This window comes from Xiphophorus maculatus, chromosome 9 (assembly GCF_002775205.1).
Source record: "Xiphophorus maculatus strain JP 163 A chromosome 9, X_maculatus-5.0-male, whole genome shotgun sequence".
Lineage (NCBI taxonomy): Eukaryota > Metazoa > Chordata > Actinopteri > Cyprinodontiformes > Poeciliidae > Xiphophorus > Xiphophorus maculatus.
Window position 1 is genome coordinate 6,013,518 of NC_036451.1, and position 460,027 is coordinate 6,473,544.

Below are 460,027 nucleotides of genomic sequence, written 5' to 3' on the forward strand. Positions count from 1 at the left end.
ATGTTACACATTTGCAATGGAATGAACACTGGAATCAATGCGTTACTGTGGAATACATTTCTTAGAGTGAGCTTTGATGTGTATTGTATTTTAATGTGCATTTCAGTTCAGTTAGAGGTAAAGTGTGTGCACCTCAAGTTCATCTATAACCATTGTCTGGAACTCCAGTGATCAGAGAAAAGATCATTACACTTTTTTCTAGTACATCCCCCGTAATAAGTGCCATTAATATCCAAAAAGTGTAGATTAACCTCCAGTTTATTAGTGAGGGTAATAATCTGCTGATGGTAATAAACCTCCAGTTTATTACCTTCAAGAATATAATTATCTTTTTATTTGTACGTGAGGTTATTCCTTTTGTTCCTATGTCAACAAAACATCTCCACCACTACAGTTTCATATGAATGTCTGAAGCAGCATGCCCCAGTCTGCTGCCACTTAATTACCTTCCAGCCTGCCTGAAGACATCTGGCTGTGATTCAGACAACCTCTCTGTTAAACAGTAAGGAGAAACCCATTGGAATAAAAGATACAATTTTTGCTTTTGGAAACGTAAAATGGAGGAAAAAATATGGTACATCATGCAATATTTGGTATGATTTTAAAATCAAAATACCGTATAAAAAATTCAACTTTTGTAGCTGCAACAAATTACTTCCTCATGACACTTTCCCAATACAAGCATGTTCAATTCATGTTCACTTATACGCAATCAACTTCAGTCAAAATTTAGTTTACATCCATTTTATTCCAATACAATCCTAACAAGTTGCCAAGTTCAGATCTGAAGTCAAATTCAGTTGATCATGTATTTGGTAAAAGAAAGAATCTGTTTAAGGAATCCCATCTGAGCACATCAAGTCATCAACCGTGCAGCAATCCCTCATCCAGAGCAAGCGTGTGGTAACAATGGAGAGGAATTGCACAATTTTAACAGGGCAAACCCTTCAGTAGAGTTAGGCTAGAACTTTTGAGAATACTGCATCAACACCTTCCTTTTGAAAAAAGAAAAGATAACCAGTCAATGGCAGAAATTGCTCCTTAAAAAACACAACTAAATACAGAAGCACTGGGCCAATAACACTTTGAATGAAAAACCAAAAGAGGGCACCGAGTGGTTAAGGCACTAACAGCTCCAGAAATAGCTTGGTTTTAAAAATTATATCTAAATACATAATCACAGGGTCATTAGTTAGAGAAACAAAGAAAGTGAATGGCAGCAATTTCTCCATAAATGGATGTAGTCAAATACAAAGTCTACATGGTGGCAATGGCTACATAAACGGCTTGAGCCACAAGTACTTTTTGTGAGTAAAAAAAAAAAACCTCAATCCAATAGAAAACCTGTGACTGGGCTTTTAAAGGTCTGTTCTCAGCCAGTCCCCACTCAATCTGACAGAACTAGAACAGTTTTATGAGGAAGAATGGGGTAAAACTGCAGCATGTAGATGTGCAGCCACAATGAGATCTGTTCATACAGACTCTGTGCTGTGATTGCAGCCAAAGGCGCATCTACTAAATACTGACTAGAAGAGGGTAAACTTTTATGCAATCACTTCTTTTATGTTAAATATTTGTATTAAATTGTCACTATTTTTGAAGAAATCTGTTTTCACATTGTTTTCACATTGTTTTTTTTGTTTATTAACTTTTGTCAAAAAGCCAAATTTTGCTGATGTGGACTGATGTGTTAAAGCAATAAAAGGTTAGAACACCCATGGGTGTGAATATTTTTAGGCATGATTGGAGCATTGACCTAAGTGTTCTTTCTTTGGCAGAAACAGAGAGGGTACAAAGTCATCTGTAATTATTCCTCCATAATTCGCTTCATTTAGGAAAAGAAACACATCTAAACAAGCCAGGACTTCTTTCTATGGGAACAAACTAAAACAAAGAGTACATAAAGTTAATGGCACCAATAACTATGTGAACAACTCTGTCCTTAAGGAGACCAGCTAAGCAAAAAAACAGAGAAAATACTTTCAGTGGAAATAAAACCAAAGCAAGAACACAAGATAAAAATAGAAATTGGATTATTTTTAAGGACTCAAAATGAGCATTAAGTTATGATTCACAACATCTAAACCATATTTTTATTCTACGCCAGTAAATTTACATAGATGCTGTGGTTCGAGCTGTGAACGCTGCACTAGGAAACAAGAGACTTTGTTAGTTTAGGAGAATTGTAATAAAGAGTCCTTAAATAAACCTTTAGCAGTAATTTAAAGTGCTAATGCATGTCAACCATTATTGGTAATTTAAAAACAGATGAAACTGAGTTATTCACAGCTGCCTCTGCGTTTGTTTCATGCGTCAACTGCTGCTGTCTAACATGGTTAGTGTTTAAGGGCCATGCTCTCTTGACACACTGTAATTATGCAGGAGAAAGTCAGGCAACCGTGCCAGCCTTCGCCACCCTTCCTCTGTGCACCGCAGTTGAATCAACTTCCCACTGAGCAGCATGGCTGCTGAGGCCACAAAGCTTTGCCAAAGGATACATCAGTGGTGTTGCTGAAGGAGGGGCCAAAGCTGCTCTTTGATTTTTTTTTTTACCTCTCAGATTCATCTGATTAATTTTCTTGCCTTAGTCTGCATTTGCATTAAGCAATAAAAAAAAATTTTAGTTTCTGTTGCTTCAAACGCTAAGTACCCATTTAAGATAACAGTTTTCTTGTGTCAGTCTGTGGTGGCAACTTTATTTGTAAGTCAGCTTCTAACACCACATGTCAACATGAGATTAGAGCAAGAAAGCTATTAAAACCACAAAGAAAACTGAAGTGCAGCACACACTAATGCATGAAGAACGATGATAGAATGTGGTGCTTAACATGAACTCTCAACTTTCTTTTGCAGATAAATGTCTAAATAGGTTCCTATGGGTGCTACCTTTTTGTTTCTGTTCAAATTTGGACATTTCTGTGTAAATTTGTTTAAATACTCTGCAGCGCTTCCCTCCTTAGGTTTACCATTGGCTACTGCAGTTAAACGTTCTTATTGGTTAATCTTACAGCTTTGTTAGCATCTCCGTCTCTCAGCTCTGGTTTACCATCTCACTGAGGAACGACCCTGGTGGCGAGTCAGGAGTTGAAATTGCGAGCATGCCGAGTATTGATCCATGTCAATGGATTTACTTTCACATGGTTAGTTAGACTTTTATGTTCAAAAAAGTAAATGTAAAAGATTTTTGAACTTTTACATTCAAAAATCAAATCATTGTTGTTTTTGTGACACGTTAGTGTCTGGGGTTTAATGGCACTGGTTTGCCTTTTAAAATGACTCTACAGTATTTATTAAGTTGAAGCAACAAAATATATTTTTCTCCCATTTGATATCATGGACCTTTTGAAGAAGAGTACATATATTTTATACGCCACTGAAATAGGAAACCAAGTGCAGGTCCTGTTTCATAATATTGCTTTTTCAGATAGAAGTCGAAAAAACTTTTAGAACAGCGATTTCTAACATTCAGATTTTGGGGGCCCATTGTGATATACCAACTGGTTCGATCTTGAATTTTTAAAATCCAGTCTCATTGCCATAATTGATAAAAGGAATTTATTGACTGTACTTGTTATGTTTGTGTTTGTGTATGTTTGTCCACTTCAGCATCAGCCAAACTTTGGGCGGAAGCTGGGAAGTTTGAGACTCTCTGCCCATTATTACTACAATATAAACATCACTACACTGGCATCAAATTTTGGTGGACATGTTGTTGGAACTGTTGCCTAGCAGCAAGAAGATTCTTTGTGGAGCTTGCATTTTCTCTGAGCGCATTTGTGGTTTTTTTTTTTCTTTCTTTCTGGTTACTTGGGCTTCTTCCCATCATCCCAAAACTTGCATGTCAGGTTAATGGGCCACTCTGAACTGTCTGAAAGTGTGAGTGAGTGTGTGGGTGGGTGGGTGGATGCGTGTTTGTCCTGTGTGTTTCTGTGTTGGCCTCTGGCCCACTGACTGAAGGAAATGAGTGTTTGTAACATATGGCCACTGATAATCTTGGCACACCAAAACATAGACCATGATCTTTTTTTAAAATCATCTAATATTCTACAACATATCTACCAACTCAATAGTCATATATTCCTGTTTTCAAACATCTAATAATGATTTCATATGCGTGTAACCTGCTGAGTCCCTGGAAGTTTGGTGTCCAGGAGTCAGGGGAAGATGGTCAAAGAAGGCAAACGAGTTACATAGATAAATGTCTTTTAGATTTGTGCATAAAAAGTAAGAAATTAAAATGGTTAGAGTGGTGGATGTGTCTTTTGTGGGTTTCAGAAAATGTTAAACTTAACCTCCTGGTGATATCTGCTTGCAAAATGTGAATATGTATAGAAAATGCATAGATAATATAAAAAATAAGATTACATACTATTTATTGCATTGATCAAAGAGAATGCCTACAATTATTAGATAAATTCTCCATCAATAAGCATTATTTTCATTCTTTGCCACATAGATCCACTTAGATGCCATGAACATTGCTCAGAGTTGCTCCAGGTTTGCCAGTTGTGATGCTAATCTCCCATTTCACCACCTCCCAGTGGTGATCTGTTAGACTGACAACCTGTGACCGTGGAATGACGCTGCTGAACTCAAGACTCATTGGACAGGGCTACATTTTTCCAACCTGTCAGATTTTAGTAAGTCTGAGGGCATTGTAGCCCCGTTTCCTAACGGACAGGAGAGGCACCCAGTGTGGTCTTCTGTTGCCCATCTCCTTCAGGCTCAACATGTTGTGCATTTAGAGGCAGCTAGAGGGGGTATTCTACATACCTTGATTTTAACAAGTGGTTAACAGCTGCTCACTGAATAGTTCCTCTTTTTCAGACCATTCTCCTTAAACCCAAGAGGTGGTTTTCCTGTTAAAGGTGGAATTTGATTTTGCTACATGCATGCTATGTATAAAGTACTGCAGCAAAGTCAACAACAAAACACAAGTGACTGTCCACTGTCACTACGTGCTTATCCAAGAAGAGAGAATACTGCGAGTCAGTGACTTGATGCTTTCTGCTGGGTTTCCTTAGATTGAAGAAATTTGAAATCAATTTGAATAATGAACTGATTTTGCTACATTTTTTGACTATCAGGATCAATTTGAATGTATGTATGATTGGATTGAATTGATCTTTTTTTTGTAAAGTTCCTTGAGATAACACATGCTGTGAATTGGCATTGGATAAATAAACTGAATTGAATTAGCTGTGCATGAAAATCCCAGTAGATTAGAGGTTTGTTCTCTGAGGAGCCTGTCTGTCACATTCAGTCTGAATTTCAAACAAGAGATCTGGGCTCTTCATATCTTGGTGCTTAAAGTCACTGAATCACTTCCATTGACTTACAATTTGGGTTGACAAGGAACTGAACTGGTTTGTTTATATCAGAAAAATCTTCCCAGTGATGTGAATGTATTACACTGTTGCCTTGCAGCAAGAAGGTCATGGGGTTCTTTCTGCATGGAGTCTGCATCTCCTCTCTGTGTATGCATTGATTCTTTCTGGATACTCCACCTTCCTCTAACAGTTCAAAAACATGACCTTTATGTTAACTAGTCTCTCTAAATTGCACATAGATTTAGTGTGTGAGTGCATGTGATGGACCGGTCCCCTCATCAAACGACTGCTGAAGGTAGACACCAGAATGATGGATGGTCCCATGCATGTAAACTCCATGTAGAATGACACCAACCCAGGATTCAAACCCAGAACCTTATTGTTGCAAGGCACATGCATATTATTCCTGAGGATATGGATGTATAAGCATTTTTAAAAATACTTTTAATATTGCAAATATTTAACTGCTTGAACTTATTAAATTCTGAAAGTAGTGACACAATCACAATGATATTCTAACAATTGAACATTATTTTTATGTCACAATCTTGTACAGTATATTATTACTATTGTTGTTAAGATTGTTTTTTATATATCTTTTAAGACTTTCGGAACTTTTTTGTGAACCTCTCTCTCTCTATATATATGATGCTGCTGTTACACCTGAATTTCCCCTGTATGGGACATTAAAGGCTATTTCTATGCGATAATTTAATAATATATAAACTGAATTATGTAAATAAATTTGTGTAAAATATAACAGATTAATAAGCTACAAAAAGATAAATACTGCAAAGAACAATTTTGCTGTACATAGCAGCACCTGCACCGCTCCTGTAGGAGCCAGCGCTGAGGGCTACAATATTGTTGAGTTAATATTACAGTGTCATAGGGAAGCCCCTTTTTATAAGAGGCATGAATCACATGGTTCAGGTCTGCTGCTGCTGCTGCATCATCATCCTCATCATCCTCCCTGTTACTCATCCACTGTGGAAGCAGGACGCTCGCGGGCAGCAAGGTGCTCATCTGACGTGCCGACGTCACCGGGTCTTTGACAGCACTTCCTGGAGTGGTGTTTGTTGTGGGAAATAGCCCCGGTGCTGCTGAGCTGAACTGGGGAATTAGGCCACATACACGGCAGGAACAGACGCGACACGCCGTTGCTTCGCCGTTCCTTCAAACATGTGGTCGCGGCTGCCTTTGACCGCTACCAGATAATAAGGACAGAGGAGAAAAAAAGAAAAGGGGGACGCTGGAGAGTCTGAGGAAGGACGAGGTGGAAGAGAAACCCCCTCCAACATATTCTCAGAGCAGAACAGCAGAGCCGCCGACAGCACGGAGCTGTCGCGATGTTGTAACTAAACCATGGACAGCAGGATAAAGTAAGACCCCGGAGTTTCTTTTTCATTTCTCTCCGTGTCCTCACCTCTACCACCATTCAAACTGTCAAGCTAACGGCTAATGTGCGGCGTTAGGCAGGCAAGGCAAGGCACGGCACGTAGCGTTGACTCGGAGCTGCAGGAGAAATGCGGAGGAATGTTCGGCGTAATTCGAGCCATCTCCTGCCGCGGATTTAACGGCCGAGCCAGCTGGCCCAGACAGCATGTGGGTCAGTCTGTGGCCGTCTACTAGCTGACCACCAGTTAGCGGCTCTGACAGCCAAAGCAGCAGGCGGATTCAAATAGGAAACACGAGCAAGGTCCAAATAATGGTGAAATTAGAGAACTTCTCTTTCTTAGATAACCAGCTCTCACTCGGTACGTTTTAATTAAAAATAACGTCGAAAAGTTAACTTATTTGGCTAATTTAATTTTAAAAGTTTTTCGTCATCACACAGTAATATATTTCACGTATTTATGTTATAAAATTTAATTTTACATAATATTAATAAAAAAATAAAGTGTTCCTCTATATCAGGGACGTCAAACTCATTTTTATTTTTATGTCATACCAAGAATGTCTTCGAAAGGCTGGTTTTGAATGTATTAATAAAACTACCCATGAATAAACTGCTTAAAAACAAATATTGAAAATCTTTTCACATGGATGTAATTTGGAAGTTTGCAAATAAAAACTGCTTTGATTTGATTGATAGAATAATATTTAAGCACAAAGTTGTTATCTTAAAGTCCAATTTCTGTGATTCTTCAGAGTCTAGAGGGCCACGTAATAAGCTGTGGAGGGCCGAATTTGGCACCCCAGCCTTGAGTTTGACACATAAGCTCTTTACTGTACATAATATGCACTTAACAGTTAGACATGGCTCCTTTTGCATGAATTACTGCTTCAGTGCAGCGCTGCATGGAGATGATCAGCTTGTTGTGCTGCTGGGGCAGGAATTTGCAGCTCCAGTCACATTGGGCTCTTAAAAACCAAATAAAACATATTTATAGTTTTAAAAGCAATAAGGATGGGTGGCTTAGCAGCTCCTCCACTCAAACTGTGTTTTTATGTTATTGAGTGGGCTGGATATCTTTATTCCTTTTCTTTTTACTTATTTATTGAAAGCTGGCTTTATTCACTGAATATTTTTTTTGAATTTGGTGGCTCTAGAAACAGTGACTCCAGCCACAGTCTCGTTTATGCACTTTTCCCACCAGTTTTTCCCTTCCACTAAACTTTCTATAATACTGTTGGACATAGCGGTGTATGAACAGCCAGCTCTACAGCAATAGCCTTTTATGGCTAATTCATGTCTGCTGGACAACTGTGAAGTCACTTTTTGAATTGAAATAATTGAAAATTAACTTCTAATTTATTGAGCTGTGCTTGTATGACTGAACTGTGGCCAGTATTGACATTCTCTGCTCTGGTAAAGTAGGACAGATCAAGCCTTTTTTTCTCTAAATAGAAGTCCACAGGCAGCCTAATGCATTCCAACCTCACCACAGTTGTGTTTTTTTTTTATGCTGAATGCAAAGTTAAAATTAATTTATGTTATTTTTCTTTTAATGAAGTGTTTAATTCTTTGCAGGGAGAACCCAGAAAGAACATTCGATCTGGTAGTACAAGTGGCGTGCCCATCGTCTGAAAATGAGGGTAGGTGATGTCAATATTTCCATTCACAATATTTGGATTGTGTGTCCAAATGGTGTGTGCATGTGCTGAAAGTTTATGAAGCTTTTCATTCATAGAGCTACAGCTGAAATATATACACTTTTAATTATTTGAAAGTTTAATTACCACAAGCTTTCTATTAATATTATAACCTTTGAATAAAAACAACACAGTTTCTTGGTTCTCACACAAAACATCTATTCTAATCATTTATCATTTTAAAGATGCTGTAGTGGGCTGTTAAAAATAAAAAGTAGTATTTTTCCTGTTTGATTGCCATTCATATAAACAAAATGTTGAGAAATAACTTGAGCTAATATAGCAGACATTAGCTCAAACTTAGCATTGAGTCTGAGAGTGCTAAGTGTGTTAGCACAACCACAATGGCTGTGGTTACTGTGTTTTTTCTTTTTTGTGTGTAAATCGGCTACTAAGGAGCACATTAAATTTGTGTGCAATTTCTGAAGAGCAAATGTTTGCTGTAAATTTATTATGTTTTTGACTGTTGAAACAAAACACATCTCCTGTCTGATGCTGTTTCTTCTAGGCTTGAATGATTATTTTCACTTTTCCTGAAGATTTTAAAGTGAATTGATTGTTTACCAACAGTAATGCCATAAATGTTTTCATGTGTATCCACAAGGGCTTTTTTTTTGCTTCTCTGTGTTTCCAAAATATATTATTTTCCCCCAGCCTTTAATTATGATAATTGTTCAGCTTTCCAGTCAGAGTGCCATGTAATTTCAGTGAGCGTTTGCTTGGGCACTTGCACATTATCTTAAAGCAAGACACCAAGTGTCACCGAACTTCAATGCATGACTGAGCGGGTCTTGCACAATGAGAGTAGTCATTATAACGGTCCTGTTGTTATGCTTGTGTTCACCCTGTCAGGATCCAGAGGACAAGAAAAGGTCAGGACTGAGTTCAAACAAAAACCTCAAATGTCAATAAGTTAGCTTTAACATCTTGCTCTGAGACTGATCCAGTAGATATATGGTTTATTTATTTAACAAATGTCTTGAGTTGAAGTTGAAGTTTTATTTTTGTAACTGTTACCCTACAAAAATGCTTTAGAAATCACATTATTGGGTCGGAAAGCTGCTTTACTGTTCTGCTGTTTGCATTAATAAAATATTCCATTGCTGGTGCCCAGAGTTTTTCTGGGAAACGACCGTGGCTCATAAGGAACAACGCTGTGTTCTACCTTTTCATGGATATGGAAATTAAAATATATATTTCACATCAATATCCACAATCCCTCATCAGTTGAATATTGTGTAAAAACATTTTTGTTGCACATTACACCCACTGTCTTCTTTTGCCCGCTCAGTGGACTGGATTTAAAGAGGTGTTATTGGATGGCTCACTTGGGCAGCTGCTGGCCTGAATAGGGAAGGCTGAAAGTTGTCCTTGGATGTATTTCTCATATTGGATTTTAAACCAAACTCATAAACCGCCGGATTGGGCAGTAATAACTGACTTCCTTCTTGTATGATCGGGGTCAGGCTCATATCCGGACTCCCTGTTCCCCAGAGCAGACGCTGCAAAGACCAAGGCTTGCACTCTTCAGGGAAAATATATTCTGCTCAGTTATTTGCCCAAAGTGCCTGTTCTGCTCAGAGTTCTGATTGGATCTAAAACTTATCAGTTGAGGAAGCTGTTTGTGAGCTAACTCTCAGGAGAGGCTCATGGTTGCGGTGGACAGCGTTGGACAAGAAGCAGTTTCATTTACTCCAATGAGGAATGAATCACTTCTCCAAAAAAATTGGATCAGTTTCAGTTTCTTTGACTTAACCTCAACTAGTCTTTATGAAGTAGAATACTTCTTGGGTATTAAAACGTAGTAGAATACTTCTTAGGTGTTCAAACGATTGCCAAGTTTATTTTAACATCTTAATGACCAAAATGTAAAATATAAATGTGTTATTTTTCTGTAGCGTTGCTTGCATTTTTTTTTTTTTGTCTCAACGCTATGGTGAACTTATATTGAGAACGAAGTGGGTTAATGTTATGAGTCATAATCAACAGACCCTGGACACGCTGTGAAACCTCCACAAAGTCACACACACCACACACTAGCACCGTCTTCTCCTACAGTCAAACATGATCTTTTTCTTTCTTATTTGCCAAAAAGTGCCACTTCATATTCACACATTATCTTCCCACTCCCTCAGAGAAGCAAACAAACAGTAGGGTGACCATGACGGACTATAATTAAATTGTCATAGCAACGTGATGTAGAAGATTGGAGCATTTGGCATTTGGAGAAGTGGTGGAAGCTTGCTTGTGATTTTTCACATCTCTTCCCCACAGTTCAGGGAACTCGAGCTTTATTTTAGATAGATTTTTGGCTGCATTTTCAGTGTTGTGCATTTCACCTATCAGTGATCTAGTTTAGCCTGTAGAAAGTGACTGAAGAGGTGGAGGAGAAGTGCTTGCTGCATGCGTTATCTTGCTGATGCCGCACCAGGGTTTTGCCACGCTCACCACATCCGGGTCCTGCAGGTTTGAAACTAGATCCATGCGCAGCACTTTGATTCAATGCCTCTACTATGTAAATGTTAGTCCCAGACACTTGTGTAGCTCACAGTTAACTTGCAAAGTTCAAAAAAGCTGCACAAAAGTCAGGTAAATATAGCTAACCCCATATGAAGGGTCACTGTGCCTGTACCCAAATTACTTCTGCTATTTGGGTTTCGCACCTTCTCTAGCCACAATGCTGAAGACACCCACATATCTGCAGACAGGCCTGCAACGAGCCTGCATTTCAATAAGCTGTTCCATCTTGGCCTTGTTAAACAGACTACTCTCTAAATAGATTGTGCTCTATATAGTTACCATTTCACTTGGCAACGTCTTAACTTTCATTTGGTGTAAATAAAGTAGATATTTAACAACTTATAGAAGGCTGATAAAGTTCTGAGCACTGCTCTGGAGGTGAAGTTGCCACAATGGATTCTTCATATATTCATGAAAATTACAGACAACTCTCTGCATCCTCATTCTTAATACTGTCTTCAGGCAGAAGCCTCTTCAGAACTACTGTAATAATGGCTGCTACAGGAGATCCTTCCTGCTCAAAGCCGTCAGCATTTATAACTCTCTGATGAACATTTTATAAGTTAAAAAACTATAATTTCTCTCTAGGATTAATAAAGCACTTTAAACTGTAAATGAATCCTCCCACCTGAGCGCTGGGTCTCTGCAGCTCCTCTGGAGTTAGCATGTGCCTCATTACAGCTGTAGCTATGTTGAAATTAAGTCACACACAGGTGAACTCCTCTATTTATTTGACGTATACGACTTCTGAGTATTCTTCTGGAGTTTTCAACGCAATTTTACAGTAAAGGTGACTGAATAAGTTTTAGTGAGATAAAAAATTAGGAACCTTCTATCACTTTCTTATCACAATTTTATATGACTTTGTTTTTCTCAAACAATCCCTTTAAGTTACATTAAAGTGTATGTTTGCAGTGAGGTGTATGAATATGTTAAAGGGCACATTATGTCACTTCACCGACCAATCCGTTTTTACTTCAAGTGACTTCAGTTTGCATGACATTTGCTGCTGATGTATGTCCTAACATCTGGTCAAATACTGTAACCTTGTAAGATGAAAACTGTTAATTTGTAATTAGGAAGCAAAAGCACCTCATAATTTGACTCTGCCTGTGGTCTGAAATGTGTTGGATCAGCTCCCAGTCATTATTCCCCATTGGCAGCTTTTTCCTTTTTTTTCTTTGGCAGGCAAAGTGCAGCATGAGCAATGTAGGTAATCCACCAATTTCAAGTTTAGATTGTAAAATTTGCAGTGAATGATAAAATACAATTTCAAACTCTTCATCATTTGAATTAGGGCTGAATCAATTAATCAAACTAATCGTGATGAATCGATTATTGAAATAATTGCCAACTAATTTAGTGATCAGTTAATTATTAACTAGAGTATGTAGACCAAAAATGGCTATTTTCTGAAAGAACAGCATCCTCAGAGCAGTAATTAACCTAAAACTGTACAAAAATGTTTACATTTATCTTTTAAGATGAAAAGAATCTTAGTGTGTAAATATGTTCAACTCAAAAATCTTCATAATTTTAGCTTCACCTGATTCAAATTCTGTAAAAAAAAAAACAAGCTCATAGTAAGCACCTTTTACTGTCCAATTATTAATCAGTTAATCCAAGAAATAGTCAAATATTATCTCTATGCTATATTAATGCTAAGTCAAGCAGAAATCTTATGTTGCTGCATTTTAGGCAATAAAATGTTTACTTTTTTTTTTCTTTAAAAAAAATTGTATTATTATTAAATGAAAAATCAGCAGAATGTGTCAATTATTTTTCTCTCTGTACAACATCAGAACAGTCAATGGAATAATCAATTTCTAAAATAATCGTTATTTGTAGCCCTACTTGGAATTCTCCATGTGTTATTTTCTAAAAAGTACTAGTGTTTTTTTTTTTAATATAAAGTGCATCAGCATTCTGAAACGGTGTTGCTGGAAGGAAACAACAGTGAGAATTTAAAGCTTGCCACTGCAGGGGTGGCGGTGTTCATACCTGGACTCGGCCCCACACTTCTAACTACAGATCTGTGGCTAGATGACAGACACTGTCCCTTTTCCCCCCATGCAGGTCCACAGAGACCTGGCCTCCCTGTTCAGCACCCCGCTCAGTTCTGCTCAGCTCTGTTGGCACGTTGCTCTGTGGATGCTCAGGCTGTGAGCAGAGTGTTGCCTGAGAGCGTGACTGGCATGCTAGCTACTAGCGGCCCTGGCTACATAAAGCCATATTGATGTGCTTCCAAGACGCTGCCAAAGCTAGCAGATGACGCTAATGCTGCCAAAGCAGTAGGTGGGGACAGATGCTACCTGTCCTCGCCTGCTCCCTACAGCCAGATTGTTCCCGCTAACAAACCAATAAACTTAATAGACCAACATATCAGTTTTACAGCAACATTTATGCTGCAATTAGGGAAGCGATTTATTATTAACATAAAACTCAGTGATGGCAGCCAGGTTAGCACTGGGGTCTCACTGAATGGACAGAGGTTAAGGTTTCTCTTCTTGCCCTTTTTTTCCTATTTTTTTCTTTTAGTTATTGGTACCATCAACTTTCCCCTTACTAGCTAAGCTAATTTGCTTTCCTAGAAGAGTTCATGTCAGATTCCCTAAACTCTCTACATGTGAGTATCTTTATTTACATGAGAAGCCTTACTTCCTACTTTAGTTTATGAAGCAGAAGGGTAACATTTAAAATGTAGGAACGTAAGAACAAACCGCACTGGCCGCTTTATGAGGTACAAATGACTTAGTACTGGGTTGGACCCTTTTTTGCCTTCAGTGCTGTCCTGATTCTTGGTGACATTGATTCAACAAGAAGTCTGAAACCTTCCTTAAAGGTTTTAACCCATGCTAACATGATAGCATATTACAGTTGCTGCAAAGCTGTTACCTACAACGAGAAGTCATTGTTCTTCCACAGCATAAAGGACCTCAATTATTATTGAAGTACTGGACTACTCATTGTCTTCTTCAAGGAACTAGTTTGAGATAATATGAGTTTAGTGACATGCGGCTTAATTCTGCTAGGAGAAGCCAACAGAAGAAAGGTACACTGTGGCCATGAAGGGATGTGGCATTAGACAGGTAGACTCAGAGCTGTTGGTAATGGGATGCCAGGAAGATATCTCCCACACATTAAATCACTGATACCAGTTGTTGATACAAGGTAGGATGAATCCATACTTGCATGTTTGCTAATGAACATTTATGACATTGAGTCTCCTTGAATCAGGTAAAGGTTCTCTAATCTTTTATTATCTCATTTTGGTGAGCTTCTTTGGAGAGTTTCTTGTTCTTAGCTGAGAGAAGCAGCGCCAGGCATGGTTTTCTACTGTTACAGTCCATCTGCTTTACAGTCCAGCATGTAGATGATGTTCTAACTGCCTTGGTTGTAACAAATCCCCAGATATGCAGAATCCCAGTAGCTCTGCAGTTTCTGAAATTCTAACAACCAGAGCACATTAAAAGTTCCTTGAATCCTTTTTGTTCTCCAATCTGATGATCAGTTTCAAGTCATTTTTAGCATAATTAGATGACTAAATTCATTGTTACCATGTGATTGGCTTAGTTGCAATTTGTATTAAGAAGCAGTTGAACACGTGTATTAAATAAAGTGGGCAGTGACAAAATATTTCTTTTTGGTGCGGAAGTTGGAGCTGTATAATTATAAAAAGAACATTTTTGTCTCTGCATCGTTTACTGTCAAACTGCTGTGTCTCAGCTTCCTCAAGCAGCACTGTCATGTCGTTTTACTCTTTCTTTCACCCTCCCCTTATTTAGCAAAGTTTTTCCCTTTATTAAGTACGGTAAAACTTCTATGGAGTACGTGTTTTAAAACATGATGACATTTTGCAAAATGTCACTGCTCTGTGACCCAACCATTGTTGGTTCTAAAGTCTGATTTTTCTGCCAGTTTTGTGTTGAGTTCATGGTGGGCTCACACCAAGTCTGGGGGCCCTTTGGAGAACTTGCCGATGCCATGGCAGCAAGAAGGGTGTTGATTGGTCATTAGACTCCTGAGACAGCCCCCGCTCCTCACACGTTGTTCATCTCTAAACTCCTCTGCCTCTCTCTTCTGTCTCAGCCACATGAATTTGTGAGTCTTGAGTGTTAAACACAAGGCTTGATATCATCTACTGTTATTTTTAATCAGTTTCCTTTGAACAGAATTGAGGAAGTGTCTTCACTTTCCTTCTTTGGCATGGTAATGAGAAGACTTTCAGAAACCCCCTAACGAGAGCAGGGTTGCAGTCAATCAATAAAGTAGTCTAAAGTTTTAGTTTGAGATATTTTTTAGTCTGCTGTTGAAGTCAGAGGACATTTTTGCCTAAAGGCTTTTGTGTTGTGCATCTTGCTTTTGTGAATTTGTCTAAATGGCATAAACATGATGTATTGTGCAAACGTAATAATTTTTTTAAATTCTACCTTTGCTAAAGAACTCTTAATGAGTAAGAGATGACTTCCTGTTTGCTGGGGTGTAAAATGTGTTGCTATTAGCAACTATTTAAATTGGGAAAGAAAAGAGAACATTCTATTTTAGTGAAAGAAACATGAGTTATTCTTTATAACTCAGGAAATCAGGAAACAGCAGGGGTGGCAAAGTCCTTCCTGCAACTTTTACATTTGTCTCTTCTTCAGTTTGTTACCAGGCCTCTGAAGAGCTGAAAGGGAAGAAATGCATGAAAAGTTTGCAAGTTAGTTGCTCTAGTTGAGTGGACTTGGCCTCCACTGGGCTACAGGAAAACAACTACTCACCTAAACTTCCTATATCTACACTTGTTTAGACAAGGGTAGACAAGGACCAGAATCTCCATAACAATCATTACATGCATTGCTAAGTCACTGTTTTGGAGTCAAAACAGGAAAAAGCCTGCATTGTTCTGTGTCACAAACAAATGTAAGCTTGCCGAACGATACTGACACTTTACCTGTAACCATGTGCTCTAGTCAGAAGAGGCCAACATTAAGCTTTCCAACATCTAACAGTCCAGCTCGGTGCAGCAACAAAGAAAAGGTAAAAATGTGGAAAAACACCGCATGCTGACTTTAAGTAGGGCAGAAGATCTGTGATGCTGTGGGTCTCTTTGTCTTCCAAAGACCCTGGGAACCTTATCATGATCCACAGCATCAGCAGCTGTGTTTCCATTCGCCTTATAATTTTACAAATTGGAATTGTGAAAAAAGATTTGCTTAATGGAAACAAGCAGATTTAGAAACAAATAATGTTTTTCCATTAAAAAGGTGTTTGCGTTAGGATGATTTTAGGCTGAATTGAAATTAGTGTATTCTGCAAAACTACAGTGGAGATACTTTTTTTGCAACACACAAGTTATGTGATCAACAACCGGCTGTTACTACTGGCAGAAGAGATGAAGAAGGCGACAAGAGGATGATAGAGCGGCATGTTTTTTAATGACTTGTTGCGTGAACACGCTTATTCATGTGTGATTTTAATTGCTTTTCTTTTTTAAATGAAACACCGCTAATTGCAGAACTAGGGCAAAGTTTTGCGCACACTTGTATGGAAACACAGCTATTGATTGGAACTTTCTGCTTATTGGAAGTATACTGGTGGCTTCTTGTGGAAAACTGATCTTGGTATATAAATTTGAAGGCTTTTTGAAATACAGTGAACCCTCACTATAACGTGGTTCACCTTTCACGGACTCGCTGCTTCGCAGATTTTTTTTGTGCAGTTTTTTTTTCACAGTTCATTGTGTTCTGCGTCCTGATTGGCTAAACAGTCTCCACGCTTCTTCTCTACCTGTGTGCCAATAACATTACAGTATTTAAATATACGTAATACAGCTTGGCAAATTTTTGGTAAATGTTTTTACCCAGAAGAAAAATAGAGTGACAACAACTACCGATAACTGTGTTCTTCTTTCAAAAAAATCACACCTGCACCACAGGCTTCAGAAGAAAAAGACACTAGAGAGCGGAGTCAGGCTGCAGCGTCACAGTCAGAGGAACAGTGAAATACGCGAGTCACAATTTGTCCTACTGTACTTAGTATTGATGATTAAAATGATTATTTTACTGTAGTTATTTGTAAGAAAGCGTTATATTTGTTTAAAAAAATGCTTGGGCCTGAAAACAGGTTTTGTTCTTTGGTTTCAATGTAGAGTATTTAATTACCGGTATGCTGTATAATAATTGTAAAAAATAAAGGTAACTACTTCACAGATTTTGCCTATCCCGGGTTCTTTTTGGAACGCAACCCCCGCGAAAACGAGGGTTTGCTGTATTTTTATGATGTTATACTGAAGACTAACTTCAGTAAGAGCTCTTGTTTTAAGTCTTGATTGGAGTCCTCACTCCCTTATTCACTCCTGCTAGCCATAACATAAAAACATTACAATGGATTTCTCATATTTGCAGGCGTAATTTCTCTGAGAACAATCATTCATGTTTTGCTTGCATATTGGTATTAAGTTATTCAAACTAACCGCCTGTTCTGAAACTACTGGTGTCTTTTTTTATGTTACATCAGCCACATCTCTTGCTTCTTCCTTTGTGATCACACTGCTGGTTAAAGAGTGACAAGTTGCAAACTTTCTGTCTCACCTTCTGATGACTTGCAATGACAGAGAAAGAGACTTTTGACAACGAGGGAGGAAGGAAATCATTCACTCTTGTGTGACTTTTGCAGACGTATAGTATTTACAATATAAACATGGTGCCAAGTGTTGGACAGGGAATGAAGATGGGAGGCTAAAAAAAGAGGCAAATACTCTGCTGGTGGTAACATAAACTCAGAACCAAGACTCAGAGGTTTGTTGGTAGAGCCTTCCCGCTCTCTGATGCAGCACTGAAACTCCAGGGGAACTGTATGTTTCGGCTGTGTGTGGATACAGGTAGATTCTGTGTTGTTTGTAGGGGTGTGTGTGTGTGACTGCATCTATAAGATTGAAACTCAGAAGCTGGGAGAACTGCAGGAGGCTCATCTGAATTCACTAATGCTGCCAGACTGGAGGGGGGTGTAGATGGTTAGGGAGGGAGGGGGGATCATGGAAAGACTTCTAGGCACTGACACCAGCAGGCTATTTTTAGACTTCCCCTTTTCATGGCAAAAAAGTGGGGAAAAGTAGGAACCCAATCAATAATTTAAAATGAAAAGATTTTGATGAATGCAGAAGAGTTTCATCACATTATCCCACTTGCAGTCTTGCAACAGTCTTCTTGGTGGCGTGTCTTTTTTTTTTTTGTTTTGTTTGTGTGTTTTCTCCATGTACTGTGCAATTTTATGGGCTGGCAGCTGGATTTATTTTCCTGTGATCACTGTTGAATTTTATTTCTAAAAATCTGTGGCAGTTTTATGCGCTTTTATGATGGATGTTTTTATGAGGCCACAAAAATGTCCATCTGCACGACGCTTCAAGAACAAAAAAAAAGTTATTGTTTTTAATTCACACGAGTCCTGTCAAAATGTGACAGATGATTTAGTGTATGCCGTATGCTTTGCACAGCAGATGGTGCAAATGTAGACTGTTGTACTCCAACAACTGCGTAAAACCTGATTTTCTGAGTCAAAGCACAATAATTGGCAGGTACTTATGTGTGTAATACCAGTGTGGCCTAGTTTAGCCCACAAACGAACAGGATTAGCTCAGCCTTTGCTTTAATATAGCTTTGGTGATGATAATCTGTGCTAGTCTGTTAAATTGGATTTCAGGGGAGAAAAAAAAAAGTTGACTTTTATGATATGTCATGATAGGATTTGACTGAGTATGGATTTCATTCATTTTTTTCCCCATCTCAAATTGAGATTTCATGTTTAATAAAAAAGCACACCAAAAAAAGAGGAAGCAATAAGTTGGTGAGAATTCAACCGACAGTTGCAGAAAAGTGATCGTGTTTCGTTTTGAATTAGTGAACTCAGGCATCATTGCAATACACAATATCAGCACACGATGAAAGCAGTTTATTGTAAAGCCTGGACCTCAAATTTTAAATTAGAATTTGTCCAGTGAGGAGGAGGAAGTCAGGAGAAGCTTTATATCGGTACATTATCTTCGATACATAGCAAACTGGCACCATACTTGGAATTTTAGGTGTTCTGTGGTGATTCTGGGCTTATGTAATTTACATTTAAGTTGCACATGACCACTTGTGACAAAAATTACAGTTTAAAATGCATAAATTAATTTATCTCTGTTGAATGAACTTCTCAAATAACAGTTTGAAATAAACCACACCAGTCGACACAATAGTATATCTGCGATACCTGAATACAGACACATTAGAACACTGTTCAGAGAGGAAGGATTAGAACAGCTGCCTATTAACAGTCACTATTTTTTTTTTTTTTTTTACAGAACACGGTTTTTACCCTAAAACATTTTGTGTTCTGTTTATAATAAATACTGTACAACTCAGGCAGAGCTTTAAGCAAATTTTATACAGCAATAGTCACAATATTGGTCATTTTAGACATCATAAGTTACACAAGGAATAATGCATCAAATGTTTTACTCGTTAGAACAATCTTAGTTGTTTTTTGAGAACTGTAGCCAGACTTGAACAGAGCCATAACTCTATTCAACTATCATCTATTTCCTCAGCTCTCAGCTGTGATGACTTCACGGAAAAAGAGATAAGTGGTTCTATTTAAATTATTTTTAGCATTTTTAGCACCTCCCAAACATGCTAACTAGGTGATCAGTCAGTGAGGTAGTCTGAGGTGGTAATAACTTTTAGCCTGGTTTGATCTAGTCAAGTTTATTTGTATAGGTCATTCTAAATTTATTTGAGATTTCAGAGTAATTAAACATATTAGCATTTTCTAAATGTCCTACTTGTTAGAACCCATCCCAGATTTTTAAAGTTGGTTTCCCTTTGGCTAGTACTATAACTAGGACTGATCTGGAATGTATGAAATTCAGTGTATTGTTTGGGTTGAATTGAAATAATGTAATTCTGTATTTACATTTAATGTATGTACTTTGTAAAGGTCCTTGAGATGACTGTTGTGGTGAGTTGGTGCTGTACACATAAATTAATCTAACTGTATTTGATTTAACTTATTTGTAAGAAAATAGCATCTTTTTTTTTTACATGCACTAAACATTTTTAACTATGTTATAAACTTCATCACTCTAATTTTTAGATTGCATTTATTTGCACGGTGAGAACAAAGCATGGCTTTGTTAAAGAATGAGTCCCAGTTACATTCTAGTAGCATTCTAGTTACATTCATTGGGCTGGTGTCAGTTTAATACTATGAAAGATGAATGACAAAAGATGAAAATGTGTTTCTCCCGCCTATTAAGAAAATCAGCCTCTTTACTGACATGATATGAGGACTGGTATCTGGACATGTAGACTACTCTTGTCCTTTAAACCTTAATTTTATGGTCAAGGCCAAATCCAAGCACAGCCAAGAGTACAAGCCGACTGTCTGTGCTGTCATTTCAGCTTTCGTTCTTGATATTTACATGTCAACAGCGATGCCCTCAGGCTACGTCTCGCCACTCGAGGCTGTTCCTAGTTTGCCTAACATCAAACAATTACTGTAAAGACGAAGGCGTTTACACGCGTGTGGTACCCCTACTGGCCCCTAATTTGGGTTCTGGCCTACTTTTTTAGGACGGAAAAAAAATAGGTCAATCTTGATGCCTCTGTAAGTGTCCAAACCTTTTACCGTTGCAGATCTTCTCAATCAGTCTTTGTTTGCAAATCTGCATAAAGACACATTTATAAATCCCTCTCCTTCCAGTAATCATTAATGTCTCAACTGGACAGCTTTTTTTTTTAAAAGTGAAATCTTTTGTTAGACATTTCTTTTTTGTATTAATTCTTTAAGAGAAATGTAGCTAAAGTGTTGACATTTAAGACTCCAGTCAGTCTGGCATCACTTAAGTTAAACTGTTGTTCGTGTTCATCTGTGGGAAATTAAAAGGTTTGAATTACTTTGCACTGTTCTTTGAACACCCACAAATGCACCAGTGTTGGAGCTTCAAATTTTCATTGCAAATTTTAGTGTGAATTTCCATGTACAAAGTTATTAAGACAGGTTTAGTTATTAACTGATGTTCTAGTATAAGGCAAAAATATCTAGTCATATTCCATAAATTACGGTTCTGATGAGGCTCGTTTATAATATATAAAAAAGATAGGAACTTTAATGTGTTTAAGTTAATTACATTGATTTTGATGTGTTAACATTTTTTATTCAATTTATCACTTTTTTTTTTTTTACATGCAGAAGTCCTGGGCTGGAGTCTTTATATTGCATTCATTCATGGTCAAGAAAGCAAAAAAGTTCTAATCCCGTATCACGGTTTAGTAAATACATGTGACTGTTTCATTATCTGATACATGAACTTTGTTGAAGGCTATTTACCTTCAACGAATCAGTTAACAGGATGAGTCATTCCTGCCTTCTACAATCTGGAGCAGTGCATTAAAAACATCCACCACATTTAATCTTTTATTTGGAATTGCCATTCCAATTGTGGTTTTTCTTAATCATCAAGTGTTCTTTTGTAAGTTTGACAAGTGTCTGATCAAGTCACAACCTGAAGCTCTCTGTTAGGAAGTAATTTGATCTCTCTTTGATCACTTTTGCAATTAGAAACACATCTGCTGTGTTTGTGGTTGAAGAAAAGATGACTCCAACCGCCTGTAAAAGTGGAAAGAACTCTCCAATGAGTGAAAAACTATAGTCCTCAGCAGTAATTAATAATAACAAACAATTTTTATCTAAGATGAACTTATCAATTACCTTCGTCTTTTCCGAGTTAGCTTGGAGCTTTGTCATTGTTTCATGGTCCTCTGGCTTACAGAGGCAGGGTTCTATCAGCCGTTTTACTTTTACCGCCAGGTGGAAACACTTGAATATATTGCTTCTCATTTCCTTCATCTTTTAAGATATTCCAGATTAAATTTACACAGCTTGAGTATTGTGTGGACATTTTTAAAACTATTTCTCTTGAAGGCAGAAGGTTAATGTTACATTTGTAGCTCACTTGTGTATTTTTATGTGTTCACAATAAATTGTCCGACTCCGGGTTCCTCTGTTCTTTCAACGTCTGCATTTTTGTGTTCTTCAGATTTAGCATTTGCATAGTGTTTCCACCAACTCAGAGCAAAGTTTGAGTTTGTGCTGTGCTAGATTGCATAATTTTGCACTGCAAGTTGTTTTACGCTGAAAAACTGGCTTTTCAAGATTTCTCCCTGATTTGTCAAAAGTTTGATCAGAGTATGCTTAAATAGATTAATTACTGGTTTAAATAAAGTTTTAATACCTCAACTGTAAAATGATATACTTCTTTGTATTTAATTTTTTCCCTTTGGTTTTAGATTTACGTTAAGCTGAACAAGCCAAATTTTATCAAAAAACCCAGCGTGTTAACCTTCCAGTAAGTGTAGTTCGTCAAAAGTTGACATGCAGTAGTTTTCTGCCAAATTACATGTAAGAGTGGATCATTCTTATGTGCAAAGCTGCATTTTGGTGATGTTTTGCCAGTATTTTTCTGTCAGTGCGCCGTCCATCAGTCCTGCAGCATGCTGAGGCCCCTGTGTATATGTTTGAGTTTAGGTAGAGTTGTACGCTTTTAACAGATCCAGGTATGTTGCCATCCCTGTGGAAGGATTGGCTGACTGAGAGCTGACTGCCTGACTGAGAGCTGTCTGTCTGTCAGCCTTTGCATGTGAACTTCAAATCACAGCTCGGCGGCACCGAGCATGTAGCCGCCAAAGGCAAGGCTTTACAGTGTCATCAGCGCCACGCGGCTGCCTCTGGGTGCTGTGCCATGTGACATTAACTGAGATCGATCCCCTCCACACCTCAAGGAGCTTCTGTGCTGCACACGGCTTTTTCTCTTAAAAACAATCGTCTAACAAAGACCTCAGCAGCTTATAGCAAATTACCAAGCAAACCCTTGAAATGTTCTGTGATAGACAAACACTAAAGGTGCATAATTGTTTAATAATCTTAATTAAATGGAGTCCAGCTTTTTTCAGCATTTATTTAGCTGTTCTGTGAGGACTGTGTGAGGTTTGTTAGGACTCATTAGTGAACAAGCCACATGATGAATGTAAAATGTTTTGGAAATGTTTTATTTTGAAAGGCTCCCCGGATGGGGGAGAAGAGCGAACCTTCGGGGACAGCCGAGTTTAGTGACAGCTGATGGAGTAGCGGAAAAGAAATTAAATGTTCGACACTGAGAAAGAGCTCAATTGTTCCTGTGGATTATTCTACAAAGGAGAATCTAAGTATCTGGACACCCACAAGTCTTACACTAACACACAATGTGGTGAAGATTATAGATTATCGATCGATCCAATATTAATATCTGTATCGGTCACGATTTTTCTATTGGGCAGTCATGATTTATTATTTATTTTACATTTTCTTAGAATTTCTAATTGCACTTTGAACCATTTGTTGCGGTCTGTTTTTACACATTATTTTTCTCAGTTTCTTTATTATTTGTTAGATCTTCAATCAGGCACACCTGATCTTTTTTGGAAAACTCCAACGCTAGCAGCACATAGCTGATGCACAAGGAGCGCAGTATCTTTGGTAGCTCTGGAGGCGCTCACCCACTGCTCAGGTGGGAAAATCTCTTGAGATGACAAATGTGGATCATTCTCTCCACAAACATGGCCTTCAAGAGTAATAAGGAAAAAAAACAAATTCTGAAAAAAAGCCATAGGGTGTCTTATTTGCAGTGTCATCTAGAGGACAAAGCAAACATGTGGAAGAGACTCCTCTGATCAGATTAGAGTACATACAAAATCTTGTGTGGGTTGGAAAACCTGCACTGCACTAGGTGCATTAAGGCTGAAACAATTAATTACAATGAATCGATTATTAAAATAAAAAAAGTATTTATTAGGGGGTTCTAAATACCAATGCACATCACATTCCTCAGATTCTTAATTTGTAAAAAAAAAAAGGAAAAAAAATCATAAACAATACATAATTTCCTTCAACTTAGTAGTTATGGACAACTTTATTGTCTGTATATTAAAGTTCAAGCGGTTTAAATACTTGCAAGGAACTGTGTATTATGCACATTAAAAAAAACATCCCTCTGTATATTAATGTAGTCACACCAGCCCTCTCCTTCACTTTGCCTTTGACTGAGTTCATAGAACTGTTATTTGTCTTTATTTTCATAGATGTTTTGATGCAGCAGATGAAAGCAGATGGTTGGAACATATGCAGAAACATATGCATTTACATAAAGACATGTTTCAGCCAACTAGCAGCACCCACCAATGAAATCACTGTGTTTACTTGGTAGCACTCCGACCAAAACGACGCTGTTTGCTCCTCTGTCACGTGTTTGTAAATAAACACTGATAGTGGCCTGGAGTCCAGCTTTTTATATTATACATTATATTTTAATGTCTAAGGCCTGAAACGCTACAGAGTAAAGTCATTGGACTCCACCCATAGAGATGCCGTTTTAGTTTATGTTCCTGTTTAAAGGAGGACCCCCTCCTCTTAACAAACTCGCTGTGTGGTGGCTGTGTTGAAGATGCAGTCATGCGACGCTGGTGTTTGACATAATGTTGGACCAGTATGGAATCTGACTGGGAATATCAACGCTGATACGTGGTGATACAGAGAGGCTGTCACAAAGGTTGCATCCATATGCTGTGCCACTCATTCGTGAAGCTGTGAAATTGGGTTGCATCCCAACTAGCCCGGAGACAGTATCGCTTTCACTCCTCTCATTCTGTCTCTCTCACTCTCTCTCTCCACCTCTTCTCCACCCCCCCGTCTCTCTCTCTTTCTCTCAGCTCATCCCACTGAAGCATTTTTCTCACATTGCTGGGGAAGACGGAACAACTAATGTGGCATTAATAGGGTCACATCATCTCCATGCAGCTCGGTCTTTCTTCCCCTTCCAACTGAGACTGTTGTTTATCTTTTTCAGATGTATCTGTAGAGATGGCTTGGAAATCCCTCAGGCCAGCATCTCTCACATGTGAAGGCTGCCAGTTGGGTTTTTTGGCTGGCAGCTCAGACTCTACCTTAGAGGTTGTTTTTTCTCTTTGTTTATTCAAATTTTTAAGCATTTGGAGGCAAATCTCATCACTCCTGTGAAAATGGAGACCTATTTATAGATGTTATCTAGATCAGCTTTGTGATGCATTTGATGGTGCTTATCTAAAAAAAATAAATTATTTTATAGTGTTAGATATAACTAAAACTGAAAATTAAATAAAATAAATATGGTAACTGACTTGAATCCAGGAAAGTTTTCCAGAAAACTGGGTTTATCTCTCTCATTTTGCGGTCCTTACTTTAACAACATAGTGTGACCAATCAAGATTAGTAAACTTAAGGAGCATGTCATAGTTTTAAGATGTGTCTGAAAACATTCAAAATCAGCATGAAATGTAATGCCATTTGCAGTACGAGACGTGATAGGCAAATTGAAAAACCAGTTTTAAACGTCCCTGAGTATGTTTTTCTTTCTGCTGGCTTTTGAAAGATGCCAGATAATCTGCTTAGTCCTTTAATTGTGAGCGAAGGGGCCGGGCCTCCTCCCGGCCAGAATAAGACTGCTGATCCAGAAGTAAAACGATGACCACTGCACTTATTCCTTCCTTTAGGTTGTTCAACCCCCCTTAGTTTTCTTTAGCCGCCCCTCGTCTCCGCCTCCTCCAGCGTTGCCTCCATCAGAGGGAAGAAAGCTTCTTCTTCTGACAATAGACATTTTTTGCCATATGTTGGCTTGACATCTTCATCAGGTTCACAGCAGGTTACCTTAGTTAACTTTCACTCCACTGCCTGATGGGATTTTCTCCTCCCGATTCTCCAGTCGGCCCTGGCTCAAAGTCTAGACGGCCTCCGAGGCAGAGTCCCTTTAGCCCCCTGTCCACAATGGCCATATTGTGGACGCTTAGTAGTGCTAGCTTCCTCCAGTTATAGCAAACAGGCTAGTGCTAAAACAATGCTTTTGTCCAGGGGCATATGAGGGGGCCTAATCCACTACATACTGTGAAATAAGTCTCTGCCTGAGATGAGAGCAAGCGAGAGAAAGTGAGTGAATGAAATCTTTGCCAAGGAGGTTAGAGTGCAGCAGTTTAACCCCTGGCCACGAAAGAAGGAGGAGAGGAGGCAAAGGGAGAGGGAAGAAAAGAGGAACAAGAAGAGGCAGGCGCTACATCCCTTCATCTCTTCAACACGGATGGAGGAGAGGGGCTGCCGGTGGCTTTCTCAGCTTCTCTTCTCACCAGAAGAGCTGCTGTTCGCCATATGGGATTTGGCCTCCCTTAACAAACAGGCCTTCTATTCACTCACATTCAGTCGTCGATGGAGAAAAAAGTGCATTTTTATGCCTTTACAACACTGCATGGCCATGAGGGCTCCAAGTCTGTGTTTGATTCACATAGTATAGAGAATTATAAACCAAAAGCTTTCATCTAAATGTGTATTCACACTGGATTTAGAGTTGGCTCTTTTTGTGCTTCACTGAAGTCCCAGTTTTAAAGTGCCTCTGTTACTGCTAAGGTGATCATATAGAAGTACAGAGCACAAATCTGCCTCTGGTCCGTGGGCGTATTCCACGTTCATCATATGCTTATTCCAGTTGTTTGAAAAGGATATTTTTATCCAGCACTGTGTCAGTCAAAGTTAGTAGGCATGTTTTTTTCCTCTCTCTTTCAGTGACAAAATGACTTCAAGTTGAATAACTCGCTGTGCAGCGCTGGGCAGTGTGAGGTTTCTGACACACTGGTAAAATGTGCCAACTTTTCCTCCAACCAGCAGCATTAGGAATGACATCCTCTGCCAGCAGCTTCTTTTTACCCTACTTGAAAATCCCAAGAAGCACAGATTTATGCCAAGACGAACATGCCAACGTTTCTCATTTAGAGGCAACAGACAAAGATTTGTGGGTAAAATTAAAGAAAAGGGAGATAAAGCAGCAAGTTTATTTCATCTCTAATCTTAGAGCAGATATACTGTACATGAGTGAGATGGGTTGCAGTTAGAGATTCACCAATAAGATTTTTTTTTAACCAATAGCAATTTTTATTTATTTATTTATACATGTGCATGACTGATGTGTTTGTAGAAACTGTCCAACTGGCTAAATAGTTCAGTAGCATGACACATGCAACATTTAAAGTATTTTAACCAATCTCAGTTTAATTTTATTGAATAACATTGAAGAATAACTGTGAAACAATACAAAGTTGTTTTAGCTGCACATGAGGCAGTGCTCTTAAATATAAATGAAAAGTTTAGATGTCACCTGGAGGGCGGGTCTGTAAGTCATTCTGCTCTCACAGCAGAGCAGAAGGGGAAGCTGATTTTCACATATTTGCGGAGGCAGACGAGATCGATGAATAAGATCGGTTTCTAATGCAAGTATCAGCCGATCGCAAATTATCCAAAATCAACTGATCAATTGCCAGTTGATTGATCAGTGCATTCCTGCTCCTAACAATCCTTTGTGATATGAATATTGCACATTGATGTTGTGATGTTGATATTAATTTGATGCATTTCTGGAAAATATTTTAATTTTAAAAATCTTTTTCCAGTATTTACCCTTTTGATTGCTTATTAGCGAAAGGGGAGAAATAATTGTAAGCTGATTGGTTCATTTTAGAACCAGTGTCTGTTTAACATGTTGCAAATCTAATTGTTTTGTAGCTTTCATGTATTATTTCTAATTACCGGCTGACCCTCTCGCCCCCGGCTTTTAGTGACAGGCATGTTAAAAGTAGCCAAAACATTGATTTTTGAACCATATCAACCACCCAGGCCCCCTCCACCCCTCTTCCCTCACCAGTATCTGTGTCATGGCTCAGGGCTGCCGGATTGTTGCCCCCACTGTGACTGGGGGAGGTCAGCCATGCTTGAAGCCCTCAGGGATCAATGGACAAGTCACTGTACTGTAAATACTCACTCCTGAGCTTGCTATCCATCTGTAAACACATATCTACTCATGCAGTACACATTTTCACACACGCTGCACGCAGGCACCAGTGGTCACTTCTTGAGCTTTTTCGTCACATTCGCCCATCTCGATTTTCCTGGGTGTGAATGGAGGAATCTAACTCTCAATAGGTGATTTCAATTCAATTCTCACCCATTGGATTTGTTTACATCGCACTGGGGTGATATATGCTATAGGTTGTTTTCATTCTGTCAGTCTTGCTGCCACTAGTGTCACATAAAATTGACTGTTTTTATGCTGCATCCAACAACTTTTTATAGATTGTGTCAGCTGTAGAAAATCCAATAAAAACATATTCAGCCTTTTTTTGTTTTTGGCATTGATGGAGGTGACAGAGTATTTTTTCTGAATAAATGTATCATTCAAGTAGGTCTTAGTGTGAACGATGGATGTGTGCACAAGCAGCTGCAAAGAGGGTAACAATGTGAAAAAGAACAAGAACCTTGTTAGAAATCTATCAGTTCAATTCTGATGCGCATATGTTGTTCAAGGAAAGACTTTTGTATAATGCAAATGTTTTGTAGAATTTCCTATTTCCATTAACTGTACAGATTTATTTTTGACTACACAAGCCTGCATTGTTCTCCAAAACTTCTGTTTTTCCAGTTTCCAAAGTAAATCTACCTTACCTAAGCTCTGTGTAAAAGTTTTAACAGACAAAATGAGGCATTTTCAGAGTTTGTGACGCGATGGAATGTAAGTTTCTGGAAACACAAAAATGGTGGGAACTCATAAAAAAGACTAAATGCCTCAACTTGGATCTTTGGCAAGTTGAAACATCCACAGATGATTCAGGCTGCAAAAGAGATTTTCAGCAGCAGGTAACAGGAAAACTAACCATATTTTGGAAAAGTTGCCCTTTTTCTTCTTTTTGACCTGTCTGTTGTGAAAAATCCTGTATTTGGAAATGATGGTTTTCCCTTTGGAAAACTCTAGAATACTTGCTGTTTTAGTAAAGCTAGCCACAAAATGCACTAATCACTAAAATAAGACGCTAAAGACAACTCCAACATTTTTTCTTTGTTTTGAAATAATAGTAAAATGCTTTCTCACATGGTGGGATGCCATCTTTTCCTCAAACATAAATTGCTAATGACTAGGCCTGTCATGATAGCAAATTTTGCTGAGCGATTAATTGTCTCAAAAAATTATTGCGATAAACGATAATATTGTCTGAAGATCTTTTTACACCGATTTAATGGAAATGACGTAATAATGCATGTGATTTCCTGCCAAAGACAGATGCACTTTATTTTCAAAAGAATATTTAACACTGGAACTGATAAACAAAATAAACAAAACAACCAAAAACAAAATGGATTCTCAGACTCCATTAATAAAAAATGTACTTGATAAAAACTAAACAACATAAAGCCAAAGTGGAAATAAATACTGCATTCAACCTAAAGAGTGCAGATTATGAAGTCTGTATATTATGTTGCCCTTCAGTAATAATTAGATTTAAATAGAGAAGATGGGCACATCGACTACCTGATGCAATAGTTCACACTATATGATTTTTTGCTCCTATTTTTCCCCTTATGACAATCTTAGATCGTTGGTCTTCCTAAAATTGTGTGGTGTGTTACGGTAGATCGTTGTTGCCGCTCCGATCTAAATCAGGGGTTTTTCCCCGACTGGGATCTTTAACGCAGCCTGTTGAATGTGACAGGTAGCCAATCAGAAAGCGCGGATTCTCCTCCGTGTTTTCTGAGGGGAAATTACGTCGGGGAATCCCAAACAGCTGACACGGAGCAACCCGAAGTCCAGCCGACGTGGAAACAACATTAATGTTTATTCAACATGCAAAGAATGCAGAAATGACAAGGGGAGGAGTTGGAGCGAAATTGCTACCGCAGTTGATAAACCCGGTAACTTTTCAGCTGTTCTTCGTTAACGTGATGTAAATAGGTTCTAATGATTTTCATTCAGTCAGGACTGACACTAGAGCCACATGCATTGCAGGTAGATTGTAGTAAAGCATTGATTAATGTCTTACGGTGGCCGACAGGTGCAAATGCGCAGCAAAAGAGAAAACATGCGAACAAAAAAGAAGACACCCCCGAATGAAATGCAGCAAACAAAAAGAGAGACGCAAACACCCCCGAATGAAATGCAGCAAATAAAAAGAGAGACGCAAACACCCCCGAATGAAATGCAGCAAATAAAAAGAGAGACGCAAACACCCCCGAATGAAATGCAGCAAATAAAAAGAGAGACGCAAACACCCCCGAATGAAATGCAGCAAACAAAAAGTGTTGAAAACGGAAGTGCTCCAGACCACTAGGGGGAGTCAAAGAAAATAGTATTCATTTCTATGGGACCAGATGCAAGATTCAGAGAAAGAAATTTGAAAGAAAGTAAAGGTATCTCTCTGAATCTTGCATCTGGAAAGTGTGATTATTGTGAGAAGTCTGAAACAATAGAGCATGTTATTTTAGAGTGTTGTAAGTATGAAGAAGAGAGAAGATGCATGCTGAGAGAGTGTGTAGGTATTAAAGAAAGGTTTAATTTAATAGAATTTTTGAGGAGAGATTTCGGGAGTAGACATATTCAAATAATTATTCGGTATCTTAAAAAAACAAAGCTATTTCATAGGATATGAGTAGAGCAAGTTGGGTGTGAATGTGTAAAGAATATCAAAGAGGGGTATATAAAGTTATAAGCAAGTTGGATAATATAAGCAGGTGTGTATGTGTGGGGGTATGTTTAATCAGGAGTTAATGGAGGGAAAAGGTAGAAAGTGAAAGTTTATAGACCATCTCGAACCACACTCCATACTGGTAAGTGGCGGTAATGCTACTGTAAGTTTGTTGCCAACCGCCAATAAATACCAAGAAGAAGAAGAAGAAGAATCTTGCATCTGGTCCCATAGAAATGAATACTATTTTCTTTGACTCCCCCTAGTGGTCTGGAGCACTTCCGTTTTCAACACTTTTTGTTTGCTGCATTTCATTCGGGGGTGTTTGCGTCTCTCTTTTTATTTGCTGCATTTCATTCGGGGGTGTTTGCGTCTCTCTTTTTGTTTGCTGCATTTCATTCGGGGGTGTTTGCGTCTCTCTTTTTATTTGCTGCATTTCATTTGGGGGTGTTTGCGTCTCTCTTTTTATTTGCTGCATTTCATTCGGGGGTGTTTGCGTCTCTCTTTTTATTTGCTGCATTTCATTTGGGGGTGTTTGCGTCTCTCTTTTTATTTGCTGCATTTCATTCGGGGGTGTCTTCTTTTTTGTTTGCATGTTTTCTCTTTTGCTGCGCATTTGCACCTGTCGGCCACCGTAATGTCTGGTTTTAAAATTAGTTCACTGGACTTGTAGCCATTATTTTGTGCCCATTGTTGGACACCACATGGCAGGAACGAACTCGATCGAACCGTTATAGCTAGGATTTCTGTCGGCTAATGTGTGGTCTGTCAGGTTTTGAAAATGGGCCGACAATCGGCAGACAGCTCTAAGATCGTTTAGTGTGCGCTGGGCTTTACACTAAGGAAATGTGGAAGGGAGGGTCAGTGGAGAGCACCGGAGCAGAGCCCTTTTTCATTCGGTGTCATCAACAGAAAGAGAAAAAGGCCGGAAGAGACGATAATGCCGATAATTGCGACAGGCCTACTAATGACTGTTCTTGGCAGTAGTTTTTGGATCATCAGGTCAATGCTAATGCAAAAAACAGAAATCTCTCACAAAACTTGGATTTCAATTAAATTTTACCTTTTGAGCAGAAGAAACAGCTGACGTGGACATTTCAAAACTGTGATAGCTAAATATTGAAGATCTGTCGTGGTGACATTTGTGTCCCTCGGTAGAGCAGCAGGGATCTCTTCACCTCTGTAACCTTCAACTCTCAGCTTTAACTCCTTCAGCATCCTTTCTACACCCACCATTCACCCAACACCTTCAACGGAGGGGTGCATGAAGTGCGAAAAATAGAGAAGGAGGCAGGGGGTGTGCAAACCTGAATATGACAGACATCTGGAAGTAGTAGGAGGGGAAAGAGTTGTGTTGTAAAATGTCTTAGGTAAGCATGGCGGAGTGATGCTTACCATTTCAGGAGATGAAGTCCTGAAATGAAGCAGAAATATGTGTTAATTGAGAAAAATCATGGAGGGAGAAGATGGTGACAAACGACAGGGAATCCAGAAGAAAAATGATTAGCAGTTGAAATAGGAGAAATAAGCTCCTGAAGGAACCTGGAGTGAATGGGATGAAAAGGCGACATGTATTTACATGTTCATGTTAAAGTTTTTTGTTAGAGCTGTACGTCCTGATATACACCCAGCAGGAGAAAAAAAGTCTGTTCCTGTGTAAAGGGCAAATATTCTGAAAAACAAAATCCTACTTTGGCTTAATATTACTGCTTAGTGCAAGCAAAATATTTCCTTACTGTACTTTCCTTCCTATGTAAAATAAAAACACATCAGAACATAAAGCCAAGATATTATTGAGTTGTTAAGTTATCAAGAAGTTGTCAAGACATTTCAAAGGTGGAGTTATTCCATCTAAAATTTGTCAGAAAGAAAATTATTGAAAGGACAAAGTTTAGAAACTTTATTGATGTAATCGTGATGTAGGCAGTGCATGCGTCAGATGCTTCATTGACTTGGTAGGAAATCATATAAACTTCTGAAGAGTTCCCTAAAAGGTTCTCAGCATGTTTCTAATACTGTTTTTATTCTGCTTTGTGCCATCTTCATAATCAATTTCAAATGTGTTTTTCAATTGCATGATTTAAATGTGAAGATCTGCATTAACTCTACATGAAGAAGTGGGTTGCCTCTCCGGGTCTGTTAGTTTGTCCGCCTGTCTGTTTTTCCCCCTCCATCCATCTATCTGGAACCATGATTGTCAAAAAATGTGAGTTGGTTAAGAGAGAGACACTATTTTAGAGGCATGTTTGCTCATTTTTGTTGTACCTTTTTTCACAACTTTATTTTGTGTTCAGTCATGTTCTCCACATTGGTGTCCACCATTTAAGCTGTAAACATGGTTAAAAGCAATAAGAAACAGGAATATAATTATAGTGGTTCTTGTTAGTGGAACCCCCACACAACTTTGAGTGCTAAAAGTAGCCGCTCTGCACAACAAACCTCCATGTTCCCATGTCTTCTCAGGCTCTCTCTCGTCTCCAGACTTCCTGTCCCTCTTCATGTCTGTCATTCATCGCCAGCAAGCGTCTCCATTCTCTCACCCACTAAATCACCATAAAATAGCCCTGACTGTGCCAGATCATAGGCTAGAAAGAAAGGGGGTAGTCATAGTTGGATTGCTGAGCTTTGAGGTCTGGTGTTCTCTTTATTATTTTTTTTTACTGGGCTGCTCTTTTCAGGATGAGACCCATGAAATCATCCAATAGGATTACGTAAGGCACCACGGGTTCTGCTGCCGCTCCGTCGTGTACGCTGCCATTGTGTTTCTGATTCTCACAGACATCCTGGGTTGTTAGCCATGAAGCCTCTCCTAACACTGTGTGATTACATGTTGGCTTTTCATTTGATTTCTTCTATTGGTTTTTATTCACAATTGTTTAAGACTTCTGTTTCTTTTAAAATTTCTTCTCGTTCACTCATTCAATTTTCTTTGAGCAGAGATGTAGACGTGTTTATTTTTTACTCTGTAGTCCATCTGCGACAGTGAACTTGGCACGCAAAAGCTGGTCTGCTTAAATCGTTGCTGTTCCTCCCAGGGTCACTGGGTGAACTCAGAGCTGTGGAAGCCATGTTTACCAGATAACCCCCGTGTTCAGACTATAGCTGGGCGCCCGCCTGCTCTCGAACACATGGCACAAACTGGTTCTATGGTGTGAAAACTCAAACACAAGTTAATAAGAAAGTGAAACTGCTAATTCTTTCCTTTGTTCCTTTCTCAAGTTTTTGTCTAACTTTGTCCTACTGAAACGGATTTACAATAGATAAATAGACAATAAGCCTATTGTCATTTTTCTTTACCAACTATATTAAAGTATGACATATAAGAACTTGAGCATTAAAATATGTATATTTTAAACACTGTTAATGCTGCCGTTAAGTCTGTAATTTATAGATATTAGGAGCAAACCTAACATTATGCCATGCACACCTGTTGTAAAACAGGATTTCCTGTTATTTTACAGTAAAAACATTATTAGAGTTGACTTTCTCATCTGGCTTCAGTATCTTATAGTGTTAATTGTTTAGTGTAGCTAGTTGTACCATAATGTTATCTTTGTTTATATATTCTACTGAACGTAGACCCTAACAGTAACTTAGGTTGACATTTCTAAATCCATGAGTGATGAAGCTTAAAATGGAATTAGAGAGCAGTGTAGCTTGGCTTTATTTCAATCAGCCTTCCTGTTATCCGCTAAAAGTTCTGCCTCTTTAGTTGTGCAGCAGCAGGAATGAAAAAAATACTGTTTCCTAAGGTCTGATTTTTGAGCTTCGACCAGTTGGTTTTAGTGACCTTTCAGTTTCTCATTCCTTTTTTTTTGCTCTTTGCCACCATCTAAATTAAGAAAATTATGTAAATTTAGTTACTTTGACAAGTCTCAGCCTTATTTGTTCAAAACAGTAATAAATTCCCACTGAGTCTCACCCACTCACTCAGATGATATGCGCAAATATTCAGAAATGTCTTTATTCACCTGATCAGCTCCTACTGTTCACTCAAAAAATTTGAATAATAGTGTTTATCAAAACCAGCTAAGCTTTTGCATCGAACAAAACAGTATTTATTGTAAGTAGGTAATTTACTTGATCTGCAAATCCAATGATAATCCCATTTAATCTCTCATTTATGTTATTCTGTTGTTTACTGAAAATAGAAATCAGAACCCTTTTATAGGAATCAACCTTTTGGTTTAAGATTTACATCCCAGCAAAACAGCAAAGCTTGCATCAATGTAGGAATAATTAAGCAAATAAACCAGAGTGTGTTATTGTGACTTTGTTAAACGTGCATGATTCGGTGTATAATATCAGCTATCATATCTACACTGAGGATATAGATTTGCATATTTACAACACAGTCAGCCTAGATACTCTCTTGTCTTTCAGTGTGCGCTGCTCCATGTGAGTGTGTGTGCATGTCAGCATATGAGTGTGTGTGCGTGCACAGGCTCGCAGCAGCCACCCTTGCCCCCACCCCTCTCATTAATATGTATGTGATCTGAGGCAGCTAGCGAAGACGGTGTGTTTCTCACCCGCTGATTAATGCTGTCTGTCAATTACCTCTAGATCCAACCGTGCTGTGGAGCTTCCCCCAGGACCACACAGACCAGGTTGGAACACACTCTGCTTTTTCTTTTTCCACTCTCTCCAAATCTCTCACTCGTTCAGTGTTACAGACAACCTCTACCGCCAACACCACCACCGCCATCTCCTCCTCCTCCTCTGCCGTCTCTCTTCCTTTTTCCTCATGCCCAAACTCACCCTGCCTTCCTGTGGTAACCTCCCCCAGCACCTATCACCACCACCGCTCTCCTTCAGGTGCTTCCTCTCCTCCTCCTCCTCCTCCTCATCCCCAACCATCCTTCTCTGCCTGACTGTATGTCTGTGGTTGGTAATGAAAAGCAGTGAGCAGGTCTTCAATAAATGGTGAATCTGTAATTATCATGCATCCGTGACAGGAATGCACACCTCTATTTTCTCTTCCTTTTTCCTTCTCCTCTCCATCTCTTTTTTTGCTCTTCTCGTCATTCCTCCTTTTGTCTCGTATTTACTGCATTTAGTTTCAGTCCGAAATACATTGTCGTCTTTATAAGACAGTTTAAGGTAAGTATTTTCAACTTTGTGCTGCAAATGAAATATTACTAAAAATGTATGTAAATGATCCTTAACCCTAACCCTATTTTCTGAAAATGTTTATTATTTTTGTGAGCCAGACATGGGGTCAGAGATTTTTTTCATTCATTTTAGCCAATTCTGATTTTTCTTTAGGAACTATTTAATTAAATGTATATAAAATTATAAAAAGTGTTAAATTCATGTATATAAAATTAAGGTTTCAAAATATCTTAAACTCGATGGAAACAGTAAGTTGGCCTTTAACTTGTTAACTAGGGTTAAAATGTAACCGTACCATAAGACTTCATTTTTTCTACAAGATCATTTGAAAATAGTGAGTGTGACAAAGTCAATATTTGAGAAGAAAAGTTCTAATTTACTGTTCTGTTAGAATGTTAAGCCATTTGTTTAATTATTGTACATTAGAGCTGCTTTTTAGTTGTCTTTAAGTGTTGTTTTCTTTTTTTTTCTTTAGCCTTCTATAACATGAAACTAAAACTAAAAATGCTTTAGATGGTAACAAAGTCCTCACCAGAGTCTTATTACCTGCATTCACTGAATGTGTGTGAGGGTGCAGGGGGACAAGTTTCTAGCTTCCAAGAGGCTCAAAATCTTAATATTTAAAATTGTTAAGTTTGGTTGACATTTTATGCTTCTGATTCTTTGTTGTCCAAAGATTCACTGTACTGGTGTGATGTATCATAGTAAGCTCTTGACCTACTACATTAGAGCTCATAAAAAGATAAAAATAAATCAAGTTTACTTTATACTTACCATATATCTGTTACAATAATGATCATTGATTTAGTTATATTCAAATCAGTCAAGAAAGAGTGATGCATAATCCTGGGATTTTCTTTTAGCGCTGCTTTGTTACAGTATTTACCTCTGTTACCTCCTGTCACTTCATTTAGCTGCACTTAACATTGTTGAACATGAACTCAGCATCATTATATTATAAACAACTAAATAGGACCCAGGAACTAGATTATCCTTCATGCCAGTCACAGATTTTAGCAGCTGTCTCGAGGGGACGGTAAGCGCTCTTGATTTGATCGGATTTTATTTGAAAGGCCTGCTCTTTCCCTCCAAGAAAAATATTCCGCCTCAGCAGGGTGTCTGTTTTATTTTCCCTGCCTGAATTCACCTCCAGAGCAAAACACTTTAGATCCAAGTTGATCAGAATGATCTCACATGCTTTAATACAGGAGTATATTAGTATAACTGTGTAAGCAGCACATGAGATTGAATCAGTCTCCTGTGCTTTATCAGCATGTGACAAGTCCTGATCTGTGGTTTGTGGAAGAATTTCAGTATTTGCACTGGTGATAAAATTATGTAGCATATTACAGTCATAATATCTACATCCTATACTAATACTATAAATAGCATTAATAGAAACTCTTAATTTTTTATGTCTCAAACTGCTGAAATTTTGATAGGTGTGTAATCAATGTTTTGGCTACTTATATATATATATATATATATATATATATATATATATATATATATATATATATATATATATATATATATATATATATATTCTTACAATTGACCTGGAAAATAAACAGTACTGTTAGTGAGAGAATTCTAAGAACATGAGAAAGCTGCAATGTGTGCATATCCTTGAACCAATGCTTTGTTAAACCATGTATTTCAGTGTTTAGTCTACAGCATGAAGTCTTTCACCATAATAAATCTCCAACTGTCAATATTGTCTCACTTTTACTCTATAAAGCTGTGGATTGTGAAGATCTTTCCAGTTCACACCCCCTGAATCAGATTTAATTCTGAATTCTGGCTAAGTCAATTCCCAAACATCACTTTTCATTTTTGTTTATTTGGATGTAAGCATTAACAGTTTATTACACCTGTACAAATACCTAAATTCAAGCAGAGGAAAAGTAACTACAGAACATGAGATTGCTACTACTTTTTACCCTGATAGAATGTTTGAGTAAGAAAATGTCATAAAAATCCAAATAGTAAGCTGAACTACACTTCAGGTCAGACAGATTCAAGGTAATCAGTGGGTATGTATGACATCAAGAAGGCTAAAGGCTTAATTTTTAAGTACAAATAGAAGTGTTCTTACTACTGTATCTAATATTGTTTCAATAAAAAATTCAACATAAATTTAAATCACTGAATTTAGTAGCAGTTTTCAAAAACGTATTGTCATTCTGCTGACGCTAAGTAAATCAAGCTGATATTAGCAGGCTAACATGGTAGGCTATAGCTTACCAAGCTAGCCTGGTAAGGTAGTCAGTTTGTAGTTTCAAAACAGCATAAAATTAGAGTGATGGATGGCACTAATGTTTCCACATCATGACTTGAAATATTTCCAAATTGCTGAATTTCTCTTTCTTGAAAATGGGGAAAGAAGTGTAAGGAGCCCCCTTTCAGCCAGCTGACTGGCAGTCCAGAGGTAAAGGTTTGGGGAGAGGCAGTGCAGTTTTTCCACTACACTGCTGTGTGAAACTCTGTCATCATGTTAAAAGGACTTTGAACTCTTTGAGTGTTGTATCTTGATACCAGTGAGCATCACATGCTTAATCTCTATGGGTTTCGTCTAAGTGCAGCAAATGGCCAAAGAAAACCAAACCATGCAGGTTTTTATTCAGCTAAAAGTGGCCAGAGAACAGAAATCGAAGTATTTGACAGGTGACTGTAGAAATAAATGTGCAAGGTAACGTAAACAGGTTCAAAAAACACCCGCTGTAGTTTACACAGCAGTCTGGCACTTAGGTTTAAACAACTCTACTGCTTCTCTGATCCACTTTGAGGAATAAACAGACTTGTAGAAAGATGCTTCAGGCAATTTATATCTGCCCCACAAGAACCAAGGCATGCTATCAGAATAAGACATAAAGAAAAGAAAACGGTTAGAGATTTATACATATCTGAATCTAAGAAAGATGTGTTTGTGTTTACTTGAGCCTCATCCGTCTTGTATCTCCAACATCCCCACTTCTCTTTCAGTCAGTTGTTTGTGTGCATAAGATGGTCCTTAAGTTGTGTAGTTAGTGTGCTGTATACAAAGGGATTGGTCTCTTTCCCTCATATACATAAAGGCGGTATTCACAGGCCTCATTACCAGGATTAGGGGTCTTTTCCTCCTTTGTGGAGCTGAAGGCTGGAGTCCTCTAGCCACAGTCTCTGTCTTCTGTGGCCTGAGCTGGCCAGCATATGGCAGCAGCAGCCAACAGTCTCTGCAGAGGGACTCAGAGCTCAGAGCAAGGCCTCCTTTTGTTTAGGCCGTTATTGTTGCGCAGCGTAATGACATTTGTAGGCCGTAGGATCGAGGTGGAGGGGTTAGTCTTCCCCAGGGGAGGGAGACGGAAAGAGGGAGGAAGACAGAGTGGGATGGAGGGAGGGAAGGCATGTAGACAGAGAGGAGTGTGGATTATGGAAATATGAATTGATTTTTTTTTTCTGTTCAGTGGTAGAATAGAAAGCTCAAAGGAGAACAGACTGCAGGCTGGCTGACACGCCGGGGTGGTGCTAGGCAAATCTGAAGTGAGAGGGGCTTGCTGCCTCTTTCTCTCTTTCTCTTCCTGTTTTTCCTCGTCTTCCCCCCCCCCCCCCTCCTTCCTCTTTTCCTCCTTTAGCCCCTGAGACTCTCCATGCCCTGGTCATCTACAGATGCCACTTGGATAGAGATGGAAAGATGTAAGAGAGAGGGAGGGGAAAGGAGAGGTGGCTAAAGCATATATTTGAATCATAAGAGGGTTTTTTTCTTGTCTTTTTTATGTTTTTGCAAATGAAGCAGACAGATGGAAATCTGTCTGTTTTCTCTTAGATCTCATCCCAAAATTATTGAGGGGAAATCAGCAGACAGAATAGACACAGGATACAACCAGTTCCATCTAGCTAACCCCTGCATGGCGTATGTAGCGCTGGTGGCCGACTTCTCCTGTGAAGAACAGATGACGATACGATAAACACTCTGCAAGCTTCACAAACACAGAAACTAAGGCTGTTAGTATCTCCTCAGTAAGATGCTCACACAAACATACACTAATGCAAATAGCTGTATGTATGTGCTTAAAAAGAAAATAGCGTGATTGGCTTCAGGGGTGTTATTTCCCCCTAGTCTGTGATTATGTTTTACAGTTAGTTTTCAGAGTGGAATACACTGATTAGACATAATATTATGGCCATTGATAGGTTGATGCCTCTATGTGTAGCCCAGCAGCTCAAATTCACAAAGACGTTGATGCTGGTTCTGATAGAGAAATACACAATGCATTACATATTGTTACATTTGGGTCACCAACAACAACCTGCATGAAACTATCACTGCTGGAATCTGGAGTAATAGGAAAACGATCAATCTAATTTTACATCGAGAGTACGACTAGTTTTTTGTGCATTGCTTGCCTGGAAAACACATGGCACAAAGTAAAAATGGCTCAGGAATACTTTGACTTAGTTTTTAAAATTATTAGAAACCTGAAGATATTTGACATGCTTAAAAAAAGGACTGTAGTCTTGCTGTTTATCTAACTTGTCTTCTGTTTGGACTAAATTATGGTCTTGCTTCCTGTATGTGTTCTTTCTCTCTCTACACACTTTTTCAGTTTAAGAACTGACATGAAAACTTAACTGCATGTTTTTATAGGCTTTCAATGTCAATCTGTTTTAAAATCATAAAGGAACTCTTAATGTTTGCCCTCATCGTCTTTGTTCAGTTCTTTCTCTTTACCTTCATTTTATTTCCATGCATATGTATTCATCTTTGGGTTTACTGTATTTTCCACCTTGGGTGGTCATCAACCCCCTTCCTTCCACAATTCTTATCCTTTTGCCTCACAGAATACTGCTACGAGATATTGCAAATGCAAATTACACACAAATTACATTTATTTTTCTACCAGTCTGGTAGTATCAAGGGAGGAGTAAAGGAAATATTGAATTATAAATAGAATTCACTCCAAGGCCCCACATGAACTGTAAACTAAAGTTGATGTTAACTCTCCGTGGCTATTCCGCACATTTTACTGTAATAAGGAACCTTTGATCTTGCTGCTGCATACTGCGCCGAGCTGACTGTACGAGACGCTGCTTTCATTTATGCCAAGGTTGCATGTGAGAGTTCGATACTAAAGAAATATCTCTGCTTTGATATGGACACGTACGGCTATGTATAATCAATTTGTAAAGCTTTCCAAAATTTCCCAGTTCCTTTATAAGCAATTGTTGACTTCCTGTCATGCAGCTTTATGATCTCAGCAAATTTAGAATATGAGGGCTCTGCAGGGAGGAGTCATTGACTTTATCAAAGAAATTGTTCATATGTTTGGAAAAACAGGCCGGTAGCTCTTATTTAAAACATGCTGTTTGAGTTTTACATTGGGTTTAATCGTCTTAGAAGGATAAATGCTTCCTTGCTTCTTTAATCATTAAATTCCTTTCTGATTCAAAGAATTCAGAGTTTAATCGAGGATCCAAAATAAACACTTGCTAAGTGGTAAATACAAACAAATTAAATCACACTGTCTGCCTCTACCTCTGACTGTCCCAGACCTAGACATTTTGGCAATAAAAACGTGTATAATTTTATTATATTGTTTATCTATTTCTGTTTAGAGATAAAAGTTATTAATTAAATAATCTAAAGTTGATTGATGTTATTAATCGACTACTGATTACCGTAATTGATAAGTGATCATTTTCCTAAAAAAGCTTTCTCTTGTCTACCGAGTTGACCTTCTTTCCATAACACAAACGGCTATGTTTTCATAATATATTGGATTTTAAAAGAGCACATAATTATATTTTTTAAAAATATTGTCAGCTGTATTAAATACTGACTGAATAAACAAAGAATTGTGGTTTTCTCACTTTATTAAACTAAGACATATACAGTATATAAAATATAACAAAACGAGAATTTCTTAGGTTGTTGAAAAGAAAATATGAAAAGAATAAAACGTGACACACTTAATCCCACATGAACAGAGAGATATTCACGGCAGACTTTATTTGCCACTCCATGCTAATGAAGTGGACAGAAACTGCTTGAGCTTGTTGAGTGTTTATATTTCTAAACAGACCCTCATAAAGAGCATTTTACATCCTACACCAGACTATGTTTGAACCGTTTCACTTTCCTGTTGAGGGACGCACCCTCCGCCATCTTTGTTTCACTTACAACTGGCTCCATGACCAGCGGCGCCCTCTTCAGGGATGGTGGCCAAACTGGAACACTTAAAGAAGGTCTAAGCAGACGTTATTAGTTAATCGATTGGATTAACTAATAATAATCAAACTAATTTTAATCTAGCAAATCAGTAATCGACAGTTATTCGTGATTAATTGTTTGCATCCCCATTTCTGCTGTTGCATTATTTTGTCTAAACTACTAGCCACATTCATTAGATGTGACTTGAGGCCAAACTGGTTCTTGTAGTTCTGTAAATCTATTACAGAAACACTGAGAGACAGACAAAGATGAGTAGAAGAAAAGAGGAGGACGGTCTCTCGAGGCTTCGTCCTAGGTAGCTCTGAGAGCTGCTCTGACAACATTCTCCATCAGGACAAGTCTGGCTGACACGCTGTGATTGGTGGCTGCAGCTCTGTGGACTGACTCTGGATGGGGGGGATGCAGGGACAGGGGGTCGATGGGGTTGGTGAGGAAGAGGTGGTCTGCGGGAATGAGGTAATGGAGAGGAGCCTGTGGACATGATTGGTGATTCTGTCCCAGAGGGAGTTGAGTGTTGACCCTGAGGAGAGAAGAAGATGGAGGGTGAGATGTGTTGGTGGAGGAGTCCATGTGGGTGTGCAAAGGTTGGGTAGCATGGGGTCACAGATACTAACCTGAACACAATGATATGTGGGCCTCAGATGATATGCTGCACAACACCCAAAGGAAGCAGGTGCAAATAAAACAATAGGTACAAGAAAATGTTGTTGAAGTAGTCAAAGGGAATGTTTGCAGTCAAAATGAAACAGCTAAGGTTGTTTACTTGAGGTTGGAGGTTGAATTACTTGGGTACGATGAGGACTATGCAAAATGAAATAACAATTCATTTTTGTTTTCATAAATTGTCAATACTTTATAAAAGCACCATTTTCTGAAAGTTACTTTGCATATCTGACATTTCTACCCACTCTTTTTTGCAAAAAGCTCAGGTTTAGTCAGACTGTATGAGGAAATATGTTTGAACACTAAATTTTAAGTCTTGCCACAGATTTTAAAGTTGATGTAGACTAGTCCTTTGATTAAAATTTCTTTTGTAGCTCTGACTGAATGGTTAGTGTCATCCTGCTAGAGGGTGGCTAAAGATACGTGTTGGTATCACCTTACCAAAGCACCTTCTTCCACAAGGTTGCTTGGTCTTCTTCATGGCTTGTGACAAAGAACTGTTTAGGGTTCTTATGAATTTCCTTTAATAAGACAGAAAGCCAAAGGAACCCATACCTACACCACTACTCCTTAAATAATAGTTGGCTTGTCAACAGATTCCCCAACCTGAAGTGTGGAGAGTGTGGAGTTACTGCTTTTATTTGCAAAAAAATGTAGAAAGTCAATATATCATTAAAAATGTGTATTTGTGCAACAAAATGCCTGAAAATCTTGTTTAAAATTTGCAGTTTGTAAAGCTACCTGCCATCTCTAGACACTGGTTTCTCTGAGTCCTCTCAAACTGTGACACTGTTGACTATAAAATAAAGCAACGGCATCATGGTACGAGGTATGGGAGGCTGGTTTGAAAAAAAAAAAGAGGATCCTGTCTTACCCCTCTGTGTTTTCATGTGTTGAGAGGTCTAAATGTGTGTGTATTTGTTTATGCCTATGATGTCTTGGTGTGTCACAGGGTCTTGTCTTTCCCCTTCACTGCATCCTGACAGCAGTGTCAAACAAGGCCTCATATGATCTCTGTATGTCTTTGAGACTATATCTGTGTATGCGTCTGGGTTGATATTGTTTTTATTCTTCTCCCTAACCCCTTTCACCTACGATCCCCGAGGTGTTTCAGGGTCCTGTCTAATGGACAGTCTCGCCCCGCTAAGCTGGCCTTTGACTCGGGCACTGAGCTGGATGCCTAACTAGGCCCCGTTGTTGCTCATGGGTCCTGATTGCGCTGACCTCTGGGGCTGGCTTCCTGGGAGAAGAACGGTGGTGGAGAGGGAGAAGCAGAGCAGAGGAAGTACTTTTACGCCCCGTTGCGCACATCTCTCCAACATCAACCAGTGACTGGCAGAAAAGAAAGTGGGAGTGTGTTTTGGCAGAAGAGAGAGGAGCCGTTAGCTGCTTGTGTTTCCCAAGCTGTAGGTGAACAGGAGATTAACCAATGTGTTTTCTGGTTAAGGAATCCCTGGATGCATGTAATATTTGAAGTTTTTTGTAAAAGAGAGTTTTAATGCAATTTCTTATAGCACGGCAGTTGGGCTTTTCACTTGGATGATGCAAAATCTTCAAGCTTTCTTCTTTTTAATATTGATAAAATAAATCACAACTCAACTGACTGAATCATTTGAATTTGAGCCCTGCTCATAGGTACACATTGCTGGTACATGTTTGGGCATGTTTGCCTTCAAAATAACTGTGGTTCTTTGTCCCATAAATTCAATAAAAAGATGGAGACATTATTTAAATATTGATGACATGATCAATATTGTCTCCATAATGATGGAGACGTTATTTAAATATTGATGACATGATTGGATCATTCAGTTGCTGCATATATATCAGCTGCACATCAGTGATGGGATGCATCACATCCTGAAGGTGCTCTATTAGATGGAACTGGCTTTGTGTGACGGTGTATTGTCCTGATGGAAGAAGCCATTAGAAGGGGAGTTCACTGTCCTTCAGCAACAATAGGTAGGCTGTGCCTTTACAGCAGACATCCTTAACCTCCGGGACTTGGACTGCCACTGGTCTGTGGGTCAGTTAGTTCTGGCACTAGTCAGAAAAATAAATGTTTTGTAATTTTGGTGGTGTTAATTATTAAACTGTGAGTAGTTTCATTTTGAAAAACCGAAAGTATTTGTCTGCTTCTGTCTGTGCACTTGACACATATAGCAACTGAGACGGTTCAAGACGACAAGAATGTGAGCTGACATAGATCTGGGAGCATTCAGTCCGGTACAGAAATTTCCTGTATGCCCCCCCAACCTCAATCTAGTCAGTTAAAAACACATAAGCCAGGTTGTATAACTGGAAGCCCTTCAATTAAACAGAGCTTAATTGATATCCAGGAAATATCCAGCAACACCAGTCTGAACCTTTGATACAAGGGAAAATGTGTCCTTACTTTCTCTACCATCTGAATGTTGCACCCAAAATTAATTAATTGGAACAGTCAGCAATTTTCCAAACCATTATTTTCAAATTTGGTTGAGCCTTTGTGAATTGTATGGTAAGTTTGGTGTTATTAGCTGACGAAAGTGGCCTTCTGTGACTGGGTTAGGCTTAGTACGTTGTGTATTCAGCAGTAATATTCCAGAAACTTTTTCTTTAACACTTGGTTATTTTAGCCACTATTGCACATACCAGTCTGCCACATCAGACAAGTTGCACAACTGTGACTCACAGGATATTTTCTTTTGTTTCAGGACATTCTCTATAAAAGTGACAGATGGTTATCCATAAATATCCCACTGGATCTGCATTTTCTGAAATTCTCAGACCAACATTCATGACAATCTCATGTCACTTAAAGCTATTTGCTTACCTTCTCTTCTTGATCCTAAGTTTGAACTAAGAACTTGTCTTCCCTGTGTCTAGATGCCTAGTAAGCAGTTGTGTAGGGCTGCCTAATAAACTGACCATCTGCTTTTATACTCTGGGGTCTTTAAGGCAGCTTTTATGCACAGTGCCAAATTAAAGGAACAGAGATTTTAGAATGGAGAACATGGACATTGTTTAGGTTGGGTCAATAGATTGTTCTGCTTTGATTAGTTTTTGCACTCTATATTGGTTTCTCGGTACTCCGTGCTCAGTATTAGTGTATAATGCATAGTGAAGCTTGGCTTGTGAATTTGAAGTTGCCAGCAATCCTTAGTGTGGTAACTGCCATACACGGGAAGGAAGAGGACACTTTATGTGGTTTCAAGTTGTTTTGTTTCAAACAGAAAAAGTAATATTTAGATATATGATGCCAAACCGACCGCAGCACGTTAACATAGCTGTGTTGCAAAGGACATTGTGGCTTAATTAGCAAGTATTTTCTCTGAACTACCCCAGATATGGCACAACCCCAAGGCTCAAATCACAGACAGAGATGGAAAGAATGGCAAAGGAATAGGGTGTTGGAAACAGGGGCAGTAAAAGGAAGGGAGAAGTGGAGGGTGCAGCAATGACCTGACCCTCTTCGCAGTATTCCTTGTACATCTGTCAACGAGACGTCCGCAGCCAAATGTTTAGCAGCCCCGTGTTGGGCTACGGCTCTCCCGCTGAGCTGCTGTATATGCGTTCTTATTGTGTGTGAGTGCATTTGTGTGTGTGCATGTGTTTGTGACGCCATGTGTTGGAGGCAGGCCCACATCAGGGTTCATACAGTCGAGCTTAGCCCAGTGGGAGTTGAAAGCTTAAAGAAGGAAATCCCCCCCTTGGCTTCTAGCTACACACACACACGCACACACAAACACGCACACTCTTGCCATCTCTATATCTCGCTCTCTCCTCCTGGCACTTCATTAATGAAACCAATGCTTGTATGTTTGGGGCATATGCAGCTCTCTTGGCCCAACACTACCGTGTGTGTTTGTGTGAGAGAGATTGTGTGTGTGTTAGGAAAAGAGACATCTCCCCCATCACATGGTAATATATTCAGTGGAAAATCTCAGCAGAGGCATAATACTGCCGCTCTGCCCTGTCTGAGCCCATCTGTGATGTGTGGAAAGGACATCGGCAGGAGAGGGTATTGGCTCTAGAATAATGCACATCGTTATTGTTGACGGTCCATACCTATTGGCTCTAAGAAGTTTGCCCTTTCACCTCACAACATCGGTAGGTCCAAAGTAGACTAAGCATTAAAAAATAACGTTATGTTGGAATTGACTCCTTTTACAGGTGTCAAACAGGGACAGTGGAAGTTCCAGAAGATAGTTTTAGTCTTCCAGGTGGATCTCAGTATATTAGAATGTCCCATAAGATTTAATGAATTTCATCATTCTAATTAAACATGGACTGAGGTACAGCCAGCCATTGGACATGGACATGTATATTTAGTTTATAGTCTCAGTACTTGGTCAGTGCTTGTTTTGGATGGATTTATGCTTCAATAGATCCAGAGTTGATTATCCTGTGGCTCTGCTAAAGTTCTGCATTTTCACACCTAATGTCCTTCATTTTCCTCTTGACAACACTTCATAGCTTCAGTAGAGAGTTTGGGTCAGGTGAGCTTGCTGGCCAATAACATGACTCCCAAAAATATCATTAACTGTGGAAACTTCTCACTGACCTTCAATCATTTTGAATTCTCTGCCTCTCCACTTTTTCTCAAGACTCTGTGATTTTGACTTTGAAATGAAATGCAAATTTTACTTTTCATCTTAAAAAGCATGACTTTAGACAAATTAGCAACAGTCCAGTCAATTTTCCAGGTAAGATGCTTCTGACATCTCTGGCTTAGGAGTAGATTAAAACCAGGAAAGCAGCAAGTTTAGATTTGGTTCTGAATGCATCCCTGTGTGTTTTTTTTGTTCATCCTTTTCAACAATATTATTTTTCTTCCACTAAGCTTTCCATTAATACGTTTGGATACAACGCTCTATGCAGCTGGATTGTTTAGCAATGACAATTTAATGCTCACTCTCTTTTGAGTCTCCTTTAGCTTTAAGACAGTGGTCTCTGACTGTATTCCTTGGGGGCCATAGTCCTGCAACTTTTAGATGTGTCCCTTGTCCTACACACTTGAACTAAATAGTTAAGCTGCCTCACTAGCTTGCAGTAAAGCCCTTAGACCTCTGCTAATGAGCTAAAATTGGAGCCAGGTGTGCTGAAGCAGAGAAAAACTCCTAAAAGTTGCAGGACGGTCCTTGAGGACTTGAGTTCGAGACCACTGCTTTAAAGCATAGTCTTTAACTTTACTATAAATAAAACACCTAAAAAATCACTTTGTGTGTAATTAATCTATATAAAAGTTAATCTTTTTAAACTGAGTCAATGAAATAAAATAACAATTAAATGGTGCACATATAAAGCCAAAATGTCCTCCTTTAACTCCTCCTAATGGAAACATTTAGTGTTTAATTTTTTTTTAACTGCAGAATGACAGAAGTGCAGTAAAATGCATGACTTCTTACTTTTTTCTTCTGCAATCTAAAGGTGAATGTAAGGTTGAAGCCTGTGGAAACATGCTGTTGAGCGGCTCACAGGAGGCCCAAACGCACAGCCTTCGTTTTGTCCTTGGTTTATTCCCAGTTATGTCCTTCAGGTTCCTGAAGCAAGATTTGGAAACTCGGCTTCCTTTGCTGCAGTGTCTCTCCTTATGCGAGTGCTATGAATACACGAACACATAACGTACCTGTCAGGGTTTGGCAAGTGTTTGAGAAGGCCTGAGGATCAATCTGCCACCTTCAACACCTCCTGAAGACAGGCTCTGATAACACAGGACTGCTGTTAATCACAATAACCCCGTTCACCGGAGACGCTCTGCGTCAGAGGAGTCGTTGGGATCAAAAACATGAAGAGGGAATTAATAATAATCCAGAAAGACACAACTGCTCCCTCCCATCTCTCACCAATCAGCGGGAACGGAGTGAGCAAGAATGTGAAAATGTAACGCCCCCGTGTCAATTTTAAAAGTGCACCTCATCGGCTCATATGCCCCCCTTACCCCAACCCTCCACCCCACCTTCCCCCTGCTAAAGCAGCTGTGTTGCTTTGGTCCGGCTCTGAAGGCCGTTCTTATTACCGGCACAGAGCGCGGGTCAGAATGGCAAACCGGCAGCATACTATTAAAGCCTAATGAAAGGAATCTCTGCAGGGTCTGAGGTCTGCAGCGTCCAGAGGAGACACTACCTCTGCCCATTGTTCTTCTTCTTTCCCTGCAGTTCTGCAGGTCTTTTTTTATTTCTGCTCTAAATTTCATCTCTTTGCCTTCTGCTTGGTTTTTGTCACGTTTTTTTTTTTTTTTTGGGTCACTGTCACTCATTTTCATCTGTTCTTCTGCATTTTAAAGGTCCCCTCTGTGTTAGCACCAGATATGTTTCTCATGACATTTTCACACTTTTTTCCACTTTCTTCTGTGTTTGCCTTCCTCTGTGATGTTCAGGCTCATAAATAGTTTTTTGAATTCTTCATGAAAACAGTAATGAAGGTTAAAGTTTCATCTTGGTGTTACATGTTGAATATACCCAAGGGATGTGATATTCCCTTTTCTTCTCAAAAAGGTTAGGGTCACTGACTGTGCAAACAGTTCACACTTCAAAATAAGACCTAATGTTTCACTGAGATTTACCTGTATAAATAAAGCTGAAATGATAATAATTATAAAAGGAATATTATCCTAGAGGAAACAAGTTGTAAAAACCTTCTACATTAAGTTTCAATCTCGAAAAATGATTAACATAAAAGTGGATATTTGTTGTTTAAATGCACCTATGGCCAGAATAAAGCTGTAATCTAGGAGTTATTAAAAAAATATCCATCTTGTATTAGATTTTTCAAAGTCTTATGTGAGCCATTCAGACAATCACCAAACAAATTTTAACATTTTAATCACATGTAACTTTACCGATAACAGAAAATGCTATCAAGTAATGTATTAAGGGGAATTTCCCCATGTAGAGTCAAGAAATCATGCAATAGAACCTATCTGACAACATGAAGTAGGCTGAAAGATATGAAGAAGTAACACAAAGAAATTCAGAAAAAGAAGAGACATGGAGTCACGGTTTATATCAGTCTGGAAAGATCCCCTCATCCTTTACTCAGCCACTGCGACTCCAGCAGAGCATGGGTGAAATTAACAGCATTCCAGTTAATATATTCAGACAAGTCCGGATTCCAATATGGCAATGCTGAAATAGCCATTGTTCATAGTACCTCTTAAGTATGGCTTAAAGCAAACATTATTTTAAGCCATACTTTCTACATGCAAACACCACTTTTAAGTTGTTCAACTTAGAGTCACAGTTGCTACATGTAGCATTGATTTTATACGCACTCTGACAAGTGTGTCTTATAAAATATACACGTTTTCACCACAGCTTATTGTTCTTGATCTGAGGAGTTGCCATATTGGATCTCGAAATCAAAGAGCAGAAATAAGAAATTTACAGTAAATACCACAAATATTCTGTGTTCCACTTGAAATATTGACAGTTATTGTTTTCTCAGCTATTTTGAGTCTTGGGTTCTGCTTGTATCTTTGTGTTTTTATCCAGTTTTCCCCTTAATTTTATTGCACCACGTTTAGCCCATGTGAGGCTTCAGACCATTACACATTTTTATTCTGCATTATTTATTTTTTCCTCTCTCCCTCAACTACCAAGGCTCAGCTGTCCTTGTGCCTTTACACGTTGCAAATGAATGCATATCCATGCAAATTCTTAAAAAAGAAAGGCTGAAAATTTGAATATTTTGCTTAAAGCTGCACCCAGGTCGACCCTGCCATTCGGCATTTGAAAGTAGTGTGTCTGTTTGAATACTGAGGATCTCTCTTTGTCATGTTCGCCAGAGGGGCTGGGTGAGCGAACCAGCACCGGCGGATGGGCAGAGATCGGCTGGGTAGCTGCACACAGACAGACTAATTGGGAAAGGGGGGGCGAAAGAGGGGACGAGGGGTGTTGGTGAGGGTGAGGAAAAAGGTGGGGTATGCAGGAAGGGGGGATCTAGGAAGACGACAGGGGGTTTAGGAGGGAGGTGAAAGAGGATGGATATTGGGGGGATGGAAGGAGTGAAGGAGTAGGGAAAGATGGGAGGAGGTGATGGAGAGGGCATGAATGTATGCTGGGGGAAGAGGTGAAGGAAGGGTGAGTTTAGACACGGTGGGTTCCAGCACTGATGTGTTGGTAGCCCTGCTGACTATGTCATTATGCTGCTGAAGGCCGGCTGGATAACCGCAGTCCCTGCTTGCTTCAAACCACTGTAGCCTTACACAGTTTGCATGACACATGAGCTAGCCCTTTGCAAGCAAGTTTTTATGCATTTATTAAACATCCAGATAAGAACAAGTTTTCCTCTAACTTTAAACTCAAACTCTTTAGACATACCAGCGAAACAGGCCTCTACTCATGGGTATTATACATATTTATATGCATACGTTGGCTGAGATAAAATATGCTGTTAGCTGAACTAAGATTATAGTGGTCTTCCAAACTAATTAGTGGCATGTCAGTTTGAAAAGGCTTGTTAGCAGTTTCCATAGATTTGTTTGTCTGATAGTCTTTGTGTTTCTAATGTTTTTTGAACATTTCAAATATAGGAAGAAAACTACAAAAAATTGGCTTCAAAGTTATTTTCTGCTTTTCCTTGGTCGACAGTCTGTTCACTTGACCTGCATTATAAGGAACGCCAAAGCAGTGCAAACACAGTAAACTAGTAACTTCCTAATTTAAGGTGTTTTCTCCTGGTTATTAGTCTGAGAAGAACATCTATTGGCACAAAGCCTTAATTCTTAGAAGAAAAAAAAAACAAAGACTGGGATAAAACCTAATCCAATATTAATTTGGCCTTCCTATAATAACAAACAGGTGCATGCTGGTGAAAGGCATCAAAATTTCATTTTTATTTGATTTAGTTTATTGCAGTTTAAGCTGTTGGTGCAAGATATCAGTATTTACCATTAGAGCCGCATGATTTCAATGATGGTATGACTAGTTCTAAATAAATGCTTACGTATGCAGCCTTAATGTCATTGTACTCTGAGCTGATTGCAAATGTAGAATCAAGCTTGTGAGTAGTGTATTGAGATTCTATGCAGAAAAATGAAATTCGTTTATTTTATTATATGAGCGTAACAAACCACCTAATTCCATGGCAGTACCGTTTCTCATAATCTTATCAAAACCTCCTTATGCCCAGTAAAATGTCTTCTTCAGAAATTCAGCTCCACAGAGGATTCATCATACTAATTTTTGCCAAATTGTGAACTATTAAGCCAATGGTCAGTGTTTGCTACAAATATCTAGCATGCTGTTCAGTTTTTATGCAGCTTCCTGGCAGCTAATATTGCCCCTTATTTTTATTTTTTTTTAGAACCGTTTTCTCAAAGTAATTTTTAAAAAGGCATGCAGAGCCTGTGATCTCAGCTCTGTAAATTTATGGCTTAATGTTTATTCATAGTTTTTTGTTTTAAGCTGAAGTTACCAACTTGTTTAAAGGTAAAGGTATTTTGGATGCCCTCAGACCCTCCCACACATTAGCTATTATAGTGATTCAGAGATTTGAGTAGCTTGACCATAAAAATCAAGCACCTTAGCTTCCAGACTGCTTCTACAAACATTTGTGAAAGAATAAATTGCTTTCAGGAGCTCACAAAATTACTATATGCTATTGTGATAGTGGGCCACCTGTGCTGTAAGTCCATTTCTGAAAATTCCTCTGTACTAAAGATTTAACAGTCAGTGGTTCTATAGCAAAGTGGAAATGATTGGGAGGAAAAGTGACCCAGCCAAGATGTGGTAGGCCACTTCAAATCACAGAGCAGGTCAGCGGATGCAGAGGTCGCCAACTTTCTGCAGAGTCAATAACTGCAGACCACCAGGCTTCATTCGACCTTAAGATTATATCAAGAACAGTGCATTGAGAGCTTCATGAAATGGGATTTTATGGCCAAGCAGCTGCAGCCAAGCCTTACATCATGCTGCCACTGGCATCAGGAGCAATAAAGACATGTTTTCTGGAGGGACGAATCATGCCTCTCTCTCTGGCAATCCAACAGATGAGTCCAGGTTTAGTAGTTGTCAGGAGAACAGCCCTTGCTGGATTGCTTTATGTTGATTGTAAAGTTTGGTGCAGAAGGGATCATGGTGCAGAGTTCTTTTGCTTTTTTTTAGTAGTTGAGCTTGGCCCTTTAATTCCAGTGAGAGAAACTGTTAATGCTGCACCATATGAAGACATTTTGGACAATTTTATGCTCTTGACATGGTGGCCTCAGTTTGCTGGGCTCTTCCTGTTCCAACAAATGTACGCACCAGTTCACAAAGGCCCATAAAGAAATCATTGAAAAGCTGCAATGAATGTTGCTTTTAGCTTTGCCTTTTCCGAGTTAAGGAGTTGCATTGACATTGCTTGCTCTTAGGTCCTAGGTTTTATGGAGACAGGTAATACAAGCTGTTTTTCTTCAGCTTCCAGGTAGAAACGTGCAATATGATTTTTTGCGTTTGCAATATTTCTAAATATTTCAGTTTAGTTTTGCATGGCCTCATTATGTTGTGGTTCTTGTTCAAGATGTCCTTCAATATGTATTTCTCGTCAGCTAGCTTCTCATTCTTCTGTCACCATAAATTTACTGGGTACCATTTTTTTGTGTTTCTGTGTGTGGCCTTTTGCATTTTGCAACCTTTAAGTAACCAGGATAAAAAACTGCTTGAGATTTAAAATATTTTCTACTTGGCAATAATAAATCAGTTTAAAAGCAATGACACACAGACTGGTTTTCTGTGGTCTTTTAAAATGTCCTTAAAAGAATAAAATGAGACCAACTCCTTCAACTGAAGTTCATTCTGAAGCTGATTTCATGCACACGATGTTGCAAAATTAAAAGCCTTTTTGAAAAAAGTGTGGGCTCTAGGGACAGTTGGTAAAAGTGATTTCTCCCAGTGAGGTTGTAAATTAACATTGAGGAAAGTCATTTTTAACATTTATTAATCAATCAGAATAATTCATGCCCACACCTCGATGAATCAAAAGTTTTTTTTTCTTCCCTACTGCTAATTTTAGCTTGATTAAACACCTTTGGAAAGTATTAGACTATAGGCTGAAGGCCAGGCCTTCTCATCCAACATCAGTGTTTTACCTCAGAAATGAGATTCAGGAAGAATGATCCTCTTTTTTCACCCTTTATATGTATACATTTATTTATATGCATTACATGCAAGTGATTTTCTAACAGACAGGAAATGACATTTTAGAAAATGCGCCACATTTCTTCAAGGGTATTTAAATGAGACAAGACACATGGAAAGATAAATAATGTTCACAGTGATTCATTATACGGTAGTAGGAATTACTTGTAATGTGAGGCTTAACAAAAAAGCTCTGAAAAAATGTATGAGTAATATATGTATGATTTGCATTAATGGGCTAACATGAAAAGAAAAAAAAGACATCTGTTTAAATTTTTTTTTTTTAGTATTGGACCACTAGTTCCGGATTCCCATTTTTTTCTGCTACCTTCCTCCCTTCTTTTATAAAACTACATCCTGTCAGACGGGCTCAGGGGGCCAGGCTGAACAGACCCAGACTCAGTTACACTGGGTAGCTAGCTACATTGATCTGGCTGCAGTAGCCAAGGGAATATAAATCAGGACAGGGGCTTAAAGTCTTGAGCCCCCCCAGGGAGGAGTCCTCGCTGCAAAGGGAGAGGGGCATGGACTGAGCTGCCTCCCTCTCTCTCCTCCTCACTCACACTCCTGTGTCCATCATTCTCCACCTCTCCTTTCCTTGTGACATTCACTTTTGTCAGTTTGTCTGTCTGACTCTCTCTCCCTCCTGCATTTTTTTCTTTTACATCCCCCTTATTTCTTCCTTCTCTACTTTTGCCCATATTTTTACACACCACTCTGCTGCTTCTCTCTGTTTGCTCGCACATGGGAACGTGTAGATTGCTCATGAAGTTCACACCCAAAATGAAACACCACAACAAATTCTGAGCTTGGGATTTAATCAGTTTATAAACATGAATCATTTTTAACAGGCTTAAGTCATACAGCCTTGTTTTTGCAGTTTTCTTGTTGTCCAGCCTAAAGACGGGTGCCTCCCTTTATGTGGTAGACAGCCAAGCCTAGCCCACACATCAGTATTGTGTCAGGTCTTTTAAGAAACTGGTGTAATGCCAGACTATATATATAGCCTACCTCAACACAGATAGTTCTATAGGGGGAATTAGGGTAGAGCAAGAATAAAAGTAAAGTTTAGACCTATTTTTAAGAGGAGAAAAGCGAAGTCGCTATGTGCTGTGAAGTTTGTTGCTCTCCCCTGCTGTACTGTGTTATCCTGTGGGGGCACAGTGCTGTTGTAGTGATGTGATGCAGTGATAGCACGAGTGTCCACTGGGGGAACCCAGAGCATTCTGTCTCACTGAATGATACCCCTGTCTCCACTCACGATAAACAACACACACACACACACACACACACACACACACACACACACACACACACACACACACACACACACACACACACACACACACACACACACACACACACACACACACACACACACCCACACATATCAGTGTCTGCCAAGCCCAGCCTAGCAGCAGATTCCTCCTCACCCTCCCAGCAAAAGCTGCAAATATATTAGCTGCCTCTTTTTCTTTTGTCTTGGGAAAATGGCATGTGGGGGGGACGAGTGTGTGTGTATATGTGTGTGTGTTTACCATGCTAAGGAATAGTAACAGAACATCCCCTTTGTGCCAGTCGTGTTGAGATATCCCAGTGGTATAGGGCCTAGTGATGGGAAGAGAGTTACAGATGCCTAAGAGTTGCCAGTAACACAGGTGAGATGCTGGGAATGGAAAACAGAAAACTGACTGACAGATGAGGAAAAGATTTGTGAGTTTCAAATTACATGCCACCGTCTTATTTGGTTAAAGCAGAAAAGAACGATGAAAGAAAATAATGGGTCAATTCACAGGTATAAAAAGAAAATAAAACTCTATCTGCAGGCAGTTTTACAAATTGAGTGATTTTTTCCCCCTTTGTCTTAAACTATTGTCAAATAAAACAAAAAAATATCTCTGGCAGCTAGTGAGAGATTCCAGGTAACCAATCAGTTTATAAAATGTAAATGTTATTTGATCTATGTAAATACATTTATTTCCATTGTCTTTATATGGAGCAGAAATGTTTCATGCAGATTCTCCTTTTTAAACTTTGAGACTTGTTAGAAGTGTCTTAAATATTTTTAATGCCTGAATTCAAATTACAGTACAACTACACTGACTAAAATGGTTGGAGTTGGATTTTGATTCATAAATGTAAGGTAAACATTTTAAATAACACCCGCTTAGTACTATTTTTTTTTTTTGTTAATGATAGCTTATATTGGCTGGTTAATTAGTTAGGTGATCTACCAGGTAACTTGCAGTCAGCTGCTTTACATCCGTAGTGCTTATAGTATTCTTATAGCAGGATTTGTCTTCCTGGTTGGGGATGAAAAAGAGCAGTGGGTGTCTTTCAACCAGCTGACTCGTCAGCAGCATGCAGTAGAGGCCTGTTACTCTACGCTTCCAACAGCTGGAGAAAATCAAATTCACTCTTACTTTCTTCTACTTTAAAGGAATTGAAAATGTAGGAATGCTATATCAGAAAAGTTTTATATATGATTTATCTATGCTTTAACGTCAAAAGCTGGACCATTTCCAGATCACAATAAGAAAAGTTTTTTAGTTTTAAGAGTAGGTAAAAGAAGAGCATATTTTGCAGAATGAGAACATTACCTTTACAAACATTACTTTAAATTTAAATTTGGTCTCGTAAGAAACATTTGTGTAATTCTATAAAATCCTGACTGTCTATGCCTTTGTTAAGATGTGTGAAATTTCCACCTTAAATCATTATACTAGGAAGATGAAGAGAAAGAAAAAAGGTGGATCTTGTCCAACTTCACAAACATGCTTGCAAGGCACAGCTGTCCGGACTGTTTAACGTCAAAAGACAGGCAGTCTGAAAGTGCCTATATGTTAGATGGCGTCCTGAGGTTTCTTATATGGAGGGAGAATATAGCTGCGATTTCAATGTCACACTCTACACAAACACAACCTCATCACTTCACTTCCTGCTGATTCTGTGTGAGATCAGAGTCTCTGCAGCTCCTGGACTGTCACTCAGAAACAGAAACCCGATGTGGGCAGGGCCGCGACAACACCGCAAATCTGGCAACTCGAATGTTTTTATTTGCAGGAAAAAGAGCGTCTCTCTATGTGTGTGTGCTGGCGTGTGTGTGTGTCTGTTTGGGTTTGTGTGCCATATGCAGTGTGCCAGGGAGGGCTCTCTGGAACATATTGGTGTGCGTGCATTGTGGTTAATAATAGTAGCAAACGCATAAAATGATGGCAGCTCTGATGTGTGTGACAGTTTTACAGCCGCACACGCCAAGACTTAGTCACACACGCACACACACACGTGCCGACAAAACAGACCTCCTCTGCCACAGTACCATCCGTCTTTGTTGAGTTCTCAATTTTATCACGGATCCAGATAAGGAAAAACAGTCACTTCCCACCCACCCACCCACCGCTCCTCGCCTTCAGCCCCTCCCTAATGCTCCATATCTGGGCACAGGCTCTCATAGAAGCATATAGCCCACTGAAAATCAGCCACCCACACAAACACATAAATGTACAGGCCTCACAAGCCTTGGATGGAATGAGAAAAGTCCTTGAAGCAAGCATAACATTTAAATGCACAGATTCACACGACACACACACATTCTGTCATAGCTCATTGCTGCTTTTGGTTGGCTGTCTGTAGCAATGTTTGTGTTGTGCTGGGGTGACAGATTTAAGTTTTGATGAGGCGGGGTGGTGGCGGGCGGGAGGGGGGGATCAGTGACTGCTCCCCATGGTGAGGTCTTATAGACAGTAGACAGCAGCAGCAGCAGAAACCCAACCTGTCGTCCGGATCAATCTTTGGGGGAGGCAGGGAGAAACTGCATCACTCACTGCTCGGATGTGTCCAATAAAAAAAGACCAAAACCTCAGCTCAGTGGCCGAGCTTGGCAAGTAAACGAAAGAGGAAGAGAGAGACGGATGGGGAGGCCAGAGCGTAGCAGAGAGCCACCCAGTACCCAGGATTAGTCTTTGAGCTTGGCAGAGAAGGACCAGAACTGAGGGAGAGGTAGCAGGCAGACAGACGGCCAGAACAGACCTGGCAGCCATTCTGGGCCAGGTTAGTGGCCAGAGAGAAGACGAGCTGGAGCTACAGGCGGAGTGGGGACCCCGCGCTTGCTTTCTGTGTGGCTGGGCTGGAGTGGCTCACCCATATGGTGCACCGCACTGTTCATGCTCCCTGTCTAAATCCATATGCCGCTGGTGGAAAAGACCAGTGCCCCCTCCCCGTCTCCCCTACCTCGCATCAAGAGCACGCAGACCCACAGGGGAGGTGTTGGGAGGTAAAGCCCTGCAGGCTTGTACCCCCCCCTCCATACCTCTTAACCCCACAGAGCTGCTTAGCCTATTGTCACTACAATCTGCCACCATAGCCTGGGTGCTGTGTGTATCCCCCCCTCCCAAACCCCCAACCACCCTTGCCCTCTTTTTCTTTTCCATTCTCTCTCTTCTCACTTCTCTTTCATCTCCCTTTGGCACCTGATAATCAATGAACTTATTAACTGCTAATTATTCAAGCTGTGCATTGAGGATCCCTCCCTTATTCTTGGAAAAAAGGGAACGTTTCCACCCTGTTCTGCCAAATAAAGTGGGTTATATTGCCCATTCATTTGGATTAAGTGCATTTAGGCTGCACTGTTTGGGATGTTAAGACTTTGTCAGATTGCTATCAGTACTGTTTAGCATTAATCCCCATTTTGTTCTGCCAGTTGATAGACTAACCCTAACCCCTACTTGGTGGAGGCCCAAGAAATTTCCATACTGAAATATACAATCTTGTTTATTTTCTCTGTGATATGTCTAAAAGGATTTGTTTCTTTCTGTGTTCTGTTTTTTAGGAAGTTCTTCAGACAATACCAAAGTTCTGCTTTCCCTTTGACGTGGAAAGGTATGATTCCTCTCCTCTCCCTCTCCGTTTCCTGGTTTCACCTCATTTGTACAGAAGACACTTGCTCACACACCTCAAAAAACTGATCACTTCTCACACCTAAAGATAGAAAATGAGATGTACAGTTTATACTTCTCAGATGTGACAGTGATGAGCTCTAAATTGCAATCACTTAGTGATATTGTCACCTGCCAATTTCCTGACTGTCGGAGCTTAATGATGAGTGTTTATTGTGGTCGTGTCCACATGGGTGGGATTGCCTGTTCAAAACAAATAAAAACAAAGCTGAAACTCTTTTTGTATGCCTTGCAGGCTGCATGAAAGTAAGAAAACACAATGTTCAATAACAATGGTAAATGTTGTGACAACGGCATGACTAGAGATAGTAAAACACATAATTAATTGTTACAGTCTTTCTGCTATTGTGGCAGATTAGTTTCTTGTCAAACGTGAACCCAAGATAATGAGTATTAAGTAGTTCCATCTCAAGTTCAGGTTTTTATGGGGAAAAAAGTTGCTTCTGACTGAGTTCTGCTGTTTGGCAATAAAAGCATTCAGTGGTACTTTAATGACTTGACCACCCTACCAACTCTTTACCTTCAAAATCCTTTTACCATACCATGCCAATTTTATTTATAAAATCACCATCTTGTATTATTGTAGTCCTGGTTGTGTTAAAATGGTCCGCATGGTGTGGAGTTTTGAATGTTTTATGCTAATCTTGGGAACCACTGACTTATAGTAATTTTCTAAACTCTTTTCTTTCTAATTAGAAAAGAGTTTAGAAAACAAAAAATAAATACAAGTGAAAGATTTCTTAGTTATTTTTGGATCCATCAGGAATCCTAATATGTAGTATTTCATTGGAGTCAAAATGAGATTAGAACCATAATAACCATAAGATGAGTGTTTGTGGATAACTTTTAGAATTTAATAAACAATTGCATATGCATCCTATTTGAGCCTTTTTGATTTTATCTTTGTTTTTAAATTGTAAAAATACTGAACTTCCAAGTTAAATAAACCAAGAGTAAAGCTTGTGGTTTGTTTACAAGGAATGAATTGTTGAAAGGGGAAAATTAGCCCAGAGAATATTTGCAAAAAGATCTTAAAATCTCACATAATTTAACTCCAATATATAATGTCACATTCTGTGTTCATACCACAGTCCAAAAACATGGTTGATGGGTAAATTGGTCTTTCTATGTAGCCTTGTACCACGAGTGAGTGGTTATTGGATCTGGATCTCTGTGTGACCTAGTGATGGACTGGCAACCTTTCCCGGGTGTACCCCGCCTTTTACCCAATGGCCGCTTTAGTTAGGAACTGTTGGCTCTTATAAAACAGATTAAGACTCCTGATTATACTGAAATGACTCCAGGCCACATCCTGCTGGGATGAACACGTTTTCCTAAAAGTAGTCTGTGAGTGGAATCTAGAAAATTACTTTGAAATGTAATTTGGTAAAGCAGGTACAAAAATGACCCATGAATGGCACTAAGTCTTGGGTGCCATCCACAAGTACAAAATCAAAACTGCAAAGATATAAAATGTTTTAAGGGTTGAAATGATGATATCAATGATCTGATAAAAACAACTCAATATTCATCAGAATATGTGTAAGTGATTACAGATTAATGTAGAAAATGAGACCAAGTGTCATTGGTGAAAATGAGGTCACCTGTGACAGCCAGTGTTATTGATGAGTTGTATTATGATCTGCTCAGGCCTGAACTATCTGAAAAAGTCCCAGTTTTTATATTGGAACATGTGAAATGATCCATTCTTAAGACAGAACAGGGAGCTAAGGATGTAGGGAGGACTCTGAGCTTTTACTGAAGCTGAGCTGCTGCCATCTAGTGGTGGAAATGTGACTCGAACTTAATACATATTTATCTCAAAACCTCAGAGAAGCTTTGATTTTATAACATTTAAACATGAAATATGTGATATTAATATATTTGCAGTTCATTCTCGAGGTTAAGTCAAACAGAATTGAGCCATCTTTGAATGAAATGGGTTGACCCTCTGCATTAATTTAGCTTAATTTTGTCTGTTATTAATTGCTCCTAATTCTTCCCACATTTATTAATAAACTGCTGGCTGTTTAGCCTTCACTGCATGCGCCCTTCTGTGTCGTCGGCAGGGTTTCCCAGAATCAGGTGGGGCAGAACTTCACCTTTGTTCTCACAGACATCGACAGCAAACAGAGGTTTGGTTTCTGTCGACTCACCCAAGGCTGCCGGGTCTGCATATGTCTCCTCAGGTAACACACACAGCCACTCTCTAATTGTCATTTTAAACTTCATTATTGAAGTTTTTGTTTTAAAGATTATGTCTGATTTCAATACATTAAATTAAAAGTCAGAAAAAGACGTTTTTCCAAGTAAAGTTGCAAATCCTAAGTAGCCATAAACGTAAATAAATACATTGTTTACAAGCTGCTTTTATTTTTTACTTATTTCTTAAGTACTTATCATAAATATATGTGTATCTATGTTTGTTTTGTATGGTGGAGGATAAAACCTTTTTTTAATTTACAACATCTTAGAAATGATCACAGATTTTTGAAACAACCTTTTCATTCATTCTCACACCGTTCTGCACTTTGCCAGAAAAACAAATTTATGTTCTTATCTGCCCACACAAATATGTTTCTGAAGTGCCTATAATTATCCAAAACTTTAGCCGTTTTTATATTTTTTTATAGCTTTATTCCTTCTATCACAGCGCAGACAAACGAGGACCCCGGACGTTGAAAAATTTTATTTCTCTTTGCATAAATATGCTTCTAAAAAAAAGTCTATTATCTGTTAATTTCCAAGTAATTTAATGTCGATGCAACGTTGTTGTTTTTTTTTTTTTCCTTTACAGATGCAATTACTTACCCATTACAAAGAATGAGCACTGCAGTGAAAATCTCAGTGGACAGGCTTGCTGCACTTTAATAATAACTAAGAAAAAAAGTAAAAAGATCAATTTTTAATGAATGTAATAAGCAGTTTAAGAAACAACAAATTGGAAAAGCAGCACAAAGCCTTCCTCTGTTCTCTGTTTGTGTAGCAGCACTCCTGTAAGGCTCGCTCTCGCCTCTGTGTGTGTTTGTGTGGCTGGTGATGGACAGTCGTGGGTTTGTCGCTGGCCTGATGAGCTACTGTGAAGAACAGGGCCCTCATACCCCCCCTCCCATCCTCTTCCCCACACATACACACTCGTATATACCACCCACCCTTCCCGGCCAGCTTCCGTGGCCTTTGTTTTTCCTTTCTCTCCCTCTCCCATCTCATGCTCTCTGTCTCTCCCTCTCTTTCCTCCTCGTTATTCGGCTGCTGCCACAGTGCGACAGCAAAGACGCTCGGCCCATAATTATGCATGAAGCTTCGCTGCCAATTAGCAGAGGCTCCCCCGTCCCTCTCGCTGAGTTAGACATGCTAATTCATTTGACATATGATGTATAAAATTCATTATGCATTCTGAGTAGTTTGCATGACTTGGTTCATTTATTATAAAATAACATATAGGAAGTTATTTTTTTTCCCGCTTTTTTTGTGTATTTGTGCTGTCCAGTTTTCCTCCCCAGATCTTATTTTATTGAATTTTTTAAAAACTACTAATAGCCATATTATGTTGGGATCATACCCAAACATAACACTGTTGTAGATTTCTCAGATAAGGAATGTGAACAATTTTTAAAATATATTTTTTCAAGGTCCTGGGTTGAAAGTTCATTTTGTTTAGATAGATGATAAAGAACATATCACAAAATAAAACAGGGAAGACTATCTGAACTCCCTAGTTTTATTAAGTTTTAATCATTTCCAAAGAATAAGAGCTACACTTTAATTAAAACAGTTTGCTTCTGTGATCGCTGAAATGTCGGCTCTGTAAAATTGTCACCTCTGCTTACAAGAGGAAGTGCCTTAATGAGTAGGACAGTTTTATGTGGAAAGGCCTTTGTAGTCTCGTTGCTGAAGTTGTGGCCAGAATAAAGCCACAGATCATACCAAATAAAGAAACGCGCTGAAATCTCATTATTATTTTAATGTTCTTTTCCTCATATCTCCTCTCACTCTTTCCCACTAGGTGTTAAATCATTTTTGTTCCCTCTTTTATATAGATAAAAAAATAGTTTTGTGTAACAGCAGATGTTTTAGGATACATTTTAAGTACTGAGTGGCTCCGGTTATTGGTCACTTTTTCAGGACGACACTTCCTCCCCTCCCCGTACTTAACCCCTGACCCCAGAAAGTAAATGTGTAATGCAATCTTCAGCTGAACCGTCTACAAAGTGTAGGTGACTTATGATTACAGATTCTTGTGCAGTAAAAACGATTTAAGGCTCATCGAAGGAACAGGAATAACTGTCGTGCTTAACACCCAACTTACTTTATGGCAGCCAAAGTGGGCTGGCTTTTGTCTAAACATTTAATTTCCAACATTTAGATACTTTGTTGTTGAGATTTTTTAAGTCTTTTTTTTTTTTTTTTTACCTTTTCAAGCTTAGACTACTTTTTGCTTTTTCTCTGAGTCCCAGAGTTGCTTCTTTTAGGCCCGTTCAAACATCCACGGCGTTAGGTGGTCGGAGCCTGGAACGGAGAGACTGATAGTGGGTCGCAGATTAATTGGTTCGCTCTTTGAGTACATGGCACTTGGAGAAGACGTGTGCTTAAAATGGTAGGAGAGATCGCGGGACCCCCACGCACTGAGCACTCCAGTGATAGATGCCTCTTCCCCTCCCTCTCTCTATCGGAGGATTTGCGAAGCACAAACAGATCTGAGCAATGAACTGTGACGAGTAGGAGTATCTCTCAGTGAGCTTTCCAAACTTTAACTTTGCGTGTACAGAGAGCAGAGCAGAGCAGGGCAGGGGAGGGGAGAAGAATACACCAATGCATCCTTAAAATATATTAATTTGCCTCCTTTTGAAGAAGGAAAACTTTCTCCATCTTTCAAATATGAGTTTATTATTGATAATTTGCAAAGGTTTAGATTTACCAGTGATTGTGTGTATTCCGTTAAATTTACAGCACTTTGGTTAAGGAGTGTAATGTCTGTGAGCTCTGTGAGGCCTGACGGCGCCGCTGACGGCGAGGGTTTCATTTATATACCGCACATCCATGAAAACTTGAAGGTTTAATGTCCAGAGAACACAAGTCGTAAATGAGTCAGGTAATTTATCGAACTTACACTGCCCCTATCAGAGTGAAGCGTGTAAATACAGAACCCTCCACATTCACACTATGAATTTACTCGTTAAACTGCTGCTGTAGCATTATCTCTGAAAAACTGCCTTAATTATCTACTAGAAAACTTTAAATTTTTATATTTTCTTTGTCACTGTGCACGGTGACAAAATAAGCTTGAGTTCTGCCTTGGTTGTCATAGTTCCAGTTATTTAACTGTGATGTTAGTAGTCTTAGCTACAGATACAGGCAGGTTGAAGCTGGTAGCTATTTTCTTTGAGCTGTTTTATGACTTGAATGGCATGTTCTCCTGTGTTTCCCATCTTGAAAGTTTCTTTAAAAGATGGGCTTCATCTTTAAATACTTTCATCAAGCTAAAATGCTTCTGTTATCAGGTCAGATCTCTTGTGAAGAGTGCAACTCCTCTATTTTTAGTAGCCATTACCTTGAGAACATAAGTTCTGTTTTATTGTAGCAGTGAATGAAAAAGGTGCAGTTCTCTATCAATTTTGTATTTTTACGTACTTTGCCATCTTCCTCATTTTCCATTGTTGAGATTCTGCATTGCCTGTCACAGTTGGTTGTTTTAAACTTTTAAAATATTAATTACTCAGACTGTTGTTCTTTGTATTCGGGAGAATAGTAATTTTATTTTAACCATTTACTGAATTTGAATACGGCTCAACAAATATCTGGCTGGCTGTAGTTAAAGGAATAGATTGCTAATTAAAAGTTCATAAAACTGAACCTCAAAAATTATATAAATAAATACAAAAAATTATCCAGTTGTTAGACCAGACTTTTTGTGGTTTTGCAAATATAGCACCTACTGCATGTATAGTCATCATTACTATTATTAATATTATTGTAATTAAATACATCTTTTGTCATGATTATATATTGTCAAACTGAATAAAAGAATGGTGTCATTCTCTTACAGAGAGCTTGAGATTTTCCTTTATCATTTTTTTCTGTGTGCCTGAAAGCAAAATAAAGTTGGACTTTATCTTATTTGTCTCACTTAAAGTTAGATTTTTATATTAAGTTGACTGTCTGAGTTGTTGCCTGTCCTGTCTTACGTGAATGGAATGTTTTCTTGGCTTTCCAATTTTGACTGTGGAAAGTCTTTACCCCAGGTTAACATGATGTCATAGACATCGTAATTATATTTTACTGATTACGTTACAAACTGTAAGAATGAAAACGTACCTCAATGACTTTCAGTGTAAATCAATTGTGCTGCAGATATTTATTTACTTTAAAAAATGACAGTTAAGCCTTGGATGTTTTTTGTTTCTCCACTTATCACTGGAAAAATTTGATGTATCTAAATTGTCAGATTATGTTACTGTAATGAAAAAATGCATTTTGCACATCAAAAACTGACCCGTTTGTGTTGCTTGACATGGCAGAAATAGGTCTTCAGGTTAATATCCGGTGAGCATGTAAATTAACATAAGTATGTTTGATTGAGTCTCTCCTGCAAGTGTGACCTGATTGTGGTAAATCTTCATGCAGATGTCAAAATATCGGCATGTTAAGAGTCTGATTGTTTCAGACTAATGGTCACTCAGCCTCTCTGATTGGCGCGCTTGGCTGCACTTCTCCTGAAGACCCAGGCTGTCATTGGCCCCTTGCGGATTTAGTGATATGAAAATTTGCATTAGGTCCACTTTATTGTTTTCTTGTTGTCTGTTAATTCCAGTCTGCAGAGCAGCCAGTGACCCATGCCCTGGTAACTCCTCGCTCTCCAGCCAACAGCTTTAGTTTGACTGTAAACTCTATCACTTTAAAACCCGAGGTTTAAACATTTCCCGCAGCAACAAAATACTTCAAACTTGGGTCATTTTATGAGATATGTAACTAAATCATTGCTCACAGAGTTTTATATTGAGATTAAAATAATATTTACGTAAATTTTCAACCCCTGCATCCATCAAAGTTAATAAAGCATTACAAGGAGTGTCTATTTATTTAATTGCAGTCCTAAAAGTCCTCAGCCAGAATTATTGCTCATTCAGGGTCTAAATCTGCATTTTAAAAACCCAAACTGCATCAAAATTCAATACCATGATAGGATCTCATGTTTTTATTATTTAATTGCATAACATTAAATGAACTGAGCCCTCACAGCCTTTTATGCTGGAGTAAAGTGTTGGCCTCCTTCCACCCAGAAAGCGAGCCTACTTGGCCAAGAATATGTCAACTTTGTAAAGAAAGCCATGCTGCAGATGCTTTAGCTTATGTTGGGTGTTCTTACTGATTAGCCTCAACACAAACACTGCTGTATGAATTATTTGGAGCTTGTTAATGAATTAATTTACTTTACATTAATTATATAAAGTAATTTTTTTTTAAAATATGTGCAGCGCATGAAAAGCAGCAGTTTGAGCGGCAGAGCAGGCGGGTGGAGGAGGATGGTGTAAAGGGGGAGAGGGAGTGGTGTATTTTTGTTAAGCTTGTGCATCTGGGATCAGCATGCTTGTAAACCATAGTATCCCTCTGCACCATATAAAAGCAATACAGTTTTTTTTAAAGGATCTACAATCTTGTTTTCTTTTCATCTTTTTTTTTCTTTACTGCCCTAAAGAGGAGACACGACAAGAATTTATCACATGCAAAGGCCAGAAAGAATGTAATAAGAAAGATGTGGTAGCATATACGTTTGGAGTAAGAATCGGGATCTTTCCTCAATAATCTGTGCAATTTATTTTGAAACAACAGGTCAAATGATGAAGACATTTTGAGAAACACACATTCAAGTTTTCTGCAGACTGACTCCCTTTGCGCTTGTATTTTAAATAAATAACACACCAGTCCGCTTTGATTCGTTGCATCTTGTTTGTTTATTGTAGAAGATGATGAAATGAATGCCGACTTCTCCATATTTATTGCATTAATGTGTTTCTCTCTGCAGTTATCTACCATGGTTTGAAATCTACTACAAGTTGCTGAACACACTGGCTGACTACTTAACAAAACAGCAGGTAATCACTCATTCTGTTTCTAATAACCAGAAGGTGCCTGGAGTTTTTTGCATCTACAAATAAGACAACATTTTATTTGGATTTGACTGATAAACAATCACACCATGTATTTTCTTTAAGTCTGTGTTGTGGTGAGACGTTTCCCTCCACTGTGTGTTCGTCTGCATGCTGCATGTTTTGTATTTTTTATTTATTTTTTTTGTCTCAGGCTTGAATTGGTTCCTCTTGTTAGCAGCAACAATGTTGACATTTCACAGACCAAACGCTGATCTGACACTGGAAGTTATTCCTGATGATTTACTGGAAAACAAATCGTTAAAAACAATACACACACGCAAGCTAGCAAACAAACACACACATGCCTGCACTTCACAAAAGTCGTCTCCCCAGACTATTCGCTGCATTGTACGAGCAAAAGGGAGGGGAATGTAAAATATGCAACAAACTGGGGAGATGTGCAGAGTCTACTGCATAGGGTGTAGGTGATGTTCCAATGTTTAGACTGAAGAGAGGGTGAAAAGAGAGGAAGGGAGGGCGACAGAGGAGAGGCAGAGAGCTTTGGGACCACTGTTCAATTGTCATGTAGTCGCTGCTTCTCCCCGGATCCTCAGGGAGCTGTTATCAGGACAGTGTGTCGTGCTAAAACAGAAAGAAAAAAAAAAGAAAAGACAGTCACATCACATAAACAATCAACCTACATCCACATAATTCTTCAGCTATAAGAGATTCGGTGGAATAATCTAATGTGGTTGAAGAAAAGTAAATGCGGCTGGAGCGTTTTTTTGCGAGTGAGGAGGAGAGACGGAAAAGAATGATGGGAAAGAAAGGAGGAGAAAAAATCCTGGGTGACTGAAATGTTAGTGTGCATGATTTGGTTTCTATTTACCCCGCTGTCCGTTCCAGGCGAGAGGGAGATGTTGACAGACGAGGGAAGACAGAAGAGCGATGAGGGTTTAGAGCGAGGGGTAAATGAACTGTTTCCCCAGGCCGTGTTGCTGACCATGCGTGTGAGCATTGAGCCTCTCATGACAGGAGGCTGTTCGATTGCACACACCCCAGCTAGCACCCCTCCCCTCCTGTCTTCCCCCCTCCTTTGCTCACTGTACGTTGCCACCCATCGCCTCTCTGAATCTGTGGCTTGTACACAACTCGCAGTATCTTCTTATAGCCCAGACCGAAAACAAAGTTCTTGGTGAAGAAAAAAGCTCGACAAAACTCCACAGCAGTTCACTAACTGCTTTCCCAGAAGTTTGAATACGAGTTTCACTTTTTAGTGTTGCCTTCTGAAAGATTTTCCTCTTCCAGAAGACACGGGATTGTAAATAGGAGTCATAAATGTTGGATGAGTAAATTTCAAAGCCAGTTCTGTGGTCAAACCCGGCTCTCTGACAGCTTCCTTAAGCCCTGTTTTTGGAGCGGGGACCCCCTGGTTAATTAGTCGCAGGCTACTCTCGGCTGTAAATCAGCGCCGCTGGATAATAAGCGTCTGCAGCCATACACTCCGCCGTCTTTTAACCCCAGCACTTCTCGTTAAACATATGTCAGTCGGATGTTGTCGAGCCCTTCAGGCCTCGCTGCAGGTTTGCCCTCTGGTCTGCCACGGTGCCTGTCCCAGCACCGTTGTCAGGATTGACACATAACTTGTATCAACAAAACAAGTAAATATAATTCATGTGTCCCATGTTTTTTCTCTCCCTTAGGAAAATGACTTGAATGACTTGCTGAATTCCCTCTATGAGCTGCCTGTGCCAAAGCCTTTTACACCAGTCAACTTGAGTGTGGTAGGTATACATCTGTTATTCTGCTAGATCAGATGCAAGACAGCTGAGGCAGAGACAGACAGAGGGAAAGGTACCGCAGCAGCATGTTGCATCAGAGACGGTGACGACAATTGGGTGAAGTAGTTAAAAGTGAACCAAGAGACACTGAGGACGTAATGTAAAGCAGAAAACACAGAGAGCAAAAGGGAAAGATAATGAGAAATAAAACGAGATTGACAGAAAAAGAGACCAAGACGGCATGAGAATGTGCAGAAATAAGGAGATCGGCAAAGTGCAGAGGTTGAGATGTGAGAGAATAAATGAGAAAGAGGCAGAGGAGATGCAGAGTGCGGAGCAGGAGGAGGTTAAGGCACGCCAGGCGGGAACGGACACGCGCACGGGGCCCGGGACTGACACCGTGTTTGGAAACAAGAAGTGGCGCTTACAGGGTTTTTTTGTGTGATAAGCTCAAGCTGGACACGTTTAAACATGAAGGGCCCTTTCACAACTCATCATGTCTCCTGCTTATCAAGAAACTACAACGGCCTAATGAGCCCAGGTCCCTCAAAGTCAGCTTCTGTTTGAGTTAACTCTGACACGAGCTCTCATGGAATGCCTCCAACATTAAACACTGTCACTTCTGTAAGCCCGGCCGATTTAAGCGCAACGTAAAGGTTTTTAGCCAGTCTGCTAAGCTCACAATCTCCAGACTCCACACCATGAAGGGATCAAAAGAGTTTCGGTGTTAGCCTTTGTCCTTAAGGACCACCGCTCCACCTATACACCCCCCTTTTTTAACCAATTAAGCAAGCAACTGTAAGTCGACTCTACAGCAAAGGTCTCTGAAGGATGTACATCTAATTACCCAGATGAATTTGCAAAAAAAGAAAAAAAAAACAGGACAAATATCAGGTCAATAAAGTCAAGATTTAGTTTGTAGTTTGCGTATTCTTGTCTGTCTGTGAATAAACTAGTGATGCACCAGTCAGTCAGACAGATATTGTATTCAGCTGATTTTATCTTTTTATTTAACTACTAAAAAAATTTTATTTTCTTCCCTTTATAGTTATTAAAAGTATCAAAATTAAGACTTTTAGTCTGTAAACAGATGAACAAACAGGATGAACTTTAATGCACTAAAAATCTAATAAAGGTTTGACACAAATGCTCTTTGATGATCTTATAATACCTTTATTTTAATCTACTGAACCTGTCAAAGAATCTGCACCACATTTTTCTCTTCTTTGCTAAACTAATGATTTCAAATGTGAAATGGCAGGACAGATTTCAAAGAAAGTTGGACCTGCCTGGAAAAGACTGATCGGTGCGTCTCCAAATCAAATGTCTCTCCAATCTCAAATTATATTAGCTTTTGACTTATTTTTGTGTTGTACATTGATTTCTTTAATTACAATTGCCTTACCACGGTTATGCATAGAGATGCACCAATCGATTGCCCAGAGATTGGAATCAAACAGTTACCCTTGTTTAGGTCTGACTGATCAAAAACTCAACAGCTTGGGCTTTTTTCCCCATTATTGAATGTATCAAAACTACAAACTTCCATAGTTTTCATCCTATATAAACACCATGCTCTTTGATGCCTCTTATGAGTTTAATAAGAATCAGATCAAGGTTATGAGCAAATGCTTTGATGCTTAAATAGTCATAATCTTGTAATTCCTTCATTTTCTGTTGTGTTCAAAAGAACCTGGATCATATTTGTTCTCCAATGTGTTTTAGTCCTGAGCATAGAACATGGAGTTGGAAGGACTTTGAATCTGCAGGTCACACCCCAATGAAAACCAGAATCAGTATGGGCTCCACAAAACGTCTCTTGAATAAACTTTCTTTATCTCAATCTGAAGGCGACGCTGGAGAACAGAGGTGATAGCTTCATCTCATTCCTAGAGAAGCCGCTAGTTTAATATTTAATTGATAAAGCAAAATTATTCCCTTACAGGAACCTTTTTTTATTTTATCATGCCAGCCGAGAGCAGAAGCCTTGTCCCCTTTCATGTGTGAACCCTGTTTTGTTCTCTCTCTGTCTTATTGTGCAAGAATGAGCGGTTGTGTATTGCCACTGGGCAAGTACTGAGAGATCAGCCAAGCAAGGAGCCGGTGAGTGGAAGAGGAGTGAGCGGCAGAGACGGGTGGAGGGAAGGATGCTGCTGTGAAATATGAAACTGCTTCTACACTAATCACATGGGAGCCACTGATTTCCAATTTGGCCAAATAAGCTACGCTACCGTTTTTACATATAACAAAAACAAACTATCCTGGGTTTGGGTGTGTGTTTCTTCTCCTCTGGAAAACAATCAAACTTTGTAAATGATTAATGTCTTTCCACTCTGCTATATTCTCTCTCTGAAAATCAAAAGTTTTTTTTCTTCCTCCCTTTATGTTTAAAGCAAAAGGCAATTGTGCTCAAGAAATCTCCTTGATGCCTTTCCAGTTAACCCACTTTCAATGTGTTTTCGTATAAACAAGTCTTCGAAAGAACAAGGAAAGAGGCTGATAAGCAAGCAGACACCCAATGAAAGCCACTGCTGCACTGAGGAACGTGGCTTCTGATTATCACAGCGCCATGAATTTGTAGACCAACAGGGGAACATAATTTAGCACACAAAGCGCAAGAAAACAAGAAAGAATAGAAATCACACCCCACTGTAGTTGTTCTATGTGGTTTTTAGTAGCTGTCCTCAGTCTCAGAGGTATGACCCAAGTCCCTGATCTTTTAGTACAATTTGTTTATCTACAACTGCTGTTATTTTAAGTATTCTTTTAATCGTCTTTGTTTTAGTCAGCTGAAAGCACTCTTTTTTTCTATTTGGCAGACAGAAATTATTCAGAAGCAAAGATCAGATCAAAACGTCCCTCTTGTGCCAACATACTCACATTTTTAAAATTGTTGCATGTAAAGTTTTGTAAATAAACTTCTTTTTTTGGGGGGGGGGGAGGAACTGAAGCTTAAAAAGAAATCTGAAGATGTTATTTGTGCTGTTGCATTTGACACCTGGGGAGAAACAAAGCTTTTTTTTAATAATACAGTGCTAATAAGAGAAGCTCCAATCAGAACTTAATGCCTTATTTTTATTTATTTCTGAAACTTTGACCTGAGCTGAATCTGATTTATCCTACAGTAGGGATTGCTAACTGAAGGTTTAGTTGCACTAATCCTATAGCAGTAATTAGAAACATTAGTTCCATTAATGTTAAACCTCTAATCAACATATTATTTAGCAGAAGCTAATGCTAAAACACTAACTTCAGTTTAAATTATATTTGTTTTTAAAAAAAACCACAACCCTCAAGCACCAATTTAATTTTGACATTAAACCGTGAATGAACTCCAGACACAAACCCCATATCATTTAAAAACAATTTCTTTTAAACCTTTTACATATTTTGTGCTTCCTGTATTTCTAAGCACCTTAACGATATTAAAAATGTTTTGAGTTTTCTTCACTCAGTAGTGACATCCACAGCAAAGAGGCTTGTTGTCAGCATAAGTCTGTTATGTATGGTGCATTCACTGATCTAAAAAAAACTGGTCAAACTGAAAATTGTCTGTTCTCTGTCATCAGTGGGTTTATGTGTGTATCTTTGCGGCTAATTTACTCATTTACAAGCTATTATTTGCAATGCATATTTATTATGACACATTTGGTCCTCAGTGTAAATTCATTTTTCAGTTCAAATGTTGCTGCTGTTAGGAAATAGGAGCAAACGCATTAATAAAAACCCAGAGTAAAAGTGAAATTTTACACATAGTTGTAGAAAATAGACATGAAAGTTTCAATTTCCATAAAATGAGCAGACATATTATTGATTGAACTAGCTATTTTTTCTTTCTTTATCTTAGAAATTTTTTTTATCACAACTTGAAGGCAAAGCCCTACGTGTTAGTTCCAGTTTAGTGTTTGTTTGTACTGCCTCATCTACAACAATGACCATCCTCTGGGAATTAGACAAGTGTTTACTCGGGATAATTGTTTTCATGTGTTTATCGCTTAATACACACCCACTTGGAGGAAAAATGCAGTATTTGTTCAGTGCTTTCAGTGTTTCTTAGAGGCATGGCCTTGAGTCACACCTAATTTTTACCCCTTGCATGTTTACTGAATGAAGTAATAGTATTTTTTGTCATTTGTAATTTCCAGGCCATTAAGCTACTCAGAATCATGCATAACACAACATCCAGTGAAGTTACAGAAGAGTACAATGAAGAAATAATCATTATATGTCACCCATTTTGATAAAAACTGTACCATGGACCATTCATTTTACAGAAATGATGAAGTAGTGAAAAAGAAGCATATGTGCATAAGGAATACCAAATAAAATCATGAAAATTAAAGACTGCAAAAATTATTACAGTATCCCCCAGATGGTCTTGGCATATGGTTGCTCATACTATGCCAGGTTTTGCTGGAGGTTTCTTCCTGCTAAAGGGAAGTTTTTCCTCTCCACTGTCGCTACATGCATGCTGGGCATGAGGGATTGCTTTAAAGTCAACGACACAATTCAAGTGATTGTCTACTGTCCCTATGTGAACATCCATCAGGAAAGAAAGCAAGTCAAAGAGTTTTCTTACATAGAAAACATTTTTAACCAAATTGAATAATGAACTGAATTTGACTGCATCACAAAATGGTTTTAAACAAAAGTCTTTCAAACTTTTTGTTTTCTTTAAACTTTTATTATTAATTTTTTGCATGACTTTAATTGTGTCGGTGTTTTTGTCTCTGCATTTGTAATTTAAAACCATTTGTTTGGGCTCTATTTTAACTCTATTTTAATTGTTTTTCTTACTTTCTTATACTGTGTTTTATTATGTTCAGTTAAAACAAGATGTTTACATACATTATAGAAAAAGAAATTTCATACATTTTCTTTCACTCCCTGATCAGCCTAAATCTTTGTATTTTTCTGTTTCTGTCTTATGGGACTGAGATCAAGGTTTTATGATGACATCTCCAAAACCATGACCTTGTCATCCTAAAGCCCTTTATTAATTGATTTGGCTTCATGCTTATGATTATTGTGTGTTTAGAAGAAACATTTTTCTAAAAGCTACACTCCATCTTGAGATGTTGTTTCAAGAATAAAAAAAAGAGTAGACAGTTGATCAGTGGTCCAAAATCTGCCTTATTTGAAGTGCACCATTCCCTCCTTCATCCCACAACATAATGCTGCCTTCCCTTTACTGAAGAGTTGGGGTTGTGTTGTTGAAAGCGTTCTCTAAATGTAACAATGTCATTTTGACCAAGCTCGTCAGTTTTGGCTTCAGCGCATCCTCAACATGGCTTTAAAACTGTAGTCTAGATTTTTATGTTGTTTTTAGAATGATTGATGTGTTAGCTTAGCATACATTCACAGATTGGCCTCCACTGAACTCAGATGTTGTGAATTAATATTTTAGAAGCTTACAAATCCATGACTTCATCATCTGTGCCTTAACAAATAGCTTAACACCAAAGTGACCTTATTGTATGAAGAACTCTGAGTTCAGAATGATTCACTTGCTCATTCTTCTGGGAAATAGAAATAATATTGACAATACTAACAGGCCTTAAAAAAACAGAAGTTTTATCTCATTTGTTGGCAGAAAGGGAGAAAAACAAGTTGTCTTTTTCAACATTTGTATGAACACATCTGGTTTCAGATCTGGTGTCTTGACCTTTTTTGGAGGGATTTTATTTTGTTGTAACTTTTGTATTTGTTTTATTGCATATGTTTTTATTTTGCAAAGCTTGTGTTGGATTTTCATGTCCATTTTCCTTCCCAATGGGGGCCCCAGCTCCAAAAGAGATCCTCTGCGATGTGAGGAAACTGAAATGTTTTTAAAGCAGCGCTTAAAAAGTATATCAGTTTCATATCTGAACTCTTACAAAGTTGCCTTAGACATTTCACCAACATCACAGTGGATTTTTACGACAACTTGCAACAGGTTTGAGTGATGGCCCAGAGAAATGCAGGTGTACCAAACATTCAGTAGTGTGTAGAGAGACGCAGCAGTGTGTTTCTCTTGGTGGTTTGTCTACCTGCAAACAGCACCTCTCTCAGGCCCCTTTGATCTGAACACTGAACCTGCCCTGCTCTCCCAAAGTGAGACAGGCAGCCCTGTGATCCTCTAAACAACCTGAGTGTGTGTGTGTATGGAGAAGTGAATGTGCACACATGCTGGCGTGGGTGTGTGTGTGTGTTGGTTCTCCACAAACCTCTTTAATGCTTAAATAAAGACTCAGTTTTCCACCGGAGACATCACCACAGTGTGTGTCTGTGGGGAGCAGAGCTGCTATTCAGCTTTCTCTGTTCTGCAGGCCTGATAAAAGCATTGCCACGGTTCAGACACCAGCTCAGCAATTCATATAGACAGAGCAGAAGATGAGCCATAAATCATACAACAAAGTGAATGGCCCTTTTCTCCCCTCTTCCCCTCATTCTCTTCTGAATAAGTGCTATGCCTCACTTGTGACCTTCCCTCTACTCTTTCCTGCATGTTTGTGTTTTCGCAGCACTCCTACTTCATCGCCCCGGATATCAATGGACTGCCAACTATCCCAGAGAGTGTAAGTGCTCATGGAAAAGAGGAGAAAAGGAGACAAAAGGAGATGAAGGAGAAATCCCTCCCTTATGGAAACATCCCTGCCTCTAATCGTTTTTAATCTAATACACATGTCACCGTTTGAAATTATTGCATCATCCTCTTGTTTCAGATTTATCTCCTGCGGTGCTTGTGCTTTAATGTTGAAGTTCAGTGATTGGCATAAAAGATTCAAACTGAGCACATGCTCTTTGTTGATTTTTGTGTTTAAATTCGAGCTCAAATTTTTATGGCAAGGGACACAAGATGACAGCAATTATCGGTCTCTCAGGCTGACGTTGAGTGAAATGTGATCCGTTTTCCCCAATCTGACTATTTTGGATGGATCACAGGCATAAATACAGCTGAAACACACATAATCCTTACCATTTATTTTTAATGTAAATCAATCTCTGTAGTAGTTTTTTTTCTTACACTGTTCTTTGACATATAATCAGGCTTTCTCACAGTCTGTACAGTGATGTAGTGCTTACATTTTACAAGCTAAAAACATTTTCTTCTGTTGTATCTCCAGAGGAACCTGACGGAGTACTTTGTGGCTGTGGACATCAACAACATGCTCCAACTCTACGCCAGTATGCTGCACGAACGGCGCATCATCATTACCTCAAGGAAGCTTAGTACTGTGAGTGTGTTCCTCCCTAGTCATCCCGAAGCTTTTGGTTATTGAGCCTCGCCTTTTAGGCACAGTCTGATAAAAGCTTGGAAAACAACTAGAATACGGCATCAACCTAAAGGATTCTTTCCTTCAAATATTAATGTTGCTATTATGTTTATTTTGAGAATGTTGTGCGAATTTATGCCTGGTGTTCAGGAAGCCCAGGTTGCTTTGGTAGCGACCGTCAGCTCATCTGCATTGTTGGGTCTGGTGTCTCTGATCTTCATCTCAATAATAAATGATAGATTATCTATAAAGGTTCAGGTCAAGCCAATTTGCTGGCCAATAAAGCAGAGAAGCATCATTGTCATCGAACCAGCGTCTGGTACCTTTGGGTTCTCAGTCTTGCTGTACAATGAAATCAGTGTCTCCATAAAGCTTGTCAGCAGAAGGAAACATGGAGGGCTGTAAGGTTTCCTGGTTGATATCTGTGCAGGCTTTGGACTTGATGAAACGCCGTGGCCCAACAGCTGCCGTTAAGATGGTTTCTTAAATCATCACTGACTGTGGAAACGTCACACTGCACAACAAATAGTTTGGATTCGGAGCCAATCCACTGGGATCTTGATTTCCAAATTAAATACAAACATCACTTGTATATGATTAGAAGGCTCCAGTTCGTTTTCTTTTTAGCCCAGGTAAGAATCTTCTAAAGTTTGATATGGTTGAGGAGTGGCCTAGTACAAGGCATCAGTGTAACACCTGCTATCGAATCGTCCGGAAACTCTTAAATGTGCTTTGCTTCACGATACTCCCAAGACTGTGGTTACATCAGTTGCACTATTATCCAAAACATTTTTTCCTTCCACACAAATTCCCATATATATTCTTGAATGCATCACTCTGTGAACTTCTGGGTTGGTTAGCAATGACATCTTTGCGGCATATTTTTCTTGTGATGGTTGTCAATAACTGTCATCTTAGCTGTCTTTGCTTATCTATATGCATAGTGTTAATTCTTAAATGTAATGACTTATATGAATTTTCTTTAAAATTACATCCTAATTTATCTGCACATGTATTTGTATATCTTTAAGCAGTGTGATTTCCTCAAATGAAAAATTACTAAAAAACAGTCTTCTCTGATTGGAGGAGGGGAAACAAAAGGATGTAAAAGGTTTTAAATACGCAATACTTTTATGCATAAAATGCAGCTGGTTTTTTTTTGTAATGCAGGACTTCTGCACTTTAATAATAATTCGGAAAGCTTGTTGCCAACTTGCAGACCTGCACCGTCATGCTTTAAATCAAATTCAAATGCCAAATTATGCCACTAAAACTGGATCTAACCTTAGGCTGTTCAATAGATTGAACATGATTTGCTTCATCAATATTCCAGCTGGATTTCTAACCCTAAATATTGCGAAGGGAATATTTATCTGACATGGCTTGATAGTTGTTCAGAGAGACTTGAAGCAGTTCCCCCTCTCACCCTCCTCCCCTCTTCTTAATCATCCAGCTCTGACAGGCTGTGAAATTCAGGCTGAAGCTGGGTTTTATGCGGCTGTTTGTACCATATAACCGCAGCATATTAATGTCCAAAATGCCTTAAATTATCTATTATTACATGCCTTAGCTTACTCTTATAATTTAGAGTCATTTTTGTGTGCATGAGGGAGGAACTCTGTGTGTCCATCTCCCCCTCTTCCTTTCCCATGCTATCTTTGCAGCTGATGAGGCAGAGCCAAATGTTTATGACAGATTAGATGGGAGAGGGAAGTGATGTCATCCAACTTCTATTTGTATCTGTAGCTGAGCAGCTCCTGCCAACGCAATCTACAAGTCTGCAGAAGGTTTAACAGCTGGGGGCCTTTGGTGGTGTTTGGCGCTGCGGGGAAGTGTTCCCAAGGTCTCTCTTCGGAGCTATAATCAGGAGGAGCTGTAAAAATTACCCAGCCCTCTGAGAATTTCACCTGTCTCCCCCTCCTCTGCTCAGACCGCTTGCACCTCAGCTGAGGCGGCACCCTCTGCTGTGACACAAGCAGAACATGATGTAAATTATCAAACTCGGGGGAGGGGTGAGAGTGTTTTCCTTTTTAGCACGAAGACGATGTGTGATTTGAAGCTTTCTGTAACTTCAAGACAAAGCACGCTTTTTGCTTTTATTGCAAATATATGCCGGCAGAATATTTTAGGAGACCTTTACCTCCGTGAGCCTTTCATCCTCCGCAATTCCTCACCCAGTCGTCTATCCATCCATCTTCCTCAGGGAGAGGTGTTTTGGTTTGGTAGCTATGTATGTCAGGCGATGTAGTACAAAGGTATTTTCACGTCCCCAGTGGGATTACTCGCTGGCCTAGTGTTATTACCGCTCCTGTGATGCGTTATTTTTGCTGTTGGGATAGATTGACCTCGTAGTTCAAGCACAAATGGCTGCCATGATTCTTAAAACCAGCTAAGTGTATAGATACGCACCTAACCGAAAATATCTCCACTCATTACCCGCGCCATTGTCATGTGATCAAACACCTTAAAGGATGAGAGACGTGTAATTGCTGTCAGAGTTTGGCACAGCATTATGTTAAAATGAGCGTTATCACTCATTGGATGGATGGGTTATATTTCTATAGTCTGATCTCGCGGATAGAAGACGTATAAAGAAGATATTGGGAGATATTGTTGGAAACATCGTTAGTTATATCCAGCTGCTTTCCACCACCTCCGCCTTTCCAGCCGAGCAGAAACATGGGATAGAAAGTGGGAAAAAAAAATCAGACACATCGCAGCTCATGTATTTATATATATTCTGCCTTCGTAAGGTGCTGCCTGTGTTAAAGCCCCCAGTGAACCCCGCATGTCAGTTTGTCGGTACATGGCTGCCACGTCTTGCAAGCAGCCGAAAGCAAAGGAATAAATCATGATCTTACATCCATGCGCCAGTTGACTTATTGCTGTTTTGTGACCAGAGGTGAATGGTACCGCTGTTTTTAAAAAGCCAGTTGGTGGTGGTGCAGGGGGCGGCAGCCAGCCGTGTGTGCAGCCTTGTCATAGGCCCGTATAATAGGGGTGCATCGGCCCTTCTTCTAACTAGTCAGTAGGGAGGACCCCACCACCGCTGCCGCCGCCCCCCACCCGTGTCTTTCATCTACCCAGCCTCCCCCTCCAGCCTCTGCCCTGCCTATCGGCCAGCGCCGGCTGACAGCAGCCCTCTCATCAGGCTGTCAGGCCTATGCTAACAAGGAGCTATCCATCTACCGTGCCCTAGAGTGCCAGCTGTCTCCTGGTTTCCAGCTTTTTTCCTCTGTTGTTCCTCTTCTCTCTCTCGCTGACTTCTCTTTGCCTCTCCCAGCTCTTGCTGTGTTAGTTATACTTTCCCTGTGACATATTATTTTCTGTCCATCTGTCTCTCACTCTCTCGCTACACCTCTTTCTTTCTGACATCGCCTTCCTCTTCCTGGGAGTCCTAATGTGTCCTTCAGTTGTTGGGCAACTGCAGAACATTGGAACATTCTCCCCCTGCATCCCGCTCCCTCAGTACCTTCCTCTGCTTGTCCTCGATAAACTTCCCCTTCCTTATGTGTCCTGTGCGTTGCTGGTGGGACTGTAAATGTGCATGTGTTTTTCCTTGAACAGTGGATGCTGGGGTACACTTAGCCTCCCATTATTGCTAGGAAACGGTAAAAAACACTGATCATGTGATCAAATACTTAGGAGGAAGGCATCCTTTATTCAAGTGTGTGAAGGTAAGAACCTCATGGGTAAAGTGGTTAGACTTTGATTTCTTAAAGTTTTTATAAAAATTATATATATACGTATATACAGTATATGTTTTATAAATCAGTTGTGCTATGTATGAGTTATAACATGAGGTCATAAACCAAAGATAAAAGTGTTCCTTTTTAGCTGTGGGCACAAATAAAGTCAAAATTGTAGTTTTGGTTAAGTTGAGCCGCTAGCATGACATGGATCTTCAACTTGCCAAGGATTCAGTTCTAGCCCTTGGGGTCGAGTTGGAGAAGAGGATTGTGGTGTGTGTGTTTTAGGGAATACAGTTCAACTTACCCCACATCTACACTCAACTTACCCCATACACGGGTAAGTTGAACCATGAAGCAACCCTTTCTAACATGCTATTTTTCAAAACTGTTTCTGATTGTTTGAAGACATGCACAACATCGTAAAATATATGTGGATATACAAGTTAGCGACCAAACCAAAGTTGCCTTTGTGTAGTGATCCTAAGTATGAAAAATGGCTCATCTTACTACAGTCTCCCCTATTTGCTCTTGCAGGTGTTTTTATTTTCCCCTCATGCCTTCTGTCTTCCTGTGTGGGAGGCCTGGTGTTAGCGGCTACATGCGCCGCCTTGAATGCCCTCTACTTCTTTCCTAGTGCAATATACCCATTTTTGTGCCCTTACGAGGCTTGACATCAACGTTTGTCAGCACAGTGGAAAGCAGAGCATGCATAATTGGTGACTTAGTGCATAGGATAAGAGAGGGAAGGGCCAATGCAGTGATAAAGTAACAGGATAAATGAGGAAGAAGAGGGAAATGTAACTGATACCAAGAACCTTGGCGGCTATATGGCCCGTTTTTTCTTTTTTTTTTTCAGATTTACCAGAATCGTTCAAAACTCAGTCAGACTGGATGGGGAGCATCTTTGAAAATCAGCTTTACAGTTTTCCCACAGATAGTGATTAGGTCATTCGATCACATAAATATGCTTCAATCTTAATTATTCCATTGTAATTCTGGGTTTTTCCGCTTTTAATAGTTTTATTTCCAAGATTGTCCCTTATTTACCATCTTACCGTCAACTTTGACCAGCTAACGTTGTCACCACAATGTTTCACAGTGGGCATATGCTAGGGGTCATTTAGTTTGTTTTTTTCACACATTGTTTTGCACTTTCTTCCTCATCTGCCGTTTCCCCTATATGACCTCTTTTGAATTCCTCTTAACAATTCAGCTTTGCTGCCACCAAAGCCAAATATGTGATGTGTATGTTCTGCTAACAGATTCTTTCCCCACATACTTGTCCTCTTGAATGTGCCCCTGATAAAGAATTTGCATTTAGGTGCATCAGAGTAAACAGGGATGAAAATGAGTGCACACAACTTTAGTTGCAGCAAATTTTAAAAACCATCTATTATTATATAGCCCAACAAAATGCATGGAAGTTTGTAATGGTAATGTGATGAAATGTGAAAACCTTCAGTTCATATAAATATTTTTGCAAGGCACTGCAGGACTGGGTTTGGCAAATGTGTGGGGATAGAGTTGGAAGTAAAATGCTAGTTGAGGGGAAATGAGCGTTTAAAGCTGGTGTGAGAAGGTCAAGAGCAGCTATGTTGATACCGTTCCTCCTGTCAAATTAAATTACACCGCCTGGAGCAGCAGCCGGTTTCTTCCGCAATCTGTTTCTTCACAGTCGAACAAGTCCAGTAAGACACTTCAGTATGGAAAAGCAGAGTATATTTTATAGCTTTTAAGTCTGCTTTATTGTTTATTCCAAAATGCGTGAATGAGATTCAGCGATTTTATGTTCCTTCAGCATCCAATAAAGAATAATGATGTGGGTTGAAAATGTTTGCTGATATGTGAGCTGCATGAGGTAAATATATATATTTTAGAATTTCCTCACACAGAGCAACATAAAATAACACTTAATTGTGCATAATGATGAAGGGAAATATAAAACTCATAAGTGTGGCTTGAAATTTTGAACCTCCTTTACTCTGATGCTCCTCAATAAATTAACAGTCTTTATGTGTGTAGTTGAATCTCGGTGCAAATCCAGCTGTTTGGTGTAGGCCACATTGTCCATCGACAACAATAATGACCAAACACTGTCATGGAAAATTTTATTCTATTTTCTTTTATTTATTTTTATTTTTATTATTATTAGAACAAAAAAAAAAGATCAACACAGGTATACAGAAAAACAGTATACACAATGTCCATCTGTACCACAGCCAGGAATCATTTACATTAAAAAAAACTAAATTTAAATTGGGGTACAAATTATATTTTGGATGCCTTGAGTTGCTTGAATCTAGACAGTAATTTAAAATATAAAACTACAAAACTAAGGGATTCAGTGATTTTCTGGTTCTCCATTGCCTTTACACATTCTGTAAAAAGTATTCTAGAATACAGCCTGGAGATGAACATAACATAACTAGAATCTCATTTTTTATTGCCATTCCTTCCTCGCTTTCAAGCTCTTTATGCAGAAATATATTTTTTGTCTTAACTCTCTGAGAAAGATTTTTTTTTAAAAGTGATACAAGAAAAATAGATGTTTTTGAATTTGGATTCATGGAGAATCTTAAAGTAGAGATATCTTATAAAACAATATTCCAAGCCTTGAGTAACTTCAATCCATTATCCAAAAAAGAAAAAAGTATGGTACAGCTGTAAATCTACCAATACATGGCTGCCCACCTAAACTGAATAGTAGGATAAGTAACACATTATTTAAAGAAGCAGCTAAGAAGCCCAGGGTGAGTCTGGAGGGGCTGCAGCGATTCACAGCTCAGCTGGGGAAATCTGTTAACGGGACAACTTTCTGTCCTTTACTCTACAACTGTGGTCTTTATAGAAACGTTACAAGAAGGAATCCTGTGCGCAGTTAGCCACAAGACATGTGTGCCACAAGACATGTGTGCCACAAGAAGGTGTTCTGGTCATGTCGCTTTCTGACCTACTCGCAAATCTGTGAGTAGAACAACTCAACTTCAAAACTCAAACTCAGTCAACTTCTTCCATTATCTATTGCCACCTTCATGTTTTCACAATCCCATAGTGAAACATGATGGTGGCAGTGCCATGGTGTGGTGATCCTTTTCGTCAGCCAGGACAGTGAAACAGGAATCTTGGAAATAAATCTATTTTATGCAAAGTTTGAGACTGAGGTGAAGGGTCACCTTCCAGAACAACCCTAAACCTACAGCTGGAGCTGCAGTTTGTATCAAAGCATATTGATGTGTTAGAATGGCACAACCAAAGTCCAGACCTGAATCCAAATGAGAATCTGGGGCAAGGATGGGAAATTGACATTCACAGATGCTCTCCATCCAAGCTGACTGAGCTAGTGCTGTATTGTAAAATAAATAAATAAAAGTTATAGATGTGCAAAGCTGGTGGAGACATATCCCACAAAACATGTAGGTGTAACTGCAGCAAAATGTTGCTTTGCAAAGTATTGGTTCGGGGTGGCTGAATACATATGAACATTTATCAGATTTTTATTTTAAATAACAGTTGTATCATTTCATTTCCATTTTACTAGTATGCTTCACTTCGCATTTATTTATTTATGAAATCACAGTAAAGCACACCGAGGTTTGTGTTTGGGACGTGACAAAAAGGAAACTAATTGAATAGTATGAATACTTGTGCATGGCATCAATAATAATGAATTGCTACACATGCAGATTCACTTAACCTTTTGCCCATTTGTTTATGTAAGTGTGGTTTAATGTAAAATTTTAGAAATAGTATGGATTTTTTTTTTTCCTAAAATGCTTTTTTCTTGCAAACATGAACTACATTCAGTAACAAAGAAGAAAACAAGATCTTCTGAAAATTGGAAAGACATTTGATAACAGCCAAGATCGCTGATAACTGTGCTGAAATCTTTCTATTTGTTTTTAATGTAATTTACACTTGTCTTCATTGTTGTAAGTGAATATTAATTAGTTTTATTTTTGTGTTAGAGCTGCATAATACCTTGAATCGCAGTTGTCATCGCAGTTTTAATGTGTGAAACTTCACAGGCCCAAAAGACTGCTCGGATGCAATATTTGTTTTTTTATTATACTTGAAGTGTCATGAATTCACCCTCAGCATGCATTTAATCCGTTGGATTACATGGTTCACTGTGCCTGATCTCCAAATATAATGTAAATTTTAGTGGCTGAGTTGTTTAAGATCACTTCAGGTATTGGGGACATTGTGATGATTTAAAACAATGATGAGTAAAGTTTCTAATAACTTGCGGAAGCAAAACTTTATGAAATACTGAGCTGTTTGCTGCTTGCATGAAGTACGAAATTAGACTGGATTTACACAGCAGGTCTTTATGCTCAATTTCAGTCGTTCATGCCTTTAATCAAGCCCGACCGCAGTGAGACTTCTGTGTGAAAGATTTATGACCCCAAATCGACCCACATGTGCAGAAGAAGAACGATGACGTCACGCAGCAGCGCGTTGTTTACGGAAGTAATATGCCGTCTATGGATCGATTTTAAAGTTTATTCAGCAAAGAAAGCTGAAAGTATTGTTACAAGATCATAACAGAAATAAAAAAAAAGCAACAGATTTTTGTGCAGCATTGACTGCAACTTTTGTTGGATGTATAGTAAGACCCAGGAGTAAGAGTGGAGTGATGTGCTTCAGTGACAGACTTCTTTTCCAAGTTCATAATCATAATTTTCATACAATGTTTACATCAATGTATGATGTAAACAATGTATGAAAGTTGGATAAAATGCAACATCACTGTTCAGACTGAAGACACTTTGAAACAACTGGATATGTGTCCAAATTAATTCCACATATGGAAGTGGCACAGATTCGATTTTTTGGGGGTCATTTGGGCTGCATTTGCCTGTTGTGTGAATGTTACCTTAGAGTTGGAAGTTGACCAACTGGTGTCTGAATTCTGAGTTTTAGTTTGGCTTCCGGTGTCAAAGTTTGCGTTCATCTTGTCCTTCTTTATTCCTTCTTTCTTCACCAACTTTCCCCTCCTCCCCCTCTGTTCTGTCTTTCCGTCCCTCCGTCTGTCCCCCTTCGCCCCCCGTCCGTCCTTTAGTCTCACTGAATGGGTCTGCAGAAACCGTCGTTCGTTTGGCCACTTTCCGCCTAAGCCACAGCACACTAAAAAGCTCTCAGGGCAGAACCAAAGACCTTGACTGCTTTTTGAAGCAGGCTGTCGCTGTATAATCGGTTAGCTTCTCTCAGCGGAGGGGGCAACACACACACACACACACACACCCCTACACACACACACAGCATAAGAGGCAGGCAGCCCCTCATTACCGGGCAGAGCCCTGGTCCCCAAGGACTGGACCCAGCACCTAATCCTGTATTTGTTCTTGGGGACTGTATCTGTGATTCTCCATTGAATGGAATATTAAGCACCCAGGTCTTTTGTGGAGCGTGTAAGCCATTTGGCTCCACTCATCTATTATTTATCAGCCTGGCAAATATTTTATCAGCCTTAGCCTCTCATGACCCACTCTCATGTGAAGCTCTCCTCTAAATGAAGAAAAACCGGGGGGTTATTATTTTTTTTTCTTTTCAATTTATCTCCCGTTTTACTTTTTGCCTCATTTGTTCTAAAACCTGGACAAGGACACAGGGATTTGTATTAATCTAAGAGTTTTGAGAAGCAAATATGTGAACTATTCCTGTGGAGTTCCTTCCAACTTCCTTTATCTAAGGAAGGACACTGTTGCCTCCATCGCTTTGAAGATAACAAATAAAAGAGGAGCGTAATCTAGATTTGCGTTATAAATCATAATCCAAGTTTCGGACTCCCTTTCCCAGCCAGCTCCCCCGAGCCCAGCCACCCAGCCTGAGCCGGAGCGAGACAGAGAGAGAGGGAGACTTGTTTTCACTTTCAACCTGAGAGTAAATCATGCCAGTTGGGGGGCTCACCTTGAGGCCTAGTGGAGATAATTGGAGTTGGTTAGCGAGGTGTTCTGTGCCATTACCTCCTGGTACCAGCGAATGGCTGGGGCTTGTCTCGCACTCCCAGAGGAGGAATCCACCCGCCTGTTGGCTCCTCACTCAGCGTGCGTGTGTGTGTGTCTCAGCGTAGGTCCGCAGGCAGATTGGTGACCCCTCTTCATCACGATTTAATGGCCCCTTACTAGACGGAAGAAGGGTGTGATAGTTTTGATAGCCCTTCTTTTCGCCTAGCGCACTCAGTTCAGCTTATTAATATTCATCGCATTGATTTATTTTCAGAATTAACAAAAAAAAACAAAGTGTTTGCCAAGAAATTAATCCTGACAGGAGTGTGGCATTGTTGTTTCATTTCCAGACAGCAGGAAGCAGGAATATGCATATGCAGATACACAGAGCAAGACACCAATTAAATGTTGATTAAGTCTTAAGTATTGTGGGACTCTGTGTGTGAAAGACAATAAGAAAGAAAATCATTGCTTTTTGTTTGCCGGCTGATATGAAAAATGAATGCAGTTAAAACAAATGGAGGAGGGGTGGGGGGCTGGACACACGAACACATGAATGCTTCTTTTCTTTCTTAGATGCCTGAGCTTCATCAGAGGGTGTATTTGGATGCCCCCCACATCCTCTTCATCTTTTTCTTCATCTCTTCCTCTGGCTGCGGTTGTTTTCAGCCACCGCGCTCTCCGGCTTTTGGCCGGTCAATTGTGACACTCTGCGTGTCAGCGAGCTGGGGGGGTCTCCTGGTAGCTGTGCGTGTGTGATAGTGTGTGTCCGCTTCACACTTTGGCTGTGAAGCTGCAGCGGTATAACGGCGGCTGCTGCTGCGGGGGTCCCGGCGGTATTGGCCTAGCCCGCAGTCTCTCTTGGCTAACTCATGTTTCATTCTTTGGCAATTTGCCCTAATGAAGTCCCGCAGGAGCCCCTCAGACCTCTGTTCTCTTTCCATATTTAATCATGTTATTTTAATCTGGGGGATGAGCTAACGCCTCTGTCTCCTGCTGCGTCTCTCTGTGTAGGCGTGTGTGAGTGTGTGTGTGCTGCAGGTCATTACCATTGCTGAGTTTTTGTGACATGTCATGTCAGGAAAGGAGGGGGCCGCTTGCTTTAAGACAATGGGAGACGATGACTTTAATTCTGAGTGTAATATTGGTTTGACAATGTAAAAAGGCTCTTTGAAAAGCAATGTCATCCTTACATGATTGCGGCTCATTATTTGTTAAAAACGAGGTTAATTATTCCATTTTTTCCCCAGTCATTTCTCCGTTTTTCTCAGATTTTTATGGCTGCTGTCAGTGCTGTTTTTGCCTTTCTTTTGTTGTCTTTTTTTGTGCAGGTCACAGCACAAACCCTTCTTCAATAGAAATACTTTGACTTCATTGTTTTCTCATTTATAATAGAAAAGCATATTTTTTAGACAAAAAATCAATGCAGAGCACAACACTTTAATTAAAACAAATGTTGCCTTACATTAGGTCAAAATATTTTCCCTATTTTATGCCGATCTCTTTTCTCCTCTATTGTCTTTTTCATCAGGGTCAAGGAAACATCCAGCCTGCTTGTTTAGGTTTTAATCTGTTTTTTTCCCCCCTGTTTTCTATAAAAAGTTTATTTTTTTATGGCTTTTATTTATTCTCACCTCAATTTTTCAATGAGTAGCATAATTACAGGCACCTGTTAGTAAGTTATACTATCATCAACAATTAAATTCTGTCAATAATTTCAAAAAGTAATTGTGGCTCACACAATTTTTGTGAATGACTGCTGATTTGAGATTTGGTCAGCCCACTGTCACTGACTCCAAAGAACATATGAATTTTTTGTCATACTGGCAAAATTTTTCTAAGGTTTCTCTTAGAAAATTTTATTAATTTATTTATTTTATCTCAGTGAGACACTGTGTTGAATAAAATAAATATGAAATGAATTAAAAAGGAAAGTTAAGTGGAAGGAAAAACTGGCAGAAAAAAGAAACTGACGATCACAGCCTTGAGAGCACTCTAATGCCAAGCCTATCCAAGAGTTCAGAGGAGAATTGTAAGGTATAAAGTGGAGATTGAGTCAGTGTTTCAAGAGCAAAAAAACACAGACATATCCAGAAAAAGTGCTGAATTGGGCTAAGGAGAAAAAAAAAAAGAAGAAATTTATCTTTTCAGATGAAAGTAAATTTTGTATTTAATTTGGAAATCAAAGTTCCCAGTCTGTAGGAGGGGAAAATAGCAATCAGCAAGTCCACATGCCTCATTGATGCAGTAATTCATGCTAAAAGAGCCCAGGTAAAATATTAACTTCATAAAGTACAGCAGATCAACAAACTTTTTTTTCCCTTTTTAGTTGATATTTCTGTCTGTAAAATATGTATTTTATTTGGTCTGCTGTAATATTTCTGAATTTGGGGATTTCATCCGCTGAAAGCTGAAATCATCAAGATTCACAGAAGGAAAATGCTTGAAATGTGTTCATGTTGTTTCCCATTCTGAATGACAGATTAAAACAATCAATCAATGATATCATTATGTATTGAAATGAACATGTAAATCTCTAAAATAAAAGCATATTTTATTAGCCTAGATGTTGTTAGTAATAGTTGCTGTGGTTTTGTTGTGTTTGTAACAGTGAGAAGTCATTTCTCTGTATGTAAAGTTGGGCTGACGGTGTCCCCTCCTGTCTTTCTGTGTGTAGTTAACTGCATGCGTCCACGGTGCAGCGGCTTTGCTCTTTCCGATGTACTGGCAGCACATCTTCATCCCGGTTCTGCCTCCGCATCTTCTGGACTACTGCTGGTAAGCCTGACAACCTCTAAAGCACAATCATTATCAACTTAAAGAAAAATGTTTCTGCTGCTATTTTTTTTTTCCTTCTTTTTCCACCGTCTCCTCTTTGCTGTCCGCGCCTGATGCTGGACCCCGGCATCCAGACGTATAGCCACACACACTGCGTCAGGTGCAACAATTATGCATCAGTTTTAGCCACTAAGATCTCTGTGTTAAAGCGCTGCCACACATGTTCACACGTTCTCCCACTCAGTCTTTGTGTTTCTGCGCGTACGCCTTCTCCAGCACTGCTCCGCACATAATGAACGGACCAGATCACCTTACTCTATATTTTATGGCAGTTCTTAGCGGCACGCTCTCATCATGGTCTGAACTCTCTGAGGGGTTCATTACCTTCCTTCCAACACAAATCCAACAAATCTGATTGGACTTGATTGAAACTGAACGGAGAGCAGAAGTAGTGTCTACAAAATCTGCATGGTTTCAGGTTAACTTTTTATCAGTGCAGACGTAGTGTACATGTGTTGACGTCAGCATGGTTGAATGGGATTGCTTGTACAGTGCAGAGCATTTCCAGGAGGGACGGATCATCTCAGCGAAACTATTCCTCACTGACAGGGAAATGTGATTTCCATCACTCTGCAAAGACTCATCGTTACCTTATTAAATGACGGGGTGTCCTCCGTTCCCTGATGCGATAACTAAATTACATTAGATGTTCTGTGTTCCTCTACATTACATCTGAAATTCTGTAAGTCAAAGCTGGGCATCCAATAAACACGACAGGCCTGCCTATTTGTTTTTATTCTGTCACTTTAAAGTGATTACAAGCTTTTGGTTTATAAATCACTCTGACCAGAAACATGCTAAAGTAAAGGACTGTAGGAATATCCAGAAAGCCTCTTATTTTAATTTTTTTCAAACAAGGAAACTTTTTATGATATTCTTACACAGGTAAGCGGTTTAAAGAGAAAAATGAAAAATTACATTGAAAGACAAAGTTTTAAGAATAATAGTGAAAGTGAAAAAGAAACTGCAAAATGCAAAAGACATTTTAGAAATGTACTGATCTGAAAAAGCCAACAGTTTGTTGGAAATCGTGTGTTTTCAGTGAGTTGTTTCCAGTGCTAAGCAACATAAACAAATAGGTACAACCCAGTTGCACCCAGTTGCAATAATTTTTAACATTATTAAAAATATATTTACATAATCTAATTCAAAAATTTTAACTCATGCATAACTTAGATCTTTTACACACAGAGTAATGTTTTCCAATCTACTAGTTTTGAATATTACAGTTAATGAAAAACCCCAAATTTTGCTTCCCACAGAATAGGGATGTTATTTTTGCAACTGAAAAATATGTTCATGTTCTGTACAGCGTATGCGCATATTTATGGTTTGGGCTCCTTTTGCTTGACTTCAGCTCTTATACATTGTTGGGTTTGGTGTCTCATCTTCCTCTTGATAATTAGGTCAGGTTAGCTTTGATGGCCAGTCAGACTGATAGTTCCCATTGTTACTTTATATTGGAGCTTTTGACCGTTCTTGCAGGTGCCAAAACCTTCTAGAAAATGGACACTGGTAACCATGATGAGCTTGAAAATGTGCTGTTAGATCTCTGCTCCCACTTTGGGTTTGATAAGACACAGTGGACCAACACAAGCCAACGATCCTGGCTCAAAAAAATCAGCATTATGGAAACTTGGCCTTAAATAACTTGTCATGTAGTGCTTGCCTTCAATTCTGAATCCACCAAATTATCGATTGGGCTTCACCAAGTCCTCTCAAGATTGATTTAGCTGTGTTAATTGTGCCCTTTTTTCCACCATATTTTTTCTTCTAAGTAATTGTCCATTCATATATTGGGATGGAGCTTTCTTAAACCTTATCTTCTTTGTGAACGGTGACAGTGACCGTCTTGCACATACCTGTCAAGTCACTGTTGTATTAAAAAAAAAATTGTGGTCTAATATTCTAAGAAACTGAATGTTGTTTTTTTAAATCAACTTTAACAAAAATGCTATTTTCTGAACGCTACTTCCTTTCTTTTTGTTCTGATCCTGGAAACACTGAGTGAATAGATTGAACCTGAACAGCAACTCTGAGATCTATTCAGGGCCTAATCCCTTTATTACTTTATAAACCAATCACTATCCTTTAGATTTCAGAGAACCTTTAAGGTAAGTATAATCACATTTAGTGATACCGTCAATTTTTGAGTTAAAACATAAAAAAGAGAATCTCAGAAATACTCCTTGGAATACGATCAGTCATTTACCAGCTGTCTCTGAGGAGATTCAAGTTGCCTGATCAACTTTCGTTGCTGTCTACGTTCTTAAACTATGTTCTATTCACACATTAGTGACAGCAGTGTGTATTTTTCTGTAGAGGCAGGAAAAGGGAAACAGCATTTATTGCACCTGGATTCTATAAAAATAACTCCACTGTTCTGAGGGCCTTGGATATAAAAAGGCTTGTTGCTGGCTGTGACATTATCATGTTATGACATCCTGATATAGAAAAGAATCTACATTTCAGATTATTTTCCAGTGTACGTTTAGTATTTTGTTCTGTGTTAAGTATTGGCTTAACATAAATCGTCTTCATTTTTGATGTTTTGTATCTTTAATTGATCAGTCTGGATTATCAGACATGTTTTTCTCACAGATTAGTGTATAAAAATGGACTAATCAATCACACAAGGTAAAGACTGACTCAATAATATACTGTAGAATCTGATTATTTTTTTCCTTTTAATTAAACTTTAACACTTTTTATCTATAAAAACATTAACCAGCATGCAGTTGGAAAAGTTTAATCATATCCTTTGAAGTATAAATAGGATTAATCTATTCTCCTATTTTTTGTTGCATTAAAATTTGCCACCTCTATCAAAGAACCTGCAATATATTCTGTTTTTATCTTTTATATCTTATTGTCCTTAAAAAGAAAAATCAGACTTGGTCAAATGTAAAATTGTAAAACAGAAAATTGGTATGTGCCTGGAAAAATCCAGATCGGTGCATGTCTTATTTATGAATTTTGGAAAAAAGCAACAGATCCATACAGTGAAGACACTTCAATCTTTAGTTATTTAAATTAGTATAAAATGACTGAAAGGTAGATGCTATTTTCCAATTAAACATTGCGTCTGTATACACCACTAACAGATGTCTTGTACTTTCTACATCCTCAGTGCTCCGATGCCATACTTCGTGGGAGTTCACTATAGTCTGCTTGAGGTATGTTACCAGATTAGTTTATCCATGCATATGCTAAAAATGTTACTGTAAAAAAGTCAAGATGCTCCATGAATGTCCTATGTTTTGAAACCGGGGGTTGAAATGTGTAAACGGTGAAAACTGATTTTGATTATTCATTGCTAATCCAGATGTTTTGTTGAACTTCAGTGTCGGAAACAAATGACGACTCAATTCTGAGTTTGTGTCGAATATTTAAGAGTTAATTCATCATGAATGAAAGGATGCTACTTTTAAAAATCCCAACTTTTTACACTTTCACATCTTTTTCTTTTTTAATTATTTTTTTTGTCTGTTTCTGCTCTGTCTACTGCTTGTGTGTGCCTTGGCTTCTGAACCAGAAGTACAGAAGGCAGAGACAGAAAGGCAGAAAAAGCATCTGCAAACAAAGAGCTTTTCTTCTTCATTGTTAAACCCTGTGTTGGTTGGGGAGCAGGCCGTCATCAGTGCGACTGTTTCATGTGAACGCATGACGCAAGAGCCCACACATTTTTGCACTCGTGTGCGAGTGCTAGTTTCTAGGTGTGTGCGTGTGCGTGCATGTGTAAATGCCTATAATGTTATGCACACGTGTGTTTGCGCTCATGCGCGTGCGTGTGTGTGTGTGATACTTGTATGACAGTTGCGGCAGTGGCAGTATTTATCACACTCTGCATCCGTGACAGACCTTCTTTCCGCCACTACATAATTAGTCCAGATCAGCATGTGAGCCTCCGCTGCACAGGCTGTCACAAAAGTGACAAACTAGAAATTCACACACTATGCTGCCTCCCACCCCACTCACACATGCACGAACACCCCCACACACACACCACACCTGCCCATATCCTGCACCACACTGAAATAATTGTTGAATTTGTCGCCATCAGGATGCGCACGGCACAGCACAGCATCGCTGGGTTGTTGTTGATGCATGATGTTTCTGGTTCTGTGGAACGCGCGCTTAGAGTCCAAATGTTTCCTCTCAGCCCCATTCTTCATTTTCCATGTGTGTGTTATAGTAAATGTGGTCTACTTTAATTTTTTCCTCCTTTCGCAATTTTTTATTGTTAATTATCAAGCCTTGTAAGACTTTCTCTGTAGTGCTTGAAATAGAAAACAAATTCCTTACTTGTGCACAAAACCTTGGCCAATAAAACTGATTCTGATTCTTAATTTAATCCGATTTTATGCAAAGAATATGTATAATTAAGATAATCCAAAATGGTCAAATCATTTAAATAGATTTTAACACAATTACATGCACTCCAATTCTAATTCAATAAAGTTCAGTGAAATTCAGTTTATAACAAAATTTGTGTGAAAGTTGTCTTTAAAAAAAAACGTTTTTTCCCACTTTACAGGTTTTGTTTCTTTTTTTTACTTCAATATTTCAGATCATCAAACATATTTGAACAAATACAAAATGCAGTTTTCAAATTTGAATAAGTAAAACAGAATCACTGTCACCCAAATCTGACAAACAGTTGTGATAACTGTTGAATGAGTCTTGCGGCCTCTTCTTCTTTGCAGAAGTCTTTTAATTCAGCCACCTTTTGAGCATGAACGGCCTATTTGAAGTCAGCATCTAAATCTGTTCATTTTTATTCTTTCTTTGAGCTTTTCAGGGATATTTATGCTGCATATTTTGGATCATTGTCCCTTTCCATAGCTTTATCACTCTTGACTTTAAGGTGACAAGCTGATGGAGAGAAACATTCTCCTTCAAAAAACTGAGCAAAAATCTTAGTCTTGTCTTCCAGCAACGCAAAACCAAACTAACACCACTATGTTTCACTGTACGTATAATGTTCTTTTCTGAAGTTACTTTTTTCCCAGGATGCAACACTACCCAAAAGGTTCCTCGTTTTCTCAACAGATCACAGATCATTTTCTTTTCAATCATCAAGATCTTTGTTTGCATATGATGGATAGGTCAAAGTGTAATTTTGACCTTCCAACTGGTTCTCAACATTGACTCTTACTAAACCTTAGTCATGGTGCTTTAACCCTTTTCAGACTGATAGATGTTAATGTCTCATCTGCTTTTGAACGTAACCAAGATCAGGGCATGATCTGTTCTTTCTGATCTATTAGCCTATAGATTCTGTTTAAGTAACTGGTGTAGCTGTAGCAGTGAACAAAAAATATGGGCAAGCTCATGTAGTTTATTCACTAACATTGGTGGGTGGATGGCTATTTTTCCTTTTGACTAATTAAATTATCTTTTGGAAATTTATGATGAATTTACTTCTGTTATTTTACTTTGATATTAAAATTTGAACATTTAGTTGGGATTTAGTTAGTCTCTGTAATACATAAAAGCATCAAGCAGGCCTTATATGTTAATGTAGAATTATGCCGTTTAAGAAGAGCTTTAGACATTATACACAAAAATATTTGTTGTTATAGAAGAAAACTTATAAATTATTATCTATTATTAGTTCCGCTAAAATTCAGACCACTTTAAAAGTTCTAGTTTCAGAATTTTGCTATTTTTTTTGTTATTGTCAAAATTTGAGGAATGCTTCTTTCATAACATGAAATAACAATAAACAAGTTCATAAAATAATAACTTTATAACACAATGTTTCACGATTTAACTTGAAAAATAATTGTTTTGTACCAGAAAACCCCCGATTTGTTGCAATAATCTGCATTTTCCATCCCAGCTTTCATGTGTCTCAGGATGTTCTCCCAGCCGTCTTTCCCTTTTGCTGTTTGTTTCAGGTGATCACAGAATCATTCCTCTTTAAGTCGAGTTTTGCATGCTTGTGCTGTGACTCAACAGACAGTGGAATAAAACAGACACACGCAGTTCCAGTCCCTGCGTTTTTCCAAACTCAATATATTATGAAGTTTTCATTCTGTCCACAGCTGCTATAGATCACACTACACATTTTGTCTTATAGAGGGTACGCAGTCGATCACTGGAGGATGTGGTCATTCTGAATGTGGACACAAACACTCTGGAGACCCCGTTTGATGACCTGCACAACCTGCCCAGCGATGTGGTGAGAAACACACAACCGTCTCCAACATCTCAGCCTTTTATTGTGTCATTCCACATGCAACACATCAAGGTTATTTTCCCTCTCTCCTTCCGATGTAATCTCGCTCTCACATCTCTGCCCACATGTGCACGCAGATCCGCGAGCACACCCACATCCAGAAACTTGTCAAAGTACAGCGCTGTCCCCTCCCCACATCATTAATGACTGCAGCTCTGGCTTCTCAGATTGTGACTGTCTAAAGTAAACTCCCGTCGCGTCGTATGACGCTTGAAGGCAAACAGCATTCCCCGACCATCAGAGGCATGTGGGAAAATGTGAAACTCCCTTCCCTTCATCTTCATCCATTCTAATCATTATTTCACAAAGTCTTGCGTTGCTGCCTGCCCACTGGCACGTTTCTGAGAGATAGGGGGAGGGAACGAGGCAGAGGAAAGAAAAGAAAAGGCAGAGATGGGTGATTTTGTAGGGGGGGAGAGAGTGGGTAGAAAGGGTCCAATTACCAGTGTGGGCAGTGAAGCCACCTGCCAGCGCATCGTCTCTTTAATTAATGGAGCGCTGACGCTGGTCAGTGCTACAGGAAGCATCGCCGTGGCGTCAGGGTCACTCACACTTTTACACACACATCCACAGCAACAAGGAACAACACATGCACTTGTCTCCCCTGTCTTGGTGGAAGAAGGAATCTGTTTGTTTAGTTGGTCTTCACAGTGTGTGTATTAAAGCTCCTCTGTGAGGCGCTGGGATCCCAGCTGAGGCGGTGGATGCACTATTACCCACGCTGCTAACAGCATACGCTCAGGTTCCACTGCCTACTGGACTCCTTCCCCCAGCAGCACTACATAATTCAACCCACTGCCCAGCAGACCCCAGACCTGCTCACACTCCCACACTTCTCTGGTTCTCCTGATTTAGCACTGCTCTGCCAACATTGACTGCTAGCGTGTACGAACGTCTCTTTACCTCGTGAGTTCTTTTCTCCACTTTATAACATTTTCTGCCGACTTTCAATCCTGCCTGCCTTATTGCTTTCCCGGCTGCTCGGGTTTCATGGCACCTGTCTGCCTACGTGTCTCTCTCGCAGTACTTCCCGCCAACCTGGACGTCTCTTGCACCCGCTGTTTGCTTTCTCATACTTCTCTGCCTGTGTGCCTGTCTGGCTGCAGTACCGTCTTCTCACTTCCTGCCTGCTCGCTTCTCTGCACCTGGGGACTGAAGCCCTAAATTAAATTGCAAACTGAGTTTGTCATAAAAAGAGTGGAGGCTTTTGAAAAGCGACAGAAGCAGAGAGAAAAGCCTTTGTCTTTTTTGCTGTGTGATAAATTAAGTGGCAGGCTCAGTGCCTTTTTCGCTTTGATCCCCTGCTCACCAATTTTTCTTGACTAATGACAGAACATAGCTCGCATATCATGTCAAATTACAGCACCTGAAACAGAAACTTTGCTGGCATTAATATATTTATCAGAACAAATTGTTGTTGTTGTTTTTTATTCCCATACAAGTTTTTTTCTCTCCCTCCTGTCTCCTCTCATCTATTCACAGAGGCTAGTAGATTAATAACAAAGCGAGCAGGTACTAATTGAGTGGAATTCCAGGTCTCTTGTTAGTTAGCTTGTTAGTGATGAGGACATGCCACATGGCATTTGATGTTAGTGTTTCCACACAAGATGTTACAGACATTGTGCTGTTTACTGAACTGGGGCCTGATTTCCTTATTAATGCTTGCGCTTCTCTGTCTCCACGTCATTTCGTAGCTATTAAAAACCGCCTTTTATTTCTCTCCAGTTCTCACTGTAACACCGGCTACTTAACACTCAAGTTTATTCAGAGTGAAGCCCCGGGCCTGAGACCTAAGGAGTCGCAGCGATCCTCACTCGCAAACCCCCGGCGTCACTTTCTAAGAATATATGCAGCACGACATGAATTAAAAGGTAAAGGCTACAGGCAAAATGCGTCTGTGTCTTAGGTCCAACCGTGATGGAAAACAAAACGCCTCTGATGTTGATTTAAACAAACCTTTAGAGATCCTTGTAATTACGGCAGCGCAGGCTGTGTGCACATGTGGACTTGGTTAGGCAGCCCGGCTGACCAGTGGCCGTGCTTTTAGCAGGTTCAGAGTTCACAGTTGTCCTGAATTAGCCGCTCCCTTTCAGACGGGACCCCTAGCCCAGCTCCACAAGTGCCCGCCCCATAACGGCCTTTTCTCACAGTTTCACACATAATATTTCACATTTATTGACTATTACAAATTCTAGTAAGCTGGTAGCGGTTCTGTTTTGCAAAGGAAGGCTAGATCTATTGAGACGGTAATTATTAAGGGGTGCAAAAGGAAGCCATGATCTTCTGAAATTAACTTTGAGAATTAAATTACTGATTTATTATTATTATTATTATTATCTGAACTCATTCATTTAAAAATAACATATCCAAAAGGAGCAGGAGGAAGCTAAATTATTCTTAGATCGAACCTGTTCTGTTGACTTCCTTTTTTTTAATTTCCTGTTTGCTTCACACATTTTGTTATTTTAATCACATTTATACATGTGCATGCAATAAATGACTTAATTTCTACCGGCATATAAATCCACATAAATTAACAAAAATATAAACAGTATGAAGCTCAACATTTTTTATACTCCTGAAACATTTAAAGTAGGACTTTAATTTTACTGACATGTTTCTTCTGGATTCTGAATCTGATGGAGAATCTGCAGAGTGACGTAATAATTAGGGTGATGGCAAAGAGGTTTTCCCATCTCACACACTTGGTGCTAATCATCACAAAGGAATCGTCAAAATATTTGTGGAAACCTGGTCAGCAATTATGTATAGAGTTTCATAGCTGTGATCCCACAGCTACCGAGATTTATCCATTGGTTATTGAGAAGGGTATAAATAATTTTCAACATTCCATTTTTTATATAAAATGTAAATGAAAACAACATGAGTTTATTTTTTAAAAAAAAAATTCCTTTTAGATGGTTTCTGGATAGGCTCGTCTTATATCGGGTACAACTTCTTGGTTAAATGATATTAATTTTAAATCTCAAACTGTCAGGAGTATTAACACTTCTGGGCTTAACTGTGTGTGTCCTCATTTAGCTATTCTGTGTTGCATATTTAGTATCCGTATGAAAACCACTGGGACTTTTGGGGGTCAAAGCCCAGTACTGATGCGGTGGAGCCTCTTTTGCCAGGTTAGCTGTTGGCTTTAGATGTATGGTGTGAATTAAGTTTTGATTAAGTTGAGGGTTTGGAATATGCTGGCAATGTTTAGGGTTAGCTTAAGTGTTTGGGATATGCATAAATGAAGTAACTAAAATAAACAGAATCCAATACTACGTCCCAATATGGACAGAAATACAAACTTGTGTGTGTATAAACATATATAGTTACACACTTGTGGAAGCCTTACTTTAAAACAGTTTAGTCAAACTTGAGCGTCATTTAGGATCTGCAATTCATCCATTCTGCATTTCAACTCCACATCTAGATTAATAGTAGCATTTTTACATTATATCCTCCATCTCTGTGGGAGAACAACTTTGTATATTAGCAGTGTCCATTATTTTATACGTGGTTACTGCTGTTAAAAAGTGAAACTGAGAAGTGAGTTTGAATATTTTCTATTTTAATAATAATTATTATTTAATTTCTATAAACAGTTTTTGACTATGCTTTTTTTCTGCAACTTGTTAGTGTACATAGTTATTTTATAAGTACTGCTTCTCAATTCAAATACAGTTAAACAAGTAGACGGTTTGTTTTAAGTGATTTGCGGTACTGACTGTGCTTTATTTTATTTGCTAAAGATATGCTTCTTGATCTTAATATTTTATACATGATGAATAACATATACTGTGTTTTACTTAATTACAGCCAAAGCACCTTTTTATTTTGCACATTTCCGAGTATGTTCATATACAGCAGCTCTTTCTTTTAAACCAGATCAAAAAATACTTTGATCTGTAAGCCTTAAAATTTTGTTACTGTTGGAACTCTACAAATGTTTTTTTTATTTTATTATTTAAATAAAAAATCTTGGACACAAAGCCCTGAGGAACACCAAATGAACTTTAGTAGGAAATGGTGTCAAATGAATCAAAGATTCATTTTACTGTTTTTGCGCTATAGTTATTTAACGTATAACGCGAGGCTTTGAGTTAAAAAGTAAAATAACAATGTGCATATCTGATAATAGTTAAAGGTCAGCCATGCAGATTTTCTAATGCTCTCTTTATTGTGTGAGCAGCACTGTAGAGCTAGGGTAGTCTTTGTTCTCTTGTTTGAACCGGTTTTTTTTCCACAATTATTTTAAAAAAGTGTTGGGAGAAAATAGAGCATTCTTTAAATTTTGCATAATGTGTTTTAGCAGGCCTTTGCATTCCTGAAAACTCGTAAAGTTCAACCAAAAGTTGCAATAGTTTGCTACTTTTTTAATCTTTGTGACACCATGCTTTCAGTAAAATCAGTGTGTTGACAAGCACGCTGAGAAGAAATACTCAATAAAACAAAAAAGATCAAGGTATTTTTGTTGCTTTTTGTAAGATCCACATCTCCTCTCCCAACTGGAGACTGATAAAGTTATAATTGACTTTTGGTTGGTGAAGTTGTTTACCTTGCTAGTCATTAAAACTATCCAAGAATAGCAAATTAGGAGTCGGTTAATTCTGAAAACAAACAGCGTGTGACTGAATAAGGTTTTTATTTGATTCTGGCAATTGATCTCAAACCAATGACAGATTTTTTTCATGTATTATTCTTTCTGTGCCACACATTCAAGTTGAGGAGCTACAATGCAGCTTATATCTTTATTTTCAGATGCTCCCTCTCTCTCCCTCTTTCTCACACATCACAAACCTAATTCCTTCTATTCTCCTCCTCTCTGCCGCTCGCTGCTTTGCTGACACCGTGTACCCATACAATCCTAGCCCTCGTACATTTGATCATTTGTATTCCCAATCAAGGGAGGTGGGGAGGGGGATTTACAGCACACACTCCTACTTCCTGTATTTCAAGCCCGCATTTGGAGGTTTACAAATGAGTGAGGGGGTTGAGACTGTGTCTGCCGCGCCTCTCCTGAGATCACCTGGCACACTTAATCAAACATCGCGGCTTTAATTTGGGCGCTCCCTTTCTGGGGAGCAACATCTACATCATCAGCTACTACAGAGCGCAGCAGACGGCAGGCAGCGCTCACATGTAGGTGCACAGATGCACTCAGGCACTCCTACACGCTGTCAACCGGGAACGTTCATCAGCGACTCTCGGGTGGCGCTCAGGAGGAAACTTTTGCCACTATTTGTTTGTCCATCTGATCTTCTCTGCGTTTGTTTCTGTTTAAAACTGAGTACGTCTGATCCATTTAAAGTAAAGTTTCTCATGCGATTCGTTTGGAAAATGTGGCCGCCCAGCTCACATACATGCTGTACTTTACCAGGAACAGTCCACAGTGTATAATAACAAGCTCCAAACAAAGACTCGGATGTCGTTTTTGTTGGCGAGCCAGTATTTTACCAGCTGCAAATGTCAGAGTCTGCTCATTTGACAATTATTTTCCGGGTTGTGATTGTTTTAAACGTAGGCAAACTCGTTCATTTCCCTTCACTGCGACTCCTTGGTTTACTCGTGTGGATTTTAAAAGCTCTTCATTTTCACATATAGCTGCTCTGCCGATGGTTCACTCCGGATTAGAAGTCAAAAAAAAAAAAAAAAGGAGAGAGAAGCAACACCCACTGCGACGGTTATTGAAGCGAGAGATGACATTTAGCTATAGTTAATTATGTATGCAAAACTCTGCCGCTCAGCTGCTATAAGAGGTCAGCTTGACAAAGTAACCCCACACCGGGGAGAAACTCATAGCCCTATTAAAACACACACACACACCCCTACAGCATTTCCTCTTTTCTGCTTTCCCACTCTTCATTTTTTCCTAACAATTACCTGCTTTGCATTAACTCAACAATAGATCAACAATTTCTGTACGTTGTAATTGATCTCATCTTGTTTCTTTTCATTCACGCACATTATTTCCAGTGAAATTATGTTTTAAATGCTTATGCTTAAAACTAAAAATAGATATACTCCATTCCATTATTTTATCTAATAATCCCTTCTACTCCCTTAACAAATAGGGAAGAGGTTAATTGGGAGATAAAATTATGAAATCTAATATTAATCTTTAGTTTAATGAATGAATCTGTTTCATAGACTTCCGAGTCCCTCTTTGTGTGCATGTATGCATCTGCAGTTGTTAGACTGTGCTGTATGTCTGTTCTCTGTGTCTTTGTTCGGATTTGTGTCTGTGTGTTTTGTGCGTACGCTGTGTGTGTACACTTCAGACTGCAGCACATCAAAAGAAAGTGGGAGATTTTCATAACTATTTTTTTCTTTGTAGTTCTTTAATTGCGTCCCCATGGCTTTCTTTCCCTGGACAGAAGCTTAAACAAAACACTCTTTTTGCGAAGAGAAAACTCAACTTTTTATTCCCATTTTTTCCCCTCCAACAACAGACAAATGTCGGGGTCATTATTTGGGGGAGAGGTATGCGATGTATTAAAATTGTTGATTATAATTCTAAATTTATATTCAGGGCCTAGTGAATCTTTTTTTTTCTTTGATTTACTGCTTCTTATATGTATATTGTATGCAATATTGTCAGTCAGGGTTTTATTTTTTTCCTTTTCTCTGGTGAGAGTTGAAGTTCATGGCTTATGCAAAAATCTCCATATGTTTCTTTTTTTCTTTTTTAAGCTTTATCAATGCTTTGATTCTGATTTCCTATTTTGATTTTAACAATTATTGACTGCATTTTAGAATAAAAAAACATCATAAAACTTTGAATAATAAATAGGTTTCTGGGCAGAGCGTCCTCAAGGCTGTAGTTTACAGGACAGCTGTGGTTTGTATAAATAAAGTATATGATTAAAAAAGCTTTATATCAAACCAGACTGAGATGTGACACCAGTACAATCACTTTTACACTTCAGATTCTAATGGACCACCAGAGAAATTGTGAATGTGTTGCAGGTTAAGGCTTTCTGATGCTTTTGCCACTTCTTTTTGTATCTTCAAACATGAAACACTCAAAATTGATTGTTTTTAGGCTTCTGTCAAATTATTTAAGATGATTTGTGTTTTTTCTTTGATGTTTTTATCTGTGAGCTCTGTCTTGCTATGCAGCAAATAGTAAAAAGTGCTACATCTTTAATCTTAGACAGGTAGAATCAGCTTAAAACTACTGTATAAATTGTTTTATTAATAAAGGAACACTACAATGATTCTTTTTTCTGAATCCAAAAACTGAAAAATTTCCTTTTTCTCTCTTGCCCTTCACTCATCATTTTTTGCATACAAAATCTCTGTTTTTCAATAAATAGATGTATTTAAAAATAATATTTTAGCAAATATAACTGAAGTAAGTTATATGAAGCTATAATCATTTTGTACACCAAGAAACAATAAATGATGCTTCAATTGTCTGGAAGTATTTTTCCATCATAAAAATGATTATCTCTTTTAAAAACTCATATATTTGTCAAAAGCAACCTGCAAATCTTTATATACCATGCAGTAACACAGCTTTATTTATTTGTTCAAGAAACCTGCATATGTTAAAATGTAAAACATGCACAGCAAAATGCCACCAATATTTATAAAATCAGCCTATCACATTTTTGGTAGTGTATCTACCGCTATAGGGGAGTAAACAGTGGGGGTAAACGGGGAAAATGTCAGATTTACAATGGATTTGTGCTAGATTGACTATAAACTGAGTAAAATGAACTCTGAATAGTTGATGTTGGGTATAGAATAAATGTAGCTCTAACTTTTAGACAAACCAGATGTTGCTTGAAAAGGACTTCAAATGTTCTAAGACTTAAAGTGACACTAAGTTTTCTTACTGGAATTTAATCAAGCATCATATCAATGACAAGGATGGAAGCACATTTATCTGCTTGTTTGTTTTAACAACAGAACTAATATTAAGTCTTCTTATTGTTGCAACTCGCATTTGTTCTTGCGTTGCACAATCCACAAGTCAGGCTCTGCAAGGCAAGGGGAGTCCATCCAGCTCACTCTTTATGGTCCACAAAACCTTACAATAAACATCTGGAGGAACGGTTTGGTCACTCAATCGTGTCGGAGCTAAAACTTTTTATTAACTGGAGAAGAAGTTTCCTTGAATAAGATTCAGAACCCAAATGAATGGCAGAACTTTGGAATAGTCGCTACACCTCTATGATGGATTTTGCATAAATGTAAACCCATTTATAGAAGAGGTAAGATTTAGAAGCAGAAACCACATGGAGACAGTTACCTTATAAAGATTTAGTTAAAAATAAAAAGCTAAATAATAATAATAAAACAGACTTTTTTGCACCTACATTTCTCCTACTACCAGAAACAGGAATGTTACAAACCAGCCTTACCAAACTCTGATAAATAGACATTAGCAGCTCAATAGTGAAGGAAAAAAAATGTTTGCAACAAAAGAATACTTCTTAAGCAGTATACTTTTTTTGTCTTTTACAATAAATATCTTGTGATATATCTAATATGAATAACTGTGAAATTATAAGATTTTATGAAGTTTCTGAATCTGAATGTATTTTTATGAACCAGTCCCACTTTTTGTTGCGTTGGAACTAAAACCTGAGAAATCTGAAGAAAAATGCATTTCTAGTCAAAACTAATCATTCAATTTCTTTAGGTGATTTCAAAGCAAATATATCTACTTAATTAATCCTGTGTTAATCCAATTCTATAGTTGTAATTATTGTAGAAATTAGCTTTTAAAATGTAATGCAGCTTGTTTTATACAGACACACATGTGATAAGCGGTGACGCTTGATGAATGGCGGTGTGTATGCGAGCGCAGCGAGGCCCTCCATGCGCGCCGACATTCTCGGCCCTTCGCACTCTGCTGTCACCTATGGAGGTATCATCCCTTACAGTCAGACAGGGATCATGATTGCACCTGCTAATTATCATCTCCAGCTGGAGAGTTAAATGGAGATCTGTTCTATGTCTGACCTTTGACCCCGTGCTCTTTATATGACGCACTTCAAACCCTGTTTGGGGCTGTCTGGGCCGGGCCTTAATGAGGCCCCATGTCTGCCCTCTGTGGGCTGCGCGCCTCGGATGCCCCGCTTTCATCCCCGACTATCTTCCCTTGATGTAAATTGAAAAGATCACAGCTATGGGGAGAAGACCTGTACTGGAAAGGCCTCTCTGCATAGATTATGAATATCATAACTCAACAGTTTTTTTTTCTTTTCCCCTTTCCCTCAGCCACCCACTCCCCTCTCTTCTGCTGCCACCCCTTCCCTGTACAATGCTATAGTTCTAATTGGACCCAATGGGGGAGTCTCTGCCTTTGATCTCATCACCGCCACTGTGACTTTACACTAAAAAATGTCACTGCCAAATAGGGTTATCACCTGTAGAGCCTGGCCTTCCTCTGATGCCTGTACGCGTCTCGTTAGCTTCACTCAAACTGTAGAAGTTAATTAGTTTGACAGAGCCATTACCGCGGAGGCATACCTGATGATTGTGGCGTAGGCACCACATTCAAGATCCAATTACTAAATACACGTTTATTTCTTTTTTTTTTTTTGTCGGGAATCTGAGCGAGAACGGGTCGCGAGGTTTGATTTCTATTAGTAAAAACGAGGTTTGCACTCGTGTGGCGCAACTAAAAGCGTTTGATTTGAGGGATGTAGCAATTTATCTGAACATTAGGAATATTTTTTGCCCCAGTCTTTTATTCTTCTTAATTTTAAACTCGTTGCTCTTTTGCGCATTTTTGTGTTATTGAGAAGTAAAAATCAGATTGTGCCCCAGCCTCATTAAAAAGTGTTTGCTCACCCTTTCAGAGCCGCAGTACGGGACTCTGCAGGGTAAACTCGGCTATCCCGTCTGCTCTGACAGTCTTCTGGGTACGCCTCCCCCTCATAGACTGACGACATGTTCGCTTTGATTCCTCCCCACAAAAAGAAGACAGTTTAATGATTTGCAAAAATAAAAAAATAATAATAAAAATGTGTGATAAGCACATAAACATGAAATATTAATCCCACAAAGGGCTTTACATGAACATAAAAGCATTTAGTAGAATGAGTGAATATGGAGATGACACTTGTTAATTTAACCATGGTAAACTTTCTGTTTGATGCCTGGAAGCATTTTGTGATGGCAGCGTGGGGACGCTGTGGAGAGTGGGGAAAGCCCAGGGGAGTGGAATCAACACTGTTCGTTTTGTCTTTGTCCCAGTTTAAGATCGACATCTTGCTTTCTTCCTGTCTTTCTTTTGTCTCTTAGCATCTCAGTTCTTTCCTCCATGTGTGATCTGCTCAGACTTCCCAGTTCCAGTGATATTGATCTCACCTGTGATTGAAATTAGACGGGGGCCAGGATGAAATTGTCACTGTATTATATCCTTTAGTAAAAATACTACATTTTACAGTAATAAAAGATTTATGCCATGATCTATGGTTAACCAGAAAAGCAACAATTAATAGTAGTGCTGCTAAAAATAATCCAAAATATTGGTAGTTATGGGGTTGGTAACACTGTTGCCTTGCAGAAAAATGGTTCTGGTGTCTAATGGGGTCTTTCAGCATAGAACTTGCATGTTCTCCCTGTGTGGATTCTCTCTAGGTACTCCAGCTTCCTCCCACAGTCCAAAAACATGACATTGCCCTTAAAGCTGGGTTATGTAGGGTTTACATGCATACATCTCAGGTTTTGCATATTTATTAAAACTATCACGATGTTGTGACAGTATAATATGAAACAGATGATCTGTGGGGAAAAAATCGAGCTCTTCTGCCTTCTCCCAATGCTCCCAGTACTAACTGCAGAAATACACCATTGGGTCAGAAACAACCAATCAGAGCCAAGAGAAGGATCTTAGTGCTGTCAATCAGGCTTGTGTACAAATAATGCAACTGAGCAATAAAATATAAGCCATTACACTTAGAATTTAATTTTTGTATTTACCTAACAAAAATATTTCTTATAAAAATAACAGACAACCCTATTTAAAAAAAACCCTCCAAGTTTGAGGTTTTTAAAATGGATATAGTACACAAGAGTGCTGTAAGTTATTTGATTAGAGTAGATCAGTAGATTTCATTTGTCATCTGATTTATGTATTATTATGCAAGTGCTGTTTATTGATGGGTTCATAAAAGAATACAAATAAAACTTATGTTTCTGTATTTTACCAGCTGATCGCAAATCAAATCCAGTCGACAGAAATTCAACTGATTCTGATTCCCGATTTAGTTTCATATCTTTACCCATAACTTTTAAAAACTTTGCTATATCTTGACACACATGCCTGATTTAAAAAGACAAAATTAAAATGTTTGTTTAATGCATTTTTCTCATAAAAAAATTAGAGAAAAAATCAGCAATAAAACACTCACAGCAGCGACACACCAGAACACACACACACACGTCACAACGTGGTGTTGCATTGTTTTAAACAGTGACTGGGTTGGATTGCTCAAATTTACAATGCAGTGTTAAATGGAGGAACCAGACTGCTAAATCTAAATGTTAATTTACTCTTTTTCTGGTTTCACACAGCAGCACTGCATGCAAATTTGAATCAAAAGAGTTTTTATTTGTTACCTTAAACATTGTTTTCTTGCATATAAAATCCTAAGTTATTTTAACACAATATTACATATTGCAGAAGTGGAATTGAAGCTTCAACTCTTCGTTTCCTTCTGTGCGTCAGCTTACAATTGATTTTTTTTTCCCAGTAATGTAGAAGAGAAACATGCTTTAGTGTGAAGCTGGTGCAACCCACACAGAGACAGTGACAGTCCCTCGCTACATGACATCACTACCGTATCTCTGCCTCCTCCTCGCACTTCCACAACACAGTCAGACCACTGCTGAGCAGGTGAGGAGAGCCTCTTGACAACTTCCTTCCCAGACTCCCCAGGGCCCGGTGGCCAGGGTGAATCTTTTGTCATCCTGAAACAAGCTCAGGCCTGCTGCTCCTCCACTCTCGCCTGGAGTCCTGGAGACAGAGCCAGGAGAGGGGGGAAATAATTAAAGACGTTTTATGTCAAGAATCCCTTTCTAGAGGGAGTCTGAGAGAGCCAAGAGGGGAGGGGAGAACAGCAGGTCTGGATGGAAGGACCAGGAGACTTGAGACATGGAGGCAGAAATGAAAGGAGGGAAGGTGATGGCGGGGGAAGAAGGAGGGCTGAAGGAGGAAGAGCAAAGATACAACTTTCTATTTCCTCTCTTCTTTACCCTCTCTTCCAACTCCCCCTCCCTCCTGCCCCAATACGCTGCTCAATTAGCAAAGCAGCAGGTGCTCCCAGCAGCACAGCAGATAAGCTTGAAGGAAAGGCTTTCATTCTTTTCTATCCCTTTTTTTGAGATGACCTGCAAATGTGATACTTCACACCCAGAATAGGCTAGCTGTTTCCTCCACCAATTTCAGAGGTGATAATTTAACTTTTACCCTTCCATGTCTCCCTCCCCTCTCTCCCTGATCCCTGTCTTTATCATTTCCAACTCTTTCCCATCCTCGATGTTTTCCACCAGGTGTCCATTCTGAAGGGCAAGCTGAAGAAGCAGTCCACGGCAACAGGAAGTGGCGTGGCCGGGGCCTTCCTGAGAGCGCAGGCCGCTCTGTTTGGATCGTACAGAGATGCGCTGAGATATAAACCTGTAAGCTCCTTCATCGTTATTTACTAACAGTTATTGAAGAGTTTTTCCCCTCAGTTTTATTTTTTAATTCAGTGTATTTATCCAACATGAAACTCTGTAAATATTAGTTATTGTAACCTCTGTAAAAAGTTAGTGTTTTTTGCAAAATCATCAGCACTTCATTCACTCAATAATGAATATGAAATCATGAATGAAATTTGTAGAAAGATGTATTAACTTACCCCCCATACACATAAAAAGAAAAATAGCTGTTCAGCTCAGAAGACTGTAGCAGACATATTTCAATGGGGTGCCATCAACTAACTCTCTCGCTCTTTGGTTACCTAGCAACAACCTGTGAAGTACTTTGTGCAGCAACAGTTTCAGGTTTTGCCACAGTTCCTCAAAATGGCTTAAAAATAAAAATAAAAAAAGCAGCGTGGATTAACAGGAGAAGATGAGAGCAGTGTGAGTAAATTGTGGATAAAACAGGAAAGGTCACACCACCAGTGTGACAGTATTTCAGCTATTTAAAACACACAAAAAAACTAATCAATAATTATTGATGTCGACTGATATGAAACACATTTTCAGTCATATCGTCCAGCCCTAATCTCTGTATTTGCAGATTTGAGCTATTTACAAGCAGCTATGTCCATAACCCCTATGAATTCCAGGGATCCAATCATTCCTGATATTTCGGATGTACAAGTGGCCTCAAACTAAATGAAACATAAGCATAGTTTGACTCACCTTTAAAAGCTGTTACACTTTTAAGACTGTCTCAAAAAATAAAACATCAAGCACATAATATGAATTCATATTCACAAGCTGAAGCATTTTGTGAATAGAGCTGATTTTCTCTTGGTGATGTACAGGACATGGTACAGTCTTATCTGAAGTGAAGTGAGTCGAACTTCACTTGCGTCTGTTAAGGCTGTGGCAGTTTTGACTCAGGGTAAGAGGTGTGTTTTCAGATGGAGAGCAGAGCTAAGGTGGGCTTGTCTGAAGCAGTGAAATGTCAGAGGAGCTGGAAGGAGTCAGGACGTTCCCTTTGAAGATCCCTTTTAGCCACCTTTGGTGTTTAACTCTCCTTTACTAAGCCCCCCTAACATTTCTTTTCTAGATCTTCTCTACTTATCAAGTCTGAGTCAGAGCAGAGCAAACTACACCATGTCCTGTTTGTCAAATAGCGAAGCCTTTGTTCCTTAGTCTTTGAGATTAATTGGACTTTGTGGACTCCCGGAGTCAAGATGCTACATTATTGATGCTGTCTCTCTTTTTCTCTGTATACAGACAGTACACGAACAAACTGCCTCCCCTCTGACACTAGCACAGAGATGCAGTGTGTTTGTGTGTGTGAGCGGCAATTTCTCAGTTCACTCACGCTCACAGTGTTTGCTTGTAGACAAGGTCTGCATAAAAGCCTCAGATTTAACATACATGTTAAAACCTAAACAGAGCATCCAGTTTAATGAAGTTGCTCATAATTTCCCGCAGTATTTGTAGGGTATCATGGCGCTGCTCATTGTTCTGAGCTGAAGAAAAGATCCTCCTGGAAAGAGCTGAGTTGTGCTGAGCGGTTCACAGACCCATATGCCTCAACAGAAGGAGGGGTGTGGATGCTTAGTGGGAGTCTTGCTGAGCTGTAAATGAAACAAAACTGGAGCCTGATAATGAGCTGAAAGGCAATCAGCTGATTATACGGGGTTTTCTTACTCCATCAGTTTGAGCTCGACGTTCTTCTGCCAGGTGTTTCTCGCTATCTTCTGTTAAAAAACTTGCGAAATTAGTTTTAGCCAGCAGGACTATTAAGATTCAGCCTCAGTTAAAGTTTGAACAAACTATTCGCTAATCAGTTCTGAGAGGTAAGCAAGATGGGATCTTAGACACCCTCTTTTTTGCCACTTTTGTTTAAGATGTGTTAAAAATCTTTAAAAATGTCGGCTTTTACCACAGGAACAGATTTACACTCAAACAAGTGAGCTTTAAAATCTTTGTCTATGTCTTTTCTCTGCTGCAAAGTTCAATTCAATTTAACAAATGTCTTCTTGAGGCACTTTACAAAAAAGTCATTTCAGTTCAATCCCACATACATTTCAATTAATCTTATCAAATGGTGCGTTAAGCTCAGTTTGTTATCAAAATTAGTTTTAAAAGGTTTTCAATCTAAGGAAACCCAACAGATTTCAATGAGTCATTTCCTCCTCCTGGACGAGCATGTAGCGACAGCAGACAATCGCTTGTGTTGTGTCGCTGACTGTAAAGGAATCCCTCATGCCGAGCGTCATGCATTTAGTGACAGTGGAGAGGAAAAACTCCCCATTAACAGGAAGAAACCTCCAGCAGAACCAGAACGTGGCTCTATACCCGCAGCCATCTGCCACAGATATTTCTAAATGAAACATAAAAAGTGAAAGGTTAGGGAGAACGTAAATGCTCATTTAGCCTTGATTGTCACAAAATAATTAAATTATTGCTTTCACTGTTACTGAAAAAAAAACTGGCAAATCAAGAAAAAGAGATATTTTATCTGTGGCTAATCTTTAACTTATAAAAGATTAACACACATTTGCTTAGCTTGATGACATGGTTTCTTATCTTTACCGTTTTCAAAAAAGGAAATTATTTATGTCAAAAAAAAAATTTTTCTCCTCAATAACTTTGACAGAAATAACAGAAATAAAGCATTATGATAATTTCTGATTAACTATATTCAAGTCTATTTATATTAATGAAACCAGTGGAGACTTGCACTGAGATTCAAATCTTAAAGGTTGGAAAGCTTCCTTACCAGCACCCTAATTTTTAGCTCACTCCACAGATTCTCTATCATAATAAAGTTTCCACTCCAAAACATTATATAACAATATAACTTTCAGTCACAAGGAACATGTTGGTAAATATAAAAGCCTAAATCTCCAAGGTATATGGATATATCTGGGTTAAATTATAAATATGCTCAAAGTAAATGTTTCACTTTCCTTAAATTTTCATTGTAGGATTATGTCTCCTTTAGAAAAGCACCTTTTAAAATTAAACCTCGCTTCTCCAAAAAAAAAATATAAAAATAAGTCAATAAAAATGTAATAAAAAATAAACTAGCACAAGGAGATACAAACCAAATTATAAAGTACATTTTAATATATAACAAAAAAGAGGAAATTAAAATAATCAAATATTACATCATTCAAATCAAAATATTCACTGCCAAACATTACATTAATTTTGAGGCAGATTAAAAGGGCAGAAATGAATTTGCCAGTGTGATCTCATCAGGAAGGATATTGTAAAGAATCAGCGGTCCAGCAAAAAAAGTTTAATATTCTTCGGTCCTTACTGTGGTGTGACCAGAAAAGCTCTGACTGAGCTATCAGCCAGAGGTATGAAGTGTCTCTGTGAAAAAGAATTAGGACACGTCATTACACATCCACTTCTTCTTTTAAATGTTCAGGTATGGATTTCTAACACAGATATATATTATGTTTCAGCAAAAGAGTGACTTAATTGCATTTAAACAACAGAATTGAGCCTTTTTATTCATTAAATAAAATATATCAATAACACTGGTAGTTTGGAGAAAAAGTTAGGAGACCCTACTCGCTAGCCTTACTCTCTTTTAGTTGAAAAATCTTCTTTTTGCTTTTAAAACTTTTCACAATTTAACTGGAGCTGCGTTCTTGTGAAGTAATTTGGGCCACTGGTATCATTTTCCCATCCTTGAAAATGAGGTTACTCTCCACTGTTGTTCAGTTGTTTGTATGAGCCACATTGCGCTCGTAGCCTTGTACAGACAAAGCTCATTGTTTTCACTGCACTGGAATTTAGAGCATCGTTGAAATATGTGAGAGTTATGTTAATTATAAGATAACATGAATTAGAATTGACTGGAGGGCAGCGTGTGATTGGCCCGGAGTGGTTCTGTTGTCATCCTCTGTGTCTATAGCTCACAGGCCAACAGACATGATGTAAGAAATGGTAATAATGTGATAATGTGTTTATACGGAGGACTGGGAAGTTTAGTGGGACACCGTCATCTGGTCCAGCGCAGCTCATATGAGCGCTGCCAGCGGAAATGGTTGTAAGGGAACTGTTTTCAATTTCTTTTAAAAACTTAAACTTCTTGTTTCCTTTCTGTTTCAGTATTACTCGAATCTTCTACTTGTTTCTCACTAATGAAGAAATCAGTTGAAATACTCCAATAGGAAAGCTGATATCCAGTTCCTCTCACACTGTCATGTTGTAACCATAAACTTTCATTAATTTTATTTGTATTGCGTCCCAAGCTCAGCAACCTTTGCAACTCAAGCAGCCATTTTTTTCTTTGTGGCTACAAAATAAAACTTGTATTTTGTAAAATGAAACATTTCTCTCTGCAGGGAGAACCAATCACATTCTGCGAGGAGAGTTTTGCCAACCATCGCTCGAGTACGATGAAGAACTTCCTGTCCATGGCTGTCAACCTGCAGCTTTTTAAACAGGTACAGACAGCTGTGTATGTTTATCTCTGTTCCACTGGCACTCCTTTCTGCATGTTAGAGATAACAAAAGTGGTGCAACCTTTTAAAAATAACAAAAAAAAATGTGGGAGTTAAGTTTGTTTTCTGTTCTATAATTTAATCTGTGTGAAAAGGGGCAGATTTTTTTTATCATTCTTGCTTATCATTTTCTTCTTTCGCAGTTACTTATACAGTGTATCTTGTTGGTGTAGCGTATCTGAAGAACACAAAAGTAAAAAAAACAGGACAGAGGCTTTATTTAGTCACCGTCTAGGAACTGCACTTTTGTTAGGATGCTTAAGCGGGTTTTTTGTTGGGAAGTGATTGTTACAGATGGACGCCGTCTCTCAGCAAACTGTCAGCTGCTCGCGGTTAGTATCTTGACAGTTCAGTTGTTCAGTGAGGAGGAATTTAGAAGAGCAAAGCCTGGATTATGGACGGTTACTGACCCTTTCAAACTGTTTACGGTCATTATCTCCCTGCCCCAGATTTTAATGTTTCTCTGTTTATTCAGTTTTTATCATCAGCACAAACAAAAGTGATAAATTAGGGCTGTAGAGTCCACTGACTGCATAAAACAATAACAAGTTTGCATTCTGTCCTCAACATGTTTGTGCCAGTCTTTGAAAGCACAAAAAGCGCATGCCAGACTGTAATTCATGCCCTAATGAATGTCGTTTCTGCTCTGTGGTGCTCAGTGTCTTGTCTGCTTAAGCAGGTATTCTCTACTCATGTGTGGTTTGTTTTAAAAACAAACAAAAAAAAATCACTCATGTATACTTAATGTTTTCCCTCCAAGTCCCTTCAGTAATGCTAAACTTAGCGAAGCCAGAAGAGGAAAGGCACCTCTGGCTTTCCTCTCGCTCTTTTTCCCTCACCTCTTTGTGCTCTTTGACCCATGATAGTTGTGTGATTTCCCCTCGAGAGTACAGAACAGCGGCCCTCAATCAGCCTTTTGTTTCTCTGGACACCCTTTTCATAATTTTCCCAGGCAGAGGAGATAGTGAGCATCAGTTCAAAGCCTCCTCCGGGCCGGCTGCCTCCTGAAGCGGTAGCATTGGGAAACAGGTCCTTATCTCCTCCTCCTCCCCCTCTCGAGAGCAGGGGATGGGGTGAGCTTATCTGCTCCACTCCTCTTTCTGCTAAAGAGAGCGGGGCCAGTGGTTTTGCCCGAGCGATGCTCTGACCATGACCCACATCCGCTCAGAAACACACATACAGTGCTTCTCTTGCATGGCCACACACATGCGCGCATAAATTTTTATATTGATAGGTACATGCTGTGAGAATGAAGATGTGCTCTTGGTCAGTAGTTTCTTATTCAATAGTTTTATCTCAACTACTTTTATGTTTTGGCCAATATTTCTCCTTATCCTGTTCCCAGACACATGGTCTACATACTGACAAACACACAGGTAATGGAAACAAAAACCAAGACAAAAATTGCAGAAGAAAATTGGTCTTCTATTTGAAAAACCAAACTTGACCATTGGTCAAGAGCAAAATGATCATTCAAGATAAAAGTAGTGATTGCAGCTTTTGCAGCTCGAGTTTGAGTTCTTAATGCAAAGATCTGTCTGGTAATTCATACAGTGAGGAATAGGAAATCAATTCCCTTGTTGTCTGAGTTGCAGTACATTGGAGACCCATTAAGCTGGGACTGTGCTGGGACTTAAGTGTTGTTAGTCGAGTCCATCCTACCATTTTTCAAATAACCACACTGTTGTTTAATACACTAAAATTGTGTCAACATTCATATAGATACTTTAATTTGTCCTCCTGTTCTGACCAGTAAACAGGACATATTATGGAAAATTCTCATTTTGCAAGTTTTTGTATTTCCATTTGGGTTTCTACTGCTTATAATAACAGGCCAAGCTCTTAGAAAACAAGCTTTTTTGGTGTCTGGAAAATGAACCGCTTCAAAAACTGCCCGATTGTTAAGTCACATTTGAAAGGCACTGCCCATTTACCTAGCAACCCCAGCCAAGCCAAGCCCTGTCACCCAGCAACCCAAGCAGAGGTCCCTCATGTTTGGTCAGCTGGTTTTACTGCTGTATGTGCTGTGCAATGGCTGCTGGAGAAAACAAGTGTTTTGTTATTGACTTAACCTTCCAGGAACTACTTGCTGCATTGTAGTTAGTTGTGTAAGAGGCTCTATTTCTGCTTCTCAAAGATGTACGGTTGTATAATTGTGCACCTGTTTGCAGCCATGTTCACATAAAAGCTTAGTCGGGAGGGCGTGGCCAACAGCACCTTATTTAAAGCGACAAGGTGCCTTAAAACAGCTCATTCTGAAAGGAGCTCGAAGTAGTCTGAACTGAGCAAACTAAAATTAATGTTTTTGTGCAAAAAATGTTTCAAACATTTGATCCAAGTCATACAATTAAGACAGTGCTACCAAATACATAGAAAATGTATGTGAACTTTTGATTTTAAATAAATTAATAATTAAGTCTATGACATGTTATTTCTCCAACTTTTGTGGCATTTAACAAATAGAAATAATTTGATCATGCTAGCTGACCTAAAGCAAGAGGAGCTTGCTTTGATTTAACTTCAGAGAGTAAAAATGCTGTACTTTCATACGGTCTATGCAAACTTCTGGTTTTAACTGTATTTTTATTTTGAAGGTCTGCAGGTATGTTGGGTTTTATGATCTTTTGAAAGTAGAACAGTTTCCACAAAAGTTGCATTGCATAAAGCCTTAGTAAATCTTGTTTTAGTCTCATATTTAATAGATTTTATCTTTTTTTAATTTAAATAATTTACCCCGGTCTCTAGTGGAAGTCCATACATCTTAAATAAAATCAAATTCACTGTAAACTATTCATTTATTTATTCTTAAAACAATGCCCAAAGTCAGGGTTTTATACTCTTGGCCTTACTGATTTTAAACCTTCAAAATTTAAACCATACTGTTGGACTCTGTTGACCTCAGTCCACATTAAACAGTCCAAACCACATGTGAATACCTCTGAAGTGTTACCTGAGGTGGAGGTGTTACCATATCTTAGCAGGAAATTGCTTTTCTACATGTACTTTTTTGATTGATTGTAAGTGTTTTTCACTCCCTTTAAATTACCCGTTTAAGTAACAGTCCCCTCATTTGAGCAACACGGAGCTGTTAATCTAAATCTGCAGCACATTATGAATAATTGGGAGACTTAAATTGCTCAGTTAACTGAAAGAGTTTGTCTTTTTACTAGACAAATTTTACTGACAAATCTTACATTGCAATACACCTGGTTATATTAATGTTAGAGAGAATATGGTTAAATTACCATTGTTTTAATGAGTTTATCTGACCTATCAAGCGATAATAAAAAAGAGCGTATTGGAGTGGTGCAGGAAAGAAAGCCAGAACCCAAACCATAAATAATTTTATCTTTTTTTTCTGAGTAATAGTCTTTACACTAATCCTAAAATACACACGCAGAGGCCACATGCTTCTTAAAATGTCACATATTCACCTTCTTGCACACACAGGCTCTTTTTTTTTTCTTTCTCCACTCGGTCAAGCAGTCCATCTTTGTTCAGAACAGAACAAGTGGGAGAAATCTTCAGAAAGAATGCGGGGGAACATCTGTCAACATTAACCTGCTTCCTATCAACCGTCTCCAGCTCCTGCACTCACTCAGACTCTCAAGCACACTTCGATTGTCATGTGGATATTATGCAAACAGAGATAGAGTAAATGAACCCTTTTCTTCTTGTTGCAAGAGCCTGAAGGGGCACTTGTACCCAGATGGTTTACTGCCAGTAGTCTTCTATATGTATATTTATTCAGTTTTGGTGTATATGAGCAGAATTGCCAAGGCAGTATTGGAAAGAGTTGCTTAAAATAGTAAAGCCAATTTTAACATAAATCTTGGATCTCTTAATGCATTTCCTCTATAAAGTATACAGTTAACAAGCATGTGGCACCACTGAACATATTTCAGTACTGTCTATTTCAAATGTTTCCATCCGCGCCTCATGAGATTTTGAGGGTTTTTTTTTCCTGTGCACTTGATTGACATCTCTCCTAACATATCTTGCAGTGTCAACAGCTGCCACTTACTCCTTAGTTGTAGTCTTTACTCATGGGGACTCTTTAAATAAGGAAGTGTTTGGACTCCTTTTAGGCTCTACATTCATGTAGCTCTAAATGAACTTCTGTCAATTCTTAGCTTAGTTTCTGGTTATGCAAACTAGAGGCCAAACAAACTGAGGCAAAAGCTACAGGATCAATAACTTTCCCCTTTCTTACCGTATGAAAGCCAAGTTAAAATAAAGTCCCTTTACTATAAGATTATATGAAGATTGATTTTGTTAAATTCACAACCTTTGCATGGATTTTTAATTGCAATTGGCAAAGCAACTTTTTTAGCAAATGAACTAACTAGGTTTATAACGGTGCTACCTTTATGTTTCTATGCAAATTTGGACATTTTTATGTACATTTGTTTAATTCTACAATATTTTGCCTAAGACCATGTCAGATCTGACCTCCTTAAGTTGAACAGTGGCTACTGCAGTTGAATTTTCCTATTGGTTATAACACAACAGCTTGTTTAGCATATATGTTGCAGACCCACTATTATTATTATTATTATATTATTATTTAAAATAATAGCTTGCAAAATAGTTCTTGCAAGCTATTTTGCAAGAGAAATGTAGAGATATTGAATTGTATTTTTCCATTTTACAATTAAAGACAATGAGATGCATTGAGTTTGCGGCTGTCAGGTGAGAAAAAGTTAAATAGATCTGAAAACTGCAATATTCTAACATCATCTGTATTTTGTGTTAATAAATCTGACCCCAATTTGGTCTTGGAATTTTAAGTGCTTTTTCTTCTCTCTCTAAAAGCAGAGAAAATGACTATCTCCCCTTTGTTACTGTGTTTGTGGCACTGCTCATGCAGATGTAACAGATGTTTTTTTTTAGTGGTGGTTTACATGTTTGTGATCACAGCCTGCCATTGTTGAGTAATGTCCAATTAAGGCCCACAGCGAGGCAGGTAATCTGGCCGGGGTTTGAGTGGGGGTGCAGGGTGTTTAAGTGGAGGCTCGGGCTAGGTGATGATTTGGGTTGATTATCTCCGCTAATTGGACCAGCCATGTAGCGGAGCAGCCGATGGAGTCGGTCTCACCTCTCATTAAAATGATCTAATGATTAGTTTCCAGCTCCCCTGACCAGAGGAGCGGGTAGCCGTGTCGGTCGCTAGTTAGCAGGCTGTCCCTGAGGACATGCACCCAAGAACAGGCTGTACTGGTGTTACACTGCGGACGTGCTAACACAAGGGGGAGGAGTAGGATTGTTGCGTTAAAAAAAAGTGGTCTGACAAAATGTTGCTGTCAAGTTTTTCTTTCATTTTTGGAAGACTATAGTGCCATTTGTTAATTATTAAAAAAGTTAAATAGCGTTTGGAAGGTTGAAGGTTTATCTCACTAATTAATGATAGCAGTTAAAAAAAAGTTTGCCTTGAAAACACAGATGGAATTTATACATAAATTGTAATTATTTTCATTATGTTGTTGCAGATTTTTACCTGTTTTTCCACCTACTTGGACATAGAAACATGGCTACAACTGAAAATATTTCTGCTTATGGTTCAAGTGTCAAAGATCATATTAATATATAAACATATCCAAATGTATGTATATGACTTCTGAAAGTTAACTTTTCTGTGTTTTAAAGGACTTTGTTATATATTTTTATTCAGTTTCTAAAAATGCTAGACAATATATTACCCATTTTCCCAGAGCATTATTAGTTAGCAAAAATATTGAGACTTTACCAGTAAAGTGAAACTTGGGCTCAGTTAACATAGGGATTCCTATGATTGTTTATTAAATTAGGAAGATTTTCATTGTTAATAACTATTTAAAAGCATTGTATTAAAAGTCCAGCTTTGACAGGATATGCAACAGAGTTAAACTACTCCTGCTGTGGCAGCAGATTCTTTATAATGGTCCAAAATGCGCTAAAGAGGCTTTGATGTGTTTGTAACTGTTATCTCTTTTCTCTATTTTGATTTAATCATACTCTGCAGGAGCCCAGCAAGCAAACTCTTATCGCTTTTTTATCCGAAGAATGCACTTAGTTTATTAATTTAACTCGACGAGTGTTTGTTATTGTTTATTTTGTGACATATTGATGTGCTGTTTGTCACTGAGCTAATAAAACGTGCAGCTGTCTCGGCTGTTAAGTGCTTATTTATGACGTGGAGTTTAGTGGGCTCTGTGTTACAAAGGGAGGAAATGAAACTTCCTCATGTCTCAGACAGTGTGCAGAATTTAGACTGCAGCTCTAATCCCTCATCTGCTCCATATTAACAAATCCCTATTACCTGGAAACCCACCTAATCTCTGGATGTAGTTTCCGTCAGGTAGGATTAATAACACCCCTCTGAGGCTCAAGTGTTTGAATCTGTGTATATGTGAGTGTGCCCCCTCTCCTGCTTCTCCTCCACTCCTTTAATAAGCATGTTGTAATTTATGGTTGCAGTTCATCGACGGACGGCTGGCCAAATTAAACGCAGGCCGCGGCTTCACCGATGTGTTTGAAGAAGAGATCACAGAGGGGGGCTTCTGTGGAAGTGAGTAGTGCCAGACTTGTCTGTCAATAAGATTAACTGTATTTATTTTTCATATTTATTGTACATCATTGATGCTGTTGTGCTATTGTTCATGTGAAGCACAGGGAGGAGAAGAAAAATAAACCAAAAGAGTTATGTTTGACCTTTTTACTGCAGTAGAAATTGTGTTTTCAACCAAGTAAAGCTTTACGTGTTTAAAAAAAATTGAAATAAATATGTAAAACCCATTATGATGCTTGAGTTAGCATCATGAGCTACAAGTGTCATAAAATAAACTCCTGGTTGTTTAGTCGTGTTGCTCCAACTCAAAACACTCAGTTCTGACACCAGAAAAGTGAAAATGAACAGACCCTCTATTACTGACTAAATTAGCTAAAAACAATGCCACTGTAAATTTACCACAAACTTTTCAGTTTATCCTAAGAAGCTCCTGGAAATCTTGACTCTTTTTGGGAAAGAAGAAGAAGTTGAAATGACAGAGCTGATCTTGAGTCTTTGGTTAGGCCCAACTATGAATCACCAGCATGTAACACTCTAATAAAAGTTAAGTGGAAGGATAACTACATCTTTGAGAGCTGTAGTTATCCTTCCACTTAAGTTTTCATTAAACTACTTTGATACATCACTAAGTGAGGACCTAGTTTCTCTATCAATGACCGTTTTTATTTTCTTACTTACCCTCCTCGGAGATGTCATTGACTCAGCTGGACAGATTCCAAGTGAGCCAAAGATTTTCAGTACAACTTCTTTTTTCCAACATCTGGTAACATGAAGATACAGACCAACAGGTTTTGGCTCTTGGCCTTTGTCACATACAGCAATTTTACTCTATATGTTAGAGTAAAAAAGCTGATGATCATCAGGATGACTTAATAATTTGAAACAAGTTTCACTTTTTGCATTTAAACTAAAGAAATCGGTTAACTTTTCAATGATATTCTAATATATGGGTTTGTGCCTGGATTGTATTTCTGCTTCACATTTCTATGGTATATGAAGATGCATGGCTTTGAGTAAATAGCACTCCTGCATCATCTCTTCACGCATAAAGCAAATGTAAATAATCTCCTGCTAAGTCAGCATTGTGCCATTTATAGCACACATAACCACCACTGCTATGAAATGTATGTTCCTGATAATAATCGTACCTATTGTAATGCTGCGCTTTGCAAATGTCATGCCTGCCCTGACAGCTAGAGGAATCCCTGACTACAAGTTCAGTACTTCTTGCCAAGCTGAAAGCCAAAGCAGAAATTTGTGCGTGTGTGTGTATGTGTGTGTGTGTGTGCGTGTGGGTGTGTGTGTGATGTTTCTCTCTTTGTGAGCATGACTAGGTGGATTTTGTGGAAACTGGCAAAAAAGAAAAACCTGTTAAATTTTAGTGAAAGAATGAAAAATGCATCTGAAAACTAAAATAAAACATTGCTCTTGATCGCATGGCCTTTCAGAGTTTCCTTTCAGATTCCTGTTTGAATTCAGAATCAAAATTTTATCTCATGCTGACAACAAGGAAGCACAGATATCAGAAAAATCCTTTTCTATGAAACTGAAAAAGAAGTTTAAGGGAAAATCCTAGCAAAATGTTTATCAATCTTCTTTTTATATTTTAATCTTCTTTTTTGATTTATAATGTAACAGTTGTGTTGTCCCTGTACAGCTAAGTACGGAAATGTTTAGATGTAATTTTCCTTTTGCTTCTTAAACAAAAACTGAAGGTGTGCACTAAAAGAAACTGAAAGCAAAGCACCACAACCCAATGGTTTGGTTTTATTAAAGATTCTTAAAGCCTTAGAGGATTCTCAACAAAATGTCATAATGCAACTTTTATTGTTGTCGCAATTTGTGTTAAGTTTTAACTCTCAAAGATGAAGGTTACAGCTTAAATATTTATTTTGTTCTTACTTTTTTACACTTTGATGTTTGTGATCATCCAAAAAACCATGTTAACATCAGACAAAGATTAACCACATAAACATAAAAAAAGTGTTTCAAATGACGATTTTCTTTATTAAGTGGAAAAAATTGAGAGTTTATGTGAAAATATAGCTGCCCCTCCTGGTAAATCACACATTCACCTTCCAAACCTTGGTTTGATTACTGCCAGACCTGCAGATTTAAGTAATCACTTGCATAGAACCTGTCTGACAGCATGAAGTAGGCTGAAATGTCACAAAAAGCAGCATCTAAGGCATGTGTTTCTGCCCTGTGTTTCTACATCATGCCAGAAACACATGGTCACTTCCATCCATCGGTCAACAAAGGTTTTAAAGTAATTTCCAAGGCTTTGGGACTCATGTGAATCACGGCAGCTGAATTTCCATTACAAATGCACATAAAACTTTGATGAACAAACACAACTTTGCAATTGTGGTGTTTCTATTAAATGAGAAATGCAATTAAAATCGTGCGATGAATCACACACTGCCCCATCCTCCTCTTACCACTTCCTGTCTTCTTCGTCTTTTATGAAACCAGTAAAATCCGGTTGCTGATCACATGACTCTAGTGATGCAAAAAATATATATTCAATTGCAGTTTTGCAAAATACACAAATTTTGTTACAGTCGAAAACCTACCTCATTCGCGCAGAAAATTTTTTTTATCGAAAAACATGTTTGTTTTTTTTTTTATTGCCATGTTTCCATAAAGTTCTTCATTAATCCAATTCATTCATTTATACAATCAATGGAAGCGCTGCAGCTGATTGTCAAAAGTCCTCCAAAGTGATGGAAAAGACTAATTTCTAGTTATCACAAACACATTGTGGAAGTTATGATGTTTAGGGGGAAAACGTCTTCCACATAGAGCCTGGTTGGTTTGGATATTTATTTTTCTTTAGTAAAAGCAATCATAGTCTGAAAACTGCATTTTGTATTTACTTGTCTTTGGATGATGTTCATATTTGTTTGACGACCTGGTGTCAAACAAATATATGGCAAAAAAGAAAGATTAATAGTAAAAATATAAGAGGTGAATCTTTTTTCACAGCACTGTAAGTCATTCAGGCCTAAAACCTTTTTTAAGCTGTAGTTTATTTAGGATTGTTTTTCTGGGTCTGAGTGTTGCTCATAATGATTCATAATGTTGCTTTTGAATCATCCTGAAAACAGCGAGCGTCTGATGAAACGGTGATTAATTCATATCCCTGGTTTTCCCTCGTCTCCTCAGGTAATTCAAGGTCCTACCAGCAATGGATGCACACTGTGAAGGTATTTACACAACGTCCTGTACAGCATCCAGCTTCTCTCTCCGGGTTCCTTGTGTTTCATTTTTATTCTCCACTTATATTTAATTGAAGGCCTGATTGACACAGCTCAGTGTTTGAAGTCTTGCTGTTGCCTTTGGAATGAAGGGGTTGCCTGAACGTACAGATCCAGCTGGAGTGTGTGTGTGTGTGTGTGTAGCGGCGCATGCAGCAGGACACTGGATACAGACAGGGAGGAAGACAGAAGCGATTTGACGTGACAAGACGTCCTCCGACATGACATGTTGATCTGGCAGCAAACACAGGCGTTACGCCGCTGAACCAGCCCAAGAACATACATCTCTTCCTCCTTCATCTCTTTCGGGCCCTTCCCTCATATCCTTTCCTTCCCTTATCTATCTGTCTTTATCTCTCTCCCCCTTTTCATCTCTGTCACCCCCCTCCTGATTTCCCCCCCGTCTCTCACTCTCCCTCACCCTCCCTATCTCCCCACGCCGTCAGCTAAGGCTGAATTAGTTCTCTAGAGTGCTCTTCAAAGGTTTGTTAAAGTTCACATTTCCTGACTGACAGGGATCTATAAGAGAGGCCTTCACCTCGGCCCCTCTCCTCCTCTCTTTCTGCCAACTTCTGAAACGCTGTCTGCCATTTACTCTGTTTAGCCGTTTAGTCGCCGTTTTGTGCTTACACTAAAGACCAAACTGAGAAGAAAACGGCAACTCTGGGAGAAAAGAAGAAAGACACTGAGAGAAACAGATTGGGCACCATAATGTCAGCCTTCCAAACTCAGAGGATGAATTGAGCACGTACAGTCCCCTCCATCACTCCTTTAGGCTTCTTTTTAATAAAACGCTCATGAATGCTGTGAATTGCTTAGTTTATTGAAGGTATGCTAGTTTATCAGCACCGTTTTCTGCTGTTCCTACAATATGACTGAGCGATGCAGAGGTCTGCATTAATTTTCAAAATCATTTCATTGGTCAAAGCTTTGAATTTTAGACTTTTTATCTTAGAAGGCTGTGACACTGACACTAAATTTATACTACAAACAAGTCAAGTCCAACACTTATCAGGAGTTTAGCGACCTCTAAGGAGTTTAAGCAAATCCGTTTTAGAGGTTGAAATTTAATTTCTGATGCCTGACATTAACCTCAAGGGGAAAACGGAAAGGAGGAGGAGCCACCTTTTAATCCATCAGCATCAGAACCACCAGTGAACTTAGAAAGAGCCTCATATTGGGTGATTTTCTTTCTCTGAATGCTATTCCATGTTTTCATGTGTCCATTTCAGCTTGAGACATAACTGGCTTTTTCTTGTCCAACATTTGTTTTATTTAAAGCAAGATTCTCCAGAGTTTGTGTTTCTTGTAAATATGTGTACTCACTGAAAGAAAGATTAACCTTCAGTTTTGGTATTTTGGATAAAAATGACAATAAACTTTTACATTTTTCTTATATTTGACTTGTTGTTCAAAAGAAAATTGGCTAATTTTTAATCCCTTTCTAGTTGATTAGTGTCTCATTGCTGCTATTTTTTTTGTATATGATATTTTGCTTCTGACAAAACCTTTCTCAAACCCAATTTATCAGGTCCACTATAGCTACAGATTAATTCAAATAAAAACAGGAACATTTATGCACCTAAATCTTGTTCTTTGGCTATTAAAGCAGCTATCTCTTTATGTGGATGACTCTTAAATCTATTGAAATCGAGACTGTCAGCCTAGACTCAAAAATCATTTTGAATCACTTTATTAGTTTGTATCTCTTCAACATGTTTGACTCCATCATCCTGCATTGTGTGTCTGGTGGTGAATAATCATCTATGTTTTTGATTGTGTTTTTTAATCGTGGTCACACTCTGAAAATAAAGTTTTCAGATCGTATGAAAACTTTATTTTCAAATTTCAAGTAAGTTTCTCACATTTCAGGATTCCAACTCACTTAATGGTCGGTTTGGAAGATCAATTCAAAGCACAATCCAGCCCCTCATTTACAGTGAAATGAAACTTTAGTCACCTTTAGGAAACATTATAAAACTTAAACATGAACGTGTTAAGTTGATTTGTTCAATGGAACCAGGGTGGTCCTTTACATCTCGATTTTTATAGTAATAATAATAAAGCAGAAGTACTTTCCCTTACCCATTTAGACTTTAATTAGTGCCTTTCTGCCAATAGAGGAATCTAAATGTCACACAGGGGAACTTAGCTGGCTCATGTAACATTTGAGATATCCTATTTATCGAATGTTTGAGATTCAGATACTTTTCAGTTTTAATTCATGATAAAATGCGTTTTTCTAAGTGAAGCCTTTACAGATTTTTGTGTTTAGTAATTATCACCAGAAAACATTGTTTTATATAATTTTTTTTTTTGATAAAATGACCTTTCACATGTTGTTAACAATAGCTAACTGAGTCTTCTTATCGGTTGAGCTCACCCTGGGTGAGCCATCTGAGCACAGACATTTTCCTCTCTACATAGGTGTAATAGGCTTTAGTCAGTTTGATTCAGCACAACTTCAAAGTTTTACAAAGCCCACTTCAATGTCTGTTGGTTTACAGTTTAGGCTGTTAAAGTTGCAGTATGTAACTTTTACTTTAAAAAAAAGTTGTTGTTTTTTTTACGTATTTGTTGAAACTGTCATCACGTCATGACAGTTTAATATGAGACAGATAATCTGTGAAAGGATAGAGTTCCTCCACCTCCTCCCTGATCTACTATTGTTGTCTGAAGAAATGCTCCAAGTCAAAAATAACCAATCAGAGCCAGGTTGGTGTCTGACTGCTGTCAATCATGCCTGTGCATGTGTTGCGATGTCTTATGTCTTGTGTGACGACACTAAAAGTAATAAAATCCGTAACATCCTTTAAAATCCCCTATTTTTGTCCATGTATGAAAGCCTGGTTTTGTGTGTTATGTAAAATCTTCAAATCTCTGAATATTGTTTTCTTTTTTATCACAGAGAGGAGGAGCATTTTTCAACACAGCTGTGTCAAAGGTATTTAATACTTGTTGTTGGGGGGGTTTCAGTTCTTCTCTACAGAAAGAAGTGGTACTCTTGAATGTTATAATGTATCTTCAAAAACACGTTGATTATAATTGGTAATGTAGCTAGAGAGCATTGTTCATGGCTGGCTGTGGCGTTGTACGCTGTATAATAGGTGGTCAGGGTGCCCTTTCATGTTATCGCCTCCTGTTAGTGAGCGAGGCGCTCTCATCCAGCCTTTTGTCTGCGTGTTTTTACCACATGGATCAAAGAATTTCTTGATGTTACACCAAACCAGAACAGAATGCTAATTCAACATGTTTTGATTAGTAATCTGTCTTTGTGTCTGTGTGTGTTTGTGTGTGTTTCACCACTCCTAGGCCAAGGGTCATGCCAGGCGGGGCATTCGGGACTTTAAGGACAGACTTAAAGCAAAGGTGAGCCATGCACCTTCACACCTTTCTGACATAGTTTGCTCTGCATGCCAACACACACACACGTACACAACTTTGTTCAGAGGCACGCAGACAGACACATGCCTCCCTCATAGAAACAGACAGGAAGGCTGCTTTACATGGAGTGTGTGATTCTGACGTAGGGGCCTTTTAATGACTGTTGAAGCCTGCTTAGCGCTTTGTTCGGGGCTGTACATTTTTAACTAGCGCCCCTCTGGCTATGGCCTGTCATGTCATCCAAAACCCCAGCCCTTCTTTCTCTTTTATTGTCTGCATATTTCATCAGTGAGCCTGTGATTTCCTCAAAGCTAATGTAACGAGGTGTATGTTTCCATAAGCCTGATGGATTTGATAAGGCAATAGCAGTTTGATCTGTCAGTGGGAAGCGAGGAGAGAGGGCAATGATGACGAACACGAGGCGTGCGCTTCGTTCTGCACAAACACATTCGGTGGAGGCAAACACAGGTGCAGAAATCTGTTTGATTTTGAAGTTTCATGTTCGTTCAGAGGAGAAATTAATTTGTGATTGCACAGAGTCTCTACTGCACTTTTTTCTATCAGCTCCAGGGATATGAGAGCATGAAGAATGTGTTCAAGGTGTATCATTAATATTCTATGCTTTTAATCTTTGAGAAAATTTGTTTAAAATATTAAGATAAGCATAGAAATATCTTGAGAGTAGGCTGGATGATGTGGACTTAGAATTTTATCACAATATTATGAGGAACTATGCACGATGGTGTATCAGGGCCAATGTAGAAAGGGAAAAAAATTCTGGCAAAAACCTCAAATTTTCTAGAAAAAACAAGGAAAATTCTGAGTTTGAAAAGTCAAGAATTTGCTTGAAAAAACATATATTTTTAGATGAATCTCAGAAATAAATAAAAAATAACATGGGAAATTAACAAGTTTTTTCTGGAAAGTTTGAGATTTAAATTTCTTCTTTGGGTTAGAAATTTTTGCTTTTGTGAAAATATCTAAAATTTTATCATATGCATTTTAAACGCCAAAAGGGCACGTTTGTAGTCCTTGAGTGGGTTTTGTAGTTTTTTTTAAGATCTCGATGTTACCTTTTCTGGTTGTGTTCAAATACTGTATGCTTCTGGTATCAATGGATACTATTTTGTTATCTTTTACTTGTATAAAGGTCTTGAAAAAGTCAATAATTTGTATGACATGTAGTTGCTTTTTTTTTCACTGTGTACATAGTTGACATGACCAGTTACCAGAGGTGTCTCATATGGTAGAGATGTTTTCCCCAACTCATTGCACTTTTCTGTTGCTGGTCACAGAAGACCAACATTTGTTTAAAATGTTAACAAATGTTTTCATGTTGTTCAGAGGAGAAATTAATTTGTGATTGCACAGAGTCTCCACTGCACTCCATGGAGTGTAGTCACAAACATTTTGGATTAATTGTGCTTCACTAATCTGAAATAGACTTCAAGAGAACTGCAAAAATGCTGAAACCCTGACTTGCTTCAAATCAAGACTAAAAACCCATTGCTTAGAGTTGCCTTTGATTAGAAATAACTGGAACATAGATGAATCTTAGTCTTTATTCCAATATCTTATGATGATGATTTTTGATGACACTGGTGACCTGTAAAGGTGACCCCGCCTCTCGCCCGTTGTCAGCTGGAGATGGGCACCAACACCCCTCCCATGGGTTAAAGGTGTAAGAAAATGAACGGATGGATGGATTTTTGATGATGAAAATATGTTTCTTGTCTGTTGTTTCATATTTTCATCTTGGAAAGCACATTGAATTGCCTTGTTGCTGAAATAAGCAATTGTTGCTGAAAAATTAATAATTTTTATATTATTAATTCAGCAATACAATATTTCACTGCAAGAAGTAGAACTTGTCCTATTTAAGTTTCTCACATTAATCTAAAATCGAAGATTAGATGCGTTTGAAATTTTGGGCTTGTTTTTCATAATAAAAAAACTGTTTTAGTAGGTAACATTGTTCATTACTGAATGAGTTTAGTTTAATGTTCTATCCTCCTGTAATCCATGGATACCATTTCAATTAACGTTTATGATTTACTTCTCCAAAAACACAAAAAAGGCAATAATATTCTCAGGTTTACTTGGATGTGTTAAAGATGTCTGAAAAGTACCAGAATGAGTAGAGTAGCGCGGTGCTGCTCCTTCCCAATATTGTTGCTGCACACTGCCAGTCGACTGGCTGAAAGAAAGTCTCTAAAGTTTTTGGGGGAATTTTTTCACGCTTTCAAGAAAAACAAATTCAGCTATTTTGACATATTTACAGTTGGAAAAAATACAATCATAGATCCAGAACTAAGGTATCTCCACCCTTAACTTTTACTAATGCAGCACGGTTTCTAAACTACAGCTTAAGAAATTTGAATATATTTGTAGCAAACGGAGAAATAATTTTGTTTTAAATACAGTGAAATGATATTTTTCCTCAAGATTATCATGCTTATATTGGTCCATGCCAAACACAGCTCATTTATTTTAAAATGTGTTATGCAATGATTTTTTTCAGGCTATAAATTAAATTTATAAGCAGACTGATCTTTTAACCTGTGAATTAAATGTACTTTACTGGATGATGTGCCACATTTATACAGCTCAGAAATCCACACATTGGTGCTCACACTGATCACTCATTAGACAGAAAGTCTCAGATTTATATTCATCATCTCTCTCTCTCTCTCTCTCTCTCTCTCTCTCTCAGGAAGACGAAGAAGACGGGATGACAGTCCGTCCAGGGTCTCCCACCAGCACCAAGAGCCTGTCTCCAAGGAGACTGCAAAAGATGAGACGGGTACAATGTGCACACACACATATAGTGATACAGAAGCACATCAGTAAATGAGTTATTCACATTTACACTGCCTGATCACACCACAGCTCAGTTTTCACTTGACCAACATGAATTCAGCCTTCCACTTTTGCACTATTTTCTGTCCACTTTCCTTTCTTTATACGATTTTTTTCTCCTTCTTTTTGTAGCTCCAGATCTTTTTTTTCTTTTTATCACCATCCTACTTCTCCTCTCTCCCCCCTCCTCACGCTCTCTGTTGGAAGTACAGCAGTTTGTCAGGGTTCCAAATGTAATCATAAGCATTTTTCCTTCCCTTTCAACGTTGTTGTACACTCAGTGGTTTTCTCTGAACAGCACGGACAGTCGTAGCAACTCATCTGCTGGTCAGCATTTTCTCTGAAGAATTTGCTTGTGCTCCAAAAATGGATTGCAAAAATCTTGTCTTTGTTGTATGCAAAGCTGGCGCTTGATGTGCAAAACACAAAATCATCAGTAAATATACCAGGAAAGATGACATGTTTTCTAGTTTAATTATAACAAACTAATGAAGAAGTTTATTTTTTCTAATTCTAAAAGTGAACATGAGTTTCATAAGGTAGGGGAGTTTCTAATTATGCACAGTGTTATGCGAAAGTATTCACACCTACTGAACTTTTCCAAATTGTGTCACAACCACAAACTGAAATTGATTTTATGTGCAAAATAGTGAATAACAGTGAAGCAAAGAGCAAATAATACAGGATTTAAGGATGTTTTTGAATAAAAATTAAAAAATAAAATCTGAAAGAGTAGCGTGCATTTCTGTTGAGTGAATACTTTAAAGAACCAATTTGTGCTGCAATTACAGTTGCAGGTTTGGGGGGAATGTCTCTCTAACATTCTTGAAATCTAGCAAATTTTCAGCAACAAGGCAATTCAAAGTGCTTCACATGAATTAGAATGAAATACAAACCAAAGGAAAGACAAAAAGGTTAATGTATAAAACTACATATTGGTTTCCCATGTTTAATAAGAATAGGTAGTCCATAATTAATTAACTAGTAGGGGTTTCTTTGGATTCTTCATCTGATTAAACTAAATGTTGGTGCTCCATGTTTGACTCTTGCTCTGGGTTGTTAAGTATATTGTACTTTCTAAGTTTGTTCTACATTTGTAAACTAATAGGAAGGAGTTTCTCTAGGTCTTGCTCCAATATTTAAACTATAAAGCTAAATGTTGGTCTAAAGTAATAAGTACTCCATAGTTTATAAAAGTAGCTAAATGTTGATCTAAGGTAATGAGTATGTCACAATATCCTAAAGTAATAAACTAAACCGTTTTGTAGATGTGCCACTGATCTACACCATTCCATCCTGGCTCTGTGTTTAGTGTTGTTGTCCTGCTGGAAGGTGAATGCTGCCTCTAACCAGTTTTCTTTCAGAATTGTCGTACTCTCAAGTCTCATCACAAACATCACCACAGGATCATGCTTTCTGCTCAGAGTGTTAGTTTTCCTCCATTCGTGTCACTCAGAAATATCAATGTGTCTCTCCTCTGGCCAGACCTTCTGCCACAAGTTTGCTATGTTCCTTACTTAGTTTGTGACAAACTCCAGTAGCAATTAAACATTCCTTCCAGTCCTCCATAAAAATGGAGTGAATGACTAATAGTTGTCCTTTTGACCCTTTCCTCCTTCCTGCACTGTTTGTGCATGTATTTTTTTGTCATGTATTTTGGCTACTATTTTGAACAATGCTCTCCTTTTGCTATCGGTGAACATGAGTTTGTTAGTAGGTTTGCATTTTTACTACATCCATTTTGTTTTTCAGTCGTGGTTTGAGCAAAATGCTCAAAGCTTTGGGATATTGTTTTATAACCTATCCCTGCTTTTAATTTTACCGACAGATCTAACAGATCTCTGATCTGTTTACAAGCAAGTAAACTCAATTTACAAATCACCTGATGGCAGTTTTTTACAAAATCTTTTACTGTAGGGGTATGAAGCATCAGAAGGGATCAATACAAATGCACACCACACACTTCAGATTTTTATTTATTCCAAAAATTGAAAGTGATACTAAAAGAGAATAATTTACACTAGGACAAAATCCTTTTATTTGGGATAAAATTTCAAGTTATTATCTACAGGCTATGTGGAAATGCATATTTGCAAGATATTTTGAAAAATTCACAATAATTAATTTCTTTGCATTTCTCCATCACCTAAAATCCGAATAAAATACTTAAAAATTTGTAGTTGAACCATGAAAACATATATAAAAGTTAATACTTCCTCAGGGAGCTTTTTGTCATCTTCCATCTCATATCTACACCTCTGGAGGATTTTCCACCTCTTATTTTTAAACACATAAATTGTAAGTGGACTCTGGAAAAAAAAAGTAACAACAACAAAAAAAAAACAATGGATGCCTGCATGCACATGCTGACATTTCGGTCGCAGCCGTGTAGTGGTGTGATTAGGAGAGCTTGTGCTGTGTCTAATTAGCGTTGTGTTTCCTGTGTGTGTGATGAAGCTGGAAAGTCTTAGTGTGGGGAAGGTGTGACGGCCGGGGGAGAGAGAGGAGAAGAACGGCAATTAGGGATTTTCTAAAGGCCTCCTCGGACACCCTCCTCCCCCGCCTTTCCCCCTCAGACAAAGACGGCCCGTCGTCGCACACACAGATTGACTGTTAACACACACACACACACCGGGCTCAGGATATACACTCACACCCATGTTCATGCCACTGAGGCCTGCTGATTGCCACAGTAACAGGTCCCTGGAGATGGCGGGAGGAGGAACGGTCAGGACGTAGGACGGCGTGTCCCACAGCGTGGCTTTTGTGTGTCTGTTTACATGTAGTCAATCACTCTCTAGTTAATCATACACTCTGACCATTACTGTTTTTTCTTACTGGCCCGCCTCTCTTATTTTGTTGGATTAATAATTAAACACGTCTATATGAAAACTCTTATAAGCTCATCAGGGTTTGTGTGTAAAACATAATAAATGAAAACAAAAACTGTAAATTCAGAAGCCAAGATACCTTCATAATTTATAGTTGTCGGTTTATATTAACCGTCAAAAGATGGAAACTCCACAAAAATTTCTTAAGAAAATGTTGCAAAATGTATAAATTTGTCCTATTTTCTGGCTCATCTTTTTAATATTTCCACTGAGTCTGGAAACAGAAGCAAAACCCAAATCATTTAGGTAGAGATGCTCTCCAGGTCTTTGTTTTCTGAAAGCACTCTTTTCTATTTTCACCTGTTTATTACACGGCATATTTACATTTCTGTTTGTGGAAACAGCAATTGTTTCAACTCTTTGTTATTCACCTTTTATCCATAGTTTTTTCTCTCTTTGAGGCTGACTCTTATACATTGTTGATACTGATGTTCGTTCTGCCTACAACCGTCTTGACCAGGTGTTCTTTCCTCGAGAAATTGATCTCACGAGACCAACACGGTTAAATAAAGGTTAAGTGAAATTACCTGCAAACATCTCCCACTCGGCAAGCTCCCTTTTGCTTGATCAACCTTTTATTCTTCGCTCCATTTTTAGGGTCAAATCTTTGTCCATACCATCTGCGAATACTACAATGACAGCATTTTGTTGCCAAATTTAACAATAATGCTTTAATCTGGCTTTGATTTATTTATTAAATACTAGGCAGTATGTACTTTTAAATTGTTCTCTGGTATGCATCTTAACTTAAATGTTTTAACAAAGTTGAATGATTAACTTTTTTTTTAGGTTTCATCTGATAGGCCAACACAATGTTGCTCATAATTGTGAAGTTGGAGAAAAAGGATTAATGGTTTTTGAACATTTTTACAAATAATTCTGAAAAATGTTCTCTGCATACATATTCAGTCTCATCAGTACTTTGTAGAAGCTTCAGCTCTTGGTGGTGAAGTTTCTACCAGTGTTACACATCTAGAGACGGAAAATGTTGCCCTTTCTTTACAAAATAACTCAAGCCCAGTCAGGGTTTATGAAGATTTAATGTGATGATCAGTTTTGTAGTCTCATCACAGTTAAAAATGACCACACCATGATGCTTTCACTGCCATGTTTTGCTGTCTGTAGGTTCGGTTCTGTAGATTTGTGGGTTGACAGATTGTCCAGCCTGAGCTGTGTGTCTTTGCAGCTCCTCCAGAGTCTCTATGGGCATCTTGAGGTTCTCTAGTTAGTGAAATTGTCTGACACAGTTTTTCCTCTGACCTGTCTGTTGTGTTCCTTGATCTTCATGAATCTCAAGGAAGTTCATAAATTTTCTCCATCAAACCTCTGAGTTTTCACAGAACAGCGTATTTACACTGAGATTAAAATACTGAGTCTGAATACAAAAATGCAAGCCACATTTTTTTAGATTTTTATTTGTAAAAATCATATTTTTTTTATTTGCCTTTGTGTTGGTCTATTATTTAAAATTTAATTAAATAACGTAAAAAAAAACAAAAAACTTAAATATACAGGGCATTTTATATCCAAGTTTTAAATGACTAGGGGACTTCAGGAAAAGTTTGTCATCAAAACATGCCAAATAATTGGCGGCATTGCACGTTATTGTATAAAGCAAAGATTCCTTTTGCATTTTTAGCGTTGTTCATATTTGAAGCCAACATCTCTGTCTGCCTCTTTTTAATTAATCACGGAAAAATAATCAGTTATGAAATTCCTATTCTGTTTGCTCAGCTAACTCCTGCGCCAAAGTGGAAGTGCCACTGTCACATGTGTCTAAATTTCAGCTGCATCCGGCCGTGTGAGTGATTTGTAATGATCGGTGAGTGTGTCAACGGAGGTTGTGGGCATGAATCCTTTCGTTTGACGAGAGCAGGACTGAATTGGACTCCTGAATTCTTTTGTATTTCTTCTGGCTCCTTTAGCACCAGATTGCGTTTAATATTTATTTTACTATATGCAGCATGTTTGCTTGTGTGTTTTATGTGCTTTTGTGATGCAAATAGAATGTATGTCTGTACCAGAGCCCTTTAATCCAAAGACTACATTGTGCCTGTGTGCTCAGCGTGCACAAACAGGCATGCATTTTGCAGTTTGCCTCAGGTTGGAAGCTGCAGAGTGACAGCTGTTAAGAGCATAGAGGAGAGGTAGAGGTTGGGACAGTGTTATGGACAATGACAGCCAGCAGGCGCGTGGCCGGTCTGAGCCCCAGGCTCACCTGGTGAGGCAGGAGGGATGCCAGCCTGGAGAGCAACTCGGGGTTCAGGGGAGACCGGGGGGGCTAACACAGATGTAAAACAGGAAAAAGAAATCACAGGTGTTTTTTATTTTTAAAGACGGCTCCGTGTTTGACTGTTCGCCTGAGTTTTTGTGCCTCGTGTATTCACCGCCTGCAGTGGTTGAGTGTGATTCTCAAGAAATGTAAATTAGGGCTGAAATTTGTCTTGGAGCTCAAAGATTGATTTCTACACATGTTGCTCATTGAGAGTTCACTGTGTTCAGGCTACACCAAAGAGATGATTTTTGCAGAAAGTGAATAGATGGTGGATAATTCATGCCGTAATAATGAGCTGTAAATTATGGAGCATATTTGATTGTGTTTGTCGAAGTGAAAATGATATTTTTTAGTATATTTAGCCCAGTTATGATGATAATTTCTTGTATTAATGCTAGAAATTTGAATGCATCACAGGTTAGTTTAAGTGCAGTGTCTCTCTCCATAGCTGAGCATGTGTTTTCATGGTTATTTGTATGTATTTGTTGTCTCCTCTTGCTCTGTTCATATCCTCCTCAGAGACTTGCTGCCTTCCTCTCTGGAGCTAAAGTGCCATCTACTGGTGGTTATAAAGGGCTGCACTGATTTACAGACATGGTCATTTCACTGTAAGGGTTTAGTTTGCTCTGACAAAATGAGCATACTGCATTCTCATCCTTCTTCTTCTATTGCTCCTGTTTAAGGCAGAAAGGAAGCGACGTTTCAGCTGCAGCCAGCTGGACAGAGGAACTGTGAATTTCTCCTCCTGTTATTTATTTTTTTATTTGTTCTTTTAAAGCAAACAAATAGTTGGCCGTTCATATGCGAATTCTTTGGTTCTCCCCAACGTTTGCTTGCATTTTATCAGCTTTCCTTAACATGCACTGCCAAGCTGTGAGATCACTGCCCACTCAGAAATACTATATAAAATATAAGTCCAGCTCGTTTTTTTGGCCCTGGTGCAGAGAGGCGTAGCTGCTTCACATCGCCGGTCGTACAGAGAGAAAAGTCGAGTGTAGGGAAAAGTTTTTCTCCTGATCAAGCTACTGTAATGCATTTAATGCATGACTACTTAGAGCAATTTAGATCTAAAGATATATTAGCTTGGATGCATTTTATAGCATGACTTTAGCAAAAGAACATTTAAAGAGTAGATAAGTGATTTTATTAGAACTTTATATATGCAATATAGATTTATATTGTAGACTTGTAGCACGACTGTTTTTATCAAAATTCACAGATAAGCTCTGATTGGTAATAAGCAGATTTGAATCGTGAACAATCTGATGTTTTTATTCCTATTCATTAAAAAAGTTTTTAAACAAATCAACCAGCAGTGTGTGCTCTAATGTACTTTGTTTTAGTTTAACCATATTATTTTATATTAGGAACATGTTTTGATAATTACAGAGGCTTGTCTTTTAATTACATCATTTTTTGTTTAATTCAAAGCTACCTTAACATTTTGACGTGTTTAAATCCATAGACAATTCATAATTGCTTAAAAATCAGCAGATCCGACCTCAAAGGCTCATGAAAATTGGTCTAAAAGAGTCTGGTCAGGGCATCTGTTGAATAAAAAATGCCTCTTTGATGTGATTTTTTTTTTCTTTTGTAAACACCTATTTCAATTATCAGGCGTAGTCTGCTCACAAGCATTGATAAAGATATACAAGTTATAGGCCAGAAATGACAATACTCCCTTGATCAGTCAGTGTTGTGAAGGTGAAATACTAAAACATTATGTGTTGATTACACCATACAGTATTTTATCTTCTGTTGTAAATTTTCTCTTGCTTTAGAATCTCTCATATTTTCATGATTGATGTTATATTTTCACCCTTTGTGTGAATCTGCATCCATTTGCCTTACACTTTTCTGCTGGTAATGAGTTTCCCCACAAAGGAACAACAAAGGATATTTCTATTTCAAATGATCAAAGAAATACATTTCTATTATAAAGCATCAAGACTAAGTTTTTCCATCAGTTTCTGTTTAAAGGCATCCTAGCTTAGCGTGTGGCATAGCAGTACAGAGGTTTTCTGTCTTGCATGAAACCATCCATGTTGCATGTCTCCCTGTATAAATCCTATGAATAAAGGCCACTAACATCCCTACATCTTAAAACAAAAAGACACAAGTAGACAACTGGTACTTTTAGTAACAGATCCGAGACATTGAGGTATAAAGTGAGGTATTACATTCCTCATTTTCTCTTGGAATGAGACATGCAACCTCTTTTGAGCAAAGTATTATTTTTAGATTCAATTAAATGATCTGATTCATTTAATTGTGAATCAGATCTAGTCATAAAAGACTGATATGTGCAGCTGTCATAAATTGTCTAAATATTTATTTTGATTAGGGGACCCAGACTTTGATGGATTAATGGGGATAATCACACACTTCTTTCATGTGCTGTTGGATTCAAAACTACCTCTGTCAATGTATTTTCTGCAGCTTTTTTCTCTTTAATATTTTATAGCCAATAGGAAAAGATCTCAGTCAGCAGGTAATCTGGTATATCCTCAGAAAAGCATAATCACTGTTTCTCTACTTGTAATATTTTGGTATTTTTTTATGCTTCTGTTGACGGTCAAAATAATTAAATCAAGATACAAATAGGAAAAGAATTAACCTTCTAGACATTGATAAAGAAGCAGGTATTCCAATCTTTTCCATATTAAACATATCAATCTTCTCTGCATATTCAGAAAAACCGAATCAAGTTACTGAAATAACTGTAGCATGTCTGGGTTTTTTTTTTTTTTGCTTCTCCTGCTTCCCCCCTGACTCCTTCACTGCCTGAGCTCTGACTGTGTTCGGTCTTTACTTGTGGCAACGCGGCACAGAGGAAGGAACCAAGAGCCAGGCAGACAGACAGACGGAAACGGTGACATCTGTCAGTGGCAGCAGAGTGACGGAGGGAGAAAATGAGAGACAGTGAGGCATGGAGCGGGAATCGCTTTTTCATTTTCACCTTTCAGCTTCCCATTAGCCGACAGCGAGGAACTAATGAAGGAGCAGTATGATAATCTGTTGTTCTCCTATTTCGTGCTCTCCACTGCCCTGTCAGGCCTGGGGAGAAGTGGGATGGTGACAGAGCTGTCACGGCTTCAGCGGAGGGAGAAGCTCTTATTGTGAATGTCTGCATGTTTTTGTTATTGTTGTTGTTGACTTATTGTGAATCAGCTTCTGTCTGAGGTCTCTTACAGCCCTGGAGAGGCAGAGTGTTTTACCTTGTGGGTTTTACCAACATGAATTCACCATGTTTTTTTTTTTAAAGAAAGCAAATTATCTAAACCAGCTGGTGGCGCTTCAGTCATAAAATGCTTTGTTGTTGCAGCAGTTTAATCTTAAATGTCGCACTGCAGGGTCATGATGAAGAGCGGGAATGACAAATTGATAAAGCCGGGAAGTGAGGTCCCATCCGTTTATGGCTCCCTGTGGAACTTCCTGTCAGGCAGACGGCACCAGAGCTGTAACCGAGATCAGAGAGCCAGGCGTCGTGACCTGTGTCTGCTGGTGTTTGGGTTCACCTTGCTTTAATAAACACCTAAATGCAGAGGAGGGGAGAGGAGTGGGGCTGCCCTGGTTGAAACAAACAGTTTGTACTCCGATCATACGACACATGTAACAGTCATGTTTCTGTCTGAAGCGGACTCGTCCCCGCTGTCTCACAGGTGCATCTCCGCTCGGCCGGCCTGCCACGGCTGGCTGGCGTGTCGGTCCGGGCCCCAGATTTACGGCCCTGACACAGGAACCCATTAAAGGCTGTTTAGGGATCCCAGGCCTGAGCCCCTCTGAAATCTCTTTCATTATAGCTCCAAGCTACCATGGCAGGGGAGCAGCTCGGCCAATCAGCGGTGCCGCCACATGTGTTCATGTTTAGCCTGATGGCTGAGAGGCTTAAGTGGCTACTGCACACATCTCCTTCACTGACTTTTATGGAGAAAGTGGCACTTTAACTCTTTGTGTTTTTTTGGTAATAGGGTGCGGATGTGATGGAGTGTGCGTGTTAGCGTGCGCGTCTCTCATGGCCGAACACGGGCCCTAAATGAGGGCAGCGCAGCCACACGTTACATTCCGCCTGTCTGGCTGGCACTGGTGCCACTAATCAGGACCAGCTTGATTCGCAGTTACTCTCCCCCTGAAACTCGCCTCTACACACACACACGCACGTACACCCCTGCATTCATCCATACACACGCCTTTCCCATCAATTCATACAAAGTTCTTCCCTCACCTTCCTACATTTCCTTCTCTCCACTTTCCATTCATCGCCCTCTTCACTGGTCACATTTTCAGTCAACTCTGACTGCTTTTCTTTACCTTTTTACCATGAGCTGGAGTCATTTTCTGTCTGAGGAGTTTCATTATTGTGTATTTAACACTTCCTGAGTAAAAGTGCATGAAACAAACATGGAGGTGGAGCTAAGCGCTCTTAAAGATATCAAACCAGTGGTGTGTATAATCGTTATTAACAAAATACACTGACAATAAAACTACATGTAGGTACTGAAGTGTGGCTTTCGGCAGCGAGATTCTATAAAATTACGTTTCTAAAACAAGAAATGAGTTGCTAATTGTACTTTTTGTGAATTTGGGTTGATGACATCACAAGGGGCAGGAGAAACAAGCCGATCAGCAGGCATCATTGAAGATGTAGGAGGATTTGCAGTTGACTTTGACACTTTATGGTTGGTAAATCTAGGGGAAACTTTAGTCTTTTGAATTTCCTTTTTTGACATCTAAGGAGGAAAATCAGGAAAAGAAATGGCTAATTTGAGTAACCAACTTAGTTTTTGACAAAGCAGCTAAATAGAGTTCATTTTGTCTAAATCATATAATCCAGCTGAAGTGGACAAAGAGTCTGAAATTGAAAATTGAAGAGTTAAAGTTTGGTTCATGCTACATCTTGGATTTCTAATGTTGATATGAAGAATATATATATTTTATATGCACCAGAACAAGTGCAAGCACAGTGGCACAAATGTAAGTCTGACTACCCGGTGATCAGTTTTGACCATAATGTATCAGAAAAATATGGCTCTAAATTATCACCAAGGAGCTTAGAGTTGTTATTAAATACCTTTGAAGATAGAATTTGAATTACAAATGCAAATAAAGAGAAAAAATTAAACATTACAAATGGATCCAAAAGAACTCTTGAGTTGCCTGACAGGATGTCACCAGAGGCAAAGTGGAGGTCAGATTTTATCTGGATTAGGCCTGTGATAACAAATTTTCCTGAATGATAAATTGTCTCAGAAGTTATTGCAATAAACTATAATACTGTAGACCATTTTCAAGTAAGATAATGGTAACAATGGCATAATAAGGCAGGAACACAATCTCAGAGATCAGTACACTTTAAAGTCTAATGAACATTTCCCACTGGAACCGGAAGACATTTTAAATATCCAAAATAATTTAACAAAATAACAAACAATGAATAAAATTAATTATGAAGTCTCTGTAAACTAAATTGTTCTTTTAAAAAAAAATCTAGTAGAGATCAAAGCACCAGACTGAAGACATTTGTCATCCAGTTTTTTTTGGTAGAAATAGAGAGAAAAGAGAAGAACAATAAATCATGCAAATGGAAATTATTGAGTTTGTTTTAATTTATCATGTGTTTGATTTACCAGACACATGATTTACCAGACTAAATCTTTATCAAGATTTCGGCATCAAGATTTAGTCTTGATAAAGATTTTTTACCAGGAACAGTTTAAGAAGTAGAAAAACAGACCATGGCGTTTTGTTCTATTAACAAACTACACTTAAATCCAGTTTGATTTTACAGAAAAGTCGGTCAGCTTTAAAAAGATGCTAGCTGGAACTCCTGATTGTTTCTGAAGGAAACGCAGACTGGGGGACAGTTAGAGCAAAAGAAAACAGACACAGAAGGTGAGCAGCAAACACCAAAGAGTGTAAATTAGAAGATGAGAGATAGTGTTAACATCAGTGAACATGAACACATAGTGAGAGGAACATGTGCGTCGTAGTGGAAGGCATGTTAATAAGTGGCCTGGGGCAGATTTGGGCTCCCATGGGGGGCAGTCCTGCCCTGCTCTGTAAAGCTTCTGTCTCTTCCTTAACCCGCCCATTAAACACGGTACACAGGTGGCTTATTAAACCCAACGCGGCAGACAACTACGCTCCACACTGATCACTCAACTCTCTGTTGTGACAAATACAATCACATGTGCCGGTGCCATAATGCAAATGATCAATGTAGTCACCCGTGTTGCAGCGCTCAAGTGCCTTTTAGCTTATACATAATGCTGAGCTCGGCAAATTACTGCAGGGGATCTTGAAGGGTTTTCTTTTCCCCTGCAGATCCAAATTTGACAAATTTAGTCTCAACCCTCAGGGTCTGGACTCATTAAAAACAGATACTTGTTCTCTCTTATGGGGACTCACCTGACACGCACTTTTTTTCTGTAGTCTTATGAATCCCTCCATCTCTGCAGAACCCTGGTTATTATTATTACAGTGTAACTGAGACCTCCCCTTACCCCTCCCGGGTCCACTTTTGTTGTGATCATATTATTCCGAGTGTGTAACCGCTTCCCCTTGCTTTGTTATTCTCATTAACAGCACAACTTAAACAAGTCTCCCATGAGCATGGGCCCTCGAGAGCTTGGCTATGGGCTCGACGATGATGAGTTGGACAATGCGAGCAAGTAAGTAGCTGAAGGCGATGCTTTATTTTTCTTTTCTGTATAAACAAAGATGCTAGATTATTCAACTTTGGCTGATTGAGAAGTTGACTTCTTTTGGTCCAGACAGAAAGTCATATGTTTCTGTTGCTAATGATAATACTGCCCTCCAGTGGACCCATTTACTTACAGCATCATTTGATGGACACCGCTGCAGGCTTGCTACAGCTACAGGTGCATTTCAGTACATTTGATCTAGAAATTTATTTATTTCAGCAAATAAATAAATCAGCAAATCAGTTCAAAAAGTGCTCACTATCGGGCTTTGGTCAGGCCAGTTTTCGAAGTTTTCAGCACTGGTTTTGGTTGTAAATAAACAGAGTGGACCAACACCCTGACTATAGAAAGCTAAATTATTAATTCATTTTTATAATATTTATTTACACAACTCCCACTGAGATGCTAATTTTAGCATTTTCTCATCTACCACATATTTTGTTTCTCAGTTACTGACAGAAAAGCCTCACTTTTATAAAAGCTCAAACATGTGTAAGCATGTTATGGACACCTGATGTTTCAGTTTTGCTTTGGGGTTTTTCTTCATATGACATTTAAAGACTGAAAATGTTCTGTTATTCTGCACAGCTAACATTTATCCTGACCTTTTGTGGTTATACTGGAATGGAAACTCTTAATTTATCAAATTTACTGCGCAAGAACCTTGCCTCAGTCACATCTCTTCTTTTTAATACATTACGTTAAATATAATTGTGCTAAGTGTTTTTATTTGTTTTTTTAAACCAGGATCTCCTCTGAAGACAGCGGCGAGGTCCGTTCGTACACAGAAGACAGCGATGATTCAGACTCCTTCTATCCGGACATCGACCCGTCACCTTCCAGCCAGATGAACCTGCTGGAGGAAATCCTGGATTCTCTGACCACCACCACAATGGACCAAGGAAAACTCAGTGCTGCCAAGAGCTTGGACTTCTTTAGGTCCCTGGATGACTTGGACTTCAAGGTCCAGGTATGCCATACAGATGAAGTTAATCTGTGATAGAATAAAGATGCAAAACAAAGACCAGAACATATGGAGCCCCATAGAGGACATGGGGGGAAATTTTTACTTTTGCATTCCTGCTCAATTTTGTATTTCTTAGTCAGTTCTTGAATACTTAAAGTTTTTCTGCTACAATATAAGGGTTTTCCATGTATGTCAATATCTTGGTTGTGACTTATCTAAAGTTTTATAACATTTTTTTTTTGTTAAATGCACCAAAAAACGTATTTGCAAAATGACAGAGCAAAACAGATAAACATCGACTTTCCATCCCTCCTCTAAAACATAAAAATGAAACTTTCTGCAAGAAAGAAGGAATATATCCAAACTGTTGTGACTATTTCTGAGTTTTTTTCACAAGGTAATATCGCCATTTGATGGTTTTGTTTGTTACCTGGAGGGTTAAAAAAGACACATTTTCACGTGTCTTTTTCCATCTTCACAGGAAATATGTGAATATAATATAATATCATTGGAGAATATTATATAAACAAATTTTACTAACAAATTTTAGTAGATAGATTTTAAACCATTTTTTGCACCAAAGAGTGAAGAATGCATAAACATGTTTTCATTGAGGCTTTAAAGGTGTACATAGGTAGAATTTTAAAATGACATTTGTCAACAAGATGACTGTATAGAAAATAGACGAGGGTGTATTTGCTATTTTATTGTGAAGGAATGCAATTATTTTGTACGGACATGAGGAGAGAAGTTGAGCCTGCAGAGGATAAAATGTTTTGTTAAAATGGTTGTGTGTAAAAATCCAGAAATGAAACTTATTTGCCTAAGTTTACATTTTTATGTTTTTATGTTTACATTTTTATGTCTAACAAAACATAATGACTGGTATAAAACACAACTTACAGATTCTTAAGAGTGCAGATGTATTTTCTTTTTTGTAATTTCTGCTTTTGTTTCCTTCTTTTACCTTCTCCAGTCAAAGCCTTCACCCTGCAGCGACTCCACAGCTGCAGACGACAGCAGCTTTGATGGTGGCGCCGATCACGGCGGATGGAACATGGGCCAGGATGACAGCGCCGTCCATGGAAAACACCTTCCTCCGTCCCCACGCAGGCAGCCCAACAAGAGCAGCCTGAAGGGGTCCAAAAACCTCGCAGCCTTCTCTGCAGTGACCCGCTGCTCAGCTTCACCTCCTTCCAATGATGCCAATGGCACCAAGTCAGATCCTCCTCCCCTCTTCTCCTCTAAGTCCCGTCCCGATTCCCACCTCCTCATGCCTTCGGGTCGACCTCCAGGAGACCACCGGTTGTCCTATTCCCCCCTGCTGCCCCATAAAGTTACACCCCCATCCCCACCTGCACCTCAGCCAGACTCTTCTCCGGAACTGACCAGCCGGAGTCGCACCATCTCAGACCCTCAGGGCAACTCCGAGCCCTCCCAAACCCAGAACCAAACCGGGTCCACCGGCATCCTGAGGAGAAAGGTCATGTCCAAAGAGATGGTGAAAAACTACCACGAGCGGTCGATTCGGAGGCAGCGAGGAGGAAACCACGAGAGCCAGGCGAGCCCAATGAAGAGCAGCCACGTCCAGGTCCCCTGGAAGAAGGAGGAGGAGGAGAGGAAGGAGGAGAAAGAGGCTCCCAAAGACAAGCTGCTGGGATTTGGGCTGTGTCTGGGTCAGTGTGAAGGCTCGGAGACGGCTGGTGGGCCGGACCCGGGCCTGCTGGAGGAGATAGAATCCATGTGTTGCCTCAGCTCATCGCTTCACAGCAGCCTGCACCTCTCTCAAGTCCACTGCAGCAACAGCCACCAAGGAAAAGCCACAGAGAAGTCCTAAAGATCACAGGAAAAGGAAAACTGACTCAGGTTCCTGTACTCTATTACAGCTGATCAGCTGAACCCTCCATGATAAGGGAACATTATGAACAAAGTTAATAAGGGCCAAAACAAACAAAAAGCCTCAGAGCAAAGAGCTGGTTGTGCTGAAAGGAAGCACTGCAGAGTTCTCCACCTGTCCTCCATCTAGTGGAAGAAAAACTTGGTCAAATAAATTAGTTTACATCAAGAATACCTAAAAAATGTTCAAAAACATGGTGAAGAGTGAGTAAAATTATAAAAAGCATTCAATTATGATTCAAATCAGGAATACATACTGTCAAAAGGTGAAATAAATTTAAACGTACATACATTTATGAGATATTAATGTTAAACTTATTCTGTAAAATAAATAAGATGCATGAGAATAGGTGGAGATTTCTGCTTCGCTTTCAGTTCAGTTTTTTTCATCTGTCGGTAAATATCTGAACACTAGAGATGCACTGATCACCATTTCCAGGCCGATACCGATTTCTGATCCTCCTCCAGGTCTGAACTGGACTGGAACTGCCGAAACAATTTATTCTGAGGACCATAACTCATAAAAGAGAAATAAACATGCTGCAGGTTATTTTATAGAGGTATTGTTATTAAATAAGGTTTATTGTACTTTATGCTTCAAAGCAAATATTACTAAACATTATCTGATTTTAATAAACTAAATGTGCATGGTTATCGGTTGATATTTATAGAACCATTTTGGTGGACGTTCTTACATTTTGTTGCAATTAATGAATAGAAAATCTAATTTTTGAGACTTTGACCTGGAAAATTGGCTGATTTCAACGTCCAGCCAGTCGATCGGTGCATCTCTACTGAGCACTTTAGCTTCATTTATTTAATGTCAGTACCTTGTAAGGATTTTAAAGGGCCAATTTCCCCTAAACACAACATCATGTTTCTTTGATGTTGTGTTGATACTAAATGAACATTTCATGTAGTATGAAATGTTCAGAAGTGTTCTGAACATTTCATACTACAATTTTGCACTCGTGGATTAATTTATGATAATCACCCATTACTACCTGGTACTAAATTGCAAAACCAGCAAGATGCACAATGTCCATGCAGGCCTTTGAAACTAATTAAACTCTGTTGGATTCATGATTTTGATCAGTATGCCTTAAGCGGACATGTGATTTGTTTTGATACTGATGTCTTAAACTTTAGAAATCACTGCAGGTACTTTCTCATCAGAACCCTAAATACAGCAGTTCACATTCATAGAAAAGTAGATGTTCTTGATGAGTTTTGCGTTATTTTTGTGTTAATTTTACTCCTATCTGTTGAGACTAAATACCTGATGAAGCAAACAGTCGAATGACTGAGAAAAGCCAGAGTTTTTACTTCATTTCTTTTTCTTTATGTTTCTGTTTCCATCGGCCTTTTGCTACTCTTAGCATGTTTCTCAATGCCGGCTTAAATTGAGAACAGTTGTTGGCGAACTTTGAAGGATGTTGATGAATCCAATCCCACAAACGGTCCAAAACAAGCTCCATTCCCGTTATTTCACCTCTCTGTGCTTTTTCCCTAACCTCTGTGTGGCACTTTGCCTTAAGGCTGTTTACGTTCTGAAGATATCAACCACAAAATGGGTCATGAATAGCAGGAATATGTCGTGTTGAAGTTTTTGAAAGATTAATTTTAACTGTGTGGAATCTTTGTAGGATTTGTTGACAGCTATCATGCTTATGTTTCTCCTTTTTTGTCTCTTTTCCTTTCTTTGTGTTTTAATAGGAAATGCAACTTCTGTCTGACTAGGAAACCCTCTGCACTGTACTGAAGTGGAGGACGATTGTAGTGTAATGAAGCAATATACTGCAGGTCTTTGAGTCGCTGCGTGGATGTAATGTGTTCAGGGTCTAAAGTATTTTTATAAGCGTTTCTCCTGTGGAGAGAAGCATCAGCATCCAGGGATCCCGGCTTTGTGTTGTTCTCTGCGTCACCACAAACCCAGAGGTAGAGAAAACTCTTTCACTTGCTTGGGTTGGGATTACTACATTTATGGTCCGTTGTTCTTATGATTTATGCCAGACGCCAGTCGGTGTGGCAGTTTAATAGCGGCTGTTTCTCCACTTCTCGAGTGCTGCTCTGCGTTAACGATTTGACCATAAAGTCTTTGGCATGCTTCTAAAAAGCTAAAAAGAATCAGTCATGGTAATTCCAAGAATGGTTAAAGACAAAGAAAAATACAAAGTCCAGAACAATTTCTGCACTGGCTTCGCTCACTGTAAACACTTTAACAAACTTGTGTACTATGCAAATATTTAGAAATCTTAAGAGGCCAGTTTTCTTCACCGCTCGGGTAGCTAGGAATGTCCCAGTGAGGAATTATTTTTGTCCCTGATAGTAATCAGTAGCTTAAGATTAAGGCATTTGCTGCCACAGAGTCTGAGCCCAATAAGTCTTGAAATAATAACACACACAAGCTTAAAGATGCCGATTCGGTCTGCATTTGTTTTGTGACTGTGTCCAACATAACTCACGCGTCAATGATGTGCCAGACAGCAACAGCTATTTTTATCCAACCAGTTTTTAAGCATCTGCAATGAACTCATGTTTTACTCCTGCTTATGATAGCCATTGTTTGGTCCAGTTTGCTGAGATGCTAGGCTAACACTAGCATGTTTACTCTGGTATAGTAATTTATTTATACATTTGACAGCTATCCGATCCTAACTGGATTTTGTTGATAAGATCTTGAGTCTTGCTCCTGCTGATGAGACGGTCATCAGAAGTCCTGAAGTGCTCGGCTAATGCTAAGATGTTTACTCTTTCTTTTATATTATTATTTGTTAATAATTTGACAGATATTTTGTCCTACTCGTTAGTCTTCATACAGTTAGACTTCAGGAAAATCTCATCTTGCTCTTGGTAATGAGCTCTTCATGTCAAGCAGTTTGCTAGTGTGGTAGGCCAATGCCACCACACTAGCATGTTTAACCTTTGTTTAACCAGTCCTCTAAACTGATTCTGAAGTAATTTCTGACGGAACTTGCTAAATGCAGCTCACATTTTATTCCTGCTGATGACTTTTTTAATGCATAACAGTTTGCTGAAGTGCTGGGCTACTGTTAGCTAGTTTATTCTTTGTTTTGATTCGACTTGACTATGTGAAACATATTTCAACCCTATTTGAGTTTGTAAAGTTACAGCTGCACTCTTCAATAAAATCACATCTTGCTCATACGCAACTTTTTCATGCGAAGAACTTAGACATGCTAAGTTAACGCGTGCATGTTTTCTGGTTACATATTTGGTGGTGTTGACAAAATTTAAAGACAATTGTTTTCTTGAATTACAAACTTAGAGTTTCCCTTAAACAACATTCATTTTAATGTCTAGTGTTTCTGCTGTTCTCCTTAACATTGACAGAAGTCTGTGTGCAGCACACATAACGCGGACTGGAACAAGCAGCAGCCAATACAGTTTCTATTTAACTCTGAACGTCATTGCAAAGACTAAAAGGCGCTTCGTTTTCAAGATTAAAACTGTTTTGCAAACTGTGCACATGAAAATAGGTGTTGAGTTTTAAAAATCAGCTGCATGGTTTGCTAGAAGTGGCGCTGTGGTATCAGGAATTGCGTCGGATACAGATTACTGCAAATGCTGAGATCAGGACCCCATCTCTTACAAAGACATCCCTCTGAAAAAATAACTTTTAACGTGTGTGGGTTGACCTTTACGGATGTAGTGTGTTGTGTGCCTTATGCAGAAAGTACCCCTCTGTGTAATCACAACATGGTACTAATTTCTAGACCAACTTTATTGTGGTAGGAACAGAGTATGTTGGGTTTTAATCAACAGGAAATCCCACAAAATGAACTCTGGTGTCTTGTTCTCACGGCTGTGGTGAGTTTTAGTTTTTTCTCTTTGGAAATCTTCCTGCTCATATTTAAAATAAAAAAATAACTGCAAACTGAATACTTTTTCTGATTGTACTCATAGGTTAATTGCTTGTATAGTTTGTGTGCATTTTTTATTTCACTTTAGCATCTTCCTTTGAGTGAATTGGAATTAAAAAAATATATATAATTTTCAGAGGAGTTTCTCTAGTTGATTTCATATGGATAAAAAAAAAATATTTTCAACTGAATAGATGTGTATTTTTTCTGGCTTGAATATATTTTACATGGATTAAATATATATATATATGAAATATACGTTTATGATTGGTGTTGAATATTGTAAAGAGATGACACCTGAGCTTTGAATGTTGGAGATTTTATTTTTGGAAAACGAAGAGAACATTAAGAAATGTCCCATGTAGCTGTTATAACGGTGCAGAAGGATGTGATGACTTCTGAGCAGAAGAGACAAAGGCTGATGGTTGTTTGTACGTGATGCAGTGCTCACTGTGTGTAACCTGCATGTTGGTACTGTACACTCTGTTGTGTATCTGTCCTGTTGGTACTCATATTCTTTCAGTATTTAAAGCCTCCATAAAATCCCTGTAATTCTCTCTGTGCTTCACATTAAATTAGACGTCATCCGCTGCACATTTTTCCTGTCGGGAAACAGATTTCTGCTGTTTTCTTGTTCTGGTTTGCATCAGATTAGGGCGCTGTGGGAGGACAGGCCCACTTAAAAAGCTTTAGTGACTTAGCTCCTGAAACAGAGACGGATTTTGCATTTCAGGGTTAGGATGACACTGTGTAATGCTCACAGTAATTATATAGTTTTTGCTTTATAATTACAGATTTGGAGTGCAAGGGAGGGGATGTCTGATGTAGCAGCTTTCACTGAATAACGGACAATGTTAGCAAACATTAACGTCATTTTCCTGTCTGTATTTGAAGCCAGTGTCAGTGTAGTGACCGTCACGCTGAATGTTACAGTCAGCAGCTTTCTTCAGACTGGCCTCTTCATCAGGACTAACTCTTTGGTATGATGTTTTTGGTTTTGTTTTATTTTTTTCTCTTAATTATTTTTTGTAATCTTTTTTTCTATTTTTTTGATGTGATCTTTTGCATGTGCTCATCGTGGCTGTCTCACAGCTGAGGTCAATCTAATGTGCTACTGATGAGTAACCTGGTACAACAGCACACAATGTACACACTGTGAACGGGAAATAAATAATGTTTCATGCTCTGCCGTGTTCAGACTGATTTTTTTTAACATTCTTTGTGTCTTTATTTGGATTTTAAATGAAATTGTGCAAAATAAATTTTGACTTTAATATTTAATGGAGGGGGTTGAGCAAAAATAAGTTAAAATGTAGTTTTTGCATGAGTAAATATATTAAAATTCATTTTTGAAAACATTTAAATTGCTATGCTTTATTTGTTCAATGCATTTTTTTTTAAAATAATCTCATTTAAATAATCATCCACCTTAATCATGTAATGATTTGTTGCAGTTTTGACCACAAAAATTTATTTTTTATTATCTTAACACTTGACAGACAATAAATCAATAAACATTCTGACACGTTACAGAAGTTAAGAAATAGAAAGTAAAAAAAACTATTTTTAAAACATTTATAGGTATGTACACTGTAGAAAAAAAATTGAGATTTTTACATTTTGAATCAGTTCTTTAAAGAAAATTGTTCCCTAAAAAAATAAAAGCTGTAACACTAAATGACTAAGTATCACACGATCATTTTAGTCATTACTCACACACTTCTCATGTGTATTTTAGTGGCTTAGATCTTTACAAAGTAGCACACAAACGTGAAAAAGAGGAAAAAAATTATTCAAAGGTCTTAAAATTACAAATAAATTCCTAAGAAGTGTGGCGTAAGTCTAAATCAGTTCTATTTTCTGATCCTCCTAAATATGATTGACAAGAAATCCTAATAAAATACATTGAGATTAAAGTGTATTTATTTAATGCATGTATTCTCATACCTTTATCTCATACAGGTGTTCAATATAAAACCAGTTTAACATCTCTAATCAGAACAAAAGCTGTTTCTCATTGTTGTTATACCTCTAAAAAGAAAATAAATGTATGCTGCATATGTATTGTGCCCCTTTTACTCTGGCACCGTTTTAAAAAAAAGTGCAACCAATTTATTGCATTAAATACCAGTAAAATATGTTGAAGTTTGATTCTAACCTGACAAAATGAAGAAAAGAAATCATGAATCCTTAAAATTTCCAAGAACAAAGTAGGAACATTTTCTAAACTTAAATTACACATTAAACAGAAATACATTCAGATTGACCTGCAGCCTAACGCTGACCTGCAGCACACAGGAGCTTGAACTCAATTATTTGCATGAAATGTTTCACTCAATGAAAGCAGCAGCAGTGTAAAATGTTTCCATTCAGCCTGCAGGCTCTGAATATGTTCTCATCCATCTGCTTCTCTCAGGTTCGTCTCCAACTCAAACACCTGGTTCTCATATGAGTCTCTCCATCGGCGGCGGCTGCGTGATGCTCCACATCTCCACCCGGGATCCGTCTTTCTCCTGCCGGCTGGGGCTGTACGTGCCGTGGGTGGCGCGCCGATTTAGAGCGGCCACCAACCCAACGGAGGTCAGGATCAGCACCAGAAGCAGGAGGACAGATGCCAGACTGATGGACAGCAAGAGGTTGGAGGTCAAACCCTCAGAGGTCAGCTAGAAGGACATAATCAGAGGAGTCGCATGTGATTTATTTAAATAAGTCATATTTTTTTGGATGCTTTTACCCTCATTTTTTTCTCCCCTCACACTTTTTCCTCCCCTGACTCCTTCACACTACACCAGGCGCTCCACGCGCTCTGCCAGCGTGCTGATGGATGTGTTTCCCAGCTCAGCAGGTGGGTTGCGACCACCAGGAGCCTGGAGCCGCCGCGGCCTGAAACCTCCCTCCGTCTGCCGCCTCTCATGCAGCTTGGCTGCGACGAGCGCCAGCCCCAGCATCGCCGCTATCGCCAAGCAGACCAGACATGGTGCCAGCACTGCAGCCACCCGCGAGCTGTGTGGAGCACGCGCCGTCTGTGAGGGATCACAAACACACACACACATACAGCCAAGATGCTGCCTGATGATCCCGTCCTATCAGAACTGGCACCACGATCCATTGTCCCCAAAATAGCTCCCACAAACAAACACCAAAGCCCTTTAAAGCGCGAATAAAAGCGAGGTCTGATTTGTCTGAAATCTGCTCCTAAAAGGCACATATCATCTTATTGTGGAACCAGAGAACCTGAAAAAACTAAATGTATGAAGTAAATAAATCACAATTGGCCTTTGATTCATTTTCATACCAGATAAGTAGTAAAAAAAATAACCTTTTCTGAAACATAATAGCTCTTTGAGTCATGCCCACTTATGCAGCAAAATGAACAAAAAATACTTTTTAAAGTGGCAGTGTTATGTATTTTCCAGGCACATAGAGCCATTTTATAACACAATCAAGTACGGTAACTATGATACTTTCAAAATACTGCATATATCAAATGTCTTTGACTCTTTGCAAAGTCAAAGAAATTTGACATTGCAATTTAACACCTTGAAATTGGGCTTCTGTTTCTTTAAGAAGCTCCTACTTTTTCAGACACTCCTTCAGGATGTCATCACAACAACATTCCTCCATTAAGTAACTATGCCTTTAACAGCGTTTTCACCAGCATTTCAGTCAGAAACTCAGCAGATGCGCAGTTCCACCAGATGTTTGCTAATTGCTACTGGCTAGTCTGAAGGAGTTGAGTGAGGGAGTTGTGGGGACGGGTTGCTCTGTGAAGCAGAAACGCTGTTGGAGGCTGCAGCTCGAAGGAAGAGCTTCTAGAAAGGGCGGCGATCAGTGGGACCAAGCATTTTGCAAATCTGAATAGTTGCCACAGGAGATTCAATAGTTTCTCAAACATGCATGAATGAAACAAAGCAACACTCCATGTATGTTTTTGATGAGGGGAATAACATTATAACATGATGTAAGGCTAAAAACATAAATGATTTTACATATTACTGGCCCTGTAAATAATATTTCCAGTAACCAATATTTTCCCCAGAAGGCTGAGCATGGCTCCCTATTATAAAGTATTATGTTTGCATTGCAATGTTTATCTTAAATCTACCAGAATATTTCTATTAAAGTTTTTGACACTAATGATCATTCTCGTTATGATGAGGCAGATTGGCCTCATCATGGCGCACTCGTATATCACAGAGTAGGATGCCGGTCTGCTACTGAATCTCCTTAGAAGTCTTTACTGAAATCGATACTTTTGCCTCAGGTAGACATGGGTTATGAACCAATGGCGTTCCACATGTAGCTCTTTTCTCTTTCTTGAGCAGTTTTACATACTTCTCTATGCTGGAGTTGAAAATAAAAATTACTGTTGCAAGCTACAAGCTTGGAAACAACTGAAAAATACACAAAATGATGATTTGTGCCTTTTAAAGCTTTGCAGTTCTCTGATCTTTGCAGACAACAAACCACCACCTGGAAATGATAAGGTTCTGCAGAGAACACTGGGAAAAAAATCTTACCAAGAATGTTTTGTGCAATTACAAATGCAAATATGTTAGTGTACTTGAACTAACTTACAAATAACTTTTCAGTGAGATGTAGGAGCTTTTTTTTAAGCCAATAATTTCTTAATATTGATAAACTGGCACATTACTTACAACATGGGAAAAAATGTCTTGCTAAAAGTGAAATAATTTGCCAGTGGAACTAGTATTTTTTAAATTCAATATTAACTTAAAACAAGCTCCTAGATCCCGCTTAAAAGTTACTTGTAAGTTAGTTTTGTTGAATTTCAAGTGTACTAATATATTTGCAGTAGAAACCAGATCAAAAGCACTTGAAGATTCTGTGTTTTTCTAGTCAAAAACACAAGTTCTGACACAAATCACCTAGAATTAAGGAAATCAAAGCCTCTAAATCCTGCAGTGGAGTGAATATTAGCTTTTCATTAACCAGCAGTAGAAAACAGAGCAGCACTTACACCAGTGGTTGTGGTTGGTGTCACTGCTGTGACTCTCTGAGCCGCTGCTACAAGGTTACAACAGCATTAGCAGCTGTAAGTCTCCACAACATTTCAATTCCCCGCTGACAGCATCTTCACAACTAAAAGCTTCTTGCTGAACTTGGCAGGTTACACAAAAATAATCTCAGAAGTCAGCAAACTGTACACTGAGCAATCAACATGGAAACATACTGTAATTCTAATTTAAAATACAACCATCCGTATCCCGAGGCAAAAAATAACCCTGGCGCTCATGCTTGACGCTGTAGACATGAGAGTTTCCTTCCCCCTTCTACAAAGTTCTTTGTTGACTCTTGGAAAGTGCTTACCTGTCACTGCAGCACAGTTGGCTGTCAGAGCGAGTGTGACACAAGCGAGCCGGAGCAGCCTGCAGCCAGGACCTGCCATCAGTCACCGAGTGCCTCAGACGCAGACACAGAGATGTCTAACTAACCAGTCTCTGAGGTGCAGAGTGAGGCCACCCTGAAGCCTCTGCAGAGCTGCTCCACACACAGCAGAGACGGCAGCGATGCTTCCCTGCTGTCAGCACTATCAACCTGCTCGGCGTGTGTGTGTGTGTGTGTGTGTGTTCCTGCCAGATAAGCTGCCCTCATACGTTCCTGTGAAGCAGACCGAACTTCTGTGAATGCCACCAGCTCTCTGCTGAAACTGCACTTCAGCACCAGATGCTGCTTTTTCCCTTTTTTTCCTCCTCTCTATCTCTCTCTCTTTTTTCTTTTTTTTGCTGGCAAAGCACATTTCTTCCTCTCCGCTTCTTTTGCTCTCAAAGGATGGCCACGTCAGTGCCAACAGTAAAAAACCACTTCCCCCGTTCCCTCCCCGCTCTGTTTCCCCACCGTCAGGGCTACCTGTGCCTCCAAAGGACACACAGACGCACACACACATGCCTCAACTTAAAAAAAAAATAATGCTGCAACGACAAGATGCGGGTTGCAGGTTGAAAGGAGACGGGAGCCACTATTGGTGCACTTTAAGCTCAAAAAGTCTGTATAGATTGTGTAAATGTGTGAACTGTGCTAAAGAAGCATTTTCTCCTGTCCTAATCAGGTTTACTAATCAATCAGCCAGATATAGGAACCTTATTGGCTCCTGATTGGTGAATAGCAATTTAAATACTGAAAACTTCTCTACCTATTTATTAAATGCACTAAAAGTTTGTCATTAAGCACATTAACCAACCACAAGCTTCATGAGTTTTCTTTTTCCTCATGGTTCAATGCATAAACCCAGATAATGTTCTATTTTTATTCATCTTCTTTTTGTGTTTCATCACTTCTCACAGATTCTTAATTGGTATAATATATGGACTTTGACAGGGCCATTCTAACACCCGAATGGGCATTAATCTAACCCACGTGTCAAACTCAAGGCCCTGGGGCCGAATCCGGTCAGCCATAACTTTTTATGTGGCCCTTTAGACTCCAGAGGAATTCATAAATAGAACCCTCAAGATAACAGTCGTGTGCTTAAATATTATTTTTTGTTTTGTTATCTGTATACTGCCAAACTATATCAATGTAAAAAGATGTTCAATATTATCTAACTTTAAGAAGTACTAAAGACTACAGAGACGGCTGTTTATTTATATTTAAATGGTTTGTTTATGGGTTCTTCCACAAGCGGCTCTTTGCGGACATTCATGATCTTTATCTAAACCGTTTCACTTTACCTCTGGCTGAATGTTTTGCGTCGTCATCCTGCAGGAAGATGAACTTCCAAAAACAGGTTTTGTTATGATTGTCCCAAAGTTTAGCCACAACCATCTTCGTATGCAAAAGAATCAAATCCCCACATCCAACAGAATTTGGTAACTACTTACATTTACTCAGTTACATTTACTTGGAAGAAGTAGAAGTATTTTTACTACGCTGTACTTTTTACTTTTACTTGAGTAGTTTTATTATGAAGTATCACTACTCTTACTTGAGTAAAAATGTCTGGATTCTCTACCCATTGAATGAAGAACAAACTCCTTTCAGACCTGCAGTGAAATAAATTGAAAAATTTTTCTTTTGCCTGATTTTGTTAATTTGTGATTATGTAAATTTCTAAATATGAAATGATCAGTTTTGATCAGTTAGTCACCTTCTCTCTCATGTTTTCAGCATCATCTCCATTGATTGTGCAATTGCAAACAGGACTTCTTATGACTTATAACACAAAACAGCTGAATTTATACTAAACATGAATGACTGAATGACGGTGGACCCTTTTTTCTTATTAAGTCACTCACACATGCAATTATAGCACTGGATTTATGGGTAAAGATAAGTACACTGCACACTTTTCAGATTTGTATTTGTAGAAAAGTGTTGAAAATTTTAGGGACTTTTTCTTACAATTCCTATTTTGAGTTCTTACATAGAAAATCTCAAATGCGCTGAAGTTTGTGGCTGTAATGTCACACAGAGAAGAGATCAACTCTTTCCTAGCTGTGTGCCGTGCGTGACGACAGTGTGCATCTGAACCTGCGCTATTCTGGGATCAACATCTTGTTAAAACGGATTAACTGTCTATCTTTGAAGTCATGGTGTACACCTGAGAACAGTAAACACACACACACACACACACACACACACAATGGCTAACAGGAAGAAAATCAATGAGCTGATTTTGATGTTTATCACAGATTGTTTTGAAAATGCAGAAAAATAAATGATACAACAGGTGACTACGGAAAAAATGAGTGAAGAGACATTAAAAGAGGACAGAAAACAATTTTTTTTTGATTTTGTTTTATTAAACAACACGGACAATGGATAAAGACGGGAAACACAGACAGAATATGATTGACGAACATGACATTACACGCATACCCTCATGATGTTCTAAAATTCAAACCACACATGAAATCTACCATGAAAAACATTCATGTTTGCTTCAGCGCTGACCACAGCCGCGCAGTAACACTTCTAAACGTACGGCTGAAGCAGAGCCGCCGAGAATTTACGGCTCAAAATATCTTTGGCTCAGACAGAAAGGCTTAGATGCAGAAAACTTCTTCTTTGGTGAAAACAACACTCAGCAGTCAGTCACGAGCTGCTCTGAACGCACATCAAGAACAAGCGAGACATCCGGGGCCCTCCAGGAGCTTTTGTAGCTACAGCTCTGTTTTTCAGAGTTCACAAATTCATCCGTACACAGCTTCCAAACCCCAAAGTTCAGACGAGACTGACAGGTTATCAGGTAGTGGGAATCGTATAAATAACTGGATTTTATATTATTCCTCAGCTCCCTGAAAATGTTTTTTCTGAATGCAGAGCGTGCTTCTCTTTACATCGTAACTTAGACTTTTACGTCATTGGACAGATGAAAAACAGATTGCCAGAAAGTTCAAGGTGATCATTAACAAAGTAAATGACTATTTCTAATTCAAAGTCCTCAAATAGTGCGACAAACTTATGTTAGTTTATCTAAGTTACCCCCCTGCTGAAGGTCATTATACAGTTTGACTCCTACAGAACAAGTTATGGTCAGTTTTTTTGTTTTGTGTTGTTGTAAAACTTTAAGACAAAACCTAGTCGCCAAACTCAAACTTTCCATTTCTGTTCAGTAAGTCTGTATTTGCCTCCTTGTTTTTGTTCCCTTTTTATTTACAAGTTTTTAATCAAACGCCATATTCCAAAGTAGAAATTAATTCAATCCTGCTGAACGTCTCAATACTTGAGCCTCCTTTGATCTCATCAACCCAAATACACACAAATCTAAATAATTTGTTTTTTTTCCAGTTCTGCCCACTTTTAAAGTTTAGATCTTGTTGAGTCCTTTTGCAGTGAACCATACTTTATTCCCAGCTGAGTTTTCATTACAACTGTACATTACTGAAAATAAAATTCACCACTGCATAGCATCTTTAAAGAACTCGGTTCATGGTGAAACCTGTAATCTGGTAGGAAGCAAGTTGGGCTTGGCATTACTTTTTGAAGATTGCACATCAATCTGTACCAACTGTGCAAACCTTTGATGTATTTCTTTAAAACTTTGCTCATATTTGTCTACTTAAAAGAATTTCACAACATTCTGATTACTGACACTGAAAAACATCAACCAGTGACCAAGCTGCACACAGAGGGCCTGATTCACTAAAGCACTGCTCTCCTTTTGCATCTAATTCACAAAACTTCTGCAAAGGAATATTTGCACCTCAAACTGCACTGTCAGCAAAAAGCCTCTCTCCTGCAACAATACAGTCTGGTGTTACGCATGCCTTTATGCCTTTAGATGAAATGGAGCCCACATTTGCTGTACTGCTTTTTTTATTATTCATAAGACAAGTGAGGAGAACCTGAAATTGTTGCGAGCTAATGTTGTAATTTATAAATACATTGCCAAATAAGTGCACAATTTGATCAATTTAATCAGTTAAGTCAAATCTGTAAATAAGATTTGTTGCCATCTTACAAAAAGTAAGAACACCTTTATTGAGCGACTGCATCCTGACCAAGAAAGATTGCAGAAACCCGATTAGCATTTTAGCTTCAGTGTCTCATTAGTGCTACTTGGTTTGTGATTTAGACACTGAAATGGAGGCAAAGACGCAAGACAGTGTCTGTGAATCAGGACATATGTGCTCATCCTTTCATGGACAAGCAAAACAAGTTTTATAAACACCGACTATAAATAAAGTGCTGCTGATGTGAAAGGCACAGAATCACTCTGTGGTCCCTGAAATCAAACCACAGAAGTCCCTAATCTTTCTCAGTACTAGCCAAAATAAATGTCCATTCTCATCCCGTGCAACCTGACAGTTACTCATTCAAATGCAGACATTTTCCTAAAGCGTCTCAAAAGATATTCACAGCCCTTCCACACTCACACACACTCAGTCGTTTGCTCCCCAGTCCACCTCTGGCCCGTCGTCCAGCCTGAGGATGAGGTAGGACAGCAGCTGGAAGAGGTTCTGCCACAGGAGAATCGCCACATAAAAGTAAATGTCGCTTACGTCCGTCTGGCACACGTCTCCAGCGAAGCTCATGTCGCACACGCAGACGAACCTGTTGACCAGGTTTCTGCAATAGCCGCCGTTCAGACACGGGTTGGATTTGCACTCGTCCACATCCTGCTCGCACCTAAAGACACACGACAACATAAAACAGTGTACAATCTATATTTATATACACATTTTTCTTTATAAATTGCACACTAACAGTTATTTAGATGGCAGCAGAAAATGTAACTGTGAACAGACACCATATGTGCTTTTTGGTTAGATTTGCTGGCTTCTACCGACTCCTGATTGGTTCTCAGACACCACCTGATCTTGTTTTAGTTTTGCTAACAAATTACATGACCAAAGCTTACTTATCATTAAAAAAACATAAGAAAACACATGAAAGACTTTCATGAAGTAATTAGCTTGAATTGTGCCAATTCAAGCTAATTACTAAAGGTGTCCCACAGAGCTCTCTCTTAGGGTCTCTTGTTTTTAATTACAAATTTAGCTTTTGTTAGATGACATTATTATTTTCTTGGGACTCTTATGTAATCAGATCTTAATAAAGTTTCATCCTGTTTGTCGTTTTACAGAAAGATTTTATAAACAGTGATACTGTAATGCAGTGAAAGCCTAGCTTGCTTATTGTCTCTTTAATACAACATACTTTGTGTTTCTTGTTGTCTTACATGTTTACATTTTTTCTATATCTTTCAATTATACTTATTTTGCGTCTGTTAATGTTTTAACAGATTTACATTTTTATTATTTGATTTATTGCTTGTAGCTGCATCATTTTTATTATTGTTGTTTTTTTGCTGTGTAGAAAATGATGCACACCTTTACAAAGAACCCACTGAGAAAAGACTGCAGGGCAAACAAAGAACTCACTGAAAGAAAAATATTTACCTTTTGCATGTGGGATTCTTGACCCAATCTCGAATGGTCAGAAGACAACGGATGAATGAAGGGAGCGACTTTATCTTACCTGTGTCCAATGAATCCTGCAGGACAATCGCAGGAGAGCTCCCGGTCAGTGCAGTTCCCTCCGTTGAAGCAGGTATAATTCCTGACCTCATCACCACACACAGAAACGGGCAGCTTGGGAATGCTAAGAGAAAGACCAGAGGTGAAACACGTGTTTCCAGGGCTTCAGCACATTTTAAACTTCCATAAATGTAATGCATTCAATTTTAGAACAATTTTCATAAATAGTCTGAATATTTGAATGCAAAACATTTACCTTAAAAAATGGGGCTTATTACTTGTATGTTTCAGAAACAATAAAACAGCACAAATCGTGAGTAAATGACTCTTCCGCTCCTATTTTTGCCATCTGGACAAGCAAAGCTGAGTTTAGCTTTAAAATGTAAAATCGTATTCTCATACCAGAATGTATTCCTAAAAAATAGAAAATTCAATGCGTTTTTTTTTGTGTTTTTTTTTTACATTTGTACGACAGATTCAGTTTAGGAGTCAGACTGACTACTAAGATGTTAGTAAAGTTATGATTTCGCACATCAGAAATAAGTCAAACCTATAAATACAAAACAATAGAAAACACACTTTGGAAACTATTATGTTAATCTTTTATGAAAATGTGGATTATGTACTGTAAATATCAAAATGTTTTCAATACTCAATTTTATTTCTCAATACTTATTTGGAAAATGTGATATATAATTGCAACTTCCAGACTTTTCAAGACTTTGCAGGATTCCTGTATTTAAACCAGAAGGTGCATTGTTCTGGATGATTTGTTTGGCCTCCTGCTGTTTCCCAAGAAAGAAAATAAACGCGGCAAAATGAGATTATTGGCCAGCAAACTGTCACATCCAAAGTGCAGGAATCAGCAAGCAAACAATCTCTCTACAACCTTTTGTAACAATGGGAAAGTCAGTCCTCAGTGGATGTAAAAATAGGTACTTATCTCTGAAAAGGTACAATTTTGTTTGGGGAGTCTTCTGTTTGAATGGTTGGGAATGTTTTGAACAACAGCTGTCACTCATTTGAAAGACTGGTTGGCTCATTTTGACAACAAACATCGTCAGAGGGAGTGTTAATATTTGCTTTTCTTGGCATTTTGTTGCACACAACTCAACAAAAGAACAGGATGCGCTGTGCATGACATGTGAGAGACAAATATCTAACAGGAAGCAAACACCTGGGAATGCAGGAGAAATAAATAAAGAAAAACAAAACTCACATTTTTCTGACAACGATGTACCAAGGAAGTTCTTCCACGCGTTCGCTGCAGAACAACAGAAAGGGGAAAAAAATTGAAAGGAGGAAGAAAGCAGCACAAACAAGTGAGAAAAACAAAGCAAAGTCATTTTGATGAAAACTATACAGCGGAGATGTTCCCAGTAAAGGGAGATCGCTTCACTGGCTGCTTTCTTAGCGAGACACTTGCAAAGATTTTACCCGTGCAAAAGAGGCAAAAAGGCAGGAGGCTGTGTGTTTACGGGATAAATGTTTGGAGGCGTTCCCCCGCTGGTTCTCAGAGGCAAACCGTAGATGACAAGGGAGAGAAACTGGCGCCGAACCAGAGAGACTGAGGCCTTTTCTGGCTGACACTAGAATAGAAACGCAGCTTCTGAGACGCTTACTGCAACTGTGGTTGAAGTGCTGAACAGAGGCAGAGACATGGAGACATTTACAGTGAAGGATTTTGTTTTGTGTTGTGGTGCGCTCCCTTGGCTGTGTGCGATTTTGGAGCATTTATTTGTGTATTTTTGTGCTTGCTAAGTAAGGTTTTAGTTCTGTTTTTTACGACACTTTTGGAGCATTGAGAATATCTTAAAAGGGAGAGGTTGTTTGTTATCTGATAATCCACATTTTTCAGCTTTTTACATCCAGGAAAAATAGAGTAGAAACCACATGTTTACATACCCAGTTTTAAGAGACCCGTTATATTTTCTTCAATAAAAAGAAAACAGTTCTTTTTTATTCTTTTTAACAGCACAAATAATGTCTGTTTTAAATATCAAATAATGAGCAAGAAATTTTGTGGGGAATTTTTTATTACTTTATCCAAAGTCAGAAGTTGGCATGCACTAAGATTACTGTGCCTTTAAACCATTTGGGATGATTTCCTGCTTTCTAAGCTTAAACTGAATAAAACTGATGCCCAACACCACATGTATTTTAATACTGCAAATCAAATAGTGGTTTCATGTCTGTATAATTAAACCATAGCAGAAGAGGAAACAAACCAGAATTTGTTGTAAACAGACACCCTAATGTGTAACAACACTGTTATTACCAATTGGTTAATTTTAAAGTTTAGTGCTTATTTTAAAAGCTTCTATAAAATTTCCTATTTTAGTGATTTTACTAATTTGAAACAGGAAATATTTAGTTTGACTCAATTTGAGACAGTGGGGCAAAACTTTGTCTCTTTATACAGTGGAAGTTAATGAGTGCATTAGCACAATATGGCTGAAAAATATATCAGGATATAAGGGTTTGAAATGGATAATTATTGATTCTTTTTTTTTTGTTTAAATATCTGAATACAGCCAAACTGGTGGCGTGACCTTTCCTGTTTTATCCTAAGCTTTTACTCCACATTGCTGTTTTTTTATTTTTAAACAGTTTTGAGGCACCATGGCAAAACCTTAAAGTTACTCAACAGGCCGTTGCTAGGTAACCAAAGTTAGTTGATGTCACCAGACTTGATTAGCGCCATGAGAGGTCCAGTGACTAAAGCCTTTCCTCTGCCTACATCCCCCAGAATGCTGTGCGGTTCTGGATTGGAATCCAGTGAAATTATTGAATATTCTAGCAGATTTTTCTCGATTGACATTGATCACGTGTCTATCACAATAGATATTGTTATTGACTTATTGTCCAGCCCTATACGCTGTGCACTACTCTGGAAAGACACAAAATCTTACCAAGTATTTTTGTGGAAATACACTTAAAAAAAAGACAAAACTGACTTATAAATAACTCTTCAGCGAGAAATAGGAGTTTAATAAGTTAATATTGATGAAAAAGTTCCACTGGCAGATTGTTTCACTTTTAACATGTCTTCTTATAAGTGAAATAATATGCCAGTGGGACTAGTATTTTTTTTAATCAATATTAGGGAATTATTTACTTAAAACAAGCTCCTACGTCTTGCTTGAAAACTATTTGTGAGCTGGTTTTGTCTTATTTTAAGTGTATTTGCACTAAACATTTGCACTAAAAACTATACCAAAAATCCTTGGTCAGATTTGTGTCTTTACAGTGTTCTGTCTGCAGAAAAGCACCTGAACTCACCTGCAGAGCGGTCCAGTGTAGTTCTCGGCACAGAGGCAGGCGTATTTATCCGGCCCATGGAGGCAGGTGGCTCCATTGGCACACAGGTGGTTCTTACACACATCTACCTGTTCCTCACAGTCCACACCTGTGTACCCCACCTCACAGGTGCACTCGTAGCTGAGCCCGTTGATGCTACAGTTGCCATGGAGACAAGGGTTCGAAGCGCAGGTGTCTATCAGGACGTCGCAGCGTCTGCCGGCCCAGCCCTCAGCACAGGTGCAGTTGTAGGTGTTGAACAGGTCCTGGCACTGGCCGCCGTTGAGACAGGGGCTGGGCTCGCACACCGAGGCGCCTCTACAGCCGGGCAGCGCCGGGTTCGGGGATTTTTGGATAAACTGCTCGATCTGCAGACGCGGGAGGTTCACCTCCGAGGAGCTGAAGTAAGGCAGAGCGATGCCGCCCAGCTCCACTGTTCCCAGACAGCCGGCCAGGGACCAGCCAGTGAACGGAGCCAGGCCGCCCAGGTAGATGTCCACCCCTTCCCTGAGGAAGTTCAGGTTGCTGCCCTGGCTCTTGGAGAGGCTGGCTTCCTCTATCTCATCATCCAGAACCAAAGTCCAACGAGAGGACGGCGCCCACGGCGCAGTCATGAACAGATGGACGGCGTGCCACTCGCCGTCAGTGATGCTCCTCCTGCTGCTGAGGCTCACCGTCGACACCCTCTCCTCTCTTTTCTCCTCTTTCTCCTCCTCCGAGCCGCTGAGGCCACCAGAGGAGCTCTGGAGCTCCATGAAGAGGAGACCATCCTGAACGGAAACCGTGATGAAGGAGGAACCTTTCTCCGCATGCAGGATGGCTGCGTTACGCTTCCGTGAGCGGAGGTTTAGAGACAGGCTGGTGATGTTTTGGAATATGTGGCCGTTTCCCCGATAGGTCATCACAGTGCTGTCATTCAGGAAAGTTGCATTGGAGTAACCTGGAGGAATAACAGGGACAATCTGCAGTAAATACAGCAGTTATCAAATCTAAAACCTTCTAGCAGACACTTTGACTAAAAGTTCCTTCTGAAGAAAAATCAACCCGGAGCATGACTGTCTGCATTTTTCTCTGTAGATATTATCTTCAGCCTTCTATCACCTGAAGAACATTTCCGGGATTAAAGGACTAATGTCCCAGCAAGCTGTAGAGAAACTCATCCATCTGTTTATCTTTAGTCGTATTGACACTGCAGCAGTGTTTTCACAAGTCTGTCTAAAATATCAATCACTAAAACCATGCAGATGGAGCACATCACGGCCACACGTTATCCACTGGGTAAAATTTAAAACCTCAACAGAGTCTTTGGCTCCAGCAAGCAATGAGTTCTCATCAGCCAAGGCTCCAAATCCTTTTGTAGGAAGCAAACATTAGGACAAGAGGCTGTGGTTTACCAGGCTAATACTCTTCTAGCTTAACACAAATTATCAAGTCACAGACCCTTTATTTAACAATGTTATAAAGCTATAAAGTTATTTGCAAGTAGAAAACAAATTCAGTTACTCTTTGTGCCAACAGAGAGCAAAACAAACAGGAGAAGTCAGCAACAGATGAGTTTAAGAAAATGTTTTCATTACCTTGATGCAAGTTGGAGAGTTTCCAGTCAGGTCTAAGTTTTATTTTGCTTTCATCAACATTAAATGATTTAATCATACTTAAATCAAGTAGCTTGAACCTAACAAATAACTTTGCCCAATTTTACAACACCAGTTTCAGCAGATAATAAAAGTAATCCACTGCAAAAACACAAAATCTTACCAAGAAGTTTCTAATGTAACTATCTTAGTTCACTTGAAATAGGACACAACTAACTTACAAATAACGTTATAAAATACTGTATATAAGATATCAGAGATTGTCTTAAGTCAATAATTCTTTAATATTCATTTAATAAAAGTACTGGTTCCACTGGCAGATCATTTCAGTTATAACAGCACATTTTCCTAAGTTGTAAGTGAAATAATCTGCCAGTGGAACTATATTTCATCAATATTAAGGAATTATTGTTTTGAAACAAGCTTCTATATCTTGCTGAAAAGTCACTTGTGTGTAAGCTTTGTCCTATTTAAAGTATACTAAGATATTTGCACCAGAAACTAGACCTAAAACTCATGGTAAGATTTTGCAGTGTAAAGATGAAGAAATGAACGTATCAGTGGAAACGGGTTCCTTAAAAGACAGAGAGTCATCACTAATCCCTTTGAGAAAAGGATAAAGTAGCTTTGGATCAATCCTGCTTTACGGATCAGATACTGAATACAAGATTGAGGCCAGAATCTAAATAAAACTGCTGTGACATTCAGTCACATAGAGACAAGTTAAGAATGTAACTGGGAAATCCTAGAACAAGGGCAATAATGAGATAATATGCAGAACATTCACCTTGTATTGGAGTAAAACAACAGAAACATTTTCTGTTTTAGTAAAAACAACCCACCTCTTTCATCTTTCATTTTAAGCAATTTCAGCTGTGCAGGTAAATTGGAGTCACTTACATTCGTATCCCTGCTGCTGCTGCACCATCTTGCACTCTGCAGGTGTGGGGCATGGGGACAGCTCACACCACTTTACCTCGTCACAGCGCCGCCCTGCTGTGCTGCTGGGGCAGGTGCAGGTGAAGTCATCCCACCCAGAGAAGCAAATGCCCCCATTTAAACATGGATTTCTCTGTGAATGAGAAACAAACATACGCTGCATTATTATCTGGTAGAACTGTCCTTTAAACCAAAGCGTTTTGGTTTGCTAGAGTTTTGGACTGTTGGGTCAGTTTTTTATCATTTACATTTTATAAAATCACAGTTGAAGTTTTAGAATATTTATAAATAAATAATTATGTTTTCAGCCAAAGCTGATGACAACATAAACTCCACTGATATGCAAATGTTGTACGATTCTCAGATTTTGCAAATAAATCCTTCCAGCTGCTTCTACTTTAATAATAAAGAAACTACTCACACATCAAAATGCAGAAAAATATTCCCTCTTTCATAAAGCTTAGCTTTGAATATTACTGTCTTGAGCTACAGACACTAAGATTTAAGCCTCCCGTTTTAAGTCATAGTAACGTACAACCTGCTGTTTTTATGCATTATATTGTTCATAACTTTATCTAACATGCTCTTCTCTTTTGCTGGACTTTTGTTGGATGTTTCTCTGTGACCTGATGATACTTCAGCTCTAGATCAGATCAAATGGTTGTTCTACTTCGATTTGAGCTTTTTCAGCAGTTTTCTCCATCAGTTTCAGCTTCTGCAATTCACAATGCATCTACTGTATTTTCTCATCACATTGTTTTGGAAATATTTGCTCCTCTAATATTTGTGCTCCACTTTTTAACTCTTTAATTACATCAGCCCCTTTCCCTTTGGTCCTTCCTTATTTCATAAAAACACTGTACATGTGCAATTTTCAGGTGTTACACAACATGTAACTCCAGCATGTATTTGTGCAGCTATCAGTGTGTTTGCTTACACTGCAGGCGTTGTCTCCAGGGCAGCCCTGAATCACATTTTCTATTTGCTCAAGAGGATATGATGTCAGCGAAGTGTCCAGCCCGAAGAACTGCAGCCTCGTGTCGCCGATCCTCAAATCCTGGATGCAGCCTTTGAAAAATCCACCAAACTCTGAAGTGCTACTCTTCTCCGGCAGACCTCCAACAAAAACTACGTCACCTGCGTTGACATCTACAGTCCTTCCCTCCACATCGCCTTGTTTCTGCCCCGCTACATACAGCGACATGCGACCATCCAGAACCTCTACAGTTACAAAGTGGACCTCTCCATCATGAATGGCTCTTTGTGCCCTCACGCTCTCAGAGTTACGGAGGCGAACTTTGACCCTGCCGCCCTCCAGCCACATGTGCAGGTATGGGCTGCTGCTGCTGTTGGAGAGCACCAGCAGGAGTCCGTTCCGCCTCCGCGTGCGCAGGAACAGGGAGACGGAGAGGTTCTGACCCAGATCGTCGTGGATGGCGAAGGCCGCAAAACTGTGAGAGTCCTCATTCCCAAAGCGAGCAGTAACATGTTCTGCAAAAAAGATAGTCAATTTTTAGTCTGGAGGACATTATCATCAAGATTATGTGTTTTCATACGATGCACAGGCACAAAATAAACTAAAAAGCCAAAATTTATTTGAGATACGGAAAAACAAAGATTTGTTTCTATGTCTGAGAAAATAATCTTATAGATTTGAATCAGGCTGAAATGTAACTATTAGCAGTATAACCCTAAACATACAACCAGATTAATGCTGAAACGATTATATATTAATCATAATGAATTGATTATTGAAACAATCAAGTCAGCTAATTTAGTAATTGATTAATCGCTAACTGGAGAATACAGACTATAAAAAGACCATTTACTGAAAGAACAACACATTCACAGCAGATACACAGCAGTGAATCAACCAAAACTTATTTCTTTATTTGTATTTTTAATGTATTTCAAATATTGTTTAAAAATGCTTAAGTAGTTAAATGATAAATCTGCAGAATGTGACTATTTTTATCCAATTAATCATTAGAATAATTGATTGCTAAAATAATAGTTATTTGCAGCCGTATTACTGTCAGAAAGGTTTTTTGAACTCATATTTTTTGGAGATTTTATGTGTCCGATTAATGCAAAGCAGTACACAGTTGTGAAGTGGAAGTAAAAGTTTTCTAAATTTGTTCAAAATAAAAATCTGAAAAGTATGGAGCGTATTTGTATTCAGCTCTTTTGATTGGTACTTTCTAGAACCATCTGTTGCTTCAAATGTTTTAGAGTATTTCTCTACCATCTTTGCACATCCGGAAAGAGAGATTTTTGCATGCTTACACACAGGATTACTTCAGTAAATTCTGACTTTCTTGTATTTTATTCAGTGGTATTGGAAAAAAAGAGGGCTGCACACAAATGCATGCAACACCATATATTCTGTCCCTTCCAGCTCACAATCATACAATAAATCTGTGTTGAATCCAATCCCGAAGAATAACATGTAAGTTCATGTTTGGAACATGACAAAATGAGTATTAATACCTCACTAAACTTACTGTTTTTTAAGAAAATCTGTATTAGTTTAGAGTTTCTGCAGCACTGTTGGAGTTCAGTCTCAAAAAGAGGAAAGTTTACATGGCCCTCATTGAAACGTGTTCTGTGTCAGCTGTCAGCACTTTCCACTCTGGGTCGGTCATTTTATTAGATAGTGAAACCACGAAGGAAAAAAAACAGGCTCAGGCCGGGAGAGCGCGTCACAAAAAACCTTACGCAAGCTTCAAAACGTTTCCATGTTGATGTGTCAAAATTTGTAGCCTTGCAGAAATGTGTTTGTGTCAGCAAACAAAGGACTAACACTCATAAAGGAGAAAAATGGAGTGCTTTCCATTTTACACCGAAATTAAAGAATAATCTGAAACATAAATCTAAGATGAGTATAATTCTTTTCCTGCTGTTTTAAGTTTGTGAAATTACGTTAAAAATGTGCGACATTTCCTTGCAGGACATGATTATTTTCTAAATAGGATCCTTTGTATCCTTAATCCGCTACGTCGGATAAGAGGATCTCTTCCCGGGCCTCTTTGTTCTGGCTTTTGATTGGACTTGTCTCTGGCAAATTCTGTTACACAAAAGCAGCTAAGGACGTTACTTAATTACCCATTTATGAAATTTGGAGCCTGTGATGTAACTGTTTCTCCTGCAGTTCTAATTATTCAGGTCTGGAAACTAATATCAGTTTAAAGTCAACCTATTATACTTCATGCAACAGCTTAGAATAGGTCTGTGGACTACACAAAACATGCTCTTTACATATTTTGAACAAAATCTTTCTTATATAATGACACTTTAGCCTGATCAGTTTAGCTTATATTGATCTCCTTTCAGATTGAACTGTTTTAGGGCCTCTTTCAGTTTAAATCCAAATAAGCTGCTGCTGGCCACACCCCCCAACTTAATGTTTAGACAAAATGGCTACAAACACATGCGCAATTATAGAAAAGGACATGTTTGAAAAGCAGAAGTGGAGCCTTCTGCACAATCAACAAGAATGCAGCAAGTAGTTTCTGGATAGTAAGTGAACAACAAATATGTGTCTTTTTCAGCAGCCATTGTAAAGCGGTAAAATCAGCTGACCAAGTGAGCTCCGTTTCCTAGCAACCCGATCGGGTTGGCCTCTGCTGGGGTTACTAGCAGAGGCATGTTGTAGTGCCCAACGACTGTGACCTAACATTTAGGAGGTTTTTTAAGCAGCTCATTTTTCAGACACCAAAAGAAATTAACATATTAGCAAAAACAGCTGAGTGTTTTTTTGGAGCGCGTTGAAAAAGAGTTGAGACCCAAATGTTAGTATAAAAACATGCAAAAAGTGAATTTTGAATTATAAGTTCCCTTTAAATATTTTATATCTGACAAAAAAGAAAACAAAAACTAAAATGTGCATTTATATATAAAGAAGAAAAACTTGTCTCTTCCTGTTGTGAACTTACCCTCCTCACAGTCGTGCCCCTCGTAAGGCCTTGTGCACTGGCACTGGTAGCTCTGCCACAGGTTCTCACACCGGCCTCCGTTTTGGCACGGCTCATCCCGGCAGCGCTCCCTGTGGCTGCAGCCGGGCGACACGTTAACCGCTGAGTCGCTCAGCCATTCCTCTGGAACAACGAGCTGCCAGTCTACGAACACATCACGCATGCACCCGATGAACACGGGCAAACTAAAGTGTCTACTGAACCAATGTGGGTTTTTGAGGCCCCCCCCTATAAATGTGTCCTGAGGGGAAGTCTCAAGCTCTGTCAGATTGGTTTGGACTGGGGTCACCGTGTGATACAACTGCCTCCCATAGCGTCCAGCATCATCGAATAATCTAAGGCTCAGGATCTCATTTGTGAGCACAACCTCCACAGTGTGCCACTCTCCATCCATGACATTATGTGGAAGCTCCAGAGTATGGATCTCTCCATCGGACCCAACAGATTTCTCGCTCCACAGCATCAGAAACAGCTGACCCCTGTCCAGCTGAAGCTGCAGCGTCATCCCCCTGATGTTCCTCTGGAACAACAACGCAGATGGCAGAACGGTCTTGAAGCTCAGCGTGATGTTGGTAGTCAGATCAGCGTTCACCAGGGGGTTGTGAAGCAACAGGTAACCTCTGCGCTCAAAGGAAAAAGTGGTCGGGGTGTTGCAGAGCGGTCCAGTGTATCCGGGTGTGCAGGAGCAGGTGTAACCGTCAGTCCCGTCCAGCAGGAATGGAGAGCAGGAGGCCCCGTTCTGGCACTCATGACCTTCACAGCCGACTAATTTCACGTCGCAGTTCGTACCTCCATAGAGAACGCCGTCACGCGCCTGTTTGAGGCATTGGCAGGTGAAGCCACCGTCGAGGCTCTCACATCGGCCCCCGTTTTGGCAGGGACTGGACTCGCACTGGTTCACCACTTCCTGACAGTGGAAACCTGTAGACAGAAGATATAGAAGCAGAAACTTTCATAAAAGTCTCTATGCTGCAAAAACAAATATCAAGTATACTTACCAAGTATTTTTGTCTAGTAGAAACTAGACCATTTTCTATTTTCTAACACCCTTGTCCCTAGTGGGGTCAGGAGGTGCTGGTGCCTATCTCCAGCTAACGTTCTGGGCAAGAGGCGGAGTCACCCTGGACAGGTTGCCAGTCTGTCGTAGGTCATACTGTAAATATCTTACACTTAAAATAAGACAAAGCTAACTTATGTAACTTTTCAGTAAGATATAAGACATTGTTTTATGTCAATAATTTTTGAATATAGACAAAACGTGCTAGTTCCACTGGCAAGTTTTTCACTTATTACAAAACCTGTTGTCCATGTTATAAGTTTAAAAAAGATCAGCAAATGTTCTAATTTGTAGTGAAAATCTATATTTATTCAAGAAACTAGACCAAATTTGACCAAAATACTTGGTCTTTTGCAGAATAGGACAACAAATTAAACAACTCTGATGTAACTTTGAATTCAGATATAAATTGTGAAAAATATTCCTGTTGTTACAAAATCTTCTGCCATGACAAATATATATTTTTATATGTGTTTTGTTGCTGAAATGATATAGAAATGTGTTATTCTGTTCAAATTATTTCCTCCAAAATCTCTACATGAATGTCTTAACTTGGCATTTTTAGATATGACAAAGATTTTTTTTTAAAATCACTAGTAAATGAATTTAACATAAATTAAAGAATTTAAAATATAAACCGTCTGTTAAGCATTAAACTGTTTGAAAAAACCAGTGATTAATGATGAAAGAATCAGGTGACTTGTTATGTAACAGCATTACCAAATCTATTCATATAAACACAAGCTCCAGTTTACCTGCCCCAAGAAACAAAATCCACAAAATCCATGGTGCGGGTGCCCACATCATGCCGACACGTTTGCAACCAGAACCGACCCAAACTTGTTTGACTTCATATTAGTTTGTGTTTGCGTCCCATCGAAGCTCTGCTGCTTGTGTAGCCGTGTGCTCTGAAGCATGTCGAGGCGAATATGTTCAGTCAGGAGACCAGCAAAGCCAGATCCCCGGGGATTAAGCTAATGCTATTTAGCCACCTTACTGAGTCAGAGCCGCCGCCACTGGCAGAGAGTCAGTTTTCAGAACACAATTATCAGTAGGCAGCAGCTCACAGTGGGACCAACACTTAAACACAAGAAATAATGTGAGCATTTTACAGCTCAAAATGTATCTTTTGCTACAAAAGAGATAAAGTTAAAATTTGCAAGTTCAAAAGTTACAATTTAAAAAAAAAAATTCCACTCTCATTACTAGTTAGTCTGTCACAATATACAATTAACCAATTAATTATTGATAAGTTATCATTTGAATTCTGATGATCAGTATTTCTTTTTATTTTGGTTTGCTTGTTTTCAGAGACATCATGATCCAGTATAAATACTTTCAGTTGTGTGTGGTTTTTATTTACTTTTATTAATAGTTTTTTGTTGCTGTGTTTTATTTTGTTATTTTTTTAATATCTTCCAGTGTGGAGTGCACAATGTTCCAGTGTGGAGTGCACAATTATTATGGAAAGGGCACACTTTCATGATGCCATTATCAGAATATTAGTTGAAAATAGACACTTTGAGTGTAGAGAAACTCAAAAAATTGCCATTTGCTAAAAGAACAACACATTCACTATTCCAAAACTGTACAAAAAAATATATACATTTTGCATTTAAGGAAAGAAATACATTTTTTATCTGTTAATACCAAGAAATTCTCAGAGCTCCTCAAGATTCAGTTTTCTCTTCACTTGGTCCAAGTTCTGTAAAATATTTCCTATTAAGCACCTTTTGCTATCCAATTATTAATTGGTTAATCCAAAAAATACTCCACAGATCAGCCCTACACTGAGTTAATGTTAAGTCAAGCAGAAAGTCCTTCTTACATGTTAGAAGGATTTTTACCTGCAGATGCATAATTTGCTACTGTCAAGAAAATCCGAGCTCATCCCACTTCCCCATGCTGGAGATTTTAGTTTAACAGTAATAATAAATAAAGTTATCTTTAAAATGAATCACTCAAGTGACATCAGGGCCCAGCAGTAGACTTAAGTGTCAATAAAGTTAGTTTAACAGTAATAATAAATAAAGTTATCTTTAAAATGAATCACTCAAGTGACATCTGGGCCCAACAGTAGACTTAAGTGTCAATAAAATAAATCTAGTTGTGTGTGTTGTTTTTGTCTCATGCAAGCTTTGCTTTAATTCTACTTTTCTCTATTTAATCATAAGAAATCATAGTCAGTCAGAGAGAGTCATTAAACAGGAAACGCAGGTTTCCTGGAAAAAGAGGAAGTAAGTTCCAGCCTGCAGATTTATAAAAATAGCTGAGACTATTCTTTATTTCAAAGGTAAAGTTTTAAAGAATGAAATCTAAACATTTTTGAGTAATTTGATAAGATTCAAAGTAAAATACTTATATTAATATTGGTTTACTTGTAATAATACTTACACTTATATTTGTGGGAACACTTACAAGGAAAACAAGTAACTGTAACTTTAGTAGTAAATAATTAGAATCATGTATTATTCTTTTGGTTTCTTTTCAGAAAAACATCTGTAATAACTCACATTAGGATTATAATAAGGATAATTAATAAGTTATGGTTATAAAATCATAAATGAATGATAAATCAGAGAAGCTGAAGAAAATAAATGTGATATAAGTTATGGTTATAAAATTATAAATGAATGCTAAAATCAGAGAAGCTAAAGAAAATAAAAGTGATATAAATGTGATTTTGACATTGAACTTGAAATGGTGTAAAAGGTGTAACTGCAATTAAACATCACTGATATGTTGGAGGTAGAGAGTAGGTGAAAGGTGAAAGGCAAGGAACTAACAGGAGAGCAGAGATGATCAACGCCTTATTTAGAGAGTAGGTGAAAGGTTGTGCAGGCAACGGACATAGGAGGTTGAGCAACCCTGAGACATTAGCACAGACATCAGGACATAATGTCTGAAGGACAGTGATGGATGTGAGGTCATCTGTCTAAGCAGACAGCCAATGAAAACGCACCGAAAGGGTGGATAAACCCTATATAAGGTGGGTGCAAAAGAGGAACCTTTTGTTGGATCCTCCGGGCAGCTTCGAGCCAAGATCGAGATGGACAAAGAACTCTGCAGCTGAAGAAGAGCCGGGGCCACGGAGCCGAAGACTGTCCGGCCATGGGGACCAACCCGTCAGCCCCACAACCTGTGGCTTCAAATCGCACTTCTCTCATCGGCTGGGTTCAGACCCCAAAGACAAAGATGAAGACAAAGGCAAAGACAAAGAAGAAGAACTGGTGCCTTCCTTCCTGCCAGCACCAAGTCCTGTGTGACCTCACCATCCATGCGGAGAGGAGGCTCATCAGACCTACAGAGATCCTGGCCTTCATCGATCGGCGTCTTCCTCCTGCTGCAACACCTTCTTCATCATCAGACCTGCGGAGATCCTGGCCTTCATCGATCGGCGTCTTCCTCCTGCTGCAACACCTTCTTCATCATCAGACCTGCGGAGATCCTGGCCTTCATCGATCGGCGTCTTCCTCCTGCTGCAACACCTTCTTCATCATCAGACCTGCGGAGATCCTGGCCTTCATCGATCGGCGTCTTCCTCCTGCTGCAACACCTTCTTCATCATCAGACCTGCGGAGATCCTGGCCTTCATCGATCGGCGTCTTCCTCCTGCTGCAGCACCTTCTTCATCATCGTGCCAGGTCTGGGGTTCGAAACACCAAACTCCGTCCGTCTCTCTCAAAGGTTCTCTTTTTTTTAGTTCTTAGTATCAGCAGTAGGGAAAGACAGACTAGATGATTGATTTTACTTATTTGATTATTTCTGCTACTGAATTAAGCTGTACTGACCCTTGCAAAAATGCCTTACTAATAAAATATTTAGCATAAAGAAAATCTAAAAGATGTTGTGGACATTCAGTTAATGAGTCACCTTAAAGTTCTTTGATGGTTGTAAAATAGCTGTGATGTTTGATTCTGGAGAGGAAGAGGTGGAAAATGTTTTATAGGTTGCTGGTAGCCCAAATTTAAAACAACATCCTTGGGACTCGCCCGAGTCACTAAAACCTACCTGGTTCAATAACAAATGCAAGTTGTGAAATAGAGAACGAGCGACCGTTAACAGGTGTGCTCTGTGAAACTAGTTGGCTGTAGGCTGCTCAGTCTGGCTAATTCACAGAGGGAAGAAGGGTGAGACACCTGGATGTAGGCCGTTAAAAATCAGGTGAATCGTTTCTCGAAACCAGCTTAAACAGAGTTTACTTCAGTTCTGGACAGGGTAAATCCCGGCAGATTTAGGAAACTCAATTAACCCGTTAGATGGAGAGCTGGTAGCACATCTCCCCTCTCAGAAGAGGAAGCAGAGAGTGAGAGAGTAGAGACAGAAAGGAGGGGGGGGGGTGTTGCGCAACAACAAGTGGCGCCCAACGTGGGGCGGAGAGACGGAGTGATGGATGATCACTTCGAGGAGGAAAATCTGGGGAAGAAACCGGAGGAAGCCGGCCGTCCAGATCGTTTGGAAAAGGAGGAGACCTCAACAGAACTGCATCAACTTTCTGCACAGCTACCCAGGGCACCCAGGACAGCGGATGGAAGGTTTGTTCATCAAGAGCACAGTCCCATGGGGTTCAGTCTGCATGGATGTAGCAGAACCAATGGGGACAACAGGAAAGAGAGGTGAGAAGTACCTCTTGGTGCTGATGAACACAGTGACAACTGCTAGAAGAGCAGGTCTTCCCCTGCAGAGGAACTCCGTTCACGTCACAGAAAGCAGGGAGGCGAAGACACTTCTCCTTTTTGCTCAGAGAAGAAAAAGGGAAGTTGCAGCTCAAAGTGTCACTGAAAACAGGGCAGAGAGTTTGGATTAAAGCTCAAGATCGGCCTGCAGCTACGGGGATCAAGCTGAGATTCAACGCCCGAGTTTTTGTAAAGCAAGTACTGAACTTCAACACAGTACTACTGATGAAGAAAGGGGTCCATGAGGAAGCAGTGCTCAAGCCAGTTCTTAGCTACAGCGAACCAGAACATTACGAGACGATGGCCAGAGAATCAAGCACCATGCCATCCTACAGTAGACTGGCCACTATTACAGGAAGGTTGCCGTTCAAAGAACAACTTCAAGGCTTTGGACTGGGAGGGCCGTGAAGAAATTGGACTATGCTAAAGAAGAACTCCTGTCACAACCTGATGGATTAAAATGGAAAAGGATCATGATTACGGATAAAGCGTCATGATGCTTATGCTTTTTGCTTTGCTCTGCTGAACAGCCAGAGTTTTTTTTTTTTTGAGGCCTTCTGTCTCAGCCCATCTTCCCTAAAGAACCATCCCACATCCTGAAGAACTGACAGTTCATCCAGCGAAGGTTCCTGTAGAAGAATCAAAGCGATCCAAGTTTTCTTCGACATTCATCACCTCATGGGGGAAATCAAAACTCCAAGGAGGGGGTGTCAAGAGAAGTGGAGTTTTGATGACTACACTGAGCCCTCTGTGACAACTGAGGATGAAGAATCTGCATCTTCACATCCCAGACGAACATCTTCTCTTTCCAGGGGATGAGGACGGCGAACTGCAGGAGGGTGATGGACTCCCAGCATGTGAAAGGTCTGACCTCGTGGAGGGGGTGTCAAGAAAATCCGAGCTCATCCCACTTCCCCATGCTGGAGATTTTAGTTTAACAGTAATAATAAATAAAGTTATCTTTAAAATGAATCACTCAAGTGACATCAGGGCCCAGCAGTAGACTTAAGTGTCAATAAAGTTAGTTTAACAGTAATAATAAATAAAGTTATCTTTAAAATGAATCACTCAAGTGACATCTGGGCCCAACAGTAGACTTAAGTGTCAATAAAATAAATCTAGTTGTGTGTGTTGTTTTTGTCTCATGCAAGCTTTGCTTTAATTCTACTTTTCTCTATTTAATCATAAGAAATCATAGTCAGTCAGAGAGAGTCATTAAACAGGAAACGCAGGTTTCCTGGAAAAAGAGGAAGTAAGTTCCAGCCTGCAGATTTATAAAAATAGCTGAGACTATTCTTTATTTCAAAGGTAAAGTTTTAAAGAATGAAATCTAAACATTTTTGAGTAATTTGATAAGATTCAAAGTAAAATACTTATATTAATATTGGTTTACTTGTAATAATACTTACACTTATATTTGTGGGAACACTTACAAGGAAAACAAGTAACTGTAACTTTAGTAGTAAATAATTAGAATCATGTATTATTCTTTTGGTTTCTTTTCAGAAAAACATCTGTAATAACTCACATTAGGATTATAATAAGGATAATTAATAAGTTATGGTTATAAAATCATAAATGAATGATAAATCAGAGAAGCTGAAGAAAATAAATGTGATATAAGTTATGGTTATAAAATTATAAATGAATGCTAAAATCAGAGAAGCTAAAGAAAATAAAAGTGATATAAATGTGATTTTGACATTGAACTTGAAATGGTGTAAAAGGTGTAACTGCAATTAAACATCACTGATATGTTGGAGGTAGAGAGTAGGTGAAAGGTGAAAGGCAAGGAACTAACAGGAGAGCAGAGATGATCAACGCCTTATTTAGAGAGTAGGTGAAAGGTTGTGCAGGCAACGGACATAGGAGGTTGAGCAACCCTGAGACATTAGCACAGACATCAGGACATAATGTCTGAAGGACAGTGATGGATGTGAGGTCATCTGTCTAAGCAGACAGCCAATGAAAACGCACCGAAAGGGTGGATAAACCCTATATAAGGTGGGTGCAAAAGAGGAACCTTTTGTTGGATCCTCCGGGCAGCTTCGAGCCAAGATCGAGATGGACAAAGAACTCTGCAGCTGAAGAAGAGCCGGGGCCACGGAGCCGAAGACTGTCCGGCCATGGGGACCAACCCGTCAGCCCCACAACCTGTGGCTTCAAATCGCACTTCTCTCATCGGCTGGGTTCAGACCCCAAAGACAAAGATGAAGACAAAGGCAAAGACAAAGAAGAAGAACTGGTGCCTTCCTTCCTGCCAGCACCAAGTCCTGTGTGACCTCACCATCCATGCGGAGAGGAGGCTCATCAGACCTACAGAGATCCTGGCCTTCATCGATCGGCGTCTTCCTCCTGCTGCAACACCTTCTTCATCATCAGACCTGCGGAGATCCTGGCCTTCATCGATCGGCGTCTTCCTCCTGCTGCAACACCTTCTTCATCATCAGACCTGCGGAGATCCTGGCCTTCATCGATCGGCGTCTTCCTCCTGCTGCAACACCTTCTTCATCATCAGACCTGCGGAGATCCTGGCCTTCATCGATCGGCGTCTTCCTCCTGCTGCAACACCTTCTTCATCATCAGACCTGCGGAGATCCTGGCCTTCATCGATCGGCGTCTTCCTCCTGCTGCAGCACCTTCTTCATCATCGTGCCAGGTCTGGGGTTCGAAACACCAAACTCCGTCCGTCTCTCTCAAAGGTTCTCTTTTTTTTAGTTCTTAGTATCAGCAGTAGGGAAAGACAGACTAGATGATTGATTTTACTTATTTGATTATTTCTGCTACTGAATTAAGCTGTACTGACCCTTGCAAAAATGCCTTACTAATAAAATATTTAGCATAAAGAAAATCTAAAAGATGTTGTGGACATTCAGTTAATGAGTCACCTTAAAGTTCTTTGATGGTTGTAAAATAGCTGTGATGTTTGATTCTGGAGAGGAAGAGGTGGAAAATGTTTTATAGGTTGCTGGTAGCCCAAATTTAAAACAACATCCTTGGGACTCGCCCGAGTCACTAAAACCTACCTGGTTCAATAACAAATGCAAGTTGTGAAATAGAGAACGAGCGACCGTTAACAGGTGTGCTCTGTGAAACTAGTTGGCTGTAGGCTGCTCAGTCTGGCTAATTCACAGAGGGAAGAAGGGTGAGACACCTGGATGTAGGCCGTTAAAAATCAGGTGAATCGTTTCTCGAAACCAGCTTAAACAGAGTTTACTTCAGTTCTGGACAGGGTAAATCCCGGCAGATTTAGGAAACTCAATTAACCCGTTAGATGGAGAGCTGGTAGCACATCTCCCCTCTCAGAAGAGGAAGCAGAGAGTGAGAGAGTAGAGACAGAAAGGAGGGGGGGGGTGTTGCGCAACAACACTACAAATGATCAAGGGTTCACTAAAGGAATATTATTGCATTTTAGGTGCTAAAATCTTTATTTACTAATTTTTCAAAAGGAATTTAGTGATTTCTTTCTTTGTATTTTTATGCATTTCTAATATTATGCAAAATAAGCTTGAGTTGTTAAATAAAAAATCTGCAGAATGTGATTTATTGATAGAATAATTGATCACTAAATAATTGTTAGTTGCAGCCCTGGTTTCAGTGTACCTGCTGTTCCTGGAGGACAGATGCAGATGTAGCCTGCAGCATATCTGTGGTCGTATCGTTCAGGCAGCAGAGGCTCGCTGCCGTAAAGAGCCTGCCATGACCTCTCCAGGCACCTGCCACGGTTCATGCACGGACTGCTGCTGCACTCGGTTGTGTCTATCTCACAGTTACGGCCCTCAAACCCTGAAATGAGGAGCCAGACTGCAGTTATGATTAGATCAAAGCTTCATGAGCACAAAATTTTTTTTTGTTTTTCCTCACCCGGCCAGCATTCACAGGTGTAGTTACCCTGGTTGTCCTTACAGATGGCGCTGTTGAAGCAGGGATCAGAGTTGCACTGTGGCAGCAGCGTCTCACAGTGCGGCCCAGTGAATGCTGTGTGTGAGCAGTCGCAGCTGTATCTGAGACAATCACATATTACCGATATATATAAAAAATATATCGGTAATATTTTTCTCATAAGTTCCTTCAATCAATCAATCATGTTTCTTTGTGTGGCATTTTTCATTAGCAAAGTGCTTTACATAATAAAAAACGTAAAAAAAAACAAAACAAAAAAAACATTGTGCGCTCACGAATTGTGAAACCAATGACAAACATTACATTTTTTGTCAAATGTCATTATCAAACTCAACAATACACATAAAAAATGTTGGTTAATGTTTCAGTAATAATTATTTGTTGAAATAAATTCTAAACAGGTGGGTTTTTAAAATAACTCAGTGTTTCTGCTGTTTTGCAGTTTTCTGGAATTTTGTTCCAGATTTGTGGTGCATAGAAGCTGAATGCTGCTTCTCCATGTTTGGTTCTGGTTCTGGAGATGCAGATCAGAACCAGAACCAGGAAGCCTGAGAGGTCTGGAAGGTAGATACAACAACAGCAGGTATTTCATGCATTTTGGTGCCAAGCCGGTCAGTAATTTATAAACTAGCAGTATTTTATCTTCAGTTTGTTTCCATGATGGCAGCATTAACAGGCGTTTATCCGTAAAGACTTACTCATTCACCCCGTCAACACACAGAGCCCCGTTTTGGCATGGCTGCTCCTGGCAATCGTCTGTGTTGATTTCGCATTGGTCTCCTTGGAAACCAACATGGCAGATGCACCGAAAGCCTGTGGCGTGGTTAACACAAGTGCCACGGTGAAGACAAGGCTGTGACTGACACTGGTCGACCTGGAGCTCACAAATGGTTCCTGTGAACATCATCAAAGCCACACAGATGTCAGAGTCCAGGTGAACCCAGCTGCATAGGCTGGGGGCGGGGGGGCGAAAAATAAGCAAAGCTTTCAGGCCGGCTGACTGTGATCAAGGGTTTCTTTTTTATGTCACAGGAAAGCGTCCCTTTCTGCAGCTGGTCTAAACTTTGGAAACAAACTGTGCTTTGTATGCAGGATTCTAGCTCTATGTGGGTTGTCTCCTGCAGGAAAATGAGGAGGATCTGAACCTTTTTGCAAGAGCTGCTAAGGGGCGGTAATATGTATTTACCAGGAACATAAAGCCATTTTATAGCACATCAAGTAATTATGTTACCTTCACTTGTTGTAAAAATACTGTAAATATCAAATATGACTTAAAAGAAATTAGATTTTGCAATTTAATGCGAAATCATACTGGGCCTCTGTCTCTTTAAGAAGCTCCTGCTCTAACAGATACTCCTTCAGCACATCATCACAACAACATTTCTCCAATAAGTCTTTAAAACTGTTCTTAGGAGTGTTGGACAAGCCAAATAAAAGGTGTTTGCTAATTGCTGCTGCCGCTAGTCTGGAGGAGCAGAGTAGAGGAGCTGTAAGAGGCAGAGAATGCAAGTATTTATATATTTCAAATGGCTACCTTTGTTTTGTTTTTTTTTATTATAAGAACAGATCAAAGTCATATGAGAACAAAGTCATATTATTACAAGAATAAATCACAGTAATTCAAGACTAAATGAAACAAATAAAATATTACCAGAATAAGGTCATGGTAATAGGAGAATAAAGCTGTAATAATACAAGAATAATGTCATAACATTGCCAGAATAAGGAGAATAAAGTCATATATTAATAACGAAGTAGCAATTTTATAAGAACTCCTACACAAAAAATATAAAGAAATTAAAATGAGATTATGTTGAACATCTTGTGACTTTGGTATCGGTATTATAAATAAGGAAATACTTTTAGTCAGATTTAGAAAAGATCATGCAAATGACTATCTAGTTTGGAACCACATTTATATTTACCAAATATAAATATATTTATTTATATGATATTTCACACAGATTAGTCTATATGTATGGACTAGTGTGTGTAGGTCTGTCATATAAAATCTCCACAAAAAAAATCCTAGTTTGTGGTTGTGATGTGACAAAATGTGTTGTTTTGAAAGGCACCGTAAACCATAAGATGCTAAAATATAAACGTTGTCCACACAGACTGTGTCATATTTATAAGTTAGCATAAGATAACATAAAAATATATTAAAAAGTCGTCTATAAAACGTCTACACATTTAGCTTAAAACCAAACACACTCACCTGTGAATCCAGGAGGACACAAACAGGAGAATCTACCCACTCCGTCCACACAGGTGGCTCCGTTCCTGCAGGGCTGTGAAGCGCACTCGTTCACGTCTATCTGGCAGTGAGCGCCCTGGAAACCTGGCACGCAGAAGCAGGAGTAGCCGTTCCCACGGGTTCTGCATATTGCCTGATTTTGGCACAGGTTCTGGAGGCAGGGGTCTGGAGTCTGAGACAGCTTGTCAGGGGACGCACCTAGGAGCATGATGTGTTATTTAATATCAAACTTCAAAGATGTTTTCCTTTACTGAAACACATTCATGATTTTTTATTTAGCAAAGCATACACCTTTGTAAAAAAAGCGAACATTGATCTGACGTCTCAGCAACAAGGACCGTTTTCATTAAGTCTGTTCAAAATATCCTATAATTCAGTCACAACAGTCAGAACATGCAGACAGAGTCCTAACTCTTTAAATTTTTATGATCCTGTGAGTTTCTGTCAATATGTGACAAACTGCTCCTGCATGAAAGACCTCCTTTTCTTTTTGTTAGTTTCTTTAGAAACCAGAAAAGCTTTTAAAAATAGTCACTAACTGGTTAACTTTAAATATTGTTTAATGTATTAAACTTAAACTGTATACCTGTCTTTTTATTTTAGTGGAAACACCTTGAGGTGGTTTCATCTGAAAGGAGAGTTTGTTTCCACTTAAGTTTTTTCCTGAAACCAAAAAATGCGGTAGAAGAAAAGATTGTAGAATCCATATTACTTATTACTTATTAACATGATCAAACAGATGCGCTTCTCAAAGTCTGCTTCTGATTGGTTGATCAGCACCTTGTGGTGACTCCTTCCCCTCCAGCTGCTGTACGTTCTGGCACACAATCAGAGAAACAGAACCAGTGAAGCCTTTCGCTTTTTTGTCTAAGATGGTGTAACATTCCTGCAAGATTCAGATTTTGTATTTTCTCCATATCTGCGACATGTTAAGAGACTTTCTTTCTGAGTCACAAATATTTGAATCCAAAGTGTGGAACCACTAAAATATCCAAATTACTTAAAGATGACCCATTATGTTTCTTTCAATAGGTTACAATAGGTCTAACTTTCATTTTATCTACGCACGTTACATAAAATGAAAATTTATCTTTAACTCTTCATCTTCGCTGTATAATCGTATTCATTTTAGTATTCAATTTAGGGTTCATCTGCCCAAAGCTACTTCTTCCACATGGTCGCTGTGTCCTCTATATGAAGCTTTTGGCTAATTACAAACAGGTTTTCTTTTAGTTGTCTTATTAAATACTGCTCCTTTTTGCAGGTCTTCTGTAATTGCTGGATTTGTGGACTGCATGACTAAAGGCCAATATATACTTCACAAGAACAAAAAAAAATTGTTCATTCTTCCAGAGCAACAACAAACAAAACATCATTCTGAAGATGTTATTTTCAGAATGATGGCCAAAAAATTAGTGGAAAAAAAACAGATTTGAAGGAAGGCTTGTCTTCAGAAGTGCTGCTCTCTTTTTGGTGACAATCAGCCTGCACTTTCCAAATGCCCTCAAAGTATCACATGAATATCAAAAGGAGAAAAGACCATTTCTAAAGTGTGATTTACATGACTAGTGCAAGAAAATTACTAATGTATTAGAGGGAACAAATTGTTAAGATGTTTCAATAATCATGCAAAGTAATCAACCTTCAAGAGTGCAATCAGTCTGAGAGACCTGAGAGACTGATTAAAGGACATCTTCTCCATCTCAGAGACCAATCATCTGTCTTTAATGGAGGTCAATCAATTGTACAAAGGAGCAGCTGGTTTCTCCAGAAGCTACCATTTGTGTCTACAGAGTTTGATACAGAATATGTTGGCGATTGATGAATTGACCATATCTGTATTAACAAGAAGGACCAGCTGGTACATGCATTACATGTCCATTTTACTTATAAGCACAGTAAAACCTAAATAGTTTGAATGTAATTGTCATAGAGGATGTCTGATTTATTTTTCAGCTGAAACTGGAGATGCTTTGAGACAGAGCTCAGTAAAATTCAGAGCACACAGCCCCCTCCCGCAGCGTGTAAGGGCTCCTTCATATGCAAATTACCCCTCAGGCTCTTTGTTTGGGCCTATGAGGGGTCCTCATGTTGGGGACCCAATCACCTCTGTGCTGATACACTTTGCTGCTGTGTGCCTCTGTTTCAGTGGAGATAAGAAAACAGGTTTTTATTGGATGTTTTGGAGAGAAGTGGAACAATGAAGAGAAACCCTTTCTTTGTGAAATCTCTTCTCCCCAGACTCCTGAATCCTTTTGAGGGTCATTGCTGCCCCTTCACTGTTACATCATCTTTTCAATGTGCAGACACTGTACAGAGCTTAACCCAGCTAATGATGTCATCCGACAGACATGTAATTGAAATTCCAACCATGAATTGGTTCAAATGCATGAAACAATAATAGAATTACAGGAAACAGGATTAAAATATTCAGAAATTACAATATTAAAAATGATTTTATTGGAGCAAAAAATGTTGTGACTGCAGTTAGTTAGACTTAGGCTGTACCAAATATTGATTTCTGAACTCTTCCTGAGATAAAACATTAGTATTGTTGTTTCTAAGTGAATATAAACTTGTTTTCTTTGAATTATTTGAGGACTGAAAGCACTGCATCTTTTTCGTTATTTTGACCATTTCTCATTTTCTGCAAATAAATGCTAAATTTTTGCTTGGAATATCAGAGACATATCAGTGGTTCATAGCATAAAAGAACAATGTTCATTTTGCTCAAACATATACCTATAAAAAAAGTAAAATCAGAGAAACTGAACATATTAAGTGATTTTTTTTCCACAGCTGTATTCGTCACATTTTACAATGTGATTCTATTTATAATCTCATATTTTTATATTGCATGTATAATTGGCTTATTTAAAAAAAATTATGTAATTTTATCACGATCAAAGTTTGGTTTTGTCACCTGTGCCAAAATGTCCTCAATATATTTTGTATTTTAAGTCATGCAGGTGGGATTAACCTCCGTCTATGTGTCGTAAAAGATTCTTATTAGCAGAAGCATAAATCAGTGTAAAGCTTGACAACAAATAAGAATACATGCAGCTAATAACAGCTAAAACTCGATACAGAAAGCAGGACTAAAAGTCACTTACCATCTAGTAGAAGCTGCGAAAAACTAAAAACTATCCAAGTAAGAATGTCAAAATTACCACAGCGAGTAAAATGCATTTTCATTGCGATGAACCATCCTGTTCATGGTGTTGAAGTCCAGTCACGAGTGGATCTGTCTCAGTGTCTCTGTCTCCAGCTGCTCCGCCGCGGTTGTCAGCGCCAGACCCACTTGATGCGCACTTCTGCTCCCTTCGAGTTGGAGCACCATCCGCAACAGCCTCCATCAGAGAAAACAATTAAAGACTGAAGCGTGGCGCTCAGGGAGGCACGCGCGAACGTGCACTTGCATGCACAAACACAAAGTAACCATGGAGACGAGCCACGTGGAAGACATTTTTATTAATCAGATGATGAAAACAGAGGTAGCTGACTGATGAAGCGCGCTAATGTACGTGCCAACAAAGATATTGGATCAAAACGTGAACTTACATTTGTAATGTATAAACTATAATAAGCTTCTATTGCAATTCAGAAAATTGCATAAGAAATAAGAGGATTTTATAGATTTCAGATTGCAGTCTTCTTAATATCTTTGCCTGGTGGATGTAGTAAATGAGCCATGAAGGTGGGATGCACATCGACTCCCATGTTGTTGTAGTTTGATGCATTAATATATGGCAGGAAAATGGTTCCTCCAGTTTTTCTGTACACTTTTCACCACTTAACTACTAAATTGTGCTACTTCCACCATTCAACTTTTACCATATTCTGCTCATTCAGGACATTACAGCTATGTCTTTTGGTATTGACATCTTCTACAGTGGATAAAACATTCAGCTTTTTGTAATCATCTTTGGCCCCATCGAAATTAATGGAACATCCCATCATTTCTGAAAAATCTGCTGAAAATGTTGAGCTGTTTCAGTTAAGTACTTCCCCTAGCTAGAAACACCATTCAAAATTTCAAATGCAACTTATTGTTGCATTTATTACCTATGTTTCTTTACAAGACATACAATAATGAAGAGTCGATTTATAGACTTAGAAATATTTAATTGTCAAAAGTTAACACCATCAGATATTCAGTTTTTAGTGTTATGTACAATTGTCTTTCAAACCACATTTAAAAACTTTTTTAGTATTTTAAATATAACATGTTAAGTAAACATTAAAATATATAGTTGCTACACTACATAAATAATTGAAGGACATCGAAGCTGTTCAAGATTACATCGACATTGGGTTAGAGTATTTTACAGAATCACCTTGATCTGAAATATTATAGCTTATTAGTGAACTTCATTTGGTGTAATTTTAGTTAATTTGTGATTGAAATCCAGCTGTGATTCAAATGGGTCATCCTTAGTTCACAAAGAAGCATTTAGAAAGTATGACAGAGATAAATGTCATCTATACCACTGCTGGAAAGAGGTTACAAAAGTTTATATTTGCATTTTTAACATCAGACCCATCTAAATAGGCCTTAACTCTTGTTCACACCGGTCAAATCATTAAGGTTTATTGCTCCAAATCTTCAACCATGCTGTAGACAGAAGACCAATATCACACAAAATGTAATTTCCAATGGGAAATTGTAAGTAAAAAGAAGGTGTATATCTAATTTTTTTCAGTCAAATTGTCTGATATTTAATATGAGAGTAGATGAGTATAATAATGGGAGTGTAGAAGAAATCCCATAAACTAGTAAATCAAACCGCCTTATTCCTAACGTTCAGATTCCTGCTTGGATCACCATCTTTCACACGGTGGGATCAAGAGATTGCTTTTAGGTAAATATTTACATAACTTTTTTGCATCTTTTTCAGACAAGAGAAAGTCACTGGGTTAATTTTAAGCAGATCGAGGGCTCAGACTCTGCCATGTTTAGCTACATGTTAAGAAAGAATTGAAACGCCATGTTTCAGTTTTCTTTTTAAAAGACTTGGTAACACTACACACTGCAGCCCTTTCTATACTCGAACTTAGGAGTTAGTCTTGGGAACTTTCCGACAAACATACCTGATACTTACTGGAACCTTCTTGATGTTTTTCAGTTACTTTCACATAAACTTTTTGGGAAATTACAAGGTAATTTGCATGAAAGTTTCCCATAACGTATCAGGTACTTACTTGGTAATTTCCAGAACTTACCCGTTACTTTCCCAGAGTCTATCAGGTCCTTTCTTTAACTTCACCATTCACATTCAGGAACTTACTAGATCCCTTTTGACGAATGTTTTTGGAACTTGCTGGTTACTTTGTTGGGTTTTGCAGTTTGCTTTCCCAGGACATACTAGTTATGTTCCTGGAACTTAGCGGTAAGTTTTCTGAATAGATAAGGTGTTTTCCTGGAAGTTTCCTAAACTTAAACTGAGCAGGTACTGTTCCAAATCATTTAGAAAATGTCCTCCAAGAACTGAAAAAGTACTCTTATGAGAATAATTTGTACATAGTAGGTTGCAGAAAAGTACCTAATAAGTAGAATTAGCTTCCTGAATATTTCAGGAAAGTAACCTCTAACTCCTCCACTTGCTATAGGATCTGGAATAGTAAGCAGTAAGTTCCAAAGAAAACCTTTATTTTCCAGGAAACTAACCTGTAATTACCAAGAAAGTGGCCCTTTAGTACAGGTTGCATAATATGGTGCTATCAAAAGCTTTTTCATGTCTATCTACATGTATAGAATCATTACATCTTACAAGTTGTCAACAACATATCCCAAATATCCTGTTCACCATAAAAACTGCTGAGACGCCTGGAAATGAAAAGTTATGATGCTGACTGAAGACCTTGCATAGAAGATTCAAATCCAGGTGTCCTCTGCTGCACACTGCCACACCTCATGCTTGCATAAATCCACAAACTTTTCTGTTTGTCAGCTACTTAAAAAAGGTAAATGTTTCAGTCTGGTTTAAACTTATCCATACATCTCATCACAGTAACGTTTGGAAGAAGATACGTAGCACAAGAAAGTCGTACATGGACCTAGCTACTCCTCAGTGGAAAGCGATCCATTAACAGTCAGAGGCGTACTCTTCCACTGGGTACATGTTTGAACATTTAGAGGACCGGTTCTTTTTTGAAAATAAGGAGGAACTTATTTTTCATCTCCAGCTTCGGATTGTCAGAGCAATCCTCAGTTATTTCCATTACAACCCAGATTGACCCTAAATGTGTCGCCTTCACAAACTCACTGGCATCTGCAGTGGAAGCCAAAATCTACAATAGTGGTTGTGTCTTTTCAGTGGCACTGACGTGTAGAGGTGGTCACACCTCAGTGCTGATGGCTCGAGTGTTGGTGTAGAAATCAGGAGGGCGACCGCGCTGGCTGTCCCTCAGCAGGGAGCCTCGGACAGCGGGCAGTGGCATCGCCAGCGCCTGGTTCTCATAGTGTGTTGGCATGTAGGTGACGCGCTCTCCACCGTTGCGTATCTCGTCTGTGGTACGGATGTAGAAGGGCGAGTCGTAGGGTGAGCAGGTGGGACAGTAGCGGTGTTGCCCCACGGTAGGTTTGGTGGGGTTAAAGGATTTGGCCGGCTCTGGTGGCGACAGTGACAGAGGGGTGATGATTGGTCCGTCCAGGCCAGTGACGCTGCAGGCGTTGCAAGCAAAGTGTTGCTGAGAGAGGGAGCCACTGTCAGACCCATTCTTCTTACAGCAGTAGTACTATAAACAAAGAAGTTTGAGAGAGTATAAACATAAATCAGCAATGAACGTTGGTGATTAAATGTGATCAATTATGGTATTTGAACAGGTTAGGATAGGTCTGTGGTCTAAACCATGGGTGTCAAACTCAAGTCCTCAAGGGCCACTGTCTTGTAACTTTTAGATGTGCCTCTGCTGCACCACACCTGAATAGAATAATTAAGTCATTTCATTCCAGTGTTTTGTACCTGTGGCACATCTAAAGACTGGAGGACACCGGCCCTTAAGGACTGGAGTTTGACACCTGTGGTCTAAACAAAGCATATTAATTGTATTTTGTGTTTTACAAAATTATTCTTAGATAATGACATTCTAATCTGCTCAGTTCTGTCTATTTTGAACTCCTTTCAGAATGAGCTGTTTTAGCGATTCTTGCCACTTTAAATCCAAATAAGCTCCTGCTGGCCTGCCTCCCAACTCAATATTTACATTTGCATGTGAGAATAACTGCAAACAGATGTGCAATTATACAACCGTACATCTCTGAAAAGCATAAGTAGAACCTCCTGCACAACCAACAAGAATGCAGCAAGTGGTTTTTGGATAGTAAGTCCAGCAGCCATTGAAAGATCAGTGGCCTCAATTTGACATTTTTATTTTTTGCACTTCAAAAACAAGTCTGTTTTAACATATTTCTGTGCTAAATACAGTTTTAATTACTAAATTAGATTAATCATCGCAATGAGTCTCTTCAATCAAATCAAAAGTACCTTCTGAAAATAACCTTTAGGGAGGAATTAAAGACATGGTAACATAGCATAAATAAAGGCTTGACGGCATCAGTATGTGTGTAGTAAATCTATAAAATGAAACATAAATGAAAATAAATGCACTTTTCAGTAATAAAAACAATATTGACTATGTCTAAATAGGAAATTACTTTCTAGTTTTCTATTGCTTTAACCGGTATTTGGGATTTGTTTTTGACCTGAAAGTGGGTCTTCCCTGTATAAAACCGTTGTGGTACCACACCCATCTGGAAACCCATCCGGCGACGTCATACCTGGAGTCTACAGTAGCAGAGCACGGCTATGATACACAGAAGTATCACTGTGGCCAGTATTCCTCCAGTTATGACAACAGTTCCAGCTGTCATCCGACCAGCTCTCCATCAAACTCTAGACACAGAAATGGAAATTATCAAAGGGCAAACAGGAAATTTACACACCTAGGAATTAAATTAATTATGTGCTGCACAGTGCAGGAATTTATATACACGCAGAAGAACAAATGTCCAAATGAATTAATATAATAGTTCATCAGTTTTTTGTTTGAGACATTCCACGTTTAGATAATTATTCCCTCTGGTTTTGAATGTTGTGCAGCTGGAAGGATTTTTGCTTATACCTTATTTTTGGTACGGTATAAGAAGAGCGACCGCACTGGTATGCAGGTAGAGCGTGTAATTTGAACTATGTGATATACCAAGACATTATGTTCACATTTTAAATTATTGTATAGTTGGCTTTACTCTCTTTAAACACATTTTTTTTTAAATCAAGGCTGCACTTATTCAACAGAAATTGAGCTGATTACATTTTTCCTTACTGATGAAAACAAGCTTTTTTTATATTGTTATATGTTTAGAGATTGAGGCCTAACATTTCAAGTCAAAATTCACGGATTGAAGAAGTCTTTGTTTTTCTGGGTTTACAAAATTACTGGGTATAAAATTACTTTATTTCAAATACCTGATTCACTGTGACTGGATTCAAAATTTACAGTAAATTCCAGTAAATGCTCAAAAATAACAGAAATTGTAATTTATGTGTTTTATAGTCCTACAGAAAATGCGTTCATTTTAAACATTAAGATTGTTTAGAGAAATTGTCACATTGTGCAGACCTAGTTGCTACTAAGCAATACTCACGTTCAGCAAAGTAGCTTAACACCTGAAAGCAGACAAACAACATATCATGTAAAATGAGCAATACATAAAGTTTGTTGTATTGTTAGTAGGTAAGACACACTTACATCAGGGGAGTGTTTGGAAATTATTTGATTTGAACTTCAGTCAAAGGAAATTCTCTATGAACATATCTAAAAATAGGGAAGAAGAAAAAACAAATCAGCATAAGAGAAATTGAACTGACGCTACACTGACTGTCTTTCTCCACAAGGTGGCACTAGAAGAACAGAAAAATATCTCTTAAACTGGACAAAGCCTTGTTTAACTTGACACTCCTATAACAAAAAGAGAGAGCATTAAAATAAAAACAACATTTGCAGAACAAATATCAGAAAAATCCATACAGCTTGTCTTTTTCTTTCTTGCACACAGAAACACTCAAAAACACACATGGATCACCACAGGACAGGAGCAGTAAAAGTGATTTAGAAACGAAGGCTGCAGCTGATTGGAGTTGGTCTGCAGTCTGAAGCTTGTCCAGGTGAAGTGAAATCTATTACTGCTGATAAAAACATGTCCAACCAGCCCAGATTGGTGTGCAGGCAGAGTGTGTAATTTGAAGCAATGAGAGAAAGAAGCACCGTAATGGAAAAAAAGACTAAAGCTCACCTAAAGTCTGAGGACTGTAATTATAACAGTAATTAAGACAGCTCACCAGCAGAACACAGAAAGTCTCTTACTGAGAGAGCAAACCTTGTGGCATCATATTCAAAAAGACTTCAGGCTGTGATTGCTGCTGGATCAGCAAAGGTTGTGAATACTTGTGTACATTTATTGGTTTTCTACTTTTAATAAACTTGCAAAAATCTCAAAAAGCTTTTTCCACATTGTCATAATGGAAAATTATTTTCCATTATGTATTATAATGGAGTATTTGTGTTTAGAAATTTGGAGAAAGCAATTCATTTAATAAAATGTTAAATAAGGCTGTAAAATAACTATGTGGAAAAAGTGAAGGACCGTGAATACCTTCCAGATGTATGTGTCTGTTTGTGGATTATAATTTATTTTCTTTGCTATCACTTCTGTTAATTGCAGTAAAACAAATGATAATGCCACAAAACATCCAATCTACCCCTTTTATTAAGTTTAAGTTTGCAGTTTTTGGTTTGCAGCTTTCAAACCTTTGAATGGTTCCAGCTGTGTTTGCAGCGTTTGTTGTATTTTGCTCCTGGAATGTTTTAGTTTGTCCAACTCAACAAAGACACAGCACATTTCTCTTCCAGAGTCAGTAATATGAGCATCTACAAACCTGCCAGGAAGGACACCATGTTTATTTATCTTAGAGATGATGCGGCGTGGCACCTGTCCCATGCCTCCATGTCACCATAATTTTACTCCAGCTCATGCAATTCAAATTCAAAAATACCTTATTGATCCCAATGGGAAATTAAATGTTACATTATCCATGGTTCTTCAAAGATGACCTCAGTCTGAACTATTTTCTACAAATAAAGCCAGCAGAGTGACTTGTGTAGGAACAGGAAATGAATCACTGATTTCATCACATCATCCTTTACTCACATAGACACAAAGCTGTACACACATTAGTTTTCATTCTTGCTTCCATGCTTATGTGGCGCTCCGCAAGCAAACTTGCTGGTTAGATAAATCTGAGTTTACTTCACTTGACAACCTATCTGCATCAGCACACACATTACAAATGCACAAGAGCTACAGCAAGCAGAAGCAGAATTGGATTATTTACTGAAGAGTGGCCTCCATACCTCTGACAAGCCTCCAAAACACACTGAGTCCCAAAATGGACAAACTTAACCAAATAAATCTGCCTTCTGTAAAATACAGCCACTAGAATTGTAAGTATACTTTTCTATTTCTTGTGTAATTGTAGGAAATTGCAGGCAATTTCAAGTTAATTGAACCTCATTTCAGCTAAACCTCTTTGTTTGCAAAGCAGTACATACTGTATATGACCCACATATGAAACATGCACTTCATCTGCAGCAGTCAGAAATACCTTGTAAGACTCTTTGTATCTCTATTCAGTCATAAAGGTAGAATATTTTTATTGAATGTGGTTAAAAAGAACTGTGTTTCCATTAAATTGGTAAGAAATGTGTTTCTAAAAGCCACTCTGTTACAAATGGGAGTCGCACTTCGCTCTCAGCTCAGCACATTCAACATTAGATTGGATTTAGACAAGTCATTATTTTTCTTAAAACATGAAACTGCACCATGTCAGCTGGAGGCAACAGTTTTCCAAGCTGACATTCATCCCTCATAATGACGGAGCTGAAGGTCTGGATTAGTGTAAGAAATGATGTTGGCTGAAGGTCAGAGTTATACAAGGACCTTCATACTTACACTGTGTGCACAGTTATTAGGCAAGTGAGTATTTACCCATATCATAATTTCTAGACAAGTCTAAGCTGAAGACATTTGAATTCTCAATGGATTTAATCATTGCAGGTGTTTATGTGTTAAGAAGGAGGGTGTGGCCTAAGGAGGTTAAATACCAAAGTGTGTATAATTATTATGAAGCTTTTTTTCTAGACAAAATGGCCCAGAAGAGAGATTTAATTCTGAAAAGTGACAAAGTACCTAAAGCTTCTCAGAGGGATGCAGCACTCTTGAAATTGCTAAGATATCGGAGCGTCACCAGGGAACAATCAAATATTTTGTTGCAAAGAGTCAACAGGGTCGCAAGAAACATACTGAGAAAGAAACATGCAAATTGACTTCCAAGGATTTGAGAAGAATCAAGTATGAAGCTACCAAGATCCCATTAATGTCCAGGTCTGTCATATTCCAGAAATGAAAACGTCTTTAAGTACCTAGAAGTAAAAAATGTTCAAATGTCAAACAAACATTTTTTTTTAAAAAGACCTAAAAAATGTGAACAAAACCAGTGCAAGTGAGTGATATTAAATACAAAACAAAATTTGAATAACATACAAGAAAACATGTTTGGATCATTTGTTTCACTAACCTAGCTCTGACCAGTTGGAGATTATGTATATCACAAAGAATTATTAAAAACTTTGTCTTGACTTCTTTTTTGCCTCAAAACAAACAATAAAAACAAGCAAAGTCCGGTGCTGCTGTCCACAAAATAATTTAAGCACCACATGAATTATTTTTGTCTTAATATATAATGCATGTTTTAATAAACCTCTGGTACCTTGAGTAGTCATTACTTGTCCTCCATTTTGCAGCTATTTGGAGCAGCAACAGCCCAGCAGGCTGAGATTGATGACTCAATGATTCAATTACTTGATTTTGCTCAGGGTCATTCAGGTCAGAAAACACGGACTGCTCTCCAGCGCGATCCTGTTGGCCCTCTGAGGCCAGATGATCAATACAGGTGTTGGTTTTTGTGGATATGAGCAGAAATAGGATGAGAAAGAGTGGGAAGAAAGTTCAGATCCTTTTCTCACTGCAGCCTGCAACTTTCTGTGCAGCTGTAAATCCTGATGGCAGATTCATAACTGAAGATCATTATGTCCTCTTCAGGCTACTGTACTGTCTTCAAGCCTGCCAGTTCCTGATTCAGCCCTTTCACACACTCATTTTCAGTCAAAATGTATCTGTGACCTTTACTCACACAGAAATTCACAATGTTTTTAAGTCATCAAAGTCAATTTATTTTAACCCAGAAAAACACAGTATCCCATCGCCAACACATTTATTACTTGGTTGTTTTTATTGGGGTTCTTTTTCAAAACAGAACAATTTACCGAATAAGTGGTATTTGTTTCCTCAATGCAAAATTGGTTATCATAATAATGAACTCAACGAATAAGTAATGTTGCATATTTTTGGCTTTTGCCCTCTTCAGCATCTTATTCACAAAGCAAGCTCTGATAGGTTCATCCAAGCCCACATGTAAAGTACAGGAGGTAAACAATTTATATGCTCATCTTGCATCAGATCACAGACCCTTACAATCTAAACCTTTTTCATATCCTGCCATAATATAATCCCAAATGTTTGACTTTCTGCAGGCCTGAGAGGTTCAATAGAGAACATTAAAGAACAAACAAAACCAAAGAAAACACTAGACAGTTCAGGAACAAAGACATGTCAGGGTCAGGTTTATGTCAGACCTGGAAAAGTGCAGGAAATGAGGTGAAGCTCATCTTTTTTTTTTCTTCCTGGGACATGAACATATTTAATCAGAAGCACTAACAATATGCTTGTCGAGATCACTTCTTCCCCCTTACAAGCAAACTGCTGCATCCAGCCTAGTGGGAACACTTCTAACCACGATATAGACTCACTCAGACCTCGAGCTGAATTGATTCTCCGTCTAATTTATGTCCGGTTCAGACAGATTCCTTGTAAAGGACGTGGGCAGGGAAAGCACCTGACGTCAAACATGCAGACTGCTTTGCATTCCCATTTTATGAGGTTTACAGGATTTCATTATGGTTGCTGAGCTCCTCCTCTGCCGCCCCGCCAGCTTCTCCTCGCATTTGGCAGACGTGCTGCATTACTGAGAGCAAATCCAGCAGCACGGGGGAGAGGACAGGCAGGGAAGCTGTAATTACTCCACTCCTATTTTGCTGGTCAGCATGGCAGGCTCATAAAGCAAATTGAAAATGTCGAGTTTTCATCTTTGAATGAACATTGTGCCACAAATAGCACCTAAGCTAATATTCACATTAAGCTTCTTTAATGACTAAAGTAAGAAAGCGGAGGAAAGGATGATGAGGAAAGCAGAGCTGGTTTCTTAAGCTTCAGTGTTTCCATTAGAGTTAAATCATGGTCTTCAGAAGGAGCCTCAACATTAAGCAGAGCAAATTACATTAGAGACACTAGAGACACAGTACATTCATAATATATAAGAGCCACAACCCTGTGGGTGATCCTGCTCCTCTTCCAAGGGATGAGAATCAACGTATGCTTGAATATCTTCACCCTTTCCTTGACTGATTTCACACATAAATTAACAATCCATCTTTTGTCATCGCACTCTCTTTCCATTCAATGGTTTTTACATTCAATGGATTTCACACCATTAAATGAATCAAGTCTTTACTAAGTTTAAAATAAGTACACCTTAGCTGCTTTCTAAAGTAGCAGCCAGGTGCTTCCCATGTTAATGCACTTAAGTATTTGCTTGTCAGTACCTGTGAATGCCTCCCCCCACAAATGTCTGAAACAACAGTTTCAGACATTTGTGGGGTGAATTACTGATATGTTAAACTGATTCTATATCTACAGAAGGACAAAATATATACTGAGAATATTACATGCTAAGACTGAGTGATATGGCTGAAAAATGTATCACAATATAAATGTTTCATATCAGTCAACATTCATAATTACTGGCTATTTTTTGTTTTAAATATCTGAAATACCGCCAAAGTGGTGACTTGACTTTTCCTGTTTTATTCACGGTTTCTCCTCAGCCTGTTGTACTCTCCCTCTCCATCCCATTGTATTTATTTATGAGGTATGATGGCGAAACTCAAAACTGCTGCAGCAGAAGTTACTCAACAAGCTGTTGCTAGGTAACCGAAGAGTGAGTGAAGTTAGTTGATTCCACCAACCTTGCTTAGAAGAAGTTGAGCAACTCAAGTCTTTCCTTTGCCTACATCCCCCAGAATGCTGTGCAGTTCTGGATCAGAGTTCAGTGGCAATACTGAATACTGTATTGGATGTGTTTATCCTGATAAGACACATGATTGCCTGGCCCTATTAAATGCACATTCTATTGTTTTTACGTGTACTTTTACTTTAAGGAGTGACTAAAACCCTAATAAAAAATGTTTGTGCCCTCCAGGTCATTCACAGAGTAGGTCTGAAGCAGGACGGTTCATTTGTCCTGCTGACAGTCTGCCAGTTTGTGCTGCTGCAAAACATCCACATAGCATGATGCTTCCACCACCATCCTTAACACAATCTTGTCTCAGAGGTCTACTGATAATCCTTTGATTTAATGCTTGGTGTTTGACCTCTGACCTGCTCTGTCACACGAAGGAGCTTATATAGCTGGACTCAGTTTAAGTTGTAGAAACAATTCCCAAGCTCAATTTGGAGCAAATATTTATGTAAATGTTATTTCTTAGTTTTCTATTTTTAGTAAATTTGCCAAAAACTCAAATGTTTTTCCATATTATCATAATTCAGCATTTGGCTGTAGAATTCTGAGGTTTTAAAACGATTTGGAATAAGGCTGTAATGTAAGAAATTGTGGAAAAATTGAAGCGCTGTGAATACTTTCCGAATTTCTTTCTGTATTTTTTTTTTCTCTTTGAGTTTCTATTTTTAAGTTAAAATCCCAGATTCCTTCAGCTGACCTCTTTCATTTTAGATTCAGGTATGTGCAAAATAAACACAGACATGAACTGAGAGCTACACCAACAACATATATGTGGAGACAGCCTTTTTTAAATCAGTCAGACTGTGTTTTATTAGCCCTCAACCCTTAATGAGTTTTTCCCACAGCTGTCAATACAGACCACAGCCTCATGAAACATAAGTAAGGATGAACTTCAGCATGTTGGCTAAAAGCTGACCTTCAGCTTACAGGACGGTAACTAAATCTGCTGCACCGACCTGCCAGCAGCCGGGCAGACAGACAGAAAATGCAACACTTCCAGGACAAACATCTCCTCAGATCTCTGATCTGGCAGGTCGCAAAGTGGCAGTTCACTTATGAGAATTTTAAGAATTTTTAAAGAAAGCTCAGCTCTTTTTCTCCTATGTGAAAGCATTAACTTGTGTTTGATAAAAAAGGTCCTGTTTTCTTAATCCTCCACATGCACCATAACTCTGCAAAAACATCCCAATCGACAGTCAAGAGACAAGTGTTTTTGAAATATTTGGGCATGGATGTAGACATTGGAAATGCCAAATTTTCTCTAAAATGTTATAAAAAATGCTATCTCTACTGAGAAAAAAATTAGGACATCACTTATCTACAGTACAGACCAAAAGTTTGGACACACCTTTCTAATTCAATGGGTTTTCTTTATTTTCATGACTATTTATAAGGCAAGAAATCCCACTTATTAACCTGACAGAGCACACCTATGAAGTGAAAACCATTTCAGGTGACTACCTCTTGAAGCTCATCAAGAAAATGCAGAGTGTGTGCAAAGCAGTAATGACAGCAAAAGGTTGCTACTTTGAAGAAACTAGAATATAAGGGGTATTTTCAGTTGTTTTACACTTTTTTGTTTAGTGCATATTTCCACATGTGCTATTCAGTTTTGATGCCTTCAGTGTGATTCTACAATGTCAATAGTCATGAAAATAAAGGAAACTCATTGAATTAAAAGGTGTGTCCAAACTTTTGGTGTGTACTGTATATTTACTTAAAAATGAGGAACAAAGAATACAACAGACAAAATGTTACCTAGCAATTAGAAACAAAAGTTTGAAAGCCAGTCCTCTGTATGGAGCAGAAGTAGTGGTTCAAAATAACCACACCCCAAGCAAGTTTACCCTGAAAGCAGACTGAACGATGAAGAAATGAAATCTCCAAAAAAATCTAAAATGTCATCATGAGATGTGCAGTAGGCTCTTGCTCCTGTTGACGTAACAGCAAATGTTTTTATAATCACAAACAGACTGATCAAGTTGTTGCAAGAAGGAAACTAATGCACTCTGAGAAAAAAAGAAAGGAGAGACAATAGAAAAAGATCACGACTTCTGGAATAATCCTCTTTGGACAGAAGGCTCAGTCCAATATGGTGATGGACTCAGACCTGAACCTCCAGGGACACATAAAGACGATTACAAAGACGGCCTTCTATCACCTGAAGAACATTTCCAGGACTAAAGGACAAAAATCCCAGCAAGATCAAGAGAAGCTTATTTATATGTTTATTTTTAGTTGCACTGAATACTACAACAATGTATGCATAAAAAAAAAATCAATCAGGCTGATGCAAAACCTCACACTAAAACTAGAAAAATAGAGCACATCACTCCATTTCTGAAATCCTTACAGTGGCTCCCTGTATCTCAAAGAAGAGACTTGAACATACTGTTGTCAATCATTTGTGTTTACAAATTAATGTTAAGTCAATTACTGAATGTTATCGACATTCAGTAATTGACCTATTAGGCCGGTTGTATCAACCTTCGAGACCTCTCAGGTCTTCTGGTCCTAGACTATTCTGCATCCCCAGAATCAGAACCAAACATGGAGAAGCAGCATTCAGTTTTTATGCTCCTTTAATCTGGAACAAACTTCCAGAAAACTGAAAATCCTGAAACATTGAGTTATTTTAAATCAAGGCTGAAGATTTGCTTAGAGCTGCCTTTGAATAATGTTAACTGGAACGTCATCGATTTTATCTGCATTCCAACTTTTCATTACTTTCCTTAAAACACTTTGAATTGCCGTGTAGCTGCAGGATTCAGAGAATTTCTCTTGCCTCCCAACAACTATTATCCAATTGTGAGCGTAAAGTCAAAGGGTTTTGTGTCATTTTTAAGTTTCCTCGCTCTGTGCGTCTTTGTCATTCTGATCATATCAGGAAGAGTCCGTGTTTTTGATGAGTCACCACAGACACAGCAGCAGCAGCTAAGCTACGTTTGCAGATAACAGCGGTTCTCTTCCAGAGGCCTGAGGCTCTGCCAACTCTATGTGGCCTCATCTTTACTGATATGACTTCACTTCACTTCACAGCAGTGTTCACTTCCACACTGCAGGATGCAAAAAGCCGATCCTGCAAAGTGTAAACTAAACCTAAGACAGGGACTGAAAGGTAAAGGCCGCTTTTGTTTTTGAGTGACTCATTATTAAACACTTTAGAGTAGAGGTTTGTGAACAATATTGTTAAGAAGAAATGTTTCTTCCTCGTCTCATTTGAAGAAGTAAATATTTATAAGCAGCAGAACAAATCAAGATGACTCGAATGAGTCAATTTTGCAATAATCTTAAAAACCTCCTTAGAAAATCTGAATATTAAATCAAACCAATAAAAAGGATTATAATACATTAACAATCATGGAGAAGACTGCTGACTTGACAGTTGTCGAGTAGTCAGTATTTGACACCCTAAAGGAGGGCAAGACACAAAAAAGCTGGCTGTTCAGACTGTTGAGGTAGAACAAAGAGTAAGGTACAGATGGCTGTAAGAGGGGAATTAATCATTTTCAGAGTTTAGCAACAGGAGTGTTTCAGAAACCAACTTAGATAAATGTACTAACTTGGGTCAAAACTTGCAAGTAGAGCTGGAAGTGGATGATATGGCCTTAAATCTGTCCAGAAACACAAATACTGTGCTTGAAAAACATTCCCATTTATAATACATCTATTTAGGACACCAGTCAAATAAAAAAGTGAAATTTGTATCACTAAATTGCACACAGAGACTTCATTTAAAAAATTTCAAACTGGATAGCTGTTAAGTGATCTGAAATAATCTTTTTACATGAAAGTACATTTAGCATTTGGAGTCTAGGAGGCCAGTTTCACTGTCAGAGATTATTTGTGACAACATGTCATCTGCTAGCTTTGGTTTATTATGTTTTATTAAGTCCAAAGTCAGAAACATTTAGAGCATAAAAGTTTCCTTCTGCCTATAGGCTTTGTGGAGAGGCTGATTTCATTTTCAAACAAGACTTTCTTGCTGCCCACACTGCTAAAAGTAGCAATAGCTACTTTTATTGATCAACTGAGCTGGATTGGCTATCAAACTGGCCTAACCCTAAGAAGAAACTATAAGGTTTAGTTCAAGAGGAAAATAAGAAACACCAGAATCAACCATCCAGATATACTGAAGGCAACTAGAAGCAACCAACCTGGGCTTTCTCAGCTGAGATACAGGCTGATCACCTCCATAAAATCCAGGCAAAACGAGCCAAGAGCAAGTATACTGCACAGTATAGATATGTTTTTCTTTTTTTTTTAATCATTTTCTTTCACTAGTCTTATGCAGTATTCCAATTTTGTGGCAAATAACATTAGAAAACTAAATTACATCAAATCAATATCAGCAAAAGAAATAATCATTAAAAATAATAGAAATAATGCTTGAAATATATCACTCTGTAGTAAAGTATAATGTAGGATTTTCAGATTTTTAACCGAATTGCTGATATTCAACATGTATTGAGATACACTCCGTACGTGAGATTATTGTTTTGAACCGAATTAGACTGAACTCTATTTAACTGGATATAAATTGGACCTGCATTCTCACGTGAGATTAAATTTGCAGAGAAAACATTCACTGAGGTGGATTCAAATGGAGGACGGTTTTTCTAACGTGACCCAGAAAACTGTGAAACAGTCTGATCTAACTTTCTGTAGCTCTTTGTGGCGGTCCTGTCCTAAAATGTTTGCACTTTGGACACTGATTGGTCACAGCTCTGCTCACTTTTAGTTTGTGATTACAGTGCACTCAACTGGCAATTTTACACCAAGAAATACCAATCCTGCAGCCACAAAACCCTTAAGGGATTATGAATTATTCAAACACAGCCCCTGAAACACTGAAACACTTCCCTCTTTGCTGGCTGGTTCTAGACTCTGCACACGTGCACAAACATACAAACATATAAACACTGCACAACTATAACACACTCTTCCATGCATGTTGTGCTTTACAGCAGAAGTGCTTTACAACCAGTATGGAGTACTCTATCCCGCCTGCGGGTCAGATAGAGACCAAATCTGACAGCTAACCATTCTCTACAGCAAAAATAGCTTTAATGATAAAAAAATATATAAAAAAATACTAATTTAAATTCTTCTCACGGAGTACATTTTACACTGTAATTATGTCGAGAACTCTGTTTCAGCAGGATAAAATCTTCATTAATTAAAGAATACCAAATGTCACAGTCAAACCCTCAGATGTTCTTCATATCTGGACGTGATGCAAGAATGTGGCTCCTGTTCTTTTAACCACATATACGAAACGGTGCTAAGAATCATTCCAACCAGCCGGCTCAGTTCTTTAATATTACAGTTTTCATCTATTTTACAAAGCATCACTAAGATACAAGGAATGTTATAAGATAAAGATTAGGGTTCAACAAAAGTTGAATTGTAATAAACCTTCACCACTAATTATTAGAGATGAGCTGATCTAATATTAAAATCTTTATTGGTCCCGGTACTGAAAGAAGTTCTAGATCGGGTATCGTGACAATGTGTCCTGTTAAAAGGGCAGATCTATTCAAAATCTATTCTATTTTTACATTTTTGACCAAGGTAGTCAACCTATTGTTTTTGTCAGTTTAATTTCCTTTATTATTTACTTTTCATTGGCTGTTTCTCCTAATTGCACTGACTGAACAACTTTAAGTTGTTTTGTTTTTACATGTTTGACCAAGCTTATGAAGCTGAAATGGAGAAGAGTTATAAAATAAATTTGTAATTCAGTACATTTATGTCTATGCTTTGAAAAAGAAACATGTTAAGTCAGTTCAGCACTGTTTTTCTGCATCGGATCAGGGTCAGCATCATTTGTGTATATCAAAAACTATTTTAATACATTTAATTGGATTTAATTATCCTGATATCCAGGTAGAGTTCTTGCAAATGCCTCAGACTATTTATATACAAATAAATGCCACTCAAGGCAGACATGATCAAAAATAAGAAAAATGTCATTATTCGAGCTCTGAGGGGTTGATTTACATGCACTGATGTCTCAGAAACAAAATGTAAAATTTTATTTTTTGGAAAGAGTAGAATTTATTAGAATAAATAGTTATTGAAAGTGAACAGTGGCCTATTGTTTATCAATGACAACATAAATAAAAACTGTTTACTTTCACAGCAGAAAATCCTTGTATTATAAAGCATCTACAGAACATGGGAGGTCAGTGTATTACTTAATGTCAGGAATACATTCGATTTTAAAAAGCTTTCATTTGTTCAATCAAGCTGAAATTTTGTAAAACCTTATAAACACAAAAAGCAACTATATCAAGAGTTTTTAAGGTTATGCAGGTAAATTAAATCTGATCTTCAGGCAGCAGCAGGCTGTATTTTTGTCAGTTTTGAGTTGTTGGCTCATTATTCAACTTGTATTAGATATATTTTGTCTGTTGCTGCTCTGTTGGCAGTGGCAGCCCTGACTATAGACTCCTCTGGGAAATCAGCCCACTTCCTGTTGCATTGGAGGCAGAGAAGGAGCAGCAAGTGGAAGGAGAAATCTGGAGGATACAAAGAGGCTGCTCTACAGTTATTTAGTCAAGCTGCACTTTTCATCCTTCCTGTGTGAGAAATGGGGTCAATGTAGCACATACAGCACTGCACCTGCTGCTGAGTGGTGATGTGAAAGCTCTCCTGACTGTATTTTATAGCTGCTCTTTGCACGTAATGTACAGAAAAGCCAAACTGGAAGCAATTTTCTCTTTGTTTATTCTGAGAATGTAGTTTCAAGATGAAAGCTAAAAAAAAAAAAAGCAGGACAAAGGCAAAAACTCTTTACTGTACATTTAACTATTTTCACTGCTATAGAAAGAGGTGCAGGAATAGCATCATGTTGCACATGTGTAGAAAACAGAAGGAAAACACATCTGGTTCCATCTTTACCAAGTTATTTGCAGGCGTATCTAGTACGCTGATTTAATTTTCCTGAAGTGACATATTAGAATGAAACTTTAGTGTTGTTCAAGTACCTTTTAATAATCAAACTTTGATTTTGTGCCTCTGGGACCTTGATATTCTAATGAAATGCTAGATATACGTTTATCTGAGAATACAACTTTGGACTATTGGGCAACGGTTCAGTCCTTTTCCTCCTTCACCTGTGGAAAGACGTTCGGATGTTCCCTCTGCTTAACTCAAAGAGGTCATCAGTTGTTGTCTAAGTCTTCAACATGTCTGTACGTCCTTCCAGTTTTTTGCTATTCTGCGAACACTGAAATATATGAAAAATCAACAGATTTCCGTCAGTTTTCATGCTATTGAATTTACTGCAGATTTTCTGCTAAATATAGTCAAACCGTTGGGTTTACGTGACAGCTAACTCCCACCTGCAAGTGTCGGTATTTCTTACTTTCACTACAGTACAGCTTCAGCCTTACTTAAGTTATAGTCCGTGATCAATGTGGCAAGTAACAAAACTTGAGCTACTTAAATTCTTTAAAGATTAAAAATATTTGTGTTCAGACTGCTTTTTTTCTATGCAGTTTTTGGAAGGGATTTAATGAGGAAAATATAAAAAAAATTTTGCAAATATTTCCACAAAATGAAAGATTTTTATTGAAAAAAAATTCACAAAAACAATCATGAAATCCTGAAAGAATTGATGTGTTAGAGTGAGCGCCTTCTTCTACCTCAGTTTTTCCTTCCACTTAACTTTTTCTTATTATTCTTGAATACATAACTTGATAAGCAAGTTATGAATTGCTACAGCCAGGTTCTGTATTTCAGAGGTTGAATCTTTGACTGTCAAAAAAAAACTTTCTATACAAATTCCTTCTTTTGAATTGAAATACTGAAAGAAAGTGTTAAAAGATCATACAAACCTGTGTTTTGTTCCTTTCGAACCCCAACATGGTTTAATTTCTGGACTAATTTATGTGGCTTTATTAAACTTTTCAACACTTCTTTACTCAAAAGCTGACTGCTTTAAGTGTAAGTTTCAGTTTTTGCCTTACATCATCCTCTCTTGGTCTGTTTTTAATGAAATGTCAGAAGAAGATCACAGCAGCTGCAAAATGGCAAACCCCCAAGACTCGGTCCTTAGCTGAGCTTCTTTAGTCACTTCATTTACAATGACAGCTGGAAGTTAAACATTTTCACATTGAAAGTAAACATGGACAAGCTGTGCCTGCATTATGTATTATTTATATTATTTAACAAAGACTAATGAAATGAGGTGTCGGAATAAAAAATCTGATTGTGCAGCTTTGTTTCTCCATAACAGCATACCTGGTTCAGATGCTCGGAAAGCGCATCTCGAAGCGACCCAGTGGATCCAGACCGAGAAAAGCCGCCAGCATCCTTATCTCAGCCGCAGAGGAGCGCTGGGCATGGGACTGCGGCGGAACTTCTCCAAGAATGAGCCGGAGTCCGGCGCGCACTCCGCCGCTGCAAAACAAACCCCTACAGTCCGAGGGACCAACACACAGCAGTTCACCCCGACCAGTGTGGAGACATCCAGGACCGGAGGTGCACAACCAGACGGGTCAGAGGACGGAGACACTCCGGGACAAGCGCCTTTTTACGCGTATGTAGCCTTTAAAGCTACGGGTTCACCTTCTGATCTTCACGGGAATCCAAAGATACAGATGTAAAGAAATAGATCAAAGGAAACATAAAAAATGCTGAAAACATTGAAATGAAATAAACATCCAACTAGTGATGGACTTAGAGGCAAAAGCAGAGAGCACTGGTGGGAGGACAGGGAGGAAGAGAAAGGAAAAGAGCCGCCCCGCGTCACAGACCCTCTCTCTCTTGCAAAAAGAGGGGAAAAAACGTGATCTCCTTTATTACACAAGCCGCACTGTAAAGATATCTGCAAAAATACAGCACCAAACAGTGGGAGCATGATGAGGGAAATGACTTAATTTGACCTTTTCAACTGTAGATTATTGCTGAAAAAATAAGAAAACTCGGCCTACCTCAGTCTCCAAAATGTTGCCTTATTCTGTATTACTGTAGCTTAAAAATCTGAAACCCGCATAAAAAGACAAGTTTAAAGACTAAAGCAAAACCTCCCACTGTTCTTTAATGGACTCAGACTCAAACATACATCTCTTTATGAACCTTTGTTCTCTGAAGTCACAATTCCCCAGAAGTTTCCCACCAACCCCAACCTCAACATCCAACATGGCCGCCACACAAACTGCAACACCAGCAGCTCTTTATTTGCTCTCCTGATTATATTGTTAAATCAGTATTACTCAGTAGATTTGATTTAATATCTTTTTAGCAGTATAATGTGATTAATAAATTTATGCTTATACGATGCTGGTGTTTCTTTCTGAGTCTGATCATAATCCATGTACATCTCAGTGGTCTTGATGTCTCCTCTGGATGGAATGAGTCCAATGGAAGCTACTCGCTATGTCAACATGACATAGAGCCCTAATTTTAGCAAAACCACTCAACAATATGTACAATTTGTCCGGCTGTTTATGTTCTCCGCCATGGTAACCCAATACAGTTCAACCAAGACATTTAAGGAATTCTTTAAAAATCACCGTTAAATATCAGGCTTTTCCAGTTTTCAATGCCCATCTTTGGTGCACCCTTGCAGAAATGGGTAGCTTTGTGTCATATGAGAGGTTTCCTCCTGCAGGTACTGTTTTATGGTTTTTGGGATGCAGTCAGCATCAGGCCCCAATTTGTTTTGAGCATTTGTCTTCATGGACTCCAGTCAGCTCTTCGAGCTCAGTACAGGTGAAGCTGTTTGGGTCTACCACTTTGTGTTTATTCCTGGATCTTTCAAGAAGTTGAAAATCCAATCTCCCTGCATCTTGAAAGAGGTCTTGATTCGTTCATTTACTTATTTATACAGCACTTTAAAAACCAAAAGCAACCAAAGAGCAGTAGAGGTCAATCAGAAAATACAAAGTAAAAAATAAAAATCAATAAAAAAAAATTGGTGATTGTGCAGAACAACCATCTTGCCAATTTCAAAGATGATAAACCTTTTTGCCATTTGTCATCAAGGGTCATGGAAGTGTGAATGCCTTAAACAGAATCCAGACTAATACACAAATTTGCATTTGTCAAATGCTTGATCAGCTGTTCAACAGCCTGTTTGAATCTTCTTTTTGCAATTTCAAACATAACTCACTATCTTTAATTTGGCGAGTTTTAAGATTTTATTCATGAATATATAAATACCTCTCAGCTGGGTTCAGCATGTTCTCAGGAAAGTGGGCGATGTGATGTACAAGGTACAATAATGCTACAGTAAAACCACAAACACAGACCTCTGAGCTACAGTAATTGATTTGCCCTAAATCACTGCTCCCTTAATCTACTTACTGTTGCAACCAAGTCAACGCAAATATCAATAGAGAAGGAAGGTCTGGCTGACTAAACAGGGCTCTGCTTGTGTTACAAACCAGCAGAGGCACTTAGAGATTGATGCAAGCTGAGAGCTGAGGAGATGAGGGTGGTGGAAGTCTGCGATCACACAATGCTGCAGGAGTAAAAAATCTTAAGCAAAAAGAAAAAAGGCAGAGGGAGAGGAAGCTGAGGAAGCAAGATATGCACAAAGCTTCTGTATAACATGCTGCAGGAGATCTGCTCAAAAGGAACAGTGGGTTTCACCAAATCTGGGATGTTTTCAGGTTAAAACTGTTTATTCATTTAAACTTTCCAGGGCCACATCTCAAAAAACAAACAAACAAAAAACCTCAAAATGACCATCCACTATAACTCTGCACTCAGAAAATAGTCAATATAATTAACTGCTGTTCTTGTGACTGGCATTGCACTTTTTATTCTAACCTGCATACAAAATCTTCACCCTTCACTTATCTTTAAGAATAAACGAAAAGAGGGAATCAAATTTGGTGGGCACTAACATTCAAGTAAATCATAAAATTACTGAATTGCACATCAAGTTTTTAATAAACTGATGCCTAATAAATGTTTACTTGGGCAACCCGTTCACTCAGCTTTGAATAAAAGTTGGAACGAGCTAATCTAACTTTAAACTAGACAATACAAATATTTTTGGTCAAATTTATACACTTTTCTGGACTCCAACTCTACATTCCTCCTTTTGTGTATAACCAAAGAAATTCAACAGAACTCTGGGACATTTCTGCAGCTGTCAGAATTAATTGTTAACTCAAATAGTGCATTAAATTTCACTATCTTACAATCTGGATTTTTTACTTTATTAATACTAAAGACAAATTAAATGTTGTAACTTGCACAATTTGAAACAAGAATCGTGGAGGCTGATATCTGTGGGAAGGGTCTCTGGTAGCAGTCCATAATACAGCAATTCTAAAGAAGCCTCTGACTGAAGACACTTCTGTATTACATGTTCTGTTTTATAGAGTCCTTCTTTGCACCATAATCTCCAGATGTTCCAGCGTAGTCACCAGAACAGAACCAGCCTTCTTTACCAGATTGTTCAGCTTTTTCCAGTCTGTCTCTGATGCTGCTGACCCAGCAGGAAAAGGCAGAGGAGATTGCACTCTCCACAACAAATTTATAGAAGATATGCTGCAAACACGGAAGTGTAAGCCTGCTTCTTTAAAACTTTTTAAGTTTAAATTCAGAAATTCATCATAAATTCATGATCAAATTTAGATTGTTGATTCTTAGTATTCAAGAAACCCTAGACTGAAGGAACAAACAGACAGAGGGAAGGATGTGTTGATGATGCTCAAGTTAAATGATAATTTACTGGATCTTTCCCCTATTTGGAAAGATGACAATTAACAGGAAGTAAAAGTGGAAAGCAAAAATATTTTGCATACCGTTTAAGTAGTACTCCAGACCATAAGCACTTCAATTTCAATATTTTTTCATGTCACCATGTAAAAGAACCCTGCAGTGTATAGACCAGCTAATGCAAAGCATGGCAGTATTTTCCAGGAGTCCGTACGTGTTTGAACGAAATAACAGTGCTGTATTCAGGGGGAGGTGCAGACACTAGATCTGAGCATCAGATTGCTGGATCAGTCAGCAGTGACCTTCCCTCTCATCATCATCATGCCAGGCTGCTCTTAGTATTACAAGATTACATTTTAGCCAGACAGGAAGTGCATGATGCTGCAGCAGATGGACGATGGAAAAGTTTCAGGTATCTCAGTGTTTAAATGACGGAGGTGACACCAAAAATAGAGCCTCCCATCCACAAATATAACAAAACGTTACCACAGCTGAAGTTACAGTGGTTAAGTCTTGGGTAATAACACAGACAGAAATCAGGGTTCATGCACTTTTTCTGCAGTAAAATTCAAACACTTTTCAAGTATTTTAAAGGTAAGCTTTCAAACCTTACCAATCTCCCCCCAAAAAATGTTCCCACAAAGGTTTTTGGCATTAAGAAAACAGAAATAATTTTGGAAATAGTGATAATTTTGGTGATTCTAACTGACCTAAAAGAAGTTTAGTTTGATTTAACTTCAATGAGAAAAAATTAGATGAACAAAAATATCTGGTTTTAACTGTAAATAACAAATTTAGGCTTTAAATCAATCATTAGATTACACTTCATTACAAAACTAAAGAGTATGAATATCATGCTCTTTAAAGGACCTTATACAGAAATCAAACATTTATACTTAAATGTTTGATTTTATACTTAAAATCAAGTATAAAATCAAATATTAGATTTTATACTTAAACATAAATCAAATGTTTAAGTATAAACAAATGATTTATACTTAAATCATGTGTTTGATTTCTGTATAAAGTTTAACTTGTGATGGTATGCCATGAGACAGATAATCTGTGGAAAAAACCTCAACAACAATTAAATTTCAGCAGTCAGTTTTCCATCACAGTGAAGAGTTAAAGCCAGAGGTTTATTACTATGCAAGTGTCTCCTCCTTGATTCAATACATCAAATTGTGAGGAAAAACTGTACAAACAAATCCTACACAGCTGTGCAAATACTTTATGGGTTAAAGCAAACACTGCAGCCTTTAAGAAAGCAGCCTGTGCAGCTTTTTAGAGCTGTGTACAGATGAGCAGCATCTCAATGGCAGCCTGTAGAGTTAAGAGGTCACACCTAGTGTGTGTGAGATAAAAGAGCTAATGTTATTTCCTGTGTGTGGATGAAGCACTGATTTGATTTTTATCTGCCCATCCCTGGTATGAAACTTGAGACAAAAGCAACAATAAAGCACTAGAAGAGAGTTTATTTGTCAATTCCCACTTTAAAAAAGAAGCATTATTTAGAGATACAGTATATATGTATATATAAAGTATATATAGTACATCTTTAAAAAGAAGTATGGAGGATGATTTAAGACTTCTTTATTAAGATCAGGGTTTGAGAGCCTGATCATTAAGTGAATCCCCAAATTCATTATTATCAGAGTGGCTGCCTGCCAGCTGCAGAGTTTAAGGTGTAGCAGCAAGTGGAAGAACATAAAGAAAATCTACCTGGAAGTGTTCAAGTATGAAGAAATACAGCAAAAATTATCCTGACCAGGGCCGTGCAGAGACCTTTGGAGGGGCAGGAGCTCAAAGTTAAAAAAGGGGCACATTGAACAAGATCTTAAAACACCGTACAACAACATAGCAACAACTCATATTAATCAAGAATTTAATATGATTTAATATCATTGCCATCATGCAGGGACATGCAAAGCAAATGTAGCATATTTTCCCCAACAGGTATAATGTTTCTGTTTCTGCTGCTGACAGTCCTGGAGGGCTGAGTTGATCTGAAACTGTAGCTGTTAACCAGACCAGATGAGAAAAGGTCACTGGTTATGAAGTTGTGAAATAAGCAAATTTGCTGCCATTTTACTAATTAAGCCCTAATAATATCTATTTAACCTCTAGAACAACCTGGCTGCAGACTGATTTATAGATCAAAAAAGCTCAAAGGGGTTAACTCTGTATAATGTTTTGATGTTAGCACCTCTGAGATCGAGAACTGTAAGAGTGGAATATCAAGGCAAAGAAAACTCAGTAGCTGCTGGTAGGGGCCCTTCAGACATTCAGGGGCCCCTAGAAATGGTTTAATTGTAACACAGACCATAGATCTAAACCTGTAGCATCATTTAAAGAGAATTACAATGTTATTAAATTTTATTTAATGCATTCACCTGAGAAAAAAATTGTATATTTGTTAAAAATCTAAAAATGCTGCCAAAAAAACTTGAGCTTTTTATGCTGTTAGTCAATATTAGTAGACGACAATCGTCGTCCCTGTTTAATCTAATAACTAATTAAATGCTGAGTGTTTAATTTTTGTCAAACCAGACAACAAAAAGGAAAGTAGAGAAATAGAGAATATTGAGAACTACAAGGACTAAAAGGAGAAGTAAAGGAAAAGCAGAGAAATGTGTGAGATGACGGATAATGACTAAGCATTAAACTGCTTGCTCTAAGTAAAGCCATTCATCAGGCAACCTGCAGCTCTCTGTGCTCTTCACTCAGAGCTGCTTTCATTTTCAACAATATTTCATCACCTAAATGAAGAGAAAGCACGTCAGCTAAAAACTGCAGTCTGCCATCAATATCACTCTTTACTGGAAACAGATGTGTAACTTTAACAAGTCATGATAAATTACCAGAGGTTTTCCTAAAAGATCGACTATAAATGCAGGAGGAGGAATAAGCACAAATCACTTTGTAAGAAATCCTTTAAAGCTGCAGTAGTTAACTTTTATTAAAAAATATACTTTGTTACATATTTGTTGAAACTGTTACTGTGTCATGACGGTATGCCATGAGACAGATAAACTATGAAAAAGAACAACAAAAAGCAAGCTCCTCTGCCTTCTCCAGTGAAAAAAAGTGTTTTTTCTGTAATGGTAAGTTGTTTCTCCACCATTAGTTTGAGCACAGCGTACTGATTGACGGCACTAAACCCTTCTTCCTGGCTCTGGTTGGTTGTAAAATATTCATTCCTTTTGAAGCTTTTTTATTGCAAATGAGAGAAATTAAATAAAATAGAAACCTGTTCATATCTTATGTTACACCTACAAACAACCCTTATATAATTTCTACCCATTTATGTTTTTAAATGTAGCAATATTTTGGTAACAAAATGCAAATCAATGTTCACATGAAAATAGCTGCAAACAAATGTGCAATTATGCAACCATACATCTCTGAAAAGCAATAGTAGAGCCTTCTGGACAACCAAGAAGAATGCAGCAAGTGGTTTCTTAATGGTAAGCCAACAACAAAACATGTGTCTTTTCCAGCAGCCATTGTACAGTGCACACAGTGGTAAAACCAGTACACCAAACATGCTGGAGCTCCGTTTGGGTTACTAGGTGAGGGGCAGAGCTTGGCTGTTGTTGCTGGGTAACGGTGCAAAGCCAGTTGATTGTGACTTAACATTCAGAAGGTTCGTGAAACTGCTCATTTTTCAGACACCAAAACAGAGCTGGGTGTTTTTTTAAGCGCTTTGGCAGTTTTTAGAAGCAGTTGAGACCCAAATAGAAGTATAAAAATGTGAATTTAAAATTTTAGGTTCCCTTTAAATACTTTACATAAATATTTAAACCACACTGTTAACTATTGAGTCTTTGTATTAACATATCTACAGCACAGACCCAGAACTGAAACACTGCATGCTAGTCTGTTCCTAATGTCAAAAACATGCATGCATGCAAGTCTGTTCATGCCAGATATGGTACATAGCTCAAAGTCTTTTGTTGTATAAATCCTGTCTTACGCAACAGTGGGTCAGATGAGAGAGAAAGAGCAAGGATGATAACACTTACGAAAAGCAGAAGCACTTTGTTCAATAATTATATTTCTATTGGTAAATTATATGTATGATAATAAATTGAACTCCCTGTTATTTTATTTAAAGAGGGAAAGCAATGAGGTTGGAGTGCTGAAAAGATGATGGTATAAGACAGGGAGCACAGAGTACATATCGTCCCTGTTGTCACTGAGCATGGCAGTTTGATGCATTGCACTCTCGATAAAAGGACAATACAGCGAATGCGTACAGGCCTGCAGATCTGCATATCAATTATTTGTGGCGGCCGTAGATATTACTTAATGGAACTGTCCAAGTCTGCCATAGTATATTAACTATGCCTGGAGCCCAGCTGCAGCTGGTTGCTGCGGACAAACAGAGGCTGGCCAGGTCCGGATCCATGTGCACAACTGGAGGAAGAGCTGCAGGGGAGGAGGAGCCTGTACTGCATGGATTATAGTTTATAAATGATCAGAAAAAAAAATGGTTTTGTCCACATAAATATGGTAGCAAAGATGGTTAAGACCAACTTTAGAGGGGTTGTTGGAGGACTCTTGACCCTGTTCAGCTATGCAACAGAGCGGACAGACATTACAAAAACACAAACTTACCAAGTATATTTGGTCTAATTAGTGCAAATATTTTAGTACGCTTGAAATAAGATCAAACTAACTAGCAAGTAACTTTTCAGCAAGAAATGGGAGCTTGTTTGAAGCCAATAATTCCTTAATATTGATGGAAAAGTATCAGTTACAAGTGAAATAATCAGCCAGTGGAACAAGACATTTTCACTTAGATGGAAAAAATGTCTTGTTCCACTAGCAGATTATTTAGCATTTTCTAACATCGTCAAAATAAAGACCTGATGAAAGACTGTTTTGAAGACAAAAAAAAAATACACAAATACTATAGCCTAACACATTAAGACCATTAAACAGAAACCTGTTAAGAGTTCCTTTCTGAAAGTCGGGTGTCGGGTTTGGAATGTAAATCCAAACATCTGTTCATCGTGGTTCAGATGTTCTGCTGCTGTTAGAAGCTAATTCAGCAGCAACCTCATTACTCCAACCCTTAATAAGGTTTACAGAGTCTCCATCTTACCAAGCCTTAGCCTTCTCAGCCACACTAAAAACACCAACGGTGTATGATACAATGCTTGGTGAACAGTGCATGTCTGTTATTCTGATGGCAAAAAATAAATGCTAAACTTCAGTACAAATCTTGAAAAACAACTTAATTTTTTTCTCTAAATTGAAATGTGTCGTAAAAGATTGGCCAGTTTTTTTTGTCTAAAAAAAATATATATATATATAGTAAAACCAAAATATCTGTGGATTACTTGATGCTGAGATGTAATTTATTAGAATAACATGACCACATTTCCTTACAACAGATTATGGATGTATGAAATAAAAGCACTTTAAATAATCGCTCCTCATGGTGGGCATGAGCTGATACAGTTGATTGGAAATATCCAAACATTACCACTGAACTTGAAATAAAACAAAATTAGAAACATTAGAAACATATCTGATTTAATCAAATAAAATAAGATGTTCTATCAATAACATTTATTTTCCAAAACAAATACCATATTACAAGACTGTCATTTTCAACAGAACTCTGAACTGTTTTAACTTTATCCTAAACAGCAGTATTACTCTAGAAAATTAAAGCATCTTATGTAAAACAAGAAGCCTATGTAAAGTTACTTGCACTTATAAAAAGATAAACAAATATGATGTACTGTTCAGCTTAACAGCAGCAAATACGACAATCAAACATAATTTAACAGTTTCACTAATCTACATTTAAACAAAAATCCACAAATAAAAATTTTCTAATCTATTAGACAACTCAAGACTTCTGTGATGCAATAATTAGCTAACCATCATCTCGGTTGTGATTTTTATTCATCTGGTATGAAAGTTGTTGAGATGTTGGAGTCAGAGCCTACCTGGCCCCGAAGACGGGAAACGGGATGCCAGAGTTTCGCACAAGGAGCGGAGACACTTGTGAGCCTAGAAAAACAATTAGTAACTAGTTCAGATCTACAGTTTTATATATTTATTTATTTTTCACATCTACTATAAATACCTGCAAAATAATATAAATACCCCACTATAAATTATAACTAGACTCCAACTCAGAAAGTACTTATGTCTTCAAATGGTGGTGTGTTGTTGTATATGAAGCATAGCTTCACCTTTCTCAAGATCTGGATCGAATAGCATAGGTATCAACCCATACCTGGGAACATTATGCTGAAAATGTGGGCCAAATCTCCTAATTTTAATTTTGTAATTTGTGCATTTGATTTAACAAACGTCCAAAGATCAAACTGTCCTGCAGGTTTTGCCTGACACTAGCATTGGGCTGCATGTTTTCGAACAGCATACCAACTTTGAAAGGTCACATGTTGAAGCAGAGAACACCGTCGAGAAAAAAACAGAAACATAAATTAAAAACCATATGATCCTTCTTGGTGTGCATATTACAACACATTTAGAAAACTTGTGCTAAACTTAATCTTTGACATTTACATTCATATGTTAAGAGTTTTTATGCCTTCAGTGCCAGACTTGGTCCAGAACTTGAACATTTTTTGTGTGTGAAAAATGTGAGCCGGAGCCAGAGCCATATGTCTGGACAAAATATGTAAAGCTGTCAAACCCAGCTAACACAAACAATAATCCTTGATACTCATGTCAAAATACAAATGTATTACGGAGTGTTAGGTCTGTTGTAGATAAAAGAGAAAAAATATTCACCACAGAGAAGCAAATTTCCACCAAAAAACCCCCCAAATATGTTAAAATAAATTTCACAGGAAAAGACTGGATATTTTCTGATGCCAAAAAGTTGTAAATGTGAAAAAAAGAAATTAAAAATTTAAATGTTTAAGGGCATAAATGTATGATATTAAAACAAAAACAAATGACTGAAAATATAAAGTCAGACATTTGTGACAATGACTGACAATGAGTGATAAATACAGGAGTTGACACTGGATATTTTCAAAAGCATATGTTGACTTCTTACAAATTTCCAACCTTACAATGTTAGAGAATATTATACAATAATCTACAATTACAATACTTGTGTAATTGTAATCCACAATTACAGTAATTGTGGATTATTGTAATTTCTTTTACAATAAGTTGCAAGTTTACAACTTTTAGACAAAATTTTCAGCTTTATTTTTGTACATGAGTGTTAATCTGAAGATTTCTGAGTTTTTTGGCAGACATTTTCTCCTCAGCGGCCATTTTTCCTCTCTTATCTTCTATCTTCTAAAGCACACACTCCTAGTGTTAATGACATTTCTGCCCGTAGATCTACGTTTGAAATCCTGCAATATCAGGTCTTTCAGCTGTAAGTCTCTGGTATCCTGGGAAACATAAACCGTGGAGAATCTAGGCATGTCCAGTAATCTTTCATGTACTCCCTCACATGACTATCAAATGTTTCTATCTTTATTTGGGCAAGTGTGTGCATTGCTACAGTTTGTCTCCCCTGCTTATCCTCCCATTAAGAGGGAGGATAAGCCTTCTACTTGCATCTACTTGATGCAAGTAGAAGGCGTTGGGAGCAGCACTGTATCAATATCACAGCAAAAGCAATGAAAGCAGCTTGTTGGGTCAAATAGCTCTGGTAACAGGTCTAATTGGATCTGTGTCAGGTTCTCACAGCAGGTACGTCCACCACTGGGAGCAGCAGGACAGAAATCAATACGCCCTTTCTGAATCCATGGACACGCTCTAATTCCATTAAAGGCCTTTCTCTCACTGAGCTTCTAGAGTAAAAGCGAAGTGAATGAATATGCATGGGCAGGTTAATGAAGGTCACTGCATTGATGTTGGAAAATTAGTTTGGCGAAGAAAAAGGACGACGAAAACACCGAGATGTGTACATGAGTCATCATTAGAGGCTTCACATTTATTAAAGCAAAACCTCTGCTGTCAGAAAGACTGCTCCTTTTAGCTCTAATCAGGCTTTCTAGCGCTATTTTATGGTGATCATCAAAAATCGTGTTTGTACCTATAGTGCAGCCCTGGTTCAGTCTCTTCAAAATCGAAGACGGTTCAGTAAACGGGCTGGTCAAGACCTTCGCTGGTTGATTCAGCTCCTCTTGAGCAGAGCAGGAGCTGGAGTCAGAGCTGGGAGTAGTGGGTGGAGAAGTGATGGCAACTTCCTAAAGAGCCAAGAAAAAAAAAAACAATAAATATAACCTGAAGGTAATTTGTATTTCCTGAATTTAAGCTGTTCTTTTTTGGTAAAGTGAATAAAAATCATGTTTTTGTCACATTAGTTTTAGTTTGGCAGAGAGAGGCGGCGGTATTCCTGGTCTGGATCAGGTCTGGAGGTGCCAGAGGAGCAGATGTTTGTAACGTTGATTCATCAGTAAACGCCGCGCCTTGATCACTGCAGGGCACCGTTTGATCCATTAGGACGCCGCTGCATGGGTTCAGCTCTGTAACCTTTCAAAATACACAACAAGCAGTCGGATATAACAGATTACCTCATCTCAGTTTGAAGCTCAATAATTGATATAACTTCACTAAAGGGCAAAATACATAAAAATAAAAATCTAATTAAAGGCTTTTTAATTTATAATAAGATGAAATAAACCCATTTCACACTGATACTTAAGAGAAAAACAAAAAAGCAGGAGCAGAGTTCAGTTTCTATCCTGTGGTTAGTCCAGCCACAGGTGATATTTTTAACAACGTTCTTTATTTATAGAATATTCTGACAATATCTAGAAATACAACATAAAGTCACATTCAATGGGGCAAAAACTACAGCCATCCATTCAGTGCAGATCATTAGTTTTACAATGACACACCTCACTCTCAACATGCAGTACAGCTGCTTTTCTTTCACTCTATATGACCTGAACTCCCCCTCTTTCATTTCAGATGCTGACATTATTATTTCTGCTTATCCATCAGGATAAAAAAAATAAACAAAACAAACATAAGAAATATGCATCAGAATTTTCTTTACCCATAAACAAACACTGCAGAGGAAATTATACTCGCCTCGCTTGTCTTACCATGAAATTCCCATGCTACAGATTTTAAATAATTTAGGTGTCTGATTTTCTGACTTTTATTAGTGCAGAAACAAACAGTCAAATCAAACACACTTTACAATGAAAGTAGTGGTCAACATACCTGAATATGAGGGATGAATTCACTCTCCTCAATCAGTTCCAGAGACGGCATCTCATCATCAACATCATCAACCTAAGCAGCAAAAATTAATCACATTTAAATTAGTTCAAATTATAATTCTTAATACACAGAACTGGGATCAGGATTTTTGTTCAGCTGACTTTTGTTACTTGTGAAACAATGATGTTTCACAACTTTGCTTATTTTCATGCAAAAGTATTTAGACAACCAATACGGGCTATTTATGCATTTAAATCTGCCTTGCAACAAAAAAGTTTTGTGTTTAAGTCCCGGCCTGGAGACTTTCTGCTTGGAGTTTGCATGTGAAGATAAGAAGCAGCATTATAGTGATCAACCCTCCATCCACTGTCTAAAAAGAAAAACGTGGCTTTTATTTTCTCTTTATAGTCCCAGATTTTCTGAAACTAGTGTCTAAAAGTCTTTACATAAATCTAAGCTAAAACATTTGACATGAAAACAAGCCAACACAAGGAAACTTCAATAATTTTTGTTTGTAATTAGCTTTTGTTACACCATTTTATTGTGTAGTTGAGTTTGTTATTATGGTATAGTTTTATTCCCAACATTTAATCAACTATAACGTAAATCAAACAATAAGAAGAAATATGGCTTAATGTCAGAGTAACAATGTAAAGAGTCCTTCCTTGCATGTTTAGTTTAACAACACATACATTAACAGATGGGGAGACAGTCTTACAATCCAATATCCATTAAACAGCTCACTGATTGGCTGCCATCTTATTTACAGTCCAGCACCCAGCTGTGACCTTCCAATAGTGCGACTGTACATTAAGCAGTATTGGGCAGCAGCTCCTCCTTCAGTCAGATGATGTGTGTGTTTCATCTAACAGTACACGCTGGCTGTGTTCATGTGTGTACTTGTGGTGCCTCGGCCAGCAGCCCTGACTGTATGGCTGGCAAGATAAGAGCGACGGACAGCGGGGAACAAAAGCTCCACAGCCACACAGAGACTGCGTGTGAAAACGGAAGCAAGAGGAGAAATGAGAAAAGAATCGAGGACAAGTCAGCCAAAAATTACGACCAAAATGTCAGATTATTGAGCGTTTTCTGATTGTGCAGAAACATTACTCCCATTTCTTTGAGAGTCAATCACAGCTACACATGCAGAAAGCTAAATTATATTATTGTTCATTAAAATAAAAAACCCTCAATCTCAAAGCGATCAATACGTAACAATAGTTATGAGCTGCATTTCAGATATTTATTTCTTCCAGTCACTAGTTATTCAACCCCTCCCAGGAATTGAACACATGCTGGCCTGTTCCCAACATAACAGGATATCTGGGAAAAAGAATACTTCTTGTATTTTAGCCTTTGAGCCACACAAAAACTGTATAATAACACTAAAGATTATTATTAATAAAAACTCCAATCAAGGAGTCTGCAACAAATAATGCACTAATCTATCCACATACTTGCTTTGACATGGTTCCCAATCGACATCGTCTTGTGTTTTACTTCATATACTAATAAAAGTGGCTCAACTTATATATCAGGCTATATAAAAGAACTTTCTGGCACCATGTTTAAACAGAAAGTAGTGGTTGTTTTGAAGCAATCTGATTGGCTTCAAAACCAATCAGATTGCTTCTGGGTTTGGCATGTTTAAAACAATGGTCAGAGGCAGATTTCTGAAACCGATTCCATGTGTAGATATTAATTTCTACAATGAACCGGCTACGTTTTCGCAAGGCCACAGACGCACACAGAGAAAAATCTGCCTTTCTTGGAGGAATGGAACATTTTCTCTGAATTACTTACCATTTGTTGTTCTTCCACAAAATTCAAAAATGTGTTTTGGTGAAGTATAGATAAAAACATGAACTAATATTTATCTTCTCAAAAGGCAATGTCAGTAACAGTTTAATCATTTATATTTGTATTTCAAATTATGACTATCCTTAAGGTTAGGATCAAGACTTTGCCCAGCTTTAATTACTGAGGTTTTGAATAATATGATGTTAATGCGTTTGGACTACCTTCACAGAGTACTCCTTGGACTGTCCAGAACTGTCTCCTGACTTAAAAGATAAAATCAGCTCCTCGTCAATCTCTGGCAGCTCAACCATTCCTTTTCCCATGTACAGACTCACTGGTGTGACCTTGGGACACAGCTGAGGCGAGAAAACATGGCAAAAACTCACAATCTAAACACAGACATAGCATATAATTTATATTGATTCATAGCGACACATCATACTGCAGTGTGAGATGTTCCCGGGCACAGGACAAACTTAGATGTGTTTCTGATGCAGCTTCAAAATAAAATCAACAAGTTGATTTAAAATCTTTACCGTTTTCCATTTTATCTTAAATAATAAATTTTCCTGTCTATTCCAGAGTTCTTTTACCATACTTTTCCAAACTTTAAACTCCAGAATTCTGTCTTCTAACCATTTCAAAGTTTAAACACAGAAGTTCACAGCAACATTATGGGAGATCTTTCTATAGCGGTCAGGCTTTAAATACGCCACCTGCAAAAACCACCAAGAGGCAGGAATAAAGGACAGGATGGAAGGAAGGAGAGGAGCAACAAAAGACAAAAAACAAAACAAGAAACCAACAAGACACAAGCAAGAACACTGTAAAAGAACACAATCTTTGCAAGTATTTTCTAGTCTAGTTTGTAGTGTAAATACTTAAAATAGGAGGTTGTTTTAAGTCAATAATTCCTTAATATTGATGAAAAAGTACCAATTCCACTGACACATTAATTCACTTATAACATGGGGAACATTTCTTGTCATAAGTGAAATAAGACATTTGGTTAATGTTGATTATAAATATTCCCAATTTACTTAAAAATAGATGCTATATTTTGCTAAAACGTTACTTGCAAATTAGCATTGTCTTATTTGAAGGAAAAAAGGGAATGAAGGAGGTAAAAAATTAAAATGGAGGGAAGGACACAAAAAGGAAGGAAAGAAGAGCACAAGGGAGGAACAAATGATACGAGAAAAGAAGGATTATTTTGTGAGACTTACTATTGTAGCAGTTGCAGGATCGCAGGCGATGCCATGGCCTTGGTTGATAAGGGCTGTGTGTATGTAGATGTCCTGATCGGTGTGTGTATCACACAGGAATAGCTGCAGCACTTCTCCAGTGTAGCAGTCCAACGCGCCCACCAGGGTCTGATCAGAGCACAGCCTCCGAAAGGAAGCTGTGGATTCTGCAGTCCAGGTATCCTGCAGTGAACCAGAAACAGACGAGGACGTCAGAAAACATCAATGTTTCCTCCTAAAAATGTCTTAGATTTGAACATTCTTCTTTGGTGTCAGTAAATATAAATTTAATAGGGTTTGTACACTTTTCTCTTTTTTGTGGAGCCTGAAAAGTGTTTATTTAGGGTGAGAATTACAATTCCGATTCTATTTTTAGGCCAAGGGGGTGAATACTTTTTACAGCCACTGTACAAACTTATCTGTGACCTGTCTGCTGTGTCCCTTGATCCTCATGATGTTGTTTGTTCTCTACAAACAGTATCATGTTTGTCTGTAAAGGACAAAGTTGCATTTATACTGAGGTCCAATAACCTACATGTGACCTTTATTTACTAAGCAAGTGGCTGCACTGGATTTTTTTAGCAGTATCTGAGTGCAGGAAGCCGTTCATCTTTGTTATAATCTACTTTTTAATGTATTTTACCATTGAAATAGATAAAACATGTAAACACAGGAAAACTGTTTGCCACTTTTCATCTTGTTTTTGGAAAACAAAACATATCATCCCATTTCATTTAAACTTACTGAAGCTGGCTTGATTCCAGCAAGTATTGAAGGAACTGCTTGTGCTGGAAGAACAGAAAAACTGGACCTGCAAAAAAGAGAAACGATAGAGAGGAAAAGAAAACTGAAAACACAATAAATAACGAACAACATTTGTGCAGCAGAGCCTGATAGTATACGTACTTGAGGAACTTCAGGCTGGCGATCGGGACCAACGTTACATCACCGAAGTCGACGTAAAACACCTCAACATGAGTGGAGTTTAGCACTTTGTGGATCACGACTCGGTAGAACCATATTGCATTGGGCGACACACAGCAGACCTGACCCTGCCTAACAAATGGCTCCAGAAGCTGGTACCGCTCCGACACCTCAGGACAGGTGTAACAACGTCTAAGAGACAGGAGATCGATGTCATGTATTAAACTTTATAACCTTATAAACCACTAATGGGGGGGAAAACAGATAGAATAACCAAAATAACTCTCTGTGAATCTTCTTCACCAGAGTTTAAGTTGCCACCACCTCATGTCAAACATTAGGCTCTCCAAAGCGCGCGCTTCCTCCGTCTCACTGAACCGGATGTAGAAAGATCCTGGTGACTCCACCTGCTCCACCAAGACTTCCACCAACTCTCGAGCCTGGTGGCGGGTCGGCGGGTTGAGACGCTCATTTTGCATGGCGTCCAGCGGCACGGGCGACCTGCTATGCACCTGCATGGCCGGGTACATCTCAGGCGTCTCCATGACGACAGACTAAGGTGAGAAGAGTCAGAAAAATGTAGCTGTGGAGCTCTAAACATTAAGCGATTTACATGCAAGCGTAAATTACTAAAACATAAGTGATTTAGTTTAAAGGAAAAGTGTTGGATTGCATTGCAAATTGTATGTTATGTTGTAACATAACATGAGGAAATGCAGGTTTATTGGCACTTTTACTGACAAAGTGTTAACAGGTGATGCAGTGCAGCACTCCGTATTGCTGCTCCTTATTGTTTTTCTTTGTGTGGTCTTACCATTTCTTGAATGTTGGATTGACTACAAAACTCCAACTGATTATTCCCGTTATCGGATGTGACGTTCTCGCTTCCATTTTCCCACAGAGATTCTTCTAAGGTGAAGTAGTAGCTCTTGCCTGGTATGTCAGTATTTCCATCAATTTCCCCTGAACCTGGAAAAATTATAAAGACAACTCCCGTTCTCTCTTGAGTCAAAGATACTGTTCAATATTATGGTCATTTCTAGTCTGGTGAAAATAAGATACTTTACCCAACACACTGTCTATAATCTAAAAAAAATTATTAAATTCATCCTTTAACCACAATAAAAAATAATTTGTACATCTAAGTGATCAGGCTCAGCTTAGCTGTTTTCATCACAGATGATAAATACTCTTTCCAGTGCTTGACACTCTACACTTGCTACAGTTCTACTGAAAATAAGGCTCAGTAGGAGTAACATCTGAACAGAATGTTTTCTTTTATATAATGTAAAAAATAAAAAAATCAACTTCAACTCACTCACTGATTATTTTGTGTCTGCTCTGTCCCATGATAAATGGCTTTACTGTACTAAATATCACTGAACACAATGTAAAAACTGCAGGAACACAAACTGACAGGCATTTGTGTTTTTGGAAAAACACAGCATTAAGCAGATATATTATTTGTCATTGGTTACTTTTTTGTGATTTCCAACCAGTCCTAAAATGTGTAAATAAATGTGTAAAAAGTGAAAGTCACATGACATGAATAACAAAAAAACATTTTAAACTAGCAGTCAGTACAGATCAAATACTGGAAAGCGGTGATCAAAGAGGCATCAAAACAGAACATAACTTTTTTTTCAGTCAGTTAAAAAAAATGTGTTTTTACTGACTTTTTTTGTTTGATTGTTTTGTTTATATAGCAAACAGGATGCTATATAAACCCATTTGTTTTAAGTCAATATCAGAAAGTTTAGTGAAATATGCTTTAGTGTATTTAGTTAAATAATCTGATAATCTCTTGACTTCCTGTTGGATTTTCTGCATCACATTTCTTATTTAATTGTTGAAGTCTAATACAATGCAAGTACATTGGACTATTTATATAGTCATAAAAAAACAGAGTTCAGCAGAGCAGACCTAAAAAAAAAAGAAAAGAGAAATCTCCACGTTTACTATGTGATTTGTTTGGTAAATAATTTAGGAGTCATAAGTGAGCATACGCACCTGGTTCCATGTTGTCACGATCCCTTAAGTCTACCACTATGTAGCTGTTTCCACTGTTGTCCTCTGCTGATCTTAAGTGGAAAATGTCACCCAGGGCACCAACAAGCTCAGTTACACTGAGAAAGCCCCACTGTAAATATGGCAAGTCTTCTCCAAAAAGTCTCTAAGGGAGGTAAAAATGTCAAAAAAGATTAAAATATGTGTTTTATATACAGTACATGAATATAAATATAACACGAACAAGAGAATGCCTAATTTATGTTTCTTATAATCTTAGCAAACATAAAACATGAATATTTTAGCCTAATTCAATGTGAATGTGTATTTTATACAATGCATACAAATTTCTAATAATATTAGACCAATTATATTCTAATTAATTTACCTTGTACTCGGCAGGAAGATCGTGAATTGATATTCCAGCACTCGACTCACCAACAACCTGTAGATTGTTATAAATTTGTTAGTCTTGTCACCATAAAATTTTATTTTATTTCAAATATGAAGAGCATTAGGAATTAATTCCCTACTAGATATCAATAAAACCCTGCAACACAAAAACAAAATTATTAAGAAAATAAAACATTATTATAATTTACATATTTGTAAAAGGAGTTTGAAGTACAAACTTATTTAATCCCACTCCTTGTCCAAAAACATAACTTGTTCCTTTGTTTTCTTATTGTATATTATACTGTAATAGCTATAATAAATTCAATAAGACTTAAACAATATTTTTTTTAAATACTTGCTTCTTAATAATTAGTAATGTAAGTTTTCTATGGGATCAATAAAGAATTATTTAATTTGAATTAATTTCTCTATGTAAATACAACATAAATTTCCATTGACTACATACTATATATATATTTTAATTTAAAAATTCTTAAGGTTTTCTGGTTGAAATCCAAGTTTCTGGTTGTAATCAAATTTATTTAAGGTGACGAACTTTGTGAGAAAATGGTGCTTTTATTTTGTTGGTTTTGTGAACGTCAGTGAGGCAGACAGATGTGACGGCTTGAGGGAAACGGTTTTAAATCACAGCTCCTGATTTATTCTCCATGTCATCCCGCTTTCTGCAATTTTGCTGCTGTACACAAACGAACCATGATGGCAGGTGGGAGACATCCACACAGTGTCTCTTTGCCAAATCATGCCAGCTTCAAGGAAGGTGTGTATAAACTGGTGTGAAATCTGACCTTTCGTAGCTTGTCCTTCAGCTCTTGACTAACAGTACCAGCAACACTGTTCTCCAAGATCTGATGTTGGAGCTCCTCCTCAAGCTAATAAAGATATGGAAAAAACACCATGTCAGGAAACAAGACAGCTCAATTATGGACACTGGGACGTTCCTTTATGCAATGTAGTTCTTTAACAAATATGTTAATCATGACCATTCTTGTATTTCTGCCACCATATGTAAAAATGACTGCTTGACTGATTTCAACCTCAATGCTTAGCATGCATCTAAAATATAGAAAAGTTCTTATACTTTCTACAACATTTATTTTTGAATATATTCACATTAGCCACAAAATTTCAAGATTTAATAAATAATTCAGCTTCCTTAAAGTTTACCTATTATGCTTGATGAACAGGTTAGGACGGGTTTATGACAGGGGTGGGCACTCCTGGTCCTCGAGGGCCGGTGTCGTGCAACATTTAGATGTGTCTCTACTTCCCGAGTCAAATAATGAGGTCATTAGCAGGACTCTGGAGAACCTGACTGCACTTGGGAGGTGATTCAGGTGTGTTGGACCAGGGAAACATCTAAGAGTTGCAGGACACCGGCCCTCGAGAACCAGGAGTGCCCACCCCTGGTTTATGAGCTATACAAAACATGTTCATTACATTTTTTACAAAAAGATTCTTGGATAATGAGATTTTAGTCTGTTCAGTTCTGCCTGTTTTGAGTTCCATTCAGAATGAGCTGTTTTAGGGCGTCTTGTCACTTTAAGTCCAAATAAGCTTGCTTGCCAGGCCCCCGATTGACATGAAAATGGGTGCAAATACACTGCTCAAAAAAATAAGGGGAACACTCAAATAACACATCCTAGATCTGAATGAAAGAAATATTCTCATTGAATACTTTGTTCTGTACAAAGTTCCATTTGCACAACAGCAGGTGAAATTGATTGTCAATCAGTGTTGCTTCCTAAGTGGACAGTTTGATTTCACAGAAGTTTGATGTACTTGGAGTTATATTGTGTTGTTTAAGTGTTCCCTTTATTCTTTTGAGCAGTATAGATAAGCGTGAATGTAGATACACTTGTAGATATTTGAAAATCGTTAGTAGAGCCTCCTGCACATCAAACAAGAATGCAGCAAGTGGTTCCTGAATGGCAAATCAGCAACAAACACTTGTCTTTTCTATCAGCCATTGTACAGCAAATATCTGTAAAACCAGCTAATCAAACCTGCTGGAGCTCCACTTGGGTTGCTAGGTAACGAATGGTAGCGAATGAGATATATATACTGTCGGGATTATTATGTTTTTTTAAGCGCATGGGACATTTCAGTAGCAGTTGAGACCCAAAAGTAAGTACAAAAACATGCAAAATATGAATTTTGCATAATAGGTATACTCTAATATTGAACAGTAAGGAGTCATATGTCAGGTGCAACAGTAAAACCTCTTGAGAACAAACCTTAAGTACATTTTGATGAAACAGGCCACCATCTTCACAGGGTGCTTGTTCAGAGTCAGGGTTGCTCTCCAGCAGCTCCGGTGAGTGACTCCCAGGAGACATGTCATGGTCAGGCTCCAAAGTCGTTTCAGGTGGCGTCAAAGGACTCTGATTCACTAAAACTTCACCAGACAAAGTGTTTTATGAACGGGAAAGTAAAAAATTCAACAAAGAGTTTCTGGGAACTTCCAATACCTAACTTTCCAAAACAAACCTGGAGATTTTGTTGTCGTAGGAACTTTGATATCAGAATTATTGCAAATTGGCCTGTGAGAGGAAACCGACGGCGGCTTTATCGGTCCGGTTCTACTTGGTGTGCTGAACGGTCTCACGGGTGGCCTGGGAATCATGAACGGTCTCATGACATTTTGAGACCATTCATAATTCTCTGCCTCAGTTTTCAGATAGAGAACTGAGCCCAGCCTCCCTTGCTGGATTCTTATCATGTCTTTTGCTGCCTCCAGCATCTCTCTGGTGGAGTAGAAACCGTAGTTATGGATACGGAGCGGGAAGCCATAGAAGCGCAGATAGCAGGCCTCTAGCTCGGACAGTCTAAGTGGACCCTGAGAGAGATGAATTACACACATAACTCTCGTGTGGTTTCGTTCACAACCACAGACATGTAAACAGACAACACTACACCTCACCTTAAATGTACATTCACCACAATGAAAAACATCATGCAAAGATTCCAGTAATAAGCAACAACATTAAATCTATGAAATTACATCTTCTGTTAAATTGTTTAAAACTGTTAAGATCAAAATGTATTGTTCCTCAAGCCAGAGACATTTTAAATTATATTTTTATAAATGAGGGCTGAAGTCTCTCCTACTTATTAATTTTGCCAATATGTTGTAAGCAACGTTTTTTTGCCTACAAGTAAAGAAAATTATTTACAAAAATGCTGCCACTGAATTAAATTGAGTATTTTTCTTAGTATTGAATATAACATTTTAGTATGGTGACCCATCACTTTTATTCTAAATAAAAGTCAAAGATTGATGTAAATGTGATGTTACCTTAGAGTCATACCTGGGAGAGCAGGATGCGGAGCTGTGCCCTCAGGTTGGCAGGGAGGGCTAGAGGAGGACGACCTCTTCTTGGGAGCGATGAAAATGGAGGCCGAGGACAGTAACGAGGAGAAGAAAACTTCTTGATCTTCTCAGACTTCGACATCCGCTGGTTGGCCACTAGAAACTCGATGTTTTGGGTGTTCTCGTCACTCACAGCTGGAGAGTCACATCAATGCAACAATGTGTTAGTGAGAAAGAACTAAAAACCTCAAACTTTACGTTCAGACTCAGGAATTCAAAACTATTTAGAAAACCTTAAAAAATGAAAGAAGTCCTAGTTTATAAATGAATCAATAAAGAATTAAAATGAAACAGCTTTACAACTACAACATAAAAATTTTAAAATGACAAAGAGTCATGATAACCAAACAGAACATCAGTGAGGGTACAGATACCACTTCACCTCAGCCTAAATGCACATTCACCACAATGAAAGATGGTGTTGACACCATCAAGCAGTACCTACCCTTTAAATATAAACTTCCATCTTCCCTGAAGTTCACAGAAACGACCTCTGGCATCTCCTGAATCATATCCATAACATTCCTGAAACCCAGGACTTTCAGGGGCATCGGATGTCCCAACATGGCGACATAGTCTCTTCTGAGTTGGTCAGGGTCCAAACCCAGTTTACTTGAAGTGAGAAGGGATCGAACATCCTTCTTCAGTTTTGCTAAAAGTTCCTCTTGGCTCATGTTGTCTGCTTGAGTCTGGATTAGATCAAAAAATTTGAGAATTACAATTCAGCTTGTGCTAACGCCCACACAGTCTCATGTGAAAACCACATTAAATATTAAGTTATTCCAAAATATATGTTCAATATTGTCTTTTTCTTACTATTTAGCTGATTTTGCTTCAGGTAAACATAAAATAACACTTCCACCTCCATGCTTTACAGTTTGTAGGGATTTGTTTTTTTCCTGTAATGCACCATTTTGTTTACTCCAAAACATATCCTCCATTTTGGTATCTAAGTAAATACATTTTGTTTTTGTTGGAGAATAAAATCACAGAAACTTGTGCAGTCTATTGCTGATTGTAGAAGCCTCTACTTTAATACCAGCAATAGTAAAAGGCCTGTAGTAACAGATAATATGGCGTACCAAAGGTAGCCTGACTACATAGCAGTTCAACATATGTTGATCCTCAGAACATTCATCTGTGAAAGAAATTATGCATTAAATTTAAAATCACGACTTTAATTTTGTATGCACTTGAAAACTGTGACGCAGGCGCATATGTTGAGTACAACGTGACTTGCAAACACATTTCCTGGTATTTCAATACGAGAAATCTCAATGAAACACATGTGGCCACACGATCGCCTACGTACAAATGTATATATATATATTTTTTTTACTTAACAACAAAGTAGAAAGTAAATCTCCACTTAGTTTCAATGCCAAATTGTTAAGAGTTTTCGACTCGCCTTGGCTAAGAAAGAAAGTCACTGCAATCCAACGAGGCGTCCGCCATCTTTCTTTAGCATGTTAGCGACAATAATATTCTGTCAACAACGTGGCGGTAAATTATATGGGAGTTTTTCTATATTGTGCTCAATTGCGAATTAATGTATTAACTCTGCAAAATGTTTTAATTTGGGAGAAAGTACCCTGGAGCTTCCCGTGGTCAGAAAATCTCAAGGCTGTAGCTTAACTTGTTCGCTAGGTTTAGCCTCAAAATTCACAAGAGCAAAATAATTCGTTTCTCCTCTTTCTATTGCTCAAATTAACTTATAATCTCCCCATGCGCATTAAGAAGGAATAGTTAAAATTACGTAAAGTCCAAACTATAATGGCAAAATTTCTAACCACGCATGTCTAACGGTATAGCTAATTCATCTCTCAACATCTGTCATTTGTTTCAACCAGACTACCATGTCGTACAATCAGCAAAATACCGAAAGAGGGGGGAAAAGTTTTCACTTAAACAACCACATCTGAATTTGAAAGAAAACCTAATGTAAACTTTCTTTTGTTCCTCTTGAACGCTTTCCCTCCGAGCTTAAATACATAAAACACAACCTAGTGGTACAGCACCAACACGCAGAAATGCAGTTTGGTATTAAAACAACTCAAATAAGAAATTAATAATAATAAAAATTCAGATTTATAACTCCACGGGAAATTTGACCTACCTAGTCGGATTCATAAAATGATTGGGAGTAAGAAGGAATCAATAAAACAGGTGTCTATCCTGACATTGGCTCCGCACCATTGGGAAGCCGGTGCGACAGGAGGCGTGCCGAGTGGGCGGAGTTTATACTTCAACCAGGGATGGTAAGAGTCCAATCAAGCTGTAGCTTCGAAGTCAGACAAGACTATTACTGAAGTGGGAGAGCCTTTTGACAAGACTAACAATTGTGCGATCTACAAATCTGCATTTTATGGCGAATTGCTCAAAGAAAAAGTAAGAAGTCCCCATTTGAAGTGAAAATAGGTGGAAACCTAACACTTTGTATAACCAGGAAACCATATCCCCACTGTGTAGCATGGTGATGGCTGCATCACGTTATTGGGATACTTTTCAGCAAGAACAGGGGAGATAGGTGAAGATAAATGGGAATCCTAGAAGAAAACTGGTTAGTGGGTACAAAAGGCTTGAGACTGGATGGAGATTCACACTAAAGTACAACCAAAGTTACAGTAGAATGAGTCTAACTGAGAATTGTCGGCAAGATCTTTACATATTTTCTTCATCTATTCCAACTGAGCTTTTATTATTGTCCATAAAAGGACATACAAGTAAGTCTCTAGATGTGATAGGCATGTAGAAATACTCTACTGATACTGTACATTACCGTCCAGCGGTGACACCTGTCAAAATATCCTGTTTAATTAAAGACACACTGGGGAGGGTATTGAATGTTCCCCTGTGTCAAAGCAATGATTATTTCTTGAGTGGTCTGAGTCAACACATTCCGAGTTTGGACACTCTAAGACTCCCTGAGCTTCTGCTTAATTAACCTCACATGTTTTCCCTCGCAAAATACGTGGTTGAAACTAAATGAAAACTTACATGCAAATGTCTTAATGGTTACACATTCAAAACTGAGGGCCTCTTAGAGCCACCAGTTTTTGGAAACTAAAGAAAACCCACACGTGTCTCCCAGAAAGGGAGACACGTGTGGGTTCTGTGACACGTCCTTCTGTGACGCAACAGCATTAATTATTGCAAAGTCACCATCATGCAAAAAGAAAACTAGCAATATCATTGAGGTTCTTTCTTTTAATGGAGACAATCTCCACATGAAAATGTTTTACTGTTGCCATGAATTGATCTTTTGCTATATTTCTTGCTATCTTGTAGGGAACTTATTATGCAAAATTAAAATTGCATGTTTTATACTTCTATTTTCAATTGCTTCTAAAAGTGGGCCAAGTGCTTAAAAAAACACTCAGCCAGTTTTTGGCAATAAATGAATGTATTTTGGTGTCTGGAAAACCCTTCAGAATGTAACATCACAAATCAGCAGGCACTGCTCCTCAACTATCAATCCCAAGGAAGCCCATCCTGTTACCTAGCAACCTCAGCCCAGCCCTTCAAAGAGCATGAACACGTTTGGTCACCTGGTTTTACCCATGTACAATATGTGTTTTGTTGTTGGCTTACCAACCACAAACCACTTCCTGCATTCTTGTTGACTGTGCAGGAGGCTCCAGTTCCGCTTTTCAAAGATGTACGGTTGTATAATTGCACATCTGTTTGCAGCTGTTTTCATGCATGAGTGTGAACGTTGAGTTGGGGGTGTGACCAGCAGCAGTTTATTTGGATTTAAAGTGACAAGAGGCCCTAAAACATCTCATACTAAAAGGAACTCAAAATAGGCTAAACTGAACAGGGTAAAATCTCATTATCTAATTATGATTTAGTGCAAAAATGTAATGAACATGTTTTGTATAATCCAGAACTGTATCCTAACCTGTTCAAGGAAGCATAATAGGTCACCTTTAAACATTTGTTACTCCCAGTGGCCCTCCCCTATGACTGCTGTTTAACTCCCACACTCAGACAGTCCAAACAATCCTTATCCAATCCCATCACCAGATTGTAGCACCTCAGACCTGAGCTTCAACTTCCATTTGAACCAGGTCCAAAATTTCTTCTCTCTTCAGGTCAGGAAAGCAGTACTGACCCAACAAAAGAAAACAGCTCCCCAGCCGTCACTCATACATTGCTTACGGCTGAATTTCCAGCAGATATGGAGAAGCCCCTCACTGTGAAGCCGAACCACAGATCCAGAGCAATGCCACGGAAGAAGGAAGGGGAGAGTGGAGCCCCAGTGCCTGAAAGAAGTCATCATCAGAAACCGCCAAAGGCAGGTCACCACGCTGGAGCTCCCTCGGTCAAGAAGGAGAAAAGGGAGATGGAGAAGTCAGAGGCAAATCAGGAGAAGGTGGATGTGGAGAAAGAGGCAGAGGTTAAGCTGAAATCTACTGTGGTGGACATAGACCGTGTTAGAGAAACCAAGGTCCAGGAGGAGAACTTGTGGCTGCTGGAAGCAGCGGAGCAGGACGGTGAGTTAATGCACAGGAATATAATTGTTTGTTTTCCTTTTAGCATTTTTATGTTAGCTTTTGTATAGGCAGTTGAGTTCTGAAATCTTAAGTCAAGATTTAATTGAAGCACATGTTTGTCTTTCTGCATGTTGTGGTTGAACAGAGCGCTATCCATTTCTGCAGGTCTAAAGCACAAAAGCCTGGGAGTGTTTGAGTGGCTGCTGATGGTGTTTGCCTTGAGTTTGGTTCTCCTCTTCCTTCCTATTTCCATCTGGTTCTGTGTCAAAGTATGAACTACAACTCCAAGATCAATTCACAGTGATCTACTTCAAATAACTGTAAAACTGTCAATAGAAATAGAAAAAACGCATCAGTGAATGGAAAGAATATGCATGCATTTTTTGATGGTTGTGTGAACCTAGATATCTCAAGCTTGTCTTGTACCGATAACTACATATCAACTAATTTTTTATTTAAAGCTTAGTAGTCATCCAATCTAAGCTGAATCTCAGATGCAAACTCATCTATGCACTTCAAGGAAAAGCTACATTGTAAAAACATAAAATCTTAAGTATTTGTGGTCTAGTTTGTAGTACAAACATTGTTGAGTTGAGAGCTGTTATCTTGATTCACAGGTAGTGCGAGAGCACGAGAGAGCTGTGATTTTCAGACTTGGTCATTTACTGCGAGGGAAACCAAAGGGACCAGGTAGGCACAAATCAATTTCATTCTTTCCTCTTCATGCTGTAATATAAATTAACATATCTGATTTTTATGTTTTAATGATTATGAAAAACAAAATTCTTCAACAAAATATGGGTCAGAAGAGATGAAAGGCTATTTGATGTTGCTTTTCCCATTTCAACTTGTTATGGCCACAAACTTCAATGCATTTTGCTGGGATTTGGGATTAAAAAGCTGCGTAATTGTGAAGTATGAAGACAAATATACATAGTGTTCACACTTTATGTCTCTACCAGCTTAACACAAGAAAATACAGAGCATCTCTGAACATCAATTTTTAAGAAGGGATGCATCTAAGAGTTGCTGGAAAGTAGCTCAATAGGAATGGAGTTGGGCTGTGACTAACACTGTGACAGTGTTAGTTGTTTTTTTACGTTGCACGATCGATTTGTTGCCCAAGAACTTCTGACTTCAGCTGTGTTCCCTATCATATAGTTGCAAACTGCAACTGGATGTTTTCTAGCTTTCTTTTTGCCACTCTAACATACAAGCCGGAGTTGCTCTGGTGGCAGATTGTTCAACCCGAGCTGAGGGTTTCTGCAGCTCCTCCATATTACTATAGGCATCCTGGTTGCTTTTCTGATTAACACTCTCCTCCCCTGGCCAAACACTCTACCCTTAAACCACTAGAGGGAGGTGTTGTAAAGGTAATTAGAGATCAGAACACAGCAAATCAAAGTGGCAACCTGACAAACATACATGTGTTTCACTCCTACCTTCATTCATGTAAGTTCCATGTGTTATATTAATTAAAAAATACTTTTACTCCCAGCTATGGCATCTATGTAGACACATTTACGTTTTTCAGCCTCTTTGACACCATCACAGAAGACTTCTTGTCAAACAGTTTTATTGAGGGATCAGTCATGAAAAATCAAAACAACTTTGTCCTCTTTTTCTGATTTAGCCATAATGACAATACAAAACACAGCAATACAAAAGGGCTGCACAGTGGCGCAGTTGGTAGCACTGTTGCCTTGCAGCAAGAAGGTCCTGGGTTCGATTCCCGGCCAGGGTCTTTCTGCATGGAGTTTGCATGTTCTCCCTGTGCATCTCTCCGGGTACTCCGGCTTCCTCCCACAGTCCAAAAACATGACTGTCAGGTAAATTGGTTTCTCTAAATTCTCCCTAGGTGTGAGTGTGTGTGTGCATGGTTGTTTGTCCTGTATGTCTCTGTGTTGCCCTGCGACAGACTGGCGACCTGTCCAGGGTGTACCCCGCCTCTCACCTGGAACGTAGCTGGAGATGGGCACCAGCAACCCTCCCGACCCCATTAGGGACAAGGGTGAACAGAAAATGGATGGATGGATGGATGGATGGATGGATGGACAATACAAAACAAAACAAAAGTGGCAAAATTGAACAAGGACAATCCCACATCCTATCCACCTCCCTTTTCCTATGACTTATATCTTATCACACCTTATCTTATTAAATCAAACCTTCTTCAATTAGAGTTGTCAATATATTGTAAAACGGGTTGCCAAATGTTATTGAATTGTTTCAATTTGCATATGCATCACCCTTTGTAGATTGTTAAAAATGTAAAAGTATTTCTTCTAATTTCATAACTATACACTACATTTGTTGATGTATCAAGTAAAGTCCAAAATGTGTGCATTCAAAGTTTTGTCTAATGTGGAATGAAAAATATGGATTCCTTTTCAAAGCGATGTTATTGTCGTTTCTTTGGTTGTATCAGAGTCTAACATTTTGTATTTGGTTTGAAAAATATGATGTTTACACTCCTTGAGGATTAGTATCTGGTGAGTAATAATAGCAATCAGCAGAAACAGCATAAAGCATGGTTGGTCACACATTAAGGTCATAAATCATGTCACATATTTCCAAGAAATGTTCTATAATACTGATGTTTGCGCTCTGTCTTTTCTCTCCAGGCCTCCTGTTCTATCTTCCACTTCTTGACGTCTGCCACAAAGTTGACATTCGGCTCCGGATGTTGAAGGTTCCTTCTCACATGGTAAAACACACACTTGGCAGTCAGAAATAATCACACAAAAAGTAGCAATGAAATATCTGACTTTTTCCTACAACATCTTCCTGCAGGTGGTGACGAAGGACCTGGCGAGGCCAGAGCTGAGCGCTGTGTGTTATTATCAGATAGAGAATGTGGCTCTGTGCAGTGCAGCTCTGTCCAGCCTGACCTCGGTGCTACAGAGTCTGGTTCAGGCGGCCATCAGAGATGTTTTCGCCCAGCATACTTTCAGTCACATCCTGCAGCACAGGCGGAGGATCGGAGAGCAGATTCAGAAAACGCTGGACTCTGTCACTTGCCGCTGGGGAATCAGGGTGGAAAGAACTGACATGTAAGGCTCGTCAGTTCTTTCCACTGACAAGAACTGACAATTTCAGAAATTTATTTCAGAAATTTTGTTAATTAATTTCTAAAATAATTTTCCATTACTGTTGACTTACTTGAAATGTACAGAAGAGAATTAGAGCCAGAAAAAATGATCCCTCAGTGTCTTTCTGTTTGATTTTCATGTCAGAGACGAGCTCAGTTTTCCTGTGGAGCTACAGCAGAGCCTGGCTGCTGATGCCGAGGCCAAGAGACAACAGCAGTTCACTGTAAGGCATTGCATTTTAAAATCAGTTTCAGATACACTCTTTCTTCTTAATATTCTTGTTTTGCTTCATATATTGTAACAAACACAACAAAACTTATTTAGTATGTTTTATTAAGGTCCATTTTGAAATAATTTCTGGCTTCTCAGATGAAATAGGACAAATACATTTCAGGTCTTTCTGGTTGTTAGCAGGTGAAGGCATCAGAAAGGGAGACAGCTGCCTGGGAAGGTTTTAGAGCCTCATTCCGTCATCTCCAGCCTGCATTGGTCCTTCCTCTCGTCCCAGATCTTCTCAACATGAACTCTGACCTGACCTCCCTCCCACCGCCACCTCCTCTCTCTGAAGACGGAGGAGACATGATGGCGGCATCAGAGAGAGACTCTCCGATGATGTGACATAACGAACATTTCATTAATATTTTGGTAAAAATATTTTGCTAAATGGATGTAATTTAATCACATTGGGTCAATATACTATTTAACATTTTAAATAAAAGCTGAATGCAGTTATTTTCAAGGTAACAAAGACATATATATATATATTACAAATAAATGTTTTTTGGAAGGAATGGGCAGAAAAATAGAATAAAAATATTAATATTACAAGTAAAACTTTATTTACTGAGTACCTTTCAAAGTATAAAAATGTAAACGGAATTAAGAAATGCGATTTTAAAATATGTTTTTAATTTGTATTTTAAAGACTTAACAGGGGCATATGGATGCAGAAGCCCTCTGATATCATCTGTGAAAAGATCTCCAATAAATTCCACTCTAAAATAAACTGGAAGCCAGTGTAGTTTCATCATATGAAAATATTTATATTCACCAGAAAACAAACACCAGAACATCTGCAGATTATTCTAGGTGCAAAAGTTGCAGTTTTCATTATTGTTCAAACTTTAACATTGTTTAAACTACATGCATTTATTTATATTCAGCTTATGCACAATTATATTATCTTTCTTGCCATTAAATATAATGAAATATCAAAATATATTCATCATTTTAATTTCAATTTATGAAATAGCAAAGGATAAACAGGAACTCCCAAGAATATTTGCATAGACATTTATTAATACAGCAGGAAGAAGAGAGATATTGAAGGGACAAAGGGTTGACAGGTGCCACAGAAAGCAAATGCACAGCACACACAGTATCAGGAAGTGAGGTGTATCCTTGTACACCTCACTTCCTGAGTGAGGTGTACAAGAATTCTTTCATCACCTTATGAAAGAATCGCCTTTCTTTCATAAGGCCTTCATCATAAGGCGATGAAAGAAAATGTACATTTACATACTGTAAATGTACATTGCTTTTCTGTTTTCTTCCGTTTGTTTTTTATTTATGCGTCACAATTTGAGAAGTCGTGGGTTGTTAAATGTAGCCGATTATATTTTTCTTCTTTGCCAAATACAACAAAAATAAATAAGACAGTCTCAAACATAAACATAGAGTCACAACATGTTTTCTTTGAGGCGTTGCTTTCTTTTTCAGATTCAGATGTGGGTTATGTTTCAGAAGTTGGATCTGCAGCCGTAGGTGGGGAATGAGGTGGCATTATCTTTTCCTCTGAAAAAAATTAAAAAGGCACTGTAAACTTTAATGCTCATGTCTGTTTTATCCAGGAAGTAGCAAGGTTTTACCATCTTTGCTTGGAGACTCGGGAGCAGGCTGACGCTGGAGCAATCTCTCCAGGTCTTTAATCTTATTCAGCGCTTCAGTCAGAGCCTCCTCAGCTTCCCGAGCTCGCTTCTCAGCAATTATTGTTAGCTTCTCGGAGTCCCTGAGAAAAAACATGAGATGCCTCCATTTTTTGGTTGCATAACTTAGTGAAAGCCACACTGCATGTTAATCATAGGAATATTAAAAAATAAAAATAAAAAAAGATACATGCATTTCCTTGCACCACCTCTGATATACTTTTAGCAAATATGTTTTACTTTGTAACATTTTCAGCATTTTAACACAAATGACTGATTTGTTATTGTTTAAAAATAATTAGGCCACAATCTCATACAACAAAAATACAAGGCTGTGCAAAACCTTTTAATAGTCATATTCCATTAATTAGAATATATTTTCAAATAAGGCTCATTTGTCAACTGGTTGTACAGGATTTGAATCAGGGGTGTCACAGTAAAGAAAGTCAAATACATATGTAGGATACACATTTTTGTGTATTTCTTATAGAAAAAAAAATTTAAACTTTATAATTTCCACTCCAGATAAAACAGTAATTATTATTGTGTATTGCTTTAACATCATTTTCAACTGAATTCACTCAGTTTTGTGGTTCTATGTGAAAAAGAAGGTTGAGCGTATACTTTTTCAAGACAATTGTAACTTTTATTTGTGTTAGCCTCTCAAAACTATAAATCAAGCACAGAAAATGGAGACGCATGTCCTACCTTAGTTCTTTCTGCAGCAGCACTAGTGATGCTAGATCAGAGAAAGCTTTTTGAGCTTCTTCTATTACTGGACACACAACCAGCTCATTGCCCTGATAGAAACATACAAACTGAGTTCAGTCAGACAGATGATTCAGTTCTGTAGAAAGGCAACTATTTCTGCCAATTGTTGAAAAATCCATGTTTTAAATCATCTGACCCCAGGCAGCTGGACCCTGCTGTCATCCTGATATCTTTGAATGATGTTTCCATCATAGTCTATCAGCTTAATTGATGGCCTCTGCAGGACGACAGCATTATTCATTTTACTATAATAATGAATACAAGAAATTCACATTTGTAAAACTATTTCTATTTAACAAAAAAATATTTAATATTCTTGAATACCTTCAGCATATTTTGCACTTTATTCTTTGATTACATAGACAATGTTCAAAACCACAAACATGAAGAATGAAGATAAAACAATTGGTTTATTTTATTGGGCATTTAAATACAACAATGTAAAACTAGTTAGAAGAATGGTTTTATCTAATTAGAGTTTGGTTGATTATTAGAACTTATTAGAACACCAATTAGCACACAGTTTTATTTACATTAATAATCCCATGAACAAACAGCATTACAATACAAGCAGCAAATCAGTTTTCTGATTTTTTTTCTAAAATCTCCCAAGAGATTTTAAAAATAGAAGTAAAGACAACTGTTTAAAAACGTATTATATTATATATTTTTTTAATTTTTCATAGAAAACGACTAACTTCTGCAAAAGTAAAACAGAAAATAACCCAATACTAAGGATGAACCAGCATGACCTTAAAATACCACTAAAAACTTATGATTTATTTGACTGACCTCTTGTTGTTCTGTTTCAGGTTCTTCAATCATCTAAAAAATAATCAAAATAATACTTACTATCATATTTATTTACAAACATCTTTCATTAATCTACTAACAAATTAATGTAATAGATGTAATGTTCATGTCTGCGTGTGTGAGATCGGTCCTCCACAGAAGATCTTTGCGTTGCTGAAAACGCTGCACCTGTTTGCAATTAGCTGATTATCTGAGGTGGCTTTAAGGAGCTATGAGAGAACTGTCTTTGCCTGATTATCAGCCATTCTAGTTGAAGACATGTATTTGGTTTCCACAACAACAAAGTAATGTCAAACCTCCTCTTATCAAGTTGCCATTGGATTCCTAACATCCCACTTTCACCTACTGCAGTTCTGTCAGCCATCTTTAATCATTGCCAGAGAACCCAGAGTTCAGGCCTTCCCCTTGTTGTTCTGTCTGTGTAAATACATTTCTGTGTATAATTCTGCATGTGGATCAAGAAAATACCCAGCAAAATGGCAGTGTATTAAAGGATGTACATCAATTAAGCTAAAATTAATCTTTGCTTAATTTTATTTAAAGTTGTGGTTTTTCAAGGTTTTTCTTTAAGAGGCATTCTTCCATAGTTCATATCACTAACCTCAGTTTGTTCTGGTTCAGTCCCAGCTGTAGTTTCGTCATGTTGCATGGGCTCTTGTGAAGGACCTTCACTGGTCTGTAACACACACAGGCAAAGTTACCAATATTTTTTACATTTTTCCACAATCAGCAAGTCAAACAGCCACGACCTCTGGTAATGCAGAACTATAAATATATTTAAATATGGAGGACATTCCCTCTAAATTGCATAAAAGAGTTGAGAGACTAGGAGCAGATTCGTCTTTTGTGTCCAGTTTCACGATTAGAAACAGGGAGAAACTAAGATTTTTACATATCTAGCAATGAACTTGAAAAACAGTTAACTTCATTCAAAATTTGTCATTTAACCTAACAAACTACTCTAAGCCTTAACGCTGTCAAACCTCGTCTAGTTCATATCACTAACCTCAGTTTGTTCTGGTTCAGTCCCAGCTGTAGTTTCGTCATGTTGCGTGGGCTCTTGTGAAGGACCTTCACTGGTCTGTAACACACACAGGCAAAGTTACCAATATTTTTTACATTTTTCCACAATCAGCAAGTCAAACAGCCACGACCTTTGGTAATGCAGAACTATAAATATATTTAAATATGGAGGACATTCCCTCTAAATTGCATAAAAGAGTTGAGAGACTAGGAGCAGATTCGTCTTTTGTGTCCAGTTTCACGATTAGAAACAGGGAGAAACTAAGATTTTTACATATCTAGCAATGAACTTGAAAAACAGTTAATTTCATTCAAAATTTGTCATTTAACCTAACAAACTACTCTAAGCCTTAACGCTGTCAAACCTCGTCTAGTTCATATCACTAACCTCAGTTTGTTCTGGTTCAGTCCCATCTGTAGTTTCGTCATGTTGCGTGGGCTCTTGTAAAGGACCTTCACTGGTCTGTAACACACACAGGCAAAGTTAACAATATTTTTTACATTTTTCCACAATCAGCAAGTCAAACAGCCACGACCTCTGGTAATGCAGAACTATAAATATATTTAAATATGGAGGACATTCCCTCTAAATTGCATAAAAGAGTTGAGAGACTAGGAGCAGATTTGTCTTTTGTGTCCAGTTTCACGATTAGAAACAGGGAGAAACTAAGATTTTTACATATCTAGCAATGAATTTGAAAAACAGTTAACTTCATTCAAAATTTGTCATTTAACCTAACAAACTACTCTAAGCCTTAACGCTGTCAAACCTCGTCTAGTTCATATCACTAACCTCAGTTTGTTCTGGTTCAGTCCCATCTGTAGTTTCGTCATGTTGCATGGGCTCTTGTGAAGGACCTTCACTGGTCTATAACACACACAGGCAAAGTTACCAATATTTTTACATTTTTCCACAATCAGCAAGTCAAACAGCCACGACCTTTGGTAATGCAGAACTATAAATATATTTAAATATGGAGGACATTCCCTCTAAATTGCATAAAAGAGTTGAGAGGCTAGGAGCAGATTCGTCTTTTGTGTCCAGTTTCACGATTAGAAACAGGGAGAAACTAAGATTTTTACATATCTAGCAATGAACTTGAAAAACAGTTAACTTCATTCAAAATTTGTCATTTAACCTAACAAACTACTCTAAACCTTATCGCTGTCAAACCTTGTCTAGTTCATATCACTAACCTCAGTTTTTTCTGGTTCAGTCCCAGCTGTAGTTTCGTCATGTTGCATGGGCTCTTGTGAAGGACCTTCACTGGTCTATAACACACACAGGCAAAGTTACCAATATTTTTTACATTTTTCCACAATCAGCAAGTCAAACAGCCACGACCTTTGGTAATGCAGAACTATAAATATATTTAAATATGGAGGACATTCCCTCTAAATTGCATAAAAGAGTTGAGAGACTAGGAGCAGATTCGTCTTTTGTGTCCAGTTTCACGATTAGAAACAGGGAGAAACTAAGATTTTTACATATCTAGCAATGAACTTGAAAAACAGTTAACTTCATTCAAAATTTGTCATTTAACCTAACAAACTACTCTAAACCTTATCGCTGTCAAACCTTGTCTAGTTCATATCACTAACCTCAGTTTTTTCTGGTTCAGTCCCATCTGTAGTTTCGTCATGTTGCGTGGGCTCCTGCAAAGGACCTTCACTGGTCTGTAAACACAGACAGGCTCCCAGCTAATACTCATAATCATTTATGGAACAAGGCAAAGGCTTCACAAAGCATTGCCTTAATCTATATTTTTGGATGTGCTATATGCTATTTCTGTACTGATTCACAAAGTAGACTGCACTAAATACATGCAGACACAAACATGTCCAACAATTTAACCAACCAGTCTTTTAAATAGGCTATAGACTGTATCAGGCAAATGTGTAAAGGCATGATAAAATCAGCATTTTTAAATATTTCTGAACAATTTTGTAATCCAAATCCACTAGCAGATAATGTTTTTGTTTTCCGTTTCCTCTCCTTTAACAAAGTTACCAATAATTGTTAGCAGATTTTTTGTTTTTATACAATCTGCATAACAAACAAACATGATCTTTAGTAATGCATAACTACTTTCCCTCTAAATAGTTGCAAAATTCATTATTTACATGTGAGATGTTATTTCTTCATAGAGAGATTAGGAACAGATCCATATTTTGTGACTAGTTTCAGAATTAGAAACATGCAGAAGTTAAGATTTTTACATATCTAGCACACACTTAGGGAACATGAAAACCACTTAACTTCATTCATAATTATCATTTAGTCTAACTACTCTGGGATGCCTTTATGATGGGTTGTCACCTCAGTCTCCATGCTTTCTGGTGGCTGAGGGATGCTTGAAGTTTCTTTGGGTTGCATGATGAGTTTCTTCTCAAATTTCTCAGTAAGTTCTTTGAGCAGTATTTTCAAACTTGCCAACCATTTATTACCATCTGTCTGAGGATAGAAATTAAGCTTGGTAAATAAATTGATGTCATATCAAAACCACATGTACTGAAAATAGTCTGAAAATTATAGACTAACTGCAACTCCTACTTATGTAGTCTACTATTAATCACACATTTGCTATAGATTCTACAAAATTATCACCTTTTATGCATGTTTTAATACTGACAAATATTCATTTTTGCAATAGAGGTATTTTGACAAAGCCTAAACTACTGCACAACTGCAGGCTTGTGCACTGGCTATCGAAAACATCTTCAGAAAAGTTTAGAGCCACAGTCAAAGTTAGAAAGACGCTGCAGTCTCATTTACCTGCAGCTTTTTAAACTGTTCTGTCTTATTTTCCATCTGTGCATCAATAGGGTCCACTATCAACGCCTGCTCCAAAATTAAGTTGGATGATCTAGAATAGAAAACAGCATTTTCTGTTGTATAAATCCATCAACCTTTTTGATACAACACTTAATGCAACAATAGAAAGTGGCAATTTTTGTTACCTGGTAATAAATCTGGAATAATAGACCAATTTCTTAGAAAGCTTTTCTGCCTCCTCAACTAAAGCTTGTGCTGAGTTTTTTATTTTGTCTTTATGTTGTGGATCTTTATCTTCTTCCTCAATCTGGTCAGGTAACATGTGAAGCAACAGAGCCATCATCAAGTTTGTTTGACCTTCATGAAGACAAACCACCTGAAAGGGAAGGAGCCAATGAAACAAACATTTGCACTATTACAGTCAACTAAGGAAAAAGAGAAAACATTAGTTATTTATCCCTCTCATCCACACTGGGCCAATGGCTGCTCACTGACAAAATATCAATTGCAGTAATTAATTATTGTATAAAATGTGAGGACAACATTTTGGGATAATATGTCTGATGCAGTTATATTGTGATCTACTTGTAGTTGATACTTTTAGTGTTTGTTGGGAAATACTTTGTGGTATTAGTGGCCTTTATTCACAGAAGTCAGACAGAAAATAGGCAGAGACACAAGGGGGAAAGACAGCAGCAAAGGTCAGGAATCAAACTCAGTACAGCTGTGAGGACTAATAGCTCATCAATATGTGGCACCTACTCTATCTCTACTTCTAAAATGAAATTGAACACTTTTTGAAGTTAGGATTGTGACTTGAAATTCAGAAACCCTGGTCCAACGCTGAAGTTAGATTCAATATGGCTGCCACACATAAAATGTTGTGAAAATTGCAGGTTTAATCTGTTCAATTCTGATGGACAGGATCTCATTACCTCAATGGCACCCAAAGTTCAGGTGGAGAAAAAAATCGATTCAATAGAGGAACTCAAATCCTATTCCTGGGAACTCTGAATCAAACCAAAATGCTCAAAAATAAATTTCAAGTCTGCTTAATTTTTTGTAAAATTATATTTTGAATAATTCTTAGCTATTATTTTTTTTCTTATTTGATATTGCTAATATTTGTCAGTCTGGTCACCAAAAAGAACAAAATTCCTGACCACAAGCAGGACCATAAATGTGATATTTTCCTGAAGAGTGTTTAAAACTCACCTCTTCTAGCAGTTTCTTGTTCTCAGTCTCAGTGAAGCTGAACAGGCGATTTGCGAGCTCCTGAACCTCTTCTAAAGCCTTTTCTGTCCCTGAGCTTTTTGAACAGACACACACAACACAGAACTTTAAGCAATTTATAAATAGTACATGAAGATGTTCCTGAATACAATCTCATGCAGCCCTAATCCCTGTAATAATTTATTGCAGTGAAACTGAATGGTAAATATGTACTCTTACTTTAGTTTCATAATCTTATAGAAACTAGTCTTGTAATCTGCTGTAGAATGAGAAACTATTCTTCAATAGACCAAAAATCCCAATTATGTTATTATTTTTAGGAAATTAGAACAATAAATGTTGAAATTAAAAGTATTTTGAACAAAAACGTAAATCTTTCTTGCTCTACTAATAGAAACAGATCAGTCCAATTGTGATAATAAGAATTATGATAATAAAACGGCTTTGCTTTTTGACCACAGGAAGATGCAATGAACACTTTTAAAAGGCTCTTGAAATATTGAGGTTTATCTAGAAAATATTATTCAACGAGGCATTTTCTACTCAATTCACAATTTACACTGTATATTAAGAGATTCAATTTACAAATTTAGAAAGGTAAACTGAATATATAAAACACTTACTACAAGTCAGGGACTTTTTTGACCATTCTTTGGTCCGTTTGTTTGTCCGTTTGTGCGAAGGGGAAGTACAACAATATATCTTCAACTATGTTCCTCCAATTAGAAAAAGCTTCTTCCAGTTTAGTCCAATCAGAGGCGGTCATCGCTGACTGAGGAGAAAACAGCTGCAGCGCACTATGAGTTACAGAAGCCCAGAGGTCCATCAGGTTAAACATGGATGCAATGAGTTGGTGGATATCTGCAGAAGGAATTATTTTCAGCTTTTTAATTCACTCATTAACAATTACCTTGCTAACATGAGACTAAATGAAGACTAACAGAGAAAAAACAAAAGTGACTAACAGTTGTGCATGTGTCAATAACAATATAAGTTTAATATCTGCTCTCACCACTGGCTTGGGTGTTATACTGTCTGAGAAGTTCAGTTAGGACATTCTCCAGCTCTCTTATAGTCTCAAGGCTCACAGCAGGCTCAGCATCAGGGAAAATGTGCCTTTCAACAGTCTGAAAGCTTATTTTTACAAATTTATCCATGGTACTGTAGACTTCATGCAGCCTCCTCTGAAATATAGCCTTTCTTTCACCTTCTTGGCATTCCTCACATACAACTGACAGCTTCTGCAAAAAAACAAACAAAAAAAACAGTAAAGCCTCAGAAAAACAACAACTGCTAATTTCTGGACACATTGTTTTTCATATTTTGTCAAGCTACAACTACAAACGTCAATGTATTTTCTTGGGATTTTATAGCAACACAAAGTATCACAATTTGCAGTCTTTGAAGGTTTCATAGAGAACATCAATGGGAAAAAAAGAGGACCAAGAAATACAGCAGACGGAAAGAAGTAGTATTGCACAGCTTCCACAAGTTCACATAAAAAGAGAAGCAAATAGGCATCTCTAATTTACTGTAAAATACCGGAAGGAACCGTATTTGTGCACAGTGCAGTGTGCTAAAATTCTGTGGTTGTCAGAATTTTATTCTGGCAACTGCAATTCTATGGTGGTTGGAATTACTGTAAAATTTTTTCCAGAAATTAGATTTGTTTTTCTTTTTTTTACAGTGTAAAAGCAATAAGGTGCTGTGGTCGATGAAACCAAAACAAATGTATTTCTGCTTCATGCACAACAACATGTGTTGCAAAAAACACAAAGCCTCGTCGTAAAGACTACATCCCAGCTGTAAATGACGGCAGTGGCAGCTTCATGGTGGGGGAATGCTTTTCAATCACAGGGAATGTAGAGCCACATACAAGACAACCTGGAAAGAAAACTTGTTAGACCAAACAAAAAACTTGAGAATGAGGTGAAGGTTCATCCTTCAGCACAGCAATAAGCCTACAGAGCTACAATCGAATGGTTTAAATCAGTTTTTTGAGTTTATGCTCCAGGATATCCAATACCACGCTACACCAAAAATATTTGGTAAGACTCTGTATTTTTGTAAAGATAATCTCCCAAAAAACACCACAGAAGGTAAAGAAAATAAATATCCTCTCTTACATTTGACCACCTCCATAAGTCTGCATGGATTTCTGCCATTGTTGTAATGTCATATTCTGGAACCTTATTCCTAATAACATCAGATGAGAATTGCATGAAGAATACTTATAAGTGTCAATAAAAGTGCAAAATAAGATTCAAAAAGATGTTCAGAAAATTTGTTTTAAAAATAATCTCCTCACCGATTTTGTGTCCTGATGTGAAGATGCCACTTTTTGAGGCCTTCCTTCAAGGAGAAGATCTGTTCAAACTGAGCATGCTGAATCTTCTTCACAAACAACATGAGAGTAGTCAGCTGATGTTTCCACTTGTTGGTTAGCTCCACTATGACATCCATATCATGTGTATCCTACAGTAGGAGGAGTAGCACAGTCAAGCGAACACCTGTGGTGGGAAAAAAGAGTGTGCTTTGACTTTCACCTTTGTGGTGATGTAGACGAGGCAGTCATGTGCTGTCTCGAACCAGCCTTCCCCACTGACATACAGCTCACTGACAAGCTGGAGCTTCTTCACTTTAATCACCTGACAGAAAAGAAACTGTTTAACAAAACCTGAAACAAACATGGGTTAAACTGGCATGTTTATAAGAAAAATATGCTTTAATGCAAATCTAACATGTAACTAGGACTGGACAATTAATCAATAACAGTACATATCCTGATTCACACATGATCAATATCAATAGATAATACGTTTGAGAGAATGTTCAATAATTTCACTGCACTCCAATTCAAAACCACACAGCATTCTGGGAGATGTAGGCACGGGAAAGACTTTAGCCGCACCACCAGTTTGGCAGGTTTTCAGATATTTAAAACCAAAAAATTAATTAATAATTATTGATATTGACTGATATGAAACCCTTATGTTGTGACACCTTTTTTCAGGCATACTCTCCAGTCCTACTTGTAACATATCCCTAAAAATCAAATTCCTTTGTTTATTGTTACACAAAGAGATGAAAAAAGAACATTGTACACAAAAAAAGAGAGAACACAACAAAACGGCTTCTTGTACTTTGAGGGCGAGGTTGAAGGTGAACCTGCTCCAATGGTCTCTGTCTTCAGTCAACTGTTCCAGCTGCTCCTCCAGACGAGTCCTGTGCAGCTCATACAGATGGTGGTAACCCTGGACAACACTTAGAGAGGCACATTGATCATTTCAGAGGTAGCATTTTTGTCAAGCATACAGGTAAAAGCCAGTAAATTAGAATATTTTGAAAAACTTGATTTATTTCAGTAATTGCATTCAAAAGGTGTAACTTGTACATCATATTTATTCATTGCACACAGACTGATGCATTCAAATGTTTATTTCATTTAATTTTGATGATTTGAAGTGGCAACAAATGAAAATCCAAAATTCCGTGTGTCACAAAATTAGAATATCACTTAAGGCTAATACAAAAAAGGGATTATTTAGAAATGTTGGCCACCTGAAAAGTATGAAAATGAAAAATATGAGCATGTACAATACTCAATACTTGGTTGGAGCTCCTTTTGCCTCAATTACTGCATTAATGCGGCGTGGCATGGAGTTGATGACTTTCTGGCACTGCTCAGGTGTTATGAGAGCCCAGGTTGCTCTGATAGTGGCCTTCAACTCTTCTGCGTTTTTGGGTCTGGCATTCTGCATCTTCCTTTTCACAATACCCCACAGATTTTCTATGGGGCTAAGGTCAGGGGAGTTGGCTGGCCAATTTAGAACAGAAATACCATGGTCCGTAAACCAGGCACGGGTAGATTTTGCGCTGTGTGCAGGCGCCAAGTCCTGTTGGAACCTGAAATCTCCATCTCCATAGAGCAGGTCAGCAGCAGGAAGCATGAAGTGCTCTAAAACTTGCTGGTAGACGGCTGCGTTGACCCTGGATCTCAGGAAACAGAGTGGGCCGACACCAGCAGATGACATGGCACCCCAAACCATCACTGATGGTGGAAACTTTACACTAGATTTCAGGCAACGTGGATCCTGTGCCTCTCCTGTCTTCCTCCAGACTCTGGGACCTCGATTTCCAAAGGAAATGCAAAATTTGCTTTCGTCAGAAAACGTGACCCAGGTGAGATGCTTTTCGCGCTGTTTCTTGGTCAATAGTGGCTTGACACGAGGTATGCGGCAGTTGAAACCCATGTCTTTCAAGCGTCTCTTGGTGGTGGTTCTTGAAGCACTGACTCCAGCAGCTGTCCACTCCTTGTGAATCTCCCCCACATTTTTGAATGGGTTTTTTTTTACAATCTTGACTAGGGCGCGGTGATCCCTATCGCTTGTACACTTTTTCTGACCACAGTTTTTCCTTCCCTTTGCCTCTCTATTAATGTGTTTGGACACAGAGCTCTGAGAACAGCCAGCCTCTTCAGCAATAACCTTTTGTGTCTTCCCCTCCTTGTGCAATGTGTCGATGGTCGCCTTTTGGACAGCTGTCAAATCTGAAGTCTTCCCCATGTTTGTGTAGGCTTCAGAACTGGACTGAGAGACCATTTAAAGCCCTTTGCAGGTGTTTTGAGTTAATCAGCTGATTAGTTTGTGGCACCAGGTGTCTTCAAAATTTAACCCTTACACAATATTCTAATTTTGTGACACATGGAATTTTGGATTTTTATTTGTTGCCACTTCAAATCATCAAAATTAAATGAAATAAACATTTGAATGCATCAGTCTGTGTGCAATGAATAAATATGATCTACAAGTTACACCTTTTGAATGCAATTACTGAAATAAATCAAGTTTTTCAAAATATTCTAATTTACTGGCTTTTACCTGTATTTAAAAACTGTCCCATTTCACATCTATCACAAGAAAAAAGGGCAAAAGAAGTTTGCTCTTACTTATACAATGTTTTAAAAAAAAGCTAAGATACAGCAATATAGACTGTGCCCAGAAGCAAAACCAAGTAAATGTACTAATACATCAATTTAGAACAATTAATTCTTATTTGTTCTACTTGATGAATGGTGATGTAGTTTGCCATCAATCACTGTTATAAGTCTGCCAGACTGACTCTGAGTAGCTGAGAGTTTCTTTGGAGCTTTTGGCAAGTTCCTCCTGTGCGTGCTCCATCTTATCGGAAACAAAAGCATCATGGTCTCTCACTTTTGCTAGTTCCCTGAGAAAAGAACACATAAACACAAGCATGGAAATGAGAAGACACACATCTCTTACCTTCACCTGTGTTTAAATGAAAGATATTATTGAAAATTAGGGCATTTATTATCTCTTCTTAAACTAGTTGGTGTATAAAAATCTCCCTGAGACCACCGTTAAATCACTTGTTTTCTTTTACTACTCTGACCCTGATCTACATACATGTTTATCTGCTGGATGGATGCCTTGATGTGGTAAATTTGCTCAATAAGCCGACGGTCCAGAGCCCGCTGCGCCACCACCTCAGTATGTAACTTCTTCAGGCACTGGGGGATTCGCTCCAGCAGAGACTGGTACCGCTGCCTGGAACAAAAAGAAATTCTGGATCAGCAGAGGAAAATATATTTAAAAAATGTCTAATTTGCTTTAATTAAAAAAAGAGTTGCTTTTTCAAAACTATTTTTCAATCTCACACTGAAAAGAGAAAAAAAACAACCTTTAACCTCTAGTTGAGGTTGCTAGGCTTATTTAAAAATCCATAGTCTTTCAAAGAGTTTATGATGCCGCACACTAACAGAATTCCCACAGACTTTTAAAGCAAAAGAAACCCACAGCACCATGGATCCTCCACCATGTTCAAGCAGGATTATGAAAGTATTTTCCTTATATTTTCAGATCCACCTGGAGTGTTTATTAATGGAAAAACAAAATATTAGAGTCATCTGACCAAATGCACTGTTCCTGATGACACCAGATGAAAGTTCAAATAATTCTAAATTTATATGATTATCATATTAACACAGAAAAGGTTTTGTGCATCCACATACAATCAGTCAGCATACTTTTATTACTCCTACTGCCATAAGATATTATTTTATGGCATTTCACAAGCATTTGTTCATGTCTGTGTAGTCATTGTTTTTTTTCAAGGCTTTTAAGGTTAAATATGTTAGCTGCTAACCTGAGTTTGGCGAGGAGCTGTCCTCTCTCAGCACAGCCGACAGTCACCTGCCTAATCAGTTCATGGAAAACGATGTTGTAGATGTTCTGCTCTGTCTTCACCAGTTCCAACAAGCTCTCGAGCTGCGAAACAAGTCATAGACCTTAAGGTCTCTCAGCATTTTAGTGGTATTGACAGAAATGATAAACACAGACACTCTACATTGGCATATTACATCGCAGATTAAGAAGGAGGCCATTTGTGTAATTGGTAAATATTCTTTAATGTTTGAACCATCTTTTAAAATTTGGTTACACTTTCTACCCTCAGGCTCAAACATTTCCTCTAATTAAAGTGTAAAAAAATATTTTTTCAGGTTTGTTTCTAAACTTTCAAATCATCTGATCTCATAAGTTATCCGTTCCTAAACATAGTTATAATTTTTATTTTGCTTTTCTGTATACTGTCCTCTTTTGGTCACCAAACCTCTTGTTTCATCATTGACAAAAAGCTTAAATGTGCAGTATTATTCCACCTAAAAAGCTGTTTTCTTTTTTATTTTGTTAGGTATTCGTAGTATAAATATATATGTGGGTATTACATTATATCAAAAATAAAGACAAAACTGTTCCCAAGAGAGAAGTGTGGGCATATGTAAATCACTGTGCAATGAACTGAATAATAAAATTTTAATATCAGAATAAAAGAAATCTGCCTATATTTCATTCTTTAAGATTGCCGATAACCTGAGAATCAAATAAAACAAATAAAAGCTAAATTTAAAAATTGGATCACAAAAGTCCCTTGAGTCAAAGTAGCTTATGTTGTTCACTGACTGAATGCTCTTTGTGTATTTTCCCATTTTAATTATGCAAACTAAAGGTTTTTCTCTGTATTAAACAAAAATTACAACACAGCATTCATGTCAGTTGCAGAGGTAGAAAACTAACTTGGCACAGATCGGTCAGCTCTTCGTTCTGCTGATCCACTCCAGCCTTTTCCAGCATGTCATCCATCATCCGCATCAGCTGGATCACTTCCAGCCTGCCACTGGGCCTCCTGCACACAGAACATTCCCACAAATGCAGTATGTGTATTACTGCACACACATACATAGTTCTGTAATGCTTAAAGGTCTGTTTTACTACTATGTTTCCTAAGTTAATTGCTTATTACACTAGAATGAAGTGTTACAATTTTTTTCTGTCACTTTAATTTATATGTTTGGACTTACAGTGATGGGAGGACTCGTAACTTCTGCTCCTGATCTTTCAGTTGCACTGTGAATGCACTGTGAGGTACAATATGGAATAAATCAGGAAAACGCTAGATCGTTATATAAGAAGGGACTGCACAAAATAATATTAAGGAAACTTACTCTTCATACAACTGGAGGCATTGTATTCCTTTGTTCTTCACAATACGATACTCTTCAGGGATCACATTTTGTTTGACATTCAATTTCTGAGAGACACAGAATGGTGGCATTTTGTGATTGGCTTGGCTTCTTATTCAAATTAATGGCAATGGTTGCCCCAGGAATACTTCACACTGGTTAAATCCAAAACCAATTGTTTGAAATATGTGATGACACAGAGAAAAAACATGTGAAAACCTTTAAAGTGAGGAAGTGAATAAATATAAACAGTTAAACAAAAAGAAAATCATGAAACATGGACATATTAAGCAAAGGTGGGAGAAAGCAAAATTGCAAAATGTGAAAAATAGAGGAAATAAAAATCTGATGAAAAAGAAAAAAAAAGTTCAGTGTCAACTAGAAACTGAAACAATGTGCAATGTGTCATGTTGGAAATGTTCTGACTAAATAATAAAAGTATTTCTTTGACAGAAAATGGAAAAACTAGGTAGTGACAAGACTGAGACAGAAAACGTGACCTTCAATGATATTCAAGTGTTTCAATTTAAAAAAGATTTTCTCTGGGTATTCCAACTTCCTTCCACACTCCAAAACCACAACTGTTAGCTTAACTATCAACTACATTAGGTGGTTGTTTTTGATGTACACTGTATAATTTATGGTAATCTTTTTATTTTGTGTAAGTTTTGTTCGTGTGTTCTATTTTTTTTCTAATGCTTGCCAAAGGTGAACTAAATGGAATAGCGACCTGCTCAATGTATACTCAATATATATCCACTTCAGAAAATGGATGGATTTAAAAACATGGATATCATTTTACAGCTATGATATTTTAAATCTTATTTTATCTGGGGCAGAAAAAAAGGTTTAACACAAACGACTATATTCCATTGGAGCTATTCCCAAGTTACTTTGGCAACATTTTCACACATATTGCTAAAATAACAACAATATGGGACACTCTCGTAATTAAAAATTAAAAAATGTCAACCATCTGCTTACAGGGTTTGTACACTTTTAATTTTCAAGATAAGTTTCTTGTCTTATTTTTGCAGCAACAAACTTTGGAGATAAAACAATACAAATTAACTAAAAAAGACAGTGTAAATTCACTATTATAATGATATAATTTATTACTGTTATTAATAAAATCTTGTGACAATAGTCTTCATTCTACAGCAGGGACATTTGTGTAAAATATAACACAATTTTATGTTTAGAAATGTCTCTCACACACACACCTTACACACCTGACTGGTCTGAAAACAAAACACAAATTAAACAAAAAAAATCCCCCAATTTCATTAACGTTTAACATGTAAAAGACAATATTATAACTTTTATTTCAATCACACAGGTCAATAACTCATAGAGCAATTAGGAATAATAGATATCCAAAAATAAAATAAACAATGTTCTTCCTAAGTTGACCAGCATTTAGCAGATATAAATAACCAAAAACAAGAAAAGTTTAGTCTGATTTAACTTCAGAGAGAGAAAAATAATGTCTTTATAGGTGTATGAAAATATGGTAAAAAAGTTAGGCTTTTAATCAAATGTTAGATTGCACTTCATTACAAAACTGCTGTTTGAATATCAAGTGCTTTCAAGGACTTTACATGGAAATAAAGTACTTTCAAAATACCTAATTTTACAAACCCTGTGGTTACGCAGCTCACCTTTATGTCTCCGTTGCAGCTCTTCTCATGCAGTGGTGGGAGAGCAGTCATCTTTTTCTGTGTAAGCACAGCATCGCACAGGAATGAAATATCCCTGCAGAGGCACCACACACAGAAGAAACATATTTTTCTTTATATAGTGGACTATTTTAACAAATGTTGATTTTTAAAACTCATGTTAGCATTTGTTGCAATGGTGGAAAACATACAGTAATGATTAAAGGAAGAGAGTCAATTCTTCTGTTCATAGTCCTTATATGCAACAGGCTTCATATTATTTAATATTCAAAAAAGAAGCCAAAATTCAAAAGCGTTGCATTGAAAAACTAAATATACCCGGTGATTCCACAGCTTGTCGCAAGTTGAGTTAGTAAGTGGTTATTTTCTATTTGACTTTATCAGTCGCTCACATCTGTGTGAAGGATTTTTTGTTTATTCTTCATCATTGTTTCATAACCATCTTTAAGGTCAGGCTCCAGCTGACCTGAACCAAAACCTGAACTGTAAAGACATAACATGTCACACTTGAGAATAACTTATATAAACAATTGTCACAGTTTCATCCCCCTAACTGACCTGCCGGCTTCTGTCAGCGATGTTGGCTGTTCCAGAAAGTATTTGTATTTGGTGCGTCCAAGCGGATAATGCCAAACTCCATCTGGCCGTCTGATTCCATCATTCTGTACAAAAATATGTGTTATTGCTATCTTATCAACCTATGCTTATATATATTTGTATCAAGTCTCTTTGTTTAAAAATTGCAGCAAGAAAAGTTTAGCACCCTGACAGATTTCTTTAGATTGGACTAATTTTGTCGAACTTGTATATTTCAGATCAAGATAACTTGAATAAATACATAAAAGGGTTATCAAATCAAGAGTTTCTTTATCAATGGCTATGAAACCCAACTGAGCCCAACGTGAATACATATGTTAAATGGTGAATTCTGTGTAATTAAACAAATTCTCAGATCACGCTCAGATCTGTTTACTGCCTGACCTGTAGAATAATCTTAACTACATAGAGCCTCTCTGACAACATGAAATAAATTTTTAAAGCTCAAACTTATTCTGGTTATTTTGCAAGTCAATTATATAAAAAACACCAACAGGTCCATATGTGAATATTTAAAGAATGCATTCAAAATAAAGGTTTTAGAGTGGCCTAAGCAGATCTGACTGCACTTGAATTTGATTGAAATGTTGTAGTATGACTTTAATATCATACTTATACTAATAATATCATATGACTATACTAATATCATATGACTTTAATATTCAAAATAGCTTGAGAATCAAAATAGCTTGAATGGGGAGAAATTCATCCACTGTGAGATTAGCCTGGTAGCTTTTTTTTTCTTTTGACCATTGTTTGTAAACTGCATTTTGGATTCACTCAGGCCATATTCGTCTTTAATTAAAACTTGTTTAATAATGGGAAATTTTGAAGTGCAACAAAAAAAAAAACAGAAATCTGGGTGAGGGAAAAGGTATATAGTTTTTACAGAATGTACAAAAATCATGAAGAGAACTGAAATCAAACCCTAAATGGACAAATAATGAAAGGGCCCAGAAGGAGGCGCTGACATACTTTTTTTCCATTTTACATAAAGCAGACATGCATGTAAGAATTTTGAAGCAATCTTGTCAAATATTTTGAGCTGAATGTCAGCATCTTAATTCAGACCGACTGTCTTTATAAATAAACTAAACATGGGTCTATTGAGAAGATTGAAGAAAACTGTACTTTAAATGTGTATGAATCACAAAATATCGTGTAAAGAAGAAAGAACAGTAAGTACTTCACAGCTTCGGTGATGTGCAGTGTGGCCCTGTGTGTTCTTGGAGACAGTGGAGGTGAGGCTGAGCAGCAGTTCTGCTGGGATGCTTGTTTGTTTGACAGGCTCCTTCCTGATCCCACCTGGAACTTGGACTCTCAGGTCAGTCTCTAAGAAAAATCAAGCAAATACTGTGTATTTGCTTGAGTACTGAGTGCTCAAGCAAATAAATAATATTTTATTTATTCAAACCATTAAAATGAGCTTTGGTCAATATCTCTAATTGCTTTATAACCATCTTCCAAAGTTCTTATTTGGAGTTTATCTGTCTTGTCCCTCATTATCCTTTTTGACCATTTTGAGAATGTTTTGTTGTTTTTGGAAATTTCCCTTGTCTCAGTCTGATGTGGTCCTAATGACAAGAAAGCATAGAAAAAAACATGCAAACTCTAGGTAGAAAAAACCTAGGCTGGGACAAGATTGTACTCAATACATGTACAATCGGTACTTGTACTGATACAGGTACAGGTATTGTACCTGTATTGAGTACAATCTTGTCACTGGAGGTAGTTTGATCTGTTTAAGCATAAACATGTTGCCTGCTATGTAGGTGGTTTCAAAACCTTTGGGTTTCCTGTTTAAAAATACCAGAATTATTTTAGATTGTCAAATCAGTTAATCATCTAACAATGTACGTCTGCTTGAGTAATGTTTTGATGACACAATTTTACTTGCACGTACTTCAGTAATAGTATTTTGAAGTAACACCACTTTTTCTTGTGTACAAGTTTTGGCAACTGTACCCATCTTTGTTTAATTGTTTTGATTAGAGAGTACGGTTGTACCATATAAAATTGTACATGAACACACTGGATTGGTTTTAGCCATTTCTACAGACGTTTTCTAATCGTGCATGACTACATATAATGTTTTGTTTCTAACTTTCTGAGCAGCATTGGCACGTAGAAAGTCTACAGCAGTGGATGGGTATGAATAATTTACCGTCTGCTTGCTCGCTTGGCGCTGGACTGGCTCTGGCCGTGGACAACGACATCTTTACCAAACGAGGCTGTTACAGTCAGAGGATAAAGTATTTCAACTTTCACCGAGCCATGAAGGCGAGAAGCTAATGTAGGTTATCTTAAATAACATGCTTTTTAAAATTTACGAACGAAAGCGCCTTTTCCTTCAGTATTCCGTTCTTCCTGATCGCGTTGTTATGGAAACGGCGTGCTTACCAGCTGCTCGTCTACTCAACATTTTACGGCCGCGTGTTAACTCCGTGGTGCATTCAAGTGAAGTCGTACAGTAGATTTCACATGGTGAAAAGTCTTCGAAATTATAAAAGCATCAAATATCACCAGTTTCTTTCCAAAACGTTGGCGGAATAATATATTTAACTATCTTTGATTCAAACTAATTCAAATAATGTGTTTTAGAAAATGTCAATGCAACCTTTATCAAGGTGAATATTTTCACAGTATATTCATTTATTTTTTGTCTACTTCTGGTTAAGCGTGTATGTCCGTGTAATTAATTGGGAACAAAACTGTTCAACAATGTATGTTTTCCTGACCGGGATTATGAAATGGGCTTTTAATTAATAACATTAGATTTGAACTTTTTTTATTGCTTAGTTATTTTTCACGAGAGACTCGCTGATCAGCTATCCCTCCTCTGGCCCGCTTAATTAGACGTTTTTAAACTGGAAGAGTGGGTACACGTTTTTGGTCTTTTATTAATATTTTTCTTCAGCTTCTGTCTGTGAAAATATCCACGCAAAAAAAAATTCCTATGCAAGGTAGGTTTTGAAGATAACGCGCATGCGCCATACATTACACCGGAAAATGTTTAATAAAACTCCAGAGTAATTCATCTTTGACACAACACACGATCTTCGCTGCAACTTATCGGACACAAAATAAACAACTCTACAAACCTTCAAATAAGTAAGTTGACAACTCTCTAAACGGCTACCTATGCTTATGTTAGAGCTACATCTGCGAGCAGATAAAGATGGAGACTTGTTTCCTTTCTTCACTCTCGGGTGTTTTTCCTCCGGAGCCGGGCGGGGTGTTCCTGAAAAAGCTCAGTGGTCCAACTGTTTTGGACTTCGAGCTGGTAGCGTTAGCCAAAGTTAGCTCTAGCTCCCAGCTGTAGCCTAGGACACGTAGCCAGGTACTTCCTGTCTAGCCCGCAATCACCTGTCTTGACATTCCCGAGTAAGCGGAGAGGCTTGTGGAAGAAGCGTGAGAAAAAAATCGGACACATTTATGATGAGTTAGCTTGCTCCTTGCTAATTATTTCTCGGTGTTTGTGGTTTCTGCGTTCACTTAGCTACTGCAAAAGCAATTTGGCCGCCTCTCATTGTAATGACATGCAAGGCAACACTTTGTCAAAGCTGTCCAGCTTTCTACATGCTTATCACGGTATAGTTTACAGGTAAAACATAGCAAATGAGGCTAACTAGCAGGGGATACCATGGCACTCTTTGCCCCATCCAGGCCTGCAGACATCAACAAAAACAGTTTACTGCAGTAGTTTACCCTCCTAGGACCCTAACAACAACGTTGTCATGTCAAACAGCATCACCAGCTGTTTTTGATGCATTTGTTTAAATGACACTTGGTGAACCTCTACCACAAAATACTTTTAGTGTAGGAATGGTTCCCTGAAGGTGCGGTTGATTTCAGTATCACAGTTGACAAGTTGGAGACATGTTAGTGCCATACTATAGATAGATATAAACACCTTTTTTTTCATTCTCACCTACCCCAGGTGTAAAAAGTGTTTTAAAATAAACTTGAAATGAGCTAACTGGCCCAGAGATGCAACAGTTTAGGACAAAGAAAACAATTTTTAAAGAAGACAACCGCAAAATAAGTTGTTTTCAAGTCATAATAAGCAACTATGTTTTTCATATAGTTAGAATAGAATAGAATTCAACTTTATTGTCATTGCACTGTCACAAGTACAAGCAACGAGATGTAGTTTGCATCTATCCAGAAGTGCTCTACGAGATATAAATATTTATTCACAGATGTACAAGACTATGTATGTATGGACTATAAGGGGTTATAGCAAGAGATGGTTACAGATAATACCTATGACACTAGTTTTTTAAAAAACATTTTTCCTTCATTTTAATGCTTTAAATGATATTTTAGCATTTAATTTAAAATTAGAATGCACAGGATAATTTTGAATGCAACATAACCAATGTATTGAGTCATATCCAAAAATGGCATCGATTGTTTGTTGTTTTTTTTTCTTGTGAAAACTTTGCAGGAAATGATTCAGTATCAGGGTATAGATAGAAACATTTGCTTAAGAAGAAATTTCAAAGCCTAGCTTAGCCCTGGTGGGAAAGGAAACCTAACCTAACCATTACTGAAATCAGTGTTACAACTGGCTGTAGGTAACGTGTATTTTTCGTGGATAATTTTGCAGAGACAAGGTGCCAGTATTCAGTAAAATGAACTTCCATTCATAGAAGTATTGTCATGCCCTTTTTCTTGAAAAGTGTTACTCGTTCATTCAGACACCTAAATACACATATTCAATGTTCTACCAGCACAATGTTTGATTCCTCAGCCAGAGGTACTGACTGTCAGGAACAAGTTCAGAAAATAAGCATGATGGTGCACATTTTAAAACATTCCTACACTACTGGAAGAAAAAAAGACTGGACTGGACTTTAAGACCTCTGGTCTGTCACTGCTCTCTAAAAACTCATTAGGTGTTTACAGCTTTACTGGTATTTGCACAATTTTTCTCGTTTCAAACAACACGTCTGCTTTTATTTTAACAATTTTTTTGTTACTTTTTGTAAATAATTTGTTTTTAATGCACAAATACATATGCACAATTTATATTTTTTTGTTGGCACATTCCTTTGGATATTTTTAGTATTTTACATTGTAATTTTGCCCTTATTGCACAGTATGTTGTTATTCAGTTTTTTATGGATTACATTTTTATCTTTGTGTGAATCTACAGTACATGCCTTGCTTGCCTGTCAGTTTATTGCAGTGTATATGTTTAAGAGCCCAATTAGCTGCAGTAATTAGCTACTACAACTGTAGTAGTAGTTGTTTCTACTACAATTATTCTTACTGTGGTCTAACAGAATTATATTTACATAATAGAAAAAAGTTGCAAATTTACCTTGAACCAAACAAAAATCAGAGAGATATTTACTCTTTCCCTTTACACAACCTATTGCAGTTATTCTTTCTACATTCTGTAAAATTATGCATTTCACTTTGCTGCTATTACAATGAAATTACCAAGAGATATTTTTATTCTATTCTATTTTTATTTTCTATCTTATTTTTATTACTGTGCCATTTGCCTTATCCAATGAGCCATGGAATAAAAATATTGTTTAATGTCCCTCAGTGGGAAAATTCATGTCTACCAGTAACAAAATGGAAGCAAAGGAAATTACAGAAAGGTAAATATAAAATCCAAAATGGTTTGCTTTTAAAACCAACAAATTCAGCCATTTCACTTTCTGTGCATATGCTTTCTACAATTTATTTATTTATTTGAAAGGGGGATGTTGAAGTTCACAGGAGGCCACCGAAATGATTAAGCAAGAGAAGTTACTGTTATCTATCTGTACAAAATGCTGGCTGCATTATTTACAGCTAGAGAGGCCATGTGCAATGCATCACCTTTCAGTAGTTTGGCAAAAGCATAGATTTCCCTTATCTCTCATTCTTCAAGTGAACTGTAAGTGCACTTAACTACATAATACATCATATAGCATGTGGGGAAGTCCAGCAAGAACCAGACAAACAAACCTTGGTGGAAAACATAGATTCAGTGACAATTAATGTTTATTATTATTTCAGTTTACAGATCAGCTTTGCTTCATGTGTTGTGCCATTGTCAAACACACGGCCTCTTCACACAGCCTGTGTAAAACACACAGTTTCATACAGGCTGTGGCTGGTAACATGTTAACAAGCCAGCCAGTCCTGAACTGGAGACAGGCCAGTAATGACAGGGTGCAAGTTTGCTCCTCTTTTGTGACCACAAGGGATGAGACTGTTTGTGTCATTTTGGAGTAGAATCATTTAATATTAACATGTCTGCAAAGTCTGGTGAGCTGTTGATGTTATATGCATGCAAAGCAAAATATGTATTTTTTTATTATGTAATTTTCTTTGTAAAAGTTGATTATATGCACATTTCATTCTGAAGGACGTGTGTTTTACTACAACTGTGTGACTCAAGTTGTTTGTGTAGCACAATGGGATGTGGTTTATGTGCACAGTCACCGGATTATTTAAATGAATAGTGTAGTACATGGAGCCTGTTTAACACACGTATTGATGAGACCTTTAGCAGACTGAAGGGGAAGGAAATGTTTACTATGTCAGAATAAATACATGGAAATAAACATCAATAGCACATTCAGGACATTCAGGAAAGGATAATCAAATCATTTAATCAAATGGATCTCTTATCTGCACTGTAAGGCAGGAACTTCTAAAAGTTAATGGGCAGATTGTTCTTGTCTTTTTCCCCCCTTTTTTTTGCAAGTGTAATGGATTATGTGTGATGTGAGCACATGACTTATTTTGCCTCCTGCATTTTAGCCTCTGCAGATGGCTGGAGGATAATTTGCCTACTCTTAACTGTATGAATGCCTTCTGTGTGCATCTAATCACGGTGCTATCTGTGACTGAATGGCTCCTTCCTGCATTTCCTCTCGTCAGTTTGTATTTGTATGTCTGAAACCTAAAGTTCCAGATTATCTTTTAAAGATAGATTCCTGCAAAAGCACCAGTGAGTTTAGTTTTGAATTACACTCACTCAGTTTTACAAATTTTTTAATGTTTTTCTTTAAACTAGAGATGCACCAATTTCCAAATGCCCTATTTCCGATCTTCTTTGCTTTTCTTTGAAGTCAAACCTTCCTCTGATTTTCAATAATTGTTTTTTCTAAGACAAAGATAAAATGGAAATATGTCGCAGGTTCTTTGAAAGAGGAGGTTTTGAATTCACGAGGAAATGAATGAACCATAAGCTTGTCCCTATTTTTTTGCATGTCTTCATAAGTCTTTAACTTAGTTCTGATTTTAATAAACTAAGAAAAGTGCATCAAACATGTTATTTGCGGAGGTGTTTATGGATATAGGATGGGAGAAGTTCTAATTTTTGATGCATTTTATAAATAGGTAAGAAAATTCAGATTTTTCACCAATGAGAGCCGATCAAAGTGTAACTGGTTATGATCTGTGTCAGATTATAATCAGATCACACTGACAGGTATTGTTGTCAGACAGCATTATTGTTGTAGAAAGTTAGAATGCCTTTACCACAAAGTGTAAGTTACAGTTGTGATTGGTTACAGATATGATTATCTTTATGTTTCTGGTTTAAAATACTGTAGTATGCTTGATGTTGCTTGCACCTATGTTATTACAGTCGTTTTGATCCACACTTTGTTTTCTCATTTGGTTGTTGTTGATATTAAATGCCCAACCTATCCTGCTGCTTGTATTTTTCTGGCTTGTTGTTTTTTTGCCAGAGCAATACATGCATGTTTTTTCCCAATAAAATAGTCAGGCCATTCAAATTGTAAGAAGTGATTATTATTTTCTTGACTGTTGCTATTCTGATGCTGGCATTTTATTTGAAATATGTTTCAAATATGTTGGCACCACTTATGGAAATGTAACCTTTTAATTTCACATTCCAGCAGCCATTCATTAACTACTGTTCCATAAAGGCGTGTTTGTGGCTCAGCCAGACGTTTTTTTAAATGTGTACAGGGTGTAATAAAGATACTTAGGCCCTGTCAATACTTGTTTTGTAATGTGTGTTAACAGAGGTACCACAAATGAATGTCAATTAATGTTTAAAATAAACTAAGATGCTTTTTAGGTTACCGTTTTTAGGAAAGCTGCTGTTAATGTTATTTTTGTACAAACCCACTTAATTTTGTATGTATTTATGTTTGAAAAATGATTTATTGTTTGCAAGAGTTCAAATTAAAGTCTTAGTTAAATATGCTATGTAATTGTAATAAAAAAATGTAAAAAAACAAAACTAATTTCCATAAATTAATTCAAAGTGAAACTTATCCAGTATATTGATTACACACAGCAACATATTTTCAAACTAATTTTATTAGCCTTACAGCTAATCCCAATAGTTCATTGAAAAATGAAAATATGACATTTGTAGATCTAAAACGGAATCTACAATAATACACAATTCATATAATTCAAGTTTTACGCTTAAATTACTGAAATAAAGAAACTTCATAATATTAAAATTTTTGAGATGCACCTATATTGACAATATCTTACAGAGTTTTTTTTAAAATTATTTTTACTTTAATTTAAAAAACACTTATTTTTAACAAAACAGTAACGACAACAAAAATAATTCTCTTAAGTAGCATTTTGGTAAACCTTAAAAGTTCTGTACAAAGTTTAATTTAACATAAAGTGCCGGATGAACACTCAGTTATACATAAATAACAAGTTTAAAAATATAACCATCATAAAATGTTATTGATGGAAACTCAATGATTGTATTAATCGGTAGCTGGGCTTTCAGAGACTGTTGCTGCAGTTAAATCTTATGAATTATGCAACTGAATATGTTGTTGTATAGCAAGTGGGTCCTTCCATCCTAACGGGTATCATTAACTCAGATGTTGCATAAAACTTGTCTTGTTTGTTTAAGCAATTAAATGAAAACATCAAGAATGTGACCCATATTTGTTGATTTCATTTGCTGAACTGTTTCATTGGGCCTCATAATGAACTTTTAAGGGTTGGACACTATTGCAAATGTAACTACATGATTGTTTGGGAGGCAACAATACCATGAGTTTAATAGGATATACAGTCTGAAAGAGCCTCACTGCTCTTTGTATTCACATGTGAGTGCCACATTTCTAATGTAGTTCCTTTTGTTTTTCATGCAGGCTGCCGTCCAACACAGCTGGGCTGACAGGAGGGAAGGGGAGAACATTAACCTTGGTCTCCCTTAGATCCTGATCCTGAGTGAACCTGCTAGCCATGGATGACAGCTCCTCACTGGGCAAAGTCAGCAGCTCAACAGAGTCCGTGGCCACCGTCACCAGTGAAGAGTTTGTCCTAGTGCAGTCCAGCTCAGCCAGTTCACCGCAGGGCTCTGAGGGCAGACCAAGACTCAAGGTCAGAAATGAGCACCATATGATCACTGAATTAGTTTAAATGAATTGTCCCCATAATCTACAAAGTTAGTCACACCTGAGATATTTTGAGTAAATTTGAAGTTGCAAAATATAAAGCAAAACTCTTACTTTGAATATTTTACAAGATTAAGTGATCTTCTGTACCAAATATACAGTCCCTAAACTGGGGTGAATACATTTGTGCATGAATTTTATGTGATTCTGTGCAGTCATAAGCTAAAAATAGCCTGCTCCTGTAATATTTTGTCTTACCCACCCCCAGATGTCCTGGAATGGAAGTGATCAGCTGGAAAAGGCTATGGAGGAGGTGTTGGATGACGATGATGAGGTGAAGGTAGAAAAGAGCTGTGTGGAACAGATGGAGAAGGAAAAGAAACTAGAGAGCCAAGTATCAGAGACCCAACCTGCAGGTAAACACTCTGGAACCAATAGGTTTGAATAAGGTTAACATTTATTCCTGTCACAAAAACAAATTTTGCTGGACAATAATTTGTCCCAGTAATTACTGCAATAAACAATAATAATGTTTTGAGACTTTTTTCAAGTAATATATTGAGAGTGGCATAATTTTCCTCTCTCAAAGATGAATAAACTTTAATTTTGTAAAGAACATTTGGCACTGGAACTGTAAGATATTGTAACTATACAAGATAAAACAAAACAATAAATAAAACAGAATTATAAACCACACACAACTGAAACTGTACATAAAATTGATTGTGACATTTCTGTTAACAAGACTTCCATCAGAATGGAAATTATCAAACTTATTTTAATTTGTCATGCAATTAATTAATTGCTTACTGCAATGAGCTTGTTAGCATGCTCATGATCTCAAGCTGGAACTTTTTAATTAATCAAATTTATAAACTTTATGACTTGAAAATTATAAAAGCTTGTGGTTGGATACTCCTGGTCTACTGCACATGCAGTTAAGTAATGTCTATCAGCAGGTTGTTTTAGTTGTTTTGGTTTATGAGAAATTGACGTGGTGTATTATTATTAGATAAATTAAGATATATTTAAATTCATTGGTTAAGTACAATAAGTGGCTTGTTTACGGGTATAAAAACAGAAAAGATTTGGGTGAAACAGCAACACTTGGGTACAAAACGGGGCCTTGATTTGCCAGAGCCGTACCCCTCCCATGGTTTTCTTTGCTATTGGATCAACACAGTCAGCACTTGAACTCTGGCTGCTTTGCATGTAAACATAGTTGACTGAGGTCACTCAATAAACAACCCTTGTACAGCAAAACAGAGCTTTCAGGCTGTAGGAACTATACACACTCATGAACTACTTTTCAGTATTACCTGTACAGACTTAAATAATGAACAAAGTTATTCTGTTTAAGTTTGTCTAATTTTGGCAGTTCTACCAACAACCATGTATGAAAACAACAACGTGGCTTGTAAAGTTATGTATGATGGAGTAATAGGGTTCTGTTCCATGGGGTGACCTTAACGAACAACCCAGTCCTATTTTGGTCACTTGTGCTCAAACGCAACGTGTTCAGGTGCACAAATCAAGTTCAACAAGGTTCTACATCATTTACTGGTAAGACAACCTGAGCTACAGCTGAATGTGAGGATAAGTCCGTGTTGTTGTCCAACAGGAAAATCATGATTTCTAGCACTGGCTTTCTGCTCTTCTATTATATCACTTGACTTCATAAGCCAGCATTTTTACAACAGTGAAAAACCACAGAGATTTAACTGAAACTGTGTAGTGGTAATAAAATCTTGTGCACACACAAGATTTTAATATTGTAGCCTGTTCTGAATTATTTTCATTGAGATGGGCTGGTTATCAGTGGCGGTTCTAGACCAACTTCAGCAGGGTGGAGCCAGTGTTGTTTTTAATAGGGGCACAGAAGAAAGGCATGAAACAAAAAACAGGGCAATATTTCATTGTTGAATATATTAACTGAGCCACTTGTGACTTTGAAGCTGCAGATGAAAAGTCTGATACTATCTCAATATGGCTCAAGCTAAAAGTCCAACACTTTTATTTTTATTTAAAGTAAAACTGTGAAGGTAAATAATGAAATTGGTCTGAGGGACCAATTTAAGAAATTCATTTAGTATTATCCCTTCATTACCTCAGGCATAGCAAGAGGAAAGACCGGTTCTGCAGGGACACTGGCTCCTGTTGCTCCCCGTCTAGAACTCTGGCATTTTGTTACAAAAATGCCAGAGGAAATGCAGAAATGACTGGATTAATGCAATGCTGTTCCCTTTCCATCTGTTGTTGTGAACTGCCAGTCGGGTGACTAAAGGCGTCTGCATTTATCTCATGCTTACTGAAAAGACAAAACCGGCCGCTTGGAAATAGTTCCAGTCGTAAAAAAGCACAGACAATCCTGTTGGGGAAGCTATAACAATTTCATAAGTTGTTTCCAGCTCCTAACACCAGGCCAGCTTTTTACCCCACAACCCATCTATATCTATGTAGGGATGTACAACTAACCTTTATTATTTTTATCTCTCTTTATTAAAACAGATTAGCTGTTTTTTGTTGCGAGTTGGAGCTCCTTATTATTAATTCACAACATTTAAATTAATTGAAAGCACATCTGAGTATATAATTCAGTTAGGAGAAATATAAGAAATAACACAAAAATCATAAGAGAGAATTGTGGAACTCCACAAGTCTTGTTCATCCTGGGGTTCAGTTTCCAAATGCCTGGAAGTGCTGCGCTAATTTGTTCAAACTTTTTATATACAAGTCAAGACTTGTATATAAAACAGGGGAATGTCCACCCAGTGCACTATTAAGAAAGGGGTTTCTGTGATGTGGGTTTTTGGTGCTTAATGTGTGGACAATCCCAGGGAAAAACAACACATTTTCTGAAAATGCTGACTGATGCTGGTAACAGGGTGTCATTTGCCACAGGGTAAATTAATTCTGTACTAATGTAGGCCTAAAATCCATTGCTCCAAAGGTAATATAAAAATGTAGATATTTTTACAGATTATTTGTCTCATATTATACTGTCACAACATTGTGATAATTTTAACCAATATTTAAAAAAAAACTAACAAATTTTTTTAACTAAAGATACATACTGCAGCTTGAAGGAAAAAGGGGCAAGTTTGCAACCCTGAGAAAACCATCCCAGTTGTGAAGTATGAAGATGGCAGCATCATACTGTATGGATGATTTGCTGCAGGATGGAGTGCTACACAAACATAAATAGATGGTTTTATGAGTAAAAAACACTATTTGGAAATATTGAAGCAACATCTTAAGACATCAACCAGGAAGTTAAAGCTGTTGCACAAATTGGCCTTCCAAGTGGCACAGCATCAACAAAGACAATCAGCTGGAGTATTCATCACAAAGCCTTGATTTCAGACACAGACTATTTGGTATGTTGAGCATCTTAGTCCACAAACTAGACTCAGTTACACCAATTCGGTCAAGAGGAATGGACCAAAATTCAAACAATTGTGAGAAACTTGTGGAAGGATAGCAAGAACATTTGGAAAATTATTCAACCAAATAATGTGAAATGTCTGTTAACTTCTGAATTTAAAAAGGGTACAAAAAGTTCAATAAACAAATCCTCTTCATAGGAACTTGATGATCTTCTGCTAAGCAGACTGTTATTGTACTATATTGTGCTGTATTTACTTTAGTTGTTTTTAAATGTTGTTATATTGCATACTGCAGTAGATATGAGTACCGAGAGTTTCATTGACCAAGACTAACTCCTAGCCTCAGGAAGGAATGAAAAGCTAGCAATGTTTTAAAAATACAGTTACAATTTCAAGCTGTTTAAAATAAAAGCATTTATAGATCAGTTGATACATTTTTGCTGTAAATCTTTATTTCCCAGCATTGAAAGATGTTTTTACTCTTTTTATATACTGTGAGAATTTTAGGGTGACCCTTGAGTGATTCTGATGCTCTGTGCTTTAACTCCTCTGTGTCCCTGACTGATTTGTTTGGATCGTTTCAGTCTTTTTTCCCCCACTTTAACTGCTTTTAATGATCCTTCATTATGTTTACAATGACATAAAAAGCAGATGTGATTCTTCACATCAGAGGAGAGGAAGTCCAGCATAAAAATTTATTTTATTTTTGGATGAGTTCAGGTGAAATGAAACGGAGAGTGATGAAATGTGTCACACAGGAAATAAGCACTATGACTGTCTTTAAGCAAATGGTTAGCAATGTTCACAAGAAGGAAGCGTTTTGTTCCCAAAAAGGCAAAAAGAAAAGGTATGTTGGGACATTTTTAAATGCAAATACAGCTATTCAGCTTTTATTTTCAGTTGAATTTGGTGAAGACATCTTTACTAGCAAAACTAATCAGTTATTTTTTAAATCTTATAGACAACATCAAATGTAGCACTAGTGACATGTAATGCTACTGTGAGGTTTCACTTTGAAGATGAATTCACCTTTGCTTTCACTTGAGGTGTTCGATGTTCATGTGTGGCAAATGCCCACGGCATCACTGTCTTGGGGGCAAGCTGACTCCTTTTTTTTCTTTTTGTTTAAATATTGTTTAATATTTAACAATATTAAAAAATGTTTAATATTTTTCTCTATTACCTCTGCACTGGAATGGGAGGATTCATTTAGCTGTACAGGTAAATATGTCTGTACACCAGCTTTGTAAGTTTCCTGTCTGGTTAGCATTATTAAAGCTCTTGTTTGACATCTTTTCATGATTTGGGGACAACATTTAATCATCTCTTGCCAAAAACCTTAACTACCTAGTGCAGTTGAGGCTAAACTGGGTAAGATGGTTCATTTGAACTACAGTTTGAGATTTATGAAACCTGTATTATGTTCCTGAAAACCCCCCCCCAATTATTTTAAGCATTAGGTCTAGGGCTGTAACAAAATCTCTCTGTACAAGATCTTGTAATGTTAAAACATTACAATATTTCTTGTTGAAGTGACTGCTAGTCAGTTGCAGTAAGCCTGACTTCACCTGATAAAATTCTAACATAATATGCTCCAAATATTCTTAAATAATTTGTTTAGTAGCATTTTGGCTTTGAAGTAGGAGTGATAAATGGCGACAGAGTGATAAACGAGGATAAACAATATGTAAACACTATAGTTCAGATGCTGAAGGAGGCAGAAAGCATCTCTAAAACAACCAATGGCTGGAGGACAAAAATGGAAAATGTTGTAACTGCAGACTATGCATAGTTGAAGCACTGTTCTAAGGTCTGAAAAGATAAAAAGGCTGAAGAAGACTTTGGTTTGCTAAGTTTGTGGACAAACCAAAGAAAATGAAGCATAAAGGCCTATTTTGACATAAATTAGATCTTTAAAGTATAATGAAAGTCTCGTCCTGTCTTGTTCTTGTGAATTTAGGGCTAGATGATGTGGCTGAAAAACATATCATGATATAAGAGTGTCATGAATAGCTTATATAAATAATTATTGATTCGTTTTTTGTTTTAAATATCTGGAATACTTCCAAACAGGTAACGTGACACAAGTTCACTCTCGTGGTTATTTTCTCCCTCCACTCCCTGCTGTTCGTTTTATTTTTAAGGAGTGGTCGCACTGTGGTAAAACATTAAACTGCTGCTGTGCAAGTTACTCAAAGAGGTTGCTGCTAGGCAACCACAAGTTACTTAACAGGTTGTTGCTAGATTACCAAAGAATGAGTGAGTTAGTTGATGTAATCAAACTTGGTTAGCTGGCAGTGAGATCAGCTAAAGCCTTTCATTTGCCGATATTCCTCAGAATGCTGTGTGGTTCTGGATTGGAGTTCAATGAAATTATTGAGTATTCTATCAGATGTATTACCTATTGATATCAATCATGTGTTTACAGAGATATCTATTGTTATTGATATATTGTCCAGCCCTATGTGATATTAATGAGTTTTAGGTATCACTACTCCCCTAATTAAGACCGTGTTAAATTGTTAAGGAAGTATTGGTCACCATTTAAACAAGAGCTGGCAGTGTCGTCAGTATGATTTTGCAGTTGTGCTGGACAGCTGCAGAGAGACTGAGGGGGAAACTGTTATCATGCCATAAAAGCGAGCATGTGAGCAGTGGAAGTTCAGCTGCTGATTTCATTGTTCTGCTTCCTGTTTGTGGGTGTGAAACTTTCAGACCGGAAGATATTTCAGAGAAGACCCTCGAACTTCCTCTATCATTCTAACGCATCTTTCTTCCATCCTCTTCTTGGTGCTGTGAATGCAGCTTTGCTCTTTCTGTCGCTGTCTGTTTAGGTACAAGAGTGTTTCCTGTTCACATGACATGGAAAGAAAACTTCACCTTAAGTTTTCAACAAGTGGCCAAAACTGTTAAGAGAAAAACCTGTCTGTCTGTACACAGAAACATGTCCGGCACCATCCAGTCCCAGTGTCATAGAGGAGGACAGCGTCCAGTTCAACAAGCTATCGTATCTGGGTTGCACGTGGGTCAAAGCTCCTCGCAACGAGGCAGAGGCGCAGAGTGCCATGGCGACCCTGCGAGCGGAGAGTGCCATCCCGATTCCCATCACACTGCATGTTCCCTGTGGTCCAGATGGTTCTGTCAGGTCAGATAAAGGAGTCTGATTGTAAGAAATACTGAGACACTAGAAAATTGCATGGACAGAATATTAGTATGTGCTTTGCAAATACTAATATTTCCCTTGAACTTTTTTTTCACTAAGTCCCAGTGTGTTTCGCTGGGACTTATTGTGATAAGTCTATCACTTATTGTGATAGACTAACAAGGGATGAAAGCGAGAAATTGGTTTCAACATTTTTTACTCATAAGTCTTAAAAGTGTGATGTTCATGTGTGTTTACTTCCATTTTCTTTTCTCCGATATGCCTTAGTAAAATACAGTCCACCAAACATCACCTAATTAAAGTTTGGTAGTAAGTAGTGGACAAATTGTGACAAGTTGTGCCGTCCACACTTTTTTCTTTAAACAAAAGTTTTCAAGAATTTGACTTGTTATAGGAAGCCAAATGAAATGCCTTCTGTGGTCCCATAAAGGTGACACTGTATAGTTGATAGAGGATTCCCTGGACAGATGAAACTAGAGTTGAACTTTTTGGGCCAAAAGTAAAATGCTACATGTGGTGGAAAATAACCCTGAATGCACCACAGCTATTAGTAAAAGTGCGGATGGAAAGATCAGGCTGTCAGGATGTTTTCCTTCTGCAGAGACAGGAAAGCTGGTCAGAGTGGATGTGAAGATGGATGACGCTAAATATAGGAGGACAACCTGGTAGAGGGTCTAAAAGGCTGAAGTCATCGACCCTGAACAGGCAGCCAGAGTTACAATATTATGGTTTAGATTAATTTGTATGATGTTTGAGTAAAGTAAAGTAGAAACAAAACAATTTTTGTTTTTTGACAAAACCTAAATTGATGTTCACAGATGCTCCAATCTGACTGAACATGAGCTATTTTGAAAAGAACTGGCAAAAGAATGAAAAAATAAAATTAACAGAAGTTGTTGTAATGTGAAAAACTATAAAAAAGTTCAAAAGGTTATGAATACGTTTTGCAAGCACTTGTGTCCGACGTTTTTTGGAAAAACTACTTTTTGCAAAGCATAGTGTATGAATTTGTGTTTGGCTTTGATTCAAAGTTGGATCACAAAATATTTCACCTGAAAAATTGTCTCAACTTTGATGGGAAGCTCGGAACTGAAGGCTTAAGGTGTAACTGTCTTATGGACACGTATACACATGGACAAAATGACATTTTTAAAATACAAATCATAAGATAATGATAAGGACTTCTGAGCCTGACTGTCAAATCTAACTTATCTTCTTTACTTAAATCAGTTATCACAAGTTTTCAAATCTCCAAGGTCTTTTGAAAATGACCTTGGAGGTTATTTTCCAAGAATGAAAAAAATATGCTACAGATCATGAAGTAAAATCAGATGACAGAAACTCTTTTAGCCACGTTCATTCATTTAGTAAAAAGGGAACATGGAATTTAAAATGTACTCTAAAGGAAATGAGACTGTTGACTAAAATAAGAATAAAACAGCCAAACAAATAATGCACTGATTATTTATAGCTGAAGGCCTTACTAATTAATTCAGTTATAAATCAAAAATGGAAATAATCAGCTTCATGTACAGTAACAGAAATATTGTGTAATTTTTGTCCTTTCCATCTTCTCAGAATCGTAGACCAGGCCTCAGGAACAGAGATCGCCTCCTTCCCCATCTACAAAGTGTTGTTCTGCGCCCGTGGGAGGGAGGGCTCTGTGGAAAGCGACTGTTTCTCCTTCACTGAGAGTTACCGAAGCTCAGAGGATTTCCAGATTCACGTTTTCTCTTGCCACATCAAAGAGGCCGTGAGTTAAACTTGTTTAGACAATAAACACTAAACAAAATCTCAGCTAGTTTCTCAGGCTCCATTAGTTCAATTCTTCAACATTTTAGATCCAAAATACTTTTTAAAAATTAGTATTTTCCCTTCCAGCATCAGAAGCTGTTAATCCTGTCAATAACTTGGTCTTTGTTGCCATTACAGAAATGCAATGGAATCACAACAGAAATACAGAACTGTACAAAATAGTTGATTTGCATTTAGTTAAATAAAGCCGCCTGTACTTGTTAGTCCAGTTCCTGTCTGGACTAACAAGTACAGGCAGTATATAGCATGCTTCAGTCTACGTGTCTGTATATAGCATGCTTCAGTCTACATGTTTCTTTCTAATTGTACAACAGAATGTTACTACTCCATTTTAGTTCTGTGAAACAATGAAAATGTTTGTAACTACTTTTTTTTGTAGTTACAAAACATGTACAGCACTTGTAGTACTTCTGATTATCTTGGGATCTCCTGCAAGTCAAAAATATTTAGAGTTCACAACAATGTTGGAAAAGTGTTACTTGACTCTGTTTTCTTTCTTAACTTAATTTGAAAAACTTAAAAATATACAAACAAATTATCTTGCAGCTCAAAGTCCAGCTGGTCTCAAAAAGGAAGACGGGTGAAGACCAGCAGTTACCTTAAATAACGTGGAGCACTCATAGACGACTAGTAAAAACTTCCCAAGTGTTTAAAAAATATTTAGTTGTACCAGCTATTGTTGGCCAGTTGGGGGCACTATTGTCTTTTTTTTTCTCCCCCCAATTTGTTTCTTTGTTTTCCATTTTTATTTTGTCCTCCCGTTTACTTGTAAGGTATTAATTTTGTAACATCTTTTTCAATTGTCTATTTTCTCCCTTTCTTGTCTTTCCATTCAGGTCTGCCGCATTCTTTACAGTTTCTCCACAGCCTTTCGGCGCTCTTCACAACGAGCAGACATCAGGGACACCGCGCTTTCTGGCCCGCCTGATGGTGATCTCTACACCTTCACTGTCTCACTAGAGATCAGAGAAGATGATGGCAAAGGCAACTACAAGTACTTGGTCCAAACACCCAGACACACACAAATGCAAATCAAATGCACAAACACAGTTTCTGTTTTGTCTTTTTACTAACAGGACTCTGGGCAGAAAATATTATCTTTGCAGTTGAAAATTTTGACTCTGCTAGGCTAATGATTGAAAACATGGTCGGCCAATTTTTTCATGTCAGTTGGCAACGATAGATAACTTGTGACATCTTAAGTAAAATGTAAATAAAAAGGTAACAGTTACAAAGCAACAGAGAATGAACTGAGTTTTAAAAAAGCTATATTGAAGTACCCTTGGTAATGTTAATATCAGGTATTTGTGTACGCAGCAGTATAAAAAGACACACAACTGATTTGTCATTGTCTTACTTTAGATGGTTAGGATTACCAAAATTGTAAATATATATGTAAAAAAATAGTTATTTTATTGTTTTGGCAAATGGAAAAATAATGTAGTAATTCAAATGAAATCAGGAAAGATTTTGTCTGATTTGATGGCAGACATTTGAGGAGATAAAAATGTCATATATTGTATGTAAATATCTGGTCTTCATAACTCATATTTTTTCTTGTTCCCAGCCCAGTGCCAAAGGACAGGGATAAGTTTTACTTCAAGCTGCGACAGGGTGTCCAGAAGAAGGTGCTGGTTACTGTTCAACAAATGTGCAACAAGGAGCTGGGCATCGAAAGGTTAGCATTAAAATGGTTTTCAGTATAAAACAAACTCAGAAGTATAACATAATGAACCAGGCACAGAACATGAAACTATCACAATGTAGTGTTGCAGTTGAACCCATAATACAGGCATAATTGAATACAGGAGATATAATAAAGAGACTTTACATAAAATAACAAACTTACAATACAGCAATAATCAGGACAAGGAAGAGGCAAGATGGTAACTTTCTTAGCAAATGAGAAAGTTAAATACTGAGGAGCCTGATTATTTGCTAAAGAATAGGTGGTTGATTGGGAACAGGGTGCAGCTGTGAGGGAAGACCGGGCAGGCTGGTGGAAGGAAGAAAACTAAGGAACATGAAAGGAGCTGAAGAGGAAATAAACAATGATCAAGTCAATACACTGATCTAAGGAAAATCTAAGAAACTGAATACAAAGAAAGGAGCTGATATGAGATAAAGGTTGGATATAAACAAACAACAAGGAGTAAATCATGGACTGAACAACCAAATTGCCATAACCCCCTCAGCAGACAAGAGCCACCCTGATCCTCGTGAATCTGAGGTCTGAAAGTCAGTCAGAGTCTTCCTTACCGAAGAGTAGACTGTCCAAGGAACTCTGAGAAGAATTATTCCTCGATTGCTGAAGCACACGTTCCCGTCCTCTTCCTTAAAAACTCTGTTCAGTTCATTTATATAGCGCCAATACACAACAAATGTAATTCAAGGCACTTTACAAAAAAAAAGTAATTTAAATTCAGTCACATACATTCCAATTGATCTGAGTTACACACAAAGCTCTTACTATTCAAATTAGTTTAAAAAGTTTTCTAAGGACTTAATTGGGACCACCACCCTACCACTCAGCAGGTTCTTCCTCGGTCCTCTATGGAACATTAAAGAGGCAAATCAGCTGGCCAACAATACTCAAACCCTCCAGCATATCAGGAAAAATCTATTCCACCCCTATCGCCCTGAAATTGGGTGCTTTTTAGGTATCTCAGCAACTGCTGGCATGGTGATGGACTTGCCTTAAAGACCCAAGTGTCATAATATAGCTTATGGGATAAACAATTCAATAAATAAATAATCCCATTTTCATAAACAAGTCAGAAATATCTTGAGGCTAGCTTGACCACAAGTCTGCACGTTTAGGAACTGACTCTGTTTTTAAAAACTGGGTATTTAAATTGTTGTACTGAAAGGCTGACATAGTTCTACTTTTCTACATACCATTATAGAACCTTTCCTGTCTTATACTTTAACTCATTTACTCTTTCTGTACAACGGAGCATTAACCCAGTTAATGGTGCACAAAACATTTATGGACTTATCTTTTATGTGATGGTATTTTGGTAATGATTGGTTTTATCAACATAAAGGATTTCAACATGTGTCTCTGTTCCACATCTAAAATAAACAAGGAGGATAGAATATTCTGGGCTTAAAAGCTGTTTAATGCTTGCTCCTCATGAACTCCGTGAACAACAGCGCAGACTATGTTTTAAAGTCACATTCAAATTTCTGCGGCCCACTGTTTGTTTATATGCTTGAGTAACACTGGAAAAACTAGATAATTTCCCCTTTTTCATCTTCACACCTCTGGAGCTATGAGATTGAGACAAAAATCTGCCCTCTCTTTTTTTTTTTTCTTATTCAGACATTGAAACCTCTATGTTCTTCAAAGAGATTATTCTCATGTCTATTTACATTGATTGTGACCCTTAATTTATTTATATTTATATTATCTGTTCCTTAGGAATACAGTTTAGTTTTTCATAATATGTTGTGGCAGTCAAATGGTGTTAGACTTGTTCTCAGATTTCATCAGGAAGTCCGACCACCTCTGTGACAGCAGTTTAGTTTCCCTGGCTGGAAACAACAAATGGATATTAACAGAGTTCCACGGAGTAAAGACTTCAACAGTGACTTCAGAGAAGCAATTACTGTTGTTATTGGAGACCATTCAGGACGGTTGCTGCCTGTCTTCCCAGGAATAGACACTCTGGGGAAATTCACCCCACAGTCAGACCATGCAAAAGCCTCTGCAAGTTTGTTATAATGTTAAACGCAGCGTATCGCATCACACCAATGGCTGTTTTCATTGGGTCGACCAGGACACCAAAATACTCCACAACCAAACATGAAGCCATCTGTCTGAAACTGGGTCATGCAAGCAGGAAAGTAATGTTGGGATAAAATTCCTCTAAGACAGCTAAAGATGCTTCAGCTAACTACAGAGGTATGAGGGTGTACCTAAATTTTCACACATACCTTTTTAATTTTGGCTTTGCCTGTTTTTATTTTATCTAGATTGATGTGATTGGATGATTTGTGTCTCTTGTTCTAAACGTGAGGCCACATTAGAACTTTGCAAATTTCAGATTATTCATGTCCAGATATGTAAAACTCTGAAATTGTAATTGCAACAGGGTGTACTTTGTGCTTTGAGTGTACAAATGTTGCTTCAGTGATTAACTAGACTGTAAATGCGTCCTTATGCAGTTTGGGTCAGAAACTGGAAAAATCTTTGCAACCTAAAGATGAGAGGACTTTACCTTATTGAGAGATAATTTGAAGGAACTTGGGCCAAAAAATCTCTCCCTACTCACATGATAATATAAGTGGAGAAAGGACCTAATGAAATCTCTCTTTTAAGTGAGATTTTGTAGCTCATTAAAGATAAACGAGACATGGAAAAGAGGCTACGCACAGTAGTGAGAACTTGATTTGCATTTGCTTGGACTTGTAATTTCTGCCCATCTTATTTAAACAACCATGTATTACAAGTTCAGAAAGCGTGCTTATTAGTCCATAAAGTCCTGCAATTCTTTTAAGGAAATTGTTTTGTTTATGACAATTGCTATTAAATAAATCCCATTGGTTGTTATTAAAATGTTTCATTAAATTCTCTACATTTGTATTGAAACATCTGCTATCTTAGAGTTTAAACATTTAAGAAATTAGCTTTTTTTTGCTGTACATATCACCCAACTCTAAGCTTCTATAGGAGCAAGATTAAAGACTATAACAACAGAGACCTCTTAGCCTATTTTCTATCTGTTCTGGTTATTAAGACATTAAAACTAATTTACTAGTTTAAAGTATCCAATGGTAATTAGGCATAAATACAATCAGACGGTAAAGTACAAGCTAAGACGTTTGTCTGAGATGTCTTCGGAATAGATACTGTATCTGAGTGTGGATTCACATCTTTTTTTTCTCTCCATTTTCTTTTCTCTCTGATAACTTGACTGATGAAGGCAGGCTGTAGCTCTGCCTTGGAATTAGTGGGTATTGATTTGTGGGTTGTGCCTCCTTTGTCTTCTGTTAAGGTGTTTTGGGATGCTGCTGAGTCCCGGGCAGAAAGTCTGCAACAGTGACATGCATCTTCTTGACATGGTATGTGTGACTTCATTTGACTCATTTTATTACTGGCCTTAAAGGGTTTAATTCTAACTGAAATCAATGCATGTGACTGTTACTGTGAAACACCTCGTTAAAATGTATTGATTGATCAAATAAACCATCTGTTATGCTGATTGTGAGACTGAATTAGTTTATAGAAACATGAAAACTGGCCAGTAAAAACCTGGTGTTATTGCATGATTAATAAGATGGTAGGTAAAAACATAAATATTGCTGGGGATAAATAAATACATTTTATTACTCGACTCCTTTTGTAGGAATCAATGGGAAAGAGCTCAGATGGAAAAGCCTACGTTATCACAGGAACGTGGAATCCCAACATGGCCGCCTTCCAGCCTCTGAATGAAGACACACCTAAAGGTTTGTCTTCAAAAAAGGTTTTCTGGTTGGTTTAACAGTTTAACAGCCCATCTAGCCTTTTGCCAACAGGTTATTGGAGCCATGCTCTTATCCAATAAGGGGTGTGGTGGACATACAGGATACAGTTTCTTAACTCAGCATTTGTATTTTAGTTGGAACCAGCAATATTAAATCCAGTTTGGGTAACCTTTATTGATTAAAAGCAAAGTTTAGCTAACCTTCAACTAGATACATACTGAAACCCTGACACCTCTATTTATTTTCTTGTATATTATTATTATTAGAAGTATGTACTATTATTACTTTAGTTTTTATTTTCCCTATGTCTATTGCTGTTATTTTCACTGTAACTGTTATGGAAGTAGTTAATGAATATTAGTTTTTCTTAATGAGGTTAATGTTTATCTGAGGGAAATGCATTTCTCTTTGCTTTTTCTGTCATCAGTACTCTCCAGATGACGTGCCAGTGTTGGAATTAAACAACATGTACACTTATTGTATGTCAAATGTCTGAAAGGAAGGATTGTATTAATAAAATGTTAATAAGATGTAAAATGTGAACTGGGACAAGGATGGATCTGCGTATATGTCTGTGTAAGACATATACATAAATAAATAAAAAGTTAAAAAAAAACATTTGACACTAAACACTTTATTTGGGAGTTTAAATGTGAAACATTTTCTATCTAGGAGGTACAGATGCTTTAACAGTTTTTTATTTCTCTATTATAGTGTACACCTAATTTATAATTTCAGCTTTATCCAAATAAACAAATAAACAGATTTTACTAAACAGACTACAGAGAGGAGATTCTGCAGCTCACTCAGTGGTGTTCAGCCAACAACTTGGTGCTGAACACAGGGAAGACCAAGGAGGTCATTGTGCACTACAGAAGGTCCAGGAAGACGGATCACACTCCCCTTCTCATAGATGGAGAAGTGTGGAATGTGTGGACAACATCAAGTTCCTGGGCCTCCACATCACGTCTGACCTCTCCTGGAACACAAACACCTCCCACCTGGTGAAGAAAGCACAACAAAGGCTCTTCTTCCTCAGGAAACTGAGACGGGCTGGACTTTCCTCACGGCTGCTCGTGAACTTTTACAGGGCGATGATCGAGAGCATACTCTGCCTCAACATGACTGTGTGGTATGGTAGCTGCACAGCATTGGAGAGGAAACAACTGACACGGGTGGTGAGAACAGCACAAGGCATTATGGGATGCCCCCTCCAAGACCTGGACTCCATTTACACAGGCCGGGTCAAGAAGAGAGCTGGATCCATAGCCATGGATCCCAGCCACCCGGGCCACAGACTGTTTGTGCCGCTGCCATCATGCAAGTGGTACAGGAATATATGGACTACAACAAATAGACTGAGAAACAGTTTCTTCCCCACAGCCGTCAGAGCCATTACTCCCTGCCGCCCCCCCCCCCACACATATCATAACCTCGCAGTCACACATACATATCCCCCACCCCCACACAGTCATATTGTTCTGCATTTTGCACTGTCACATTATCTGTACTTTGCCATAATTGGACCTGCTGCTACTTCTTTGGATGGTTGAGTGCCTTTAGTTAATTTAGTTGTATATATTGTTATTATTATTATTGTGTGTTTGCTTATTTTTACTGTATATATTTGACCTTTTGCACGGGAGCTGCAATGGAAATTTCGTTGAATTCTGTTCAATGACAATAAATGCCATCTATCTATCTTAGTGACTGAATTTAGTAAGAAATCAAACACAGATGTTAACTTTATTTTTGTTCGTTTCCATCTCTAGATAAGCAGGTCTACATGACAGTGGCCGTGGACCTGGTGGTGACCGAAGTGGTGGAACCTGTTCGCTTCCTGTTGGAAACTCTCGTCAGGGTCTATCCGTCAAACGAACGCTTTTGGTACTTCAGCCGAAAGACCTTCAGCGAAACGTTCTACCTCAAACTGCGGCAGGTTGGTTTGCTGCAACTATTAATATCTGCTCCCCTTACATGTTGAGCCTTTATATATTCTTTTATTCTGATTAAATATGTTGGCTGATGAACCTACGCGACATGTGGGTGTGTATGATTCACTGACTGTGAAATGCTTTGTGCCCCGGCATCAGTCAGTGGAAAAAAGAAGCTCAATAACAAAGTGTTGAGGCATAAAGGCATTTTGTTCTTGACTTGGTTGCTTTTTTTTATTTTTTATTTTCTTGTTTTATACATTTGAACAAAGACAAAATATACTTATAGGTTTGCTTTTTATCAATGTCTTTTATTATTTTTTTAGTACTGGCACATCGGAGCTGTGTTAATATCTGCAGGAGAGTAAATCGCTAAAATAAGCCGAATGTCCTTGTGATACTTGGATTTTGAAATCTTGCTATAAAATTTGAGAATCAGTATTTGGAAAACTAGTGGTCCTATTTTCCCAAACATTGATTTTGTTGCATTAAATAAAATTATGTTCCTGGTCATTTTTGTCAGCAATGATTTATTAATCTTTTGTAAAATATAGAGCAGTAATGTTTGTGTTGCAGCAGAGCCAATGCATTTAGGCATTATTAAATATTTAAAAAGCCAACCTGAGCAGGTCAGTTCAGCTGATTGAGTCTCAGTGGTAGCTTCTGGCTACGAATCTGTCAGCTGTCGGCTATTAGCGATTTATTGTTTTGCAGTTTTACTCGGGTCATGTTAAGTTTATTGACTTATTTCAGAATTGGTGTCAGGGGGATAAAACAACCCAGATTGTATTAATTCTGAACTCGATCTATTCTCCCTAGACAAGCAGAGTTTCATTTTGGAGGGCAAGTATTGTGATGTAGAGGTTCACAAAGCAGATTGGAAATATGTGCAGTGCTTCCATTGCTTCTTAAATACTTTTTACAATTAAAATATAAGAAGTTATGAGAACAGCACTATATATATATATATTAGTCAGTAATAGTTGAAACAGAGGTGACATCCCACTAGTCACTGTAAAACAGGTTTTTACTAATATTTTAAAACAGGAGAGTCCAAAGTGCAGCCAGTTGCACATTTTCACAGAAAGATTGATCCATATTCTGTTCCTGCTGTTGAGGATGGACAAATGAAATTAAATACCAACAAAATGAATGCAATCAATCAAAAATTTTTAAAAAGGCCAGTGTGCAAGTCCAGTTTTTGACCGTCAAAGCAAATATTTGTATAATACATTATAGCAACAAGGCAAACTACTTTACAAAATGAAGATCCAAAATAACAACAAAAAAGAAGTGGCAGGTGACCAATCAGATTGATTCCAATTGTTAGCTGATTTTTTCACATTCATAAAGTAAAATCATTTAAAATATAAAACAATAAAAAATGGCTGTGGAGCAGCTTTCACCTTCAGGATTCTTGGAGAATGACCAATACTCTGAAGTATGTACTGTAATATACTTTTTAAAATAATGTAAGCCTTCAAAAAAAAAGAAAAACACAATAATTTTTATATTTTGTTTATTTTTTGCAGACACAAAAGGTCCATACTTGACCTTTTGACTTGCCGTCCAAAGTGTTCAAACAGGAGTGTGACACGAACACATGCAGCCTGAGCAATTTTCTGCTGGTGCTTAAACAAACTGTTAAGCCATAAGCTTCCTCTTCTCTGTTTTAGAAAGCAAATCTTTTAGTTGGCCACAGGGACCTGGTGAATCAGTGAGGTGTGGGGAAGCTTTGGATTGTGAAAGCTAATAAGAGGCTCTGTCTCATTATTTGCTTTTGGGTAATTAACAGCAGCGCTTTGACTCGTTCGCCTGATTGCTTCTCTTGTTATCTCTTCGGTAAATGGAAGGGTGCTGGGCTAGTTCTGTGGTTCCAAGCTAATTAAAAGATAATATTGTGTAGAAGTTTTCACTGAAGATGACAATCAGAGGTGGTACAAACACAATAAATATGCAATCCTCTTGCCTTATTTTGGGAAGGAAAACATTAATATGAAGTGCCATTGACCCGTCTGTTAACCTATAGGAGTTGTTTGCTCAACGGCTTACTATTCTTTTAAACAAGCCTGCCAGTGCTGAATGTTCTTCCTTGGTTTTAAAGCTGTAATAAACCAAACCACTTGAAATATCTCTAGTAATAACATGGATTCTGAAATAAAAGGAGAAAAACAAAATTCTTCTAAAAGGAGCTGGATCGCTTACAGAGTAAATGTAACAACTGATGCCCAGAAAAGCAGAAATGTCTATTTAACTTCAAGACATTTTATTAATAGTGGGGGTCAGAATCTTTTAATTTATTGCATATTTTATGTTTAGATTTTTTTTTTTATCGATATATTTGTTGCATGTTACATTTTTGGAATGTGATACAGTCTGCAGAGATAGTTTCATTACTAAGCCACAAAAGGGACAAACATATAGTCTGAATGTATAATTCTTTATTTGTGCTGCCTAAATCTCTTGAGACGCATTATCTCATTTACAAGAGAGACCTGTTACATACACAACAATAAAATAACGTAACATATGCTTGCTTACCCTCCCAATCTTCCTGATAAAATTATTGTGATCACTTCTTCTGATTTCTGATATTTCTAGATATAAATTTTTTTTTTACATATTTACTTAAATTTTTTATAAATACATGTTTATTTTCATTACAATTTAGCAAAACTGTAAAATTAACTGTGAATTTGTGGACAATCATAAAACTCTTAGAAATATATTAATCTGCACAGAAAAGCACCGAAATATGTCTTTTGTAGATGTAATATTGTGTTAGTAACTAATCAGTAGTAGACTTTTTGTGCACATAAATTGATATTATGCGGCATAAGCGCAACCAGTGGAAAATGTTTCACTTCTCTTGATGCATTGATTATTTTTGCATAATTCAAAATCCATGTCACGTATGTCCCAGGAGCCTTTTTTTTGTCCAAATTTATTTGTCTTGTTTTTAAATCGGTGTGAATAATTTATGTAGTTCACTAATCTCTTGAAGAGGCCGCTGAAAACCAAAGCAAATTATTTCCTCAAGTCTCTGTAGATTATTTTTCCAGAAATAGTCCAGGCTGGATATCCTCAGCTATTTCGAGTTGTCGGCTCTGACTGGAGTTAGTCATTAGATGCCATGCGAGTGGGCGGATCAATGCAGCTCATTGATCCATGTTTTTTTTCTCTAGGTGGAAGAGATGGGCACTAGCACCAAAGTAATTGAATAGACTAGAAATAAACATCAGCTGCCTGTGACACAGAAGGTCAGATCTGATGGTATCTGTGTTCACTTACACTTTCTTTATTGCTTTTAGGTACATTTAAGATCCACGTTAGGACCTGCTATGCTACTTTTAGTTTTTCAGAGAAGAATGTTGTATTGAGTCAGATTCTTCATTAACTGAAGTTGTTAACTTAGCAATAAAACAATGTTATAGTTTTAAGTGGGAATTTTCTTTTCCTCAAGTTATTCATGCATTCTTAATATATTTTAAGAAAAACATAAAAATCAGACTATTTGTCTATTCAGTCACTTTATTTCCAGTTTATAATGCTAGTTTTCATGTCAAGCTATGATGATTGAATCAAGTTCTTTATATCCACTACCTGCTCATGTTGCACCAAAACAATCTTGATCTTGCTGCTTTACAGTCGGTTTTGACATACATTTGTTATTGGGGATTTTTTTTTTAAAACAAAACCACAAAAGAAAACAAAATAAATGTGTAGTGGCCAGATATAACCTTCCTGCTAATGTCTATGTGAAAAATATTTATGTCCTGCAGACAGAGATACAATATTGTGAGAGTCTTCATAGTAAGACACTGTATGTCCTCTGTGTTTGTTAGCTTCTCAGTCAAATATGTGTAGGAGGCTTTCAATAAAAAGTAATCCTTTTGTTTTATGCAGCTTAATCTCACAAAAAATGCTGCAGTTTTCTAACAGTAACATTTTTGTGTTTTGTTTTTATACCTTCCTTATCATCATTACATGGTGTCAAGATAAACGTGCGTCCTTGTCCACCTTTGTTTGTCACAGTTCCAGTTGTTTTAATCTTTTAGCTGTTTATTATTGCTTTGATGTTAGGTATGGACAAGTAGAAGAAATTTTCTTGTTGCCATTTGTTGAGTCCTGTTGAACAGCAAAAATCTGCCTGACTTCAGTGGCATGTTCTATTATATTTCCCATTTTGAAAAGTGAAAGGTGAAGAGAAATGGTTAATAGTCACCTTGTTTTTATACTGCAAGCAAACAGATCATAGATGTCATTAGACACTCTGACCACTTAAAATATTTAATATGATTTGAAAAAGTGCTTCAGTTTATTTGTTTTATAGGAATCAACATGTGTGTGTTTTTTTTTTCTTTACCAAGTGACTAACTGGACACATAAATTTTACATTCTACTTGTGAAGTTATTTTCAATCTGCTTTCTCAGTGGTATGGTGGACAGCCTCACTCCTGTCAGTCTGCTCCAGGGCAGCTGTGGACATAATGGAGCTCATCACCATCAGTGTGTGAAAATGTGCACGAATGAGTGAATATAGTGTATAGAGTTTTGGAGTTCCCTGACTTGGCAAAGCGCTATACAAGTGCAACATTTAAACATTTGTGATTATGTGTTTGTTTGTTTACACAGCAGGCCCCTGACAGGGTGAGTCAGAGTGACGCTGTGTATGAAGTGGTGAGCCTTCAGAGGGAAGCAGAAAGAAACATTGAAGAAAGGGAGCAGGTCACCTCCCATAATGAGGAAGAAGATGTCGATGAAGGTATGCTCTTTTTGTTTGTTTTGCTTTTGTTCAGTTTTCTTTTATTTTCCACTGTTCTGGGTGAAGTATTCTACCTTCTTGGATTGAAACAAAATAAACCAGACATAGCTTCACAATAACTTGTCCTTCGTAGTGAGATTGAAAATTGCACAAACATAACAGCATTCGCTCTACAAATTTGTTGTCCTTTCAGTACTGAGGAGAAACATGTTTACTTTCCTAAGCACAATAAAAGAAGAGTGATTCACCAATACGTTGTAGAATTGACGTTTACCTTCTCTTATTATTTTGCTTTCGCCGTGTGTCATAAAGCCTTTTTAAATTGGACTTCATATTGCAAGTGTTCGTTTTCTATAAAGGGTCACAAGCACCTTCAAACTGCCCTTCTGCAGCAAAGCTTTGATAAAAACCCTTGTGTACACTTCAGTGACAGAGATTCATCAACAGGAAAGCTTAATTCTGTTAGGCAAGCAAACACTGGCTAGGCAGCGTACATATTCATGCATGAGTTCGACATTGTTGATGTCGACCGTGGATTTGTTGATTTGTCCACAGTATTTAGCTGCGGGTCCAGTCAGGGGGGTATTTGTGCGATTATCCGCACTTGTGAATGTGTCCGTGTGTCAACCAGAACCCGACCCAATCCTGTTAACGCCTGCAACACTGCAGTGTCGACAACATCAAAGAGCCTTTATGTGCTGCTGTTTGGATGAAGTAAACAGCCTCCTTTAGTCAAGGACACCATTTGTTCGTATTTCTCTTCAATTTCAATAACACTATTGAACCAAAAACTACCAAAAACTAGGATTAGGGCCACTGAAAGAAAAATAAATCTGCCTTTTTCCTCAGAATTCTTTAAAAAAAAAAAACCACACAATTAAAAGATAAGATCAAGTTTCTCTTTTCCTAATTTTCCAACTTCATTCATACCCCTTACTGATTTATATTTATATTTAGTGATATTTTAATTTTACTAACACTTTTTTTCTAACTGGAAGTAAAATTAAGATTTTGAAGTTGCACATCTGTATATGACTTTATCAAATATGAATAAAAAACCAAGAATTTCCTTTTTTCAACAATTATATCCCATCTACAATGTATTATCATTTAATAAATAGCCTTTTTATGTCAGAAACAGACTTTTTGGTAGAAAGGAACGGATTTTATATCTAAATCTGTCCCAGTGAGAACAATGTTGTTTGTGTTGATGTATTTTAAACACATGTAAAAACACAATTTAAACAAAACAGACATTATCTACTTGCTTGAACCATTTGGAGCATGTTATTTTATACATAACCAAACTATATTGATATATTTCCATTATTTTGGTGTAATTTTCTTTATTTAATTGTTTAAGGTTCGTGTCTACTTTCCCATCCCTTTGACGCTGTCAATTTCCACACTGTGTGATAAATAAAAAATTATTCTAGAGTTGTCTAGTCTGATCAAGCATATAAAAAAACTTAGATTGGACCTATATATGTATTTTTTACAACCCATCTGACATTAACGTTTCTCCGCCTGAACAGAGTTATCCATCCATTTTTTCTCTTGAGAAAGTTAGTGAATCCATAAATTTGACCTATTTAGCAGACTGGATATTTTACTGCCAGTAACAGCCGTCTTTGCCGAAGGAATGAAGCCAAAACAGCAGTAATATTAACAGCCCCAGATAGACTCCAGAGGTTCCCAAACATGACCCAGTTTCAGGCTCTTCACCACAGGCTAAATGCTGCAGGTGTCTCGAGGTCATCATTCAGACTGCACACTGTATGATAACACTGATTTTAATGGATCTGTTTATTTTGCAGCTGCGTTTGTGTGCGTATATGTGAGCATATTCTTGTATGCCCATAGAGGGCATTCCCATACAGTTCTCACATAGCAGCAGAGATATTTCTGAAATATTCATCTGCCTTTAACTTTTTAATATTGTGTTGTTTTACAACCACAATTTTTCATTTTTTTAAACTGCATTTTAACTGATTAGACCAACCTAAGTTAGAGAATACTTCAAATTTGAAGGAAAATTGCGTAAGATTTACAAACACAAATCTAAAGAATGTGAATATGAATTCAGCATAAGTTAGTTAATTGCTCTGCATTTATTTACGGATTTCAAAGTGAAAGAGCATATAACACGTCACATATGAAAAGTTAAAAAGTATAATTTTCTTTACACAAGTTTGCTGGATGTTTTTTTTATTATTATTAAGTTTGTCCTCAAGCCTCAGAAATTGAGGTTTTATTCTCCTGTTTGTATAAACAGTCTTCAGCTATTTTCTCCTTGAAGAGGTAATCAGTATTTACACAATAAGAGAGAGAAATAGTCTGTTTTGTTCCTGTCGAGTCACTCAGTCACGAGGCGTCCGCCAAGGCTGCGTCTGACTCCTTTCAGCCGGCTCTGTCGGCGACATCCACAAACCTTTTTCAGCGACGCCCCTCTCCTCTGCCACTGCTGAAAATTGAAGGCTATCAGGGCTGTGAAGCTGGAGGTCACTTTTATTGTAATAGTAATGAATACACTGTCAAAGTAGACGCCACAGCAGTAAACACATTTGAATGTAATTCTGGTTAGGGTTTTTTTTTGTTGTTGAAAAGTGGAATGGGAAATTGGTTTGACACTGACATTGTTATTGTTTTTCTACTTTCTTGGACAAACATGGTTATGTCTCCAGCCTGACTCCTTTTCTGCTACATTTTATTTTGCAAGTATTATCTTTATGATACACGAAAGAAATGGCTTCTTGCTGTAACAAACCCAGTCCATTTGTGACTTCATCCTCACACAGATCCTGTTTTAATCCCACACTGAATGTGCCTCCCCCCATCACATATAAAGGTAATAGTGATGGTCCTTGTCTGCCCGGTTCCTTTTATCACCTGGTAAGTTGGCAGCAGCTTTGGACTCGTGCTTTCTTGCCACGTGGCTCCAACAAATCTGAGGACGGAGGCAGCAGCTTTATGTTGGGTTTCTGAAACATTTGAAAGGCTTCATCAAGCATTTATAAAGACCTGAAAAGCTCCTGCTGAGGCTGTGAGGATGTTGGAGCCGCAGCGCATTCAGCATAACCACCTGCCTTTACTCATTTTGAAATGTCAAGGCCTGAGTAAGAGTCTTAAGCGGGAATGAGCGGTGCCTTTACACTCTCAGAAAGGTTGCAGTTGGGTTTTATTGTTCAGTTGTCTCTGAAGACCTGTGTTTTGTCACTTTAAATTTCTTTTTACTACATTTTTTGTTGCTTTTATCCTTGTGTGACTTGTTTCTTTCTGATATCGCAACAGGATTAAAAAAGAACTTTAAACGTGTCGAAAAGGACTACGTTCCTTGTATTCCTCACTTTGCAAAGAAGGGAAACAGGAAATATGCATTTTAATTAGTGGTTGGAATTATAAACGTTAAGGTTTATCAGGATATTTTGTGGTGTAATGACAAAAGTGATGATGAAAAAATTGATCACAATCTGCTTTTGTAGATTTTAGACCTCTGACTTTATGCCACTGCATACAGTCGAACCCAAATACTCCTTTTAAAAATAAAACTTTTCAGATCAGTTATTGAAGTAGTTTTATTATGTTATTGTATTTAACTAACAACACATAATACCTCTTTTTAATCGCATTTCAGAATGTATTAATGGGCTTATCACACAATCAATATAAATAATAAAATTAAGAAATCAGTCCACACCAAGTACTGAGTTTACAAACATTACCAATAAGTGCTAATTCTTATCATTTGTTTTTCCTGCTAAACAATACAATAACATCTGTTGTGCTATTTGACTTTTATAGAAGAGTATAAGTACAATTAAATTAGGGTTCGGCGATCTAGTTTAAACTCAATGTCACTTTGATTTACTGCAAAACACAACATATATGGCAATGTTTAAAATCTGTTTATCACTATGACAATGTTCAACTATAATTTAGATATTTTTCAACAAGTGGATCAGTGAATCCAAAATTTTCAGTTGTTTTTCAACATAATGCAGAGGTTGACGGCATCTTTGACAAATTCTGTTCCAAAACAAAGAATAATACTTTGTTCACACTGCAAATCTTGATGCTCAATTCCGATTTCTCCGCCACTCTTGATGGTTTGTTTGTGTTTCTGATGGTGTCGTCATCTGACATGGTAAACAATCAGCGCATTCTGTAATTTTTCGCAGCGGTATGACAGGAGTTTAACTGATGCATTTAGGAGCATAAAGAGAAACTGAGCTTTCAGTAAATCAGATGCAGATGGGCAATGGTTGCTATAGAAACCTATACTCTTGATAGTCACAATATTTCCATTTTATACATTGCACTCATGGCACCAGCCACAATACATCGAATATATTAGTGATATTGCCCAGGCCTGCATTGTTTGTATTCAGGTTCATAAATCAATAACTCGTACATTTTCTCATCTGAGTTCAGTCTTCACTATGATGAAGACTACGGTTGTGGAGTTTGGTATTCAATCTTTGCCGCTGTCTTTCTTGTAAAAGGCAAGCTTTTTACAGGCTAATATTCCTGTCAAACTGTTACTTATCAACCTTGTGTTTCAGTAGCATAGTAATTAGCACCCTCGCATTGCCTTTCTGAAGAGAGACACCTGTAAACACCGGCACTCAAGGACTGGAGTTGCAGACCTCTGCTTAATAATATACCCAGATACGTAAAAAGATTTTGTACCATCATAGATGAAACTTAAAGATGAAGAATCTAGTGCACATTATTAATTTCCTTTTGGGATTAATAAAATATTTTTGAATTTGAATTTGAATATGTGCTACTAGTATGAAATTTACACTCATGCCTCTCAATGGTCGCAGTAATACCACTCTAATAATGTTATTTAATTTAGAGTAAACTTAGCAAATTTAGGTTTGTTCCTAAATTTGAAGATCGACTCACCTGGATATGACTACTGTTTAAAGTTGATCCTATGACAGGACAGTTTAACTTGTTTTCTGATTGATTCAGGCATCTTAAAAGTCGTAGATTGTGTGCAGAGCATTGAACTTTCATCCCAAGATAATTTTGCATTTATTATATATAGAAAACGAAATTTAATGAACCATACAGAGTCTTTTTGGAGTAACTTTGCAACTTTTAAACCCTTCATCCCAATGAATATGCACTATAAAAAACTGTGCTCCATTGTAAGTGTCAAAATTCCAGCATTGACATAACATTCATTTCATTTTCTTTACATTTAGACCCAGATAAATAATCAGTCTTTACTGTTTGTCACTCTACAATGAAATTAAAGCCATACCCTCCTGAGACCCGGGCTTTTGTTTGATGTGCATTTTTTATGTCTCCTTACTATTTGGGATTAGTATGACCTAATTTTAGTTGAAATTAAATTTTAGCTTTCTATGTGCTCTTGAACTATGTCAAAACCAATGCCCTCATATGAGGACAATGGGTCTGTTTTTGCATATACATTTCTCCTTGTCATTTGGGATCATAAGGACCCAATTGGCCTAAAAATGAAATTTCAGCTTTCTACAATAAGTGGTTTTCTCAAAACCCAATGTCCTCAGACGAGGACATTGGGTCTATCTGTGTGACGATAAGACCATTCAATCAATGTTATTATTTACATCTGTGTTTACAAAAATGTAATGTCCTCATATGAGGATGCAGGGTCTCAGGAGGATACACATGCTTACACATACACATGTTTTTATATCCAGAAAGATATGTAACAAGAAACTATATGACACCTTTTGGAACATAATCACTATTTTTAGTATTTTATTTCTGCCTTATCTGTTTTCATTTTTTACATGTGAAATGCCAGTTAATAAAACCATTGACTGCCAAAAGGATATTTGTGTTCCTTTTTTGTCATTCTGCTTTTTCGTACTGGAAATACATTTCAGCACTTGTCCCTATGCAGCATATGTTAAATCAGCCTTACAGTCTGCTTCAGAAGACAAGTGGTTGGCCGTGCTGATTGCCTCTTGTCTGCCTCACGAACCAGCAGCCAGGAGAGCAGTGATAATGGAAGGTGTAGGCACTGTGCACACACTCCTGCCTCCATTAACTGTGTGGGTTCAATACCACTGGTTTTAAAATGTGCTGCAAGACTCCAAAAGGGTTTAGATTGATTTATTATTTAGTACCTAATATATATTTTGCAATTTCAAAGTAATTGTTGTTCCTCTTGAGTGATGGCTCCCACGAAGCTTCCACTTTGAACACCAAATTTTTGCACCTGACATTCAGGAGGATGAGAAATGGCTTTGGTAGTTAACATAATTTTTCAAACCTCTTGAAATCGTGGTAAAACATTTGAAAAAATCCTAAGTTGCACATTTTCCTCGCCTTACTGGACCAGCTAGTAACACAAAATAAACATGTGCACAGTTGTGTACAACTACTCAACAGTTTTATCTGACGAAATTGGAATAATGTGTCTCTATATACATCTTGTTTTCTGCAGATAGTGACAGCGAAATCTCCAGTGGGACTGGAGATGTCTCCAAGGATTGTCCGGAGAAAATACTGGAGTCATGGGGAGCAATCCTCACTAAATGGTAGGGCATCTAACAAGACAAAATCTGAACACAGTGATGTCAGAAACATTAAAATAGATTGATATGGGAACTTGTTTCTTGAATCTTGACAGCTGGAATGAAGAGTAAGGTTAGAGAGTAATTATGTAAGAAAAACTGGGTTACAGTATGATAAGTGGGTTCTTGTCTAGATCACTTTAACCTTTTCAGACCCATTTAATAAATTAAAATATTTAGCCAGTTTATTTCAGGAACTTCATCTCTACGTAAAACACAGTACATATATTAATTACACAGATGGACCTTTGAAAGCCTTTATTTCTGTTAATTATGGTAAATAACAGGCTGACTGGAAACTCAAAAATGAAATCTTTTTACGATCAGTTAATTGGCTATATTTTCTTGATCATATACAGAAAGATTGCTGTTCTTGCAGTGCTAACTGCTCTATTTATATATTATAAGATACTAAGACAGATGTCTGTTCTCCTAACAAAAAAACAAGGTTTTCCAATAGAAGTAATGTCTGCTCTATTATTGCAGTTTGTATGCACCACAGGTTTTTGTTAAACTTGATGTTTGACAGCAAAATGATTTTAACACTATTTCATTTTAAATTGCGGTGGCACAGTGCCCGAGGGGCAGCAATTAACTTTTCATGTCAAACGTCCCCATCAGAACTGCATATCACTAAATTAGTCTGATGTAACAAACTGTTCGTTTTAATGCATTTTTGTCAGTAGGCAACACTGCTTCATACAAAACCAAAACCTGAAAATACATTCAGGTTTTCAGGTTCACTCTAAATTTGCATTTTGCTCACATAAAAAGAATGAATAGGAATTTTAATGGACAAAGAATATCATCCAAAATCCAGATGAAACTTATTAATGAAAAGTGACATAAGTATTTTCACCCCCAAGCTAAACATAAGAAATGTAGATTAATAAGCACATCACTTCCTGTCCGATGTTTGCTCGCATCACAGAAAGGATTTTGATCCAATTCTCTTTCCAGAAATTATCTTGTTTTTAGTTGCTGCTTATCATTTAAAAGTTTCAAGCTTTTAATAACTTGCAAAGACCTTTCAAGATTTAAATTTGTTACCAAGTGATATGTTACCACTGGTGTTCTTGGTGACTGTGCTCCCAACTGCCTTTAGATTATTAACAACCTTTTCTTTGTCTTGTTCATTCTCACTAGGATTTCACAATGCATCATAAATATATTACTACACCATATCAGTATTGAATAAAGTTGTTTGGACTCCACTGAATAATGGCTAACTATATATGTACCATACTGTATATGTGTTCTCTATGCTACTAGGACATTTCTTTAATACCTCCGCAATAGAAAAATGTTTTTGATTGACAGCGATATGTTCTGGTAAAATTGTAAAGAAACTGTTATTAGTTTGTTTTTCCTCCTCAGCTGCGTAAACTACTACTAGGATCTATTTAAGCAATAAATAATGTGTAAAGTAAGATATGGGGTAGAATCAAATACGTTTATATGTCTGTCTACCACCTTTTCAAACAAATGGTTGTGTTAGTCTGTATTAATTATTAGTTGTTTGAATGTGAACAAATTTGAAATAAGCAACATAAACCAAAATAAACCCAAGCAGAAATACATTAACACACTATGTGTTTATCACAAGCCATATAGTAATTGGAACATTCACCAATATTATTGCATAATGTACTTTTTCTTAATGTCTGTATAAAGCAAGGTGCGTCATTACCTTTTCAGCCAGCTTTCTGCTAACGGTTGTGCAACCAATTTAAGTTTTGTGCATATCTACTAATGGTTAGCTAGATAATATTTGACTTCCCTTTGGTCTTTCTCGGGCTGTTGAAGAGATTTTAATGGAAATAACTGATTATGGACAAGTGGGCTTCATAGGATCAGGAATATCTTAGATTGTTTACTCTGCATCTCACATTGGGGTCATAATTAACCAATAATAATAATAATCAATGTGAAAATGTTGGCTTGTTTGTAAGGGATCAAATCAATTAGATTCAGACCAAATCTTGATTTCTACAGTACCAGAAAATTGGTAACTTTCAATTTCTTACCAAATGTTCAAACATAGAGTATCAGCAGAAGAAGAAAAAAATATATTTCTGGATGTTTTCTTGGAATTTCAACAGAATTACATGAACCATTGGTTGATTGCTTTTCAGATGGCTTTCATAAATGTATCATGATGATTAAAAGCATCATTACACTGAGGAGAGTCTGTCTGTTTCCAGATTTAATGGGTCTGGTTATAGTAACATTGACAGTAAAATTTACAGTGGCATTGTATCTTACTATATTAGAACTATACGTAAAAACAACCAATTTGTTCCGAAACAACTACTTAAATTATGATTGGCTTCGGAGAAAAAGCTTAGGACATTTCAATGAGTCATTCATTGAGTCAGCTTAAATTGTAAACCACCAATTGTTGACAATTAACATTTTGCTGGAGCGCACTTTGCTGGAGCATGCGGCTGAAATGGAGTATTAGAATAGATGTTTTGATTAGTCATTATATACAATTAAAAAATGAGCTTGGATGGATCACACCAGAAGAGAGAATTAAAAAATCAAATTTTAAAGAGCTGTACAGGTGCACTTCAGGGTAATAAAGTCCTGTGTGTTTTTTTATCTTTTATTTTTAAGTTTTCAGTGTTATTTTTTTTTTTTCCAAAAGGCATGGGAACCTGTCCACTCGTCCGAAGGGTTTGCCCTCATTGGTCCGCAGTGGCATTCCCGAGCCACTCAGAGCCGAAGTCTGGCAGCTGCTGGCCGGTTGCCACGACAACCATGACCTGCTTGAACAATACCGCATCCTCATCACCAAGGTAATGCACAGACACATAGACCTGGAGAGACGGCTACTTTCAGGAATTTGGTTTTGTGATGGAAAATTGTTTACTAAGCTCATTCAGCACAGGCTGGCAACTGATTGTATAATTTCTTTCAGTTTTAAATGTAAGAAACTTTCTGGTTCCTTTTAGCCACCTTCCTATCTATGGTGGTGCACATTCTATATTCTCAATGTTTCAAAACCACTAACATTTTTCTTGAGAAATACTCCTGTGGTTCAGGTTCCATTTAGTAAGATATCAGAAATATGATAGCATATCTTATCATATAAGCTGTTGGTCAGCTGTGTATAGGTTGCAAATTCCTTGGACTTCTTTGTTAGGCAACTTTTTGTAGTACAAAAAAAACAGAGCTGCGGCATCAGCAGAGTGCAATTCTTTACTGTTTTTGTTTTGTTTGTTTGTTCTTAAAATCCCAGCAATTCATCAAACATGAGTTTATTAGAGTTTAATTTTACAAAAATGAGTGATGAAAACAACTGAGCACATTTATGCCAGTGCTACAAATAATTTTGCTAATGTTTATTCTATAGTATGCCCAATATTTTTGTCTAGTGGTTATACCATTCTGTGCAATTGTTGAGAATTATACAGTTCTCTCTATGGTATCCATACTATGTCAACAATCACAAATGTCATTGTATTTAGTTGGAATTTTTGTTTCAGAGCAACAAAGAGTAAAATTTGTGAAATGAAATGAAAATAATACATGGATCTGAAAATGTGGCTCGCATGTGTGTTCAGTCTCCTTTTAATGTAGTTTTTTTAGCTTAATAAGAGCCACTGGATGTCACATCTCATTAGTCAAATGTGAACTAAAGACACATTTCTTTCTCTGTTTTCATATTATTAGAAACCGTTTAAATATCTAAGTTTGTGAGCACAAACAAGGAATTTGAATTTCGCATGTCCAAAGTGTACAGACACATGCTCTATTTGTCTAGTCAGCCTCGGAAGTTTTTGTTGTGTTTTCATGGAGAGCTCCTGAGTCGTGAGTTATTGAGAGAGTACAAAGTGTTTTCTATTTGTGTTCTCCAGTATTTGCAGCGTCAGTGACACTGTTGTTCGTTAGAGCCGTTCCTCTGAACTTTGTGGCAAGTCAGAGATCACTTCAATTTAGCTGTGACATTTAAGTGCATGCACTGCTGTTACAGCTCAAAGTGGCCTTTTGCCCCCCAGAGAGCTTCCAGGAATTCAAAATGAATTGTTAGACCTTTTATATTTAGCACAGTTTTAGCTGTATTCCCACACTTAAACTTATCTTTCATGAGTTTATGGGTTAGTTTGAGTTTATTGTGGTCAAGATGGCCTTGTGTAAGGTTTATTTTACAGGTATACACTAAACAGTGGTGAACTACTTCAGAAAGTTTGAAGTTGAGCACTTATGTGGAGTGAAAACAGTCAAAGCATGCATCTAGTTTCTGACATTAAGGTTTAATTTCTCAAGATTTTTCCCCAAATAAGTTTTACCTTCCTAAACCAAACAGACAATTCATTTAAAGATTTTTCATAATATACAAGGTCTTTCAGACTTTACACAAGTGCCTGGATGCAGACTTTAACATGTGAAATAAAAAAACACTCTAGAATAAATGTGAGTCTTATTAATAGTTAAACAGTGTTAATTTTTCTCCGCAAACGGAGAAAGGCTCAGGGCGCCATACGAAGAAAATTACTTCTTGACTTTCTGTAGTTATGGAAAATATTTTGAAAATAAAGCAAGTGTTTACGTCTTTTCAGCCTGTATTCTGTTCTCTGTTTGATTTGGACCTAGTTTATAAGATAGAGTTGGACTTGCATTGCCTGTTCTTTACTCTTGCAGAGTTGCTAAAGTTTGAAATGCTGGCGATAAAACAGTTAATGTTCAATGACAGATTTTTCTTCTTTTTTTAAATACAAACTAGGGATAATATCATGTTATTTGCTGTTATCAGGATTCATATTTAGAAGAATTGGTAAGAATTATGATTCATCAACAGTAAACTCTAATTGATGTTTGCAAACCCCCAAAACTGTATTAATGTTTTTGTGAAGTCTGCAAATATTTAATTTTAAATGACACAGTGTTTGTATTTTGTTCCAAAAAATGTTGATTAGAATGTCTCTGGTATCCGTTTCATGTTTTTTATAACCACAGGAAGCATTGTCATCTGAAACAGAACAATAATACTTTCACAATGATAGTCAATTGGTTTAGTGTTGCAAAAACTCTGGGACTGTAGTGCTGCTCAATTAACAAGTGACTCAGTTAGAGAAGTAAAGTTCAGACGTAGGAGTATTAGTCACACACAGACACATCTGTTAATTACAATTAACACAGAATGAGAATACAGCTTTATGTAACTTTGCCATATAGAGATACCTGAAAATGTGCAAAGCACTTGAATTATTTTCCTTCCACTTGACAAAACTCTACTAAAAATCAAAGTTTGTGGTTGCCCCTGTTTTGTTGTGCAGCAAATTGTTAATTTGCTCCACATTTTTCAGACAATGTGCTACACATTTATATATTTTCCTCAGTATTTAATAATCCATCTAATTAATTAATAATGACATCATTCATTTTATTTATAAAGCAACATTTGAGGAACTCCTGCAAACTACTGTGAGATTCTTGTTGAAGAACATTTTGACCGTAGATATACAGTTCAATGGGAATGCTTCCAAATACCGAGAAAAAAGTTCTGAATTTAAAGATATTAGTAAATAAACCTCCCACATATACTTTCCCTCATTATGGTGTTGTTTAGTAAATTGAAAGGATTTTGGTGATTCTATCTGACTGGTTTAACTTCAGTGAAACAAAAAGTGTCTGGTTTAAACTGTTTGTACAAATACTGGGTGTTGTTAAACTCTGAGACACTTAGTATGTGCCATTCTGTGGTTGTCCAGAAGCGTGTTTTATATAATAAATTTAATCAAAGTTAAGGTAGAAGTTTAAGATTAATGTCCAGATGTAATGACCAGCTCTCTAAGAGAAGATCGGTGCATTATGGTTGAAATATGCTGCTTGACTAACTGGAGACCCTCCTCAGCTTTATAGATGATCAGATATTATTTCACACAAAGCTGGGTGAAGCTATTTTCTTTAATCAATAGGCAGAAAGAGAGAGAGCTGAGACATGAGTGCAGATCCAGAAATATGAGGTTGTTGTGATTGAAAGGAAAAGTTAAGGATTACATCAATAGTTTGTTAGTATATTTATCATCTGAGAGTTTGTTTTTCTCTGCTGTCCCTCTTTCTATTTCTAATACCTTTACATGTTGCTCTGGGACAACTTACTTTTCTTTTTCTTTTTTTTACTTGATCTCTTTAGGTCTGTTCTCATTTTTCTCGCATTTTTCTTCTAGTTCCATCATTTGGTTGTGGCTGGCAGTTCTTCCTCTGCATCTTATCAGAGCCCTGATTCATTGTTGCTCTGCCTAACCTCGCTCTCCCCAGGTGCTTTTCTTTCCCTCCCTCACTCTTGTTACATAACAACAAACCTCTGTTGTGGAGTGCATTCTTTCTCGTTCTTCTGTCTCCACCGCACCCACATCCTCTGTGTTTCCAGAGTAGTGATGGTATTGATAGGCGGTAGGCTGAGCTATTATTAGCCGCACCAAATGAATGGAAGTGAAGGTAGATGGAGAAGGGAGAGTGAGGAAATGGAGACAAATGGCAAAAGCTATGTGGAGCTGGTTAATGTCTGTTTGTGCTTAGAGATGACTTTAATGCTGACTGAACTCAAACAACAGGATTGTTAAACTTATGTGGAGAAAACTAAGCTACAAATTAGTATTTTCTATCAAACATTGTGCTTGGAACAGAAAGTGGGGTCTTTTATTCATCAGGGAATTTGAAGGTGACTTATTATGCTTCGTTGGATAGGTTAGGTTAGGATAGGTTTATGAGCTACACAAGACATGTTCATTACATTTTTTGTGCAAAATCATTCTTGAATATTCAGATTTTAGTCTGCAAATTTCTGCCTATTTGAGCTTCATTCAGAATGAGCTGTTTTTGGGTCTCTTGTCACTTTAAATCCAAGGAAGCTGCTGCTGACAATGGCCCCTGAGCTCAACATTTACACTGGCACTGCAAACAGATGCCCAGTTATACAGCGTACATTTTTGAAAAGCATTAGTATAACCTCCTACACAACCAACAAGAATGCAGCAAGTAGTTTCTGGATGGTAAGTCAACAACAAAACACTCGTCTTTTCCAGCAGGCATTGTACAGCGCATACAGCGGTAAAACCAGCTGACCAATCATGCTGGAGCTCTGATTGGGTTGCTAGGTAACAGCACACTGCCTGTCGATTGTAACTTAACAATCAGGAGATTTTTGAATTTTTCAGACACCAAAAAACATAAACGTTTTGCCAAAAACATCAGGGTATTTTTTAAGCACTTGGTCTGTTTTTAAAAGCATTTGAGATCCAAATGGAAGTATGAAATTATTTTTGTATAGTCACATTTAAGAGGTTTTAACAATATGTGCATCACATCCAGTTTGCTTGATATCACCACCACTGCTGTCATGCTTACTATTGGACTAGACTCTTTTTACTCACCACAACAAATACTGTCCATGTCACACAGAAATTCGCCTCAGGGCAGCTGAGTTTTTTCTCTGGATGTGCCGCTCTGTTTGGAGAAAGAGTTAGAGGGGTTGCTGTTGACATTTAAACAACCTACGTATCCCAGGAGCTGAACAAGCCCAAGGTGTGCTGCCACGCTTGAACCCCCAGCTTAAAAAAGCTCAGCCAGCTATTTCTAGCCCTGATTTTCCAAAAACCAATCTTGCTTAAAGCACAGGCGTTCTGCTAAGTGAGGGTCAAGATCCCTCTTCCTCACGTTTGATGGCTGTAACCAGAGGCCCGGAACAGCAGTTCCCACCACTGCAGGCGGTATGGGGCTGAAGGTCTTTCAAGGAGAGCGTTTCGTCGAGGAAATTGATTTTTTTTTTTTCCCTTTTAACTTTAGTTTCAATCATTCAGCCATTTGCCTTAGCTGGCAAAATATTGGCATTGATGAGCAGAATATGAGCTTTTGTACAAATCTTTGGTGATAAAGATCATGTATACAAAATCACAACTTTGAAAGCCTGAGGCAATCAATACAGGTGTATCCTAATAAATGAGAATATCTAAATATCATCACAAAAGTGAAACTCATGTTGTATATATTAACAAATAGAGGTGTACTTCATACTTTTATTTATTAACTTTAAAAATATTTTACAGCTACTGGTACAAAATTAACTCTTTCAAAAATGTAAAATATTACACAAATTTTTCTTTTTTAGATATAAAAATCGCCCACTCAAACATTCAGAAAAGTCCTGATGACATTTCTACAGCAAAAAGTGAGAAGCTGGCTAATCAGAGTGCAACATCTAGGAGTATTATATGAAAATTAAGTGGAAGGAAAATGTGTGGCTGGAACAAAAATAACCGCAACCTTGTGATTTGTGTCATGGGACATCTTACTTTATTTTGGCAGAGTAAATAATGGCAGTCATCAAAATTCGATTAGATATGATTACATTTCTTTGTTGTTGATGAGATCTACAGTATGTCTGTGTTTAAAATCTATAATTAAGGTTTTTAGCTGGTATGATTTTATGCCATCAAAACTAAGTTACAATACTCTTACAGCAGTGCAGGTTGTCTGTGATGTCCCAAATGACTGGAAAAAAATACATCATCAACTTTACTGTTTGTCACATTATTACTACTATAAATGTCCAATTTAACAAAACTTACCTATTGTAGTTTAATATTTTCTTGTTCTTCACCTCTTACATGTTTACTGTTCCAAATTGCACATACACTCTCTGGTCTGAAAAACATTCATCTCACTGATGTAATGTACAGGGATTTTCCACAAACTACATGTTACCAAATTGAAAGGGATTACCACTTTTACAATGTAAATAAAGCTGTCATGTTTAAAGTACTGCACAATCACAATACTAAAGAAGACCATGTGATGCAGATAAAAAGCACCATTTTACGGCATTGATTTCATTGAAGTATCTGGTGGCATAAGATACCTAATATTCTGTATAATATTTATGTTTCGGCCACTCGCCAACTTGGTGACAGTCTTCATTGTTGTCATTCACTCAAACGTAGCAACAGCCGTGTAGCCCAGCTGTAATAATACTACGCCCCCGCCTGATAACCCACACGCACACATGGAGTACAATGTACATAAGATGAGCTGCCATGGTAACTGCAAGGTTCTCCGGGCTTCTCTTGTCTTGAAGTTGTCACCATGACAATTCTGTCTCTGCTTTCGCCTTTGTGTCAACTTTCTCCTTCAGTTGATTAAGTACTTGATATTTGGATAATTGGAAACTGTGTAGGTGGTGAGCTGCTCACAAATCCCATGTATTCTGGAAACCACTGCAGACATTTGAGTGTGGGGTTTGAAGGTGGATGTTTTCTGACAGCATTACGTCGGTTTGCTTCATTGCAGATAAACCCACAAAATGAAATCATGTTGCTTGGAATTGCTTCGCTATATAATGGCAACTATTACAAACACGTTTAGTCATTCCTTCATATACATAAATATGTATATATATTTACAAATTTTGACAAATCACTTAATTTAAACAGAATCAATAAAACAGGAGATGCATTCTGACCATTGTGCTTGGATTGTTTAAGCTTAGATGCCAAATAATTTTAACTGTTTTTTCTGCATTTGTTTTTATTTTAAATTATATGATTAATAAGTTGCAGCAGTTATCCAGCTGACATACAAACAATTTGCAGTTACAAAGAGAAATCAAATGCCGTCTCTCTCCCTTTTAATTTCATCCTGCAGTTTTTATCAAAATCATTGACCTTTCCATTGAGTGGTCTCCTCTGCGCATTCAAAGAAGAAATATGTCTCAATATCTTTCAGGATTGAATCTAATTTAGAATATGATTATACTTCAGCTAGAGATGTTTAGAAGAATCAACCCAATGTTTATTGGATACAAGGATTTAATAATAATCTACTTACTAATATATCCTCTGATTAATAACACAAAAGAAACACAAATAAGATCATACAAAAGCTAACAAAGAAAGATGAACAACCAATTAACAAGAGTGCAATTTCAAAATAATACTAAGCTGATTAAAGATCTAGCATTTATTAATAGACTACCAGCTTTACAAAAGCCCAAATAAAGGTGTTAACATCATAATTTTGATTCACATCTTTATTTTAATCTGGCAAAAAGTAACACATGAACAAGATTCTGATCAGCCCTTAATCAGAATTAACTCTCAGCACTGAAAAAACATCTTGCAAAGCGTTTCAACTAAACTAGTCTAACCGTACAAGGACGCAAACAAAAACCATGCTTATTGCAACTGGTTTGCAAAATCTTCTTCCAGGATTCCCAGGTTTGGTTTGAGTCCCATTTCTGTCTCCAAAGGCTGCTTGTCTGGGGGAGGAAATGTTAGGAGAGACTGATGAACCAGTTAGAAGCAGCCTGGGTCCTGATCCAACAGTTGCTTCTACACAAGTTCTTTATACTTAGAGAGACATCTTAATCACTGTAGCCAGTATGTTGTCACATTAGTTGTTTTCTAAACTGTGTAATCAGTCTATTCAATAAATGAAACAAAAATATATTTAAATTTTTAAATTACAAAAAAAAATCCAGTTTCGAATTTAAAAAAAAAGACACATTTCTATAAAAAATTAAAACTGTTCTGACCACAGCATGGTTCTGCTAAAACATTTAAAAACGTATTTTGTGTTGATGAAAATTCAAGACATGCTTCACCACAATGTACAGCTAATCTTGCAACAATGTAATCTGTCATACTTCTAAATTGCAGTAAAATTTCATCCTTGCTCATAGGTCATATTTTCTTTCTTTAGCATCCTCTAAAATCAATGTGGTACGGTAACTCCCCATGCAGATATTCACAAACATGCTGTTTGTACATCTATCTGACCTTGTGGATTGCAGAAAAAGTTAATGCTCATTTTATGGCGGTTAGAAACATGCAGCGTAAGCAGTGTCTGAAGGTCCTCAGTGCCAGCGTTTTGACATTGACACTCTTTAGGCGAATCTATAGTTGGACTCTGCTCATGTTTATATATAAGCATTGTTACCCTGACATGGGTGTGTCCTCAACAAATCGAACTCGCCTTCTCAGTCATGAATGGGGAGAAAAATACAGTTTTAAATGTCCAATGTCTTGTCAATCACATCTTCTTATATAAGTACACATAACCTCCTCTATAGCTAATCCCCATGCTGGTATCTGAAGGGACCAGCTGCAAAGCAGCTCCACAGCTCAGCAACACTGTTTCCATTATGGCCTCTTTGCAAAATAAGTCTATTAACAGCACAACTGCTCTTCTAATTTCTGAATAACTCTTTACATGGCATCCCTCATGCTCCCATTCACATACACTATCTGAAATTAACTAAAATGACTTTTAAAGGCCAAGTGGCTAACTAATAAAAATAATACAACAAAATAAAACAAATACTTTAGAAGCATTTGTAAAAAATCATGTGATAACCTTGAAAGCAACAAAAATTAATCAACTTAATTTTTTTTTATTCAATGTGTCATTCCAGATTTACGCTGCTGTTAAAAAAGTCTTAGTGGTCTTACAGATTTTTGCTACTTTTGATTTTTTGTTACACTTATGTTTAAAAATTACAAAAATAACCGGATCAAAAAAGGTTTAAATAACAGCTTAATTTATTATAGGGAAACGTGTAAGATAGTGGTTGCCAACTGTGGTGGCAGTGATCAAGCACAATATAGGACAACTTTTTTCAGAATTACTTAAATTCAAGCACAGCAAGAGGAAAAGTAACTATATAGGAGAGGCAAATACTTTTCATAGGTTTATTTAAAGAAGTTAATAAAACAGCCTTACATGATATTTGTTATGACTGTAAATGTGCTGCAGTACAGTGATGAATTCATTCACTGTGGGTAAATTAGCATAGCCTCTGAGCTCCTCTGACACGGTTATGACAGGTCCGATTAGGAAGATCCTGCCTCCAGCATCTTCTCTGGTCACAACATCTCTGTGTCTCAGTCTTATGCAGACTGTACTCTGACAGCTCTGGGAATATCGAGCTTTTTCATCCATAATACAGACCCACAAGAGCTTCTCTATTGTTGTAGACGTTAATAAAGACATTTCACTAATTGTTTACTCAAACCTCTGTCCTTAGTTTTTTTTTCATGATACAGCATTTTGTTATTTAATCATTTGTATAAACTTAATCAGATTTTATAAAACATTTGCTTAAACACTTGGTGTACCGTAATATAATAAGGAATATAATATATTGGATTTGAATATGCATGAAAATTATGAGTGTAATTTATTAATTGGTGCATCAAAAACTCTCTAAAAGGAGAGCTAAGAATAGTATAGTTTTTCTGTATAAACTCATCCATTCAGTCATTATGCATTAATTCTTTACTACATCAGAATTTCCCTTAGCTTTATATTAATGTTTTCCTGTCCACATAGAATTGAAAATTATTACCAGCCTTATTTGGATGCAGATTTGGGAGATCATTAAAAAAATTGTGGCCTAAAATGGTTCCTGGCGGAACCCCCATTTCAATTTTACGATGACAAAATGTAACATTATCATTTACAACAGACTATTAAAGTTCCCTTAGGCATGATTCATATCATGAAACTAACTTCTCACTGTTAAGAGATTTTAAACAAGAGGACAAATATTTGCTGTAGTTTTCTGATGTGCTTTGAAGCCAAACACCCTCTAATTTAGATGTAAACTTCTCACTTATACGGAGCTGTTCAGTTGAGACTGAAATCAGCAGGTGCCCTGGGATGGATGGGGTTGGGATGCTGAGAAGCAGCGAAAGGTGAATCAGCTTCCACCTTCGTTTCCCAGTGGCCCTGCTGGCTTTGTTTTGGAGCAGAATGAATTATTAACGGTAGCCTTCTGGTCATGTTTTTCATCAGTGTCCACCACTAAAGGTAAAGATCACTGTGCTGAGAGATCCCCTTTGACTGGCTCTGTTCATAAAGAGTAGAACTGTTTACCTAAAAGTATTGTGGTTTTTCACACCATCACCTTTTTATTTTTAGCTTTCCTCTCTTCATCACAGCTTTCCTTTGTTTTTTTTTATAAGGTAGGTTGTCGAATTTCAACAGAAGTAACAGTTAATCTCATTACTGTCTTCCAGTGACAGTACCTGACTGCTGTGCTGTTTTCTATAACATACTATTTGAATTAATGCCTTAGGTTACTTGTTTAATAAAGAAAAGAAATGTTTTAAATAGACATCAAAAGAATATATTTGAATTTTTCCAATGATTGTATTTATGCTAAATTGTCACTGACGTCTTATAGATGCACAGGAAAGGTAAACTCTGAACTAAATCAGGAAACATGTTGTAGAGAGTCCAGCAAACTAAGTGATTTTGATCCGTTTTTATTTATTTTTTTCACCGCTTGTAGCCTGGGCGATTGAGTGGGCAGCACAAGCAAATCATTTTGGAGCACCACTCAAATTAATGTAATACTTTCATATTTTTGTAAGCTTCATTGCCTGGCCAATATAAAAATGGTCTGGTAAACTACTGGAGTAGACAAGCTTGTTTTTTATTGTTTATTATTTTAAAAGTTTCTGTAGAATGAAATAAAGGATGAATTCTTCGTTATGCTGTCACCTGCTTTTTTTTCTTCAGTTCTTGTAGAATGCCAAATAGACTAGTCCTCTAGGAATAGTTACCTTATAAGCAAGTTGTTTTTTTCTTTAAACTAAATATTTTAGAAATCAGTAAGTGTAATTATGAAGCAAAATGTTTTGATTTATGTTCTCTGCAATTGAAGGACCATTATACGCCATTGAACTCTGATTTTATGATCACTACTTCATTAAGTGATCTTTAAAATCTAGTTAGTCTCCAAAAATGGAAGAGTTAGACATTAATGTCTCACATTTTATGAAATGCAGTCCTATTTGGCTTTAATTTTAGGTTAAATCTATAAATGTCACTCAGTATACACTGGAAAGAGTTAATTAACAATATGCGTAAAAGCTTTGCAGTTTTAAGTTTTGTGCTAAATGGTCATTATTAAAGACGGTAGATGTTCACAGTGCTGTAAACATGAATGAAAAATTTAGTGGAAGAAAAACATTTAGATGATTTTATAGCAAGGTCTTTTAAGAGTTTGGGGAGATTTGCAAAACATGGGTTAAGGACTGAGCCTCTGAAATCAGACGGATCCTGAAAACTAGGCTAGAACTGGCTGTTTCCTTATCTTAAACATTTGTTCACAATATAGCTAATTTTAGCTTCTATATTGTTTTTTCATAGTGAATAGTGTAAATCACTAAAGGGTAAACTATCCTAGTGATAGCCTTTATGCTAATGTTAGCTTTGCAGCTAAAATTAGCATTTTAGCTAATTTTGATAAAAAGCTAAGCTTAACACACTGAATGAAGTGTGTTAATGTTAGTCAATATACTAGTGATAGTTCACATGTTAAGAGCAATTTAGCCAACATTACATTCTAGCTAATTTTGACCTAAAACCCAAGTGAACAGACTAAATGGAGTGAGTTGATGTAAGTTTATAGCACTCAACATGGACCTACGTTTTAATAGACCCCACATTATTGTGTTAAAAAAATATATACGTTTCAACTGGCTCTGTTCTGATTTATTAAGATGCACTTACATATTGTAATAATTAAAATGTAAATATTCCCAGTTAAGATTTGCTCTCCAGTCTGTAATGCCTTTTTTTCCTCCATCTGGCATGCTGCTTAGCCAATTTGCTGTCACTTGATCCTTTTTATCATCTGTCGGCCAGAGGACGCTCCCAACTGGCCAAAATGCCTGACAACTGTAACCAAGGGGCAGACATAACTGTGCTAAGGTTTGAGTTAAATGTACTGTGAATGAAGTAACCTAAAGGACCTACAGTCATGCTGGGATTTTGGTTAGATGACTCATGGATTAAAATGTGAGGATAGTTGAGGTTGGTCTTTGGATGGGTCTATTTCAGTATTTTTCACTACTGTATATTTTATGTTCTGTATATTAGAAAAAGTAAATAAAAATTGGAACCTGTTGGGCTGAAATAGAAAGGGGATGGAAAAAGAGGTGGAGTAAACGGGAGGGAAAAGGGGAGTGGGGGTAAGTTAATAGAAAATCGACTGCAAGAGAGATAAGTGATATGTAAATAGGAAATGTCTCTAAATTTACCCCTGGGGAAAAAAGCCAGTCTGAGAGATGGGATAATGTTTCAGGGAGCCTCAGGTGCAGCCAGGAGGGTAGGAAGAAGGGTGATCAGGGAGGAAGAGGGAGGGTTTTGTTTGGGTGTGTGTGTGTGGAAAGAGAGAGAGAGCGAAACTTGAGTGTGCGAGCTAGAGAGATTGTGTAGGGAGGGAGGGAAGTGTAAGCCAGTCGCAGCATCTCTCCTCACTGCACCAGGGCTGAGGGACTCCTCGTCCCCTCTCTTCCCTCGCTGCAGCTTTAACTCATCTCCATCAATGCAGTCATCCTTTTTTTATTTTGCTTGTTGCTTTGGATAACTGCGTTGCTTTTTCATTTTCCCTATTCCAGGATCAAAGGATTTATTTGTTGAAAAAAACAATCCCAAAACATGGATTGCCTTGTTTGACTGAGGCAAAAGGGGCTTTCTCCAAAAGCCAACGCTAAAAACCGGGACTCCAACTGGGACTTTCTTTTTGTTGGTTTGCTGCTACAGTGGATTCCCCCCCTTTTGTTGAACTTCCAGGATCTTGGTCAGAGTGAAAGACATGGACTTAAAGACAAAGGCATAGGATCCTGTACAGTTTTCGAGGAGTAATTAGAAAAGCCAAGGTTGCATCAAGCACTTGTGGAGAAAGTATTATGTCAGGAACAAGTTTATGGGATAATTGAAAGGTGCACTAATTGATTCTGAGACCCCTCTCTGCAAGTGTGGCCATAGGGATTTCTGAGGAGTGGAAGTGAGTGGAGCTCTGAGTTTGTCAGCTGGCCTCTCCTTACTCCTAGAGTGTCCTTTCACCCAACCCCATGGGATTCTGACATTTAACCCGTCTATCAGATCCTGCATGTTTTTGCATTTTGTTTTGTTTGTGCAACTTGCAGTCCAGTAACTCTGAGAGGCAAGCTCATACTTTTGGATTTAAGCCTTTTCTGTTTGACGGAGACATTTTGACACGGTTTGTTTGACCAAATTCTAGTAATGCCTTATAAACAGATTCTCCCCCCACTGCCGTATGCACTGAAAGAGCTGTGACATTATCTGCTGTGGACATCCCGCTGTTATTGTAGCCTGTGTCTGTGTTTTGATTCGGACAATAGCTGGGCATACATGGGCTCCAGACGCTGACAAAATAAGGGAAGCCTCCTCTATTATTCACCACAAATTGGAACTTTGAATTAAACTGAAGAGCCAATCCTTAATCTTTATAACAATCTAAGCTTTTTTTTTTTGTTTGGGAGAGTATCTGCTGGAGGAAGCATACTCTCAGTTTTGTCCCGTAACCTTGTGTGGTTTCCTTCTTCACATCTTCTGTGCTCTCTGCCCCTGTGGTGATGACTTAAAATCCCCAGCCTCCTGGTGGCAACTCTCATTAAAATCATGCGATGAGGCCACAGATCGGGGCTCCAAACCAGCAGGGAAACTCGCCTCAGGGATCGATGCTGGTAGCGGGACTAATTCTACTTCACTTTTGGTTGAATCATTTTTTCTATTCCACCAACTGCCATCACCAGCCATGCTCAATTTGAAAGAAGAGAGAAACAAGTTGCCATGCTGTTTCAGAGACCGTACTGAATTTCCTCCAGTCACCGTTCACTTGATTGAGACCCAGCGATGTGAGGGTATGCTGAGCAAAAGCACAGGTGTGCTTGAGAGAATAATACGCTTTTTGAACTGAGGGGTGGTGAAAAACCAGAGGGACACAGACAGATCTCCAGTTTCAAGTCAGTTTGCTTATGGGTGGCATACGACAAATCTGACTCATCTACACCGAGAAAATGAACCACTCTGAACTGATAACACATCCTACGCTCACTGCCAACAGCAGCGATGGAGACATCTTTTCTGGCAGGGTCTCCAACCACTCCTGCCCTTTGGGATGGGGGTTGAAGGAAGGCGTGGAGGCCTGCATATTAGAGACTGTTGTCATCGTGCTTTTGACGGTCCTCATTATCGTCGGGAACCTGACGGTGATCTTCGTGTTTCACTGTGCCCCTCTGCTGCATCACTACACCACAAGCTACTTCATCCAGACGATGGCCTACGCTGACCTTCTGGTTGGTCTCAGTTGCCTTGTGCCCACATTGTCTCTGCTACACTACCCAGCAGGTGTCCAGGAACCAATTACGTGCCAGGTTTTCAGCTACGTCATCTCTGTTCTGAAGAGCGTCTCAATGGCCTGTTTGGCCTGCATCAGTGTGGATCGTTACCTAGCCATAACTAAACCACTATCGTACAACCAACTGGTGACGCCATGTCGACTACGAGGCTGCATCGCCATCATTTGGGTTTACTCCAGCCTGGTTTTCTTGCCCTCCTTCTTTGGTTGGGGTAAGCCAGGATATCATGGGGATATATTTGAATGGTGTGCTCACTCTTGGCCCACCTCGGCCATATTCACTGGCTTCGTGGTGTGCTTTCTTTATGCACCCGCCGCACTTGTTGTCTGTTATACCTATTACCATATCTTTCGCATTTGCCAACAACACAACAGGGAGATCAGCGAACGGAGGGCCCGGTTCCCCAGCCAGGAAATGGAACCCGGGGAGGGGAACGGCGGTGGGCATCACGGAGGGCACGGACCAGATCGACGCTACGCCATGGTGCTGTTCCGCATCACAAGTGTTTTCTATATGCTTTGGCTTCCTTACATAATCTACTTTCTTCTAGAGAGTTCCCACGTGTTAGATATCCCTGCCTTGTCATTCATCACCACCTGGCTAGCCATTAGCAACAGCTTCTGCAACTGTGTCATCTACAGTCTATCGAACAGTGTGTTTCGCTTGGGCATGCGCAGACTGTCACAGACTATGTGCTCTTTCAGCCACTGTGGTGCAGACGAAAGGGATTTTGGAGAGCCCAAGCCGAGAAAAAGAGCAAACTCATGCTCCATCTGAGTGACCGCTTTATTAATGGGGTTAAAATTCTCCTTAAAAAGTTCATTTTCAGTAGAAAATCTGGAAATGCCTTTCTGTTTTGTCTTGACTCGCTCAAAATAAAATGGTGACTGGGGTTTTCAAGGAGACAGATACAGTGTCTAGACCGAGAATATTAATGAGAGGTGGGCTCTCTGTGATGGATTTTATTATACCGCACCACAGAGGCTTACTCAGGCTTTTACATTATGTCAGGCCGAGTGCAAAATCAAAACGACAAACATCCCCAAAAATGAACAATTAAACATCCCATATCTAATTTTACCTTAATGCTTGTCAAACTTTTATTTATACTTGTGATTTTTAATCAAAGATTGTGTTTATTTAAATACAGTTTAAGGTCCCTCATTAACATTAGACATACTTAAAGACACAAACAGTGACCATGACAAGAGCAGCTGATAAATGTTAAAGTACATAATCATGACTGTTTTTTATTTATTCATCTTTTTATTTATTGAGGAAAATATAATTTTTCTAGTTATTTAGTTTGTTTTCCTTCAACCACTGATCTGACTGTTGAAATCAGCGCCTTAACAAAGGCATCAAGGCATTTGATTTATTTATTTTTAATGTGATTATTAGATATAAATGAAAGAAAGCATTTTTTTCAAAATGTAAGGACAGTCACCCAGATGTATCTTGTGTTTTTTGTGTGTTTTAGAGTGATGTGTTGAAGATGGTAGTGGATTTTAGTTTGGAGCAGCAAAGTGTGGGGGTTTAGATTAATGTAATCTGATGTACTTTGAAACTGCTGTAAGGATAAATCTCATCTGAAATTACATGCCCATTTGTGTAAATGTTCAAGGCTGCAGGAACACAGTCATAGGATGTAGATCTGTGCATTGAACAGTACTCTTTTATTCATTTTTGGTTTTTTATGTCTTATTTTTCTGATCTTTTACACTTTCTTCTTAATATTTCTTTTAATCATTGAAAGATGACACCAAGCCCTCACACAAAGGGTGGTGGAGTTGAAAATGAGATAGAACTCGCATCTACGTAATGAAGTGAAAGTGTTTTACAATTTTTAATCTGATACTGATAGTTTAAAAAAAAAAAACTAAAAAGAAAACTGTAGTTCTTTGCTTTAATTTTAATTACTTTTCCTATTTTGTCAAAGCCTGGCCAAAACATTTCACCTTCTTAAACCTTTTTTCATATTTTGTGATGCTACATCTATAAACTTGAGTGTAAATTATGGGAGGAACCAACACAAAGTGGTGGATAATGGAGGAAAATAAACATGAAACATGGTTTCCATTGTTGCATTCATTTTTATTCAGACTTCCTGAGTCGATATTTAATAGAGAAATAATTTGCCGTAATTAGAGCTGCAAATTTTTTAGAGTATGTCTCTACCAGTAGAGTCTGAAGTTCTGCTCCTTTGTCTTTGCAAAATAGCCCAAACTCAGTGAGGTTGATTAGAGAGTATCTCTCGACATAAATATTCAAGTCTGGCCAGTGACTCTTCACTGATTTCAGGTCTGTTCTTGCTGGTCCAATACATACGAAAGCGCCTCATTGTAAGTCTGGATGCAACTTAAGTTAACTGACCTTCTCTTAAATCTTTTCCTGCCTGAATTTGATTATATTTGTTTATTTGGCTCCATTCATCGAGTTATAAATTGCAAAAAGCTGTCCCCGCTAAAGAAAGGCATCCCCACAACATAGTGCTACTCCTACAATGTGTCATTGTTGATATGGTGTGCAGTCCAAGTTCATCCTTAGTCTTCTTCCTCATGTTTGCTGTTTGCTCTACATGGCTGATTGCAAACTTTAAGCAGAATATCTTATGGCGTTTCTTTAATTATTTATTTTCTATTTTCCATCCTGGCCAGATTGTCCACAAATATCCAACCTGAACATGTGGCTTTAAACCTCTGAATTTATTTGTATTCATACTCCTACATACTAATTAGGTGCCTTCTCATCCAGTTTGATTAAATCTGTAAGTATTCTGCTTATAAAATGAAAGAAAATGTATGCATTCTCGTTCATTGACTCTACAGCCATGCATTACCTTGTGTTGGTGTATCACATAATATCCCTAAAAAAATACATGGATGGATTTACGTGTAACATGTTAAAATCAATAAATGTTCATGGGTATGGAAGATTTTGTAAGGTATAGGAGGCATGCTTCAAAGTATGAAAGACAACATTCAGTTTTTATTCTCATCTGTTGGTTAAGAGCAAAAAATTCCAGTTTCAACCCTGATCAGCCGCTTCCTGGTAAAATATAATCAATGTTTCCAATAGGAGCTTTTCTCTATTGAAGTACCATACTCTCACAGCAATGTTTAAGCCTTAATATGTTAGGTACTTTTTGGGATTCTTTTTGTCTTTAATAAGAAAAGCAACAGAGGACATGTGTCCCTTTAGGATTGTGTTTCGCCCATTTGCTGTTCTTTGCAGCTTGCGCTGTGTTTTCCTTGTTTTAAAGCTGCTGATTGCATCATTGTATGTTAAAAAGCAGATTTCATTCAGACTTCTTAGGAGTTAGTGTGACTTTGTTTTTAAGACTGGATTTGGTAAATCGTAATGTGACTGGAAACGTTTGTTTCTTGTAGCTTAATGATCTACTGCCTTTATCTCTGTTTAAAATAATGAAAGGTGAATTCTGTGAAGCTACAAAATGTTTTTATCCAGCTTTCATGCACTACACATTGTTCTGCTTATGTGCCTAAAAAAAGGTTGTTTTGTAGGAAATGGATGTTTAGAAATGATAAACATGACATGCTGCGTTTTTAAACCACCCTGAACATATTCAAGGACCATTGGACTTTCTTTGCCATGACTTTGTGATAACTACAGTGACAACCACTGAAACTATGAGTTCCTTTTAATCTTTGATTTCTCTCTGTCCCTCTGTGGTAAATTTCCCCTTTGTAGCTATTCTGTCTGGTCTATATAAAGAATAACAAAGGGAAGAACCAACAAATACTAGCCTCATAATACGCTGTCATTTGACTTTAATGGGATGCGGGGTTTTTTTGTTTAGTTTTTTTTAGTTCTGTTGGATTTTAGGTTAAAATTAGGTCAGGTAGAGCAAATGTGCTGATCAGTCCTATGTAAACTTAATGATGTGATAAAATCTCATAAACAGAAAAGAAAAGTTTCTTTTAAAGTAAACTCATACAGTTCATTTGTTAACTAAATTGACTTTGTTTACTGAAATTGCAGATTATTCTTCATCTGGTATGATTTGTTTTGTTACAGGGTATGTCAAAGATTTCAAAAAGATACCCAAAAAAACAACAATAAGTTAATGTTTCTGTACGGCACTGAACAAACCACAGTGGTAGCAAGTCAAAAACTGTAACATGTTGTAAACAAGTCCTCTTGATTTCATGTGCATTGATAGGAACATTTGCACACAACTATAAAATAGAGGGTAATAGATATTTATTAAAGTGGTTTATAAATATTTACACAGTATACTGTATATGGGAATACTATATGTAAAGTGTGTGTAACTTGTTTTTACTCTGCTGTGATCCTCACTTTTCAAAAAGAGATAAAGCAAGGTATTTGTGCGTCTAATTGTGTTAAAACAACCTTATAGGCTGCTGCTGTTTTGAGTAGAAGGTGAGTTTGTTAAATTACACAATATATATTTTTTTATTTTGAAACTGTGTCAAAAAGACTATGGTTTTGCTGTTACTGCTGAACCAAATAAAAGTAAAAAAAATAGTTGACGTACACACTCTATGTTGTTGACGTTATTTGTTCATTTATTTTCAAAAGGAGCAGTTGTTGACATCTTTCTCCAAACATGAGAACAAGAATAATGTTTTTATTGTTGTTGTGTTTTATATCCAATAATGAGTATGAGACAATAGATACACATTTCATTGATTATGTAACAATCTTTTTTTTAATATGATTATTTGGAGTATCCTGCAGAACCTGCAGAACTGTTTGGACTGAGCAAGTCCTTCTCCACACCTCATCTCCATAGGGCATGCATTTTACCTACTGAGAGGAAACTGAGGGGATTAGCCCCCCAAGAAACACACAACAAATGCCAGAAGCCATGGTGAAAGCCTGGAAATTATTGTGATCGCAGTGGGTCGTTCATAAAGTAAAGAAATTTCAACTACATATTAATTATTGATTATTGAATTAAAGTAAATTGAGTCTATCAGTTGAAATTAAATTATTTTTTATTTCAAACAAATTATTTTTATTTCTAAATAATTGAATAAAATAATTGTCAGTTGTTCTTTAAAGGAGTGAGTAGTTGTGGAGAATTGCAATCTGCATGTAGCTTTGTATTTTTGCCTATTAAATGTGTCATATAGCATTGAAATTCTGTTCTGGATATCCAGTTCTTAGTAACATGTAAGAAAATGCAACTCAAGATTTAAAATTTCACCTTATTGCCGAATGAGTGATGAGTTTATGCTGCAATGTAGCGTCATCTTGGACATGTATGTCCTCTTCCAAACCATCATATCTTCTGTTGATATTTACTTTGTATGAGTTCGCTTTGTTCCTGGTTGTAGATTTGGCTATGAAATCCTTCAGATGAGCTTCTAAACCTTCAGAATGTAACTATCTTATAATTTTGTGAAGAAAGCTTTAAGAGGAGATGGTAAATAGTTCAAAGTAAAGAACTGAAACATCTTGGAAAGGATTTCCTTGAACTTGGAGACTAGCGCAAGAGTGGCACTGGTTGGATAGAGCTTTGAGAGAGTTGTAGCAAAATTAAGAGCTTTATTCTAGAAACAGTTAAAGAAAAAGAAAGCAAGAGATCCTCGTAATAACGCTCTAAAATGAAGAAATTAACAGTAAACAATTTACTTTGTCTTTTCTCATTCTTAGAATGTCACAGCATTTCAAGTGGATGGATTTTTACATAAAAGGACCGTTGTGTCTTTCACAGAATTTTGACCAATAAAACACCTTTAGTGTAAATTAGGCTATAGTCACACAACAGATCTTGATTCTCAATTCTGATTTTTATGTTATTTTATTTTATTTTTGCTGAAAGTTCTTATTTTGTGTGGTTTTTCATTCTCCTGAATGATGTGACTGCAGTGAGACTTCTGTGTGAACGGTTTACGTCCGCAAAGCAACCCGCATGCACAGAAGAAGAACGTTGATGTAACACAGCATCGCACTGTTTAAAGAAATAGCAATGGATGCAGATTGATTTCGTCTGCGGATTGATTTTAAAGTTTATTTAGCTGTGGGAGTCAACAGCATCATTGCAAGATCATAACATAAATGAAAATAAAAAAAGGAAGCACAACTAATACCAACAGCCTTTTGTGGAGCATTGACTGCAGTTTCTGCAGAGAAGTCTGTTTGGATATATAGTCAGAGCCAAGAGTGGTAGGATTATGATGTGATGCTCTTCAGTGACAAATATATTTTATATAAGTTCATAATCATAATTTATAGCCATTGTTTAACTCCAAATTTACTGCGTCTGCCTTTTTCTGGTGCAACATTATTATGCATGTGTCACATTGATGACATGAAAGTCGGATAAAATGTGACATGACGTTCAGACTGCAGACAGGAAGGCTACTTGTCCAACATCAATGTCTGATCTCACTAATGTGCTTCTTGAGAAATGGGAAAATAAAAACAAAATTAAAAAAACTCTTTTCCAGAAGAGTTAAAGCTCCTGTGGCAGCCACCATATCTCCACCCAGCCTAGAGTCGGCAGACATCATCTTTAACTCTCGGATTAAGCAATAGTCTTAATTGTTTTCTAGTATTTTGTGTTCCTGATAGAAAGTAGAAATTGTGACAAAATGACAGGATATGAATCATATTAAGTACAGTGAGAAAATGGTTAAGCCCAAGATTATTCATACCCCTGGCAGCGTTAGCTTTAAAGTAATCTTTTAATTTTATCAGCATGCTTCTTCTGACTGGAAGTAATATTAATGCTTTGATTTCTGCCTGGATTCTGACTGAGAATCTTTCTCCATCCATCCACATTCTTACAGATGTGACTTGACTATTAGGATTCATCATGGATGCTCGTTATCATTGTTGATATTAATGTTACTGTAGTTTTTTTTAACTGTAAAGAGCTATTTCATTTCCAGCTCTTCATAATCTGTTCCCTTCAGACTTAAAGTGAGATATTAGGCACAAGTCCAATGCTCAGTACAACTTTAATCCACAGAGATATTAAGACATTTTGAGAATCATGTAAAAGTTACTTTTACTGCTCTACATAACTACATAAAACAGATTTTTACTAATATAAAATGCTTGAGCCATTTCTCTGAGTTCAGAGATAAATCATTTTTGGAACAAAATCTGTGTTTTTATTTTTGTTTTTTTCCAACAGACAGCTTTGCAGTCACAGTTACCATTCAGCCAACCCAAAATGAGCAGCTCCCAGTCCAAGCCAACTCAGTATTCACAGCCAAGACTATATTAGGAATTCCCTTTCATTTCCACAAATGGCCTGCAATCGACTACGTTTTTCTTTCCCGTTCCATCCTGCCACTTCCCTCCTTCCGTCCCGATTGAGAAAGGACCACCTGACCCTCTGTTGAGGTGGGGGAATCATAATTGGAGAGGAAGCCAGATCCTGTCTCGGAGTGCTGATGGCGGAGCCTCGCGGCAGTCACCAAAAGCCTTTGATGGTGTAACGAGGACACACTCATACGCCCACTCTTCGACTCTCATGCATCTTGCATGACTCTTTGAGTATGTGGGCTGCAGACTGTGGTTTGATAGCTGACAGGTGTGTCCTTTACAGTCTTTAATAGCTCCAAACAACTTTTATAATAGAAGCTATTAAGACTCAGATAAGAATTTACTACTTTTTATTCTACTGGGGGCAATAATTTGTGAACTAAATATCAAATCATCCACTGGCTTGCAAAATGTTTCCTTCAACCTAATTATAGTTCTCAATCACAGACTTGAAAAGGTAATTTATTTTAAACTAAGTGTTAAAGTCTTGTGCAGGGGAGCATTCTCTTACAAAAGGATTCCAACGGGTTTAGTAACTTTTATATTGACAATTTTTTTGAGTTTTCTTTTTGTTTAAAGTAAATTCCCCACAAGTTAATGTTGTGGCAAAGACTGTTGTCTTCAGATTTGACTTTCAAATACAAGTGGAGGAAACAAAAAGACATTCAATGAACCAGGATCTTGAAAGGTTAAATAACATGGCACAATGTTAAAGTCTAATAATGCTGTTTTTAATTTTGGTTTTATTGCACAATTTATGGAACATGCAGCAAATATAATCTTTTCGGGGTTTAGACCCAGAGCATCGAGGGTCTAAACATTATGATGTTGTACCATGACATGATGAAATTTTTACTTCATCCTGTTGCTTAAAACTGGCATTGCTCTAAGATATTTGTCACCTATTTTATTATTATTTTTTTTTAATTTTCCAAATATTTGACCTGTCATGTTTTCTGTTATTGCATCTCTGGGTTCTTCTTGACATAGTTGTCAGGCGCATTTTGCACTTGCAAAAAGAGCGTAAGCAATTACTTAATAGTAGGTATCTGGACTATGTTTTGATCATGTTTGTCAAATATTTATAGCCACAGCACACAGCTTGATGCATTAATCTTTGATTTAACCAGTAGACGTACAATATGACAATGACCGAAACCTTCGTACGAAGATGTTGTAGTTGTAACATCGGTCACTCACGAGGTCGACCGCAGGCATTTATCCATCTTTTACATTGTTCCAGATTCCATTTGAGTTTTGGAAAAGGAATAAACTCTATTCCTCCCTCTAAATGCCTTGGGTAAAGCGTATCTTAAGTACATGTTCCGTTTAGCCATTTTTTCTGATTATTTTCCACCATATCTCTATGACTGCAGCATATTTCTAATGATAAACCTCAAGGTAAGGGGCGTTTACCTTGGGACAAATATTGACCGCTGATTGGTCAGTTGCTGACAAACCTGCTGGATTGATTGACAGGTGACATCATGTCAGTTGGCGTCCAGACTGAGAGCAGCACTTCCTCAAATTTCTGCTAGAGTATGTAACATTTTGACCTGCTCACCCACAGAGAAGTATAGCCAAAAAGAGCTGGCATTTTCAAAAATAACAAGTAGATAATGACCACATTTTATCTGCATTTTTTTCCTGCTAAAACTAACAATAGAAGCTAAGCTTGTATGGTGAGTCAGAGAGTTAGAGATGAAATAAAGGAGAGAAAATTGTGATGAGACCCTGTGATTCAGAGAACTGTGTTTCCACATTGATCTGTTCGGCCTGGAGCGGTTTGATAGATATCTTGTCTCTAATGGCTGCATGGGTGCAAAGCGCTCAGTGGTCAAAGTTGAACAAGTTTCAACTTCGACCTGAGCACAGCACCAGCTCCAACACACTGTAGGAGCTGCGCTCCACTTGCTCTTTGCTCAGCAGAGCTAGAACCATTGTTGCACGGCATTCAACTGAATGGGCTGCTTTTAAAGAGGTTAGTTGCATCTGACGGTGTCAGTGAGTTTTGGCAGACAGAGCTGCTGTTGGAGCAGAAAGTGACTCCTTCCAGCCGAGAGAGACGGAGGAGGTGGAATCAGCTGAGCAGAAATGGAGGCTGGTTCTATGAAAGTTAAACAGCAGAAACTTTCTGCTGGAAGTATGGAGACTGAGAGGTGTGCAGATCATACTTGTGAAAAATCTGGATTTCAATGGATCTTTTTAATAGTCACCTTAATAAAATAATGGCCTAAGTCATTTTTTGCCAAACATGATCATTGTTGCCTAAATTATCTTTTGGCAATAAAAAAGAGAGTGTTTTTTGTTCCTTCTTTTTTTGCCAGAATTACTTTTGACAACAAAAACATAACTTAGGCCATTATTTACAGAGCCCCCTTATGGGACACGGAGGATTTGTTTTTTCTTTTGCATTTCCTCGCAAAACTTTTGCGTTTCCTCTCAATACTTTTGCGTTCTCTCGCAATAATGTACCGATCAGTTCATACGGTATAATAATAAGGTAAGCATTTCTTACGTTGGCCATCACACTTCCTGCTATAATATGAAGTTCTCGTAAAGTTTTTCCATGCATGTCAATATCTGGTTATGAAATATCAAAAGTTTTATATCTTGTTCTTTAGGATAGAAATGCACCACAAACCTAAGATATGAACAAAAACTTTTCGTCTTAGTGTAGTTAATCATGCTTGTATCCTCCCTTTTCCCTTCTGTCTGCTACGCTACAGCTAGTTCACTACAACGAAGCGTACCATGAATGCTAAAGCTAGCTAGCAAGGCCACAGTTGACTGTGGATAACAGTAACTTTAACAATAAGTTGTTTCTCCACTATTAGAACATTTAGCAGACTGTTCACGAGGTTGATTGAAAGCATTAAAACCCTCCTTCTGGCTCTGATTGGTAATTTTTGTTATTTCAGACAGCAGTAGTAGCATTGAGAGAAGGTGGATGAGATCAGTCTTTTCACACATTATCTGTCTCATATTATACTTTCATAAAATGGTGACAATTTTAACAAATATGTCAAAAAACATATTTTTGTAAAAGTTACAAAGTATACTGCAGCTTTATTTAGTAAATTCATATCAATTTGATTATTAATGAAACAAATTTTTTGTTGGTTGCTTGCTCAATAGAAAGTATCAGGACTGGTTTTTGATAGCTCATATGAGAGATTGATTGATTTAATTGATTTAATGGCTTTATTATCTTTTAAGTGTAACTTACTGTTTCTCCACCATTAAGAATGAAATGACAAACAGAACGCTACTCATTCACCACTGATTGATTGGTTTAAATGAAACAAAGTAACACCAAATGACAAATTAAGTCACATAAGTAACATGGTTTTAAATTCTGTATGCAAATTTATGAATTTGTGTTTATTCCCTCTTGATCATGAAAGCAGAATTTGATGCTTGACAGACAGCCTGCAGTGTAGTTAGGAGTCTCAGTAGAGCGCGACGGGGGACTTGACATTATCTTAACAAGAGTCTCTTTTATTTTGTAAATGCCTCTTTGTCCCTAATTGCCCTGGTGATTGAACAGATATTGGTTCATTCTCCATTTTTAAACAGAAGCTCATCAAGGAGGAACAAGAACATTTACCTCCTCAAATATTGTATTTTGAAATGGATTGAACAGGAGATAAAATATCAGAAATGTGTGATTATTCAGTGTCCACCAGCTGCTTTTAGTCAGTACTTTTATTTCACCTTTTGGACTAACTATTGCCTTTGGTGGACTGATGTTCCATTAGAGGCCACTTACCTAAAATAAGAGCTTTCTCTTCCATTTCTTCTAAGTGCTTGACTCGTCCAAATTTGCCCTGATTTCATGTTATGCTCAACATCGAGTTCCTATTGAGTCAACAGTACATTACTGTTTTCATCGCAGCTGGAACAATCTTGCCAGCTGAGCATTAACACAAGGTTAATGTGTAGAACACATTAACCTTGTGTTCAACAATTCACTGTATGAAATTTTACAGGGTTAATCACATAACACCCCTTTGCTGAGCTTTTACTTTGAAATGGTTCTTATTAGTCATAATTAACCTTTTAGATTGCTTCTAACCTAAAACCTACAAATAAACAAAGGAAATCGTTGGTTAAGAGCATATAAACTTAGCACCAAAAATGAAAGAAGTTGGTGTTTTGGTTAATTTTTCTTTGGTTATAACAATACTTCTTGGAAATAAAACATATACTGTTGGAAAGTCTGATTCTTTCCATATTTGTAAATAAAATGCAATGGTGCAATAAATAAACAGTTTACATATCACAATTTTGGTCTTCACAGTTGATCAAAAAAGACAATCAAATTCAGCTCTCTAAAGTTCTAATATTGGGTTTTAATGTTTCTAACTACAGAATAGAGAAGGGCTTTAGCACTGGAAGCCTGCTGTACTTAGAGGTTTTTCAAAAAATGTTGGTATGAAAAGGTAAAAAACATCTTATTTCAACTCTCCTTTTAGTCTTCAGTTCTAACATTTCTAGAGGAAACCCCTTAAAGCATGTTGTCCACTTTTAAAATCCCCCATCTGTATATTCATTTTAGCTTCTTCTCTAACCAGAAACACATTCGAGGGCTTTACGTCCCTCCAATTGAACTACCTGGAAGTGCATGCTAATATCACAATGATTAAATGGTATCAGACTCAGAGCACTAAGATGCTCTTTGCACCAGTGAAACTGAACCAGAGAGCTAATGTCTTCTTGCAAAGTACATCTTTATTGCAGAGTGAGCACTCTTTGAATAGCTGATGCTTGGTTTCACATTCATTGTCAGATTTTTAATCTGGTTTAAGTGAAGGAAAGGTTAATGCCACCATGTTAATTTTCTGTTTAAGGGTGTTGGCTGGGAATCCTGTACACCATAAATATTACAGGCCCTCATAAATATAGTAATACAACAGGAAGCAGCTCTCCCCTGCATTAAAGTCTATATGGCCACAATGCTAACGTTAAGAAAATTAAGAAAACATGTTTTTAAGTGGATAAAATACATAAAAACTGTATTCTAATATAATTTCCAACTCAAATATTACCTTAAATACATTGAGTTATTATTATTTAGTTTATAATTTTGTGATGATTATTTGCTTCATTATTATAATTATTGCAGTTGCTGTTTTGCTTTAAGATTTTACTCCAAACAATGAAATTTTGGGATATAATAAACATGCAAAATCTCTCAAAAATGTTTTGATCTATCTCCAACAACATCATAGTGAAAATTAAAAAACAATAATGTGCTTAAAAAGAAAATTATTCCCGCTTTATGAACACATTATTAATTTTTAGCGCATAAACCTTTCACATTTTCTGAGACATTATTTCAAAAATACTCCAAATTCACTAGTTTATACTCCAACTAAGCAACTGCACATCCTTATTTAAAATACTGAAATAATTCCTGTTGGATCATTATTTTCTCTGAATATATTCCAGTAAAATAAGACAGTATTTTCAAACCTTTTTTTTATTATTTTATTCTATGTTTGCTATTTTTTGTTTCTGATACTTGCCATGTTTTAAGAATTAGTTGAAATGATAACAAAATAAATTGAAGTGTTGCAACTCTAAAAAAAAAAAGTTAAGTAAAACATATTTTAAGCACTTAATTGTTTAGGTTAAACTCTGTCAATTATCTTCTCTGATAAACATTGTTACTTAATCCCACCAAAAGAGTCCAGGATACATTTGAATCCACTCAGGAGAAATAAGTAATTGTTTATTTTATTAGGATTAATTCGTAGCAACATTTTTCCTACAGAGGCAAAGATTGGATAATAGACAGTCAAGGACAAATTAGTTTTTTATTGTTTGCTTCACTTCAGACCCTGGGAAGTGAAGTTTTTCCAGCAGATGCAGAAGCACCTTATCTAATCCCCTCACAGGGCTTTTTGGATGAATTAAATACCAGAAGACAGTCAAATTACCCCCTTGGCTCCTCAGCATTTCTCATTCCTCCTCTCACCTGCCCTCTCGCTGTCCTTCTATCCCGAAGCACACATGCACTCTGAGCCCGTCTCTGTGAGACACAAATCCAGCATAGATACTACAGTAACTTACTTTGAGCTGCTGTGATGTAACTTGTTCTTCCTCTGCAGTGTTTTACTCTCTTTGCCATCAGAAGTGAGAAGGAAGTGACATATTATAAAACAAAAGCAAAACAAGGGGTCTGGTATATAAAGAGCCGTGTGACTTTCTGCTTCCTGAGGAGCAGTTGAAACCAGAAGTTTACATAAACTGGATAAAGAGAGACATCAAGTCAGGTTGAGGCAGCAGAGCAGCAGAAGTAAGAAATACTTCCCATCAGGTGGGAGTTAGCAGTTGCTTAAACCTCAGGTTTATGACCATTTTTGCAGAAAATCTGCATTAAACTCACAGTTAATGCAAGGATCTGTTTATTTTTGCATGATTTCGGAAACAAAAAAAACCTGAAGGGGCTGATTGATGCAGTTTGGAATCCGGAGTCTAGAGGGCCACATAAAAAGCTATATCGGGCCAGGTTTGTCCCCCTGATCTTGAATTTGACATGTGCTCTATAGAATTGTGATCAGGATTTCGTGGTGGCCACTTAAAGAGACTTTGTTGTCTTTAAGCCACATTGAAGCCACTTTGGCTGTATGCTGAGTGTTATTTTAAATTTAGAAGACAAATCTGCACCCAAGTTTTTACTTCCTGTCTTTAGATGTTGCTTCAATATTTCTGCGTAATGGTCCTTCCTCATGATGGCATCTATTTCATGAAGTGTACAAAGTCCTTCTGGAGCAAAACAGCTCCACAGCAAGATACTGCCATTCCCATACTTTATGGTCAGGATGGTACAAGCATTCCCATTTTTCCTCCAAATGAAACGATGATCATTATAGCCTTAAAATACATCCACAGATGTGCCTCCAATTAATTCAAACGTGTCAGTTAACTTATCAGACGTCTCCAAAACTATCACATCATCATCTGGGGTTTACCTCAGTGTTTAAAAAGATAATAATAACTCTCCATGTAATCTTCTGATCTTGAAGACTTTAATAAATAAATTTCTTATAGCTGATATTCTTTCTCTCATTGTTGCATTTAGCAAGTAGAAATAATTTTTGAGGCGTTTGGTCTAATTTATATTCAGACATTTGGTGTATTTGGTGTATGTAAACCTCTGGTTTCAACTATATATGAGAAGAAAGTCTGCAGCCGTGAGCTGGTGTGTGCTGTCAGCATGTTGGTTCAGGAAAGGTTTTGTATTTCAGACAAACACTAAAAAGATTCAGACACTTGCAGGCACCATAATTCCAACAGTTAAAAACAAACAGAATTTTGCTGTGTTCTCTGCAGGACAATGTTTCTGACCCTCCACTTCACTTTTCTCATGCCCCGAGCCCCTCCGCCATCACATAACACAGATGCAACTCCTATCCTCCAGTAAAAAGCACAACACACAGAATATGTCAGCTACCTGCAGGGCTGCTGCACTTTATCCACTGACCTCTCTGTGCATGAGTTTCTGTTTGTGTGAGAGGAGGCCATCTCTTCTATTTTCTGCACTAAATTTTGTCTCACTAAAAGCAGAGGAAAGGGACAGAATGTTCTAAAATGTCTAATACCCCACTCTTTGCATTTTGGTTATTACTTTTAATTTTAGCATCCCGCTGAGTCACATCCTTCTGTTCTGCTCAAATAATTGCACCCCTTAAAATTGATTACACTTTGTTGTTTTAATCACAAGGATTTTATGTAACAGAAAACACAAAGTAGGGCATACTTATTAAGTGAAAGAGAAAGATGTAAATTTTCCATAATTTCAATTGAAGTAAAAATCTGAATAGTATGACATCATCTAGCCTCCTGGAACCAGTACTTTATAGAACGACGTCTCACTGTAAATACACCCTGAAGAGTTTGGTAAATAATTATAAATAAAAGTATAAATAACACAGATTAGTGCCCAACTCAACTGAGGTCAACTGACCTATAACTGAACTCAAACAAACTGACCTGCATACGAAGAACAAAGGCTGCTTAAATATGGTGGAGTAACTTAAGTACAATGTCCAAGTATGTTGTACAAGTACAAGTACAATGTACTTGGAGGTACAACATAACAACGAAACAAAGAATATAAAAAAATCCATATAAAATAAATAAAGCAAAAATTACTTTTACTTAGCACAACAAAATAATGATGGTCAACTTTAACAAATGAGAATTTGTTCTCAATCACCATACCTGGTAAAATAAAGGCTAAATATAGCAAATAAAAAATTTTAATTGTCCCAGTAATTATTGCGATGAACAGTAAGATTGTTATTTTAGACCATTTTCAAATAATAAATTGATAATGGCATAATAATAAGTTTGTGGTTGTAACATTTCAAAAAGCGACATCAAAATGTGTATGTGTCATTTTTTATTTGCTTAAATAGAAATGTGAATCACTTTAATAAGTGAGCTCTTAGTGTTCATGTTTTCTTCTATTAAATCAGCTTATTATTTTATTGAAATGAACAATATGTGACTAATTCTTCAACACTGCTTATCTAATCTTGGGAAAGTTTAGCAAAAATACTTGAATCATAACTGCATAAGCGTCATATCAAAGTCCTTTAATTCACTGTTGTCATGTTTTCTCCTGGTTGCTTGTCGCTGATTTCACTGCAAGCAAAATGAGAAATTTGCCCTTTAAGTTTCCGTCTGAGTATTGTGTCTGCAACTCCAACCTGCCTTTTTTGAAATGCAAAAGCAACAAGACAATTAAAATGCCACTGCAGCGATACCAAGACAGACGAATGTGCAATCTGCCAGCTGTTCGCACACCAGCACCACCCACTGCTAACCCTCCAGGGAAGCCTACAGAAACTTCTTCGCCTGTGACCAAGGACAGAGGTCTCTGGGGGAGCCAGTTTTTAATTGTCATGCTGTGTCCTCTGAATATCACACCAATACATTATCTCGCTGCAACCCACAGAAATGAGCAGCAGCGAGGAGGTTTTATTGGAGCCAGGTGTGTCTGCAAAGAGATGGTGTCATTATAGCATCCATGTCCTTTAGTGCGTCAACATTATATCATTTTTATTTAACATGCTTTCAGTATGCCTTCCAAAAGGTTTTAAAGCCTGATTTTTTTAGACACTTTGTATATCTCTTCTTCTTTCTCATTTCTGATAGTAGCAGGAAAATATTCTGATCACACACTAAGTTTATCCTCTCTCTATTTAAGGATTTTTTTTTTCTCTGAAAAAACATGATCATGCCAGAATGTATGATGTGATTGCAATCAGACTTCTGCATGTCTGGTTTACGCCACAAAGTGATGCGCAGAAGAATGTAGATGTAACAAAGCAGCAGAATATGTACAGAAGTAATAATGGATGCTGCCGTCTATAGATGGATTTTGAATTTATTCAGCAGCGTTGTCACAAGATCATGAGACAAAAGAAGCACAACTAATAGCAATGGCATTTTATGGAGCATTGATTTGAACTGAGGAGAAGTCTGTTTGGAAGCGTAAACAGATTTGGTGTGATCCTCTTCACTGACACAGACTTCTTTTTATAATTTCATAATTTTCAGAATTGTTTCACTCATTGTTTCTGTCCGGAATTAGCGCGTCTGGCTTCTTCTGGTGCAGAATTATGATGCAGCTTTGAAAACTATTGGAGACGAGTTCGATTTAGTACCACATATGGATGAAGGGGGTGAAGAAAATATTGGGGTCGGGTCGTTCAAACTTCTATGAATAAATCAGATTTGCTTTGTGAACATAACAGATTTGTTGCCATCTCCACTCCCTACTTAACGTTTATGGGACTCGTTGCTACATAAAGGCCTGATTATTGTTGGCGGCACTTTTCCTGTTCAACATGTCTTTCCTTTTCTGTATACAGTTTATACTTTTGTACAATGTCTTTGAAAAGCTTTAAAAAATTAATTCTTGTGTGTTTGAGAAAATGTTTCTGTAAGTCTGATGAAAGCATTCTTAGGACAGATGTTTCAAGTTTTGTTGTGATGTTTTCATTACAGTGAAACTAAGGATATTCATTAATTTAATTAAATACAGAAAATGTGTATGAATTAGTATCTAACAGGGCATTAAAGGGGGGACAGCACTTTATTGCTCAGTTTAAAAAAAACACTGAAGTTCTTCTGCATGTAAAGCATTTTTTTGTAGTACCCAGTGTTTCCTCTGCATGGTGAAACTTTGTCTCTGTAGATCCTAAACTTGCTCTTAAATGAAATGCTGTCAGAGGTGGAGTTGCATCTTAGGACACATCAACAGTTTTTATTTTTAAACCCATGTGCTAAGTAGGTAACCTGTTGGCAAGATCTTAGTAATGGACTGTCTGCCAAACAAGCCCCCAGGCTACAATTAGAGAAAACCTCTTGTTCCTCTCTGTGTAGATAACTCACTGCCCTCTTTTATCTTTCTTTCTCAGCTTCTCTTCCTCTGTTGCCTTCATTTGTTTCTCTTCATTCATGGCTTTTACCTTCAATCAGTCACTTTAAAAGCCATCAGGGGATACATTTAGCAGGTACACACAATATATTAAAATGCAGACTCACAAATTGACTGTGTGATTAATTCAGGTTGATGGTTGAAAATGCTGATGTGAACAACCTGCCTTTCTTTTCTCATTCCTTTATATTACCAATATCATCCTTGAGTATTTGCTCATTTTTGTGAGGTTGAAAAGGTCATTTTTATGTGCATGTCGGTCTGTTATAAGGGATTATTATTTTTTGTTTTTGCATTCAGGTGTGAGCAATAGTTAAGTTAATGCTTGTTGTGTTGCTGCTTCACATACAGAATGGCTGCCATGTATGCTTTGGTGCCTGACTATGCTGGACATCTTCATGTATGTGTGCAAACATTGACAATGTGTAATACTCTCACTGTTTTTAAAGTTAAAATTAGATACTTGAGTAACATTTGCCAATATCCTGAGGAGTTTGGTAGACCAGTACTATAATAACAGTACCTTCTGTCCTACAAGGTTAATAAATCAGTATTCCTGTTCCAGATAACAGATCTTTAATGTATTTTAGAGCTAAGACATTTAGTGATTTTAAAGTGTATTCTTTTTAAAACTGAGGTGATGTGCTCTCTCTTCCTGGTTTTAGTCAGAATGCCAGCAGCAGCGTTCTGGATCAGCTGCAGCTGTCTGATCAATTTTTTTAGGCAGACCTGTGAAGATACTGTTTTCTGTGATCAGTGTGACTAAAGATAACAGACGAGTCCTTTAATCCTGGAAATGTACTCAGATGATAGAAAACTGTCTTTGAGTTTCTGAATGGTTAGATCCATCATCACACCCAGATTTTGAACCTGATCAATAATTTCTAGCTGTAATAACTGATCATTTCTCTTTTGTCAGGAAAACACATATTCAAATGACTGGAAATGAAAAGTTCAATCATAAGTGTACTTTAAAGATCTTCCGTTTTTAAAATATAAAATTAACTATTTAACAGATGTTGTTCTTTGCTGACCAACAATGATCCAACCGTGTATTTAAGGTAATTACAGTGTAAATTTCAGTAGATGGTCACACTGTTTTCCACACTATGAGGCTTTTGGAGGATCACTTACAGTTAAGAATAGCCTCGTCTTTTATTCCAGCATGGCGCTTCCTCTCCTCTCTAATCAGATCTACAGATCGGCTGTCCTGCTCTTACTCCCGCCTAGGAGCAAACAATTGTTAACAGCCTCCCGGATCACTCTGTCAGCCTTTTATTTATTTTATTTCTGTCAGATCAGGTTAGATATTTCAATGAAAAAGCCTCTGGTTGATGGTGACACTGATGGTGTTGATGCTCAGTAACACAGCTATCAGTTTGCTTTTTATAAAAGATGACCTGAAAGTATCATACTCTGTACCTTCTGTGATTACTCCAAGGCCTCAGCTACTCTGAACAATCATTTTAAGGGAATATTCTTTCTTGTGTTTGAAAGTAGTTCCTGTTTTGTATTTTATCATTCTGTCATTAACTTCTCCAGTACCTGTTTAAAACGTAACAGAAACAGAGTGTAGGGCATGATGTGGAAATACCAAAACAAACTGCTTCACTATTCCAACTCCCAGTTTGTTAGAAATCTGCTTAAAGGAGACTTCATATGCAAAATTAACATTTTACATGTTTTTGTACTTCTCTGGAGCTTCTTACAAAGAAAAAAAGCCATCTGGTTTTTGGCGTCTGGAAAATGAGCTGTTTCAAAAACCTCTGGAGTGTAACACCACAAATCAGCAGGCACTTCCATGTTGCCTAGCAACATATGAGGTTCAGCACGTTTGGTCGGCTTGTTTTACCACTGTATGCGATGCAAAATGGCTGCTGGAAAAGATGAGTGGTTTGGTTGTTGACTTACCATCCATAAACCACTTTCTCCATTCTTCTTGGTTGTGCAGGAGGCTCCTTCTGCTTTTCAAAGCTGCACCGTTGTATAATTGCGCGTCTGTTTGCAGCCATTTTCACGTGCAAGTGTACATGTTGAGTTAGGGGGCGTGGCCAGCAACAGATTAATTGAATTTAAAGTGATAGGAGGCTCTGAAGTATTTCATTCTGAGAGGAACTCAAAGCAGACAAAACTGGGCAGACTAAAATCTCATCATCTAAAAATGATTTGTGCAAAAAATGTGAGGGACTGTTTTGTGTAGACCATAGACCTATGGTAACCTGTTCAAGGAAGCAAAGTAAGTAATTCACCTCTGAAGTAGAACTGTAAATTTTTGAATCAAATTAATCATGCTCATTTTGATTCATTCAGGTGCACCTGTGCATTTACAATATTATTTATGATCCTTTAATAATATATTTTTAGTGACCCATTTAAACCTATTTAAACCTATGTTATTAAATTATAGTGAATAATGTGACCTTAGCATATTTCAGCCTGGTCACTCAGCTGCTTGTTAAGTTTATTGGTGTGGATGGACGGTAGGGGTTTGATGGCCATTAATGTAGCACTGGGAGGAACAAGTAGCTCTGTCCTCATTAACTCAGCTAATAAACTAATATATTCTACTTTTCAGTGCCGGAAAAAGTGGCCCAAAACCATGGAGCCTATTTTGGGATGTGCTAATGCTGTTAGGTTATATGATGCAAAAACTAGAATTGATTAATTCTGTTTTGTTATTTACCGTGGTGGAGCTAAGCTGTGGCAGTGTAATGCAGTGATGCAACTAATGAGGCAGCGGTTTCCTTAGGACACCTTGGGGCTGAAGCACACCAGCACCTCAGACAGCAGCGCGCCGAAAGCAGACTCCTCACTTCAGCAGCCGCTCGCTTGTTCCTGATGTACTGCAGCAGGACAATTAGTGACTCTTCTCTTTTCTGTCATCAGATCCCCCTGACTGAACATTAAAACTGTTTTTGTTTTGCAATGAGTGACAAAAAGAACAAAGCATAAGCTGGAGAAAAAAGACCTGAATGTTAAGACAGAAATATATTGCTGTGTGGCGTTTACTCCATGAATAAGTCATGGATATCGACAGTATGTGGTCAACTGGTCTGTTGTCTCTGGTATGATCTGTGGTTTACCTCAGGGGTGTCCAAACTTTTTGTCACTTGGGCCAAAATTATCAAGTCACAAGTTACTCATGGGCCAAAAAAAAAAACATATGTTATAAAACAAGAATCATGGAAAATTTTATTGAGTATTTTTCTTTCAAAACTAAACTAACCATGAAATATGTACAGAGTTTCTATGAAAGGATGTGTAAATCTTTGGAAATCCAAAGTGCAAAAAGAGTTTTGTGCTTCTGCTTAATTTAAACAAAGTCATGAAGTTTGCAAATTATTTCGGCTTGATCGAAAAAAAAAATATTTTAAAGACTTTTGCCCATTCTCAGCAATAAAAGCAGGATTTAGGTCACTCTTTCTTTGAAACTCCATGCTGTATTGAGCCAAGTTTAGTAAATTATTTAAATTAGTTAGATTTGGAATTCACCAAAGTCTGCACTTAACTAAAAGTGGTAAATATGTTCCTATTTACTATGAAATTAAACAGAACTAAATGTTTATGAAAACTTTGATGTATTTAGTCAGTAATAACACCTGTGCAAACCGTCTGTCTCTTAATGTGTGTAGCTGTCTGAGACAAACCCCAAAATATTTTCAGCTGTAATTGCAGCAAAATGTGGTTCTTCATAACTATAACTTATAGAGAAGATTGTAAGTGCATGCCACACAGATTTGTATCTGTAGAATATATTAGGTGGCGCTTTGTTCTGTATATTATGTGTTATCACATCAAATAACGTTTAAATACATGGAGGTTTGTGCTAATAGGGTGACAAAATGTGGAAAAGTTATAGAAATTGTAATATTTTGCAAGGTACCCTGACTAAGTGAGTTGCAATACAATAAATATTCAAATAGAGCACAATGAAATAGGAAAGGTGCATTTTTTTCTGATATACTGCAAAAATAACTTTGAAGGATGTGAGAGTAACAGCTGTAGTTTTCCCCAAGTTAATTCTGTAGCTTACATTTGCTATTCCCCATTCCTAATCCTCAGTCTGCATCTCATCAAGGTTTCATTTAGTGCATAACATATGTGGGACATCTCTCTGAAAGAAGAACCTTGTTAGTTTGTAATAAAAGGGAACTTGGAAAGCATTGTGTACTTGCTGTCTGTCTGGAAAATAAGAGGCGATGCTGCAAACGTTTAGGACACATGGATGCTGAAAGAGGACAGATACGAGCTGAAGAGAAAAAAAATACACGAAGCAGCTGAAGCAAAGGCACTGTGGGACATGAAGTAGAAAATAGAGGAGAGTGGAAGTGGAAAAAGCAGCCGATAAGCAAGAAAAAGTAACAAAAGGCCGGGGACTGAACACTACAAAAGACCATGCTGACAGAAATTGCAGAGAGGAGGAAGGGATGAAAGAGGAAAAGGAAAGGGATTAGCGAGCTAGAGGACGTCCTCTCCTATTTTTTTTTTTGGGTATTTTTTGAGTAATGAGGCTGTTAATTAGCAGAGGCATGCATGCTTTATTAAATCAAAGTGTTTACAACTTTAACTGTCAAACAAATTCTGGATGGTATTGCAAATGTTGCCATGGTAAAACGGCCGTAATAAATGATGGGATAGTTAAGCAAAGGTAAGAAAGTAAAAATGAGCTGTATGTTATTTAAGCTAACAAAGTTGCATTATTATCGTTATTTATGCATCACAGCATAGAATCACTCTCAAAGGTATTCACACCCTGTCAAAATGGTGTATTTTTAAAAGCTCTGGAGAATTCCCATGTTTTGGAAAGAAAATATTTAAATCTGCAACAAATTGTTTCTGAAGGCTGCACATGATGCCAACATAAGGCAGCAACTTGATCTTTATTTCAAAGGTGAAATACCTCTAAATATTTTTCCCTTTATGGTTTGAATATTTTTATAAATTTACAGTTGTTAATAAATTTCCACTTACATTTTTTCTTGTCATAAATTTAGCCCTGTTATAGAAAAATGAGCAAAGTTGAAATTTAGATCCTCCAAATCTAGAAAATTTATTTTACCATCTGATTGTGACAATGACTAAAAAAACCTGTCATAGTTGTATTTTATTCTTTTTTTTGGCTGTAATGTAATGTTCTTCTATTTCCAACACATAATATACAGAACAAAGCGCCACCTCTTCACTACAAATCTCATTAAAGCAGAACACACAGCTGTGCCAGCAGCTTTAAATCCTTTAGTTGGAGTATGGTAGATACATGGAAAGACTCTGAATCTTAAACATAAAAAATTAAATTAAAGAAATTATGTCAATCAAAGTGGTACTGGCAGTTGGATAGATGATGTGTGCACAATTGTGTTACCAGTGGTTTTATATGCTTATGAAGCAATGAACTCATGCAGTGGGGTAACTTTTCTCAGATTTTGACTTTATATTTGTCAAAATCTGTATCAGTTATGGTGAAAAAGATGTATTTTTAAATTAAACCATGTATTTTGGAGACTTTTTTAAAACTGAGTAAAGATCGAACAGATATTGAGTCTTTTAAGGCTCAGCCAGCTTTTTCTTACTCTCATAAGGTCATACAATTGTAATCCTCAGAACCATTTAGGATGCTGCTCTATAACAAGACAGATAAATTAATATGTATAAAATAAAATTTCTGTCTGTCATCAATTTACCTGTTTAAGGTAGTTAAATAATTTCTATGTCCTAATTGCCAAACTAATGAGAACAATCTTTTTAGTTTTTACAGATTTTAGTTTTAAAATTTCTTCAAAGTCAGATATTTACATACATTTTTCAGTATTTGATAAAACATTTTGTACCAGACTGGTGAAGGTCTTGGTACCTTGGCTGATTTCTTTGTACATTCATGATGTCACACAATTAATGGTGTGTTTGAGCAGTTGCTATAAGATGCAAATATTGTGAATTAACTTAAATCAGAAGTTTACAAAACCTTGACGTTATCATCTGGATGCTCCTAAGTCCCTCTAATGTATAGTGACATAGTAAAGGTGTATGCAAACTTCTAAATTTGAATAGAGTAAAAAAAAAAAAGGAATTAAAAGACAGATGTTTTGTAGAGATTGTACAACATTTTGCATAAATGTGCATGCGAGAGGAATAGCAGCAGAGTACCAGAAGATGAGGTCAAACATTGCAACATATAATACTGTAACAATTCAGTTTATATTTCATCGTATTGTGAAGAAAACTGGACTGAAAGTAATCTGGATGTAGCAAATGTTTTTTCGTATAGCCAATTCTTGCCAAATCAAAACTTTAAAAAGGAGAGATTTAAGCTCTGTTGGTTTTGTCTAAAGTATATTTACCCTCTGTGTTGCAGGACTCGGCACAGGAGAGCGTCATCACCCGTGACATCCATCGCACTTTTCCAGCACACGACTACTTCAAAGAATCTGATGGAGATGGACAAGATTCACTCTACAAGATCTGCAAGGTGAGCCCAGTTCCTAACAGAGAGGCTGTGAAAAAACATGCAATTACAGTGAACCCTCGCTATGACGCAGTTCACCTTTCACAGCCTCGCTGCTTCGCGGAGCTTTTTGTGCAGTTTTTTTTTTCACAGTACATTGTGTTCTGCGTCCTGATTAGCTAAACAGTCTCCGCGCTTCCTCTCTACCTGTGTGCCAATAACGTTACGGTATTTAAATATACGTAATGCAGCTTGGCAAATTTTGACAAATATTTTTGCCCAGAAGAAAAAAGAGCAACAACACCTACCAATAACTATGTTCTTCTCTCAAATAAACACACCTGCACCACAGGCTTCAGAAGAAAAAGACACTAGAGAGCGGAGTCAGGCTGCAGCGTCACAGTCAGAGGAACAGTGAAATACGCGAGTCACAATTTCTAGTAATGTTCTTCGTATTGATGATTAAAATGATTATTTTACTGTAGTTATTTGTAAGAAAGCGTTATATTTGTTTAAAAAATGCTTGGGCCTGAAAACAGTTTTTGTTCTTTGGTTTCAATGTAGAGCAGGGGTGTCCAAAGTCGGTCCTGGAGGGCCGGCAGCCTGCATGTTTTAGTTCTCTCCCTGGTTTAACGCACCTGCCTCAAATGATGGCTCGTTAGAAGACCTAAAGGTTGTTGGTACCACCAGGGAGAGAACTAAAACGTGCAGGATGCCGGCCCTCCAGGACCGACTTTGGACACCACTGATGTAGAGTATTTAATTATGCTGTATAATAATTGTAAAAATTAAAGGTAACTACTTCACGGATTTTGCCTATCACTGGTTCTTTTGGAACCTAACCCACTCGAAAAACGAGGGTTCACTGTAGTTAGCAACAATATTACTTGTTGGCTTTTATATATTGTTTATCAGAAAAGTACATTTTTGACTATATTATTTGTTTAGCTGACCTTTCCTTAAGGGAATATTTTTCATAATGTTAAGTTTCTATGTTTGTAGGAGTTACTAATTATCAAATGTCATAAATTTGCCTGTCAATATAATGCAAAACATTTTTTTACCCTCGCGTTCTCCAAGTCTCATCAAGTGATTATTTTTAGTTTATAGTTTATAATTTACATTGTTTTTGTCTTCACTGATACATTTGTGTCAGTCTGTCCTACAAGCATGGAGGGCTGATTGTGCCAAAATTAGCAACAAATAATATTAATAATTATTTTTTATTTATATTATTTATTAATAATATGAATTTTAACAAAAAATATTAATCAGGTTAATAAATATATAGTTTGATAACGAATGTAATGTGCCAAATATTGCATCCAAAAAACGAGAACTTATCATTTTCAACAGTATTAATTTCATATTATCTTTTGTTAATTAGTTTCCTTTTTTATTCATTTATTTATTCTTTTTTTCCATATTCTTTTACTTGCCGAATTTTTTATTATTTTTATTGCCACTTTTTTGCATACATTGATTTTTCTCCCTTGTCCGATTATTTTGAGAATTTTTTCTCATGTTTTGTTTTTCTTTCTAACTCTTTGTAAGATGCACGGTGACAAAGGACCAAGACTGGTGGGGGGATATTCAGAGTCATCTTCTCTCCTATTGGAGGGCTAATCCTGTCAAAATTAGCAAACTTGGATCTTGAAGTTAACCAATAGAAGACAAGCAGACTCTGAATCCCCGCCCACCATATTTAGAATTTAAAGGATAGCCTAATGGTTGCTTCTGACATGCTAACATGCTAAGAGTCATCAGCTAGGTAAAATGATTGCTGCCCTCCTCCAAATTTTAAAAATTACTTCACAGTTTTCTAAATCTGCTTCCATTTTGATGTAATTCTGCAAAATTAAATAAAGAAAGATGCTTCTATAACTAGAAGGCCACCTGCGTTTTCTCATGCTGAGGCAATTTTCTATGAAGATACGCTTTTTTTTCAGACAGAATCAAGGTCAGCACCATAGAAATGTGTCAAAGTGAGTTCTGCTCCCTGCCTGTGGCTTTAACCACAGTGCTGCTTTTATAAACTGTTCTGCACATCTTGGATATATTTCCAGCTCTTCTGTCACAAACTTCATTATCTCCCTGCTGCTCCAGTCAGTCAAGTTGCTGCACTAAATATCTGCCATTTTTGTCACATTTAGAAATAAGAGCAGCAGAATGGTTCATATCATGCTCTCACTGACGTAAATATATAAACCAAATATCCAAATTAATATCTTTACAGTGAGATGATCTTGTGTAGAGAAAGAAGAAAAAAACCTGCTTAAATTTTTAAGAACCCAATAAACTAGGAGTTTAGTATCCTGCCTAAAATGAAACAGTCACAGTTGTTTTTCTCTCATTTACCGTAAAGTAATTGAGAACAGTTACAACAGCATTACCATTCACCATATTAAATGACATGATAAATGAATAATATTTTCTGTATTATTCTGCAATATAAAATAAGATTTGTTGTGAAATTTGCAATAGTTTACAAACTCAAAATGTTTCTGTTAGATCTGTATTCAGTTGAGCGTTTAGTCATCAGCAAGTAGAAACTTTTTAATCCTTAAGTAATTTGAATATTATTAAATCACAAGTTGTAAAACTAGTTCAGTATAAAAGTTCTTAATTAATACCAAATAAGATTGTCACAATAACAGATTTTGCTGGATAATAAATTGTCCCAGAAATTATTGCGACGATATTGTTGCTTTGAGGCGATTTTCAACTAATATATTTATAATGGGATAATGATGTAAGTTCATCCTCTCAGAGGCGAATAAACTTGAATTTTGCACATAACACTCCACATTGAAACTGGAAAACAATTTAAATATCGAAATAAAAAGAATAAATAAAACGGTAATAAAATCCAAGCACAACCAAAACCATAAATAAGATGGATTATCAAGTCTTTCTAAACAAAATTTACCTTAAAAAAACATTCATCATTATTTGTTGTGTGAAATTACGTTAACTGTTAACTGTCATCTATTATTTAAATGTGTTTAGCTTTCAATTGATATGGTCTTCATATTCATTTAGACAAAAAGCTGAAATGCCAAAGAAAGAAGCTTGTTAACCATGAACTGTTGTTTTAAAATAGCGAGTTTTGGTCTAACATGGTGTACTGTAACTTTCGCTGTTTGTGTTTTCGTTGCACAGTAGAAACAGAGCATGTTTGGTCAGTGCTGTAGGAGAACCTGTCAGGAAGGTTTAACATCCACTCTGGTCCCAACTAGGTCAGAGTCGTGCCAGCCTTCATTTGTATGCAAATCCATGTAGATTTTCAGCTGTTAAGGTTGGTTGGATCTTCAGGCTTTGCAGGCATGGAGGATCCAGAACAAAGTTCATTGTCATCTTTATAACTTCTTCCGTTTCCTGCCTGAAGTGCTTCGTTTCCAACCTTTATTCTCTGGGGAAGGTCACCTGCGGACGTGGTGCGTCTCTAAAATCCTTTGTTTCAGAAACACTCCTACTTGAGACAAGATTTTCTCCATCAGCAATAAGCTGGAAAATAAAACCTTTACCTCTTTTCTATTTTTATTGAAAACAAAATCTTTCTTTCATATTTTGAACTTTTCTAGACATTGTTAGTGTGTTACTACAGACAGCAGAATATACAGCTCTGGAAAAAATTAAGAGACCATTACAAAATTATCAGTTTCCCTGATTTTATTTTTATAGGTATATGTTTGAGTAAAATTAACGTTGTTCTTTTATTCTATGAACTACTGACAACATGTCTCTTACAGTATATTCCAAGCAAAAAAATTTTATTTATTTGCAGAAAATGAGAAATGGTCAAAATAACAAAACCGATGCAGAGCTTTCAGACCTCAAATAATGCAAAGAAAAGTTTATATTCATTTAGAAACAACAATATTAATGTTTTAACTCAGGAAGAATTCAGAAATCAATATTTGGTGGAATAACCAAGGATTTTTCAATGAGGTCCAGTGCAGAGGGCTACATTTTTCCAGAGATGTATATGTCTTAGTAGAATTACCCCAAAATTATTATGACTAGATTCTCGTAATTAAACAAAAATTTTCGTAGCTTGGTCCTAATACTCTGTAGAGAAGGGATGATTGAATTAAAAAGCACTTTTTGAAAATAGTTTCTGTCATTTGTATTTATTTTTTTTAGAAATGGCAGCGAGCAACAAAAAAATTAATCAAGATTGGAAATCGGATCTATTATGAAAAAATCTGAGATTATATTTTTAAGCAATATCGCCCAGTCTTATTACATATCCATCCCACAATTTTTATTTCTATAAATGGTGAAAACTACATATTATATTCTGTCCACTTCACAATTATACAATGTATTTTGTTCTATCATACAAACCAACTATAAAACATGTTGAAGTTTCAAATACTGTTCTACTTTTACTTTGTATCCAAGTACTTGAGAACTTTAAGAATGGTATTGCTGAAGTTTTAACAAATAAAGCCCCACAGATCCTTACAGAACTTTACATAAGGATTAATAAGACATTTGATCCAGTAAACATTTCTACAGTTACTTGCTTTACGTCTAAGAATAGAAAAATCTGTCTTCTCCACAGTTGAGAAACTAGGCGTTTTTTGCAATAATCCACCCCTCTGAGTCCATTATCTGCCTGGGCCAACAAATTTAGATTTCACCCACCAGGACCTCCCCCATCCATCTGTCAGCGTGCTCTTCTCCCAGCCGAGTTGGGGACGTGTGAACGCCACACTCCATCAAGCGTGTCAGCTTGTAGATTACACCGCAGACAGCGCCACAAGACTTCTCCATTACCTCCATATCAAAATACCAAAATTAGCTGAGCACAGCAGCAGTGGGACTGTCCCTGTCTGCACTTTTCTTTCTGCCCATCGTTTAACTCACAGTCACTTTCCAGGGAAAAGAGTAGGCATCACCTCAGCAGCTAATGTTCTGGGTGTGTCGATTCAATTTCATTTAACCTTTTCACATTTTGTTGTTGTACTACAACAAGGTTGAATGGATTTTATGTGACAAACAAGGTAGTGCATAGTTGGAAATTGGAAGTAAAACGGTATTAAATAGAGTCCAGTCAGTTTTTTGTTATTAATCTACTTGCAGGTGCTCTGTGAAGGCCTCAAATGATTATTAAAGATCATAAATGAAGCAATAGCTTCTTAAAAACCAACAAGGTAGGTCAAGAATATCGTCTTGGAGAAGTTTAAAGCAGAGTTGAGTGTCTCATTGTTGAGTGTCAATATTGAAATGGAAACAGATTGGCACAGCTGCAAATCTACCAAGACATCACTGTTTACCTAAACTAACACAAAACATAATGAGAACATTAATCAAAATTGCAGCATAAGATGCTTCTGCAAGGGATTCACACAAGGAATCAGAATATATGTGTACATGCCACACGTTTCTGATCATTTATATAAAAACATTGCAAACTGTTTTTTTTTTATTTCACTTGACAGTTATTCCTTCTTTTTGCTAGTTTACTGTAAAATGCCACTAAAAACACTGACGTTTTAACCATCTGAAAATGTTCCCAGGAGTCATTTAGCTGTTGCAGTGAAGCACAGATTCATCTAACAAAAACACATGTAACAGATTTGCCTGAATTTTATATCACGTTCCCTCTTTTCTGAGACTTTTTATTCTGTGGCTCATTTATAAGCACTCCCCTTTACCGCAGTTTACTGCATTGATTTATTGGAGAAACAGGCACAAACCCAAGGTTGCACACTGTAGTTGTACCCTGTGTCACTTGGTGAAATGCAAGGACAGTCTATACGATGCCTTTACAGTGGTTGAGTAAAGGCAGTGTAGGCTAAAATCCAATCCTGTTTTCAGAGTTTATACACTCTAAAGTGCTTCAGTCATCTTTTTTAAAAATCTGTTTAATTAGCTGCAGAACGTCTGTGCCATGTTAGCAGACTGGAGGCTCAGCTTAACGTACAGAAAATTGAAGGCTTGTAGAAAGTGACATTGAACAAGGTTGACACGAACACAGAAGAAAAAACGAGACTGAGAGGTGTTCCTCCGAGGAAACTCCTTTGGTAAAACTGAAGTGTTACGGAGAAGCTGTCTCTCAGGAGATGTACTCTGTTCTGATGTTTTGACTGATGTTCTGACTACAACAGTTATATTACAGCGATACACTGGAGTAGCGAGGCACAAAGCTTTTGAGATCGATTAGTCTAGATGTGAATGGCTGCTGATCCTCGGATTTTTCTTAAGAAGGCTGGTAAATGTCTTGAGCACATAAATCATTCTACAAAAGGAGAAACACACAGAATACAAAGACATCTATTTTTCATTTTAGCTTCACTAATGAATTGTAACTAATTCATAACAGTTTAAATAGATTATTTATGGTTATATATTTATGTTTCTGTGCAAATTTGGACATTTTTGGATAAATTAGTTTAGTCCCACATTATTTTGCCTAAAACCATCTCAGCGCTTCCCTCCTTTCTTCCTAAGCAATTGAATTTTTCTATTTAAAAAAAAAACAGTACAGCTTTTCATCATTTAGTTTTGCTTTCGGGTATGAAAGAAAGAACTAAAGAGTTAAGCCGGCTAACATCTGCAACTTGTCTCTCATTCTAAAAAGCTTGCACTCTAGTAACTTTGGGTTATCCATCGGGTGTAACTAACCTTAAAAATGCCATTGAGTTAAAGTTTGTTGGTGATAAACATGAACTCACATTAACTTTTTTATTCTTTTGCAGGCTTATTCTGTCTATGATGAGGAAATTGGTTACTGTCAGGGTCAGTCTTTTCTGGCTGCCGTTCTTCTTCTACATGTGAGTAAACTTGACTCATTAAATCTCCATTCATAAGCTTAATGATTATATATATATAATTATCTTTGCGGTATCTCATGTCCATGTTAGAAATCCGACAGAAATGTTAAAAATTGTGACTAGAAAAGAGATATTTCTTGTAAGAACCCAGTTCTTTGTAAATCTGAACACCTGCATTTCTGTCACTTAAATACCTTTTATGTTCATTTATAGTTTGTAAGCATCTTTATGTTGATGTTATTTTATTTATTCTTTCTTTTTGATGTTTCTTTGAGCTACTTATATTGCGACTAATTTAATAAGAATACTATTTGTCACTTTATTCCAACAAAGAAAATTTATTGACACTCAAAAAAGAGACAAAGACAAAGCAACAACTATGAATAAAATCAAGTTCATAAATGAATGTCATTAGTGTCGGGTAAACATTCATAACTACATTTAAAAATGGTAGAAATCAAAGACACCGACACAGTATATGTAGTGTTATATTTCACATGGGGTGACTATTATTTCCTATTTCTATTGCACAAATTTTAACTAGAGGACATTTTGTGAGAGAAAGTCTGTAAAGGCAAATGGAGGAGAGATAGAAGAGGTGACACATGATGGAGGAAGTCCCAAAAGGAGGAGACTGGAGGAAGTTTGATCAAAGTCCAAATACCAAGGGCAGAGGAGGTTAAAGAGCGGCGAGACGGAGGGGAGATGTCAGGATGGATGAGGAAGGAGAGTCATGAAGAAGGGATCTGAGATTAAATGAAGAGACAGAAGGAATTGGTGTGGAGGAGGAAGAGGAAGTTATGGAGGAAGAGGCAGTAAAGGAAGAAAGGAGAAGAAGGGATAATAGGGACGCCTCTGTAAAAGAAGGAGCCTGACTGGTTGTGTATAGACAAGGTGTCTGGAATATTTATTGGGGTTCAACTTTACCTGCAGAAGTGCTTTAAGCTCCAAACACACACTGTCTCTCTGATTAAATATCTCCTCCCTCTCTGTGTGTGTTTGTGTGGAGCCATTAATATCCACAAAGACCCAGTGTTACATTTTCTCTCATAAGCTTTATGCTTATGTACCCAAACAAACACAGAAACATGAAGAGAAGTTATTTATAATAAAATCGCTTAAGGCAAAAATTTACATTTTGCACATTTTTGTACTTCTATTCGGGTTTAGACTGCTTCTAAAAAGCGTCCAGGCGATAAGCAAATGTTTTTTGGTTTCTTGAAAATGAACCTCTGGAATGTAACGTCACAAATCACCTAGCAACCCCAGCAAAGCCCAGCCCGTTACCTAGCTACCCCAGCTGAACTCCAGCATGTTTTGGCCAGCTGGCTTTACCTCTGCATTCGCTGTACAATGCCTGCTGGAAGAGACAAGTGTTTTCTTGTCAACTTACCATCCAGAAACAACTTGCTGCATTCTTGTTGATTGTGCAGGAGGCTCTATGTTTGCTCTTCAAAGAGTTAAGGTTGTATAATTGCACATCTGTTTGCAGCCATTTTGCCAGTGTAAATGGGGGACGTGGCCAGCAGCAGCTTAGTTCAGTTTAAAGTGACAAGAGGCTCTAAAGCAGCTTGTTCTCAAAGGACTTCAAAATAGGCAAAGCTGAGCAGGCTAAAATATAATTTTCTAAAAATGATTTTGTGTAAAAAAATATATATATATTAATGAATATGTTTTGCATAGACCATAGACCTACCCTAAACAGGGAACCATAATAGGTCATCTTTAAAGTTATGTCACCTATAACATCATATAAACATTTTGTCGTTCAAGGTATCTGTTAGTGTAATTAATGATGTTATCAATGGATTTTCAGATGCCTGAGGAGCAGGCCTTCTGTGTCTTGGTGAAAATAATGTACGAATATGGACTCAGAGCTCTGTACAAGAACAACTTTGAAGATCTTCACTGCAAGTTCTATCAGCTGGAGAAACTAATGCAGGTTGGTGAAACCGTCCCATATGTTTTAAAAGACAAGTCGCAGTGAAATGAAATACAACATAATGTTTGGAAACACAATCCTAACTAGAAGTATTTGTAGAGTTTTATAAATGTATGTTTTAGGGTTGGACATGTTGGTCTTACATGTTGTTGCAGAGTTTAATTTAAACTTTTTTTTTAAGTGTTACCGGGTGTTGCATCAGTTGCATTTTCTCACATATCTGTTGCTTGTCAACTTTTCCCTCTGGTCACCAAACATACTTGAATGTCACAAGAATATGGAGAGGTGTGTTGAAAATCAAGCCTCAGAAAATCTGTGGTGTCATTAAAAAATCTAATTATTGTTGAACTGAATAAGGCCATTACTAAATGGACATAATCAAAGGTGGCAAACAGCACTGGTGGAGGCTTTGTGGAGACTTTATAATATCAGTCCAGTATTCTAACTGTATCTGACCATAAATTGTTTATGAACTAAATTAAAATAGAACAAAGAATTTACATTTCCTTTAGAATGCAAAGTAAATGTGGAAAACTGTAATAGTCCTCTCTTGTTGAAGGAACTCGCCAGGAAACCAGGAAAATAGATAGTAGGAAAAAATAAAAGACTAAAATATTTATTAACACCTTTGTGTTATTAACACACAAAGCTTGTCAGGTAAATGTACATAACACTGTTCTGCTAGCAGCAGCTTTTATGCTATCATTAACAAAAATACCAACTTAGTTAATGTGCTAAAATTAGCATGGTAACTTTGAGCAGTCAACATTTTTTACTATGCTAGGACTAGATGCTACTATGCTAAATTATATTCCATTTAGATTTAGCTAACATGTTAACTGACTCTCAATAGACATAAATACCAAATGCAAAAAGGTAAAAATGCAAAGGTGGGGTTGCTAATAGCTGCTTACTCTATCTGCTATGCTAACATTGGCTAATATATTAGCCTGTAGCTAGGTGCTAAATATGGCACCTTAGCTAATAGATAACGCTAGATAATACCACCTGCTATTCACACAGCTGTTGATATGCTATTATTAGCTAAAATGGTAACATAATGTTAGTGTTTGGTAATTATTTCTTAGGCAAATTTCTGCAGTTGACTTTTTGCAACCAAAATTTTGAAGGTGAATTTCTGCAGGCAAATTTTTTTAAGTAAATAAAAATTACATTGATAATTTTGCTCAGATTACTAATATTGTAAAACACTCCTTACTGACTAAATTTTAAAAGTTTGCTGATTTATGGTCGACCCTTTTCTAAATTTTTTCAAATCAACATTTTATTAGAGTACAGTACCGGTCATAGAGTCTGTTATGCTTTTTTTTTAAAGAGCTTACTCTATGATTTTGGTTTCATTTCAGAGCAAACGCTCATTGTTAGGTCACTGAAATTTAAAGTAGAAGCCACGAGCAGTACTGCATCTTTGCTTTATATTGCTGTGAGGGCTGTTTTATCTCACAACAGACTTTCCTTATCCTTTTTTCATTCTGCTCCTGCAGGAACAGCTCCCAGACCTTTGGGCCCACTTCCAGGAGCTGAACCTGGAGGCACACATGTATGCCTCCCAGTGGTTCCTCACCCTCTTTACGGCCAAGTTCCCCCTCTGCATGGTTTTCCACATCACTGACTTGCTGCTTTGTGAGGTAAAGGCAGCACAAAGTGGTATACTTGGAGCATTGTGAGAGGGATTTAGTCTGCATTGTATGTATAGAATCGCTTAATGGGAAATTCAACCATCTGGAAACATGAAATAAGATGAAATGGTAAGGTTAATAGGAAGAAAGGAAAGTGGCAGACATTAGAGGGTTAGCGACCATTATGGATTGACTAAAGAGATTACAAATGGAAATAAAAAGAGATGATTGTGGAGGAAAATGGTTGATCTGAACCTACAGCCACAAGTAGAGTTGTGGTCAGAAGTTTACATACACTCTTCATTGATATTAATGTTTTTGGAGCTTTTCATTAAAACAGTTAGACTGATGATAAAACTAAAACAAATTAGAACTGGATGTTCAATTTTCATTTATTGTATTTTTTTTAATCCAATCAAAATGATAGCTTTAAATTTATACTGTGCATACACATACTTTTATTTATAAAAAAATGGGTCGTCCTCACTATAAAAGAAACCACACATTTCTGTCAAAATATTTAACGTCTGACAGTTCTGACTTGATATTTTACCACTTATTCTTTTATATATCACCACTGCAGAAGTTTAAATTTTTAGAGTTCCTGGCAAATTATTTACCAATTTAATATAATTAATTAATTACAAAATTAATTAATTAATTTGTTTATTTTTCCATAATATCCCAGTTGCTCTGTGTTTCTACTATATTTTTATATTTCTTGCGATATACTTATTTATTATTTTATTCAATTATTTGACATGCCTTCGAGAGTTGCTATTTTTTTAATGCAGTTGTGTACAATCCTCTTGAATAAAAGGAATTCTGATGTGAAATACCTGATCTTTAAGCATAGTCAACATACTTTCAATAAGGTTGGGGTGTTTAAGTAAAGATGTGCTGAGATCTCTGCCCTGTTGGAACATTTAATTGTGCACAAAAAAGTTTTAATCAGAAAATATTGGCTGAAGGTGAGGTAAATAAATCTGGAGGTAATCCTTCTCATTTCATCTTATCTGCCTCTTTCCCATCCCTTTTATGCAGCTCACCAGTACCACTGGTAATGAAGTGGACCCTCAGATTGACCACCATACTGAGGGTTTTAAGGTTTAAAGCCTCATCTTGACTCCTTCAAACATACTGGCCTACCATATTTAAAAATTATGAGCTTCAAACTGGGATTTGTGCCAGAAAATCATTAATTTTAAACCAGCTTTAATACATCTAACAGGAAAGTCGTTGACAGCAAAAAAAATTGGGGGTTTCTTAAGTTGATACGGAGTATTTTATGTAATTATTAGTTAGAGCCCCCGCCTCTCACCCGGAACATTACCTGGAAAGAGTCACCAGCACCTCCCAAGCCCACTAGGGACAAGGGTGTAAGAAAATGGATGTATATATATGTATATATAACTGAAACCAGATTTTTATAAACTTTTTATTCTATCTGTGTGGCAGAATAAGGGATTAAACTTTAGGCGCCAAAAGGATTTCTATTTGCTGCATGCCAGAAAAATCTGACAGGATCGTTTCAGACTTTCCTCAAATTCAGAGGTTTATATTTTCTTGGTATTTGATAAAATTGCCTTTTACACTGTGAATGGCTTTGATCAAATGTTTATGAGTACAGAACTCAATTCACTGTGGATATTGACACTCTCACACGCTTCAGCTAACATTTTTAGAAAACATAATGCTGCTGTTTGGTTGATTTCTACATTTTCTTCCAAAATGTACAAATAATTTGCAGGCTGAAAACTTTACCTTCTTCCTGAATGCTATGATAATTTGAATTCATATACTTTTTATGCTGACCCGTAGTTGTTTGAACAGATGAAGGTGGTCACTTTAAGGATTTTGAGACATGAATTAACCTCATTAGAAGCTTTAAAAGTCATTAAATCATAATCTGGGGCTCCAAAATTGTTAAAAAGCAAAATAATCTTAGTGTATGAATGTATTTAAACTTTTGATTTGAGTTATTGAACGCTTGAAAAAATTACGTTTTTTAATATTTCTTGTAATGAATAAGTAGAAATTTATTCTAGAGTAGAAAGTGATTCTAAAACCATCCTTATAACCTATTGGGGTTTTTATGAAAAGTTTCTTTGCATAAGCAAACCACATGAAATATGTTCCTCCTCTTTCCTGCTGTCCCTCTTCTGTCCTCCCTCCCTCTCTTTCCTCCTGTAAGCCTGAGGCAGAACAATTAAGTTTTCTTGTTTTTTCTCAGCCAATGAGCTGCATGATGAAAACATGCCAGTAGAACCTCAGCTCTCACATCCCTCTGAAGCCCTCCTCTTTTTGGGTCTAAATTAAAAAATTTAAGTGATTATCTTTATTTTCTCAGTTCTTAGCAACAATCTCCATCTAATTCACAACCTTGTTTACCTAATTTCTTGAACATAGTTGAATTTGAAAGCCTGTTTTGTTATGTAAAATCTTCAGCCTTTGTTTTTACTTCTCAATCTAGATAGTTTTTTCTCATTTGCAAACTAGAACTCAGGGCCGAAACTTATTTTGTCTTTTTTTAAAAGAGTGACCTTGCTGGATCTGAACAATTCACCTCACTTTAGTATTTGTGAAAACTTCCTAACACACCCATACTGTTTCCTCCCCTTTCTGAATATTTGGCTTTCATCTCCTCTGATTCTTTCTTGCTGGGATGAGTTGGTATTTCTTTCCCTCACACACTCCTTTGATCTTGGCTCAGCATGGTAGCACCATCTTCAGGCCCACAAAGATCGGTGTGTGGAGGCAGAGCCCATCCTCTTTTCATTTTCTTCGGTTATTTTTGGAGTTCTCTGGATATTTTTAGCTCCATGTTGCCATGTGAACTGGTTGTCCCAGAGACCAAAGAGAGGGGTGTTCCCATGCAGAGCTGGCATCGGTTCTACATTTTCTTTTTGTGTCAAAATTGAACGAACTGTCACAGTAAAATAGAAAGCAAAAAGCAGGCTTTTACAGTGGCCATGGGCATAAAGCTAAGAAAGAAAGCTGTGAAATATGGTGAACCCTCGCTATAACGCGGTTCACCTTTCACGGCCTCGCTGCTTCGCGGATTTTTTTGTGTAGTTTTTTTTCACAGTGCATTGTGTTCTGCGTCCTGATTGGCTAAACAGTCTCCGCGCTTCTTCTCTACCTGTGTGCCAATAACGTTATGGTATTTAAATATACGTAATACAGCTTGGCAAATTTTGGTAAATGTTTTTACCCAGAAGAAAAACAGAGCGACAACAACTACCGATAACTATGTTCTTATCTCAAAAAATCACACCAGCACCACAGGCTTCAGAAGAAAAAGACACTAGAGAGCGGAGTCAGGCTGCAGCGTCACAGTCAGAGGAACAGTGAAATACGCGAGTCACAATTTGTCCTACTCTACTTCGTATTGATGATTGAAATGATTATTTTACTGTAGTTATTTCTAAGAAAGTGTTATATTTGTTTTTAAGAAAAGTTTGTTTTTTTTATGAAATGATGGGCCTGAACACAGGTTTTGTTCTTTGGGTTCAATGTAGAGTATTTAACTATGCTTTATAATAATTGTAAAAAATAAAGGTAACTGCTTCACAGATTTCGCCTATCACGGGTTCTTTTCGGAACGCAACCCCCACGAAAAACGAGGGTTCTTTTTAGGTAGGGTACTTTTTAACAGAATGTAGACAATATTTTGAATCTTAACAAATAAGGAGGTCATACCTGAGTTCATCTTAAAGGACACGTATTATGCAAACCTCAAATTTTTTCTTCTAAAGACAGCCCAAGCAATAAAAAAAAATCCAGTCGGTTTTTGGCAATAAAAAACTGACTGGGTCTGAAAAAGGTGTCTGAAAAAGGTTTTTTGGTGTCTGATAAAGGAGCCATTTCAAAAACCTTCAGAATGTAATGTCACAAATCAGCGGAAACCCCAGCTGAGCCCAACCCGTTGCCTAGCAACCCAGGCAGAGTCAGCTGGTGTTTTGTTGTTGACTCACCATCCAGAAAACACTTTCTGCATCTTTGTTGGTTGTGCAGGAGGATTTACTTCTGCTTTTCAAAGGTTTAAGGTTGAATAATTGCGCTTATGTTTGTAGCCATTTTCACATGGGAGTGTAAACGTTGAGATGGGGGGGCGTGGCCAGCAGCAATAAATTTGGATTTAAAGTGACAGGCCGCCCTAAAGCATCTCATTCTGATCGGAGATTAAAAGAGGCTGAACTGACCAGACTAAACTCACATAATCTAAGAATGATTTAAATGTTTTGTGGAAAGTCAAGGCTGAGATTTACTACAAAAGTTACAGCACAAATGCAGGTTTTTGTGAGTAAAACCTATTGAAATCTATGCATAATTTTTCTTCCAATTCGCTATTATGCTATACTTCCTGTTGACTTGTCACACAAATCTCCTACAACCCCCTCTCAAAAGCAATGAAATATTTATGTAAGATGTAACTAAATAAAATATTTCAAGATGTATAAATACTTTAGCAGGACCACTATAGAAATATCTTCTTTCTATAAGGATCTCTTTTATTTGTACTTTCAAAATGGGCTAAAATTGAATATAGAGAATTCATGTTTTGCAAAGAAAAAGTTAAGCTGGTAATGAAACTTAAAGTTTACTAAAATGTTTTTTGTTTGTTTGTTTTGTTTTTGTTTTTTGCAAAGAAACAGGAAAGTTGTCCATATTGTTTTTCTCCTCTTCTTACATCTTTCTCTGTGTCTTAAAGGGGCTGAGCATCATCTTCAACGTGGCCCTGGCTTTGCTCAAGGTTAGTAATATATTCATACATTTGTTTAATTCTAACAACTTTTATTATGTCTAGCTATACAATTGGCTTCTATGTAAAATTTGAGCATCTTTTGTTTTAATTCAAGCTTTATTTGACTGTTTATACATTATTTGTGTTGCAAAAATCTTGATATTGCAAAATACTGTAAAGTTTGATTTCCAACGTCATCATTCTTTTTTCTAAATTTGTACTAAACACTGGAGCAGTTTGTATCGTTTAAAATCATTTTCTAACGTTTTGCACCCTCAAGTGCACATAAAAAGAACTGCATGTAGTCATCGGGAGATCGAATGCCTTTCCACACTTTGGCATGAATAAAATGTCAAAATGATTAAGAAGAGAGAAAGAAAAGCAGCTTTCTATTTTATCTGGTTGCTAATCAGAGTGATATAAATTGTTGTTAGTTGTTATTATTTTCTTTCACCAACATCTTCTTATATTGAAAGAACAAATAAGACAAATTTATTAATTCTTTAATTCTAAATGAAGAAAATGCTGTAGTGGCTTCATTCATGTCATATTGTCATGTCTTTCTGAATTGCAATGGATTTTGTGTAATTTATAGTCCATGTTTTGCTGTTTTTTAAAGAAATACATGGGACCTCCTGTTATTTGTTTGCAGTAGGGGTGTAAAGGTACACAAAGATGTACTTAGTTGGATTTTAAGGTCTCCGTTCAGTACTGGAAAAGTTTGGTATGAATATATATTTTCTACAAACAGACTACAAATCTAATCGCATCTCATTTACTTTTCATTAGTGTCATATTAATGTATTTTTTGTTTTTACAATTTTAAAAGATCTTGCCAAAACAATGACACTGTGTCCTTGCTTTTGAACAGATTTAGGATAAAAGTTTTCTGACATAATTTAAATTTTCTTAAATTAGCGGCTGCACCGTGTAGAGAATAATTTATCTCAGACACTAGGATGTCTGTGGGCCTTTCATACATCGGGCATGTTTGGCTTCAGTCATTCGTTGACGGTTTCAAAACAAAAAGTAGGTAAAGCGAATGATTAGCTGAACAGTTTTAGTTAAAAGATCTTCAAAAGCTGTATTAGTCTAAAATTTGGTACTACTTCAGAAATCTCTTTTATTAGGGGATTCAACCCAAGGTAGCAGCCCCATGAATAAGTTTGGGTTTGACCTTATTGAACATATTGGAATAAAAAATAAACAAAGTTATATACAGATAAAATTAATTTAAAACAAAAGTGAGAAAAAGAACAACAGTAATATGTGTTCAAACGTTCAAAGCAGTGGGTAGAAATATAACCTTTTTTTTTACCCACCCTTTTTACATTAATAGCATAATCTAAGAAATTATTATTCATTTTCACTTGGTTATAACAGTTTTTCTTAATACTTTCAAAATCCACATCCATGTCTGGCACAATGCATTCATATTTACATGCCACTGTGAGCAAGAATCAAATGTTTTTAACATGTTAAAATTCTTTCTATATCAATATAGAACAGAATAGACTCTGCCCCCCAGAACAAATTGCATATTTGTTCACAAGTTACTCAATCCAAATTGTTACATATTAGTAGATAAAATATAACCATGAGCAACATAAAATTAAGAAGAAATTTATTTTACAAAATGTAATATTCCATGATGCAGTAGTAATTTACAGCTTCATTAATTAGCATCAATAATATTGATAACAGTCGTGATAACTGTAATTATTTCTCATCTCAAGGCATGATGAACATCTGCAGAGACGACAACAACAAGCGGCTGCTTAGAAAACTGCAGAGAAGAACGTTCTTGTGAAAGTACAATAGATATTTTGCCTATAGTGAATTCACCAGCTGTATACTTTAGAAAAACAAATTTTATGTTTTGAATAGAACAGAATAATTTATTTGCATGCACACATGAAAAAGATGATAATGCAAATAAAATTTAAAAATATACCATTGTGAATACAACAATACTGCTGTGAAGAAACAGTGAGTTTGATAATATGGTAAAAACGTGCAAATGTTTATACATTTTTGACAAATTAAGCTATGTAGAAGCAACGTGGAGATTTGAGGGTTCAGTGGTTTGAAATGGGAACAAATGAGGATGGTCAGGATGATGTTGATGATGAGGAGAGTGGAGGAGCTCCCACTGCCTGCCTCTTATTGGCCGGTCATGACGACATTATCCTCCGATGCTCCCTCCTCCTTCCCTCCTGCGGTCCCCGCTGCTCTCACCACCCCTCCCTGCCCAGCTTAGCAGTTGCTATCCACATCACAACAGGAGCATTGGCTATAACATTAGCAACCTGAACCAGAGGGAGAAAATTTCAGCTTTTGGTTCTTTTTATCCCACCCTCTTCACCTTTTCCTTCCACGGATTCATGCTCGGAGCATCTTCTTTCCCTCGCTTTCTCGGCTTTTTGCCTCCTTCTCCTCTCCTTCCGTCTCTTCCTCTGCTCTCTCTGCTGAATATTTATTTCTACCACGCGTTTCTTCCATCCACCATCTGCAACGAAGCCGCCCCTGTCAGCTGTTAGCATTTTAGCAGTTAGCATCACAAAGGTTGGGAGAGGCTTCATGGGAAGCAGTGAGGTCTCTTCGCTTTGCCTCGCCCCGGCTGCCCGCCAGGACCAACATTTCTGACAGTGCTACAACATTGACTCATGCCAGCACTCATCCTGTGTGGATCAGAAGTAACTTCCTCTCTGAAGGAGCTGGCTTCATCTGAAAGATCAGACCGGATGCCCGGCTGCTAATAGGATCCTGCCGGAACAGCTGACTGGAATATGATTTTACTCACTAATCCTGCGTGGATCTGTGAAGAAAAAGAACAGTTTATGTTTTCTATTCCTTCTTATTCTGGTATTTAATGCATCGCTGGTTTGCGTGAGTCCAGCACCCACTCAGCCATAAAGTAACACAGAGCATCATCTCCTGCAGGCGGAGAAGTGCCATATTTCCAGCGTTAACAAACCTCCTCTTGTCTCTCTGACTGTTCCAGCTTCAGAGAGTGGATATAGAGCTGTGTTGTTGTTTTGCATTTCAAAGAAAGCTAAAGCATTGTCAGGGGAGAAGGGTTTTGAAGTTTAACATAAAAGAAGAAACCAAAAAAAGGTGGGGTTCTCGTCTCCTCTTCAGTTTCATGGAGCAGCAGGCCACGTGTTGAGCCGTTTTGTTGCTAGGCGACAGCATATTGGACTGGATTTTTTCGGAGTTTTTGCAGAGGAAGCCGAGTGCAGGAAGTGTGACTGGATTTCCAGAGTGAATAAATACGTCGCTGTAGGACTCAGCATTATGCAGACTGCGGTGTCGACTCATCGTTTTCTGACTGTGATTCTGAGGCATCAGGGGACCGAGCTGAGGCTCTGACAGCGGTACAAGCTGAGGGGCCGCCACACGACGCCCACCACCAGACTCAAACAAACCTAAAAAATCGCCGCTAACTGAGTTCAATCGCACCCCGCCATTGCTGCGCCAACATCGAAACATCTGCCCGACACCCTGGAGTCAGCTGCCAGCCTGGCCCCGGAGCGGGACGACCCCTCCCCCCTGCCCTGTCCCACCCCACCGCCGTCTCCGCCACGCTCCTCGCCGCCCTCTCCTCCCCCTGTCCCGGCCTTGAACCCTCACCTGACCCTCCCGGCCGCATGCAGGGCGCTGGAGGATGGCGAGGGAAAAGAGGAGGAGAGCGCCCAGGGCAGCCAAACCTCAGCAGACCCTTACTGCAGGGTCATGGATCTTCTTGGGATGGGACACAGACTCTTCGTCCCCAAACTGCTGGCGGTGAGACAAGACAAACTGGAATTGGGATAAACATCCTGGATGAAATTTGCACGGCATGCATTGTTGATTTTTCTGACCCATCCTGAAGATAGAATGAAACAAAAAGCAAAATTTCATTCCATTATTTCATCTGCGATTAGGACTGGAGAATAAATCAATAACAATATGTATCGCAATAAACACATGACATGATCATTATCAATAGATAATGTGTCTGATCGAATATTCAATTGATACTAAATGCACTGAACAGCATTCTGGGGGACGTAGGCAGAGGAAAAACTTTAGCCGCTCAACTTCTAACAGAAAGCTAAGCAAGATTGGTGGCATCTACTCACTCACTCACTCACTCTTTGGTTACCTAGCAACAACCTCCTGAGTAACTTGTGGTTACCTAGCAACAACCTGTTCAGTAACTTGTGCTTCTTCAGTTTAAGTTTTCACCACTGTGCCTCATAACTTCTTAAAAACGAAAAACAACTGTTAAGTAAAAACTGTGGATAAACTGGAACGGTCAGTTTGACTATATTTCAAATATTTAAAACAAAAGATTAATCAATATTTATTGATATTGACTGATATAAAATGTTTTTATGTTTTTCATCCGTATTGTCCTGCCCTTCCTGCGATTACAGGTGCATGCATAATGACTGTTCTTCCTTCATACTTAAATTCAAGATGAAAATAAAGCTGCTTTTCTCCTTTTCATGACATCTAGACATTATTGAACTTAAAAACTTACAGAAGCAAGAACAGACATGTTCCTTCACATAACTGACCTCAAATATGTGCTCATGCCTTCTTTGTATTAAATAAATATCTAAATACAGTTACTTGAAAGATTAATACTTCTAGCAAAGTAAAAAATAAGCTTGCTTCTTAAATTTTACTTGCAAAAGTATTTGCACCCCTTGAACTTCTCCAGATGTTGTCACATTGCAAAACTTGAGCGTTTTTTTATTGAGATTTTATGAGATGGGCATGTTTTTCTTATAGTGCTTGTAGAAAAGGAAAACTCTGGACATTAGAGAGTGGCTTACAGTGCAAAAACACAAAATAATACCGAGTATGTTTGGTGTAATTTCTAGTGCAAATATGTTAGTACACTTGAAACAAAACAAAACTAATTTAAAAGTAACTATTCAGCTATATATGGGAGCTTGTTTTAACTCAATAATTCCTTGATGTTAATTAAAAAAGTTCTAGTTATTAGTGAAATAATCTGCCATTGGAACAAGACATTTTGATTTTTAATATGCGATGAATGTCTTGTTCCATTGGCAAATTTGTATTTTGATTATAATTAGTACATTTACATCAATATTAAGGAATTATTGTCTTAAAACAAGCTTATATAGCCTGCTGAAAAGTTACTTGTAAGTTACTTTTCTTATTTTAAGTGTGCTAAGATATTTGCACTAGAAACTAGACCAAAATTACTTTGCAAGATTTTGTTTTTGCATTATATTGCCAGTGAAATTTAAAATGTAAATATTTTCCTCAATAAAAAGAGATTACATTTTCCTTTTTTACTGTTCTACTTTATCAAGTATTTGCTGTCCATGTAAACAAAAACAGTACTGCTTATGTATTTACCTGCATGACTCTGATCTTGTTGGTAACTTGTATGCTGAAAAAGACCAGTTGTGGAGGCTCTGTGCTTGGTGTTTGTGCTGTATGTGTCTCATCCACCTCTTCTTGTCTCCCTCCAGACATCGAAAGAAGACCTCCTGCAGGCAGACTTTGAGGGGGCTCTCAAGTTCTTCCGGGTCCAGCTACCAAAGCGCTACAGAGCTGCGGAGAACGCGCGGCGGCTAATGGAGCAGGCCTGCAACATCAAGGTAACACAAGAAACCAGAATGCTAATGTGTTCAGTGCCTTTTGTTTGGTGCTAAACGTCATTTTAAGCTATGAAATTAAAAAATAAAAACTCGGCATGCTCTAAATACTGTCCTGACTTCTTACTTCATAGCTCACATGCCTTTAAAGAATCGAAGTTAGAAAATAGTGCTTTTAAAAGGAAAAAAACTGAAAATCTAACATTTGCTTTTAGAATAAGAAAAAACAAAAAATAGACATACTCTATGACCAAGTTGTGCTTTACCATCTTTCTTTTACATTTGAATCTAATTGCTCTTCACTTCAGTTGGGAAATAGGAGACCTATTTTATCTCAGAACATCAGTGTCTGTTTTTATTAAATTTCCTCAGGAGGCGGCACATGTTATCATCCTGCTGCTGAAAGTAGGCTGCTGGTATTTAGGGAATTTGCTGAAATCACCAGAGACCATAGCAGCACAGCGTGTTCTTGATATGCATGCATGTGTGTATTTTGGCAGTGTGTGGAGTGAAGGGATAGGAGAAGGAAGAAGGTACATAACCAGGAAAGTTTTCCATTTTTAGATTTTAAAAGAGTATTTTTGCTTCCTGTTAGGTAAGGCACAAAATACTCCAATCTAGAGTAACAAGTTCTAAGTGTTTGTATTACCCAATGTGTGACTGTGTGTTAGTTTTAGTACATACAGGATGTCCACTCTGTGTCTCACTTCTTATCTCTGGCTTTACTTGTGAAATCTTGCAGAAGTGCAATGTGTACAAAAGTAAAAATATATAACATATGCGTAAATATGCAGATTTGTCAGCCTTCTTCTCATGAATGAAAAGTAAATGCTCCCTTCTAGCACATTCCTTTTCTGAATGATAATAAAAGTCAGGTCATTCCATTTCTAAGCCTTTCTGCAGTTCCTGCTTCCTTGATTTGGTTAAATATTGGTTTGAAATATTTTTTACTGAGGTTCTGTCTGGTTTTATCTGTGTTTGTACTGCTTAGGTTAATATTTTAACAATATTCTGGATTATCAGACGTTAAAAAACGCTTCCTGATTTCTCACTGAAGTGTTCCTTCATGCTAGTCGATAGGTGAGATAAAGAAAAAGCTGCAAGATAAATCAAGACTTTGTATCTCGTTCTCTTTATCTTTCCTTACTCAGTTTCTTCTTGCGTCATTGTATCTATTTTTTATTTATTTATCTTTTTCTTCTTGACTCCTGAAACATTAGTTCCTTTTGACTAAAGTTTCTTTTTTGCCATTTTCTCAAACAGAAATGCAAATATAAAATGCAATTGGGTGGATGATTAGGATTTTCTGTCCAATTTCCCTATTGGTTTGAAATATTTTTCAGGGATAGATTTTTTCATCCTTATTCTACTTGTCTTAAGCAAGGCCATCTGCCTGATTAAACACAACTTCATCTTTTTTTTGTTAATAAAACAGGGCGTCGCATTTTACGCTAAAAAAGGGGAAATTGCAAAAGAAATTACTTTTATTGTTTCACTAAATTAGGACCTTATTGCAGACATTTTCTTGTTTATAGAAATATAATCCCTGCAAAGTGCCAGGATATTCAAATCTTCCACGTTCCTTAACAGATAGAGGTTGAAAGCTGAAATAATAGGAAGCTGCTTTTTGGTGATCCTGTTATCTGTAGAGGTTTAACTCGCTCTCACAGCCTAAAGGAGTTCATACATTTAATATACATCTCTGAAAATACAGTTTCTCTTTAAAAAAAAGCTTCTTCCATCTCGGTACCACCTCAAAAATAATGCAAAAGCCTAAGTTTGAGACTTCTCTTTTTATTAACAACGTCCACACTAAGGGTTGTTTTTGTTAGTGCAACTTGGTAGAGCAGAAAAAGATTAAAAAAATTCAGTTTCCAACCTGATTGTTACAGATCACCCCCAAGCAAGCAGAAAATTGTCAGATTCTGGTTAACAATTAATTTTTATTTGCCTGCATTTTTTCTGAACTTAAATTTGTTAGAAAAATCGCCCGTTGCCTTTGATCAGGTTGCCAATTTTGTTTAATTTGGAGCCGGTAGATTTTTGTACTCATCTGTAGGGATCTCTGGTTGAATTTTTCAAAAAATTGTTTAGGATCTGTGAAGTTAAAGGAAGGTAAACTAACAATCACAAACCAAAAAAACCTTCATTTTTTCACTCATGAGGTAAAAAAAATACAGATCATGAACACATCTTGAATGACATAAACATACAAAAACATCTGTGATTGCCTGGAGCTTTCCTCATGAATTTATGCCCCTCCTCTGTTATATTTTTAAACCACTTTCAAGCTTTAAATAGAATATTCCCTGTGGATGCAACGGCATGAAGTGAGTCGGATAGAGATGAAGATGAAACGATGCCTGTCATGCGTTTCATGCTCTTCTCTTCACTCTGTTTTCACTTCTGTCTTATCCATCTAACTTCAGCCCCCTGCAGGTCAGAGCAGGTCACATCAGCCTACAGTGTAACAGCATCGCACACACACACACACACACACGCACACCCACACACACGCACACACACACACACACATTTCCTGTCTATGAAAGCTTCACATGCATCATAATTTACTTTTACATAATTTAATTATACATTTACGCTTGTAAATGTATAATTTACATCATAATCTGGAACAGTCTGGAATTTATTTTCCATGTCTGAATAAGTGTGGAAAAAATAAAAGAATTGTATTCCAGAATTTATTCTTATCCAAATGTCAAAATATTTGGTCCGTCCTTCCTTCGTTTCATCCTTGCTTCCTTCCTTCTTTCATTCATTTTTTTCTCATTTCCTCATTTAAATAACTAAAATACGTAGTTCCTTGTTGCCTATCATTCTTACTTCCCCTCTCACTTCTGCTTTCCTTCCTTTCTTTCTTCATTTTTTGCATTTTTACTTTTCTTATGTCCTTCATTTCTTTCCTTTCTTATGTTCTCCTTTATCTTTCCTTTCCTTCTTTTCATTGTTTCCTTTCTTTTACACTATTATTTTATACACTTTTCTTTGTATCCTACCTCACATCATTCTGTGTCCTTCCGTCCTTTCCTTCTTTTCTTTCTTTTACTCTTATATACTTCCTTGTTTATTGCCTTACTGTGGGTGACTTTAGCATTATTTTTATCAACAATGTGTAGGAATTTTATTAGATTTATCTGCTTTTGCTTTCAAAATAAATATATATGCAATCATTTTTAATTTCTGTTTTTTATAGCACCAATTCACAAGGTAAATAAATAACAACATTTAAACTCTTTTATGTAGCTGAAAATGTTAATTTCTTGATGAAGGCCAACACTAAGAAAAGTACTTTTGCTTTTCATGAAGTATGAATGTAATACTCATACTTCATCCTACTCAGAAGGCAGACCATCTTATACAAGATGCATTGCTTTTCCTCACCCTCCCCTTTCTTCCCCATATTTTCGTCTGTCAGCATTTAAATCGGATCAGCCGAACTTCATAAGCAGCTTAAAACGGCGAAAGAATTTCTCGGCACCTTTGCTTGATGAACACAACGGGTGGAGTGGCTTAAGCTTTCTGCGGATTTTCGGAGGAATTTGAATTTCTCAGCCGTTTTGAAAAATCCATCATACCCACAACCAGAGTGATGACTTTGAAAAAGCAGATGAAAGTCTTTGCATTTATTTCCTACTAATGGGGTTGATTGATTAACCAGCTGAGAACCTAAACTTCAATAAACCTTTGTTTCTTTTCCAAACTAAGGCAAAATAAGAGCAAGGAGTGTTGAAAAACCGTAGACTTAAATCATAACTTTGAATCATGGGTGAAGACGCAGAAACTGTATTAATATTTAAACTTCCAAGATCTAAAAATAAATGTAAACCTACAAACATGGTGGGAACTGGAGGTTGGTTATAGTTTGACCCTGTGTAGGAAAGGTCAAGAATGTTTGTCAGGAACTATGCAGAGGAATCGGGCGACTCCAACCTCACAGGTAGTCAGATAAAGAATACTTTCATGCAAATTTACCTTTGAAAGTCTTTTATATTGAAAGATAGTGTAACAAATGAGTGAAGCACATCGAATGTCACACTGAAACATGTGTAGCCATTTTGACCTAATAACTCAGGGGTGTACAAACTTTTTGTCACCTGTGCCAAAATTGTCATAAAATCTGTCATATTTTTAAGAAAAACTTGTACTGTGATGTTTTTATTTTACCAACTTGATAGTTTAATTAAATAAATGAAGTAGTCAGATTTGTTCTTTATTGTAAAGAGATGTGTAAACAATTGTAGAGCCAAAACTTAAGAGGGTTTTTTGTAGATTTGTGTTATTTAAAGAAATATTTATCAGGTCTTTATTGAAAACTTTAGCAAAATTTTCATCGGTCTGGAGCCATAAGAGTCAGATTTAGGTCACTGTGTGGTTGGACCTAAATAGATTTGTGTGGTTATTTAAGGAGGAATACTTTATATTTGACCAAGATTTCTGCTGCAATTAAAAATAAACTACCTGCATCGACCACCTGTGCTCAAGAGCTAAATTTTTAATATTTTTGAATTGCAGTCAAGAATAATACCAGGTACCGCTAATGGCCACATGTTGGATCATTATATAGATCATTGCAGAACATTTAACCACTTTTAAAGTGATCAGTTTTAGTTTATTACAGCACTCAGTGGGCAAGCTAATAATCGCTGGCTGCAACCCCAGTTTGTTTTGTTTTTAGTTGCAAAGGTTGAAGGTCACATTAAAGATTTGTTTAAAAAAATAATAATAATAATAAAGTGTAAAGAAATATTTTCTATAAAAGTTACACACAGCTTTAATGATGGAAAAAGTTGATGTTGATGATGGAAATGATTTGTCACGGTTTGTTTCTTTAATATAAAATGTTTCTCTCCTGACAGCAGATTGAGAAGCTGTTATCAGATCTCTTGAAGGAGTTTTATTGAAAGCTTTAATTGATTCCTTTGGGATCCTGCAGGAGCTTTGAATTTTCCCTCTCTGCGCCTACTACTGTGGAAATGTAACTGAAGGATCACATCAACCTTCAAAATGAAAGGTTGATGTGACTACTTCCTTCCTGTCACTCATACACACTTATACAGAGTGTAACTGTGTAAACAGGCCTTTATCTTTATTTTTACTAGCAGCAGGAAACAGAAAAAACTGCAGCCCGTTTGAAGAGCGTTTGAAGGAGGGAGGAGCACAAACAAGAGAGAGTGAGCAGAAAGAGGGAAGTGCTCAGTGGAGAGGAAGAAATAGCAAACTCATCCTCCTCTGTCACGCACTTCTAGCGTTACGGAGAGGAAGAGACAAACAGGTGTGTTGTGCTGCTCTCTCCCTTCCCTCCGCTCTCCTCCTCCTCCTCGGTGGGCGTGGCTTTGCCTCTGTGGGACTCTTGAAGGCAGCCAGTCGCCTTCTGCACTTTCAGAGAGAAACAAAACCTCTCAGCCGCGGCTGCTTTACTTCCCCACTTGGTTCCCTCCTTCCTCTTCGTCCACCCCTCCTCCTCCTCGCTGCTCGGAGCCAGCAGGAACCAAGATGATGCAGGAGGTGTCCATCATGGTGGCCTACGACGCTCATGTAGTGGATCGTCCGGGCGAGGAGGACACCTTGGCTTGTTTGGTCGCTCACTCTAAACCGCTGCGATCTTTCAGACCTGTGGTAGGTCTGCTCTGTTTTCTTCTCTCTTTTGTCTTTCTCTTTATTTAATTCAGAAAACTGGCATAGAACTGCTCTTAGAAAGATGTATTTTTAGTGAAACTACGTATTTTTTTCCACGTGGTTGATGCTGCGTACTCTTGAATGAGCGTGTGGGTGTTCATATTTCAGGAACCGTTTCTGACGTTTGGGGTAAATTGAGTAATTGTGTGCACGGGTTTGAGCTTCCCTCTCGTGGGTAATTTAATTCTTTGACCTCGTTTTCCTCTAATCTCCAGGTGGCTTTGGCTTATTTTAATATTCAAACGTTGAGGCTTCTCTGTCATGTTGGAGCTTTTCTCCAGTAACCTTGCAGTAAAGTTCATATTGTTTGGCTTTGTTTATTACCTGATTTGAGATCTAAGCCAGGAGTTTTGGGACTAAAGTTCCATTTTCGGAGTCAGGGATTCAGGTCAGGAAGCTAAAAGTGGTCCTGGTACCATTTTCTATTGTATAATTGTGTGTCCTCTATCAGTGCTGACCTTCTGACCTTTCATTATCACACCAAATGTTCTGGAAATGGAGCATTTGAGGATGCATTTTTGTCCTCTGGAGCTACATGCGCATATAGATGTCATGTGAGTTGCTGAAGATGTTGCGCTCTAATTTAGTTTGTCCATGGAAATCTAGAAATGTCTTCAAAATGAAAAGTTTGGTGGTGAAGTAAAGATTAAGAAAAGTGTCACTCCCTGTGTAATTCTCAAGGTCAATTGTCGGGTGACTCATATAAAACTAATATACATGCACTGTGAATAAAAATACTGGGCTAAAAATGAAATAAAAATGACGTCATGAAATTGCTTCATTTCTGTGAAGTATGTCAGAGATTTGAAGGATGTCTCAGTGAATACTTTAGTTCTTATTTATTTAGAACATGTTGGTAAAAATGACAGAAAAACCAAAAGTCAAAGTTTTCAGCTGAAGAAATGAGCCAAAGGGAAGTTAGTCGTTTTTTTTAATTTAGTTTTGTCATGCTGTGTTTCACAAAAGGAAACTAAGGGTTGATAAACAAACCATGTTATCAGCTCATCATTAAAAGGCTTCTTTGGTATCACTTCCTGTGAAATGCAAGCTTCATAAGTTAAATATAAGTTTGAATGAACAATACAAAGCAGCCGGTCCCAATTAAAAGCATGGTAGGGATGGTTTGGGTTTTATTTTAAGGTCACATTATAACATACAGAAGTAAATGTAATAAAGTTACATTTAGTAGACACAAACATTAAAATATTGTTGCATGTAGACCAAGCATGGTACAACTCAATAAGGTAAACAAACCTCATCAGGAACTAATGGAAAAGACAATGAGGGCAAAACACAAGAATAAGCTGAACTGGTCATACTTATAAATGTGTGTTGAGGTTGTTGGTGTTCAAAACTTATCTCTAGTCGTCCCTTTTGCTCCGTAGTAGTGCCAATGCCTTCTGGGAAAATGTCTGTTCAGTTTATCACCAGTGAGACAGAAGAAAGTGATAGTCAGTCATCCATCAGAGGCTGAATTTTCTGGTATGTGGTGGGAATTTGTTTGCCTGATTTATGAGCTGTGATGTTAGCAGACATCACCGACTTGATTCGGGTCATAAGATTGTACGGTGAACTAACAGGTCAGTGTGGAGCCCACGTATTGCACACTGCTTTTCGCTTCAACGGTTTATCAATGAAGGGCATCTGCATTGCAAAGTATTACGTCAGCACAAGGCAGTAGAAACAAACCTTAAAACGAACACAAAATGTGGTTTAAAAAAAAGTTATTCAACTGTGAACTCCAGAGTGAATCATTTATCATTGAGTCAATCTCTTAGGATGCTAATGTAGAAGATAAATGTAAATTTATACGAAGGAAACATTTCAAGGACTTTTGTTAATCTTCAGAAACAGTTTTTGACCTTAATACAAATATTGGAAGTGCACAATGTGCTCTTTCATTGGAAAACAAACATCTCTGCCTTAGTTCTTAGGCCTTTTTTTAAAGTTTACAATCAGATTTAGCCTTGAAAAGATTCAAAGATAGTGTTTATATCCTGGAAGCTGCCCACAAATAGATAAAATCCACAAAGATTATAGAGCCCCTAAATAGATGCTAATAGTTTGAACAAAAATAATTAGTTTATCACTTCTTTTCTGTTTGAAAAGAAATAGGAAGAAGTGAAATAACATATATTTATTACTGACTCAATAATTATCACAAATGTGTAATTAAAACCATGTTATAATATTCATGTTCCTGTTTAATATACGGGGCTAAAGAGCCAACAAATAAATTATGTTACATAGACAAAATGGTTACAAACTCACTCATAGGACAAGAAAATCTATGGATAATAATAATAGTAATAATAATGGCAATTGTAAATAATCAATCATACAGCATCTGAAAAAGTACCAACTCCTTTCAATGTACAACTATAAATTCTTCTTAAACTGTGTTATATAACTATAAATAAAATGTAAAAATAAATTAGAGAGAGAGAGAAAAAAAATAATGATGGTAAATAATAAAAATTCATTATGACCCACAGTAAAAAACCATCTCAGTACTAACGCAGAGATTTCCTTGGATCTCCAGTGCAGCCAATCAGCAACAAATAAATGGCACTCCTTGATTGGCTGCTTTGCAAACAACACTCAATAATCTGTCAAATAGCATCATGCCAAAGTATTTCAGCTTCCTAAGCTACATTTTCTTTCAATGTCTTCAAAGAAACTGCAGTCAAGCCGATTCTGGTCACCAGGTGATTTCTTGGTGAATCTGTGAAATTAACCAATCACTTCTATTTTTGTTAGTTGGAAACAGGTGAAGAAAGACTCAGTAAATTCATCTGATTAAATGAAACCACTTCTCTCTTGCTCTCTAAATGTTTGATGAAGTTTACTGGAGGACAAACAACCTATTAGAAAATATAAAACAGATCATTTCCTTGGATTCAAATTCAGCTTGTGAGAGGCTGAAATGAAACGCATCCCGGTCTCAGAAGAGAGGTCATGTGACCGGGTTGGCCATGCAATCCCAAACCTCGACGGTGGCAACGCTGTTTCCACTCCAGGGAGATAACATCACCATCTACCTGCAGCACAGACTGAGGCGTGGGGTAGTGAAATTATGAGTCACAGTTGGAGCCAAACGATATTTCACAGCTGTTTGTCAAACAACATGATCTATGTTTACTAAACAACACCTGCAAGTTGTTTAGTGTGAAATGACTTCAGTTGATGCAGCAGACATCTGCAGGTAGATCTTTGCATATACCTGTGGATGTAAATGGGTACAAGTGTTGTGCTGTTTGACGTTAGCTGAATTTGAGGTGTTTTATGGTAATATTAGGTTCCTGTGTGCCAAAAATGTTGTTTAATTTTTGTTTCCAAGATGTACAGTTGACTTTGTAGAGCCAAAAACTTTAATTTTAGAGTTTAGCTCTATTTTTTCCATTTTTGAATGTCTACATATGAAGATGAGTGAAAAATAAATTTCCTAACATTCTACTCAAAATTATGGGAATACAGTCAGAAGATAAATAAAAAAATACACTTAAAACTTTTTTACATTTTACAGCCTCATACTTTGATGGGTTTTATTTGAATTTTTTGTGGAATACAAACCCAAATTATTTCACAATTATCAAGGAAGATACAAGGTTTTAATTTTCAAAATTTTTCTTTTAGAAATAAAAATTTGTGTAGATTTGTATTATCCTTACTAACCTTTAATTCAGCCATTTTATTCAGACGCATTGGATCAGGCATGCATCATGCAAGACGCTCGCCTTCGATTGATTGACTGATTGTTTGAATCTCTTCTATAGTCTGACGTTTTTGCAGCTCCTTCCAGGTTTGAACTTATTGTCACTGCTGCTGCTGAAGAAAAGCATCAAGATCCTGCAGCTCTAAATTGGTGGGAACTTAGAGACTACTTTCCCTTTAAGGAAGAAGCCAAACTGAGTGTGTGTTGTTTTAATGTTCGCATAAAATCATTAATCATATCTCAGAGCAAAGAAGTTGAAGTCACATTAATGCTAAAAAGCAGCTGCTCTGTTGATTTCCTCTGGATAAATCTGAATGAGACATTTAACCTTTTATTAAGCCTGCAGACATTTAATAAAACAGCATTTACAGAGTTCTGAATAATTTTTTAATTTTCAACTTTATTTTTTTTCTTTCAGGTTCCAACCAAAAAGCTGAAAAAGTTTGAGAAGGAGTATCAGACGCTGAGAGAGAGCCAGCTGCAACAAGAAGACCCCATCGATCGATACCAGGTTTGAAAAACTCTCAACTTGATCTAAATGCTGATAGAGAAGGTGTTTTTGTCTCTGCTAAATTTATCTCTCAGTTTATACTGGAAATATTTTTTTTTTCTAATATTAGAAACGGCTTTGCTCTTTTAGACAGTGTTGTGCTCTTTGTGAAAGTATTTTTGGTTCCAGTGTGACTCACCAAGCAGCACTCACTTGTCATTAATGATGCTAACATCTTTAAAAATAGGTTTTATATTATTCTGCCTTGAGTCAGATATGCTCAGCAGCAACATCTTTGTTCATGATGAGGTATAAATGTAAAAGATGAGGCAGATGATTAGGCCTCCTTCACTTTTTAGTTCTGTTCATAGATTTTCTTACTTTTCCAAACAATCTCTCTGTTTTCTTTTTATTAAAGCAAGTCATACTAGTTGAATCACCACCAGAGTTCCTACAAACTCTGCAAAATTATTACATTTGATTTCAGTATTTTCCACGTCTGGATTAGCAGAAAAAAGGAAAATAAAATGTAGCCTTTAAACATGGAAAAACTTTGATCTCGACTACAAACCTGTAAGATTGCATGAAGAGGTTTATGATGGGGTGAATTTAGTTCTTTTTAATCTCCTGCTGGAAGACAGTGAAGCTGAATTAAAGCTAGCACTACTGATCCTTTAATTCACTCAGGATGGTCTGTCATTAAAGTCAAGAGCAGAATCTCAAAGATGGAGGATGTGCCATGATATCTCCATATTGGAAATTGTTTGTTGTTCCAAAATATAAAGAAATGACAGGCGGTTGTCGCAAAGAAAAGAATATTATGTCGTTATCTATCTCTCTGTTCAGAAGTCATCCATCCATTTGTTTGTCTGTTTGTCCGACCCTCTGTGTATTCATTCATCCATCATTCTGTCCATCCATCCCTTCATCCTTCTGTTAATCCTTCTCTCTGTCCATCTTTCCAATTGTCCATCCACCCCTCCAGCTAACCATTTAGTTAATAGCACCACTGAATGGGAGGCGTAGTCGTCTTGCAATCCAAAAGTCACTGGTTCGATTCCAGCTTCTTCCAGCCCATTTTGCTTACCAGACTGCTTTTTGGTGTTGGAGCCATTTGTCTGTTTTTTAAGTCTTTGAATTTAACTTATTAGTTTATTAATTTTGCTTGTTTTCTTGTTGATTTCTATTAACTTTAGAATAAATTTGTTGGTTAGTGACTTCAGTGTATGTATTCTTGTTTGTGACAATGATGTCACGTATGAATGTTTAAGCTTTATGTAAATCTGTATGCATGTGGGTGGTTGTGGATTTTTTTGCCGGTCAGTTTGAAATTCTCCAAACCTACGGAGCATCAAATGACTGTCTGAGTTACATTTGTCTCTGTTTTGATCAGTCTTAACTGTTTTGGTTAAAACTGACCGATTGTGTGAATGTGACTCTAGTGTAAAATGCTTGGAGTGATCAGTGTGACTAGAAATGCAATACAGAAATTTTGTCCATTTATGATTCTATCAATCATCTGTTCATCAACCGTCATTGACAATAATATACTGACTATGATTTTAATATCCACAAAGGTGTGAACTCATCTGAACTGATCAAGACAAATAATTTTGTAATCACAATAAATATGAAGCTTAAATATTTTATCTTTTCTCAACATCACTGGCGATTTGAGAAATCGTCCATATAAATACTCTTTTTCAGTAGAGAAAAAGAAAAAGAGTATTTATGTGTTTTTTCTTTTCATTTATGATAGGCTAAAATTCAAAGTTGGTACATCTTTTAAGAATTGTAGACTTGAACTAAATTGCTTGTCAAATGACCTTCAAGAATATGTTGAGATTGGATGTAGAATGTATTTAGAGTGATTTCTTACTCATTTTATAGTTGGTTAACTTGTTCTTATGTTACAATCAAAATCTTTTAAGATTTTCAAGATGAATAATTGTTAATTGTTGAGGGCTGGTTGAATGTTGGGCTAAACTGGTAGAAGGCAGTACAAGTTACTAAAGTGCAGACACAAAAGTTTTCTACGTTTAAATGTACTGCATTGGAACCAATCATCTTTAAGCAGCACATAAACAACCAGCATAGACAAACATCCAGAGTTGATTGTGGTCATTTTCTCCCAGAGACGAGGGCGATGCGCTGCAGGATAAACACCTAATTGTGTAGCAGAGAAAGGAAGGAAGACTCTAGTTGCAGATAAGATGTTAGGCTTGACGTAGCTGCTCTGGAATCACTTTTACTCCTCACGAGAAAAATCCAGAAACCTCCTGCTTTTTTGGTGCAGATAACAGAATTCAATTAAAATAAAAAAGCTCTTTGGAGTTGGAAGATTTCAAATGTGAGGTATGTATTTTTTTGCATGTGTGAATGTGAAGTCTGGTCAATTACTCTTCTTCTGTCACGCTTTTGGTATTCAGAGCAACAGAAAATAGAAGCATTCATAAATGGAAAAGGGAGTCTGTTGAGAGAGAAAGCGTGGCTGGGAAGTGTGTGACAGGAAAGTGAGGCTGTCAGGATCATGTGTTGAAGTTTAGTCAGGGCTTCTAATCGCTCTATCTGTGGACATTTTGACTGCGGACAGGCGCTCGGTAAGCTTCCTCTGCTCCAAAACACGTTCTCATGAAAATATGTTTAGAGTTGTGCTGTTTATATAATCAGAAATATTTTTCTGTTTTGTTACTTAAGGAGAATGGTTTGATTAGACAGTGATAACAAACAAGAGTTTTATAAAAATATAAATTTGATGCATTTGTACCCGCAGCAAAAATGACTCAATTTGGTGTTGGTTGATCATCTCCCTGCACTTGTTTTTATAGATATGAAAGCTGAGCCATCAGTTCAGGTCTCTCATGCATATATCCGTGAATATTTATGTAAGTTTAGTGTCACTCAAGCATTAGAAAATGGAATTATTTTGAAAGTGACAGGGAAATCAGGGTCAGATGACCGATCCTTGACAATCCTTGTCATGTGACACATTTACTGCCAGCCTGGCAGTCATGAGACTCCACTAATGGGACATAAAGCGACTTCAGGATACGGTGTGGACACGGCCGCTTCCAGGAATTTTGACCAAAAAAAAAATAAATCAGACTGGACCCCTGACTGCACAGCTTCTGTAATCACATCTCCAAAACATAAACACAAAATCTTACCAAATATTTCTGGTCTAGTTTTTAGTGCTAATATCTTACACTTTAAATAAGACAAAACTAACAAGTAACTTTTCAGCAAACTATAGGAGCTTATTAAAATAAGTAATATTGATAAAAAAATTACTAGTTCCACTTGCAGATTAGTGCGTTTTATCACCAACCCAGATGAAGCGAGGGCATTCTGTGCAAAATAACATTTAAGCTTGTGACTGTAGAGAGCCTTGGGAGAGGAAGAAGCTCGAACACTGTAAAACATCTGAAGGTGGTTTAACTTGAACATGAAAATCCACCGGCTGCCTTAAAAATGTAATTTTAGTCGACAAGAAAATAGTTTGTTTTTTTTTTACTTAGAAATTAAAGTTTATGGAGTTGATTTAGCAACAAGAGACAACTTGTCTAAACATTGTTTTATAAGTTCATAAATCTTGAATTGTGAGATTGTGCTTAATGCTGAAATTTAAACCAAATAATAATTTCACAATATGGAAGAAAAAAAACTGCCCTCACCGAGTTAAAGAGCCACATTTCACTATTATCTTCACACAACATCAAGTTAAAATAGCTACTTATTTTTCTTCAGAATAATTTAAATTCTTATTTCAAAATGAACAAAATTTCTGATCTGATAATGACTTTAATTAAACATCCCAATGAATTCGGCTCAGAAACATTTAGTGTGAACAGGACATTATCCTCGAGCTTTGCAAACTGAGAACTGCATCAAAATAAACATTTGCCTTAATAAAACACAGGAGCCAGATCAATGTAACGCACTTCCATCTCAGGATACAAAAACATACCGCTAGGCATTCTGGGAAATAGTTCCCACTCCGTTTTTTTTCTTCTTTCAGTTTTTTTAAGTGTTAACCTGAAAACTCTGGTTTATTCAACTTTTGGAGATTTGACAAAATTAATAAAAAGTTAAAACAACTTATTACTGTAAGTTTATCTTTCATAAACTCACATTTAGGTTCAAAATCTGAAACTGGCTACATTTATTTGACTTAAAGAGTAGAAGACAGTAGACACAACTAAATGCTGCTCAAATGTTTTACAGTGAAGCCGCTGAACAGTTCCTGGAGATTTCACCACTTTTGCTATTCTTGATTGTAACACAACAGGATATATTTATAGTTTTTTCTGTCTTAAGTTTTATTCATGGTGGCATTAAAAACGCCTTTAAAAAATGTACATTTGACTTTCTGAGACCTGCAGACACCCTGATCTTGATCCTAAATGTGTGTGTTATTTTTTTGCGTGTGTGTGTGTAGAAAGAGAACCGGCGTCTACAAGAAGCCAGTATGAGGCTGGAGCAGGAGAATGACGATCTGGCACATGAGCTGGTCACCAGTAAGATCGCCCTGCGGAACGATCTGGACCAGGTAACACAACACCTGGACTTTGTTTTAGGAAAACAGTGTCACCCTGCAGTTTGTACCGGACATTAGGTAACTATATAGGTACCTACATCGGCTAGTTGATAACTTGTGTGGTGTTGTTTCGGTCAGGCTGAAGACAAGGCCGATGTCTTGAACAAAGAGCTGCTGAGCACCAAACAACGGCTGGTGGAGACGGAGGAGGACAAGAGGCGGCATGAGGAGGAGACCGCTCAGGTAGCGTTTGTCCTCAGGTTACTGTCCAGTTCCTCAGCTAACGGCTGCAACTCGCTGAACAAAGCCTGTTTTCTCAGGCATTATCAGAGTTACTCATGTGAAGCTGCATGAATGGCCTCCCTGTTCCGATCTTTAGCAGGAGAACGTCCATTAATGGCTGCATTCAGCTGCTGTCAGTGAGCAGAGAAAACCGATTCGGGTGAAGGATGATGACTAAAGGTCATGTCATCACTCCAGGACAATTTTACTTTAACAGCTGACATTTAGTCAAAATCAGCCAGAAATCAGATATTCTTGTTATTCATACTGTTCTGCTCTTCGTTTGATCAAGAATTTGATAAATTAATGGTTGCAACTTCAAAAACTCAGTCAAGTTTTACTGATTGTAATTTAGTTCAGTTCAGATGATCTTGGTGCAGCGCCACCACAGGCGAGGAGTGGAACATGTTTTCCAAATGGTTTGTTGTTTTGTTTGGCAGAGTTCAGTGTGAAAGAGAATCAAACCGAGTCTACCGCACTACCAGGTGTGAAAACAACTCACCTTTTAACATTAGATCTGCCGAAAACCCGAAACACTTTAAATCACTTCTTAAAACTAATTTTTATTCTTTAGCTTTTCCATAAGGCCTGTCTGTTTCAATGTGTGTTTTATTCTTATGTGTTTTATCTGTGTTTTATGAATACTGTACAGCATTCTGGTGCAGTTAATATCTGTTTATAAAGTGCTTTATAAATAAAATTAACATTAACATAACCCAAGGTGGGTGGTGGCAGCACCATGCTGTGGGGATGTTTCTCTTTAGCTTCAACAGGGAAACTGAGTTGATGACAAGGTGGAAGAGCTAAAGAGTCAGGTTAGAGTCTGGGGTGGAGGCTCACATTCCTGCAAACCTACACATGCATCTCCATGTGTTTGAGTGGCCTAGTTAAAGTCCAGACATAAATATGAGACACAATTAAATGATACCCTCCATTCATACTTACTGAGCTTTAGCTACTTTTGCCAAGAAGAATGGGAAAACATTTCAAGATGGTTGAGACAGAAGGTGGTTCTTTAAAGTTTTGAGTCTGAAAAGCAAGTACATGCCACACTTTACAGATACAATATTTATCAATAGCAAATTACAAAACCAGCTACAATTTCCTTTCCTCTTCACAGCTGAAATTACTTTTGATAATAATTTTGCGAGGAACTGTAGCAGTTGAGCATCGATTATAATTGACTGGTCACCCTGTGTCTGATGTTTCATTAAGGGAAGTTTTTATTCTCTGTGGTGAAAAAAAGACTAAAAATCTAGAGGGGAGAAAAATGTGTCAGATAAACTATCCTTTAATCTGTTTAATTTGTTGATTTGTTATAACTGATCAACAAATTTAACACCAATAAATAAAGTTTCAGTACTTAAAATCAGTAAAAATGGAACATCTACTGTTGAATGAGAGAGCTAATCTTTTTTGTTTTGGGCGGTTTCAGTTTTTTTCTATTCACTCCTTTGTCTCCATTAGCTGAAGGAGGTTTTCAGGCGGGAACTGGAGAAAGCAGAGATGGAGATCAAGAAAACCACCGCCATCATAGCTGAGTACAAACAGGTAACAGGACAACCTCGTTTCTTTCATCTCATTTTCCTAATGTTACTGTAATTGTAGAGGAAGATGATAGCTTCCAGTATCCATAATTTAGATGAGGAATAGTGACTTATATGTTGCATTTATGACTGTGTCATCTCTTGTGCAACTCCTCTTCCTCTTCCTTTTCCTCGCCTCGTTTCAGATCTGCTCCCAGCTGAGCACCAGGCTGGAAAAACAGCAGGCGGCGACTAAAGAGGAGCTCGACATCGTCAGGGTGAGATTATACGCGGCCAATGCACAGATGAAAGCTACGAGACATTTAAATTTCAGATTTAAAAAAAACAAATCGGCTGACTGGGACAGCGAGGATTTTTGTGAACCATCACAGCAACGAGGAGCTTGAATGCAGAAATAATCCCACACGAGCGTTGAGTCCTCATCTAACAGGCGCTGGGAGGCAGCAGACTTTTTAAATTTGATTCTTAACACTTTAATGTGTTGCAACAGTGGATCACACTGATGCACTGCAAAAACACAAAAACCTACCAAGTATTTTCAGTTTAGTTTCTAATTCGCTGTGCGAAACCTAACTGACGAGTAACTGTTTAGCAAGACATAGGAGCTTGTTTTGAGTAAATAATTCCTTAATATTGATTTTAAAAGTATTTGTTCCACTGGCAGATTATTTTGTTTTAACATGGAAAAAACGTATTGTTATAAATTGTCAGTCAAACTTGCACTTATTTATCAACATTAGGGAATTATTTACTCAAGACAAGCTCCTATGGAGGCCTGTCACAATAACAAATTTTGATGGAAGATGAATTGTCCCGGAAGCTGTTGCAATAAGCAATAATCTCACTGTTTTGAGACTTTTTTTATGTAATATATAATGGTAATGGCAAAATAATGCAACACATTATCAAAGAGCAATAAACTTTATATTAAAATGAGTATTTATCACTGGAACTTGAAGATAATTTAAATAGTAAAAACACATCAACAAAAACGATAAATAAAATGAATTATGCAGTCAGTCAGTGTGAACAAAATTGTCCTTCCAAAAATGGCGAGATGAGACCAAAGCATCAAACTGAAGAGTTTTGTTGTCCAGTTTTTGGTAAAAAAAAAAAAAAAAAAAGAGAACCATAAATCAATCAAATGGAAATTCTTGAGTTTGTTTTAATTTATGATCATTTATGATTCAATTAATTGATTTATTGCTTACTGCGGCAGGCCTACTCCTATGTCTTGCTAAAAAAGTTACTTGTAAGTTAATTTAGTCTTATTTCAAGTGCACTAAGACATTTGTACTAGAAATACTTGGTAAGATTTAGTTTTTTTGCAGTGTAAGTTGCATATTGTTGTTTCCTGATTTTGTACAATAAATATTAATTGCAGGTTGAAGCTGTTTTTCTCTGCCTCTTCCGTCTAATCTCCCTGCTTTGCAGAACTTCTTCACCTTTTTTACACCAGCGCTATAAACAGATGTGTTGTTTGTGTCGCTGTGCAGAATAAAGTGATGAACTGCGAACACTGCAGAGACCTGTTCAGCCCTGTGGGCTCCCTGCAGGCTTCGTCCCCCGGCGGCGACGGGACGTCCAGCGAGCCTCTGGACGAGGAGAAGGACGGGCTGAAGGAGCAGCTCAGGCAGCTGGAGCTGGAGCTGGCTCAGACCAAGCTGCAGCTGGTGGAGGCAAAGTGCCGAATCCAGGTGAGCAGAACCCAACTTGCTTAAAATAATTGCTGCGGGAGGCTCAACAGGGAGAGAAGAGATCTATTTTAAGAAAAGGGATTTAACCCTCTCCTGCAGTGCATCATTGTTCCTCACTGGGACAATGAGGAAAAATTAAACTGAGGGCAAAAAACCAAACTTTTTTATGTTTATTTGCTGACGATTGCTGCTTTAGCAATAAAAATCCTCAAATTATTTCATTTTCTTACACAAACTAATGCATTAAATCTGTGGAGGTACAGATTTATCTGTCCTGATTTGATCGGCTGATATTTACATGTGAAGCCGATCTTATCCAGCTTCACATGTAAAGCTGAAGACCACATATAAAAACTGAGAGACCTCTTAAAATGATCAGTTTCTCTTATTTTACTTTTTATAGTTATATGTTTGAGTAAAATGAACATTGTTCTTTTATTTTATGAACTACTGATATGTCTGTGAAATTCCAAGCAAAAATGTTGTATTTATTTGCAGAAAATGCTCGTTTTTATTTGTTAGCAAATTTAATAAAAAATAAATTTGCATCCATAATGAAACAGTAGGAAGCCCGGCCAGGGTTCTGGTTCTGTTCTCTGCCTCTGTTTACTCTGTTCCTCTCTCTGCGCTGCAGGAGCTGGAGCATCAGCGGGGCGTCCTGATGACTGAAATCCAAGCTGCTAAGAACTCGTGGTTCAGCAAGACGCTGGGCTCTCTGAAGAGCTCGGCCTCCTCGTCCTCCAGCTCCATGTCCCAGACTCCGTCCTCTCCGAAGGACGGGCCCGCCTAGCCGGACCTCCACCACTTTGTCCCCCCTACATTCCCCTGCAGGATGCACACTAGCGTTGCGAACAAAGGCTGAAGAAAGTAGTGAAGGAGAAATGCAGTATTCCTTTTTTTTTTCAGTGGTTTGGGAACAAATTAGCTTCCTTAAATTGCGATGAAGAGGAGGAAAAGACGTTCTATGCTCTACAGCTACACAGTCTGGTGAAGGTGAAGTCTGAAATTAGTTTAAAGTTAACTTGTCACAAGCACCTTAAAGGTCAATTAGCACCATCTTGTGGACAGTTGTTGCTATTGCAGAGAAATAAAGGTCAGGACTTTTCTAGTAGCTGAAACTTAAACCACAAAATAGGAAATGATTTTAAATCCATCACAATAGTTTTATACATCTACCATTAAAAACAGAAACACCCAGCACTCTTAAAAAAGGAATACTGCCTACTGTAGTAAATTAAAATATCACACAAGTTGCAATTCTTTATAGTAATATAACGTAAACAATGTTGTCTTATAAATATGTATAACTAATTGTTGACTTTTTTTATTTTAAATAATCTTGTACAGTTCCTCAAAAGAAAAAGACACAGAAAAGCTCTTATATTTCTTTTCTACTGTTTGGAAGTTGAATCTCATCTCTGTAGATGTTGATGTAAGCACAGTGTGTGAGGGATCGGCTCGGGTCCAAACGCCGAGGAGCCAAAAAGTGACGACCTGCAGAGAGTTTCTGCTCACCCCGAACCGCGTTCAACATGTTTTCTGCTCTCAGAACATTTATTGTGCAAACCTTTTACGTTTGGCAACTTTTAATTATTCAATTTGACTATTTTTTCATAATTAGCGCTTAAAATGCTAAGTTTAAAGCATCAAGTGGCCAAATTTCTTTCAAACATGTATATAACTGTTAAAAGTTAGTCTGGGAGCCTGTAGGCATTGACCATTATGGGTCTCTTAAAACATTGCAAAAAGTTGTACGGTAATCAAAAAGTAGATTGTGATCAAATCACTTTTATTTAAAACAGAAACACAGCGATTCTTCTTGCTGTTGCTAAAATAATCTCACATTTTAATTATTCCAGTTGTATTCTGTAGTATCTAATCTTATTTTGATCCATTAATATGGAATACTTGCTAATTTTTTAGAAAATTATCTTTTTTTGCTATTTTGCTCTTTAAAGAGTTGGTATTAGCTGATTAATTAGTTGGGCTGTTTGCAGTTGTAGCCAGTCAGCTGCTTGCCAATTAAACTCTCAAAACAGCAATACTTCAGTAGGAGTGATAGGTGGCGCTATTCTATTTCACTTCAGGACTGTTAAAGTTTTGTGCAACTGGAAATTATTCAAAATTGACAAACGTGTGGATGTTTTGTCTCATTTCGTTGGATAGTTCAGATTTCTAGAAATGATGCATAATTTCTAAGCAATTTTTAGAAACACAAATTCAAATATTGATCTAAGAAAATTTATCATTGTCATGTGAAAAAGACTTTAAAACCTTTTAGCTGGTACCTAACTATTGTAATCCACAGTAGAAAAAGCAAAACTTTCCTTGCAACATCTTTATTTAAGCTAAAATTATCAACATAAAGCCAGAAGCTCCAAACAGCTGAGCATCCAGATTATCATTCATCTGCTACTTTGAATAATTTATCCCCAGGTAAACATATTTTATCTCATGATATTAATAAGCAAAATGCGGTTGCAATATTGCTGTCATTGCCAAACCGTCCTGAAGCCGTCTGGTATGATCGTGCCAACTTCTTTCATTTTTACACTTCTTTTAATTCGTCTGGTTAAAGCACAAAAGCAGAAAACATTTCATATTCAGGTATATGTTGAGGATGATTTTCTTGCCAAAAATGTAAATTTCGATGCACTTTAGCTTCATGTCAGAGAAGCTGCTCGGCTTTATTCCTCTCTCTGGGTGACACTGAAGTCGGCCTTTGGACTCGGACCAATCCCACGTGTTCGTTATGTGTGTGTTTTCTGTAACTCAAACGTTTGAAGTCGTTTCTTCATCTTCACGTTGCTGCCTTTTCTGTTGATGACTGAAGCAGCTTGCTGGAGAGACGAAAAGCCATTTGAGTATCTGAGAGCATCAGCTGTGCCATAAGAGCCTCTCCACGGTCTTCCTCTGCTCCGCGGACCGTCTGCACCACCCTGAACGTTACTTTATACCACAGATTACGTCCTAATCCCAGGATTCACATCACTTCTCCATGACATTCCTGTTCTTGTCGGTCTGTGAGTGGAAGTGGTTGAACCGGATGGAGAGAGCCCCCGGTCTGTTATGTGCACTAACCAAACGTGGATATTTTAAACACTATTTTAAGATGTTTGTTTTTATCTCATGACTGTTGCTGAGACGAGATCGGCCCGTTTCTAATCTAATTCAGTTCATTTCAGAGACCCGGAAGCAGCAGATGAGTCAGATTAGAGGCGGCTGTCGTGTAGTTTACAGTTTGTTGTTGAGATCTCAAGTCTTGTTACAGACGGCTCCTCAGCTGGTCTGACTTCACTGTTTCCCTGTACAGAAACTGTTTCTGCTGCATTAATAAACTTCAGTTTGTTCATGAAGTCTCAGCTTTTTATTGAAACAAAACACTTTGAACATGAAGCAAAGCGTTAAACCAGGTGTCGTGTTGACCAATCATTTTTCCATCAGTGGCTGCATTTCTATTGACCATAAAGTTGCACAAATTCAAAGGGTTAGCAATTTTTAAAAAAAAAAGAAATTTTTCAATAAAATATATTTTGCAACTCCAATGAAAACTTTTTTTCGCATTATGAGTCACATGATCAACAGCCAGATGTCACTACTGCCGAAAATGACAAAGAAGACGACAGGAAGTAGTAGGAGGATGATGGTTTGTTTTTGCTTTTCTGTTTCCACCAGACCTCTCAAAGAATCACACATTTGTAACAGTATATTTTTTAAAATAGTTAAACAAAAAAAAGGAGTTTTAGATAAAATTAGGTGACAGGGCAAAATATTTTAAACTATTGATTTTATTACAGTTTCTCTCAATAAATATCAATAATTCCAGACATGATTTCTTAACATTTTTATTAGTGTATGCATTTTTTCCCATCTTGTATAAACTGACACTTGCATGCTTGCATGTAATAACTCAAATCTGTCTCAGATTGTTTATTTTAACTCAAAAAAAGCATAAGTAAGTAAACTGTAAACAACAACACCTGGATGGAAAAAACAAAGATACAAAAGAAAAAATAGAGTAGTCATTCTGCAACATTCTAGGAAATCCAGGAAAGTCAAATATCAGCAAATCTTTACACATGTAAGCTATGATATCTTTACTAATTAGATTTTACTTCAGTTTCATGCCCACAGATATATTTGCTGTTTTCATGGAGTTTAACAACATGCATGTTAAAAAATCCGTCCTGCATAAATGTCCTAAAACGTACCGAGTCACCAAGACAATTAAGGTAATAAATCTATCTGGAGCAAAAAGAGACTGATTTATCCAGACTCACTGTAGTGAACAACTTTCTGATTTCCTATCTTTTTTGGTTAAACTTAAATATTTCAGATTATGATTACAACATCATCTACAACCAAACCTGCAGAATAAACTTTTAAAACATCATGCCCCGATTTAAAGACGTTCAAGAACCAACAAGAAACAAAACCATTATCAAACTGGAGTTGTAAAGTCATTTCTAGGTGGGATCGTGGTGAAACTTCCCAAAACTCACAAAAAGAAATGCTTGCAGTTGTTGCAGTCACTCTGTATAAGGTAAATATATTCAGCTGCATTTAACATGTAAAACTCTACAGTTGTTTTGGATAAATGCATTAATACTGACAAACCTGGACATGCGGATAAGCCTGAGCTGTCAGGTTTTAATACAGATTCTTAATCGTGGCTTTCGGTGCTGCTCAGTCGGTCGCTGAGGTCATCAAAGTAGTTATCGACGAACCGGAGCATCTGGACAACGGCGCTGAGTAGCAGGATGTCGCAGTTCAAGTCCAGCTCCAGCTCCCCGCTGTAGTTCTTGACTGGAATAACGCAGGACAGCGGCACGCCCACCCTGACGCTGACATCCTGCATCTGGACCACACAGCGGTTCAGAACAGTTTTATCAAGCTTAGCATGAACACAGAGAGTAATTTCTCTAGAATTAAAAGAATCCTCACTAAGTCCTTGATGTATCCGCTCTTGTAGATGTTTCTCAGATCGTCTTTCACCAAAGGACAAGCTTCATCCACTTTAGTGAGCAGAACCAGCTGAGGAATCCCTACAAACATTTCCAACATGCTGTAAAAATCTGAGCTTAAACTTCTTCAACTTCATCAGTAAAAGTGATTCAGTGACAGGTTCTACTGACCCAACAGGTTAACCTTTCTGCGGATAACTTCCATCTTCTCCTCCAACTTTGGGGGCATAATGGAGACCTTGCTGGCATCAATAACATAAGTCACACAGTGGATCTTGTCTTTGACGGCCGGAGACTTGCGAAAGCCGTGAGACTCAGCATGAAGAGGAGCAGCGGGGTTGAACTGTCGACGTAAATGAAGAATGTGTTAAATTTACTTCATGTAACACACAAGTTATGCTTCACAAACTGTAATCAAACATCCCACCTGGTAACAATTCGGCATATGTCCCTTAAGGATGCTGCTGATGTCCTCCACATCAAGCCCCGCCCCTTTGTTGTCCTCCAGGCCCATGGTGTCACACAGGATGATTGGCAGGGGTTTGCCTTCTCGTCCAGCTTTCACAGAGTAGGATCGAAACTAGAAAAGATTTTAAAAATATATTGTTGTAGATTTTTTTTCTGAGACACAGGAAACTATGTAGACGAGAAGCAGAGTCAGACCTGAGTGGTGAGGCTGGTGGAAGAGCTGCCAGCGATGGCCTGGCTGGTGACATGGCCTCTGAATACAGAGTTGATGGAGTTGAAGAAGCTGGACTTTCCGGCTCCGACCTGTCCAATGAGCAAAACCCGAGCCTGGGACACAGAACTGACTGTGGGTTTGTAGGTTTTGATGGTGTCCATCAGCTCCGTCCTCTTCCTGCAGAGAAACATCAAATTACTGAGAAACTGCCAACAGTAAACCTGCTGAATAATCATTTTAAGCATTGTGATAAAAATGTCCACGTATATTGTGTTAATAATGCTGTTTGACCTCTAATCTTCTCTAACAAATTTAGAATATTTTCACAGAGCAACTGGATTTAAAATGACATTAAACACATTTGGTCTCTGTTTACTTATTCACTGATTTCTGAAGGCTGATTGTTGCACTGAAAACTTATTATGGGTATCAGAGTAATGGGGGCTTAACACATGCATGAATAACTTTCAAGATTTTTTTTTACAAATAAATTTGAACAATTTATGTTTGACAAAATGTTGAAAAAGTTGAAAGGGAGTAAATACTTTTACACTTACCCAGATTCCCAGACCACAGTCCTCCATGGCTTCTCAAGTTCAGTGGATTCTGGTAAAGAGCAACATAATTTAATTTTAACATCCTCAGTTTTTGCCTTGTAAACATTACTTGTCCAAAAGAGTGTGTAGATATTATGAAAATTCTAATTTTAAACTTAGTTAAAGAGATACAGCCCTTTCAGAGCTCAAATAATGCAAAGAAAACAAGTTTATATTAATTTAGAAACAGCAATACTAATATTTTAACTCAGGAAGAGTTCAGAAATCAGTATTTGGTGGAATAACCAGCAGGTTTTCAATGGGGTTCAGTGCAATGGGCTCTTCATTATTTTCCAGAGCTGTACATACAGTATATGAGAACTTCTGTTTTTAGATTTTTGACAGTGAAATGTAATTCTTTCACTAAGGACTCACCCTCCACCTGGTAAACTTCACATTCAGTCAGCTTCAGGTCATTTCCATGCATTTCTGCAGCAGTGAAGTTGTAATAATTCCCCGGAGCGCTGTGCGTCACTGGTTGGTTGGAGTGGACAAGAGCAAGTGCATTTCCAAAATAAGGACCAGAGTTCCCATCCATTAAAAGTGCATGTGGAGCATTAGTACAGGGGTATTTCTGCAGTTTTCCACCAGTAAAACTAAAAAGAAAAGCCTGGTTATCATTCACCCACTGTCCAGTCTGACTGAATGGTTGGCTGGCGTAGCCTCCAAACACATAACCAGTGGTATTGTATCCCACAGACACAGTGGGCGCCTGCTTGTCACATCTCTGGTGGAAGGCAGCACCAGTAAAGCCGTGGACGGAGGCTTTGTAGAGCAGCTTCAGTTTGACATTTCCCAGCTGAGAGCAAATGGTTCTCTGCTGGTTCCTGGAGAGCAGTGGGTTCAGAGTGCCCATCTGAGCTGCTGATCTCAACTTTTAGAGTAAACTCAAGTTTGAATCTGCAACATAAACACACAAATTACATCAAAACAAAATTAATAAAATATATTTCAGTATGTGTAATGAATTTATATTTGAGTGCCATATTTGGAAGTGATTACCAACATTTTTTTTACTTTTTATTTATTTTCTTTTTCACTGAGATACATCTGTACTCTCATAAAATAACCACGTTACCTCCGAACTGCAGCTTAATGTCTTGCTTTCTATCGTTTAATAACACAGAGCGATAAGTTTTGTTTTCCTGGCTGCCTGACTGAAACACAGGACATAAAAACAACAATAATTTAATAAATATATATTAGGGAGCTGGAGAATAAATCCAGAACAGACATTAGGATAAACATTACGTCTTAGTGTCTGTTGATGTTTGATACTGAAGCTTTGGACTGAATTTATGGTTTAAGCGTAATTTAATAAATCACACAGGAAGACAGTAAATGTGACAGTGGAGCACGGATACATTTATATATATATAGATGTATACATATTTAAGCTCAGTCATAGTTTAAGACTTACCTCCTTTATATTCTGCAGATATTTGGTTAAAGGCAGCTAAACAAACCAAAGGCTGAGCCTCGCTGCTCGCAGAAGAAATGAAACTTAAAAACTCATACTTCCTGTACTGGCCCCCTGGAGGCCATAAAAGGAATTACCTAAACTCATTTCACTACATGACGTAGAGTGGGGCGGCTCCCAAAAGAATAAATATTTATGAAAAGATTACTGAGGGAGAAATACATACATTAAACAAATTTAATATTATGGAAAAAGTCTCACAGAGGAGGATGCGATGGACCAATGTCGTGCATAAAAAATATCTTTTTGAAAGATGCAGATTCTTCCTGCACCACTATTTGAAGACAGCAAATTTGAGAGTTAATTTTGAGCCCATCTTTAATTTGGCTCATTTCATTTGAAGAACTGAAGCTGCCAAATAATTAGGCACAACCTTATATAGTGTGGGCCTCTTTATGCCGCACTTTTCTTCATTACACACATCACCTGCCATGCTTAAATCCAGAGCACTCAGGTTTATCCAGCTTGAAGTTAGAAAATATGCCTAAAAGTTACGATATGATCAAAATACTCACTTGCTTGATAATTGTGCACATAGTGTAGATAAAGAAAGAAAAGCATTGAAACAGGCTTTAGATAAGACAAAGCACAACCTCATTGATTGCAGTGAATCGTATTCTGCTATTAGTTCTAAATGTTTCTTTGTATTATTATCGTATTGTATTATAGTTGATTTCTAATCATTTATCAGGTTAGGCCTTTAGGTTAGACTATTCTGGTTCTCAAGATTAGCTTTTGACTAGAGGGCCTATAGACAGAACAACAGTTTCTTTTAAATGTAACATAGTTTTATGTTTTGTCCCCGCTCAGATAAATTTAGATAAATAACAATATGCAGATCATTCTCCAAACTTGTGGAAAGAATGAATGCTCTTTTCACACTTTCATTTTCAGTCAAACTACTATGTTTCTTTTTTGTTCCTCCTCTATTTTCAGATTTCTGCTAAATCTTTAGTTCACATCAAATTCAATTCAAATCCAAAGATACTTTATTGATCCCAAAGGGAAATTAAATGCTGTTGTAATTCATATTAATTCAAATTCTTCAGAATTATAGATAGTGATGGCAGGAGAGATATACAAGTGCAGGCTTGTGTACGTAGACAAGTGTCTGTGTTCACTTGTGTTCACTTGTGTTCACTTGTGTATGCTTTTGTATTTGCGTTGCAGAGACACAAATATAACTGGGGAGAAACAATTGTAAGCTACTATAAGTTATAGCTATTTTCACTACCAATAAGGAAATAAGTCTAAAAATAAATGTTATTTCACCAATGTGAGACGGAAACATTGGTGAAATAAAGTTTATAACATCTAAATATTTCAGCGTAAATGCTAAAAAATAAGCAGGATTGTTGATGTTTTGCGCTGCCCTCCCAAAACTCTCATGAAGAGGAGGGTCAGGGTTGTCCATAATGTCCTTGACTTGATGTTATGAAGAATCCTTCTTTGCATAATCATCCAGTCGTCCCCAGAACAGAACCAGCCTAAAATTGCATTGCCTTGCATACAATAAATATATTTTTCATTTATTCCAGATTTACTGAGCTGCCTGCCACCATGGCTACTTAAAATAATCACCTCATATTACCCAAACACTTAGTTGCTCTGTGTCTGAGACAAAATGAAATCACATAAAGTAAATGTACAAAGGTTGGAAACTAGCTTTGATGCATATAAACTCTCAGAGATTTTGAGTGATAAACTGTCATCCTGCTGTGATTAAAGTAGCTACATCATCTCAGAAACACCACCAACTTGGCTCACACACGTTATTTGTTTAAATTCATCAATTTTAAAAATATGTTTATTTATTTTTAACATCTGTAAAATTCTAATATTGAGTGACTGTAAGGCTTGATACACGCAGCCATTTCATCAATTATTTGTGATTCATTATCTAATATTCCTGTATTTTGCAGATAGTTAAGCTACTTAGGAGATATAAGGGCTCTCAAAATTTACACAATAAAAAATGTACAATACCCTGGTTGCATAACATGAACAACTTTAAACTATTGTTGCTGTTCGTAGAAAATTAGATAAAGTTTATGTGGTGGTTTTGAAATATTTATTGCCCTTTCCAAACATTTTTCTGACCAGTAGAGGTCACTGTTAACCACAAACAAGAATAAAAATCTCACACCAGCATGAAATGATCATGATTAAGAAACCAGCTGGAAAAAATACACACAAGTAACAAAAATTAGACTTTCCTCCAAAAAAAAGTTGAAGAGCGACTTAAATCTAAAATGTTTTGAAACAAGTGAGAAAATAAAATGTTTTGTACTGAGTTAGTGTTGTTAGCCAGAGTTGTAAAAATAACCCAGTATTACAAAAATAGCTTTTGATTTAATTGTTGCTCCAACAATATGTTTTGTTACAAAACATTATTTGTCAAAGAGTCTTGGCCACAGTAGGACTGATGATGAGATGAGAGCAGACACAGTTTAAGCATTTTAAAAACATTTCTCTCTGGACAATTAAAAGAAATAAGAGCTGCAGTAATTATTTTATATTTATTATATATATTACATCTTTGGCTTTCTAAAATTTTAACTGTAATAAAAATATGTGAATAAATGGTGGTGTGTTTTTTTAAAAGAGCAGAAGGTGTCCAGAGGTTTTTTTATATTTATTTTCTAACGCTCCCTCCACTTCCTGATAATATGAAGAGCACTGAATCTGGGCAGACATGGTTATCTATAAGAACCCTCACTCTTTGTTTTGAAGGTTCCCAAGTTGGTCGCTGATCTCATCAAAGTAGTTATCAGCAAACCGGAGCATCTGGATGACGGCGCTGAGCAGCAGGACGTCAGAGTTCAGGTCCAGATCCAGTTCCTCTACGTAGTTCCTCACTGGAACAATGCAGGACAGCGGCATGCCGAGCTTTGTGCTGGCCTCCTGCATCTGGACCACAAAGCACAAACTCTTCAACTCACATTTTCACAACTTAAAACAAATAATCTGATGAAACATTTACTTGTGTGAAAACACTCACTATCTCCTTAATGTAGACACTCCTATAAATGTTTGTCAGATTCTCTTTCACTAAGGGGCAGGAGTCATCAACCTTGGTGAGTACAACCAGCTGAGGAACTCCTGGAAACAGAAGCAGATATGAAACCGATGCAGGTTTTAAAGATCTGTTGAGACATCTGGCTAACTTAAGCATGGTGAAACTCTGGTAACACATACAACTGAAGGCAGATATTTACAATCGGCTTAAGACGACACAACCTGGTTTCTCCTCAGTGACTGACTTTAAATCAGAAAACCTTCCTGTTTTTAGTCAGTTAGGCTTATCCAAACTATTTCTATTTGCTAAATGCCAGACTGATGTGAAATAATTTTGTTTATTGTCTTCAGAGTTACATGTTGACTTACACTAACATTACACTGGTCAACAGATTAAAAATTATCTGGGGTTTTTCAACTGTTTTATGGTCATTTTGATGAGCTGAATTCAAAAATCACATTGGTTTTGCTCAATCAGGTCAACTTTCTGAACTATGGAGCAACATGAGCATCAAAATGCATGACTTGTTCTCACATCTGGATCGGTTTCCTGAGAATCTGTGATCTATGAGTGATGAGCAGGGGGAGAGATGAAGATGTGATGTTCAATTTACATGTACTTAAGTTAGTGTTTATTATTCAATTTACAGAAACACACTCTGTTAGAAAACTTTTTTTTCTCCTAAAACCTTTTTGGATGAGAAATATTAACGGAAATGAACTGATAATGTCACAAAAAAAACATCAATTTAGTCAGAAGATTGTATTTCTCTAAATCAAATTAGAATAAAAACCTGACCTGATTGAGAAAAATGGATGCCAACTTTGGTGCAAAGTAATCCTAATTCAGTTGAAAAAACATAGACAACTTCCAAAAAATGTATTTTTGTATTTTACCTTTAAACAATTTGTGAAATCCCAAATGATGTCATGGCATCAAATTCTGAAGCATCTGAGGTACTTCAGAACAGCACACATCATTTCATTTCACAGAGGCAGAACTCCTTTCTACTGACCCAACAAGTTGGCCTTTTGTCGGATGGCCTTCAGCTTTTCTGCCAGCTTCTCAGGCATGACGAAGACTTTGGTGGCGTCAAGGATGTATGACAAACAGTGGATCTTCTCTTTAAGGTCTGGAGACTTGCGATAGCCGGAGGTGTCAGGATGCAGAGGTTCAGACGGGTTGAACTGAAAAGACAGGGCCTGTTTACATTAGCTTACAGTACTGCTCCTTTACTCGGTTTGGTATGAAGAGCCCAACCTGGTATCGATTCGGCATATGACCTTCAAGGATGCTGCTGATGTCATCAACATCAAGCCCCGCCCCTTTGCTTTCCTCCAGGCCCATGGTGTCACACAGGATGATTGGCAGAGGTTTGCCTTCTCGTCCTGCTTTCACAGAGTAGGTCCGAAACTAGAAAAGATTAGATAACAGATTTTAAAAATATAATATTGGAAAGACTGAGACACTGGATACTAAATAAACAAGAAGCAGAGTCAGACCTGAGTGGTGAGGCTGGTGGAAGAGCTGCCAGCGATGGCCTGGCTGGTGACATGGCCTCTGAATACAGAGTTGATGGAGTTGAAGAAGCTGGACTTTCCAGCGCCGACTGGTCCAATGAGCAAAACCCGAGTCTGGGGCACAGAACTGACTGTGGGTTTGTAGGCTTTGATGGTGTCCATCAGCTCCGTCCTCTTCCTGTACAAATGTAGAAATAAAATAACAAAAAGAAAATTGAGCATGCACATTGAATCTTCATACTATTTTTGAGAAATCATTTGAAATTGATCAATAATGGACCATAAACCGTTCACAAAATATTCTGTAATAAAACAGAAAATATATTATATTTTTGGATGGATGGAATATATATTTATTGATTGATTTTAAAAAGTTATTTTTATTTAATTTCTTGGCAGCTAATTCTAACTATAAGCTGCTATCCATAATGACAAATCACCACTGGGCTGGGCCTAATAAACAGAACAAAAAACAATCAAAACCACAGAACTTTAACAAAAACGGCAGTGAAGTTACTCACAGTGTATAAAGTATCCAGACATCTTAGCAACACTTCACAATAAATTTACTCAAGTGAAAATTACAAGTACAGCATAGTAAAAAATACCCAAATGTAACTGATTACTTCACAACTCTGGTTTTTATATAGGTGTGTGTGTCTCGGTCTTACTCAGGGTTCCAGGTTAAAGTCCTCCATGGATTCTCTATTTTAGTCGTTTCCTTTGGGGTCACTGTTGAAAAGCAAAAAAAAGATCACCATATAAATATGAGAATGTCCACAATAACGTAATATTCAAACTAGTAACTCACCCACCACCTGGTAGACTTCACACTGCGTCAGGTTCAGGTCATTGGCGTGCATCGCTGCTGCAGCGGGTTTGCTATCACTTCCGTTAACCAGAACTCCACAACCAGCAGCACCGCTGTCAGCCATTTTATGAGAAGTGGTAGAAAAACCATCGCATGAGGGAAAACATTCTGGAATAATAAAAAAAAGAGCTGAAGTAAACATAAAACATGTAATTGCAAGTCAGGGGGTAACAAATATGGAGATTGTGGACTTATGCAGTGTCAGCATACGCTCAACACCAAGGAGATGTTTTAAGTTTATGGCAGGCCATTGGCCATTTGTCGATATTTGAATTAAAGCTTACATACAAATTAATTGCAGGCCTGATGTCATTTATACAAGTCAGAATGTAATTAGAGATATCTCAAATTACTGATACATTGGTCATAAACCAATTTCAGATACCTGGAATGTAGGTGTAGGGCCGGGGTCTGCAACCTTTACAATCCAAAGAGCCATTTTTACCCTCAGTTGAGCTAAAGTATAATTTAGGTCCACACATTTTGCATGACTGCTTGGAAAAAAAGGCAATTTATAATTGATGATAAATATCTACTAGAGGCTACTATATAATTTTTTATGTCTGTTTTCTTTTTGATTGTAACCCTTTAGCAAATAGAGGATGGATACATTTTCTTTTATTTGTTGTTGACATTCATGGAAAATATGTAAATATATTAAAGCAGATATTTGCCAACCCAAAGACAGTAAAAGATGTTTAAAAAGTATTTTTAGTGTCATTGTGTTGTGGAAATCTAATGCAGTACTTCCATGAAATAAACCGACATGCATTTATTTTATATCTTATATCTACTATGCATGTTTACAAACAATAGTCTTTATCATTTTTAAGCTCTTTGTGGAAAGTCAATAGAGCCACTTGCGGCTCTGGAGCCGCAGCTTGCAAACCCCTGGTGTAGGAAACCCGATATTATGTTAAAACGGCCTGCCATACATAGTCACTAAATACTCACTGTTATCCATCATGGGGTCCAGTACCGCAGTGGTCGAGTCCAGTCCACTCTCCATTTTAATGCTGACTGGTCGCTTCCCATAAATGGCGTCCATTTGCTCGAACCACTTCCAATGTTTCAGGCTGTTCGGACCACTGCGCTTCCTGTTCTCCTTGATGGTCCGGTAATCACTTTTCATTTTTTTAAGCTTATCTCGGCATTGCCTTGATGTTCGCTGGTAGCCGTGAGCGGCCAGCAGCTGGGAAATCTCTCTGAATGTTTTCTCGTTCCTAGTCGCTCCGTCTAGATCCCTGTGGATCCTTTCCTGACCCACCAAGCACAAAAATGTCTGCACCTCGCTGTTGGACCACGGTATCCACGACACTACTTCCATTGTCTTTAAAGCACAATTAACGCCTTCTGTGGGTTTCCACAGATTGCGAGTCTGATCCTTAAAGGATCGGATGGAGTGACGTGTTCTGACGTCAGGGTTTCAGCCCGACTCGGCTCGCTTGTGGCTCTTCTCAGTTCGGCTCCACTCGATTAACAGTCTATGGCAAGCCGTTATAGCATAAGTTATTATGCGGTGTTCCCCGTTTCAATCCAGGACTTTTAAACTGGTTTACAACAACAAAAGATCAACAAGCACCTTCACTTTTTACTTCTAATCGTAAATGATTAGCTGTGTGAAAAGTAAAGCCAGTTTAGTTCAGAAACAACACTAACACGATTCAATGTGAAAGAAATTCTTTTACAATACTTATCTTTAAACTACACTTTCTTGTTTTATTAAGTTGAAAGTTTATAACAGACAGACAGGTTTGGTGACAGGGAAGTTCTGACAGTCTGCGTGTTCTCTGTTAATTTTATTCCCACTAACAGCAAACTGTTTAATTAAGTGAATATCAATACAATTAAAAATAAAATGTATTCTTTTTATTTCACAAACTCAGAGAATCATGTTTCACTGTTTTTAGAATACTTTAATTTGGCTAGGGATCAGCGCTTTATTTACTAAAAGTAAAGCATTAAAGCATTGAGAAAATGACTGTAATAGTATAGTAATTTTTTTACTATAAATTACGGTAACCCACAGAATTATGCTATAAAGTATAGTAAGTTAGCAGTAAATGAATTTAACTTAATTTTGCAATACTATTATTACAAGATTAAGTTTTTTTTATTATTGTATCTGACATTCATGCTTTCATCATTTTTCCTTAAAAAATAAACTAGTATTTACTTGCCAGACCATAATCCTGTGGTATATAATGATTAATAATTTAATTTACTTGTGAGAATTTAGCCATGAGCTATAGCAGGTCCCAATGGGTTTTTTTGTGGAAAACATAAATCAATTAAAACATGTGTGGAGAAGATTTTAATGTTTATATTTTATCTGCCCTATTCATAAAACAGCAAATGAATGAAACCAACTCAAATACTCAGTTTTTAATTTTTATTGTTTAAATACACAAAAAAATTTCAATTCACGATACAAACGCTGCATGTTCTGCAAAGGATTAAAGCAACTCCCTGTTAACAGGCACAGGGCAATAATTCAAACAATTTACAAAACAGAAATAGTCTTTGACTATTTTCACATGTTAAATCTAATTTAATAAGGTAAGACAGACAACTTACTACTGAAATGACTTAATGTCTTTTCCTATTCATTCACCAACATGTATTGGATAAGCAACAAAAGTACAATGGGTTTCTTCCTAGAAATGGAAATGCAAAGTTAAAAACAAACATAAGTAAACTCCAATCATAAATATCCCCCTACAAAATTGGTTGTGCTCTTTAAAAATATTGTACTTGAGCTCTAAAACAGCAAGTAGAAAAACATCAGAACAGAACGAGAAAAACTTTAAAACACAGAACTTGTATCAGGAGGCCATTTCAATATTCCCCTCCTTCTTCCTCACCCTCCCCTTCAATAGAATCAGTTCCAACCTCTTCATAATCCTTCTCCAGTGCAGCCATGTCCTCCCTGGCCTCAGAGAACTCTCCCTCCTCCATGCCCTCACCCACATACCAATGAACGAAGGCACGCTTGGCGTACATCAGATCAAACTTGTGGTCGAGCCGAGCCCAGGCCTCTGCAATGGCCGTGGTGTTGCTCAACATGCACACAGCCCTCTGGACCTTGGCCATGTCTCCACCAGGAACCACAGTGGGAGGCTGGTAGTTGATGCCCACCTTGAAACCAGTGGGGCACCAGTCCACAAACTGGATGGTGCGCTTGGTTTTGATGTTGGCAATGGCAGCGTTGACGTCTTTGGGCACCACATCTCCACGGTACAAAAGGCAGCAGGCCATGTACTTGCCGTGGCGAGGGTCGCATTTCACCATCTGATTGGCTGGCTCAAAGCAAGCGTTGGTGATTTCAGCTACGGTCAGCTGCTCGTGGTAAGCCTTCTCGGCAGAGATGACAGGGGCATAGGTGACCAGAGGGAAGTGGATACGTGGATAAGGCACCAAGTTGGTCTGGAACTCGGTCAGATCCACGTTGAGTGCGCCGTCGAAACGAAGAGAAGCCGTGATGGAGGACACGATCTGACTCATCAGTCTGTTCAGGTTGGTGTAGGTGGGGCGCTCGATGTCCAGGTTCCGACAGCAGATATCGTATATGGCCTCGTTGTCCACCATGAAGGCGCAGTCTGAGTGCTCCAGGGTGGTGTGGGTGGTCAGGATGGAGTTGTAAGGCTCCACCACGGCTGTGGACACCTGCGGAGCCGGGTAGACGGAGAACTCCAGCTTGGATTTCTTGCCGTAGTCGACAGACAGGCGCTCCATCAGCAGGGAGGTGAAACCAGAGCCAGTGCCTCCACCAAAGCTGTGGAAAACCAGGAAGCCCTGAAGACCATTACACTGGTCAGCCTGAAAACAGAGAATGGTCGTCAGAATCCACATCACACAAATTTACTTTGTCTTTTCAGATGATTTGAAATTTACTTCATTCCATGATCTTACCAGTTTGCGAATCCTATCCAAAACAGGATCGATGATCTCCTTTCCGATGGTGTAGTGCCCACGAGCGTAATTGTTGGCAGCATCCTCCTTACCACTAATCAGCTGCTCAGGGTGAAATAGCTGGTGGTAGGTCCCAGTGCGTACCTCATCTATGGAGGGGTGGAAAATAAATAGTCACACATTAAATAAACTTTAATAAACACATCAATTGCTTCATTCAATGCTCTCCAGAAAGTGGTGAGACTTACCAATGACAGTGGGCTCCAGGTCCACATACACGGCCCGGGGGACATGCTTTCCAGAACCAGTCTCACTGAAGAAAGTGTTGAAGGAGTCGTCTCCTCTTCCTGCGGTCTTGTCACTCGGCATCAGACCGTCTGGCTGGATGCCATGTTCCAGGCAATACAGCTCCCAGCAGGCATTACCAATCTGGACCCCAGCCTGACCAATATGGATGGAAATACACTCACGCTGGACAGGAAGAAAAGATTCATTTTAATATTCAACACAGATAAATCATCTCATCTATCATCAAAGTGGGAAACTAAACCATTTTAAAGCTAACTGAATCGATACATAATGGGCTCATCAATAAATACTCTATATCACTTCGTCAGTCACCTGATATAAAACATTTGATGAACCGTTTATAATTTTATACTTCAAATATTAAGAGCTTTGTCAAAAATCTGGCTGTGAAAGAGCGGGCAATCTAAATTGCCCGTTAGCGGGAACCAAACGTTTGCCTGAAAGATGAATGTTCCGTTATGTCAGTTGGGGAAACTTCTGAGATAACCGAAAACCAGCAAATAAAAAAGGGAGCAAATGGACCAGTTTCTACTAAAAAATTTATTTTACTCGTTTGTATTGGTGGGGAGTGGGAAGTATATCCCAAAGCATCAAGTTGTCCCAAAGGAAAGACATTTTAAACAAAGACTAAAGTACAACAACCGTTAGGCTAACTGTCAACCAACGACCAACTGCAAAAAACTTAGCGGTTCGTTTGAGGCATATTCACGATTTTAAAAAAGTAATAAAATATCCCTCAGGCAATTTTTAAATGAATTTACATCTACCACTGGGTTGAAAATTTCTGGCCACAAAACCCTGGATAATGAAATGCTATTTCTGTTCAAATTGGCGCGCACATTGGGAGAGTTAAAATCAGTTTTCGATTGCCTTTCCTTTCTGAGAAAAATTAAAATGGGAAAAGCTGAAATATTCTTACCATTTTACTTTATTTTCTGGACGTGCAAGGACGAAGCAGAAATCTAGAAAGGGGAAGATTTTCAGGACAAGACGACCTTCGGCGACTGCTACACAACTGCTACAACCGTTAGTGGTTGAGGGCGTTTGAGTTGACTGGATCATACCATTTTCTGACAGCTGAGGGGTGGTCTTGGTTTTAATCATTTTTAATTTTCCTAACAGCTAATACAAAATTAATCTGATAATAAAAACAGTGAAAATATTTATTAAGTAAAGTAAATATAATTAGTGATCGTTGTGGATTCACAGTAGATAAATAAATAATTACATGAATTCCCCCCTCCTTATTTTCCAGATGGTCACACTCACAGCAAAGCCGTTGCTCCCAATCCAATCCAGTAGGCGGCGGAAATGCACCTTTACGCTGATCTCCAACTAAAAAATATCCACACGCACCTGATACTTCTAATTTTATATATGCTGTGTGAAAGGTGACCCCATTTTAATTCATAAACAACATTAACGTGACTAAATTCTAGTCACGTTAATTTAATTAATGTGAAATTAATTACTTTTGAATACATATCTTTAAATTCCACTTCCTTTATTAAGTTGAAAGTGTTACGTGTCCTGGCTTCCAAACACAACAGAAGGTCTCTAAGATACAGATACTGAGTCAAATGCACCCAGATGTGCTACATATAAAAAACAAATGTATTTTTATCTATCCTGATCTGAATAAACTGATGTCTCAATATTCCTGAATTCACCTCTACCAGAACTGCAACCTGAAGCTGGATCAGATGAAAATGACGTGTTCTAAAATTATTTTTAATGTTCTACACAAGTACACAAAAGTGAATTATACCTCGTTATAAAATAGCTTCACAGGGCATTGGGATGTCAACATCTCCACAACAGACAAAGAAAGTCTTTATTTTGAGACAAAAATTCGTCCACACTATTTAGAAAAAATAAAATAAAACAAATCTACAAGTAAAAAAAACAAACACATCCATCACAAAGTACACAAACAATTCTTCCAATATTTTTAAAAAGCTTGAGGTATATCTAATATCCCTATATTGCAGTTGACAGAGCTCTTACTATTAAGTTATTTGATACAGCCAAGCAGCATATAAATGTATACATGAAGTTCCTCAGCAAGGCATGAAAAGTTGGAATGTTGCTTTTGACAAACATTTGTGCAGACGTCCATCTTGGAAATCTGAGGAGGATTCTGAAAGCATCTTGATAGGATTTTGCAGTTTCTTCATTGTAGCTTACACCACAGGTGAGCCGTGTTAAAGGAGGTGCATTAAGTCCGAAAAATGGACACTTTAACCTCATCTGTACACATGCTAAATTTATGTGCCAACATATTAGCTGCATGTACAATTTACAACTGTCACTTCACATCATCATCATCACAGATATCACTCCTCAGAATATGATCTAGATATTTCACATCATTCACCAAACTCAAAACTGTATTTGCTAAATAAAAAGGAAAATTCCTATTCTGATCCTCCTTAGTTGTAGCAATAATAACAACACTTTTTAGGATTAAACATGATCCCAAACTGGACTCCACATCTAGCACAGATCTTGAATAACTGTTGCAGGCCGGCACTGTAAGGAGACAAGAGGACCACATCATCTGCGCGCATTAAATGATTTACAATATGGTTACCCACTATACAACCAGAAACCTTCAAATCCCAGAGTATACCAATAATGTAAAGTTCTGATTAAATATGCAGGGACCACTCAATTCTGTAATTTAACAAACAATATATGAAGGTTAAATCTTTCAAAAGCTTTAGATGCATGTTAAAAATACATAAAAGCTGACGTGCTCTGTCTCTTATATTTACTTAGTGTCCTTCAGTGAGTAAATACAGAAATCAGTATTGAGCTTACATTTAAAATCAAATTGATTATTGGTTGTTGTTATACACTCTTGAAGTCATTCTAGCAGAATATGTTCCAAAAGTTTAGACAATACACTTGGCAAGGTGAATGGTCTATAATTATCAATATACAGTATCTTCCCGGTGTTTTCTTCTTCAATGTTCTAAAAAACTATTAATATGAATAACTTTTTTATTCATTTCCAAACCCCATTTTTGTATATTCTGTAACACATATATAAAAAGAGGCATGTATGATTTTGTGTAATTTTTTACATTATTTGTCTTTGATGGCATTTTCCGATGAAGTAATGTAATTTGACATCCGAACGCACTGACATTCGCCACAAGTGGGCAGTATTACATTATACCATGATCAAATACACATAGTTGAAATAAACAATCACTTTTAACAAGATGATCAAGTTAGATTTGTTGTTTTCATTCACTGGGTGAGAAAATGATTCCTAAATATTGCATGTTACACTTGTATGTTTTCAAATATTTTGAAGCAACAATAAAAGCAAAATAATAAAAAATATAAAATTTCCAGTGGCACGTTAAGTTGCCATCTGGAGCAACATATTGGTAAATTTGCCTGGTGCTGTCCAGAGAGTGTTTTTGTTAATGACTAAAATAAGTATGAGATTGTAATATGTGAGCGAGCACCTTCTGAGTCATTACTAAGCCATAGTCAAAATTTTGTATGTTTCCCAGATGCTGCAAAATGTTCTTAAATTTAATCTTGTGCTGGCAAGTTCACTTTGATCCAGTCATGTTTGTTTCTATTTACATATTGATAAGATGTGGAACAAAAAGATTAACAAACATTATAATATTCACATCTGTTGTTCATTTATAAGTTAAAATTCATGAATTTGAGAAAAAATATAGGTAAATATTTGAATGCTATTTGACTATTTTTAGTTAAAAATACGGAAAATAAATGTTTTTGGTTAATTACCCATTTAATGAATTCTCTATTGCTTGCTACTGCTGCAAGCACTAGAGAATGTTGTGTTTCAATTCCTCATAAGACTCCATAAAAAGATGTTGCTTGTTTGGTTTGAGATATGATGCACGCAATTTACCCATTGTAGTCTCAATACATCTGTGATCAATCTCATAGTCTCTTAAAGGAGTCTATGTATCTGCATTCACCTGAATTACTTAGCCTCTGTACAACAAAATCCAGGATGAACTGATGAAGCCTGGCTTTATCTCTAACCCTGGATTTCTGAAACCTGCTTTTATGAAACAGCCCTGAGAAGTGGAAATACAAATTAAAACAAACATTTCAAAATACTTGACTGTTAAACGGCAAGAGAAAAAACATCAGAACAGAACGAGAAAGACTTAAAACACAGAACTTGTATCAGGAGGCCATTTTAATATTCCCCTCCATCTTCCTCACCCTCCCCTTCAATAGAATCAGTTCCGACCTCTTCATAATCCTTCTCCAGTGCAGCCATGTCCTCCCTGGCCTCAGAGAACTCTCCCTCCTCCATGCCCTCACCCACATACCAATGAACGAAGGCACGCTTGGCGTACATCAGATCAAACTTGTGGTCGAGCCGAGCCCAGGCCTCTGCAATGGCCGTAGTGTTGCTCAACATGCACACAGCCCTCTGGACCTTGGCTATATCTCCACCAGGAACCACAGTGGGAGGCTGGTAGTTGATGCCCACCTTGAAACCAGTGGGGCACCAGTCCACAAACTGGATCCCACGTTTAGTTTTGATGTTGGCAATGGCAGCGTTGACATCTTTGGGCACCACATCTCCACGGTATAAAAGGCAGCAGGCCATGTACTTGCCGTGGCGAGGGTCGCATTTCACCATCTGATTGGCTGGCTCAAAGCAAGCGTTCGTGATTTCAGATACGGTCATCTGTTCATGGTAAGCCTTCTCGGCAGAGATGACAGGAGCGTAAGTGGCCAGAGGGAAGTGGATACGTGGATAAGGCACCAAGTTGGTCTGGAACTCGGCCAAATCCACATTGAGCGCGCCATCGAAACGAAGAGAAGCCGTGATGGAGGACACGATCTGACTCATCAGTCTGTTCAGGTTGGTGTAGGTGGGGCGCTCGATGTCCAGGTTCCGACAGCAGATATCGTAGATAGCCTCGTTGTCCACCATGAAGGCGCAGTCCGAGTGCTCCAGGGTGGTGTGGGTGGTCAGGATGGAGTTGTAAGGCTCCACCACGGCTGTGGACACCTGTGGGGCCGGATAGATGGAGAACTCCAGCTTGGATTTCTTGCCGTAGTCGACAGACAGGCGCTCCATCAGCAGGGAGGTGAAACCAGATCCAGTACCTCCACCAAAGCTGTGGAAAACCAGGAAACCCTGAAGACCATTACACTGGTCAGCCTGAAAACAGAGAATGGTCGTCAGAATTCAAATGTAACACAAATTTACTTTCATCTTTCCAGATGATTTTAAATTCCATGATCTTACCAGTTTGCGAAGTCTATCCAAAACAGGATCGATGATCTCCTTTCCGATGGTGTAGTGCCCACGAGCGTAATTGTTTGCAGCATCCTCCTTACCATTAATCAACTGCTCAGGGTGAAATAGCTGGTGGTAGGTCCCAGAGCGTACCTCATCTAGTGAGGTGTGGAAAATAAATAGTCACACATCAAATAAATTAAACTGAACTAATTCCAGTGCTCTCCAGCAAGTGGTGAGACTTACCAATGACAGTGGGCTCCAGGTCCACAAACACGGCCCGGGGAACATGCTTTCCAGAACCGGTCTCACTGAAGAAAGTGTTGAAGGAGTCGTCTCCTCTTCCCACTGTCTTGTCACTCGGCATCAGACCATCTGGCTGGATGCCATGTTCCAGGCAATACAGCTCCCAGCAGGCATTACCAATCTGGATGCCGGCCTGACCAACATGGACTGAGATGCATTCACGCTGGACAGGAAGAAAATATACATTTTAATCTGGGACACAGATAAAACATGTCATCTTGCATCAAAGTGCTCTAGTATGAACTATTATAAAGCTAATTGAATGGATACAAAAGGCACATCAACAAATAATGACTACCTAGACAGCTGGTGATCCTCCCTATCCCAATAGAATCAGCTAGCCACACTGATTTAATGAGCCTCTGTGCCCAAAATGTGGTTGTAAAAGAATTAAGGACTTCATTCTAAATTGCCCGTTGGCTTGGTAACCAAATGTTTGTCTTTAATAACAAAACGATGATTGGATCGTTACATCAGTTGAAATAACGTCTCTCCGTTAAACGGGCAATAGTAAACAAAAAGGGAGCCCATACGCCAATTTTTATTAAAAACATGTATTTTTTTTACACGCATAGATACACCCATCAATGTATTCCGAAGAGTAAGACATATTTGACAAATATTAAATGCTTACCAAAGTCCTTTAACAGTCATTAAGGTAACTGTCAACTAACGGCTAACTGCGACTGAGTTAGCGGTTGGTTTGAGACAGTGAAAAAATTATAATAAACTATCCCGCTGACCATTTTTAAATGAATTTACATTTACAACAGGGCTGAAAATAACTGCCCATAAAAAACCTGGGTAATAAATTGCACTTTATGTTTAAATGAACGAACAAATTTGGAGAGCTAAAGTCATCCCAGTCTTCGATTCCCTTTCTGAGAAAAGTTAAAATGAAAAACGTTGAAATATTCTTACCATTTTTCTGTATTTTTCGGATTTGCGAGGACAAAGCAGAAATCTATTAACGAGTAAATTTAGAGGAGGAAGGCCTTCCACGTAACTACAACAAATTGAAGAGCCGTTTGTTGTTGTGAGCGTTTGGGTTGGCTGGATCATACCATTTTATGACAGCTGAGGGGTGGTCGTAGTTTTAATAATTTGTACTTGTCCTAACCTTGATAAAAAATAATGTGATAATAATAACAATGATAATTACTTATAAAGTGAAGTAAATACAATCTATGATCGTTGTGAATTCACAGTAAATAAATAAACAGATAAATAATATAACTGTATGAATCCCCCCTACATATTCTCCAGATGGCCACGCTCCCACTGCAAAGCCGCTGTTTCCCAATCCAATTCAGTAGATGGCAGTAATGCACCTTTACGTTGGTTTACAACCAAAAACCATCAACAGAAATAACGTTCACTTGATTCAATGTGAAAGAAATGATTTTGGAATAGTTATCTTTAAACTTCACTTATTTGCTTTATTAAGTTGAACCTTTTGGTCACTGGCAATGTGCGTCTTCTTCTTTAGATTTAATTCTACTAACAGCCAATTGATCGTATAATTATATTAATATAAATTAAATTAAAAGGAAATATTTTTTTGTTGTTTTTTCACAAACTCGATGAATTTTTATTTCACTGATTCTGAATAAACTTTATTTAATTTGTCTATAGGTCTATCGATGTTTTGCGTGAGTGGGTTGACTTTGATTTTAAAATATATTGTATAACTTAATAAGAAAATAAGGTGACCCACAGTCTCATGTAATTATGCAATACATTAAGTTAAATGAGTTTAATTTGGAACACAACAAAATAACATTATATGTGAAAACTGAATCAAATGCACCCAGGTGTGCTACGTATGAAGATTAAATGCATTTTACATCCTGAATTCACCATATATCAAACAGAACAGCAACCTGAACATAGTTCAGGTGGAAATTACTTGTTCTAAGATAATTTTTAATTTTCTACTCGAAAACACAGAGGACGAATTATAGCTCGTCATAAAACAACTTCCACATCTCTACAGCGAAGACAAAAAAATAATCAACATGCATAACTTTTACATTAATTTCTAAATCCAATTTTAACGTATTCGTTTACTCATACATAAAAATTGTGTATGATTTTGTATTATTTTTAAATTATGTATCTGATGGCCTTTCCCGATTAAGTGACGTAATTTGAAATGCCAAAGCACTGACATTGGCCACAAGGAGGCAGTATTACATTATCAATTGATTAAATGCAAATACTTGAAGTTAACTATCACCACTAACAAGGCACTAAAAGTAACATTTTTTTGATTAACTGGACCAGAAAAATATTAAGTATTATACCTGACATTTGTATATTTTCATAAGAATATTAGCTTGAAACAACTGAAGCAACAACAAACTGATATTTAGTGATCAGACTATCCTTTGCAAAAACAAACAAACAAACAAAAAAATCTTCCCATTGGCTTTCTCCGATCATATCCAGTAGGTGATGTTACATCTTTCTGACAACCAGCCATTAGCAGAAAATGTAAGGTAACATTTCATAACTGAAGGGGGGCGTTGGCGAAACCAGAACACCTTAGAGCGGGGGGGGGGGGGGGGGGGGGGGGTGCCCGCACTGACGCGGCGCAGGGATTACGTGACACGCAGCGCCGTGCGCAGTGCCCTACAATGCACTGTAAGCTATGTAATGTGTTTTGAGGCAGTTGACCAAAATCCCGGACGATTTTAAATTCCCCCCGGACATCTTTTTAGGTCTGAAAAGTAGGACATGTCCGGGAAAAAGAGGACGTCTGGTCACCCTAACAGTGGGAGGCTGGTAGTTGATGCCCACCTTGAAACCAGTGGGGCACCAGTCCACAAACTGGATGGTGTGCTTGGTTTTGATGTTGGCAATGGCAGCGACATATAGAAGCCTTCAGTCCTAACGCTGCAATTACATCTCACGACTTTTTTAATACACTGTCTTTAAGAATACTTATTCAACACTATATTAAGCACAATAAGGTCAACTTGACCTTTTACCAACACTCCTGCAGCTTTTAGCCAAACCTAAACTCAGAAGGCCAGAAAGTAGGAACAAACTGTTCCTACTTTCTGGCCTTCTGACTAGTTTTATTTCTTTGATCAAGAGACATCTGCAGTGGTCTAAAGAAACAAGGAAATGTGTGTAATAGGATCAAGTTTTTAAGACGTTTTTATTCAGACTGGAATTATGTATCTTGTAGATGTAGATCTTGTAGATATATTAGAAGATGTACAGTATATCTCGTACATCTACATCTTCTTGTAGAAGTACAAGAAGATGTAGATATACACCTGTGTTCTAAAATTGTTGAATAAAGTAAACATTTTCGGTGCTTTAATGTCATATTTGTTTCTGTGTGTACTGAAATGTTCTTCAGTTAAGTCACACTCCTTTCTTGAAGCAAACAACTTACTGCGTCCATTTGAGGCAACAGCACCAATCTGCTGATAAGTAGACGTTTTGGTGCCTTTTCAGTGCCTTAAAAGCACCGTGTCCTTCTGCTTATTCAGTGTAATATATTATAAATAACATTTTGGTCTAAATAATTCAAAATCTCTAGTATAGACTGAAGTTTAAGCGGACCTTATTTTGCTTTTATTATTGAAAAACAGGAACTTTTCAATGAAAGCATCTGTCGGTGTTTACATGTCTTAGTCAACATTATGAAAGCAATCAATAATTTCGTCAGTTTGGCGCCATTTGACCAAACTGGAGCGCAGGCCCCGCCCCTTTAATATTACCACTCACGTGCTTTGGTTCCAGTTTCTGATTGGTGGATTTACCCGTCTCTGAGTGACTCGTTCAACAGTCAATCTACGTCAGTCCACACGGTGAGACAGGTAGTCACTGGAGCACATAAGGACTTAGCTTCAAAGTAAAAGCACATTCAGCATTTTGACGTCGAATAAAATAAATTTAAAATTAAATAAAGCGAAACTATAATGACAATAAACTTAACTCTACACCATCAGATCGTTTTTGAAATCACTACAAAAGCGATTTTAAATCATGTAGCACAAGATTTACAAAGGAATATTCTGGAAATTGTGATACAGCAGATGTAAAATATTAAGGCCTGGGCATCTTTTGGGGAGTTTTACTTATTTATTTTATTCATTGTATTGTCCAAATTGGTATTAACACGATTTTTAGTTAGAATGAAAGCAGTCTTTCACTGGAGATATTTTGATTTCAATAAATGTATTTTTGAACAAGGTTTACTAGTCAGACCGTCCGTCCGTAAAGCCATCCATCCATCCATCCATCCATCCATCCATCCATCCATCCATCCATCCATCCATCCATCCATCCATCCATCCATCCATCCATCCATCCATCCATCCATTAGCAATGGTGAGAACTCATCAAGAAAAAAACAAGTTCCAAAATATCAAAAATGTTTTAAATCACTTATGGAACCATGTTTATCTGCTCATATCTGCTACTACAAGGGTAGATAACGAAAGAACCAACTCACTCACACAAACTATGCCTGTTTTGAGTGAAAAACATATTACAGTTATGTTTTTCATGAATGTAATATGTAACTCAGTAACTCACAAATCAACATGCCCTCGTTAGAAGTACCAGCAGAGTAAAAAAAAAAAAAGAATTATATATATATATATATATATGTGTGTGTGTGTGTGTGTATGTTGCTGCACATTGCTGGCCAGCTGACTGAAATAAGTCTCTTTATTTTACAAGAAAGAGAAAGCAGCTATAGTAGTATTCTTATTAAGGTAATACTGATTTAAAATAATAACTGGCCAAACAATATGACACACAAGTGTCGTGTTAGTCATGAGTTAAGTTTACTTTTGTAACTTTTCCAAATAAAAGTATTTCTGAGTATTTTCACCGTGAGAATTTCATAACAGTCTATGTTTACTTACAAAATAAATACAAATTCTCAAGTTAAATCCCATGTTATTAATTATATTCAATAATTTTCTACCCATCATAAACAAATGCCTAGTTCTTACATTAGGACTTACACTTGGCCTTTGATTTGATACAAAATTGCTTTTATTTTGAAATTTGAAATCCAGCACTTCGTTTCGCAGTTCACGTAACTTGACGTTAGAGCTGAAGCCTGAGAAGTGGGAGGCTTTTTTTCATGCTTCTCCTCCCAAACTTTCCTTACCTTCTCTGAAAGTTATGACAAACCTCAGTGTGACTGGTAGGAGACAAGCCAGGAGGTAAGCAACGAGCCTTGTGCTTCACTTTCTGCACTGCTTTGCTTTTATCAGTTCATTATTTCCAAACAAGCTGTTTATTGTCAGGGCTTGCTGCAGTAAGACCACAGAAGTTAATGCTCCTGTAAAATTTTGCAGTCATCCTGCAGTATTTATCTTACTGTACTATATTTTACTCTGATTAATAACATGTTTTCACTTGGTGACACATTTTGTTTTTGAGTATCTAAATGCCATCTTTGTGGGTATTAATGGTGATATGTTGACTTACCACCATCTAATAACTGCTTGACAACCCCCCCCCCCTGTTATTTCCACATTTATTTATTCTCTATCTTAAATAGTATTTCAGAAATTAAAAAGAGTTGTGTTTGGCATGGAGAACTCTTTTGTAGTTTATAGTTAAATATTTAGCAGCAGAGTGGGACATCTTAGATTTTAGCATCTTTAAACCTATTTGTTACTTTTGATTTCGTTTTATTCTGTAGTTTTAGCCTCAAATCAAGTTAAACTCTTTAGTTTTTTCCTGCTGAAAGGTCGTTGAAGCTTACGATTTTTGAGTGAGTGAATGGAAAGTAAATGCAGTGCAGATTTGGAGTAAACATCCTTTTTTTCAATCACTGTTGTGGGTGAGGCAGCTTCATGGGACGGAAATCCCCCTCAGCTCCCACTGTTGTCGGAGTTGTTAAACATCCTCAGAGTTTTCTGGCTGATCTCCTGTCTGTTATTATGGATAGCATCATGTTCTCTTATGTCCCATTCTGAGAACCTACAAAGCTACAGCCCATCTGCTCTTCACTGGGGTGAATAATGTCTTTGAACAGTTCTTTTATTATGGATGAACTGATGATACAAATATTATATAGGTTGTCCTCTAATCCACACAAGGAATAAACCAGCGACTGAATACCATCTAAACATCCCATCAAGCTCTTCTGAGGCCTGGCATCAAATGTATAGACAAACTGTTTTTGATGTTCCTCAGAAAGTTGCAGAGATACCGCACTCTTTTCGATGCCATGAGCAATTTCTTTGCCAAAATATTTACTAGGTAATTGACCACTTAGTAATCATTTAAGTTAGAGGACTAGAAGGAATACTGTTTATTGTCACAAAGTGGGGAAATTCTGATGCAATAGCTTCAAAGTGACAGGCAATCAAAGCATGTAGAAGTAGATGAAAATATAACATTTATTGAAAACAGAATTAAGAGTAATATACTACTATACAATTACGGCAAAACTAATAACTGCACATTAAACAGCTGTTGAGGTTTTTAGGGGCAGTGTTTGTTATAGAGTCTACCAACTGCTGACAAAAAGGATATATGATGAAACTCCTTTGTGCAATTAGGATCCACTGAAGGAGGTTGATTTACAAAGGACTCAATGTTAGGTGTATTTACACATTGTTTAAGGTTCAATGTTCTAAATTTACTAAAATTTTAACGCTTTAATCCAAATCTGCTCCTCTTAGATAAAATTAAGATATTTAGGATGTCCCAAAACAGCCAAAGAACCATCAAGGCTCAAACCTGATGTTAATTCAGTGATACTGGAAGACCAGCATCATTGGCCACGGTGACAACAGTTTAACACCAAGCTGGGGAAGAACATCCCACACAATACCTCCACTCACCTTCGTCAACAACATTGTTTACTGTGGAAATACTTCTCGTTCCTAAGAACCACCTTTTCTTGGGACTTCCTGAGGTATAAACACTGTACTTCCTGTAGCAACTGAAGGAGTACAACCTCCCACAGGAGTTGCTGGTCATCTTTTACACAGGAATTATTGAGTCTGTCCTGTGTTTGTCCATCACTTTGTGTTTTCGTTGAGCCACAAAACATGATAAGGCCAAACTGCAACCAACAAGTAGATCAGGAGAGAGGATGCTGACCTTTCTTCCATCCAGGAGTTGTACAGGTCAGAAAAGGGGCAGTTAGCATCTCTGCAGACCACACACATCCTGGACACAAACTGTTCAGCATTTTACCTTTCGGTCAGCGCTACAGAGTGTTATTTTCAAAAACCAGCCACCACAGAGACAGTTTCACCCCACAGGTTGTCTCTTTCATGAACCCAAAATAGTCACTTATACTGTGAAAAATTTTTTTTTTGCACAATCACAATACTTCTTCCCTTTATGCTTTAGTCCTATTTTATGTCCTTCAAAGTTTCTACTTTTACACCTAATGTCTGCTGTGAGTGCTTGGAAACCTAAAATTTCTAGTTTCTATACATAATCTTGGCCAATAAAGTTGATTCTGATATAGACTTGGAGATTATTAATCAAAAAAGAGACATGTACTCTAAAATTATAACATTCAAAGACAAGTCAAATGTCTTCTGGAGAAAGGTTTTACGGTTTGATGAGACAGTTTGGCCAGAATGACAAGAACTGTATTTGAAGTTGTCACAGTGATGCTTTCAAATATGTTGGTAGCATCATGCTGTGAGATTGATTTGGTGTTACTGTTGCTTTGCTTGAAGTTGTTGGAGGAAAAAAAAAGATTTTACCCACTGGAATTTAAATCTGATGGTTTCTGGGTCAGACCCCATATACCAAACCTGTTGGAAAAAATATGAGCTATGCTTGAAAGACGAGTTGTGGCCGGAAAACAAACTGATTCTGATTTGTTTTTAACATTCGTACCAAGAACTGTGGTTGAATGTCCAGTCAGAGTTATATGCGACTTGTTGACGGCAATAGAAAAGTTTCTAGTTCCATTTTTAAAATCCATAATTAAAAACCCGTAGTATAATATTAATAATTGAGTGTAAACTTCTGACTGGTGATGCTGCAAAGTAGAATAAAATTCAGTCTGACCAGAAGAGGCTGGTAGCTGAACTTGAAGCTGCTTTGTGTCCTTTACTTGACACAAAGTGTTAAAGTGGCATTTCTTTATCATCAGCCTTTGAACGATGATGATGATGATAATGATGATGATGATGATGATGGATATCTGCTGCATTTTAAATGCAAACATTCTGCATGGTTGCGTTTGTGTGGGAGTGCTGGAATAAATACTAGTGTGACAATAAAATGTTACGTTGAAAGTAGTATTTATAACAGCACATCCATAAATTTGTGCTGTTTTTATAAAAACAGGATGTTACAACTTTCATGTGCTATAGTCAGGATATCAACATTATCTCCTCAGCTTGTTTTAAAGGGGCAGGATTATGTGAAATCAACTCTTTTAGCTTTAGATCATGTTATAATGTTATTCCTTCATCAAAAACATACTTGGAGTTTTGCCTTGGAATTTTTTACGCATGTTTGAGAAATCCTTGAATCTCCTGTGGCAACCATTTAGCTGTGGAAAACCCGTCTCGCCTTCGAGAAGCAGCTTCTCCTCGGAGCTGCAGCTTCCAAGATTCCGCCTCACAGAGCAGCCAGCCAGCGCATGAATCCCTCACTCAGCTCCTTCAGACTAGTCAGCAGAAATTAGCAAACACCTGTTTCAGTGAAACGCAGGTAAAACATTATTAGAGGGTTAATAGAGGAACAATGTTGTGATGACTTCCTGAAGGTGGAGTTTCAGAAAGAGCAGGAGTTTTTAAAGAGACAGAGGCCCAACTAGCGTTAAAGCATTAAATTACGAAGTCCTATTTCTTTTAAGTCATATTTAACTGAAGGTAACATAGTTACTTGATTGTGCTATAAAATGGCACTCTACCTGGAGAAGACATAATGTGTTAATTTACAATAATTTACAAATGTTAGAAATATTCTATCTGTTGCTGAAAGAACTCTAAAAGAGTAAAATTAACTTCAGTTCTGATAAGGACCAAATAGATTTGGCACAGTGTTGATTTAACAGGCTGGCAGTAATCAGCAATGGGTGGTGGAGGGGATTCATTAGTAATTATGCTCTAAAAAGCTGGAAAACCCCGAATGAGTGGTACTTACTCTGGAGTTTTAACAGTAAGAACAGTGCAATAAAACAATTTAGTGGTTTTATAGCTTTTTGAAAATTCCACACATCTTGATGCCAGTAACCAGCCCATGCTGAAAAGGAAAAAAAAAATATGTTACCATGTTTCTTTTTTGTGTTTATACTCTAAATCAGAGTCTAAGGCAGAGTCCAATGCAGGTCAACAAATGATGACTTCACTTTTTTTTATCCCTTGAAATATTGTGGTGGAAAAATCTCCCTAGAGGGAGCCGGTTATTTAGACAATTAAGTTTACAGTCATTTACTAAACCAGGATTTTTGGATAAAGACATTATTATTGGAGCCCTGTGGGAAAAAAACGACTGCTATCAAAAAGTGAAGTTGACTGTGGTCTGTATAAGCCAAAGAGTTATACCTCAACAATTGAATGTCTCCATTCAGAAATGATCAGTTTGTCACAATGATTTTTCTTTGCCTTTGAAGAAAAGAAAACCCATTTAAAATTTAAGATAGTTTTGGATAAATATTGAGCTGACTAGAGATTTGAGAAAAATCATCCACATGTTAAGCTATTAGCAGCTTTCTGAAGCTCACTCTGGGGAAACTGTCTTCCTGCAACAGGACTCTGGGGTTTGACTTACTGCTGTCGCCTCAAAAATAGCTTCCCTGAAAGTTTAGTCTGAGGTGTCTGCAGGTCAAAGGTACAAACATACTCTAATTTTGTAATGAGAACCTCCGCCATCTTCCTGCTTCATGCATTTTCAGCTTATTTGCACCTCAGAGTTGATGGAGGACAGTTTATTTAATAAGGGCAAAATCAAATCTGAGACTGTGCTCGTGAGTCCTGTAGCTTGATAAGCTGCATGCCGTCGTATTTTTAGCTTTATTACAAGTGGTTTTAATTTTAGCAGGTCTGAGAGCCGGTCTGTGCACTGCTGTGACATGATGCAGTGAGGACAGAGAGAGCTGGAGTGTCAGGAGCGAAATAAAACCGGTATGTTTTTACAAGAAGAGGCTGCAACCTGGTCAGATCTGGAGTGAAAACTGGAGGCTTTCTTACTAATATCCTAAATATTAGAATCTCAGACCTGATATTTTTGACACCCAAGTTCAGCTTGATGAATTACATTTAAATTTATATATTAATTAGATAAATATCAGTTCATAATCATAGCCAAAGTTTAATATTCAAACCTTTTAATGTTTATTCATCCCATCTGAATTGAAGTTCTGCAGCAGTTTGTTGCTTATTTGTAAAATAAATCAGCCACACCTCTATTATTGAGCTCCATTTTATTCAACATGTGGGAGCATTTAAAAGAGCTTAAAATGTGCTGTTAAAAATATGTTTTTTTCTGTACACTGTGTGCACAATCATTTTGACCATATCATCATTTTTAGGTGTATTTTCTAAGTCTAAGCTGGATAAACTTGATTAACAGCAGGATTAAATCCATGCCCAGCTCTATGACAGCTTGGTTTTGACAGTTCAAACTGAAAAAACAGAATGACTTTGCTATAATGGCGTTAGCCTTCCTGTTATCCGCTGGAATTCTTGCTTTCTAGAACACTGAAGAAAAGCCCAGCCTGAGACTTTGTTGTAATTTAATATGTTTATTGATAGAAATAGGATAAAATTTTATCTTTTACATTTTGAAAAACAATTTTGAATCATTTTTAATTTATACTTTCAACCTCTAACACAAATCTTAATAGTCAAAAGTCAGTTTTTTGACTTATTTTTCATTTGGCAATTGTATATATAGGAATACCAAAAAGTAATCAGACTTGATAAGATAAAATAAATAGCGTTGCTCTCACTCGCCACAGGCTGCTTGCTTTTGGCCTGATTGTTAGTGAGAGATGAACAATTCAGCTAGTAGATTGTGTCACTGATAAGTTTTGTGGCGACCAATACATTACTATTTTGAAGAATGTGGATGGAATTAAAATCATTTGTTTTATATTCTAAAAATAAAACATTAAGGTGCAAACTAATTAACAAATAACAGATTTCTGTGTAGCCTCATTTTGGGAACCTTCTCAGTTTTTGTTGGTTATTTATCAGCACAGAAAGCATGTCTGTTGGTCATAAGTTGATTAGTTTTGGAATCATGAGTGAATTACTAAAATTAAATGACATTAGGAATTCATGTTTGAGTCAATTGCAAAGGCAGCGTTTTTTATAATACATTAATATTTTTTGAAATATTGAAAATCAGTTTAGTCTTAATCAATGTAACTTGAAGTTTCTAAACGCCGCATCTGCTGAGTTTGATAATTGACTTTCACTTTGAAATAAAATCCAATCTGAAGTAATTTATCTTTTGCATTTTATGACCAAGAAGTCACATATTAGTTTAAATACAAAGCATAATCAATGAATTCATGAAAACATTTGCAGCTTGGCAAGGTAGTTGGTAGCACTGCAATATGGTTGTTTATGATTGTGATAGCGAATTGAGAAGTGATAAACCTACATTTGCCCTATTTTTCTTTCTTACAATTTCCTCATCATTTTATGAGCTTAGGTGATTTTTAATAATAGGATTTTTGTTGAAGGAAACTGTATATCAAGCTCATGCAGCCACAGTGTTGGACATCTATCCAGCTGTCCATCTGTATAATTTCCATTCAAAGTTTAAATGAAAGTCTAAGGTTTCAAACCTTGGCCTAATGACTTACCAAATTTAATATAAGCAGTCTTTAGTGATTGCAATATTGTACACACTGATGTTGTGATCTATTTCTTCTAAAAGTGTGCAAACAAGCACATCAGTATTGAGGAATTATTTACCTAAAACAAGATCCTCTGCCTTGCTAAAAAGTTACTTGTAAGATAATTTTGTCTTATTTCACGTGTGCTACAATATTTCTACTAGAAACTAGACCAAAAGTACTTTGTTAGATTTTGTGTTTTTGCAGTGAAGAGTTGCTGAACAGAGCAAGACAACAAGACAGTGTGGTCTCATAAGATGATCTTCTGCTTTTTCCTGTCATGCTTTAAAAAAATGAAACAACAGGATGGAAATGCCTCCCATCAGCTGCTGCTATGGGAAACCAGTAGAAATCTGCCCTCTGATCACAGGATGGGAAAAGGTCAAACTGAATCTCATGACATGCTTGCTAAGCAAAGCACTTCAAAAATGTTTTTTAGGCTTTTTCCATGTAACTATGATGCTTGAAAAACTTTGCTTATAGGTAAAAGGAGATCAACAACTCTTGTTTTGCTGCTTTTGCTGCTTTTTCATTTATTTTTCATCCAGCCAGTAGCTTTTCCACAACAGAGCATAGAAAATGTATCATTTGATTGATCTATTTAAAGTTTTTAGTGATAGGTTTTTATATGAAGCCTTCTTTAAAAGTTAATAATAAATTTGGTTCTTTAGAAGGAAAATGTAATAAGACGATAAATCACTTCAGAAGTACGAAACTCTGCATAGTTTAGTTCGGGAAGTTACATTTCCCAGTTAAAATATTCAATATATTGGGAGATTTATAGAAGTTTGTAAACTTTTCAAAATAAGATGGGTGGATAAAAACCTAAAATCAGTTTCAACATCCAGTTCACTTAGTTTGTCTATTATCCTTGTCATCGCTCGTTTCAGCCTCTGGCATTGTAATCACCTGTCAAGGTTCGTCTGTCATATTCTGGTTAAAACGGCTGAGCTCCTTGCAGCAAACACTTTCTCTATTGAAGCTGTGCTATTCCTCAATCAGAAAATACGTCTGACTGGACGAAAACACTTCAGGATCCATGTCTTTTGGTGATTTAATTATACTGACTTTGTAGTATCAGGCTATTGGAGGATAGGAACCTTTGTGACTTCATTCATAAATCAAAAATAATTTATGATTTTACAACTTTTTGGACTTCAAGTTAATCTATCCTCTGAAATTGAATAAAGTAAATAAACTTACAAAAAGTAATAAAAACAGGTTAATTTATTCTGCATATGATATTCCAGTACTTAGGCTAGATGGGCTGTGCATTGCTCCAAAAACTGGAAACCAATTACTTCAGGTCTTGGTTTGGTTTTTGATTTGTAGAACCTACAGATTAAACGCCTATTTAACAAATTCAGAATTTTTTTTGTACTTAAAATATCCAGATTAAAATTGTAGAAAAAATCTAGAAATTTTGTTCTTAAAGGTAAACTGTAGGGTTTTGAAGTGAATCATATTAAGAAAATTTGCAGTTGTTGTGAAAAAGATAATTATACCAAATATTCATGTGTTAAACGATATATTTTAAAGACTGGAGAGCGTCCATTCAATGTGAAAATGTTGATTTCACATTGGTGAAGAAGGCTGTATCTTTAGTTCACCAGTGAATGATTTAAAAATATCTCACTGAGTAAAAACAAGATTTTCAGTTTAGTTGAAAAGGGACAAAAATTAGTTTTGATTTCAGGTTATCTGAAAATCTTGGCGTAAACCTTGCGACATTCATATGTTCAATTAAACTTTGTCATGCCTGGCAGACTTCAAATCACATTTTGCAGTGAATACAGGCGCATTTACCAGGCCCAATCCAAAGGCTGATTGAATCAGTGCATTCTGGAAAACTGAATTAGAAGCCAGAAATATGTATTTTCCACGGGAGCAGCTGGGTGGAGATTAAGGTGTGCTCTCCAAGAGATATTTCAAAGAGTTGTATACCTCCCATGCCTTGTCATTACCCCGACCCCTTCCATCAAACAGAGGCAGAACCAGTGTAATTTCCACCAGCTAAGGAAATAACACAATAACAGATGCATACGACAGCTCAGTTGTTTCTGGGCATGAAACTGGTTGACATCTGTTCTTGTTCTGTAGTTATGACAATAAAACATCTGGAAAGTCTAGTAGCTGATGTTATGAAGAAGATAAATGGGTCACAGTCTCCTCTTAAAATACAAATGTATGAAGCAGATATCTAGGTCAGCTCCGAACCACGTTTAGAAAGGCTTTAAGCTTATTTATTCTGCTTATTTACATAGCCAGAAACGTCAGAGTGGAGGTGATTGGAGAAGAAGGAAATTAGACAAATTAGATTTGAATAAAGTTCTGATATGATTTATAGTAAATATAATCTATAGCAGTTCAGTTTGTCATGTTGGGGAAGACAGTATTGTTTAGCTGGTTCCCATTTTCACATTACTGGCAGCAAACTGAGAAAAATGTAATTTGTGAGCACTCAGTTTGTGTGGACTTTAACAAGCAGAGCTACCATCTCAAACATCTGAGTTTATTAGTCTACTCTCTTAAGTTGTTTAAACTTAGTAGAAACATACTTTAGAGCAGGAGCTTCCAAGCCTTTCCATCGTACAAAATACCAGCAGTGGAGATTTGTTGTTCAGTCTATTTCAGGTTTAAATAAACGCCAACGTTATTTTTATAGAAATAAAAATATCCTTTATTGTCCGTTTATGAGGGAAATTCCTGTGTAACAGCAGCAAAGTGACAGGCAAATAAACTCACAAAAGATAGAATATAAAAACATAATAAAGAGAAAAAATCCTGTACAGTAGGGGCAAAATTGCAGCATAAATACTGTGTGGTTTTAGAGAAATAGTGTGCTCCAGTCCAAAGGAATGTCCAACTGAATTAGTTTAAAAAACTACAAAATGTGCATTTGAACATTAAAAGACAGAGTAGCTAACTTTATTATGCAACAGTAAATTTGTGCTTGGAGCAGCATTTATATAAACATTTATTGATTTTGTTGGGAGCAGTGATTAAGCCGTTTCACCCTGGAATGTTTGAAATGATTTAGCTAATTTTTTACATAAAAAATGACAGTATGACAGTTCACACTTTGAAGATCCACTGCAAAAGGTTTGGAAATGCTGGTCAGGATTGTCAGGGCAGTTCAGAAACGGCACTTCCAGTTTAAAAACCTTTCATAAACGATTGATTTCTAGAAGTAAATCTTCTGCTAAATTCAAGACAAACTTGGAATTAAACTGAGGGAGAAGCAAATATTTAATGTGTAAGAGATTTTAATAATGCAATAATGTGGCTCCTACTTGGTTGTGGAAATCCAAACTGGTTCTTTGCCCTTTTTCCCCTCAATAGAACCAGTTAAAAACCAGTTATGGCACAAGCTCTGATCTAGCACCACTTTGGTGGAAAAACACTAAAACAAACCCAACATGCCAAGAGTGCAACGACATCACAAACTGCCCCGGCACTCATTAAATTTGTTTTACCGCGTTATGATTATCGCACTTTATTTCGTCCAACGATTACAATAAAATGTACAATTGGCACTCATTTAAAAAATTTAATTAGATGTCTGGAGATGATCTCCAGACCCCCCACTTGGTGTTTTACTACCCACAGTGGGAATCCGACCCCAAATTTTGGAAACCACTGCCTTAAAGGAATGTTGTGGCGATATTTGAGTTTAATTCCAACTAACCGAGAAGCAGCAGGATAATGTTTCATGTTAAATACACGTAAAAGTACAGCAATCACAACTTAAGCAGTAAAAAACTAAAGGAGCTCGACTTTGCACTTACAGACCGGACACGGAAAGTAAAATGTTTCATTGTAAAACACCTCAAAACGTGGATTTTTCCTGGAAAAGGGCCTCCTTTTATCCTTTGATTCAGTCGCTCTGCAGGAGCCACTCTACATCCAAATGGTGCCTCTTCATCCTAAAACTCTCCAAGTGGCTGCTACTTCCTCTCTGACTTTATTGAATTCACTTGGTGACATTTTGGACCTGCACAGACTCTACATGGACTGCGTTGGGGGCCTGATTTTGGAGGAAACAATGAAGCTTCACAAGAACAGTTTGAAAACAGCGCAGCAACTAAAGAGGCATAATGCCTCATTGTGGGGTCTGAATGTGGCCGATTGTGTTTGCTGGAAGGAAGACGGAGGAGCATCAGGATGCATGTGATGTTAAAACTTAACTTGATTGTGATTATGAAGTTATTTTTTCCTGTTTATATGGAGGAGGAATAGGATATTAGCGATGTGACGTTGGTTTATGTTGAAGACATTGCAGACGGAAAATGCCACTGGTATCGATGCGGTCTATTTAAAGGTGAAGCTGTTTGAAAACGTCTATGTGAAAGTGTTTTATCTAACAGCAACGTGACGCGTCATGTGATATTGGATGGTTTCTAGCTGCAGGATGCCCGCGTGTTTGCGTGTGTCTTTGTATCACAGTATTTTTTCAGCGCTCAGTTTTTGCTTGTCTTCTCCTCTGATTTCCTGCTGCCTTCAGGAAGCAGCTTTCAGGATGACCCAGTGCCTTTCCTGACAGGACCCCCCGCCCCACACACATCCCCTACTGGGAGACAATGGGAGGTTTCTAACGGGTGCATGGAGTTATGTTTGCATGCTTGTACTGATGTTGGGGGATTTACTGAGGGAGTTTTAGGCTTTCCTTCAGGAAACAGCAGATTTATCCTAGCAGCAGAGAGGCGCTCCTGTCTGAGTGTTTGCTGAGTGTGGGACTGAAAGTCCTCTTAGGATTGAAGACATGAAACAAAACTCCTCACCTGTAGACAGTCAGGATTAGCGACTGTTTGTTTTGTTTTAACTCAAGTAGAAAACCCTGGTAGATTGACATGTAATAGATATTTTTCATTCAACCAAGAAGTTTATTTCTGATGGGAATTACAAGAAAACAATTTTAGAGGAGTGTTAATTTAGACAAAAAAGGAAAATGATGTTTCTTCTTCTCTTATCTGTTCAATAATCAATGGAACTTTTTATTTAAAATTAGAGCAATGAAACACACATAAAGGCTTCCACTGGTAACTTCAACATCATTTTACACAATGTGCTTCTAGTCTGAGTTTAGAAAGCCTCCTTGTCATCACTCTAATCTTTTGCTCCCCTCAGATTATCTGTGTGATTCAATAATAGCTGGGCCGCTCCAGGACATTTATTACTTCCAACCAGAAGAAACATGTTGGTAAAATTAAAGCCATACTTTAATAACTCTACCCTGGGGTATGAATAATTTGTGGCTTATCTGTATGTGAAGATTTATGCAAAATGTTTGGATTAAAGTTGGAATAACTGTGAAGGGAAGAATTGAGGGGGCTTGAAACAGTTAAACTCTGCCGTTGTAACAGAAATGACTGACAGGATGGTATGCATTTGGAGCTGGAGGCGTTTTCATGGTTTGGATTTGATTCTGCGAATGTGTGCATGCTGAGTTTTCTGAATGGTTTTTTTTTTCTCACATAAAGCAGTCAGATTGTGAAAGTTTCTGTCAGAGAGAGGATGTTGCTGCTAACTCCCTCCTCTTCTTGTCAGTCACATCGGATATCCATCTCTCTCTTTGGCTTTCCTTTCTTGGGGAAAGGGTGGTGTTGGGAATGAGGTCACCGTTTCAAAACATGGCCCCAGTTCTTTCAACAGCTCAAGATTTCCTCTTCCATGAGTCCAGCTGAATACAGAACAAACCAGTGTCTTCCTCTGCATTAGTGGCACGCCTGTGAGGCTGTGCTGGGATAGCAGGAAACTTCTGCACTTGGAGTCACATGTTCCCTCTCAGCCTGCAGGGAAAAATGCATGAATACTAATTTGTTCTGAACTTGTCTTGTTTTCACTGGTGTGGCAGGAAGGCGCGTTTGCTCAGAGAAGTTGCTGCTCATCGGATGAAATGTAAATAGGGACCATTTCACACTAACTTAAAGATGCAGTATGTAACTTTTTACATATTTGTTTACTGTTAGCATGTCGTGACAGTTTGAGACATAATCTATAAAAAGATTGATCTCCTTCACCTCCTCCCTGAGCTACTATTGCCTTCTGAAGAAATACACCGCCACAGACTAAAAACAACCAATCAGAGCCAGGAGGAGGGTCTGAGCGCTGTCAGCCAACTTAGTGTACACGCTGCTCAACCTTCTAATGGTGGAAAAACAACTTAGCATTATACAAGAAAAGCTTTTGGTCAACCAGCCTTCATTCTGTATTGGTCCCACCATAACCATGGTCTAGATTCTGGAGTAAAATGGTGTTAACTGTGTTGACTGAGACACCTTTTGGCCAACATTTACCAATATTACCATATAATTTCAATGTGTAAGTTATTAAACATTGTGCACATTTGCATAGCTTTGAGGTAGGTTGTTTGGGACGTAAACATAATAGCACCTGGACGCATCAGTCAGCACCAGACAAATAACGAGGTCTTAAATTATCTAACGGCTACAAACTTGTTCTGCATCATATGACTCACTACAGTCTCTTAAAAGCCCTGATATTATCCCTACAGGATTACACGAACAGACATGGCTCAATAAAATTTCCCATTAAAACAGGAACACCTCTTTTAGAAGTCAATCTGTTGTTGAATAATTTCACCTTTAACCAGATGTGCCGGAGTTTCAATGTGTTACTGGTTGTTTCATAAGCTGGCGTTACTCTGTTTCTCATCTTAGCATTTATGTTGTCATATAAAAATGTTTATTGATGTCAAGATGTAAAATAAATTGGGAGCATTTTGTGAAAGGTTGAGATCAGGACTGTAGGCCATTGAATCCTCTTTATTTCCAAGTCTCTGATAAACATTGTTGTGTTTTGGTAGCTTTGGTCCTTAAGAGTTAAGATATAGATTTCCATTGGTTGCAGAAATTCGTCTTGCTACCTCTGCAGTGAGATTGCGTCAAATGACGACAGGCGTTGCTTTGTCCAGTGGGCAAGATGCCACTCCACACCATCACACTACTGCCAACAAAAGCTGTTTAACATTGGTAGAGAGGGTTTGGTTGAGTTTTTCATACAACTCAACTCTCAAAATTAATTTTTATAACAAATACAGCACCATTTAAAATTAATTAAACAGGGTTTTGCAGCGGTATAAGAGTTATTACCAAGAAGCATTGTTTTAACAAAAAATAAAATTGCCAAACACAAATTTCCTTACTTTTTGTTCTGAGCTTGTTTCAATCAGGTTATGGTTTAGCACACATTCTAACCAGTAACATCCAAACATACCAAAGTGGAATGCAGCTCTATATAACACTTCTGTGTTGTTTAGCCGAGTTTTCTAATTTATGTTTGGTGAGAGATGGTCTGTTTGCTCAATAAATTAGTCCACTGACATGTCAACCTTTTTTAGCATTCAACATGCTGATGTGAGTGAATCTTCATCAGTGCAGACAGAGTATTTTTCTCTGTCTGCACAGAGTTTTAATTGGGTCATTAATATGTGATTTCTGAAGCAATGTACTGTCATAAAAGTACACTGCAATACTTTTTATGACATGTCCCAAAAATCTGTGGCAGCCTGGAAATATAAAGATGTATGCTACAATATCAGACACGTAGAAAGCTGATCGTAAAGTCTTGCTCACTTAAAGCAGCTTATCATCTCATGTCACAGATACATCTTTGAACATTCCAACCAGAATTAGAAATGTAAATTATTTCTTGAAACAATTTGAATGCATTGAATTTATCTTTGTTCTCTCATGTTTTAATCAGCTGCATGTGATTAAACTATGTGATTTTACAAAAATTTTAATTGTATTGAATTTCCTTGATTGGTGAGTAAAAACAGGCAAAAACTAATTGGTTGTAACTGTATAATTGGTGTCTAGGACTGAAATATTTTCCTCAAAGCCAATGTTGGTGAAATGTTGGCTTCAGAGGAGTGTTGTCCTCTTTCTCAAAACATAATTTCAGAGACTTTTAAATTTAGAGTTAAGTACTGTTAGACATGCTCTTTATGGCCATTTCTGTGATTGTGTTTGTGGTTTGTCTTTATGTGAACCGCTCTTATGTTTGCACTTCTTTTGGTGTGAGCGACTCGACAGCGTGGCTCTCAGCTGGTCAGGACCGGAGGGGGGAGTAAAGGAAAGGAATGCAGCTTCTTCATCCAGTCTGTAATTTGGTGTCATCAAATCAGAGAGAAAAACAACAACACTTGAGTTCAGGCAGAAATGTGTGTGTGTGAGAGAGAGTGAGTGTGTTTTGAGGGACGTTCTGGGTGAGAAGTAAAGAGAGTCATGTGAGAGGAGCAGAGTTGAGACAACAAAGCGAGAAATAAAAGCAGATTAAAGGTTGCTGATGTGGGCGAATAAAAAGATGGAGAAATGAAGAAGGATTTGGAAGGTGGAGGGAGGAACATCTAAGTGTTTTTTGTAAAAACAAAGAAATCTAATTTTGCTACAACAGCTTTTATAATCCTGCTCACATTTCAGAAAACTCCCAACATGGTGGGATGTCTGTGTGTATTTTGTTCTGTTTACATAACTCTACTGTGTTCTTGCTGATGACTTTCGTTCCTCCATCTCTACTAGAGGAAACATTCCCACAGGGTCACCTGTCACCTCCATGCTTGACCATGTGGATGGTTTACAGTAACTGGACTTTTCAGTCATCTTTGAAAACTGAATCCACTTTAGTTCACATAATTAGAAAAAGCTGCAAACTACATTACAGTTTTGATAAATCTGTATCACAAAGGTAGTCAGATTTAGTAATTAAAATGATCACAAAGAAAGCAATATTTACACAAGTAACAATGTTGCATAAAAAAACTTTAAAAAAGTGTGGGGCCTCTTTTCTAGCTTTACTGTCACTTTGTTCACAATTCTTACCTTCCCAATCTGCCATTAGCACATTTATCAGTGTGTACACAAGGGTGATTGACAGCGCTAAGGCCCTCCTCCTGGCTCTGATTGGTTGTTTGAAGATAGTAGTTGGACCAAAGGACAGAGATCTGAAAGCTCAAATCAGCAGACACTGCCCCTCATCTAGCAACGTCATCCTGTCACCTAGCATCCCAAGCTGGTTAGCTGGTTTTACCCCTGTATGAGATGTACAATGGCTGCTGGAAAAGACAAGTACTTTGTTGCAAGTGGTTTTACATCCAGAAACTACTTGTTGCATTCTTGTTGGTTGTGCAGGATGCTCTACTTCTGCTTTTCAAAGCTGTAGGTAGATCACAGACCTTTCCTAGCCTGTTCCAGGAAGCATAATGGAACAAGATGCACTTGGATAAGTATATAGGTGTAGTATTAGTAAAGTGTATATCTAGATACAGTCTGACCTCTGTCGTCCCCACTAGAGATTCTCGTAACTTGTTCATAACCTAAACAAACTGTGTGTTCGTGCCCTGTTGTAATTTTAATCTAATTTTGACATCCGACGCCGTCTGGAAAAGAATGAAATCGGATTCGATTTTTAAGTCTGGACAAGAATTGAAAGAAAAATAACATTAGGAAAAAATAAGTTAAGGATAATGAGATAAAAATCTTATTGATACCCCAAGGATGTTCCCTCTGGAAAATTAAGATTCTAGCAGTAGGACAGCATCATACAAACAAACGGTTCACATGCATACACACACAGTATGCATTTACACAAGCATACAGGCAAATAAACAAACAAACAGCAGCAGGTTATTGCACAGACTTAGCCAACAGTAGACTAAATGACTAATTCTCTAAAGTTTCCTCCCACATTCTGTTGCTCTTCCTCTCCCTGAGCCAAGAGGTGAAAGGTCAGGTGTCACAGGAAACAAAGTATTTTCTAAGTCTGCTGGTCCTGATCTGGGAAAAGAAAGTGGTTGCCCAACAGATTCCTCTGGTTGCTGATGAGATTATTGAAGATGACAGGGATCCTTTAAAATGGCCACCAGAGTCCAGCCGCATGCCAACCACAGAACCTGAGACCATCCATCCATCCATCCATCCATCCATCCATCCATCCATCCATCCATCCATCCATCCATCCATCCATCCATCCCATTCGTCCAGCCATCCATCCCAACTGTCCATCCATCCGTTCATCCATTTGTTTTTCATGTCATCCATCCATCTGTTCCTCTGTCCATCCATGTTTTTTTACATCTTCCATCAATCAATTTTTCTTGTCATCCATCCATCTCTTTGTCCACCCATCCATTCCGTCCATCCATCTATCCCATCCGTCCGTCCATCCATCCCAACCATCCGTCAATCCATCTATCCCATCCGTCCGTCCATCCATCCATCCCAACCATCCATCCATCCATCCATCCATCCATCCATCCATCCATCCATTTGTTTCTCATGTCATCCATCCATCCATGTTTTTTCACATCTTCCGTCAATCCATTTTTCTTGTCATCTATCCATCTCTTTGTCCATCCATCCCAACCATCCGTCAATCCATCCATCCGTCCGTCCGTCAATCCGTCCATTAATCCATCCGTCCTTGGTTTTTGTAGGTTCCATAATCAAAGCCTGACCACTGCTGAAATATCTGCTATTGTTTAGTTTTGTATTTATTCTATAAAACGAACTAAACAGAAAGTAAATAATTTTTGTTTTCATGGAAAATTTTTCAGAGGGAACCCAGAGGATTGGTTTAGATTCTAGAGCACCAAGTTTCTGGAGCCGGGACATTTGGATGGAAACTGAATGAACACCGGTTGATTTTCATTATTTAAGCCTTATTTTTGTCTTTGGGAACATTACACAGTTAGAGTTTGCAACAGTTCCCCCTAGGGCTCCTGCTGTGGATTCAGGTAAAAGGTTTCCTGTCTGTGTGAGTGATAGCAGGATTTTCTTTGACAGCAAGAAGTGTGTCTGAGCTAACAAATGATAGATGTGTTCACAGGTTATCAGTGGCTGGTGAGCCACAAGGCCGACAGGCGTGTTTCAACAGCATGTGTTAGGAATGTGCTGCGGGGGCACACGCGTGTGTATGTTTGAAACTAAATAACTGACTGCTTGTATTTGAGGTTTGGCTCTTGTTTTCTACAAGGTGCTGCTGCATCTGAGACATTCGATGCATTCATAGCTTATGCTGGTGAAAACCTAAACCAATAAATACAGAGCATATTTTTTTACATTAGTCTTCCCGTTTATTGTTCGGATGATTATTCTATCCATGACCTGTTCTGATCCACGGGTCGTTTTTCTTGACAGCGGTGTTTTGCATACCTCTCGTCTTTGTTTTACAGGGCTGTGTGAAGCAGGAAGGAGGAAACCTCTCTGAGCTCCAGCTGCTTCAATCTCTCATTAAGTGGCTGAGGAAGGTAAACATCCCATAATGTTCTGTTTTCAAGTCTCAATCTGTTACTTTTAGGTTGCCATTTTCTGTTGGCCATGTAATTGTAGCAAAAATGTCATTACTTTCTGGAAACATCTAAGTGATGACTTGTCCCACAGAAGAAAAGTGTATTTTACATTGAATAACTAGGCTGTGAAGGGAGCGAGTAAAGCTGCTGTTTGCTTTTAGCTCTTTGTACTTTATAAAGAGCTGTATATTTGTATACTGTACATTTTTGAAAATGGGTTGTGATTTACTAAGTATAAAAAAGAAAAAGCAGCAAACAATGTTTCAAAGTTTGGCTTAGTGTTCAGTGGCTTACTGATGTTAATAGAAATTTTCTGCACTGTTTTTAAGATTATTATTAGGTTGTTATTTTAAACCGGCATTTGTGAATTGTTACAGAAATGATTTCTTTCTCTCTCTGCTTTTCTTCAGCCTGGCACCTTCTGAGAAGGTTCAGTCCTGAAAAATGACCCAATCGGTGCAAGTTAATCCAAAGGTGCCTGGTAAGGAGCTATAGCTTTAATTTTAATATACTGTTTGTGATTTCATAAACCTGAATGTTTGAGACTAATTAAAGAGTTTTGTTTAGTAAGTAAATTGTGTTTCAATAATCTTGTCAAATATTTATCCTTCCTCCAAATTTGAGCTCAAAAATCATCTAAATTTCTACCATATTGTTTTGTAAACATTTTTATATTTTGAAAATTTGCTGAAGATAATTAAAAGGTCTGATAATTAAAAGGCCTGATAATTAAAAGGTCTAACCTTTAAAATACCTTTATTAAACCAGTAATAGATAGTGTCTTCTCATTCATAAAATCGGATCTCAAATAAACCTTCGGGGGATGAAGTTTGTATTTTTTATAAATAGAGAAATATTGGGAAATTATCTTTACTAAAGATTAATATAAGACCTTGATAATCCCACAAAAAATGAATTGTCAACAAATAAAGATTGAAACAATGGACATATTGGTTAAAGCTATGATGATTTTAGCTATGATGAGTTTATAGCTTTAACCAATATGTCCATTGTTTCATTCTTTATTTGTATGATTTATTCTCTTATGATTTATGGCCATGTTAAGAAGATAAAAGAATAAAATTAAGAGAATAAAGTCATAAAAGTATGGCGATGAACACGTATGGGAATAAAGCCATAATAATTAGAGAATAAAGTTGTGCACAAATGAAGTCATATTTTTATGAGAATAAAGTCAAAAGAATAAAGTTTTTATTATTATTATTATGAGATTAAAGTCATAATGTTAAGACTTTGAGGAAGCATTGGAAATATTACTTCATTTTCGTATTATTTCGACATTTCGTATTATTTCGACTTTATTCTCTTAATCTTACAATTTTGTTCTCATGTTATTTCAACTTTATTCTCGTAAAACTTTATTTTTGTATTATTGTGACTTCATTTTCGTAATATTTGGACATTATTCTTGAAATAATATGATTTTATTTTTGTAATATTATTAATTTATTCTCGTAGTTTTATTTAGTTATTTTTTCACAGTATGACCCTAATACTCTGTCATGTAAAGTTGATCTTGTTTGTGAGAGTAATTGAAGGGAGGATTTTCTTTTTCAAACCTAGGCTCTGCATTCATCTACTCTGGTCAGGAAGAGGCTGACCAGTCGGGCTCTTACTCGGTCCAGACTCCTTATGGCTTCCAGCTCGACCTGGACTTCCTTAAATATGTGGAAGAGATCGAGAGCGGCCACAACCTCCGCCGGGCTCCCCTCAGCTCCCGGCGTCCTGGACGCGGACTCAAGCTTTCCCAGAGGAGTCCAAGCGTTGGGGGACGCACCAGTGGGTGGACATCCACAGAGTCTCTCTCCTCCCCAGTCAGCGAAGACGGGAGGGTTCCTCCTCCCCCGCCGCCGCGCCTTCGCCTCGGGTCAGCGCCCTGCGAAGTTCTCTCCATTTCCCCCGTTACTCTCCTCAATGTGCCTCCGCTTTCTGCTGGGGCCAAAGTGCCGCCGCCTCCGCCACAGAGAAACCCAAGAGTCGAGCGAACTCTCCTGGAAACCAGCCGGCGGCTTCAGCAGGAGCAAACCCACCAGCACCAGAATGGTGGTGGGCGCCTCCAGCTCGCAGATCCTCCCAAGCAGCTCACGCCCTCCCTATCTATACCGCCGCTGCAGAACAGCTGGATCAAACCCAGTCCTCAGACCTCTGGGCGAAGCACTCCAGCTGCTGGCACCACGGTGACCCCGATCCCACCCAGCCAGCTGCAGACCGTCAGAGAGCAGATGGCCACTGCCTTGAAGCAGCTGAAGGAGATGGAGGAAAGAGTGAAAGGTCTTCCTGCTCTGGAGAAAGAGCTGGCCAAGCTGCGTGCAGAAAAAGACATGCTCCTGTTGGCCTTGGAGGAGAAGAAAGCAGCCATGGAGGTTTCCCATCAGAAGCAACAGTCTAAAGAGTCTTCCACACAAACCACGGAGCTCCTCCAATCTGACTACAGCCGAGTGACTTCACCAACCTCAACTGGTCATAAGGGTCTTGTCAAATCTGGGGAGCTGAAAAGACTGGCTGAGAAGTTTGAGGGGAAGGAGCTGAAATCTCCCCCTCCGCCGTTATCTAAAGTTTTACCGCACTTGGCGGAAAAAGAAAAGAAATCTGTTGCTGTTGGGGATGATGTGCCAATGACCTCTGTAGTTTTCTATCACAGGAATGGTGTGAAAGATGCATCTGTGTGTATGGAGGTGAAAGTATGTGACAAAACCACAGAAACAGAAGCTGCTGTGGTTCATGAGCAGGCAATACAAGTCAGAGCAGGGACAAAGGAGGCTGAAGTCTGGGTTATGGAGTCTCTGCTGGGGCTAACTACAGAGGCGCAGAGAGAGATAGACACCTTACAGGACACTATAAAGTTCCAGCAGGAGTCCATAGTAGCTTTAGAAAGCCGCCTTACTGTAGCTGACAAAGACCTTGATAACCTGAGAGCTTGGATTGATGAAAGAACCTCTAAAGTCATGGCTGAGAAGGGAGCGCTAGCAAAACCCGACATGAGAAACGCCCAGGTAGAGACTTTAGGTCCCGTATTAAAGCATACCGCCACGATGTGCCGTCCTGAGGTGACACACGTTTGTGTTGGTGAAGACTTAGGCACAGATCAAACCGAGCAGGGAACGCAAACTGATGCAACACCAGAGCCAGAACCAGAACCGGCACCCATGGAGCGGTTCAGCGTCGGGTGTCAGTGGGAGAACGTGAGTGGTGAAAATCCTGAGGAGGAGAAAGTTGCAGTGCCAAAGAAGAGACAGCTGACAGTTGCTGAATACAAGGTTTCACCAGAGGAAGAAGTGGTTGTTGCAGAGGAGGAAAAAACAGGAGAGCAAGAGGAGGAGACCAGAACCAGCGACACAAAAACAGGTGAGCAGTGAGACTTATACCCATTTTAAAAGGAGCGTATTATGCAAATTTAACATTTTGTATATTTTTGTTCTTCCATATGGCTTCTATTTACAAACAGTAGTTTCAACTGCTTCAAAAGAATAATACAGGCGCTTAAAAAAAACAAACACCCAGACATTTTGTGGCAATAATTTTATGATTTTTGGTGTCTGGAAATTAAGCTGTTTCAAACACCTCACAATTTTTGAATCACATTCAACCGCTGCCAAGACCGGACCCTCACCTCGCAACCCAACTGAGCTCCAGGACATTTGGTCAACTGGTAGTACCCCTGTATGCGCTGTACAATGGCTGCTGGAAAAGACATGTTTTGTTGTTGACTCACCTTTCAGCTTCTAATATATGAAAACATGTGCATTATGTGTTCAACAAGTCAATGTTTTTCAATCAATCAATCAATCAAATTTTATTTGTATAGCACATTTCAGCAGCAAGGCATTTCAAAGTGCTTTACATCATATCAAACACAGAAGCACAATGCAACATAGAATCAACAATCAAAACACAGCATTAAGTCAGGTTCCATCAATAAATTTGTAATTGATTACATTTCAAATACAATTCTAAACAAGTGGATTTTTAGTCGAGATTTAAAAGAAGTCAGTGTTTCAGCTGTTTTACAGTTTTCTGGAAGTTTGTTCCAAATTTGTGGTGCATAGATGCTGAAAGCTGCTTCTCCTCGTTTGGTTCTGGTTCTGGGGATGCAGAGCAACCACAACCGGAAGACCTGAGAGGTCTGGAAGGTTGATACGACAACAGCAGATCTTTAATGTATTGTGGTGCTAAGCCGTTCAGTGATTTGTAAACTAACAACAGTATTTTAAAGTCTATTCTTTGAGCTGCAGGGAGCCAGTGGAGGGACTTTAAAACTGGTGTTATGTGCTCTATCTTCCTGGTTTCCTTTTCTGTGTAAATACACTATACTGCCAAAAATAGTTTGTACTTTGCAATTTTGGAGCCAAGTCATAGCTGAGAAGGGAGCCTCAACTCTTCTGGAAAGGCTTTCAACACAGTTTAGAGGTGTTATAGGAATCTTTGAGCCATTCTTTCAGAAGAGCAGCTTTAAGGTCAAACATTGATGTTGGATGAGATGGTCTCATCAGCTAACCCCAAATATATTTTGTTGATCAGAGGTCAGCTATTCAAATTTCTCCAGAGTAAACTTGCTCAAACAGCTCTTCATGTACCTTTCTTTAGACGCTGTTGGTAGAAAAGGAAGTGGCCATCCTCAAACTGTTTACATGGAGTGGAGAGCAAAAATCTCTCCAAAATGTCTTGGGGTGCCATAGAATTAAGATATCCTTTCAGTAGAAATAAGGAGTCAAGCTCAACTCCTGAAAAACAACCAAAGACCGTTATTCCTCCTCCACTAAACTTTACCATTTGGAAAATAATGTCTGAAATATGCAATTTTATCTGGAAGTGACAAACTTAGACTTAATTACCAAAATAAATGTAAATAGCTTTAGAGTCAGATTGTAGCGTACTCTGCACAACTGCATCCCGTTTTGAGTACCACTTGGTGCTCAGCCACAAATATTTTTTTTATTTGCTGCTCTTGAACTAATCTAAACATCATATAAAGTTTATACCACTGTATCTGTTGATTCTGCAGAACGCTGGTGTCCTCAGTATGAACTGTCGCCTACTCTGATTTATTTTTGCATGGCTCAGTTGTTCCTGTTTGTCTCCTCTGTGTTATGATACCTTTAACAGTTGACTGTGGAATGTTTAGTATGCAGGTAATTTGATGGGCGGACAAGTGGCTTGCTTGAATTTACTAATCTTCCTGAGACCAACCCATTTGTTTATGAAATAGAAGCAGGGGCACCGCCAGGAATATTGGGCCCTCTGAGAAAAAAATAAATTGGGCCCCCCCTGTGAAGCTGCTGATACTCTCCATTATATTTATTTGTTTTAGTAGATTGCTTTGTGTAATCTTTGTTGTACTTTTTGGTGCGATGATATATGGATTTTTGCTGAAACAGCACCTTCTTTTAACATCCACCTGAAATCACGATGCCTTCACTGAACCTCAGAGGAATAGATGTCTTCCCTTACTGAACAATTTACTTTGAAAAGAAATAAAGTGTCATTGCTCTACCAGTACAAAGCCCAATTTATTAAAGGCCGTATTTAGATTTTAAATTAAGATGTTAATTTTTCATTACAGTGCAATAAGTAAAGTCGCTGTCTGGAATAAACGGCAGACATGTTTTAAATTGTCTCATTTATCCCAGTCGTTCTTTCAGCCACTAAAAACATGAGGCAGCAGGAGAGAAATGGACCCACAGTGAGGCTCTGGATTTATGGAGCCGACGTGTCAGAAAAACTGGCGCAGTAAGTCGGACTGGTGCTTTAACTGGCCCAGTTGGCTGTTATGTTTCTCACTGTTTATGTCTGTGCTTCTGTTTTATTGAGTCAAACAAATTAAATGCATTACTCATGACAAGATCATGCACTGAGAAGAAAAATCACCACCAACTGTTTATCGCTGAACCACAAAATGAGGGAAGTCCAAATGCAGCTTTGTTGAGAATCAAAATTCATTCATTCATTTTTATTGAAGCCATTGTTACTTTTCTGTTGGATGTGACTATCCAACATTAAAACTGGCATTGGCTTCCCAAGTTTAAATTCATTATACATTTTCTCTAATCCTCAGAGGTTTGACATAAAACACACAAATATGAACATGCAGCTGTAAGAAATGTTTGGTAAAATAAATTTAAACCGATTGGTTTCCAGCTTGTAAGCGTAGTCAATAAACTTTTTCAGAAAATTTATTTTATTTTGCTTTTTCCATCCCAGATAAAATTTGGGTTCACTACACTGGTGGGACAATTAGACAATTTAAGGTTAATTTAAAGAAAATTGAGGAATTTAGAGATACTGTCATTTTATTAATGTATTTTCTGTAATATACCAACCACTTGCAGTGAAACAGTCCCATACTATGAGTTTGAAAATGTCATGCTTTACAGTTTAATCTTTGACTGAAAACGTATCCCAGATTACGTCTTTTATCAGTTTTCTTGGCACTAATCTTTGGTTAATTCTTCTGTGCCTCATTGGTTGAATACCGTACTCTTTACTTAAAATTTTGTAATATTTATGTCTACAAAAGATGAAGCTTGAGACAGGGTACAAAGAAATACTGTTGGAATGTAAACATGTAAACTTCAGTAAATTATGTAAACTTAACTACAAAAATAGTGTAGCTTCATTTTTGTACTAATAGCTGGTTTAAGGTTATTATTGCTTACAAAGGATTGGCTTTACCCCATTTTTTAAAACGAGTTAGAAATGGGCAGAAAAGAAAAGACAGTTTCCAGATCTTTAGAAAAATATATAATTGTTGTTTATCTGTTTGTGCCAACAGGTATGCTGAAATCAATCATGAAGAGGAAGGATGGGAGTAACTCGAGCGAGAATCGTAAGAAGAGTCTGCAGTTTGTTGGGATTCTCAATGGAGGGTACGTGAAGGCAACACAATGCCGACTTTTTATTTTTACCTTTGCAAAAATAAATATTAAGGTTACAAATAACATTTTGTAAGATGGAGTATTAGGGCCATTTTAATAAAAAATAAATAAAATTATAATAATAAAGTCATAATAGTCGGATAATAAATTCGTATGAGAATAAAGTTGAAAATAATTACAGAATAAAGTAATAACTTGAGAATGAAGTAATATGAGAATAAGGCCATACTATGTCAAGAATAAAGTCATATTATTTAAATTCAAAGAATACTTTTTTAATCCCAAAGGGAAATTATTTAATTTAATGAAATTAAATTATGAGATTAAAGTCAGAAATAATTACAGAAAAAATAATAATTTGAGAATAAAGTCATATTATTACAACTTTATTCTTTTTTTTTACTTTATTCTCGTCTGAACTTTATTCTTGTAATTTTTTGTTCCCCCCCCCCCCCCCCCCCGAGTGTCATAATTTTGTACATGTCATACAAGTTTGATAAATGAAAATAAATATCTGTTACATTACAACCAAGTGGTAAAAATGTAAGCCACTTATTGTGTTTGGTATTTATTGGGATGCTGTCCCTTTCAGGTATGAATCCACCTCCAGCGAGGAAGAAGAGGAAGAAGAAGAGGAAGAGGAGGAAGATGGGAGTTCTTCTGGAGAAAGTGGAGAAGGCGAGTGCTTGGATAGCACTGAGGAAGACGAGGCAGCATTGGAGGAAGAAACCTCTGAGGAGGAGAGAAACGTCAACCTGGATGAAAGCGACACGGATGAGGAAACGCTGAGAGCTCCAAATTATTCATCAGACGCTGTGAAAGAAAAGTGGGTTGTTTAAAAAGTAGACTGGAAACAGTTTTTATAACACTCACAGATTTACTTGAGTGTTTTTGTGTTACTTCTTGATTTCCTAACTCTGATCAATGCTTCAGCTGAAATAAAATTCTGCTTGTTTGCTACAGATTTGAGTTCAGCTCAAAAATGCGTGAAGCCTGTCTGATTCTGAAGAACCACCTGAACGATGACGTGAAAACACTGAAGAGTAAGGAAGTGGTGCGTCCCTGCAGTTCTGCTATACACACTTTAAACACAATGACATTTCACCTCTGAAACCCCATAATAATTCAAGTAAGACTCTATTTAATTGTAAAATGTTTGAGCGCATTCTTTTGTGGTACGAGTTTCCTACTCCTTAAACACCAAACAATAGGAGCGTCTGTCTTACAGTAAAAAAGGAAGTGAGTCAGACATGGAGCAAAAAGCCATCTGTTATCAGTTGATTTTCCTTTATAAACAACAGTGGAGCTTTGATTTCAAAGTAAAGCTGCTTTTATACACAGTAGCACAATCATCAAGGCCAAAAATGCCATCTGAATTTAGGTTTTTGTTGATGCACATGAACAGTTCATGTTACCAGCATGGAGTGACTGGGAAACATAAAACTGCTCTGATTTCAGTAAAGAAGATCTAGATCTACAAGTATGGATTTCTAAAATCCACACACAATAAAATATAAACATACTCCTTGTCTAATATTTGGATAAATGTGTATTTATTCAAGGCTTGCAAACAAAAGCACACGTTACACTGCAAAAACACAAAATCTTACCCAGCAGTTTTGTTTAACTTCTAGTATAAATATCTGACTACACTTAAAAGAAGACAAAACTAACTTACAAGTTAAGGTGACCAGACGTCCCTGATTTCCAGGGACAGTCCCCGATTTAGGTGACCTGTCCCCAAAGCCGTCCCGGACAAGTCCCCGGTTTTAGCGTTTTATGAATGAGAAAAAAAAGTTTCCTATGGTAGCCGGAGACTCTAAGAGGCAGGAAGTAGAAAGCGCAAGTGAGCGTTTTGCAAGCAACAAAAGCAGTTACGGTAGCTGCTGGCACTGCTGTTAACGTTACAGACGGAGAAGATGATTGTTGTTCCAACGCCTGAATAAGACGCCGACGTCTCCTCTGATGGCTGAATTGTGAATATATCTCACACAACTGTTTACATCAGTCTCTGCGGTTATTTGTAGCGATTTATCAGGTGTGATTTCAATTCTGACATTGGCGACAAAGGCTTGCGCACATTTCTAATGGAAACACAGCTAATGTTTCTAGAACCACAGCAGTTATTCGGTGTCTAAACTGTCTCCTCTGGAAAAAATGTGTTCTTCTTAAACATTAATAGCAAAAAAATATTTAGACATAGATAAATTAACGTAAACTTACGACTAAAACTGGACTTCTATCATTAAAGCTGATGTTTCTCGTGTCTCGTTCTCTCGCTCTCCAGCTGTCCAGTACGCACACCGTCCAGCTCGAGTGGTTCCGGGTGTCCAGTGCGAAGATGGCTCAGACCTCGCGGGTCTCCGACTACCTCATGGCTTTCTCTGAGGTGTCGTTGGCGCTGCTGGAGCACGTTGTCAACATGACCGATGGCAACGGGAACACAGCTCTGCACTACAGCGTCTCCCACTCCAACTTTGGGGTGGTCCAACTGCTGCTGGACACAGGTGAGGGAACTGCTGGCAGGAAGTACTGTCTCTCCATTTCTGTTACTGTTTTGTACAGTTTGGTCTCTTATATCTGCAGGAAAACTAACAAATTTGACCTTGAACACTGCAAGAAATTCTCTTCGAAAGTTTTAATTATTGTAAATGAAGGCGGATCATTTACAATGTTCTGTGTTGAAACAAATGTTTTGTCCCGTAAAGTTAACTTACAAAAGAAATTAAGCATCTTCTACATAGACTGAAAAAGAAAAGGGTCAATTATTATTAGCATAATTATTCCTACGAGCTAACTGCAAAATAAATATGAACACTTTTATGACATTTTTTAAATACTTTCCTCACATTCAGAAGTTTTACTAAACTTTACATAATACAGCTCTAGAAAGAATTAGGAGCCCACTGCACTGAACCCATTGAAAACCTCCTTGTTATTCCACCCAATATTGATTCCTGAACCCTTCCAGAGCTAAAACATTAGTGTTGTTGTTTCTAAATGAACATGAACTTGTTTTCTTTCCATTATTTGAGGTCTGAAAGCACTGCATATTTTTCCTTATTTTGACCATTTCTCATTTTCTGCAAATAAATACCAAAGTTTTGCTGGTAATTTCAGAGACATGTTGTCAGTAGTTCATAGAATAAAAGAACAATGTTCATTTTACTCAAACATATACCTATAAAGAGTAAAATCTGAGAAACTGATAATTTTAAGTGGCCTAAGTGTTTTTCTATTATTTAAACCTTGTAAATAAAGATTTGAGGACAAATAGAACACCAATAGCATCTTTTTCAGATGTAAAACACTTCTGATTAAATTTAAATGGCTTAAAGTAATCAAAACTAAAAGCGCTATGCAACAGAAAACCTGCGTAACTCAAATCTCGACTGAATGATACATCTTCAGCATCTCTGCAAGGAATTAACAGTGCGACATAAAACCAACCTCACAGTTTATGTGAACTTGGTTCATCTGTTGCAATTTGGTTCTGCTGAATTTTTTTGGTTTATGAAGCAAACAGATCAACTTTGACAGCAAGAATGTTTTGCAGTGAATTTAAATTTCTTCACAGTAGTGCAATCCTACCTTTTTCCTCTGAAAATTACTTTTATACTCTTTGGTTTCTATCTGATCTAAGGCTTGGAGCAAATAATTTACTGGTCATTTAAAATGGGAAATCTTTAGGAAGCGGCCATTTTCTTCACAGTAATGCGTGGTTCTTCCAGGTGTGTGCTGCGTGGATAAGCAGAACAAGGCGGGCTACACGGCCATCATGCTGGCGGCGCTCTCTACCGTAAAGGAAGAGGAAGACATGGCTGTGGTGAAGAAGCTCTTCGGTCAGGGAAACGTCAACGCCAAGGCCAGCCAGGTCAGATACAGACTCCACTTCACAAAAACTGAAAAGAGATATTTACATTTGTTTTGTATTCTCTCAAATGGAACAAGAATATAAGTTTCTATTCTAAAAACAATGTATCACTTAATTTCGGAGCAAGAGGTGTTTTCATACAGTATAGTAAAAAGACACTTTCTCTCCTTGGTAGACAAAATAATAAAAAAAGTATACTAATGCCTTCTATAGAAATTCTGTTCTGGTTTATAATTTAAAGTACCATCTATTTTTTTTCTGCATCAAAATGAAGAGTAACTTTGAGAGTGAATACAGCCATATTTACACGGTATCAAAAAAGCATATATTTTGCATTCTATACTGAAAAAAAGAACAGGTGATCCTAATTAAATATATTGCATTAGTTAGTCACAAGTACGGTAATCCAATTAAGTTTATCCAAGTTAATCAAACATGAATAAAGTAAGATTGACAAACTTCATTAAATGACTTGACTAATTAATATAGGTTGGAGATTGTTTCTTTTTTCAGCGCAATTACATTAAAATGAGTTAATAAAGAAATAAATAGCACTATCTGTATGTTAGTGCAACTGTCTAAATATTTCAATGAAACAGAAAAAAGCCACAAAAAAAAAAAAAAATCATCTTTATATTAAAAACATTGGCCAAAAATGGAAAAGGACAAAGCAAAGTTAAGTGAGAGTAACTGTGGAGGTCCTAAGAAGCAAATTAGAGACCAGCAAAAGCATAAGTAAAATAATAAAGTAAATAGATTTACTTTAATTTGTTCACTTGTTTCTATGGCTCTTCGGATATTAAATCAGCTGCAAAATGGAAAATGAACAGGCTTCAGTGAGTCATTTTCAACTCATGCTTAAACAACTTCAGCAGCCAAACATTCTTGTTTTCCAAAACAGACCCTAACAAATATTCACAGTAAATACTAAAATCAGCATAGTTAGAGCAAAAAATTACGGACTTCTCCTGTAATTTGTATTTCTAAAGCAAATCCCTGCATGAGTGTAAGCACTCTGTAAACGAGTGCTTTCAGATCTTAACGAGTTTTTGCAGATGGCTGATTAACAGGAAACCTGGCTATAAACAGGGAAGTGTTCATTAACACTTTTTGAAAGAATAAATAACCTATTAATCGAAGTAAAAACTATTTGAATTGAGCCCACAGTTAATGGAAGACTTCCAGATAGACCAAGATATTAAAAGTGTCAGGACAGGAAAGTCAAAGCAGTTTGATTTGATGATAGAAATAAAAGAGTTGAATAGAAACTGGGCAGAAACGGGAGTCAGGTGATCTGAATGATCAGATGACTGTATTTTTGTTTTCATCCCTTTTTTTTTTGTCCCATTATACTTTTTAAACCATGTTACCCACAAATGAGACAAAGCAATCTTCTCTTCTTTTCTTCACATTCAGAGTGAATTAATTTCTCACATTCTGATGAAGTGCTTCAAACTCGGAGCAAAAATGCGCAGCCATTGTGAGACTCTGCAGCGTTTTTCAAGTGGTTTTATCTCTGCACTTGATTAAATCAGGTTGTGTAGGGTTCGTGGCGCCTGACTGCTCAGTCATGGGACCAAATTTATGGCATCATTCTCTATAAATCCAATTACTGGAGCTTGTTATTGTTGCTGCAGGGAACAAAACATGTGGCAGGCAAAACAATTTAAGGTCGGGAATTAAAATTGTACAAGTTTCTGCTGTTTATTAACTTTACAACTGGTAAAATGGAAATATGTGCAGGAATAAACAGGCAAAAGGAGCTGTAAAAGTTTGTTTTTACTTTTAATGAACTGTGTGTGTGGCTTTAAGTTTTTATCTAAGTGCAATCTAATCACAAACAGCAGGAAAAAGCAGTTCAGTTGATCGTTTAGGGAAAATGTGTCTAATTTGAATACAACTGTATGGGACGTCTTACATTTTTAGCAAATAAAAGCTATATTCAGCAAAATTTCAGACAAAAAAAATATTAGTATCTGTCAAAATCAGAATTGGCAGATCAGGTTTTTTAAAGATTGGCGATTAGCCAGAAAACTGCAATTTGTCAATCACTAAATAAATACAATTTACCAAATAATTGCTAAGATGAAGCCTCATTCCAGGTTGTTTTGACAGCAAAATGGGGACAAGATAGGGGCACACAGATTTATCAGGTAGCTGATTTATTGGTGCAGATTTCCTTAATTTTGGGAAATCTGTGATTGGTTTACATGAAGCCAATCTTATCCACCGATCTCATCAATCTCAGTAAAGGTCTAAAAATCAACCACTGTCCTCTGCTCTCACGTGAAAAAGGTTTGACTGACCTACCGGCCCACCAGGTCATGTCTGCATGTTTACACTTAATAGTCACCCCACTGATGCCAACTCAGCTTCTTTCTTGCTATACTGAGAAACATTTCAAACATTTCAGACAAAAAAAAAAAAATTGATATCGGTCAAAATCGGAATCGACAAGTTAGGCTTTTTAAAAGATTGGTAATCAGCGATTGGCCAGATACCTGATCCAATGTAGCAAGCAGTTTTTGCAAAAGTTGCACCTGGACAGCTTGCTTATGGGTGTGCCTTACATAAAGATTTTACTGTGTTTTCTGTCCACCAGGCAGGCCAGACGGCGCTGATGTTGGCGGTGAGTCACGGACGGCAGGAGATGGTGCAGGCGCTGCTCGAGTGTGGAGCTGATGTAAACGTCCAGGACGATGAGGGATCCACGGCTCTGATGTGTGCCAGCGAACACGGTCGCGCCGAGATCGTCAAGCTGCTCCTGGAACAGCCTGGCTGCGACATATCCATCGTGGACAATGTAAGGCGGTTTTCTTAGCTGACTCAGCAAACAAATGAATCTTATTTTTTTTACCCTCTAAGCCAAAAACCTTCGTCCAGTTGTTGTTGCCTCCAAGTGCTGAAAATCTGCTCAGGAAACGACTTCGTATCTTATCGCTCTTCTTTCACACCACTTGAAATATTCTCACTTAAGAAGATATGATAAAAACCCGAAAGAGCCACAATCAGATTAGTGTCATCTACCTTTGACTCATCATTTCTGCTGGAAGGAAACACAGTCGCTACTCAGCTCGAATGTCCCAGGGGAGGAATTAAAAGCCTCTCAGTTCACAGCCCTACAGACTCTGGTTGATTCTCTGCATACTTCATCAAATGACCCGTAAAATAAACCAACTGCTTGTTTGTAGAAAAACATGTTGAGCAGAGGTTTCATGCATCTCCCGAAGGTTCCAGGAGCCAAACAGAAAACTTCCCTGGTGAAAATCTTGTTAGAGACCAAACTCTCCTCATTACTTCCTCTGAAGCCTCTTTTTTTTCCCTCCCTGCTCAGCCTTGTGATTCCTAAAGTGATTTACAGTGAATTGTTTTGTCTGGATACTTGGGGAAAAACCAGGCAGACAGATATTTGAGTGTTTACATCTGTGCCAGAAAGACTCGGCCATTTGGATAGAGTTTCAGCACAGCTGGACGATTGGAAAGGCCCCATTTCCCCCCCAACTCCACTGGAAAAACAAAGCAGCATGTTAAACTGGGAGTACAGCTGAGTTACAGTGTGTGAAAACTAGGTTTGTGTCAGAGCTGACTTCTTTCTGGGATCAATTTGATTAAACATGAAACCTTGTATTTAGTCCTGCTGTCTGTTGCAGACAAATTTAATTCTTGACTAAAGTATTTATACCTAATTTTTCTTTTCTTTTTTCATCAATATGGACCCTTAGTGACAGTCATAAACACAGGAGAGGGAAAAGCAGTAGTGATCACCGCCAACTAAAAACTTAGTCGTGCTAAGTTTCTGGTGTAGCTAAATCGCTACACCAGAATGGTATTTAGCAGAAGCTAATGCTAAAACGCTAACTTAAATTCAAATTATTTCTGCCCTCTAAAGACTCTTGAGCACCAATTTATTTTTTGACATAATTTACATGTCCTATAATGCCCTTAGATATTGTATTCATGTTCATATCTTCTTCTGTGCTGTCAGTGTTTTATTTTGTTCTTGTATGTTTGTTTGAAATAATTATTGAGGAAAAAAAACAGACATGAGGAGAGGGAACGGAACTGCTGCTTAAAGAATTTTCATCCCCTTTAAAATTAAAGCATGAATAAAAATGTTTAACTACAACAATTAACAGTCAGTAAACAAAACTTCACAGATTTTATAACACTGATAAAAAAAAAAAAATTTTTTTTGAAGACTTTCACTGTGGAAACCGACAGCCTCTTATTAAATGAACCATCTTATCTTTTAAACTTTTTACACAATGCAAGTTTTCCAGTTTTTACAACTCATCTTGTTTAAGACTTGTTAGAAATAATTGTGGCCGATTTCCAAGATTTATGTACATTTCACTACATTTTGAAATTATGAAAAATAAAATAAAAAAAATTACCACACTAAAGTTGCTTCTTGGCTTGAAACAACTCACAATCCTGAACACACTGTACTATATAATATCAATGTCACAGGTGCAGATGAATGATGACGCAAAAATTTAGCTCATTAATAATTGGCCCAGTTTTACTTATTGGGCCAAATCCGATTTTAGCAAATGACCAACATCAACCAATACTGACGCTAATGCCAATAATACTTTTTAAAATTTTACTATGAGCCTTCTTATGTATTTGGAATAAAGATGTGATCAAGATGATATTATGCAACCCTAATAAATACAACCGTGGCAAGGTTTGAAACTTGTGACAGACTCTATCCACTCAATCTGACTCAGCAGCTCCAGCTGTTATAAATAATAAAAAAAGCAACATTTAAGTGCAAGAAAACATATCCCAAACAACTGAAGCAAATGTGGTGTTGAATTAAAAAAAAAAATCACAATTCAACAAAACAGTGAAATTGTTCTAAAAGTACCTTTGGGTGGCTCTCCATTTCCAGCATGTTATAAATCTTGATGCAGTAATTTACTTGGTAATAAAAAAACAAAACGAAGGACATCAAGAAGGATTTCAGAGGAATGTCCTGTTTTGTTTTTAACTGGTTAATCACAGATGTATGACACTAATTTTCCTGACCATAATTATCAAATTACCCAATAGTTGAAACCACAATGTGAATCACGGGGCCCGTTTGAAACTGCAGTGCTCTCTGTTCAGACTCTGGGGATTTCATGGACAGTGATCTGATGCTTCCTCTCTCTGCACTGCTTCCCTCCGCCTGCAGGACGGCAGTAACGCTCTGTCCATCGCGCTGGAGGCGGCACACAATGACACAGCTGTGCTGCTTTATGCTCATATGAACTATGCAAAGTCCCAGACTACTCTGGTGAGTTCATTCTCTCATGCATCTGTTGCTTTGTGAAAAGACAATATGCCGACGTACATGCAAATGATATTTAATGTAACAAATAATTGATTTTAAATAAGACAACTGAAAAACATGCTCAAGTTTATATAAAAGGTAAAAAAAAATGACATGCTTTAGAGTTTGAGGGAAAATATGGTTTTAGTCAGTAAAAGTTGGTGCAGCTCATGTTAAGTGTTAAAGGTGTGGATGGATCTGATTTACAGCACACTGCTGCCCCCTTTTGGTTTTACCACACTATTGCAGACAGAACTGTCTGAGAAGGAAGAATTAATTAAAAGGAGTCCATCATTACTTTATAAACCTTTCAATAGTTATTTAAATTCTTGGTAATTCATGTAAAAAAAATAACTAAGTAACTATAATAAAAACTATTAGTGAAATAATTTAAAAACTGGTATAAAAATAGTGGCTTAGCTCACAATCAGTGAATCAAACCTTATTTGGTTCACTAAAGTCTGTTTACATAGCCATTAGCAGTGGAAACTCTTGTTTCCAGTGCAAACAAGAGTAATATTTTTTTTATTGAATTTTCTCTTTTTTGACATAACAAATTTACACACAACAAACTTAACATTATAACGTGTACTTATACACTCTTGCATTCACTCCCACACTCACCCTTCAAACCTGCATTTGTTTGATTCCAAAACTATAAAAAATCTTTTAGATTACAAGAGTAATATTTAATAATAAACATGGCTTTACCAGTGTGCATAAATTAATGAATGTTTCAATAATAATGAAATATTAAATTACTGTAGTTAATATAATTTGGTTGAAATGTATACTAAAGCCAAGCCAAATGCATGCATGTATAAAACACTTCAAATAACAGAAAACACTGGCTAAAAAGAACTAAAAACACAAATTACGTAAAAGTAAAAGAGCAATTAAATTTATTCATGTAGCACCAATTAAAAAGTATAATTTCAATCCCCTGGAAAAGACAAGCCCATTGAATGTATAAGCAAAAGAATAAAGTCAAATTGATCAAATATTAAAATTACATGCATACCGCTTCGTCCTTGCTATAACACAGTGAGGTCTGGTTTAGTTTATTACACCAGCTGGTCTTAGGTCTTAAAAATAAAGTTTCCTAAGGATACTGGGCAGACTGCATGGAGATGCTTACTCTGCAGGTTTAAAACAGAGCACAGACAAAACACAATTTTTCAAATTGGCCCAAATTAAGACCAAAAAAACACCAAGAACTGAGCTTTAATATGAAGTCCAATTAGCACTGGGATAACATTAATTCAGTCTCTTCCGAGTGCTTATTTATCAGTCAAGCAGTTTCTGTATGGCAGCGCGACATAAATCTGCAGTAAAAAAAAACATTGTTTTGCACTGGATATAAATATTTTCAGCTGTTTTTATGAACATTTTTAAATGAGCAATTTGTAAATTTATTGATGCTGGCAATAAGACAGTAATGATAGGGCGTCTCAATGCAGGAATACTGCAATAAATAATGCATTTGTGGAGTTAAATTAACTCTGTTACCTTATTAAATTCAGAAGACAATGGAGGGAAAATCCAAACAGTTAGTGGAGGAGACTTCAGACTCTCTGGCTGCAGAAAACAGACCAATAAAGAACTGGTTCTAGCACCAACCCTGATTAACCACTGGGACACTACAGTGACTAATCCACAGCTGTTCCACAATTGGGAAATGTGAGAGAGAAACAAAGATTTCTGAACAGCTGAATAAAGATGAGGAAAAAACGCATGAAAGGAGCCACTTCTGCCATGGAAAACATTGAAATGAAATATATCTGGGACGAGTACAAGAATGGGCAACAGCAGATTAATGCACAGACACTTTCTCTAAAGTTCTGGATAGTCAAAAACTATTTTAAGAAAAAATAAAGCCAAGCAAATTGAAGCTTCCCAATTTAATATATGCATGAAATTCCTTCTCATCCAAAGAAGAGGGGCATCTTCATCCAATGACCCAGACAGTTTGATGATCTGTGCATGTCGTAGTTTTAGCAAGCACACCAGACATTCAGCTCTAGAAAAAATGAAGAGCCCACTGCACTGAACCCCACTGAAAACCTCCTGGTTATTCCACCAAATATTGATTTCTGAACTCTTCCTGAGTCAAAATATTAGTATTGTTGTTTTTAAAGGAATATGAACTTGTTTTCTTTGAATTATTTGGGGTCTGAAAGCACTGCATCCTTTTCGTTATTTTGACCATTTCTCATTTTCTGCAAATAAATACAACATTTTTTGGTTGGAATTTCAGAGACATGTTGTCAGTAGTTCATAGAATAAAAGAACAATGTTAATTTTACTCAAACTTATACCTATAAAAGGTAAAATCAGAGAGTTCATTTTAAGTGGTCTCTTAATTTTTACTAATAAGTTGGAAGAAGAAAGCTCAACATGAATTAACATTTTTGCAACATTTTAGGTATATGCTCTAAGAGGATTTATAGTTTTACAATTTCCCTCCACTGTAACAAATTTGACCAAAAAACCCAGATATTTCCAAAACAAAGCATAAAGTCTAAAATTTGAAAAGCCTTTCTGTAACTACACAACTAAGCCCAAAATTATTCATACAGCTGGCAGGTTCATGTTTAAAGTAACATTTTAATTTCATTAGAATGTATTCTCGAACGGAGAATAAGTGGAGGAACCTAAAGGCTCTTAAATAGACCATAATGTAAATACAGTACATACCTATAGAACAGTTAAGTAAGCACTGTGTATTTAGCAGAAGATTTCTTCACTTCACTTTCTACCCTTACTCATCATTTTCTCTGTTCAGGGAAGTCCAAAGGCTCAACCAAGGAGCCCCACAAACCCCCACAAGTCCTGGCCTGCAGACTGACAGCATCTCTGCGGTTTATCAAACCAGACAGACCAGAACATTTAACTGGATCTGAGCTGTGAAAAGCTCCACTGGAATTTACCTTAAACACATTTATTTAAATGCATATGTACTGCTATACGTTCTGCATTTATAAGTATTGTTGATATGAGAATAGTATTTTTCCAAGAAAGTTGCGGACGGTTATATTATGTGCTTACCCGTTCTTTTCTGTAAAACAGTTCTTTTTTTTTTTCTGTAATGGGAAATAAAACATTACAATATTTGCACATTACTAACATTTTACTATTTAGGGCAGCACACTCACAATAGGCTAAATGATGTGCATATAAAAAGTGTTCATCCATTGTTTTACATTAAATCTGTCACTGATTTACAGATGCAGCTACAATCCTAACAAACCAAACAATCCTGATGTGTGCTGCTCCACTCCTGCTTTCCTATCCTGTCTTATTTAACGGATGTGCAAAGCACCACAATCCTGTAACATTGCTTTATCTGTTGGTCAAAACGATTTACACGCCCACATCTTCAACACAGAATTCACAATATTTTGTGCTTACAAAGCAGGCGTGTCAAAAATTGTGATCAGCTTTGTATGTTAAATATATATAAATGATATATTAAATATATTTGCATAAATTTGTCTCATCTAAATGTTTTTTAATCACTCCAAGAAAATGTTACAATTAAGATGAGTTTTGTATGAAAACCAAAATATGCTTTCATGTAAGGTTTTTAGAAGGAAGCATAAAACGACCTCTGGATTTAGCTAATAAAGACATGCTATCATTACATTAACTTAAATTTGAAACAAGGCATAAGTAGAACACAGAAATTGCCTATAAAAGGACATCTCAAAGCAAACAAAAAACCTGACAGCTAGAGGTAAATCAAGATTTAAGGTATTTTAAAGCTTCAAAACTTAATTTAAATTATACATTTCTATCAGATGATGATGAGTCCTTAACCTGAAATGTTTTTATCTCATACAAGGTTCTCTTCAAACTTTAGCCACTGAAGTACAAACTATAGAAGTGGAGTCAAAAATAAAGAAAAGATGACAAAATTAAGGCTGTTGGCGTATAAATTTAGTGAAAGTGCAGTCTACCTGATGTGATGTCGCACAGGGAAAGCTCCAGTTGTCTGAGATCAGTGTCCTGCAACCAAAACACCTAAATTAGAGAATCAATCATTTCCAGAATATCTGCAGTCATGTGTGACTAGTTCCTTTCTACAGAGGCATTGGAAAAGAAGCATGGTGCACCATGGACAGACTGCCAGTCCATCACAGGACAACAGAAACATACAATCAGAAATAATGACCATTAGAGAGGATAATGAACCAAACAAGCAAGCAAGTTGATGAAAGAAATAACTCGCACAGGAGAACATAGAAACTCCATGCAGAAATATTGTGGCTGGAAATCAAATGCTTAACTTTCTTGCTGCAAGACAAGAAAGTTCTGTGTTTGCATTAACCATCTAATTTGACATTTTAAAAATAAATTCGCCCAGTGGTCAATTTTGAAATAAGAAAAAAAAAAACAACACTAATTTTACGTTAAAATATGACGACGCTATGATGGGGTGTTTTTTTTTTGGCCGTATCTAAATTGGTTCATTTCACAAAACCGCAATGAAAAACTTTTTTTCGCACAAGATCAACAACCAGACATCGACACTGACGCAAACTACGAAGACATCAATAACAGGAAGTAGTTGGAGGATGATGGTGGGTTTTTTTGTTTTTTGTTACCAAACATATTCATGTGTGATTTCTTATTTAATAAATAAGAAATATTCATTAAATAATTAAATCATGTTTTTTCGACATTGCCAGAATACTTACAAAGTTGTGCATATTTGTAATGGAAACTAGGGGTGCACCAATTTATGGACGCAATTTTCCTTAATTGATCAGTGATCGGCTGATACTTAGATGTGAAGCTGATCTTATCCTCTAATCTTATCTACCCCAGCAAAGGTCTAAAAATCAGCCACTAACTTCTTCTGCTCTGCCTTTAAAGAGGTTTGACTGACAGACCTGGTGGGTCATGTCTGACAGACATGCAGACATGACCCACCAGGCCATGTCTGTATGTTTGCAGTTAACAATATTCATCCCACTGTTGCCAACTCAGCAAATTTCTTGCTATATTTAGCAAAATTTCAGACAAAAAAATGGTGTCATCCAAAATAGGAATCAGCAGGTCAGGCTTTTAAACACTCAGTAATCAGCGATCGGCCAAAAAAACTGCAATCAGAGCAATCCTAATGGAAATGCAGCTAGTGGAAACTGTGTCACTATATAGCCTCACCAATTATGAATAGAGTTTTATCAGGCTGAAGAACGAATCCCGTAAAGTCCTTTAGCTTGTGTTAGTCAGGACGTAGTGACTGAAAAGTTTTCATCCTCTTTCATGTTTTGCTCTTATAGCTTATAAAAATTGATTATGATCAATGGCTTTTCAAGGCTGAAACTGTCCACTGGACGAGGAAGAAGGTGCTGGGCAAACCAAGATCTTGATGCAGAGATTAAATCTTATAACCAGTTTGGAGTCCGTATTAGCTTTAGTCTGTAGCAGAGGAGGAGGAGTCTGGGGTTCTCTGCTGTTCACATAGATTAGATAGTTTGTTGTAAAAATACATCATATGGAGGAGGATGTGGACATTATTTTTCTGTTATCTTGAATAATTGAGGGAAAATGAAGAGAACAGAAAGAAGAAACTAAGGGGTAAAGAAATGTTTTGGGTAAGGTTTCACTGAAATATTTCTGCAAAGGAAAATAACCTAAGGTTTCTAAAAACAGCATCTTGTTAAGTTTTATCTATGCATTTGGGCAATTCCAGCTGGAAAAACTACAATCTAAGGTGCTATTTAAAAAAAGGGATACTGTTCACTGGGAAAATTCAAACAGCAGGAAATTTAAAATGCAAAAGTGTAATTTTTCACCACTTTATAATTACTGCCTCATTAGTGATGTGTTTTTCCCTGTCAAAAAGAGTTTTAATTTTAATGACTGGACCCATGCAGAATGATTTCCATCTGGCTAAAATAAAGACTAAAGGATTTCCTCCACTCTCAACCTCATTTTGTTCCTGCGATCAGTCAACCTGGCACGACACAGAGAGAGACCTGGTATTGGGGGCCAGTGTCTGGTTTTGTCTACAGCGGCGTAACATTTTTTAGCATTTTTTTTAACGAGTTACTTCCACACCACTTGTTTCATTATGCTGATCTGTGAAGTGGAACGTAACGCAGTCGGAGTTGAGAGGTCAGGGGCTCCCGCTGCCTAGAAACATACAGTCTAATATTAGAACATTTCCTTGATTTGTTAGCAGCATCTCTGCTGACTGCTGAGCACATGGCAACAGGCCGACCAATAGGATTTCAGGAGACTACTAAGCCCCTTCCTCTGTATAGCAACAGTGGCATCCTTTCCTTATTTATTTATATAGGAGTTTTTTTCCCCTTGCTGTCTCATTCTCATGCTCGTGTCCCCAACAGTGCATCCTCACTGTGGATCAAACTGTGAAAAAGAGTTGCAGTGTGAAGAGCTGCACCGATGCAGCTTTTTCTCCACCTTCACCTCCACTGGCTCTAAAATCCACACTTTGTAGTCTTTTTCCCCCTTTTTTTCTTTAGAATGCACTTTAAATATAATTGTAGTTTCTCCTGCACACTGCATTTAAAAGTGTGGCCACTGACTTTGAATCAGGCTGAAATTCAAGAAGCTCCGTGAGGAAGAGACGAAAAACCTGGAGGAATGACAGCGTGGGAAAATGTGCTACTTCAAAGGTACAGATAACACCCAACAGGAGAGGATCTGAAGAAGATGGAGAGCTGTGGAGGAGACGCTTCACGGGATAGGAGGAGCGGGAGGCGTTGGGGGGCGGAGGGACACAGGATGGCGTGAGGACATAGGCCGGTGGTTGGTTTGATCGGAGCCACGTGTGCGTCCAGCAACGTCTCTTCGCCGCTTCATGGATGTCGACGAGACGCTGGTTTCCCACGCTGCCCCGGTCTCCTCCGTCTTGGCCCAGGTAGGTGCATGCTGTCCTGCGTGGCTGAGCTTCTCGATGGCGTTTGATTCCTCTTCTTTGTAGCCGGGCTGGTCGGATGACGCCCGCTCCAAAAGTTGCCATTTTAAAAGTTCTCTGCATATTCTGCATCCACGGCTCTTCGTCGTTCAGAGCTTAGTTACAGGGTAATGGAGGGTTGGGGGAGCAGCTTGAAGGCGTTGGGAAAATATGGCGTACATCAGATGTCCCGTTATCAGTTCTGGATGCGACACAATCAATAACAGTTAAAAGGAAAATATAAACTTTTCCACAAAAACGAAAACTAAAACAGAACATGAAGGGAAATACCTGAAATTATGACATTTTTAGTGACGGTGTCTAATTGGACATCTGACGAGGTTCGAATCCTCTTCACTGGATTTCCTTAAATAAATAAATAAATCAACTAAACACTTGCCAGTATATTGGTTATTTAATTTGATTAATTTTGCACATTAAAAGCAATGCTGAAAACAAATCACAGTAAAGAACATAAAAGTAAGAGGATGTCAGTAAAAATACAATAACTGGTTAAGAAGAAACCTAGTTGAACTATCCTATGTGGATGTTTGCTTATTTTAGGCTAAATACTGCAAAAATTCAAATTAACTATTTTTAAGGGATTCGTCTTACTGTTGGCGTTGGTAAACCAATAATCGACTCGATACAACCTCATCGTGGTCAACCAAGAGCGTCAACCCATGGCGACTTAACGTCTGCGTACCATCCCAACCATCTCCACACGACGCCATTTTCTCCTCTTCAGCTTTGGATGAGGGAGGCTGCTTCAGCTGATGAATTTAGAAACTTTGGCTGAAACAAACCAAACCCCACGGTAATCAAAACACCAAAATAAATAAATAAATAAATAAAATAAAAACCTATTAGTATGCAGGAACAGACGATATATCTAACAGTCAGATATGATGCTTAAAGGATCTTTAGTTTTTGAAACAAAATATTGTAAATATTTTGGTTAAGATAAAAACAAATTTAAATTTGATGCATTTCAGTTGCATTTCCATTACTTAAAATAATCTCCCCCCATTTTCTGCACACCTCATCCCTCAGGATAGAATATCATTAGTCATGTGAAGCAACTCTTCAAATATTTGTCTTAAACATGCCGTTATGGTAATTTTTCCTCCCTTCTAGGGCAACTAATGGATATCCCCAAACAAATCCCTTCCATAAGAGGTTACACTGTGGAGAATGCGCTGACTAATCCATCGCTATGGGATAGGAGCAGGATTTAGCTGCTGCCCCCCTCAACTCTTTGTCACGTAAAGGGCTTCCTAACATAATGCTGTACGTACATTATGTGTATATTTACAGATAAAACCTTTAGCAGGACTTCACATGGTGCAAAGTCCAGAGAAATCCACTAAATCCCAAATGGGGAACAGTCCCTCTTTCCTTTTTCTAATTTTATTTCCATTTTTCTCTTTTTATTTCTACATTTCATAATTTTTCAGCAACAGTTTAGTTCAAAGAAAACTGTAATTTTAAAATAAAATTACATCAGCACCTTTTTTTTTTCTAGTTTCAGTAGAAACGGAGAAAAGACACCTCAACGTGAAACCTTTTCTGCTTCACGTTTTATTTGTACATTTTCAGACTTTTTAAAATTACTTTAAAATTCGATTGTTAAAAAATAAAAAAAAATAGAAATTTGTATTTTAAAGTTATTACTCATTTTGTTAACATTTTTTCTTTAGAAAAAAGTAACAGAAAAACAGTATTAAAACAATTTTCCTTCAATAAATAAAATATTTGTATATATATACTGTATAAATATATTTTTATTAATAAAAGCTATGTATACCTCCTAAAAAAATCTCCTAAAGAAAATTTAATTATCCAAATTTTTTTTATGAATGCACAATATAAAGAAAGAACAGTATTTATTTATTTATTCTTAATATCTCAGTCATTCCGACTTTCTTCAAGAATTGCTATATTTTTAATTTCGTTGTGCTTTATTTGTGCACAATGACATTGATTTTGATTTATGTTTTACTTTTGGATATAAATAAATAGATTTTTGTTTTTGACAAAAATGCTAATTAAATTAATGTTTGGAGTATTTAAACAAATTTAAATATGTTTAATAATCCTGCTTTTACTTCAGCTCTTGTGCTTTCACGTCCTTTTTGGAAAAGCTACATTTCTTTTTCTCCTTTTTTTATTTATTATTTAAATTATAACTGGGAATTTAGTTTCTCAGCAACAAAAAATGTTTAGCAGATAAATTACTAAAGCAAAGATAAAAATAATCTTAGGGAAATGTGCTGCATCAGGGCTAAAATATGTTATAGAATAAATAATAAAAATGTTGAGCATGACGTCAAATGATGCTGGATGCTGCATTTCCACTGAGCGCTGCTGTCTGGCCTTTTCGTTCTTTTAACCAGACGCTTTCCTCTGTCTTTTTTTTTTTTTTTTTTGCCTTGTTCTCTTAGGTTTCTTGGGAAAAGTTTATTCATGAATCCTTGAAGAAATCAATCTGTTGTTCATCTGCATCCTCAAGCTTTGTTAATGGGACTCATTACTTCTGATATGAATTGCTTGAAATAAGCAGAACTGTGCTTGAGCTTAGGAGCTCTAGATAAAGACGAGCACAGACCGGATCTACTGGCGATGCCATCAGCCTGCTGTACGATGTGTTTAAAACTGTGGCTGAACAACGGGACCTTGGACTACGTTGGCAACACTGAGCAGCCATGATCTCCGCACTTCCACCATCTGATCGGTCAGCCATGAGGGCATCTCTGAGCTGATAGTATGTGGTCAGCAGCACTGTGGCCCACCTTCCTGCTTCACCCTCAATAAAACCAAGCTGGACAATTCAGTCGACGTTGTGAAAATGGCAGCGGAGAGTTTCCAGCTGGGGAGAGACGACGAGCTCCAGGCTGCATCATCGCTAGCATCCCTCCATCTCAGGGACGGCATTGGGATCGGGAACACTGGCCACATGGAGAACAATCCAGAGCCCGATGCTGCCCTTCCTGTGATTACATCACCACCTCCTGACCAATCACAGCAGCAAGCAGAGATCGCTCCACCAGCAGATCAAGGTAAGATTAAACGTAATGTTTCAAGAGTTTGGATGCATCAATAGGATCTCATTGTGGTGTTTAGAAAAACAGATGAAGCAGGGGTGTAAAACTCTTCTTCTCAGTCATATTAAGATTGTGGTAGAATGAACTGAAATAACCCACTAACAAATTGTTAAAATAGATGTATAATAAATGTAGAAACATAAGATATGTTTCTACATTTGCTAAGTCTCATCATTGATCATTCAAACACATTCTGGGGGAAGAGGGGGACATTAAGTCTGAGTGGACCATGTTCCGTGCCTCCATTGTCGAGGCGGCTTATCAGAGCTGTGGCAGCAAGGTTGTCGGTGCCTGTCGCGGCAGCAACCCTCAAACCTGTTGGTGGACACCTTCGGTGAGGGATGCTGTCAGGCTGAAGAAGGAGTCCTATCAGGCCTTTTTGGCCTGCGGGACTCCAGAAGCAGCTGATGGGTACCGGCGGGTGAAGCGGCATGCAGCTCGGGTGGTTGCCGAGGCAAAAACTAGGGCGTGGGAGAAGTTTGGAGAGGCCATGGAGAAAGACTTCCGTACGGCTTCGGGGCGATTCTGGTCCACCATCCAGCGTCTCAGGAGGGGGAAGCAGTACAGCACTAACACTGTTTATAGTGGGGATGGTGTGCTGCTGACCTCAACTCGGGATGTTGTGGGTCAGTGGGCAGAATACTTCGAAGACCTCCTCAATCCCACCAACATGCCTTCCATTGAGGAAGCTGAGCCTGGGGACTCTGGGTTGGGCTCTCCAATCTCTAGGAACGAGTTCGCCGAGGTGGTTAAAAAGCTCTTCGGTGGCAAGGCTCCGGGGGTGGATGAGATCCGCCCGGAGTTCCTTAAGGCTCTGGATGTTGTAGGGTTGTGTTGGCTGACGAGACTCTGCAATATCGCATGGACATCAGGGGCAGTTCCCCTGGATTGGCAGACTGGGGTGGGCTGTTCAAAAAGGGGGACTGGAGGGTGTGCTCCAATTATAGAGGAGTCACTCTCTTAAGCCTCCCTGGCAAGGTCTACTCAGGGGTCCTGGAGAGGAGGGTCAGTCGGATAGTCGAACCTCGGATTCAGGAAGAGCAGTGTGGTTTTCGTCCTGGTCGTGGAACACTGGGCCAGCTCTACACCCTCAGCAGGGTCCTGGAGGGTGCATGGGAGTTCATCCAACCAGTCTACATGTTTTTTGTGGACTAGGAGAAGGCGTTCGACCGTGTCCCTCGGGGCGCTCTGATGGGGGTTCTCCGGGAGTACGTGGTATCGGGCCCTTTGATATGGGCTGTCAGGTCCCTGTATGACCGGTGTCAGAGTCTGGTCCACATTGCCGGCAGTAAGTCGGGCTCGTTTCCGGTGAGAGTTGGACTCCGCCAGGGCTGCCCTTTGTCACCGATTCTGTTCATTACTTTCATGGACAGAATTTCTAGGCTCAGCCAAGGTGTTGAGGGGATCCGTTTTGGTGGCCTCAGGATCACATCTCTGCTTTTTGCGGATGATGTGGTCCTGTAGGCCTCATCAGGTCATGATCTGCAGCTCTCGCTGGAGCGGTTCGCAGCAGAGTGTGAAGCGGCCGGGATGAGGATCAGTGCCTCCAAATCCGAGGCCAGGGTCTTGAGCCGGAAAAGGGTAGAGTGCCTTCTCTAGGTCGGGGGGGGATGTCCTGCCCCAAGTGGAGGAGTTCAAGCATCTTGGGATCTTGTTCACGAATGAGGGAAGAAGGGAGCGGGAGATCGACAGGCAGATTGGCGCAGCGTCTGCTGTGAAGCGGGCGCTGTACCGGTCCGTCGTGGTGAAGAGAGAGCTGAGCCAAAAAGCGAGGCTCTCGATTTACCGGTCAATCTACGTTCCCACTTTCATCTATGGTCATGAGCTTTGGGTCATGACCGAAAGAACGAGATCGCGGATACAAGCGGCCGAAATGGGTTTTCTCCGTAGGGTGTCTGGGCTCTCCCTTAGAGGTAGGGTGAGAAGCTCAGTCATCCGGGAGAGACTCAGAGTAGAGTCGCTGTTCCTTTACATCGAGAGGAGCCAGTTGAGGTGGCTCGGGTATCTGGTCAGGATGCCTCCTGGACGCCTCCTTGGTGAGGTGTTCATGTCCCACCGGGAGGAGGCCCTGGGGAAGACCCAGGACACGCTGGAGGGACTATGTTTCTCAGCTGGCCTGGGAACGCCTCGGGATTCCCCCAGAAGAGCTGGAAGAAGTGGCTGGGGAGAGGGAAGTCTGAGCCTCCCTTCTGAAGCTGCTACCCCCGCAACCCGACCCCGGATAAAGATGAAGAAAATGGATGGATGGATGGTTTGTTCTCTTTTCTCTCTACCAAAAACTGGAAAATAGAAGTCTTCAGTCTGATGCTTTGGTCTCAACTAACTCTTTTTTGAAGGACAGTCTTATTTACAGTCTTTGTAATTTTATTTGTTGTTTCTGTTTTGTTGATTTATTTTGAATATTTAAAATGTATTATTGGTAAATGTTCATTTCAATTTAAAGTTTATTAACCTTTGAGAATGTGTTTTATTATTGTGACATTATCATTATTTTATTTGAAATAAACTATAATGACAGGCCTAGTAATTAGGCAGTATATCGATAAAAAATGCTTTGATTTGATTGGTAACCAACATTCAAGCACACAAACTGTTATTTTTGAAGGCTCTATTTCGGTGTCCATCTAAAGTCTAGAAGGACACATAAAACGTTATGGCAGGCCAGAGTTGGCCCCCGGGCCTCAAGTTTGACACATGCTTTAAGGCCTCAAGTTCTGGCTCTAATGTAGAAGGTGTTATTTAGTTTTTTTAGGCTCTCATTAGAAAAGAAAAATGGGGGTTAATTTTTTTCCTAGCATGTCATTAATTCATTTATAAATAATCACAATTTGTAAACTAAATATTTTTGAATAAAAACAAATATTTAGTTTCATTTATTTTGACAATTATTTATATTAGAGCTGCTAAAAAATATTTTTCAAATATATAGTTTCAAACAAAATATTTATCTTCAAACTAAGTATTCAGTTTGAAGATAAATACCAGCTTAGAAACTAAGTATTTAGTTTTGAATTGTGACATTTTGATGAATGAACATGGTGAAAATACTTAAAAATTAGCCCCCATTTTCTCTCTCTTACGACAGGCTAAATAACCCATATTATTACTGTGTATTTATGACAGTGTAACTTTGCAAACGGCCCCACATACAGATGTGGCCCAACTGATTCAGTTACAAGTGAACAGCTTTCAACAAGAGTCTTGAAGAGAAAACTAAATCTCTCTATTTGAGTTAAGAAAAGACTTTATGCTGCTCAAAACCCTAAATTACTATAAAATCAAATGCTATTTCTTTCCATTTGGTTCCTGACTGAATAACCAGCAGATGGCAGAATTTAGTTGGTTTGTGAATTGCTGAGACCAGATTAAAATTCGAACATAAACAAAAAAGGACTTGTCATCTGGTTTGTAAAATGACGTTAAAAGTTCTAAGAGATGTTGGTCCTTTTAATATGAACTTCTTGATTTACTTAAAAGCTATGACAAAGCTGGAATATGTGTGTGTGTATCAATGTTTAATAAAATAAAAGTCTTAGAGTTCGTCTTAAGCACAAGTTTAACTAAATCTCAGTCTATTTATGAACACAGAGACGAAAGAGTTCAAACTAAAACAGTTGTCAGTGATGTAGTTCAAAAAGATAAGTTGAACACATTAATGTATTCTGGTCCAAAATGTTCTGATTAACCCCAAAACTAAAGCCAGCATCTTTGCAAGATAAAATATATTTTGATATTTAATATGAAAATATCAAGCTCCTTCATCTCATTCCTGAGCTATTTTTGCAATCTGCAGAAATACAAAGCTCCCAACCAAAACCAATGAATCACAGCAAGGAGGAATGTCTTAATGCTCTCCATCACCCTCTTGTACATGCTGCTCAATGTGCTAATGATAGAGAAACAACTTATCATCCCAGGAGAATCGTTTAGCCATCGTCACTGGATAAACTAGCCTGAACATTCACAACAAGCTGTAAGGAAGGAGGACAAGTGAGGTGGGATGATCAGCGCATACATGAGCATGATCAACAGTGCTAAGACCCGCCTCCTGGTTGTTTCTAGGAGAAGGCAGAGAAGCTAGATTTTTTCACAGATTATCTATCTCATACCATGCTGTAGCGACAGCAATAGTTTCGACAAATATGTAAAGTTTTTTTTTTTTTTTTTTTTTTTTTTTTTAGAAAAATTACATGCTGGGAAATATTGGTAAGTTTTTTATTTGGTATACACAAGACTTCTGGTTTCAACTATAAATCCCAATAAAATAAATTAAAGTTTAAGGGTGTAAAAGGGCAATGTTCAAGAGGAAAGAATAGATGTAGATTTTTTTAGACATTGATGCTCTTCAGCATTTAATATCAGACAAGTTTTGACAGAGCTGGACAGTTTGAGGCCATGAGCTTGTTAGTTTGTCCCTTTCTTATATTACAACAGCATGTGTATGATTCCTCCTGCGTACGGCTCTGCCTGCCGCAGCAATTTAAAACATCTCCAGGCATGCCATCGCAAGTGCAGGAGGGATAACTTACATCAACTGTTAACAGCAGCTCTCACTACACACATTTATCAGCACAGGCGTGGGTGTGTTTACATGCTGTTCAATGAAAACGATCCTTGCTACACATTACTTCAAGAAATGTCCAGCTGACAACTTCTCACGTTTCATCTGCATTCAGAATCTCACACTGACATGCATATGTTCAACAAAACGAGGAAAGTAGCACGTCATCTTAAAATCTGCCACACTGACATGGCATCTCAATGCAGACAGCTGTTGTTTGTTAGGCGAGGCAAGGGGAGGTTGAGCGCTAAGGAGAACTGGGTCTGGCCGAGTGCGCTGAGGAGTGCCAGTTTTGGTATTTTAGGCAGTCAGACAGTGTCACCTGTCAGCACACTAGTCTGGACAGAGTCTCCTGCAAGCTGTAAGACAAAATATCTCCTCCAGTCTCACTGGGTGACCTGCAGTGTGTGCAGACAGCCAGACAGTGTGGATGACACCGCAGTTAAACCTGGGTTGCTGTGCGGTTGATGTTTCAGAGTTCCTGGAAACAGAAAAGGACCAAAACGACGGCGAGGAGCAAGCTTGCATTCGGACACCGGTTCCTCAGCAGCTCTCCTCCCATTGTGCTCAAGATCATGAGAATCCTGACCTGAAACCAACCAACACTAGCAAAGAAGGAGGTACTCCACATCATTAATTCATTTTATCTGAAAATATCCAGTTTTTCTGTGTTATGCATCATATTGTTGTGCTTCGACTCTTTGCTATATCTGAAAAAGCAAAGTAGATTAGATGAAGGATGTTTATTATGAACAACCGTACTACAATTTTAATATAGCATTTAATTCAGAATGGAAACAAACATGCTGCTGCCTCCAATTGTTCTGCTTTTACTCATTCATCAAACTTAAATGTTTTAGATTAAGACGTCACCCATCCCGGTTATCATCTGTTCAAATTGCTGCCTTCCAGCAGGCGATGCCGGCCTATCACAACCAGAACTTATAGATATACAAGAAGTTTCTTTCCATAAGCTGTGAGAGTTTTAAATTGTTATTGATTGGGATTTTAAACTAGGTTGATGTTTAATTAAATTGGTATCTGATGGGATTTTTTCCTTTTATCTTATTTTTCTGTTTATTTTACACAGTTATTGTTCAACGTCAACAAAAAGGCTTTTGACTTTCACTTTTGAAACAATTTAAAACATCATGAAATTTGAACAGCATGACTTAATTTACTAAAATAGATGTCCAAATCAGCCAGACCCTGAAGCCCCCAGCAGCCATAAATGGGTTGTGCCAACATCTGCCATTACGTGTTTTTGATAATCAAATAGGCTGGGAATAATTGGAATAAATGGCACCCCAATTGGAATATTCAGACTGCATTCAGCTCTGCAGGAATGAAACTGTAGCTGGTTTATGCTGATTGATGATCCAAACATTTGTGATTATTCTGATGGTGGCAAACTAACTTGACATTTATGCCCTTTGTCTAATAAGAGAGAGGTCATTTTATTTGACAAGTTGCGTGTAACATCTTTAATGCACTTGTTTTGCCGTTTTATATATTTTTTGTACCCCGCCAGGGGGTCTTTTTGTGGGCTCTAGTGTGCCTTGTTTTTTTTAAAGTAGGCTGACAGGAAAGGGGGAAGGAGAGGGGAGAAGACATACGGCAAATGTCGCCGGGTCCGGGAGTTGAACTCGCGATGGCCGTGTCGAGGACTCAAGGCCTCCAAATATGGGTTGCGCTATCCCCTAAGCCACCACGGCACGCCCAAGTTTTGCCGTTTTAAAATAAAGTTGGCTTTGCTAGTTGGAGGCAGCACAGAACGCTGAAGGATGTTTATTTCATTCTGATCGCTGGAAGACCAACAGCTTGTGTTGCTTAGTCTGCAGCTTAATTAGGGAGTGGAGTAACGTCTCGACCATTATTAGAACCTGGTAACGGTCCATTCTTGGCACCCAGAAGATGCAGAATGAAGACACTACTGCGTTTGTTTTTATGCTTGGCATAAACAGAAGTTCAACGTTGTGCTTTTTAGGGAAATTTTACAACTCCACGCATGTCAACGCTCCTTTTCTGAATAAACTTGGTGCTGGTAAACATGTTGTGATGGGATTAATCAATTTCAAGTCCATATAAACAATACATTTGGATTATTTATGCCAAATATATTTTAATCCAATCAAGGAATTTTGCACATAGCAAATGGGCTTTTCACAGTGCTGTGGAGAAATTTTGACTATTTTTAGGATAATTTCAATTCAGCCTCATCGGAGGGTTTTCTATTAGCATAAAGGAAGTGCGCTGGGTAATTTGAACTTGGTCTTTGACTAGGCCACTCAAAAATTGTAATTGTGTGCATCTGAGCCTGATCTGCACCATAATCTTAGTCCAGCAAAGCAGATCCAGTCCATTTCCACCATGTTTCATTGGAGGTTTTCCGTTTTTCTAAAATGCTGTTTTTGTTCCAAGACAAATTTAATAGAAAACTTACAAGTGCAACTTTTATCTCATTAAGCTAGAAAACATTTTTCCTAAAGTCTATAGGATCATCACAATAGTTTTTTTTTAGCAGATAAGAGATTAACTTTTAGACAGATGTTAAAGGCCAATATCACTACTGACGAAAAAGTACCCAGTCTCTTTCTTATCAGTAAAGCATTCATGCTGATTTGAGAAGCAAGTGAGGCCTGCAGTGCTTTAGATGTTGCTCTGATCAGGTTGTCAGACATGTTTTATTCTTGATCTTACAGGTTGACAGTAAACAAACTTGCAGGTAGTGAAACTAAACTCAGCTTTCCAAAAATATGTGGATAATCACAGTTAATTTACAACTTCTCAAATATTTTTTTCAAAATAGGGTCACGGTTGGTTTGGATAATTTTTTCTCAATGAATAAAATCAATTCTAGAAAAACATACTGTATTTTCTATTTATTCTGCTCATCTATGTGATAGGGTTAGAAAATCAGTTATTTGATCCCAGACATTTGGTGAAAACATTTTAAAGTTATGAATATAAAACGTTCTTAATCCTGTTTTTATTTTGTCATTACATAAAATTATCCTGTGTTTTGTGGTCAGATATCCCACCAGAGAACAACATAACCAAAGCGATGGCAGCCTCTGACATCAGCATTGATGATCAGCAGCTGTCTGATGCAGAATGGTACTGGGGCAACATTTCAAGGTATGAACCATTTATATAATCCGGGTTAGTGTTAATTTGGACCCAAAGCTCCAAATTAACACCTTTTTAAGAATTCTGCAATCCTCAAACAGTAAAAAAGTAGAAAATGAACAACATTTGGGTTTCAAGACTAATCTCAATTGAAAATATAAATTTGAAAGGCTAGTATTTCTACAATTTAGTTTTGATATCTTTTTTTCAGTCTTTCTAAATCATAAATATCATATTTTATTTTATCTAGAGAGGAGGTAAATGAGATGATGAGAAACACTCCTGATGGTACATTTCTGGTACGAAATGCTTCCAGCCGGATTAAAGGGGAATACACGCTGACTCTACGGTAAGCTTTGTTTTAAATCTTAATCTCTAATAAAAGAGACGAGTTTGACGATCGAAGTTGTGTCGACCATTTAGCCGCCATTTTTAAAAAGGTAGCAGTATTCTCAAACTTCTACACAAACTGGAGATATTCAAGTTATCAGACAAGTTTCAATTCGACTTGTCAGGAATAAAAGACAAGGACATTTACTTTGGAACAGCAACAACACTTAGCTGATGGTTAAACTATGCTTTTTGTCTATGTCTTCCAATTATGTGTAATACTGTATATTTATGAAATTAAAATAAAAAAGAAATATTTTAATCATTATTAAATTTTATTGTTGAAACTGAATTGCATGTTTTCTCCATGAATTGTTCCAGTCCTAGCAATTATAAACTGATTATTCAGAGCAATCTGATTATGTTCCTTGTGTTATTATAACAGCATAATAATTATGGACCAGTACATTAAAAAAAAGAAATGTGACGCACAGGCTGTGATCAATATCAAATTCTGCATTCACAGGTGTGTTATTCCCTGAAATGAAAGTTAAACTTGTGCTTTTTTAATTTTCAGTCATAACTTTAGACATTCTGTGGTTTCTGTCCCAATTTAGTAAAATCAGAACCAGCTGCTTTTGTAATGTTAAACTTTGCTGATTAGATTTTGGCACCGACTGTAGCAGTTGGAAACAGAAGCAACAAGATGCATTTCACTTGCGTTTTTCCACTCATTTAACAGACAATACTCCACAGACACACACCCACTTTAATCAAAGCTGATTGTGTTGTTTCATTAATTATTGGTGCATACACATGCTTGCAACCAAGTCCTGATTTTTCAGTCACATCAATTCAGCAAGTGGCGTCCCCTTGTGCCTAAAGAAGCATTGCTATGCAAGATGGCTAATTTATGGCTACAGTTTGGTTCTGGATGAAAACGCTTTTATATTTATATAAATGTTATATTTCTTTCAAAAAAAGACAAAAAAAATAACATTTTTGCTCAATTTGTAAAAAAGGGAGCACTTACTGATGCTTTCTGGCATAGGGACAAATTATAAAAATGAAAAATATAGAAAGACAAACATAACTTTTTATGGTAGGTAGTAGGTAGACAAAATGAGTTTGACAGGGTCAACCTTTACAAAAACAAGAGAGATTCTGACTTCTGTTAATAGGAGCTTTGGGAAAAAACATAATCAAAAACAGACCTCACCCATAGTTCTGCACTGGTTTCAGGATTTAAAAAAAAAACAAGTGACTGTGAACATGGAGAAGAGACATGACAGTCTATTTTTGACTTTTGCAGAAAAGATGGCTACAACCGACTAATAAAAATCTTCCATCAAGGGGGGAAGTGCGGCTTTTCTGAGCCACTGACTTTTCCCTCACTGGTAGACCTGATCCAGTACTACCAGAAGAAATCACTAGCCCAGTACAACTCTAAGCTGGATATCAGGTTACTTTACCCAGTTTCCAGATACTATCAAGTAAGTGTTGACTTTTCCTGATAAGAAAAACAGGGAAAAATTAATATGAAAATTTGAAACAACCCATCACAACTCTCCTGAGTGATTTTACATTCTTCTCTGTGTAGCACCATGTGATGGAGATCGATATTGCAGCAATCGGAGAACAGCTGAGGATATTTCAGGATCAATACAAGGAGAAAAGTCAAGAGTATGACCATCTATTTAAGGAGCTGAACCAAACCTCACAGGTACCAACACAACATTTATAAATAGTCAGTTACTACATCATCAATGGTTATTTTAAGGTTAAAAATAAAAAACTTTTGCTAAGCCTCTAAAAGCAGTGTTAATTTTTCATTTGGCGCTTTAGCTAGCTTTGAAAACATTTAGCGCGCTAAGCATAACATCAAACATGAAACATATAGGTACAAAATAAAACAAGAGAACACGAAAATATAAATACAATATCTAAAGACATTATAGGATGTGTAAAATATGCCAAAATTAAATTGGTGCTTGAGGGGTGTGGTCATTTCGGGGCAGATAATTGGATTGACATTAGAGCTTTAGCATTAGCTTCTGCTAAATATCATGGCATGGTAGTATTTCTGAACAAATACCACGCCGTTTTTAACCAGAATATGTCCATGTGCAGAATCAAGTTTGCAACTTTAAAAATTGACACAAAAACTAGCTATAATTAAACTGTGCCTGTTTATACTGCTACATTTATTGAAAAATTAATCTCCATTTAAGTTCTAAGCTTTTAGAACATAATAAAAAAATATTACAGAAATTTAAAGATTCTTTGCTTACTCCTAACGAAACTAAAAATATGCTTGAAGTGTACAGTACCGTCCCTTTAAAACCAAGATACGCACACAGACTTTTGTGTACTGTTATACCTCTATTCAAATGTTGTATTTATTAAACAGCAGATTGGGGATCTAAGCTCTTATTTCCCTCATTTACAGGAGCTCCAGAGTAAGCGAACGGCCATTGAGGCTTTCAGTGAAATTATTCGGATCTTTGAGGAGGAGTGTGAAACCCAAGAACGCTACAGCAAGGAATACATCGACATGTTCCTCACATTAGACAGCAGCACAAAAAATGACAAGTAGGTTTCCTAACATAATTAAATCAATTCAATCCAATGTTTCTACAGGTAATAATAAATAGTCACTCTGGTTGCTTCCTTGGCAGCAGAATTCAAAACAACTCTGATGAACTGCAGTCCAGGGTGGAGGAGATCCACAACAGCAAGAAGATGTTGGAGGAAGAACTGAGGACAAAAGCACTGGCTCACATGGAGGTCGACAGAAAAATTACTAGACTGAAGCCTGATCTTGTACAGCTCAGAAAAATCAGAGATCAATACCTTCTGTAAGTATTGGCACCACAGATACTGCTATAAAAGAGCCTTATTTTATGTATTATAGTTCTAAAAAAATAAAAGTCAGCACAGGAAATTTAACTGAGTAATTATTGAATCAAATTTTGACAATTTAATTAAAAATAACTCAAAGATGTTTAAATACAAAGTGAATCTTTCTGACCTTGTTTTGTTAATGTTTCAGATGGCTAACCCAGCAAGGCATGAGACAGAGTCAAATTAACAACTGGTTCGGTGTTAGACCTGATGAAGAAGAGTAAGTATCCTTTTCTTGATCTATTAAAACAACTTCGAAGTTCTAAGATTTGTTTTCATTGCATCATAGCTAACATAAAGATGTGTAACTCCAGTTTTTGAGGGTTGATGTCTTGAATATTTTAGATTTTGCTCCAACACATCTGGCTCAAGTTACTGGTTTACATCCTCAGTATTTCATAAAAGCAAAACTGGATGATCTGTCTGAAAAACCTATTGTAATACAAGTGTTTCTTATCAGTAAATATCAATAATTTTGATTAGTTTTTTTTTATTTAAACAACTGAAATACTACTAAACTGGTGGCCTGACCTTTCCCGTTTTATCCACAGTTTTCGCTTCATGCTGTTTTTTTATTATTATCTTTAAGCATTTATGAGGCGTAGTGGAGAAACCTTAAAGTTTCTCAACAGGTTGTTGCTAGGTAACCACAAGATATTCAACAAGTTGTTGCTAGGTAACCAGTGAGAAGTGAGTTAGTTGATACCACCAATCTTTCCTCTGCTTACATCTCCCAGATTGCTGTGCAGTTCTGGATTGGTGTTCAGTGAAATTATTGAGTATTCTGTTGATATTGATCAGATATATTGCAACATATACAATTGATTTATTGCCCTGCCCTACATTAACGTATGCAAAGAGGCAGTTGTGTTGGACATCAGCCTTTGAAAACTTTTGCACACTATAGTGTAACGTAATCAACATTTGAATGTCATTTTTGAATTATCAAATACTGTGATAGACAATTAGATGAAGAATCACTAAATAATTCAGCTAATTTAACCTGCCTTCATTCAAGCCCTTACACCCTTGAAGATGACACCCATGAGGAAGAGAGGAGTTGGTACGTTGGCGGTATGAGACGAAAAGAGGCGGAGGAGCTGCTGAAAGGAAGGCGGGATGGGACATTCTTGATCAGGGACAGCCAGACTCAGAGGGGATCCTTTGCTTGCTCTGTTGTGTGAGTATCTTCACATCTCCTTGTTTCAAATTTGTCATAAGTAAAAAGAAAAAAAAAAGAAAAAAAGATTTGCACAGGCTAACTTTTCCTGAAACAGTTTATATTACCATAGGAAAGGGACTCTCAAATGTGTGGGATGCGCCCCCTGGTGTAGCCATTGTGTCATGACTGAAAGATCCTTGCTGATTTTTGTATTTTTTATTGCAGGTAGAACTGCTGATATTTTCAGAATTACTCTTTACTCCTAGTGACATAAATAAGTGTTTTAAGGTGACAGGACATCATGCACTTTTCTTATCCTCCATTGCTGCACAAGAGAAGCTGATCAACAGTATAACATTGACCTGCACTCTAATAATCACTCTATGCATCTTGATTTACTTTTATTTATTTCATGCATATTTTGTTTTAAAAGTCATAACTGAAAACAAAAAGTGACCCATGTTCCCTCCTGCAGCGTGGACGGAGATGTCAAACACTGCGTGATCTACAGGACGTCTACAGGTTACGGCTTCGCTGAGCCCTACAACTTGTACTCGTCGCTGAGGGAGCTTGTCCTCCACTACCGCCACACATCACTGATCCAACACAACAAGCAGCTGAATGTAACCCTGGCCTGGCCCGCTTTTAGTCAGCAGTCCAGCTGAGATGCACCAGCACACCGTCCTGATTCCCAAAGTTTCACAGCATTAGCACGGAGGACTCACCCACACGGAGACACAGATGAAAACAAAGATCCTGTTAGTGATTCAGTCAGAAGAACTAACTGGTATGTTTTCACATAAAATACAAGCATGAGCAGCAGTCTGCTTATAATACAGATTTGAAGCAATTTCAGCTTTAATTATGTCTCAGACTGTCTGCAGCCCTAAAAACTTATACGCTGGTACACTTTAAGATGTTCAGTTCAAGCTGTCTAAAGCTTGACAGCTTAAAAAATGACACCAGTTTATCATGTTGCTATAAAATACAATCTTAGCTGTTCCAATTAATTTTTTCAATTGATCGTACTTGTTGTCTAAACCACTTTTATTCACACAAACTCATTCAACAATAATGCACACATTTGTAAAATTTAGAGGTTTTATGTGACATAAGGAGGAACAGAAAAGCATTAATAAAACCATTTTTGCTAAAACAGTTGTAGCAGATGGCTGTACAGTCATGGGAAAAAATGCAGCCTTGCTGCTAATTAAAGGCACAATTAATTGGTCCTCACATCAGCGAGTTAACGATCACAGAGATGACAGAACAGGGATGGTTTGGAGTAAACTGGTGTGTTTTAACACAATGCCAATGTTGAAAGACATCAATGACCTTCGATAAGCAATTTTTCAGGTTTCCGTCAAACTTGTAAAAAGCTTGAACAATTAGAAAAGACTAAACAAGTATGGCTGGTATGGAAGAGATGTCAGGAGTAATTCTTGATAAATAAAAAGAGTATTGCTTAATTAGGGTTTGCACAGTTGCATTTGAATGAACTACAAGGACTTAAGGAACAATCAATGTCGTTTGGACAGATGGGACCAAATTAGAGAAGTTTCAATTTGATGCACAGACATCCTCATCTCAACTGTGAAGCATGGCGGTGGAGAGAGATGATTCTGTTTTTTTCCTAGTTGTAGACCCATTTATTTGACCATAATATTTGTATGCTAGAGTGAACCTCAAACTAAATTTCTACCACAGCAAATTTCATACCTGATAGTCCGGTAGACCCGGTTTGATCGCGGACCAAATTTGCAGGTGTCAAACAAAAAAGCCGTTGAAAAACCTGTTCCCCCCCTTCAACTATGGTATCACTGCACCAAAAACCTCTGAAGAAGACACTGAGCAAAACTTCCTTCTTCACAAAATGTAAACAGAAATGGAGTAGCATTTTGCTGTTCTAGGATTTCTCTTTTGTCTTTGGTAAAAAAGACAGTGAGCCTTCTCCCCTGCTTGTGCTATTCGATTTTGGTTGTGCCCAGAATGCCCTACGCTGTAGTATGTTTCCTGACTTTGGAGAGGCCCCTAGTTTGCTTGGCATTCACATTTTCATTGAAACTGCACTAGAGTTCACTTCAACCTAACAGAGACATTGACATTTTGGTCCAAATTAGAGCTTGATTGAACAGTCACACCTCCCCAAACAAACCGAACTTTTCAGGCAAACAAACTCAAATTTGATTAAAGTGACTAACAAGCCTGGTGTGAAAGGTGTTGAAAAATTCAATCTAGACAATTACTTTACATTGTTGGTTGCTATTGAATTATGGCATGTCTTCTGATTGTTCTTTCCCATGACTGTAGGTCGACTGCCTGTTTTTGCTCTTCATTGATATTCATTCTGACTGAGCAACATGAAGTGGAGTAGTTAACTTCTAGAAATACTGAATTTTTAAACAACTTCACCCAAAGACTTACAGGGATGCTAAATGCTAATGTTTCCAGAAAAATATACTCAATCCTCCTGTGGATTATATTCATTTCTAAACTATGGTCCAAAACAATGTACTCAAAGGTTAATCCCCACACACGTTTAATCTCTCTGTATTAAGACATGTCTTCCATGCAATCAAACACGTTTATTCAGGGATGAAGGAGTGTTAAATGTGCTCCGAGGGAAACTAAGCTCAGGAAGGGACTCTGCAAACATGAAGGGCACTGCAGGGACTGGGGAGACACTCAAGCACTTTATCCAGAAAAAAAATACAAAAACGAATAGGTTCTCCAAGATGGCTCCTTTTTGCTGCTCTTGGCTAGTGAAACATCTTGCTTTACTCAACATAAATAAAAAATTTTCCTCTTCATAATGTCTCATTTGACAGTATATTATGAGAGACAAAGACCGAACAACAATCTATTGTTTAAATAAAGTGAGTAAACACTCTGGTTTAGATTAATACTCTTAACTTTTTATTTTCTTTTCCAAGGATTTGAACAGAAGATTTTCTGTTAAGTTTGTTGATTATATTATGGATGACATTACAAAAGGCTAAAACAGCTAGTTTACAAATCTTTAAGTAATTGTTGAAAGGTGCCTTTAAGAGTTTTACGCCAGCTACAATGTTCACCTTACAGACTACAATGGTTTGATGAAATCAGTAGGTTTTGTCTGGTTGGATATGATTTCATAAACATCCATGACGATCAATCAGAAGAAGGCTTTGCCTCCAATTTAGCAGTAGAATTTTAAGGATGACCTACAGCACAGACCCATTAATATAAACGTCTGAGAGAAACTGCACAGAAAGGGTGTCACTGACGTTTCAGGATAAAGCTAATTTAGCACATAAATAAAATCTGGAGATAATCCACGTACCACTACTAACATCTATGTTATTTGTGTCGAGGATAATCTAAAACTACACAGTGACTTCCATATTCACTACCTAAATTGCAATGCAGGGTTTCCCCAAGTGTATTGTAAGCCTGGCAGGCCACCAGGCTTTACTTGTGCCCCCACCAGACTTAGCATTGCTTATTTATTCAAGTCTTTTTAAAATGTTTGCATTTTTTAAGACTTTATAGTTGGTGTTCAGGTATTAATCTTCCCAATCTTTCAAGAACACATAATTATCAAGTGATATTTTCACATTTCTTGTCAACTTTCAACATTTTTTAGCTCAAAAACACAGGGCTTAGCAGGTTTTCTGGGGGAAACCTTGCAATGCAAGCTTCTAATAGTCCGCCAACCAAATTTCAGTTAAAATTTTGCTGCGTTTACATTTCTTATTGGGGTTTCAGAGCAGGTAATGTTTCCAATAAATATGACCATGAATATAAACACCATTAAGCTATGTTCACACAACAAGCAAATCAGATCTTTTTTGCCTATTTGCGACTTATATCCGACTTTTTCATTGTGGTCTGATCGGCCCAATTCCGATCTTTCACCACCGCCCCCAGATGGAGAAAAATAAATAAAAATCCAATTTGTGCCACTTCCCTATTTGGTACTAATTGGATACCTATCCCACTGTTTTCATTTGCAGTCTGAACGGTCATGTGACATTTTATCCAACTGTCATGTCACTATCGTGAGACACCCATCAGTTATGGTAAATACAAACATAAACAATGACTGAGAATTATGAAAAAAGTAAGTTAAGTTGACAAACTCAGATCAGACGAGATGACCCGCTAAACACATTACTAAGCGGAGGAAAAGAAACCAGCTAGCCACAAACAGAGGGCACCTGTTTTAAGTCAATTATTCAGTGTCACATTATTGGTGCTCCTGTTAGAAATGCACTTTTATTGCAGTAGCATAATCTCAAGATGTTTAATGGTCTCAGTGTCACTGTGTGATTGTCTTTCTCCAGCTCTGTTTGTCACAATTCCAGTTTAGAGATCAGTAGTTTGAGTGGCTGATCTCCAATACCTGCTTTTTGTGAAGATCAACACATACTGTATATGCTTTACTTGAATCGCATGAATAATAATGGGCTTGTGTTGAATCATAATCACAACCTTGGGAATAATGACATCGAGAAATATTAATTCAAACTCAGAGACGCTCTGAGGAAATGTATAAGTTTGAGGCATAAAATCTAATAACGGTTTGTTTAGATTTATTTCGAAGGAGTTTTTATAGGTGCTAATAAGTGTGGAAATGGTGATTTTATGAAGCACAAACATATTTTAGAACATTATTCCTCCCACACAAAAAAATAATAATTGTCAAATTTTCAGCGTGAATTTATAGCATTTAAATAAAAGTTACATTTTATGTGAAGATTTTTTTTTATTATTAGAGGTCATCAGTCTTTTCCTTAGCTACATACAGTATGTAAATTGTTTACATCCTAATATGTTAAGTAGTGAGAGATGCATCCGTTATGGCTCTGCATATATACAAAAGTTAATGATAATCCAGAAGTACTGTGATGTGATCCATAGAACAAAGCAAGTATTACCTCTAAAAGCTTTAAAATAGTTACTACCTCAGTTTGAGGTAAAACTCAAAAAAAAGATGAAACACTGTGTCTAAGTTAGGAGATTCTTAGTTTAACATTTCCAAGCTTGTTTTCTATTATAATTATTGGCATTTCAATATAAATTGTTTACATTTTAAAGCTATCCAGGTATAGTCAACTCTGGGGTAAACTGGTCTTCCACCCAGGGACTTTGGACTGAGAGTGGCGATGATGTATTGTTTGAAAATCAATCAATAAATAAATAAAATAAAAAAAGAAAACAATGACCAGTATCGCACAATGAAGATATTAATATTTAGGCGTACATAATATTTGTTAAAGGCTGATAAATAATTCTTCTCTATTATGATGGGTCACCTTTAATGCATTTCTCTCTTAACGGTCCACCATGTGCTTGATTGTCATTACATCACTTGATGTTGTCAGTTCTGTTAGACTGTTACCTGCCGTGAAGTGAGTTGGACAGATTTTAGCTTTTCTGGTCGTAAAAAAAAAAAAAGAAAAGGAAAAAAAAAAAAAAGAAATTAGAAGTTGCATGATCTTGTTACAATGCATATAATGTGTTAGGCTGGGTACTGTTTAGAAATCAATTTTACCACCAGCTAGATAAGACACTTTCTTTGCTTTTTACCTCAAAATTATGTAAAATATTTTCCTTTATTTGTGCGACTTGTGATTGCCATGATTTGTTGTAGTTTTTCCATTTTAAACGACACAGTACAGAGTAGCTGGCTCATGTTTAACATTAGGTGTGCGTGCTACCACATCAGCTCATTGGTGTTGCACAGTATTAAAATGTGAAGTCTTGCAATGCACAGGTTTTGAACAAACCACCACAACGGAGTGAGACGAAAACTTGTATGAAAGTAAAAAATGAAGATATCTGCCCCTTCTAAGTCATGTTGTGTATTTTGTACTTTTGGCAGACTAAACAAGCCGAGCGATAGATTATATCGGCAGCTTTAAACATAAATGTTTGATTTATTTATTTACATAGAGGCTGTATATCTGTTGATTTTGTTGCACAAGTACAAAAAATAAAATAAATTAATATATGGGTTGTATGTGGACAGAAGCAAACATGACCACCGCTCTGTGGGGTTTGAATAAAGCATAGCATTTGCACAGAAATATCTTCAAATACTTACAGATACTTAAACTTTCCTCATGTACACTAACCCTGTTGCAGAGGCAGGTAGACTCGTCGTAGTTGTATATATCTATGGGAAAAAAGTTGCAAATGAGATTAATGTGTAGTAGCTCCATAAAAAAGTAAGTAGCATCTATATCTAGATGGCTACTGAAATATAATTGATATTTTGTAAAGTCAGAGAGTTTTGTGCACAATTTGGTCTTTTTCTGTGTCATTTGTTGCTTTCTGTATATGAAATGTTTTATCACTGTGCAAACAGAATATTAAAAAAAAGAATATTTTGAAATGAGAATAGATGCTGGGAGAAATTAAGCACCAATTTATATTTCATGGCACCAAACATCTTTTTAACCCTTTGGATGCTATAGCTGTTGTTGCGGATGTGCAGCAACATAAAATAAAGCTGAATTTATTGGGATGTTTATTTATTTATTTGTTTTCAAAACTTCTACTATTCAGTTTGGCAATTATCTAAAGTCTACTTCTTGTAATTATTAGTAGTTGTTTTCGTTTTTCCTCCTGAGTGACTGAATTCAATGGTGCAAGATGTTAAGAACTTGTGGCATGGAAGAATAAATCCACTAGCCGGGTTGAAATTTAGAAAACAGTTGCATTTCTCTACAGTTAAGTCTAGTTTTTTGTTTAAAAGACGACTTGAGAGGCTTGTTACTACAGAACAGAGAGAGAATGGAGAGAGAGCAATGCTGTAGGTGTAAGAGTAAGTGTTTTTATTGTGGCTGTTTCCATGCAGCTAATGCAAATTTGAATATTTTTAACATTTCCTAAAAAGTTACTTTTGCAGTGTATGGAAAACAGAATGGCTTTAGCAGATAAAAAGATGTCGATAGAAAGTAAAAGAATGGAACATGTTTGCAACTTAGAAATTGAAATCAGAAACATTTTAGTGGTCCCTAACTTGTGAAAATAGTCACATGTCAAATTAAAATAACTTCAAAAGTTATTTTCAGTACTTAGTCACTGTACACTTGAAATAAGCAAATTTATTGAAGTGCTTATTTCTGTTTATTTGGATTCTTAAGGTTTACAGCAAATTTCAATTACACTACTAAAAAAATTAGACAAAATGTAATTGAACACAGAAATATTAGTCTTCTGAAAAGCATGTCCATGTACTGCTGCTTTTAGACCTACCACATCTTTTCCTTCCTCTCAAATTTCTAAGAAAAATTACTGACTTGACATTTGGAGGGAAAACCTCAAAAGGTCAAGATTGCTCACAACACTGTATCCGGCACAATAAATGGAAAGTTGAGTGAAAGGAAAAAGTCGGGGGAGAAACAGGGATATCTGTGGCTGCACAGAACTTCCTTTACAGAATCTTGGAAGAATTTGAATAACTTAAATTTTTTTAGTTTCTTGGTTGCTAAACAGAAATGTCATGTTAGTCAAAGGTCAGCGATCACATCTTATCCAGAGTTACAGGCAAGTGTTGGATAGTAAACGTTTGGGTGGGATTAAAAATAGAAATTAACTTTGAGAATAAAATTAATCGGAAGACTCATCTTTCGTATCTTAATGATTTTTTTTGGCTTTGGATCCAAAACCGCCTTCCATGCCATGATGAGATGTTATCTTGCTTTTGTGTTTTTTTCCTTTGAATGTTGTTACTTTCAATTTGCTGAAAATGTCATTAGCTTAGTAAAATGTTCATTATCTATGATCTCTGATCTGTGTATATGGTTTAATCCTTTTTTAATTTCTGTATCACATTAAAAACACTGTCAGGATGATGTTTCTGTGACTTTGTTATTTTCTTTTCCTTTGTGGACGACTAAAAGTGTCTCTTGTTTGATTCTGAGAATAACAGAGTTGATCAAAATGTTTTTTGGAAGCAATCTTGTTACTGTAAATGTTTATTTTCTGTATTAATTATGCAATGCCACGCATCTTGTGAGAAAAATGTTTTTCTTTAGAAAGGTCCTACCTGAAAAACTGGACTTTAACTATTCTGTTGGTGTAAAACCTGACTGAGAAAATTATGTTGAAGTAAGCACTTTCAGTTCTCGAATAAATTTTAAATGGTTTAATGAGCAGTTGTTTTGTTTAAAAGACATTAACACTTTCTAGGCTTCAGCAGCTGACTACAGTAAACCACAAATATTGTTTATTAATGATGCTAAAGCAGATGGAAATTAAAGACACTAAAAAGAGAATTTGTCATCCATTTGTAAAATACACTTGTAAGATTAAATATATAACAATAATGAAGTCTATGAAAGCAACACCACAGGAATGTGGGCTCAGGACAGTCCAGCAAAATAATAATGTTACCTTTTTTTTGGCTAGGCAGTGTATATCCTTCATGTTCGTCAGGCTTTTGTGGAGAAGGGGCACCTTCAGTTGATCCTAGAACCGCCCCTGCTTTTCCAAAGTTGCACTTCGGCTGCCTGCAGCTTGCTAACAGACAGTTGACAACATTTCAAACTGAAAAAAATCTTCTGACTTCCACTAGTCGAAATATATCTCAATACGAGCTCAGAAAGTAAAACAGCCTGTTTGCTAACATATTAGCACGACATGCTAAAGCGTGTGATAGATTCTCACCTTCAAACACCAGCCGTGGTTAATATGAACGCTGGCTCATTGCTGAAGTTATTAAAAATTTAGATAACAAAATAAATAAGTAAATGACACACTGGAAGCAAAAAGGGAAGTCATCCTTCGTCCAAAAACAGCTGGTCAGGACAACAACCGCTAAGCTAACAGGTGTAGTTAATTAGCTGATGGAAATTCTGTCCTACATACTCCAGTACTGTAGGTGGCGGTATACACCACAAGTCGGTGTTGGGATAAATTTTAGATCCCATTGGAAATCGGATCCAATTTCTAATGGGATCAATTTGGAAATTAAATATTGTTGTAACTTATATTAATTGAAATTATTCAGAGAAATATTGCTGATGGAGATGGTTGTTGGTAGGAAAGATCTCCTGTAGTGAACTGTATTAGAGAATTTGAAGAAGCCCCTGACTAAAGACATTGTTTTTCTAGTACAGTGATCAGGGGTCTCAAACTCCAGTCCTCGAGGGCCGCAGACCTACAGTTTTTAGATGTGCCACAGGTACAAAACATTGGAATGAAATGACTTAATTGCCTCTTCTTTGTGTAGATCAGTTCTCCCAGCCTTGCTAATGACCTAATTATTCTATTCAGGTGTGGTGCAGCAGAGGCACATCTAAAAGTTGCAGGACTGCGGCCCTCGAGGACTGGAGTTTGAGACCCCTGTGTCAGTCGCCATGACTAGATGGTCATCTAGGGCAGGGGTGGGCAATACTGGTCCTTGAGGGCCGGTGTCCTGCAACTCTTAGTCGTCTCCCTGATCCAACACACTTGAATCCAACAGCTGAATCACCTCCTAAGTGCAGTCTTCTTCTTCTTCTTCTTCTTTTCTATTATGGCGGATCACAA

At 37.6% G+C, this 460,027-nt stretch overlaps 14 protein-coding genes and 1 long non-coding RNA gene across 27 annotated transcripts; 6 read left to right on the forward strand and 9 right to left on the reverse strand.

Moving 5' to 3' along the window:
• The first annotated feature begins 6,336 nt into the window (after window positions 1-6,336).
• On the forward strand, window positions 6,337-147,427 carry dennd1b (DENN domain containing 1B). 2 transcript variants are annotated; one of them, XM_014469446.2, is made up of 23 exons: window positions 6,696-6,712; window positions 8,305-8,369; window positions 35,090-35,133; window positions 58,440-58,489; window positions 60,636-60,755; window positions 66,590-66,659; window positions 68,360-68,440; window positions 70,481-70,540; window positions 74,941-74,994; window positions 75,544-75,654; window positions 88,011-88,111; window positions 91,302-91,347; window positions 94,257-94,358; window positions 106,932-107,057; window positions 111,416-111,517; window positions 118,031-118,121; window positions 121,290-121,330; window positions 124,290-124,325; window positions 124,694-124,750; window positions 127,479-127,568; window positions 139,376-139,461; window positions 140,242-140,464; window positions 141,438-147,427. In XM_014469446.2, the coding sequence occupies exons 1-23, from the start codon at window positions 6,696-6,698 to the stop codon at window positions 142,296-142,298; spliced, it is 2,634 nt and encodes an 877-aa protein (XP_014324932.1). In that variant the 3' UTR covers window positions 142,299-147,427. The 2 variants fall into 2 exon arrangements, with proteins under 2 accessions (XP_023195422.1, XP_014324932.1); XM_023339654.1 differs by lacking the exon at window positions 70,481-70,540 and having other exon boundaries at window positions 6,337-6,712.
• Window positions 147,428-147,742: 315 nt separating this feature from the next.
• Window positions 147,743-182,254, reverse strand: crb1 (crumbs 1, cell polarity complex component). 6 transcript variants are annotated; one of them, XM_023339946.1, is made up of 14 exons: window positions 181,999-182,254; window positions 178,847-179,083; window positions 177,327-177,522; window positions 176,590-176,729; window positions 176,329-176,511; window positions 166,954-167,913; window positions 163,956-164,509; window positions 162,980-163,151; window positions 160,467-161,424; window positions 158,404-158,448; window positions 157,186-157,308; window positions 156,207-156,333; window positions 148,998-149,264; window positions 148,812-148,904 (listed from the first exon to the last, which is right to left on the reverse strand). In XM_023339946.1, the coding sequence occupies exons 1-13, from the start codon at window positions 182,078-182,080 to the stop codon at window positions 149,025-149,027; spliced, it is 4,017 nt and encodes a 1,338-aa protein (XP_023195714.1). In that variant the 5' UTR covers window positions 182,081-182,254; the 3' UTR covers window positions 148,812-148,904; window positions 148,998-149,024. The 6 variants fall into 6 exon arrangements, with proteins under 6 accessions (XP_005800929.2, XP_023195714.1, XP_023195715.1 ...); XM_005800872.3 differs by lacking the exon at window positions 148,998-149,264 and having other exon boundaries at window positions 147,743-148,904; XM_023339947.1 differs by having other exon boundaries at window positions 148,812-149,264; window positions 182,056-182,254.
• A 260-nt stretch (window positions 182,255-182,514) lies between these two features.
• On the reverse strand, window positions 182,515-201,476 carry fam163a (family with sequence similarity 163 member A). Its single transcript, XM_005800873.2, has 5 exons — window positions 201,391-201,476; window positions 187,637-187,702; window positions 187,533-187,554; window positions 186,666-186,780; window positions 182,515-185,623 (listed from the first exon to the last, which is right to left on the reverse strand). The coding sequence occupies exons 4-5, from the start codon at window positions 186,756-186,758 to the stop codon at window positions 185,225-185,227; spliced, it is 492 nt and encodes a 163-aa protein (XP_005800930.1). The 5' UTR covers window positions 186,759-186,780; window positions 187,533-187,554; window positions 187,637-187,702; window positions 201,391-201,476; the 3' UTR covers window positions 182,515-185,224.
• Window positions 201,477-210,184: 8,708 nt separating this feature from the next.
• On the reverse strand, window positions 210,185-225,924 carry tdrd5 (tudor domain containing 5). The gene is given in 18 exon segments (XM_023340113.1): window positions 210,185-210,855; window positions 212,876-213,029; window positions 213,142-213,315; window positions 214,015-214,086; window positions 216,036-216,170; window positions 217,041-217,241; window positions 217,803-217,869; window positions 217,965-218,174; window positions 218,307-218,536; window positions 218,767-218,951; window positions 219,993-220,155; window positions 220,378-220,434; window positions 221,192-221,275; window positions 222,641-222,801; window positions 222,894-223,242; window positions 223,715-223,911; window positions 224,222-224,465; window positions 225,893-225,924. Coding segments are annotated over 17 exon segments (2,736 nt in total). The 5' UTR covers window positions 224,451-224,465; window positions 225,893-225,924; the 3' UTR covers window positions 210,185-210,787.
• Window positions 225,925-227,808: 1,884 nt separating this feature from the next.
• Window positions 227,809-232,130, forward strand: LOC102217739 (podocin-like). 2 transcript variants are annotated; one of them, XM_014475550.2, is made up of 7 exons: window positions 227,809-228,272; window positions 228,438-228,541; window positions 228,890-228,962; window positions 230,897-230,979; window positions 231,066-231,325; window positions 231,509-231,587; window positions 231,776-232,130. In XM_014475550.2, the coding sequence occupies exons 1-7, from the start codon at window positions 227,957-227,959 to the stop codon at window positions 231,980-231,982; spliced, it is 1,122 nt and encodes a 373-aa protein (XP_014331036.1). In that variant the 5' UTR covers window positions 227,809-227,956; the 3' UTR covers window positions 231,983-232,130. The 2 variants fall into 2 exon arrangements, with proteins under 2 accessions (XP_014331036.1, XP_023195906.1); XM_023340138.1 differs by having other exon boundaries at window positions 231,779-232,130.
• A 129-nt stretch (window positions 232,131-232,259) lies between these two features.
• axdnd1 (axonemal dynein light chain domain containing 1) lies at window positions 232,260-252,133 on the reverse strand. The gene is made up of 32 exons (XM_023339055.1): window positions 252,122-252,133; window positions 251,886-251,952; window positions 250,908-251,053; window positions 249,683-249,786; window positions 249,107-249,200; window positions 247,428-247,513; window positions 247,284-247,340; window positions 247,000-247,108; window positions 246,071-246,192; window positions 245,332-245,472; window positions 245,027-245,131; window positions 243,049-243,169; window positions 242,452-242,553; window positions 242,214-242,380; window positions 242,032-242,101; window positions 240,918-241,146; window positions 240,529-240,766; window positions 239,888-239,981; window positions 238,858-239,048; window positions 238,673-238,763; window positions 238,217-238,351; window positions 237,499-237,573; window positions 237,094-237,168; window positions 236,690-236,764; window positions 236,285-236,359; window positions 235,880-235,954; window positions 235,475-235,549; window positions 234,853-234,885; window positions 234,197-234,277; window positions 233,998-234,089; window positions 233,233-233,372; window positions 232,260-233,158 (listed from the first exon to the last, which is right to left on the reverse strand). Exons 2-32 carry the CDS (start codon window positions 251,935-251,937, stop codon window positions 233,097-233,099), a joined length of 3,312 nt encoding a protein of 1,103 aa, XP_023194823.1. The 5' UTR covers window positions 251,938-251,952; window positions 252,122-252,133; the 3' UTR covers window positions 232,260-233,096.
• A 605-nt stretch (window positions 252,134-252,738) lies between these two features.
• Window positions 252,739-369,608, forward strand: rabgap1l (RAB GTPase activating protein 1 like). 2 transcript variants are annotated; one of them, XM_023339056.1, is made up of 26 exons: window positions 252,739-252,832; window positions 258,838-259,069; window positions 259,352-259,499; window positions 265,410-265,614; window positions 267,211-267,385; window positions 268,284-268,441; window positions 269,015-269,125; window positions 272,448-272,514; window positions 272,799-272,901; window positions 274,692-274,858; window positions 279,489-279,618; window positions 286,070-286,163; window positions 288,850-289,000; window positions 327,460-327,573; window positions 334,260-334,334; window positions 336,151-336,276; window positions 337,782-337,925; window positions 342,631-342,672; window positions 348,162-348,290; window positions 358,118-358,210; window positions 362,628-362,738; window positions 362,865-362,969; window positions 364,476-364,559; window positions 364,741-364,812; window positions 366,052-366,252; window positions 366,887-369,608. In XM_023339056.1, the coding sequence occupies exons 2-26, from the start codon at window positions 258,932-258,934 to the stop codon at window positions 367,040-367,042; spliced, it is 3,099 nt and encodes a 1,032-aa protein (XP_023194824.1). In that variant the 5' UTR covers window positions 252,739-252,832; window positions 258,838-258,931; the 3' UTR covers window positions 367,043-369,608. The 2 variants fall into 2 exon arrangements, with proteins under 2 accessions (XP_023194824.1, XP_005800896.1); XM_005800839.3 differs by lacking the exons at window positions 252,739-252,832; window positions 258,838-259,069; window positions 259,352-259,499; ... (14 more) ...; window positions 342,631-342,672; window positions 348,162-348,290 and adding an exon at window positions 353,464-353,924.
• gpr52 (G protein-coupled receptor 52) lies at window positions 301,468-307,889 on the forward strand. The gene has a single exon (XM_023339057.1). The coding sequence runs from the start codon at window positions 303,038-303,040 to the stop codon at window positions 304,154-304,156; it is 1,119 nt and encodes a 372-aa protein (XP_023194825.1). The 5' UTR covers window positions 301,468-303,037; the 3' UTR covers window positions 304,157-307,889.
• A 473-nt stretch (window positions 369,609-370,081) lies between the features above and the next one.
• On the reverse strand, window positions 370,082-374,020 carry LOC102223633 (interferon-induced protein 44-like). 2 transcript variants are annotated; one of them, XM_023339121.1, is made up of 9 exons: window positions 373,915-374,020; window positions 373,573-373,651; window positions 372,870-373,394; window positions 372,456-372,504; window positions 371,880-372,075; window positions 371,644-371,796; window positions 371,388-371,559; window positions 371,197-371,297; window positions 370,082-371,110 (listed from the first exon to the last, which is right to left on the reverse strand). In XM_023339121.1, exons 3-9 carry the CDS (start codon window positions 373,348-373,350, stop codon window positions 370,916-370,918), a joined length of 1,347 nt encoding a protein of 448 aa, XP_023194889.1. In that variant the 5' UTR covers window positions 373,351-373,394; window positions 373,573-373,651; window positions 373,915-374,020; the 3' UTR covers window positions 370,082-370,915. The 2 variants fall into 2 exon arrangements, with proteins under 2 accessions (XP_023194889.1, XP_023194888.1); XM_023339120.1 differs by lacking the exon at window positions 373,573-373,651.
• A 1,807-nt stretch (window positions 374,021-375,827) lies between these two features.
• LOC106699679 (interferon-induced protein 44-like) lies at window positions 375,828-380,811 on the reverse strand. Of its 2 annotated transcripts, none has more exons than XM_023339347.1 (8): window positions 380,339-380,811; window positions 379,325-379,492; window positions 379,185-379,245; window positions 378,496-378,691; window positions 378,254-378,406; window positions 378,009-378,195; window positions 376,976-377,076; window positions 375,828-376,884 (listed from the first exon to the last, which is right to left on the reverse strand). In XM_023339347.1, exons 1-8 carry the CDS (start codon window positions 380,709-380,711, stop codon window positions 376,690-376,692), a joined length of 1,434 nt encoding a protein of 477 aa, XP_023195115.1. In that variant the 5' UTR covers window positions 380,712-380,811; the 3' UTR covers window positions 375,828-376,689. The 2 variants fall into 2 exon arrangements, with proteins under 2 accessions (XP_023195115.1, XP_014324925.1); XM_014469439.2 differs by having other exon boundaries at window positions 375,829-376,884; window positions 378,009-378,180; window positions 380,339-380,810.
• A 959-nt stretch (window positions 380,812-381,770) lies between these two features.
• LOC102223894 (tubulin alpha-1B chain-like) lies at window positions 381,771-384,601 on the reverse strand. Its single transcript, XM_023340020.1, has 4 exons — window positions 384,525-384,601; window positions 383,545-383,767; window positions 383,297-383,445; window positions 381,771-383,203 (listed from the first exon to the last, which is right to left on the reverse strand). Exons 1-4 carry the CDS (start codon window positions 384,525-384,527, stop codon window positions 382,223-382,225), a joined length of 1,356 nt encoding a protein of 451 aa, XP_023195788.1. The 5' UTR covers window positions 384,528-384,601; the 3' UTR covers window positions 381,771-382,222.
• A 3,188-nt stretch (window positions 384,602-387,789) lies between these two features.
• On the reverse strand, window positions 387,790-390,172 carry LOC102217235 (tubulin alpha chain-like). The gene is made up of 4 exons (XM_023340018.1): window positions 390,093-390,172; window positions 389,112-389,334; window positions 388,875-389,023; window positions 387,790-388,787 (listed from the first exon to the last, which is right to left on the reverse strand). The coding sequence occupies exons 1-4, from the start codon at window positions 390,093-390,095 to the stop codon at window positions 387,807-387,809; spliced, it is 1,356 nt and encodes a 451-aa protein (XP_023195786.1). The 5' UTR covers window positions 390,096-390,172; the 3' UTR covers window positions 387,790-387,806.
• A 4,141-nt stretch (window positions 390,173-394,313) lies between these two features.
• kank3 (KN motif and ankyrin repeat domains 3) lies at window positions 394,314-431,874 on the forward strand. The gene is made up of 12 exons (XM_023340015.1): window positions 394,314-394,369; window positions 412,181-412,255; window positions 412,708-412,778; window positions 413,882-415,663; window positions 419,088-419,181; window positions 419,783-420,016; window positions 420,154-420,244; window positions 421,478-421,697; window positions 422,922-423,064; window positions 425,667-425,867; window positions 428,247-428,348; window positions 431,170-431,874. The coding sequence occupies exons 3-12, from the start codon at window positions 412,742-412,744 to the stop codon at window positions 431,230-431,232; spliced, it is 2,967 nt and encodes a 988-aa protein (XP_023195783.1). The 5' UTR covers window positions 394,314-394,369; window positions 412,181-412,255; window positions 412,708-412,741; the 3' UTR covers window positions 431,233-431,874.
• Window positions 431,875-433,450: 1,576 nt separating this feature from the next.
• Window positions 433,451-454,005, forward strand: LOC102236577 (phosphatidylinositol 3-kinase regulatory subunit gamma-like). 3 transcript variants are annotated; one of them, XM_005800840.3, is made up of 12 exons: window positions 433,451-435,279; window positions 437,760-438,374; window positions 443,457-443,600; window positions 446,013-446,118; window positions 446,360-446,458; window positions 447,752-447,932; window positions 448,040-448,162; window positions 448,889-449,031; window positions 449,118-449,297; window positions 449,492-449,563; window positions 450,362-450,523; window positions 450,981-454,005. In XM_005800840.3, exons 2-12 carry the CDS (start codon window positions 438,164-438,166, stop codon window positions 451,168-451,170), a joined length of 1,611 nt encoding a protein of 536 aa, XP_005800897.1. In that variant the 5' UTR covers window positions 433,451-435,279; window positions 437,760-438,163; the 3' UTR covers window positions 451,171-454,005. The 3 variants fall into 3 exon arrangements, with proteins under 3 accessions (XP_005800897.1, XP_023195785.1, XP_023195784.1); XM_023340017.1 differs by having other exon boundaries at window positions 449,121-449,297; XM_023340016.1 differs by lacking the exon at window positions 433,451-435,279 and adding an exon at window positions 436,588-436,605.
• On the reverse strand, window positions 435,289-436,015 carry LOC111609754. Its single transcript, XR_002753305.1, has 3 exons — window positions 435,931-436,015; window positions 435,607-435,681; window positions 435,289-435,517 (listed from the first exon to the last, which is right to left on the reverse strand). It is a non-coding gene; the product is annotated as an uncharacterized LOC111609754 (long non-coding RNA).
• Window positions 454,006-460,027: the final 6,022 nt, after the last annotated feature.

What these genes read in the sequence shown, in the direction of transcription:
- dennd1b (XM_014469446.2), top strand. An exon ending in ATCAGCCAAGCAAGGAGCCG is followed by an intron (nt 70,541 to 74,940) that starts GTGAGTGGAAGA and finishes GTGTTTTCGCAG; the next exon opens with CACTCCTACTTCATCGCCCC. An exon ending in AGAGGGGGGCTTCTGTGGAA is followed by an intron (nt 118,122 to 121,289) that starts GTGAGTAGTGCC and finishes TCGTCTCCTCAG; the next exon opens with GTAATTCAAGGTCCTACCAG.
- crb1 (XM_023339946.1), bottom strand. Translation starts at nt 182,080, where the DNA reads ATGAAAATGCATTTTACTCGCTGTGGTAATTTTGACATTCTTACTTGG. An exon ending in TGTGTTGACGGGGTGAATGA is followed by an intron (nt 176,730 to 177,326) that starts GTAAGTCTTTAC and finishes TGATTGTCTCAG; the next exon opens with ATACAGCTGCGACTGCTCAC. An exon ending in CTGGAGACAACGCCTGCAGT is followed by an intron (nt 163,152 to 163,955) that starts GTAAGCAAACAC and finishes TCTCATTCACAG; the next exon opens with AGAAATCCATGTTTAAATGG.
- fam163a (XM_005800873.2), bottom strand. Translation starts at nt 186,758, where the DNA reads ATGACAGCTGGAACTGTTGTCATAACTGGAGGAATACTGGCCACAGTG. An exon ending in TCTGCTACTGTAGACTCCAG is followed by an intron (nt 185,624 to 186,665) that starts GTATGACGTCGC and finishes CTTTGTTTATAG; the next exon opens with TACTACTGCTGTAAGAAGAA.
- LOC102217739 (XM_014475550.2), top strand. Translation starts at nt 227,957, where the DNA reads ATGGAGAAGCCCCTCACTGTGAAGCCGAACCACAGATCCAGAGCAATG. An exon ending in CCATCTGGTTCTGTGTCAAA is followed by an intron (nt 228,542 to 228,889) that starts GTATGAACTACA and finishes CTTGATTCACAG; the next exon opens with GTAGTGCGAGAGCACGAGAG. An exon ending in TGAAGGTTCCTTCTCACATG is followed by an intron (nt 230,980 to 231,065) that starts GTAAAACACACA and finishes ATCTTCCTGCAG; the next exon opens with GTGGTGACGAAGGACCTGGC.
- axdnd1 (XM_023339055.1), bottom strand. Translation starts at nt 251,937, where the DNA reads ATGTCGTTGTCCACGGCCAGAGCCAGTCCAGCGCCAAGCGAGCAAGCA. An exon ending in CACATCACCGAAGCTGTGAA is followed by an intron (nt 249,787 to 250,907) that starts GTACTTACTGTT and finishes ATTTTTGTACAG; the next exon opens with AATGATGGAATCAGACGGCC. An exon ending in AGCTGACCGATCTGTGCCAA is followed by an intron (nt 246,193 to 246,999) that starts GTTAGTTTTCTA and finishes CTTGTTTCGCAG; the next exon opens with CTCGAGAGCTTGTTGGAACT.
- rabgap1l (XM_023339056.1), top strand. Translation starts at nt 258,932, where the DNA reads ATGGATGACAGCTCCTCACTGGGCAAAGTCAGCAGCTCAACAGAGTCC. An exon ending in AAGGAGCTGGGCATCGAAAG is followed by an intron (nt 269,126 to 272,447) that starts GTTAGCATTAAA and finishes TCTTCTGTTAAG; the next exon opens with GTGTTTTGGGATGCTGCTGA. An exon ending in TCATAGCTGAGTACAAACAG is followed by an intron (nt 364,560 to 364,740) that starts GTAACAGGACAA and finishes GCCTCGTTTCAG; the next exon opens with ATCTGCTCCCAGCTGAGCAC.
- gpr52 (XM_023339057.1), top strand. Translation starts at nt 303,038, where the DNA reads ATGAACCACTCTGAACTGATAACACATCCTACGCTCACTGCCAACAGC.
- LOC102223633 (XM_023339120.1), bottom strand. Translation starts at nt 373,350, where the DNA reads ATGGGCACTCTGAACCCACTGCTCTCCAGGAACCAGCAGAGAACCATT. An exon ending in TGAAGTTTACCAGGTGGAGG is followed by an intron (nt 372,505 to 372,869) that starts GTGAGTCCTTAG and finishes GCTCTTTACCAG; the next exon opens with AATCCACTGAACTTGAGAAG. An exon ending in ACTGTGGTCTGGGAATCTGG is followed by an intron (nt 372,076 to 372,455) that starts GTAAGTGTAAAA and finishes GTTTCTCTGCAG; the next exon opens with GAAGAGGACGGAGCTGATGG.
- LOC106699679 (XM_023339347.1), bottom strand. Translation starts at nt 380,711, where the DNA reads ATGGAAGTAGTGTCGTGGATACCGTGGTCCAACAGCGAGGTGCAGACA. An exon ending in GGACCCCATGATGGATAACA is followed by an intron (nt 379,493 to 380,338) that starts GTGAGTATTTAG and finishes TTATTATTCCAG; the next exon opens with AATGTTTTCCCTCATGCGAT. An exon ending in CCACCAGCCTCACCACTCAG is followed by an intron (nt 378,407 to 378,495) that starts GTCTGACTCTGC and finishes AATCTTTTCTAG; the next exon opens with TTTCGGACCTACTCTGTGAA.
- LOC102223894 (XM_023340020.1), bottom strand. An exon ending in CCTGGAGCCCACTGTCATTG is followed by an intron (nt 383,446 to 383,544) that starts GTAAGTCTCACC and finishes ACCCCTCCATAG; the next exon opens with ATGAGGTACGCACTGGGACC. An exon ending in TGGATAGGATTCGCAAACTG is followed by an intron (nt 383,204 to 383,296) that starts GTAAGATCATGG and finishes CTCTGTTTTCAG; the next exon opens with GCTGACCAGTGTAATGGTCT.
- LOC102217235 (XM_023340018.1), bottom strand. An exon ending in CCTGGAGCCCACTGTCATTG is followed by an intron (nt 389,024 to 389,111) that starts GTAAGTCTCACC and finishes ACACCTCACTAG; the next exon opens with ATGAGGTACGCTCTGGGACC. An exon ending in TGGATAGACTTCGCAAACTG is followed by an intron (nt 388,788 to 388,874) that starts GTAAGATCATGG and finishes CTCTGTTTTCAG; the next exon opens with GCTGACCAGTGTAATGGTCT.
- kank3 (XM_023340015.1), top strand. Translation starts at nt 412,742, where the DNA reads ATGACCCAATCGGTGCAAGTTAATCCAAAGGTGCCTG. An exon ending in CCAACTGCTGCTGGACACAG is followed by an intron (nt 421,698 to 422,921) that starts GTGAGGGAACTG and finishes TGGTTCTTCCAG; the next exon opens with GTGTGTGCTGCGTGGATAAG. An exon ending in TCAACGCCAAGGCCAGCCAG is followed by an intron (nt 423,065 to 425,666) that starts GTCAGATACAGA and finishes TCTGTCCACCAG; the next exon opens with GCAGGCCAGACGGCGCTGAT.
- LOC102236577 (XM_005800840.3), top strand. Translation starts at nt 438,164, where the DNA reads ATGGCAGCGGAGAGTTTCCAGCTGGGGAGAGACGACGAGCTCCAGGCT. An exon ending in TACTGGGGCAACATTTCAAG is followed by an intron (nt 446,119 to 446,359) that starts GTATGAACCATT and finishes TATTTTATCTAG; the next exon opens with AGAGGAGGTAAATGAGATGA. An exon ending in TCCTTTGCTTGCTCTGTTGT is followed by an intron (nt 450,524 to 450,980) that starts GTGAGTATCTTC and finishes TCCCTCCTGCAG; the next exon opens with CGTGGACGGAGATGTCAAAC.